Genomic DNA, 576,716 nt, shown 5'->3' on the forward strand with positions numbered 1-576,716 from the left:
AGAAAAAACTCTTGTCTGTTCAAAGCAGGTGTGAATGTTGCAAGTGGCCATCTTAATTAGCATTGAATGGCCTTGCAGCTTCAAAGCCTGGCTGTTTCCTGCCTGGGAGAATCCTTTGTTGGGAGGTATTAGCAGGCCCTGATTGATTCTTGTCTGGAATTCTCCTGCTTTTTGAGTGTTGTTCTTTATTTACTGTCCTGATTTTAGATTTTTTTTTAATACTAGTAGCCAGATTTCGTTCATTTTCATGGTTTCCTCCTTTCTGTTGAAATTGTCCACATGCTTGCAACATTCACACCTGCCCCAAGCAGACAATAGTTCTTTTTCTCACCCTGGACATTTCACGGATATATAAAGCCTAGTTTCCAACACACCTCACAACCTCTGAGGATGCCTGCCATAGATGTGGGTGAAACGTCAGGAGAGAATGCTTCTAGAACATGGCCATACAGCCTGGAAAACTCACAGCAATTTGGTGATTCTGGCCATGAAAGCCTTCGACAACACAGAGTATACAATGTTTGGGATGTTTTAGCTGCTGGTAACTGAGAACAGAATAGTGGTGGTTTATGAAACTGCACTTGATTTTAGCCAAAAGGCTGGGAAGCCATGACTCCATGAAAATACGGCAGTGCAGTGAGAATTTCCCTCCAATAGAACTTGTGAGGACACCAGTGGAATGGATGGACAGTGGACTTCAGGAGAATGGAAACTGCTCCATGGCCACAAGGGAAGAAACAAAGAAGAGGAAGCTGATCTCACTGCAATGGAGTGGAGTGAGGGGAGATAGATGAAGAAATGAAAGAGTAGTCTTATCAGTGAGTGGATGAGGATAGGTGGGAAGAACCGCTAAATAACCAGTTTGTGGTAATGAGAGAAAAGAGCCAAAAAGTGACTGGAAGCCTAAATAAACTTTTAAAAGGAGGAAGCAGGGGGAGGGGGGGGGACTTTAAGTTTTATTTCCACATGAACTTTCATGGATATAAACCCACTTTTTTGGATGCTTACTTACTTACTTAGGCAATCCTTCATAGTCTGAAGATGATGTCCCTCCAAATGTAGTGTCTTGGTGGTGGATACATATGTCACTGTGGACACCTATTCTTGATCCGCATGTTCTCCCACAGTGAGGACATCGGTTTGCAGGTGAAGACGGTCCCGGTCAGGGTTGGCTTGACGCACTTTCCTCTTGGCACATTTCTTTATTTAGTCCTCCATTCATGCCTCTTTCAATTCTGCAGCACTGCTGGACACAGCTGACCTCCAGCTAGAGTGCTCAAGGGCCAGGGCTTTCCAGTTCTCAGTGTTTATGCCACAGTTTTTATGGTTGGCTTTAAGCCCATCTTTAAATCTCTTTTTCTGTCCACCAACATTACATATTTTGTTCTTGAATTGGGAGTATAGTAACTGCTTTGGGAGATGGTGATCAGTCATTCGGACAACCAGCAAAGTTGTGGGTAAGACAGCCAATTTCAGATGGTGTTTTTAAAGACTGCCTGATACAGTCTTCTTGATTTCCTTTGCTCAGAATTCAATATATGTCTCACTTTAACAGCCATGATGGTTTTGTGATTAGTGTTTCAGTGGGGAATCATGATTCATTTCCCCCAGCAATCCACAAACACATCAAATTCTAGTCACACTGTCTCTCAATGTGTCCTACTTCACAAGGTTGTTGTTAGAATAAATTGCAGAGGCCAACTATGTAAACACGGAAGAGATGCAGGATAATAATGAAGAAATGAATATATAATTCTATGGAAACATGTTTTCCTCCTTGAGTCTTCATCCAGATGTATATAGTACTTTTTAAATCGTATTTCTAACTATTCATATGACTGCAGGTCTGCTGGATATTATTCATACACTATTGACCAATTGGCCATACCGAGTGGTATTCAGGCCTCATGCGTAAAGCATGTTTATACAGTTGTGAGATATAATGTAATAGGAGCAAGAAAGATGCAAATCATGTTCTTTGATCCAAGTTTCCAAAGAGACAGGCAATGTGGTATGGGTCTTTAAGGTCTCTTTTACATCCATTTGAATATCTGTTTCATAGAATTATTACATGCTTAGGACTGAAAGTGGCTGAGAAGACAATGATTACCTTTCAAAATATAGCAGCATTTACTCTTTACCTTTGAGATGAGAAGGAGTGATTTTGATATGTTACAAGGCAATTGTGCATTGATTCCAAAGGGGCTTATTCCCACATAGCTGTGTTGGGAATTGCAGCCTTTAGTGTTCCAGAGTTACATTGCTTCGGAGCCCCCGGTAGCGCAATAGGTTAAACCCTTATGCCGGCGGGACTGAAGACTGACAGGTCAAAGCTTTGAATCTGGGGAGAGCGAGGATGAGCTCCCTTTGTCAGCTTCAGCTCCCCATGCGGGGACATGAGAGACATCAAAACATTTGAGCATCCCCTGGGCAACATCCTTGCAGACGGCTAATTCTCTTACACCAGAAGCGACTTGCAGTTTCTCAAGTCGCTCCTGACACGAAACAAAGAATTGATTATGTCAGTAGGACACTCATTTAAGCATTTTCCCCCAGTAACTTTGTATATTTGACACAGGAATGGCCAACTATTGAATATTAGAGTACCATCTTGCTTCCCTGGGAGTCTTGAGGGGCTAACCCCTTGCTGCAACCCTTAAAAATGATACTCTATGTTTCCTATTTCACCACTTTTTGCCTTCTCTGGGTCATTTAAGCTCAAAGAAAGTCCATAAAAAAGTTAGCAATTCAGATTCAATGAGTCTAGTGCTGCAAAGCTTTTCATGCAAGGCACTGCGAAGGCATTCCAACTACAAACCAGTATATCATAAAAAAGAGAGAAAATATGGCTGTTCCTTTTAATGTATGAAGGAACAATATCAAATAGATGTTTTGTGGCTTGCCAGAGAGAAAACAACTAAGGGGGTAAGTATCACTTCATTGCTGTAGGCATTAATGGATTTGGACAATAGTAGTGGGCAGAAAAGACTCTGTAGTTCCACGAATTGAATGAGGACAATTTTATGTTGGTGGAGTCGCTTGAGAGTCAGCCCATTACCTAATTTGCTGGCAGCAATTTCAGATGTTCTAGCAATCAATTGATGACTGCCATTGTCACATAAAAATCTCATTTCACATTACCTTCTGGGTGATTATTCAAGCTAGATTAGATGATTGGGAATGTGTAAAAAATCAAGACAAAAATGCTGAATGAGGGACTGATGGAAGTGCATTTTATCCAGTTGTGCTTTGTTTCAGACTTCATGCCTCTTGCTCAAGAGCAGTTTTGGAGCTTGATAAAGTTACATTTTTAAACTATAGCTCCCAGAATTCACAAGTCAGATGTAAACAAACCACCTGCTCTCAAGATTCTCCTTAGTTTGTGTCTGACTCTGCACCCACCCCAGAAATAAGGAAAAGGCAGAAGTCTAGAAATTATTGGACTGCAACTCCTGTTACTCCTTGTCAGCACAGTGAATGGAAAAATATGCTGGGAGCGATCACATTTGCTGTATTCAAGATCTAGTCAATCATTATCAAGAGAACTTTGGAGGATTTTGCTTTGATTTCTATCTCATTTTCTCATTCAACACATGTTAGCATGGTTTGGGCTCACCGTTCTGAACAGCACTTGAGCAGTTCAAATAGAGTCAGATATTTGCATTGTGTAGAGAGCTTTTTAAAAGCACATCCAGATTTTCAAATGCATATTGTCAAGGAAGATGTAAAACCCAGCCAAGAATACCAATCGGTTTTCAATGGGAATACATGTTTGAGGGATGTTCATTGGGGCTAATCATATTGTTATATATGTTGTTTCTATTGTATTATGTGGGGGCTGCAGCCACAATAAAGTTCCCATTGGATCAAGTATGATGCCTCTCTTCTAATAACTTTAAACTGTTTAGCAGAAACAAGCCCATTGAGAGGTTTATTTCCTGGAGGCACTTTTAAGACAGATGGAAAACAAGCTTTTAACAACATGAAATGGCTAATATAAGCTGTATTTGTATTTTAAGCTGGACAATTCAGCCATTCATTGCCAACGTGGAGCACATCAGATGGGATATCATAGGACTATGGGTAGAATTATTTGCATCTTTAACTAGGGTTATTTAATATGACAAAAAATGGCCTCCCTCCACAATGTGACCTTCAAGGAAACAGGTGTGACTCCAGATCAAGGCCCTTCCTAGAGAGGTGTGGGCTGATGGGTGCTGAAAATGCCATCTTTTCCCATTGATCTCAATCTCCCCCCTCCCCCGCTTCTATTATTATGTAGCATAGTAAGGGGAGAGAGACATGATTGCTGTCTTGCTTTGAAGCACGCATACACACATAATGCCACAGAGTAATGGTAGGCAAGTGTGCTGGTACAGTTGTACCAGGAGCTCCATTTCTGTTTGCTTTTGCATTTAATGTTTGCTGCAGTCCTAAGTTTCAGGGACTCTACAGATAGGTGGCTTCTTTTGGCTGCAATCATAGGGCAAGCCACCTGTCAATAATAGTTAGGTTCCCTGGTCCCGCCCCTTTTTGAGTTTTGGTGGGAACAGGAGCCATTTTGAGTTAGTTCTCACAGAGAAGCCTTTCGCACAGGACATAAAACGAAGTGGCTCCTCTAGAAAAGCTTCGTCTTCTATAGCTTGGCCGGGGTTATACAGCCCTACAGCTTGGCCAGGAGACATACAGCCACAGCTTGGCTGAAGGACTTCAGCCGGCCATCACAGCAACCTGGACTCCTTCTTTTTCCCTGGAGGTCTACAAAGCTCTGTTGAGGCAAGGGTCACTCGCGGAAGCCAGACGCAGTTGGTACCGGGTGCAGGGACTCCACGTCAACAGAGGCAAGTACAGACTGCCCAGATTAGAAGTTAGGCTTTCCCCATTAGTTAGTTACAGTTAAGAAGATAGTGCCTGTTCCCAGTGAACAAGATTGAAAGAGCCTATAGACAATTAAGAAAGCTTGAAAATACCTGTTTGTTTTCATCAATAAAGAACTTTGTTGGACTTACTTTAAGCCTCTACAGAACTTTGTTTGGGGGAATCTAAGGGCCTTTAATCTGAGGCAGCCCTGGCGTCCCGTTGGGCACACGGAATTTATGTCCTGTCTACAGTCATATGCACAGGCCCAGCGTGCGACAGCACAGCAAGCGTGATCCTCCAGATGTTGGATAGCAATACCTAGCATACCACATTGTTGGATAGCTTATACCCAGCACACCACATTGTTAGATGGCCTACCAAGGTGTGCTCAAAATTCTAGTACAGTGGTTCTCAACCTGTGGGTCTCCAGGTGTTTTGGCCTACAACTTCCAGAAATCCCAGCCAGTTTACTAGCAGCTAGGATTTCTGGGTGTTGAAAGCAAAACATCTGGGGACCCACCAGTTGAGAACCATTGTTCTAGTACAATCTGAAGAGCTGTGTAATTCTTATCCCTGCCATGAAATGTTGAACCCCCAGAACTTTCAAATTTTGGATATGGAATATGGTGACTGTAACAAAAAGGGGGAAAGCCCAAGTGTGTGTCACAGCATTCATCATCCTCAGGGACAGTTGGTAGCTTTCATGTTGGGGTGGGTGCAGGCATGTAGCCGAGGGGGGGGGGGGCTTGAGGGTCTTCAGCCCCCTCCCCCCAAATTCTCAGAGTGGTCCGCGAGAAGGCCTTACTGATATATTATTTAAACTGTTATGTTTATTCATATCATGATCTGATCACCATGTTCAATATATCCCATATGCATGGGGCTATTGGGATAATGATACAAAAGGTTTGCTAGGATAGATCCTCACCCCCCCCCCCTTGAATCAAACTCAACCCCCCCCCCCTTGAATCAAGCTCAGCACCCCCCAAATCAAAATCCTGGCTATGGGCCTAGGTGGGTGGAATCATAGAACCATAGAATCTTACAGTTTGAAGAGACCCCAAGGATCATCCATTCCAACCCTCTGTCATGCAGGAATATACAATCAATGCAATCCTAACAGATGGTCATCCACCCTCTGATTAAAATCCTCCAGAGAAGGAGATTCTTTCACATTCCCAGGCAGCATATCTCACTACCAAGAAGCATTTTCATCAAGACATTCTCCCTAATGTTTTGGTAGATATTTTTTGGGGGAGGGCAATTTGAATCTATTGCTCCATGTCCTCCAGAGCAGCAAAAAACAGGTTTAGATAATGAATCTTTTCCTGGTTGAAGTTCAAACTTTAAAGAAGCTCTGTTGGACTCACCACTTGACTCCCTTGAAGGTAAAACCCCATTGTGGCCCGATTTTATCAAGTGCAAATTGGGTGTGTGTGGAAAGCACTACCAGCTTGCAGATATGAATCTTTATGAAGAATCAGCCTGACTCACATCAGCAAAAATATAATATATGCATGGACCCTCAGGCTGTGATTCTTCTATGACCCCATTAAATCTCACTTCCTCACATATTTTTTCCAGTTAATAGAAATGTTATGAAACCTGTATCATTCTTAAGACAATAGTCCATTAAGAACTTTTTTTATTAATCATGGCTTTAGATAGATTTGCATATGGATTAACATCATACCTGAAGATAAAATCATGCTTCCTTATATTTAGATGACATATCTCCCCACATCAGAAGGAGAAAGCAATGCACCATTCACAGTGCTGGAAGAGACTGTAAGGTCCAGCAAATCCAACCTATTTTGATGCAGGAACTCACCACTAACACCTAGAAAAATATAGCCATCCATGTTTTCATAGAATCATAGAATATAATAGAACTGGAAGAGACCACATGGGCCATCTAGTCCAACCCCCTGCTATGCAAGTTTTTTTCTTTGAAGACCTCCAATGATGGGGAGTCAATCGCACTCTGAGGCAATGTATTCCATTGGGACCACCAAACGCAGCGCCCAGACACGCATCAAGGAACATGAAAGGCACTGCAAACTACTCCAACCAGAGAAATCAGCCATAGCAGAGCACCTGATGAACCAACTTGGACACAGCATATTATTTGAGAACACAGAAGTGCTGGACCACTCTCACAACCACCATGTCAGACTACACAGAGAAGCCATTGAAATCCACAAGCATGTGGACAATTTCAACAGAAAGGAAGAAACCATGAAAATGAACAAAATCTGGCTACCAGTATTAAAAAACTCAAAAATTACAGCAGCAAAACAACAGAGGGGAAACAAACAGGCACATAAAATCACTCTCAACAAAAGATTCCCCCCAGGCACTTCCAAGCCATTGGATGCTAATCAAGGTGATCAGCTGAAACATTCACACCTAGCCCCAGCAGACAAAAGTCCTTTGTCTCACCCTGGTCATTCCACAGATATATAAACCCATTTTTCCTACTTCCAACAGACCTCACTACCTCTGAGGATGCTTGCCATAGATCAGTAGTTCTCAACCTGTGGGTCCCCAGGTGTTTTGGCCTACAACTCCCAGAAATCCCAGCCAGTTTACCAGCTGTTGGGATTTCTGGGAGTTGAAGGCCAAAACATCTGGGGACCCACAGGTTGAGAACCACTGCCATAGATGCAGGCGAAACCTCAGGAGAAAAATTGCCTCCAGAACATGGCCATATAGCCCGGAAAAACCTACAACAACCCAATGTATTCCAATGTTGAACAGCTCTTAATATAAATATCTTAATGTTTTAGTGGAATTTCTTGTTTCTTGATTCTATTGATTCACGTTCTGGTTTCTGCAACAGCAAAAAGTAGACTCACTCCATCTTCTATATGTCATTGCTTCAGGCATTTAAAGCTATCACGTTACCTCTCAGTCCTTTCTCAGCTCAGCCTTTCTTCTCAGGGCTCAGTTTCTAGTTCTTTGTCGTCTTTGTTATCTGCCTTTAAACAGGTTCCAGCTTCACAATGTCTTTTTTGACATTGTGAAGCTGCAACTCGTTTAAATCATTGCAGGTGAAGTCTGATCAAAGAAAAATACATTACATTACTATTTTCTATGAACTTCACACTATAATCCTGTTGATACAGCCTTGACATGTATTGGCTTTTTAGCAGCTACTTCGTACTCTTATTTAGTTTGTGGCCTAGTAAGATTCCCCCCCCCCCCCAGTCCTTTTCATATATTCTTTTATCAAAACAGATTTAAACCATTTTTAAAATTTCAATTTTTTTTATTGCCTAAATGCTATATATTTGCCCCTCTTCAATTTCCTTATGTTAGTTTTAGCCTAGCTCTTTAATCTTTCAGTGTCATTTAAAATCCTGATCCTATTTTAAGGGTATAAGCTATTCCTGCCTGCAAAATAATAATAATAATAATAATAATAATAATAATAATAACATATCACCTGTAAACTTTATTCTATCACCCAAGCTACTGATAAAGAAGAAGAGTAACAACAGACCTAGGACACCACCCCACAGCACTCCACTAGACACTGGTGCTGGGATCTCTCATTTTCTGAGAATTCTCAAAGATGATTTAAAGTAGCCCTGAGATACTGCAAATATTTTTAGTACCCTTGAAGGTGGTTCATCAAGACCTGGAGTCTTGACATTATTTAGAATAGCTAAGTATGTACTACTACTTTGACTATTTTGGACTGCATAGAGTCATAGAGCTGGAAGAGACCTCATGGGCCATCCAGTCCAACCCCCTGCCAAGAAGCAGGAAAATCGCAAAGAAGCTGGAAATGTACCCCCGACAGATGGCTGTCCAGACTCTGTTTAAAAGCCTCCAAAGAAGGAGCCTCCAGCACACTCTGGGGCAGAGAGTTCCACTGCTGAACAGCTCTCACAGTCAGGAAGTTCTTCCTAATGTTCAGGTGGACTCTCCTTTCCTGTAATTCAAACCCATTGTCCCATGTCCTAGTCACCAGGGCAGCAGAAAACAAGCTTGCTCCCTCCTCCCTGTGATTTTCTCCCCACATATTTTTGCAATCCTCTTATTTGCATGATTTCTTCTATTTCCACCAGGTAGAGCATTGTTTTGCTTTTAAGAAAATATTTAGAAAAAGAAGGTGTCGAGCAGTTCTTTCTGTTAACATTTAACCATCTTCTCCACCCCGTGACCCTACAATTTCTGTTTTCTTCCTCTTGATGGCTTGATGGTCTTTGAATACCATGGCTGTTGTCTGTCATAGTTGCTGAGTAAGAATAGCTTAGAATTCATTATATAGTTGCACAGTCATAGAATCATAGAGTTGGAAGAGACCTCGTGGGCCATCCGGTCCAACCCCCTGCCAAGAAGCAGGAAAATTGCATTCAAAGCACCCCCGACAGATTGCATCCAGCCACTGTTTAAAAGCCTCCTAAGAAGAAGCTCCCATCACACTCCGAGGCAGAGAGTTCCACTGCTGAACAGCTCTCACAAGTTCTTCCTAATGTTCAGGTGGAATTTCCTTTCCTATAGTTTGAAGTCATTGTTCCATGTCCTGGTCGCCAGTGCAGCAGAAAACAAGCTTGCTCTCTCCTCCCTCTGAGTTCTCCTCACATATTTATAGTCACAGCATGGTTCTTGAGAGGTCTGTTTCTGTATGTCACATTCTTCCTGGTGTCTGCCTTTTGTGTCTGAGAATTATTCCCCACCTCACCCCATTGAATCTTGCCCTATGTTCCTTCAAGTAGAATCCTCCCAAAAACGCTCCAGGTACATAGTGTAGATTCTCAAGGCTGAACCAGCTCCACCTTCTCTTTCAGCAGGGCAACTAGCATGCATTAAAAATGTTAATATTACAAATGCATTTGCCATTCAGTTAATCTGTGGGAATTCTCACATTAAAGATGAATCTTACACTACTTGTCTGGAGGTCAGTGCAACTGAACTCAATAAGACATATTCTGACTCTGTGTAAAGATATGCAGAGTATTGAAGTGTAAAATATTTTAAGCCAATTAATTGGTTAAACATTGCAGCCCTCCCTTGTCATGCTTCAATTTCCTTTGATAGAGATTTAAGCTGTGCATTAATTTAATCTCTTTTTAAACCCACTTTGGAAAAAAACACACACTGTAGCTTTGTAATAAGGTTTCTGAAGTGCTGACGTGACACTTCGTGCTTAATCTTCTGAGGAGCAGTCTTCAGAACCAGAAAGAGAAAGAAGATTGGGTGGAAGGGCCCCGTGAGGTGTTCATTCCTCATGTCGTTCTTATAAATCTATTAGATCAGCCTTTGAGGTCCAGAATTGGTTATGTAGTTATAAAACTCCTTCTTCTTGATGATGAAGCATTTCAGCTGGAATGGAAATAGGGCAGCCCATTGAAAATTGTTGAACTGAAATTGCCAGCATTTCTCACCATTGGGATATGCTGGGTAGGGTTGCTACATGCCCCATAGTGTAAGGAATTTCCCACATTTAAGGGATAGAATGTTTATCCCATACAAACACTAAATGGGATATCAATTTTTTTGAAAAACAGGCAAATACATGGTCCTCAAGTATACACCAAATGGTCAGAGTCTGCTGAGAGAGAGTAAGAAGTCGCTGTGTGACACGTATGGCAGTGGAAAGATTCCTCCCCTGCTGGCCTGCTATCTAGAGCTGACCTGCTATCAAGAATTGTCCCACACCTTGATACTGTCAGCCAAACCCAAGATCTTGGGATGACCTCTGGTGATGCCATCAGGTATGTATTAAATACCAGCCCCAAATTGTTCCCAAGTCAAGATACAAAGAAAGGATTATTCCTTCTCACGTTTTAGGGACTATTTAATCTAGCCCTCTTACCTCTGTTTAAGGAGCTCCACTGGCTGCCGTTCATTTTCCGGTCCTATTATAGTACCAACAGTGGTAATTCATGGAACAGTAGTTGGCAAGATGCTTGTGTCATCATGATTGAATGTTCATTGTTTGGTCTAACCCAGATCAGTGTTTTTGATCTGAAGATCAACACGACCAACATTTGGCATGCTTAACCATGACTACAAGGCCCCCAAAGCACAGCCAATGTAGAAAAAAGACATCTAACAATATCACTATTTGTTCTAGTTTCTTCACAACATGTTTTTACATGGCAGACTTTTGCCACACATTTTGCCTTTCCTTTCACATATCCCAAAATACACATTTGAAGGGCTCTGCCCATTTGTTGTCTTTTTATCTGTTCTTTCGTATACACACCACTTGAGCCATATTCTTAAAAGTATCATGTTCGGTTCAAATTAAAATTTCATGTGTGCTTTGATCATTGTGTATTGCCAAGAAAATGTGGTATGATCTAGTGCACAGCTTGTCAGGTTGTCTCATCATATCACATTTCTAGAATACAAGAATCCAATTCAAGCTGTTATAATTGAAAGAGCATAAGGTTGCCAGGAATAGCAGCTGCAGGACTTATCCGTTGACAGGCATCTTGCTTAGGAATTATTGCATCGTTGCTATACTTGCTGTGGCACATTTTAGCCAAACAGGCTGTTATTCTTAATGACTGTGTTCTTACAGCTTAATTCTGGGAAAGCTTTTTGGGGTGGTAAGGATGGATCATTCTTACTCTTCTTTCACTTTTGGAACGATTTGGTCTGTAAAAAAGAAAGATGTAGAGATGCAGTTGCCCATAATGGTTTTATTTACTTATATGTTATGAGGATAATTTCATCGATTCATTCAGTCTTAAAACTACAAGGGAGTACAAGAGTTCATTCAGTTCACTGGTTCCCAACCTTTTTTTTTGACATGGAACCACTTTGACCAGAGACCACTTTCCAACATTAGTACCAAAAGGGTTATGAATCAGTTATTGGTCAACTTTACATTCGGTTTGGTTATTTGGGGTGCTGATCTAGAAAATTGCATTGGATGGACCACATTAACTCTAGTCTCTGCTACAGAACATATGCCATCCAGTAGTCACCATCTGCTTACCCACAGAAAACCATATTTAATAATCAAGAGCTGATGTGGTAGTAGTAATCTTTCATGGGTAGTCAACCTCTCCCCTCCCAGCATCCCTGTTGGGATGGTGAGGCCACAGACCATATTTTCATTCTTGTGGACCACTGGTGGTCTACGGACCACAGGTTTAGTTCAACCATCTGCCCTTCAAGAGTACACAACTACTGCATTTGTAAAATGTGCCCACACAGAGTAAGAACCAGTGCACAAGTACTAAGCAAAATTTAAGATTAAAACTCGTAGTAGAATGCATTGTATTGTCGAAGGCTTTCATGGCCGGAATCACTGGGTTGTTGTAGGTTTTTCCGGGCTATATGGCCATGTTCTAGAGGCATTTTTCTCCTGACGTTTCACCTGCATCTATGGCAAGCATCCTCAGAGGTAGTGAGGTCAGTTGGAACTAGGAAAAAAGGGTTTATATAACTGAGGAATGACCAGGGTGGGACAAAGGACTCTTGACTGCTGGAGCTAGGTGTGAATGTTTCAACTGACCACCTTAATTAGCATTTGATGGCTTAGCAGTGCCTGGGGGAATCTTTTGTTGAGAGGTGTTTAGATGTGTCTGATTGTTTACTCTCTGTTGTTCTGCTGTTGTAATTTTTGAGTTTTTTAAATATTGGTAGCCAGATTTTGTTGATTTTCCTCCTTTCTGTTGAAATTGTCCACATGGTTGTGGATTTCAGTGGCTTCTCTGTGTAGTCTGATATGGTGGTTGTGAGAGTGGTCCAGCATTTCTGTGTTCTCAAATAATATGCTGTGTCCAGGTTGGTTCATCAGGTGCTCTGCTATGGCTGACTTCTCTGGTTGAAGTAGTCTGCAGTGCCTTTCATGTTCCTTGATTCGTGTTTGGGCAATGCTGCGTTTGGTGGTCCCTATGTAGACTTGTCCACAGCTGCATGGTATGCAGTAGACTCCTGCAGAAGTGAGAGGATCCCTCTTGTCCTTTGCTGAACGTAGCAGCTACGTTCAGCAAAGGACAAGAGGAATCCTCTCACTTCTGCAGCACAGTTTTAAACCCTGGCGGCACAGTCTTAAAACCTGTAGCGCTCCCATTCAAAAACATTGTTCTGCGAAGAAAGGAGATGGGGACTGCTTTTGGTATCCTTCAGAGTCTACTCTTAGAAGATCCACTTCTACATCACTCCTTATCATTTCTAACAAACCTAACTGTATGTTCAGTTGAAGAAGGGAACAAATGGCCTCTCAAAAGAGGGAGTTCCATAGCTCAGGTTCACCACTTACAACCCTAATGCTGGGGCATGCTATTGTTTTGTATTGTCTTTTTTAGGGTCAATGGTCTCATTTTATCTTAAAATCAACCAACAGACACATTATTTGATTTAAGTATGGGTTGAAGGTATTATTTCCAGTGAGACTGTATTCTTAATTTACTGGATAGTCCAAAAAATGTCCTCGTCCCCCCTGATGATTTCCAGCATCTGCCCTTACCTTACGTTGAAGGAGTCCCATGATTGTTCAGAAGGCATTAGGGGTTACTCATGCAATGTGGTTACTACTTGAGAGGAAAGAGAGTTGCCCTCCATATGTGCTGCAACGTCCCCTGGCACTACTCAACTGTGAATGCTTCAAGTGAGTTTGCAAAGCAGAAGCCTGCAGGAAAAATGTTTGACATCTTATAGAAACCCTTAGAGCAGTGGTTCTCAACCTGTGTGTCCCCAGATGTTTTGGTCTTAAACTCCCAGAAATCCTAACAGCTGGTAAACTGCCTGCAATTTCTGGGAGTTGAAGGGCAAAATACCTGGGGACCACAGGTTGAGTACCACTGCCTTAGAGCCATCCTGACTGGTGGGTTTCTGGAAGGCATTCCCTTCCAAAGTACCTTTTCTGAGCTCCGTGCTTGGCCTATAATTGGAAACCCATCACATTACTGATTGTGTGGAGCTTTCACTCAGTTGAATCATAATTTTATTCCAAGAGAGAGGAGCTAGAGGCATGCTAAGTATGTGTGAAGTTGCATAACCTTAATATACCTGTAGCCTTTTTTCAACATCAACTCTCCTTAGCCATATGGTGGCATTTCCAGCAATGCCAGCTACTGGATACAATGCAAAATAAAGCCATTTGTCTCAGTGCAGTGCCCTTCATAAATGGCTTGCCATTTACAAGATACCATCCAGAAAGACATTAATTTGTGCAAGAATTTCATTCCCTTGGCATTCTCTGACCTAATTAAACTTTTCTTGCCATCTCCACTGATGTACAGATGTAAGAGTTGTGTTATCTCAATCTTCCCTCCTATTAAGCCACAGTGCCTCAGGTAGCAGCAGCAGCAGTTACAGTCCAATGGTGGCGTCATTGCGTTAGACTGCAACTTCCAGCTTTCTTTACCATTGACTGGCTAGGACTGATGAAAGTTGCAGTACAACTGTATCCAGAGGGGCACATGATTTTCACTCTTGTAATTAGGATTCTATCCTAATATTTCCTTGCATTGGTGCCCAACCATAAACAATGTCTTGTGGCAGATGCACAGGAGATTTAATTATATTTGGGTATTTACACAGATGTAGGAAAAGATGCTATAAGTTGTTTAGCAAGACAACTTTTTCTTTGCCTTCACTTTTTGTGTTATGATGCTGGCTTTTTAATGTTGAAATCTGGTTCATACTGTTGCTATCAATTACTTTAGTTACATTCCTGCACAGCAGGGAATTATATTAGATGGCCCTCACGGTCCCTTCCAGTTCTTGAGATTCTAAGCTTTAATTGATTTTACATTTTTATTACACATGGAGAACTGATATTATGAAACAACTAATGACTTAGGACTGGTTTACTAGAAGGAGGATTTTTTTCCCTATGTCGCTGTCCAATTGTTAAGCTTACCCTCAGAAAGTCTTTTGTAGTTAGTACCATGCTATAGATCAGGCATGGGTAAACTTCAGTCCTCCAGATGTTTTGGACTTCAACTCCCACAATTCCTAACAGCCAGTAGGCTTTTAGGAATTGTGAGAGTTGAAGTCCAAAACACCTGGAGGGCCAAAGTTTGCCCACACCTGCTATAGATGATATAGCATGTACTAGCAAACCTTTCATAGTGTTTTGACACCAAGTTCAGGGTTTACTGGTTTGGGAAAAAGATTTCTCCAGGCACTAACTCTCTGCAGAATCTTAAAGGCTAAAGGTTTTAAAAATTGACAAATAACTGGAGTAGTTCAAAAAATGAATAGCAAGTCAAGTCAAGGAGCAAATACATTTTTCTTTATTAGATAGCACTAGAAATCCAACAGAAATATCTCTATTCAATATAAGTAAAAAAGAAAGATGCTAAAAACCTGACCAATCTAAGATTGCTATTAGGAGTGCCGCTTATCTTAATGGGCTGCAGATGGAAGCTGGATCTACACTGCCCTATATTCCAGGAACTGATCCCAGATTATTTTCTTTGAACTGAATTATTTTTGTCTGCACTGCCAGATAATCTGGGATAAGAAGATAATCTGGGATCAGATTTTTGGATAAATGCCAGTGTAGATCCAGCCTAAGACACATAGATTTTCTCACTCTCCAATGCCCAAATGAGTTAGATGGCTGAAGATGCACCAATTGCACAATCAATTGAGAAGGCAGAGAAGCCAGTTTTGGATAGGGGGAGGGGGGATGAAGCTCCTCCAGAGACCTTTGCTTCTGGGGATTCTGTTTTTCTCTCTGTGGAGATCCTTCTGATTCTGCTGCTGGAGAATCTGTTTTCTTTCACGTTGCTGTTTCAGATTCGGTCTTTTTTATTATTATAAAAGATATTATATTATTATTATATTATATTATATTATTATATTATTATATTATTATTATATGCCTTATATACCACCTGTCACATCAGCACTTTTAATCCTGTACTCCATTACTCTGGCCGGCCCAGTTTTATTGTGTCTTTGTGTACTGTTTATTGCCTGTTGTTTATATTGCTTTATTTGTTTTAATTTGCTTTAGGTTTTGTATTGTATATTGTGTGTTGAGGTTTTGGCCTTTGTAAGCCACATCGAGTCCCTCAGGAGATGCTAGCGGGGTACAAATAAAGTTTAATAATAATAAAATAATAATAAATTGTAATGTATTTGGATGCAACACATCTTTTGAAAACTTTTCATATTTTTAAAAATATAATTTCTAATTTTGATTTGTTAGATAATAACATACAACTCTAAGATTTTTGTCATTTATAAGTAACAATTTATAAACAAAATGGATAATGCTAATAAAATAACTAAACGTTTTAATGAGATGTATGATGTTGATGAGATGGACACATTTGGAATATTTGGTGGAACATTAGATAAAGACACTGGTATTTTCTCATCAAGCGTGTTTCAGCTTCCATGCTTCAGTGATATTTCTTATTTCACACAGATCCAAAGGTTTTTCATTACGTTTGTGCAACACACCTACACAGTGCACCTGACACATTAACATGTCACAACACACAGTTTAGAGAGCTCTGCTCTAGAGGAAGAACTCTACTCTAGAGATTTTAAAACAGAGGTTGGATGGCCATCCGCCAAGGGTGCTTCACAACTGTATTCTCATACACAGCAGAGGTAGGGACTGTGTCCTCTTTCAACTCTGTGATTCTATACATTGTTCAGCTTTGGTTTTTCCTTTCGCCTCAAACCCTATCACAAGATGAATGTCCTTTTAGTTTTAGTTGAATTATATACTTGGACACAGTGTCATTCCTAACTGTCCTCTGCTGTCCAGATAGCTGGATGAGAGTCCTTCAACTCTGAAGTCTCATCTTCTGGCACTACCTCTTAGTCCAGCGGTTCTCAGCCTGGGGTCCCCAGGTGTTTTTGGCCTTCAACTCCCAGAAATCCTAACAGCTGGTGAACTGGCTAGGATTTCTGGGAGTTGTAGGCCAACAACATCTGGGGACCCCAGCTTGAGAACCACTGTCTTAGTCCATCCCAGTTATCTCATTATAAGGTTTTCATAGCAAAATACATTCAGAGTGGTTTATCAATGGTCTCCATATGCACCAAACTAACAATAGTTAACTAAAGAGCCACTACCATTGTCTTTGAGAGATCTTCCATTGTTGTCACCCTTCTCATAAACACTATTGTTGTTACCCAGAAGCAGTTTCACAAAATTAGATTGATTCCTCAGCTTAAACCTGTCTGACCTGGGAGACTCTAACGTGATTAATTCCATCCACATAGAAAATTAAGGTTTTTCAAGTAAAACACCAAATATGCCCATGAAGCTGGTGAAACAAAGATGAATAGGCATAATTATGCAGCCCAACATGGTGGAGTGGTTTGAATGCTGGATTACAGCTCTGGAGAATAAGGTCCAAATCCCTGCTCAGCCATGGAAACCCACTGAGGGAAGCTGGGCAAGTCACAAACTCCTGGTCTTAGAAAACCTTATGGTATGCTTGTCTTAGGGTTGTTTATAAGTCTGAAACAACTTGAAGGCACTCAAAAACAAGGCATAATTAAGAGTGTAGAATAGCAGAGATATCAAGTATTGTTGGATTGCAGGACAGGCAATGATGAGGAGTGCTGGGAGTTATTATTCAACAACATTGCATCTCTGGTGTAGACTGATACCAGTTTCATAATAAAATATCTGTATTCTAGAAGCAAACCAAATCCGACCATTTGTACTTTTCTCCAAAATGGAAAACTACATCTTCTGAACTTCAGTAACAGATATGTGTATATGTGTGTGTGTGTGTATTTTATTTATATATCATAACGTATTTGAAAACTTTTAGAGTGTTTTTTTTAAAAAAGGGAGAATGATGGAAAATGCAGCCAAGCAAATCTGACATTTTGTGTCAAGGCGAAATAAATTTAGTAATAGCCTGTCAAATGATCTTCACACTCCACAGCAGGTGTTCTGACTCTATTATGATACCTAATGTACACAACACTTGAGATTTTGACTGGCACCCAGTGTAAGCAATTTGTGAGTTAAAAATATGAGCAGATGCATTTAAATTAAGAAAAAACACAGTTATAATTTCTGGATTTTCAAAAGAAAGCAGATACCTTGGCTCCCTTTCCTACCTCAGTGGTTATATTATGCTGGATCTGAAATTGCATCTACTATAGAGAATTAATATGATTGACTATACTTCTAATGGGGTATCGGGCCTGAGGGGACTCGCTTCCAGGAAGTCCTAGGACTACCCAGGGGGTGAGTCCATGTTTACTGTCCCAAACCTTTTGGTCTCCTGGAGCCCAAAGATCTGGGATGGCACCCACCCCTTTCCCTCAGCCCCCATTCACCCCTAAAAATAAAATAAAACTTTCCTGGCCACCATAACATTTCTCCTTATGCCTTCCTGGCACGAGGAAATGATGAGTCAAAAGATCCGGGGGATGAGGTAAGTTTTATTTTATTTTTATGGTTAAATTTAGGGGGCTCCTGGGTGGCCGCATGCCATACTGATTGTAATGTAGCCAAACACACACACACCTGGGAAGGCCAGGAGTTTTGGGGGGAGTGGGGATGGGAATCCACGCCAAAGTGAATTTTTAAAACTTGCTTTTGCATGGATTTTTGGTGCCTGGAAGTGCCCTTAGGGATAGGATGCAGGGTGTACATTTGCCATAGTAAGCTTTCTATTTCTTCTAACTTCTAACTTCAATGGCTTTATTACCAAGAGATTTGCTAGATCAGACATGTCCTCCAGCATTAACTTCTTCTGCAGGAAAAATATCCAGCCCGAGTCAGAGACATAAGGGCAACAGAAATCAAACGTTTTGTGCCAGTGTTTAAAGAAAAAGGATGAAGAATTTTGTGCCTTAGGAAGTGGTTGGAAAACACAAGTTGCATTAACAGTAATTGGCTGGGAAGCTCTTTGGACTGATTACAAGAGGGCCATTTTAGAGAAAAGAGATTAGCCTTGTATCTATTTGGGAGAATCTTTGCCTAATAATATCTAGGTTTCTTCATCAATTTGAATTTGCTGCAAAATAGGCAGATGTTGTTAAAATAGCTGATAGAGTTGTGGCTAGACCAAGACTATAGCTAATATTATTGGTGGTAATATAAAACAGCCAGAAAGAGGGAAAATATTACACTATTTCAGTATGTTGGGATGTGACCACCACTGCCCCACTCCCCAACTTCTTGGCAAGTCATAGGAAATGTTTGTAGAAGGGCTTCCATAAATGATTTCTAAATTCAATGGTTTGAATGAACATTAGTTGAATTACTGGAGATGCAGAAAAGGTGAAAGATCATCTTTATGGTGGTGCAATGGGTTAAATCCTTGTGCCAGCAGGACTGAAGATCAACAGGTTGGAAGTTCAAATCCGAGCAGAGCGCAGATGAGCTCCCTCTGTCAGCCCCAGCTCCCCATACGGGGATCTAAGCCTCCCACAAGGATGATAAAACATCAAAACATTTGGGTGTCCCCTGGGCAATGTCCTTGCAGACAGCCAATTCTGTCACACCAGAAGTGACAGAGTTTCTCAACTTGTCCCTGACATGGAAAAATATCTGTATGGAAAAACTCGCCACCAGACAGATAGCTGTATGGTATAGTCTCTAGCCCAGTGGTTCTCAACCTGTGGGTCCCCAGGTGTTTTGGCCTACAACTCCCAGAAATCCCAGCCAGTTTACCAGCTGTTAGGATTTCTGGGAGTTGAAGGCCAAAAACATCTGGGGACCCCAGGTTGAGAACCACTGCTCTAGCCTTTTGGCCATTTGCTAGTTCTGGGGGCAGAAAGTATCCCCTTAGTTTCCATTTTTAATCTAGGGCCACTTGATAAGTGTTCAAAATGGAGTCAACCCATGTCATAGTAAATCACAACTAGAAATATTGGAAGAATAATAGAACAATCATTTTGCCATATTTGTGCTTTTATATTGTGTTTATGTATATCCCCACCTCACTTACTGTAGAATGATGCTAAGATGAATGTAAACACCCCTATAAACTGACCTCAGGCCTGCCAGGTTCTTATATATGGGTTCAGATAATTAAGCCATGCATTTCTAAATTTAGAATGATAGAAGAATTAAATATTATCCAAAAAGCTTGTGTGATCCTCTCATTGCCTACTCGGTGTTTCTGTCTTGATATTTAATACTTGATCTTTTCAAATTATATATGTTCACATACATATACATGAAATGAAAATATGTGCCAAAGCTGCATCAGAAGCAGAGTTGAGAATGTGGATGCAGGGAGAAAATTGTCAGTATTAAGCAAAATCTTTCAAATATCCTGCCCTCCTACTGTGAACTCTTTATTGGCAGCTGGGACACTTAGACCTTCTACACAAAGACAGAAAGAAGCAGAAATGTTATGCACCACTGATCTGTCTCGAAATGGAGGACATGGAATCAAGCCCACTCGTGTTTTTTTTTTTTAAACAAGCTCTTTGAAAATGCTGGGTCTGGCTGAGTCAGAAAAGAGGGTGAATGCGTGACAATAATGACATGAACTCCAAAGCAGTCATATTTTGGGGACGCTCCATATACTGAAATCTTTCTTCTCGTTTAATAATGGCAGTGAGATGTTTCTTGGCTGCTTAATAAATGGGCTTGCCAGTGCCTTTTGCACTGAAATGTTTTCTGTGTGCCAGTAATACAGATGTGATTAGTGGGTTGCCTTTAAGATCTCTCAACTAACAGCCAGAATTGAAGGGTGCAATTCATTAAATTGCTATGAGGGAGAGCATGGAGGAGTCAGTGCTTCTTTAGGTTCTCCCAGGATGGTCTTATGACTTCATCACATGGGCCTTTTGCCCCGTCTTACGATGCTTCCAGGATGGGGCCCACTGGAGTCAACCACATGATGCAGAACTATTTATGACAGGGCTCCATCCTAGAAGCATTATAGGATGGAGCTCTGAGAACATGGGTGGCTACCTGTGCTCTCATTATCCAAGCCAGGGACAATGTGGGGGAGCGACAGTTTCCCCCGTGTGATGGGAAGGTGGCGATGTGGGGTGCTTGAGGAAAGTTTCCCCCACTGCCTGATGGATTTGTCCCACTGTCAGACAGATTCCCTCACTGTCTCCTGATTCAAGGACCTCCAAGTGATTGGGTCCTTAGCCCCTGTCTTTGGCACTTTACTCAGAGAAGGGAATGGTTATTTTTTTAAGTTAAGGTATATAGTCACACTCCATCCTGCATATCAGATTTATCCATTATGATTCACAACAGAAGTAAAATTACAGTTATGTAGTAGCAATGAAAACAATTTTATAGTTGGGGATCATCACAACATGAAGAATTGTATTAAGGGGTCATGGCATTAGAAAGGTTGAGAAACACTGGCCTATATTGTTATTGTGTGGCTTTGAGTCATTTCCAACTTATGGTGACCTTCAGACAAGTCTATCACAGGGTTTTCTTGGCAGCATTTGTTCAGAAGGGGGCTGTCTTTGTCTCCTTCTGAGAAAGTGACTTGCTCAAACTCACCCAGTGGGTTTTCAGGGAAGAGAAGGAACCTTGGTCTCCAGAGTCATTATCCTATACTCAAACCATTATTCCACACTGACTCTCTCTGTTCCACATCCTTAACAAAAACCTCCTGATACCAATGTCCATTCTCCTCTCAGTAGAGATTATCAAGCCAGACTTTTGGACCCATTTCTGCTGAATAAATGATCTGGGTAAAAGTGGCTTTTAGCAATGAGTTCAGCCTTGAAACAGCCATCTGGGATGTAGACACTGATACCTAAAAATAATCCTGGCACCATCCCAGTCCACATGGTTCTTAATGGATTGAAATCTAGCTGCCTTAGGGACTATACTAGCTCTACAGACTGTTCTAAAATAATCATGCACTTTAGGATAATCCAGCTATAGTATAGATTTTTAGGTATTGGGGCTGTAGAATTTATTGCTCCAGATTCTCTACTTTGAGCTCCTTGCTAGCAAAGATGCCAATGTAAACAGTTTCCTTCCTCCAAGGAGTGACAGGAGACAAAATCACATCAACGTTCTAAATGGTGAAGACATCTTGCGTCTATCTGTGTGCACACATGTGAAAGAGACAGAGAATTTGACTTTTCTGGGGGGAAAAAAGAGTGTCTGAGCTGATTCCTCAATGCAATGTCTCTCAACACATTTCTGTATTTTAGCTATTCCCTGTAACTATGGGTGCATTGACCTTGTAGAAGTAATACAGTTTCATATCACCTTAACTGCTGTGACTGAATAATATAGAATACTGGGATTTATAATTTTGTGAAGAACCAATACTCTTTGGACACCAAGGCTAAATATCTTTTAAAACTACAACTCCCACAGTTTAATAGCATTGGGCCATGATCATTGCAATCATGTCAAACTGCATTAATTCTACAGTGTGAATGAAAGCTATGAGTGCTTTTGTCTGTACCTATTTCAAATTTAGTGAGCCACTTTGAATTCCACTGCTAAGAAAAAGGCAAGATGAGGAAGATGGTGATGAGGATTGTGATGATGAGGAGGAAGATATTCCTCCTCTAATTCTTGTAAGCTACTTTGAACCCAAGTTCTGGGTGGGAAGCAAGATTCCTATTATTATTAATAGCTAATTATAATTATAAATAGCAACAATGGTGATATTATAATAATATTATCCAAGGAAGAGAGTTCCATTGTTGAACAGCTCTTATGGTCAGGAAGTTCTATACAATTTTCAGATAATTTGAACCCACTGCTCCTACCACCTCATCACATCAGGGGTAGGGGTGGAGGTGGCCCCTTACTCTTCTTCTGCCCCTTAGAATAATAGAATCATAGAGTTGGAAGAAACCTCATGGGCCAGTCAGTCCAACCCCCTGCCAAGAAGCAGGAAAATCACATTCAAAGCACCCCCAACAGATGGCCATCCAACTTGTGTTTAAAATCCTCCCAAGAAGGAGCCTCTACCTTTACTTCTCTTTGGCCACAAAAACCATCATAAGATACAGGCCCCACCCCATCGGTGGTTGAAGCGGCAAGGAAGCATTGCAAGAAGCTTCCTCATTAACCACAGTTTGCGATCCATCTTTTGGGCAGCTCCAATGGAGCTACTTGTGGTTTTTGATGCCATACTTTCTCTTGTCTGATGGGAAAAGGGACAGGGCACCAATGAACCTTTCTCCAATGACCCCATGTGATTTATTTATTTCTTATCGGAAACATTGTATACATTAGTATAAAACTGATAAAAATAGAAGGAGTGTGGGATTCTTTTAGGTAGTGAAATTTTGCCAGGTTGTCTTTTGATCTGCCCACTCCACTTCTGAGTCTGTTCAGGGACTTCCAAGTTGCCCATTCTTGGTTTGCCCCTAGAGGAAGTCCCTTGTGGGGAGCCATCCAGTTGGGATTTCCTGGTTTAGCTGCCCAGAGGGATACCCTTGCTGTTGCTGGAGGGATGCCAAGAGGAGTGGTAGTTCTCATAAAGCTTTTCCTTGATTTGAGTCCACTGAGTGGAGGCTTGTAGCCATGTGGTAGATGGCTTTCACAGTGTTCAGCCTTATTTCTCTCACATTTAGCAGCAACTTCCCATCGCACATCCGGGGGTGGGGGGGTGGGATACCCATATGATAAGGGAAGGAGAGAGGATGCACAGCTCGCCAAGCATGCCTTCCTTTTTGCCCATGATTGCTGGCAAAACGGGACGGGGGGGGGGGGCATCAGTATCATGAGGTCCATTGTCTCCAGGGCAGCAGAAAAGACTCTCTCTTCCATAGGACATCCTTTCACATATTTATACATGGCTATCAGATCCTCTCAACCTTCTCTTCTGCAGGCTAAACAGACACAGCTCTTTAAGCTGCTCCTCACTACTGAATAGTTTGACTCTGCACCATGTGGAAAAAAAAACTTTATTTAACCTTAAAAAGAAGCTAAAAGAACCAAGTTACACCTTTGGGGCAAACTGGAAGAAACATTTTATATAGTCTTTTATGGTCTTGGTCTATTTCATTGGATTCAGATTTCTGAAATAAAATATGTGTACTAGTCTGTGCCTTTCTGTCTTGGACACAGTAAAGATGGCATTTACAAATAAACACAGATATAATTTACATGACACAGATTTCACAGAGATCAAGTGAGAGAAAGAGGAATGTTAGCACAAAAATATAATAATCCTAATCCTTAACTAGGGCAGGATTCATCATTAGCTTTTTGACTAAAACTACTGGATAATCAGTGGAAATAGGTAAGATCAAATTCTAAATTGTTGCATGAGACTGAATGTGATCAAGGGATGGAGAAGGAGGGGAGGGCAGGAAAGAAGAAGAAAATGTTTTTATTTTCAAAAAGACTGACTGGAAAACTAAAATATGCAGGCACAAACACAACTAGAGCCTCAATGCTTCCTGATGAGCATATTAAAAAAAAATGCTTCCACTACAAGCTTTTTGAAGATGTCATCATTTATTTCTCTCCATTGTGATAGCTATTAGGCATGGGTAATCCATGGTTCTAAATGGTTCTAAAGTACTTACAAAACTAGGGGGTGCTGGTGCTTTGCTTCTACAGTGTTGCTAAAGTTCTGGGGATGAAATTTACATGTTTGCAGACGACACCAAATTGGGAGGGATAGCCAATACTCCAGAGGACAGGAGCAGGATTCAAAACGATCTTGACAGATTAGAGAGATGGGCCAAAACTAACAAAATGAAATTCAACAGTAACAAATGCAAGTTACTCCACTTTGGCAGAAAAAATGAAATGCAAAGATACAGAATGGGGGACGATGCCTGGCTCGAGAGCAGTACGTGTGAAAAAGATCTTGGAGTCCTCGTGGACAACAAGTTAAACATGAGCCAACAATGTGATGTGGCGGCAAAAAAAGCCAATGGTATTTTGGCCTGCATCAATAGGAGCATAGTGTCTAGATCTAAGGAAGTAATGCTACCCCTCTATTCTGCTTTGGCTAGACCACATCTGGAATATTGTGTCCAATTCTGGGCACCACAATTCAAGAGAGATATTGACAAGCTGGAATGTGTCCAGAGGAGAGCGACTACAATGATCAAGGGTCTGGAGAACAAGCCCTACGAGGAGCGGCTTAGGGAACTGGGCATGTTTAGCCTGAAGAAGAGAAGGCTGAGAGGAGATATGATAGCCATGTATAAATATGTGAGAGGAAGCCACAGGGAGGAGGGAGCAAGCTTGTTTTCTGCTTCCTTGGAGACTAGGACGCGGAACAATGGCTTCAAACTACAAGAGAGGAGATTCCATCTGAACATGAGGAAGAACTTCCTGACTGTGAGAGCCGTTCAGCAGTGGGACTCTCTGCCCTGGAGTGTGGTGGAGGCTCCTTCTTTGGAAGCTTTTAAGCAGAGGCTGGATGGCCATCTGTCGGGGGTGATTTGAATGCAATATTCCTGCTTCTTGGCAAGGGGTTGGACTGGATGGCCCTTGAGGTCCCTTCCAACTCTTCGATTCTATGATTCTATGATTTCAGAACCCTAACAAAACTTTCAAATTTTCGTTCTAAATGTCAGTCCCTAAGTGGTTCTGTCATAAAAATTGCCAATAATGAAATAATAATGAAATTTTGAAAGTTTTGTTAGAGTTCTGAAATTTTCACCACCAGAACTTTAGCAATACTAAGCAAAGCACCAGCACCCCCTAGATTTGTAAGTATTTTAGAACCATTTAGAATCATGGCTTGCCCATGGCTAATAGCTATCTGTTTATTTCCATTCTCTGCTCTTTAAGAAGTTATCAGACTTCTCCATTTACTGCATGTCTATTCAGTTTGCTGCAGAATCTTTTGGTGATGGACTCTGGCAAAATTTGGCAGAGACCACTGGTCTCCGCCACCTAATGCAGTCGTAGTCTGGATCTAAATAAACCATTCCTAAATATTATTTCTCACACCTATTCAAGTGCATTGTTACAGGTGTGAGACTGATGATCATGAACTGAAAACTTCATGTGGATGAAAGCTGTTAACAATGAAGGGCTTTCTGAAGGATGAATCATTCTTCCTAATACTGAATTCAACCTATATATTGATTTCAAGGAGACAGAGATGACAGTCTTTCACAGGGAGGAGGAGGAATTTAGCAGCACCTTTAAGACTGATTTCATTTAGTATTGACTTTCAAAACCACAAGACTCATGAAATCTCATGCTAAAATAAGTCTTAAGTTGTTTGGCTCCCACTTTCTCTCTTCTTTTTACTTCTACATTACACTCACTTCCATCTTTGGCTCTGATCTTTTCTCGGTTTTTAGGTATAAAGACCTGTCAAATGGTTTCTTGCTTGCCCAAGGGTGGTAACTGTTGGAATTCAACCACACACAGCTCACATCTGCAGCTTTCTTCTGAATCAACTTGTTAAGGCATCTTGGACTGTCAGATGCACACCCGGTACCCACAAGTATGAAAGTAAATTATTGGAAGAACACTTTCCAAAGTGAACCATTACCAGACAACAACCTGTACAGAGAAACTATTGGAAAACTTTTGTACATAAGCTGAATTAGCAGATCAGACATTTCAGCAGTAGTTGGAATATTATGCACTAAGACTAATGAGCTAACCAGATATGATTTAATTACAATCCAAAGGAACAATGCACCTCAAACTTGGATTGAAAGCAACCAGTAGAAGATGCTGCAGCAGAATATATATCAGCATCTGAAGCATGCAAACACTTGAGATGGCTGTTTTGTTTGAACTTTAGAAGTAACTGAGTTAGAGATTAGCTTAGACCAAATCTTTACTACCAAGAAATGTAGTTTCTATATGTTTAAATAAACCTTTTGAAATTTAAAGGTGTGAACTCTGCCTCTTTGCTTCCTTACCTCAATAATTCTTCTACAGCCACAACACTACACTTTCTGCTTGCTGTGACCTAACTGCTCAATTCAGTATCCTGTTTTGTATTTTGAAATACTTGGAGATTTTATAACAATAACCTTATTTGTCACCCCCAAATTGCTGAGAAAAAGTGGTTTCATGGCTCTATCCATTGACCTCCATCCTACTGGTTAGTCCCAGATAAAACAGATTCATTGAGACAGTTGTTGAGTACATGTAGGCAAATCTCATTGACAATCAGCTTTCATCTTCAGTCAATACAACAGTCATGTTTCCCCCCAGATGGTGGTATTCCCATGTCTTGTTGCAGAATCCACATAGAATTTGACTTACAATGTTAGCATTCTATGATATTGTTATCTCCTCCACCATCAACTGCCCCCGGTGGTGCAGTGGGTTAAACCCCTGTGCTGGCAGGACTGAAGACTGACAGGTCACAGGTTCAAATCCGGGGAGAGGCGGATGAGCTCCCTCTATCAGCTCCAGCTCCTCATGCGGGGACATGAGAGAAGCCTCCCACAAAGTTGATAAAAAACATCAAATCATCCAGGCGTCCCCTGGGCAACGTCCTTACAGATGGCCAATTCTCTCACACCAGAAGCGACTTGCAGTTTCTCAGGTCGCTCCTGACACGACAAAAAACAAAACAAAACAACAACAACAAAAAAACTCCGCTGGACTGGCCATGTTGTCTGAATGCCCGATCACCATCTCCCAAAGCAGCTATTCAACTCTGAACTCAAGAATGGGAAAGGTAATGTTGGTGGACAGGAAAAGAGATTTAAAGATGAACTTAAAGCCAACCTCAAAAGCAAGAACTGGGAAGCTGGTGGTCAGCTGTGACCAGCAGTGCTGCAGAATTCAAAGAGGTACGAATGGAGGGTGAAAGGGAGAAACATGCCAAAAGGAAGGCGCGTCAAGCCAACCCTGACCGGGACCACCTTCCATATGGAAACCGATGACCTTACTGCGGGAGAACATTGTTGTTGTTGTTCATTCGTTCAGTCGTCTCCGACTCTTCGTGACCTCATGGACCAGCCCACGCCAGAGCTCCCTGTCGGCCGTTACCACCCCCAGCTCCCTCAAGGTCAGTCCAGTCACTTCAAGGATGCCATCCATCCATCTTGCCCTTGGTCGGCCCCTCTTCCTTTTGCCTTCCACTTTCCCCAGCATAATTGTCTTCTCTAGGCTTTCCTGTCTCCTCATGATGTGGCCAAAGTACTTCAACTTTGTCTCTAGTATCTTTCCCTCCAGTGAGCAGCTGGGCTTTATTTCCTGGAGGATGGACTGGTTGGATCTTCTCGCAGTCCAAGGCACGCTCAGCACTTTCCTCCAACACCACAGCTCAAAAGCATCGATCTTCCTTCGCTCAGCCTTCCCTAAGGTCCAGCTCTTACATCTGTAGGTGACTACAGGGAATACCATGGCTTTGACTAGGCGGATCTTTGTTGTCAGTCTGATGTCTCTACTCTTCACTATTTTATCGAGACTGGACATTGCACGGGAGAACATGCAGATCATGAATAGGGTACCACAGTCACCTAGGGATTCACCGCCATGACACCACATCTGGAAGACCATCATCCTTGAGCTACGAGGGATCGCCTAAGTAAGTAAGTAAGTAAGTAAGTAAGTAAGTAAGTAAGTTGTATTACCCATTGTTTCAAATGAAATTTGTTTTAACTCATATTGTGAGATGCTTTGGGGCTCATATTGGGGATAGCAAACAAACCAGCAAGCCAACTGGATACGTGTCTTTTAATGATGTGCCCAAAACTTGAAAGTCACTTCGTTAAGAATTAGAAGTATGTCTTGCCATTATTTATTTAAGCATTTATAATATCAATATGTATCTGCTGTCCTTATCAGAAAATCTCTAGTGGTTTACAACAAAACAAGTTTGACAATTTAAAATCTAAATCAATAAAAATTATGTAAACAGCTGGGATTGATCCCAAAAAATTCGATTTTGGGTTTTTATTCTGAATGTTTACATTATTGAACTGTTTTTAAACTATTCTTGTTGATTGTATCCCACCCCCTGATAGATTGATAGAAGGGTTAGAGAAATCAATGATGGTGGTATCCCCATGTCTTGTTGCAGAATCTACAAAGAATTAGACTCACAATGTTAGCATTCTATGATATTGTCATCTCCTCTGCCATCAACTGGAAGTAAGTCTGGTTCAGTTAACTAAGATAACTTCACTTTAAAGATGTATATGATTGTGTTGTCTAAATCCTGAATTATGTTGTTATTTCTAGGGTATACACCCATTGAATCAGTTCCTAAATGACAAAGTAAAGAACAAGTAAAGATAAAGGTTTCCCCCTAACATTAAGTCTAGTCATGTCTGACTCTGGGAGGGGTGGTGATGGTACTCATCTCCATTTCTAAGCGGAAGAGCCGACGTTGTCCATATACACCTCCAAGGTCATATGGCCAGCATGACTGCATGATGCACCATTACCTTCCCGCTGAGCTGCTCTACTTGCTGACCAAAGGGTCATTGGTTTGAATCCAGGGAGCGGAGTGTGCTTCCGCTGTTAGGCCCAGCTTCTGACAACCTAGCAGTTTGAAAACATGTAAATGTGAGTAAATCAATAGGTACCACTCCAGCGGGAAGATAATGGTGTTCCATGCAGTTATGCTGGCCAAATGACCTTGAAGGTGTCTACGGACAACGCCAGCTCTTCACACTAGCTGCCCCCCCCCAAACACCTAAACATTTGTCAGATTATAAAGCCCCCAGTAATGCAGTGAGTTTATATTCTGACAAATGTTTAGGTGTCTGGGGGAATTGTGGGTTAGTATGAATGGGATGGTTCACTGCCAAAATAATCATCCACCCTTTTCCATTCTCTTCTGAGAGAACCCACCCCACAACTTTGAAAGACATTTCCCATTAGGACTGAATCCCTTTCCCCCCTGGAAGAAAAAGAAATATATTAGTCATTCTGTTTATTGAATGTGCCTTCACATCTCCCACATCAGAGAAAAATTAACATGTTACTCCATTGCTTATGTTTCTGTTTTCCCTGTTCATAGGAAGAGCACGATTTTGTATTTATAATCTGAATCATATGTTCTCCTCACCATTTGGGAGGCTGAGAAGAAGCAAGAGACAGAAGTGAAATCCAGACAGCTATATAAAGGCCTGGGGAGTTATGGAAGGAGAAGCAAAGGTGTTGAATAAGGTGGGAGGAAATCACAGGTTCTCTCTTTCAGTTTGCATATCTTGGATACTGTAAAAAAGATAAGGTGCAAAGAAGTACTGAAGGAACTTTACTTTCTACTCAACATGCATCCTAGTCTGAGGAATCACTCCTTGGAAGCACCCATTCTCAGAGCTTGAGAAAGTTCCCTTTTTGGATCACAGCTCTCAGAGGTATCCAACCAGCCAGCAATGGTCAAACTTTAAAACAGTGTGGGCTTTTCTATTTAATGACTTTTTTCTTCTCTGTTATTTGCCCGAAAGACATCATACAAAAATTCACATGGTAGCAATTCTCCTTGACTAGTTGTCTTGAGGCAAGTTTGGGAATGAGCTCCTAAGGCAGGGATGAGCAACTGTCACCAGCTTGTTATGAAACCTTGGAGGGCCACAGTTCTATTGAAACACACAGCAGTCATGGGGTGATATTTTTTATCATTGGGGGGCTAGTTTGCAACATTTCAGACTCTCTCTGGGCCATTTTAATCCCATTACAGGCATTCAAACCATGACGTCAACTTTGATTTCCATTGGGAAGAAAGGACTTTTTCAACCCTAACACATGGAGGGTAGAGGGTTATATAGCCTATGCCCTTATATATAGCTTCTCTGTGTGTACAGCAGAGGTCACACAGCTCCTGAAAACACTGTGATAGGTCCACATTAGAGTTGATATAAGTTAGAAAAATATGTCCTTAGGGGCTTGGAGGATTTTAAAAAACAGTTTTGTGGTTTGCTTGGCAGTTCTTAATATTTTTCTTAATATAAATACCAGCCTCTCCTCAAGGTTTGAGATGTGGTATGCTCCAAGGAAATACATACCTAAGGAATTGGAAAGAAGAAACTGGGTGGATCTGTAATTGGTTAAGTGAATGAACCCAGAGGGTGCTCACCAGTGCTTCCTCTTCATCCTGAAAAGAAGATGAATGGAATGCCTTAAGCAGGGTTCTGTCCTGGGCCTAGTCCTGTTCAGCATCTTTATAAATGACATAGATGAAGGGTTAGAAGGCATGATCATCAAGTTTACAGACGGCACCAAATTGGGAGGGATAGCTAATGCCTCAGAAGACAGGAGCAGAACTCAAAACGATCTTAATAGATTAGAGAGATGGGCCAAAACTAACAAAATGAAGTTCAACGGGGACAAATGCAAAATACTCCACTTAGGCAGAAAAAAATGAAATGCAAGGATACATAATGGGGGGTGCGTGGCTTGAGAGCAATAGATGTGAAAAAGATCTTGGAGTCCTCATGGTCAACAAGTTAAACATGAGCCAACAATGTGATGTGGCAGCAAAAAAAGCCAACGGGATTTTGGCCTACATCAATAGGGAAGTCATGCTACCCCTCTATTCTGCCTTGGTTAGACCACACCTGGAATCACACTGTGTGCAAGTCTGGGCACCACAACTGAAGAGAAATTTGACAAGCTGGAATGTGTCCAGAGGAGGACAACTAAAATGATCAAGGGTCTGGAGAACAAGCCCTATGAGGAGTGGCTTAAAGAGCTGGGCATGTGTAAATGTGTGAAGGGAAGTTTAGAGAGGAGGGAGCCCTAGTTTCTGCTGCCCTGGAAACTAGGGCTTCAAACTACAGGAAAGGAGACTCCACCTGAACATTAGGAATAACTTCCTAACTGTGAGAGCTGTTCAGCAGTGGAACTTTCTGACCCAGAGTGTGGTGGAGGTTCCTTCTTTGGAGGCTTTTAAACAGAGGCTGGATGGCCATCTGTTGGGTGTGCTTTGAATGCAATTCTCCATCCATGAGGTCTCTTCCAACTTTATGATTCTATGATTCTTTCCAGAGGAAAACAGTAAGTTGAGAATGAGGTTGGTTCAGAGCATCCTTTGCAACTAGTGCTAGCAAGAAGAAGCCCATTATAAAAGTTGTAAAGCAGTAGATCTGGTAACAGGTCTAGAGTGCAGAGTAAAAGCAGATTTTATGCCGTTAGTAAATATATATATTCATGCCTAGATGTTTAAAACTCAGAACGTGTGAAGAAATGAAAGGAGAGATAGACTCTTCAGCACCTTGGACAGATCCCAGAGGGCAAGACTTTTCTCATGGTTTCTTCCTGCCTTTAGGCTTAGATCAAACAGCTTTGGGAACTATAGCTCCCAGAATACGCTAGGTAGTATAGCCATTTATGAGAACTCTGGAACATATGGTAAAAAATAAATAAATCCAAAACTGATCTTCAAAGAAATAGCTATTAGACTGTCATAGTATAACAATGGGGGGATGGTGGGGGAGAGAGAAGTACCTAGGATCACCTCTAAGATTAAATAATCTATTTTAGCATGAGCTAAAATCTTGGCAGAGTGATATTAAAGCCAAAGTCTTTAAAACATAGTTATACAAGTGGGCTCCAAATAAAGTGTCATGGGGTTCAGAAAGATCCAAATTGTGATCTTGACCATAAATCTTAAAATAGTTGTGTGCTATAATGCAGGTCTTTCAGGTAGTTGGTTATAGTCTTTTAAAAGAAAGGTCTGTCAGTACTGATATCTGAAAGCAACATATTTGCTTATGAAAAATCCCTATTTGACAGAAATTTCTTTTATAAAAAAATTATTTAAAAATGCACAATTGTGTGGGCTTCTGTGCTAATGTGTAAACCATTTTCTCTGTTTATACCTCTGCTCCAGTCTGGCATCTGAGAATATATCCTAATTTGGAATTTTACTTCATTTTTGTTTTGTTTTTGTGTAAAGTAAACCTTTCACTTATAAGTCCAATATTGCATGTTCAAAAGACGGAAACACTTTTTGGGGGGTACTGTCATTTCTCCAGAATTAGTTGTAGCTTATTGATGTTGGATTTGAGTTGCCTCAACTGCTGGCTATAATTGCCTACCATGTCTGTTGGGGTACTTAAGAATGTGTAAAACACCAACAAGTTTCTGGCAATTAATAAGTAAATTAATTAATAATAAAAAAAGAAAGAATGTGCACAGTTTCCTCCAAAACAGTTCTTTAGATTCCCAGGCCATTAGTTCACTGAAATCTCTATGACATCCCGACTCCATTTATTGAGTGACAAGATCTATTCTTCAAAGCATCTGAAGTTTTCAATACTTATTCAATTTGGACAATAGGCCAAATATAACAAGCACCTTGACTTTAGTCCAAGATATTTCTCAAGAATAAAAGGATTTTTATTTAGGGAAAGGTCAAACTACAAACCTTTTAACTGAAGAGTTTTTCCAGAATTGCTGTCCACCTTGGCATAGTGAGATAAAAGGATATTTTCAAGCTATTTTAAATCCCTGTTGACGTTTCTCCATTCTTGGGCTGTAACAACAGAAAGGTTGCACCTGGAACTCAATTTCTTTTGGGAGCTCATTGACCATAACATTTCTCCTTTTCCCCCCAGGAATCTGGCATCTAACTTTTGCACATTCCCAGTTTTTGCTGTTTGCACATAAAGACATAAACAAAAATGCAACCTAAGTTTTAAAAGCACATGCAAAGTATACATTTACATGTGTGAGTGTTGTGCCAGGTCTACAATTTGTTATGTGACTAGCTGGCAAATTAACATATTGCTGACTTCTGGAGGGATTGAGAGACAGTTGGCATTTCTTTTCTTGTTATTATTGTTGCAGTTATTTATTATACAAAGCTGCTATAAATAGACAGTGGAGGGAATGTATGAACGAGCCATTTAATAAGGAGAAAATGGGGTTACCTTCTAATAGGCTGATCCAAAACTAGGTAAGTCCAATATTTAGGACTGAATATTTTGTATTTATTTCAGAGTATCCTCTGTGTGACTAATGCTTCTAAGTATTCTAAGCAAGAGACATCATGCATTAAACATATAACAGATTAAGACTGGCAAAAGAGAACATGTTGCCAAGGACTAACCTTCGTGCATTTATTTATTTTCTCAAGAAGGCACAGCTGACGAATAAACACTTTGAAATTCACTTGCTGTAGTCTCCAGGATGTGTTGATATTTGACATCATGGCTTCGTTATGCTACTGTTTATCATCTGTGGCTAGTGTCCTTTTATATATATATATGTGTGTGTGTGTGTATATATATATATATATATATATATATATGCGTGAAAAAGTTGTACTATGTATGTAGGTTGGGTTATTCCCAAAGAATGTATTCTGCTGATAGCTGTGGAAGCACAATTGTACATGGATGGATGTTGTGCATTAAGCATTTTGATTGTACCTCAAGCATTACTGTTGTACATTGTGTTGTGCAACATTGCCATTCTGTGTAATGGAACAAGGTGGATATTTTCAATACCTTGCAGGGGAGGGATCTTGGATTGTAATCGTGATTTCCATGAGCACTCCTCCTTACCAACATCATGGAGCAGCTGCTTGTAGCCAATATGTTGCTGCTAGAAACAGCAGCAAAGCTTTTCTGAACAATTAAAAAAAGAGTATTTGGAACCATCTAATTCCTTATTACATGCAAATGTGAGTAGATCAATAGGTACCACTCCAACGGGAAGGTAACGGTGCTCCATGCAGTCATGCCGGCCACAAGACCTTGGAGGTCTCTATGGACAACGCCGGCTCTTTGGCTTAGAAATGGAGATGAGCACCACATCCCAGAGTCGGACACGACTGGATTTCATGTCAGGGGAAAACCTTTACCTTTTTATTACCTTATATCTTTGTAGTGATTGGCTTCCAGTTTACTTTCAGGTTCCAGGAAAGAAAGTTGTAGTTAATGAGCACAAATATGGTGCTGGTTCTGGTACACTGGCTCCCTGGTGGAGCAGCAACTTAAATCATAGAACTGCTGAACTTGCTGACCAAAAGATTGGTAATTTGATTCCAGGGAGTGGGGCAAGCACCTGCTGTTAGTTCCAGCTTCTGCCAATTTAGCAGTTCAAAAACATGCAAATGTGAGTAGATCAATAGGTTCCAATTTGGCAGGAAGGTAACAATTCCCTATGCAGTCTTGCTGGCCACATGAATTTGGAGGTGTCTATGGACAATGCTGGCTCTTCGGCTTAGAAATGGATATGAGCACCACATCCCCAGACTAGACTTAATGTCATGGGAAACCTTTACCTCTACCTTACCTGGTACACTGGGAGAAAAATACCCAGTCTCTCTTATCAGATACTTTAATAGAGTCCACTGGCAATGCAGTAAATCCCAGCAAAGCTACAGCATACTAGACAGATATACAGACATGTTCTGCTTAAGAATGATATTGCATGTGCACGTGGCACCATCAGCATGCATGCAACAGCATTAAGAGCAAAGTAAAAACCAAGAAAACAGACTTATTTTCACAAAATACATATTTTAAACACTCATAATTATTCAACTAATTTCAGATTAAGCCTAGCCTTTGCTAATTTCCAGATTGGATTTAGCAGTGGTCTTCAGGAGACCCTGTCTTTTCCATAGGAGCAGTAGTAGAATCCTTGGTGTGCTTTGAAAAAATAATCATTTACAGAACTGAGGAGCATATTATGAGTACTTCAGTTAGCAGCACAGTAGAAGCACATTTCCTCTTTGTCTCTTTGAAACTGGCATGCTGAAAAGTAGCATAAGCAAAGGATGAGGGGCTTATCTATATAAATGAAATAAGAGAGAGATCAAGAAAGGTTGCTATGCAACTAGGTTAGAAAGTATGTTTGGAGAGTATGATGTTGATGACAGATTTGACCTAAAAACTGAATAGAATAGATATTATTGAGGAATTTGTTTAACACTTTCTAGTTGACTGATAGGCGAGTGTCTTTGTTTAGCACTTGGGCTAAAGAATAGTGTTATTTTTTTCAGCACTACCGCTTGGATGTTTAAAGACAGAAATAAGGAAGGAAACTGATGCATTTAGCACATTAATTTGGGGAAGCACCCACAGCAATTCTCGTTCAATCACTATTTCTGTGGTAAATTTTGCCAGAAAACCCTAAGGATATAGACATGATGCCCAAGGGTTCATTGGGGTCTCTGACAATATTGTCTTCCAAACACATTTTGCAATATCTGGAAGAAGGTTTCTGCAAATCATAGGAGAAATGTGCTACTTTGCATTACTACAATAGTCTTGGACATGTTTTCATTCAAGAACTGAGCAAAATAATTCAATATACTGGAGCAATAAGTGTTCTATGGTTATCATGTCTCTCCCCCCCCCCCCCCCCCCCCCGCTTCACAGTTCCAGTGAGAACTTAGGAAAGGGAGCCTGAGTTCTCACTGGAAACCATGATGACTGAGCTGAGGCTGTCATACTTTGAACATATTCCAAGGGCCCTTCCACACAGTCTTTTATCCCAGGAGCATCCATGTGTAAAAAAGCGGATATTCCTGGGCCCCTATCCATCCCCACCCCAGAAAGTGTGTGCTTTCTGGGGTGGGTGTCCAGATGTTCTCCCAGGGCACCCGGACACTTTAACCCCCTCCCCAAAAGTTCCCAAAGCAGTGTAAAGAATGAAAGAACTTACCTGGCTTCCATTATCTCTCTCCTGTATGTGCAAATGATGTGCCAGGAGAAGGAGGGGTGGGTGGGTGACAGAAGTGAATTTCCTCCTCCCTCTCTTTCTCCTGGCATGTAATTTGTTCTTTTACACTGCTTTGGGGGGCTTTTGGGGAGGAGGTTGGCATCCTCACCATTTTTTGAGCTAATTTCGCCCGGAATCTGTGGAACTGTGGGCAGTCCAGATACGGGAAGTAGTGTGTTTATCCCAGACCTTCCAAGAAAATGCAGAATAAACCCACTATCAAATTAATTCACCACAAACCATGGTTTTCCTGGTTTGTGTTGAATTAATTTGGGTTTGTCCAGGACATCATCTGGACAGATCCCTTTTTATTCCAGTAACTCCCACATTAAAGGGGCTGTCTAGATGCACCCTAAGATGGCATGACTTACTGGAAGATATAATGTTTGGTAAAGTTGAAGACAGTAGGAAAAGAGGAAGATGACATACAGGTGGGTTGACTCAACCAGGGAAACCCCAGCCCTGAATTTACAAGTCTTCAGCAGGGATGCAATAGGGTTTTCTGGGAATCTCTCAACTCTAGTATCACTGTAAGTCTAAAGTGAATTCACACATGAAGTATCAAAGGAAAGGGACAGGAAAAGAAAACAGCAATGTTTAGAATTCTAAAATCATCCAGGGCTTGTCGGATGAATTTCCCCCCCTGGAAATTTCAGCAGCATCTGAACTGGTTTCATTGGTCTGGAGGCTGCATGTTGCAAATGTTTCACTTGTACCAAGACATTAGTTTCACAAAGAGGATTTCTGAACCTCTCTAGGTTAAGTTGGATAAACTGCCAAGACTCTACTGCAGGCATGGGCAGACTTTGGCCCTCCAGGTGTTTTGGGCTTCAACTCCCACAATAGGTAACAGCAAACCAGCTGTTAGGAATTGTGGGAGTTGAAGTCCAAAACACCCAGAGGGCCGAAGTTTACCCATGCCTGCTCTACTGTATCTGAGTCTAGAGGCTACTTACTGAATGTAATTCACACAGGAGTTTGCTTTTGATGGTCTGGAAAAGCTGTGCCTTATGGACACATTGGGACATTGGTTAATAACTCAAGTCATCTTCAATCTGTGGAGACTCTACAGAAGACAACCCTGTCAATTTCTTGAAGGTGAGCAATTACCTTTCAAAGGTGACATGGAACCTTAAAGATAAATAAGGGTTTTTTTTGTTACCATTTTTTGTGAACAGAAGCTCACAATGTGTCTGGGGTGAAATAAAACCCATTCATCTACATCAGATGAAGTCAGCTGCAGTTCAGGAAAGTTTATGCCAAAAAAAAAAAAAACCCAAACAAACAAGTTTATCCTTAAGATACTTGCAGAGTCTGTGTTGTTTTTGTTGCAGCTAACACACCTTTCCCCTCAAAATCCTTGAAGGAGGGTTTTCAGTACAGCCATTATTTCAGATATGCATGGAGAGAATACACGAGAGGTTCTTCTCACCAGCTGCTCCCAAGACTACATTCTCTGCACTTCTTCTACTGATAAGGACGTTTATTACTGTGTTTCCCCAAAAATATGACTGTCTTATATTTATTTTTCCCCAAGAAGACAAACTAAGGCTTATTTTCAAGGGATGTCTTATTTTTATTATGTATGGTACAACAATCTGCATTTATGGGATGATCTCTCTAGGCCCAGTCGCAGATTGCTTGGTGAAGCTTTCCCCCTATCCCCTGGTGTTTGTATGGGGTGAGAGAGACCCACAGATTGTTGTTGGTCAGGGCTGGGTAGCAGCAGTTTTACTGGTGTTTGTGGGGGGTGAGAGAGACCCACAGACTGTTGTGGGTTGGTGCTGGGGGGGAGACCCACAGCTTTGAGTAAAATGGCAGCTGCAGCTTTACTTCTTCCCCCTGAGGACACACAATACCTAAAGCAGAGGGTCCTACTCCTTGTTTTCACTTTCTATGTCTCCCTCTATGCCTCAGCTTGTAGTATGCACAGAACGACCAGGACCTGATGAGGGAGCCAACCTTGTATGCTGCATAGTCACGCCTATCACTATGCCTTATTTTCAGGGTATGACTCATATTCTGCAAATGCTTTGAAATCCTGCTATGTCTTATTTTAAAATTATGTGTTATTTTAGGGGAAACAGGGTATAAATATCATTTAGACAGACCTTTGGCTATTAACCTTTTTCTGCAGAGAATTTTTTCAAGAATGAAGAGAAGGTTTGCTGTACCTTTAAACCAATTTCAGTCAGCCCTCCATATTTAGGGATTCTGTATCCATGGACTAAAAACCATCCATAGCTTGAAAATGTCCCTTCTCAAAAAACAAAGCAAGACAAAACAAAAACCAAAACCAAAAAATAAAACCAAAAGACTAACCTTGATTTAGCAATTTCATAAAAGGGTTGTCTATAATGGGACTAGTATATAATATATAAATTTATTATAAATTGTATATAATGGAGGCTGTTCAGGTCTTGAACTGGTGCTTGGCAACTGTGATAGTCTGGATGAGGGCAAACAAATTGAAATTGAATCCAGACAAGACAGAGGTCTTCCTGGTCAGTTGCAAGGCTAAACAAGGCATAGGGTTACAGCCTCTGCTGGTCAGGCTCACACACAGCTTGGGAGTGATCCTAGACTCATTGTTGAGCCTGGAACCCCAGGTTTCAGTGGTGATTAGGGGAGTGTTTGCACAATTAAAACTTGTGCGCCAGTTGCACCTGTACCTTGGGAAGTCAGACTTGGCCACAATGGTCCATGCTCTCGTTACATCCCGAATAGATTACTACAACTCTATGTGGGGTTGCCTTTGAAGACTGTTTGAAAGCTCCAACTAGTCCAATGGACAGCAGCCAGGTTGCTCACTGGAGTGGCATACAGACAGCATACAACCCCTCTGCTATGCCAGCTCCACTGGTTGCCAATTTGCTACCGAGCACAATTCAAAGTGCTGGCTTTAGCCTATAAAGCCTTGAATGGCTCTGGCCCAGCTTTCCTATCTGAACGTATCTCCTGCTATGAACCATTGTGAAGTCTGAGATCGATGGGAGAGGCCCTGCTCTCAATCCCACCATCCTTGCAAGCATGTCTGGTGAGATGAGAGGCAGGTCCTTCTAAGTGGTGGCCCCTTACCTGTGGAACTCTCTACTCAATGACATTAGATTGCCCCCCCCCCCACTTGTCCTTGAGAATGAAACTCAAAACCTGGTTATGGGACCAAGTGTTCGAACAGTAGAGGCATCAATTTATACCCAATTTGTGTGAATGACAATGGACTGACCTGGACTATGATTTCAAACCTTTGTGATTTAAACAATGTTTTAGTAATTTTAAAGCATTAAGTGATTGTTTTAATGGCTTTTATCATTTATTACTGTTGTTGGCATTGAATGTTGTGAAGCCTCCCCGAGTCCCCCTCCGGGGGTGAGAAGAACGAGATGCAAATATGCGAAATAAATAAATAAATAAATAAATAATCCATAGATATTAGTATCTACTAGGAGGAAGGTCCCAGTGAACCCCACTGAATACTGAGAGCCCATGTACTATATTTTAAATGTCTTTCATCTGTTTTAAATTGGGGGAGGGGGGGGGGTTAGAAGGATAGTTTTATGTTTAATTATTTTGCAGCTAATTATTATGCCGCTATTCTGTATTTTGTTTTGAACTATGTTTTGAACTATCCTGAGTTCCACAGCGCAAGAAAGGCAAGAAAGAACGAAAGAATGAAAGAAAGAAGGAAAGAAAATGTTATAAGATTCTTTGTCTGTAGAAATGGTACATTTTCCCTCCAGCAGTAGAAATTTCAGGGCCCGTCTTCCTAGACTACAATGGCACTACATCATAAGAGCACAATGCTGTCTTCCTTTGTTAATGCTAAATGCTCCCCTGCCCAGCTGTAACACATCCTACCAGAACTGAGAACCCTCTTGTCATTTGTCACTGTCAACCTGATACAAGGAACGGCAGGGAGGAAATTCTGAAAGGACACCTCAAAAGAATGGCAAGCGTCCTGATTTTGCCTTTCTCTCAGAGCCCAGGGAAGCTCCTTCAAGAACAGCTCCCAAGGACAAGCTTATAATTTGCATTTGAAAAATCAAGCTTGGGGAAATGGCAGAGGGCAACCAGGGCACCAAAATTACCTTTTAGACTTCTGTTATTACTGCCACTCAAGAGTGGAATGGTTCACAGCTCTGTGGGAAATGACATGCTTTGTCTGGAAAAGGTGCCAGGTCATTTGTTTGTTCATTCATACATACCTTCCTTGGTTCATGTTAGAGTGACAAGAACTAGTTTTTAGATAGGTGACTGGCATTTCCACAGAGAAACACCCTCTTTACACCTATATGTGGCTTGTCTCTCCCACCATGGGAACTGCTATGCTGTCACCGTCAAACAAAGGGACCCTGAAGTACCTTTGAGACCAACTGAGAAAAAGAAGTTGGTAGCATAAGCCTTCATAGATTTAAGTCTATTCCATCAGACTCAGAATCTATGAAAGTATATGGAATCATAGAATCATAGAGTTGGAAGAGACCTCATGGGCGATCCAGTCCAACCCCCTGCCAAGAAGCAGGAATATTGCATTCAAATCACCCCTGACAGATGGCCATCCAGCCTCTGTTTAAAAGCCTCCAAAGAAGGAGCCTCCACCACCTTCCGGGGCAGAGAGTTCCACTGCTGAACGGCTCTCACAGTCAGGAAGTTCTTCCTCATATTCAGATGGAATCTTCTTTCTTGTAGTTTGAAGCCATTGTTCCATGTCGTAGTCTCCAGGGCAGCAGAAAACAAGCTTGCTCCCTCCTCCTTATGACTTCCTCTCTCATATTTATACATGGCTATCATGTCTCCTCTCATCCTTCTCTTCTTCAGGCTAAACATGCCCAGCTCCTTTAGCTGCTCCTCATAGGGCTTGTTCTCCAGACCCTTGATCATTTTAGTCGCCCTCCTCTGGACACATTCCAGCTTGTCAATATCTCTCTTGAATTGTGGTGTCCTGAATTGGACACAGTATTCCAGGTGTGGTCTAACCAAGGCGGAATAGAGTATGGGTAGCTCTTCCCTAGATCCAGACACTATGCTCCTATTGATGCAGGACAAAATCCCATTGGCTTTTTTTGCCGCCACATCACATTGTTGGCTCATGTTTAACTTGTTGTCCACGAGGACTCCAAGATCTTTTTCACACGTACTGCTCTCGAGCCAGGCGTCCCCCATTCTTGTCTTCCCTTTCAGTTAATTTCAAAGGTGCTACAAGATTTCTTTGCATACTGATATTCCAGACTAACATGGCAATGGGGTGTAATAGCAACACTGTAGAAGTCATGTACTGCAAAAGCAGCCTTGGAGAACTGAGCTTTGTCTTTCTCCTCCTCTTTTTCTTCTTCCCTTCAAGTTGACTTATGTTAACCCTATGGATAGGAGCCCCCAGTGGCACAGAAGACCGACAGGTTGCAGGTTAGAATCCGAGGAGAGTGCGGATGAGCTCTCTCTGTCAGCTCCGGCTCCCATTGCGGGGACATGAGAGAAGCCTCCTACAAAGGATGGTAAAACATCAAAACATCCTGGCATCCCCTGGGCAACGTTCTTGCAGACAGCCAATTCTCTCACACCAGAAGCAACTTGCAGTTTCTCAAGTCGTTCCTCTCTCGCTCTCTCACACACACAAACCCCTATGGATGAAAGATGACCCTTTTCTTAACTGCTCTCCTCAGGTCTTGAAAATTCAGGCCACCCATGTCTTCCCTGATAGAATTAATCAGACTGTAGTGCAGCTTTCCTCTTTTCCTGACTTCACTTTAACAAATATAATCCCCCTTTCCAGTGATTAATGTTATATCATGATATGCTCCCGGTAGCACAATGGGTTAAACCCTTGTGCCAGCAGGACTGCTGACTGAAAGGTCAGCAGTTAGAATCCGGGGAGTGAGGTGAGCTCCCATCTGTCAGCTCCAGCTTTTCACTCCTAAAGTAAAGGTAAAGGTAAAGGTAAAGGTTTTTCCTTTGGCATTAAGTCCAGTCATGTCCGACTCTGGTGTGTGTGTGTGTGTGTGTGTGTGTGTGTGTGTGCTCATCTCCATTTCTAAGCTGAAGAGCCGGTGTTATTCATTGACACCACCAAAGTCATGTGGCCGGCATGACTGCATGGAGCGTTGTTACCTTCTCGCTGGGGCGGTAGCTTTTGATCTACTCATATTTGCATGTTTTCAAACTGCTAGGTTGGCAGAAGCTGGGGCTAATAGCAGGAGCTCATGCCGCTTCCCGGATTTGAACCTGCAACCTTTTGATCAGCAAGTTCAGCAGCTCAGCAGTTTTACACACTGCACCATTGAGGGCTTCTACAGGATGGTAAAACATCCTGGCATCCCCTGGGCAATGTCCTTGCAAACAGCCAATTCTCTCACACCAGAAGCGACTTGTGGTTTTTCAAGTTGCTTTTGGCACACAAAAAAAAATGATATGTCCAAAGTACAACAGTCTCAGTTTTCTCATCACAGATTCCAGTGTGAATTCAGGTTTGGTTTGCCCTAGGAACCCATTTGTTTGTCTTTTGGGAAGGCAGTCCATGGTATCTGAAGAACAGTCCTTCAGCTCCACATTTCAAGTGAGTTTATTTTCTTCCTGACGGCCTTCTTCACTGTCCAGCTTTCTCAATCTTACATAGAAATACTGTAGCATGGATGATTTGACTTTGAAAACTTCGTTTATGGCTGATTTATTCCTTAACAGCAATGGGTTAAGTCCAACATTGTTCATGTAAACACAACAGAGCTTCCTTTGAGTTTTCTCCACCCTGTAGCCATGCACTTTGCTCAAAAGGTTTGCACCAGAAGAGTTTCAAGCCCTATAGAATCAATCAGGAAGGTATAACAGAGAAGATCCTTCTTCCATTCCTCTGGTAAAGTGACATTTTACTGCTGCATCCTAAGCAAGTTTTAGAGAGCTGTGATATTAGGATTCCAGTCAATTAATTTATGAAGGACTGCACTTTGTCCATCCTTGATTATCATCTCAAATTTCAAATATGAAAAATTGAGGTCAAGATGGTTTGTGCAGGCGTTTGGGTAATTCAGTGCATTTGTGGTAATTTGAACATAGGAACGGAACAATGGACAACGAATTTGGATCACGTTTGGATGATGAGGTGATCGGGGGATGGGATTTGTGATAACTGTGTATTGATGATTGTTTATTAGCTATTAATGGAACTGTGTAATTTAACTGTTTTGTATATTGATTATGGCTGTTTTTATTGTCTTTGCTGTTTGGAAACCGCTGTGAGTCGCCCTCGGGCTTGAGATACAGCAGTATACAAGAATAGTAAATAAATAAATAAATAAATAAATAAATAAATAAATAAATGACTTTGGTGTGGGCAGCTTCTTGTTAAATGCTGGCTGAACATGACGTGAACTCCATTTTCCAGTAATTTGACCACTGATCCAGAGCAGCAACTCAATAACTAAGTAGTGAAATTAAAAACAGCCTGCAAATATAGATTGTGAAGCAGAATATATGAACCTAATAGCCTTTTTTGTGTCCCATCCTTCTCGGATCAATTTCACCTTTAATAAAACAAGATGTTTGATTATTCTGTGGGATGTTATTAGATGTTTCTATGTGGAAGGCGGGGGAATCCAAATAAAGAAATGACATTAATCAGTTAATAATGCAGATTGTTAAATGAAGATGTATATAACTAGAAAGGTATAATTGTAAAAGATGGGGATTTTATTGACTGCATGTGTCTGAGGTTAAAAAGAGGCAGCTGCTCTCAGCTATGTAACTTTTGTTGAGAGAATCAGACAGACTTCTGTCGGGGTTAAAAACTCAGATAAATCAGTGGGTTTACTGCATTTGTGATGTCTGGAAATCAATTACATAGAATTACAGGGCAAAGGGGGATAAATAATACTTGCAGCACTGCCCAGGAAAATTATAACTAGAATTTCCCTGACATTTTGCTGGGAAAAAAACCTGTTTTAGAGAGGTCTCTTTTCATAAACAATAAGTGCTAGAACCAAGTGACAATAAAGAGGTGGGAACTGTTCACTCATGGCTTGGAAAACAAGGCTATCCAGTGGTCTTTGTATTATTTCCATCACCTCCATATTTGCAGACCTTCTTTGTTGCTAATAGAATTTTAAAAGTTCAAGAGAAGGAGCATTGTGTTCCCATAAGCACTGGAAGTGGTAACAACAGCAGCAGCAACAACATGGACCCCTCTATTCTGCCTTGGTTAGATCATACCTGGAATACTGTTTTCAATTCTGGGCACCACAACTGAAGAGAGATATTGACAAGCTAGAATGTGTCCAGAGGAGGGCGACTAAAATGATCAAGGGTCTGGAGAACAAGTCCTATGAGGAGCGGCTTAAAGAGCTAGGCATGTTTAGCCTGAAGAAGAGAAGGCTGAGAAGAGACATGATAGCCATGTACAAATATGTGAGGGGAAGTCATAGGGAGGAGAGAGAAAGCTTGTTTTCTGTTGCCCTGGAGAGTAGGACGTGGAACAATGGCTTCAAACTACAAGAAAGGAGATTCCATCTGAACATTAGGAAGAACTTCCTGACTGTGAGAGCTGTTCAACAGTGCAACTCTCTGCCCCAGAGTGTGGTGGAGGCCCCTTCTTTGGAGGCTTTTAAACAGAGGCTGGATGGCCATCTCCATAAATTGACTTGATCGCAAATAACAGTATCCCCCAATTTTAGCATCAGCAATTTTAGCATCAGCATTCCCTTGATATATTTACCTTCCTTGGATGCCAAAACTCTATTTCTAAATGTTCAAATGAAGTTTGCCATCATTGCAATGCTAGACATTGGGGGACTCAAGGAAAATCTAATAAGTGGGTAATGCTCCCTTTTTAGCCACTCTTTTGAGTCCCACCCTTTTGCCTTTGCCCTAACTCGTCAAAGTATGCTTCATGGGAATTTCTTTGAAACTGGATTCAACGCAAGTGGAATGAGCTTCTCCACCCTTTCATTTGGAAATACTAAAAGGCTGCAGGAAGGGCTTGAAGGCCACACAGTTTTAAAGACTTCTCATCTACCTAATGCAAATGAGTTTTGGATTTTTGATTTTTTTCTTATACTTTTAAAGAATTCCCTTTCTTCTTCAAACCATCGATTGATGGCTCTTTTTTTTAAATGGGATTAGTAATGTGGTCCCTGCAAGGCCATGGCATTCTGGGACTTTCCCCACATTTGAAAATCATCCTTGCCCCAAAGCAGCATCTGCAGAAGAGGAAGACTGATGCTTCTGAAATCAGCACTTTAATGTTTGCATTTATCACCTTTGAAGTAGAGGAAAATTAAGAAGATTTATTCTATTTTATAAAAAATGCACAGCTGAAGAGATGTGTAAAATTGGGTTAATTTTACACATATCTTTACTAGAGTTGTGATACTTTCTAAATCATTTTTAAAAAAGGAGAAGGCTAGTACCGTTCCAGGCAATTCATTTCTGACAGAATAATGTGTTTAACTGTACAAGGTCATTGATTCATGCTTCCTGCTTTTGATAAGGGATATTATAATAATCAGGCTGATGGAAGGCAGGCATTTAAAGAAATAATGTAGAGCCCCATAGTTATTGAATCTGGTTTTCTCTTGTTTCTGTGCCAGTTTTGTGTCATGTCTCTTTGTCTGGGTGTGTGATGAGGTGTTGGAAAGTTGGAATAGCACTAAAATGGCCAGTGATCAGATTTTGGGGAAAGTTACAACTTTGAGATACAACTCTAAGAATCCACTAACCAGAATGGCCACTGGCTAATCAAAAACAGTACTTTTCCAAGCCCCGCCATTGAATAGCAGAACTTGGAAAAGTCTATTGGTGATATTCAAAGTCTGTTAAGGACATCCTTATAACAATTTCACATCCAAAGTTATGGGGTATATGAAAACCTGAATTTTAAAGTAGATGGATGTACAATGTATTGTCGAAGGCTTTCATGGCTGGAATCACTAGGTTCTTGTAGGTTTTTTCGGGCTATAGGGCCATGTTCTAGAGGCATTTCTCCTGACGTTTCGCCTGCATCTATGGCAAGCATCCTCAGAGGTAGTGAGGTCTGTTGGAAATAGGAAAATGGGTTTATATATTTGTGGAATGACTGGGGTGGGGCAAAGAGCTCTTCCCTGCTGAAGCTAGGTGTGAATGTTTCAGCTGACCACCTTCATTAGCATTTGAAGGCTTGGCTGAGCCTGGGAAAATATTCTGTTGAGAGGTGCTAATGCTAATGAAGGTGGTCAGCTGAAACATTCACACCTAGCTTCAGCAGAGAGCTCTTTGCCCCACCCCAGTCATTCCACAGATATATAAACCCATTTTTCTATTTCCAACAGACCTCACTACCTCTGAGGATGCTTGCCATAGATGCAGGCGAAACATTAGGAGAAATGCCTCTAGAACATGGCCCTATAGCCCGAAAAAACCTACAAGAACCTAGATGGATGTACTCTATATCCACTGCTGGAGATCAACGTTCCAAGTATAGATATTTTTTCCCTGCATTTTTGGAGCTGTTGCGCAGTGAAGATCATATCCACTGTTCCTCTGAAAGGGCAGAAGCCATTCTGGGAGGAGGTTTTCTAAAACTGGTAGAGGGTAGTTTGCGAGGATTCTTGCAAGGATTTTCCCATGGAGGTTAAAAGGGTAACACCTTGATAATTTCCACAGTCTGTTCTTTCTCCTTTTTTTTGAAAGGGGCACCAATAATGGCATCCCTGGGGTCTGCTGGGATCTTCTTCCTTACTCACTTTTTCAATGAGCTTGTTGAGTTGTGCCAGCCACTGTAAATTGTCTGGAAAGACTATTAACGACTCCCTTTAAAAGTCTAGCAGTGCTTCCATGTTGACTCTGAAATTTACCAGCTCTTTTTATCCACAGCTGCTTTCTGCTCAAGTATTACATATTTAGTTAAAAAAAGTTCCTTTTATTTTTATATTGTTGATTTGGTCTACAAAGCAGGTGTTCATTGATGGCAAGCTGGGAAAATTGCAAACTGTTTGCTTTCATACATTTCTGTCTTGGCTTGACTTCTGATTGCCTGGCAAAGTCAAGTTTTTTGAAAATACAATAGGTTTAAAAAAAACAAACCACAACCTTACAGTGTTTTCATACTTAAGTTCAGAAAGCAGGATAAAGCGCATATGATATTGGAATACAGGGAAACATATGTTCCATTCTTTAATGTTTTATTCAAAAACACCAATGGGGTGTTTATTATTTGTACACAGTTTTTGGGAGGATGCAGCCAGAATTGAGAATCTGCAATGATACTTGATAATAGTACCAATTGGTTTCTTCAGTGATACAGTGAATCCAGTCCAGGTTTTAGTCCTGATTTTACATCAGTTCTCCAAGACTCCATCTACACTACCATATAATGCAGTTTGAAAATGCTGTTCAATGCAGTTAAACCATTGCTCCCTTGTGCCCTGGTCTCAAGAGCAACAGAAAATCACCCCCCCCCACCCCCGGTACTCAATGGGACACCCTTTAAAATCTTGAAACATTGTTTTCATGTCCCCTCTCTACCTTCTCTTCTTCCAGCTAAACATCCCTCTGGAGGGAAGGAGGGAGGGAGGGAGGGAGGGAGGGAGGAAGGAAGGAAGGAAGGAAGGAAGGAAGGAAGGAAGGAAGGAAGGAAGAGAGGGGAAGGGGAAGGGAAGGGTGGAAGGAAGGAGGGGTGGAAAGGGAGGGAGGAAGGGAAGAAAGAGAAGGAAAGAAAGACAAAAGGGAAGGAAAAAGAGGGAGAGAGGGAAGGATGGAGGAAAGAGGGAAGGAAAGAGGACAAAAGGGTGGAATGGAGGGAAGGATGGAAGGAGAAAGAGGGAGGTAAGGAAGGGAAGGATGAAGGAAAGAGAGAAGGAAGGAAGGATAGGATGGTGTGAGAGAGGGCATGCCTGAGAAAAGAGCCCAAGGGACCGTATCCGGCCCCAGGCCTGGGTTTGCCCATATCTGCTCGAGGATTAATCCCATTAGGATGTTTCAAAAATGGAGAATGGATTGTGGAGAAATGTTTTCTTCACAGCAGGAAAAGAAAATAAACCAAGAGCTATATTGGGGAGGGATTTTACACTCATAGATTTTAACTTGTGTCTGAAGTTGCAATGCAAATCCTGCTCTGAATATGTATATGTGCCAGATTTCTGATACCTCAAAGTTGATCACTCATGTAAAAATTAACAGAGAAAAAATGGCATGCTGAACCATCAAGTTTGACAAAAGTATATAGAAAAGTGATTCACATCTACTTTATATAAAGAAATAAACAGTTTCCATTTGCATGGTCAATTTTCCATTGGAGCTACTTCATTTTCTCTTGAAAGCAAATGGGTTTTCCTTACAACCCTCAAATGGTTGTTGTGCAAGTATTCCAACTGTATCCGCTGTGCCCCTGCTTCTATTATATACTTGAACTCATGGGGATGAGAATGTAGGAACTATGGGTCAACAACACTTTAGAAAACAAAGGCCAACAACGAGGTGGCAAATTAAAGAAAAAATGCACAAATTATTGTAAATGCAGGCTCTTTCCTTTCCAATAAGTGGCACAGAGAAGAGAGAAATGAGAGAAACCCTTTTATGATCCTCAGAGTGGCAAGGACAATGTTCACAATATTGTATAAGACAAAGTAGTTGAAAACATTATGAAACAATAGTGAATTGTTTACAACTTCAACTTTCTCTTAATTATGCTAATGGAAGTCTACTAACATGACTTCCTCTCCTTTGTCCCTTGTAGCTCTCTGTCACACTTGGACACCTGCTTGGAAGGTTTTGCAACCCTTGGCTGGTTTTGTGGATGCATGAAGAGGTACAAGAGGTTAAAAGGAAAGCACCCCTCTTGTGGTTTCTTGCAACTGCTCTATGAGAAGAATGACTAAGGGTGCTTCTACAATGTAAAATGAAAGCAGTCTGACACCACTTAAACTGTCATGGGCCAGTTTTTGCACACTTGTATCTATTGCTTCTCTGATTGAATCTATCCTTTTGAAATGCTATCTTTTCCTTTAAAATGTGTCATGAATGCCAAGGATGACATCCTGCCCCTAAGCCAGTGCCTATCATCAGTGATGGACTGGATGAGGGCTAATAAGTTGAAGGTAAATCCAGACAAATTAGAAGTACTCCAGGTCAGTCAGAAGGTGGATTAGGGTGTGAGTTTACAGCCTGTGTTGGATGAGGTCACACTCCATCTGAAGACACAGGTTTGCAGTCTGGAAGTGATCCTGGACTCATTGCTGACCCTGAAACTCCAGGTGTCAGGGATGGCCAGGACCACCTTTGCACAATTAAAACTTGTGCATTTGCTGCGCCCATACCTCAAGACGCCAGATATGGCCATGGTAGTCCACACCTTAGTTACATCCCGTTTGGACTACTACAATGCTCTCTATGTGGGGTTGTCTTTAAACCTACAACTGGTTCAGAGATTGGCAATCAGATTACTAACTGGAGCATCTTACAGGGAACAAACAACTCCTATGATATGGCGGCTCCACAAGCTGCCAGTCTATTTCTGCAAGCTTGTTTTCTGCTGCCCTGGAGACTAGGACATGGAACAATGGCTTCATACTACAGGAAAGGAGATTCCACCTGAACATTAGGAAGAACTTCTTGTGAGAGCTGTTCAGCAGTGGAACTCTCTGCCCCAGAGTGTGGTGGAGGTTCCTTCATTGGAGGCTTTTAAGCAGAGGCTGGATGGCCATCTGTCGGGGGTGCTTTGAATGCAATTTTCCTGCTTCTTGGCAGGGGGTTGGACTGGATGCCCATGAGGTCTCTTCCAACTCAATGATCCTGTGATTCTGGACTAAATACAAAGTACTGGTTATTACTTATAAAGCCCTAAATAGTTTGGGCTCATATTATTTGAAAAACCACATCTCTGTATACAAATCTGCTTGAGCACTGCAGTCTGTGGAGGAGGCCCTGCTTTTGGTTCCACCTCCATCTCAAGCGTGGCTGGTGGGAATGAGAGAGAGGACCTTTTCTGTGATTGCTCCCTGACTCTGGAACTCCCTCCTAAAGAACTAAACATGGCTCCCTCTCTCCTCTCCTTCAAAAAACTTCTAAAAGACATCTATGCACTTTAGCCCATGGTAAGGAAGAGGACTAATTACACCTTATATATACCCCTGCCTAGTTGCTGAACTCCCACCTTTGTTAGTTAACTGTATTCCATCTCAATCCCAATATTTTTAGTCATTTTTAAAAGAGTTTTAAAGAATTTAATATGTTGTAAATGTGTGGAATGTATTATGTCATGTTTATTTAAGTTGTTATTTTTATAATTTTATGGAATTTGTTTTTGACTTGTTATATTTTATTTTTAGGAGTCCCCAGTGGCACAGCAGGTTAAACCACTGAGCTGCTGAACTTGCTGACTGAAGGTCGGCGATTCCAATTCCAGGAAGTGGGGTGAGCTCCTGCTGTTAACCCCAGCTTCTGCCAACCTAGCAATTTGAAAACATGCAAATGTGAGTAGATCAATAGGTACCAACTTGGTGGGAAGTTAATGGTGCTCCATGCACTCATGCTGGCCTCATGATCTTGGAGACATCTACAGACAACAGCAGCTCTTCAGCTTAGAAATGGAGATGAACACAGCTCCCCAAAGTTGGACATGACTAGACTTGATGTCAAGGGGAAACCTATACCTTTTTAAATGTTATTTTTTGGCATCGAATGTTTTCTGTTGTTTTTTATTTTGCTGAAAGCCGCCCTAAGTCCCTTTGGGGAGAAAGAGTGGATTATAAATAAAGCATCATCGCTGTTGTTGTTGTTGTTGTTGTTGTTGTTGTTGTTGTTGTTGTCTTTTCTAGTGAGTCTTCCCCTATCATAGTATGACCAAATCATAACAGCCTTGGTTTAATCATATTGGCTTCTAATAAATAATAAATAATTCTAGGAAGAATGCAGACCTAAATTGTTTTAGGATCCATTTATTTGTCTTTTAGCAGTTCACAGTGTCCACAGACCTTTCCTCCAACAGAATATCTGAAATGTGTTGACTTCTTTTCTAAAAGCATTTTTCACTGTCCAGCTTTCACAATCACACATAGGAATAGGGGCTATGATGGCATGATATCTCTTTACACTTCAGCAGCTTGTCTAGTTCCTTCATAGTTGCCTTTCCATGTCTGAGCCTTCTTCTGATTTCTAGACTGGAATCTCTACTCTGATTAATGACTGAGCCAAAGTATGAACAACCCTGAACTATTTCAATGTCTTCATCATCTGTTATAAAAAATCATGAAACATCTGTGATTATTTTTGTTTCCACCATAAATCTGCCTTTGAACTTTTTCCCTATACTTTCTTCAATCCTTCCAAGTCTTGGCTGTTTTTTGTTAGTAGTATGGTGTCACCTGCATATCTTAGATTATTGGTGTACCTTCCACTAATTTCATACCTCTTCCCTTCAGATCTGATTCCACTTTAGATATGATATTTTCAGCATACACATTAAGTAGGGTAATAAAATTCAGACTTGCCTGACCCGCCTTTCAATTGGAAACGATTCCATTTCTCCATAGTTTTGTGAAAAGATTACTTCTAAAAGTATGGTAAATGTTATTGTCTAGTATGCATGTCAGAATATGACTCTGCTCTTTGTTTATAAGATATAGGCTCTAGTGTGAATGCTTCTGGCATTGTAGCTTTTGTGTGTTCATTTGCTCTTTCATTTGTTTTAAATTCCAAATAAGATTCTTCTACTTGCAAGAAAAAAAAAAAACCAGGAGAACTCTCCTAAGGCTAAATTCTCATTTAATCCATCTTTGGTAATGGCAGTAAGTTTACCTTCCAAGACCCTGTAACTGAAATGCATGGTTTAAATTGGAAAAAAAATATATAATGAGATCCAATCCCATAGGGATTGCACTTTTTATTAGCAATTCGTCTCTTATTTTCTTCACCGCTGTTCCCTTTTCAGCACCTAATTATTTCTAATCCAAAACCATTCCAAGTTTAATGAAAATATTTCAACATGTTATTGAGCCATTTCTATGTATCAGTGACTACTCTTTCTCTTCCAAAAAACACGCAAATAGAAAAAGAAGTAGAAATGTGTAAGAGGGAGAAGAGAGGGGTGTAACTGCAGAAAATAAATTGACAGCATCAAGAAAATGACATTTAAAATTAAAATAAAGAGAAGGAAAGTGAGAAATGCCTCTAGAACATGGCCCTATAACCCGAAAAAACCTACAAGAACCTAGAAGGAAAGTGGCACACATATGGTTGTATAGCAGAGTACTTTCAAGGTCGAAACCACAAGACATTTTACTATCAGGGACTAGGACATTTTCAACCATCATATTCAGCCCCATTGTTCCCCCCCCCCCCCCCCATGTTTAGCTGCAATTCACAATGGAGAAAGAATTAATTTTCCCAGCAATACTGGATTATTTGTTTGGTTGCATGCTGCAAGTCGCTTTTGGTGTGAGAGAATCAGCCATCTACAAACACGTCCAGGGGATGTCCGGATGTGTTACAATCCTGCAAGGAGGCTTCTCTCATGTCACAGGATGTCTACGCCCTATACCACACCCTGGATAAATTATACTGTTTAGCTGGTATTGCACCACCTGACATGCGTTGGGAAGTAGCAGCCAATAATGAAAGGACCAAGGCAGTGACATCTCCGGCCCATCCTCTGTTTGGATATCAGCCAGCATGCCAATGCCTTAAGTCAAGAAACAGTTTTCTAAGATCTACAAAGATACTTACAGGAACACCTTAGCAAGTGAGAGTCCAAAAGTGGCAGGCTAAAACCCAACACCTTATTCCATGGCTGTTATTGGATGAGAGACACCCCCCCCCCACCACCACCACCCAGGCATACAGAAGACTGGGTGATTTGAAAGGTGCTGAACAAACTGCCATCTGGCACCATGAGGTGCAGAGCCAATCTTCAGAAATGGGGCTACAAAGTGGTGTCCACAACATGCAAGTGTGGAGAAGAGGAAACCACAGACCACCTACTACAATGCAGTCTGAGCCGTGCCACATGCACAATGGAGGATCTTCTTACAGCAACACCAGAGGCACTCCAAATGGCCAGCTTCTGGTCAAAGGACATTTAGTACAATGCCAAGTTTTTAACTTTGTTTGTGTTTTTAAATACCTGATAACTGTACCCTCAAATCGCTTCTGACACAATAAATAAATATAAATAAAACAATAAGTGGATTATTATGTGCTATCTCTGTTATAATGACCCAGTGTAATTGAGTGTTGGACCCAAAGTTCAGTAAGCTTGGAGTTCTAATGACACATGATCTGAAACCTGAGACTCGACAGACATCTCAGTAAAGATATCATTGCCCAAAACAAAGGAATATTCTTATTGTTCCATTCCTCTTTTGGTATGTTCATGCAAACAGTGATAGGAATGGCTTAAAATCAATCAAGCTTGATTACATTTATTTTAAAGTAATGCAGTTGACTTCAGTTAACATTTCTGCAGGCACTGAATTCCAGAATGAACTTGTTAATTAAGTTATTAGTCAATCAAGTCACAAAGTAGATATATAAAATCAACAGACTGGACTCCTTTCACAGAATGGCTGAAGGAAAATAAAGTAAAATTATTAATCTAAATAGAAGAAAGCTGACAGAAGATGCCATCGCTGAGGATACAATAAAAAGCAGCAAAAAGGACTATAAGAAAAATTAAAACCAATATAGGGAAGAATGGGAGCACAAATACTCCAATACCTACCCCTCTCTGTACCTCCCCTTATTTTCCACCCCTTTTGATACCCCTTCCCTTTTTTCTCTCTCTTTCCCTTTTTCTCTTCTCTTTTTCCCTCAACTACCCCTTTCCCTTCTCCCCTATGTTTTTACCCCTTTTCCCACTTTTTAAAAATGTAATTTGAAAACTTTTAATAAAAAAATATTTTTAAAAGGTTGTTAGTTAATCAAACAAACAAACAAGAGATTGTGTTAAACAGCTAATGAACTGTACACTGCTCTAATGGCTTTTACCCAGAGCTATATTTCCCCCCCCCCCCACCCCCGGCTATCGAATTTGCTGACCGAAAGATTGGTGGTTCGAATCTGGGGAGTGGAGTCAGCTCCTGCTGTTAGCCCCAGCTTCTGCCAACCTAGCAGTTCTAAAATATGCAAGTGTGAATAGATCAATAGGTACCATTTCTGCAGGAAGGTAACAGCGCTCAATGCAGTCTTGCTGGCCACATGACTTTGAAGGTGTCTACAGAAAATGCTGGCTGTTCAACTTAGAAATGGAGATGCGCACCACCCCCCAGAGTCAGACATTACTAGACTTAATGTAGGGAAAATTGTTTCCTTTATATTCTTTTTGATTTTGGAAATGTTATTTCTTGCTTTTTGTTAGCTCTCCAGCTTTGGGGTATTACAGTGTTTAGGTCATAGAAATGAAGCACTTGTTGTTGTTCGTTTGTTCAGTCATTTCCAACTCTTTGTGACCTCATGGACCAGCCCATGCCAGAGCTCCCTGTTGCCCGTCACCTCCCCCAGCTCATTCAGAGTCAAGCCAGTCACTTCAAGGATGCCATCCATCCATCTTGCCCTTGGTCGGCCCTTTTTCCTCCCATTTCCCCCAGCATAACTGTCTTTTCTAAGCTTTCCTGTCTCCTCATGATGTGGCCAAAATACTTCATCTTTGCTTCTAATATCCTTCCCTCCAGTGAGCAGTCAGGCTTTATTTCCTGAAGTATGGACTGGTTGGATCTTCTCGCAGTCCAAGGCACTCTCAGAACTTCCCTCCAACACCACAGCTCAAAAGCACCTATCTTCCTTTGCTCAGCCTTCCCTAAGGTCCAGCTCTCACATCCGTATGTGACTATGGGGAATACCATGGCTTTAACTATGCGGATCTTCATTGCCAGTGTGATGTCTCTACTCTTCACTATTTTATTGAGATTGGACATTGCTCTCCTCCCAAGAAGTAAGTGTCTCCTGATTTCCTGGCTGCAGTCTGCGTCTGCAGTAATCTTTGCACCTAGAAATACAAAGTCTGTCACTGCCTACATGTTTTCTCCCTCTATTTCCCAGTTGTCAAACATTCTTGTTGCCATATCTTGGGTTTTTTTATGTTTAACTGCAACCCAGCTTTTGTGCTTTCTTCTTGAAAATGAAGTAATTTCAATGTCATGAATTGTGTTAAGATAGGACTAGGACTCAAGTGGCCTTCCCAGCACTACTGGACTGAATCTCCCAGCACTGGCCCATTGCCTATTCTGGCTGGGGCTGTTGGACTTGCCATCAAGAAATTTCTGAATAGCCATCAAGATAACCAACCGTGTGTTAATGGATTTGCATGAGAATCAACTCTCAACTATGGAAAGGTGGAGGTGATTATAAAGGAGGGACAAAGGGAACACAGGGGAAAGATTTTTGTTTGATGCATATAAAACAGACCCTCAAAAATTAATGTAGCTCCTCTCTTCTCTACTTATCTCACAAAGAGATGTGCGGGGAGGAGAATATAATCATGGAAATAATTTTTCATCTTTTTTTTGGATAAAGCATTTACTGCAGGTATTTAACTTAAATAGGCATTTAACACCAATGGAATTATTAAAAATCCATTTCTAACATAGATATTATTGAATTATATGATTTTTAAAGCTTATGAAGGATTAACTCAACTCATTAGCTGCTTTTCTCTAAGTGACCTGTCTATGCATGAAACCATTCTCTAGTGCAGCTAATAGAGAAGAGGGATTGCACGAAAGGACAAGAAATCAATAATCATGTTACAGGTGGCTGTACTTCTTTAATAACAGATGATAGAAACTATTTTTCTAGATTTTGTAATACCTGTAGGCTGGACCTCCAAGTAGCTTCGAATCAATTGTCTCCTTACCCTGTTACTGTGGAAGAGTTTATCCATAAATCCTAGATAGATGGGAGGTGGTTGTAGCTAATCAGGAATAGAAAGACGCCTTGTGCATTCTCAGATGTAATCTGTTTCTCAATTTATGACATACTAGAAACCCCTCATTCTGGAAACAGATTCTGAAGCTGGGCCATGATTCAAATTATCCCATGGCTAACTCGCTTGTTGCTGTGCATCTGCACATTCATGGATCCATGTTGTGTGAATGCTGCATTCAGCTCTATGAGACATATTCCAAAGTGAACATACAATGGGTGTAGTCAATGAGCAATAACAGTCGGGAAGCCATCATCTATATAAATAAAAATGTAATGTTCATTTGTGGGATTAACAGAACTCAAAAATCACTGGGCGAATTGACACCAAATTTGGACACAATACACCTGTCAGGCCAGTGAGTGACCATCACTCATAAAAACACTGAAAAACACAGCGGAAGAGATTTTAAAAACCTCAAAATAAAAAATACATTACAATGCATGTGTAAAACTACATATATACACATATACACAAATGTGTATATATATACACATATACACAAATATATACACATAAAAACACACACACGCTTCCTCTTCATCCTGAAAAGAAGTGACGAGTGGAGTGCTGCAGGGTTCCATCCTGGGCCCGGTCCTGTTCAACATCTTTATTAATAACTTAGATGAAGGGTTAGAAGGCAGGATCATCAAGTTTGCAGACAACACCAAATTGGGAGGGATAGCCAATACTCCAGAGGATAGGAACAGGATTCAAAACGATCTTGACAGATTAGAGAGATGGGCCAAAACTAACAAAATGAAGTTCAACAGTGACAAATGCAAGATACTCCACTTTGGCAGGAAAAACGAAATGCAAAGATACAGAATGGGGGACAATACCTGGCTCAAGAGCAGTACATGTGAAAAAGATCTTGGAGTGCTCGTGGACAACAAGTTAAACATGAGCCAACAATGTGATGTGGCATCAAAACAAGCCAATGGGATTTTGGCCTGCATCAATAGGAGCATAGTGTCTAGATCTAGGGAAGTAATACTACCCCTCTATTCCGCTTTGGTTAGACCACACCTGGGATATTGTGTCCAATTCTGGGCACCACAATTCAAGAGAGATATTGACAAGCTGGAATGTGTCCAGAGGAGGGTGACTAAAATGATCAAGGGTCTGGAGAACAAGCCCTATGAGGAGCGGCTTAAGGAGCTGGGCATGTTTAGCCTGAAGGAAAGAAGGAAGGAAAGAAGGAAGGAAAGAAAGAGAGAAGGAAGGAAGGAAGGAACAAGAGAAGGAAGGATGGAACCAAAGAGCAATGGAAGGAAGGAAAAGAGAGGTAGAAAAGGAAGAAAGGAGTGAAAGAAAGAAGGAGAGAAAGAGGGAAAGAAGGTTGGTCACGTGGCGGGTACAGCTAGTTTATCATAAAGAGAGTAGAAGAGAGTGAATCTCAGAGGTTAGTTAGCTGCACTGAAAAGCATGGCCATGTGGATCCAATTTGGTTCGGCTTCTCTAATTTTCATAAATATAAACTCTGTCCTGGAAAAGGTATCAAAACCCCCTCCTCCTATGCCAGGTGCCTGCAAGCCTTGCTCTGGACCGAAACCAGCATCCGAATTTAAGTGGTTTTAATGAAATCTCATTACATTCATTGACAATGGGTCTCTCACATCTCTGGGGAGTGCTTCATTACCATTTAAATAGAGATAGGTCCTTTGGGCACCCAAGATTAGGAATAGATGGAAGCCCATCAGCTAAGAAACAATGCTGTAGAAAGCTGTGAAGAAACTGGAGCTAGAGGGAATGCATTATTCCAACATTATTTGAAAATGATTTGAAGGCACACAATAACAGCAGTATCAGACTTGAGCAACAGAAATATAAAGTTGGATGAATTTACATGTGGTTGGTGACTGGCAGAGACACTGAGAGTTGCTGGGAGGACGGGGTGGAGAAGAGGGGCAGTAGGATGAGGGTTTCGATGAAGGCAGAGTGGAGAGCTGTAGAATAAGATTGTGGAAACACAAGAAGTATCTTGCTTTAAAACCTCTTGATTTAGTTTTAAAAGTAAAATAAAAAATCACCAGTATATTAGATTATATTTTATAAACTCATACTGTGTGTTCAACATGACCAGCACAATATCAATGGCATAAAGGTATTAGAACCTAAGAATAAATGAACAATTATGGGTAAAAGTATAGGTCTAGACAAGGCATGGGCAAACTTCTGCCCTTCGGGTGTTTTGGACTTCAACTCCCACAATTCCTAATGGCCAGTAGGCTGTTAGGAATTGTGGGAGTTGAAGTTCAAAACACCTGGAGGATTGAAGTTTGCCCATGCCTGATCTAGAATGTGGTGTAGTGGTTTGAGCACTCTGAGTCCAGGGTTCTCATTCCCTCTTGATCATGAATACACACTGAGTGATCTTCTGCAACTTACACTTTCTCAGTCCAAGAATGACTCAGGATATGTTCACCTGAGGGGCACTATGAGCTAGAAATTACTTGAAATGACAAAGTACAGTTCATAGATGAAGTGTTGGATGATCCTGGTAGATCCATACACTTAGGAAAAACATGAGGATTTTTAGAGGTGGCATTGTCTCAGTTGATGTATAGATGTGTGAAAGCTCCCTCCCCTCAAATTCCCTTCAAAAGCATTGGACATCATTACCCATGTGTTCCTCCACCCAAGGACCAACAAGAAGCAATACTATTCCACCCCCCACCCCCCATTCATTAAGAAGTCTTTATGCCTCTTATTTCATTGAGTAACTTTTGGGATGCACATGTGAGTCCTATATCAACAGTCTTTAATTAAACTTCATCTGAATCAGTCTCATGATTACAATAAGAAAACAAGAATCTCTCTAGTGGCTGAGGGTTGCTCTTCCAATGACCCAACAACAAATTAATTAGAAGTGCACAAGTATCACAACCTAAATTGTGCTCAGTCATAATTAAGATGAATTACAAAGCATGGGAATAAGCATCTTGTAGTAAAACGTACCATACATCAAGCGCAACTTCCAAAAGTATGGATAATTGATAATTTTATATCTTAATGTATTTATTTTTATCAGAGAAGGGAGGGAGAGGGAAAGGAGAGTTTCTCTGGTAATAATAAAAGACCTTAGTTACTTATTCAAGACTTGAATTGTTACTTTTTGAATTATCAGTTCCATAATTGTTCCATCTAGCAATTGCAGTAAACACTCCCCCACATAAATAAATCCTCAGAAATTCAGTCATATTAACAATAACAGCCAGGACGTCAACGACTTAAATCAAGACATAGTTTTCTTAGATCTACAGAGACACTCACTGGAACACCCCAGCAAGCAAGAGTCCAAAAGTGGCAGGCCCAAACCCAGCACCTCAATTCATGGGTGATACCAGATGAGAGACTCCCCCCTGGGCACACAGAAGACTGAGCGACTTGGAAGGCGCTGAACAGACTGCGCTCTGGCACCACGAGATGCAGAGCCAATCTAAAGAAATGGGGCTACAGGGTGGAATCCTCGGCATGCGAGTGTGGAGAAGAGCAAACCACTGACCACCTGCTGCAATGCACCCTGAGCCTTGCCACATGCACAATGGAGGACCTTCTTGCGGCGACCCCAGAGGCACTCCAAGTGGCCAGATACTGGTCAAAGGACATTTAACCAACTACCAAATTTGCAAAATCTGTGTGGTTTTTTTTCCTTTTTCTTTTTAATCTGTGTGTTTGTTTTGCTCTGTTAGAATTGTAATACAATGGTTGTTGATGACACGATAAATAATTAACAATAACAATTTCCGGTACATTATTTAAAATGGCAGATAATGCATTTATGTTTAAGGGGATACAGTGGAAGAGAGGCATATGGTATTTCATCACCTCTAAGTCATATATTCACAACAGATATATTCACAACATTTCAATGTACAGGGCTTTGGATATATGCCTATTTCTTGAAGTTTCAGATCCATTCCACTCATTCTATTGTTGACGTTCAAGTGTGAGATGGATTAGGACTTAAAATGCCCAGTAGCAATTTGATTCTGATTGACAGATGGGAAAACTCAGAATATTGGATGGAAGGGTAAATGGAAGGGAATATTGTAGAGAAGATATATCTCCCTGGCTAGAACATGGATCATTTCACATTGTAATATACTGTAGCACTTCCCACTTATATCAACCAATGCAAAAGAATGACAGAATGAAGTCTGGGGCCAATATTTTATTATAATGTTGGTGTGTATTCAGTGTAGAATAATTATCTTCTATACCTTTGGACAGAGCCTGGGAAAATTATTTTGGACTATAGCATCAGGAGTCCACACAGACATTGGGCATTCTACTTGGGGAGGTCTGGAAGCTAGAATATACAATTCGCCTTCCCAAAGTCTGATTGTAGCTTCTTTAAAACTGTTCTGATTGAAATAGAACTGGAACAATCCAGTATTGATGAAAATGTTGGTGGCTGACATTCCAGCAGAACAGGACCACTTTACTCTTTTGTTAATATGGTTGAGTCTCGCTTATTCTACCTTCACTCATCCAATGTTCTGTATTATCTAACGCAGTCTGCCTCCCGCCCGAATCCTCAGCTGTTTCAATACATTGTGATGTTTTGGGCTAAATTCATAAATACAGCAATTACTGCATAATATTACCATGTATTGAACTGTTTCTTCTTTGATTTGTTGTAAAGCATGATGTCTTGGTGCTTAATTTGTAAAATCATAATATAATTTGACATTTAATAGGCTTTTCCTTAGTCCCTTCTTATTATGCAACATTTTCACTTATCCAACATTCTGCTGGCCCATTTATGTTGGATAAGTGAGAGTCTCTACTGCATTACATTCCTGTTGACAAAGGGAGTTGTGTTTGGATCTCTGCTCTTACCATTCCCTCTGCTGGCCAGGTCAGCTGGGATCTGCAGTCCAGTAATATCTGGAGTGCCATACTCCTCTCACCATTCTTCTGATCCAATATTGGCTGTTTAATGAGGGTCGAAATTAATAGAAAAGTTTTCTTGATTGCAACTTCTTTTCCTCCTAGTCCTATTCCTGTTAAAAGAGTGTTGATATTGATGATGCTGAGTCCAAATAACTTCCAGTCTAATCAATTTTACTCTAAATGAGTCTTGAAAAGCCCTTGCAAGAATGGGAATTACTGGAAGAAATATATCGCCTTGCACTTTCTTTATAAGACACCTGACAAGTGCTTATTCAGAAAGAAAAGTTGCAAAATGTTGTGTAAGCACAACAGAAGTTGAGATTTGTTCTGGATGTGGGCCAATAGGATCTAATTGTACACATTCCAGCTATAATAATGCTAACAGTGCTAGTAGCTACGCTGATCAGGTTTGTTGTTGTGTGTCTTCAAGTCGCGTCTGACTTATGCCAAATGTAAGATGATCTACCTTGGTATTTTCTGGCGTTAAGAGTGTATGATTTACCCAAGGTCACCCAGTCAATTCTATGGCCAAGTAGGAATTATATGCAATTCATGGTCCTATGTTCAAACCACAACACCTCACTCGCTGCCAACCTGGTTTCAGGTTTAGAAACCAGAAAACTTGTTTGAGGTTATGTATGCATATGGTTTCTTTGGATTACTTAATTAAACAATATTCACTCTCCCCCAGTCACTTTCTAAAACAGAAATGCACTGCTTTAACCAAATGGGTGAGGGATGGGGGCCAAAGAATCAGGCATCAAGACAGTGCCTGATACTGGCTTCAGTTCTCGGAAATACTGGGAGCAGAAAGCTGAACTCTTCATTCTTGATCTCCAGTAAGTGGCTGAAAATCCAAGAAAGTGACTGCACCAATTTTCTCCCATTTGAAAACTGCAGCCAAGGGCTACCTGATTGTCTCTTTATGTCCAGGCCACAGTAATGCACTCTGCAACTTGAATTATGCAGCTGCCCCAATGCAGCCATTTCCTGGTTGATGGAGAGTAGGGAAGGTGTAAAACACCCTGTACCTTCTTCATAGTTGAGTGTCTCCTTGGAAACCTTGTTGGAGATCCTCTTGCGATCCCTGAAGATGATGTCATTGCAATGCATCTAACTATAGTCAGCCCTCTGTATCCATAGATCCTGTATCTACAGATTCAATCAACCACAGCTTTAAAAAGTTGTAAAAAAGCATTCCAAAAAGCAAACCTTTGAATTTTATATAAGGGATACAGTTGTCAAACCGCAACATCCCCTTCCCCAAACATTTATGAACTTTCAATAAGACTTTAACAAAGATATATGATTTTCCTTTATTTTAAAAACCATTTCCAATATTTTGAAGTTCTGCAATGTCAAAGCCACGTGAGGCTCTGGGAAGGACCCAGAGGCAACTGTACCCAGAACTATATTATAGCTAAACTCTTTAATAAATGTGTTAAAATGATATTTATTGTGTAACTTGTATTTCTTGTGTACTGTATCAATTTCAAAATGAATAATACTGTATCAAATGTATTCTGAAGGCATCTGCTTTCCCAGTGCTCCCTATTTACATAAGCTCCTGGGAACAGAGATTGCTGAACAATTAGGAACGTTCCCTCCAGCAGTCTCCCAAGTCAGATAATATCTTTGTGTAAGGCAGATGATCCCTTTATCAACAAGATGGGCCTAGGATGTTTCCTTGTTCAACTATGATTGGAGGTATACATTAGCCTTCTCAATAGGCAGCCAAGCCTCTGATTATCCAAGATTGTTTCTGTTTTCTGAGTCTTGCACCTTTGTCTCCACAGAACTGGATATTTAAGCAAATCAAGGAATCATTGCATGCTCATGTCATCATCCCCTTCAGTTTTGCACACATCCCCCCCCCCCCCCCAAAGACATCTCTGTAATCTACTGGATGTTTAAACCTACTAATGATCAGCCGTTTTTCCTGCCATAGAGATCCCCTCCTCACATCAGTGACATCAGGGAAACCTCCAGCCAATCTTTGCCCTAGCTGGCCCATTTTCTCAGCCAATCAGGAGTAGGTGTGGGAAGTCTGAATAGCTGTCAGAAATGTATTAAATGTCTTGTAATTTTTGTGGAGTTATACTTGTACATTTTGAGCATTGGCTTGTACTTGCATCCCTTTTGGCCAAACTGTAATAAACCTCTTTAGTTTGCCTTAAACCCAGAGTGCTTGTTCTCTGTCCTGGATGCTCTGGTTTAGCTGAAGCTTACCAGACATGGAACTTCTTTTCTGTGGTCCTAGCAGAAATCATTTCAATACCATTTTGCTGTACAATTTTATATAATGAAACATATGCATCAGTGGGTTTTGGTATTCACAGGGGGCTTGAAACCATACTTCAATTGATAGGGAAGACCCAATGTACAGGAAAAAAGCTGAACATTTTGCTGCTGTTCTCCTGTCTTTCCAGCAGCCAGGAAATGGGTATGTTGGGACAACTGATGATTAGTCTCATTTATAAATGCCCAGTCCCTAATTAACCAGATAGCACTTTGCTCTCTTTACCCTGCCCAATTCCATGACACTATAGTTTGCTGTTTGCACTTTCCCATGCCCAGCCCTTCTGATAGCCAGGCCATGCCCATTTTAGTAGCCCTGGTTCCTGGATCTGGATTTGAGTATTGATTGCATGGAGTTTTAATGCTAATGTTTTATACTTTTATGTCTATTTACTTTGTTTTTAACTGGACAAATGCTCCATTTGAGTATGTTCTTATTTTAATTGGGTTTTTGTTTGATGGATTGTTTGTTTATTATCTTATGGACTCTTGGTCCCATACAGGGCCGTAGCCAGAAAAAAATTTCAGGGAGGGTTGACAATTTCGGCGGGGGGGGGGGGGGGGGTTGAAACCTGCCTCCTAGCTCATGCTGAAGCAAAGAGCACAGCAGGGGGCAAAGCAACCTTCAATAGCCTGCAGCTCCACCCCTGTCAACCACCTCCACCAAGTCTGGCCTCCTTAATGAGAGCATTCAACACACACACACCCAACTTGGTTGCTTCACTACATCGGCTATTGCTGCAAGTAATGACAGTGTGAATAAACTGTCAATATTTGCTTGAGATAGTGCTTACAGTTCTGGAGGGACTCTTAATTTTTTGCATCTCATAGACTTAGCATGGGGATTTGGTTAACCAGTTAAAATTCATGAGTAAACCAGGTTTTTAAAAAAAAATATGAAACATTTCGGGGGGGGGGGGGTTGAACCCCTAAAACCACTCCCTCGCTACAGGCCTGGTCCCATATAACCTGCCTCGAGTCCTTTCGGTGAGATGGTGGTGGGGTATAAGAATAAAGTTGTTGTTGTTGTCATTAGCTGCTTATTTCCTGGTGGGGTTCGGGGAAGATTGGGGTATTGCATGGTTGGTGTAGAATTTAATTTCTCCACAACAACCAAAAAGTTAGTTACTCCATCATAACTCACTAATAGGATGCCACCCTCTATTTTTATTTTTGTTAAAGCAAAGAATAAAAAGGCAGAGAACAGGGGAGAACATGGAGTGTGGGGTTGCATATAGAAGATGCTACCTTCTTCATCTCTCTTCTGTAATTTTTTTGACACAAGGTAATTGCAGTATAAATGTTTTATCTGGAAACACCATCTGCATAATTGGGCCCTCCAACTATGATGCTAGGCATGCTTGCATAAGGTTGAATTAATCAGGAATGTGTTTAGATTATATTCTAGGCAAGTAAACAGCTTTGGAACTGACATTTATTAATTACTTCAGTTGCTACTCCTTTCTTTTCTTTGTGATTTTTCCCCCTGCTCTTTCACTTAACAAACACATGCTTTAAAAAATTGGACTGAGCACAATGTTGTTTTGAAATTTGAAGTACCAGAATCAAATTAAAGTTCAATGTGAAATAGACTGCAGATGCAGAAGGGGCTCTTGAAGTTTCCATCTCACAGATCCTCTTGGTGACTTTGTAAATATGACACCTTTGTGTTCAACAGGACACTTCAGAGCTTAAAAATACCTTCAGGCTTCCTTTGAGTTTTGCTAAGCTAAATTACTAAAGGCAGGTGGGTGAGAGAGAATTCAGCCTATTGAGTAGAAATATCCAACAAAGAATTGAATGTACTGAACACATTTATCGAGATTTATAAAAGTGGTTGTTTTTTCAAACCCATATTCAATTGCATTCTACATCGACTTAGGCCTATAGTAGTGAGGTGAAATATGTGCCTCTCCAACTGATGAGAAAAGTCTCCGTAATTCTTCATCCTTGGTTACAAAGCCTAAGGCTGTTGTGAGATGTGGTCCAACAACATCTGGAGGACTTTGGTTTCATATCCCTTCAACTTTATATTATTTTGGTGGTGTAATGACAGTGATGGAATCATAGCATTTGAAGGGACCCAGAATGGCATAAGAATTATCACTAAAGTAGCATTGAGAAGGCATCATTTTTTGTTAAAACATTTCCAATGAAGGTGAGACCACTAGGCCTGTTTGATCAAGAAAAAATTTGTTTCTAAAATCGATTTGTAATTGGGGTGTTTTTTTGTTTCGATATTTAAAATATTTACAAAACTTTCCAAAAAAATGTTTTGTTATTTACGAAATTTCGTAAATATTTACAAAACATTTTAGAAACAAATTTTTTCTTGATCAAACAGGCCTAATAACCACAGCTCCATACCATTGAAACAGGAGTTAAAGCAGTATCAAATTGCATCAACTCTACAGTGTAGATGCTCCTCCAGACTCTGCAGGGTGCTAATCCCCCTCCTCCCCATTTTTCCAACCCCATTTCCACGTGTTTTGGCCCCTCACCGCTATCCTTTGCAGCATCCTGCCCCGGAAGCTCCTGCAGGCCGCCTTCACACGTGCTTTGCCAGAGTCCCGCGAGTCACATGATAGCAGGACGGCAACCAATAGCCATGCAGAGAGGCCGCAGGGCGCGGTGGGAAATGTAGTCCAGAGACCTACACGCTTTTGTTTTGTATGTAACTGCTTAATCTAGTCTCAGACATACTTTTTCTCTCTCTTGAATTCCGCCCAAGGTCTTCAGCCTCCTCTGCCAAAGAGTGCTCGTACATCACCTAAATAAACTGAAACTCCATTTGCCTAGTTTCCAACAGACCTCTGAGGATGCCTGCCATAGATGTGGGCAAAATGTCAGGAGAGAATGCTTCTGGAACATGGTCATACATACAGCCCTGAAAACTCACAGCAAAAGAGCCTGAAAACTCACAGCAAGAGCGCCATCCGATCGGCTCCGGCTCCTGCGCCCTCCTCCTCCTCCTCCTGGCACTTCCTAGGAGGGCGCAGCAGCCGGAGCCGATTGGATGGTGCGCGCGCTCCTGCGCCCTCGTCCTCCTCCCCCTCCTCCCTGCTGTGTTGCAGGAAGTGCCAGGAGGAGGAGGAGGAGGAGGAGGGCGCAGGAGCGCGCGCGCCATCCAATCGGCTCCGGCTGCTGCGCCCTCCTCCTCCTCCTCCTCCTCCTGGCACTTCCTGCAACACAGCTGGGAGGAGGAGGAGGAGGAGGAGGGCGCAGCAGCCGGAGCCGATTGGATGGCGCGCGCGCGCTCCTGCGCCCTCCTCCTCCTCCCCCTCCTCCCTGCTGTGTTGCAGGAAGTGCCAGGAGGAGGAGGAGGAGGAGGAGGGCGCAGGAGCGCGCGCGCCATCCAATCGGCTCCGGCTGCTGCGCCCTCCTCCTCCTCCTCCTCCTCCCAGCTGTGTTGCTCGCGCCGCCCCTTCGCCCCGCCCGCCCCATTTACTGCTGGGGTGCTTGGGAGCGCCGGATTGGCTCCCAGGCACCAGCAGCACAGCAGCCTCCATCCCATTAACGAGACGAGCTGAAGCTCGTAAAAAAAATGGGGCTGCTGTTTCGATATTTTTAAACCCTTCCGGGTTTGAAAATATGTTTTGATATCACGTCGGATATGGTAAAAATAACGATTAAATTACGAAATAACGAATTAACGAACTAAAACGGACAGGCCTAGAGACCACACTTTCCAAGGGCATATGTCCCATTGCAAAACAATTCATACTGTTGAATAGTTCTTCTAAAAGTTTACCCAGATATGGAGGGGATTGTTATGTATTACTGTGAGCACAAACTCACACAAAGACCAACAAATTACACATCCCAGACTCTGAGCATGATTTAAACTTCTCCATCACTGTTGTTTTGCTTAATTGTTTGATTTGCTTTGTTATTGTTATGTTATGTTTTCTATTGTATTGTGTTTTGTGGCTTCGGCCTGTGTAAGCCGCATCGAGTCCTTCGGGAGATGCTCGCGGGGTACAAATAAAGTTAATAAATAAATAAATATAAATAAATCACTGATAAGAAATGGCAGAAAGAAGATCTGAAGGTATCAGCTAACTGATTGAAAAACACATTTTTGAATTGACACAAAACCATGGTAAGAAGAATCCTAGATTAGTAATAATCTTAACATTTTGGAACTTATTCATTGTAATATTTGCACATTAATATTTTGCACAGAAAACAGCATTTTCTGCACACACACAAAAAACCATTGTGTGGACAGAAGATGCTGTTTTTATGCAAATCAACCACACCCCAATTTTGCACAAAGTATCATTCCAGCTATTTATTTTTTATTTCTAGTATTTATATTCTGCCCTTCTCATTCAGGGTGGATTACAGAGCATACATATGCGGAAAACATTCAGTGCTGTTTATACATGGACAAGACAGACAATTGTACATAGATATAGATATATATTAGCTTTTCCCATCTTCGGCATCTTGGAGGCTTGTGCTTGGTTCTGGCCACAGAGGGTGCTGTTGCTTCATCTCCCTGCCAAAGAGCTTTGTTCATTAACTTCCTCCTTTGATCGAATCGGCGGCATTTTTCTGGCACTTCCTTATGGGTGCCTTAAAATGCCCCCCTGCTTTATCTACTAACATTTTGCTTCTGAATCACTAGCTAGGCAGAAGCTGGGCTAAAGGCCAGGAGCTCACTCTGACCTGTCCTTTGAACCGTCAACCCTTTGATTGACAAGATTTACTACAGCTGGTGGTTTAAGGAAGCAATAAGTAAATGCTAGTTGCCGTATCGAATATGCTGACTACAGCATATTTGATATGGCAACTAGCATTTACTTATTGCTTCCTTGAGAAGAAAATTAATGAAGAATTAATGATAATCCCTATTGAGAAATCTTCAGCAGCAGAGCTTTTGTTGTTAGCATTTGAAAAGTGCAGTCACATGGGCTGGTTAGATTGGACTCACTGAAACCTTCTTGGTGATTCACATTCGTGAAAGGGAAAGCATGATTAGTTTGTGTCATGGGGATAAGGAGATATTTAATAACTCCTTACACAACAATTTCCTCAGTTTGCATAGCAGCTACCAGATGTTATCTAGGCACAGTCTTATACCTCTGTCTAACTGACTGCCTTTACCTTATGTCTTTCTGATTGCCTTAAGAGCTCTGGATAGAGTTGCCAGGTTGAATATGGAAAAGAGGTTCCTTTAATATTTATCCAAACTGGATGAATTACAGCAAAGTACCACTCTACCCTTATTCCTCCAACATATTTTGCTGATGTACAGTATTCCCTTCCCACAATAAGGCTACTTACCAGCTAGTGAAAGATGTCTCTCTTCTCAGGAGATCCTGGACAATGATGTATTGATGTACATTGTGATCCAGGTTTGGAATGAGAAGCTTCTCTTTTGCTACCCCAACTCCCCACTTAAATTCTTCCTGGTGGTTATGGTAAGGCTTTCTGATCAAGGACTGGCTAAATATTAAAGTAACAGAGGTCATTTCCTCTTCAGCCTGACAAACCTGTTCCAGGACCTCTACGTAAACAAAGGCAGAACTTTATCCTCTGCTAGCTTCTAACTGAATCTTGGTATGGTGGCTTGGAAAGCAATCCATATATTTTCCAGATAAAATGGGATTCTTGATCATGTCAGGAGTCCTGTGTGGGAGCACAACTGCCACTTGAGTTCAGGTCCTGCTTTATATAGGTTAAACAGGAAGCAGCAACGACTAACTCTGATAACAGTGAGTCCCTAATTGCTGCCCTGCAACTGTCAATCACTGCTGGCTAAAAGAATTTAGCCTCACTCTGCCTCTCAAACAAAGCAAACACTCACAGCACCTAATCTTAAACACTCACTCAGATTCCTAGTGCACTCTAAGACAAGGCTTAAGCAGGAGGGAACAAAATGGCTTCTTGCTTCCTCAACTTCTGTGGGAGCACAACCATGAGGTCTCTTCCAACTCTATGATTCTATGATTCTATGATATTGCATATGTTCCAAACTCTTGGGAATGAAGAAGAAAGAGTCTGAAGAGGAGGATTGTGAAGGGGCTGCTAGAAATAATGACCTCAAGGCAGCCAATTGCAGCTCAGGAATATGAAGTAGAGTAGGGACAGAATACATCAGAAGAGAGAGTCTTGTTTCAGGAAAAAGGCAATCAGGATGTTGATTTTATATATCCAAGGTATGGATTTAAAATAGTTAGAAGTTGGAACTGAGAGTGCTGAGAAAGTGTTGAGTTGGCATAGAGACAGAATTTTGGCTTTGGGGAAGAAAGAAGAACTTCCTATGGTTTGGAAGGAGCTTAAAGAATACAAAATGACAGAGCAACATCCTCTCTGCCTCACGCTGTTCTGTAAGTTATTATTCTGCTGCTTGATCCTCTCTCTGGCTATCTGTCAAGTCTGAATTAGAATTGGGACATGCATTTAAAAAAACCAAAGAACCCAAAGTGCAACACAGACACAAGTCCACATTTAAAGGATCCAGCAACCCAATACTGAGGTCCAGCAACCCAATCCAGTTAGAAAAAAATGGGAGAAAAAGAGCAGGAAAATTGGCAGTATTCCTAGGGATTTGACTTTGGGAATGGTTTGCATAGAGGGGTACTGGCAGCCACTTCCATCAAAACCTCCAGAAGTAAATGTATGCAGCATTTCAGAAAGACAATGACTTGAATGGCGATTTGACGGACGAGACTGTTTTGTTGTTTTAATGATTGTTTTATTGCTCATGGATGTATTTTTAATTTGATTTATGTGTAATTGTAGTGTATAATTGTAATTGTTTGTACTGGCATTGAATTTTTGCCATGACTTGCGTGTAAACCACTTTGAGTCCCCCTCGGGGTGAGAAAAGGGGTATACAAATACTCTAAATAAATAAATATACAACTAGGATGATCTACTGTTGGAGAGGATTTTTTTAAAAGTTTCAGTTGACTTTTTCAGATATGTGGCTGAGAACAATAGAGTACAAGGTTGTCTGCCTCCCCCTCAAGGCCACAGCTGATGGCTTCCTCTTGATAGCTTCCTCATTTCTTGGGTTAGTATGCCCTTCTTTGCTGCCATCCAGTGGCAATCACTACTTTCAAATTACCATAAGTAGGCATGACTACACCTTGAGTCATATTCCAATTGGGTGTCTTTTTCAGATCCTAGTAGCACATATTTTTAAAAAACAAAACAAAAAAGATATTCTAACAAATGAAACCATCTGAGATGTTAAGTCAAATGGTTCACAGTATAATAATGTCGGAATTAGGAGCAAACAAAATGTCACACACTTGGTGAGCTGGCATTTGAGGATTCTAGAGCTCTTCATCAAGTGAAATGTTAAGCAGACAAAACAGAGTGGAGATAAAATCATCCAGCCCAATAAAAAATTGGAAAAAATTGAAAGCTTCATCACAATTTTATTATATCTTGGGTTGTTGTAATAAAGGCGTTATGCATACAGTTGTATTTTGGATTATTTTAAACTTTATCTTTCATTAAAAGGTAAAATATCAAAATTGAACTCATTATAATTTCACAATCAATACAGCATAAGACAGGAGCCCCCCACCCTCCACCAGTCTCTGGGGTCGCTGTAAATCAGCCTGAGACTGATGGGTTCACTAATGTTTTAGCGAGGATTGTGGGATTGCCTGTGGGATTTCCGGGGGCATGAAGTGATGAAGATTTAAGTCAAGGGAATGACTCTTCCTTCAATGAGAAATCTGACTGGGAAAGTGCACGCCTTCAAGGTCAGTCAAAGCAGCCAGACATTAGATAAGGAGGAATCGGGTGGAGAATTAAGTGATACAGAAGACTCCCAGGAAAAAGCACCTGGAGATACAGAAATCAACACCAGCCTTTGTTTACAGATCAGAGCAGACAATAGGCATCGCCGGGTAGAGCATTTGTGTAGGAAAGTTGGGGAGAGATTTCATGGGAGACTAAATGCTTCCATGGGAGGTTTTTTAATTGGCAAGTTGTTTATTTTATAGTTAGTTCAGGCGATGTAACATTTTGAGTAAGAAGCTAGGCCTGAATTCCTGGTTCATGTTTCAAGTTAAGACTTTGGTTTTGGGATTCAGGTATATTGGAAATGTCTATGTTCCTCTATTTGTATTCATGTTCAAGTTTTACTAAATATACCTTTTGCTTGTAAAATTAAGCTGTTCTTGTGATTTTTGGCTATTCCTGGACTGTTATTACCTTTAAATCTATATGAAACATTTTTCCTGTTGGATTATTGCTTATTGCTAAACCTTTTTGGATAAAACCCTTCTTCTCTATTCCTGAATTTTTACTACACTTTTGATATATTTTACAATACATTGTTTGCTTATATTATGGATTCTTGCGTGGTGCTGTGGTCATAGGGGTTTCCAGGCCTGGAGTGCAACAGGGGTTAAGAGGGCAAGACCCCCTTGGAAGTAGAAAAATGCAAATAAAAAAAATGCTATTTTTAAAAACTAAGAACATCTTTTCAGAAATCTCTCTAGGAACCTCCACATGAAGCTGAAATAGGATCATACTGGTGAACCTTCAAATACCAAGAGAAGTGCTCTTCTTATTGATCTCTTGGTACTCCAGTATAACTCTGTGATCAGTGCTCAGGGGAAGTTGACTATAATGTCACACTGAAGGATCTAGAGGTTCCTAGAGATCTGTTCTCTCAGGTTAAAGTAAGTGTTTCCTTTTGAAAGGAAACACTTTTGGAGGTAAGTGTGAATGTTGCAATTGCCTACCTTGATTAGTATTTAATGGCCTTGCAGTTTCAAGGTCTGGCTTCTTATGCCTAAGGCAATCCTTCGTTGGGAGGTATTAGCTGGCCCCGATTCATTCTTGTCTCGAATTCTTGTCTGGAATTCCCCTGTTTTTGAGTATAGTTCTTTATTTACTGATTTTAGAGGGGTTTTTTTTAATACTGGTAGCCAAATTATGATCATTTTCATGGTTTCCTCCTTTCTGTTGAAATTGTCTACATGCTTGTGGGTTTCAATGGCTTCTGACATGGTGGTTGTTAGAGTGTTCCAGCATTTCTGTGTTCTCAAATAATATGCTGTGTCCAGGTTGGTTCATCAGGTGCTCTGCTATGGCTGACTTCTCTGGTTGAAGTAGTCTGCAGTGCCTTTCATGTGCCTTGATTCATGCTTGGGTGCTGTGTTTGGTGGTCCCTTTGTAGATATATCCACAGTTGCATGGTATACGGTGGACTCCTGCAGAGGTGAGAGGATCCCTCTTGTCCTTCAGTGAATGTAGCATTTGTTGCATTTACTTAGTGGGCCTGTAGATAGTTTGTAGGTTGTGTTTCTTCATCAAGCAACACTGTGAAAGGATTGTTTTTCTGTTGCTCTAGAGCAGGCATCCTCAACCTGTGGCCCTCCAGATGTTTGAGCCTCCAACTCCCAGAAGCCCTAAAGACCTTGTTCAATTGTCAGGAATTCTGGGAGTTGAAGGCCCAAAAAGCTGGAGGGCTGCAGTTTAAGAATGCCTGCTCTAGAGACTAGAGACTAGGACATGGGGCAATGGATTCGAGCTGCAGGAAAAGAAACCTATCAGTCCTCAGTCCTGCTGGCACAAGGGTTTACCCTAGTGGTTCTTAACCTGCCAAATGCTGTGACCCCTTAATACAGTTCCTCATGTTGTAGTGGCCCCCAACCATAAAATTACTTTTGTTGCTACTTCATAAGTGTAATTTTATTATTATTATGAATCATAATGTAAATATCTGATATGCAGGGTGTATTCTCATTCACTGGATCAAACTGGGCACAAATACCCAATATGCCCAAATCTGAATACTGGTGGGGTTGGGGTGTGTGTGTGAATGATTTTGTCATTTGGGAGTTGTAGTTGCTGGAATTTATAGTTCACCTACAATCAAAGAACACCCTGAACTCCACCAATGATGGCATTGAACCAAACTTCCCAAACAGAACCCCCATGACCAACAGAAAAGATTGGAAGGGTTTGGTGGGCATTGACCTTGAGTTTTGGAGTTGTAGTTCACCTAGATCCAGAGATCACTGTGGATTCAAACAATGATAGATCTGGACCAAACTTGGCACGAATACTCAATATGCACAAATGTGGTGGAGACTGGGGAAAATAGACCTTGACTTTTGGGAGTTGTAGTTACTTGGATTTATAGTTAATCCACAAAGAGCATTCTGAACTCAACCAATGATGGCATTGATCCAAACTTCCCAAACAGAACCCCCATGACCAACAGAAAAGACTGGAAGGGTTTGATGGACATTGACCTTGAGTCTTGGAGTTGTACAGGGGAGGCTCAACCCATTACGCAAAGTAAGCATTTGCAGTATAGTTGATTTTGCCCAGGGGTGCTCTTGAGGCGCTCTTGGGGGAAAATATATCTTGACAGATGCGAGTTGTAGTTACTGGGATGTATAGTTCACCTACAATCAAAGAGCATTCTGAACTCCACCAATGATGGAATTGAAGCAAATATGGCACACAGAACTCCCACAATGAACAGAAAATATATATCAGTGATTGGTTGGGGGGGGGGGGGGGCAAAATACTGTTTGCTTACCATTGAAAATTACCTAGGGCTGCCTCTGGAGTTGTAGTTCACCTACCTCCAGAGATCACTGTGGATTCAAACAATGATGGATCTGGACCAAATTGGCACAAATACTCAATATGCCCAAATGTGAACACTGGTGGAGTTTGGGGAGAATAGACTTTGACCTCTGGGAGTTGTAGTTACTGAGATTTATAGTTCACCTAGAATCAAAGAGTATTCTGAATTCCACCAACGACAGAATTGGGCCAAACTTGGCACACAGAACCCCCATGGCCAACAGAAAATACTGTTTTTTTCTGATGCTCTTTGGCGGCCCCTCAGACGGCCCCTCACGACCTCTCCAGGGGTCCTGACCCCCAGAAACGCTGGTTTAACCCATTGCACCACGGGGAGGGGGGAGGGGGGCATCCATGGTGTGAATGTGAAATACAAAAATGTGCTTCTGAGAACATGATGTGTGTGTTCAGCGTCACGTGCCACAAGAAAGAGAAGGAAAGAAAGGGAGAAAGAGGGGAGTGCTATTGCTTTGCAAAGCAGGGGAAGGGCTGGGAAGGAAAGCCCCTAGGGCGCAGTTGGAGGGCCCATCATCCCCACCAGCCCGTGCCTGCGCCATCAGCTGCGGTGGGTGTGGCGCAGCGTGGCTGGGCTTCAAGGAGGCAGCCAAGGAAAAGGAGGAGGAGGAGGAGGAGGAGGAGAAGAAGGAGGGAAGGAGGGAAGGAGGAGGAGGAGACGCGCGAGGCGAGTGAGTGAGCGGCCGGCCAAGCGCCTCTTTCCCTCCGCGCTCGCCCAGAAGCAAGCATGGCTTCGTCGCAAGGCAAGCTCGAGCTCAAGCTGGCCGACTGGATGGCCACTCTGCCCCTCAGCATCCACAGCGTGCCCCTCTCCAACCTCGCCATCCCAGGTAAGGCGCCCGAGGAGGGAGGGAGCCTCCAGAGCCAAAAGGGTCGGAAAGGGGTCTGTCGGGGGGCTTGGGGTTCCCTTCCTTTGATCCTTTCCCTTTTCCAAATTGTGACCAAATTTGAGGGTGAGCTCCAAGAGCAAGAGAGTCCTTCTCCTGCCCTTTTCTCCTCTTGCATTCCTAGAAAGGTGACATTGGATGCCAAGGTTCTCCAGGAGCGAAGGTGGGGATGGATTTCCTTAGGGATCATTTTTTATGTTTTGGTATGGAGTAGAAGGATTGGAAGATAGACAGGTCTCCTCTCCTGCACCCCACTGCCCTCATTATGTAGCTTTAACCCTATTGGTGAGCCCTCACTGAAATACATCCCTTGAATCAAGTGCTGAAAAGTCAAGGTGTAGATAAATCTGTGATCCACTGAGTCTACTGGTCAAAGTGAAGAGAGAGGGGGGCAGAAGACAGTTCTATCTTGTCTCCTGTGCTTTACTAATAATATAATATGATATATTGTATATACATATAATATTTATAATATTATAATGTAATACAATACAATACTACTACTACTACTACTACTAATACAATATTATAATTATAATTATATATTTTATATACCATGTGATATTACTAGTAATATTACAATATAATGGTATAGTACAATATAGTAATATATAATACTTATATTGTACTATGCTAATAATATAATATATTGTTTGTATGTATGTGTATGTGTGTGTGTGTGTGTGTGTGTGTGTGTGTGTGTATTGTAAGCCATTCTGAGTCCCCTTTGGGGTGAGAAGGACAGCATATAAATGTTGTAAATAAATAAATAAATAAATAAATTTGGCTCTAGACCAGGAATGGGCCAACTTGGGCCCTCCAGGTGTTCTGGACTTCAACTCCCACCATCCCTAACAGCCTCAGGCCCTTTCCTCTACATCCTCAACCACTTAAACTAAGTAGAAAGCCTATTGATAAACTGTAGACCTGACAGTTTTTCCCATAACAATAAAATACATATCTGCAGGACTGATAGCAGCAGTTCCATTTATCTGTGTCTGACCAATATGTTGTCTCTAGCCATTTCTGGGGTTGTCCTATGTGACTCTATAGTAGACAACCACTAGAATTTGTTCATTCTATAGCAGGCATGGGCAAACTTTGGCCCTCCAGGTATTTTGGACTTCAACTCCCACCATTCCTAACAGCCTCAGGCCCCTTCCTTTCCCCCCTCAACTGCTTAAGCAGCTGAAGGGGAAAAGGAAAGGGCCTGAGGCTGTTGGAAATGGTGGGAATTGAAGTCCAAAACACTTGGAGGGTGGGAGTTGAAGTCCAAACACCAGGAGGGTGGAAGTTGCAGTCCAAAACACCTGGAGGGCCCAAGTTGACCCATGCCTGGTCTACTCCATTGGGCTCTAGACCCTTGTCTGTATCTTCCATCTGTCATTCTGGCCAGGAGATTAGGTTCTGACCTTCAATAGTTCAGGATGATCCCTCTCCAACTCCCAACCATCCATTGGTTCTTAATATTCTCCCCCAGTCTTTGCCGTTGAGCTCTCCAGCAGAGCACAACAGTGAGGAAAGTTCAGTCCCTGATGGAACCACCTCCCTGCTTCTTCCTATCCTCTTCCCAAACTTCCCCCTTTCTACTGCATCTGCTTAGACTTCCACCAGAGAGTAGCTCAATGGCACCACAAAATGTGCACACAATGGTCTCTCCAATCAATGTTGCTCACACGCAGCTTACTCTAGGCTCAACGTTGGTCCTTGTAGCTTGAGGGCTAACAGCCTAAGACTTCATTTACCTTCACCCGGTTCTGCCTTTCTCAAAATCTAAAATTGACTTCATTACCTTCACCTGGTTCTGCCTTTCTCAAAATCTAAAATTGACTATATGCATTCCCTCCTCTTTCTACACAAAATGAAGCTGTGTTCAGATCCTGAGTTTGGCCCTGAGTATGGAAGCTGCCTCAGTGACAAAGCTCAGAAGGCATTTCTATGTGAAATAAGCTAAAGGCAAATCCTTCATTAGTTGGAATATCCGCACACTTTTTGTCTTTTTGCTTGATGTAGCAATTGTGGCAGTGATTGATGTGCCTACGTGTGAGCCAGATCTTGAAGTTCATGTTCCATGAACAAAAGGCAGACAAAGAATGCAGACCAAAGAGCCTGATTCCATGGAGTAAAATACCTCTATGGATTAGATAGGGAGCATCCCTTGGGACTGACGCTCTTGCTAATGCACAGTTGACAGCCTTGTTTCAATCTTGCATAACCTAGTGCTTGCCAGAAGGGCAGCACTACATTTCTCACCATGCTGGTAAAGAATGATAGGAGTTGTTTCCCAATGTGTGACCTGGTAGGGGAGTTTGCCATTCATTACAAATAGTAACTCAAAGTCTGTGGCAATGGGGAGCTTTTAATAAATGACTCCCTATACCAATGTGATGTGATGGAATAGAGAGGAGCTGGAGCATGGAACTAAAGTGGGGAAGATTTGGGAGCTCAACATATTTTTCAGATCTATGCAATTTAGCAGCCAGTCTTAAACAACTCATCATTTAAGCCTTTATTTACTTCTCAGGGACACAAAGGGGATAAGGATTACAGACCTCTCGTGCCCTTGGATGATAGGGTAGGAACAGTGGCACAGACTTTCTTGTAGTACTTGTAATATAGAGTACTATGGCTTAGTAAGTATCGTAGCTTTTTGCCCTTTAGTGAACTGATTAAAAATAATTAATCCCATTTTATTTATTCATTTTGTGTCAAAAGCATTGCATACATAACTGATAAAAATAGAAAGAGCACAAGCAACCAAAATGGGTAACAGCAACTGCATTGTCTGTAGCTTTAAACAATTCTTCCCCTGTACATGAGGCAAGGCATTGTGGACAAGCACACAGGTGTGGAGTTGTTTGTTCAGCTCCACACTTGCACAAGGTGAAGGATTCTTTTAAGTAGTTCCATTTTGCCAGGTTGTCTTTTGAACTTCCCACTCCACTTCTGAGTCTGTTCAGGAACTGCCAAGTTGACCATTCTTGGCTTACCCCTGGAGGCAGACCCTTGTGAGGGACCATCCAATTGGGGTTTCCTGGTTTAGCTGCCCAAAGGGATGCTCTAGTTGTTGCCGGGGGAATATTAAGAGGAGTGGTGGTTCTCATGAAGATTTTCCTTGATTTGAGTCTACTGAGAGGAGGCTTATCCCAATAAGAATGACTTCCACTATTCTTGACAATGTTCAATATTATTTTTTCAACAAAAGGTTTACATCAGTCATGTTATTTATGTGAATACCTGGGTTACCTCCTTCTGTTCAAATTGGCACCCTCCAGATATACTGGACTACCTTCAGAAAGCCACCCTTAGACAGCAAGGGACAAGAGTTATGTCAGTTATGCCTGGAGGGAACCAGATTGGAGATGGTTGTCACAGGAGAGAAAGCAAATGAACGATGCAGATTTTGATTGGAAGCAAGACACATTCGAACTCTTATTTATGGGGCTGTATGCCTTGTATGCTTGTATGTGTAGTATGTGTACTTCCACTTATTTTGAATTATGGAGACCTTAAGGTTGACATAGCTTGGGGTTTTCTTGGCAAGGTTTGTCCAAAAGAGGTTTACCATTTCCATACTGTGTGGCCGAGAGGGCATGACTTGCCCAAGGTCACTCTGTGGGTTTCCATGGCCAAGCAAAGATTTGAAACTTAGTCTCCCACAATCCTGGCTTCACTCAGAATACTACACTACACTGGCTCTCATGTTGCTAGAACAACATGTCAAATACATAATATGTTTTTGTTAAGAACTGAGAAAATTAGGGGGTGTGAAAAAGAGCTGGTGCATGTGTGTGCGTGGAATAAAGGGCATGAGATGACCTGGAACAAAGAACATGACCTTTAAATATGCAGTGTTTTCTGGAATGAAAGGTGTGTACCATTGAACGAAAACACGTAACAATATCCAGATGCATGGTCAAGGTTATTCAAAATGTACAGGTGCTAGGAAGATGCAACCTGAAATTATTGTAGAAACTAAATATGATTTTAATATTTTTCCTGTCTCTGAAGTCCTAGTGTTTCATGTAGGGTTTCAGCAGTAGGCAGAACAAAGGTAAAATCAGATGGCGTCTTTGAAGAAAAAAGATTGCACATGTTCTCTCCCGTAATTACCCTGATTTTGCTAGGGAGGGAGTATTTGCTTGGAATAAGGTTATACAAGGAAGGAGAAGGAAGAAAACAGGAGGAAAAAATATTTTGTATTTTAGAGCACAAAGGAATAGATTCTCTGCTAATTGAAACCTAATATATGCTAATTGACATCTAATTCATGCAAATAGGTTAATTGCACCAGCACAGCAAATGAAGAACTTGCTGATTGAAGATATGTTTATCTGCCTAGTTAAATATAAAAACAAAAACACAAAATTATTTCTCCCTCTTTTTCTCTCCCTTCATCCTATCAACTCTTGTTTTTCAATTATCTTAAGCACTGAGTAGCTTAAGGCGGTTGTCATGCCTGTGGTTGGAGACTGAGTAATTTAAAGACCAAAGTCAATAGTATCGTGTCGAAGGCCAAGTTTACGGAACAATGTGCACTGCACATAGAATAACAGCCAGTGGTTATTTGCAAGGGGATGGCATTTAATCCTGCTGCTGAAGAGACCTGAGACTTTTTATAGCTTGGTAGTGGAACACCTTTTGCATGGAAAAGGTCCCATGTATTTTCTACCACCGTTATAATAATAACAATACAGTAGAGTCTTTAACAGGCCAGCAGGATGTCGGATAAATGAAAATGTTGGATAATATGGAGGCTTCTGGGAGTTTGTAGTCTATATCTCTTCCCTGGCAGAGATCAATGGTGAGTGAGTTTTCCTTCTGTTTGGTTTTCCAGACACAAGGAGAAAACTCACTCACTACTGATGGAAAAAGGAGCAACAAACAAGGAATTGTAATGAAAAGGTATATAGTACACTTACACAAATCCTCAAAACAACTGCCCACCTTCATTCTTTTCTCTTATTTTCTCTTCCCATATTTTCGACAAAGTCCTACATAGCTACAACTCCTCCTTCCAACTTGGACTGAACCATTGCTGCATGTGGGGAGGGGGGGGGAGGCGGCGGAGGAGGAGGAGAACCATTATGTTCTGACAGTTCCTTCAGAGTCCACACAATGATACCAGCCAAAATGGGGAAGAAAGAAGGAAACTAAAAACATGGCCTCTAAAGGGGAAATGCTGGAGGAAAAGGGGGACAGGGGTGTTGGATAAGAGCATCAGATTACAGAAGGTCAGATAAGTGAAGGACGGATAAGCGAGACTCTGCTGTAACAACTTTATTTTTGTACCCCACCTCCATCTTCTTGAAGGGACTCGGGGTGGCTTACATATAGTGCAAGGTGCCGAGACAAAGTATAAAATAAACACACAGTACACTACAAAGTAAAAAACTATAGCATATAAAAACAGCAATTTAAAACTCAGAACAACGCCTAGTGACCACATTTTCTTTGCCTTGCTTCTTGGCAGGGGATTGGACTGGATGGCCCATGAGGTCTCTTCCAACTCTATGATTCTATGATACTAAGCTATGAGTTCCATGAGAGATCTTTGGAAGAAGAGATCTTTACTGCAAGACATGGCCAATCTGAAACCAAGACAAGGGTATAGGATAGTGCAAATTGTAGCTAAGGGACAGGGCATGGGATGGAAGTGCAATGCTGTGTCATTGATTGTGGACCATTGGGGCTAGACGTTCTCAAGTAGGATTGGGAAATCTTGCAATCTGAAGCCTCAGAGTGTCTTAGCCTCATATAACTGGATGAGATGGATCAGTGCTTGGACTCGCCCAAGCTAGCTGGTTATGCTCACAAGGAAAGATGCCCTGCTGAGTTAATGCGTACTCTGTCCTCAAGAGTAAGTGCTTTTCAGTTCACTGGGTTCCTGATGTAGAAATGACTTGGGAGTGTTTGAAAAATGTGTGAAAATAAATAAATGAATACACTCAGTAGATTGCTCCTTGAACTCTTTTGTGTTTTAGGGAGAGTGAGATGGCTTGCTTTTAGCACACTCTGTTATGCTCACCTAGTCCTTCTCTGGGGTTCAGCCTAAAGAATTGGCTGTGGGGGGAAGCAATGTGTGGGAATGGCAGGGAATATATTCTTTTCATATAGATGTGTCTTGTAGTTAGAGTCAGTTCTCCCCCCACCCCCCCCCCACCTTGATTTTTGTCCAAGGAGGAGAGGACTCTACGGGATGTACCATATAACCTACAATCCTGAGACACCCATTCTTGCTGAAGAGAATATATTAACAGTGTGATTAGAGTATGAGGCAGTGAATTTGGGTTCTGTACCAGTATTCAATATCCCAGTTCTTCCACTTTAGACTTGGAATAGTAAGGTCCAAAAGGGTTTTTTTTTTCAGGATCAATCCTATCCTTAGACAGAATGAAGTAGACATCTCAAGTAGCAGAGATTGGAAAGTTGACAGAGATACCTGTGTGTGGGGGGAATCCCATGGTCTACTTTCCTCTAGGCCTGGGCAACTGTAGTAGTTCCAGATACCAGGAATCAACAATTTGTGTCCCCTCTTGGGTGAATTTGAACTATTTATGTTGACTATTGGTGATGGTGGCTGGTAGGAATTGAGGTTTCACAACATTGGGAGGGTCATACATTTTCCTTGCCCTGCTTCTTGGCAGGGGATTGGACTGGCTGGTCCATGAGGTCTTTTCCAACTTGATGATTCTATGATACTAAGCTATGAGTTCCATGAGAGATCTTTGCAGAAAGAGATGAGAAGACATTTTCAAGGTTAATGCAGAGCAATGGAGATTCAAAGGTAGAGCTTAGGCAGAGAGTTGCTATTTTGGATGACAAGTCCCAGAATCTTCTAGTCAGCACAGGTTGTGGAATCCAGCAAATGCTGGTGATGACATCTTCTGAAGAGGTCCCCTTCTATGTATTTTTTCATTTCCAGAGTGGTTCATTGGACATGGGGCAGGAGCCACACCTTCTGAATGGATCATACCATCACACCAACAATCAAAAGTGACACCTTGTAACTTTTTCTGGGATTTGGGGGTGGAGAGTTAGAGAAGAGCGAGAGGATCAAAGCAATTGTTTTTGTGGCAGTTTTGATTGCCTCTGTTATGTCTGGAGATGAGAAGCAACCCGTTATATGTTAGACTCTTGGGCCTTGCAATTATGTCCAGGGGGAGGAGGCAACCAAGGGCCATAAAAAGTTGGGTACATGTGGCCCATGTGTCCCTTCCCATTTATTCTGAAGCTTGCCATTAGAGCTCCATTCACAAGCTTTTATCTGAACTGACCTTGCATTCTCAATGATACCCTCCAACTCACTTTGTGTGAAGAGAAGATAGAACATGATATGTCTCTGTTGTTTTACTTTCCACATGTGAGGATCCTTAAGTAATTAGAATCTTTAAAAGTACATCAGAAAGGGGGATTATCATTCATAAAAGTTAGTTAAGCAATGGCAGCCGCTGCTGTATATGTCTACTTTCTCCAATTTGGTGACCATTTCTGCCTGGGAATTATAGGTGTTAAAGTCTGACTCACCAGGATAATAAAAGTTCAGAATAAACTCCATTACATAGAATTGCACAACACATAGATACAGCTTAGTGTTAGACCAAAGAACACCATACACAGAGAACATATAGGATAATTGACTAAACTTATTGGTGTTGCCTCAGTTAATGATTTCAGTTTCATTGCTTGACTGTTTGTCAACCCTCTGCTCACTTATTTAAGGGAAAGCTTTATTAAACTCCCTGGGACCAATTTCTGAGAAAACATATAAAAGATTATGCTGTGTAATTGGAGCATTAGTTTAGGAAGTCTTCCCATTTTTAAATGGCTTTCCTGATATGTTTGTTACTGTGGGTCCAAAGCTAGCTGCTGCTCTGCGAGAAAAAAAAAGGTTCTTCCACTAAATTCCATGTGAAATATAGTAAGACTCCAGTATCCATGAGAGGGTGGGTACTTTGCTAGGAAAAGTCAAATTATCTGGAATTAGAGGTATGACTGAATGCCATTAAATTAGCTAACAACTACTCCCAGCATGCCATAGGGTTTGTCTGGAGTTGGTCCTCCAGTAAGATTGTTTGGAGTTGGTCTTCCAGTAAGACTGTATAGTAACTTCCAGGAAAAATAAATTGTAGAATTGCTTAGAGGACCTAGCTAATTCATAGAGACTATATTCCCTGAAACCATGGATATGGGCTCTGTGGTTATGGGGTCTTATTGTATATGATCCCAGACCACAGGAGATACCACATTCTTGTCTGAGATACTACAATCCTGTTTCCTCAAGCTTAAGGCTAAATTGTTTGTTTGTTTTACTAGAACCTAATGATTCCTCAACCAGAGTCTCCTGCAAAAATGTCACAGAATGAATGAATCCAGAGAACTGGAATATGTTTTGAGCACTAAAAATGTATGCCATTGACAGTTCCTTTATATAAAATCACATTTTGTGCTTCCTTGTTTCTGCATTTTATTTTAGGGTGTGAAAAGAGATTGTTTATTATTATTATCATCATCATCATCATCATCATCACCATTATCATTATCATTATCATTATCATTATCATTATCACAATCAGAAATGTTGTCAGTCTACTGTTAACATCTCAGAGATCAACCATTGATACCAATTTCTTGGGGGTTCCAACAGATCTGGAGAGCATTTTTTGAAATTCCCATCAAGTCAACTTGAGTTATCAAGAACCTACAGATGAGATCTCTGGTTACCAACTGCCCTGCTGAGGTGTTACATACTCAGCAATGTGGTTTCCTTGACTAAATTAATCCCCCTGTGGTTTGTTCTCCTTCTTTTCTTACTGCTATGTACTTTACTAAGCATAATTGTCTTTTCTAGTGAGTCATATCTCCTCATGATATGTCCAAAGTATGACAATCTCAATTTTGTTACTTTTTTTTTTAGTGAGAGTTCAGGTTTGATTTGCTCAAAGACTCGTTGCTTGGTCATTTTAGCAGCCCATGGTAACTTGCCTCCAGCATCACATTTCACATGACTTGATTTTCTTCCTGTCAGCTTTCTTCACTGTCCAGTTTTTGCAACCATACATGCAAATTGGAAATATGATGGCCTGGGGTAGTGTTTTATGCTCATCCAAAGAAGTTCAAAAGAGCCAAGGACAACCCTAGATGTTTTGTTTCCTGAGATGAAAGTCAGAATGTCCCTCCATCTATCTACCAACATTGACATAACTGGCTGTTGCTTCTTATTTATTCACTGAGTAATGTGACATTATTTTCTAAGCTGGAGAGTGGTGTCAGTTGGTATCACTGCTGGATTGGCACTGGAGTTTTATCCAAATCAAAGGTAATATCTAAGATACTGAACCCTGTCCCTCAAACAAGTTCTTCAATAATGCCATCAACATGAGAGCCACCAGCTGCCACTGCTTTGAGATGCAGTATGGCCTGGAAAACCAACATTTTGTCTTCCATCACAGAAGGATTGTCAGAATTCTCTTGCACTTTGCACACACTCCAGCAATTGCCTCACTCTGCTAAATGGAAGGGTTGACCTTCAATGGCTTCCATTTTGGAAGAGTAGTTAAATCCAATTCTGTCTTTAGGTCATGCTTGAATGCAGCAACTGATGGTGCTGAACCTTTCTCACAAAATAGATTCTGCACCTTGGATATGAAAAGGTGGATTGTTTTTGCCATAAGTAAGCTCATTATAAAAGCAGTTATTGATGGTGCTAAACGCAAAATGGATTCAGCACCTTGGATAGTAAAACGGGTTGTGTTTGCTGCTCCATGGACCATCTTGCAATTTACTTTCTGCCCACTCGGATTTGGGCTCTTCAACATAAATTCTCTGAATTCAACTGAGAAAACTTGTCACTCTTACTATCCAAAGTTGTTATCATTTGGAATATGACCCATCCCATGAAATTCACAAACACTTTATTGTAAATTTCCAAGAGTGGGAATACTGCCTTCAATTGTTACTTGCGAGCCTTTTTCAGGAAATAAATAGCTCCACCACGGCTGAATTGTTTTATAACTTGTTCATATCATCTCCATGGAAGAATTGTTCTCTCTACGCCAGCAGCAGAATTTAAATGTGGTTTTCTTTCCAGCAAGAAGAATGTCAGCCTCAGTGCTGAAATAGGAAGGACTGAGTATCAGAACTCAGAATATTATCTGCATCTGTTGTTACAAGGAGAATAATATTCATGCGATGGGTTATTTCCAATTTTGTGATGGACTTAGCCTGACTGATCCACTATTGAAGATGTTCTAGGGCTTATAAAATACAGCTGGTCCCCAGTTATTCACTCTGGCTGTGTATTTTCCTTGTTCTGTATGCTTGGACTCAGAAAGATATAGCTTAGTATCAGGTTTAAGGTGGCTGAAATTATTGAAGCTACTGAAACTCATAGTTAGCCAAACCAGGACACTGTAGAATTAATGCAGTTTGATGCCACTTTAGTTTAATACTACGGAACCCTGGAAGCTATAGTTTTACATGGTCTTTGGCTTTGTCTGCCCACCAAACTACAACTTCCAAGATTCCACAGTTTAGAGCAATGGCAGTTAAATGATGTCAAGGTGCATTAATGCTACAGTGTAGATCCATTCCTTGTTACAAATCCAATCTACCCATAATTTCCATATGAAAAATGAAGTCTGATTTCTGACGTACCAGAATTCTAAGGAAAAAAGGAAAGAGAGATTTGTTTATTTATTTATTTATGACATTTCTATCCTGCCCATTTCAGCCCGAAGGCGACTCAGGGCGGCGTACAGACCAGCAATAATTAGATGCCATATATAAATACATATCTCAATAAAAACAATTAAAACATATCATAAATACATATAAAATCCATAAAAAACCATTAAAATATAAAAATTAATAAAAAACCAATGTTTTCCAATCCAAATTCCTCATCCGTTTACATAGTCTTAGCCGTTCCATGTTCATGTTATGATTTTGTGGTAACTGGTAATGCTGCAGCTCCAAATGCTTGCTCAAAGAGACAGGTTTTCACTCATTTTTGAAAGGTCAGGAGGGAGGGGGCTGATCTAATATCCCTAGGAAGGGAGTTCCTAGGGAGATGTGTTCGGTCTTTACAAAATCCATAGAGAAAGATATTTTCATTTGTTTGGTTGCTTGCTGGTTATGCAGTGAGAATGTGCTTGACCCGAGGTGAACCTCATGGTTAAGAGGGGACATCAATAAACATTTGTTTATTATAAGATTTATATCCTGTAAAGGACAGCGTGCATCTAAAGTCAACTGAAATGGTTTAAAACACTGTCAAATTGAAAAAGTAGAGGAATTAAAAGTGTTCATATTGTACGCTTTTAATGAGTTTAAACAAGTGAAAAGGTTAAAACGATGTACATCGAAATTTGGGAAGAATTCAGTTAGGGTCACAAAGCTATGCTTTTACTTGATGAGGAACCGAAGAGGACATAGCATTACAATTTATCAGATCTCCAAGGGAGGGCATGCAAACACCAAGGAACCAAAACAGGGAGGGTTTTCTCCCATGTCCTCTCACTGGTAGGAGAAAGAGAGAAAGAAGCACTTTTGCAGTTTTCTGCTGCTTCAGAGTCTAAGACATTTATTTATTTATCATGTCAGGAGCAGACCAAACAGTTGTGTTGCATTTTTAACAAACAAACAAACAAACAAACAAACAAACAAACAAACCACAAAGTTTGCAAGCTTGGTAGTTGATTAAATGTCCTTTGACCAGTATGTGGCCACTTGGAGTGCCTCTGGTGTTGCTGCAAGAAGGTCCTCCATTGTGCATGTGGCAGGGCTCAGGTTGCATTGCAGCAGGTGGTCTGTAGTTTGCTCTTCTCCACACTCACATGTTGTGGATTCCACTTTGTAGCCCCATTTCTTAAGGTTGGCTCTGCATCTCATGGTGCCAGAGCACAATCTGTTCAGCACCTTCCAAGTTGCCCAGTTTTCTGTGTGCCCAGGAGGGAGTCTCTCATTTGGTATCAGCCATTGATTGAGGTTCTGGGTTTGAGCCTGCCACTTTTGGACTCTCACTTGCTGAGGTGTTCCAACGAGTGTCTCTGTTGATCTTAGAAAGCTATTTCTTGATTTAAGTTGTTGACGTGCTGGCTGATATCCAAACAGGGGATGAGTTGGAGATTTCATTGCCTTGGTCCTTTCACTATTGGTTGCTAATCCTGATGGATGTCAGGTGCTGCAATTCCAGCTAAACAGTGTAATTTCTCCAGCGGTGTAGGGCACAGACACCCCGTGATAATGCGGCATGTTTCATTAAGAGCCACATCTACCGTTTTAGCGTGGTGAGATGTGTTCCACACTAGGCATGCATACTCAGCAGTGGAGTAGCATAGCGCAAGGGCAGATGTCTTCACTGTGTCTGGTTGTGATCCCCGGGTTGTGCCAGTCAGCTTTCGTATGATATTATTTCTCGCTCCCACTTTCTGCTTGATATTCAGGCAGTGCTTCTAGTCTAAGACATGAAACAAGGCATTCAAACTACAGGAAAGGATTTCACCTAGACATTAGGAAGAACTTTAAGAGCTGTTTGATGGTGGAAAATTCTCCTTGGAGTGTGGTTGAGTCTCTTTTTGATGTTTTTTAAACAGTAGTTGGTTAGTCATCTACCAGGAGTGCTCTGATTCCTATATGGCAAGAGAATTGGTCTGGATGATTTTATTATCAGTGATTTATCACCCACTTGTCCCACTAATTTCTCCACCTCTACTAATCTCATTAGGTGAGAAAGGTGTAGGGGGGTCATATTTATATGCATTGGGTGGATTGATTCAAATGTCTTGGCCCCTTGAATCAGTCCATGTAGTCAAGTCACTACAACTGAAATGGATAACAACAGGAGTACCTTATGCAAGTTATAAAGCCAATGCCAGGGAAATGGGCTTTTTCCCAAGAAAGATGAGATTCTTATGAATGGAGACAGTTTCTCCTCCCCAGCTCTTGAGTCTAAGTTGGTGCTGTACTGAGTACCTGTGTAGGCAAGGCTGGAACAAATTCATCCCACCTTGCTCATCCAAGAGTAGTGTGAACAGTCTTCAAAAAGTTTCTACACTTTTATATTTCCGTTGGAAACAGTAATGGCAGGAGGAGTAATAATAATTGATTGTGTCTGAGGGTGTCATTTGACTACTCTCTCTGGCAAGCCAACTGATCTTGATATTTAGTATGAGAGATGTCATGCTATGTAACAACACCAAAGAGGAATAGTATTCTGTCATACCCTTTTTATAGGAATGAGGTGTGCTAGAAGCACAAATTCATCTCCACATGTGTGCTCGATATGGTGATAAAGTTCTCTCTTGTAGAATTGTCTATACGTGGATTGAAATGTTAAAAAAATTCCATACTAGTGTGACAGATACAGAGCGCTCTGGACATCCACCTGTAGTCATGATCACAAGGAATGAAGTAAGAACTCTAGAACTAGAACTGATTTGCTTCAGCACATTAGTGGTATGCGATCAACTTTTTTTTTCTGATGGCATTAAAAGTTGGCACAGTGCTTGGAAAATACATTGCAAAGGAGGGCAACTGTGTAGAAAAGTGATGTAATTTGTTTTTGAAATCTATATAAATAAAAATGTAATGTTCGTTTGTGGGATTAACAGAACTAAAAAAACCACTGGACGAATTGACACCAAATTTGGACACAAGACATCTAAAACCCAATGTATGTCCTTCACTAAAAAAATGGATTTTGTCATTTGGGAGTTGTAGTTGCTGCGATTTATAGTTCACCTACAATCAAAGAGCGTTCTGAACTCAACCAATGATGGAATTGAATCAAACTTGGCACACAGTTCTCCCGTGACCAACAGAAAATATTGGAAGGTTTTGGTGGGCATTGATGTTGAGTTTGGGAGTTGTAGTTCACTTACATCCAGAGTACACTGTGGACACAATGATGGATCCGGACCAAACTCTACATGAATACTCAATATGCCCAAATGTGAACACTGGTGGAGTTTGGGGAAAATCTAATCTTGACATTTGCAGTTCCTGGGATTTATAGTTCACCTACAATCACAGAGCATTCTGAACCTCACCAACGATAGAATTGGGCCAAACTTCCCACACATGACCACCAAAGTGGGCCACAGCAATGCGTGGCAGGGGACGGCTAGTCCTTAATAAATAATGTTTTAAAAACCCTAATACAGTGGTTCTCAACCTGGGGTCCCCAGATGTTTTTGGCCTACAACTACCAGAAATCCCAGCCAGTTACCAGCTGTTGGGATTTCTGGGAGTTGAAGGCCAAAAACATCTGAGGACCCAAGGTTGAGAACCACTGCCCTAGTACAATCCAGGTTGTTCTCTTTATCATAACTAAGTGATGGATGGTTGGTGTTTTATCATCAATTTAATTGGCATTCAGCAGAAGCACCAAGAGACTGGATGGTGGGGAGGCAGAGCAAGCTGAATCTTGGATCATGGGAGAAGGACTAAAACATGGAACTGGTGTCCGATGCCTGTTCTGCTCAGCCCATTTCTAGCACTTCCTCAGGGATTTGAAGTTGACTAAAAACAGAAACAATGGACTTGTCCTCAATTCTCGTGTCATTCCAGCCATTCCGCCACACTGTTTAAAAATTCAGACTTTACCCCCAAACCATGTTATTTGCGTGTCAGAATAATTATCCCAAGATGAAGCAAACTTGAATCCATTTCTCACCAAATTCACCTCAAATGCCTCCACACCCACTTCTCCTCCTCAATGCATTATCCATTAATGTTCCATTTCAGAAATGTCCAGTACCTTCATTATCTACTCAATTTATGCCGATTTTAAGTGCCGAGCAAAAGCAGAATAGTTTTGCTGCAACAAAGGGTTTTTGCAATAAAAATAATTTGATAATGCCCTTCCAGAGAGTTCACTATTAAAAGTTAATGAGTCAAAAGTCAGCCTGACACCCGTCATTTAAACAATAACCCTGTCTCCTGGATCTGTGAAGAGTGGATATTATGACACTCATACAAAAGGCTAACCCAATAGAAGGATCAGATACCTGCCAAGGACACAGCTAAGTGGTCCATTCTAGGGTCTGGAAACAGGATGTTTTAGCATTAGTCAGACATGTACATACTTCCCTGTCCGAATGCATCTCTTCCTATGAACCATCTAGGTGCTTAAGGCTGGCCCCCTCCCTAGCCACATTCCGTAAGAATTTAAAGACGTGGATGTTTCATCATGCTTTCAATTGACGACTCCTATGACAAATGGCCTGTATATGACTTGAATTGTCATTCAACCTGATGTCCTATATTATATTAACTGATCCTGTTAATTTGCTCTGTTTCCATGATTTTTCCTATGCCGTTATACATTGTCATCTACCTTACTAAACCACTTTATCCTTTAACTAGTTCACGTAGTGGTTTTCCTCCCGCCTTCCAAATTTAGTCTGCTGTTATTGTTGTTGCTAGCTATTTTTGTTATGTTGTTTTATGCTGTTTTATGATGTTTTAATTGTTATTGCTTTATTTTAATTGTATTCTGCCTAGGCTTGGGCCCCATGCAGGCCCGTAGCCAGGATTTTGATTTGGGAGGGGATGAGTTTGATTTGGGTGGGGGGGGGGGGCGCTGAGTCTGAGTGAAAGAGGGTGTACCCTAGCAAACCTTTTGTATCGTTACCCCAATACCCCCATGCATATGGGATAGATTGAGCATGGTGATCAGATCATGATATGAATAAACATAACACTTTAAATAATGTACCAGTAAGGCCTTCTTGTGGACCACCATGAGAATTTCGAGGGGGGGGTGAAGCCCCTCAAGCCCCCCTCCCCCCCGGCTACATGCCTGGCCCCATGTAAGCCACCCCGAGTCCCTTCGGGGAGACTGAGGCGGGGTAGAAAAATAAAGTTCTTCTTCTAAGATCATCTGGAGGGGCCCTGCTCTCAGTCCCACCTTCTTTGCAGATCCAATTGGCAGGAACTAGAGACAGGGCCTTCTCAGCAGTGGCCCCCAGCTATGGAATGCCCTCTCTAGGGATATTAGATTGCCCCCTCCCTCCTAACATTTCGAAAGAGAGTTAAAACCTGGCTATTTGAGCAGGCATTTGCAGATGTAGTATAACTGATTAATTGAGACTCATGGAACGACAGGACGATGCGACAGAATCATAGAATCATAGAATCATAGAATCAAAGAGTTGGAAGAGACCTCAAGGGCCATCCAGTCCAACCCCCTGCCAAGAAGCAGGAATATTGCATTCAAATCACCCCTGACAAATGGCCATCCAGCCTCTGCTTAAAAGCTTCCAAAGAAGGAGCCTCCACCACACTCCGGGGCAGAGAGTTCCACTGCTGAACGGCTCTCACAGTCAGGAAGTTCTTCCTAATGTTCAGATGGAATCTCCTCTCTTGTAGTTTGAAGCCATTGTTCCGCGTCCTAGTCTCCAAGGAAGCAGAAAACAAGCTTGCTCCCTCCTCCCTGTGGCTTCCTCTCACATATTTATACATGGCTATCATATCTCCTCTCAGCCTTCTCTTCTTCAGGCTAAACATGCCCAGTTCCCTAAGCCGCTCCTCATAGGGCTTGTTCTCCAGACCCTTGATCATTTTAGTCGCCCTCCTCTGGACACATTCCAGCTTGTCAATATCTCTCTTGAATTGTGGTGCCCAGAATTGGACACAATATTCCAGATGTGGTCTAACCAAAGCAGAATAGAGGGGTAGCATTACTTCCTTAGATCTAGACACTATGCTCCTATTGATGCAGGCCAAAATCCCATTGGCTTTTTTTGCCGCCACATCACATTGTTGGCTCATGTTTAACTTGTTGTCCACGAGGACTCCAAGATCTTTTTCACACGTACTGCTCTCGAGCCAGGCATCCCCCATTCTGTATCTTTGCATTTCATTTTTTCTGCCAAAGTGGAGTATCTTGCATTTGTCACTGTTGAACTTCATTTTGTTAGTTTTGGCCCATCTCTCTAATCTGTCAAGATCGTTTTGAATTCTGCTCCTGTCCTCTGGACTATTGGCTATCCCTCCCAATTTGGTGTCGTCTGCAAACTTGATGATCATGCCTTCTAGCCCTTCATCTAAGTCATTAATAAAGATGTTGAACAGGACTGGGCCCAGGACGGAACCCTGCGGCACTCCGCTCGTCACTTCTTTCCAAGATGAAGAGGAAGCATTAGTGAGCACTCTCTGTGTTCGTCCACTTAACCAATTACAGATCCACCTCACCGTAGTTTTGCCTAGCCCACATTGGACTAGTTTCCTTGCCAGAAGGTCATGGGGGACCTTGTCGAAGGCCTTACTGAAATCCAGGTACGCTACATCCACGGCATTCCCCGCATCTACCCAGCTTGTAGCTCTATCGAAGAAAGAGATCAGATTAGTCTGGCATGACTTGTTTTTGATAAATCCATGTTGACTATTAGCGATGACTGCATTTGTTTCTAAGTGTTTGCAGACTGCTTCCTTAACAATCTTTTCCAGAATCTTGCCCGGTATCGACGTGAGGCTGACCGGACGGTAGTTGTTTGGGTCGTCCTTTTTTCCCTTCTTGAAGATTGGGACCACATTGGCCCTCCTCCAATCTGCTGGAACTTCTCCCGTTCTCCAAGAACTCTCAAAGATGGTTGCCAATGGTTCCGAAATGACTTCCGCTAGTTCCTTCAATACTCTTGGGTGTAGTTGATCTGGCCCTGGGGACTTGAACTCATTAAGAGCGGCCAGGTATTCCTGGACGACTTCTTTCCCAATTTGGGGTTGGATGTCCTCCAATCCCTCATCCACTCCATCTTGCTGAGGTTGAAGACTCTCTTTTTGTGAGAAGACCGAGGCAAAGAAGGCATTAAGTAGTTCTGCCTTTTCCCTATCCCCTGTCAGCATTGCCCCATCTTCTCCTCGAAGAGGTCCTATCGCCTCCTTGTTTTTCCTTTTTCTACTGACATAAGAATAGAAGCCCTTTTTATTGTTTTTAATGTCCCTGGCAAGTCTGAGCTCGTTTTTTGCTTTAGCCTTGCGGACCTTTTCCCTACAGGTGTTGGCTATTTGTTTGAATTCTTCTTTGGTGATTTCTCCCTTTTTCCACTTCCTGTGCATGTCTCTTTTGTGTCTTAGCACAGTTAGAAGTTCTTTGGACATCCATTCTGGCTTCTTTGCACTTGTCCTATTTTTTCTCTTTGTTGGCACGGTTTGCAATTGCGCCTTGAGTATTTCACTCTTGAGAAATTCCCATCCATCCGTAGCTCCCTTGTCTTTTAATATCTGTGTCCACGGAATGCTGCTCAGTGTTTCCTTCATTTTTTGGAAATCAGCTCTCCTAAAGTCCAAAATGCGGGTTTGACTTGTCTTAGTTTCGGCCTTCCTTTGTACCTCAAATTGCAGGAGCACATGGTCACTTGCCCCTAAGGATCCTACCACTTCGACCGCATCGATCAGGTCCTCCGCATTTGTTAGGATGAGATCAAGAGTAGCCAATCCCCTTGTTGCCTCTTCTACCTTCTGGACCATGAAATTGTCTGCAAGGCAAGCGAGGAATTTGTTGGACCTTGTACTCTTGGCCGAGTTTGTTTTCCAGCAAATATCGGGATAGTTGAAATCGCCCATGACTACTACATCTCTTTTCTGTGCCTGTTTGGTCAACTGTTGGCAGAAGACTTCATCAAGATCTTCCTCCTGGCTTGGGGGTCTGTAGTAGACGCCTACAATGACATCTTTTTGAGTCCCAGTTCCCTTGATTCTTATCCAGATGATTTCAAGCTGGTTTCCCAGATTGCTGTCTTGAATTTCTTCTGCAGTATAAGAGTTTTTGACATATAAGGCTACTCCGCCTCCTCTCCCCTTTGTTCGGTTTCTGTGAAAGAGGTTATACCCCTCGATATCTACATTCCAGCGATAGGAGTCATCCCACCAGGTTTCAGTGATTAAGAAAATGATCTTAATGATGAGACGCTGAGGACTTGTACTTTATAGTTTTAATTGTTTATTGTTTTTGTATGGTTTATATTATATGTAATGCTTTTGACTGTATTTTATTTTGTGGGGCATTGATTGCCAAATGTAAACCACCTCAAATCACCTCCGGGCTGAGAGGGGCGGTATATAAATAAATAAATAAATAAAAGTAGTCTTATGTATAAGATGAGGACAAGTTTGGGGGCCAAAATAATGGATTTTGATGTGATTTATGGATAAGTTGAGGGTCACAAAAAATCAAAAGCAGGGATGCAAACCAGTCCAAATTTAATACGTTGGATTTTAAAACAGTACAGAGACTTTTCAAATCCTGTACAGTTTCTCTATCTTCTGCCCACTTTTCTCTGTCCTCTATGGCTTACTTCAATTGCTGCAAACTGTGTTCAAAGGGCAAAAGTAGTTTGCACTCAATTTATTAAATAGGAGGAGAGCCGAACAGGAGAAAAGCTGGAAGACATGCATTGGTTCTGAGATATCAAATGTATTGTTTATAAAAGTTATTGGATGGCTGTCATTTCTCAATGCACATATCTACTAGGTTTGAAGTTATGAAGACATGCGTACTTCTTTTTTCCAACTCTTTCCAGTGTAGTTGAGTTTACTCTGTGTTTTACTATTATAGATAATGTAGCAATTTATATTACTGTACATCTTTGATTCTAAGATGCACCCCCCCCAATAAACATCCTAATGGGTATGTGTGCATGTGTGCACGCGCGTGAGTGTATATCCATCCCTGTGATGTTGAAACATCCTAATCAAAGATGTGCTGTAATATAAATAGCTACATTATCTATAATAGCAACACACACACATATAGACAGTCCCTGAGTTACAAACAGCTGACTTACAAATGAATCATAGTTAAAAACAAGTGTGAGACAACAGGAACTATCTATCCCTCAGAAGAGAAATTCACTCTTGAAAGAGTTATCATGGGGGAAATGTGTCTCCACTGAAGCTTTTTCACCAATCCTTGTTTCCACAAGGAGCCATTTTTTCAAAATCCAGTTATCACAGGGACAGAAAGTTAGGTGAAATATCTATCTCTATCTATCTATCTATGTATCTATCTATCTATCTATCTATCTATCTATCTATCTATCTATCTATCTATCTGTATATGACTGGAGTTACACTTAAAATGTACCTTTCCCAACTTACATACAAATTTAAGAACAAACCTTCAGAACTTATCTTGTTTATAACTTGGGGACTGCCTCTGTCTCTTTCTTTCTTTCTTTCTTTCTTTCTTTCTTTCTTTCTTTCTTTCTTTCTTTCTGTTGGTGGAACTGAAATTCGTGTACATCTTACAATTGATGGTGTCTTAAAAGAAATGCAGTATCTTTTAGTGTCTTCTTTTCTATGGTCAGTTTAATGAGGTACAGGACTTTGAAATCTCTAGATGGAGGTGGTTTATACATAATAAGCAAAAATTGAAAAATAAATAGGAGTGCTAAATGGTCATCAGTGATCACGCTATCAATTGTATCATTAAACAATAGCAAATTATTTAGCATTTGTTTTTCTATATACACATATGTTTTCTATTTGGCATAAAATTATCAGATATCCTTTTATCCAAATGCTTACTGGCAAGAAATTCATTTCAAATCCATGCATTGAACAGATTTTTAAAAATTATTTCCCATTTTCCCAAACTGCTATTTATGTGTTCCATTCTGTGTTTGCTAAAGTGAAGCTGAGCATAATGTTACTAACATTTTCTCTGCATCACTGGATTGCAAGCAGAGCTCATCATGTAGTTATTGCTCATAAAATAAAATAAAATAAAATGGAACAGATTTGACAACTCTACTTTCATTGTTGGGGAAAAATTGTTTGAATTCATCTTCCCATGTCAATAAATGTAAATTCAGTGACTGGTTGAAATTAAAGATGTGTCTCACAATTTGGAAGAAGAGCCATCCCTCCACATTTGCAGGTTTGTTATTTTGTTTGATTATGAATGGGTTTGATTAAAATATTATGTCTAGGAGTCTTTCCCTTTGTGTGGCCTCCCCTGGAGGGCTCACCATAATATAGTACACATTACAAATTACTTCGAGGAAGTAGCTTTTTTGGGGGGAAAATGATAGAATAACATTATAATTGTAAAATCAGTGAATTGAAGTGTAGAATCAGCCACTCTTGTTAGCATAGAAGTCAAAACTGTCATGCAACATCTAATAATTTCATTATAATGTAACTATTTTGAGTGGGGAGCTCACACCATCATTACAAGAAAACAACATTTGATAGGGTTTGAGGCATAGCTGGCAATTTGTTGTACTTGAAATGATCTAAAACAGTATTTCAAAAGTAATCCATTAGTTTGGTGGTTCCTAACATTTTTGACCAGGGGCCACTTCACCAGGGATCACTTTGACCAAGGACCACTTTGACCAGGGACCACTTTCACCAGGGACTGCTCTCTAATATTAGTACTAAAAGGGTTACGAATCAGTTTTTGGTCAACTTTAGATTTGGTTTGGTTATTTGGGGTGCTGATTCAGAAAATTGCATTGGATAGACCACATCAGCTCTAGTTTCTCATACAGAACATATGCCATCTGGTAGTCGCTCTCTGCTCACCCACAGAAAACCATTTTTAATAATCTAGAACTGTTGTGGTCTATGGAATGCAATTTTCTGAATCAGCACCCCAAATAACCCCAGGAACAGGCCTAGAAATGAAGACAACAAGGTGCCCCTGCTTCCAGGAACCACATGGAATGGCTCCGCTCAGAGGGCGGGAGGAGGAGGAGAAGCAGCAACCAGGAGGATTGTTGTTGCACTTTGCATGAGCAGTCAGCTTCTTCCCTCCTGACATCCCTGTTGCCTTGGCACTATAAGCGGGTTTCATGAGACCAGTCACTCTTATTCCAATGGTGTAGTAATGGTGAGGCCGCGGACCATATTTTAGTTCTTGGGGACTACTGGTGGTCCACGAACCACAGATTGGGAACCGCTGCATTAGTTGCTATGAAGTAGCAAAACTTAGTACACATAAGAAATGAATAAGGAGTAACAGACTACTTTTAAAAACAACCTTTTGCACCATACTTTCTAACTTCTGGATAATCTCAGTCTTGTATTTCCTAGTATCCCTCCGATGTTCTGATTTCATCTCAGTATGGTATCTAAAAATTCCTAGTTTCTCATAAAAATGCATCTTTTCTGCATTTCCTCCCAAGATGTACACATTTTTATATGCATTTTGGAATGTAGGCACCCATTTCTACTATGGCTAAGGTGTTTTGTTAGCATTTTTCAAATGTAAACCTTTATTTCTCCATGGTTTTATGTGCTCTTTCTTGCTCTGAAACAAACCTTTCTTGCTCTAAAACAAACCTCAAAAACATTGTATACAGATTTTTCAGGAGTTTCTGTCCTCAGTTTGTGGGGATATAAAATAAAATATTTCTCAGGAGAGATGCAAACCTAGCAGACATCTTAATCTTTCTTAATTGAAATATCAATGTAATGTTCCATTACCCTCCTCTGACCCTAAATTAGCAGTCCAGGTTTTACGTGATACAGATTTCAACGAAGGGAAGCAAGTGTTCCTTTCTGGTTGTGCCTACATAATTACATTTCGAAAGGACCTGTGTGTTCTGATTAACCCCTCTTACATCTCCAGGAAATAATGGGATGGCATCCAAAGCCTGAGGTCAATCTGAACATTACTCTTACAAATGCGTTATGAGGACCAAGAAAATACATGCAATTTTTGGGCAAGCTGAGAGATCTGTAGATCTCTTCTGGTGCATCAATACTAGAATTGGTGTGTTTTCATACCACTTTAAGTGCCATGGCTTAATGCTATGGAATCATGGGAACTGTAGTTTGGTGAGGCACTAATCACTGTCTGAGTGATGAGCATTAGGCTCTGTTTAAAAGTCTCAATTGAAGGAGAGGCTACCACCCTTTTACAATGCCTATAGCCATCTCTATCAGAGTCTGCTGGTGCCTCACCAAACTACAAAGTCAGTTAGTTTCTGACTTATGGCATCCTTGGGAAAACATTGTACAGAGTTGCTTTGTAAGGATTTGTGCACAAGGGCTTTGTCACAGACTTCTTTTGAACTTTGAAGACTGACTTGCCCACAGTCATCCAAGGATACTATTGGCTGAGCAAGGTTTCATAATTTTGATGTCCCAGAGACCTAGGCCCCTTCTACACTGTCCTTATATCACTGTATCTGATCCCAGATAATCTGCTTATCCCACATTATATGGCGTTGTAGACTTATATAATCCACTTCAAAGCAGATAACCTGGGATATAGGGCAGTGTAGAAGGGGACCTAGGCCATCATCATGCTTACCCTCCATGCTTTGTGCCAGAACTTAGAAGAAATAAGTTGGAAACTAATTTCTTTTTTCAGTACTAAGCTTGAAGTGTTATATGTTTGCTTGCAATGGCAAGTGCCATATAATATGATCCGTGTATCTGTGCGAGATCATTCCTGGATGTAGTAGAGAACCCTGTTGAAATGAAGGTCTTCCAACCCAAGAATATCATTGTCATGTTGAACAACCTCAAAATGCCTAGAATAATATTATATTTGGGCTCTACCTGTTACTTATTCGTGGCTAAAATGCCTTTACTCATGTCTAAAATATTTGGTTTCTCCACAGGGAGTTTCCCCTGCTCTCAACAAAAGCTAACACCACTGCAAATGTGGGAAAACCACACCTTAAAATATTTTCCCATAATCATAGCATGCCAGCTGTCACTCATTGCAGAATTTCAAAAATCCCAGAAATAGTCAATTGTGATGTGTATGTGTGTGAATACACACACACACACCAACTAGAGATTTCTTCTGTTTCAGTTTGTGACTCCCTAAGCATTACTTCCAGTACTCGAGGCCCTCAGAATAGGACCTGAGTAATGCACTAGGACAAACAAACATGAAGGCTATGAATCTGCACCAAGTATACAGTGTGCAAATTTGTGCTCAAAGTGCTAGACAGAAGTGGCACAAAATGCCACTTCAGTAATGAATTACACAACCCAATGCACAGTGTGCATCAGTGTAAAATGTAGATTAATATAACATGTGTAACTCTGCTTTTGCAACCCTATACGAAGTACAAAAGTTCCACATTGGACAAGCATTTTCCCTATGGACCGACGGCTTCCACAGAAGAATGTATGCCCATTTAAGACGACTGCAGAGTTCCCGCTGATATCAAGTTACTCAAAATCATCTCCAAAGGAACAGAATGTTCTTTTGCAAGAACAGACTAGTGAGGAATAAAGTAAAAAAGAAATCACAATTGTTTTCCATTTGCAGAGCTGGAAATTAATTTTACATGTTTTCTATTTTTTAATTTTTAAGGGCAATGGAAATCAAACGTATGGTTGAAGTAATGGAAAAACACGGAAAAGAGTCCATTGTCATGTTACAGACAATCACCTTCCTCTGGTTGTTGGATTTTTCGCATTAATGGCTAAACAAGATGTTTTATGAAGCCACCTTCTGCATTACACTGAAAATGTTGACTCCCTTGACATTAATCTGATGCTTTGCCCCCTTTCTCCCTTATAACCAGTAAGGGTCAATCAGCACTCTGTTTCTTCCAACTTCTAAATCCACATCTTCCAATGATCCTTTTGAATAACATTTAATTGGGTATCAGCTCTTGTTATACTTTCATCCCATTCTTGACACTCTTTTTCCTTGCAGAACCACTGTAGTGTAGTGATTTGAGAACGGCACTATGTTCTGGGGCAAGTCACACTCCTTCAGCCTCAGATGAAGGCAAACACAAACCCATTTTAAGAAATCTTTCTAAGAAACTCCTTAATAGGTTCACCTTAAGGTTACCATAAGTCAACAATGACACCATAATACAGTATATAAACTTAGGTTATAAATTCTTTTCGAACAGGAGCATGTATTTGGGTGTGATGGCATGCCCGAGCCTTTGGGAAAACTATAGTGTCTGGCTTTATTCGAGGGCTATCTGTATACCTTCTGTTAAGATTGAGACCCTTAAAACACAGAGGCACTTTAGGCAAGGTGAAAAGATAACCAAAATGAGTTTACTGAAAACAAAATAAATACTGAAAATAAAGGGTTAACTCCACCCGGGACTACTATAAGATAACTTATAACAGTACATTAAAAAAGTAGATTTTGCTGGCTGCAGTCCTCTCTGGAGTCTTCTGCCTCTGGTGCAAAGCGATAGTTTACAATCTGTTGCTTATAAGCTGTCTCAATCTTCTTTCTTGTGAAGCTTAAACTGGTCAAAAGCTTCTGTTGTCTCTGGGACTAGTGGTATTAGACTTCTGCTGAATGCTGGTGCTAAGGATGTCTGTTTTGAATTGCTTGGACCTAGGATTACCAGACCAATGCCCAAGACTTTGTTTACTGTAGCTCTGCTGCAGAAAAAAGGAGGAGTCCAGCAAAAAAGTATACAGGGAAATGGAATAGACCAACTAAGGCTGGCCTCTATGGAGTTTCAAAAACTAATACAAAGGAAGGTATCTACATTATTGGGAAAACTTATAAACAGGGAGAACTCAAGCAGAGGAGAGGAAAAGGCAGAGCCAAGACTTCACAATTTGGTTATGTTAACCACTAAATTATCACGTATACTTGTGACACAATATTCATAAAGACTCTCCAGATTGAATATGAATAGTGTTCAGGGTCATTGCCTTTATTCTCAGTTGGCTTTGCGACATTTCCAAATCTGTGTCTAACCCTAAGCATAATAATAATAATAATGATAGGACCCAGGTCATGCAGAAAGCTTTGTGACACATTAGGATTTCCCAGGTTTTCCTAGTGGGATAAAGTCTCACTAAATTCTCTAGGGCTCACCGCTGTCTAGACAGGCATAGAGCGGCACTGTTAATGCAGGACGTGTTCTGTTTTCCAAATTCTGTTGTTTGTTGGTGGTTTCTACTGAATATTAATATACAACAGAATCTTATAAATCTGAGTATCATAATGGGAATGTGACTTTCTCAGTGACATTTTAATTTTAGCTTTCCTTTCGGCGTTTTCAAATTGCTGGTGTATATCTTAGGCTGACATTTTATACAGTTATGTTGTGCCAAGATAAAAAAAATTCTTGGAAAGTTTTAGCAATATCTGTTTAGTCATTGGGGGCTATTCAAACAAGTAGAAATTATGGTGTTTAACTGTTTAAATACTGCAGAAGTGCTTCTTACTTTAATGTAGGCATGAATAAAACTTAATAAGTGATAACTCAGAATTTGAAAATTGGTTTGCATGTGGATTTTGCTCAGGGCCTTCTCCTGCTACATCAAGTCTGTCTGTGTGTCTTTATGGGTCTGATCAAAATGTTTTATTACTATTACTTTATCTACTATTCTACCCCTTTTCCTGTTGTTAAAATGAAGTGTGTTCAGCTTGAAATGGGAAGACCTATAGGAAGGTGAAAGGAACAGACTTTTCTTTGCTGGAATTCGTCATTTGCATTTGTTAGATCCAGTCCTCCTGACTCTTCTTTTATACAGCAGTTCACATTAGTCTTGATGATACACATATGTACTGAGTGAGAGATGGAGTAAATTCACCCCAGTCCAAAAGAGGGGGGTGCATGTAGGTGGCACTTTGTTTCCCTTGTTCTATGGCTATATTTTATTTGACTCTATGGTACAAAAGTAGGTAAGAGATGCTTACTTTTCTTACAAAGATGTAACACAGGTCTACCCTACTAGTAGGCTCTCTGAAGTGGCTAATTCAGGTGGTAATGAATTGATGTGACAAGCACACTCCTCTTTTCCACTTTAGAATAGCCCATAGTGGAAATGTAAGTTGCTTCTGGCGGGAGAGAATTGGCCGTCTGCAAGAACGTTGCCTAGGGGGTTGCCTGGATGTTTACCATCCTGTGGGAGGCTTCTCTCGTGTTGCTGCAGGAGAAGCTGGAGCTGACAGACAAGAGCTCACCATGCTCCTCGGTTTGAACTGTGAACCTTCAGTCAGCAGTCCTGCCAGCACAACGGTTTTACCCATTGTGCCACTGAGGGCTCTATGGCACTATGGCAATGGTAAGATGGAAAATTGTGTATGCCATAATACAGGCTGTTTTCTTGGCCACATCATTCACAGTGCCCTGGCTCTAGGGCCCCCTTGCACTTAGGCATTCTTGAATATATATGTTTGAAATTGTTGACCACATGAGCTCTAATTTCTGATACAGGACATACGCCATGGTCAGGGAAGGAGTAGCAGGAAGTACAAAAGGAGTAGAAATAAATAAAATAGAATAAAATAAATAAATAAAGAGGAAGGAGGCTTGCGGACCAGATTTTCATTCTCACGGCTCATTGGTGGTCCATGACCCACAGGTTAAGAATCTCTGTGCTAGGCCCCGCGTAGGACAAATAAAGTGTGAAGTTCAAAAAACTGCAGAATCTCCCTGGCCTGATATAACAGCAAGCAAAATAAAATATTCAGTGTAGTATCTCTATCTTGCGTTATGTTAGAGTTCTCTTAAAACATACTGTATTGTCTGTCTCCAATTTTGATCACAATAGCTGCCTGTTTTAAAGGATGTACTTCTCTAACTGTCTGATTTTGTCATTTTAACCTTGATAGTTTAACCTTGGATGATTAATTACTTTTCTCACATTTAGAACTCAGTCTGCCAACACCTCTGCTGCTTGGTTGCAGAGTCTTTATTTTTAATCTCTCCTAAAAGTGGATGTCTGGCATCCTCATCTGAACTCCTTCCTCGTGCTGTATATCCTGAAGGTTTCCTTAGAACTACAATGGGGAAAATGTGGAATCCTGGAATTTGTTATTTGGTGATGGGCCATCACTCTTTGTTCCTGATTGGTTGGTTCCTAAGAAGAAGGTGACAGTTGAGTATAAGGTGAAAACTTTGCTTTTGTGCCAGAAATGTCATAAACCATGTGGAAGGCACAGTTTCTCTGGCCAGGACAATGGAAGCTTGCAGTGATTCGCTGCAGTGATTCTCTGCATATTCACATCTTGAGAGTTTTTTTAAAATTGCCAAAGCTTATGGTGGAAGTCCTTCAGCAACCATCTTGGGAGCCTCTAAATCTCACAATTAAGCACCAAATCTGGACAACAGAGGCAGAACTCCCAGGGTCAACAGGTCTGCATGGGGACCTCTTTTGAAGTCCCAGGTTTATTTGTCCCTGTTTAAAACTATGATTTAGTGCTGTCTGGAAGCCCTCTTTAACAATTGATTTTAAAGTTAGTTTTTGAGTGGTGGGGTTGGAATCCAGAAAAGTAGAGAATTCTGAGAGGATGGAGCCACGAGTGAGCATGAGACAAGTGACATGAACCAGAAACTGAATTGTTTGCTTTCTGTGCATTTCCATTGTTTGTTGTCGAGGTTGATTTATGTGAAATGAGAGGTGGACAAGCTCCTTCTTCCATCATGTCAGATTGGCTTGACACAAGAGCTGTGTTATTTCCCCAGACTCAGATAGAATCTGACTTATTTGTTTGAGTCCCTTCAACATTCAGAAAAGAAGACCTCTGTGGTGTCACAGTACAGAGAAGGTGACTTTCTTTCTTTCCTCTTTTTCCTTTTGCCCCTGGCTTGTTTTCTGCCCACTCTTGCTCTCTTGATACTGGTAGTGGGACAAAAACAAATACTTTTCTTGGGGAAAGAAAGACTAATAGTTCTCTTTGAAACATCAAAGATAGTAAAATTGTCTTCAAAATAGTTTTCAGTCTCTTCTCCGTAACAACAAATTCATTTTTTAAAAACTAGAAATTGACTTTTCCTTATGTAAATAAACCCATTATCTCTGCATTGTCTGGCTGTTCAGTAATTGTTCAGTTATTAATAAATGGTATTTGTGTGGTAAGTAGAAAGCCTATTGATAAACTGTAGACCTAACAATATGGAAAACCAGTTTTCCCCATAGCAATAAAATACATATCTGTAGGACTGAGTTCTATATTTATCTGTGTCTGACCAATATGTTGTCTCTAGCCAATTCTGGGGTTGTCCTGAGTGGCTTTATGGTACTTACTTACTTAGGCGATCCCTTGTTGGCCGAGTAGGATAGTCTTCCAGGATCAGTGTTCTGGTGGGTCCGTAAGTGACTGTGGAGCCCTATTCTTGATCTGCATCTTCTCCTGCAGTGAGGGCATTGGTTTCCAGGTGGGAGGCGGTCTTGGTCGGGGTTGGCTTGACACGCCTTCCTCTTGGCATGTTTCTTTCTTTATGACTTTATGGTATGTGTGCACTGGAATTTGTTCATTCTGTAGCAGGCATGGGCAAACTTGGGCCCTCCAGGTGTTTAGACTTCAACTCCCACCACTCCTAACAGGATCAGGCTCATTACTTTTCCTCCTCAGTCACTGAGGGGGGAAAAGGAAGGGGCCTAAGGCTGTTAGGAATGATGGGAGTTGAAGTCCAAAACACCTGGAAGGTTGAAGTTTGCCCATGCTTGTTCTATAGGGATGATGATGATGATGATGATGATGATGATTATACAATGACCTGTCTCTGAAGGGATTAAAGAAAGGAGTGGCGAATGCTGGGGTGCATACAGCAAGAGGGCTACAGAAGAGAAGTAAAAACTTGGTTATGGGAGCAAGCCTTTGGACAGTATAAGTATAAACAGTATAAGTCATGATCAGGGATTATGTGCAATAGATACAATATTTGGAATGGTATGGCCTACAATTGTGTGGTTTTATTGTTTATATTGGTCTGTTTTTAATTCCATGTTTTAACGTTAAATGATGTCGTGTTTTATGATTTAATTGATAGTTGTATGTTATTATTGTTATGTTAGGTTTCTGTATGTGAGGTGTTAAATTTTGCCATAATTATGTTGGAAACCATTTTGAGTCCCGCGCTGGGATGAGAAAAGCGGTATACACTGTTCCCTCACTTATTGCAGGGGCTACGTTCCAGGACCACCTACTTCCAGAAAAACTGTGAAGTAGGGATGCCCCCTCCGCTTCTCACTCTCTATACCTTCATCTTCCTCCTCCTCATCGCCACATGGGCCTCTTGCTGCCACTCATTCCCTGCGATTGAGGAGGCAGCAGAGGTGTTGTGGGGCCCAAGCAGTGGCAAGAGAAATAAAATTTGAAGAAAACGGCACTCTCTAACTTGACACTTTCCAAAAGTCTTGGGCAAATGCCCCCTTGATCCCCAAGTCACATGGCCAGTGACCAATGGTCATGTAACTGGGGATGATGAGAGTTGTCGCCCAACTGTTCTAGAAGGTGCCGAGTTGAGGATAGGCTGCATTACTCCACCGGTGACCATGAAGAGGAAGAGGAAGGTAAAGAGGGCGAGGAGGGAGGAAGAGCCACCCCTCACCCTCTTTACCTTCCTCCTCCTGGTCGCTACTGAGGCCTCTTGCTACTGCAGTTGAGGAGGTGGTGGGGGCAGTGTGGGGCCCAAGCGGGGGCAAGAGGCTGAGGCCGTCGCAGCATGCAGTGTTCCCTCACTACACACACATGTATATAAACCGCGAAACAGCGAGTCTGCGGTAAGTGAACTGTGAAGTAGCAAGGGAACACTGTACAAGTGAAGTAAATACTACTACTACTACTACTAATAATAAATAATTAGAATCCACATTTTTCCTAATTGCATTAAGTTTGGGAATGTATCCCTCGGAGATACAGAGTTTGTACTGTATTCTATTTGCTCCAACCTAAAACGGATCAGGCATATGGACTCAGAACATTAGAATGCCCCATTTTAACCCCTCCAAGTAGACAAATGTTTACAAGAAATGTAGAGTCTCTTACTGTGCTCTGTTTCTATCCGGGGGGGGGGGGGGGGACAAAACAAATATAAATTTCATCTCTTCTCCTCAGTAAAATTTCACTCTTATTGACAGGTTTTGTGGAGGAAAAGGCATTTTTGCCATCTGGAATGCTTCTTATAACTCCCCCTACCTCATTTACTTTCTATTTATTGTTAAATCTTAGCTGGGAAAACAACTCCTGCTTTCTTTGCAACAGAAAGATTTTCTAAGTGTACACAGCAGTCATTCTGAAACAAGTACATGAGAGAGGTTTCTGAAATATAGTTCTGTATTATCCCGAAAAAACTTCAATTACTGGAGTGTTCCTTAAGGTCCAGCCCCAACGTATAAGCCAGTTTATATGGATTTCCTGACCTTTCAAGATGAGAACAAACAAGCAGGGTATTTACAATATGCCTTTGCTCAAACTTTTACCAAAAATCTCCAGTTATCCATCTCTTGATATACTATGCCAGAGGCTGGACTTTTTTTCCTGGGGTGCACAGTGGTGATGAAGGAAGGCAGACAAAATCTGCTGGTTTTGAGGAGCCATTTCTTCAAAGCCTGATTTCTCCCATATCCCCTGCTGCCACCACCGGCAAAGCTGTATTTAATCTTCATCAACAGGAATCCTGCTATAATTTGCTCCCAATTGTTGCACAGGCACCAACATCACTTCTGTAAGTCCCCTTGATGGTCAAATCAAAGGCACAAAAACTTCCATCAAGTGGATAGTATTGGCTGATATTAAAGGCTACAGTAGTCTGTGAAACAGGAGATGCAAGTCCATGGCAGGCTTAACTAGAGCCTGTACTTGTAATATAAGATTTACATTCATTATACTTTCCATATTTCTACATTTTTATTCTCCCTTTTTCTGGTCATATAATATTTTAAGAATAACACAAAGAAATGATGATGGGGTTGTAAACTTGGAATGTAGAACTTTAGTGAATTCTGACCCATGAGTTGATTTTAAGATGGAATACTAACCTTAGTTACTTTGCCTGCAATTCAGGTTGAAATGATGAGAATTACAATCCTGTGTATTGTTGTTGTTATGTATCTTTAATCTGAGTCCAACACATGGTGATCCTATCATGGAGTTTTCTTGTACAGATTTGTGCAGATTTGGTATTGCCCACGTCAAAAGCTAAGTGAATGTGACTTATTTATTTTAATTTTTATTTACATTATTTTTATTCCACCCTTCTCACTTGGAAGGGGACTCAGGGCGGATCACAATGCACACATACACAGCAAACACTGGTGTTTTTTAGACATAGAGACAGTTAGAGGTATTTCATCATTTTCCAACTTTAGCATCTCGAGGTTATGCTCGATTCCGGCCACGGGAGGTGCTGTTGCTTCCTCCACTATGATGCTGAGCCCTTTCGATCGTAGTATTTCCTCCTTGTTCTTTGATTGCTGGCATTTTTATGGTGTCGTAAAATATCTTCCCACTTTAAGTGGTGCCTAATTTCTCTACTCACAGCTCAGCTGTTTTTGAACTTCTTAGGTGGACAGTAAGCTAGGCTTAACAGTCAGGTGCTCAATCCAATTCGGGTTTCAAACTTGCCACCTTCTGGTTGGCAGTGATCTAATGCTGCTGGCGATTAACCAGCTGTTCTACAGCCCGGCCCCTTTCCCAAGAGCTATATTTGTCTCACTCCTGAATTTTTCTATAGTGAAAACACCAAACACTCATGTCCACAGTTTCGCTTATCTGTGCCTACGCAAAAAAGGTATTTTCAGGAATTTGCTAGATTTTCCAAATGATTCTGTGGTAGACCTCCCCTAGAAGTTGCCTAAAAAATTCCCAGAGGGGATTCTACTATAGAAATCTCTAAGTCCTCAAACACAGAAACAAGGTAAATAAATGATGTTCTGTCGTATCTCTGGTTTTACACAACAATGATCTGGCCACTAACATATCTTCCCACACCTTGTAGTTATTATGCCCTTGTTGCAGTTCCACCGTTCTAATATTTAACTGCTCAGGTTGGCCCACCATTGTTTTATATTCACAAAATTCTTCTGCAGTAGATTAACCTGAAAACCAACACTTGATGCAAGTTAACAAGAGAATGTCATGGATGAGTACTGAATTTAATCCAAATATCCCCAGTCTTAGGCTAATTATCTAAATTCTGTGCCATATTTGCTTCCATTTTATGCTGAATTACTGATTATTGTGTGACTTTAACATGATGTAGGTTGTATTTCAGAGAACAGAGCTGGTAAAACCATCTCTGATTATTCTTTGCCTAAGAAAATCCTATGAAATTTATAGGGTTGTCATAAGGTAGCTTGAAGAAACATGCTAACACACACAGAAGTGTAGTTGAAGGTTTTTTTTGGGCTATATGGCCATGTCCTAGAAGCATTCTCTCCTGACATTTCACCTGCATCTATGGCAGGCATCCTCAGACCTCACAACCTCTGAGGATGCCTGCCATAGATGCAGGTGAAATGTCAGGAGAGAATGCTTCTAGAACATAGCCATACAGCCCAAAAAACCTTCAACAACCCAGTGATTTTAGCCATGAAGGCCTTCGACAATACACACAGAAGAGCTATCTAGGGCAATAAAGCTGAATTTGGGAGACAGGATTCAGCACCTTGGATAGCTTGCTTAAACGGCACGGGAGTCTTCAGCTCCTCCTGATTCCCATTTTGTTTATAAAACAGTTGAATCTTTCTTCCACCTAACCTTCAATGTGAGCATTCTGGCAAGATTGAAAATACTTTGTCAATTTCAGACTAAGCTGCACTCAATATGTGACACTTTTGAACAGAGCCCTGCAGATTAGCTGAGATGTATAACAGCAACTGCTGTTGCTAGGCAGGCAAAAGCCCATTGAAGGGGTTTATTGCATTACCAAATTTGCTCTTGAAAGCGAGACAGGGAGGAAGTGGAGCTATTCTAATCATTGAAATAATTCCCCTTTAATGTGATTTCCTGAAACGACATGTAGGTAGAATAAGAAATGGACTCTGCATTTCCATATCACCTGGGTGTTGTTAACTGAGCTCAGAATCTTGCTGGAAAGCAAGGCCTTATTTTGTGCCTATGACAGTATGAAAAATAGAGGTCTCAGATTGCAAGATGATTTTTGTGTGAATTGAGTTGTATCAGTAATATAGCAGTATCGCTCTTCAAATTTCCTTTAACCATTATGGTTCCATCCATTGGAATTCTGCAAAACATAGAATTCTTTGCTAGAGAGCTCCAATGCTGCATTTCAAGTGAGTGCATTAGAAAATTGTCAGCAGCGTCTTCAACTTCAGTTCCCAAGACTCAATTTACCATGGCAGTTATAGTGGTACCTATCTGCTATCATTGTGCAGTGTGTCTGCAGCTCAAGAGATGTGAAATGTTTGGCAGTTAACATACCGTTAAGAACGTTGCTCCGAAAAATCCTGCAAATCTCTTAGGAAGACAGGCAGATAAATGATAGCACGCTGGAAGAAGCAAAGGCCACCAACATTGAAGCGATGGTCCTCCACCATCAACTCCGCTGGACCAACCATGTTGTCTGAATGCCCAGTCACCATTTCCCAAAGCAGATGCTCAACTCCCAACTCAAGAATGTAAAACAGAATGTTGGAGGACAGGAAAAGAGATTTAAAGATGGGCTCACAACCAGCCTTAAACATTATGGTATAGACACTGAGAACTAGAAAGCCCTGGCCCTTGAGTGCTCTAGCTGGAGGTCAGCTGTGACCAGCAGTGCTGTAGAATTTGAAGAGGTACGAATGGAGGGCGAAAGAGAAAAATGTGCCAAGAAGAAGGCGCATCAAGCCAACGCCGACCGGGACCACCTTCCACCTGGAAACCAATGCCCTCACTACAGGAGAACATGCAGGTCAAGAATAGGGCTCCACAGTCACCTACATACCCACCACCAGGACACCGAACTTGGAGGACAATCTTAATCGAACAATGAGGGATCTCCTAAGAAGAAGAACAAGAACCAAAAGGACAGTAAATCAAGGTGCTTAAGTACCCCTGAGAGGTGACCATTTGGCCTCAATTTAAAAGTCTCAGTTGAAGAACAACCTATATCTTCCTGATATAATTTATCTTTCTGTCAAATGGTTGATGCTGACATTATTGTTGTTGTTTTATCAATGTACCATACGATCCCTGTATCCACAATTTCATTTGTCCATATCTAACACAATATGTCCTTTTTAGGCCCTCTGATGGCACTTTGGGTAAACCGTTGAGCTGCTGAACTTGCTGACTGAATGGTTGGCTGTTCAAATCTGGGGAGCAGGGTGAGCTCCTGCTTCTGCAGTTCAAAAACATGCCATTGTGAGTAGATCAATAGGTACTGCCTCGATGGGAAGATAACAGTGCTCATGCAGTCATGCTGGTCACATAACCTTGGAGGCATCTACAGACAACATTGGCTCTTCAGCTTAGAAATGGAGATGAGCACCACCTCCCAGACTTAATGCTAAGGGGAAACCTTTACCTTTACTTTTAGGCATTTTCTGTATTCTCCAATATGGTTCTGTGGTATTCTTGGGCAGGAAATACTTCATTTCAATAATTTATGTGGTTTTGTGTATTCACACAAAAACCAAGAATGTATTTCTAACATATATGAAGGTCATTGTATACCCCATCCTTCTCTTCAATACTTGTTGTTATTTATTCCTTCATTCGCTTCCGACTCTTCATGACCTCATGGACCAGCCCACGTCAGAGCTCCCTGGTTGCCTCCAGCTCCTTCAAAATCAAGCCAGTCACTTCAAGGATGCCATCCGTCCATCTTGCCCTTGGTCAGCCCCTCTTCCTTTTCCCTTCCATTTTCCCCAGCATCATTGTCTTCTCCAAGCTTTCCTGTCTTCTCATTATATGGCCAAAGTACTTCATCTTTGCCTCTAATATCCTTCCCTCCAGTGTGCAGTCAGGCTTTATTTCCTGGAATATGGACTGGTTTCATCATCTTGCAATTCAAGGAACTCTCAGAATTTTCCTCCAACACCACAGTTCAAAGGCATCTATCTTCCTTTGCTCAGCCTTCCTTACGGTCCAGCTCTCACATCCATAGGTTGCTACGGGGAATACCATTGCTTTAACTATCTTCGTTGCCAGTGTGATGTCTCTACTCTTCACTATTTTATCAAGATTGGTCATTGCTCTCCTCCCAAGAAGCAAATGTCTTCTGATTTCCTGGCTGCAGTCTGCATCTGCAGTAATCTTTGCACCTAGAAATACAAAGTCTGTCACTGCCTACACGTTTTCTCCCTCTACTTGCCAGTTATTAATCAATCTGGGTGCCATATTATTGGATTCAGGAAAGCTTATAAATTATTAAAATGTTCTGGCAGGAACAGATTAAGGAGGTAGGATAGTGGGATAGAAAGAAGGGCATTTCCCGAAGACCCCAGAGCTTGAAAAAGTTCATATAGGGAGATAAAATTTCTTCAAGTGTCCTCGACCTTTATAGGACATAAGCTGCACTTTGAATTGTGCAGAAACTGACTGGCAGTCAATGAAGTGTATCTAACAAAAGAGTAAACAACTGTTATGTATCCAGAAATATCTTTCTAATGCTGAGTAAGAATAAACTTCCTTGCAGTTTGATTCTATTGGTTTGGATCATATTCTCTGGAGCAGCAGAGAGAAAAACATGTCACCATGTATAGGACACTTCACTTCTTCATGTTGTACATATCCAGCTCTTTCAACTTTTCCACACTGGGTTTAGTTTCCTCACCTTTTGTCATTTTGTCTCTTTCCTCTGAAAACATTCAGAACTCTTACTGACTTGCTTGTGTTAGAATTTCAACATTTCTAAATCAATATTATTGGGGAAAAGATGACTGAGAAGTCAAGCAGAGAGAGAGAGAGAGAGAGAGAGACAAGAACTGGAAGGAGAATAGATACTTTACAATGTTATATTGAGCTAGTCTTTCTTTTGTCAAATCTTTCAGACTTCTTTTCAAAAGCCACCAGGATACACTCTTGTCATAACTGATACTATTTTTTCCTGGGGAACACATATGTTTTGGAAAAGAAATTCATTTATTTCTAAAACATATACCCTAAACTTGAGGCGGCAGGTGCCAGGAGGCAGCAATGGCAACCTCCCAGCTATTTTTTCCTAAATGGCCCAGCTGTTTTCTCTCTGCTGGAGGACAATTATGTATGCTAAGCAACTTGTCTTAATGTGTCAGATACAGTGGAGAATGTTGTTTCATCTTCAGTGTTGAAATATGATTCATTTGCCAGTCTTGTTAGCGTCTATGTGTAAAATGGGGAGGGATGGGTTCTCTCTGTCCATTGCATCACACAGAAGCATATTTCAGGCCAGTGATACCAAAGTTCAAATTAAAACACACTTTCTAATTACAGTGGTCCCTTTCTATCTCTGTAGATCTTAGGAAACAGTTCCTTGATATAAGTCATTGGCATGCTGGCTGATATCCGAACAGAGGATGGGCCAGAGATGTCAATGCCTTGATCCCTTCATTGCTGGCTGCTACTTTCTGGCAGATATCAGGTGGCGCAATACTGGCTAAACACAGTATTATTTCTCCAATGGTGTTGGGTGTAGATATCCTGTGATAATGCAGCATGTCTCATTGATACGCCCGTATTTTAATATACAGCTATTGCTGTGTTTTATTGAGTTTTTATTTAAACTAGAAGGGGCTTATATGTTGTTATATATATATAATTATGTAAATTGACACTGTATTGGCGAAGGCTTTCATGGCTGGGATCACTGGATTGTTATAGGTTTTCGGACTATATGGCCATGTTCTAAAAGCATTTTCTCCTGGCGTTTCACCTGCATCTATGGCAAGCATCCTCAGAGTTTGTGACACCGTTATACATATTTTACTGTACCTTGTGGAGCCCCTGGTAGTGCAGTGGGTTAAAGCACTGAGCTGCTGAACTTGCTGACCGAAAGGTTGCAGGTTTGAAACCGGGGAGCAGCATGAGCTCCCCCTGTTAGCCCCAGCTTCTGCCAACCTAGCAGTTTGAAAAAATGCAAATGTGAGTAGATCAATAGGTAGTGTTCTGGCAAGAAGGTAACAGCGCTCCATGAAGTCATGCTGGCCACATGACCTTGGAGGTGTCTATGGACAACGCCAACTCCGGTTTAGAAATGGAGATGAGCACCAACCCTCAGAGTCGGACACAACTGGACTTAATGTCAGGGGGAAACCTTTACCTTTACCTTTTACTGTACCTTGTGTATTCTGTAGCACTACTATGTGCTTTTGTAACACCCCCCCCCCCCGAGTCCCTTTTGGGAGATGGTGGCTGGATATAAATAAAGTTTTTTCTTGTTGTTGTTGTTGTTGTTGCTGCTGCTGCTGCTGCTGCTGTATCTTTTAGAGTTAGTTTTCAGGCCTGCAATGGACTCCAATATTTAGAAATAATAATAATAATAATAATAATAATAATAATAATCTTTATTTATACCCCACCACCATCTCCCCAATGGGGACTTGGAGCGGCTTACATGGGGCCAGGCCTGAACAACAATTACAATAAAGAAAACCAAAACACAACCGCAAACAATAAACAACATCATAATTACATAAAACATATGAATACATAACAATACTCCAGTCCCATTACATACAATAGCGTAATAATATGGTGTCTCTTGTATAAAATGGTAAGACCAAGGTTTGCTTTCTAGAATTTTGTTTAAATATTTTCAAAGCATGGATAGTTAAATCCATAGACACAGAATCTCTGGATACATAGGTTTGATTGTACATTTCAGGCAGTCTGAAGCAATCTGGTAGTGACTTATACAGATGTATATCAACCTTACACTTATTTTTTTTTGAGGTCATTGCAGGTCACAGATTTAGCATTCCTTGAACCCCTTTGGGGAAAGGAGGAGAATGTCATCTGCATGCCAAAGTGAAATAATTAATACAGAAAAAATATTTATTTATTATATTTCTATTATTTCTTTATTTCTTTATTCACTATATTACTTAGCAGCTGTGACGATCTGGATGAGGGTGAACAAATTGGAATTGAATCCATACAAGACAGAGGTAATCCTGATCAGTTGAAAAGCCAAACAGAGTATAGGGTTACAGCCTGTGCTAGATGGGGTTACACTTCCCTGAAGACACAGGTCCATAGCTTGAGAGTTCTCCCAAGCTGTGAAACCTGAGCCTGGAACCTCAGGTTTCAGCAGTGGCCAGGGATGCTTTCGCAGAATTAAAACTTGTGCACCAGTTGTGCCTGTGCCTTGGGAAGTTAGATTTGGCCATGGTAGTCCATGTTCTTGTTACATCTCGAATAGACTACTGCAATGCACTCTACATGGGGTTGCCCTTGAAGACTGCATGGAAGCTTCAAGCAGTCCAACAGGTTGCAGCCAGTTTACTAACTGGAGTGACACATAGGGAGCATACAATCCCCTGTTATGTCAGCTCCACTGGCTGCCAGTCTGCTCCCTAACACAATTCAAAGTGCTGGTTTTAGTCCACAAAGCCCTAAACGGTTCCGGCCTAGTTTACCAGTCCAAACGGATCTCTCCCTATGAACCTGTTAGAGTGTTAGAGTGTTAAGATCATCCCTATGAACCTGTTAGAGTGTTAAGATCATCTGGGGAGGCCCTGCTCTCAGTCTAACCCCCCTTCACAGGCATGATTGGTGAGGACAGGGTCTTCTCAGTGGTGGCCCTTTGGCTATGGAACTCCCTCCCTCCTGGTTTTTAGAAAAGAAGGTGAAAACTTGGCTATGCAATCTGGCATTTGGGTAGTACAATGAGGATTCAGCATAATGTATCAACAAAAATGACAACTGCAGGATTAGGTATCATGTTTTAATAATCTGCTTTATTGTTTATATATTGCACTGTTTGTATATTGTTGAATTTGCGGCATCAAATTATGCCAGAGTGTAAGCTGTTTTGAGTCCCCTTCAGGGTGAGAAGAATGGAATAGAAATATAGTAAATAAATAAATAAATAAAAATTCTCAGTGTCTCTCAACAAACGTCTTCATCAGAGACAGCTGCAGATATCAAGAAACAAGAAAAAAAGGAAAAATCAGTGGAAGAACAATTTCACAGTTTTGTTTTCATTTTAAAATCTCAACTAACACAATCATAAGCAAACTGTCAAGAGCACCAAATGGATATGACCTGAAAATAATAGTAAGCAACACATAATTACTTTAAGACGAATGTCAGGATGACATGTGGAATCTTTTTTAAAAGGAGGCTATTAGCAACAGAATGAGTAATTATCAAACCGTCTTCTCCAATTTGGGGATAATCTCTCTCCCTCTAATATCATGTGTCTGAGAGAGTGTGAATTACTTTTAAATGCACCAGATGTTTTTTTTAAAAACAGTTTAGCCTCCACTTTGAAACCATATTCAGTTCTTTTTCTCCCTTATGTATACAAAACCAAGGGAGGGGAATGGACCTTGATGCTTCCAGGTCTACCATGCAGTGCAGAAAAGGAAAAACTAACAATATCTGACCCTCCACTTTCATGATGGTTAGAGGTGCAGAGCCCCCATGAAAGTGGAAAAAAAAAAGACAATTTTTAACCTGACGGAGTACTTTTCTAGGCATCTCTTGGTCCTCCATGGTGAATATACTTACCTTATGAGAGAGCCTAGGAGTCCTCGGTGGCACAGGGGGTTAAACCCTTGTGTCGGCAGGACTGAAGACTGACAGTCGGAGATTCAAATCCGGAGAGAGCATGGATGAGCTCCGTCTGTCTGCTCCAGCTCCCCATGCAGGGACATGAGAGAAGGCTGCCACAAGGATGGTAAAACATCAAAACATCCAGGCATCTCCTGGGCAACATCCTTGCAGATGGCCAATTCTCTCACACCAGAAGCGACTTGCAGTTTCTCAAGTTGCTCCCGAAACAACAACAACAAAAAGAGAGAGATCAAACCTGACCATTGATCTGCCCTGGAAGACCTAGAGATTCCTCAAGAAATCATACTATTCAAATCCATGAATAATCAAAACTGCAAAGGATAAACCCACAAACACTGAGGGCTGACTGTACAAATTCTTTCTTAATATCCCTGTGCAGATTTCCCTTTTTGATCCAGAGAGGTTGAAGGTGGAGCTTGCATTTGAGGGCTTAAAGATGCAATTACTTGAATTATAGTGCTCAACCCATGGCTGCTAAAATGATATCACACGGCTATACCTGTGTAATGTACTGTTGGGTTTCATCCCTGACTGCACAAGTCTCCAACCCTTAGTGAGTAGTTAGCCTAGATAGAGTGAGGGGTTCCTTCCCCAAGTTCCCTATGCATGTCTATCTCAAGAAGGGGCTTAGAAGGGGCATTGTCTTACTCCTCCTGCATACCACTATCTTACCCCCTTTTGAGTACTTGGCAATGTGATATCTTTGGGGGATGAGGTAACTTCATCTTTTAAAAGTATTTTTATTGACCTGGGCTGGCCATGTGGCCTGTCTCCATTTTGGCTGTCTCTTCCTTTTGTCTTTCTTGAGTGAGGATGCATCTTGCCATTCTCCAGGCAAGATGTAGATGCATGGCTATTTTGTTATTTTATCCTCTTTCTTTTCTTAGAAGGTAGCTTAGTAAGCTAGTTAGCTCCAAGAACCTTTTCTATCCAGAATTGAATTCTTTTGACTTTAATAAGCATATTATTTTTAGAACCTATGAAGTTGTGGTTCCCTTCAATCCTGTCCCAGTCTGTTGAATGGAAACTAATCCTTACTCTCTAACCGTAAGCTTCTGCAGGTTATGAATTGTACTTCTGACACTCTGCTATATTTTTATTATTTATTTATTTATTTATTTACAGTATTTATATTCCACCCTTCGCACCCCGCAGGGGACTCAGGGCAGATTACAATGCACATATACATGGCAAATATTCAGTGTCATTTAGACATACAGCATATATAGGCAGACATAGAGGCAATTTAACATTCCAGCTTTTCCAGCTTCATGTGGGTATGCTTGGTCTGGCCACAGGGGGAGCTGCTGCTTCACCGTTCACTTGTGACACCGGGTCCTTTGATGGAGTACTTCGTCATTCTTCTGCATGGTGCTGGAAGGTTTTATGGCATCGTAAATTATTTAAATAAGCCTCCCCACATAAAGCAGTGCCTAAATTTCCTGCTAGACAGATGCAACCATCTTTCATGTTGCATAGGTCAGCAGCAAGCTAGACTATTAATGGTTGGGAGCTTACTCCAACCCGGGCTGGCTTTGAACTCATGACCTCTCAGTCACTGGTGATTTAATACAGCTGGCTATTAAGTAGCTGCGCCACAGCCCAGTCCTTTTTCTGGAATCACCCCAAGTGAGGGTTATTTTTGAGCCTAACATCTCCTGATTCCTACATGTATTTTGTGGGACCTCCATTAACTGGTAAATGGGCTGTGAAATTAGAGAGAGTTGTGAAAATAATCCAACAAAATTGGTTAGGGTACAAGAAGTCAGATACAGACACTGCTATGCCTGCAATCCAGTCTTTTCTTTATGTTGTTGATGGTCTTCATGACTGGAATCACTGGGGTGCTGTGAGTTTTTCGGGCTGTATGGTCATGTTCCAGAAGCATTCTCTCCTGATGTTTCACCCACATCTATGACAGGCATTCTCAGAGGTTGTGAGGTTGCCTGCCATAGATGTGAGTGAAACGCCAGGAGAGAATGCTTCTGGAAAATAGCCATACATCTTGAAAAACTCACAGCAACCCAATCTTTTCTTTGTTTGGCAGTTAGCCAGATCATGGCTTAGGTTGCAATGGAATGGAGAGAGTCAGTGTGCTGGCATAAGACTTTTAGACAACAAGGTTCAATTTCCCAGCTCAGCCACAAAAACCCACTGGGTGACTTTAGGCAAGTCACACTCTCTATATGGCAAACTTCCTCTGAATAAATCCTGGCCAGAAAATCCCATAATAGGGTTGTCATTTAGCCAGTCAACCTAAAAGCACCCTTTTGCTAATGTAGACTGCTTGCTGTGAATAAAAGCTTTCCTTTAAAGACTTCCTTTTTTCACCTCTCTTCATGTGCCTTTGTTTGGTGTGTATGGACACATACATGGAGAATTCTACTTTCTCATGAGGAAAGGTTTCTGTAGAGTGAGAGGTGGAAGAGAACAACCTAAGTCCTGCAGTAACTTCCCATTTAAGACTACCACACAGATGTGGAAATTGGCACAAAAGTGTTGGGAACACAAAAGCATTTTATGATACCCATAAACTATCGGTTACTTCTCTATTATGAAACCACCCCCAGTTATTTCCATCAACAGCCCATAATTGTACCATAGTCCCAGGACTTGCCTCATGTGATAAGGTTTGGTTGCTTCTGTGCTGTCATCTCACCTCACTTAAAAAATAAAATAAAATCTACAGCACTTTGTAATTGTGAAGTGCCTTCAAAAAGGGGGGAAGCGGCACAGCAGGAGGGCAGAGTTATGCACCCACCCATCCAGAAGTGTGAGTTCACACTGCTCAGATCTTATAATGTCACTAAGTAGCCACAATCTCATGTTGTGGGATAGTAGCTTCCACGCGTAATGCCTTGAGTCAGATAGTTAAATGAGTGAGTGGTGGCAGCTAAATGATCTCAAGGGGCTCCCCTTCTGCTCTAGAGGAGGAGTCAGGGTCCTTACAAAACCCCAACCAAATTATGCTATTGCATGAATTTCTTGTGGAGGTTTTTTTAAAATTCTTCTTGGGCATCTTTTATCTCATGTGGAAAGATATATTCTAATTGGCGTACTGAACCTGGAGGTTTGCCATCAATACTGTGAACTTTTACTTGATGAGGTGATGGACTTGTTAAACATTTATGCAGTGGATAATTGTGCAATTATGTAGTTTAGGAAAGTGCTGGATCGTGCCCCCAGTTATTTTCCTGCTGGCCCTTTGTAGAAAAGGCTGTGGGAGGCGAACAATGCTATGAATTGTTCAACATGGAGTAACAATTCCTTCCCTAGCAGCATTTTCAAGCACATCTTCTTCCAGCCCCACCCCCAGGCAAGCTTTGTGCCAAATGGTTTCTGGATCTGTGCCATGTTCTTTGTGACCTTGATGGCTGTCTCTACACAACAGAAAGATGAGAAACGTATGTTCAGGAGAAGCTTGACTAATAAGATTTGTGTCATCGGCAGCAGAGTGTAGTAAAATATACTTAGGGTAGGAATGGAGAATATCTGCACAGAGTTTGTAAAAAAATGCAAAGTATTTAACTACAACTCCGTGAATCACCAAGCCATGGGTCATGGCCACTGAGAGATTCTGAGCATCATAGTTTAAAGAGAACTTTGCCATGGTCTTCAATTCAGCTTCAGATGTTGTTTGCCTGCAACTCCCATCAGTATAACCAACAGCAAGGAAAGATGGAGGTTACAGTGTAACCAGAGAAGCTTCGTGTGTTTAATGCTGAGAACCAGCATGATATAGTGGTTTGGGTGTTAGACTAGGACACTGGAGGAGCAGCAATCAATCTCTGCTCAACCATGGAATCCTGCTAGGTGACCTTGGGCTAGTCACATTCTCTCAGCCTCAGGCAAACTCTCTCTGCCAAGACACTCCCATGAAAGATTCCGTCTAGGGTTGCTGTAAGTCAGGAATGTGTTGAAGGCACACAATAAGAATATCTAATACAGGCAGATCAAAGAAAGTGAGTGTGTGATGAAGTCCTGCAATGCAGTGCCACAGGACATAGTGCAACTCAGAGAAGTAACTGAGACTGAGTTCGATTTCCAGTTAAGAATACCATTCGCCCACAAAGCAGAGCTCAGTTTACAGCAGAGGGCTATTCTAGGCCAGATTTGTAGCTGAGTGAAAGATGCTACAGTTTATGGGATGATGTAAAGATCAAAAATACCCCCACCCCATTGTAGTTGCCTTTTTGCTTTGCTATAGTGTGCCTTCGCGTTGTTTTGTATTTATGATGACCCTAAGGCAGACCAATCTAGTGGTTGTCTTTGCAAGATTTATCCAGAGGGAGATTGCTCTTGCTTTCCAGTGAGGTTGAGAAGTGTAAAATGCACTTGGATTTACATGGCTGGGCAGGAATTTGAACCTTGGTCTCTGGAGTCCAGCACTCAAACCACTGCACCTCACTGGCTCTCCATTGTTGCTGATATAATTTAGAGGAAAAATCAGCAACAAAATAACTATGTATTATATTTATTTATTTATAGCATTTGTATCCCATCCTTCTCAACCCCCGAGGGGGGACTCGGGGCAGCTTACAACTGGCAGTCATTAGATGTCAACAAGGAAACAATCACAGTACAACAATTAACATCAAACAAGTCAACAACATTATAAAAACATTGAAATTGATTAAAATATTAGCCCTTAAAATATTGACACGGCCAAGCCTAAGCCTGCAAATCCAAATCATAGTCCAAATTATAGAAATGTATATTTGTGGCAGTTCTTACAAGCTGTCTTGAATCCCAGATAGAGGAAAAGTGTGAATATGATGGTGATAACCCTGACAATTGCTATCACAATGATGAGATATAGTTACTTCGGATGGATCTGATCTGTGCTGTGGTCACACCAATGGATGCTCAGTCAATGCAACTAGAAATTCATCTAAGTCATAATGAGGGAGAGTGTATTAGGAATCCAGCTCCAGGATGCCTTTGTCTTGGGGCCACAACTAGGATCATAAATATAAATCTTTCTAAAATTCAATTTTTTTTCATGCAGTAACAATTACTTTGGTAATTTCCTCCCAAACTGTAGTTTTCACATGTTGTTCAGAACCTTGGATAGTTCCTTTGTAATTCAGATTAAAATTTGGGGTGAATTTAGTGCTTCTTTGACACAAGAGCTACCAGTCTAATTATGAATACTAGCTGGTGGAGGCCAAGAAAGTCTCATCCTATAGTTTGCTTGTGGGCTTCCTTGAAGTATCCTGGCGACTGTTGAATGGAGGATGGAAGATGATTGACTAGACAGAATCAGAAATCCAACCAGTGACCCTGTTGGCCGAAGCAGTTTGGGAATTGTAATCCTAATTTTCCAGAGCTCCAGCCAGACCGTGAATCTGGTCCAGCAGAGTTTATATTCCCTGTTGATGGAGTCTATTTAGGGATATCAGATTGAATTAAGGGTCTTCTGTATGCAAAGCACGTGGTTGGTCACTGGGCTGTGGATCCTTCATTCATCGGATGCAGTACAAGGAGCTCATATAAATCCTGTCCCCAAGCAGCTGCCAATCACTGGGTGAAGACTTAGTGTTTGGTTGCTGGGGAAAATTCTCAAAGGCAAAGAGGAAAAACAAGATAGTAATATTTAAAGGAGCAATTCCTTTGGGCAGATGGTGGGTTTCTCTCTTTCTCTCTCTCTCTCTTTTTTAATTTCCACATTTAGCTAAGAGGCAATTGTTTAACTTGGAGGGATGGTACTTATGCTTTGTATAGCAAAACAAAGGTTGGTTTGGGAATGCTGCCATTGCTGGAACACCTATTAGTGCAGTTAATTTTTGACCATAGGAAGAGTCCTTTTCATTCTAGGGAAAAATTACACTGATTCTCTATAGTTAATAAGCTGCTACTTAGCAGGGAGTCATTTCTTTATGGGATCACATTACCTCCACCCCCTTCTTTCAGTGGTTTTGTAAGGTAATTTTTTCAGCTTTTGTGGGAAATGAAGAGGGGGGGGGGGGAACTCACTCAGTCCATTACTGCGGTACTTGCTTTTCTGTTCTTGCTATTCATACTCTGCCTACACAGACATCCTGTCCCTAATATATTTCCCATAGCTTGCACATCTTAAAATCTATTTTAGTGGAAAATTAGAGGCACACACTTTGTGTGAGATAGACATTCTTCCTGAAAACCATCTGATTTCTGTTATTTCTATTATTGGTGGCTAAAAAAAGCCAATGGGATTTTAGCCTGCATAAATAGGAGTATAGTGCCTAGATCCAGGGAAGTCATGCTACCCTTCTATTCTGCCTTGGTCTGACCACATCTGATATCCTGTGTCCAATTCCGGGCACCACAATTAAAGAGAGATCTTAACAAGCTGGAGTGTGTCCAGAGGAGGGTGACTAAAAAGGTCAAGGGTCTGGAGAACAAGCCCTATGAGGAGTGGCTTAAAGAACTGGGCATGTTTAGTCTGAAGAAGAGAAGGCTGAGAGGAGACATGATGGCCATGTACAAATATGTGAGGGGAAGTCATAGGGAGGAGGGAGCAAGTTTGTTTTCTGCTGCCCTGGAGACCAGGACATGGAACTATGGCTTCAAACTACAGGAAAGGAGATTTCACCCGAACATTAGGAAGAACTTCCTAATTGTGAGAGCTGTTCAGCAGTGGAACTGTGTGGTGGAGGATAATTCTTTGGAGGCTTTTAAGCAGAGGCTGGATGGCCATCTGTTGGGGGTGCTTTGAATGCAATTGTACTGTTTCTTGGCAGAATGGGGTTGGACTGGATGGCCCATGAGGTCTCTTCCAACTCTATGATTCTATGAGATCTACAGATATCATGGATGTTTTTTGAAAAATGAAATAAATAGGTCCTTGAGAAAAGCAAGCCTGACTTCTCATTATAAGCCCAAATTATTAAGCTTAGGCTATTGTACTGTGGTCATGCCATGAGGGTACATGGATGATAATCCTGGGTCAAGTGGAAATTGGTAGGAAAAGAGGAAGACCACGCTTCACGTGCTTGCATTCAATCAAGAAAACCATTGCGCTGAATTTGCAATGCCGGAGTGGAGGACTAAGGATTTTGGAGATCTCTTATTCATTCGGTCACTGTAAATCAAAATTGACTTGACAATGAACAACAACTAATAACTATAATATTAATTTTAGCTCGACTATATCAAGCAATGAAACCTTGGTTCATTGTCCCCTTTGGTGGCTACAGTCTAGGTCTGATTTGGTCCTCAGTCTACACCAGGGTTGGGCAGAATGTGGCTTTCCAGATTTTTCATGGCGCTGATCAGAATTTCAGTGTTACAAAACCTGGAAAGTTGTGCTTTGACCATCTTTAATTTGCAGAGATTGACAATTGATTGACAAACTGATACTGAGTTTCAGGTAGGCTCCTTCTAGGCCAGTGGTTCTCAACCTGTGGGTTCCCCAGGTATTTTGGCCTTCAACTCCCAGAAATCCTAACAGCTAGCAAACTGGCTGGGATTTCTGGGAGTTGTAGGCCAAATCATCAGGGGACCCACAGGTTGAGACCCACTGTAATAGTTCAACAGGAAATACTATTAATTGAGCCCAGGGCTTTTTACAAGCAAACATATATGTGACCATAAAGCTATGGCCTCTCCCATTAGGAGAGAGACAACAGTTTTATGGTCAAACATATGTTTGCATGCAGAAGGCCCCAGACCCATTAGGAGAGAGAGCAGTGGAACAGAATATGATGTAGGCTAGTGTTACTCAAGGTGGTGTCAGTACCCAAGTCATTGGCTGCCACCGCCTATTAAATGTTTAAATAAGAAAGAAAATGTATCCAGTGTGCATAAATATGGTGCTGGTATCTGATACACTGCCAAGATAATGAATAATAAATGAATGAATAAATGTCCAGTCCTTGGATTAATTTGAGAAACATTGTTCTAAAATGGTGACTTATTTCAGTTATACCCATAGCTTATTCTTTCCCTGATATGGAACTCCAAGTGACTTATCTATATAAATAAAAATGTAATGTTTGGTTGTGGGATTAATATAACTCAAAAACCACTGGACAAATTGAAACCAAATGTGGACACAAGTGACCGTCACTCATAAAAACACTGAAAAACATAGCAGAAGAGACTTAAAAAACCAAAAAACAAAAACAAAATTACATTACACCTCATGTGCAAAATCACTCACTCACTCACTGCAAACACACATATACACAAATATACACAGACACATATACACACACAAAACACATACACAGACTGGGCCACAGCAACGCATGGCAGGGGACAGCTAGTAAAATATATATGCTTTTGAAAATAGCTAAAATGGATATGTAATAACAGTCAACCCAATTAAAATACTATTTTAAAACAATTAAAAGCACACGAGTTTTAGTCCTCTAGATGCTTTGAACTCCTAGAGTCTTTGACCACTGGCAAAGCTTAGTGGGGCTACTGGGAACTGAAATCCTAAAATCTGGAAGACAAAATTTTGAAAACCATTGAGAAGATAATATGAAAGGAAATCCTACTTCATTACATAAGTAAAGATGAAGACAACAATGGTGGGTTATGTTTGGAAATTTCCGTTTCTTGAAAGGTCAGTTGACTTTTACATTGAGAGAGACCTTTGCCATGACAGCTAGGAATGCACCTATGGCGTTTCCTCATCACTTGTTTTAACCATGCCCAGCTAAGGAGGGAGCAGTATATCTTGTGCCTTCCAACAATTTATATCTCTGGGTTGCTGCGAGTTTTCCAGGGCATATTGCCATGTTCCATTCTTGAACATGGCCATGCAGCCCAGAAAACTCACAGCAACCCAGTGATTCTAACCATGAAAGTCTCTGACCGCACAATGTATATTTTCCCCAGAAGCGAAGTTTTCTTTAGCTCTCTCTGTGCATGCATTTCTAAAACGTGCTAATGAAGAAAACGAACAATTCATATTCCCTGTTTTAATCAAGGAATGTGTGTGCAAACACGTTTAATAATCCCATTTGCTCTTCATACTCATAACGAAATATTCTTGGAAGGAAAATGAACAACCCTGAGACACTCAGCACATATTTTTCAGTCTTGTCAGGTAATGAATTCTAGGCAGTGAACCTTGTCTAAGTTTGGCTGGTTTCTTCTTTCCATATGGGTTCTGTATATATGAAAAGACACCCTTGCCAAAGGGCACAGATTCAGGCATGCTGACAGAGTCAGACTTCAGATGGTACAAATTGATTTGGCAAGTTTATTTGGGTGACTCATAGCAAAGATAAAATAAAGATGAATGGATTTTGGGGAGGTTGTATTATCTACTACCCTTGTCAAGCTTGGCATTTATTTTATTTTATTTCATTTGTTCATTTAATTTATATTCCATTTTTCTCTGAATATGAGAACCAAGTGGTTTACAGCATAGGCTGAAATAAAATACAGATAAAACAATAGATAGTAACTTTTTTTAAAAAAACAACACGAATCCTATCAAAACCATTTTTTTCAAAGTCCATAAAACATAGTAATGAAGACAAAAAGTATTAGAACAACTTATTCCTAGAACACTGGTTCCCAAACATTTTTTGACCGGGGACCACTTGACCAGAGACCACTTGACCAAGGACCACTTTGACCAGGGACCACTCTCCAACATTAGTACCAAAAGGATTACAAATCAGTTTTTGACCAACTTTAGATTCAGTTTGGTTATTTGGGGTGCTGATTCAAAAAATTGCATTGGATAGACCACATATGTCATCCAGTAGTCGCCATCTGCTCACCCACAGAAAACGATATTTAATAAGCCTCGGCATTATAAAAGGGTTTCATGAGACCAGTCGCTCTCTTTTCAATGGTGTAATGGTGAGGCGATGGATCATAGTTTTGCTCTTGTGGACCACTGGTGGTCCATGGACCACAGGTTGGGAACCACTGTCTTAGAATGTGGTTTCAGTTATATATGCAGAACTTCTCGTGGAAATTGAGCACAAAGTAATGCTAGGAACCTAAAGAGTTTTAAGGTGCATCAACATTGTAGAATTACGACCCATAGAGAAATAGAGAAAATCTTGAAAAAGAAATTTCCTCTAAGACCCGAGTGTTACCTTTTAGGATTAACAGATGATGATTTGGAAACGAACAGTAATGAAAGTAAGATTTTCTTCCACCTTTCTACAGCGGCCAGAATCCAACTGGCCAGACTCTGGAAAACTAGAGAGGTCCCTACAACAGAACAATGGTTAATAAAATCTTATGAAGTGATGAATATGGACCTTTTAACTCAAAGACTGAGAACCCACGGATGCAAAAAGAAGAACACAGATTGGAGTAACTTTAAAGACTACATTGATGAAAAGATATAAAATTATTTAAGGAAACTGAAAATAACATAGGATAAGAGCTGATGTTCTATAAGACATTATGTTTGTTGTATAAGAAAGGATTACCTGTCTGTTCAATCTGGAAGTCGTTGTATTTTATACCCCCTCCCCAATTACCCTCCCCCCCTTTCCCCTCACACTCAACCCCATCACATCCATCGCCTACACTCCCCTACCCGACCAGCCCTCCCTCATCTCTCCCTCCCCCGATAGACCCACCACTTGCTGATGTTTTTTTTATACATGTGATGAAAATTTTTTGCAATAAAGATATTTTTTTTTAAAAAAAAACATTGTAGAATTAATGGAGTTTGATGCTATTTAACTGCCTCCTCTCAATACTATGGAGTTGTCCTTTGGAGTGACTTCAGCACTCTTCTGAAGAAAAGGGTGAAGACCTTGTAAAACTACAAAGATTCCACAGTATTTGAGCCATGGCAGTTAAAGTGGTATCAATCTGTATTACTTCTCCAGTGTACATACATTCCTAGAGAGGTATTCTCTTATGTTTAAAATGAGGGTCCTGAACCCCATCATATGGGAAGGGCTAATTGTATTCATTAATTGCTAGTGTGTGTTGTTCTCTCTATTAAATTAGACATATAGTCACGATAACTCCCTCTTTGCTAGATCCTTCCCTTTCTCTCTTCCTGCAACACTCTGTCCTAAAGCTGTGAGTTCCCTTTCATCTTCCTCCTCCATACTGTGCATGTTTTACAAAAATAATAATATTGCAGTGGATCTATAAGTCTAAAATACCATGCAACAACCATATGACTTTTGGGGTGTTGGGAGAGGGCAGGAGGGTCAGCCAAAAGTTCTCAGCAAGTTCTGATTCTGGCCGTGCTTACTTTGTTAATCCTGACTGACTAACCACCACCAACACCACCTATGGGCCTTTCAAGCTAAACAAAAAGATCACCAGATCACCAAGAAAAACTCTCTGCCAAACTTAGCTCTCCTTATTTCACTTCTTGTAATAGTAACTTATATCAAGAACTAGTAAGAACATATTTTACCTACAAAAAAATACATACATAAACAAAATGTTCTGTCTGAAATTGTTCTTTGTGCTTTATAGAAACCAAAGGAGAAGATGATGGAACAAGACACTAAGCAGCTGTTAAGTCAGGTCAGCCTACTTTCCCACTGCGGACTCTTAGAAGTCTGGAAGATGAAAGGGACTTGACTGCAAGTCCCAGAAAATTGCAGGCTGAACAGAGAGAAAGATGTCCCCACTGGGTTAGAGCCTTCTTAATTTAAACTGCTTTAACTGTTTCACACTTATTTTTAGCAGCTGTTTGAAAAAAATATACTCAGATATAATTCATTTTCTTTTCCTTTAAAAAAAACTTTGGGATATTAAAAAGAATACATTATACAGTGTAAAAGAGTGTCTTGAGAGAATAGCAATAGCTTTGAAATGCTCAGTGCAAAGATATTCTGACATTATGCTAATTCTAAAATTCAGTCTGGACAATCACTTTTACATAGAAATATTCATACTGACAGAGAACCTGGGAAATATATACTTTTGAGCTGCAGCTCTGTTTCTTAACTCCAACTCCAAACAAGAAACTTTTCCAGGTTCTATATTATAGAGCAGGCTGTCCCTGAGTTACAGACATCTGACTTACAAATGACTCATAGTTAAGAACGGAAGTAAGACAACAGGAAATGAGAGCAATCTACTTGACTCTGAAGGAGCTGGGGGTGGCAACGGCTGACAGGGAGCTCTGCTGTGGGCTGGTCCAAGAGGTCATGAAGAGTCAGAAGTGACTGAATGAATAAACAAGAAACAACAACAACAACAACAACAACATTATCCTGATTGCCTGATAATGAAAACTGTGAACTTCTGATTAAAAGGGATTTGTCATTTCAGGGTTGATACCTTCATCCATTTATTCACCTTTTGAGTAGCTGGATAAGTTGGTTGTTCATTTCAAAACTTGGATAGTAGTCTCAGAAAGTCACCAGTCAATAAACATAAAGGAACATGGAAAGGGAAGAAACAGTAATTTGTATGCGTGTATATATTAGAGATATTGCTTGCATCTTCCTTGTCAGTTCAGATTTGACTTCAGTGGGACTCGAACGCATTGTTTGTGATTATATAAAGAAAGATCACAACATTGGGCTTTGCTTCACTTCATTTGGTTTGTGCTGGTTATTGTTGTCAATGAACATGAAAGGACGAAGGGTTCTTCAGCTGTCCGAAGTTGACTAGATAGACCTTGACTGGCATATGCTGAGCCTTTGAGCTTGATGCCATGAGAGCTGCTTTGGAAAAGAGTTAGAGCTCCACAGTGGCATGTAGACTTCGTGTTGAACAAGTAGTCACAGATTCATTTCCTAGCATCTCCAAATAGAACTGGTAAAGATTCCTCACTTAAAATTCGAAGTCATAGTCAGCCAGAATAAATCAGTTTGGAACTATCAGAAAAATGAAGAGTGATCTCCATGTGCTTGGAGATGGAATGAATTATTTTAAAAAACCCATTGTGTTTCAGGCATAAATAGATTGGCCTATTTCAAGGGCTATATCAAGATAAACAGGAAGAAATGTATTTACTTAAAATCTTTTACAAAGGGACTATACATCAATAAAATTATTTAATTATGGGCAGTAAGCTAATGAAGCTGGATTTATACCATTATTTTGATCGCAGGCAGAAATTTCAAAATTTCCTATACACTTTCCTCATTAACTAGACTGATAAGTAATGAAGGATGACAACTGTAAGACGATTTATCATTTATACATTTGCACAGATGGTCAGAAGGGAGGGAGGAATTAGAAAATGTTGTGTGACAGGTTCCAAGGGCATCTGATACAATCCAGCTGGAGAGTTAGCATGTTACTTTTGTGGATGGAATGGAGTGATTTCATAGTGATGGCAGAAGATCTGTCTGTTGGTGTCAGTGTTTTTAGCGTTAGGATCCATTCCGCCTCCTTTCTCATCCGAATTCTTTCCTGAAAACAAAAAGATCTCATGGAGAGTGTTATAACTTCTCAAACTGACTGATCAACAAGGCTCAATGAAAGTTTGGGTCCTCTTAACCTGCAGCAGATCTGGGCAGTGTGTGGGAACCACTGGAAGGTGAGTTGGTGGCTTTGGAATGAGCAGAGAAGGGAAAGATGTGTATAGACGTCTGAGGAAGGGGCTCCTCTGCCCTTTCCCCTCCCTGACTTCTTATAGGCAAGGAAAAGAGTCCAGAGAACTTAATGGGTTGACAAAGTGGGCTGGGGATCCCAGTGGCCATGCCTGCAGACTTCCAGGTAACAAGGAAGGCAGGCAGACAAGAAGGGGAAAAGAACAAGAGTCTTTTTGTGTGGCTTTTGGGCAGTGGTGTCTGACTCTTGGACCAGCTTGCGGTCTGTAGGCATAAGAACTTTTCTTTTTTGATCCCATGGTATCATGGCACTTTGCTTTTTGGAATAACTCCCAATGGCCCACCTTCTTTGCCTAGCCTGCCAAGCTCCAGCTGGGAGAACTAGCTAAAAATATTTACATAGGATTTCAATGTTTGTATATAATTATTTTCTACTTTGAATTTCTCTGGTCTCAGAACAGATGTTGAAAACAGTAGACAAATAACAAAACCAGCAAGAAAGGTATAAATCTATGCAACAAAAGTGGCCCTGGTGCCTTATTCAGAATTACCGAGTACCGTAATTAGGACTGGTTTCCTAACACCAGTTTTTCCTGAAAATAAGTTTGGGATGGTAAATGACCATTCCAGTTTGTGCATGCAAGTTGATGTTTCTTTCCTGAAGACCATCAAAAGCAAACCAAATGAATAAAAGCAATAAAACCATGTGAGGAAGTTCTGCTTCCCTCCTGTTCAGCAGGCAAAAGTATTGGATGTCCATGAGGACACTGGAACATCTCCTTTTTGGCTTCCTATTTCATCTGCCTAAAATCAACAAGACTGAAAGAAGAACTAGCATCTCAGTTGGTAGAGATTCAAGCCAAGAATGGTACTTGGTTGAGCGCTGATATCAAAGGGACGTGGGAGTATGGGGCAGGGAGAGATGCCAGATGCTACCTTCTTATCTATCATTAAACACTGGTGCAGGTGAATCTGCCAGCATCCACACCTGTTACTAATGATAAAACAGGATTATACATAGCACTCATACAACACTGAATTGGGGGTCATGTTCTTTCTTATAGACTTTCTTGAACATCCCAAAGACTTCAGAATACTCTGACCTCACATATAGGTAAATGGAATTGCACAGCAGATGGCGAGAATCTTGTTGAAGAGTCACAGTGGCAAAATGTTATAAATGTAACCTTATCATATGTTCTTGGAGGTTGCACAAGTAGCTATGTTGAATAGGAGGTTTTCTAAATGCAGTTTTTAGTGACTGGTGGGGAGTTGGATCAGATGCTGTAAAGTATTCATGGCTGTATTGGCTATTACATACCAGTAGTTGGTAGGATCCAATAATTTGAGAATAACTAATTTGAGAATAACTATTTGAGAATAAATAATTTTATGCTGTACAACCTGTAAAGAGTACTACGTCAGCCTTTGTTTCTACAATGAGCATTCATTTGCACATTGTGGAAACAGAGGCTGACATCCTGACAGTAATTTTTTGTATTGGACACATGATGTATAAGGACTGATTTGCTCAGCTTATTGATCTTGTTTTGTCTGTAGCATTAAGTGATAGCACAGGGTTAAGTAATGATGAACATGGTCAGGTAATATGTATGTCAACATGATACTTTTCAGCAGAGGCAGTTCATACGATTGATAAGGACCCATGGAACATGAAATGGCTAGTGGTGCTTTTGTTTTAGGTTGTGACTTTATGTTGTGTTTTATAGAGTTTTATAGAGTCACTGAGGGGTTTATAAGAGCGATCTGAGATGCTGAACCTTGGTCCTGTTTTTGGTCCACAGCCAAAAAATGCAGCTAGATCAGGCCCATTGGCAGCTCCTTGGGCACCCCTTCCCATCATTTTTAGGGCTATTGGGAAGAAAATGATCACACTTGGAGGACACATCTACCACTGTTAGCCCTCCGAGTTTCATAATGTTTGGGTCATCTCCTGATTTTTAGGAATTTATTTTCTTTTTAGAAATGAAACCTCCTTTTTAAAAAATCCCCAAAAGGTATACTCTTATTGGCCCCACCCTGTAATTTCTCCAGGAGCAGCAGAAGGGCATTATTCCTTCTTGCCAATTGTCAAAGGTGCACTTTCACATCTCACAGCTCAGTGCCCACTATTACACTTTCTTCTTTACTAATAAAAAATAACAGAAAGCAACTTCTTCCAAAGCTTTTGCATTTCTTGTTCGCTCCCAGTCCCACTAAATATAAAGCTCCCAGTCCCATTAAATAAAAAGAATCACAAAAATAAAGGAAAATCAAAAAGATTCAAAGCCAAGCCAAGCCAAGAAATAAAGCTGAGACCAAGTGGCAAGGTAATCAGACAGAAACACTTCTCTAGAGCCAGAAAGCAAATGAGAGCAATGGATACACTCACCCGATTAAACAGATACGTCATGGTGTTCTTCTATTCTGATTGGCCCCACAGGCAGGGCTCACGGGGAAACCCCATGTGAGCACGCGGCAGCCTCTTCACGTGCCACTTGATGCTGAATAAGAGAGGAGGTGCAGTGAGGGCTGCCGCTTGGCCCATTTTAGCTGAAAAGACATGGCAGCCTAACCCTTACCATTACAGCCACCTGAACAAGCCAGATTGCCCAAAGGGAACCAACCAAACCAAATCTGTACACAAGCCTAATAGCTCACTAGAGCTAGAACTTGATCTCTCAGCTCTTGTTTGATCTAAATGAATCTCTTCTTATCATGTGACTTTGTTGCCAAGGATGGAGTGAGTTACCTTAAGCTTATCTTCTTTGCAATACCAAATACTCTTTTACCTACCTTTGGTATTATGCAGTAACTGAGGAGGTATATGTTTTGAAAAGCTTGCCTGTAGAGAAAAGAGACTCAAAATCTAGGTGCAAATAATATTGCTAAAATAATGTTTAGACCAAACTCTGCAAGCAGCAAAAGTTTGTTTCTGTTTGCTCTCATGCCAGCCGCAAGAACCTGTGATTTGTGTCTTCATTTTTTTCACAGGGCAGCATGCCAGGAACTTAATGGCTCCAAACTAATGTGTTTTCTTTCCCTGCTTAAATTACATAACAGCTCCCCCCCCCTCCACACACACACAAATACACACCATCTTGATAAGATCCTGGTCCGTTTTACTTTGTTGCTCAAGGGAGGCCAGAATTAAAGCAGAGAATGACTCTGGCTTTTTTCAATCAGTCATCTTCTTCTCTTATACATGAAATTAAGGGGAAGAAATATATATATTAGACACTTACCATCACTCATTCTATGCAATTCATTCTTAGAAAAGAGTAATCCTATAGAAAACAGAGGATCTGGATTCAAATGCAGCACTGGGGCCACAATACATTTTTTGGCTGTTTTTGGAGTTCTCGTTTCTGTTGACAAAATAAAATGAATAGAAACTTCTAAGAGTGGCAATTCATCTTTCAAATCAGTTGCGGTCTTCTGCTCTTGTTCACCAGAATATATATATATATATATATATATATATATATATATATATGAAGTCCATGAAGCCATTAGTGAGACCCAGAGGCGGAAAACTGGCCCAAGGAACCATCACACTTGCCCATGACAGGTTAACATTATCTAAACATAACTTTTCCTTGGATTCTACAGTTACAGTGTTTTCTCCCCTGATTTATTACAACGAACTTGGTCTTTAATGCCTACACTTTCATAGTAGCTTGTAACATAAAGACTTCAACATTAATTTCAATCTGATTTGGGTTGTTGCCAGCCCATAGCATCTTTCACCCAAGGCAGTTGCCTTGCATCGCCTAATGGTTGGGTTGGGTCTGCGCAATGACGATTCTGCCCAAAGTCCTCTGAGACACATGATTTATTCTCATTTCTGGCTTTGAACCAGAAGGCATAAATGTATGTTCAGTTGCTGGGCCATTTTAATGAGGCAAACTCTGGGAATAGATATAAATACATTTGTATATTTGAAAATAGAGTCTGTCACAGAAATTATCGTCCTTAATGCAACCTAACCCCTACTTCAAAAGGGGAAAAAACATAAGTTATAAGTGACCTTCTTCAAATAGTTTTGCAACTTTTAGTCTTCATAAAAATGATCCCTTTCCTCATTTTTTTGGAAAGAAAATGTGAAGAGAACAATGTACATAGTCCTACAAATGTCTCCTAAATGCTTAACAGAAAGTTGTGCTTGAACATGCAGTTTAAGGTTGATTTCATTTTTTACATTAAATCTATTGGGTTTATGTAGATGCTTAGCGCATGGAAGTGCTCGGTTGTTTGACCAGAGGCAAACTAAATTGTTGGACAAAGTTATACCTTTCTCTAAAAGCACCACATTAGCAGAGTTAAACACAACAGGATGAGCAGAGGTATGAGATAGGACAGCATGTGTTTCAAAAGGAAAGGATACAGGCAGAGTTAAAGCTTTCTTATTGATTGATCACAGCATCCCCATTAGCATGCAAAGGAATACACATTCAGAAACACCAGAAAAACAAAGAAACTCCTCATCAACTGATTGGAGTTATAAAGGTAGTTTTACTCATGAAATCTTGAGTGATGAAGAATCACAAGGTCAAGATAACTTGGTTGCCGTATATAAAAAATACAATAAAAAATAGAGAGTAAAAAAAAGGTAACATTCTCTAGCTACAGCATGGGCCTAAAAATGACCATGCGGCATGTAAAACTACATATCTGGTAAGTGAATGATGGTCACTCTGTTCAGGAGTAAAGTAAAGACCAAATCAACAACAGACAAAGAAGCACCTCTCTTTTATAGTCTCCTGAGTTCAAAGAGTTGTGTCTATGTGACTTGTCCCACATCCTCAATGAAGACACTCCCTGAACCTCATGCAAATTACTTGAATGAAGGTGCCATAAAACCTAGCAAGGCAAAAGAATTAGGTTACACAGAAACACAGAGAATGCAGAACCATTCCAATGTGTATGCAAGATTGTTAGTTTTCCCAACAGAATCAAGCATTTGTGGTCCTGATCTGGATTAGATTTTTTTGTGTGCAAGAAGGGAAGGGTTAATGATTGTTGTTGTTGTTGTTGTTAAATGTATATCCCACTTTCCTATCCAAAAGGAGATTCAAAGTAATATAAACCTTTGTCTCTATCAGATTTTGTATCATGTATGAGTCATAAATACTTATGTATAAGTTGACCTCATATATAACTCATGAGCAAGTTTTCAGACCAAAATTACAAATTTTGCTATGACCCATGGATAAGGTGAGGTCAAACTTAGGATCATGTAAGAAATCTTTTCCTCTCTTTTAAAAAGATACATAGAGGGCACATGCTTGGGAATAACTAAAAAGGAGAGGATCTAGTCATTTGAGGAATGATAATGTGATGTGTGTGTAAATTGCATTGTTGATCTTAAAAAGATCTACATCGATACAAATACATTTCGGGAAAGGAATATAAATGAGGAAGAAGAGTGAGAATGCAGCTCGTAAAAAGGGGGGTGGAGGAAGTAGAGCAAGGAAAGCAACCTGCCTCTATCTAGGACTCAGCATGAAGGCATTGATAAGAAGCAGAGGTGAAAAAGTTTCCACTCCATTAGCCCTCTCTTTCCCAAATTGGAGAAATAAAAGAAATGCTCAGAACATGCACATCCAAGATTTGGGCTGCCACTTTAGTATTGTCTCATGTCCTGAAATTTCCAGGTCAAAAACTGAGACTTAGTGATAGCCCTTTGTTATCTGTTAGGTACCAGCCTCAATTTCTTGCAGCTTGTCATTCAAACACTTGAAGAGAGCACCTATCTTACTGTGTGGAAATTCAGACTCAACTAAGATGTGTCAAACTCCAGGCCTGTAGGACAAATTTGGACCACCATGTCATTTTATATGGTCCTCCAGATGTTGGACTATAATTCCTGTATCCCTCGTCATTAGACATAATGACTACAGCTGATGGGAGTTGTGATACAGCAACATTTGAAAGGCTGCAGCTTGTTATGTTTAGTCAGGATAGTGGGGTTTGAATTTACATGCAAGGTTTGTGGATATGATGTCTGACATTAAAATGTCCTCTAACCTTTTTCTAACTTCAGAGCCACAAGTGCTGTTGGGTTGCCACTCCCATTGTCCCCTGTCAGCATGGTGGATAATCAGAAGTGATGGGAGTCATTGCTCCATAATATCTGGGAACCCAAACTGGGTAAAAACTAAAGATTATTGGCCACTGTGTAAAAAAAAGTAGTACAGTGTTCCCTCGCTACTTTGCGGTTCACTTTTTGCAGACTCGCTGTTTTGTGGTTTTTCTCCTCCCTCCTTCTCTCTCTCCTCTTTCCCTCCCTTTTGCCTTCCTCTCTTTTGCCTACTGGAGCTTGGGATCTGATGGCAGCCTCTTTCTGTCTGTTTGTCTTCCGTCTGTCCTTCCTCTCTTTCTCCTTTCTCCCTTGCACACTCCTTCCTTTCTGGCTCTCTGGTCACAAGCTCCGCCTGAGATGAAGAGGAGGAGGAGGGTAAGGAAAGGGAAGGATCAGCCCTCCTTTTCTCTCTTGGATGATCACTCCACCTCTGATGTGCAACAATACTGGTTGGTCACAAGACCAATCTGGTGTAGGGAGATTGTAAATATATTTATTTATTACTGTGCTTGTATACCGCCGTTTCTCAGCCTAAATTGGCAACTCAACGCGGTTTACAACAGTACAACAACAACATTCAGTTTAAAACCATAAAAACAACATACACAATAGACAATATTGGCCCGTCGATAATATATATCTCATCCCTACTTTGTGGATTTTCACTTTTTGCAGGTGATCCTGGAACACCCGTGATAAGTGAGGGTACACCGTATACTTTGCCCTCTGTATTCATGGATTATTCATCCATGGATTCAATGATCCTTTGAAGGCAACCATAAATGTGATGTGGCCCTTGCTGAAAATGGGTTTGACAACCCTGATTTCATTAAAGGGGCTTTTTTCAGATTGTGAAGTGATAACGTTTAATAATAATAATAATAATAATAATAATAATAATAATAATAATAACATTATTTATACCCCGCCACCATCTCACCCAACAGGGACTCGGTACGGCTATGCTTTCTCACTTAGCAATATAGCAGAAGAGACATATAATCTGGCTTCTAGGCAGAAGGTAGATGTAGAGTGGAAAGTGATCCTTAGAATCCAAACAACTGGGAGGAAAGGAGAAAACTAAATATATAAATATTCCATAGAGAGTCTTTGCAAGTTGCAACATCAACCTTTAGAAATTGTAGCATGTTGCTACTCTACTAGGTGAGATTTGCACATATCTCCTACCTTTTGCTTAGATGAGCCCATCAAAACTGAAGAATTTGAACCTTCATCTTGACCCATGAAAATTGGAGATTTAGCTAGACCCTAAGGGATAGCAACCCTATCCCAAAAATATAGGGATACAGAGATGTCAGAGGTGGCAATCCTTATTCAGTGGTGCAATCTGGCAAAAGTATTAGCATTTGATTTTATATAAAGTGGTCCTTAATTTATATAATTTGTTTGTGTCCTTTGGAACACTTATTATGATATCTCCAGAAGTTGAACACTGTTTCTATCTGCTTATACACTATGCAGAGAACAATTCTTATTCAGCTTTAGGTATTGCACTTTGGATAGAATTTGGCCTTTGGGAGTACTGAAGAGAGAAGAATTGAAACAAATCTTTTCTTTGTTAAAACGGAAAGCCCATTTTCCTTCTTTAAACCTGCAATCTTTCGATTCTAAGGGATATCAACAGAGAACAAAGTGGTTCTTTCTCCTTTTCTCTTTGCCTTTCTTTTCCATATAAAAATGTGGTTTGAGGGGAATGGGAAGAAAGAGGAAATCTCAACATAGTCATAAAGAATTAAAAATGTGCACAAAGCTTCTCTAATTTTCCTTCTTTGTTGGCAAAGAACCATTGGCACGTTGTTTCACTAGCATGCTTTAATTAGCATTAATTCCTACTTTGCAATAACTATCTAGGAAAAATATCTGATGCACTTGCTCTGAAGGAGATCTCTCTGTATATATATAGATTTTAGCATACAAACCACATAAACAAAACATATACATAACACCAAGGAGCCCCCGGTGGCACAGTGGGTTAAACCCTTGTGTTGGCAGGATGAAGACCAACAGGTCACAGGTTCGAATGCGGGGAGAGGGTGGATGAGCTCCCTCTGTCAGCTCCAGCTCCCCATGTGGGGACATGAGAGAAGCCTCTCACAAGGATGGTAAAACATCAAAATATCTAGGCATCCCCTGGACAACATCCTTGCAGACGGCCAATTCTCTCACATCAGAAGCAACTTGCAATTTCTCAAGTTGCTCCCGACATGAAAAAAAGCATACAAAAACTACTAACCCACCAGAACAAATTCTTAGTATTTTGTGGGGATATGCAATTGACAGCCCACAATGACAAAGAGGAGGAAATCATTATTTGCTGGGTTTTGGTTCAAACATCCCCTGTGGGTACCACAGCTTGTCTCATTATACATTATATGTAGGAAAATATAATCTCTTATATATAATGGCAAGGAACCCAAACAAATCCCAGGAAGAGAGTCTGAGGATATGTGACATGGCAGAAGACTACACTTACACATTAACATTGTGCTCAGCACCTTGCAAAAACCAAGATTTGCCTTTTGGATTTCTAAAAAAACATTTTTGATCAATTGTTTGCCCCATTTATGGATGCAGAGTCTGTGGATACTAAAGGCCAATTTGATCAAGCTCGGTCCACTCATCATGCTTCAAGTGACCCTATAAAATGACTTGGCAACATTTAACAATAAACAACAAGCATAAGAAATGCTTGATTCCATGCTTAGAGATTAAGGCTATGCAACCCTGACTTTGTATTTATAGGCAAAACACAGTTAATGATGCCTCCACTACAAAAGCTGAAGATTTTTGGGCACCTGTGGCTAGAAGTGGGCTCCTTCCCACTCTTCCTGCTCATTGAAGGAGAAAAGCCAGCCATGTCAGCTCACCCACCAGGCTTGAAGCTGTAGTCATAAATCAGCTCCCTGCGTGGAGCAACAGATCAGCCAGGAGACTATATTTTCAAGCTGCTTACAAAGGTTTATTGGACCTCAAAATTATTTACAACATTTCCTTGTAGTTTTGGGCTTTCATGTTTCTTTCATGTGTGGTGATTCTAAGATCACAGCATTTTCTTAGCAATATTTGTTCAGAGGAGGTTGCTATTGCGTTCCTCTGAGAAAGTGGGACTTGCTGAAGATCACCCAGTGGGTTTCTGTAACTGAGTGTGGATTTGGATCCTGGTTTCCCAGAATGCTCATCCAATATTCAAACCATGATACTACACTGCCTCTTACCTACAGCATAGAGAAGGCTAGTGTTGCCCATGGGGAATGGGGTGGTAATAGGAAATTGCTAAAGCTTCCTCCCAACTTGGTAAGGTTAACCCTTTGTGTCCAGGTAAGCAACTCAAGTGAAGGTTCATCTACACTCTAGAATTAATGCAGTTCGACACCACTTTATTTGCCGTGGCTCTATATTATGGAATCATGGGAGTTGTATTTTGATGAAGCACCTTGCCTAAAGATACAATAAAACTACAACTACCATGATTTCATAGTATTGAGCCATGACATTTATTTCTACATTTCTGTAGACATTATTTCTACATTATAGATAGACAGTGAGTCCTTCGACATAAATCCCAATTTATTTATTTATTTACTTACTTCATTTATACACCGTGTTTCTCACCCCTGAGGGGACTCAAAGTGATATACAACAAGTAACGGCTTTGAGGGTTGGTAAATGTGAATAAGCAGAATAAGCAGAAGCTTTACCACACAATTTAAAGCAAGATATACCCTGCAGTATAACAAAATGTCACTCAGGCTTGTGAAACAAGTAACAGTAAGTTCAAACAGGGTAACAATATATACATCAGTCCTTTTGAATTCAGGCAGAGAATAGAGGAATAAAATAGTCTTTTAAAATAGACTTTGAAATATGCCTCATGCCATAAAATGATCAGTCTTCAAGATAGTTGGCAGCCAGCAATATCTCTTCACTGTCCAAAGGGAGAAAATGGCAAAATGACAGTTAGAACAGTTGGTCTCAGCATCTAGCCAGAGGCAGCAGCCAATTGGAACCCTGGCTCCTGGCATGCCCAGCCAATGAGCTGCTGACACATCTCTCTCCAGTTAACCCACCATATCATGGCGTCCTTTTTCAAATCCTCACAATGGCAAGATTTAAAACCAACATATAAACAAAGCCAAAGCATAATCACTAAAACAATTTATTTATTTATTTCCAACATTTCTACCCAGTCCTTCTCAGCCCCCGAGGGGGGACTCAGAGCGGCTTACGCTGACAATAATTTGATGTCACAACATGCAAAACAATTATAACAGATATAACAACAATTTAAAACAGTAAATAATTCAGTACGTTAAAAACAATTTAAAGCATTATCAGACATATAATAATATAAATATAAAATATAAAGCAATAACATATAACTATAAATTAAACTTTAAAATAATTTTAAACATAGAACATAAACAGACATTTAAAAATAAATATAGAATTAAAAACATCTTAATATAACATTAAAATCACAAAATCCAGAATTTTAATCCGAAGCCATTCCTAGTGTCAATAGCACCTATGTCCTACTCATATCTTGTACTTCCCATAGCCATGTCTTTGCATTTTTTCTGAAGGCCAAGAGTGAGAGCGCTGATCTAATTTCACTGGGGAGGGAGTTCCAGAGCTGAGGAGCTATCACTGAGAAGGTCCTGTCTCTCATCCCCAGCAATCCCGCCTGTGAAGGAGGTGGGACCAAGAGCAGGGCCTCCCCAGAAGATCTTAATCTCTGAAATGGTTCATAGCATCATATGATGCTTTTGTTAGGCTGCTCTGAGTCCCCTTTCAGTGGGAGAAGGGCGGGGTATAAATATAGGAAATAAATAAATAAATAAATAAATAAATAAATAAATAAATAAATAGGGGGAGATGCATAGGTAAGCTGGGCCAGAACCATTTAGGGCTTTATTGGCTAAAGCCAGCACTTTGAATTGTGTTCAGTAGGAGAACTGGTGCAACAGGGGGGTTATATGCTCCCTGTACACTGCTCCAGTGAGCAATCTGGCTACCGTCCATTGGACCATTTGGAGCTTCCGGACAGTCTTCAAAGGAATCCCATGTAGAGTGAGTTGCAGTAGTCTATTCGAGAATTGTGTTCAAAATTTTAATGAGATGCCATGCATTAAACATTAAACTAAAACAATTACAACACAGAATACCCATTTTTTGTATTGTGGAAGAAACCTACATATGCCCTCAAAATGCTCAAAATGTTCTTATGAAAGGCTTACTTGAACATGCAGATTGCTAGTTTTGAATAAAATGTTTCCAGGAATATGATAAATTACTCTTCTTTTTATGACCTATACCTGTTCTTATCACATTATTTCTGACTCAGATCTCGAATTTTCTGTTATAGAAGTAATGCCCAGGAACACATGTAGTGAGGCATTGCTATATTTATTTGTTGGTTACTTATTTATTGGTTCAGCTTCCAAGAACTTCTTTATCTATCCAGTTCTCGGCTGCTATTCCATTTTTCTTTCTGCTTCCACTTCACATATGTCTTGGTGTTTCATACTCCAAGTGATCTTTCCCTCAAGCCCAAATGCAAAATATGATTCATGGCCCATGAAGCAGGTGTGCTTATTTTCAGCTGTGACATGGTGAATGCCATGGTCATCAACATCACACTGGGGTTGCTGGCAGTTCTTTCCACATGATGATTTCTAGGTCTCCATGAGTGAATAACATGCTGTGCTAATCTTCACATTATTTTGGTGCTTGGAAGCACAAGTTCCCATGCCAGTGTGATTGCGTCAAAGAGGCAAGTACATCTGACATGAGAAATATCTGGCCCATTGGTATCACAACACCACATATGACTGGTGCTAGGCACTCATGGTCAGAGATACTCAAGATACAATTACAGTTTATCCGTCTGATGTGATAAGGTTCAGCATCAACAAACTGTGGTCCTTAACAAGCTTTGAAATACAAGGCAATTTGTTTGTTTTGCATTTTGGAACTCGATAGAAGTTTTGGGGATGGGGAGGAGGGGGAGGGGCAAAAATTACCTCCTAATCCATTGGGAATGGCCCACCCCAGTATAAATGCTGGAACAGATTACAATTTTAGAAAAATCTATTATACAAATAGAATTGAAAGTAACATTAAAATGCTGTGATCTATCTCTATCTATCTATCTATCTATCTATCTATCTATATCCTAATCTAGGTTGTTGTAGGTTTTCCGGGCTGTATCGCCATGTTCTAGAAGCATTCTCTCCTGACATTTCGCCTCCATCTATGGCAGGCATCCTCAGAGGTTGTGAGATCTGTTGGAAACTAGGAAAATTGGATTTATATATCTGTGAAATGTCCAGGGTGAGAGAAAGAACTCTTGTCTGCTGGAGGTAGGAGTGAATGTTTCAATTGGCCACCTTGATTAGCATTTGATGGCCTGACAATTTTTAGGTGTGCCTTGTTACTGTCTGGGGGAATCCTTTTTTATGAGAGATGATTAACTGTCCCTGATTGTTTCTTGTCTGGAGTTCCCCTGTGTTTGAGTGTTGTTCTTTATTTATAGTTACAATTTTAGAGATTTTTAAAATACTGGTAGCCAGATTTTATTCATTTACATTGTTTCTTCCTTTCTGTTGAAATTGTCCACATGCTTGTAGATTTCAATGGTTTCTCTGTGTAGCCTCATATGGTAGTTGTAAGATTGTTCCAGCATTTCTGTGTTCTCAAATTATATGCTGTGTCCAGGTTGGTTCATCAGGTGCTCTGCTATGGCTGACTTCTCTGGCTGAATTAGTCTGCAGTGCCTTTCATGTTCCTTGATTCGTGTCTGGGCAATGCTGCGTTTGGTGGTCCCTATGTAGACTTGTCCACAGCTGCATGGTATACGGTAGACTCCTGCAGAAGTGAGAGGATCCCTCTTGTCCTTTGCTGAACATAGCATTTGTTGGATTTTCTTGGTGGGTCTGTAGATAGTTTGTAGGTTGTGTTTCCTCATCAGCTTCCCTATACGATCAGTGGTTCGCTTGATGTATGGCAAGAACACTTTTCCTCTGGGTGAGTCTTTGTCTTTACTCTCATGGCTTGTTCTCTCTCAACAATATATACTCTAAACTACCTTGCATTGAGAAAGGTCTGCACTTATTGCACTGAAGAAAAATTAAAGCAGGAGAGGAGAGAAAAAAAGATAAGCCAGAGATCCTGAAGGTCTTTTTCAATGATGAGCTCTATTAATTCGCATGATTTTTGTTGAGCCTTTGTGTAATCACAAACCATGAATTTCTCAGATTTTTTTCCTTCCCTCATTACAAAAGTGTGGTTATTTTTATAGGTCACAACAAAATCAAATGAGAGCTTAAGGGTGAGAAGAGATTGCTTGATTTCATCATTTCTCTTTTTCAATGAGGAAGTCATAGCATTTGTTCTTTTAACTGTGTTCTGCTGAAACCTTGGCAGAATCATCTGCAGAATCCTTATTTTAAAAAATGAAATGGAAGAGAACTTAGAGAAGTAGCATTCTGTCGATAGAAGCATCAGGGTTGTTAGAGGAAGGAATTGTGATACGGAAATTTAAGCAACAGCCTACACTAGCCTACTTAGATATGCAAATGATACCACTTTGATGGCCAAAAGCGAGAAGGATCTGAGGAGCCTTCTAACCAAGGTGAAAGAAGAAAATGCAAAAGCTTGGTTGTAGTTAAACATAAAAAACCAAGATTATGGCAACAAGACTGATTGATAACTGGGAAATAGAGGGAGAAAATGTGGAGGCAGTGACAGACTTTGTATTTCTAGGTGCAAAGATTACTGCAGATGCAGACTGCAGTTAGAAAATTAGAAGATGTTTGCTTCTTGGGAGGAGAGCAATGATCAATCTCGATAAAATAGTGAAGAGTTGAGGCATCACACTGGCAATGAAGATCCACATAGTCAAAGCAATGGTATTCCCCATAGTAACCTATGGATGTAAGAGCTGGATCATAAGGAAGGCTGAACGAGAAAAGATAGATACTTTTGAACTGTGTTGTTGGAGGAAAATTCTGAGAGTACCTTGACCGCGAAAAGATCCAACCAGTCCATACTTCAGGAAATAAATCCCAACTGGGACTTGAAGCTCAAACCTCTGGAAGGACCAAGGATTAGGAACCATGGGTCTAAAATCAGATTAGGTTTTGCTATACTTCTTGAAGGCAACATTAATGATAGTGCAGGACTGCCAAAGAGAAGGATGCCTGTTACAACAGTGTAAGGTGATGTTGTCTATATTTTGGAGGAAGAAGCTGGTAAAAACACCCCTGAAAATCTTATGGCATTTATGGGGTTCTCATAAGTCAACCATTGTTGAGTTTAAACTGTCATTATAATTTGTTCATTGCACAAATTCTTGATGGAATATGTGATGAGCAAAGTCACCTGAAACACACAATTTCAATCTTTTAGTCATCCCCACTGCCATTTCCATCACAGGGAAGATTGGGAGATTGATGGTGAAGTATGCAATGCAACTGCTTCACTCTAATTGGAAAGACATCATCTGCAATGAACATTGATGAACTCACAAGTACTCGTAGCAGATGTCCATTGAAGCCTCTCCAGCTAGAGGAAAGTAGATGCACATACATGTAGTGAAACCTGTACCCACTACAGTTATGTGCATCTACTTTCATCTCCCATGCTCTCCCAACAAAGAAATGTCTGCTCTAGGTGGGTTGAGGCATTACTAGACAGAAATGTGGGGTTATGGTATACAAATCAAGGAGAACTCATGTATAAGTCAAGGATAGGTCTTGGGGCCAAAACTATGGATTTTGGTATGTCCGGTGGATAAGTTGTATATCATTCAGTGGTGAGGGGAAACCACCAGTGCTGTCAAAAAGTCCGTGGTGGTGAGAAAAGAGGAGTTTTGCGCTTCCTTTATTGAGGGTCTAAACTTCAAAATTTACTCCCATACTAATGGCCTAACGGTAGAACCATCCTAGAAAGGGAACAGAGAGTGGCTGATATTTATTTATGCTTGTGCTTTCCAGAACACCTACAGTTATGTAAGAACTTGCCCTTTTCCTGTTATTGTGCTTAAAACTAGTTTGTAGCCTTGCATTCTTATCTGTAATCTGTACATTGAAGTTAGAGATTATCCTGACAGGATAAAGGATATTTCTAAAAAAAATCTCATAAAGCCTCTTTCCTTTATTTGAAGAATGAGGTTTTGAAACCTGTGCTGGACAACATTGGAAACTCTGAGCCGATTAAACACTTGGCAATAGACCTTTGTGCCTTCTTATACGTGAAAGAGGGAGAAAGAATTAGCTTTTAGCCATTGATTTATGTTTGTTTTGATAAGGCAAGGCAAACATTTTATGGAGGATAAATAGATTTATTCAAACAAATGCATTCATTTGATTGATAGCTTACTCAATAAAAATGCCATTTGCATTACAAAGAGCGACCAACTGGAATATAGCCTTACTAATCACATAAAAGAGCGGGGAGGTGCTGGAACAGAAAACACTGAGATGTGTTTAAACAGTATCACTCACTATCAAAAGTAATATTCAAAGGTAGCCATGTTGGTCGTACAGGAAAAATAAAACTTAAAATCCGCAAGCCGCAATGCCCGTTTTGGGGTGAACTTCAAGGCATAGCATACAACATGTAAGCTTTCAAAATTGCTCAGGCTTCTTCATCAGGCAAAGGTGTTAAAAATCATATAGGAGGGGAAATGGTGATGACACTGTTTCAAAGATGAGATGATGGCAAAACCATTTTTATTCTACAGGTTGGCATGACACCCACACACACTTTCTGTGCTGTCAGGGGAAAGATCCACAATGTAAGATTTCATAGTCCTACTTTTCCCACCAGAGGTCACGGCACTTGGTTTTCCATGACAGTGTCTTTATTTCCCTGCTATTTTCTCCTTCCTGTTGGGAATGTGGAAGGTAGCAGTGTTTGCCACAAACAGAGTAATTATCATTTACAAGAAGATGGACAACAACCCATGCCAGCACTCCATGGGCACCACACTTGAGGATACCAGACACATTCCTCTTCCTTTCCACAATAATCTGCAATTGCTAAGTAAAGGTTAGAGATAAAATTGCAAAAGCTGCAACTCAGTTCTGTAGAATGGAAAAGGTGAGTTTTTACATAACAGTTAGTAGGCTGAAATGCACCAGAAAGGGGCACAGCACTCAGCCATATTTGCAGAGCCAAGCTGGCTGAGAGTTCACTGCTTAAGTCTAAGGGTGAGATGGCGATGACCCATTCTATAAACAGAAGCTGACAGGATGGGCATTTGAATATTACGGGTTAAACACAAATAATCCACTTATAAGGATAAGATAATGAATAAGTCCAACAAATAGGTAAATTGTGAAACTTAGACTGTTCAATTCCCAGTAATCACAAAATTAAGCAGTATGAAATAAGTTCTGTATAGTCTTTTAGTGATATCGTTGTATGTTCATGAATCAGCCTCCCACGACCGGTTTCGGCCTTTGTTTCAAGCCTTCTTCGGGTGGTAAAGTTCAATCTTTTACAAATGTTCTCATAAGAGATACTTAAGTTTTTTGCAATGGGATAAGATACTCTGCTTCTGAGTTTGATTCTAATTACTCGCAATTAGAATCAAACTCAGAAGCAGAGTATCTTATCCCATTGCAAAAAACTTAAGTATCTCTTATGAGAACATTTGTAAAAGATTGAACTTTACCACCCGAAGAAGGCTTGAAACAAAGGCCGAAACCGGTCGTGGGAGGCTGATTCATGAACATACAACGATATCACTAAAAGACTATACAGAACTTATTTCATACTGCTTAATTTTGTGATTACTGTGAATTGAACAGTCTAAGTTTCACAATTTACCTATTTGTTGGACTTATTCATTATCTTATCCTTATAAGTGGATTATTTGTGTTTAACCTGTCTACCAAGGAACCCATTCATATTGCATTTGAATATTACTCCAGCACTGTGAGTGGGACCCTGCTTGAGGACATCAGACACACAGTACCTCCTTCCAAGAAGGAAGAGAAGGTCTGGGTTAAAGTGTTGAACTATTGAACTTGTTGACCAAAAGGTCACAGGTCAAATCCAGGGAGTGGGGTGAGCTCCCGCTGTTAGCCCCAGCTTCTGCCAAACTAGCAGTTCGAAAACATGCAAATGTGAGTAGATCAATAGGTACTGCTGCAGCGGGAAGGTAACAGTGCTCCATGCAGACATGCCAGCCACATGACCTTGGAGGTGTCTATGAACAACACCGGCTCTTCGGCTGAGAAATGGAGATGAGCACCAACCCCCAGAATCAGACATGACTGGACTTAAAGTCAGGGGAAAACCTAACACTGAACCTTAAAAAAAACCCTAAAAACTAACCCTAAACTTTTACCTAACACTGCTGAGGGGTGCTGGTGTTTTTCTTGGAGAGCTTGCATGGTGTAGTGGTTTGAGGTCAAACTGGAACTCTACAGACTAGGGTTTGAATCTCCATTAGGTGACCTTGGATAGGTCACAAAATGAAGAAAAAGGCAGACCCCCCTCTACACAAATCTTGATAGGAAAAATCAATGATATTAAAAAATCAACTGTTGTTCAAAACCAGAATTAGACTTCCAGTAACTTCTGTTGTTGTTTCTCCTGCCTTATCATTTAATGTTTTGGGAAGTCTATGCGTTTCCAAGAGGGAGTGGGGCACAGAAAATTTAAACTTGTACCCACTACAGTTGCCCATGCCCAAGTCACAGTATTCAAAATGACAACTGTGTTAGCCTGCGTTGGAAACCAGTAGCACTTTTGAGACTCACTAAGAAGAAAACATTTTAGCGTGCTAATCCAATATTTTAATGTTACTTTAGGATTGCCATAAGCCAGAAACAATTTGAAGGCACACAAAAATGAGTGCTGCCTCCAGAACATCTTCCATCTCAGACAGTTGTTTCACTGGCCAATGGTAGTACCATCCCTTTTTATTCAAGGATCCAGGGAAGTCATGCTACCTCTCTATTCTGCCTTGGTTAGACCACATCTGGAATACTAGGTCCAATTCTGGGCACTACAATTGAAGGAAGATGTTGACAAGCTGGAATGTGTCCAGAGGAGGGTGACCAAAATGATCAAGAGTCTGGAGAACAAGCCCTATGAGGAGCAGCTTAAAGAGCTGGGCATGCTTAGCCTGCAAAAGAGAAGGCTGAGAGGAGACATGATGGCTATGTATAAATATGAGAGGGGAAGTAACAGAGAGAAGGGAGCAAGCTTGTTTTCTGCTGCCCTGGAGACTAGGATGTGGAACTACAGGAAAGATTACACCTGAACATGAGGAAGAACTTCCTGACTGTGGAGAGCTATTCAGCAGTGGAACTCTCTGTGCCCAGGAATGTGGCGGAGGCTTCTTCTTTTAAGCAGATCCTGGATGGCCTTCTGTCAGGGGTGCTTTGAATGTGATTTTCCTTCTTGGCAGAGGGTTGGATTGGATGGCCCACGAGATCTCTTCCAACTCTATGATTCTATGATTCTATTCCCCAGTTCTCCTTAATCCATTTCCTTACACAAGATTTTTTCTGTTCTGAGTCGCCACTGGTCACCTACTAATTACTAGTCTCCTCCCCGTTTTGTATTGACCATTTAGTTTCTTCTTGGGGGCTTTTCTTCTGTCTGTGCTATGTTCAAGGTGTGAAACCCAATGAATGCTTCTTTTTCCGCCCATGGGAAAATGTAACCCTGGATAAGATCCTGTATCATTAGGTGTAAGGACACTGATGGAGCTCCATTTGTGCAGAGAGAACAGACAGCCGGAGAGAACCCCTGGGGTTCTGCTGCACTTCTTTTCGTAGGTAGCCAGGATTAGACTGCAGATAGCATTTCATAGAATCATAGAATCAAAGAGTTGGAAGAGACCATCCAGTCCAACCCCCTGCCAATAAGCAGGAATATTGCATTCAAATCACCCCTGACAAATGGCCATCCAGCCTCTGCTTAAAAGCTTCCAAAGAAGGAGCCTCCACCACACTCCGGGGCAGAGAGTTCCACTGCTGAACGGCTCTCACAGTCAGGAAGTTCTTCCTAATGTTCAGATGGAATCTCCTCTCTTGTAGTTTGAAGCCATTGTTCCGCGTCCTAGTCTCCAAGGAAGCAAAAAACAAGCTTGCTCCCTCCTCCCTGTGGCTTCCTCTCACGTATTTATACATGGCTATCATATCTCCTCTCAGCCTTCTCTTCTTCAGGCTAAACATGCCCAGTTCCCTAAGCCGCTCCTCATAGGGCTTGTTCTCCAGACCCTTGATCATTTTAGTCGCCCTCCTCTGGACACATTCCAGCTTGTCAATATCTCTCTTGAATTGTGGTGCCCAGAATTGGACACAATATTCCAGATGTGGTCTAACCAAAGCAGAATAGAGGGGTAGCATTACTTCCTTAGATCTAGACACTATGCTCCTATTGATGCAGGCCAAAATCCCATTGGCTTTTTTTGCCGCCACATCACATTGTTGGCTCATGTTTAACTTGTTGTCCACGAGGACTCCAAGATCCCTTTCACATGTACTGCTCTCGAGCCAGGCGTCACCCATTCTGTATCTTTGCATTTCATTTTTTTCTGCCAAAGTGGAGTATCTTGCATTTGTCACTGTTGAACTTCATTTTGTTAGTTTTGGCCCATCTCTCTAATCTGTCAAGATCGTTTTGAATTCTGCTCCTGTCCTCTGGACTATTGGCTATCCCTCCCAATGTGGTGTCGTCTGCAAACTTGATGATCATGCCTTCTAGCCCTTCATCTAGGTCATTAATAAAGATGTTGAACAGGACCGGGCCCAGGACGGAACCCTGCGGCACTCCGCTCGTTACTTCTTTCCAAGATGAAGAGGAAGCATTAGTGAGCACTCTCACTAATTTCCCAACACCTTGATCTCCAGCGACTGAGAAAGCCTTTGATCTGGGTTGGGCTAAAAGGTAGAATGGGGAGTTGTTGTATTTGGTCCTTAATGACCATAAATGTTAATCCCCAGCAGTTATGAGACTGTAACTCCAGTTTCCATTCTTTCAACTATTTAATAAAATGCCATCTACAATCTTTTGCTCGCTTAGAGCAGAGCTGAAAATAAATAAGGCACTCAGACTGAACAAACAGTATTAATATAAACCAATAAGGGGAGAATTATAACTTAGAAGGGAATATTTGCTCCATTTAGATATAGATTATTAATTATTTACATTATAATATTGGATTGGGGGTTGAGAAGAGTGGATTCATTCTTTAACATTATAATATTGGATCGGGGGTTGAGAAGGGCGGGGTAGAAATGTTGGAAATAATAAATAAATAAATACTATTAATATGAATTCTTAAAGTCAGAATCCTTATTACAAAAAACACATTGATTCACAAGTTTCTCACCTTCCAGGGGTTGCATGCTAGCAATGATTGTGGCCAGAACCAAAAGAAGACAGGGAATATAATTAGACACAATTACTGAATTGTCGTTTTGTTCACCTTGGGTCTCAATTGCAATTGAATCCAGATTGTCTTCTACCTTTGTTTCTGCCATTTCCCCAACGTCTGTTCTCATATTCTATCCCCTCCAATTCTTCCTCTTATTGTGTCTCCCTGTATCTCTCTTCTTTCTTGCACTTTCTTCCCTGATATCTCTAGCTTCTCTTTTTCTTCATCTACTTCTTTCTCTTCCTCTATTTTACTTATTCTCTGGCTTTTTTTCCTTTTCTATTTTTCTCCTCCTCTTCCTTTTTCTTTCCCTATTATCTCTATGTCTCTCTTCCCTTCCTGCACTTCTGTTGCCCTCTGTTCCCACCTCATGCTTCTCCTCCCTCCTTGTCCCTCTCCTCCTCCTCTCTTCCCCTTTCCTCATCTCTTATCCTATCTCCTTCCCATTTCCTTTCCTGCTCCCCCCTTTCTATCTCCCTGTCTTCTCATCTGTTGATTCTTTTTCTCCTCCCTCCATCTCCATTTCCTCTCTTATTTGCTTGTCTGAAGCTTATTTAGCGACCTGGCACCTTCAAGATATATGTCCTTGGCTTGACACTTGTGGACTATTTTTCACCATGAAGATGGGAAGGAGTCACAAAAACTAGCACAAGCCATATAACAAATTATACCCCTGTGCTTGCAGTGGCTTGTATTCTATTAGGAGAGACTGGCGGGATGCAGCAGTCTGACATTAAACAAAGCCATCCTTCACATGTCTATGTAAAACTACTTTTGATGCAGTATCTTGATACAGGATGCCTGTCTCTTAGTTGCAGAAACCAACCCCTCAATGTCTGTGTACATATGCCTCAGTTTACCTGTTGAATTATGGAAACCCCATGAATTTTATAGGGTTTCATTAGGCATTGGGGTGTGGATATGTCTGTCTACAGAGGCTTCACTCCATGCATCTGATGAAATCGATACCATTCATAGAATCATAGAGTTAGAAGATCCTCTGTGGGCCATCCAGTCCAACCCTCTGCCCAAAAGTAGGAAAACCACATGAAATCACAAGAAATGGTGGTCTTAGTACAAAGAGAGGGAGTGGAAAGTTACAGGAAAATAAATAAAGCAATAACTGAGTGCACACAAGCGGCAATAATATTGGGATGGCAAGACAAATCAAAGTAGACAGTAAATAAATGCTATCAGTATATGGTGAACCAAATAGAATTCAAAATTATGGATGTAAAATTAAATGATTCAAAATGTAATGAAAATAGAATGCAAGAAGTTGAAGAAAGATGGAACCGGGTCAAGAATTATATTATGAATAAGTCTAGAGATCAGACCATAAGAAATAGAATACAAATGTTATACAGTATGTAAATCTAGAAGGATTGTCTCAAAAAGAATTGATATGTAAAAGAAAATAATCCTCATGGTGGTGGTGGGAATTGTAAATGTTGTGTTTATGCATGTGTGTGTCCTAAAATAAAAATATATTAAAAAGGGAGGGAAAGGGCTGGAATTCTCCTGGAAAGTCAAGATAATTACATTGAGGCTGTTGTACTTTGGCCATATCATGAGAAGAAAAAAGGCAGCAGTGTCTGGTAAGGGGAATAGAAATAGGGAAGGAAGAGGACCACATTGTAGGTAGGTAGGCTCTCTGAAGGGATTTGCAGCCTTATTTATTTATTACTTATTTACAGTATTTATATTTCACTGTTCTCATCCTGCAGGGGTCTCAGGGTGAATTACAATGTACATATACATGGCAAACATTCAATGCCACAGACACACAACATATATAGACAGACACACAGAGACTATTTAATATTCCAGCTTTTTTCTTGAGGGTATTCTGGCCACCAGGGGAGCTGTCACTTCACCATCCATTTGTGACACTGATGAAGTACTTCCTCATTCTTTGCATGCTTGCTGGAGATTTTTTGTGGTGTTGTAAATTAGCCTCCCTTCATAAGCAGTACCTAAATTTCCTACTTGACAGATGCAACTGTCTTTCAGGCTGCAAAGGTCGGCAGCAAGCTACACAAATTGGTCAGAAGCTCACTCCGACCTAGGCAGGCTTCGAACTCATAATCTTTTGGTCAGTAGTGATCTTAATGCAGCTGACTCCCAGCCAGCTGTGCCACAGCTTATCTCTAGAATAAATCTAGAGATCAGGCCACAAGAAATTGAATACAAATGTTAAACAGTATGTAAATCTAGAAGGAGTGTCTCAAAAAGGATTAATATGTAAAAGAAAATAATCCTTGTGGTGGTGGTGGTGGGAATTGTAAGTGTTGTGTTTATTTATGTGTATGTCCTAAAATTAGATAGATGATAGATAGATATTAAAAGGGGGAGGAAAGGCTGGGATTCTCCTGGAAAGTCAAGATAACTAAACTGAGGCTGTTGTACTTTGACCATATCATGAGAAGAAAAAAAGGCAGCAGTGTCTGGTAAGGGGAAAGACAATAGGGAAGGAAGAGGACCATATTGCAGGTAGATAGAATCAATGAAGGAAGTTGCAGTCTTGAGTTGGCAACAGTGCTGTTGAGGAAAGGGTGACTTGGAGGTTTCTCATTTGTAGGATTGCTATAAGTCAAAGTCGTCTTCAGGACAGTTAACAACAACAACAACAACAAATTTAGAATTCAGACCAAGAAAGTTCTTGCTCACCAAAACTATAAAACCTAGGATTGCATAAGATATAACCAGGGGAATTAAAGTGAAATGTTAATGCTATAAACTACTGACAGAATGCAAATAAGGACACCACTAGAGCCATGCCTTCTTCTTAAACTGGAAGGAAAGAGAGTTCTGAGCTCTAGGAATGAAGTCCCTGTAGGTTTAGAATGATGCTCCGGGGAAACAGAGAAGGCAAGAGGAGACACTAGGTAGCTTGGCTCTTTCTTTTCATATCTACAGTATCATCCCCTCTGAAGTTGATTTCCTTCACATGACATCAAAGATATAGATTCATATCTCCATATCCTTTAATCCCATAGAAATGAAAGCAGCTTTGGTAGGGGGAATTTTGAGCAGAAAGAGGACTGGGAGGAAAAACGTTTGACACAGTCAAAGCTAGTCTCTACTCAACCTAAAAGAACATACAGTTATTTTATCTGTTAACAGAAAGTCTTGTTTGAGGAGGAATAATGGAACTGCACATCATATTTAGTTCTACCCTGTGTCTCCTCATTGCTGGAAATTCAATTTCTTTCTCTTGCTCCTGGCTTGCAAGGCACTCTTGCTACTTAGCTTCATATTAAGGCTGGAAGCTTCCCTGCAGAGAGTTAAAGGACTTGCATAGTAGTGTGAATGCAGGAATGAGAGATGTGGCACTTGAAAGAGAATTGGGCATATTGATCGTCCTCCAAATCCCTACAGGGGAAAAAAAAACTACCAGTGCTTTCCATGGCTTTCCCTTAAGGCAGAGTCCTTGGGTGTTTGCTCTCAGGATTAATCCTGGGCTCTCGCTATCAAAATTGACTACAATTGAGGTCACTTCACAGGCAATTTAGGCTAGTTCACAGGCAGTTCGTTCAGCACCATGGTCAGCTCACTGTGGAGTTGGCTCAGTGTAAGACACTCAAGAACAGCAAACTTGGAATGTCACTGCAACACTACTCAGCTCCAACTCAAAGGTTAAGTACAGGGTTTGATTATCCACCAATTACAGTATTTGCTACAATCTCCACTTCTACCCTATACCATTTTATAGGGTGCTTCAATACTATAGAAATAATGTAGTTTGACACTAATTTGTTCACCAAGATTCAGTGCTACAGGTTCCTGGGAGTTGTAGTTCTACAAGGCCTTTAGCTTTATCTACTAAATAGTACTAACGTTTCACCAAATTACAATTCCAAAGACTCCATAGAATAGTAGTTAGATGGTGTCAAACAGCATTACTTTCACCAGGGTTTCTCAACCTGGGGGTCACGACCCCTGGAGGGGTTGCAAAAAGGGTGTCAGAGGGGTCATCAAAGACCATCAGAAGACATGGTATTTTTTGTTGGTCATGGGGGTTCTGTGTGGGAATTTTGGCCCAATTCCATTCAATTCCATTGTTGTTGGGGTTTGGAATGCTCTTTGATTGTAGGTGAACTATAAATCACAACAACTCCCAAATGTCAAAGTCTATTTTTCCCCAAATCCACCAGTGTTCACATTTGGGCATCTTGAGTATTTGTGCCAAGTTTGGTCCAGATGCATTATTGTTTGAATCAACAGTTCTCTCGGGATGTAGGTGAACTACAACTTCAAAACTCAAGGTCAATGCCCACCAAACCCTTCCAGTCTTTTCTGCTGGTCATGGGAGTTCTGTGTGCCATGTTTGGTTCAATTCCATCATTGGTGGGGTTCAGAATGCTCTTTAATTGTAGATTAACTATAAATCCCAGCAACTACAACTCCCAAATGACAAAACCCCCTCCAACCCCACCAGTATTCAGATTTGAGTGTACTGAGTATTTGTTCCAAATTTGATCCAATGAATGAAAATACATCCTGCATATCAGATATTTACATTATGATTCACAACAGTAGCAAAATTATGAAGTAGCAACAAAAATAATTTTATGGTTGGGGGTCACCATAACATGCGGAACTGTATTAAGGTGTTGCAGCATTGAGAACCACCGACTTTGACAGTGTTGATCCACCTAGGGATTCGGATAACTCCAGTATTGCTGGAAGGAAATCAAATTGATGGGGTGGCTCACTTGCATGGGTGGGAGAAGGGATAGGGATAAGGTGGATATCCACTCTTCTCCTTCTCCCATTCCCCCGTCCTATCCCTGTTGCATGAGTGATCAACCACACAGCCAGCCCCAGCTTCCATGCTATTATAGGTACATTCTGTGCATGTGTCAGAGAAAGCATTGGTGTGTGTGTGTGGCAGGGGTGGGGGAGTAGAGATATTCATGGTTTTTCCACTTTTATGGGGGCCTTGTGCCTTTAACCTTCATGGAAGGCTAACCATAATTTTCTGTTTAGTATGTCAGGATCCAGTCCTTGCAAAAAATAAAAATAAAAAAACCTTAGGGTGTAAATTGTAGATAAATCCAGCTACTTGGTCATGAAAATCCACTGGATGACTTTGGGCAAGCCACCTCTCTCAATCTCAGAGGGATATTTTAGGTCAGGAGTCAAACCCCCACCGAACTTGTTGCCCAAAAAAATAAATCCTATGATAGGCTAACCACAAGTTGCAAACAACCTGAAGGCACATAACAAGAAAACAAAGATTCATTATCTAACAATTCAGATAACTCTTTGAACTCTTTCCACTTTCAGCTCTTCTCCATTCCTCTCCTCCTAATTAGCCCTTACACTCCATTTCTGACTTTCTAACATCTGGCTCTCATCTCATCCTTCAACACCAAGGGTTATAGTCTCCCAAGATTGTTCAGCTTATCACCATCTCGAATATCATCTGATGAGCTCTTCCTTCCTGTGGTCATTCTGTTTTGTAACCTTCTGAAGTTTTGTTTATAAATGCAAACAAATATTCCCATACTTTTAAACTGTTTTAGTCTTTTTTAATTGTTGTAATGATGATAACTCCTTCATTGTGTAACTTGTTTTCAAAGACAAGCTATCTTGAACAGTGTTTTAGAGGAAAGGCTGGGATCAAAATCCACAAGCATGTGGACAATTTCAACATAAAGGAGGAAACCATGAAAATGAACAAAACCTGGCAACAAGTATTTTAAAAACCCCAAAAATCATAACAGTAAATAAAGAATAACACTAAAAAACAGGGGAATTTCAAACAAGAAACAGTCAGGTCCAACTAATCACCTCCCAACAAAGGATTCCCCCAGACAGTAAGAAGCCAGACCTTCAAAACTGCTAGGCCATTAAATGCTAATCAAGGTGACCAATTGCTGCATTCACACCTACCTCAAAAAGACAAGAGTTCTTTGTCCCACCCTGGACATTCCACAGATATTTAAACCCCATTATCCTAGTTTCCAACAGACCTCACAACCTCTGAGGTTGTCTGCCATAGATGCACTGTTCTCCTTCTCCTTCTCCTATTCCCCCTGTCCTGTCCCTGTGTGCATGAGCAATCAACCAAGGGAAGATAGGGAATGCTTCTGGAACATGGACATACAGCCTGGAAAACACACAACAACCCAGTGGAATCAAAACTTCCAATAGTTTGGGAATCTTTATTCTCCAAAAATTTAAAAACCTCTAAAAATAGTTTTGGAATGCACTTCTCCAGCACTTGAAGGTAGAAAACCCTGTGCTCCTCAGAGAATGTTTATGGTAAAAAAATAGATTAATCCTTTCCTAAAAGAGATGTGTAGAGGCATACATGACAGCACATTCTCATCATATCTGTTGCCATAGATGCTAGGGCTAATTCCTCTCCCACATAATTCAGACTGGATGGAATTGGATCTAGGTTGAGGTTGTTCTTCAGTGACAATGAGGAAGGTGAGCCGTATATTTCCCCATGCAACATTAGTGGCACAAGGTACTTAAGAAACCTCAATAACTTAGGGAACACAGTTTAGAAACAGCTGGTTGTAGCTCATAAGCATTTCTGATGTTGTTCCCTTCCTTCTGAACACCCCCTGCTAACAATGGCTTAATTCCAACAATATGCTATCTACTTATCCAACATGACTCCCCCCCCCCCCCCGCCTTCTCTCCCGCTGGATCAGTGGTTCTCAACCTGTGGGTCCCAGATGTTTTGGCCTTCAACTCCCAGAAATCTTAACAGCTGGTAAACTGGCTGGGATTTCTGAGAGTTGTAAGCCAAAACACCTGGGGATCCCCAGGTTGAGAACCACTGGGACATCTAGGCCTCCAAATATGTTTTGGTTGTATAGAGTACTGGATAGTGGAACTGTTTTTTTCCTGGTTCTGTTGATGGAGGCAATTTCTTTTATGGAGCAGCCCTATTAGACCCTGGCAAATATGGGCTGACTTCCAAACAGTCAGCATTCAAAACTATCTCTTCTAGTACCAAAGTGATTATGTCCCTCAGGCATGTTGAATGATGGATGTTGAACTCAATGTGAACAAGGAAAAGAAACCACCACACTAGCTAATCCCATTTGATTTTGGAGGCTACAGAGGGTTAACCCCAGATAGTAACTGTATAACCGAATAGAAGATTTCCAGCTGTATCCAAGTGACGCTAGGAAATAATATACCTGAAACCATGGAGAATGTCTGCCAATCAGACTTGACACTATTAGGTCAGATGAACAGAAGGTCTGACTCAGTTTTAGGCAGTTAATGTTATTAGGCATGTGCCTATTGAAAGTGCCTTCTTAAAATAAATTAGAACCACAGCTGGCCTATTTAAACTCATCCACCTGACCAGAGCAACTGCTGGTTTGAAAAAAGGATGCCAGAGGTCTCTCATTCATAGGGTTGTCATATGCTGAATTCAACTTGACATCAAATAACAACATGTGTTAGTAGTAACATGTATGTATGTTAAATAGGTGATACTAAAATAATATGGGAGAAGGAAAAATAATTGTATTTGTATTGTGGTATATTTTCATGAGAGATGTGGGCACTTTTGGAGGGCACTTGTGTTTATCCTTTCCTTACTCATCTTTCCTTAATTCTTTTTTCAAAAAGCAAATGTTCTTTTGTATTATCCTCAGGGTCTCATGATTCATTTAGCTTCTACATTGATGAGGCCTCTCCAGTTGGACCCGAGCAACCAGAAACTGTCCAGAACTTTGTCTCTGTGTTTGGAACTGTGGCTAAAAAGCTGATGAGGAAATGGCTGGCAACACAGACAATGAATTTTACTAGTCAGCTGGGAGCTGGAGTACGGTATTTTGATCTTAGGATCTCTACAAAGCCCAGAGACCCTGACAATGAACTCTACTTTGCTCATGGTTTATTCAGTGCCAAAGTCAACGAGGGCCTTGAGGAGATCAGTGCCTTCCTTGCTGATCATCATAAAGAAGTGGTCTTGTTGGACTTCAACCACTTCTATGGGATGCAGAAATGTCACCATGAAAAACTGGTCCAAATGCTCAAAGACACTTTTGGGAGTAAAATGTGCCCTGCCATTTTTGCCCATGAAGTTTGTCTCCAGTATCTCTGGGAGAAGGATTATCAAGTTTTGGTATTTTATCACAGCCCAGTGGCTTTGGAAGTCCCATTTCTATGGCCAGGACAGATGATGCCAGCACCATGGGCAAACACAACTGATCCAGAAAAACTGATCCAGTTTCTTCAGACATCAATCATTGAGAGAAGAAAGAAGGGCTCCTTTTTTATATCTCAGGTGGTGCTGACCCCAAAGGCTAGCACTGTGGTCAAGGGAGTTGCCAGTGGCCTCAGAGAAACAATCACTGAAAGGTGAGTGGCTACATACTGAGTTGTTTTCAGGATCTTGGTGACAATAGTGGCATCCTTGACATCAGCTCTGTGGTCATAATCCAGAACTAGTATTGGGGGATTGTAAAGAATTCAATCTAACAATTGCCCAGGTCCTGGGGTCACCTGGAGAGGCCTGTTCCTTAGTCCCTCAACTATTGTAAACATGGTTGGTGGGGATGGGAGATAGGGCCTTCTCAATAGCTCCCCATAGACTGTGGAAATATCTTCCAAGGGAGATCAGAATGGCCTTCTCCTTGCTGCCTTCCTGCTGGCAGGCTTGACCTTTTTATTCAGGGAGGCTATTAAAATAAAAACATTTTAAAGGAATAGAAGAGTGAGTGAAGTATTATTTTAACTGAAACTGTTTTATAGCTTTTTATCTTTTAAAAATGTATTTTATTCTTCTCACTTGATGTTTGAAATGTTTTAATACTGTGAATAACTTAATTCTATTTTAATGTTTACTTTAGGCCATTTAAAAAAAAATAAGCTGCCTTGAGTTGCAATTTTGTGAGAAAGGTGGATGTTGCTACCGGTTTTGCACCCATCATCCAAAATTCCAAAATCTGAAATACTTTAAGTCTGAATCAATTTGAATCCAACCCAGAAGGATTGTCATGTTTTAAAATCAGAGTGATGAAGAGTAGCCAGAATGTCCCACAATAAATGTAGCAATGTGGGCAAAGGGGAGGGATACATCAATTTCTGAACTAAGATCAGGAAGGATTATATTCTCTCAAATGAGCATATTTCAGAGATGTTCTGGGTACATCCTATGCAAAGAAGTAATTAGACAAGATGTCCTTTAAAATATCTTCAAGCTTAAAGCTCCTCGCCTCCTAGAAAACAAGAAAAAAAATCATTTTTGGACTGCAATGAGTTTCAGTAAGTCCTTTGACAAGGTTCCCCCATTATCTTCTTTAAAAAAACTTGTAAAATGTGCGTTAGACAATACTACTGTTAGGCGGATTTATAACTTGGTTAATTTTTTTTGTTGTGTGAGGAGCAACTTGAGAAACTGCAAGTTGCTTCTGGTGTGAGAGAATTAGCCATCTGCAAGGACGTGGCCGAGGGGACACCCAGATGTTTGATATTTTACCATCCTTGTGGGAGGTTTCTCTCATGTCCCCGCATGGGGAGATGGAGCTGACAGAGGGAGCTCATCCACATTAGCCCAGGATTCAAACTTCCAAGTTGTCAGTCTTCAGTCCTGCCGGCACAAGGGCTTAGCCCACTGTGCCACTGAGGGCTTGTTAAGTGACTGAACCCAAAGGGTGCTCATGAATGGTTCCTCTTCATCCTGGAAGGAAGTGACTAGTGGAGTCTGCAGGGTTTGGTCCTGGGCCCAGTACTGTTCAACATCTTTATTAATGACTTAAAGAGCTGGGTATGTTTACCCTGCAGAAGAGAAGGTTGAGAGGAGACATGATAGCCATGTTTAAATATGTGAAAGAATGTCATAAGGAAGAGGGAGCAATGTTATTTTCTGTTCAAATTACAGGAAGGGACATTCCATCCGAACATTAAGAAGATCTTTCTGACTGTAAGGGCTGTTCAGGAGTGTAGTGGAAGCTCCTATCTTTGGGGGCTTTTAAACAGAGACTAGATTGCCATCTGTCAGGGGTACTTGGATTGTCCTTTTCCTGCATGGCAGGGGGGTGGCCTAGATGGCACATGTGGTCTTTTCCAACCAACTCTATGAGTTTATTAATCCTCCAGCCAGCATGATCAGACTTTCAAAACCCCTTTTCTAAGTTGGAACTTACAGAAGATCAAGAGTTGATTCTGTTCAGTCATGCCCAGTGTTTCTTTACTTCTATCTGATATTCTTATCAAGGCTTCGGGTACAGACTAAAATCTTAATTCTTATTAGGCAATCCCTCATAGCTCAAGGATGATTGTCTTCCAGATGTGGTGTCTTGGCGGTGGGTCCCTATGTGGATGTGGAGCCCTATTCTTGATATGCATCTTCTCCCGTAGTGAGGACATCGGTTTCCAGGTGGTTCCTTACCTTGAGTCTGCAGATGTTTCTGATCTATAGTGAGCCACAATCTCTGAAACCTGTCCAAGCTGGCTGGGACTTCTGGCACTTGAAGTCCAACAACATCAGGAGGCAGAAGATTGGGAACTACTGACCTGACAGCTTTTGCCTCTGACTCAAATATTTTATAGCTGTTAAACGCACATATTTAGAGAATAATCCTCCAAGTGTGAATTAGGCAGATGTTTCATTGGAGGAGAGAGATATATGCATCCAGTCATAAGGACCCTGCAGATAGGTATGTCCATTGATAGAGTATGACAGGGCACTGCATGCTCATAACAAAAGAGCTTGCTCTGACACTGTGTGCTGACGCACAGAGCCCTACTTGCCGCAAAGCTGTTTCTCTGATGCAGATGGGAATTATAAGGGCACAGTTCATTTGTCCTGCTCTGAATGAAAAATGGTTTTGCTCTGCCTCCCCTCCTCCCCTTGAGCACCAAAGCAAATGTATGATACAGGAGCATCATTGTAATCAAGGCAGGAAAGAAAAGGAAAAGACGTCTCCAGGCATTTGCTAAGACACGGTTCAATAACCAATAAGCCATATCTGTTTTAGGCTGATAATGCTAGTCCCTGAGGTCTAATAATTCTAAGGGAGGACAAATAATAAATGTCAGCTACCATGGATAGGCAAGAAGAGATGATTCTTCAGAGCTTTTTTCTGATTTAATAAACAGACGTTCCACACTGCAGCAGTGAGCAAGGATTCAATGAATAGGAACTCTCTGCTGAGCATCTGCTTCTTGTTTTGTCATATTCCTGCAACTGGTGACCAGCATTCAGTTGGTTGCGCCCAGCTAGAGTAAACCTATTGAAGCCATTATTAGCGTGATTTGACATCTAGGAAAAACCAATTGATTTGATGGCTCTATTCTACATGGGGTCTAACAATGAAATTGTGAATAAAAGCTTTAGATGGAGCTTATTGCACAACATACTAATCTATATATATATATAAATGCTCTGTGCATAATGAGTACCTTAAAAACAAAAGAACCAATGAACGAAATTTGGCAACAAAACGTCTTACAACACAAGGAGTGACCATCACTCAAAGATTATGATTTTGTCATTTGGGAGTTGTAGTTGTTGGGATTTATATTTCACCTACAATCAAAGAGCATTCTGAACTCCATCAATGATGGAATTGAAACAAACTTAGGTAGATAGGTACATATAGGTAGATAGGTAGATAGATAGATAGATATGATTCACACACACAGAGTTATAGTATCATAGATTTGAAAGGGACCCTTAAAGAAGGACAATGATATGTTGCCTGTTCCAGGGTGGGCAAACCAGACACCCTCCACATCAACACTGAAAAAGAAACAGCAAAAATTACTGTTTACTCACAAGTATAAAGAAATGACATATATTAGAAACCAACACTTTCTCATTACTTTATTTTCCAGATCAACAGACTGGGCCACAGCAATGCGTGGCAGGGGACAGCTAGTAAATAATAAAACTTTATTTATATACCGCTCTATCTCCCTAGGGGACTCAGGGCGGTTTCCACAAACAAACATAAAACATACAGAGTAGCCATTAAAATATAAACATAAGTTGTTAACATAATCCTATGCATTAAAACAAACCGATTCCATAATCCATTGTGCAAGATGAGTTACCAAACATCCCACTTATATGTGGGTCAGGACAGGTTGAAAGGGCTGATCGGTGTTCCTATGGAAGTAATAAAGGCCAGGGAGCGAGTAAAGTGCCAGGAGTGGACCTAATTTCTGGCCAGGGTAGGACCTAGGGCTACTTTTTTCCAGGGCCATCTGGCAATTTTGAAGAGGAAGGCCTAGGCCAAAAACCAGTATCTATCTTGTACTTGCATTGTGTCTGAATCATGAATGGATTGATTCTTTTCATTGATAAGGAAAACCCATCAATGAACTCAATATCAGTACCACTATTTCTAGTGTGATAGTTGATTTGCACTATATTCCTGATATTGTTGAAGTAAAGGAAAAATATTGTGAGAATGGGAAACCTGTCCAAGATACAGAGGGGAAAGAAGAACAATGGGTGGAAACGTTCACAGAGCTGAATCTCTGGGACGTGGTTTATTTTCAATCCGTTTTTCTGCTAAAATACTTAATACTGGTTCTATTTTGCTGTGAAATGATAAGTTTCTTCCCTTCAGATTGTATGCTGTACCATCACAAACAACTATATTTATGGAAGGCAGATTTCAGGGTAAAGGCAGAATCACCTGTAAATCATACCAAAACATCCTCATGCTGCTATGGATGAGAAATAGCTCAGATATGGACACTAGGAAAAAATATGTTAACTTTGATGGATCACAAGCCCCTCTGCACTTTTAGATAATCATTGCACCCTCCCTCTAATGATTGGGGCATGTGCACTTCCCATTTCAAAAACATCTACCTTCTCTCACAATTACTGAACTTTTCTAAGTAGTTCTTTTTTTAAAAAATAATCTTGATTTTGACTACTAGACACAGTAAGTACAAGTAAGATCATACAAGTAAGATCATATGTTTGATCCTTCCTAACTTATGAGAACAAGCAGAGTTGATCTCTCTAAAAGCGTTTGCTCTGGCCCAGATTCTCTAACTTTTATATGCACTGGCTATATTTTCAAAGATTCTTACATCTTCTTTTGCTCTACTTGCTCTAAGGTACAGTAGATTATTTTTAGACTCTGAGATGATGATTAAGTAATGTTGCCTCTAACAGAGGAATGATTGCTACAGTGACTAGAAGCATTAGATTTGGAAACAGGCATTTAAAACTTTCATTTATTTCCAGTGCCCCATGAATATTGGAAGAACGTCACTGTATCCGACACAAAATTTGCTCAAAAATCAGTGTATTCCCAGAGTGACCATTCAGATGTCTCTAAGAAGCCCATAAGCACCATAAAGATGGCATTGTGTTAGTGACTTAAGCAGAGAGTGATTTTTTTAAATTTAGCTGTATTTAGCTAATTGCAGTATAAGCACATTTGTGTAATTGGGACTATCACAGAGCAACATATGAATGCACATTGTCCATAAATGTTGCATCTGCACATTGCAAATATCAGAATTTGTTGACAGCAATGTTCATTGGCCACTGAAATACCAACCATATATAGTCGTGTATAAGCCATGTTTCTCAGCCTTTTTTAAGGCTGAAAAAGCCCCTCTTGGCTTATATTTGAGTCAAAGTTATTTATTATTTTATTCATTTTTATTACATTTTATTACATGTATTTTATTACATTTATTATTTTACTCTATTATTATTATTACATTGACATTATTTTGCTCTATTATTATATTTATTATATTTTCTATTATTATTATTACATTTATTATTTTACTCTATTATTACTGTTATTATTACATTTCCATTATTTTACTCTATTGTTATTTTATTAGATTTATCATTTTACTCTCTTTATTATTATTGGAAGAATACATAAGCACACTTACACTGAAGAAGGTTAGAATAATGGTTTAATCAGAGTTGGACAGTCTTATCTTAAATTACAGTTTTATGTACATTTTCAAAATCACTTAACTTACTGATACCTCAATTAATGTAATTTTATTGGTATCTATTTTTATTTTTAAATTAACCAGTAGCTGCTGCAGTTCCCACCCTTGGCTTATACTCGAGTCAATACATTTTCCCAGTTTTTTGTGGTAAAATTAGGTGCCTCAGCTTATATTCAGGTCAGCTTATACTTGAGTATATACGGTATATTGCAATACATTGGTATTCAGGATATGGTTATGTAAAGAAATGGAGATACCACAACATTTTACTATTGTAATGCATAGCATGTGATCAGGACAAGAATCCACTGTTAGGATAGAATATGGAAAAACAGACTGGTTTCTAATTGGCAAAGAAGGCAGGTAAGGCTGCATTTTATCACCTTGTCTATTGAAATTGTATGTTGAACATATCATATGCAAAATGGAATTAAACTTTAGTGAAGACAGTGTGAAAATCAGAGGAAGAAACATCAATAATTACATGGGTCTCACACCATAACACTAGAAGGAAAAAACAAGGACAGGGAACAATTGTTGAGGAAAATCACTCCCCTATCCTCATACCAGGAGGACACAAGGAAGACCTTAATGGTGACCAGGGAAGTTTTCTCTACTTTTAAGGGTTGTTTTGGGGGCTGGGGAGGGGGGGAGGAAGCATTGGGCACCATCATGGACCTTTGGATTGCAGGAGCCCAAAAGGTTCAGGATGGCAAATGGGGACTAACCCTCAGGTAGCTCCAGGAGTGAGTCCCCATATACCCAAGGCCCCATTAGAACCAGGCCTTTCAGGAAGGCCCAGATTTATTTGGGGTATTTAATTAATTCAGAATAACCAAGTTTATTCCAAATTAATTTGTTTTTACTGGGATCGTCATTTGGGCACCCCCGGTAAAAACCTAGACAGTCCCGGGATATGGGCCTGTCTGCATGGGCCCTTAGTTTTTCTTCTTTTGTCCCACATAAACTCTCATTAATTGCTTGGAGAGCAACACATAGACAAAGACTCTTAAATGGTCTCTGATTACTGTTGATAAGATTGTTTCTGTGATTATGCTTTGAAGCAATGCCTGGTCTGAAGCTGGGTTTTTAGAAAAGTTAATGTCCCATTGGAAGTGATATCTCTGAGAAAGAACTGAAAGTTGGAAAACCTTGTTAAAAGAGGAGTCTCTGTTCTTTTGAATCCTGCAAAAAAAATGTTGGATTAGATAGTTGGTATGCAGTTTATTGATAATACAAAAACATTGTAATAGACCAGTGCTGGGAGGTAAGAACTGAGTACAATTGGTTGGAAAATGAATCATGCTTTGATTAAAATTGTTTCGTTGACATTTTGGAGAAGAAACAGAGGGGTGAAGATGTAGAGATCTGTTTAGATAAGGACCCCTAAGCAAGAAGCAATGAACTGAATTAAATTTAGATATGATTAATGAATGATTGGAAGGATTATCATGCCCTTGACATATGCAGATTCAAGGATGAAACACTGGCTGCACGAATACAAGGGCTATTAGAGAACAAGGCAGTTTGCCATTTTAGGTTGCCTCAGGATGGAAGAAATGACAGGGTTGATGCTTTGCTTGTTCAAAATGAAAGGGAACCTCAAGGAGGTTATAATGAAAGGATAGATACATTTCATTATTCATAATTATAATTTTTTGATACCCCTTCATTCCTATGGCTGCATTCTATTGCACTCTATGCAATCCTGTAATGTGTTGTTTGATGAATTATCTGGCAAGGAATTAAATACTTCACAAAACTACAGATCTCAGAATTCTTTTGAATCACAGAGTTGGAAGAGACTTTGTGGACCATCCAGTCCCACCCTCTGCCAAGAAGCAGGAAAATTGCGTTCAGCGCACCCCTGACAGATGGTCATCCAGCCTCTGTTTAAAAGCCTCCAACGTAGGAGCCTGCACCACACTCCGGGGCAGAGAGTTCCACTGGTGAACAGCTCTCATAGTCAGGAAGTTCTGTCACACATTCAGGTGGAATTTCCTTTCCTTTAGTTTGAAGCCATTGCTCCGTGTCCTAGTCTCCAGGACAGCAGAAAATAACATTGCTCCCTCCTCCCTATGACTTCCCCTTACATATTTTTACCTGGCCATCATGTCTCCTCTCAGCCTTCTCTTCTAAAGGCTAAACATGCACAGGTGTTTAAGCTTCTCCTCATAGGGCTTGTTCTCCAGACTCTTGATTATTTTAGTCTCCCTCCTTTGGGAACATTCCATCTTCCTTCAATTGTGGTGCCTGGAATTGGACACAGTATTCACTGTGGTTGACGAAGGCAGAATAGAGGGATAGCATGACTTACCTGGATCTGGACACTATACTCCTATTTATGCAGGCTAAAATCCCATTGGAGTTTTTAGCTGCTGCATGACATTGTTGGCTCCACAATTTTTTCACATGAACTACCATTGTGTGATGGAGCCTTGGTGGTTAAAACCGTATCAATGTGTTATAATTATGCAGAGTGACAGAAACCAAGCCACATTCATAACAGTCAATTAAAATGAGGTGTACAAAAAATGCACATGTGGTGATTTAATCTGCTAATTCCTTTTAGGACAAGAGCATTACAAAACTAGATTGTGTTTTACAGCAAGGCTGCAGATTGATTCATTGCAATTTGGATTCCCGAGTTGCTTGGTTAAGATGATGGCTTGGTAGGCCAGTGAGTGGTTGGATGAATGAATGGATGGAAAGTTAGATTTGTTGTTGCTAAGTGCCTTCAAATTGCCTCCAAATTATGGTGACTCTCTCATAGAGTTTTCTTAGCAATATTCATTCAGAAGAGACTTGTAACATTCTTTTCAGAATGAGATTTTGTAATGTGCTCAAGGTTACTCTATGGGTTTCCATGTCTGAACAGTGATTTAAGCTCTAGTCTCCAAAATTCCTTGCTGAACCTTTTAACCACTGCACCATGCTGATTTTTAGAAAGATAAATGTACATGTTACTGTGCAGTCCAAAGGTGCAGTAAAAATGAAATTTGCATTTATTTAGATGTCCCACTGCAAAATAATTAGGTCAGCTGATTTCATTTACAATGTCATAAGGGCTGTTTGACAGTGGAAGAGACTCCTTGGTGAACTCACTGAAGATTGTTAAGCAGAGGTTGGAGCCCGCTCCTCAGCTTTAGCTGTAGATGCTGCCAACTGGATGCAGGTTGGAATGGATAGTCATCCATTTCCGCCTGTTTCCAGAACTGTTTTGAACCCTATGATTTTTTGAGCCATAGCATACTACCATCCAGGTTTTCTTGCCTCTAGCCGAAGCAAGGGTGTCCAATTTGTCCATGTTAACAGGCCAAGTTTTACTTCTGCCTTTAAAAGCTTATTTCAAAGATTATTTCAAGATTTGTAGAAATCCCACATGTTGCCTGGAATAAAATTTCAACAACCAAAGAAAATTCTTACAAGGTTCACAGAATTACTTTTGTAAACAAAAATAAATAAACAATAGCATTCTCCTCTGGAAGATATGTTATGCTTGGGGTGATTGGGCATATCACTGCTCTGAAGCTTTTCCCAGTCTTGAATTATGCTCGGAGAAGAATGCATGGTAGGTGGGTTTAAAGTGATGGAAGAATTGTTCAGTGGGCTCTGACCTTTGGCAAGATGTTTCAGTTGTAGAGCCTCCTGAAATGAGAGTTCTGGTAGCTAAGCAACTGTCATGTGGAATATATTACGGCTTGATAAAGTGACTTTAAAGAGTGAAGGAAAATTGATGGCAACGAGCAGTTTGAAACCTTGGAGATCTGCCAGGTCCATTCTCTTGTTTACCAAGCTTCATTGGAGAAAAGTGTTTTGTTTTTGCTTCTCAAAGCTTAAGACAATTACAGTAATGCAGATTGTGAAACTTTAAATAAGTCAAGGCAATACAACCCATGGGTTTACAATGATGCTTTGAAGGACTATTGTTGTGATATGATCTTCATATTTTAAGTTGACTTCTTTCTTTCTTTCTTTTTGGAAAAGCACAGGCTCAGGAAAATTTTGTAAACATGTTTGGTGTTTGCACTGGCGGAATACTGTAGGATACTGCTATGATCTATGGCTACTGATCAGAAGGAAAATACATGTAGTATAGAAGAAAGAGGGAAGTGGGAAATAAATGCTGTTTGTTTCAGGAAATCTTTCAAATACAGTGGAACCTAGATTTAAGAGCATCCCAACTTAAGAGCATTTTGAGTTAAGTCATCGCTCAACCTGGTTTCACTTTGACATGTGAACAATGCTTTGAGTTGAGAGCAAATGGCCAAGGGAGCACAAGCGCGAGAGTACAGGGTTTTAGGGCTTCACAGGAGCAGCCTCTGTGCCTCATGTCTCAATGCCTCATACTCTTGTCCACTTTGGGAGATTGCTATCCACTTTGAGGAGCTTTGATTTTTTGTGGGTTGTATTTTTGGTTTTGTGGGTTTTTTTTTTCCTGCAGGACTGTGGTAAAAGAGAAAGGGAACCACCATATGGGACCACGGCATAGAAATCAGTGTTGCATACAAATCAGTGGGGGGAAGCCAGGCGGCAGACACTTTCCTCATTGTATGAGGTAAGGGGGAAGCCGAGGTAATGCAGCATGTGGGGTGACAGGATCCCCCTGGCAGGGGATGTGTGGCAATTCCAGTGGCAAACGGGACGAGGTCCTTAGACTCTAAGAGAGCAGAGGTACAGAGGATTATTTAGATTCCAAGAGAGCAGAGGATTACTAACTGGAGCAAGTTACAGGGAGCATTCAACCCCCCTGTTCAAACAACTCCACTGGCTGCCAATGAATTTCCAGTCCCAATTCAAGGTGCAGGTGATTACCTACAAAGCCTAAACGGTTCAGGACCTGCCTATCTTCGCGATTGCATCTTCCCCTATGAACCAGCACAAGCCCTAAGATCATCCAGGGAGGCCCTTCTCTCGCTTCCACCTCCGTCTCAAGCACGGTTGGTGGCAATGAGGGGGAGGACCTTCTTGTTGGTGGCCTCCCAGATCTGAAACTCTCTTCCCAGAGAGATCAGATCAGCACTTACGCTTTCCACCTTCCGCAAGAACCTAAAAACATGGATGTTCTGCTGTGCCTTTGACTAGGCAGTTCCAAAGAATTGGCCCAATGTTACCTAAGTTCTGACACTTTAACATGGCCCTGCGCTCTATGATCTTGACATTTTAATGCCCAAGGACATTATCCTCCCATTCCAGCCTTACTGAATTTTGCACTTTCTTTTAGCTCTATCTAGGAATTTTCACAAATTTAGAGCCCTCTGAACTCAGCACTTTTATTGCTTTGCATGGTACTGTTTTTATGATGTTATGTTTTATTGTGATATGTTTTATTTGGTTTTGTTTTGATTTTATCTTATTGCATTATGTTTTTAAATCTGTGCTCTGGGCTTGTACCTTTGTGAGCTGTCCCGAGTCCCTTCGGGGAGATGGAGACGGGGTATAAAAATAAAGTTGTTGTTGTTGTTCTTGTTGTTAATGATGCAAGGAAGGAAATACATTTTTTCAGGAAGGGCATGGGCAAGTTGACCACAAAATTATAGTTTTAGTTTTCTGTAGTTTTGGTAAGAATATATGCACACCACTATATTCTCAGTGAAACTAAAGATCATTCAGTTACATTTTTTAAACTCTGGATTTCACCATTTAACTAACCCAGTACTTGGAGGTCTGGAGTTCGTGGGAGTAAGAACATAGGTTTTTCAGATGCTTTAAAGATGCAACCTTTATTATATAGTCCCTTCCCTGTCGAGAACTGAGGCCCAACTGTTCTAACATCTCCAGACATACAATAAACACCTGGACTGGACGTTTTATATGCAACCCACCACATTCTAGCAATCCTGACCTGGATCGAAGATGGATCTGCTTCATAAATTCCAGTCCCATCTGTTGTAACTAGCTGAGACTCTGCAGGTGACTGACACAATCATTTGTTCCGTTATTTATTTTAGCTGGAGAAGCCAGAGATGAAAATGTGGAGCTTTTGCATGTAAACCACATCCTCTGCTGGACCCCCTCCCTCCTTTTTTAAGGTCAATATGTGCTCTCTGGCTACAAGAATCAGTCCTTGTAATTGTGTGTTAACAAAGGAACCCCTGCTGAGAGATTTAGTATCTGGCAGCACAGTGTGGATTTTAGCAGCAAGCATCAATTGTGCCATGTTGCAACTCAGATTTGTTAGGCAGAAATTGTGGGGGTCCACCATTCCTGTCACTGTGATCTTGCATAGATACCAAGAAGGGAAACAATCAGAACTCCCTCACCGTGTACATGTTGGAAAGACTTCCTAAGCAGTATTTCTTCCCAGAAAACCTCAGCTGTTTATTATCAAGGCCCTTGCCTAGAGAAGTGGTTGGGTTTCCTTTTCTGGACATCTTGAAAAAACAGAATCTATATAAATAAAAATGTAATGTTCATTTGTGGGATTAACAGAACTCAAAAACCACTGGACGAATTGACACCAAATTTGGCAGCAAAACACATTCTAATCTGATCTATGTCTTTCAAACAAAAAATCCATAAAAAATGAAGGGAAAATAACTTAAAACTCCCCCAAAAGAAAAATGCCTTACAGAGCATACGCAAAAGCCCCTCTCCCCTTTGTGCAAGAAGAATGAAGCACCAACCATTGTGAGGGAAGAGAAGCCTCACCATTGAGTCCCTTTCCATGCAGGAAGGCAAAGTCCATTTTCTTTTGGGGAGGGGAGGGATTGAGGAAAGGAAAGAGGGAAGGAAGAAGAAGGTCTGGCCCAACGGAGGGGTGGGGGCTTGGTGAGGCAAGCCCCAGCAGCAGCTAGAGAGCTACTACAACGGCTCCATGAGGCCCATGTGGCTACCAGGCAACTCTTCCCCCAAGAAAAGAGGATTGCAAGGCAAGCCTGACTGCAGGAGTGGGTGCACAGGGAGGATGTGAACTATGGGAAGGCCAACAACTCTCCCACTTGGGCTCCACATCCCCCCTTTCACCCCTAAAAAAAAACCCTAAAAAAACTCAAAAACCACTGGACGAATTGACACCAAATTTGGACACCATACACCTATCAGGCAAACAAGTGACCATCACTCATAAAAACACTGAAAAACACAGTGGAAGGGACTTAGAAAGCCAAAAACCAAAAAATATATTACAATGCATGTGCAAAACCACATATGTATATGCAAACACACATATATACACATGTACACAAATATATACACAGACATATACACACACAAAACACATATACACAGACTGGACCACAGCAATGCATCACAGGGGACAACTAGTCTAAAATAAGCAAACGCAAAATAGCATGGTAGAGAAATACAAGTACAGTGGGCAGGCCAAAGGCTCAGGATAAAATTGATAAAACCCTGGGTGATATAAGTAAATGGAGTAGTGTGTGTCTGAGGGGAGAGCTCAGAAGGGGCGAACAATGGGGTTGAACCTTCATTAAGGATGGGCGAAAGTGCATCATGAAAACAGAACTGTAGTTGGGAGGACATGCTATGGGGGTATGTGTTCATTCATCAAAGACACACTGGAAGAGCCAGGTGTTTAGGCATTTCTTAAAGGCTGCCAGGATGGAGGCTTGCCTAATCTCACTAGGTAGCGAGTTCCAAAGCTGAGGGGCCGTAATGGTGAAGGCTCTCTCCTTCGTCCCCATAAGCCATGCTTGTGATGGAGTTGGGAGTGAAAGGAGGGCCTCCCTAGAGGATCGAAGAGATTGTGCAGGTTCGTAGAAGGAAATGCGATCACGGAGGTAGGTGGGTCCCAAACTGTTCAGGGCTTTGTAGGTGATAACCTGCACCTTGATTTGGGAATGGAAAATGAACTGCAACCAATGGAGCTCCTTAAATACATAACGTACTATTATTTTACAATGTTTAGATATTACTATATAGATCCAATCTTTTTTTTAAAAAGCTTATGATAGCTGGAGGCAAATGAAACAAAATGATCAAGGTGAGATTGTTTCACGATTAAAGGATGACTGTACTTCCATTTTCACATTTCAGCTTCTCAAGTTTCAGTTATAAAAATGTAATGTTCTTTTTTCATAGAAATCTTGAGGATTTAGCAGTATTAATCTTATATCCTGGCTGTCATTGATGCAATCCCCTCCAGAATAAAGATTTGCATACAAATTGCATATACTAATCTATATTTATTATTGCCATTTTTAAAAAATAAATTGACTATAATTTAAATAGGAATGAAAGTAAAAGAGTAGATTATGAGGTGACCTGCATGACCTTAACTATGTTAAGTATTGGTGGGCCATTTTAAGTTCCCAGTTTCCATTCTTATGTTTCTTTATCTTTAAATCATGCCATAGACTCTTTCAGATCACAGTTAAACAGTGTTTTTAAACAGTTTTCTAATCTTTTTTTAATGACTGCCTCTCTTGGGAACTGCACTTCCCCTTCCAAGGGCATTTGTGCTGGTCATGGACCATAATAAAGCTTTGTTGTTGTTGTAACTCAACAACAATAATTGTAGCTACTAAATGATATTTAAATGTTTATTTATGTTTTATTATAAAGTTAGTTTTATAGACTGTTGTTACATGTATGGTTGATTTCTATTATTTTTTAAATGTTTGCTGCTTTGGGTCCCGATTAGGGAGAAAAGCGGGACACAAATAAAGAATTGTTGTTGTTGTTGTTGTTTTAAGTCTCACACCGTGAGGCTGGTGCGTGTGGTGCCATCATCTACATGCATCTGGCAGAATATGTCATTCCTAGGAATAGTCTAGGTTCTCCAGGTGGTTCTATGGTAGACTTCTACCAGAGATTACCATAAAGTAGCCCTGGAATAATTAGCAAATTCTTAGAATGGGATAACTCCATGGTAACTTATGACAGAAATCATTCATTCCAACAGAGTTAGCTATTATCTACAGTTTCCTGTTTCCACAGTAAGTTCAGACGCATATCCCCCCCCCCCCCCTTAGATACTGGAGTCATATGGTACAAAGTAAGAGTTATTTGATTCCATCCTCCACTGCCTTATCAGCGTCCTGTAAAATACTGGGATTTGCAGTTTAGGGAGCCATATGTAATTTCTCACAAAACTGCAAACCCCATGGTTCCATAGGATGCAGTTAGATCATGTAAATTGGAGTCATAGGACCTTAACAGATGTAGACTTCTTTGCGTTTTCTCATTTCTCTACATTGCCAGAAGGGAGTCCCACGAAGCCCATCAAATGATGCAGGGCAGCTAGGGATTCTGTAAGATCTGTTTCGGCAATGTGGAGAAATGGAGCCCGGAGTGGCTTCGGGAAACATCTGACTCCTCATTGAAGAAGATGAAGAGGAAGCAGGGAAAGGATGGGAAACCATGTGGGATAGGAGGCTATCTCAGAAGATAGGGAAAGACAGTAGGGAATGAAAGAGGATGGTTCCCTCCACTTTCTCTCTCTTTTCCCCGTTTTCCACCTGCCCATCTGATGAAGTCCTACAGTGTTATAGTTGAGTTGTTTGAAATGGCCACAGCTCTTCAAATATAGGTCAAGTTTCAACAGAAGGCTGACTTCTCCTAGCCAGGTCGACTTTCAACAGAAGGCTGACTTCTCCTAGCCAGAAGGTGAAATGTATTCATTATCTCAGATAATGTTGAAACGAGTTATAGGGCTTGCTCTCCAATAGCAGTATTTAATTACATTTATAATGACCTTTTTTTCAAAACAGTCCATAGTCCCATTCCCCACCCCCTCAATGTTGTCCTCCCAATAACCTTTTGAAATAAATTAGGCTGGAAAATAGTGATTGATTCTAGGTGACACAGTACGTTTCATGGCCTCAGAGAAAATTTGAACCCGTCTCCACAGTTCAAACTCTCAAACACCTGAAGGACACATCTTTGTTTTTTCTTATGTTGACCTGCTAAGGAGGGATCTACTGTTAACGGCAATATTTGAAACACTGACCATGATTAAGATGGATAAATAAAAAAGATAGCACTCGCAACATCTCATTTCAACCAGACATTGGAAAATCTCATTGGAAAAGTTGCTGCAGTCCTACTGGCTATGAGATTCTCTGAGGCTAGTCTAGAAACTAGGCTGTGGTTTGCATGATATTTCAGTAATGTTTGTCTTGATGTGCACATTCTTGTAATATATAACAGAAGTATAGGGTGGACTTATACTGTAGAATTAACATCATTTGAAAATACTTTAACTGCCTGCACTCAGTACTCTAGAATCATGGGGGATGCAGTTTTAAAGATCTTTAGCCTTCTCTGCCAAAGAGTGCTGATGCCTCATCAAACTACAGTTCTCGTGATTCCATAGCATTGAGCCATGGCAGTTAAAGTAGCCTCAAACTCCATTAATTCCACAGTGCAGTTGAATCTCTTCAGTTAGATGATATCGCAAAGGCCATTCAGTCTAACACCCAACCAGGCACAATCAAAGCACTCCTGAGAGATTGTCATCCATTCTTGGTTTAAAACCTTTAGTGATTGAGACCCCCCATGTTTCAATATATGCACATATCATATTTCTTCAGTTCTAAGTTCCTCTGGTGGCACAGTGGGTTAAATCCTTGTGCCGGCAGGACTGAAGGTAGACAGGTCAGAGGTTCAAATCCAGAGAGGGCACAGATGATCTTCCTCTGTCAGCTCCAGCCCCCCATGCAGAGACATGAGAGAAGTCTCCCACAAGGATGGTAAAACATTTACAGTATTTACAGTATTTATATTCTGTCCTTCTCACCCCAAATGGGACTCAGGGTAGATCACAATGCACACATACACAGCAAACATTCAATGCCGGTTTTCGACATACAAGACAGACCGACTGGTAGAGGTATTTTGGCATTTTCCAACTTTGGCAACAGGAGGTTATGCTTGATTCTGGCGACAGGGGGTGCTGTCACTTCATCCACTATGATGCCAAGTCCTTTTGATCATAGTATTTCCTTCTTGTTCTTTGATCTCCAGCATTTTTATGGTGTTATAAAATACCTCCCTGCTTTAAGAGGTGCCTAATTTCTCTACTCCCAGCTCAGCTGTTTTTGAATTGCTTAGACAGACAATAAGCTAGGTTTAACAGTCAGGTGCTCAATCTGACTCAGGGTTCGAACTTGCCACTTTCCAGTCAGCAGGTGATTAACCAGCTGGCCATCTTTTACTATCACAATCACCCTGAGAGGGAAGACAGCAAATTTGAGAACATGTGTTGTCAAAGGCTTTCATGGCCGAAATCACTGGGTGGCTGTGAGTTTTTTGGGCTGTATAGCCATGTTCCAGAAGCATTCTCCCCTGATGTTTTGCCTGCATCTGTGACCGGTATCAAAACATCCTGACATCCCTGGGCAACATCCTTGCAGATGGCCAATTCTCTCAAACTAGAAGCAATTTGCAATTTGTCAAACCACTCCTGACACACACAAAACGTTCTAAGATTCACTTTTCTTCATATAATCATCACTAAAATAGGGCACATCTTAGAATCACTGGTGTGTGGACTAGTTTCCAAATGGCATAAAAAATCTATTTGAACAAATTTTACAAGAATAGAAAAAAGCGTACTCAGGATATGCATTTTTGTAGCCAACAATGTGCTGGATTTGTTATCTTTTGTAAAACAAACTCCACACATATTTTCTTTTTTGTTGATAGTTTTACAATCAATGGTGCCTTAAAATTGATGAAAGTGTAGAACAACATTAAAAGAAACCCACAAATATCAAAGCATAACTATGTTTCGGTACATGTACTGAAACAGGAAACATGAACTTGAGCTAAATAAGTTGGCATTTAAAAACTGAACCGAACAAATATCTGCCGGCCCTTCCTTGGAAAGGTGCTGTTTTTACCAGAGAGCCCCATAACAAAATTGTAAGAACTGGCTTCATAACAGTGAAGACTTGCCATAGGTTGCCTTCAGGATTTTTTGCTGAGCTATTCTCATTGGCTAAAATGTAATCTATCTTTGTTCCCCGTCTCTCCATTTGTGTCATTTATCTCATTATTGGTCTCCCCAGTGTTTATTGATGCATGTCATGATTGTTCAGTGACATGTAGCCAACGGTCCCTGAGCAAGCTAGTTTCGGTTTCCTAAATTCTCACATCAGTGCTCCATTTCATAGTTGCATGGTTAACCATGTCACTTCAGCTCCTAGTCTTGAATGTTCACTGAATATTCCATCAAGGGAATGTGTCCAGCAGTGCGGGGATGTATCAATTCAGGATTGGCTCCCACTGAAGGAGAAGAGCTCTGTGTCAGATGTGGGATTTAGTAAAGGAGACAACATATGCCTGGTACAGGAGGGCAAATCAGTCTATTGTCATTGCTGCAAGTTGAATTACCTCCTGCTGTGTTTTTGTCAGATATCATAAGTGAAGACAGGTTGACCCTGGTCAGGATTTTGTTGTGGAATCTCTGATGGTTGTGCAGGTGACTTAGGAATGGGATAACAAAAGGCTGCCTTTGTGACAGATCATAGAATCATAGAATCAAAGAGTTGGAAGAGACCTCATGGGCCATCTAGTCCAACCCCCTGCCAAGAAGCAGGAATATTGCATTCAAATCACCCCTGACAAATGGCCATCCAGCCTCTGTTTAAAAGCTTCCAAAGAAGGAGCATCCACCACACTCCGGGGCAGAGAGTTCCACTGCTGAATGGCTCTCACAGTCAGGAAGTTCTTCCTCATGTTCAGATGGAATCTCCTCTCTTGTAGTTTGAAGCCATTGATCCGCATCCTAGTCTCCAAGGAAGCAAAAAACAAGCTTGCTCTCTCCTCCCTGTGGCTTCCTCTCACATATTTATACATGGCTATCATATCTCCTCTCAGCCTTCTCTTCTTCAGGCTAAACATGCCCAGCTCCTTAAGCTGCTCCTCATAGGGATTGTTCTCCAGACCCTTGATCATTTTAGTCGCTCTCCTCTGGACACATTCCAGCTTGTCAATATCTCTCTTGAATTGTGGTGCCCAGAATTGGACACAATATTCCAGGTGTGGTCTAACCAACGCAGAATAGAGGGGTAGCATTACTTCCCTGGACCTATACACTATGCTCCTATTGATGCAGGCCAAAATCCCATTGGCTTTTTTTGCCACCACATCACATTGTTGGCTCATGTTTAACTTGTTGTCCATGAGGACTCCAAGATCTTTTTCACACATACTGCTCTCAAGCCAGGCATCCCCCATTCTGTATCTTTGCATTTTGTTTTTTCTGCCTAAGTGGAGTATCTTGCATTTGTCCCTGTTGAACTTCATTTTGTTAGTTTTGGCCATATCTCTAATCTGTCAAGATCGTTTTGAATCTTGATCCTGTCCTCTGGAGTATTGGCTATCCCTCCCAGATTTTGAACAGTAAGAGGTGTCATGATGGTGAGTAGAGGGAGGAGAAAGAGATCTGTCAATGAGAGACAGAACAATAATATACAATCAATCCCCCATAGCTACAGATTCTGCATCCACAGTTCAAGAATCTCTTCACACAACCCTTTTGGGACGTGCCATTGTGCCAGCTATTGTTGACAAAAGGGAAGGTGCACAGGGCGGCTCGTGGCACCCCACATGCCCTCCCTCCTCCCCTCATTGCATGGAGGGGGGGAAGTGCGTTGGCACCCTTTCTCTGCCCTTAGCAGATGGCAGAAAGGGCAGCAACGCACATTGCTCCACCACCCTTTCTGCCTTCACACAGCAAAAAGGGGAGGAAAGTGCGAGTAGCTCCATTGGAGCTACCCAAGCAACACTTTCCTCCCTATAGTGGAGGAGAAAGCACCTTTCAGCCCTTCCCCTCTACTTTGGGAGGAATGTGGATGGGGCCTGCCATTCATCATGTGATGGTGCATGGCAGGTCCCATCCTTGCTGCAATTAAAAGTGGTCACAAGTCATCCCATGGTTTCAAAATACCCCCCCCCCCCAAATCCTTGATTGTGCCATTGTATATAAGAGACATTTTACTGTATAGTATGGGACTTTAGTATTGATGAATTTTGGTAAAAGGAACCAAGCAAGAGTAGACCCCAAGTTTTCACCGCACCTTGTTATTGGACTGATATAAGACTGACAATTTCAACAGAGGAGGTGAATCATAGAATCATAAAATTGGAAGAGACTTCAAGGTCCCTTGCTATGCAGAAATATACTATCAAAACACTTCTGATACATGGCCTTCCAGCCTCTGTTTGAAAAACTTCAGAGAAGCCCACCATACTTTGAGGAAGAAGGGGCTGTACTGGATTCTGAGAAACCACTGAGACTCAAAAAGGGTTGATGTTACTGTTGCCCTGAAGATTTAGCAGTAGCATCGCTCTGTGGTACCTAAAGTGTCAGAGTGCTTTCTTGCACTTTAAAGTCTTCCCTTTCCATCTGGAGAGGAAGAAGAAAGGTGACATCTGATTCCTACAGTGATTCCAGTATTTTTGTGCAGCACAAATTATTGGTGAATGCAACAAATGGGAAAAGCACTGGAGGGTCAGCATTTAGCAGGCAGGTTGTGTATTTGTGACTCTGCTTATTAATGCATTGGTTTAGACATTTACATTATGAATTCAGGAAGCTATTATAATAGACCAAGGATAGGTTGCATGTGGCTCCAGATCTCTTCTTGTGCATCCCGAAACCACTGGACACACCTGCCCCAATGAAAAAGGGAAATTAGTGCCCAAAGTATCTGACCTGCTACAAAAATGTCCTAAAGCACAGCAAATTGGGTTGTTTCCACAAACATCTGCTGTATTTCAAAAGTGAAAGAAAAGGTGATGTTGTATACTTTTTGGGTCACCTGGGTTATCCCAGGGCTATTTGCCTGAGGCAAGATGGTGAAAACTCACCCTTTCTTGCAAAGTTGCCCACTTTTGTACTGAATGCTGGTCGATTTGTGGTGTGTTCAGTACAGAATCATGGTATCACTTGGTATCACTTGAATGTATAAAACCAGCACAGATGAATGACCACAGATCAGCAGTTTAGCGCTGTTCATGTGAATCAAATGTCATTCTGTTCAGTGGAGTTAATTAATACATCTGGCAAATGAAAGGAAACCTGATATTATAAATGTTACATTCCATGCCATGATAATCTCTTCTTTCCTTTTTGCTAGCCAGAGAAAAATTAAACATAATTTGAAAATGACTTGAAAGCACACAACATGCCACCAACAGAATTCCAGCTATTATCATCATCCAAATGTTCTTTGACTGTTTCCTGAATCTGAACTGTGTTATGCATATTATAATCTAAACTAATCATTAAATAGCAAGGCAGTTAAATTCAGTTTGTTAAGTCCAGTTTGCAGCATCAGAAGTAGCGTTTCTGCTGAAGTCCCCAGTGGTTATTCATTCCTCAACCTGGATACCAAACTACTTAAGATCAATATACTCAAAAGAAATTACCCTACGTACACTCTGTAGAGTCCTAGCACCTGCTGGTATTAGTTTCAGCCAGCTGTTTGCTGTGATATTCCTTCTCCACAAGAGACTAATTCAAGTGATCCAATTAAAAGGAGAGGTGGAAAAGCCACGTCTTAGCTCCAGTTTATCGCAGGTGACCAAAGGCCATTGCAAAATGTACTTAATGAAAAGCCACACAGTAGCAAAAAGATTAATTCCTCAGCTGGAATATTCCATTACTGGAGAATGCCTAATAGGCAGAAATTTAGCATGGCAAAGATATGTTTTGTTCACAATGGCACATAGTCAGAATGTACCTTCAAAAGGTCACCCGTGATTCTCCTCTGTGCTTTTGGAAGGTTGAATATGAAAAAATCAGTGGGTAAGTTTATGTAGCTCAGAAAAGGGAACAGCCCCAGAGTCAAGTCCTTCTTGGGACTTTTTTGGTGCATATGATTTTGCTCTCCCACCAGTGAAATCATGAGACAATATGACATTTTCGGTTAATTATGGACAACTTTTATTATGTTACCAGTCAATCTCTGTGTAATCTACCAACCCAATTTAAGGGCACAGACATAAACTTGAACTTGCACATGAACTTCAACTTGAATTTGAACTCACACTTGAATTTGTTATGTAATAAAATGAGGCAGTGGCCTTTCAAGACCAACTAACCCCAAATGATGGTGAGGCACCCTGGTCTCTGAAGGCAACTCACATGTTGTTCCCAAGGGGACCCAACAGGTAAATGGATGGAGACGTCAACATAAATCTCTCTCCTCCTGTGGCACACACTGAATTGTACCTATCACACTTATACACATATGAAACCTATTTAGCCCCCTCCCCCCCTATATAATTTGCCATGAATTAAACAGTGTCGGTGCGAGGAGGTATTCAGAGTGGACGAAAAAGCATACGCTGCTGTCATGTGACAGGAGAGTAGAGGGAGATTTATTGTTTATTTCTCTGAATTCTGCCACCAACTGGTATAGTGGAGGCCAATTGTTATATGTAATCTATGGTAACTGCCACCAACGTGAGATATGAGGTATTACTGTGAGATATGGCAATACAGACACAGAATGGATGGAGATGAGACTGTCTCCAACAAAAGATAACTGGTTTATTGAGAACAAAGCATGTGGTTACAAGTTATAACTTAATTTATAGAACTTTTAATAATATTTGGTTAGTTAAACATTTCACTCTTCCGGGTTACACAGTATCTCACTGAGGTGAAGCTCTTATTACTAAACAATGTTTCAGTACAGGACTATCTTCCCTATTTGATCTTTCCTTGATCAAATAAATTAACAAGCTTATCCTTTAGCCTTTCCCTTGACTAAAGAAAACTGGCTATGTTTCTCCTTTCAACCTCCTAAGACTGAGAAACCTCCAGTAGCTATTCAGGCTTCCCAAAGCCACAATTCTTTGCTTCACACTTCACTCTCCCACTCTACTCTTCACTTCCACTCTTTCACTCCTCTCAGATACAAAATCAACTCCTAACTGACTCTCCAACTGTCTGTTTTCAAAACTCTCTTCACTTGGCTCCTCCCACTCCTCCTTCTGCCAGCTTGCCTTGGTCTCCATGGTAATGCTGACTGAGGTTCTCTGAAATAGGCTGCTCCAGTGTTACTGTAGCTAACCCAAACACATATATATACAGTTTAAAACATGCAAAGTATTAATAACTTCTGCACAGTCGGGTAGGTCCCCGTCCCCCCCCCCCCGGTAGCATGGGGAGGAAGAATTCCTACCTGGCCCGAATAGGTGATCCTTGTAAAGTACACTGTAGAGGAGGCATATGGGTGGGTCAGCTTCTGTGAAGGAATGACCTGTGCACGGAGTGCTCTTTCACTTTCACACACAAGAAGTCCCAGCCAGGACTCTTTAGCCTCTCCCTTCATTGGAAGGGAGCAAAGCGCTTCCCCACCCTTATGGTGAGGGCAGGAAAGCAATTGCTCTCCCATGAGTGGAACCACAAGACAACACAACATCATGGGTTAACTATGGGCAACTTTTATTATATGTTACCAATCAATCTCTGTGTGATCTACCAACCAAAGTTAAGGGCATGAATATAAACTTGAACTTGCACATGAACTTGAACATGAATTTGAACTTACACTTGAATTTGTTATGTAATAAACTGAGGCAGTGGACCTTCAAGACCAACTCACCTCCCAAATGATGGTGAGACACCACAGTCCCTGAATGCAACTCACATGTTGCTCCCAAGGGGGCACATCAGGTAAATATGTGGGGAATTTAGCTTCAATATATGAGGGTTCGTTTTACTGCCACAGATTAGGGACAAACATCTGCTTAGTCGCGATCTCCCACTAAGCTCCTCAATACCTCCTGAATTCCTGCCTGTAGATCATATAGAAACTGGTTGTTACTGGCATCCAACAGGTGAGTGCCATCTGCTTGGTAGAAATCGTGTCAGGTGCAAGTGATTTTGGGGTGCCTGATCTGGGTGGGGAGCACTCTTTCACTGGCCTCATCCACAACAAGGCCTAGCTGGGACTCTTTAGCCTCTCCCTTCACTGGAAGGGAGCAAAGCGCTTCCCTGCCCTCATGCTGAGAGTGGGAAAGGAAATAGTTCCATATTCCACTTTAACTACCACGGCAACATCCTATGGAATCCTGGGATTTAGAGTTTACCATTTTCATCCAGGAAGCTTTGATATCTTATCAGACTACAAATCTCTGGATTCTGTCACTTGGTGCTGTGGCAATTGAAGCAGATCAACATGCTATCACTGTGTAATGTGAAATAGCATATCCACATTCATATTGCCACTATTTACTAATATGAGGTGTGACAATCTGCAATCATTAAAAACACAAATCCTGATCCCACAAACCCCAGGACCTTTTGAAGTTCTGAGGTTAAGATTACTACGTCTGGAGGATTCCATGCCTTGAGATTGTAGTGCATGGATCAGGGTTTGTTTGTTTTTTCATGTCAGGAGCAACTTGAGAAACTGCAAGTCACTTCTGGTGTGAGAAAATTAGCCGTCTGCAAGGACGTTATCCAGGAGATGCTTGGATGTTTTGATGTTTTACCATTCTTGTGTGAGGTTTCTCTCACGTGTCCGCATGGGGAGCTGGAGCTGACAGAGGATTAGCTGACAGAGCTCATCCACACTCCCCCTGGATTCGAACCTCCAACCTGTTGGTCTTCGGTCCTGCTGGCACAAGAGTTTAATCCATTGCACCATGGATGACCCCTGTGACATCACAGAAAGCAGGCTGTCCTGGCATTACTACACATATCTGAAACATCAATCCCATTTGCATAGTCTATGCCATTAAAGTAAATAATATCATGTCTAGCAAGAGAGGATAATATGTTGTTCACACTTTTCGGGGCATTTTCTGGCCCAGAGAGTATTCCCCATCCTCAGGCCTGGAGAAGACAGGGGAGGTCCTGAGATCTAGAAACATTTAGGATCATTGTGGCATACGCTTGGATGATGAGAAGATTGGGTACGGTTGTTTTTTGTAATAATTGTGCATTGTAATTGCTTATTGGTAATTTATGGATAATGTGTTAAGTCAATTGTTATATGTTGTATGGAACCACTGCTGTTTCTACTGTTTTTACTGTTTGTGAACCGTTGTGAGTCGCCTTTGGGCTTGAGATACAGCGGTATATAAGCAAAGTAAATAATAAATAAGATGTTGGGGAAAATAATACTGCATTCTAGTCCAATTTCAGGGTGTTAACTGGAGTGTTTTTCAGTTCAAATAGGTTGGAAGGAAACTAGCACAATTAATTCTTGAGAATAAAGTTACGGCAAAACTAATCACATTAACATTTAGGAGGGAAGGGGGAAAAAGAAGAAAAGCACAGCCATTTCTGGGCTGCTAAAGCAGCAGCAGAAGAAGTTGAACATCTGAGTCATAATGTTCTGACAATGTAACAGCATGTTAATGATGTTAATGATGGTACCATTCTAATGCAAGTGCCTCCTGTGGTTATTCATAACCCAAGTTTCAATTTGAGGATGGGTAGAGGGGAGGAAAAGCCAGAAAAACAACATTGCAAATGCAAAAAGAAACATTGACTCCTTTGGTGGTGGACATAATTTGTGATGCAATTTTCGGATCATAAAACACACACAAAATACATAGTTTAGAAAACATAAATTTAAGCCTAAATTCAATTTTTATCTCTGAGTAGATTAGTTTGAGTCAGTGGGATTGACCTACATGTTGACTCACCATTCAGCAATTGGTTTGACGGGGCTGTTCTAGTAGGGACTAATCAACAGAATGCCAGTCTTCTTGGTTTACACTTTTTGAGAAAATGTTGGGTGAGGGGGTGGGGAGAGGGTATTAAAGAGTTTAGTCATCCCACCACATTTGCAGATTTAACCTTTGCAGATTTGTTTATTCATGAATTTCATCAATATGTACGCTCTAGGAATATCTAAGTTATTGAGCTGGACACTATGATGGAAGTTGAACATGGAGTTATACTGGATGACCTAGAGCCCTTCTATACAGCCATATAACCCAGAATATCAAGACAGATAATCCACAATATCTTCTTTGAACCAGATTATCTGAGTCCACACTGCCATATAATCCATTTCAGTGTAGATCTTTATCCTCAAGAGCAATTCTGTGGTCAATTTCTGATGGAAGTTGTCCACAGAGTCACTCTGAAGGATCTATAGATTCCTAAAGAGGTGTTCTTTCAAAGAGGAAAATATTTGTTTTAATGTGTGGTTTTCCCACATTTGCAATGGTGTAGCTTTTGTTGAGAGCAGGGGAAGAAGCTCCCTCTGGAGAAGCCAAACATTTTAGACATGACTAAAGCCATTTTAGCCAGTAACAAGTAATTGATAGAGCTCAAATATAATACTTTTCTAGTCATTTTCTAGTTAACTCATCATGACTATGGTATTCTTGGGCTGGAAGACCTTCATTTCAACAGGGTTCATTATTGCACTGAGGAACTATCTCCCACAGATACACAGATTATATTATATGGCTTCTGCCATTGCGAGCAAACATATAACACCATTCAAGTTTGTTACTGGAAAAAAAATTAGTTACCAATTTACTTCTTCCAAGTTCTGGCACAAGGCAACTTGCATACTATGATTATGAAAAAGGAATGGATTTCAGTTTTGAAGGATGGATAATGAACTGAAAGGATGGTCTGACAATGAACAAAGTTTTTGTATCTTTTGCTCTTTTCATTTTTAGCAGCCGCTTGCATTTTGAAAAGAAGCAGGTAGATTTTTTAAGGTTCCTGCATGATGATAAAATGATAGAGAAAGCCTTGTCTTCTGCAGGATTATGAAGCAGGCTGTTAAAGGCAGAAGAGCAGGGCTAGGAACACAAACAAAGCCACATACAGAGAGACAATGTGGTTATGGTGGCATTAAAACAGGTGTGATCTAAAGATTTCTGTATGTTGCTGCAGGGAAGAAGACAGTTCAAGGATGCACTCTTTGTGAAAGAAGGCATGTAGAGCATCCCACTTTTAATGGCATATAACCTGGGTTCCTGGATATTGTGTGCCTCAACCGCACTTCTCCAATGCTCAGGGTGAACACACAGCTTTGAAAAAATGTGTGCATATAGCAATCCCTTGTAGAACCCAAAATCTGTGAATACTAGGCATGGGCAATCCATGGTTCTAAATGGTTGTAAAGTACTTACAAACCTAGGGGGCGCTGGTGCTATGCTTCTAAAGTGTTTCTAAAATTGGTGCTTTGCTTCTAAAGCAGTGGTTCTCAACCTGTGGGTCCCCAGGTGTTTTGGCCTACAACTCCCAGAAATCCCCGCCAGTTGGCCAGCTGTTAGGTTTCTGGGAGTTGAAGGCCAAAACATCTGGGGACCCACAGGTTGAGAACCACTGTTCTAAACTGTGGCTAAAGCTGGTGCTTTGCTTCTAAAGTGTTTCTAAATTTCTAGAGGTGACAATTTCAGAATTCTAACAAAACTTTCAAAATTTCATTATTATTTCATTATTGATGATTTTTATGACAGAACCAATTAAAAACTGACATTTATAACAAAATTTGAAAGTTGTGTTAGAGTTCTGAAATTTTCACCACCAGAACGTCAAGAACACTTTAGAAGCAAAGCACCAGTGCCCCCTAGTTTTGTAAGTACTTTAGAATCATTTAGAACCATGGATTGCCCATGCCTAGTGAATACTCGAGTCCCATTACATACAATGGCATAGGAAAATGATATCCCTTATATAAAATGTTGAACAAATAAACATCAGAGAGAGCCTGTGACATGGCTACTGTAAGGAATGCCTATGCATTAGTATAGTGTAGGGAGTGCATCATAACTGAAGTTTACTTTTGAAAAAAATTTATGTGTGTGACCCATGGTTGGTTGAGCCTGTGGAATCAGAACCCATTGCTACAGAGGAGGGCTGAACATATATATTTTACTCATTTATTAGACTTGTGGTTGATGGTTGTGATATCATGCCTCATAGGCATTCAGGGGCTACACTTGTAACCTCATCATGGTAATATCACCAAGACACATGTCCTATTTGGCATTCCCAGAAAGTATCCCTAAGTGTCCTTTTGGTTATTTTGAGTAAGAGAGCTCACATGTAAAAATTGAACAACATTGAGGACCTCATCCACAAGCAGGGGGAAAGCTGGGGGAAGCGGAGGGAACTATCTTACTTCATTCCCTACCATTGAGGTCCATCTTCTGGGATGGCCAGACATCCTATGTCCTTTCCCCATCTTTTCCTGTGTTTTGTCATTTGGAGCCAGGTAGTACCCAATACCTAAAAACACATTCTGGGCTCCATTTTCATGTGCTACAAAAATGAAGCCCTACTGAAAGTACCCTTACATCATCTGATGGCCTCCATGGGACTCCATTTTCTGAAGCACATGGAAACTGAGCCCTGACTGTGTGGGAGTATACTAAAGCTTTATTCTTTGTGTGGATGATTTTATGAATCTTGCAGCAACAGCTGTGAGTAAATTGTTTATTACCATGATTAAAACTGTGGAAATTCAGAATATATATTTCTGAAGTTCAGAATGTATATTTCTTCTTGAATTTTTCCACATGGTTTGCAGTTATTGTTAAAAGACCATGGAACAGTACATTAGAAGCTGCACATAATGCCCTTTTGTCACACTCTTTTTTTCCCCTCCCATCCCATTTTGAAGAGTATATAGTATAGCTTTTCAGGCTTTTTCAGACTTTCTGAGAGTAGCTGCTACACAGCATGGTTTCCATTTCCCCTGGAATGAAAACACATAATAAGCCTGACTAGAAGAACTGAGGCATGTCAAAAATGTAAATTATAAGGAAGGGCATATATATGTATTATTGCTACCAGAAAGACAACTATTCTCAGGCAAATAGCAAATGCCATTTACACCTATCACAGATATCAGTATATGGGATACTTCCAATTATAAGTCCAAAAAAAAAAAAGTTTCCTTGTTCTTATAGCCTAGGTTTTGAGTCGTCATTTGTGCAAGCAAAAGTACAGTCCTTTGTATGATTGTCTCATTTTGTGCAGAGTTAAATAAAGATGATGTTAGACAATAGCCACAAAGTTAGATTTTCCATGATGAGTTCTCCAGTGGTATTTGCTGCCTCCATTTTGGAGGCCACCTTACTTCATTTACTTGTTTTACCTACTTTATTTTTATCCTACATTTTCCCCATACAGGGACTTGAGGCTGCTAAAAGCAAGCATTATAGAATACCATTAAAAACAGAGCAAATGCATTAAAATATGGATATAAAAATTAAAAATGCCAAGCACTAAATATTCCCTAAACATAAACCCTATAGAGTATATATTAGGAAATGTACTAATAGACGTCTCAACTAACTAGGAAAATGTTGTATAGCTGTTTTGTCTTGACTTAGAACCAACATGCTTGAGGCGAATGTTGACAACTGACGAAGAAGTCCTAAGTTTGGAAATGTTAGTTTATATTTCAATTGCTTGCCATACCATCCAAAATCAGATAAATTGTGGACATTAAATAGGATCAGTAAGAAATAAGCCAACATCAAACTATGATATATGAAACATAACTTGTATACAGTAAATATTGTTGAGATGAACCACACTTTAGAATTTTAATGACATCCTAAACTGCAGCTAATCTAAACTGTATATCCAACTGTAGCTATTTCTTCTGCAGCTAATTCCATGTTTCTAAAGAGGTTGATGCACTGCTATTGTCTCCTCTACTGACTGATGCAAATGCTAACTTGACAGGTAGAATATGAACTGACGATCAAGTGAAATGTTAAACAGTGTTGGACAGGAGGATATCAGGCCTGTTTATTACTGGGTTTCCTTGGCTAAAAGTGGCTGGAAGTCACTCATTAAAAGGGCAGGCAGTTCTGCAAGTTCAATTGCAGAAAAGCATCATTTGCAAGAGAAACCTGCAGAAGTGTAAAAGTTACTTTTGAGCATATGCAGACTTGTTATAAATCCAAGTCTCAAAAATTATGCCAATTAATGTGATATATATATATATATATATATATATATATATATATATATATATATATATTTACAAAACACTAAATTTCTTGTCTCAATGCCCACAATGCTGTAGAAAGCAGAGCAGGAGTCAGCACTTGAACCATATGATCTTCCTTCTCTATCATGTAGAGAAGCCACATACCATGTGAATGATATGAATAATTGAAAGCTGGTGTTACACTGTAAAAGGAGTGAAATTTTCCTTCAGTATGATGCATTATCTTGCACTATAGAAGAAATCAATTACAAGACACATATTGCTTGTAATAAACTCTTTCCAAGCTCTGCTCCAGAGGCCTGTCCTTTCACTGATGTGCGAATCTTCTCCCTTTCTTTTCCCAGAGCTCTCCCTGCCATGATGCAATGGGTTCGGACCCAGACGCCGGGTGAAAGCGGTATCAACATTGTCACTGCAGACTTTGTAGAACTGGGCGACTTTGTCAGCACAGTGATAAAACTGAACTACAACTTGTATGAAGATGAAGCTGGCGCAACTTGATAGTCCCATCGTGTCTCCAGTATGCTCCAAAGTGGAACTTTCCCCTCCAGTTGTGTTAGGTTAGGTTGTAATCTTGTGACACAGGTTTTGCAAGCACATGCTGAATATATGTATATATATATCTCTTTTCTTTTGAATGTACTGAGGACTTAGAAATGGTAGGCAAAATGGGAAAGTGTTGTTTCACTTGTTATCACCTTTTTAACATTGGTTTGCTCATGTCTTATGAAATGCAACCAAGTTCCATTCATATAACTATCTTCATCAAGAAAGCCATTAAGTAAATAATATGTAAGTAACCAAATATTTTTTTGGTAATTTTGATGACCATTCATTATTATTAAGGCATAACTGGTGTGAAATAAGTTCTCATCATTGTAAGCAAAACCATGAGCAAAGGTGGTATTAATACTGCCAGGGCACTTAGAATAATAGAACCATAGAGCTGGAGGAGCTCACAGGAACCAACCAGTCCAACTCCATTCTGTATGCAGAAGCACACTAACAAAGCACACCAGTGTCATACACATATTAGTGTTGCGCTAATTGGTAGCATTAGGGTCGTCGTCGTCTCCCAGGAAGGTATATGCCATCTACATTAAAGGTTGGCTAAGATTAGAAAAGAATTGCAGGTCCAATTATTAGTGTATGTATGCATTTATTTATTTATTTACAGTACTTATATTCTGCCCTTCTCACCCCAAATCATACAACACATATACAGTAAACATTCAATGCTGATTATACAATGACGAGACAGACAACAGATAGAGGTATATTCAGGCTTTTTCTCATCATTCGGCATCTTTTGGAGGCTGTGCTCGGTTCCAGCCACAGAAGGTGCTGTCTCTCCACCTCCTCACTGAAGAGCTTTCTTTGTTTCTAAACTTTCCTCTGAAACGTTATCCTAAAATACCTCCCCTCTTAATGCAATTCCTGTTCATCTATTCACATTGCTGTTTTTGATCTGCTAGATGGGTGGGGGAGGTGGACTGAAGCTCACCCTGACCCGGTTTCAAACTGTCAACCTTTCGGTTGGCAAAATTTACTGCAGCTGCAGCAGTTGATTAACCTGCTGTGCTAAAGCGAGCCCTGGCCGATGTACAGATGTTTATGAATATTTTCTGGAATTTCTCAACAATATCCAGTTATGTTGGCTAGCATAAAACCCATAATGCACACATTTTCAATACAAGAACAGTAACTAATATAAATTGTAGTGCATAAGAGTTGCGCAAAGCAGTTGCATAACAAATAAGAGATTGTGAAGCTGCTTGTGTTTCTGTTTTGCCTAACCTTTGCACTACTAATTTCACAACTGATGAGCACAATCGTAACTACTGCACTAGCAGCAATCATCATTCCACTAAGCTTAAATTAGATCTAAGCTTTAGAATATGCATTAGATTTTTATTTTTTTAAAAGAAACCCTCATTGTTAGTCTCTTGTTCTCCTGAAAGTGATTGAATGCCAGAGTCTCATTATACTTGCTTAATTTAACATCTATGACTTTGACTTGGTCAGAAGTCCATAGAAACCATAATTTGTGTTAGTTTGATGCTTTCAGTGGGTCAAACCATTATTTATAAAGTTCTCAATTTTATATATATAGTGCACTCTAACTACCATGGCTCAATGCTATGGAATCATGGAAGTTGTAGTTTTACAGGGTATTTAACCATCTCCATCAAGGAATGCTGGTCTTAGATTTCTTCATTGAAAAGGTCTGATTCTGAAGAGTGGTAGAGGCTCCTTCTTTGGAGGCTTTTAAACAGAGGCTGGATGGCCATCTGTCAAGGATTGCTTTTAATGTGGTTTTCCTGCTTCTTGACAGGGGGTTGGACTAGAAGGCCCTCAAAGTCTCTTCTGACTCTATGATTCTATGCCTCACTAAACTCGAACTCATATGATTCCATAGCATTGAGCCATGGCAGTTAAAGTGGAGTAAACTGTACTAATTCTATATGCACCTCAAGTTGGGCTCCAATCCACTGATTTGTTTCCTTTTCTTGGAAAAGGATGTTTACATCCCAAAAGAATGACTTGTTGTGTAACATAGGCTAACATCAAGTGCAGATGCTAACATTGCCCTAGCTTACCCAAAATGAAGAATAAAAATTATACTCATTCAAGAATGAGAGAGAATGGTTTGATGTAAAGAGTAGAATAGGTCAATGTGTTGTTAATAACCTTACATTGTAATAACCTTTCATTGTCTGTGCGGAATAACGTATGATTAAAAATACCACCTACGGCATATTTGATGGAAGATTTCCCCACTCATTTTGTTCTTAAAGGAATATATGAAATGGTATGAGGTGACAAAGTTCTTGAAGTAAGGAAATGTTAGCCTCTTGCTTCCACTTCAAATGCAGAGCCGGCAATCTGATGTCCTTTAGAAACTCTCAACTGTAGGTAGCTGTAGCACAAAACATCTGGAGGGCACAAGATTCCCACCTTCGCCTTGCAATTTAAAGGTGCAGTTGGAGGATTTGGATTGCAATAAGAATAAAATGAAGCAATTTTATGAGTCTATAACTAATGGTAAAGAAGGAGACTTGATAAATGAATCACGTGTTTCTCAGAGAAACAGCATAACTTGATTTAGAACGTGCATTAATTGAAGTTGCAGGTTGCCCTGAATTCGCTTTGAAAATCCAAAACAAATTGTGACTTTGGGTCTATGTCAGCAATTGGATTGGTTCCAAGAAAGAATTGGTCACAACTGTTACCACAGTAATTCCATATCATCCCCCTCCAGTTCTTGTCATTGCAATGGCTGGTGGGTTCAACATGGCTATTGTCCACTATTAATCACTTTGAGTGATGAGTGATTAATCAATGAGGTGATCAAAGAAGTGGGGTGGGGGGGGGGTGGGAGGGTGCAATTCCTCTCTTTCCCCATCCTACATAATTCTGGTATCCTGACCAATGTCACTCCAAGCAAAGAGTGATGGAAACTAGCCATGCCACACCAGCTGGTTGTTCCGATGATGAGAAGAGGAGGGGAATGATAAGCGTGACCACAGTGGTGAGGCAGCTTTGGCACCTTCTGATGGTCAGGACTCCTTCTCACCTTTACAGACTAGTGGTAAAAACCATACTGGTGCTGATCTGGCATGCAACACTCTGAATCAACCCTGGCATAAAAGGTTCATGTAGAGCAGTGGTTCCCGACCTGTGATTTGTGGACCACCAGTGGTCTGCAAGAACAAAAATATGGTCCGCAGCCCCACAATTACTACATTGTTACCTTGTAACCATGTGGCTATGAGAGCGACTGGTCTCGCAAAACCCTCTTCTAGTACTGAGGCAACAGGGATGATGAGAGGGGAGAGGCTGACTACTCACAAAAGCTTACTACAACCACATCAGCTATAGATTATTAAATATGGTTTTCAGAGGGTGAGTAGATGACAACTACTGAATGACATATGTTCAGTATCAGAAACTAGAGCTGATGTCTATCCAATGCAATTTTCTGAATCAGCATCCCAAATAACCAAACCAAATCTAAATTTGACCAAAAATTGATTCGTAACCCTTTTGGTACTAATGTTGGAGAGTGGTCCCTCGTCAAAGTGGTCCCCGGCCAAAAAAGGTTGGCAACCACTGATGTAGCACCACATTCTTTCTCCATCACTTTATTGAATGAATTTCACTCTACTTGGAACTGGTCCTATGGTTGGCTAGAGTGAGCAACTCAGGTCTTAGGCCCCTTCCACACAGCTGAATAAAATCCCACATTTTCTGCTTTGAACTGGAATATATGGCAGTGTGGACTCAGATAACGCAGTTCAAAGCAGATATTGTGGGATTTTCTTCCTTGATATTCTGTTTTATATGGCTATGTGGAAGGGCCCTAAGATACTGGGGAAGGCCAAGACTTGTAGCCCTCTAGTTGTTACTTCTGAATCCACTTGACCTTTCTGCGTCTTGGATCCAACATATGTATGTTCCCCATGGCCTGTTCTGTACCTCCAACTGCCCCAATTTGATAGGAACAATCCTGATTAATCTTCTGTGGTCTCACCTTTTCAGCTATTTTTGAAATACCTGAATTTACCCATCCTTAGCTTCCTTTAGTCCTTTAATTGCTTCAAATTGAATTTGAAGTGCAAAAGTAGTTTGCACTCAGGTGACTTACTGGCGGAGAAGAGAAGACTATGGGCCTATATCCCAGAATATCAAGGCAGACAATTGCACAATATCTGCTTTGAACTGCAGATATTGCAGTTATCTGAGTCCACAATGCCATATATTCCAGTTCAATCAGATAATGTGGGATTTTTCAGCTGTATGGAAGGGATTTTTCAGCTGCCTTTGTTGAATATTGCCCTTTTTAGTAAATTCAAACAAAAGCAAAGTGCTGCAGCATCTCCTAGCTTTAGCTTCTTTCTCATTAATGACTTCTGTCTCATGTTGCTTGGCCACACATGTTCCAGTTTTCATTGGTGAAATGTCAAGGGCTATTCTTATGTGGTAGAAAACATTTTCCCTTATCAGCACTGAAGTTGAACTGTCTGTCAAGTAAAATCTGTGCACAGATGGAAAAGGTGAGATATCCTGTCATTTAACTCAGGAAGCAACATCTCTTGGCCTGTCTCTGATTACATATTTCAAGTTAATCTCAAGAGCTTGCACTCAAACGAAAGCAGTCACGATAACATTGCATTATTCAAGTTCAGTTGAAATGGATGGGATTTTAGCCCACTTCATATCTGTACTACGGCAAGGCTGAAACTTGAATATCACTTCATGTAGGCAATCTCCACAGGCTAATCTGTTTATTGGAAGCATTTCTCAGCAAGCCACGTGGGAAAGATCTCCTTACATAAGTAAGTCCTTATTATGGAATTGGCACCAATTTCCTGGTGTGAAGCCAAATTCTTGTGAAACAGTTCATGGAGCAGAGTTTATTTAAACTCTATTCTGAAACTGTTATCAAAGAAATGGCTCTCCTTCTGTTTGACCACATCTAATGCACAGGTATGGAATCTGTTTTCCTTGAGATATTGTTGGACTGCATCCGAAGTCCAGGAATGTTTCTTTTCAGGGACAGTGCTCCATGAACTGTTTCACAAATTCCCATGACAGTTAGGTCATGGGAGATATTGGGAGCCGCCATCCCAAAAGGAAACTTTTTCAAAATCTGTCTACAGTTTCAATGATCACTTCATTTTTGATAACTATTTACGAAAGTTTGCTAATTCTTCATATTTGGTAAAGGAAAAAATTGGGGTTAAAACATTCAATCATAGGACTAGCATTCTTGTTGTGTGCCTTGAAGTCATTTCCAAAATAAGGTGGCACTAAGCAAACCTATTATGGTGTGTTCTTGGCAAGATTTTCTCAGGGGGACAGAGAGTGCAACTTTCTCAAGATCTCCCAGTGGGATTCCCTGGCCAGGTGGGGACTGAAACCCTGATTTTTTGATGTTTGGGCGGTGGTTCTCAACCTGTGGGTCCCCAGATGTTTTGGCCTACAACTCTTAGAAATCCCAGCCTGTTTACCATCTGTTAGGATTTCTGGGAGTTGAAGGCCAAAACATCTGTGGACCCACAGGTTGAGAACCACGGTAATTGGGGAATCTGCTTAATAGTTGCTTATTGTTCCATGTAACTACACACTCTTATACCTTCCAAATGTTCTGATTTAGTGGAGACAGTCATAATGAATTCTCTTTAGTCCCACTTTTGAGCTGCTATTAAAATGTCCCAATTAACCCTCCTCCCACTTCCCCACTTGGCCCTCAGCTTACTTCAGTTGTTGCAAATGGAATTAAAAATGTAAAAGTAGGTTGTACTCATTTAACTCAACAAGGGACAGGGGAGCAGAAGTTTGCTCTTACCAGAAGTCCCAGGTGAAAACAAACTACTGCAGCATCTCTTTGCTTAGGTGTTCATCTTCCTTAATGACCACATTTTGATATTGCTTGGTCATGTATATCTCAGTTTTCATCTGTGAAATGTTGGGGAATATGTTTCTGTGACCACAGCTGACATAGGATGCTTTATGGATGGGTTTCTCTTTGTGTTTGTATTTGTTTGACCTACTCCCACCTTTCCATTTTTCACACCCATCTAAATCCAGTGTAGTATTTCACTGGTTCAGAGGAATATCCAGAGATGTCCCTTCTTGTGTGCAATGGTTGGCTATCCTTGAAGCAGAGTGAAAAGTTTGCCTCACCAAGCAAACTCCCAGCCAGCTTCACCAAATGGCTTTAGTATTTCAAGCAGGGCACCCAGAGACACAAACAGTGGTGCCGAAGGGTTCCCTCACATGGACCATCAGAGTTCAGCCAGAAATGACCTTAAAAGTGCATTTTCTTTTATCAGTGAAGCAACAGCTAATAGCGTATTTATAAAATCTATGTGGCATAACTCTGCGATAGCTTCTGTGTTTACATTGTTCTGAGCTGTACCTGTTTAACCTGATAACAAAAGACTAAAATATGCTATATGCGATGTGAAATGTATTGATTACCAATTTGTTCAGAGTTTGGTGATTTCCCCTCTCCCCTCATAATTTTTTGAAATTGTGCCAGTGTTCTCGTAAGTTTCCATGTGTGTATTTGTGTGTACATGTGCAGAGATGTGGGATGTGTACATCGTACAGTATTTGAGAATTAAGCAACTTGATCCCAAATGGAAAGGGTGGTTGTGTTATCTTTTCTTAATGCTGCATCAGCTTAATTTGTGGAATTTTGAAGTAACATGTATGGTTGAGGGCTAAACCCACTGAGTGTTTAGAACTTTTTATATGCCACCCTGAACCATGGTTTTAGTCTTTGATCATTTTCCTTCACAATACACAAGTTTTTTATTGTAAAGAGGAAAATGAATACTAGGAAAGATTTTTTAAAAAAATCTAATCTACAACCACAGATCTGATAATGGAAAAAATGATTGATAGGTTTTATGGTGACATCATTTAGAAAGTCCTCACAAAATATGAGCCTCATCATCAACATATGTCATTCTACTGCTGGGCTGATTTCAAGGAGAGGAGAAGACAGGAGAGGAGGCAGGCAAATTATGGAGTATTTGAAACTTATATCTAATTTAGAAATTTAGTAATTTTGTCCCTCAATCCTGGGTTTTGAATACAATTTTTTAAAAGTCAACCAATCAAGTATATCTGCTTTATTATTTATTTATTTATTTATTTATTTATTTGCCATATTTGTGTCCTGCCTTTCTCACCTTGGATGAGACTCAAGGTGGCCTTATAACAGGAAGCAATTTGATACCATATATACATGTATCAAATAAACAATTACAATCAAAACCAAACAATTAAAAGATGAATTATTAAAATATCAATTGAAATCACACCATCCAAAACCTAATACAGGACTGTTCCATTTGTCCGCCACATTGATTTGTGGTAACTTATTGCACTGCTCCGATAACTTGTCAAAAGCTTGGTCCCAAAGTCATGTCTTAAGTTTTTCCCCCCTGAAGGTCAGGAGAGAAGGGGCTGATCTGATTTCATTGGAGAGGGAGTTCCACAGATGAGGGGACACCATGGAGAAGACCCTGTCTCTCGTCCCCACCAGTTGCACCTGTGAAGGGGGTGGGACTGAGAGGAGCGCCTCCCCAAATGATCTTAATCTCCAACATGGTTCATAGAGGGAGATATATTCAGACAGTTAAGCTGGGCTGTAACCCTTTAGGACTTTATAGGCTAAAGCCAGCACTTTGAATTGTGCTCGGTAGCAGATGGTAGCAGACTGACAGTGGATCTGATGTAACCGGGGGGGGGGGCGAGGGGGGAATGCTCCCTGTACCCCACTCTAGTGAGCAATCTGGCTGTCACCCATTGGACCACTTAAACCTTCTGAAGAGTCTTCTAAGGCAACCCCATGTAGAGAATGTTGCAGTAATCTATTCAGGATTTAACAAGAGTGTGGACTACCATGGCCAAGTCTGACTTCCCAAGGTATGGGTGCAACTGCCGCACAAGTTTTAATTGTGCAAAAGCCTCCCTAGCCACTGCCGAAACTGAGATTCCAGGCTCAGTGATGAATCCAGGAGAACTCCCAAGCTGTTTTGCTAGATGTTCTTGAATGTTTAGAAGACAAAACAATCATTACAAATACGGTAGAATGCATAAAATTAGAAATACCAATTCAAATTAATTCAGCAGCAAATAGAGCCCAAATTACATCTCTCTCTGAAACCTGCAATCCTTTACCTACAGGATTGAACTCAGTGAGCCTTACCGCGTAGTAAAAATCAGATAGGATTATACAATGTGTCAGAGTATTGATTTATTACAAGCAATGATGAAAATAGAACTAGCCCTTATTCCGGTCTACATATTTTCTAGATAGACAGTCAGACATACACAACTTGAGTTCCCCATTAACTGAATATATATGCAGAATAAAGTGTGCTTTCATGCACTGTCTTTACTCTGACCAGTAAGTTTCCATTGTTCTGCATAGACCATGTTCTCAGGCTTTTCAAGCTATGTTCCTTTTATGCACTTTCAATACTCCTGTAATATTTCTGTTTACAAGTGCACAATGTTGCAAGTGTTACTGTACTTGTGAACTGGAGGTTGATGGGACACACTTCTTTTGAAATTCTGCCAATAATAGAATTGAAATGGACAGGAGTTAAAATAGAGTCAGAGTCATTACATTAGGTTAGTAGTAAATTCCAACCAGCACAAAAGGACATACCATATCCAAGTGTAAGTTATAAACAAGATACCAACCAGCTTGTGTTTAGGGTTGTTGGCAGAGTACAAGTACATTGGAAGTTAAATCCCAATGAGCTTACTTTGAGGAAATAAGTATAGAAAGTGGACTGCAATCTATTGGAAGCAATGGAAGAAGTCTACTGTGTTGTATGTAACTTGTTTATTGCTTCTAGTGAGGCTTAATGAAAGTTACCTGTAGCTGAATTAGGGCCATAATAATTGGAAATAAAGAACATGGAAATCTAGATGGATCTTTTTTTTTTACAGAGCCAAGCAGTAATCTCAGCATCATCACCATTTTGATGTCATTCTCTTTTCTGATTGCTCCAGAAAAATATATATACAGAAACCTCTTTCTAAAACATCTCTGCTTTTGCCAAACACATTGGAGTGAGTGGATTACAGTATATTTGGATGTAATGTGTCAATGTGTTAAACTGGCTGAAATTGCAATGTGGACCAAAAGTTCACAGGAATATCCTTGTTTTTTTTTTTAAGGTTCTGGGTACTTCAATAAATGTTGCATTACAAAGAAAATATTTGAAAACATTTCCTGTTCTCTATAGCAAATGTGAATTTTTATTACAAGAATGTGCATTTAATGTAAAGAAGAGTTTCTTTGTATTCAGTGAAACGTCTAATAAAGCCCTGGTACCCATCAACCCATTTTGATTGTCTGTTCTTGGTCTCCAGATTAAATGGTTGCATATACTGTGTCCCTCACGTTCTTCTAACCCTGGAACCCAACAAGGCCTTCACTGTCCCACCGACACCACTGAAGCTTCAGCCTTAAAACATGGGTGCATGTACACCAGGCATGGGCAAACTTCAGCCCTCCAGGTGTTTTGGACTTCAACTCCCACAATTCCTAACAGCCGGTAGGCTGTTAGGAATTGTGAGAGTTGAAGTCCAAAACACCTGGAGGCTGAAGTTTTCTCATGCCTGAGCTACTCTGTAGAATGAATGCAGTTTGATTCCATTTTAATTGCTATAACTCAATGGAATCATGGGAGTTGTAGCTTGGTGAGGCCATCCTTTGGCAGAGAAGGCTGAAAATCTTCTAAATCCATAATTTCCAGGATTTTATAGTATTGAGCTAAGATTAAATAACATTGAGCCATACAGTGTAGATGCACCCATAGAAGTGCATTGCCCCAGAATTGCCCATTGAACAGTTTGGTGGAGATAGGACTATTCTAGAATACAAAGCATAAACTCACTACACATATTATGTTTCTCAAAATGATTGTGGAAAGTTTGGAAGTGTACACAAATGTCTGTGAATCACATCATGCAGGCATTATCAACCTTGATTTGCTTAAAATACTGTCCTGGCTTCTTGAATAGACCAGAACTAGAAGAATGAACATTGAAACAGAACTTTCAGACCACTACTGGAAGAATGAGCACAAGAAACCAGCGTCCAAACATGGAAAGCTTCATGACTACATTCCTGGATAAAACAGGAAATATTGTTTCATGGGACTAATGCAATCCCCTGGGCTTCCACAATTGCTCACCCTGTTCAAGATTTTGTGGCTTTTACTATTACAAACTCTGTGTTTGGTTCATGTTAGAGTCACTATAGGTTGAGTATGAGTATTGTACTACCACTCTGGGAGACCACTGGATTACCTGAGCAAGTCAGAGGAAAGCAATGAAAAACTGAATAAACCTTGCCATAAAAACCCTATGATAGATAGGACTCCACAGTGAAAACTGGTCATGAGAAATGTTAGCAAATGTTGTTGGTTGCATGACAAGCAACTATTAAAAGAATAGAAGCTGTCTCCAGTTTTCACGTTATCACCCCTGCATAGTGGGGGCTGGACTGGATGGTCCTTGAGGACTTTTCCAACTATATTACTCTATGAAATAGGATCACCATAAGTCAGAATCAACTCTAAGGCACTTAACAACAAGTAGTAGTAACAATCCTCAATTTGTTGTATCCCATAATACTAGATAACTCTTTAATTAAATTAAGTGAAAATATTAGAAGCATCAAAAAGACCAAAAAAACAAAACAAAACCTTGCACTCTGGCTATCCAGAAGTAGGAAGAGAAACAGTTCAGAAGAGTTGAAAACACTATCTCACGCTATCCTTTACCACTTACTGCTCTGACCACCATATTGCAAACAGAGAGAGATAGAGAGTGCTTTATAGGTCACTGCAGAAAATGTAATTGAATTGTTCCCATCCTTCACTTTTGTCAAATTGATAGGTTTCCGTCCCTCTTTGTCCTCTTGTGTTCATGGATTCAGATTGGGCTTTGAAAATGGCTCTGTTATGAATTATGATACATAGTGATTTATTCATGGCATTGAGCCAAGCAATCTCCATGCAAATTAGCCTCTGTGGCAAAAGGTGAAGGCCAACTAATCAAAAGGCCTGGCTGTTGTTCGCCCTCCCTTTCTTATCACCCAGAAAGGCTGATGGTCCCACATATCAATGAGGCCTCCGAATGATGATAACAGTGTCTGTGGTGAGTAAATTAATTAAAACCCAGCTTTATAGCTCTCTCTCAGGGTTAGGTGGGAAAATTCATCCATTCCCAAGCCATGAGCTCAATGAGGGCTGGATTTATATTTAAACATTTAATATCACCCAGCAGTGGTGCCTCATAATTAGGCCATGCACACCTAGACAACAAAAAACTGAACAGTAGTTGAAGCTGCCATATACCAAGAGAAGACACATTGGTCCATTTGTCAAGTATTAATCCACCTTTCTTTAAGGTACAGTTCTGCACATTTTGACTGAGGATCAAAGTACAGGTTGAGCATCCCTTATCCAGAATTCCAAAATGTGAGATATTGTAAACTATAGGTGGACTTCCTAGGATACCTGTCAACCTCACAAGGACATCTACTGGCTAGGGCTGCTAGGACTTTCAGTTTAACCATATCTTGGAGGCTGCATGATACTGACTCTAGGTCTTTTGTCTCCCGTCAAAGGCAAAACATTTTTGTGAAGGCCCTCCTCTGGTGTGGCACCCTGGTTATTTCCTTCCTATAGAATCACAAAGTTGAAAGGGACACCTAGGCCTTCAAGTCCTATCCTGTGGTTAATAGAGAAAATTCAGCTGGAGCATTCCCAGGAAGTAGATGTGTAGTATGTTTTGGAAGCCATCCAGAGAAAGAAACCCCATCAGCTCTCTAGTTAATGGATTCCATTGTCTAGTATAGTGGTTCTCAAGCTGTGAGTTCCCAGGTGTTTTGGCCTACAACTCCCAGAAATCCCCGCCAGTTTACCAGCTGTTAGGATTTCTGGGAGTTGAAGGCCAAAACATCTGTGGACCCACTGGTTGAGAACCACTGATCTAGTAGCTCTTACTATTGAGATGTTCCTTCTAATGCTACCTTCTTATAACTTAAAACCATAAGGCCTGGTTCAGCTCTATGGTATAGCAGAGAACAAACTTGTTCTCTTCTGTTCCTCTCTGTGATGCAACTTTAGCTATTCTAGGTATTTTAGATACTTGTTTATTACTGATATAATAGCAATAAACTATTGAAGCCAGTCATGATACCACTCAGTAGTCTCCTCACCAGGCTAAACATAACCAACTCCCTCAAGCTCTCCTCATATGTTTTGTTCTCCAAATCTCTTACCTACCTTGTTACACTTCTCTAACATGTCTCTATTCTTGGCTCCATTTTGATATCAAATTAAAACATGCCTTTTAATATAAAAGCCTTCGGCATCTAACAGATTTTATTCAACATGAACATGTACATGGTTTTAGCCATTTAAATTGGCTTTAATTTGTCAAACACTTCAATATGTTGCAAATTATGCACTTCACATTTGAGATGGCTGAAATTGATTATCTACCATGACAGCTGTGTATATAGGGCAAGCTGGATATAAATATTTATACAAACAAACATTTACTGCCAAAATATATATTATATTTCTTTGGCATGTGTGCCTGGACATGCACACATGCCACGTTCAAAGTAATGAGCAAATGTGAGACTTTTATTTTTCAGAATCAGAATTGAGAGAACTGTTACAGAAGATGTCAAGGCAGGCAACATTGACAATTCCCTCTTCTCACGGCGGGACTCAAGGATGTGAAAGGCTAATAGTCAAGCCGGCTTAGAAAGAACTGTCAGCCACAACTGCCTAAGTGCCGGCGATGTGGGGATTCTAACAAGGAACTCATGCTTCCAACAGTGAACCGTGTGACAAGTATGCAAAAAAAAAATGAAGGAGAGGGTTGAGGTGTTCTTTTTTTAATTAAAGCACACAAACTAGAGGAAGGAAGCAGCGTGTGAGCTCAAAAATAGCACAGTGGACTAAAGTCGCTCAACACATTTTATGTCAGCATTGCCTCCATCTGCTTATGCTGGATCCATTGGAGGCTGGGGCCTTGGATTCCATGTGAGGTAGCAAAAGTGTTCTGGTTTTAAACCCAAACAGTAAAGAAACTATCTGAGATACTCTTGTTGCTAATGGACATTAAGTCAACTGCAGTTTATGAATGAGCGTATTCCACATTCCTCTGTCTTCAGCAATCCTATTAAGGTCTTGCAGACTAAAGGCTGCAACTTCCTTAATTGTATTTATTTATCATGTCAGGAGCAAACCAAACAGTTGTATTGCATTAAAAAACAAACAAACAAACAAACAAAAATCAAAGTTTGCAAACTTGGTAGTTGATTAAACATCCTTTCACCAGTATCTGGCCACTTGGAGTGCCTCTGGTGTTGCTATAAGAAGGTCCTCCATTGTGCATGTAGCAGGGCTCAGGTTGCATTGCAGTAGGTGGTCTGTGGTTCGCTGTCCTTCACACTCGCATATCATGAATTCCACTTTGTAGCCCCATTTCTTATGGTTGGCTCTGCATCTCGTGGTTCCAGAGCACAGTCTGTTCAGCGCCTTCCAAGTCACCCAGTTTTCTGTGTGCCCAGGAGGGAATCTCTCATTTGGGACCAGCCATTGATTGAGGTTCTGGGTTTTAGCCTGCCACTTTTGGACTCTCGCTTGCTGAGGTGTTCCAGCGAGGGTCTGTAGATCTTAGAAAACTATTTCTTGATATAAGTCATTGGCATGCTGGCTGATACCCAAACAGGGGGTGGGCCGGAGATGTCACTGCCTTGGTACTTTCACTATTGCTACTTCCCAGCAGATGTCAGGTGGTGAAATACCGGCTAAACAGTGGTGTGTAATTTCTCCAGTGGTGTAGGGTGCAGACACCCCATGATAATGCGGCATGTCTCATTAAGAGCCACATCCACTGTTTTAGTGTGGTGAGATGTGTTCCACACTGGGCATGCATACTCAGCAGCAGAGTAGCATAGCACAAGGGCAGATATCTTCATTGTATCTGGTTGTGACCCCCAGGTTGTGCCAGTCAGCTGTTGTATGATATTGTTTCTGGTGCCCACTTTTTGCTTGATATTCAGGCAGTGCTTCTTGTAAGTCAGAGCACGGTCCAGGGTAACTCCCAGGTATTTGGGTGTGCTGCAATGCTCCAGTGGGATTCCTTCCCAGCTAATCCTCAGAGCTCGGGATGCTTATCTGTTCTTAAGGTGAAAAGCACATGTCTGTGTTTTAGATGGATTAGGAATCAGCTGGTTTTCCCTGTAATAGGCAGTAAGAGCACCTAGAGCTTTGGAGAGCTTCTGTTCAACCACCTGAAAGCTCACTGCTTGAGTGGTAATGGCACAATTGTAATCCTTAATTGAGTCTATAATGCAGTCTTCCTTTTTTTCTACTGCATTCTACCTTACAAAGTATTGTTGTCTTTTCTACCGAGTCATGGCTTCTCGTGATATGGCCAAAGTATGACAGTGTCATCTTAGTCATCTTGCCTTTTAAGGAGAGTTTAGGCTTGGTTTGCTTTAGGACTCACTCCTTTGCCTTTGAACGGTCCATGATAGCTGCAGAACTCTTCTCTAGCATCACTTTTCAGGTGAGTTGATTTTTTTCCTGTCAGCTTACTTCATTGTTCAGTTTTCACAATCATAAATAAAAAAATTGAAACATAATGGCCTGGATAGGATACCCTAGCACTCAATACCCTACCCCCCCCCCCCCCCGGCAAACAGTCTGAGGGATCGTGAATGTCCCACAGCTTAAAAAGTTTGAAGATCCCTGAGTTATTCCTGAGTTCAGCACCTTGGAGAGTTCTTTTCAGATTTACATTAAACACGGAAACAATTATGATTCGGTGCATTGGAGCTGTTTTGGGCTGAAAAATCACCCCAAGAAGCAAAATATGGGGGGAATTGCTTGCAAGACTGTGTGTGCCCACTGGCTGCTCTTTCCCCACTCCTGGCCTAAACTAATGGCAAACAAAGTGTGGCATAAAGGATATGCCTGGATTGTTCTTTCCAGGATTCCTTACTTTTGGCTACACTGACTGGAACTGATGAGGCCTATGGTAAAATCTGGAGATCCATAAATTTCTGGCAGGAATCCTCCTTTAGTGATAGCCAACCAGAACTTGGTAGAATTACTTTTTGGACAACTCTAGAATCTTCCAGCCAGCATTATCAGGGATTACAGAGACATAGTTTTCTCACTTTTGGCTGAGGTCCAGGTTATTTGGCAGACCACATCTCCTAATACAAACCTACCTTTGCCCTGACTCTCAGGAAAGGCCCTTCTCTCAGTCCCACCACCATCGTAAGCACAGTTAGTGGGTATGGGATAGAGAGCCGCCTCAGTGGCTGTCCCTTGACTCTGGAACTACCCATCTAAGGAAGCCGGATTGGTTCCTTCTGTGCTGTCCCTTCAGTGGTGAGCTTAAACCTTTCTATTCAGGTAAGCTTGTGAATAATAATAATAATAATAATAATAATAATAATAATATAACCCATTTGATTCAGGATCCAATAGGGCGTAATCACAACACTGTTAAAATGCATTCAACTACACGTGTCTTGATCTGGTCTCCATCTCATGACAATAAAGCATCAAGGTCTTACATAGCATTCACTGGGGCCACTTAAGTAAGCAGCTCATGCTGTGATGTGGTTTATGTGTTTGCTGAAGTTTTCTAAATTAACTTGCTAGTGTTTGATCGTGCACATCTCCAAAGCAGCATGTGTGGGGCTTTGGGTATAATTAAATGCAATTAACATAATTACATAGGGATGAATGACTTGTGATGCTCCAGATGCTATCTGAGCTTGATGCTTCCTGGTAGTGTTAATGGCATACTGCTTTCTTTATATGATTCTGCAGGTCCGTTGAGAGGATCAAAGATAGGGTACTTTGGGATGGAGGCCCTTTTCAGTAATTTCTCACCCAAATAACAAAAGGGGAAGACTGTGAAACTGGCCACACAGGCACACAAATACATATACCATATACATGTTGGGGGCAAGTGGAATTGCCTAAATGTGTAGTGTCATTCTATCTCAGCCATGCACTATCAGAGGCAAAGGGTTAGGATCAAGCAAAAGCCAGTTTCTGTTGGCTGATTTTCGCGATCTTCTGGAAGGATGATCTGTCAACAGAACTGGTCTATTGGATCAGAACTACTTGGAGAAGAGCTTAAAAGGGAAATGTTAAAAAGGTAAGGGGAGAGGGAAAAGTTAGTTGTATCCAATTTAAACCTATTACAGACCAGGTTTTGAAAGTAAATAAACAAGCCAATAAACCAATAAAATAAACAAACCAATAAGTAAACCAACTCCAATTTGTTGTTCTCCCTCTTGTATGCCTGGAAAATGCTTAAATAGGTGGTATATTTTGTATATTGTAATAATAAAGAAGCATATAAAATGATGCTGCAGCATGACTAAGGTTATTGCAGTTAAAAAAACTCAAAGAAAGCACCTCTGTGTTTAGTTTTCACAGTTGCCTGCACAACATTTGTCCATCCACCATAAATCTGGCAAGCACTGGCTAATGAGTTGTTAAATAAATGGTAAGTGTATACCTTTGCTGATGGTAAAGCCTGATGCAAGGGCTTGAATTGGCTGTGATGTTGCAGAGTTGTTTTTCTCCTCTCCCCCCAGCTGCTACCAAATCATTTGCAGTTCAGGAAAGGCTAATGGAGTCATAAACAAAGCACAGATGCCACTGTGGCTTTTTTTATTGTGTCGCATTATAGGAAATGGTTTTCTAGATACTGCTGCCACAGAAGCAATGGACGCCTGTCAGAAGTTGTAGAGATAAATGAATATATTCTTGCCCAGATCCTTTGAAGTTATCAGGCCTCTTATACTCCAACTTGTTTGGCAGTTGTTGCAGATCTGACAGAATACTACCAGCATTCTCATCACGATCTGTGACATGATTTGGCATTTCCATGCCCTTAGAGAAACAAGTCAGTTCTAATCCAGGAACCTGTTCAATTCTTCTATAGTGTCAAATTAGAGCAGGGTAGCTATGCAGTGGAGTGTATTGGTTTGAACATGGGACTACCATTCTGAAGGCCAGGGTTCAATTACTTGCTTGGCCATGGAAACCCATTGGGTGACCTCTCAGCACCAGAAAACCCCATGAAAAGATTCTCCTAAATCAGAAATGACTTGAAGGTACATAACAACAATGCAGGTTTTCACCGTTATGTAACCAATCACACAATGGACAAGATAACCATGAACAATAGCCATTGATCAGTAGTTTACAGCCCCCACTGACAGAACTCTCTATGCAGTGTAGCTGCCTTACCAAAAACTTGAATCTGCATTAGAGAGCTTGTGCAAAAGGGTGCTCAGCCTTTGAGAAAGTTATTTGATACCAGCATGAAGTCACTATAGGATTTCATACCTAATCCATATCTTTTCAAGTGAGCTCTAAAACTGGGGACAACATCAAAGCGAGATTCCTATTTATAAAGCTCTGGCTGTATTGGGTCTGGAATACTGATTTCTCACTCATGAGCCTCTCTGGGATATTTAGGGGATACACCCATTTTGGTTTCACCAGCTAAACAGGCATATTTGGTGGGGATGTGAAACAGGCCCTTCTTGGTTTCTGCTCCCAGGCTCTGGGGCTTCCTTCATAAATAAGATAATTTTGTGTTGTCCTTTCCTCATCAAGTGAAAAAACTCCAAGGTTATTCTAGTGAGCTGTTGAAAATTGACTGTTTGACAAGAAAATTACTTTTAGAAAGTCTGCTACACTTCTGTATCTTTTGCTTTTTAGTCAGTACACCTTGAATGATTTTAATTCTATATTTATTTATTTAAAGCATTTACATTCCGCCCTTCTTGCCCTGAAGGGAACTCAGGGTGGAGCACAACGTATATATTGCAATGTCAGAACATAACATAGACTATACATAAATATAAACATTAAACCAGTCATCTCCACTTTCAAGTCAATTGCTTAAAACAAACTCAAATCAGCCATACCGAATCCGGTCAGAAGAGCAAAGATTCCTATTGTTGCCTTATTGCACTGTCCCAAAGGCTTGATCCCACAGCCAAGTTTTTACCATCTTTCTGAAGGACAGGAGAGAGGGGGCTAATCTAATCTCACCAGGGAGCAAGTTCCATGGCCGGGGGACACTAATTGAGAAGGTCCTCTCTCTCATCCCTGCCAATTGTGCCTGTGACAATGGCAGGTCTGAGAGCAGGGCCTCCCCGGAAGATCTTAATCTCCATGGTGATACATAGAGGGAGATGCGTTTGGACAGGTAAATTGGGCCGGGGACATTTAGAGCTTTATAGGCCAAAGCCAGCTCTTTGAATTGTGCTCGGTAGTGAACTGGCAACTGATGCAACATGGGAGTTGTATGCTCCCTGTATGCCGCCCCAATTATTAACCTGGCTGCATCACAATGGACTATTTGTAGCTTCTGAACAGTCTTCAAAGGCAACACCACGTAGACTGCATTGCAGTAGTCTATCCTAGATGTAACAGCTTAATAGAATTTTAAACAAAACTTTACATATGAATTTGTGTCTAGGTGTTTTTACTGTCTTTATTGAGTGCTTGCTTTGGGGAAAAAGTGTGATATCACTAAATGAATACAATAAAACACAGCTATTTAAAAATGGTAAGAACATTGAGTAAGTAAGTAACATCAATCTTGGGACCCATCCACTATGCAGTTGTAGGAATTTGATCCCACTTGAACTTTATTAATTGCAATCTTTTGGTATCCTGAAGTTTGGTGAGACTAGAGCTGCCTGGATTAGAATCCTAAACACTCTTCCATAAACGGTAAATCCCACAAGTCTACAGGATGAAACAATAGCTGTTTAAGTAGAATTGTAGTGCTATGACTGTGTAGTGTGAATAGGCCTGGGAATGGAGGACTAGGAGACCTAAAACAAGGGGGATATTTCCGCTGCTTGCCTTCACTTCAGACTACAGCCTTTAAGCCTCTAGGCTGAGCATTTTAAACTAAACCAGAGTGATGACTCAGAATTTAAGAATATGTGTCACGTTGATTATTGCAGCAGTTCAATTAAAATTGCTGGGACAAAGAGATGCCTCTCTGATGCAATCTCAAAATTACATATGGCATATTGACCTTAACTTAGCATTCCTCTGTATGCAACAGGTGTTCTGAAACCGAAGGAAGGAGGTCTCCTACATAGCTGGGAAGCTGGTGCTCTCTAGTGGTGAAATTTGCTTTAAATGATGGTATGTTAGTTTTGCTGAACATTATGCAATGCAGTATTTATTAAAAGGCAATTATTATTTGCTTCTTCAGTGTGTGTAAGTATGACTATATTTTGCATTTTTAAAATGTTGCCTTGCTACCCAACAGCCAAAACCAGAAAGTGCTACACTCAAAAAGGATGCTGGCACTGCCTCTTTAATAAAGAGACAGGTAAAGGCAAACCTTTCCTGAAAAAAAAATCTGCAAAGAAAAATCCACGATAGGATCACCATGGAAATGACTTGAAGGCTCACAACAACAAAACTATTTTACAGTCCCTGCACATGTGTCCTTAATGGCAGAAATAAGAAATCAGTCTCTCCTGGTATGAAAATAAATGGATGCTGTAAACACAGGCCAAGTAAAACAAAATCAGAAAGCATTCTCTTTTTGTTGATAGAGCTTGAAATTTTACTGAAATGAATGTTTGTAATGAGTAATGAATTATTCATGAGTAACACTAAAGTATGAATATTTTTGATGTCTGATACATATTTCTTCTATGGAGTCAATTTCAGTCCAGCTCAGGTTCCTAATTAATGGTCACAGAAGATGTACTCTTGTGTGGATATTCATTTTCTGTAAGTATATATACATTTGCTTCTTCTGAAATTGGTGGCAGTACTTCTTCAATTCTGCATTTAATTGTACATTGGTTTGCATTGTTGGTTATACAATTATTGTTAAATATAGACTTTTCGTAGCATATTTCCAAATGTGGATATAACTTAGGGCCCTTCTATCCAGGCCCTAACATGTGGAAGAAACCAGGATAAAAGGGGAGGAGGCTACATGACGTTTGCCAAAAATGCATGCTGATTGCATTAATGGTTGAATAACATGTGTTAAAAAGATGTGCTTAAAGTCCATTTTTGGCCAAAAATGCACTTATTTGCATGACTGTATATCCCTGCACTCAAGAAAAACATGTGACTTCATTGCTATATGCCAGTGTAAACTGCTCTAGCATATGTGCAGTTTTTAAAATCCTGAAGCAGCTGGTGAAGGCTGTAAACAAATGGAACCACAGACACATGGGTGGCAAAATAGAAGCACAGTTGGAAAGCAATTCCCATGACAACTCTCTACAAGCATTCCTTTGTTCTGGAGTTTATGAAATTAAACAGAGCTTGAATTTACACAGTGGGCACCAGCATAGCAGGCAATTGACCCCAAAGGCAACCGAGGTTCAAGAGGGGAAAAGTAAAGGCTATAGGAGAGATAATGACAAGAAACTGGATTGTGTGCACTTTCATACATCCACATCAGCGCTTATGAAATACAGAACTTGTCAGAGTCATTTTTAATTACTTTTTTTAAAAAAAAGTAAAATTCCTGCAGATGTACCATGTGTCCATCTTGCGGATTTCTAAAACCTGCTACAGTTGAACCTGTTAGGATGCTGGGGGACCATTTATGGGAACTGATAGCTCCATGACTGAATGCTCCTTAAGGTCCCGCGATTTTTAAACCCACTTCTTTCTCCCAGTTTATGAGGCTGTCTGGAAGGGCCCCTAGATCTAATAATGATTGAGATTCTGCATCACAAAGACATAACATCCCTCCCTCTTAACATTTCGGAGGCAAGTTAAAACATGGCTGTTCGAGCAAGCATTTACAAAATGCAGAGTAGCTAATATAGGAAATCGAACGATTTGACAATGGAACTGGACAATGCTTGATAATAATGAGAAGCTAATGATGTTGTTTTTATTGCTTTTGTGGTGTTTTATATTGTTTAATGTTTTAATCTGTATTATGTTTTTATATGTACTGATTTGTTGGAAACCGCCTTGAGTCACCGATTGGCTGAGAAAGGCAGTATACAAATACAGCAAAGAAATAAATAACACAAAGATTCTGTAGGGAGAAGTACGCCATGTTTCCTGTGTCCCTTAACCATAAAAACCATCTTTTTATCATGTGACACTACATGAGTATGTTAGGTGGAGATTGAGAAATTTCTGGGAAGTATCTGGCCAAATGCATGACTAAGAAGGCATCCTTTGTGACTTTAAAGAGTCCTCCAAATGTCCTAGAACAATGGTTGTCAAATATATTCCTCCATAGGTTTTGGACCTCAATTCCTAAAAGTCAAGGTGAAGGAATCTGTGAACTGAAGGCTGGATCTATACAGCGCTATATCCCAGAATCTGATCCCAGATTATTTGATTTGAACTGGATTATATAAGTCTACACTGCTATATAAACTGGGATAAGAAGATAATCTGAGATCAGATCCTGGGATATAGGGTAGTAGTGTAGATCCAGCTGAAGGCTAATAACAAGGTCACAAGTTTGAGATCCACTGCCCTACAGAACAGTGTTATCATCATATGTTTGATAATAGGAACATAGCCAGATGCTCCTCAGATGTCCTTTGCTCCCTATCAACCACTACATGACTATTTTGCACTGAGCAGTGTGAAAAAGATGAGTTTGGAGAGGGTTTTACTGGTTAGGTAGGAGAAATAGAGATTTACATCCTCTGCAAGGACCAAAAATGAATTATGCAGATATAGATGCACTTGTGTCATATCACTTTCTTTGTAGTGAGATGACAGGATTAGTGCTTTTCCTTATCTGCACCCGTAGATCATATCAAAATTAATAGTTTTGGCTTCCAAACCTGTCCTTGACTTATCCATGAGGTCATCTATACTTTTGCAAACCATTTTATGCAGCAGAAAGAACTAGTATTATATATCAGCTACTGTCCCAACCCCCAAAACAATGAAAATATCATTCACCTGATTTCTCTAATTCCTGGCAAAATAGACCTGCTTCTCTTCAAGTAACGGATAGAAGAGATGCTACAATCATGGTAATATTGTCACAGTTGTGACCAAGAATATGGAATGGTTATAGATTAGTAAATCTAAGTCAGACAGTGCTGTTTCATGGCTTGGCCTGACTTACCGGGCTGAGCGGGTTGCAGTGCAGGGTGTCCTCACTGCCATCTTGGGCTAGGGGGCTTCTTCCTCTTAGAAGTCCCCTGGGTGGCTTGGGTGGCGAGAAAGTTTCCCGCCAGCTGGCCAATGGTTGGGCTGGCCCCACCCCATTTTGGGCCTGGCTGCAGCCAGCCCTTTCTTCTACCTGGGCAGCCTACTTAAGGCTGCCCAAGGCCTTCCAGCAGGAACTGGGCTTGCTTCAGCTTTTCCATCCCTCCCACCCTGCATGCTTATTGTCTTAGGTGTTCTGTTAGCCTATCTTGTTGTCAGCTTGTTGTCACTTGTCACAACTCCGTGTTTGGTGTGTGGCATGAGCCCTGGATCTGGCTGGTTTATCGCCCCTTGGTGGAAAGGGAGATAATGCCTATGGTCCCTGGGGTGCCATGTTTCTGTTCACCGGTATTGTGCTGGCGGCACCCAGGCATGTAAGCAACATCAGACAGCAGCGGGCTGCCCGACCCCTGATCTAGAACCCATGCATGGCTGCCAACCCTTGTTCCTGTAATCAATAAATGGGTTGTGGCTAATTTTTTTTACTCCAAACCAGTTGTGTATGTGTCTTCTTGGTTAACTAGAGGGAGGCTATCACCCATGCCACGCAACTGTACAAGAACGGCTGCTTTCTCTGTAAAACAACCACACACAAATTTTGCAAAGAACACGTCTCTAAATGTGAATCACTTCCAGACACTGTAAAATTTTCAAACACTACCTTACGTGAGGGAGCCAATTGCTACAATTACTTATTACTTCCTTCAAGAACTAAATTGACTGAAGAATTATATCCCTAGTGTGTATGCATCTGCTTCACAAATTAAGTTCATTACAATAACAAAGCTTTGCACTTAGAAATTCCTAGCATTAACATTCTTTAGAAATGAGATTTGATAAAAAAAAAACTTCCCAGCATATGGCTATTGCAAGTATACTCTCAAAGGATAAATAACCAAAAGAAAGGAGAACATAGAGAAAGAGAAAATTATTACCTTGTTTCAAAGTTTGACACCACTTGAACTGTCTTGGTTTAATGCTACGGAATCATGGGAATTGTAGTTTTACACAATGACTCTGGTACTTTCATTCTGAAGTAGGGCCAGGCAGTTTATCATAGAATTATAAAGTTGAAAGATATTACAATGGCTATCCAGTCCAACCCCTTGCAATGTGGGAATTTGTTGTTTATTTGTTCAGTTGCTTCCTATTCTTCCTGACCTCATAGTCCAGCCCACGCCAGAGCTCCCTGTCAGCCGTGGCCACCCCCTGTTCCTTCAAGGTCAAGCCAGTCACTTCAAGGATACCATCCATCCATTTTGCTCTTCATCAGCCCCTCTTCCTTTTTCCTTCCATTTTCCCCAGCATAATTGTCTTCTCCAAGTTTTCCTGTCTTCTCATGATGTGGCCAAAGTACTTCATCTTTGCCTCTAATATCCTTCCCTCCAATGAGCAGTCGGGCATTATTTCCTGGAGTATGGACTGGTTTGATCTTCATGTCATCCAAGACACTCTCAGAACTTCCCTCCAACACCACAGTTCAAAAGCATCTATCTTCCTTTGCTCAGCCTTCCTTATGGTCAAGCTCTCACATCCATGGGTTACTGCGGGGAATATCATTGCTTTTGCTATGCGGATCTTTGTTGCCAATGTGATGTCTTTACTCTTCACTATTTTATCGAGATTGGTCATTGTTCTCCTCCCAAGAAGTAAGTGTCTCCTGATTTCCTGGCTGCAGTCTGCAGTGATCTTTGCACTTAGAAATACAAAGTCTGTCACCGCCTCCACGTTTTCTCCATTTGCCAGTTATCAGTCAATCTGGTTGCCATAATCTTTGTGTTTTTCTGTGTGTGTGTTTAACTGCAGCCCAGCTTTTGCACTTTCTTCTTTCACCTTGATTAGAAGGCTCCTCAGATCCTCCTCGTTTTTGGCCATCAAAGTGGTATCATCTGCATATCTAAGGTTGTTAATGTTTCTTCCAGCAATTTCAGCTCCAGACTTGGATTTGTCAAGCCCTGCACATTGCATGATGTGTTCTGCATACAAGTTGAATAAGTCAGGTGAGAGTATACATAATCAAAGTACTCCAGGCATATGGCAATCCAGTCTCGTTGAAAAACCTCCTGGACCCCATCCACACTGACATATAATTCAGTTTTGGAATGCAAATTAACTGCATTGAACTGGATTTAATAATAATAATAATAATAATAATAATAATAATAATAATAATTATTATTTATACCCTACCACCATCTCCCCAAAGAGACTCAGGGTGGCTAACATGAGGCCAAGCCCAAGAATTACAATACAGCAAAGTAAAATACAACAAACAAATAATAACATCAAAGTAAAATGAAAACAATAATAAAATATACAATAAACAAATGCAAAATAAAATGTTGGAGGAATAAAAACACAGTAGACTGTAATAATCCAGTTCTATGCAGTTCAATCTGCATTATATGAGCCTTCACTGCCATATAATCCAATGTATTCAATCTGTATTATATGAGTCTACTCTGACCCTCATAATGCAGTTCAAACTGAATTATGTGGCAGTGTAGATGGGGCCCTGAGAAGGAGGCATTCCTTTGCTGAACTGCATTTAACATCAGGAATCTCTTTTCCTGTAGGTTGAATCCACTGCTCTATGTCCTGGCTGCTGAAGAAGCCAAAAACAAGCTTGCTCTATCTTCAACATGACATCCCTTCAAATATTTATACATGGGTATCATGCCATCCCTCTTTTTAGCCTCCGAAGATCCCCATCATTTTTTCAAAGTCACCCAACTTCCTTTAAAAAAAGCAATTTTTACATAGAGTGCTTCAAAAAGTGCCATCACATGGAAATAATCGTATTCTACACTAGCATGGGCAAACTTTGTTGGAGCATATAAAATCAGTTGGTGAGTGTGTTAACAGAAATATGCAAAGCACAAATGTGATTGGTTGGGCTACGCCCGAGAAGCTAGCTGAGCCTGGGAGTTTTGGCCACAGTTACATGTTTAGGTTTTCTGTGCAGGAGCTTGCAAGACAGTCTGTATCATCTGCTTCTGTTTCTGGTGTATGGACTTGCTATGGGGGGTGGGGTGCAGCCTGGAGGGAGGGAGTTCTGGAGGGGAAATTGGCCCCAGGCAGTTGTTCATCCCTGTTTCAAACCATAATTTCTGTAATCCATAAAGTAGCAGCTCATTGAGTTCTTTTCCAGACATTTACTAGGAATTTCAGATCGAAAATTGGAGAAGGCTTCTGGAATTTCAGCAGCTGTTCCTCATCACACAAGACGGTAACAAACAACACCTGCTGAAATTTCCTTTTTTTTACACAACCATTAACGCTACCGGAGTACTCTCCAATTTCCACTCAAACAATCCTGCTTCCTGGCTCTTTTGACTAGTATCTATGGAGGAAGCTGGGAACTTCTGAGTATGTTTGTTAAGAAGTACTTCTCCCTGAATTCAGTAGGGCTGGTTACTTTTCCTTCATCATCTCACTTTGGCTCTCCTCCTCAGAACTGAAGATGTTGTTCTTCCCTCTGCATCTTCGTCATCATTTATTGCTGCATTCAATCCAGATACATATAAATGAACTGAGCCATACTAGCACAGAACAGAAGACATGGTTTCCCTTGATCTTCTGTCTAATTTAATCACCTCAATGATTAATGCAATGTCATGAACGGGGGAAACAAACAAATGTGAATCCTTGTATTGCTGTGAGCTCATTCAATCTGATATTTATTAATTTTTAAAAGGCCCTATGTAAAATTTTCTGATGATAATATCCTAAGCATTTGATACAAATTTACAAACAATTTCAAATCTATTCATAATCAAGGTGCAAAGCTTTTAAAAACAAAAATGGAATTAGTGAGAAACAGAAATACATATCTCTCCTTATGAACCATCTAGGACTCTAATATCGTCTGGGGAGGCCCTGCTCCCGGTCCCACCTTCTTTGCAGATGTGTTTGGTAGGAACGAGAGACAGGGCCTTCTCAGTGGTGGCCCCTCGGCTGTGGAACACCCTCCCTAGGGATATTAGATCTGCCCCCTCCCTCCTAACATTTTGTAAAAAAGTTAAAACCTGGCTTTGCAAGCAAGCATTTGCAAATGCCATGTAACAGGCAAATATAGATCTACAGAATGACTGGACGATGTGTCTGGAAAATGATTTTAGTAAGGAGATGCTGAGGATTTATGTTTTTATTGGTTTTGTATGGTTTTTTTTATATTATATGCTAAATGTTTTTAATTGTATTTTATGTTATTGAGGGCATTGAATTGTGCCCACTGTAAACTGCCATGAGTTGCCTGCAGGCTGAGAAAGATGGTATATAAATATGATAGATAAATAAATAAATAAATAAATAGATGTGCTCATCTACCTACCCAGACTTTTAGTACTAATGCTGAGACAAAGTTGCTACTTTTCTTTTCCCTCCTATCTATATGGCAGGCAGATTAGGCAGGGACTGTTCTGTTCATTCGTTCAGTCGTCTCCGACTCTTCATGACCTCATGGACCAGCCCACGCCAGAGCTCCCTGTCGGCCGTCACCACCCCCAGCTCCTTCAAGGTCAGTCCAGTCACTTCAAGGATGCCATCCATCCCTCTTGCCCTTGGTCAGCCCCTCTTCCTTTTGCCTTCCACTTTCCCCAGCATAATTGTCTTCTCTAGGCTTTGCTGTCTCCTCATGATGTGGCCAAAGTACTTCAACTTTGTCTCTAGTATCCTTCCCTCCAATGAGCAGTCGGCTTTATTTCCTGGAGGATGGATTGGTTGGATCTTCTCGCAGTCCAAGGCACTCTCTGAACTTTCCTCCAACACCACAGTTCAAAAGCATCGATCTTCCTTCGCTCGGCCTTCCCTAAGGTCCAGCTCTCACACCCGTAGGTTACTACAGGGAATACCATGGCTTTGACTAGGCGGATCTTTGTTGCCAGTCTGATGTCTCTACTCTTTACTATTTTATCGAGACTGGACATTGCTCTCCTCCCAAGAAGTAAGCGTCTCCTGATTTCCTGGCCACAGTCTGCATCTGCAGTAATCTTTGCGCCTTGAAATACAAAGTCTGCCACGGCCTCCACATTTTCTCCCTCTATTTTCCAGTTGTCAATCATTCTTGTTGACATAATCTTGGTTTTTTTGATGTTTAGCTGCAGCCCAGCTTTTGTGCTTTCTTCTTTCACCTTGATTAGAAGGCTCCTCAGCTCCTCCTCGCTTTCGGCCATCAGAGTGGTGTCATCTGCATATCTGAGGTTGTTAATGTTTCTTCCAGCAATTTTCACCCCAGCTTTGCATTCATCAAGCCCCACACATCGCATGATGTGTTCCGCATATAAGTTAAAGAGGTTGGGTGAGAGGATGCAGCCTTGCCGGACGCCTTTCCCAATCTTGAACCAGTCTGTTGTTCCGTGGTCAGTTCTGACTGTTGCTACTTGGTCCTTGTACAGATTCCTCAGGAGAGAGACAAGGTGGCTTGGTATGTCCATCCCACCAGGAACTTGCCACAATTTATTATGATCCCCATTGATCTGTCATTCTACACTTTCTGCTGGCTTTAAAATGTATAGCTTTGGATAGCATAGGGAAGGGCTAACTGTATTATTGGTTTTACTGTTTGTGTCCCTATGATAAGATTTTGCCTCACTTTCTGTCCCTGTGAGAATTGGATTTAGAAACATTTCATTTGCTATAGAAACAAGGACTGGTGGTAAAACTTCAGCTGGGACATCTTTTCCTCATGATAACGCTTTCTGGAGTGAATTTCCCTTCCGAGGGGTAGATTTCTCTCGCTTCCCGCTGTCTCACCTCCATTATTAACTATTATTCATTCGTAAGTCTGATGTTTGTAACTTGGAGACTGCCTAAGTATTCTATATATGTCTATGGTAGGTCCGGTTTCTATGCATGGTTTTGAGAGCTGGAAAATCAAGAAAGCTGAATGAAATAAAAAAGTTTGAAATGTGTTGGGAAAGAGTCCTGCAGATACCACTTAAAAGGCAAATGGCTCCTAGAGCAAACCAGGCTTGAACTCTCACTAAAAGCTAAGATGATGAAACTAAAGCCATTGCACTTTGGACAGACCATGGAACAACGTGATTCACTGGAAAAGACAATAATGTACAAGACTGCTGGAGAAAAGGGAGACCACATGACTGATGGCATGATTCAATCAAGGAAATCCCTCGTCCCCCACCTCCTGACATGTCATTTTTGTGTGTCAGGAGTACTCTGCAGCTGCCCTTGGGTAAGGTTTTTGGAGGAAATGGGATGGATGCCACTTCAGGTCAACCCAGGATGCCATCTAGCCACCCCTCAAAAAAAGCCCAGCATTTGGGTTGGGAGTGGGGACAGAAACCCCAATGGGTAAAAATAATCCAGTACCTCCCAGATTTCTGAGTGACCTTGAACATGTCACACACTCTCAGCCTTAGAAAATCCTGCATTACAGTCACCCTAGGGTCTTCATAAGACAAGAATGACTTGAAGTCACACAACAAAAACAGCAGACAATATTGGAGAGTCTAGTGGTACTTGCAGGGGCTTTACTTATAAGGAGCCGCTGTTGCAACCCAGAGCAGGAAACGAGGCCCTAAGATAACCATCCACCACACTTGACTGGGGAAAAACAATCCTTTTTTATTGATGAAAAATGGTTACAAAATAAAGGAAAAATGCAAAGTCAAAAGCCACAGCAAAATCAGCAAACATGAATGTCCATGAACAAGATCAAAAACCCAAAGCCACACTGTAAAATACTGGAACCTGTTAGCAATCCACTAACCGTACTTGGTGTCCTAGAAATCTCTCAAGACGATGGCCAGAGGAACCGGGAGAACTGCCAAGATCTTCATCAATCTAAAACGATGCCTGAACTGAGAAAGTCAGCCCAGCGGAAGGCACTTAAAGCCGAGGAATTGGTTTCGTGATACGTCTCCCTGCTTTGAAGCCCTTGTTTGTTTTTCTTTTAATCTGGAAGACCTTCACAAGCTGAGTGATTCACTCCTGTCTTGCCAGATCAGGCCCCTTCTATTCTCATTAAGGTTCCCAGGTGCAGAAGGGAGTGAAAGGTCATTGCTTCCCTCTGAAACATTCTCAGGAACACTGATACTTTCATTTTCTAAATCTACAGAAGTTTCTTCCTCACTAATTTCAGGAGCACTGTCACTAATTTCAGGATCATTGACATCAAGAAGTACATTTTCATTAGCATCAGTAAATATATTTTCATTAGCATCAGGAGGTACAAACAGAGAATCAGGTTCAAACTCAGGCTGAACCCCAACAGCCCCCTGTGGTGCAGTGGGTTAAAATGCTGAGCTGCTGAACTTGCTTACCAAAAGTTCGCAGATTTGAATTTGGGGAGCAGCACGAGCTCCCAATGTTAGCCCCAGCTTCTGACAACCTACCATTTCAAAAACATGCAAAGGTGAGTAATAATAATAATAATAATAATAATAATAATAATAATAATAAACTTTATTTGTATTTTGACCTATCTCCCCGAGGTGACTCAGGACAGATTCCAGCATAATAATGGCAAATATTCAATGCCTACAGAAAACCCTCACATATGAAAGTGACATTAAAGCCTAACATCAAATTAAGACCTAACATCAGTAAATTAAACCTGACATCAATAAATTAAACTTCATGTAATCAGAAAAAAATCTATAATATAAATCTAAACAAAACATCACATTGGTGCTGAGTAGATCAATAGGTACCACTCTGGTGGGAAGGTAATGGCACTTCATGCAGTCATGCCGGCCACATGACCCTGGAGGTGTCTACGGGCAGTTCTGGCTCTTCAGCTTAGAAATGGAGATGAGCACCAACCCCCAGAGTTGGACATGACTGGATTTAATATCAGGGAAAACCTTTACCTTCTACTTATGAAACAAATATCTTCACCGACTGGAGTCTAGATCCTCAAAATTTAGATCACAAATCATAGAATCATAGAATCAAAGAGTTGGAAGAGACCTCATGGGCCATCCAGTCCAACCCCCTGCCAAGAAGCAGGACTGTTGCATTCAAATCACCCCTGACAGATGGCCATCCAGCCTCTGTTTAAAAGCTTCCAAAGAAGGAGCCTCCACCACACTCCGGGGCAGAGAGTTCCACTGCTGAACGGCTCTCGCAGTCAGGAAGTTCTTCCTCGTGTTCAGGTGGAATCTCCTCTCTTGTAGTTTGAAGCCATTGTTCCGCGTCCTAGTCTCCAAGGAAGCAGAAAACAAGCTTGCTCCCTCCTCCCTGTGGCTTCCTCTCACATATTTATACATGGCTATCATATCTCCTCTCAGCCTTCTCTTCTTCAGGCTAAACATGCCCAGCTCGTTAAGCCGCTCCTCATAGGGCTTGTTCTCCAGACCCTTGATCATTTTAGTCGCCCTCCTAAATGTTGTCAGTAGGAATGGGGAAATGGATTGGTTTAGCTTTTTGTCATCTTTGAATGTTTAAACTTCAAGTTCTTTCCTTCCTGAATGTACTATATAAAGATTTTGGCAAATTCTTATAAAATGAACGGAAGCTAAGTTCTTCCCTGTTTGTACCAGCAAAAGGTTTAACGGGCACAGCTATTCTCAGCGTGAAAAAGAACACCATCTGAAGAGCTGTTATGTCGAAGACTGGATAAGTTTGTTTTCTGCTGCTCCAAGGATTGGACCACATCCACAGGGGAGAAATACCTGTCACGTCTACATTGCATTTTTGTTCTTCCAAAAATCCTCCCTAAATCTAAGCACTGACAGGTGATGAGATTCTTTCCTGAAACATCCAAGCTACCGACTTTGACAAATCTTTTTTTAAATGTTCTGTCTAAGCTGAAAGTTCACACACTTGAAATTCCTGTTGATTTTAAGCAAGCATATTATTTCACTGATTCCTGTGATTATATTTCTTAAAGCCAAGCCACTGTGGCTAGTAAAATTTCCATCCCCAAACATGCAAACTATGTGTTTTTATGCAAAGCCTTCTATTATTCTAGCTTTGGGTTAGCTCAGAGTCGTATTAAGTTGATGTCAAGAAATGGATCCAAGTGCAACAAAAACTAATGCATTCCTTTAATCCTTCAACACATTATCTTTAAGCAAAGATTGGTTTCTCTCTTTTTTATTGCAAAACCTTGATTTTTGCTTAGTTGCTATAGCAAGTTGCCATGGTAGCAGCCGCTATTAAAATACTTTCAACTATTTATTTTAAAAGGGGGGAAGAGACATTGAAAGCATACTAAAACAATGGATATTATACAATTTCTTTGCTCTCTTTACGAGAAAAGTGCATTTCAGATAATATTTCCCATTTATTCCATTTTTTTGTGTCAGAAGCAACTTGAGAAACTACAAGTTGCTTCTGGTGTGAGAGAATTGGCCATCTGCAAGGATGTTGCCCTGAGAACACCTGGATGATTGATGTTTTACCATCTTGTGAGAGGCTTCTCTCATGTCCCCACATGAGAAGCTAGAGCTCAACAGTTGGGAGCTCACCCCACACTCCAGATTCGAATTGCCAACCTCTTGGTTGACTAGTCCTGCTGGCATAGGGATTTAACCCATTGCGCCACTGCAGTCTGCTTAAGTTATTCCATAGGCTCAAGTCATACATTACCTAAGCAATATGAGCCATTTCACTGTGGTCAGCTTTAAGTTTTCCAGTAGACTCTGCATGTTTGCCATTCTTGAAGTTGAGGGACTGTGTTGTATTATGGTTAGAGCATTGCATTGGAAGATCAAGATTCAAGTCCCCATTGAGTTTTGATGATCTACCTCACTAGGCACTTGTGAAGCTAAAGTCTGAATTTGGATCTACATTGCCATATAATGCAGTTTCATAATGCAATTTAACGGCAGTGTAGACTCATATAATGCAATTCAATGCATTATATGAGTCTACCGCAAGATAAGGAAAAACCTCCTTTGAAAAAAAATTCTGCCAAGGAAAGCTTAAGAGAAGTTCACCTTGGGCCATCATAAGTCAGAAATTGTTGGAAATAACAACCTTCTTCAAGACTTTTTTAGTAAAATGTTTATCTAGGATCCTACTGCTTATTGTTTCCTGTATGTGTGTTCAGGTATGCATCTTCATTTACTCTATGGTTCCTGGGAAGTTATAAGAGGGGCTGCGGACCACATCCTCCTTCTCTCTCCTTTTCGTTATGTGACCTGTTGATAGCTTTTTTGTTATAAGAGATGGCACAGATAATTATCTCAAACATATCTGAAACTGGACTGATAAGTTTTGTACCTGTGTATGCTGAACACATGAAGGTTTTGAGCAAAAAAAATATGATATTTTTATCAAAGTCAATTTTATTTTTTGTTTCTTGAGTGCATGATGTAAAACAAGTTTTTTTATGGGAAAGTATATATTTTTGGGCATCTGAAAAACACTTCTGAAGCACTTCTGCTTTAATGCACTGGCAAAATCTCTGTTTTCCTAACAGATCAGAGATAACCGGTTATTCAGTGTAACAACTGAAAACATTGCATTGCATAATTATATCTGGTTGTATACCACAATAGAAGAGTCTACTCTAAAGGGTTTTTGGTTCTTCTCTGAAAGATCATGTTTTTCTAAAAAGTTACAATCTCCAAAAGGTTTTTTCCAAAAGGTTATAAATGCAATTTTCCAAAAGAAATTACTAAGGACCTTATCAGAGGGGCAGGGGTAAAGTGGGGGAAATTGTGGGGAAGCGGAGGGAACTGTCAGGCTCTGTTCCCTCCTGTTGGGGTCTGAGGTCTTTCTTCCCATGCCATTTCCCTATCTGTCCCGGTTTCCTCTTTGGTTCCTCTTCCTTACATCAAAGAGGAGTTGGATGTACACCCGACTACTCTGGGTTCCGCTGCTGTAACACTGCTGCAAAGCTTTCACAACAGACCACCACAGAGTCCCACCTGAAGTAGGCTTGCTTCTGATAAGATCCTTAAGGTTCACCATTTTGTTTACTATTGTGTCTTAGTGCTGGACGGTACTAGAATTACCAGTTCTCCTATGTAGGTCACAGTTCAAAAAGAAAGGGTTGTTGAACAAATAATGAATTAATAGAATAGACATAACTGTGGTTCCCCACAACATATACATAGTGTGGTATCAGTTTGAATATGATTCTGTGTATACCAATCGATAAGAACAAGTGACGCTGTGCCCGTTATGCCAAGAGTCTTAATTGGTGTAGTTTAGCACTTTTGTATGCTCATGTTGTTTTTCCTAAGTACAAAAGCCTTCCCTTAGTTATTCACTGTGATACAGTAATGTCTTGTGCCACCTCAGTTAGAGAAGCCAGATGAAAGTGTCAAGTCCTTTAAGAAAAATTCTCAATACATTCTGATTAAACCAATGGGGTTTCTTTCTCAAATTTGAGCATTCAGATTGCCAAGAGATTGCAATCATAGCAGCCCAATGGAAGTAAATGTGATTTAAAAATTCATTAAATGCCTGTCTCAAATGTTTCTGACTTCCTAGTGTTGAAATGCAATTAAATTTATATTGAGAAAATATATGAAATGTTTGTATTCAGAGCAGCATGTTTAGAAGTACTGTACTGCTAATGTTAGAACTTTTCATCTTCTACTGTACAGCTAAAACAATTAAACCTTGGGTAAGGTGTTTTCTAGTTTTTTAGGAAACTGTATCTGGGACTAGGCTAACTGGACTAATCCAGTCACCCCCAACCTGCTGCCATTCAGATGTGCCAGAATACAGTAATTGCTGGCAGGGGATGATGGATAATCCAATGGATTTAGAGACAATAGCCTTCAGGAAGGAAGAGCTATACTGTGTTCTAATAAATACACCAGCCTTAGGAAGGAAAGGGTAAAACCTGTGATTGTGTCTAGGAAAACAAAAAAAGAACATGGAGTTCTCAAATGTTGTTTTTGAAGCTCAAATGGGAAGTCACCACCCAGTGATAGAAATGCAAAAGGGAAATACTGGGAGAAATCTATGGGGAATTTCCCTGGAGTATTTGTCAAGACCCTAACTGGAATGATATGGCCTTGAGCAACACCATATTCTTCTGAGACCACATCATTCCAGTTAGTTAACAAATAAAAAATATGATGAAATCTGAGGAGCAGAAGAGAGAAGCATGGATATTTGTCCTGCTTTACAGGCAGCAGTCTCATAGTTGAAGAGACATTTAATCCAAATCCAAACCTTTCTCTGCCCTAAATGGTTGAACGTGGCTATTTTCCAAAAGCAAATACAAAATCCATGAAAATAAAAACAAACAATTAGCCATAGGAAGACTCAGGCTCGGACAGTAGTTACACAAAATGCAGAGCGCTGATGTGCATTTCTTTCAAACAGTTTTATGGGAGTTTGTTGTCTGGCCATCATAGTTTGAGGCTATTTAGGTTCAAACTTCATTAAATAGTCAGTGTAGATGGGGCCTGAAATTGTACTGGGAGCTATTAAAATTCCACAAAGTGAGCAAGCTTTTGGAGAGACCTCTCAACCTCTGAGGATGCCTGCCATAGATGCAGACGAAACGTCAGGGGGGAATGCTTCTATAACATGGCCATATAGCCCAGAAAACCTACAACAACACAGCTTTTATGTTCTTCAGAACTTCTCATCATGTGACTGAACATACAACAACAAAAAAAGGGTGGCTGGGGGTCCAAAATGTCCAGATGTTGTAGCTACAAGGTTTGACATTGAATTCCTTATATTCCTTATTTTCTTGTCTTCTTCTTGCTAATGATTATATCTGAAATTCTGTCTATAAGTACAGTGATGTTGAAAGGTGTAAACTAGGAAGAATTGTGTGAGTCCAAAGACCACAAAAAAGGCAAGACCTTGTAAAAATATGCTTTTGGGAGTTACCATATTTTTTAATGTCTTTCCTTGCACCTGGTGCAAGGGAAGGCATGATCAAAGGCATGCCCCTATCAAAATTACAACTGCTAGTGTGGTGTAATAATATGCTCCTGGACACTGCATCTATTATTCTCTCCTGAATGTAGCTTCACTTAATTTTATAGCTCTTTCATAAATATACTTGTCAAGTTGAAAATGCCAGCAATTTCAGTTGATTTACTTCCATAATAAGAAGCATGATGCTGATACTTTGTTAGTCTTTAATGAAATGTAAACACAACCCTTGCACCATCCTTGTGTGCTTTTTGTTCTGACGCACTGATGTCAATATTGCATGGAGGTCAACAGACAGAAACAAAGCCATTCATTTTATGTACAGCAGCCTTGTCTGAATGGGATTTTCTCAGTGCAGACAAGTTGTCAGGACAAGGAGAGGGGAGCACTCCTGTATCTATATAACCATTGCTGCTTGTGTGCAAACATCTACTTGGAATTATGTTGAGTGAACAAATTTTTCAAACAGTTTAGGGTGACTCACCTGAAAGATCAGATGTATTTGCTTCACCTGAAATTTAAGGAATGTAGAAAAGAATTCTAAGCTTGTGTGGCAAGCCATGAGAGAGAACACTAAGGAATAAGGAAGTTGAGAAAGAACTAAAAGGAGTAAGAATAGCTGTGAATTCCAGTTCAACCGCTACTCTGATTATTCTTCCTTCAAGTAAGTATCCAGACCCAGACTTTGTCAGAATGGAATGTGCCATGGATTATTTTCAGTTTCATAAATTGTGATTAATCCTGATATATAAATTGATTTAACCATTTGTGTTATGGTAGTGGGGTATATAAAGGGCTTAGCAGGCCCATAGCCAGGATTTTGATTTTTTGGGGGGGGGGGCTGAGTTTAATTCGGGGGGGGGCAGAGTCTGAGTGAAAGAGGGTCTACCCTAGCAAACCTTTTGTATCGTTACCCCAATACCCCCATACATATGGGATATATTGAGTATGGTGATCAGATCATGATATGAATAAACATAATATTTTAAATAATGCACCAGTAAGGCCACCATGAGAATTTTGGGGGGAGGGCTGAAGCCCCTTGAGCCCCCCCCCCCCCGCTACATGCCTGTGGCTTAGTTAAAAATGTGAACAATGACAGAAATAAGAATCCACATTTGCACTGTGGAAGGTTCTATTTCATGTGTCTAGATCCAAGGAAGACATGCTACCCCTCTATTCTGCCTTGGTCAGACCACACCTGGAATACTGTGCCCAATTTTGGGCACTGCAATTGAAGGGAGATGTTGATGAATTGGATTGTGTCCAGAGGTGGGTGGCTAAAATGATCGAGGGTCTGGAGAACAAGCCCTATGAGGAGCAGCTTAAAGAGCTGCCCTGGAGTGTTGTGGAAGCTCCTTCTTTGGAGGCTTTTAAACAGAGGCTGGATGGCCATCTGATGGGGTGCTTTGAATGCGATTTTCCTGCTTCTTGGCAGGGAGTTGGACTGGAAAGCCCACAAAGTCTCTTCCAACTGTATGATTCTTTGATTCTATAGTCACCTTGCTGTTTCAATTAGGCACCATTTGCTGGTCATGGTCTTTCACCATAAAACAATCTTTATTACCAGATAAATAAATAAATGAAATGAGCTGTTAAAACTTTCTCTAGCATGAGACAAGGAATGATAGAGCAGGGATTTTTGGCTTAGCTTCTGTAGTCCAGTGTTTAGGCCACTATGCCATGCGGTTATCTGAAACTTAATGAGGTATAACTTCTCTCTGTTAACGGTATAATATTACATTACATTTACTTTTTAAAAACATTGGGGGTGACCTCAGTTCTTTGTTAATGGACTTTATCACACCAACCTGCTATTCTACTACCATCATACTGTTGTTAATAGTGGATACATATCATGTCAAACACCTTAGGTATTGTATCTCTTCTCAGTAGCATGGTTGAGCCAATTCACCATTCTGTGGTTTTGCAATCATACTTCTGCACACCCTTGTAATCTTGCCTTCCTGTACTACTGCTCTTTCATTATTATTGTTACAATTATTATTTATTGCCATTATTGCACAATTTCAGTATTAAAAACAAAAAAGGCAAACAGGCATATAAAATAAAAACAGAACGGCCAGATCAGGAAAAGTGAGAGGGAAGAGAAGAATCCCTTCCATGAGATCACATTACTACTGGCATGCCAGCTCAGAAGTGGGAGGGACTCAAAGAATGAATGGGATTTGGAGCTATGGACAGGTTTGCCCATATATAGCTTGGTCCAGAAAATGATGACAAGGGGAGGAGGGAGGTGGCATCAGGTTGGACACAGCATCGTATGATGAGGCCATCACCAAAGATGACAGTCCAACACAATGCCAGCTTGCGTGATTATGTGATAAAGTCTAAAATCTTAGTTCTGTATTTCTATTGAAAGAGACAGAGAAAGTAATTGAAGAGGACTTATTAAAGACTAAATTATTTCATTTTTGGCTTTGGACAGCAATCTTTGGGTATTTGCTTTTTCTGCACCTTGATGTGGATTGGACTAAAATACATTAGTCTACTTCAGGTGACAAGATGTTTTTGGTCGGTCTTTGGGGTGCACTGCAGAGGTCTAGTGCTTTGTGAATTTCTTTCAGACTAATAGACACAGCACACTTTAATGAATGCTATTTAGACTTTCACTGAATTCCCTTTGTACCTGTTGAGAAGCACATCAGTAGCCTTGTAAACCCCATCAAGATTTCACTTTATATTTTAAACTATTAGCACGGCTTGATCTTCAGTTGCTTATTATCATACTTTACACTACAGACCACTATTCTTTAATGTATTTTTAAATGACATCTGAATTGTTCTAACTGTAGATATTTTGCTCTTGTCTGCAGTTCATTTCTCTTTGGTCGCTTCACGTCTAAAGCTATGGACAAAGCAATTAAAAACTGGCTATTCCTTATCCTGCTGCATGCCGCTATTGAAATCAGTGAGGGATGCTACTGTGAACATTACCCATGGGCTCCCTGGTCCAGTTGTTCACAAACCTGTAACTATGGGACTCAAAGCAGATATAGGTAGGTGACTAATCATCTTCCTATATCATTGTTGTTGTTTACTGCTGAATTAACTTTGACTTTATTGTTGTTAACTGCCATTACGTTATGGTGACCCTATGAATGAGAGACCTCCAAGTCACCACGTCATCAACAGCAAGGTCATGTGGACAAGGATGATGCTTTCTTTTATTGATTGATTTTACACCCCACTTTTCTTCCAAAATGACAATGTCTTCCTATCGACAAAAAGTGCATTTGGGGGAGGGTGGCAACCCTCCAGTAAAGAGTTCCATAGTCTAGGAGCAACCACTGAGAAGACCGTCTTCCGTATCCTTACCAGATGAGTGTAACTATGGTGCCGTTTGTTTTGCTGCCTGGTCTGGGTCTTGACAGAAGGACTGGGAGAAGACCTTTCTACATACACTGTAAGGCTTAGGCAGGCTCATATGGAGACGTACATGCTTTCAGACAGTGCAGAACTAAGTCATATAGGGCTTTATAGATCACAACCAGCCTTTTTATGGTGCCTAGAAATGGTATTTATAGACATTTAACAAATAGCGGAGGCTGGGAAGTGGTTAGAAAATATCTCCTCTGTGACCCCTAAAATGGCTTATGACTTTCAGTGGTGGAGGGTCTTTCCAACCTTCACCACTGAAGCAAACTTTAAGTGACAATCCCATCAGCTGTTGCACATGGGAATAGGTGTCATCTTGGGTTGTTGTAGGTTTTTCGGGTTGTATGGCCATGTTCTGGAAGCATTATCTCCTGACATTTCGCCTGCATCTGTGGCAGGCATCTTCAGAGGTTGTGAGGTCTGCTGAAAACTAGGAAAATTGGGTTTATATATCTGTGGAAGGTCCAGTGTGGGAGAAAGAATACCTCTCAACAAAAGATTCCCCCAGGCACTAACAAGCCACACCAAACAACTGACAGGCCATCAAATGCTAATCAAGGTGGCCAGTTGAAACATTCACACATAGCTCTAACAGACAAGAGTTCTTTGTCCCACCCTGGAGATTCCACAGATATATAAACCCAATTTTCCAAATTGGAAATTATTTTATTCTGTTTGCTGTGAATTCTTGGGCATAAACAGGGATTTTTGTATATTCTAGGCAAATACGAGTAGATGAGTACTACAGGAAAAACTTCTGTGAACGACTTTGCACCACTCAAGAAACCAGGGCCTGCAACCAACATAAGTGTCCAATCAACTGCCAAATTGGAGACTTTGGTCCCTGGTCAGAATGTGACCCTTGCATTAAGAAACAAGTAAGTGCAAAGGAGTGGATTAGGATAAAACAGCAGGATGAAATAGAAAGGAACCTTTGTATATTCTATGAACTGGCGAGCAGTTCCTGAAAACTTCCTTTAAGGAGTGTAATTGCCAGGATTCCAATCTGGATGTACTAGTAGCCATATATACATCCCCTAATGTGCTGAGGAAATGAGGTTGCAAATGCTGTGCCACTAACCATTTATGTGTACAGATACTCATAAACCTTTTGCATGGATGCACACAGTGTATTCAACCTGCAGACTGTGTTCTGTAACAAAACAGTGTTGTTCAACTACTAAATAATTCTGAAAGCATAAAGTAATGCTCTCTCTCCTCAGTGCAGGATCTTTTGATGATGCTGTGGCAAAGAAGGCCAATGTTTGCCTTTAAAACCCCCTTTTAAAACATACACCATACAATCTCTATATCCACAAGCCTTTACAGACTTCAGGTGGACTTCACAAAACCATGGATAATAGTGAACTGAAGAACTTCTGGCCCGATGATACTAGTAGCCATATATACATCCCCTAGAGAGGACATAAATCAGGCATCAGAATTTAAGAGACAATTAAAGATCTATCACTCAATTTTTAATTATGAATTTTAAAGTCACATATTGTGTCAACTGTATTTTAATCCTTGCTCTGTGTATTGTAATATGTGCATCTTTTAGAAATTTGTTTTAAAATATGTATTCTACTGAATGTTTTTATGATGATATGGTTTTAACTATGATGTGCCTTGCCTCGAGCCATGAGGAGAGGCAGGTAAAGAAATATATTATTATTTTACTGACACAAAAACTCAGTATGACACAGCAAATGAGATATATATGCTGGATTTTGTATCACAAAATCACAAGTCGAACATCTCCAAGCTTTAAGGACTATGTGGTGTATTTTCAAATGATGCGCACAGATCCAAGTAAGGTGGCCTTTTGCAGTTGACAGATCGTGATTTTGACAATGTTTATTGTTTTCAAATGCCGGCTGAGATCTTTTGGCACGGCACCCAGTGTGCTGATTACCACTGGGATCACCTCTACTGGTTTATGCCAGAGCCTTTGCAGTTCGATTTTGAGGTCCTAATAACAGCTGAGTTTTTCCTGATGTTTTTCGTCAATTCGGCTGTCACCTGGTATGGCAACATCAATAAACCAAACTTTTTTTCCCCCACAATCGTGATGTCTGGTGCATTGTGTTCCAAAATTTTGTCAGTCTGGATTCAAAAGTCCCACAGTATTTTTGCGTTTTCCATTACCTTTGCAGGTTTATGATTCCACCATTGTTGTTGTTGTTGTTGTTGTTGTTGTTGTTGTTGTTGTTATATTTTGTCATACGTGGATAAATGAAACTATTGAGATCAGTCCCACAGAGACGTGCATTGTACAGCATTAAGTTGTAATTTAAATTTATGCTACATCACTATACTAAGCACCTTGCTGTAATAAGGATGAAAAGTCTTATTCAGAATTTAACATATCTACCCATTCCTGCTTTGTTCTTGGAAGAGAAGGAAACGGCTGCAAGTTTTTTTTGAAAATCTCACATGACATCAATTCATACACTGAAGGGGAATGAGTGAAGGAACAATCTCATATGATTTATTCTTTTTCTACCTATCAGTTTCGCACCAGATCCTTGCTCCAACCCTCTCAGTTTGGAGGGCGACCTTGCAGTGAGCAGCTGGTAGAGTCCCGAAGGTGTTTTCCCACCAAACTTTGCAACATAGAGGAAGTCAACTGCGGGAATAAGTTCCAGTGTGATAATGGTAACTTTTTACTCATTTTGGTTTAGAGGCATGTGAAAAGCTACATGGTGTCCATTTAAGGGAAAGATGGGACATAAAGTAGAGAAAGACAGAGACAGAGATAGCCAGACAGACAGAAAGACAAACTGATAGACACTCAGCAATGGTGCCATGAATCCATATCCATATCATGAGCACAGTAACCAAGGTCAAGCCAGTGAAAATATCAAGAGGCCCTGCATTGGAGGTAGCCCTGACCACGAACCCTCTCGGACTGGAACGCCTAGAGGCCAGACGGAGGAATTTTCTGTATTTGAGGGGGTGGGGTTTTGGTATTGAAACTGAGAAGTTTTCCCCATTTTCTTTTATTTGTAACTTTGCTATTAAATAAATTTCCAATATAGCCTTCTAAATTGAATTTATTTGCTACCAAGGTACTGCAATCATCAAAAAAGGTCTGAGATAGCATTTTGGTTGGCAATTACACTAAATGGTCAATTGAAGGAACAAATGATTGAACATAATACTTCATATTCAATACTGCCTACTATATAGCTTGAACTGCATACTTTCCATTGGGAATGTTATTTATTCAAGCGGAGACTGATGTTCTGTCTGATCACAGTTTATTCAAATAGAACAAAGTTATTTTCAGTCTCATTTGTCCTTCTCTTACTCCTAAGAACTGCCCATATAGAATTTGACCAAGCTTGGAATTACAGTTTGATGATTTCTATAGATACCTCCTCTGCCATTTCCTGAAGTCCCTTAAGACCTCAGGGCCTTGTGTGACCAGGGCACACAACCCCATCATTCTCTTGTAATAGATTTTGATACTCCCTCCCTCCTGGCCCAGCCCTCCCAGCCAGATCCACAATGCGTCCCCAAGGCAAAAACGTTTGGCCATGCCTGATATAGAGATTCCTAGATAATATCCTCCAGTGCAATTCTGTGGTCCACTTTCAGTAAAAGTATGAAACATTAACTTCACCTTTACATTAGCAAATTTACCTTTCTGCAGTTCCAGTTCTTCTTACTCAGCTGTCTCTTGGTTTTTCTTATCCATTGACCTCTACCAGTGTTGACCAGAGAGTCATACTTAAGGGTCTAGAGCAGGCATGGGCAAACTAAGCACCCTAGGCACTTACCTCAGGCCCTCCACATTTTCCCTGTCTTCTCAGCATTAGGACACAGTAGCCCATCACATCCTTATGCAGAAAAAAATGGGGGAGAAGACACGCTGCAGCTGAAAGCCCTCTGGAGGACTCTCAGTGTGTCTCTCCTTTCTCCTGGCATAAGAACTTATGCCAGGAGGACAGCTTGAGGAAGGCATGCAGTGCGAGTCTTCCAGAGTGCTCTCAGACGTTGCCTGTTTTGCCCTCCTCCTGGCATAATGCTAGGAGGACAGCCTGAAGATCGAGGCAGATTGGGGAGAAGGACTGGGGCAATTGCCACGTGTCTTGTTTTGCTCCCGGCATAAGGATGGGGTGAGCCGTTTGTCCTTATGCCAGTAGGACAACCTAAAGATGACCCAGACCCTGCCTCGCCTCCCTCTTGGCCCTGTCCTCTCCCAGGCCCTTTCCCTCCCGGGCCCATTCAACCCAGTGTGTGCCCGGTCACCCTCCCTCCTGGCCCAGCCCTCCCAGCCAGACCCACAATGCGTCCTCAAGGCAAAAACGTTTGGCCATGCCTGATCTAGAGATTCCTAGATAATATCCTCCAGTGCAATTCTGTGGTCCACTTCCAGTAAAAGTTGGTGGATAAGAAAAAAGACAGTGACAGTTGAGGAAGAATAATAATGTTGGAGGACCTAGAGATTCCTAGGTTTTAAAAACCATTCATATTTATTCATGGTTTTTCCACTTTCAGGGAGGTCCTGTGTGTCTAATCCCAGTAAATGTGGAAGGCTGACCATATTCACTTCTAATGGTGTAGGGAGATATAAAACATAAACATTCTTCTATTTCCATGAAATTAAATACAATGCTTTTTGAAAGACTGCACACCTGCTGGGTTAGGTGGGTGGCTTGGTTGTTTCTTCTAACATGACTTTCAACTCTGAAAGTTATGGTTTAAAAAATATTCCCATGAAGGTGATGCTTTTTCCTTTCCCACAGGCCGCTGCATCAGACAAAATTTGGAGTGCAATGGAGAAAATGACTGTGAGGATAATTCAGATGAAAGAAACTGTCGTCGTGTACGGCCAGTGTGCAACAGAAGACATGAAAGCCTTCCTAGTGTTGCATTAATGGGCCATGGGTAAGACATTCTTGGATGCCTTGGATGTCTACAATCATTGGTTCCTCTAAAGGGAGTTTCCCTACCCTTCCCAAAAGCTACACCACTGCAAGGGTGGAAAAGCCACAAATTAAAAAAAAAACACTCTTTTTTAACCTGAAAGGATCTCTAGGTCCTCCAGAATGGCTCTATGGTTAACATCCACCAGGAGTTGACCATAGAATTTCTCTGGAGGAAGTGTTTTCAAGGAATCTTTCCATCATTCATGGGGTTTGTATAGAGTCATGCTGGAGGACTAAAGATTGCAAGAGATAACATATTAATCCAATTTGTAAATAATTAAATCCACAAATATGAAATCCATAAATGAGGTGGATTAAGTATAGTGCCTTACATCTTTAACCTGTGACCATATTGGTAGACTTTGTGAGCTCCACCAAAATCTGGAGATCCAATTTTGGACACCACTGTTAAAGAGGAGTATCAGCCTTCTCCCCTTGGTTTTCCATAGAGATTGGAGATAGGCAAGAAATGAAAAAAACCTTTAAATTTTTGCTATAATCCTTTTAACCTAATCAGAAGTCTTAACTCAGAACTGTAATCTCATTTTAAAAATCTTATTGGATTGAGCATCTTGGCCATTCTTAACCATGCTTAACTGCTGAACCAATCATCTGCTTAACTGAAAGTGGAAAGAGCTATGGAAATGTAGACACCATCCTTGAGATTGAAGCCTATGGCTAAGAGGAAACATGTCAGGGCTATAGAGCCATGACATGTTTCCCACCCTTAATGTGAGAGGGTGGGAAATGACAGAGAGAGAAGCAGAAAGGATCTATAGAGCAGACATCAACAGTGGAAAAACTGAAAACATGTATTAAAAGGAACAGGGTTTTTTTAAAAAATGTTGACTTGCTAGTTAACATTTCAACCTGAAAAACACGTCTCGTTGACATCCAGTGGGTGCTTATGCCAAGTAAATATCCTCATATGTGTTTTATTTATTTATTCCTGAGTGAACTCATTTGGCAGTTTCAGAAGGTGAGGGTAAAAAGCTTGTCAGACTAAAGAACTGGATTTTGGTATTGTTTTGTGGCAGGCTGGACTGAAATGTGTGGTTTTTTTCTTTTAGTTTTCATCTTCTGGCAGGAGAGAGCCGAGGAGAAATTCTCAGTAGCTCATTCTATGGAGGTAAATGCACCCTTGTCAAGAGTAACGATACACGAAAAGTATTCCGGGTTCCTGCAAACGTGGAGGCTGTCAGCTTTCAGGTAGGGATCCAAGATATTAAGTACCATATCTTGGAGTCAAATGTTTCAGTTTCTTGGTAGTCTTTGAATTATTGAACACTTTGAAATGTAGATGAAGATTACATGATATCATGCTGGATGCTGCCTTGTCCGGTAAGAATAAATATTGCTGAGAAAACTCTATGATAGGTTTGTTTTAGGGCTTGCCTACACTAGTGGAGGAAAAACTGCACTCATTCTGAATCCAGTGCTGGTGGTCTTCATGACATGCAGCAGAATGGTCAGAATGGGGTATCAATTTTTTTTGCCCTTAACCCAACTTTGCTCTGTTATACGCAAAGTCAAGGGATTCTCTGGAGTTTGAAGGAAACCTCCGAATCTCCATCAGTTTTGAGGCCACCTGGGCAGCTGGATTTGGTCTGTTTGTTCTGACACTCCGCCACCATCACCTTTTAACTGCACTGAACAGCGCAGGGAAGGGGATGTGTCACACCTGTGTCACCACCACAGTTTCTCATTGATCATGAAGCTCCCTACAAGTGGCTGACTATTGCCTGTCATATCTGCTAAGGTCAGAATGGGGTATTCATCAGCAAGAAGGAAGGGATTGGTCTACACTCTCCTTGTGGATAATATGGGTTCTTTGTTATGACATCAAAAGATGAAACAGTTGATAGCCACACACACTCACATGGCTGGAAAGGAATGATAATGGTGATCAGCAAGGGGACTGGTTGGGACATCTGGGCCTACGGCCATGGTTTTAGCTGGTCCCTATTAGATCCAAGGTAGCTGCTGAGCATAAATGGCCTGAATTAACATACCTTAGGTAGATGCGGCCTCGGGTTCAACAGGAAATAACTGAAAGGTACAGAACAACAGTAATCTCCAGATGTTATTTCTTCACAGGTGGAGAATGAAGAGGATGAGGTGGCATCTGATTTTTACAGTGATTTAATCCCCCTAGATTCTGCTTCCTCTAGACAAAGTTCTTATTCTGGCTCAGGCAAACGTTCTTCTGGAATCCCACTGCTCTTCTCCAAAAAGACAAAAGTCAGGGTCACTTCTTCAACTTCCTTCAAAGAGGCTGTGAAGGCTTCATATAAAAAGGTATTCACATTTACGCACTGTCTCTTAGATTCTATTCATTGAATCCAACTTCAGGTTCGAAGAATGACAGATCTGAAAAGGCTATATTTCATTATCCAGACCACACACACACAAAAAGCCTTTGTGCTGCATCACTTGCATTTTGAGAAAGCTGGAAATGCTGTCATAGGCATGAGACATCTGTCAGACCATATTGCTTGAAAATTTAATATAAGGCTATTCTGTTCTTTTCAGGCCAGGTGGGAGGCAGATGAATTGTTTATCTTGTAAGGATCTTGATATTTGTTTTGGAAGACTCCTGGTAGCAAGCTAAGATTTTTCAAAAGCAATGAAGCCACTGGACTGCCAACCAAGTAAATCCAACTCCTTTACTAATTGTTGATAAAGTCGCTAGCAAATCAGTGGACAATTGTCATAATCAAAATGAATAATTTTACAAAATTCTACAATTGTATAATTCTCGAGTTTATATATTCTGAAAATTCTTCTTGATGGAGACTGTTCTTATCAGCAATAAATCAATGGCTGTGTTATCATGACAATGTTGCTGTTATGAATACTGTCGAGAGCTGCTTTTGAAAACAGCCTAGATTCTTCAAATGATCCAGCATGGAGCAACCAGATATTTATTGAACATTTTGTAGATCACATATATTTAGTGCCTGGGACTAGCTGTTTGTTTTTAGAGTTGGTTCAAAATGCTATTTCTAGTATTTAAAGACCGAGATACTTTGGATCTGGCCCAACCAGCTTGGCCAACAACCAGAATTTCTGGGAACAGAAATGCAATATATAGAGGACCATATATGGGGCACTCTGAACCTCCTGATTGTCAACAGCATAACAGGACATAATCACATTGAGGTCCCAAATGCCGCTGATGATGGGGGTATTTGCGGGCAGTGTGGCAAATCCCTGAGGCAGTGGGGGAAACCATTGCCCCACGCCTCACATCACTACTACATGTAATATAATTATATATTTATATTACATGTAATATTACTTTGTTGTTGTTCATTCATTCAGTCATTTCCGACTCTTCATGACCTCATGGACCAGCCTATGCCAGAGCTCCCTGTCAGCCGTCACCTCACCCAGGCTCCTTCAGAGTCAAGCCAGTCACTTCAAGGATGCCATCCATCCATCTTGCCCTTGGTCAGCCCCTCTTCCTTTTTCTTTCCATTTTCCCCAACATCATTGTCTCTATAAACTTTCCTGTCTCCTCATGATGTGGCCAAAATACTTCAATTTGTCTCTAATATCCTTCCCTCCAATGAGCAGTCGGGCTTTATTTCCTGAAGTATGGACTGGTTGGATCTTCTCGTGGTCCAAGGCACTCTCAGAACTTTCTTCCAGCACCACAGTTCAAACGCATCTATCTTCCTTCGCTCAGCCTTCCCTATTGTCCAGCTCTCACATCCGTAGGTGACTATGGGGAATACCATTGCTTTAACTATGCGGTTCTTCGTTGCCAGTGTGATGTCTCTACTCTTCACTATTTTATCGAGATTGGGCATTGCTCTCCTCCCAAGAAGTAAGCATCTCCTGATTTCCTGGCTGCAGTCTGAGTCTGCAGTAATCTTCGCACCTAGAAATACAAAGTCTGTCACTGCCTCCACATTTTCTCCCTCTATTACAAATTACAATATAACGGTATAGTACAATATAGTAATATTTAATACTGATATTGTAGTATGCTAATAATATAATATATTGTATGTATATATAACTTGTAAGCCACTCTGAGTACCCTTTGGGGTGAGAAGGACGGCATACATACATACATACATACATACATACATACATACATACATACTGTCTTGGACTAACTCTGCCATGGCTGGAAGATTCTTTCTCCATGCTAATCTTTGAAGGTAATGAGGATCAAATGAGTGGAAGGAAACAATGTGCTCTGCTCTACATGGCTTTGGAAAACATGGAATTAAAATGCAAGTATATCCACATGTGTGAATAAAATGCTTTTTCATCCTACACAGTCATAGCCTATGGTTCGGTTCTAGCTGACATGGTTCCATCTTATGCAATCTTGAGATTTGCAGTTTAAGAAGGAATATTCACAATTCTCAGCCAAAGAATTCCAGTGCCTTCACTAAATCATAAGTCCCATCATTTCATTGGAAGTTTGCACCAAAATTAAAGTATAATCATAGTATTACCACTGTGTAGCATGGAATAATCCCAGATGTAAGTGTTCTACTATGAGAAAGTTTTCATCATATTGTATTTTACTTTTTTTCCCTTTAGAACTCCAACTTTATTAGGATCCATAAGGTGGTTGCGGTATCAAACTTCACAATGAAGCAGACAGATTTGCAGCTGTCTGGTGTCTTCCTGAAGGCCCTCAACAGCCTTCCTCTGGAGTACAACTATGCCCTCTACAGCCAGATATTTGATGACTTTGGGACTCATTACTATGCATCTGGTTCCATGGGTGGCACATACGACCTTCTCTATCAATACAGTGCTGAAGAACTGAAAAACTCAGGTATATCGTCAATAGTGAGAGAACATAGCTGATTTTGTTTTCATTTTAAACAGATAGCATACTAATGATCCTGTTGAGAAAAGGAAATAGTGCCTGAAACTTTGGTCTCTCTTTTTCCCTAAAACCTTTATTAAGTTAGCTAATAAGATATAATGTGTCTAAGTGTTAGAAAAACAGAGAAATGGAAGCTTAGATTTCTTGTGGGAAACCCAATTATTTGTTTCTTCCTTGGAAACTCACCAGGGACTGGCAGTTGAAGGCTTCTGGATCAACAGGGCTAGAAGAGTAGCAATGTTACAGACTATTATGAAAATGACTCGCTCTTCTTTTTTTCTTAGGTTTGACAGAGGAAGAAATGAATGAGTGCGTCCGAACAGAAACAACTAGACGTGTTTTTTTTCGAAAGAGAAAGAAAGTGAATACAAAATGCACCAACAATAAAATGACTGTTCGACATGAAGGTGATTACAATGGCTTTCAGCATTGTGGGGATTTGAATGGCTTTACTGTATTGTTTGATTTAATTTGTTTAGATAATGCTTGTTAGCTATTTTATGCAGTACTTTATTTTAGCTGAAAGGGGGAATAAAAATGAAATAAGTATAATAATGCTGTCATTTTCAATCTTCAAGGGGTTTGCCAGTAATTATCTCATGATTCCTAGAGAGGTGTTCACCCAGGTTTTTTTAAAGTGGCTTTTATTCACAGTTTTTCTACTTTCAAAGGGAAATTCCAATGCATGCAAGGATCAACTGTATATCCAACACAATATTGGGCCAGGCTTTAGAACAGCTGGTAAATCACCAACAATGATAAGATCTACCAATCAAAAGGTTTCCAGTTTGAAGCCCCAGGTTGGCGTGAGCACCTGACTGTCACCACAGCTCACTGTTTACCTAAGCAGTTCAGAAACAACTTGAGCTGTAAGTAGAGAAATTAGGGACCATTAAAGTGGGAGAGGTATTTTACAACACCATAAAGAAAAAGATCAGAAAATCCCAATGGCCAAAAGGAGGAAGGAAGTTTTGATGGCTTTTTGTCATAATGGATGGAGCAACAGCACCCCCCTGTGGCTGGATTTAAGCACAACTTCCAAGGTGCCAAAAAACTGGATGTCGACACAAAATACTTCCTTTCTGTTTTGTCTGTCTCTGTCCTGTCTGTCCAAAATTGCATTGAATGTTTGCTGTGTATGTGTACTGTGACCTGCCCTGAGTCTCCTTGGGGAGACACTGTGGAATATAAATAAAGTGTTATTATTATATTATATTATAACATTGGTAGGTGCCAAAATTAAAATTAATCCTTTTTCTCCCACAACAGTCCTGAGAAAAATTCCTCCCCTAAAGCTGCAATTTGCATTCTGCTTTAGTACATCTGACAAAGTGGATTAAAATCCATAAAATCACATGCTGGAATAAATCAGTTTTAGAGATTATGCTACATTTCTCTTTCCTCTACTTTTTTCTTTTTACCATTCATGGCTAAGTTAAGTCCTGCTGATGTTGGTGGCTTTCTCTAATTGCAAATAAGTCCAGATTGTAACTCACTCACATAGATCTCCCTCATATGTCTAAGTGATCCTTTTCTACCAAATCACAGAGAATAGAAAAGAAATTTCAAATGTGTTGGAATCTCACTATATTATTGATGACTAAATCGCAGAATATATTTTAAAATCAATGCTCATTCTTTCATGATTAATGAAAATGAAAAAAAAAAAACCAAGATTCTTGAAATGGTAAAGTGCACCTAATATCAAATTCTGCATATGAACAGTGCTCTTCTCAAATGGTAGAATACTATACACTCAACCCAGAGAACAACTCATTCTCAGAGGTCAAACTTCTGATTTCTCAAAGTAATATTTTAAAAAGAAACATAGGACTCCACTCAAAAGTAGAAGTAGTGCATTGAGTTTTAACTATTCCAGAATACTGGAGATAAAGCCCACTCAATTTAGTAAAATGATAAGAATGACAACAAAGCACATACATTTGCTATTTTTCAGGCTTCCCTCTGTCCATCATATTCTGTCTTGGTTATGAATGGATGCTGTGAATACATTTATGTATGTAGTGGTCAAATTATTAAAATATAACTTCTAAATTTCTCCTAGGTTCATTTTTGCAGTCATCTGAAAAATCTATATCATTGGTAAAAGGTGGGAGGTCACAATATGCTGCAGCTCTTGCCTGGGAGAAGAATGGAGCTTTGCCCGAACACATTGCATATACGAATTGGCTGGAATCAACCAAAGAGAATCCAGTCATTGTTGACTTTGAGGTAGGAAAGCAGAAGCAAGAAAGAATCAAAAATTGTGTTGGTTCTTTCCATGAAGATATTGCTTCCCTGTTTGTCTAGACATAGGCCCTAATCCTGTTTTCAATTAGAAGGGTATCTGCTAGCCTTCTTATGAATGAACTTCAAATTGTTCCTTCCTGTCTGGAAACCTAGAGTGCAGCTTCACTGTGGAATTTATGCAGTTTTTCACCTCTTCATAACTTTATAAGATCCTTTGCCTTCTCAGCCAAAGAGTGCTGTTGCCTCAACAAACTACAAGTCCGAAGTCTGTGCCTTGTGCTGTGTTGAGTTGTTGGGGGAAGTGGGTATGTATAGCCCACAAAAATGAAGACCAACGGCCCAGGGGTGTTTAAATATCTGATAGTTTGCATACAAGGAAAATTGAGCCAACCTTTGGAATCAAAATCAATGGATTCAAATTAAAAGAAAAAGTGATATTAGATAGAGTGTTCTCAAAGAGTAAGAGCTATTTTTCTGTGGAGCAGCCCACTTCATAAAATGGTGGACTCTCCTTCATTGAAAGGCTTTAAACAGATGTCGAAAAATCATATATCAGGATGTTTAAGTATTCTGGGAGGAACCCCCAGTGGTGCAATCGGTTAAACCCTTGTGCTGGCAGGACTGAAGATCAACAGGTTGGAGGTTCGAATCCAGTGAAAGTGGTGATGAGCTCCCTTTGTCAGCTCCAACTCCCCATGTGGGGACATGAGAGAAGCCTCCCACAAGGATGGTAAAACATCAAAACATCAGGGCATCCCCTGGACAATGTCCTTGCAGATGGCCAATTCTCTCAAACCAGTTTCTCAAGTCACTCCTGACACACACACACAAACAAACATTCCTGGATTTCAGCATGGCAGAGGGTTAGTCTAGTGTTTTGGAGTTCAATTCCAGAAGCCCCGCTCATCTTGACTAACAGAAATTCTGGATGCTGAAGTTCAAAACATCTGAAAGATCAAAGTTTGAGAATCACTGCTTTAGGAGGCTGAGGATGTAGCTCTATTCCTTGATCTTCAGATATAGCAGCTTCTGTCATATCTTGAAATGTTTAATGTAGAATAATGTTGAAAATGCACTCTTTGGTTGTTTAGTTTACACATGGAAAATTGTGTTTGGTATTACTGTATGAAATCCATATATACATAAAGTGACCACCAAATGAATTTTATTAAAATGAGAAAGGAGAGAGAGAGAGAGAGAGAATGAAAGCAAGCAACAGGAGGAAAATGTATTCTGCTATCAGTCAAGTATATTGCCTTCCTTCGCTTCCATCTATTTGTACTGTGAAGAAAATGCAAAGTTGCTTTCATAAATGTAAATTTTGTTTAGTTTTTCTATGTTTTCTTTTTTAAAAATAATACAAGCTGCTACATTTTAAAATAGGTATATAAAGAAATAGCATATTTTATCAAAAAAATCATTCCTGTTCATGATTTAAGTGAAGTTGCTGATGTAACTGAAATAGCTCCATCAGTCCTTGAGATGGATGTGTCAGCTTTATAGAAAGGAGCTTTAAAATGAAGAGAAAAACAGATGCTATACAATTGTGTTGTCTGCATGGAATAATTATGGTTGCAGTCCTAATTGCCTCCTATCCTCTGGCGTTCTAGCTGGGTTTCATTTTAGATTTAGTGAAGAACTTTCCATGTGCAGTAACCAAGCGGCGTAATCTCAGAAGAGCTCTTATTGAATACATGGAACGATTTGATCCTTGTCGATGCAAGCCCTGCCCCAACAATGGCAGGCCAGTGCTGTCTGGAACCGAATGCCTCTGTGTGTGCCAGGCTGGGACTTATGGAGATAACTGTGAGCTAAGAGCACCGGACTACAACTCTGGTATACTTTATGTTCTTTTGTTTCTACTTATTTAATTTATATCTCATCTATTATTGGTATCATCATTGTGCTGGTCAATGACCAAAATAAATGATTTGATTTGGTATCATCATCACCATCATTAATTAATTTACATTCTGCCTTTTCTCCAATATTGGAACCCACAGAGCCTTTAAAAAGTTAAACAAGTGTGATTAGGAACAGTTACGAAAAGAGGTACAATGCAACTATTAAAATAAAATATATAGAGAGAATTACCGTCCATTCACATTAAAAGACAATAAGTAAAACTCAACAGAACAATACACCTAAAACTACACATCTATGGTCAATTCCTTCAAAATAATTTTTTTTCACTTATTAATGGAATGGAAACAAGAAGGAAGCTAGAGTTTATTTATACTGGCAAAAATACTAACTGTGAATGGATTGTTGACTTTTGACTTCATCACACTAGAGAAAATATCCACTTAAAATTCGGTTTCTGCCTCCTGCACAATTCTAGTCTCAACAGCACAGTGGTTGCTGGTGGGTATCACAATCTTTTTTTGTTTTTTAGGGTTTTTTTGTGGTTTGAGAGTTTGTGTTGTTGTTGTTGTTGCTTTAAACCAGCTTTGCTTCGTTTTGGCCAAAGTTGGCAAATACTCTAAAGCAGGGGTGTCAAACTCATTTTCACCAAGGGCTCATCAGCCTTATGGTTGCTCAAAGAGCCATTTGCAATTGTAAGGCTTGTGGGGATTTGTAAAAAGGCACTATGATGTAATGGGTTGACTGGAAAGGCATGTGGTGGCAGCTGATTGGCTGAGAATGTCAGGAGCCAGAATTCTGATTGGCTACTGTCTCTAGTTTGCTGCTGAGAAAAAGGGTTTTAACTGCCATTTTCATCTCAGAGAGTGAAGAGAGCGCTGACTGAAAACAGCCAGGAAGGAAATGGCTGCCAACTCTCTGAAGCCATTAATGTAACTATGAACCTCATTACACTAGAGTACCTACTCACTTTAAATCCCATGGCAGCTTCCTGCAGAATTTTGCAGTTTGTACTTTAGTTTGTACTTTAGTGAGGCCCAGGATCTTTTTGCCTGAACAGTTTCCCTAAACTACAGCCACATGATTAAAAGTTGATAGATGTTCTGGTGAGATGAGGTCCTATGTTACCTTGGCAAAGAAAGCCATACAAAATGACATGATGGGTCAAGGATTTGGACTGTGGGTCTTTCGTTTGACATGTGTGCTCTAAAGTATTCCATAACTTCAGGGCGGTCTGGACAGGAGGATTCTGGTCTAATTCAGCCCAATTCCCTGACAAGAATGAACACTGGTACCATCACCATTTCCCTGCATTTATGAGTGCAAGAAAAAGGGAGAGATCGTTATTACTGCCACTGCTGTTCCTAGCTAGCCACAGAGCACCATCCAAGTTCCTGGACCTCATGATCACCCTGCTTCTTGTTGGTCATGCGAGCACTCAATTTTAACATCAGCATAGGCACCAATGACACCCAGGAGCTTGGAAAAAAGTCTATAGCTGGCTAGGATTGGCAGTGACAAGGAAGAAGTGGATGACCTCCCAGGCCATTTAGACAATGGCTTCAGATTTTGCTCTACTCTCCTTAGAGAAGGGGATGCAAGTTCAAAAGGAGCCACACAAACACACACAAATCTCTTGTGTCCTCATAAAAAGTGCTGATGATGGGTGGCAAGACCAAGACAAAGCTCTCACACAAAGATTTTGAAACTTTGGAAATCTCATATAAGCCTTTCAAATAATCTGAATCCAAACTGAATAGAGTTTATAGTTCTGATCCCTTAGAGGTCACTTTCTCACCCTAAATAAATGTTTGTGATTTATCCACCTATTGAGAACTACCACTTAGTCCATAAGTTTACAGAAGCAGATCTCACATCTGTATCAGGGACCAAGAAGAACTGTTAAGCCGGTTGGAAGGCTGCAGTTTGTTGGCAATTGTGGAGAGTAATTTTTATCACCTTCAGGGTTTCCTTTCTTCGTTTTTCAGTTGCTGTTGATGGTTACTGGAGCTGTTGGTCTGCATGGAGCTCCTGTGATGCTTCCCATAAGAAACGTAGGACCCGCGTTTGTAACAATCCTGCACCCCTAAATGGTGGCAAGCCATGTGAAGGTGAACAGGAGCAAGAGGAAGAGTGCTATTTTTCCATATTTGCTGACACGTAAGAGTCAAATAAAAGGACTGATTGAGATAAGCGCTATATCTTTGCTGTAAGATGCATACAGAAAGGGTCTGTCTACACTACACAATGACGGCAGTAGGATCCTGTTGTAACCACCATAGCTACATTCTAGGAAATCCTGGGACTTTTAGTTTGGTAAGGTACTAGAATTTGGCTAAGAATTTTAAGTATCCCTTCCTAGGACCTATCTACACAGCATCTAAAACATAATTCCCTGTTGATTCAATGCAGTAGACAAAACTCACAGGGTAAAACGGTTTCCTTTCATCCTGATTCTGTCTGGAAAATGGACATATTTGCATCAGTGTATATTCATGCACTCGTGAAAAACACATGATTTCCTCCCCCCCCCCCCCCCCGTGAAGACTGATCCAGCACATGTCCATTTTTAAAAAGTCTGAAACAGCTGATCAGCTGATTGGGCTGTGAAACTGAAATAGAGCTGATTTAAAGGAAGCATGAATGGAGAGCAATTAGAACTCCCTGAAACTCTTTATTTTAAACTTTATAATATTAAACAAAGCTTGAATAAGCATACCTCACCTCTGAGGAAGCTTGCCATAGATGCAGGCAAAACGTCAGGAGAAATGCCTCTAGAACATGGCCATATAGCCCGAAAAACCCCACAAGAACTTGAATAAACAATTGAGGGAAGAGAGAAATCTGGTGGAAGTTTTTTTTTATTTCCCTCTGTTTTGTGATAAACCTCATATGCGCAATTGTGAATCTGTTTGTATTTATATTAAGATCTTTGAATGTGTGCATATATGGTCCAGAGCATAACAGAGTTATTATTTAAATAAAAAAACTTCCACTGGATGCTCTAAACTGTGAAGTTTGAAAAGGCCCAAGGAGCAGACTGTACCATATCAGCACAGTTGGAGAGTACAGAATCATGGGGTGGCAACTATCGGATGTTAGGGAGTTACAGGATCCAAACCCCTGACAGTTTTCCCCAACCCATGACATTTACCACCCTTGTTTTAGATGGCACTATGTCAGTGGTGGTGAACCTTTTAGACACCAACTATCCAAACTGGGGGGAGGGGGCACATGGGGGTTGAGTGGGGATGACAGCAAGCAGAGTGAGTGAGCAGGAGGGAGGACAAGTAGGAGAGCGGGGGGTGGACAAGCAAGGCATGATTAAAGGGCAGCCAAGTGAGCAGAATCAGTGGGGGTGGGTGGGAAAGCGAGGGGTAGGATGGTAGGTGAGGGTGCGTGTACCAGCGAGAGAGTACTGCAAGTTCCTTTTTGTACATGTGCCATAGGTTCACCACCACTGCACTATGCTCTCCAACTGTCCTGATTGGGAAGAGATAGTCTCCAATTATTCCATTGACATTCTACCTTTTCATCTACTTATCAAGTGCCCCAGTTTCTCTCATTTGCCCTTTTTCATTCTTTTCTTTTAGGGGGGCCTTGTGTATAAATGATGATGAAGTGAGGAAAGAGAGTGACATTTTAGTCATTCAGCCTGAATCAGGATGTGATAAACCAGATCCTCCAGAATTTGGATTCATCAGGGTGAGTGTTTTTATTTGTCGTGTCAGGGCAACCAGTCAATTGTATTACATTTCTAACAGAACAAAACAAACAGACAGACAAAATACAAAATTTGCAAGTTTGGTAGTTGATTAAATGTCCTTTGACCAGTAGCTGGCCACTTAGAGTGCTTCTGGTGTTGGAGGTTGTTGTCACTGGATGTTGGGAAGACTATTCCCTCTTCGAGTCTGGGATCATAGAATCATAGAGCTGGAAGGGACATCATTGACTATTGGTTCAACAATGGTCTATAAAAAAATGGATGATCCCCAGCTGGTTATGACTAATGTGAGTTGGAGTCAAACTACATCTGAAGGGCTCCATCATAGTTACCTCTGCTTTAGATCCTGACAAATACTTGGGTCTTACACAAACCTAAGTCATATCTCTGAATGCAATCTTTGACAATTTGTGCATGTTTTGTCCAGGAGTGAATCCTTTCCCGTTATTAATTTCAGAATGAAAAGAATCATTATGCTGCTGGTGAAGATGCTGAGGTTGTGTGCTTGAGTGGATACAATCTAGTGGGCTATCCATTCTTCCGCTGTCTGCCAGATCAAACATGGGTACAGAGGCCTGTTGAATGCCAATGTAAGACCAAGAAAAGTATTTTCAATTAAACTGATAACTTTGGGAAATTAAAAATTAATAAGGGGAGATATATATGATGCACAATATATCAGGAGGCTGCAGTATCACACACTAGATACCTTCTCATCAGGCTGTCCACAGGCGCTATGTTCAACCATAGTAGAAATGGGGTATACTGGCAGTCATTGAACTCTTCAGAAGGCTTGTTTTTCTATGGAAACCTAACTCTATCAATAATGTTTACTAAGTATCGTAAACCCACAAAGTAGTCCTTCTTTCATCTGCTTGTGTTGCCTCAGTGTTTTGTATAATGTAGTAGGTTTGGAAATAAAGGGAACACATTTTAAATGTAATCACAAACCTTTATTTTAGTACAAGAAAATATTAAATTCACCCCTAATGTGATGAATCCAATTCATTTTTGTACCTAAAATAGTTTTCAAATTGGGCTTTATGTCTGACAGCTGGCTATGTAAATCCATGGTGGCATCCAACCTGCTCTTAAATTGGTTTTTAGGGTAAGAATAAGATGAAAAGCCTGATTTACATCAATAGGGGACACAAAAGGGAGCAAAGCTCGAATAGTTTTTCCAGCTATTGACAGGTATATATCTAGCACTCCTACCCTAAATTAATCCGGTGGGACAAATTCACATTTTGTTTTTAATGCCTGCCTGTGGAGGCTTCCCATGTTGCCATTGGAATCCATGGGAGGAAGCCGCATAGACGGCGCTTCCCCCATGGGATCACCCTCAGCTGGAGTCAGGTGATGTGGGGCATGGAGCACCATGTTCCCCACACACCCCGACAAAGTAGAGAAACTCCAGTAGCCATGTGAAAAGGTCATTAGCTAATAATCTCCCTCACGGGGAATAAGTCTTTGGGGTTAGATTTACATATGCACAAGTCCCATTTTAACTGAACTTGAAGGTGGAGCCTTTGGGAGAGACCCACTCAAGAGCAAATTTGGGACTAGTTACATAAATTATGAGTGAACCACTGCCATCTTGTGGTCCAAGCAGAAGAGAGGGGAGTTCTTCCTAGCACTGAGATGAGCCTTCTCTAGTCCAGAGCCCCCAGTGGTGCATTGGGTTAAACCCTTGTGCCAGCAGAACCGAAGACTGACAGGTCAGAGGTTTGAATCTGGGGAGAGCGCAAGTGAGCTCCCTCTGCCAGTTCCAGCTCTCCATACAGGGATAAGAGAGAAGCCTCCCACAAGGATGGTAAAGCATCAAAACATCTTGACGTCCCCTGGGCAACGTCTTTCTCTCACACCAGAAGCAACTTGTAGTTTCTCAAGTTTCTCAAGTTGCTTCTGACACACACACAAAAAAAATCCTCTGGCTAAAGCCTACCACTAAGTAAACACATATGCAAATGTGCTCTATGCTTGTATGATAAGATTTATGTATTAATTGGACTGGTATCTGAATTTTCATTTATCCACATCTAACAAAATATGTCCTCTCTGGGCATTTTTAGATCCTTCCTAGATGCCAGGTGCTTAAGAACAAGTGGCTTTCTCCTCCCATTTCTGTTTCTGCTATCCTTTTCCTGATTTCCTTGCCACCACTGCTTTATTTTTGTTCCCTTGGCTGCTGTTTTTACCTTGTTGTTGTTGTTTGTTCATTCAGTTGTTTCTGACTCTTACTGACTTCATGGATCAGCCCACGCCAGAGCTCCCTGTCAGTTGTCACCACTTCCAGCTCCTTCAAAGTCAATCCAGTCACTTCAAGGATACCATCCATTCATCTTGCCCTTGGTCGGCCCCCCTTCCTTTTTCCTTCCATTTTGCCCAGCATAATTATCTTCTCTAAGCTTTTCTTTCTTCTCATGATGTGGCCAAAGTACTTCATCATGGCCTCTACTATTCTTCCCTCCAATGAGCAGTCAGGCTTTATTTCTTGAAGTATGGACTGGTTGGATCTTCTCGCTGTCCAAGGCACTCTCAACAATTTCCTCCAACACCACAGTTTTACCTTCCCTTACCAGTGGATTTATAATGCAAGGGGAGCTGACTGGATTTCAGCCATGGTATCATTTATCATTGATAGTATGATAATACTATCATTTATCATTTTTATAGTTTTATATACATCATAGTGGATCTGCTTTTAGCAATGAAGAGTTGTCAAAGCAATTAGAACTGAAAATAATTTGAACTGAAAACAAGCCAATTGACTAAATAATGCCATGTTACTTAGAGAGCTTGCTTTCACTGGGTTGGGCTGTCCATTAAAAAAAATAACGAATATTTGCAATTCAGCAAATATGATTTTTTTCATCTTTTGTTTAACTGACATGTTTGTTTGTTTTTTGCCATAACATTAATTTCAGCTCTTTTTTCCCCCTACAGTGTCTGTTTGTCCCAGACCAGCAGCATCCCAGGATGTCTCAATTTCCCCATTTAAAAATGAATACAACATTGGAGAAACTATCCAGCTTAGGTGCCCCGTGACTTTTGTGTTAAATGGCCAGAGCCAATACACTTGCGGCCAGGGGCCATCATGGAAACCTTCCATTTTGAGACTACTTACTTGTGAAAGAGGTAAAGACAACCTAATGCTTATATTGTTGGATCTGGGACACTCAGAGTTAAATCATCACTCAGCCATAAATCTCTGGTTGGCATACAGTCAGTCATGCTCCTTTGTAGGATTGTTGTGAGGTGAAAATGAGAAGCACATATGTATATGCTGCTTTTAGCAAGGGGAAGACTTTTAATTCACTCTGGCTTTTCAAATAACTTCTCTAGTGGTCAGTGGGTTAAACCACTGAGCTGCTGAACTTGCTGACTGAAGGCTGTCAGTTCAAATCCAGGGGGTGGGGTGAGCTCCTGCTGTTAGCCCCAGCTTCTGCCAGCTTAGCAGTTTGAAAACATGCAAATGTGAGTAGATCAATAGGTATCGCATCTGTGGGAAGGTAACGGTGTTCCATGTGCTCATAATGGCCACATGACATTGGAGGTGTCTATGGACAATGTCGGCTCTTCAGCTTAGAAATGGAGGTGAGCACCACCCACCAGAGTCGGACACGACTAGACTTAATGTCAAGGGAAACCTTTACATTTTATTTTATTTCATGTGTTATTTTCCATTTTTTCTTTGGGGAATTTTGTTTTAATAACAACAAAATCAACCCTGCAATGTAAGTGGAAGGCTGGTGGACTTAGAAGAGTGAGGGCAGTACATTTAAAGATACTAGAGGTGAAACCAGGACATATATACACCAATTTCTCCCGTGCATGGGCCTCCACGTTGTATGTTTACTTAAGGTGGCTCTTTAAATTTCATCAGGTTTTTTTAGTCAAGGGATATTTAAAGGTGGTTTGTCCAGGTCCTTCCTCTAAAATAGGAAGGACCTGGCTATAGCCTATAACACTAGTATTTATTGGTGGTCTCCCATCCAAGTATGAACTGGAGCTGACCCTGCTTAGCTTCCAAGATCAGATAGTATGTGGTGCCATCAATTCGCTATATTCATTACAGACATAATACTTGTACCACACTGTTATCCTTGTTTCCATATATCCTCAAAATTTGGGTTTCCTTTTCTATTGCAGCTGATTACATTCAAAACCAAGGAAGCTGCAGTCCAGGGCACAAGCTGGTTGGATCTCAGTGTGTGTGCATGTCCCCAACAGAGGATTGTCGGTAAGTTATAGATAGATATGCATCACTTTTTGACATTTGTGGAAACGTTTACAGTCCTTAATCGCAAAAGATTCATGTTTGGATACAACGGAAGCTTTCTTTGTGTATTCTCTCAAATGTGCTACTGACAAATGTGGAGAGGGATTATGCACACTTGGCAACCTCCCATCCCCATCCCATAGCCCCATCCTCTTAGGTCTCTGACCTTGCTGTCTGGGGTGTCAGCATCCACCAGGTATCTGTCCCCCTTGTGTCCAGTCTAAGCTAAATATTACCCATTTCAAATGTATTTATTAAAATATTTACACCCTGCCTGACCTTAGGGTGATGTAGAATAAAAACCAATTTATCACAATGTATGAACAATTCAAAGTGTGAAACAGTAACCAATAATTTACAGTCTAAAGCAGGCATGGGCAAACAATTGACAACACCAGCATGTGGTAGTTTGCATTTTACAATTATTTATCTACTAGTTGATTTTCTGCACATGCATAACAGAATATAGTTCAATTTTAAACTGTGTGGCAAATTCTGTGCTACTCTTGAAATTCTCTTAATCATTAGGATGGTTGTTGTTAAGTATGGGATCCGGGTGTATTTTTGGATGACAGTTCCCATTAGCCCCAGCTAACATAACCATGGAAAGAGATCTGAAGGCAGTTGTGAGCCAAAAACATCTAGAAAACTACAGCTGTCTATCCCTACATTAAGATTTACGATGCCATAAGGTTTGTTGCTTGCAACATTCTTGATGTATTGTGGGCCATCAGTATCTGCTAGAGTTTGATTCCAGGACTCCTTGTGGATATCAAATATATGGATTCTCAAGTCCCACTTAACTCAAATGATTGGCAGGGAGAGTCTGAGGATCTATAGAATGCCTACACCTCAGTGTAGAGCTCAGCAGATGGGTAAAGCAAGGTTTACTTTTTGGAACTTTTTTCAAATATTTTTGAGCTGTGTTTGCAGAATCCATGAATACAGAGTGGCCAACAGTATAACTGATTGTGGTTAAGCAATTCGGAGTGCTTTGACCTGGCTTTTCCAATTAAGAAGACTCTGCTGAGCATCCTCCCAGACAAATTCAAGGGTTCTCTTTAGAATAAACAAAGCTAAAGAAAACTTCATTGTGTCTTGTTCCTTTGGATCCTTTTATTACTCAATAAGATTTGACATGTTGTCTTTTGGCAGCCACAACTCTGAAGATATTTGTGTACTGGAAACAGCTTCTGAACAAACACTTACAAAGCCCAGCTGCCAATTCTTGGCAGAGAAATGTTTGGGAGAGCATTCCTTCAATTTCCTGCATTCTGGCCCCTGCCGCAGTGATGTTGACTTGAGTTGGGCCATAGAAAGGGTCAAAATATCTACAGATAGCATAAAGAGGAAGCCCTGTGGCTATGATTTGTGCTATGACTGGGAAGAATGCTCAGGTATGTATGACTATTTGATCCTCTGATTGCAGTGATTTGAGACATATACTTCTAAAGTGGCAGAGAAGCATATAACATATCATGCTTCAGATCTAACTGAACTTCATCTCTCATAAGCCTTGGGAATTACAGCAGTAACAGATGGTTGCTCATGTTGGAGGACAGTTTAGATTTAATCTGAAGTTCAAAAGAGAATGCTGAAGTTTATAAATTTAGAGATACAGTTCCACACTTTTGGTTGCACCAGATTAATAACTGGAATAGATCCACTAGTTCAATGACAGGAAGGCCAGCAGCCATGACCTGGGACTTCATGAGATGCAGGGTTCCCCCATTTCTATACACTTTATAAACATTTTAAAGACAGAATCCCATGGAGCCCATTAAAGGATTCAAGAGTACTTCTGCCCATTGCCCATGAGATTCTGTTTTAAAACTGTTTTAAAGTGTGTAGAACAGATCAGAATTTGGTAATGATGTTGCTCTGATGGATGGGGGTGCAGTCATATGTGTACAAAGTGTAAAGCGGAGGACTCAGCACACAGCCCTGTGGTGTTCCAGTGTTGAGAGTGGGAGCTGATGAGGCAAGCACATTTGAAACAATTTGAGGAGGACTGTTTGTCTGGAACTGTGCAGAGAGAATCCATGACCCATTAAACTTTATGAACAATTCACGTCTTTGTAGAAGAATGACTTGCACAATATGAATTTAATTCCTGTTATTTAGTTTACACAGCTATTTTGCATGTGGAAAATATTGTATTTTAAACATATCTGCTTTTGTTTTTGTTTTGTTTTTTGAAAATTTACAACCAACTTCCTAAACAAAGTGCTTGAAGTGGTGGCTATTTTGCTCATTACCAATGATTAAAAAAACTTATAGAAACATCTTTTGTAATGATAGACACCCCAACCCTTTTGCCTCTGCTTCTCCCTTTTCAGGTTGCATTGCAACAAGGGAACTACCCACTTCCGCTCTAATATTACCCTGGTTCTCTTTCATTCTTCTGTTGTCATGCAGTGTTTTCTGCTTGTTGAATAGAGTGTGCCTATGTGTACTGAAAGAAACAAACTCCCCTATAACAGTTATTGAGCAACATGGGGAAACAGTCACAGATTTTCCCGTAAATTTGTGAATTGTTTGTTGGCTGGAACATGATACCGAGTAGTCTTGCCAGAAAAAAAGGAAGGGCAACGAATCTGTGTAAACATAAGTTGGTGTGGGAAAGAAATTTCATTGGAATGAGAAATGTCTCCTCTCCCTCTAGTAGAAGCAAGTTTTAGTGCACTTTAAAAAACAGCCATGCTGATTCATGAGAAAAACAACAACAGTATCAATGGCTAAGCAATATTTTCATTATAATCAAACAAAGTGCCCCTCAAAGGAACTGAGGATTCTATTGAGATGGAGTTTTATTTTAATTTATCTAGTGATACAGATGGCTGTAGACTTTTCAATCCTATTTCTCTCTTCAATTAAAAAAGTAATAATAAAAAGTCGTATTCAAGCAGTAAAAACCTCCAATAAAATAAAGGAAAGCAATAAATATAGTAAAACAAACTAAGCCTGCAGATTGGCAAACAAGAATTTTTAATATATCCCTGAAAAATATGTTGGAATAATTGAGATAAATCACCTTCCTTATCTCAGTTTCTTCGACGGTTCAAATTTCCTCTTAAAGGCACAAAGTGGTAAAAAACACTTAATCCAGCTTTCACTGAAAGTTGCACTTTTATTTACAAAATATACTTTTATTTACAAAATATACAAGACAACTTTCAATCATGTCCACTCACATCTTGGCACACTGCAAGAAGCACATTTCTTTCTAATCAGAGCTTCTTCATGGTCAGCACAGGAACCTCCAAATGTGACACTCTACCAATACTACAAATCTCTATGTTTTAACCATACATTTCTGAAATCACCCAGTTTAAACTATAAGCCATTTTCATACTATATAATCTTACATACTGACAAAATATATGTACAAGTAAAACTAAAAACAATTTTTATACATTTTTCTTGTAGAGTCACGTTTGGAATGCTTCTGCCTGCTACCAAACCAATGCCCACGAAACAATGAAGAACAACTTTTCTGCATCCAAACTAAGTCAAGAAGTACTACTGTCAACCTCTGCATGCTGGCAACAATGAAGTGCTCTAAAAGAAACTTTGAAGTACTACATGAAGGAAGCTGTTAAGACTGAAAGCCTTTAAGATCAGCAACAGACTGTCTGCTCTTCTACTTACTGTTTTGATGTGTATTGTATCTTGCCAATAACACACTACTAGATCAAAGAGGCGATATAACACAGCAACCTAAATATTTTAGCTGTCTGACCCCTTACATTCCACAGAATGGTATACTAAAAATTGACTACAACTCAGTAACAGGCCATGTATGCAGAGTTCACAATGTTACTTTTAAGGCTACAATTTCTAGAATACCCTAATCAATATGACAATTTGCCATGCTGTTTTAGGTGTTGTATTCCAGAAAATTAATTTTTTCCAATTCTTGCAAGACACATAAAACCACCACTAGAAAGGTCTCAGAAAGCAAGGTTAGAAAGACTGTGGTCTGAGACCTTGGTGAGAACCACTATCATCTGATACAGATAATGGTGAGCCTTACTGATCACTAGCATTGCTTTCTGTAAAGCAGCATTATTCTAAATTCATAAAATAAATGGAGGGTTATTCTGCAGAAATGGAAAATGCCAGCATTGCCTTGGGGGCTGCGCTCTGGCTGTTGCTGCTGCCATTTTTTGTGCAGGCATTACAAAGGCTTTTTGCCACTTCACTCAGAAAAAAGAGGAGTTCCTTTTTTATATATGAGTTAATTTGCAATACATATCGACCCATGGATAAATCGACTCTTTTTTTGTGGCTGATTTTTGACTAAAATCTCTAGAGCAGGCATGGGCAAACTTTGGCCGTCCAGGTGTTTTGGACTTCAACTCCCACAATTACTAACAGCTGATAGGCTGTTAAGAATTGTGGGAGTTGAAGTCCAAAACATCTGGAGGGCTGAAGTTTGTCCATGCCAACTCTAGATATACATGAGTTTGTGTGTGTGTGTGTGTGTGTGTGTGTGTGTGTGTATGTTGCATTGTCAGAAAGAAACAGTGTGGACCTGTGTACCACACTGGACTTCTATACGATTTCTGGAATATCACCAGTTTACAGTATACATCTGGAATATCACCAGTATACCAGTATATATCAACATTAATGCCCTAGAATCCATTTGGCAAAAATTTCAGGAGCTAGGTTTCTGTTCTGTTAAAACTTAACTAATGCAAATAAATGTGTGTTCAAAAAGTCCACTTTCATTTATTTGCTGGAGTGAGCCCTTCAAAAGAATTAGCTTCTCAATACTTCCTCAAAGTGGACCATATGGCTGAATGTGTAAGCAGATTGTGCACACAGTAGCATTTCCTTCACTGCGTGATCAATTGGACTTGGCATTTTATGGTTTCCTACAGGGTTTTTAGTCCACTAAGGTAAGTCTGACTATTGTTGGTTGACATTTATTAATTTGTATGTTAAACAATGTATCAAAAATATAAAGATTTTCCATACTTTGTCTCAGTCATAAATCTGACTGTAGTAAAGAAATCAGAAGACTAGGAGTTGGATGGCAGTTGTGAAGGAACTAGACATGTATCACAGATACAAAGAAATATAATTGAACATGAGAAGTCATGATCATTCCTGTTATAGTATTTATGATTTCTAGTGAGGAAAGCTGACAGCAGGAGAATTAATAGTCGCTATGGCGTAATGGATTAAATCCTTGTGCTGGCTGGACTGCTGACCTGAAGGTTGGGTTGCTAACCTGAAGGCTGCCAGTTCAAATCTGTAAGATGGGGTGAGCTCCTGTCTGTCAGTTCTAGCTTGTGGGGACACGAGAGAAGCCTCCCAGCAGGATGGTAACACGTACAGGCATCCCCTGGGCAATGTATCTGTAGACAGCCAATTCTCTCACACCAGAAGCAACTTTCAGTATGTTCTCAAGTCGCTTCTGACACGATAAAAAAAGCAGGAGAATCAACTAATTTCAAATGTCGTACTGAAGTTCTGCAGATATCATGGACCTCTAAAAAGATAAATAAATGAATCCTAGAGTAAATCCAGCCTGAACTCTACCTAGAAGTAAAAATGAGGCTATAATACTTTGGGCATCTCATAAGGCAGGAGTCCTCAAACTAAGGCCTGAGGGCCGGATACAGCCCTCCAAGGTCATTTAGCTGGCCCTCACTGAGGGTCAACCTAAGTCTGAAATGACTTGAAAGCACACAACAACAACAACAACAACAATCCTATCTCATCAGCTAAAAGAAGGCCCACAATTCCCATTGAAATACTAATAAGTTTATATTTGTTAAAATTGTTCTTCATTTTAATTATTGTATTGTTTTTAAGTGTTTTTTGCACTACAAATAAGATATGCGCAGTATGCATAGGTATTCATTCTTCTTTTTTTTCAAATTATAATCCGGCCCTCCAACAGTTTGAGGGACAGTGACCTGGCCCCCTGTTTAAAATGTTTGAGGACCCTTATCATAAGGTAATGTAACAAATGAGAAAATTTGAAAGCACTAAGTAAAGTTAAACCCAAGAGGGAAAGAGGAAGACAGTTTTGGAGACTGATAGATTCTATCAAGGAAGTTTTACTGCTGAGCTTGCAAGACTGAGTATGGCAATCTTGTTCCTCATTCATAGGGTCATCAAAATTCAAAGATAACCTAATAGCAATAAACAACAAATATATACATTAATTTAGAAAAATACAAACACTAGCTGGGGATGAATGGTGTAAGAAGGTGAAATGATTTCAATATGCCATAGGTGCAATCGTCCATTTAATAGGCAATCGTCCATTTAATAGGTTAAACCCTTGTGCTAGCAGGACTGGTCAGCCGATAGGTTGACTGTTCAAATCCATGGAGCTGGGTAAGCTCCTGTCTGTTGAACCCTAGCTTCTCATGTGAGGACATGAGAGAAGCCCACACAGGATGGTAAAATATCAATCATCCAGACATCCCCTGGGCAACGTCCTTGCAGACAGCCAATTCTCTCACACCAGAAGTGACTTGCAGATTCTCAAGTCGCTTCTGACATGGAAAAATAATAATAGGAAAGAATACCTACTGACTGAATCTGTGCCAAGTTTTAGTTTGCAGTTTTAGAATCCAGTCAAGTTGCTGAATGTATTGTGCAAAGACAGAATGCCCGGACATTGTAGTTTCTTCATATGTTCAGGCTAAACCCTGGAATGGATTAATTACCCCCTTTATTTGGAAGCCTTCGGTGAAATTTAATGGTGAGATTAGGCCATGTTTTTTTCCATGTCTGCTACCATGTGGTATTATCTTCATCCAATTTGGACTCATAAAAGCAGTTCAGCAGTGGAATGAGCTTCTTGAGGAGATTATAGGTTCTCCTTCCTTAGTTGTTTGGTTCGAAAGATTTGAAAAGGTCCACTTCAGCAATATCAAGAAAAAAATAAGAAATGGTCTAAACTACACTTCTTTTTTATTAGGAAGTCTAACCCTTATCAGAGCTTACATTTTATCTAATTTTTATGTATTAGGATTTATTAGGTTAAATATTGGGCCAAAAGTCCACTTCAGAAGGGCAGTGTTACTAATTTCTATATTTGAAAGCAAAAGCGAACACTTACCAAATAAGGACTGAATAGCATTTACATTAAATGCTGCAAGACTAGAAATAATCAAGGGATTTTTAATAATAATAATAATACACTTTATTTATATTCCTCTTTATCTCCCTGGAGGGACTCAGAGTAGATTACAATTTACAATATACACATATGAGGCAAACATTCAATGCCTTTTACAAACAGTGAAGAAAAATGTCCTCAGTGCAAATATGGTTGATACTTATCATGCTAATGACACATCCTACTCCTTATAAAATTCCCCTTGTAGCCTTACTAAGACCCATGTCCAGAGACATCACAAGGGATGATTCTTGGGTCCCATGTTTTTTGGTGCTGAAATCTCAAGCCCGGGTTAGTCCTGACCTGGCAACCCTAAATCAGGTGGGTGAGGACAAGACCAGTGTGGTCTCATTCACAACTATAATCTATTGCCTATGGTATACCATATAGACACTACTTTCCAGTGGTATGGGACATACACTGAACTTTCTGTTTGTTCCAAAAATACATCGTAAAATGTAGCCAGAAGAAATCCATTGTGCATATAAAATGGACATCAAATAGAAAATGATAATTCAAAAGCAACAAAAACATATTTTAATAACAAATAATACCATACAATTAGAAGATCAAAGAAATGTCCAGCCTATTCATCCCACCCTTGACATTTAAAAAAAAAAGATTATAGCATTTCAAATAGTCTGTTTATCAAATAAATCCATAATACAGTGGGTTTACAAAGATGATAAATGAAAGACAATAATAAAATCAATAAAAGGGGCCTCATGTACCATAAGGTCTAGCCCTGCTGCTAAATGAAGGATCTCCAGTTAAAGCATTCCTAGCAGAGAACTGTTTAGCCTCTTTTTGAAGATGTCCAGAAAGGGAGACCCCTCGCCACACCTCACCCCACCTCAACTTGCTATTGGTTTCATACTTTGTTCCAAGTATTATTAGGACTGGCATCAAAACATGGAGCCACATTTAAATCTTAGAACTTTGTGGAGATGGGTGTGTGTAGAAACCAAATATAGAGATGGCTAATAGTTATAAATTTTGCATCGGAATTCAAACTTGGAAAGTTGAATGGGGGCAGTTGAATACCACAGGGAAAGGGGGGAAAGGCCTTGAACAAAGATCAAGGACAAAGATGGCAAAGCCAAAACAGAGTAGATGAGTCCAGATGTCATTCTTTTCAGTTTGAGTATTTTACCAAGTATACACAAAAAAGAGATGTTTACTCAGAAAGAGTCTTCACTTTCACTTCTGTAAAGTACTGCTTAGATTCATGTAACAACTTTTCTGTTTCTAAAGTACAGCTCATGTCCATAAAGTGTATGGAAAATATTTGAAAAGTATGTTAATACTTGAAACAGCATTTTCTGTGTTAGCAATAATATATTATTTTCTGTGCAAAACAAAGGAGTCCAAATTGAAAACAAACTCTGAAAGCTGTATCATTTTGGAAGACTTTTTGCACAACACAAATAACATTGATAAAATTACTTGTTGCTTCATTAAGAAGAAACTTAGTTAAGAATTACTCCTAAAAATGTGTGAATAGGATTGGTGCCTGAGCATGAAGAAAACATCAGAGCTTTATAGACAGTAGCAGCCAGGCATGTAGCCGGGGGGGGGGGGGGGGCTCGGGGGGCTTCAGCCCCCCCCCCCCGAAATTCTCATGGTGGTTCGCGAAAAGGCCTTACTGGTGCATTATTTAAACTGTTATGTTTATTAATATCATGATTTGATCACCATTCTCAATATATCCCATATGTATGGGGGTATTGGGGTAATGATACAAATGGTTTGCTAGGCTAGACCCTCTTTCACTCAGACTCAGCCCCCCCCCGAAACTCAGCCCCCCCCCCAAAAAACCCCTGAAAAACTCCCCCCCCCCCCGAAACGAAATCCTGGCTACGGGCCTGGTAGCAGCTGAGAACATCCATGCTAATGAGTGGCAAATCTGCTGACAAGTTTAGTCTAAACTTGAATGGAGTTATCAAAAGGGATGCAAATGCAGTGTGTGGATAGGGTTCAGCACCCTTAAAGATCAAACAAAAATCCTGAAGCAGATCCTGTATTCCCATAAGGTAAAGGTTTCCCCTTGACATTAAATCTAGCAGAGTCCAACTCTGGGATGGAGAGGGGGGAGGGTGCTCATCTCCATTTCTAAGCCAAAGAGGCAGTGTTGTTCACAGATGTCTCCAAGGTCATGTGGCTGGCATGACTGCATGGGGTGCCGTTACCTTCCCGCCAAAGCACTACCTATTGATCTACTCACATTTGCATGTTCTGAACTGCTAAGTTGGCAGAAGCTGGGGCTAACAGAAAAAGCTCACCCCCTTTCCATTAGCAAGTTCAGAGGTTTAACCTGCTGCACCACCAGGGCTCCTTACAGTATATATAAACTTTAAAAGCACTAGCCTGATTTTTTTTTTTTTTTTTGCAATGGGACCTTGCAAATCATTGCTACAGATAACATTGAATAAATATACTCAAGCATACATGCATGCCTCCATCTTTTTGTCGCTTAACAGCTCTGAAAAATGGGAGAAATCCGCTTACTCTTGCTTATTTTGTTGACTGTTGTAATTAAGAAAACGTTTGGATGCTACTGTGACCATTATTCCTGGAATTCTTGGTCCAGCTGTTCAAGAACTTGCAACTATGGGATACAAAGCAGATCAAGGTTAGTATAAGCAAGAATATAGATTTTCAAAGAAGGAAAATGATTGCATTCATCAATTTTTTTCCATATAAATACTGGTGATATAATGTAGAAAGATCATTCTTATTCCCTTTTGACAGCCAGAGAAAAGAGTTAGGAAGAGATGGAAGAATCCCATCCACTATAGTCTATCTTCATCTTGAGAGATAGAAAATGGGCTCCTTTCACAAAGCCTTCCCATACTTTAGGTGATCACTTGTGGCCAAATATAATTGCCTTTCAAGGGCAGAGTCTTGGTAGTGGGTCCGTAAGTGACTGTGGAGACCTATTTTGGATCCACATGGTATTTCACAGTGAGGACATACTTTCCAGATGGAAGACAGTGCTGGCAAGGGTTTGCTTGACACCTCTAGGCACGTTTCTCTCTTTCGTCCTCTATTTGTGCCTGTTCAAAATCCATAGCACTGTTGGTAACAGCTGACCTCCAGTTAGAAGCTCGAGGGTCAGGGCTTACCAGTTCTCACTGTTTATTCCATGTTTTTGAGGTTAGCTTTAAGCCCATCTTTAAATCTCTTTTGTTGTCCAGTGACATTCCGTTTTTGTTCTTGAGCTGAGAATAAAGTAACTGCTTTGCGAGACAATGATCAGGCATTTGGACAACATCTGCATGCTAGAGACAGTTTGTAAGAAGGTGGTGGTGGGAATGTTTGGCAGGTGTTTCCTAATCAAGAGGGGAACGCATGCCCATTAATCCCACTGGCTATTTATTGGTGTGGGCTTTGGGGGGCTTTCATGATCTTATGTAATGACTAAGCTAGAATATATTTAGGGATCATGAATATGTAGCACTGACAAATGCATCAGTATAGATTACATATTCATAATTTCAGATGTGATGGATTTTTGGTACTCACAAAACACACAGGATATGGCTTGTTGTAGGTTTTTCAGACTATATGGCCATGTTCTAGAAGCATTCTTTCCTGACGTTTCGCTTGCATCAATGGCAGGCATTCTCAGAGGTTGTGAGGTCAGACTTCACAACCTCTGAGGATGCCTGCCATAGATGCAAGTGAAATGTCAGGAGTGAATACTTCTAGGACATGGCCATACAGCCTGAAAAACCTACAACAACCCGGTGATTCTGGCCATGAAAGCCTTTGACAATACACGCAGAATGTGTGATTAATTTTGATGCTGTGGCTCAAATATTTTTTTGAGCTATGAAATTGTCAGCTGCTTACTGCGGATGTGAAAACCTGCAGATACTTCATTAGCAAAACAAAGTGATGGGATGGGCAATTCAATGGGGGAAAAATATTTTCAGGGTGTTTTTATTGCTTAAGTAATAAAAGTAACCATGCCTCTGCCATTCATTTGAATTTCAAGCTGTTGGTCAAAACAATTTGAATTGCTCCACTGGACTGCAGGAGGGGAATTCCAGTGTAAAGATAAACACAGGTTATTCTTTCTTATTAGATACTGTGAACGGGGTGTTATGGTTCACAGGAAGTATTAGAGAGGGAATAATAATGACTTTGTCTTCTTCTTCATTCACATTAAACTTTTGCATTATGAATTTGACGAAATATATCAAACAAGCCGAGGCAAAATTCTCCCCTATTTGTACTGGTTAAGGAGACCATTTGGTGTAGTGGTTTGATCATTGGACTGCAGTTCTGGATAACAGGGTTTGGACCCTCACTTGGCCATAGCAATCCACAGGCCCATAGCCAGAATTTTGATGGGGGGGGGGCTGAGTTTGATTTGAGGGGGAGGAACTGAGGATCTACCCTAGCAAACCTTTTGTATAGTTATTCCAATACCCTCATGCATATGGGATATATTGAGCATGGTGATCAGATCATGATATGAATGAATATAACAGTTTAAATAATGTACCAGTAAGGCCTTCTCATGGACCACCCTGAGAATTTTGAGGGGGAGGGGAGGCTGAAGCCCCTCAAGCCCCCCCCCCCCCGGCTGCATACCTGAGCAGGAGGGCTAAGGGGATTGAAGGGGGAGGGTCCTCCACTTCTCAAATCCCTTTCCTCTTGCAATTTCTCCTATGTTTATCCCCCTCCCCTCCACTAAGTTCTTTCCAAACGAAATGTGATGAAAGTTACACAAATCTAGCAGAAATTTTGATAAGTGCTTATCAAAAATGAACTGAGATTAAATTCCTAACCTTCACAGCAGGTTGGTGGAAGCAACTTTAGCTCAGTAGCCCCATCCTCTATTTATGTTCCCCAAAGGGATATGTTATGTGGCTCTTCTGTATTCCTCACTCCACCCATGCCAGGGCCGGCCACGTTGTCTGGATGCCTGACCACCGTCTCCCAAAGCAGTTGCTCTACTCTGAACTTAAGAATGGAAAACGGAATGTTGGTGGACAGGAAAAGAGATTTAAAGATGGCCTCAAAGCCAACCTTAAAAACTCTGGCATAGACACTGAGAACTGGGAAGCCCTGGCCCTTGAGCACTGACCAGCAGTGCTGCAGAATTCGAGGGGGCACGAGTGGAGGGTGAAAGAGAGAAACGTGCCAGGAGGAAGGCGCGCCAAGCCAACCCTGACCGGGACCACCTTCCACCTGGAAACCAATGCCCTCACTGCGGAAGAAGATGCAGAGCAAGAATAGGGCTCCACAGCCACATGCGGACCCACAGGGAAACCCATAGTGGAAGACCATCTTACTCATCCAACGAGGGATCGCCTAAGTGAGTAAGTTCCATTAAATAAAAACCATCACTAACCGAAAGCTATATTTAATCTTACAGACAGAGAAACCAGGATGCTTATTATTATAAAAATTCATGCGATAGACTGTGCACATGGAGCGAATCTCGAGCATGTAACCAGGAAGCATGCCACATCAATTGCCAAATGAGTGACTGGAGCACATGGTCAGAATGCGACCCATGTGTTAAAAAACAAGTAAGCCATTTAATCACAGGATGCATTGGCAAATAGGTAAAAATGTTCTTCTCTACCTTGTGCAAATGATGCAGTACAAGTGCAGATATTGTTCTTGATGGAATTGCTAATGCATATTGCTAAGGTAACCACTAAACAGGAATTTGGAAGAGTTTCTTTTTTGGATTACAAATCCCTGAGTCTTCATGTCAATATTCTATACGGTTGCAAGTGACTAAAATTGGGTTTTTTTAGTGGTTGCCCCACTATAAGGAATACCTTGCTTCACAAAGTTGACATGGCCCTGTCTCTATCTACTATTTTCCCTTGGCAAGCAACGCCTAATTTGTTAGGTTCTTGTGGGTTTTTTCGGGCTATAGGACCATGTTCTAGAGGCATGCCTCTAGAACATGACCCTATAGCCTGAAAAAACCCACAAGAACCTAGTGATTCCAGCCATGAAAGCCTTCGACAATACCTAATTTGTTGGTTGGTTTGTTTTGACCTCTAGCCAATTTCTTTTTTGTCGAATGTCTTGCTTAATAATGAATTTATTCCATTATTTCTATTTAACCCTATATTATAGAATCCCAAGGCAGCATGCAAGTATGATCAATTTAAATGGTTTGAAACAATTGTTCTATATGATGTCATAATTATAGTTTATGGTAAGCCTCACTACAGAAGAATATGAGGGCCCTTCCAGGCAGGATCTGATCCCTGGTTTTCTGTTTATGCCAGATTATCTGGCAGTGCGGACTCATATAATACTGTTTAAAGCAGAAAACCTGGGACCAGATCCTGGGATTTAGGGCCTGCTTGGAAGGACCCTGAGAAGAATCTTGTTGAGACAGGCCAAAAGTCCACCGCACCTAGCCCAGTATCCTTTTCACCCAATGGCCAATCTATTGCTCACAGGAAGCACATTAATAGGACAGCTATGCACTTCACTCTCCATTTTGTACTTTCCAGAAACTGATTGACAAACACATGCTACCTTGGTTGTCAGAGGTCATATAGTGCTATTCTACTGGTAGGCACTGATGGCCATCTCCTCCATGAATTTATTCACTCCCCCTTTTGAAGCTATTAGTACAACTTGTGACAATGAGTCCTACAACTTTATGTTCTGTGAAGAGAAGTATATATTCTGAATCTTCATTCAGTTTCTGCAGATGATGCTAAGATAATTTCATTTCTGGCTATAGGTTAGTTTATATCATAGACTATCTGGTGTTAGAAAAATGGATGTAAGCCAAAGTATGCACTGTCTGAAAGCTTTCCATCAAATCAGCTTTTTCAGCCAAGTTCACTGTGATGCTGAAATCTGGCAATTAGCATGTATGTGTGACATGGGAAGCAGTAAAATGGGGCCATATGTGGCCTAACCACAACCTGTTCCACTAAAATTCTCTTAAGCTTTTAAGTGGCTTCTAAAGTTGCATTGGATAATCAGACTTTTTGAGTTGAATCTTTACCACAATATAAAATAACTAATGTGTCTGTGTCCCTGTGCCAAAGTCCATATCTGAATGTTATAATTACAGATATGAGTTTAAATGAGTTTATAGGTTTTAGTACCTATGGCAGGTACTAACTTGTTTCTATCTTTCAGTTTCGGATTAGGTCTTTGCGCCAGCCATCTCAGTTTGGAGGCCAAGCCTGTACTGAGCAATTGTCAGATCGACGGCCATGTTTCCCAACAAAACTGTGCAATATGGAAGATGTGAACTGTGAAAATAAGATGCAGTGTGACAATGGTAATTTCTGCTTTATAACTAGGTATTTTAGAGATGTTGAACTTTTAGAGTTGTGGTTCCCAAATGTGGGTCCTTAGATAGGTTTGGACTTCACCTTCCAGAAGTTCAAGCCATAATCACCAGTGGTCATGGAGTATGGGAATTGCAGCCCATCAACTTAGGGTACGTGATGGAGAGCAATGAAACAATTCTCAATCATGGAAAGGAAAGGAAAATGAAAATATCCAGTGGACAGGGGGGACAAGAGGAGAAACAAGCCCATTAATGCCACATGACTGCTGGCATATCAGAACAGACTTATGGCACAGAAGACAGTAAGAGAATAAGTAAGGCAAGACAGTAAGTAGCAATATCAAGAGCCATTGGCAGGGTTTACTCATCGATGAAAGATGCATTCCAGCAATGAGTGTAATGCAAAACAGCAGCAGGTTAGACATTATGTGATAATACCAGCCAAACACACTGTTGTCCTGCTGCAATTCTGTTTTACCAGGCTAAAGTTCCAAGATTGTCACTGACTTGTATGATAACTCTTGCCTTCTACAACAATTGAGAGAAAAACTCAAGTCCAAAAATCACAACATATATCAAAGAAGGGTGGTGTTTTTCAGACAAATGCCAAGAATCAGTGGCAGCCAACAAAAGAACTGGTGCCCCTCAAAGTTTCCTTTTTAAATTTACTGTGTATTATAGGAGAGTTTCCAATTTAACAATGTAGCTGTGGAGGCTGCGTGAAGCAATGTGAAGTTGGAGCTGCATTTTAAATTGAACATTAATGTGAGGAGTGCAACGTTTCTGCTTTTCAAGTATTTTAGTGTGAAAGTGTCATGCTGGCGCCTAAGGGCAGAAAGAGAGACGTTTAATGGTGGGTTTCCCTCAATACTCATTATTTCAAAAACATATTAGGGGGTTTGGGTTTTTTTTTGTTTTTGTTTTTTACAGAATGACAATACAATGACATGCAGAAATATAGCAAAGTCCATTTGAGGAGAAAAAAGAAAAAAAAACAATATGTCAACAAAATGAATGAAGGGGGGGGGGTCTGTGCTTTGGCTTTTTAAAGGACTAGTTTTCCAAGAATAGTTTAAAACAATAAAGGCAGATGAAAGAGGTAGAACTGGATCTGTAAATATAGAGGGATAAAACAATATATGAAGTCATGCCAGCCACTTAACCTAGGAGGAGTCTACAGACAATGACAGCTCGTCGGCTTAGAAATGGAGATGAGCACCATCCCTCAGAGTCAGACATGACTAGAATTAATGTCAAGGGGAAATCTTTAGCTTTAATTTAAGGCAATATATTTTTTATTTTTTCTCCCTCCCTTTTTTTGCAACCAGGAAGTAGAACTCAGCTTCCTCTCCATTTGTTTTTTCCATGTTTATTGGGTTTTTTTAATTGTAGGCTAGACTTTTGTGTAACCATTACATAGTAGATTCTGGCTAGTCCTCCCCCTCAAACCCCACTGTCTGATGTTCTCACTCCTTGAGTAAGTTTTGGTACAACAAGCATTTAAAATACCCATGTTGATGTTGGAGATCACATATTCAAGCAGTTTGTCAGTTGATCCTAGTCACTACATAAGTGGAGTTTCATGGTCCGTATGTAGCTACTAAACTAGGGGTTACATATGGAAAAATGAATACATAGTTGTCATGAATTATATACCGTACTTATACTGCCCAGTAGAATCCCAGCCAGCATGTTCTTGATTTATGGAGAACTTTTGGCACAATACTTTTATTCCCTGATCATTATTCTTCATGTATTCTTCATAGTACCACTAAAGTACCACTGATCCATAGCAGAAGCTGTTGATGACAAATGCATTAGATACTTTTGTTTTGTCAAAAAAACAGGTCGCTGCATTGCCAAGAAACTAAGATGTAATGGAGATGATGACTGTGGAGACAATTCTGATGAAAGGAACTGCAGGACCATAAAGCCTGTCTGTGGAAAGAACAGAAGGGAATTCATCAACATACCCAGTGCACAACTTATGGGCCTTGGGTATGTTCTTTTTGCTTGGACAATGGGTTTCACAGGAACTATCCAAAGTGCTGAACCATTTTCCTAAAACTGGTGGATTGTACTAAAATACAAAACAAAATTGAAGCCTTATAAAGGCAACATCTTGCTTCCTCCCTGTAAACAGTTCTATACTGGACTCTCTGTTTGGTTTGAAGGGCTGAAGCTGCTTCTCTTTGGGGGCTAAATTTCCTCAGATATCTGCATGTTTGTGGTCATTGCACTTGGGAAAATAAGGGAAAATAATAAATATCTCAAGAGCTTCTGAGGGCCCTTTCCGACAGGTCTTATATCCCAGGATTTGATCCCAGATTTTCTGCTTTAAACTGGATTATATGAGTCCACACTGCCAGATAATCTGGGATAAACAGAAAACCAGGGATCAGATCCTGGGATAAAGGGCTGCTTGGAATGGCCATGAGAGTTACTGTTTTGGACTTCAGCTCCCTGGATTCCCTAGCCAACATGGCCAGTAACTATGCTACCTGCAAGATTCTGAGAATGGTAGCCCCAAAATGTAATGTTCCTAAGCTCTGAAATAGCTATGATAAAATGATCTTTAGGGTTAGATGTGATTAGGCCTAGTCCTACATTTCTTCTAATATGGGACACAAGACAGCTTACAATAAGGTTAAAATAAGATACAGATAAATGCTTGATGACATATAAGGTTAATATATTATTACATTTTAAAAGTAAAAAAAATCAGTTCACTATGTAACAATAAAGAGAAATACAACACAATCTCCATTGCCATTAGAAAGATCCTTCATTAATCACTTATTTACCAAATGCCAGTTTAAATACAAATCTTTACCTGCCAATAGTAATAATAATAATAATAAGAAGAAGAAGAAGAAGAAGAAGCTTTATTTATATCCTGCCCCCTTTCCTCAGAGGAACTTGGGGTGGCTTACAACAAAACAAACAAATACAATAAATAATATAGCACAGACAATAATCACATTATTTATTTATTTATTTGAAAGATTTATATTCTGCCCTTCTTACCCTGAAGGGGACTCAGGGCAAAGCACAACATATATAAGGCAAGCATTCCATTCTGAGACACAAAATAACTGTAAATATACACATAAAATAACTATAAATATACACAAACATTAAAATCAGTTATATCTGCTTTAAAATCAGCTGTTTAAAACCATCTCAAAGACTATGCTGGATCTGGTCAGCAGAGTAGGTTCCCAATATTGTATCATCATATTGCCTCAAAGGCTTGGTCCCATAGCCAGGTCTTTATCATCTTTCCGGGGGGCAATCACTGAGAAGGCCCTCTCTCTCTCTTGTCTCCACCAAATGTGCCTGTGACAGTTCAAAGGCAATCCCACGTAGAGCGCATTGCAATAGTTTATCCTGGATAGACTATCAATGAATAAAAAGAAAAGCTAAAAATAAAAAAAATAAAAAATAGCACAATAATGTAAACATAAATAAATAATTTAAAAGACTATAAGGCCAATGAAAAGAGAGCAAATATAGGACCCATCTATATTCTGTTAGAAGGGAATTCCATAGCTTGGAATCAGTCATTGAGGAAGCCTTCTCCCACATCCTTGCCAAACATGCCTGTGATGAAGATGGGGCCAAGAGAAAGTCCTCACCAAAGCATCTCAATGAATATTTGAGGGTAGACTAATTAACTAATTAATTAAGAGAGGATCTGTATTCAGAGTTAAACCTAAACCACATAAGGCTTTGTAGGTCAGACCACCAGGTTATACAGAGATCTCCCATTAATGCTAGGAAATGAACCTGTCTGAAATGCCACTGAGTTTGAGTTGATAGCTCTGCTTACAAAGCAACATCTATATATTCATTTTTTTAAAAAAAATTGCAATTTTCATTTTAGCTACCATATTTTGGCAGATGAGAGCCGAGGAGAAGTCCTTGATTATTCTTTCAATGGTGGGAACTGTGTCCTTGTGAAGTCTGAAGATAATAGGACAACATATCGTGTGCCTGCCAACGTTGAGTCAGTCAACTTTCAGGTGATTGTAAACCTCCCAAAGGATCGCTACTGAAATTGGCCAGTAAGCCAATTCAAAGTCTATTTGGAGGGTCACTTGAATGTAGCAACTAGGAATGGATACAATGCCTTGCTATGCTTTTCTTATATGTTTAAAAGCTTTCTTGATAGTCAAAAAACTGTCAGGAAAAATATAGGCAGTCATGAGACTGCTGAGAAATTCTATGTACTTCAGGAAGTTTTTTGTGCAGAATTTTTCTTCTTCACAGAAATCTGCTTTCTGTAGAAAAAAAGCATGTGCATTTATGAGTAGGAAAATATGTGCATTTCTGCTCTGAAATATTTTTTGCACAGAAAATCATAAATATTTCTCTGCAGAAATAGTTTTTCTGCACAGAAAATATTTTCTGTGTAAAGATATACAGTATTTTCTGTATAGAACAATCAAAGATATTTCTTTTCAGAAAGGTTTTTTTCTACACAGATACTTGCCAAAGTATATATAGCAGTTGAGAATTGTGCAGAAATGTTCATGTTCTTATCTGGTGGAGAGAATATTGCTAGAAGTAATACTTAGTGTGTCTTGGGAAGAGTGTACTCTGACCAAGATTACTTAAAAAAAATCATCAAGATTATTTATTGATTGATTGACTTAATACCACACTTTCTTTCCAATCCAAAGTGGCTTCCAGTAATTTAAAAGAAAATTAAATTAACATCTAATTTTACAAATGTTTATTGATGCAGTCAGTATGATCTTTTCACATAAGCATGTGCCCCTATAGTAGGATATGAATGTATTATTTAAATAACTGCACAACAGATCAGAGAACAGGGATTCTGCCAGTGTAGGATAACGTTTGAAATCTTGGGTTCTGTGCTTCTGGACTCAGACCTGGGCCTGGATGGCAAAGTTTCAGCTGTGGCCAGGACTGTATTTGCTCAGACAAAAAAAACTTTGCCAGCAGTACCCATTCCTTGAGACCGCAGATCTGTCTATGGCCTTGATTACATCCTATGTGGACTCCTGTAACATGGAGCTATATTTGGAAATTGTTCAGAAACTTTAAAGGGTCCAAAATGTTGCAATCATTTGACCAGAGCTGGATGCAGTAACCATATGACTCTCAGTGTTGAAAGAACTGCAATGGCTACTGGTCCTTTTCTGGGCAGGAATCAAACTGCTGGTTTTGATCTTTAAAGAGTTTGGTCCAGACTATCTAAAATACTGTATCTCTTTATACATGCCAGGGCAAGCATTAAGATCTGAAGCAGAGGTGGGAGTGGGGGTATCACAGTCCTCCCATCTAGACAGGCACTTTTGGTGAGGACTAAGGAGAGACTTTTCCCATGGCCAGTCCCAAACTGTGGACCTCTTTTCCACAGGAAGTTTGGTCGGCCTCCTCCCTGTTCTCTTTCAACCAACAGCTGAATTTTTTAAAAAATATTTAGGAAGGCTTTTGAATCTTGAGTCTTTAATTACAGAGCTATGATGTGTGAATGTAAATGATATAGGTTTTTAAATATTTATTTTTTGTGTCAAGAGTATTTTTGTGTTAACTATTTTAGCATGATTTTAATAATTGAGGTATTTGATGCATTTTTGACTTCTATAAAATAATTGTATTAACTACATTTTTTTTCATTAGTGTAAGCCACCTTGAATCCAGTTCTGGGAGGAAGGTAGACAGACAATTAGTCATATAGACAAAGTCCACTGGAAAATATTGATAAGACTATATAGGCAGAATCTGAGTAGCACTGATTTATTTATTTTTCTTTAAAAGACATATTCTTTTTATTTTCCTTAGTACTTCAGGTGAGGACTGAAAACTGGTCATTTCTCCCAATCCATCAGCCCTGTTCGAACTTCTGCCTGAAACTATGCTGAAGGCTCTAAATCAGTGGTTCCCAACTTTTTTTGACCAGGGACCACTCTCCAACTTTAGTACCAAAAGGGACAGGGCTGGTCAGCTCTGTGGAAAGGAGCGGAAATAAAATAAATAAAATAAAATAAAATAAAAAAGAGGAAGAAGGTTCACAGACCAGATTTTTGTTCTTGAGACCCACTGCTGGGCCATGGCCCACAGGTTGAGAACCACTGCTCTAAATGGATGAAGTCAGAGGTGGATTTTGGATCATGCATACTCTGTGGACTTTCACTCAGTCTCTAAGTGGCATGCATCTGAAAGGGCACACATAGCATGCAAGTAATAAGAAATCAGGATCCCCTACCATGAGCAAAGTTTAGGTAACAGACTATAACTCCCAGAACCCTCCAATCAGAACGGCCATTGGGAATGATGAAAACAGTAGTCCAAAAATGCTTCCAGACATTTCTTGGATGTTTTTGTATTTATAGTAAATTGAAAATGAATAAAACATCCCTCCCTTTTTGCAAGCAATCTTGGAACCTTAAGGACTTTGGACAGAGGGGAGCAAAGGGAAATGTCTGAATAGAGATAGGGTTTATATTTTAAATTATTTGATGAAAGTTTTGGTTGCCAGTTGCCTTTATTTTCATTGTTTTTTCTGTCTCAAATCTTTTTTTTTTACAGGTGAGCAATCAAGAAGATGAAGTGAAAACCCATTATTATACAGATTTAACATCCATAATGCAAACTCAAAATCAACAAAGTTCATCTTCTAAAACTTCAAAAGGCTATGCTGGAATACCAATTTTCTTTGGTGCAGGACATAATTTAATGGTGTCATCATCTAATTCCTTTAAGGAAGCCGTTAAATCATCTCACAAAATGGTAAGAATATATTGCTATATATACTGATAGCTTCAACTTTGAAATCTTAATTTTAGGCTGGATCTACACTGTCAAATTCAGATTACCTGCTTTGAACTGGATTATATGAGTCCACACTACCATATAATCCAGTTCATAGCAGATAATCTGGATTTTATATGGCAGTATAGATGGGACCTTTGTCTTTTACTAAATGGGCCAGGACTATGATGCTGAAATGGATTTATTGTTAAAAAAACAAGAAAGAGAGAGCAAGGAATGGCAATTCATAGTAATGAGCATTATAAATTTTATTTTGTCTTCTCTGAAAGAGTTCCAACTTCATTAGGGTCCATAAGGTGATTGCCGTTTCAAACTTCACAGTCAAACAGTCAGACTTGCAGGTCTCCAGAGTCTTCTTGAATGCCCTCAACAGCCTGCCTCTGGAATATAACTATGCCCTTTACAGCCGGATATTTGATGACTTTGGCACTCATTACTACACATCTGGCTCATTGGGAGGGAGATATGATCTTCTTTACCAGTTCAATGAAGAAGAGACAAAAAACTCAGGTGTGTGTCTATCTGATATATTTGTTGCTGTGGTATCCAAATGACAATTCTGCTGCCCTGGACTATTTTTGGGAAATTACTGTTGGAAGTCAACCCCACACTGCCCAAGTCTCAAGTACTCAACGAGGAACAGTTTAGTTAGTTTAGTATAGACTAAGGGTTTCCCTTCCCCCATGTCTCCTGAATGACAATTGGGAATATATCTTTTTCTTGTCTCTTCTTTCTTTCTGCTCTCATTCTGATTAGTTGTTTATAATTGATATTTTTCTTCTGCAAGCCTTTTTGAATGTGACTTCTGCCTTCTTACGCTTTAGTATGGAGAGTATGTGCTGTGTGCTTTGAGATCTCTCTCTGCTTGTGTGTCAGGAGAGATGTAGTGATTGAGTTTTTCCCTCTCTCGAAACCTTAGAAGAGATGGGAGTTAGAGTAGCTCAGCCCCAGTTCTTGATTATTAAGAAATGCAGTTATTTCTTATTATTATAAATAAACCTTTTGTGATTTTTTTAAAGATTGGACTCTGCATGTTTGCCTCCTAAGCTCTGAATGTTTTACAGCCACATCACACTGCACTTCACACTCTGCTCACTAATGAGCTGATCTCAACTTCTGAATCCTGTTTTTGGATGCTCTGCTTTATTTTAGGGTAGTTTCCCCTAACAATTACCAGTACCAGTTACAATGCTTATTCCAACTTCAAGACATATGAAACCAATGTGTCCGCTTTTCTTTTTCTCTTTCTTTTTACTTTTTAAAAGAGTTATAGTTCTATAATGCATCTATGAAATAGCACTTTTGCAATAAAGGCTGTATACCTGTAAAGAAAAAATTTCAAAAGGAGAAAAAATATTAAAATGTTATGACTATCTCAGCAAACTATAGCTGATGACAAGAATATAAGTTCAGTTGCAGGAAATATTCAACAGTCTACAAAAAGAATAAAGGATGAGAATGGTGATGTAAAACCCAGCAAAAGCTTGGTATAGTTCCCTGGGGTTTCCTTTAATTTTTAGGTCAATTGGGGAAAAGTCTGGATAAGATTTAGGACTAGAATTCAAGAGGTAAAAGATTTAGGCCAAGTTACCAGTGGCTGGTAAATCTGAGGCAGTCCAGAGCAGAAATGCTTCAGGTTGGTCCAAACCTACAGCACTGTCCCAAACTCATGGTGGCAGGTCAGGCCAGAATCCACATGGTCCAGCTGGGCCAAGATTGCATTGGCTCCACAGGGCTGTGATGTTACTGCCTGTGTCATCACTGCCACTCCCAGCAAAGGCATCTACATCACTAGGAAGAAGGAGAGGGCTGGTCTCTCCACCTTCTTCCTGGTCTTGTGGGTGCCTCTGCAAATGTCAGAATGGGGTCCCATGATGGCCATGGACCTCTGCTGTAATCTTGGAATGGTGACAGCATTGACACAGGTGTGATCCTTCCCTCATGAGCACAGGGGAAAGGAGATGGCAGCAGTGCCTGATGTGGACAGTGCATTGGTTTAAATCATACCTGATCTTGCTGTCCTTATGACCCTGAAGCCATGAAGTTGCCCCAGAGTTTCAGGCAAATTCCAGAGCACAACTCACAACTTCTTTCTAGTCAGTCTTAAAACAGATTAACCCATTTCACCATAAATGCAAGGACATTGTGGGGTATTGGTTATAATGGCCATCTAGATGAGCCTCTAGACCAGGTATGGACAGGTTTTGGCTCTCTATATGATTTGTAATTTAACTCCCAGAAACCCAACCATCTTACTGACTGTAAGGAATTATGGGAGTTGAAGTCCAAAGCAATTGGAGGGCCAAAGTTTTCCCTAGACCAGTGGTTCTCAACCTGGGGTCCCCAGATGTCTTTGGCCTTCAACTCCCAAAAATCCTAACAGCTGGGATTTCTGGGAGTTGTAGGCCAAAAAATCTGGGGACCCCAGGTTGAAAACCACTGCTTTAGACCATAGATAAAGAAAACCCTTGGCCCTCCAGATTTTTTTTTTTAAACCCAGTATTGTCAGTGGAAAGGAACTGTGAGGTCAAAGTTACTTCACTGTTTAAATAATAATAATAATAATAATAATAATAATAATAATAATAATAATACAGGTCACAGCACAGTAAAATATACACAAATACTATCACAATTCTACAAACACACATATTAAAATGCAATTTCATAAAATATACATATCAAAGCATTTCTATAAAATGCACATTAATCATACATTAGAATTAAAATAATTCATGTGATTGGTGTACCATTTTCAAGCATGTTGTAGCACACAATGGCGTCCAGGCAGAGTTTGTCCTTTGAAGTTGTCTATTCATGTTCTGGGGCTAAATCCAATGTTAGTTCTAGCAGAAGTAGGCTCATTGAAAACAATGGTATTGTGTGGATAAGATTACCTATTTATTTTAAATGGGTCTACTCTAGTTGAGACTAACAATGGATTTAGCTCTCAAATCTTCCCTTTTTAAAAATACATTCAACTAGAAGATTATTTCAAAAGGATTTTGTAGTTTGAGAGTTGCCTACACACTATCCTGGCCCTCATGATTTTAAGGATCAATTATCACATTGCTTGGAATTTTGAGTGAATTTGTCTTATTTGGGAAATTCATGTCTTTTTTTCTGGTTGAATGTTCTCCAGGTTTAACACAAGAAGAAATGGCAAGCTGTGTGAAATTTGAAACAACGGTTTATATTTTTTTCATCCCAATAAGAAACCGTTATGAGAGATGTACCCGCAGTAAAATGACAGAGCGCTATGAAGGTACATATCTGTTTCCAGGACTTCCCACACTTTTCTACCAAAGTCCTAATCAAATTTTCCTCCGTACAATCCAGTTCTATTTGGATCATAAGGACTTCCAAATTCATATGAAAGGTCATTATGGCTGCAGATCCATACCCATTTACATTGTTTCTAACAGGACTTACTTCAGCACACACAATAGTGGAGAAAGGTAGATGGGGGATCTACTGGTAGTTTAGAAACTTCTGATAGATTCCTAGGTAAATTTGAGTGGTTCTCCTCCATAGGTATCAATTGTTCAAATATGTAACACATGAAAAAGATTCCTAGTCACTGTATCAAGGTTGTTGTTGTTTTGGTCATGTCAGGAGCAACTTGAGAAACTGCAAGTTACTTCTGGTGTGAGAGAATTGGCTGTCTGCAAGGACATTGCCCAGGGGACACCCGGATGTTTTGGTGTGTTATCATCCTTGTGGGAGGCTTCTCTCATGTCCCCGCATGAGGAGCTGGAGCTGATAGAGGGAGCTCATCTGCGCTCTCCGCGGATTCGAACCTGCAACCTGTCGGTCTTCAGTCCTGCCCACACAGGAGTTTAACCCACTGCACCACCGGGGGCTCCACCAAATCAAGGTGTTGAAATGGAAAAGCCTTGAACATCAGAGAAAAAAAACAGTGCTATGTAATGATTGGAGCATTGGACTATGACTCTGGACATCTGCTGTCCATAGAAATCCACTGGGTGACCTTGAGCAAAGTTACATACTTTCAAAGTGCATATACACAGTAGAATACAATTTGACAGCACTTTAACTGGCATGGCTCAATGCTGTGGAATCATGGGATTTGTAGTTTGTCGAGGCACCAACACTCTTGGTAGTGAAAACTAAAGACCTTAATAAAACTACATGTCCCATGATTCTATAGCATTAAGCCATGTCAGTTAAGGTGATGTCAAACTGCATTAATTCTGCAGTGGAGATGCACTTGTACTCTGAGAGGTAGATATTCTTGAGAAATCTTGTCAAGAAAGCCCAGTGATTGGTTCACTTAGGCTCATCATAAACTGGAAATAGTTGAAGGTACACCACCACTACATCAATCAAGAGTAAGCAGAGCTTTCAAAAGATACTTCATAAACTACAGTTCTTAGACTCCCACATATTGACTTGGAGGTTCTTTAAGCTGTTGCCCTAAATAACTCTATGTTCTGGCCTGAAATCTTAGGTTCCATACTGAAGTCCTCTGAACGGTCTATTTCCCTGGTAAAGGGAGGACGGGCACAGTATGCTGCAGCCTTAGCCTTTGAGAAAAAGGGATCTTTGCCAGGAGAAAACATCTTTAATGACTGGCTGGAGTCAACCAAGGAAAATCCTGTTGTGGTTGAGTTTGAGGTAAGAGCTGGAGCAAATTAGGAGTAGAAACAAGGGAAAGCAGAACTTTTTAATATCATCCAAACAACTCCTCAGACTATGCATATTTCCAGGTTATTGGAAAGTCAGGGTTACTCCACCTTAAAAAAAATACTTGGTGCATCTTTCTTGGTATGGGGTCTGAGGGAACTGACCTTCGGGATTGCCATATACAATCCTGGGAATCCGTCCCCACAGGCATCCTTCCTCTTCTGGCTCCAGTAGCTCATGGGGGAAGAGGAGGGTAGAATGACACGGTACCCCCCCCCCCATTTCATCCTAAAATGTGCCTCACAGGCCTCCAAATGGAAGCATGAAACATGTAGAGAGTTCCTGGCATGTCAAAAGGATGTGCCAGGAGCTTTGGAAAGAGGAGAGGGATCCCCCCTCCCCCAAAGCTTCTGGCATCCTTTTAATGTGCCAGAAGCTCTCTGCAAGTCTTATGTCTCCATTAGGAAGCCTTTATGTTATGTTTTGGGGCAAAACAGGGGGTGGGAGCCAGTGGCAATATCCTCAGGCCAATTGTCCATCAACCTGGGAGGGAATCTGGCCACCCACCATCCACCAAAGAGGCAGGGCTTTAGCCAGCCAATTGGCCTCCATATGCAAATGACATCAGAGTTTAAAACGCCAATGTCATTCGCATATAGGTCTGTGTGGAAGTGGCCTTGCCGTGAACATATTTGAGATCCTAGACTGATTCTTTCTTAGGTGGCTCCCATTCTGGATTTGGTGAAGAACTTCCCTTGTGCTGTGACAAAGCGCTATAATCTGAGGAAGGCTTTTTTGGAATATATGACTAGATATGACCCATGTCATTGTGCCCCATGTCCCAACAATGGTCGGCCTGTTTTATCTGGAACAGAATGCCTCTGTGTGTGCAAAGCTGGAACCTATGGCAGTAACTGTGAGAGAAGAGCCCCAGATTACACATCAGGTAATCTTAATATTTTAATATTGTAAGTATGGGTTTTTGGAGCCCCCAGTGGCACAGTGGGTTAAAGCACTGGCTGCTGAGCTTGTTGACTGAAAGGTCGCAGGTTCGATTCCGGGGAGCAGTGTGAGCTTCCGCTGTCAGCCCTAGCTTCTGCCAACATATCAGTAGAAAACATGCAAATGTGAGTAGATCAATAGGTACTGCCCCAGTGGGAAAGTAACAGCGCTCCATGCAGTCATGCCAGCCACATGACCTTGGAGATGTGTACGGACAATGCCGGCTCTTTGGCTTAGAAATGGATATGAGCACCACACCCCAGAGTCAGACATGACTGGACTTAATGTCAGGGGACAACCTTTACCTTTACCTTTAAGTATGGGTTTTAGTATAGTCTGGGTTAGGATAATCTGGCTTCACTTCAGATCATTACTAATGCATTTTTCTGTTGGCTAAAAAAAACTGATATACAAATATAATCACACCTATAAACTAAAATAGCATACTCAGGAGCTCAGTGGTTCCTTCCTGTTCCTCTCTCCTCCTCCTCTTCCCCATCCAAGCTTTCCCTCCTCTTTCCTGCTCTTCCTCCTACCACCTCCCTTGCTGCCAAAAGCTTTTTTTCCTTGCCTCCTATTCCCCAAAAGTCTCTCCCCCCCAAAAAAAAACTTTCTTGCCACCCAGATTCTATCCCCCTCACCTTCCTTGCTACCAAAACCCCATTTCTCTCCCAGCACTCAAGGGGTGCTTTAATTGTGCATTTCCGGCATGGCAGACGGGAGTTGAACTGGATGGCCCTTGAGGTTTATGCCATTATTATTGTTATTGTTACTACTACTACTACTACTACTACTACTACTATAAAGGCTGGGTGGTCATCGGTTGGGGGTGGTTTAATTGTGCTTTTCCTGCATGGCAGAAGATGGTTGGATTGGACGACCCCTGGGGTTGCTCCTGTTGTTGTTGTTGTTGTTGCTATTATTATTATTACAAGGGCTGGATGACCAACTGTTGGGGGTGCTTTGTGGCTGAGATAGATAGATAGATAGATAGATAGAGAGAGAGAGAGAGAGAGAGAGAGAGAGAGAGACATACTCTGCTCTATCTCCCAGTGTTTTTAATGTTTTCTATAATATTTTAATATTTTCACTGGCCCTGCCTAGTGAAATTTCCTGTGTTTTTAATGCTTGATTTTATATTGTTGTGTTGTATATTATTTTGATTTTGCATTTTATGTATTTTGCTTTTTTTATTGTGTTTATGTTATAACTTGTATTGTATTGATGGGCATGGCCTCATGTAAGCCGCACCGAGTCGCCCTGGGGGAGATGGAGCGGGGTATAAATAAAGTATTATTATTATTATTATTATTATTATTATTATTATTATTATTATATGGTAAAGGTAAAGGTTTTCTCCAGTCGTGTCCAACTCTGGGGGTTGGTGCTCATCTCCATTTTTAAGCCGAAGAGCCAGCATTGTCCATAGAAACCTCCAAAGTCATGTGGTCAGCATGACTCCATGGAGCAGTTCTTGTGGAGTCCCAGTAAATGTTTATATATTATATTATATATTCTATATAATGTGTGTGTGTACATTATATAGAATATAAAATATAATATATAAACATTTCTTGGGACTCCATGAGAACCCCTGATCTATACTATTGAATTAATGCCTCTTGCTGCTACTTTATCTCCCATGGCTCAATACTGTGCAATCATATTGCAATTGCAAGTTATAGTTTTGCAAGACCTTTAGCCTTCTCTGCCAAAGAGTGCTGGTGTCTCACAAAACTATAAACCCTAAGATTCCATAGTATTGAGCCATGAAAGTTAGTGATGACAAAGCACAGTAATTCTACAGAGTAGAGCCACTTTAACACTTTGAATTCAATGTAGACTTAATCCTAAAACCACATAAATAAATTTGTAACCTCAACCTCTTTTATTTTGTACATCAGCCAAATGTCATTAGTTGATTGATAAATGATAGGAATGAGTGAATGATTTACTGACTAAGCTGCATGAAATGTGATGGTAGTCATTAGCGTCAATAGTTTTGAAAAGGCATTAGACAAGTTTATTACATATAAAGTACAACAACAACATCAAGAACGAGAAAGTGCATATTATTCAGGAACTCATTTGATGGGATAAGACTATTCCTGTTGATATTTCTTCAAATAATACTGATGAAATGCTTTTTTGTTTTGGAACCTAGATGCAGTAGATGGCTATTGGAGTTGCTGGTCTGCGTGGAGCCCATGTGATGCATCTTTTAAGAGGAAAAGGACCCGATTGTGTAACAATCCCGAACCCATGAATGAAGGAAAACCCTGTGAAGGAACAGGAGAAGAGGAAGAAGACTGTTTTATTCAGTTGTTTGGAGACCAGTAAGATTTTTGGTGGAAGAAGTGGAAAATGTTTGCTTCATTAATCATTTTTACTACAACCTCTACAGTCCATTATTGGATGGGGCTGATGGAATCTGCAAGCCAAAACATCCAAAGGGCAGAAAGTTGGTCATGCCAGTTTTATATGGTTTCCCTATCCCAGATTTATATTGTCTCACCAATGTTCAATAGTCAACTCCAATAGTCAACATATAAGTAAATTCAATTGATTCAATGCCTCTATCCTGGTCAAAAGTTAAAATAGTATAGCCTAAAGCAGGGGTCCTCAAACTTTTTAAATGGAGGGCCAGGTCACAATCCCTCAAACTGTTAGAGGGCCAGATTATAATTTGAAAAAAAGAAAAGAATGAATTCCTATGTACACTCACTGCACATATCTTATTTGTAGTGCAAAACACTTTAAAACAATACAATAATTAAAATGAAGAACAATCTTAACAAATGTAAGTTTATTAGTATTTCAGTGAGATGTGTGGGCGTGCTTTTGGCTGATGAGATAGGATTGTTGTTGTTGTTGTGTGCTTTCAAGTCATTTCAGACTTAGGTTGGCCCTGCGCGAGAGCCAGGTAAATGACGTTGGAGGGCCGTAGTTTGAAGACCCCTGGCCTAAAGGATATGCCCTGGCCCTGCAATTCTCACGAACCTCAAAGTGTTGATGGTTGAGAACAATCAGAAATATGTACATTGTAGGATTGGGCGTGTACTGTAAGCATTTATCAGCATTAGAGTATCCTTAAAATCTATCATATCGATATAGCCAAGTAGGGATTGTATTAGGGTTTGAAATGTCTCAATGGAAGATATAAGCAGTGCAATCCAAAGAACTTTCCCATTTTTTTTCTGGAAACCAAATGCATCATCATAGTAGATTCTAGTCTAGGGCAAGAGTGGGGAGCCTTCTGAAGAGAAATCCAGCCCTCCTGCATGACTAGATAGCTGTATTTATTCACTTCTCTGTGATGCCACTAGTTGACAATTTCTCACCTTTTGTATGTCTGTTTTCTCCATTCTGATGCCTCTCTTAAAGCTTAGTTACTAGCAGTAAGAAGAGCTTTTAGCTACAGCATGCTGAAATATTTCACTTTACTTTTTGCCTTGGCAAACCAAAACATACATATATAATACAGCAGTGGTTCCCAACCTGTGGTGCATGGAACACTGGTGGTCCCCAAGAACTAAAATATGGTCCGCAGCCTCATTGTTACTACATCACCCACTCTACAGTCTCCCAGTTTTGGAACTGGGTCCTTACCTGCTTACTTTGAAGTGACAAATATAATGATGTTCAGCTACATAGTGCCCTATAGGCCTTGTGCTGAGTATTTTTTGCCCATACCTTGGGAAGTCAGACTTGGCCATGGTAGACCACACTCTGGTTACATCCCAAATACACTACTGCAACACACTCAATGTGGGGTTGCCTTTGAAGACTGTTCAGAAGATTCAAATGGTCCAACGGATGGCAGCCAGATTGTTCACCAGAGCAGCATACAGGGAGCATACAATCCCCCTGCTATGTCAGCTCCACTGGCTGCTAGTCTGCTATTGAGCAAATTCAAAGCCTATAAATACCTAAATGGTTCCAGTCCAGCTTACCTGTCCAAACGGATCTCTCCCTATGAACCATCTCAGAGCTTAAGATCATCAGGGGAGGCCCTGCTCTCGGTCTCGTCTCCTTCACAAGTGCAACCAATAGGGACAAGAGCCAGGGCCTTCTCAGTGGTGGCCCCTCAGCTGTGGAATTCCCTCCCTAGGGATATTAAATCAGCCCCTCCCTCCTGACCTTCCATAAAAAAGTAAAAACATTACTCTTTGATCAAGCCTTTGGAGATCTTGTGCAATAGATAAATATGGAATTATGTGCCATGACTATAGGAATGGCACAGACTATGACTTTGGATAGCGGTGTTAACAGTGAAGGCATTGTTTTATATGTTTAAATATTTTAGTGTATTTTATAATTCTATTTAAATGTTTATTTTAATTGTAGATTGTTTTTGAAGGCCTCAAATAGTTGCCTAAGTGTAAGCTGCCGTGAGTCCCCTCCGGGGTGGATAAAGGCCAGGTAGAAATATTGTAAATAAATATGTATATTAATAAATCCCTAACAAGAAAATCTTAATTTTCAGTGGAGCTGTTTGTGTAAATGACAACGAAGGTGTAAGAGAGGTAGAGCTGCCTGTAGTTGAGCCTGACGCTGGATGTTTGGCTCCAGTACCTCCAGAAAATGGATTTATCAGGGTAAGAGCATTTCACAAGTTGCAGAAGATTTGGACCAGGTCTGAGGTGGAAATGAAACCTTTCTTTTGTGTGCTTCATGCTCTCAGGATAATGATTTTTTAAAATTGTCTACTTGCTTACCCTACAATGAGCCAGACCAAGATAGCAAGAAATGTAGCTACTAAAGCTCAGATTCAATTCTTTTTCCTATGGGCTTCAGGGTGCCACTGGGCAATATCCATCTACCATTGTGCTGCCAAAAAAGAGTAGTTTTCTCCCTTAAGACAAGGACAGACATTGCTCTTTTTCCTTTGCCAGTGTAAGTTAATAACAGTATTCAAGTTGCTGAATCCTAAACACTGAAAGGACATGTTTCTTTACAGTTGTGAAAAATTACTTCAGATTAGCATGTTCAAATGTTTATACTCACTGAATTGTTTGTTTTCCCTAGAATGCACTCGAAGGAAAATAGAAGATCTTGATATCCAAATATAGGCATTCCCCAAGTTACAAACATCTGACTTACAAATGACTCATAGTTAAGAATGGGAGTGAGATAAAATGAGAGCAATCTACCCCTTGGAAGGGAAATTCATTCCTGGAAGAGTTATCATGGGAAAAATATGTTTCCGCTGAAACTTTCTTACTAATCCCCGTTTCCACAACAAGCCAAATTTTACAAAATCCAATTCTTACAAGGACAGAAAGGGAGATGAAATCTTCTGAACAGGGGCACAGACAGCAAAATAAACATTACAGGGATGTTACACTTCCCTATGCAACAAAGCTCTATCTATCATCTCTCTATCTATCTCTCTATCTCTCTATCTGTCTGTCTCTCTATCTCTCTATCTATCTCTCTATCGACTGTAGAGTCTCGTTTATCCAACATAAATTGACTAGCAGAATGTTGGATAAGCAAAAATGTTGGCTAATAAGGAGGGATTAAGGAAAAGCCTATTTAAAGTCAAATTACATTATAATTTTACAAATTAAGCACCAAAACATCATGTTTTACAACGAATTGGCAGAAAAAGCAGTTCAATGCACGGCAAAATTATGTGGTAATTACCATATTTACAAATTTAGCACCAAAACATCACAATGTATTGAAACAGCTGTGGATCCAGGCAGGAGGCAAACCGCATTGGATAATACAGAACATTGGAAGAGCGAAGGTTGGATAAGTGAGACTCCACTCTGCTCTGCTCTACTCTATCTATCATCATCTATTTGGCTGGAGTTGCACTTTAAGATGTTCGTGTTCCAACTTACATACAAATTCTACTTAAGAACAAACCTATAGAACCAATCTTGTTTGTAATTTGGGGACTTCTTGAATGTCTCTGTGGATGCCATTATCTTCATCTCTGCAGTAAATTATTTTATTTTTGCAAAGCACTAGGGAATGTTTTACCACAACCACTGGCCTTGAATCAGACCTGGGTTTTTTTGTTGCTGAATATTATTTGCAGCCAAGCCCTATTTGCTAAAACCTCCATCTATTGATAAGTCAGAAGTCATCTTGAATTGCTGGCCTTTTCTGATTTTGTGATAACAACCTAAATTATTATCTCTTTCAAATACTGGGGCTTAAGTTCACCATGCTGTATTTTTTTTTATCAATGAATATCCCACTGACTAGACTTTTTTTTTTTGTCCTAATTTCAGAATGAGAAAAATTACTATTCCGTTGGAGAAGAAGTGGAAGTTGTCTGTCTGAGTGGTTATAATCTTGTAGGATATAAATTCTTTAGATGCCTGCCAGACAAAACATGGGTTCAACATCCAGTGGAGTGCCAACGTAAGAAGAAAACTGATGTCAAAAATAGGATTGACTATTTATTTATTTATTTGTGTACAGTATTTCTATTCTGCCCTTCACAATCTGAAGGGGACTCTGAGCAGATCATAGAACACATATACAGCAAACATTCAGTGCTGTTATATGCACACTGACAAACAGACAACTGTATATAGATAGAGATATATAGGTTTTCCCATCAGCATCTCGGTTCCGTCCGAAGAGCTTTGTTAGTAAACTTCATCCTAAATTGAATTGCTAACATTTTTATGGCATTTCCTTATGGATGCCTTAAATACTTCCCCGCTATTTATCTACTCGCATTTGTTTTCGAACTGCTAGGTAGGCAGAAGCTGGGCTAAAGGCCAGGAGCGCACCCTGACCCAGGCTTCGAACTGTCAATTTTTTAGTTGGCAAGAATTTACTGCAGCTGGCGGTTAACTTGCTGTGCTAAAGTATTACATCTTGCATCATTGGCCAAAATGGTTAGGGATAATGAGAGTTGTAGTCTAAAATATTTGCTGGACAACAGATTATGGGAGACTGATCTATAAAAAATCAATCCTAGTAGGAGAGAATGACACAATATTGACTTGACTATTTATTCAAAATGGATCAAATGTCAGCGCTTGGAAGTTCATATTTGGACTACAACTCCCAAAATCTCAGGGATTCTAGGACTGTCAGCCCAAGTTCTGCTTTTTCCAAACTCTGTATTCAAGTGCTATAGGCATTCTAATTCAGGAGACGCTTTGTATCCACTGGGGCTTTATTCCAGGTCCCATTGTGGATACTCTAATCTGTAAATACTCAAATCCTATTATATACAATGGGGAAGTGAAATACGGCCCATTACATAAAATGGCAAAATAACGGTTTGCTGTTTGGATTTAAAAAAATAGTTGAATCTATGGATAGATAATTTGTAAATACAGAGAGACCACTGTGTTGGTTTCTCATATTTGTTGGAAAGGAATGAATTATGAGTAATTCGTGAAACATAGTTATTTCACAGCTCTATGTTTTACCTTGATGCTGTTATGATACTTAAACTATGTTTCTATATTGTCTTTTGAACTTTCTCCCAATAGCATTTTTCTTAATGAATGGTACAAAAATGTTACAGATGAATTCAAAATCACATGGATTTGTTCCATATTCAGACATCCAAATTTCTCTTTTAAACTCCAGCATCAGCTTGCTCTAGACCCTCCCTTACCAATGACATCAAGATATCTCCATTTAAATTGGAATACGAGACAGGAGAAAGGATCCACCTGAGTTGTCCAAATGGCTACATTCTTACTGGCCCAAGGAGCTACACCTGTGGGAATGATGTCTCCTGGACCCCACCTATTTCAGGATCACTTACTTGCAAACAGTGTATGTACCTATCGAATACTGTGTCAATACTCGTAGCATTCTTATTGTCTGTTTCCTACCTGTTTTATTTCCCATTTGTGTCATTGTATGTTAATAGTTCAAAAACTATTCATAACCATTTGGGAAAACCAGAAATCTTCACAGGCTTTTGAAAGCATGATCCTGTTGAAGATTAATTGGCATTCACACTACATTGAATAATCATAACCTATTGGAAAGGCATGGCCTTGTTAGAGATCCTAACCTTTTGTAAAGTATGGTCTTTCTGAGAAGAGTTAAAAACTCACTTGAGTCAACCTTCTCTTCAGTGGTAGATATCCACTAGTATTCATGCAAGGCAATTAGGTTTCTCAGCTGTTAGACTGATATACCTAGATATCACTTTGAACTGTTAGGAACAATGATATGCCAATGAACAAAAAACACATATAGCAGTTTCATAAGTGTTACCCAAAAAACATCTACTCTCCCTTAAAACATCTTGGTTTAAAAATAATGCTCTCAAGAGACCGAAAATAGTCATTAAAAAAACATAGTTGGTTTACTCACAAACTTTATGTATTCAACATACAGGTACATTTCTTATCAAGCCAGTTACATATAGGATTGGACGTAGTTTCTCTGTACAGATAACACAGGGCATCATTCTTAGAAACTACAGTTCAAAGTCTAAAGCATCTCTCTGGTCTGAGAGTCTAATAGAGTCTCTAATGCAGTGTTTCTCAACCTTCCTAATGCCGCAACCCCTTAATACAGTTCCTGATGTTATGGTGACCCCCAACCATAACATTATTTTCATTGCTACTTCATAACTGCAATTTTGCTACTGTTATGAATTGTAATGTAAATATCTGATATGTAGGATATATTTTCATTTGCTGGACCAAATTTGGCACAAATACACGATACACCCCAATTTGAATACTGATGGGGTTGGGTGGGGAATTGATTTTGTCATTTGGGAGTTGTAGTTGCTGGGATTTATAGTTAACCTACAATCAAAGAGCATTCTGAACCCCACCAACAATGGAATTGAACCAAACTTGGCACACAGAACTCCCATGACCAACAGAAAATACTGGAAGGGTTTTGTGAGTATTGACCTTGAGTTTTTGAGTTGTAGTTCACTTACATCCAGAGAGCACTGTGGATTTAAACAGTGATGGATCTGGGCCAAACTTGGCACAAATACTCAATATGCTGAAATGTGAACACCTATTGTAGTTCACCTACAATCAAATAACATTCTGAATCCCACCAACAATAGAATTGGTCCAAATTTCCCACACAGAACCCCCATGAGCAAGAGAAAATACCGTGTTTTCCAATGGTCTTTGGCGACCCCTCTGACACCCCCTCATGGCCCCCTCAGGGGTCCTGACCCCCAGGTTGAGAAATGCTGCTCTAATGCATTCTGTTTCTACTGACTTCTTAAAAGCATACTGTTTCCAAAATGGAGTCTGAGATCTGAATAGTCCCAGATCTGATCACATGGTCTGCAGTCCCTCCCACAACATAGAGTTAAGGAAAACTGCATACCAATACATACATATACAATACAGTAAGCAATCTGAATTATATACATAACAAATAACTAGTGGAGGCTTGAAGAAAAATGCTATTTACAAAATATTAGTGGTGGGCCAAAAACAGATTGTGATCTATTGGTCACTATTTGGATGATTAGTAAATTTAAAGGTTTCTGTCTCATAATTCCTTTCAACTGTGTTAGACAATTTTGGATGGTAAAGAACATTTTGCCTTCATCTTGGCAAAAAAGATACTTTTGGGATTATAACTCCTAGAATTCAATTTATTGTACTTTTATCATTAATCTTGAACTGACAACTTGGACCCTATCAGAAACCTGGAATAATTCCTTTCTCAGCTAAACAAGCTTCCAGAATCCCTCAACCAATATAACTGTTGTCTATACTGGGGGGGGGGGGGGGGGAATGCTGGATATTCTTCAAAAAGGAGTAGGATACAAATTTTGCAGGTATGTTCAAATTAGAAGGAAAAATGTGCAAAAAAACCATTTAAAATATTTTTTTCCTTCTATGCACACACTTACATTTTTCTCCTTTGCAGGACAAACAAAGACAATACATCTTCATATATCTGGTTAGCAGCTCATCTTGTAACTGTGAACTGTCACTGTGTATTCCTGCTTAACAGTAATAATAATAGTAATAATAATATTGTTTTAGCCCAGGAAATTTTCCCTAGAGGCAACTGCAGCTTTGGACAAAAGGAGGTGGGGTCTCAGTGTGTCTGTATGTCTCCTGAGGAAGACTGTCCGTAAGTAAGAATGATGAGACAAATGGTCAACAGCCAAATCTTCTTCTTCCTTCTATTCTTCTAGTGCCATTCCTGCCACTTCTTCTACATTTAATTATTTATACAGCACCATCATGGTATTTGATGCTTTACAACAAAACCCTTCCCTGCCATGAGATTTACAGTCTTACATATGGGCCACTCCTACTCTCCACTGCCATTAAAACTGCCGGATTTAACTGAATGTTGCCCCCAGTGGTTTGCCCTGCCAGCAAATCCTTGTGCTGGGAGGGCTGCTGACCGACAGGTCAGCTGTTTGAATCCAGGGAGAGCAGGTTGAGCACCCTCTGTCAGCTCCATCTCCCCATGTGGGGACATGAGAGAAGCCTCCTACAAGGATGGTAAAGCATCAAAACATCCAGGCGTCCCCTGGGCAATGTCCTTGCAGACAGCCAATTCTCTCACATCAGAAGTGACTTGCAGTTTCTCAAGTCACTCCTGATATGGAAAAAACCCTGAATTTTAAAGCATTTATTTAAAAATTATAAGTAAAACATAACTAAATCATTATTATTTTTTTGTTTTTAATCAGGCAAATGGAATTGAACTGCAGCAAAACAGCAAATCATTTAACCATAGAGATTTAACAAAGCAAAACAGCCAAGAGGGAAGCATTTCAAATTCAAATAGCAACACACACAAAACATTTCAAGATCTATCTATCTGTCTGCAGGGAAACAGTCTTCATGGAATCAAAGAAGCTTAAAAGTCAGCTAAAACATAGATTTTTATAGATTTTTTTAAAAAACAAACACGCAATTCTATTTAAAAAGCACATGTTTAAAACAGTATACAACACATTTAAGACACAACTGGAAAAAAATAAAAATCTAGCTCACTACTTTCAAACACCTTTTACTACCTTAAGAATTTTATTTATTTACCTTATTTATACCCCGCCTTTTTCTACCCTGGGGGGAGGGGGGGCTCAAGGCCGCGTACTTGGAATCAGTCCCTGTTCCAAGTAATTCAATATATAATTATTGAGTTTAATGGGATCTTTTCCTTGGGAACAGAAGGTTTAAGGGTGCAGAATTTCAGCCTTACTAATGGCCAAAATGCTGGTTGCTCTTTATAGAATCCATAAGTGATACTGGAGGTAACATCGAATTGTAAGAGTCATTGCAATTGCAAGAGCTATCTAAATTCTAACTTTATCTCTTGATAGTCTTGGTATGGAAGATATTTGTGTCCTGGATACAGCACTCAAAATGCCTCTTACAAAATCGAGCTGCCAATACCTAGCCAATAGGTGCCGAGGTGATGAACAATTCAGTTTCCTCTCTTCTGGACCATGTCAAAATAATGTTAACATAAACTGGCCCATTGCACGGGCAAGTCTTTCAGCAAACAGCACAAGAAAAGAGCTCTGTGGATATGATGTATGTTATGATTGGGAAAAATGTTCAGGTACGTTTTTTATACACTGAATCTGAATCCAAGATTGCTGTGTGTCCGCTTTGGCATAAACTAATTGTTTCCTTGATTTGTGTCTTTAAATAGCTTGAGGAAATTTCTATTTTTTCAGAATCCCATTTTTTTCCCCAAACTGTTACATCCCAAAAAGAGCATTGTATCCTTACTGAGACTTAGAATGCATCTACACTGTAGAATTAATGCAGTTTGATACCACTTTAACTAACATGGAGAAATGCTATAGTATAATTAAAGCTGCAGTTTTGCAAGGTCTTCAACCTTCTCAGCTAGAAAGTGCTGGTGCCTCACCAAAATTGCAGAGATTGTAGCACTGAGCCATTGTAGTTAAAAAGATGTCAAACTGTATTAATTCTACAGTGTTGATGCACCCCCAGTACCAGTGAGTAGAAAATGTATAGAATGGGTTGTTGTAGGTTTTTTCGACCTAGATGGCCATGTTCTAGAGGCATTCTCTCCTGACGTTTTGCCTGCATCTATGGCAGTGGTTCTCAACCTATGGGTCCCCAGGTGTTTTGGCCTACAACTCCCAGAAATCCCAGCCAGTTTACCAGCTGTTAGGATTGCTGGGAGTTGAAGGCCAAAACATCTGGGGACCCACAGGTTGAGAACCACTGATCTATGGCAAGAATCCTCAGAGGTAGTGAGGTCTGTTGGAACTAGGAAAATTGGGTTTATATATCTGTGGAATGACCAGGGTGGGACAAAGAACTCTTGACTGTTGGAGCTAGGTGTGAATGTTTCAACTGACTACCTTGATTAGCATTTGATGGCCTGCCAGTTTTTTGGTGTGGCTTGTTAGTGCCCGGAGGAATCTTTTGTTGAGAGGTGATTAGCTGTCCCTGATTGTTTCCTCTCTTGGTTTTCTGTTGTAATTTTAGAGTTTTTTAAATACTGGTTTCTTCCTTTCTGTTGAAATTGTCCACATGCTTATGGATTTCAATGGCTTCTCTGTGCAGTCTGACATGGTGGTTGTTAGAGTTGTCCGGCATTTCTGTGTTTTCAAATAATATGCTGTATCCAGGTTGTATAAAATTGTGCTATCAATTATCTGAGAAATTCCAAATTTGTAATATGAAGTGAAAACCCAGAGCATGAAATCCATATTTATTTAGCTATATTGAGAAAAAGGAGAGTGGAGAAGCATGTTGTTGAGCTGTTCCATCTATCTAAAAATGAAGCTCCGTGTCAATGTTTGTTATGCAACTTGATGTTCACAGTGCAACAGGGTGATAGCAATTGTGGGTTTTCTCGTAAATTGCCTTGGCTGAGAGCATAGGAATACATTTTTTGCCAAGAAAAGGATGGCTCATCTGGTTCATTTTTTCATCCTCCTTTGGACAATCTTTTCTATTTTAGGCTGAAGTAGAAACAGAGCCAGTTTGACTATTTTTCCCATCATAACCAAAAAGTCAGTCACTTTATCACTAACAACACAAAACACTCCTATTTTCAATGTGAGTGAGAACTTTCATTTTAGAAACTGCGATGGCACGCCCGAGCCTTTGGGAAAAACAATAGCATCTGGCTTTTCTCTGAGACTAACTGATACCTTCTGTTAAGATTAAGACCCTTTAACACAAAGAGGCACTTTAGGCAAGGTGAGAACCAAAATGAGTTTACTGCAAACAAGATGAATAAAGGGTTAACTCCACCCGGGACTATCATAAGGTAACTTAAACAATATATTACAAAAGGAGATTTTGCTGGCTTCAGTCATCTCTCTGGAGTTTTCTGCCTCTGGTGCAAAGCAATGGTTTATAAGCTGTTGCTTATAAGCTGTCTCAATCGTCTTTATTGTGAAGCTTAAGCTGGTCAAAAGCTTCAGTTGTCTCTGGGACTGCTGGTATAAGGATACTGCTGAATGCAGGTGCTAAGGATGCCTGTTTTAGGATTGCTTGGGCCTAGGATTACCAGACAATGCCCCAAAACTCTAATGACTGTAGAAAAAGGGAGGAGTCTGGCAAGAGAGCTCTATACAGACAACTGGAATAGACCAATTAAGGCTGGCCTTCGGGGGGGGGGGGTCGGGGTGTTATGCTCCACCCAAAAACTAATACAAAGGAAGGTATCTACACTACTGGGAAAATCTATGGGGAGCTGAAGCAGAGGAGAGGAAAAGGCAGAGCCAAGACTTTACAGACACCCTCCTGGGGATTGGGGGCAGGGAAGCAAGGCTGGCTCAAGATATTTTGGAGTCAAAGGACAAAATGAATGCCCCTTTTCATTTCTATTTATGGAAGCAAGCCCGATACCTTCCACTATTTGGGGGATGAAAAGCAGGACACGTTTGTCCAAACAACATCAGAGTATGGTTGAAATTGCAAAGATTATTAATGAGGAAGAACAGACAAGAAAGGAGAGACTGCAGTGGTTTGCTTTTGCCTAAGCTTGCTGGGAAGGGCACAGTTCTGTATGGTATCTCTTCAGGCAGTTAATATCTTATCTCCACTAAATCCTTTTTCCATATTAGTTCTTTTGGCAATTCCTCATACAGATTGGCTTATAGAACCCTCATCTTCAGTCTTGTTGATAGAAACCAAAATAAATCAATGTAGGCTCACCACAAATGTTTTTTTCCCCCTGTTCACAGAAAGAGAATTACGATGTACTTGCTTACTTCCTTACCAGTGCCCAAAGGATGAGGGCCAACTCTACTGTATCCTGAGTGGAGTTAGAAAACGTATGAAGACAGTCACTTTCTGTTCTTTAGGAGCAATGAAATGCTCCAATATGAAGACTGAATTGTTGCATGCTGGGGAGTGTATGCCTTAAGATGAGTGACAAAGTCATGCATACTTATAGAAGGAGATGTATACAAGACATATTTCTGTAGCCATTCAAAATAATGATCAATACATTGTAATATTTTAGTATTCATTTATAATTACTAAAATATATAATCTGTAATATGTGCCTCAACATTAGATACCATCTCTTTTTTGTCCAAAGGTCTACCACTTCTATTTCTGTGATATCTTGTTCTCCCCACTCCCTATAATTTCTTCAGCCTGTTGACCACCCATATGATACTCTGTGATATATTTTTATCAGCATAATTCTCAGCTACCACTGCCCCCCGCATTGCAATAGTACTAGTAAAGAAGCAAGGTTTCAAAGCACATTGATGTCTCCATGATTCTTGGCTTCAGTAGTTTTAGAATGGGCATGGGCAAACAATGTAGATCTACTTCGGACAGGGCTCCATGCCTGGAGTGAGGTGAAACTGTCATAAGAGGCAGCAGTGGAAACACAGGAGGCTTCCCATGTTCCATAGAAAAGAACAGGGGGAAGCCAGGCAGCAACGCTCACCCCCATGGGATGAGGTTAGGGGTGACGCGAACAACACAGGGTGCTGGGCAACTGGTTCCCTACATCCCATGCTAGATTCACCATGATCCATGATTAATCTCCCTGGTATCACTGTGCTGTCACACCTGGGGGCTAAAACTCTTAGTGAAAGAGACATAGACGTGACATCTTTCCCCCAGGGGATTGCTTCTTGCCTTCCTTTAAAGAACTGGAACTCCCAAGGACCAAAACACTGTAGATAACTCAAAATAGGTTTTATTGTTCACAAAGAGTTATCCCTTTAAGGAAATAAGCTGGAAGTTTCAAAGGGGGTAAAGGAAATATACACTATAGTCTCTGGTTGTCTTGGGTCCAAGGAGATTTCGCAACTGAGAAGCTTTTCCTATTCCCTTTTTTCTCAATGGCTGTGAAGGTCAGAACAAACACAACCCCCAGTCCAATGGCCTATGTTGAAGGCACAGAGTCTTCCTTTTGATGCCAAAGGACCGGTTTGAAGGCGCTTGGGTCTCCTCAACATTGTCCAGGGTGATCTGGACATGAAGCATGAGTCCCAAGGGTAAAAACCTTAGAATTCGTTTTTTGATGAGAAGTAACTTAATTAAGAGCTTTAGAGCCAAGTCTCTTTCTCACGTCTATCTGATAGAAAGTTTGATGGTAGAATGGAAAAGGAAAAGCTCTGCCCTTCTCCAGGAAGAGGTGGAGCCAAGCAATTGAGCTGAGGAAGCAATATAACTGGTGCAAACAACATTGATTGACTGCTATAAATAACCAATCAGTCCAAATATACATTTACAAAGTAAGCAAGTATGGACATGTTATACAGTTTAAACCTTTGCACTTTAAAGTTCTACACACAGGTGGCACCACTCGCGCCTTCATAATCACCCATAACTTTGGCCGCAATATGAGTTTATTAGTGATGTTTCCACCTCTTCTCACTCGATTACACACTTGCTTCTAAAGTGAAATTGGTATTGGCTTTGCACTCATAGAGAGCTTTCCTCTCTTTAATGGCATTCTTATAATAAAGAATCATTACACTTGAGTATTTTTCCACTTCAATCCACTTTAAATGCTGTGACTTCCTCCCGCAGAACTCTGGAGTTTGTCGTTTAGGGAGGCGCAGGGCTTCTCTGGGTGGGCAGTTTAAAGGCCCCTCCCTGAACTACAAACTCCAGAATTCTGCAGGAGGCAATCACTGCAGAATTCTGGGATTTGTAGATTAGGGAGGAGTAGAATTGAGGAAAACCATGTGTGCACCATTACACAGCAAAATGGGGAAACACATTAAAAGAAAGTAAAAGAAGGTACATCTTTTATATAATTTATTTTGATTCATGTGGTCTGGCACACCAATAATAGCAAAGTGGAGATGAGATTTTGACAAATTTGCAAATCAATAACAACCTAAAATGGTGGAAATAAATACTTCGACTTTGAGTGAACGTAGGCAGCAGTGAACATTTTATGGGAGATTTTCAGAGTGGGCTGAAATTGATCTGTACTTCCTACTGGGAACACCTCTGTGAAGTGTTTCATTTTCATGCAAATTGTTAAGGACAAACATGGGGGAGGAAAGGAAATCTATGACTTGTAGACAAATGGCTGTATTTACCTTTTTGAATTGCTACAGCTTTCTTACTTTGCAGGACCACCTATTTGCCATCTGTCATTTTCAGAACAATAGTCCTTAAGAGAGATTGTGAGGCAGTTGTGTCCTTTGGCACTGAAAATGTCAAAATACAAAGGCTGCTTTTGTCTCTCAACACCTGCACCTATTTCTCTGTAGTTAACAGCCCTGCCGAGGAGAAACAAGTATACTTGCAAACATTTTCCAGTTCTGCCAAGAAACAAACGTTACTAGGTGGGATCCTGTTTGTGAACAATAAATGTACACAATCACAACTTGCTTTTTTGGTTGCTGCGAAGGTCAGAATAATGTTCCAACCATGCAATGACAAAAATTCCTTCCAAACCCTGATGCCATCTTTGTGAATCTCCAGAGGTCTCTGCAGATGCCTCTTGCAACATAGGCAGCTACAGGAAAAGAGCTTGATGTATCCTCGCTCATCCTTCTCTCCTACAATATAGAAATTGAAATTTCTATATAGAAATATAGAAATTGCTGTGTTGGGGGCAAGGGAGCTCTGGGGCTTACAAGGACAAGAATTTGAAGAGTCTAGGCTAGAATATGTAGCTATGTAACATATTTGGGTCTCCCAACATCAATAATTTCAATCAAATGTCACAGTGGGAGTAATGGGGCTTTTTATTTTAAAAGGGATTTACACAAATCATCAGAATACAAAATTATTCCATAATCAATTTCAAATCATTAAAAATCAAAATACAGAACTCTTCTCTGTTACAATAATAGAAAATAAGCAATATGAGGAAACAGTTATTGCTGAAATGTATCATTCAGGAGAGAAGAGAAGAATCACACTCATTCATCATAAAATGCACGGGTGTTTTTCTTTTACTACTTCATTTGAAATTATTTGTCATGTTTTTGGCACCTGCTCCAGGTGCCAAATAGGTGAGATAATCAGAGGTCGGTATCTGAAGGAGACAGCAGGTGAATAGCAGAAATCTAGCCTACTATTGCCAGGAATTAGTTAGCTTAGACCTAGGCAAATAAAAAAATATATCAGCAAGAAGGCAGCTGATCACATCTGAAGCATGCTGTTACTGCAAAATTGTCATATGTAGGACTAGATACAAGGACTTCTACTGACAAAATGCCTTTCTACTGATAGAGCTCTCTTTTGCTGTCTCATTTCGGAGCAATCTGCCAACAGAACTGTCTATGTTGGCTAAGAACTCCAGAAGAGCCAGAGAAGGACATGATCAAGTAAATATGTCTATCTAAGCCTCTTCTATCCATGAACACAGTCCCAATGCCAGCACAAAGTTAGGCCACAGCAAAGGGAAGCTGGGAGAGATTTGGATTTAGTATAGCTTCAGCTGGTCCTTGATTTTCTTGGCTGCTTAGAATTGTGCTCTTGGATGGGAAAGCTGCACTGGAAAATGACTTTGCCAGGCCTACAGCAAGGAGGTCAAAGTTCAATGACCAAGCACTCAGATCAGGCATGGGTCAGGTGTTTTGGACTCCAACTCCCACAATTCCTAACAGCTAACTGGCTGTTAGGAACTGTGGGAGTTGAAGTCCAAAACACCTGGAGGGCCAAAGTTTGCCCATGCCTACACTAGATGATAGAGCTTAGAGAAGTCACTGTTTTGGACCAAAGTTCCCTGACTCCTTTAGGTTAACGTACTTCCCAACCTCTGTCAGTCAAGAACAGCATACCAGAAGCAGTGCTATTCAGAGTAGTACTCTGTGGACCACTATTGGTCCTTGAACCATCTGATGCCAGTTCCTGGAGAACTCACAGGAGAGAAGGAAAAGATATAGCCCATAAGTACAAATCTAATTATAATTACTTGCTCTGCCTGTGTGCCATTATTCTAGTACAGGCAAAGGAAAGATGTTTTGGTCAGTAATCCCCATCAGTCCCAGCTGGTGTGCTTAATGGTAAGTCATTGTGTCAACTGTGGTTGAAATCATTGGGAGGGCCAAAGAAGTCCCAATTATACTGTAGGATGAAGAAGAAAAATCACTAAATATGAGGCTATGAAGACAGAGAAGAACTGGCATCTTAATGATGTAATCATCATGTGAAAGAGGCAAGTAAGTAGTACACCAGTGGTTTCCCCAGATAATCCCCTTAAAATTTTCCCATGTGAATTACCAATTGTCATGTGTATTGATGGCATGAGTTAAAGCTCCACACAAGCAATATGAAAAATACCTTCTTTCTTTTTATATGGCTTGGTTCTCTCTCACAGATATCTGAGGAGACAAGAACCCCTCACCCCAGTCCCTGAAATATAAAAGCCTTAAGTCACCATATTACTTATACAGGGATAATAATTTTATTTGGAAAACAGAGACAAGAATGATCAAACTGAGATAAAATGACTATCCTGATATACTGCACAACCAATCCTATTGTAGATGCATCTCGGTTATGAAGAGGTTTGCCCATTACAGGGCCTTATGCTAACAATGCGGACATTCTGTCCCTGGCACTTGAGGATGCCAGCCTCACATTCAGTCATTGTCTGCTGGGCAACCCTTCCTTCCACATCCACGCAGATGCTTATTCCTTCTTCGCTGCATTGTCCTGCTGTTCTGCAAGTGCACTGGTTGGTTGGATCTAAAAAACAGAGTTAAACATTATGCAATTTAACCTAAAGGAAAGCCACATTAGATTATCAATTAACAAAATCTAAACGAACAAGCAATTGCAGAAAGAACTCCCCCACCCCTCAAAAAAAGTCAACACAGAAAAAAAGGCAGGAGAGAAAATGCTGCAAATTTTCATTGATGGTACATCTGAACTACTCAACATAGTATAATCAAATTAGCAAATAAGTGTTAATCAGCACCTGAGAATATAGACCGTCATGTTTCCTCTACCTTCCCCACTGATTAGACAGAACGGAAAGAAAAAGAAACCCAGATTCCACAAGCTTTAAAACCCCATTCCCAAACTTTGCAGACAAACAATTGTAATCAAAAATAAGTCAAATATACATTTGTTTTAAGTGGCAATGTGAGTGCTTTAAAAATCAGATGTGAGCTTCCAATTACTTCCATTGCCACATTTCAGCAGATCATTGGGGGCAAGGAGAGAGAATGATATCTTTTGTGGAAGTTGTACTGGACCTTTGGTCTATTGAAATTGTCCTCCACTACTGTAAATGATACAGGGAAGAAAATAGGAAGTTTCCTATTATTACATGGTTCATCAATGGAATGGTTCCAGAAAAAGAGATTGGGTTTACACCAATTCAAGTCCAGATTTTAACTACTCAAAGCTCTGGACAGGAGGAGGGGGGATCCATCTATTTCGGTTTTTTCTACTTTCATTTTTAATCTCATATACTTTTCTTGCAAATGTGAATATATTTTGGAAAATTCTTATTTAAAAATGAACTGAAACAAAAAGTTCACCTGTTTATAGCTGCAGCACCATGAACAGTGAACAGTCTTCCATTATGAAGAACACCACATGTTGCTCATTCCCTCTGGCAAATGTTCAGAGACATATCAAGCCACCACCCACCTTTTACAAACAATTTTGAGTGCCCTCTGCCCTGAGCTTTAGCTCTGAAAAAACTTTTAAACTATCATTCCTGACCCAAATTGAGTCCTCTTAGCTCAATGTTGTGGTTATGAAAAAATGGCAACAGTAAAAGCTTTCTAAATGCCATCAATTTACACAAATCTGTTAGCAACAATATGCAGTATTTACAGTGGGCTCTGAAATAAATGCTTCAGCTGTACTTCATAAAAAGGAAAATCAGACTGTTCAGCAACTTTTGCAAATACTGATTTGTTATCAGTAAGTGTTTGATTATTATAACTATTTTATATGCCTGCATACCTGGGATCATGTAAAAATTTATCTGCTGGAAAAAAAGTCATGAAAACGATTTCTTGGGCAGAAAGGGGTCATCAATCTCCAGGAAGTATGCAAAGAATGAGGAAGTACTTCATCAGTGTCACAAATGGACAGTGAAGCAACAGTTCCCCTGATGGCCAGAAGCTGGAATGTTAAATAGCCTCTGAGTGTCTGTCTATATATGTTGTGTGTCTATGTCATTGACTGTTTGCCATGTATATGTACATTGTAATCTGCCCTGAGTCCCCTGCGAGGTGAGAAGGGTAGAATATAAATACTGTAAATAAATAAATAAACTTTAAGTAGTCCTGCTCTTTCTGAACTCCTTTAGGTATTTTGAACTTCATCACCCAGAAGTTTTGTTGGCTTTGGCTGATGATTAGATTCTGGGAGCGAAGTCTAAAACACTTGGAAGAACAGAGTTTTCTATACACTATTCAAGAACTGAAGACACTGAAGCAGCAATTATAAAATTGGTTATAATAGCATTTCTCCAAGCAATAGGGATACTGTTATAGTGAGACTGGAAAGAAACAAACTTGTTAGTCCTGAGGCAACTGCTTCACCCAACCAAGTGAAGAGCTAGTCCTGTGCAGCACCCAGAATCATAATCTCTGGACATACACTTTATTGTTGCTTGAAGTAAAGAAAGTCTCTCACCATTACATGTCTCCCACAAATGACATGAATTGCATGATCTTTCAGTTGCAACAGGAGATTTGCAGTTTTCTTTACTGACCAATGCATACCGTCTGCCCATACACTCAAGAGCATGCAGTTTACAGACTGTTAGCAAGGTGGTTCTCTGAGTTCTTTGGTCTGTAGCACAGACATCCAGGGATGAGCTGAAAAGAAAGGCAGGAGGTCACTTTCTTCACATGAGCCTTAACCCTTTTTGCACTGTTGCATTTATAGGACATGTCTGCAACCATCCAGCAAAGTTGGGGAGATTTCTCTATGACCCCTCAAATTGAATGTGTGAACTGGGCACATATATTCATTAGCTTTGAGTAGTGCAAAAAGGATGAGTAAAATGAGGAAAAAGCAAACAAAATATATGTATATGAATATTTTTCATACACCACTGTCATTCTAAGATTCCTCCCCTTGAAAATTAGAGAAGAGGGTCTAGACCAGTGATTCTCAACCTGTGGGTCCCCAGATGTTTTGGCCTTCAACTACCAGAAATCCTAACAGCTGGTAAACAGGCTGGGATTTCTGGGAATTGTAGGCCAAAACATCTGGGGACCCACAGGTTGAGAACCTCTGGTCTAGACTCTGAGGATTTGGATCCTTAGAACTTGATTGCACCTTTCTCTAACCCACTTCAGTCACCTAAATCCTCCCCCCCCCTTTCTCTATATATACATCCCCTTTTCAATTTCTGTTCCATTAGTTAACTTCTATTTCTGCTAACACCAAATTACAACTCAGTCAAACCAGGCAAAATAATGAAACAATGTAGAGTTATGGTTTGGCCATGGAGACTGATCAATTGATATGCTGCTGTGGTCAAAGTGCACAGAATGTCCCTCCAAATACCTGCAATCTGTTGTAGTCTAGTGTCTCTTGAAACAGAATATTTCAACCATCATGACTCACCCACATTCGTATGGCATCTTACACACACATCTTGTCTCCTGAACCTTCTCCCATGGCTGGCATTCCGTCACGACTGGTTGAACAGTTACACTGGAAACTGAGGTGAAAGAATAAGCATAGGAATACAGAAAGAACAAAATCCAGATTCACTCAAAAATATTCTCATTGGCCAAAGTGGGTGGATACAAAGTGCCATTCTGATAGAATTTGAAAAAAATAATTTTCCAGATCACACCTCCTATAATCTTGGAGCCAGGATGGACGAGGGATTATCAAGGTTCAGTTAGGGTTTAAGATACAAAGCTAGTGTTAGAATCCTATCTACACATGATGTGAAATGCCTCAATTTCAATCACTTCTGTTAGTTTTATTTTAAATTTAATTACAGATGCTCCATTACAATAGTTTACAGCGAATATTAGTGTAGTGGTTCAGCTTGCACTTGTTCCTTTGCCTGAGGTTTCAGTCAGGCCTGTAGCCGGAGGTGGGGGGGGGGGGGTTAGGGGTTCAACCGCTCTCCTGAAATTTTTCAGGTTAAAAAAAAACCTGGTTTACTCATGAATTTTAACTGGTTAACTAAATCCCCATGCTAAGTCTATGAGACGCAAAAAATTAAGAGTCCCTCCATAACTGCAAGCACTATCTCAAGCAAATATTGACAATTTATTCACATTGTCTTTACTTGCAGCAATAGCTGATGTAGCAAAGCAACCAAGTTTGGGGGGGGGGGTGTTGAATGCTCTCATTAAGGAGGCCAGACTTGGTGGAGGTGGTTGACAGGGGCAGAGTTGCTGGCTATTAAAGGCTGCTCTGTCCCCTGCTGTGCTCTTTGCTTCAGCGTGACCCTAACCGCCCCCCCTGAAATTTCAACCCTCCCCGAAATTTTCAACCCTCCCCGAAATTTTCAACCCTCCTCGAAATTTTCAACCCTCCCCGAAATTTTTTTCAGGCTACTGCCTTGGTTTCAGTGCCTTATGCCCAAGATCCTGCAACCCACAGGGGTCTGGAAATGGGGATTCTGGACAGGAGAGTGTTGTTAGCCATGATGAAGCTGAGGATTCTGGGATGGTCAAGCCTGCATTAGATGTGCCAGTACAGACAGAGAAAGAGCCTGACAGTCTTGTTTTAGGGAGTCAGGGTTGGAATGTGAAAAGAATGTTTTAATTGGGGATCCAGAGGATGCCTCTTTCGATAGAAGGAGTCAGATTTGTCAGCAAAGACATCTGGCTGGGGAGAGGCAGGGAAAATTCATGGGTTTTTGACTATATATGAGGGCAACTGAGATTGTGTCTTCAGAGGAACCAACGTTTGGTTTAGACAGCAATTCCTGTCTCCTGTTCAAGTTTCTTGTGCCTTGGATTTACATTCATGTTGATATTCCTGTAACTTTTCATGCCTTGGACTTAATGGTCAAGTTTTGTTCCTGTATTTTCATGTATCTTTGGTTTTGCTGTCCTGGATTATTTTGTAATCACAGACTCTTGTTATCTTTGGAACTTGTCATGGTTTTGGACATTCCTGTTTCCTGAACTTGATGGTGGGATTCTTGTTTTCCATATTTCAGTGACTCTTTTTGTGGATAACTCTATACTACTTTTCATCATTTTTTATCCTTTTGCTGAATCCATTTTTATTCTTCAATAAACTGCTTAGCTTATACAGAACTTTGGTGTGTGACATTAGTTCAGAGGTGTTTTCCCAGCCCTGGTGTGTGTCAGTTAGCATATTCCAAGTTTGCTATGATAACAAGTGAGGTCAGTATGTTACATTAAAGAAAACTTGAAAAGGCATAGAACACTATGATCCATCAGGTTGCAAGTATTGACCATCAAGTGTTAAACAATTTTTTCTTTAAGAAAACATACAAAATCCAAGAAGGTATGAAAAATGTGTTTCCCACAAAACTCTCATAGTAATAATATTAAACTATTATAAATCCTAACCAACTTTCATCTGGCCTTTTGAAGTTCTTTTTATCCAACACTCAGTCTAAACTATTCCACTTGAACTATAAAGGGCATTGCTCCCAATTAATGTTAAATCCCTTTTTTGCAGCTTCTTTGGACACTTACCTATCTTTTTACTCTCGTTTGCAATAAAGCACAGGAGAATTTATTGGTTTATCTCACGTTACTATACATCCAAAAGGGCGGTTATGTTTACCATCTCTCACAGACAATCCAATGAATCCATTTTTAATAATGTGAGCTTTAAGCTGCTTAGTTCCTTTGTAGATCCTATTTTATGTACTTCAGGGTGGGTGGGTGTTTTAAGCATTCTCTCTTTATTGCTTTGGTCCACTGATGTTTTTCTTTCTGACAGTCAGCTCTCCATATCCTCAGATTCTGCACCCACACATTCAACCAATCATGGCTAGAAAATATTTTCTCACACACATACACACACAATCAAATCTTAGGACACAATTTTACTATGGCATTGCATATAAGGGATGCAAGTATAACATTTTTTTCCCTTTTGCACCTGCATCTTCATTTTCATGGGCCTACCTCTTCTCCTGCAGTGGATCTCATTGATGTTGGGAGACCATTTCAGACTAGGTTCACATAAGAGAAGAGATGCTCCTTCCAGCTGCATGTCCTCTGAGCATGAGAGTTGTACTTTCTCTCCTATCTGATATGAGGGTTTCACTGGGATTCCACTCAGTCCTTCTTCCAACTGAGGCAAGATACAGGCTGTTTCTAAGAAATAAAGATGGAGAACAAACACATATATTTTGTGTTTCTATAGAAATTTGGAAAACATTCTTTTTTTTCTTTTTTTAAAGGACACCTCCCATGCCGGCTGGAGCATTCCAGTAGTTGCAATCCAAAAAAAGTAATCTTCCAAAGTTATCGTTTTAATTTTCTAAGACAGTGTATTGTCAAAGGTTTTCATGGTTGGAATCACTGAGTCATTGTAAGTCTGTCGAGCTGTATGGCCCTGTTTTATAAGCATTCTCTCCTGACATTTTGCCTGCATCTATGGCAGGCATCCTCAGAGGTTGTGAGGTCTATTGGAAACTTGGAAAATTGGGTTTATATACCCATGGAAAGTCCAGGGTGGGAGAAAGAACTCTTGTCTGTTGGAGCTAGGTGTGAATATTTCAGTTGGCCACCTTGATTGGCTTTTGATGGCCTGACAGCTTTTAGGTGTGGCTTGTTCTTGCCTGGGGGAATCCAGGCAGGAACAAGCCACAGTTTTCCCCACATTTTTCAAACCTTTACTTCAACCACAAATAATGGGACTCATGTTTATTTCTTCATACAGCACATCATGACCAGGCCTAGCACCTGAAGAAATGCCCACTCTCCATCCCAACTGCCTCTGCTTTGGCTTTGGAAGGAGAACAGCTGCTAGCATCAACTGGACTGAACACCCTCCCTCACTAGACTCCCTTTCTCTTTGTGTGTATCTCATCTTTTTAGATTGTAATTCTGAGAACACGAAACTATCAAAAATTAACAATGTGAAACTTCTCATGTCAATACCTATGTACACTGATGGTGCTATATAAATAATAAGATGATGATTACATTCCATAAAACAGAATGAACAGAAAGAGAGGGGGGGGGGGGCTCAATCCATCCATCTTCTAGAATCAAATGTGTCTCTATAGCTTGTAGAAGTTACTTTTTAGACTATAACTCCCAGAATCCAAAAGCCAAAATAGAGAAGCCCTTCCTAGCAATATTAAGAGGTCCACTCAGCAGTGGTTTAGAGTGGGACATTTAGCACCATTTGGTCACAAGCTTATACACCTCAGCATAGCTTAATGGGTCTGCATGCAGGCCCAGGGTAGATTGAGTCATGTATCACTATCCTGACTTAGTATGGAGCCCCCCACATTCAATGAGATAGTATTTCCACTGACATTTTACATGCTTCACCAATTTCTCATACAGGATAAAACTATAGTCATTTCTGCAAGTCTTTCCTGATAGTCCAACCCAACAACTATTTCTTGGCCTGCCTATATAGACAGTATGTTAATCTTTGTACTGTGTATGCAGCATATTTTATTGAAGTACAATGCTTTAAAAAGTTTGGATATAAGTGCTATATAAATATCTGAAAACTAATAACTTAAAATAAGTAAATAAGTAATTTTTTCATGTTTTTCATGTATACCAGTGGCTGGAACATACAAGTGGAAGCATACTTTTAGCCTCATTCTGTGCTTCTGGACTTCTCATAGGCATTAGCCTAGGCCATTACATTAGACGGGATTTTGGTCTGACCCAATGGAACTTTCTTTGCATTCACATACGTACTCTGGCAGCTCATTGGTTCACTGCGCCATCTCAAGCCTTCAACACATGTAGCAATAGGATCTCCCACAAGCGCATACCCATTATTGCAAGAATAGCTGATGCTTTTCCCAACAGGATATGATGAATCAGCATCCTAAAAAGAAGCATATTTGGAAATCACTGCTGAAAGTTGTGTTTAATAACAACTGGAAGGCCGTATCGTTCTCATCTTAATGTAGGGGAAGACTTTTACAAAGAGTGAACTGCTCCCAGCATGATGATGATGATGATGATGATGATGATGATTATTATTATTAGTATTATTATTATCATGTTTTTTTGTCTGCCAAATCAGACTAAAACACTTTCCCAGAGGATGTTCCAGTCAGAAGTATCCTACTTAGTAATTATTAGTAGCATACTCATTGAACCATATGCAGTTTTACATAGAATTATATATGACTCACTTACTTACTCAGAAGTAAGTTTTCTTGTATTTAGTGGATCTGGCTCTTGATTAAATACAAAGACTGCTGTTTAAGGTATGCAACTATACCCGTACAAAGAAAGTGAATCAAATGTTCTTACACTTCACTTACCTGAACATATCCATTTTCCAAGCGTGGAGGCAATGGGCAGGATTCTATGCCAAGTGTAGAGATATCAAAACAGTGTGGTTCTATTGTTCTGTAACAAAAAGAAGTTACAGATATTGTGAGGGTTATTTTAGTATTCAAAATCATTGGCATCTTTCATTACAAAATACTTTGTTTCTTAGGGAGGCCTGTTCTGCAGGACCATTAATTTTTGTTCAGTAGTTTCCATGTCAATAGAATGGTGAATCAGATCTGGGTTTCAATCCAAATTTTACAGTAGCTACAAAGTGTTGAAGCCTTTCCTCAACTGGATTTAGAACCTTGGATATCTCCTTCAAAACTGGAACTAAAATCTTGAGTGGATTTACCACTCTCTCTGACATGGGAGTCGATGACATCAACCTTGTAATCAGCTAGGAGGAGGGAAGGAGATCCCAGATCAGAAACTGTGTCATGCTCACTAGTTGTCCCATGCTTAAAGGAGTTCAGAAGCCAAAGCATGAAAAAAAATTCAACAATGGACAGTTTGAGGTCAAGACAAAACAAAATCAAAGTAGGGATGTCATTGAGCCATTTGAGAGCCCTAAATCAAAGACAAACAAGACTTATTTTCAGTAGCCAGTCAGAGAGAAGCTCTTCTGTTCAGCCCACTCAGTTCAGCCCACTCCCACATGCCTAATAATGTTTCGAAAGCTGTGGTAGCATCAATGCTTAATTAATCTTCTCTCACAAGGTCTTCGATGTCTCTCCTCTAATTCACCTTCTAGCTTAACTGGAGGAAGGAGGGTAGATGACACTAGCTTCATTTCCCATCCTTTTGCTCCAATCTAGATAAAATATTCCAATAGTTTGAACTTCAACAAAAATGTTATTTGGGACTTCTGGGTTAGCTATGGTGTCCTATTAGTGAGCACTGTGCTCACTAAGGTGAAACTAGGACGCTCCTCATAACAATCACCAAATTGTATTTGGACCATGAAATGACCTCCCTGAATTAAACGGGTTGGTGATAATCCATGAAGATCTGCAGACCATCCCTTGGCAATCAGATGGCCATTTTTGTGAGGCATGTATGAAAACACAGATAGAATGCCAAGATGATAAAGAAAATATTGCTGAAATACTTAAAGAAGTAAAATCAACAAGAGAGGATTTAAATGCAATGACAAGTGTTTGGAGAGGATTTGGTGTGCAAACAACTGAAGAACATAATAAGGAAGATGAAGAATGCAACTCTCTTCCCTCTATTGAAGGAAATGGGAAAGCTCAAGGTGGAAAGAAGTTGATAAAAGACAAAGGGTGCTTTAGTCTCAGACAAGAAAGAAGTATTGTTTGATTGAGAGGAGCCTACTATGAGGAAGAGAACAGGTGGCAGCTGTGGAGGACTACATTGATAGTAAAGGTTTTCAGGGCAGAGCTGTAAAAACAAGAAATGAAAAGATAGTTACTCAGCTAGCAAAAGGTAAAGGTAGTCCCCTGACATTAAGTCCAGTCATGTCTGACTCTGGGGTGTGGTGCTCATCTCCATTTCTAAGCCGAAGAGCCAGCGTTGTCTGTAGACACCTCCAAGGTCACGTGGCCAGCATGACTGCATGGAGCGCCGTTACCTTCCCGCCGGAGCGGTACCTATTGATCTACTCACATTTGCATGTTTTCGAACTGCTAGGTTGGCAGAAGCTAGGGCTAACAGCGGAAGCTCACACCCCTCCCCGGAATCGAACCTGCGACCTTTCGATCAACAAGCTCAGCAGCTCAGTGCTTTAACCCACTGTGCCACCGGGGGCTCCCAGTTACTCAGCTAAAGGGGTATTAAACAGCTAAAGGGGTATTAAACAGAGTGATTAAAATTAAGATGAAGTATGTGTTTGAGATGAAGTACTCATCGCAGGTTTATTTATTTTGAGCAAATTATATCCACTTTTTACAATGGTGGGAATTTAGCAAAAAATACATATCAAATATAAATGTTTTAGGTAAAAAGACTGGATTTAGGTAACACTAAATTTAAAGAGAAAATTAAAAAATTATAACAAGACATGAACTAAATATAAGATAGGTAGATATACGGTAAGTGGTTGAAGATTATTGTTTTCTATTCAGAAAATTTGTGGATATCTAGTTTGGGGAAGAAATATGTAGACAAGGTATTATTCCTATGGTGACAAGTTGGATTTATTTATTTATCGTGTCAAAAGCTAATTGAGAATACAGTTATAATGTACTGAAAAACCACAAGCAAAGTTAAAAACTTGGCATTATACTAAATTTCCTTTGACCAGAAGCTGGGCACTTCAAGTGCCTCTGACGTCACTGTAAGAAGGTCCTCCATTGCACATGTGGCAGGGCTCAGACCACATTGTGGTAAGTGGTTTGTGGTTTGCTCTTCTCCACACTTGCATGTTGTGGGCTCCACTTTGTAGCCCCGTTTCTTAAGGTTAGCTCTGCATCTTGTGGTGCCAGACTGCAGTCTGTTCAGCAACTTCTAAGTTTTCTGTGTGCCCAGGGGGGAGTATCTCATCTGGTATCAGCCACTAATTGAGGTTTTGGGTTTTAGCCTGCCACTTTTGGGTTCTCGCTTGCTGAGATGTTCCTGCAAGTATCTCTCTGGATCTTAGGAAGCTATTTCTTGATTTAAAGCATTGGCTTACTGGCTGATATCTGAACAGAGGATGGGCCAGAGATGTCAATGCCTTGGTTCTTTCATTACAGGTTGCTACTTCCCAACAGATGTCAGGTGGTGAAAGGTAAGGTAATAAGTTAGAAGAACATATTATTTGAGATACTCTTTCTTTTTGTTTAGAAAGGGAGCATCTGTTCATATTGTCTTTTTGAAGTGAAAAAGATAATATCTTGTTTTGAAAATTCATAGGTTTAAGATAAAAAATGAACTGTAGTAACGCTTGAGTTATTATATATAGTAAAATATAAGCGGTTATTAAATCAAGTGTAAAAATATGTTTCTTTGTCATTTACTCTCTTTTGATTACCCTTTTTGTTAGTATATTTTGTACTGTATTTTTTATATTGAAAAATAATAATAAAATTAATAAAATAATAATAAAAATAATAAAATTTTAATAAAATTTAAAAATAATAAAATCTTCCCATACTTTCATCCCAACATCACAAAGACTATTCGCCTAATGGACAATTTCAAACTGTTTGTGTGCAACATATATGTGTGACTTTACATTTTTTTTAAATGGTCTCCCTATTGTCCCACTTTTCAGCTGCTTCAAAACATGCCAGTTTTTCTCTCCTTCTCCCACTTTCCCTCTCTATCATAAGCTTATTTCAATTGCTGTAAACTTAATTAAAAGTGGAAAAGTGGTAAAGTGGTGTGCACTCAACCGACGCAGCAAGGAAGAAATGAGAAGAGGGGACAATCATCTTGCTCTTCTCAGTAGAATTAGGCAAAAGCAATGAGCATCTCCTATCTTATGACCTCTTCCTTATTTTGCCATCTTTTGCCATCTTGACCATTCTCTGAAGTTAGCTGGCCACATGCATCCCAGTTTTACTCTGAAATGTTGGAGGGTATGTAATGGTCTGAAGCAGCCAATATGCTAGTGCTCAGTAAAGTCTTCAATTGGTTGGCCCAGACAAAAATTGGTTGATGTTGGTATGGCACTCCATGTTCTGGAAAGGTGCCCAACTATCCTTCTAATCCCTACATGTTTTCTACCCAGATCTACTGGTGCTATAGCAGCGCTCCTACCGAAAGTGCCGCAACTCATCATCTTCACACTGCCGGTTTTCAACTGTTTCTCCAATGCAGGAGCTTCCACCACCACTAGGATATGGATTATTGCAGCTGCGGCTTCTTGATTTCCTTCCTGAGCTACAAGGACTCCAAGATGACCAGCAGTTCCAGCCACCATTGACGACTCCTGGATAATGTAAGAAACAACCATTACACATATACACATATACATAATACCTTAGTTATTTCATTCATTAGTTTGAATTAATGTCACAAATGTGAAAAAGAGATTGCTTGCCTGGTTGGTCCTGTACAAGAATTCCAAACTCACAAGCTGGTCCAAAGGTATATGGTTTGCAGAAACATAGGCACTGAGTTCCAACAATGGTTGGTTGACCACCATTTTGACATGGTTGGCATTTGCAGGGATCATTTTCACTCAGATACTCTTCAATTGCTTGTCTGAGGTAAATCCTTTTGACGGAGGCACAAGGTATGTCCTTCACCAACTCATACAGTGGTATGATCTATAAACAATGAACATATAGGTATTCAGGTTTTTTTTAAAAAATCCTCTTTCAGACTGATTGCATCCCACTCTTATTCCAAAGAGTAAGTTCTAGGGCATACGGTTCAGCAAGAGTTACATGGGGATATAAAAAATTGCTTACTTTGTTATTGTATACATAAGAGAATGGGAAACAGGAATGTTGGTGGACAGGAAAAGAGATTTAAATATGGGCTTAAAGCTAACCTTAAAATCTGTGGCATAGACACCGAGAATTGGGAAGCTCTGGCCCTTGAACACTCTAACTGGAGGTCAGCTGTGACCAGCAGTGCTGTGGAATTCAAAGAGGCATGAATGGAGAAATGTGCCAAGAGGAAGGCGTGTCATGCCAACACTGACCAGGACTGCCTTCCACCTGAAAACCGATGCCCTCACTGTGGAAGAACATGCGGGTCAAGAATTGGGCTCCACAGTCACCTACAGACAAACAGCCAAGACACTACACTTGGAAGGTGATCCTACTTGGACAAGGAGGGATCGCCTAAGTAAAGTAAGTAAGTAAACTAAGAGAATGGGAGAAAAAAGCAAATCCTATTTTTATTGCAAAACTTTAAAAAGAGTTTTTGCACATTTTAACTTTTTTTGTATTTGGGATTTTGGGGCAAAAATATTTTAAAGGCATTTTCGTGCACAAAAGCCTCCTGGTTTTGTGTTGCTTTTGTGTCACTGCACAAAAAAGGGCACATTTCTGAGGACAGAACCCTACGGCACTCTGCTCATCACTTTTTTCCAGGATGAAGAGGAAGCATTGGTGAGCACCCTCTGGGTTTGTCCACTTAACCAATTACAGATCCACCTAATCGTAGTTTTGCCTAGCCCACCTTGGACTAGTTTGTTTGCCAGAAGGTCATGGGGGACCTTGTCAAAGGCCTTACTGAAATCCAGGTACACTACATCCACAGTATTCCCTGCATCTACCCAACTTGTAACTCTAAATAAAGTGTATTATTGAGGTGGACTCTTTGTAAACAGAGTATGTCCACATTCAGCACATGCTGCGTGCATGTAGATCCTTGTAATGTGACTGGGGAATCAGTGTTTTGCAGAGCTCTCAACCACACATGCAGACTGCACTTTAGAATGCATGAAAGCTCTGTTTAGAAGACAAGGGTCAACGAAAGGATGCCAGTAGCCAAGACAGCAATCTGCATCCTGCTTCCATTCACTTAAAAACCCTGCCTTTTGACTGTGTGAAGGAAGTTCATCAGATAAAGGAACAAATCATCATCTTACCTTCTGCTTAATTACAGTAGGAGAATTAGACACTGATCTAGCCCAGCGGGAATATCTTTCAGTATTTCCAGCAGGATTCTGTAAATCCAAGTAGCTAAGGCCAGCTACATCTCCAGGGCTCCCACCCTGTACAAATGGGATTGCTTTTATCCGACCAGAGGAGCTACCTGAAGAAATGTGTGAAGTATACCACATTAAAAAAAAGAAATGTGTGATATAACAGAGATACAAGAGAAGATGAAATGGGATGACTAGTATAATCCTAGTGATGTTCATGAAGAAAAATTGGAAGAACTACATATAAGAAAGCAGGTAAACATGCGTAGAGTACAGAAAAATCTACCACACATCATTGTATTTTTAAAATGCATAAAACTAATAATTGTTGGAGCATGCTGAATTCTTGAAGGTTGTGTGTCCCAGAAAGGCCAAAGGCTCTAGTCTGTATGACTAAAGAGATGGTTTGTAAATGAAAAGTCAGTGTTTCTGGGAACCAGGATAGCACCGACAAGGCCAAGACAGAGATTGATATAGCTAGCATAGTCAACTCTACAATACGTGCACATTCAACTCTATGACTGAATATATAATAACTGCCCCTAGCAATTTCATTAAGTATTATTCATTTAGAGCAGTGTTCCCAACCTTGGGCTTCCAGGTGTTTTGGACTTCAGTTTCCACAGTTCCTAATAGCTGCTAAGCTGGCCGGGATTTCTGTGATTCCAAAACACCTGGAAACCCAAAGGTTGCGAACCACTGATTTAGAGTGCTAGTGTGGTGTAGTAGTGTGAGGCTTGAACTACAACTCTAGAGACATGAGTTCCATTCCCTACTTGGCCCTGGAAACCCACTGGATGATCTTGGGTGGGTCACAAATTCTCAATCTCAGGAAACCTGTGACAGGGTCACCTTGGATTGCCATAAGTCAGAAAAAAACTTGAAGGCATGCATCAGCAGCAACACCATCCCAGTTTTTATTTGTGAAACATTGGAGGGTATGGGTGGTCAAGGTTGCAGTTTACAAACATAGCCCTCTCCAATTATCATAGTGGCCATCCTATCAAGGCCCATAGTGGTGGAGGCAAAGATGGCAGGTGGACATAACCACTGCAGGGCTGGCACAACCACTTTAGAATGTATGCTAATGCTGAATAAGCATGTGGAGTTTGCTCCCATTCAGTTCAATGCAGCTGTATTGCCCCTATTATTATGGTCAAGCCCTCTTGCATAAAGGGTTTTTGATTAACAGGAAATCTATATAAATAAAAATGTAATGTTTGTTTGTGGGATTAACATAACTCAAAAACTACTGGGCGAATTGACACCAAATTTGGACACAATACACCTATCAGGCCAATGAGTGACCAGCACTCATAAAAACACTGAAAAACACAGTGGAAGAGACTTAAAAAGCCAAAAAAAAATTACAAGGCATGTGCAAAACCACATATATACATATCCACAAATATATACACATATACACACACAAAACACGCATACACAGACTGGGCCACAGCAGAAAGTGATGAGTGGATATGCTTTAACACTGATGAGATATAGTTAATGCAGCTGGTCAGAGTCAGCAATATAGGTAGTTTATTTTGCATGAACTGAAATGTCTAATTCATTTCCTAAGGCAGATCAATATAAAACAATCTGAATATTATCAAATGGGATGAACACAGGGAATATAATTCCTAATACTGAAAGTACATCAGTACTGTAAAATTAATTCTACAGTGTTAATGCACCCTGAGTCAAAACCATAAAGCCTAGCATTGCTAATTCTGACTGAGAGCAGGTCTCTAGGATTTCAGGCATGATTCTTTCCAAAGCCAGATTAGAGGAATTTTGTATCTCTTGATGATCCCAATTCACATACTAATCAGATCCAACCCTGCTTAACTCTAAAATGAGCTGTTGGATGTGTTCATAATGGTATGGTGATTAAAAATAGTTATACATCAACTCTGGTCAAGCTAGGACCTCCTTGCTTTGGTAGACCCAACTAGAGGAAGCCAAATGAATCCATAAGTTTTGACTTGTCTTTTAATAATTTATTTAACAAGTCTACACTATTTAAAATGGTCAATATGTTTCAGACCTGCATGTTTTCAGGAGAGAGTCTTTGCTTTTGCATGAAGTTGCAGATTCCTTTTAACACAGAAGCCCAGTTCTGAGGAACGTCTTATCATTTGGCTTTCACCTCACAACCTCTGAGGATGCCTGCCATATATGCAGGTGAAATGTCAGGAGAGAATGCTTCTGGAACATGGCCATACAGCCTGGAAAACTCACAACAAACCATTTAATGAAATATTTGACCCGTTAACCTGGAAGGATATTATTAATGAAAACCTTCCCAAGAATATACAAACATGGAATTACCTGAAGATTGACGTAACAGCTCATCCAGTTTTTCACATTCTGTTTTTGTCTTCTTTACAAATATAAGGTTAACCCCTGAAGAAGTACACTTGTACATGTCTCTTGTGGACAAATCTAATGCAAGAGAGAGCCGTTACTTTTGACAATGCAATGGAAAATATCATCATTTTTATATGTTTCAGGATTCTGTTTCTCAAAGCAATTGGGCTCTATTCTTTTACACAGAGGATACACTTGTTAAATGATCTGTTTTTTTCTCATTTCCAAGGACTGGGAAATCCTCATCACTGTAAAAATTAAACAGAAAAAAATCTATTTTTTTTTAAATTAGAAGACTATATGACTGGAAATTGATCAACTTAGCAGTTCTTGCCACACTCCTTGGAAAATAAGGTATTTAATACATGCATGAATATTAATGGTGTGGATACCAGCTGAATGAAGTGGGAGGGGGCAGGGGAGAGATTTAACGGAGACATAAAGTAGTATCTTCTCAAAACTGAAAAATATAGATTTCTCAGATGCACTTAAGCCATGGCAATTTTTTTTCTTTTTAAAATGGATATCATTACATGTAGATTCTTAAGCTTCTGGTGATTTATTGTGCAGCCCAACATGGCCAATGGGAGTCTTCAAATTGTGAGAGATTTTACAAACTGTAGCCCATGAGATTTGGAAGCCGAAGATTCTTCATTCCAGCTGATTGATAACTCAACTTCCTTCTCCCTTTATAAATTCTTCTAGCTTTGCAAGACATTTTCTTTCTGTTGGTTCTCCCACCCCGCCCTATAAATGAGTTTTATTTATCCTATTTAACCATCAAAAATAATAAGAATGTTACAAATCTATTATGTAAATCAAGTTAAGCTATTTGTATTTGGATTAGCTATGCTGCCATCACAAACATCTTTTAACAACAACATATTGCATTAGGAAGTTTTTGCTCATTTTAATATCAACAGGCTTTACAGACTGAACCCCTGCAAACTAGAATATATTTTTTTGCATGTTCTAAAAATGAAGATATTTTAGGATTGTCTCTTAGCATATTACTTTTTTCTTTGACACTATCTGTTGCCATATGAAATATCACTTTGTAATATCCTCCCAAAGATCCAGACTTCAGGAAATGCGTTCCATAATCTTCAATTAATTTTCGGTATGCATTGTATTCATAAAAGGAAGGAAGTTTAGCAAGCCTTTCCCGGAAAGGTGCCGCAAGGTTGAGAAATTCTGGCTGATTGTTGATGAACTGGGCAACTTCCACGCTGTTTTCAATAACCATCAGGAAGTTACTCTGGAAAAGCAAAGCATACATTTATCAAGAAACTATTTTTTTTCTAATCACAGAAAGGCATTGATAAATAAGATCTATAACTTGTGCTTATTGGTTAAACAACAAATTACATACTATTTATTTCTAGGAACATAGGAAACTGCCCTACATTAAGTCAGGTCAATGGACCAACTTGCACAGGCCTGCTATCCTATTGTACCTGGTGCCATCCCACATGATGACAGATAACTCATTACTCTGAACAAACCCCAAACATTGTGTTCATTTTTAAAAAAAGATTTGGAATAGTTATTTTTGGGTTTCTACAATTCACTCACCATCCATGCTTTTCTGTAATACAAAGTGAAGAGCCTTCAAAGCTGTTTGGCCACGGAATTATTCCCCAACCCTTTAAGATGCTACAAGCATGGAAATATGTGGTATTCATTTTTCCAAAAAAACATAAGGAAAAGAAAAAGAATCTTCTACTAGATGGATGAGAGGTGGAGAGAACCATCTCTCAACCAAGTGCTCTCAAGCATCATCACCAGGGACTGTTATTTTGCCTGCAGTGCTTGGGTCTCTGAACAAGACTTAATGTATCCTTCTATAAAGGTGATAAATGAATTAGTGCACTGGTTGACACCAACCCTAGTGATGACACTGCCTTTCTCCAAGAAAAGTGGACCTTCTGAGCTGGTCTAATCTTTGCTCACCCAAGAGAGAAGAAACAGATTTAATTTTTTTTTACCTTTGAACTATCTTCTTGAAAATCATTTCTTCTGTAATCGTGGTTCCTATTTTCATTTATCCGTGTCTCTGTAGTTTTCATATAAGACCAACTACTATTATAAAACTCAGTGTTGAAGTCATTTTCAATTTTAACCTATAAAAGAAATCTAAAAGTATTATTTAATAGACTCCTCCTACAAAACCACTGTATTTCCCCTCTTGATACCAAACTGGCTTGCTTCTGCAGCAAGTTCAAGGTACAAGCACAAGAACACCAGAGACTCCCAACAATTAAATATAAATTTAAAAAAAACCTAAATAATAATAATAATAAATTCCCCTCCTTCCCAAGTGTTTAGGGGGGAAAATAATAATAATAATAATAATAATAATAATAATAATAATAATTATTATTATGTTTTGTGTTCGACTTACGATTTTGTGATATGAAATCCAGCATATATATCTCATTTGCTGTGTCATGCTGTGTTTTTGTGTCAGAATTATTATTATTATTATTATTATTATTATTATTTATTTATTTATTTATAGACCGCCCTATCTCCCTGAAGGGACTCAAGGACGTTTCCAACACATATGGCAAACATTCAATGCCTACAAAGAACAGTATAAACAAATTACATCAAAACAGAATACATCAAACAATATACAAGCAACGTAAAATAAACTTAATACCAAATAAAAATTAACCAAAAATACAATTTAAATAACCCATAACCAACATAATCATATAATTATAGATTAACAGGATAGCACTTTTAAAAAGCTAAGACCTAGAGGTGAGATTATTCCAACAGCTAACAGGCTGAAATCAATTCCAGTATCTGGTTAGGATTTAACACATCTGGTGATAGCAAATATCGAAATGTACTAGTCTTCATCCTCTCCATATGCCAAAGTGCATAAGTGTGTTTTTAAAGGCGAGGAGAGAAGAGGCAGTTTTTAGTTCTTTTGGGAAGGAGTTCCAGAGGCGGGATGTGATCACAGAGAAGGCCCCCTCTCTCGTTCCCACCAGCCATGCTTGAGATGGGGATGGGACTGAGAGCAGGGCCTCCTCCACAGATCGCAGTGTTTGAGCCGGTTTGTAAGAGGAGATGCAGTTTTGCAAATAGTCTGGGCCTGAGCCATATAGGGCTATATAGGTAATGAACAGCACTTTATATTTAGCCCAGAAGCAGATCACCAGCCAGTGGAGCTGCTGCAGCATGAGAGTCTTCCTTTCAAAGTAAAACGCTCCAGTTAGTAACCTGGCTGCCAATCTCTGATCTATAACTAACATTATAGTACAGAAATTATACTACTTTTAATGTTTGAAAAAGCTTTCTAAATTTCTCTATTAAGTCTGCTAACAAAATGCTGCTATTATTCTTTTGAAGCTACTAACAAGGCAAGTTAATGTTGGATTGGAGCAAGTACTCAACTAGGGAGATTAAAGAAGAACTAACAGGGAGAGGAGACTAATGACTTTTATGGTGAGTGGACGAAGAGATGTGAAGGGAGTAGGTGAGATTAGCATTACAGAGTGCTGAATGACAATTCCTGCCTTATGGAGATTTCCTTTGTATAAGGATATGGGGCCTGTGGTCATTGCTAGGAACTGATGAATCAACTGATGATCCATATCACTTTTGCATGCTGTTCAAGGTTCTTCCTGAATACATGGTTGTTTAAAATAAGGACAGGGTATGGAGGCACACATACTATTTCTATTTCCCCAAATCCCTTCTGATCCACCACAATGTTGACATGGTTTATGAAGTCTGAATGGGGTTTGATCTATGTGTGTACATGCCTTCAAATTGCCTATTTACTTATGGAAACCACATTAATTTAATAGGGTTTTCTTAGGCAAGAAATACTCAGAAATGGCTTTGCCAGGTCCTTCCTCTATAACATAGACTATGGACCCTGATATTTGCAGACAGTCTCTCATCAAAGTAATTTCCAGGGCTGACCCTGCTTAGATTTCCAGATCAGACAGAATGTGGTGCCTTTGGGGTATTTAGGTAGGAAGCCCTTTGCAAATGTGCTTTGAATCCTTTCTCACCTATTTAAATGCATTTATCTGTATTTGTGTTTAAACAGATTTACAGACTCATAGCAACAGCCTTCCCAAAATATATAATTTAATAGGAATATACAGATATCTCCCTGTGTGGGTAAATATATCTGTATCTATAAATCTTTAACTGTATTTTTTCTGCTAGCGTACATTTACATTCCCTTTTCAATTAAAGTGCACACTTAAATGTAATACTGTAACTATCCATCAGAAGCAAAAAATAAAATTATTTAGGAAAAGATTAACCACCTTTTAAATGCTGATTATCTAGAGAAGCCAACAATGATCACAAAAGTTCATAAAAGTTTATGCAAAGAAAACTAAACAGTCTCACAAATGCAGATTTCTACATATCCTCCTAAAATTTTTTTTCAGAGAATTCTGAAGCTTCTCCTGGCATTGAATATTATACGGTATGACACTTGAAATAAAACAAACATACCTGGAATGTGTAAGCAAGGATATTGTCACTCAGCCGATAAAAATTTCTCTGGTCACCACTGAACACCTTTCTGCACTGACCACCGAAACTTTTAGTGTAAATGACCATAGCTTTTAATTCATCATTAAGGACATCATACCTGTAATCAACAAGAGCTATGTCAGTGACTGTAAAATTAACTATATGATTTAGGAATGCAATGGTGGAACTAAATACTGCTACTTTTACACTGTACATTCAAAATTAAATTTTGCAGAACTGAGGAAGCAATGATTGGTAGTTTCCATATCAGTAGGGCATGAATTTTTGCCAGGCTTTAGCCCACAACTTTGAATATGCAGATTTATGGACATCTGCATACTAACACTAAACTTTTAAACATATCATTATTGTCAGATGTGGATGCCTAGGTAAACATGCACCAATTCTTCCCTTTGTGTGTGTGTGAGTGATATAGGAAACTACCATATTCTTTCAACATCTCCGGTGCCAATTTTTTCTACAAACACACCTACACAGTTATGGAAATACAGAGCTGTTCTTCCTAAGCATTCATTTCATTATTTTGGAAAACAGAGCAGTGTGCTTGCCACATTCACAAGACAGATTTAGGAACTTTGGATAGCTCCTTTGGAATAAATGCCAGCTCAAATTCACTATCCCACCCACTGACATATCTTTGAGGACATGACTGGCAGCCTTGGAAAATCAATTGCCAGTCCTGTCACCTTCTGCAGCTGGAATAAAAGGAGATGCCAGGGAGCAAAATATCTCACTCTTGATGTCATTGCCCAAGTGCTGGAGAGCCAGAAAGTCAATTGGATAGAGAAGCAATATGTAGGTATTTGGAACTAGGGAGAATTCAGTCCCAATCATTAGTCTCCTTCAATTGCAAAATTACAATTCTTGGAGTTGTCTTTTAGCAGCAATTCCTCTTCAGTATTTATTTATTTACAGTATTTATATCCTGCCCTTCTCACCCTGAAGGGAACTCAGAGTGACTTTACAGAACACACATATGGCAAAAATTCAATGCCAATTATACAATAACAGGACAGACAACACAACAGAGGTAAAGGCTTTTTTCCCCATCTTATTTCTGGCACTTTGGAGGCTGTGCTCGACTCTGGCCATGGGTATCACTCAATTTTCCAGGCCAAGGAGCTTTCCTCTGATCAATGTCCTTAAGGGTGCCTTTATTACCTCCCTGCTAAAAGCGGTACCTATTTATCTACTCAAATTTCTGCTTTCGACCTGCTAGGTGGGAGATCAACCCCAAACCAGGCTTGAACTGTTGACCTTCTGATTGACAGGATTTTTCTGCAGCACAGCGGTTTAGCCTGCTGTGCTAAGTCCAGCCAGTAATAGTTGATATTGAGATAAAAGTGAAAGAGCATAGACCATTCCCCTACTTTACTGCTCTTTCTACCTCACCACAAAGGCATCTTTTTGGCAGCATATGCTGTCTCCACTCTATATCACCCACGGAGCGCACCAGTTCCCATCAAACAATGTTGGTGGGGATTCATGGGTGAAGTAGGGCGGACCTGGCACATACCACCACCGCTCCAACAAGGGAGGCTTCCTGTGTTGCCATAGAAAGCTGTGGGGGGAAACTGCACAGTCAATGCTTCCTCCCATGTGATCAATGAAATCAGGAGCCAGGCAATATGGGACATGGGGTGCCGGGTTTCCCATGCCCCCCAATGTCACAAGACAATATACAGCTATTCTGGTGGCCATGTGACAAAATAGTTGGACTCTATCTTTCTCAGAAACCACGAACATTTTCTGTAGCTTCATAGGACCAGTGTCTGAATGAGCTTGATTCCAATTCCCCTTGTCATCCCTTTCATATCATAAAGATGTTAGTGCACATGGTAGCCTCAAGTTTGGACTTCTGCAATGTGCTTTAAATTGGACTACCTCTGCACAAAGTTCAGAAACTTCAATTAGTTCTATACACGACAGTCAGACTAGTTAAACAAACATCCAGGAGTGAGCATACATCTATACTACAGTCACTCCACTGGTTGCCAATTAATTTCTGACAAAGTACAAAGTATTGGTTTTGACCTTTAAAGCCCTACATGGTTTGAGTCCAGGTTACTTACAGAATTGCCTTCTCCCATACGATAGGGAAATTCACTCAGTTTTTATAAACTCAAATTTAGGACTTAGCTTAAGTAGAGAAAAGAAACTTACCCTCTTCCTGTAAACTCAACATTAGGAGGGGGCATAAGTGAGGGCTTCATAGTTTCACAGATAGTCTTGACTTCATCACATCGGTCCTCATCAGCACCATCTTCTTCACAGTCATGATCTCCATTGCAGACTAATGATCTGCTAATGCACTGTCCTATTATATCCATAAGGACAAATAATCATGAGACTTTTGAGATGCAGCTAGAGAACTACCGTAATCCCCTTTATGACCACTTCCCCAACATCTGAATATTATAAGAAAATTGTTGCCCCTTTACATTTCAAAATGGTGTAGCTACTGACATCTGCTCAGGCTTGAATGTAATGAGTTACCTTCAATGGCTTTCATGTCAACAGGACAATGAATGTGCTTTGAGTTTCAGCCTAAACTTGAAAGGAGCTATCCAAAGTACTGAACCATATTCACAAAATATATTGAGAACATTGATGAATTCCTTGCCTGTCTTATTTCAAACAGATTCAATTGGTTGCTGAACCTTCAATGAAGGATCATGAGGGCCTTTGGAAGAACATACCTGAGGAACACCTAAAACGATCGCCACATCCTTCTTCTGATGGGCATCCTCTTGTAGGAACACATGGGCGAGTTTCAAATGAACTACCTGAACATGGATGTCCTCCATATTGTCCATAAACTGCTATGGTTCGTCTACGAATCTAAATTCAAAAGCAATTATTTAAGCGTAGGAATAGAATATTAGTTTTCTGTTAAGGGACACACTCCTCTTTCAGTGTTTTTCTTTCTATCTATCTTCCTCATTGCTGAGGAGACTACAGTAGACCCTTGGTATCCACTGTGGTTTGGTTCCAAGACCTGCCATGGATACCAAAATCCATGGATGCTCAATCTCCATTATGGACAATGACATAGTAAAATGGTATCCCGTGTATAAAGTGGCAAGAACAAATTTGTCTTTGGGATTTCTTAACTGAAGATTTCAAGCTGTGGATGGTTGACTCCGTGGATATAGAATTTGTGGATACAGAGGGCCAACTGTACTGACAGACACTATTGATATGAACGTCTCCATATGTGAAATCTGAGACAATTTCCTCTATTATATATCTCCTGAAAGAGACCAAATATGACTTTCCAAATATAGAAATTGTAGAATAGTTTGATTGTTTTATGGTCCACTTAGTTATGGAATCCTACTGGATTAACCTGGGCAAATTACACTGTGTCTTAAGAGGAAGGCAATTAAATTCTCCCTGAATAAATCTTGTCAAATAAATTTTTTGTTGGATTGCCAAAAACTGAAGCTGACCTAGAGGTACATAACAATAAAGTCCCCCCTTCTCCTCCTCCCCAAACAAACTTTTCCATGTTTTGTTGAAAATATATGCCACCAAATCCGCTTGCTAGTGGTGAGCATGTCACTGCTAAAAACACAGCAAAATCAGCTAGACAGAGTTTGGCAGCTGTGATAACATGTACTTTATGGTGAGGTGTAGTGCCTGAAATTTTGAATCTGGATGTGGATTGAAGCTGCAATCTCATGCCCATTTTGAGAGGAGACTTTGTTGCCAGTTCCCCACTGCATCACAAAACTTGTTGGGTTTTCTTGAATCAATTACAATTACACTATGTAACACAGTTTTTGTTTCTGGATTATAAATGTCATTTTGTAATTGGTTCTATGATAAAACATGGGGGAAATGTATTATCTTGCAAAACCTTTGTTTTTGTAAGACATCCTGCAGCACATTTTGCTATAGTTTTTCAATGAATATTTCATAGCGTCTCAACTAATCCAACATAGTTTGTGGCAGCCACAAAAACGAGTTGCTGGAGTACAACAACTGCTTTTCAAAGTAAGTAGTGCACAATTAAACAGGAAATAACACTTTTAAACTAGGAACAGAACATTTAAAATTTTAGTTACACAGTGTTATTGAGGGCAAAAGGCTATGGGCTGCACAACTAGAAATATACATGTGGAAGGCTGCTTTAAAAAATAAGAATCTATAAATCTTTATGAAAGAGCCTGACTTATTTTTTTATCCCTAAATTGTTTTTCCTCTTGAAGTAATGAATTCTAAAAAAAATAAGCAAGAAGAAAAATAATTTGCATTTTAATTTGAGAGCTATTGCTATGTGAAAAGTTGGCCATTTTACCAGCAAATGAAAAACAATTTTGTCTGCCCATTCCTAGATGATGCATTCTTTTGTGGAAAACCTAGCAGTAGGCAATCAATCAACACTGGAAAGCTGGAGTAATTCAAATTATTTAATTGAAGCTGCAATCCCATGCCCATTTTGATAGGAACTCAAGCTTACAAGCTTGCAGTTTGAGGCAATGAGATCATACATATATATTTCAGAACAGGTCCTGTTGAACTGGACTTACTTAAGAAATTATGGTAGACACTCTGAAAAAATACAGTTATTTGTAAAGTTTATAAAGTTAATTTTAATTAATAGAGATCTAGGATTCAGTCCTCCTGGGTGTCCTTTTATACAAGCCCCTCTAAATGTCCAAAAATGTAGTGATGACCTTCTACACTTTTCAGATTAATGGAAATGAATCCAAAGAGGGGGGAAATGTTATCAACGATTGCAGATCTTGCCCTAAACCAGTGCTTCTCAATGGTTGGCTTTCCAAATATTCTAGGTTTCAGTTCCTCCTAATATTTTACCAACAATTATGTTGAGTAGGGCTTCTGGATGCATTTGGACTTCAGACCAACATTTGAGCATCACTGAACTAGATTTCCATTTGCAATCAGTACTGAAAACTAACTGAACAAACTACTCTACATTTCAGTCACCTGAAGTAAAATAAATGGTAGGTTCCCTTCCATGTTTTTGTTCTCGCTTTTGTTTTTGATGACATAGGAGGAATTATCATTATTATGTAGTAGTTATGGCCAAGATATCCCAGTGGGGCAGCACCAAGCTTCGTCCCCTTCCATGGTTGGTTGTAAGCTGCCATCCCACAAGGTTTCCTGTATGATTATTATGTTTATTTATACCCCACTTTATCTCTCCCAAAGGAGACTTAAGCAGCTTAACCTAAAAGAATCAACATACAATTTAAAATATACAAATATGCAAACATTAAAACAGGATTAAATATAAACAGTATTTTAAAATTCCAAGACATCTATATCCTCAGGGCTCTCTCTTAGCACGTTGCCCACAAGCTGCTGGGACGGAGCCCTGCTGGAAGTAGCCCTTTGTCATATAATGGGAGTCTGGCCTGGCAGCAAGCTAGCAGTGCTCTAGAATGGGGAAAAACCCATCTGATGAGGTTGTAAGCTGGCTAGACTTTATGAGAATCGTAGCTCAGCACCATCTCGAAAAACAGACTTCACATACTTGTAATAGTTTATGCATGTTGGAGACATAGATACATCAAGTGATTACAATCACACCCTCAAGGTTGTGCTCAGCATCTATAATGTGAAGTCATCTTTATGAATCTAAATTTGAATCTGGAGAATTTGAGTGATTCTTGGAAGTGTTGTTCATTCATTCAGCTGTTTCAGACTCTTTGTGACCTCGTAGACCAGCCCACGCCAGAGCTCCCTGTGGGCTGTGACCACCCCCAGCTCCTTCAAGGTCAATCCAGTCACTTCAAGGATGCCATCCATCCATCTTGCCCTTGGTCAGCCCCTCTTATTTTTGGAAGTATAGCTCATTAATGTTTCTAAGTTCATGTGTCAATGTGCTTATTTCATGACTTTTAAGAAAGAGAGGCCACATAATTTACAAATGAGAAAAGCTTAAAACATGTTACCTGAGTTTTAGTACAGCCATCACACTCAGACCAAGGACCAAATGAATTCCATCTGCAGTTTACTGAAGAATGAGGCCTGTTGGATTTTGTATAAAGAAGAGGAAAATGTCAAAGATTGCAGAATGGATGTCTCTAGCTCAATTGAAAAAGTACAGGGTTAGTCAAAATGAATAGGCCAATGTGTGTTGCTCAAAAAAAACTTTGATAGTTTATCTGTCGCTACGTAGCTGTGGTTTGGTTACAGTAAACATACATTCGGGTACAATTAATTTTCTTATTGGCCTATTCATTTTGACTAACCCTGTATAATCTCTCCATCCAAAAGTACCAGATTCTGTCTCCAGCATCTCCAAGCAGGAATAGAAGCAAGATTTACCTGAACCCTAAAGATCTTTTCTTACTTAGAATAATAGACAAGTACTCTGTCAATCTAATGTCCTCACTATTGCCCTCAAGTGAGCTAGACTACAATGCCCATTCTTTTTAGCTCGTGAGAGATTTGGGGGTTGTAGTCTGCCAAACTAGAAGGACCTTATGTTAGGGAAAGCTAGTATAGACAGTACTGAACTACATGAACAAATAATCTGACTTGGTAGGAAGCAGCTTCCTATGCAATATTTGTACATTTAAAGAAAGCCACTGACTTGCTAGACTTGTAGCAAACAAAGCAGTGCTTTCTGATTTCTATTCTGTTTTGAAAACATTGTCACCACATTAATCTATTGCATTGGTTCTCAACTTGTGGGTCCCCACAGGTTGGGATTTCTGTTGGGATTTCTGGGAGCCTTCAACTCCCAGAAATCCCAACAGCTGGTAAACTGGCTAGGATTTCTGGGAGTTGTAGGCCAAAACATCTGGGGACCCACAGGCTGAGAACCACTGATCTATTGCTTTCTATAAGATGGGAGTCTTGAGACATCCCACATTTATTATCTTGCATTTGATTACTCCAAATGGTCTAAATACCCCAAGGTACCAAAGCAGGGTCAGCCCTGATTTCTACATGGATGTGAGATCATCAACAAATAGCAGGTACTGTAAGTTAGATTTCAAAGTATTCCTTGTCTAAGAAAGCCTAATGAAATTCAGTGGGATATAATTTTGAGGGAGCATGGTTACAACAGGGCTAGAAGTCTACTGAGGAAGTGCTTCTTCCATTGTGGAGATGCTGTGATGCTCAAGTTAAACTCTTCAATACATATTTGGACAAGGGCCTATCATGTTCATGGATGTTCAGAAGTTGGTGGATTCCAACTCCCATCAGCTCAAAATCAATAACCAAGTTTGAAAGGGAGCTGTAGCCCAGTGAGATCTGGAAGGACACTCCATCTTCAAAATTGAGCAGCTATGACTCAGGATATTTATGACCTTGCTTACAGGTATTTCACATAGAGTAATGGCCTTATTTGATTGGCAGCCAGACATTACACATGTAAAGCACTGTGTACCCATTTCACAGTTGAGTCTTGCCATTAGCACATTTGCTCAAAATGAATGAGTCCTTCCCAAGAGGAAAAGACAGACACCCTTCCCTTCTTTCTGTGTGTGTGTTGACCAGAGTTTCCTATCCAGAATTTCCCAGAAACTCAGGGTTCTGCAAGTCATTGGAGGTTCCATAAGAGATCATGACTTTTTTTTAAAAAAAAAACAACCTTTGGATTAAATGTATTGATGAAGGCTTTCATGGCCGGAATCACTGAGTTGTTGTGAGTTTTCCGGGCTATAAAGCCATGTTCCATGAGCTTTCTTTCCTGACATTTCACCTGCATCTATGGCAGGCATCCTCAGAGGTTGTGACCTCACAACCGCTGAGGATGCCTGCCATAGATGCAGGTGAAACGTCAGGAGAGAATGCTTCTAGAACATGGCCATACAGCCTGGAAAACTCACAACACCTATGAATTTGTGAGCTTTGAGATCTGATAATTTGTATACAGGAGATCTCTGAGACCTGAAAATTATTTCAAGAGTAGAAATGTTGAGAAAGTCTGGTGCAGACAAAGCCTAGTTGTGACTGCTAGGAGAAAATTAATTGCATCTATCAATTCTAATTAACTGAAAAAGAGGAATGCTGCTGCAGCCACACTTTCTAGACTAGAGCATTTTGGAAGCTATAGTTCCAAAAGTAATGCAGGAGTCATCTGTGCTGGATGAAATGCAGTTTCAGAGAAAAGATTTTACAAGGATCAAGGAAGTACTTACCTTGAAAAAACAGGGAAGTTGCCCAATGTTTGCAAGAGAATAAAGATCTCAAGTGCCTAAAAAGTGAAGAAAGAAAAAGGAGAGAGAGAATCAACTGTCGATAATTGAAGTCTGTGCTGGTTAACATTTGGTCTGATTTTCCACGTATGAGCTTTCCTGCAAGCAGGTGATGTTATCAATACTGGTGCTTGCAAATACAAATATATATATCCCACATGTTTCCATTCCTGAGTTCATTCCCATTCCTCCCCAGCAGCAAATTATTGCAATTCTCTGCTACTGCACTGTGCCTTTTTGTCAAACAACAACAAAAGTTGCCCAGGTTATACATTACTACTAGCATTGCCTTAATTATCTTACCTTCATGTTCACAGAAATACTCAGTTACACAGCAACTGGTGGTGAAAAACAGATTCCTCTCTTGCAATTGGAATCTGGTTCAGAACCAGAAGGAGCTATTGGCGCTCTCTCTGTCTCTGAACCTCTGGAGACTGACTCTTTCGGTCTGTTTTGCTCTTTCTTTCACAAGACAGGCCTTAAGCAACACAAAGGAATGTTACGCCTAGCCCATCTCATATCTGTAGGGATGCCAGCAGCCAGATCCCGTAATTTCTATGGTATTAACAAATAAATTATAAACCAAAGGTCAGCATCATAAATTGCTAAGCACTGGAATACAGCCAGAGCTTGAGTAATTGCTTTTTTGTATATAAAAAGTAGTTAGTTACAAATGTAATTTCAAGGCCTCCAGGTAACTGGCTGCAATTATGGATTAAAATGATTTATTTTAAAAGTTTTTTTCTTGTTCCTCTGAAGTAATTATAAGGAATGCTCCAAGCTGGTGGACAAAATTATTCCTTTCCATCCCTCAATTCCCAAATAAGTTACAAGGAAGAGAAAAGCATAAACAACACTTGAATCATAGTCACTTTTCCAAATAAAAGTAATTATAAGAGCACTAAACTTTACATTTACACCACAAAATGTGTTAGCCTGTTACTTATTGCCTTTATAATAATAATAATGTGAGTTAACTACAGTCTTTGTTAATGGGAAAATGAACCAAGTCATAAAATGTTGCTTATTAGCCTGCAGTTCCTCTTGGTATTGGCTTTGAGATTCTGGGGGTTGTAGTCTCAGAACATAATGTTTCCAATCTCCAAAAATACTTTTTTTAAAGAAGTTTCACGAGATTTCCACACGTGGCCTGCATATTTCTGCTCTTGAAGATAAGATTGTACTTTGGGGTACTCAAACTTGAAATAAACCATACATAACTGAGACATAGTATTTTGCAAGGATGAAAGTAGTTCCAAAGAAATGAGCTGTGGCCTTGCAAGCCTGAATGCTGCCACCTAGAGATTAACAAGCATGAACACAATTGCAAGAAAGGGCACCACTGTAAAGGATTGTGTTGCACATGTTTGAGGGCTGTTGTGCTGAAATTTACTTATGAGTAGACAAACATAGAATGTTTGTCTTCTTACGGGCAATTCCCAAGTTATGAACAAGATCGATTCTGTAGGTTTGTTCTTAAGATGAATGTGTTTGTAAGTCAGAACAGGAACATTTTAAAAATGTAACTTCAGTCAAAAATATATATTCTTTAGTTTTGGATAGCACAGGGAAGGATTAACACCCACGTAGTGTTTGTTTTGCTGTTTGTGCTGTCTGTTCAGAAGATTTCACCTCACTTTCTGGGATTTTGACAAGTGTGGCTAGTTGTGGAAACAAAGATTGGTGATAAAGCTTCAGTGGAGACACCTTGTCCTCATGATAATTCTTTCCGGAGTGAATTTCCCTTCCATGGGTAGATTTCTCTCATTTTCTGTTGTCTCGCCCCCTTTCATAACCATGAGTCATTTGTAAGTCGGATGTTTGTAACTCAGGAATTGCCTGTATTTGAATTAGAGGTCTAATTGCAATTGCAATTTCTGATTGCCCTCTCATTTTAAAAAAAATCTCAAAGCTTCCATAATTGATGATTTAACAGAGAATTTGGAAACTCAAATCCTCGGTTTGGAAAGGAACTTAAGGACCTGAAATTAGGTTTGTTTCACCTTAAAAAATATCTTGGAGGCATTGCCTCTGACCATGGCTCTGCACATTTTTTTTCAGTTCCATTCTGTGCCCATTGATTCTCACTGTTTTCAGTTCAAGTCCTCTTCTCAGGTCTGTTGGCTGATTTCAGCTTGTGAAAGAACTATGGGTTCAGAAGCCCAGCATGTCTAGCTAATCCAGTAGGCCAAATCAGACCCAGATGGGATAGAAGGCTAAAACCAAAGGTTTATTCTCAATAGACAAAGAGGATATCGGTGGAGAAAGTACTTCAAAGAACCGACATACCACAATTATGAATATAGAGCATGTTTATTTCATTTGGCAGCTATTTAAGGAACTTGTGCCAGCTCTTGATTGGTTGAAAAACAGTCTGACTAGGATTCACATCCTGAGTGGCTCAGGAGCCCATTGAACACAGCTGATTGATGCTTCGTATGGCAGGAAATCAAATAAACTGTCACTGGATCATTTGAAGTGTCAGTCCATTTAATGGGTCGCCTCCCAAAGGGATGTGATCCCAAAGGATTGTGGTGTGGCAATATGTAATGCGTCCTTGATGGGGTTTAATGGTTAGTTCTGGTTAGCACTATAGGAATAATCCAGTGTACAGAATGAATACCTGGGGTCATGTCCATCTCAATAGGTGAAGTTGGCTTGAGACATAGATGCCGGATCTTCACCATAGATAGCCTCAATCTTATCAATGAGAGGTCTGGCATACATCTATTGCATAATTTTCCCCATCTCCAAGTCCATTTTGCATGCAGATTTCCCCCATGGAACTGACAACATGGGAGGTTTCCTGTGTTGCCAGATCCATGCCAGCTCCATGGAGGAGAGCCACACGCTCTCCTCACTTCCCTCCATGTGATTGTCCTCCCAGCCTGTGAGGTGAAACAAGACAAGGTGGTGTCAGGCAAGATGAGGGCTCCATGCCTTGCCTTTAAGAGAAGCACCACCACCAGCTGCCACCGGTCGCGTGCTGAGGTCCTAAGTCATTTGGCTTCTAATGAGAGTTCAGGGTTGATTTGCTTTTGAAGCATTTTTATAGTTTCCAGTATCTCCAGAACTTTTGCCTGTTAGGAACACACTAGAGAAAGTCACATCTTATGTGATGGGATGGAAGATACTTTTCATTCAAGAAGACTCTGCTCAAGTATGCCTTAAAGCTGTGGGAGCTAATTAGGCCTCTGTTCTTGAATGTCTTCAGGCTGTTCTCATTTGGCATATAGCAGCAGGCTAAAACAGAAGTCACGAACAAAGCCATGATAACACTTTTGCCTAAAGTACCCATCCATGAGGAGTCCATTAAATTTCCTTATTAGCCTCTGGCCCTTTTAATACAATTGCTATGAGAGTTAATCCTTCACTTTCAAATGCCTCCCAGATTGTTACCATATCACACCCATTAAAATTGATCTTAAATAATTTCTCTTAAAAAGTCTTCAGGTCTTGATCTGAAGACTGTAGCTAGTGGATAATTAATTCAACCTTTGATGCAACGCCACTACTAATGTGCACTAATTTCTCTCTCTGTTCTTTATCTGTGTCCCCATATGCCAACTCTTTTCTCCCTATTACTTCTGCAGATGGCAAGGATCAAAACATGGCTGAAAAAAAGAGAAATTGCATCCAGTTGTTACTACATTCTTAGCTTGTGAAATTGGCTTTCAGCATGAGCTTCTGGACTTGTTTCTGGTAGCAAATGTCATCTGCCTTTCTTTCTAATTAGCAGTAATTAGCTCCAAAGCTCTTAAGGTATTTATCACATGCCAAGGACTAATACAGTGTGCCTGGGGACATGGCTCCAGGAAATGTGTCAAATCACATTGTTGGGCTATTTTCTGCAGATCAGATGGTTCTTTCCCCAAGGCTGTCATATAAGTTGACTTTTTTTTTATGAAGGCAATCGACTTTCTGTGGAGGAAGATAGGTAGTTACGTAGGCAGGTGGTCTATGTCTTTCATCATGCATGCAACAAAACAACAACAGCAACAACAAAGCAGGCTTATATCAACAGAATGGGAAAGCTGATGATAGATTGGGTGTAACTACTGCAAATTATTCAGGCAACATAATATTCACTTCTATAGTAGAAGTATAGTAACATCATTTTGAACATATTACTGAAATAATATTAAACATTTTCATTAAGAGTGAAGTATAACTTTTATTATTAAAATTAAACAAATCTATGATAATAATTCAACAGCCTAGATCCAGTTAACTTAGGGTCCAAGGACTAGACATTCTAGTGAATCAGTATAGCAGTTTGGAGGGTATTAGATCCAGCTTGACCTATATTAAGGCAAAATATAAGATGTTATTCTGTATAATTTCACTTAAAGAAGTCAAGCAGATAGTTGAATATTACTACTATTGGGACAACATATTCCACCAGACTTCAGCCAAGAAGACATTGGATATTTATTTATTTATTTATTTATTTATTTATTTATTTATCATATTTGTATACTGTCCCCCTCAACCCGGAGATGAGTCAAGGCAGTTTAGGCATTAATGCACTTTGACAGCTCTTTAAGTGCCATGGCTCATTGCTATGGAATCCTAGTAGTTGTACTTTAGTGAGGGACCTGGACTATTGGGCAGAGAAAGCTAAAGACTTTGTAAAACTACAACCGTAATGATTCCATACCGTTGAACTATGGCAGTTAATGTGGTGTCAAATTGCATTAATTGTACATTGTAGATTCAGCCTCAGTTGCATGCCAAAGTTGCATGCCGTGGGAATGATGTGGTATGTAAGTATATTCTGCTATACCCTCCCACCATGTCACAGATCCTCATTCTCTCTCCAGAACCTGTTTGAGCATTGTGTACATCACATTTTTGTCAATTATATACAAATATTGCATCATTTTAAATAAGAGACTTGAACATCTGTGGATTTTGGTACCCAATCCCCTTTGGATACTGAGGGAGAACTATAACAATTTACAACTGTGAAATCATTTCCCTGACTTTTGTTTATTGTGTTCATTGTGTGCCTTTCATAATCAAACAACATTCCATTCACAAGTTTACTTAAACCTCTTAAGGTTTTACAGAAGATTACTACACTTTTGAATTCACACACACAATTGCAATTTAAAAGCTCTCATTTTTTAAAAAAACACACATTAAAAGCTCCCTAAAACTTCAGAGAGAATTAATTATAGTTCTCCTGGAATAAAGTGATACATTTTTGATAGATTTCAGAGAGTACCAAATGTACTGTAATGTAAAAGGAAACAGAAGATATAAATTGGGATCATGTAAAGGTTCTTCCAAATACTATTTTTTCTAGCACTGTGAAACAGATGCAATATTTCTTTACAAATACAACTTCTTTTATATCAGCATGCAATGTGAAATGGAAACTATAATCCCTAATATTCACGGAGGAAAGTCAAGATAGTCACCAGTTTAAATACAATTCAGAATCTTTGTTAAACAAAACTCAGGGAAAGAGAATATATATACAATGTTTCCTTTGTAGCTTTCACTCCTTTACTGACCTTTTAACAAATCAAAGTAATCACACAGATAATGCCACCAGATCCTGTCTGATCTTGGAAGCTAAACAGGGTCATTTTATGCCCCTATGATGCCATATAATCCAGATTATCAAAGCAGCAAATCCACATTATCTGCTTTGAACTGGATTATATGAGTCTACAGAGGGGTCACAGTGGCATAGCGGAACTTGCTGACCGAAAGGTTGGCGGTTCGAATCCATGGAGCGGAGTGAGCTCCCATTGTTAGCCCTAGACTCTACCAACCTAGCAGTTCGAAAACATGCATATGCGAGTAAATCAATAGGTATCGCTTTGGTGGGAAGGTAACTGCCCTCCATGCAGTCATGCTGACCACATTACCTAGGAGGCATCTATGGACAATGCCGTCTCTTTGGCTTAGCAATGGAGATGAGCATCACCCTCCAGAGTCAGATTCAACTAGACCTAATGTCGATGGGAAACCTTTACCTTTATTATATGAGTCTACACTGTTATATAATCCATATCAAAGCAGATCATCTGGATTTTATATGGCAGTTTAGAGGGGGCCTTAGTTAGTACTTGGATGGAAGACAACTAGTGAATATCAGGTGCTGTAATCTGCATTCCAAAGGATGAAACTGGAAAACTACTTGAGCATATCTTGGCTGGATCAACACTGCCCAATATCCCAGGATCTGATCCCGGATTTTCTCCTTTGAATTAGTTTATATGAGTTTACACTGCCAGATAATCCAGGATCAGATCCTGGGATATAAGACAGTGAATATCCAGCCCTTGTGAAAGAAAACCTGTTGAAGTTCATTGTGTTGCCATTGGTCCACTGGTGACTTCAGTGTACTTACTGACAGAATTAAAACTAAAAAATTGTTAAAATATACTGACCTCTAGTGGCAATATATGCTGAAGTTCTTTACTTCAGGATTGTAAAATGCAACCCATCAAAGAAAGTACAGCTACGTACTCACAGTACATAATAAAGCACTATGTCCCCATACACATTGCCATATTATTTATTTATTTATTTTCTTTATTTGTATCCCGTCTTTCTCAGCTCGAAGGAGACTCAAGGCAGTTTACAGTCGGCAGCAATTTGATGCCCCATCAGACATAAAATGCAGTTTAAAAGAATATTTAGCATATAATATAAAAACCATACAAAAATCAATGAAAAGATAAATCACCAGTGTCTCCTTACTAAACTCATTTTCCAGTTGCATCATCAAGTCGTTCTGTAGTTCCACATGTACCTATTACACTACATTTGTGAAAGCATGCTCAAAGAGCCAGGTTTTGACTTTTTATTAAATGTCAGGAGGGAGGGGGCTGATCTAATATCCCTAGGGAGGATGTTCCACAGCTGAGGGGCCACCACTGAGAAGGCCCTGTCTCTCGTCCCCACCAGACGCACCTGCGAAGGAGGAGGGACCGAGAGCAGGGCCTCCCCAGATGGTCTTAGAGTCCTAGATGGTTCATAAGGAGAGACGTTCAGATAGGTAAGTTGGGCCAGAACCGTTTAGGGCTTTATAGGCTAAAGCCAGCACTTCGAACTGTTCTTGGTAGCAAACTGGCAAATAATCCACAGTATCTGCTTTGAACTGGATTATATGAGTCTATACTGCCATATAATCCAGTTCTGGATTTTATATGGCACTGTAGAAGAGGTCTCAGCCTCAGATTAAATGAGCAAACATCCTTAGCTTTTTGATGACAAAGAGAATAAGCTATATAAGCACACAATGATTCTGATAATTATCTGGCTTGGGAAATAGCTGGAGGTGTCTTGGCCAAGATCCCCTTTCCCAAAAGATTGTGCAAATGGGGGGCATGAAGAGGTGGCTGCCTTCGAGTTACATTTTGATGCATATATTAGAAACAGTTTATACACTTTATATAAATATTTAGCACAATATACTGTATTTAAAAGACACAAACTATACAGAAACCATCAAACTAATACATGACATCAAAGGGACAGTTTCGGTGGAGTTTGTAGCTGCTAGCATATCACAACTCCACATCTCTAGAAATGGTTATAATAAGAAGGGAAAAATCATAATATTTGCTTGAAGTGTCTTGGTGAACTATAAATCTTTTTGGAGAGGGTATAGTGGCTCAATAACATAGACTCAAGGCTACACAATCATGGGAGCTGTGGTTTTACAAGGTTCTTAGCAAAACATCACCAAACTACAACTCCCAGGATTCCATAGCATTTGAGCCATGGTACTTAAAGTGCTGTCAAACTGCATTCATTTAAAAGTGTAGATCCAGCCTAAGAAAGGGTTGCCGATTGTGCGTTGTAGCATAGTAATATGAAATGGTTTCCTCCCAGTCCACATGTAAAAAGCCCAGTTCAAATGTGTGAACTTTGTTAGTCTCTGACCCTTTCCACACAGCTGAATAAAATCCCACTTTTCTGCTTTGAACTAGAAAATATGGAGGTGTGGACTCAAATAATCCAGTTCAAAGCAGTTATTGTTGGATTTTCTGCCTTGATATTCTGAATTATATGACTGTGTGGAAGGACCCTCTGCAAGGACCGGGAAGTGGCTCAACTAGCTGATAGCTAGCTGCATTAAATCACTACTGACCAAGAGGTCATGAGTTCAAAGCCAGCCCTGGTTGGAGTGAGCTTCTGGCCATTAGTCTAGCTTGCTATCAACCTTTGCAACCCGAAAGACAGTAGCATCTGTCAAGTAGGAAATTTAGGTACCGCTTTATGTGGGGAGGCTCATTTAACTAATTTATGACACCATAAAACCTTCCAGTAGTGTGCAGAAGAATGAGGAAGTAGTCCATCAAAGGACTCAGTGTCACAAATGGACGAAGAAGCAGCAGCTCCCCCTGTGGCTGGAATCAAGCTTACCTCATGAAGCCAGAGTAGCTGGAATGTTAAATTGCCTCTGTGTCTGTCTATATATGTTGTATGTCTAAAAGGCATTGAATGTTTGCCATGTATATGTGCATTGTGATCTGCCCCGAGTCCCTTATGGGGTGAGAAGGGCGGAATATAAATGCTGTAAATAAATAATAAATAAGGAGCACGGGCCCTTTAAATGCACTCCTAGCCTAAATCACTGCACCATGGCAGTTAAAGTGGAGCTAAACCGCATCAATTCTAGAGTATAGATGCTCCCCTAGTTACACCTTATTCCTTTTTTCTGTAACATGGATATTTAGATCGTCTGTCTTTTGTTTTCTAGACTGTAGCATATATCAGAATAGCTTATTGTGTATTAAGTTTCAGATGTGTTTCTCCCCAAACTACAAATCCCACACCATTTTTGTTGTTCATTCATTCAGTCGCTTTCAACTCTTCGTGACCTCATGGACCAGCCCACGCCAGAGCTCCCTGTCAGCCATCACCACCCCCAGCTCCTTCAAGGCCAATCCAGTCACTTCAAGGATACCATCCATCTTGCCCTTGGTTGGCCCCTCTTCCTTTTTCCTTCCATTTTCCCCGGCATCATTGTCTTCCCTAAGCTTTCCTGTCTTCTTATGATGTGGCCAAATTACTTCATCTTTGCCTCTAATATCCTTCCCTCCAATGAGCAGTCGGGCTTTATTTCCTGAAGTATGGACTGGTTGGATCTTCTTGCGGTCCAAGGCACTCTCAGAATTTTCCTCCAAAACCACAGTTCAAATGCATCTATCTTCCTTTGCTTAGCCTTCCCTATTGTCCAGCTTTCACATCCGTAGATGACTATGGGGAATACCACTGCTTTAACTATGCAGATCTTTGTTGCCAGTCTGATGTCTCTATTCTTTACTATTTTATCGAGACTGGACATTGCTCTCCTCCCAAGAAGTAAGCGTCTTCTGATTTCCTGGACACAGTCTGCATCTGCAGTAATCTTTGCACCTAGAAATACAAAGTCTGTCACTGCCTCCATGCTCTCTCCCTCTATTTGCCAGCTATCAATCAGTCTTGTTGGAGCCCCCAGTGGCGCAGTGGGTTAAAGCCCTGTGCCGGCAGGACTGAAGACCGACAGGTCACAGGTTCGAATCCGGGGAGAGGCGGATGAGCTCCCTCTATCATCTCCAGCTCCTCATGCAGGGACATGAGAGAAGCCTCCCACGAGGATGATAAAAACATCAAATCATCCAGGCGTCCCCTGGGCAACGTCCTTGCAGACAGCCAATTCTCTCACACCAGAAGCGACTTGCAGTTTCTCAAGCCACTCTTGACACGACAAAAAAAAAAATCAGTCTTGTTGCCATAATCTTGGGTTATTTTATGTTTAGCTGCAACCCAGCTTTTGCACTTTCTTCTTTCAGCTTGGTTGAAGGCTCCTCAGTTCCTCCTCGCTTTCGACAATCAAAGTGGTATCATCTGCATATCTAAGGTTGTTAATGTTTCTTCCAGCAATTTTCACCCCAGCCTTGCATTCGTCAAGCCCCACACATCGCATGATGTGTTCTGCATACACGTTTTATAGTTTGGGTGAGAGGATACAACCCTGCCGTATGCCTTTCCCAATCTTGAGCCAGTCTGTTGTTCCGTGGTCAGTTCTTACTGTTGCCACTTGGTCCTTATACAGATTCCTCAGGAGAGAGAGACAAGGTGACTTGGTATGTCCATACCACCAATGATTCAATAGCATCCAGCTATTGAGGTTAAAGTGGTGTCAAACTGCATTCCTCCTACAGCCTAGGCGCACACTGAGCACAATGTTTTGGAATGTTCTGGAATGTGTCTAGAGGAGGGTGACTAAAATGATCAAGGGTCTGGAAAACAAGCCCTATGAGGAGCGGCTTAAGGAGCTGGGCATGTTTAGCCTGAAGAAGAGAAGGCTGAGAGGAGATATGATAGCCATGTATAAATATGTGAGAGGAAGCCACAGGGAGGAGGGAGCAAGCTTGTTTTCTGCTTCCTTGGAGACTAGGACGCGGAACAATGGCTTCAAACTACAAGAGAGGAGATTCCATCTGAACACGAGGAAGAACTTCCTGACTGTGAGAGCCGTTCAGCAGTGGAACTCTCTGCCCCGGAGTGTGGTGGAGGCGCCTTCTTTGGAAGCTTTTAAACAGAGGCTGGATGGCCATCTGTGAGGGGTGATTTGAATGCAATATTCCTGCTTCTTGGCAGGGGGTTGGACTGGATGGCCCATGAGGTCTCTTCCAACTCTTTGATTCTATGATTTTATGATCCTTTAGAGTTTGGGGACTTCAACTCCCAATATCTCTAATCCTTGCTCACAGCAGCTGAGGCTTCTGGGAGTTGAAGTCCAAAATTCCTAGAGTAACTGCGTTGAGGGCAATGACCCGCGCTGATCTCTTCCGAAAGGCATGACGTCACTCCCCGAACCCCGCCTCTTACTCTCTGTTATAGGCCTCTTCCTCAGCAACGGAATCATTTGGGTGTTGCACCCTCTTCGCCGGAAGTGCGGCGAGGCTCTTGCGGAAGTACGGGGCGGAGCTCGCTCTCTTTCGTTGAGGCGGCTGAAGGAAGATGGTGAGTGTGGAAGTTGGGAGAGGAGGGATCCGTTGCCATCCTCCGCGCTCCGAGGCCTTCAAGCCGGGGCCCTTTGAGCAGGGCCTTGCCCACAGCTTCTAGCAAAGGCGGAGCACTATATTTCTTCCCCACGCTGCGTGTCGTGGCGGCTGTGAGCTGCCTTTGGAGCCCTCGACTCCAGGCCCATTTCAGAGGCCCCTTCCCCAAGCCTAGTTCTTTTCTATAGGGCTCTTAGACTTGGGGAAGGAGCCTAGCTTGTTGGGAGCGAGGCCTAGGCGGCCTAAATGAGGTGTCATTTGGATGGATTCCTCTGTATAATAGAAATATGATTATATGGGTGTGTGTTTATAGATAGACTAGCCATCCCCTGCCACGCGTTGCTGTGGCCCAGTCTGGTGATCTGGAAAATAAAGTAATGAGAAAGTGTTGGTTTCTAATATATGTAATACCTTTATGCTTGTGGGTAAACAGTATTTCTTGTTTCTTTGTCAGTGTTGATGTGGAGAGTGTCTGATTTGCCTACTCTGGAATATGCAACATATCATAGTCCTTTAGGGGTTCCTTTCAAATCTATGATACTATATTTGTGTGTGTGTGTGAATCTAGCTATATTTATGAGTGGATGGCTCTTTGTCAGTAAAACTCTGATTACGTTTTCTTGCCCTGGTGAAGAGAGTTGGACTGGATGGCCTTAAGCATTTTGGTCATGTGGGTTCTGTGTGGGGAATTTGGCCGAAATCTGTCGTTTGTGGGATTCAGAATTCTCTTTGAACTATAAATCCCAGTAACTACAAATCCCAAATGTCAAGGTCTATTTCCCCCAAGCTCCATCTGTGTGCCTATTTGGGCATATGGAATATTCGTGCCAAGTTTGGTCCAGATCCATCATTGTTTGAGTCCACCCTGCCCTCTGGATATAGGTGAACCACAATTACCAACTCAGGGTCAATGCCCACCAAACCCTTCTAGTGTTTTCTATTGGTCATGGGAGTCCTGTGTGTCACCTTTGGTTCAATTCCATCATTGCTGGAGTTCAGAATGCTCTTTGATTGTAGGTAAACTATAAATCCCAGCAACAATAATTCCCAAATGACAAAATCAATTTTTTTGAGTGGAGGACATAAATTGGACTGTTAGGTGTCTTGTGTCCAAATTTGGTGTCAGGTCCCCCAATGGTTTTTGAGTTCTGATGGCAGCATGAACTAACATTACATTTTTATTTATATAGATAGGTAGGTTCCCGTGAATTGCTTGTAATATCTGTGGTGTTTGTTTTTGTTGAGTAATCAGTGTTATGGTAATTCCAAATTCTATTTTTGAATTAACAGTATTAACTCCTGTATTCAAACAGTAGTTGCTGCTCCTCACATTGTGGAAGCGTAGAGTTGCAAGCTGCATTTCGACCCCATCTACACTGCCGTATAGTCCAGTTATTGAATGCAGATTAAGTGTATTGATACATGGCAGTGTTGACTCAAATGATGACATTCAAAGCAGTTCATCTAGTTAGAGTTCATTTCTTAAGCAATGAGTAGTAAGTCGTGCAAGGATCAAGGCAGCATGGAGTGAGGGCCAAACCACCTGGTTAACATTGTGTGGTTGCAGCCACGGTGGGGCAACTGCTAGGGGAATAAAGGAGCAAAAGTACTACTCCTTGCTGTGGGTTGTTGGAGAAGTGTGGAGAAAGGCGGTGCGTTTGGAGGAAGGAGTTTGGAGTTCTACAAGACTTGTGGCTCAAAGAGAACAATTAAAATCTGTATGTATATATGTTCTATTCTATATAAACTATGCAAATGCTCGTTGGTCAAAGGCAAAAGGCTTCTGCATCTTCATCACGAGAATCTGCATTCTGAAACTGGATTATATGGCTTACTTTCTTGCCACACTTTTCTATCACAACAGGTCTTGCATTTCCAAGGATTAAACAATCCACATATTAATTATAATCAAAAATTTCTATAATATCTGGTGTAGTAGTAATAGTAATACATTATTATTATTATTATTATTATTATTATTATACTTTTTGTGGAGCAGTGCTAGTCTTGTCAAAGTACAAGTGCAACTGCCACTTAAAAGTTTTCTGTTGTAATTTTGCCACAATTTTCTGCTACAGTCAGCTTTCCATTTCCACAGATTCTGTATCCATGGATTTTTTTTTAAAAAAATCTAAATAACACTTGATTTGTCATTTTATAAAAAGAGCACATTTAACTATGACATTGTGTATAATGTGACTTCAACATCCACAAGGATCCTGGAGCAAATCCCTAGGATCCACTGTATTGGATTCCTTAACCCTGTTAAAGATTTTTCTGCTTTTTGGCAAACAAAATGCAACGAATCATAGCATCATAATATGTTTTAAGTGTATATACATTTGGAGAGGGGTACCTCTCAATAGGATCAGAGACTTTTTGTTGAATTGTTGCCTTTTCTCCTTTAGAATGATCCTTAAGCATTGAATCAGGATTTCAGAATGTATTCAATGCAAGCATGTTTCTGAACCCTAAATTAGTGGGAACAGATGGACTTACCACTGTTCCTATCGGGCAGTAGGATTCTGGACTAGATAGACTTTTCCTTTGCAGGGTAGTTTTTATGTTTCTATAAGAGGAAGCCTCACCATTTGCTTATCCAAATGTGTGCATGTACATGCAATTTCTAGCACTCCTTTACTGCCTGGTAGCTTCCCAATATTTTGGGCCTTTATAGCCTATTCTGGGGGGGGGGGGGGGTGCATGTACACTGTAGAATTGGTGCAGTTTGCCTCTACTTCCACTACCATGGTTCGATGTTTAAAATCGTGGGAGTTGTAGTTTTACAAGATCATTAGCCTTTTCTGAGAAAAAGTAGGTACTTCACCAAACTACAACTCCCAGGATTCCATAGCATTTTGTGCACTATATTTCGAATAAATGCAGCATGCAAACTACAGAGTGTTATCTCCATCCTACAGTTAGGAGGGAGATCTGAATTAGCCGTGCCACTTGCTAAATCCACAGTAGCAGTGGGAAGTAAGATTTCACTGCTCTCATCTTTAATGACTGCTGCATCAACTTGAGATCTTTTCCTCTCACGTAATGTTTTGTTCTTTTCAAAATTAATGTAGTCATTTATGTAAACTAATTTGCCAATTTATTTTCAGACGAAAGGAACATCATCCTTTGGTAAGCGTCGCAATAAGACGCACACTTTGTGCCGTCGATGTGGGTCTAAGGCCTACCACCTCCAGAAGTCCACCTGTGGGAAATGTGGATATCCTGCTAAACGCAAGAGAAAGTGTAAGTGCAAAACTTTCTGAAATAGAGAAATAGCTTAACACTTAACGTACCTAGTGCTATGATACCTTTCTGCTTTGAAAGTCACAATACTATTGATAGATAGGTAGTCCCAAGCTACAAACATCCACCTTGCATACAACATGTAGTTAAGAACGGGTGAGACAACAGGAAGTGAGAGAAATCTAGGAAAGGAAATTCACTCCTTAAAGAGTTATCGTCGTAGAACTTAAAAACAAACCTACAGGACATATCTTGTTCGTAACTTGGGGATAATTGAACATACTAACTCCAGATGTTTTCTTGAATGTAATAAAATTATATTTACATGGTCTTCTGTATAACAAGTTTGTTTATTTCGTGTCAAAAGCATTGCATAAATAAAACTGATAAAATAGAAGGAACACAAGCGGCTAAATAATTTAAGAACAGAAATGGGCAACAAAGATCTCATTGTCTGTAGCTTTAAACATTTCCTCTGTGCATGAGACAGGGCATTGTGGGCAAGCATACAGATGTTGAGTTGTTTGTTCTGCTCCACAGTCGCACAACGTGGAGGATACATGCAACCCAGCAAGCAAAATAGGGACATGTCTTTTATGGATTTTTTAGTTACTTGTGTTGTTTAAGGTGGTTATTGTTTTAGTTTATTTCGATTGTTGTGCTATTTACACAGTTGTAAGCAGATTGGGCAGGGTATAAATAAAGATTTTGTATTATGTCTTTTAATAATACTCTGTTTATTTTCGTGGCATAAAACAAACCACCTTCAGATGCAATATCATGGTGTTCAGATTGCTTCCATATCCTATGATAATAAGACTTGTGTGCCTTTATTGACACATGTGGTTTAGAATAAATATGGTATAGTATTTATCCCAGATTCTTCCATGTTATTAATGTTTCCTGTATTGAAGAGAAGCAGCATTATGTGGTGAGGGTTAGATATTGTTTTAGCCTCCCTCATCTCTGAAACAAAACCAGAATTGACTGGAAATCTTCAAGTTTTAATAATCCTCTTTTTGGAAGATGGATTGTAGCACAAGAGGGTTTATATAATTTGGATTATCTGTACCTGAAGTTTTCCAGGAGCATAATTTCTTTTGTAGCCAAATGGTGGCAGGAATACAATTCTGGGCTTCACCTGATAAAGCCATGAAGGACTGCATCTATTGATGTGGATTGATATTCAGAAAAGTACTTGTAATGAATCAGTCTTAATTGAGCTGTATGTTTTTTCATCTCTCTATTTTTTTAAAAAAAAAAATCCTCCCCTAGTTTGGTTAGAAGTTAAGCAGGGTCAGTCCTGCTTACTACTTGGATTGAAAACTACAAACAGATAGCAGGTACTGTAGACTATATTGCAGGGGAATCAATTGACAAAAGCATCTCTGAATACTCACTGCCTAAGACAACCCTATGAAATTTATAGGATTGTCAGAAATTAACAAGTAACTTGGAAGGCATGCACAGAGACACTTCCACACTTGATTAAGTAGCTCCTGGCATTATATTTAGCTTGTTACAGTTTTTTTAATTGCCTGCTTTATAGTTCAAGGATTTAAATAGGCAGAGAGAACCACATTAGGTGTACCAATCACCTTTGAGGAAGGGCAAAACATAAACCTAGTATATAAATTCAGATTGCATATCACTACCTTTGAAGTAATGCATGGCTTAACAGTAATTCATTCTTTTATCTACCAGATAACTGGAGTGCTAAGGCCAAGAGGCGCAATACTACTGGCACTGGCCGCATGAGGCATTTGAAAAAAGTGTACCGCAGATTCAGGTACAGTATAAAGTTTTATTGTTAAGACAAAATGTGTACTGGGACGTTATGAAAATATTTAATATAGCACCTGTGTGCATAGTTTTACTGTTGATGACTTTAAAAGAATGTGCTTATTATACACCGCCACGAGTCGCCTCCGGGCTGAGAGTGGCGGTTAACAAATGCAAATAATAAATAAATAAATAAATAATAAATAAATAAATAAATATACATATAGCTTATTTCTTTCTTTAGCAGTTATTGAATTCATATTTAAATGATTGAGAAGTTGGTGTCATTTTTTAAAAAGCTACCTTGCAGTTGTTTTAAACATGGTGAGCTATTGTACCTGATCTAGGGCCAGTTTTATATCAAAAACTGCAGCTATCACATCAAAAACTGATTTGTGCATGGTGATGGAGGGTTTTAGTCATGACAAATGAGGATATATTGGTCTTTGGCTTCCTTATGTCATTAAAAGGATGCCAAAATTCCACTGGATTCCTCAGAAAGCATTTGAACTTTGTAATGGTTGGCAAGTGCTTCGATTGACCCATTCATTTGCAATTCCATTTATTCCTGCTGCTCTTGGTATTGTTTTTAGGAGCAATAAATTAAAAGAACAAACAACTCTATGGGTTTGAATTCTACTTTTTGCTATTTTAGTAACAAGCCAGTGTTGTAGTTCATTTTTATTTTTGGTATTCTTTTTCACTTTTGGAAAATAGCTGGAAAATCTCATGGGACAATGTCTTTGCTGCATTTTAAAGTAGCAAAGATACCTGTGCATTGAAACTTGTTGTTTTTTAATCACACCTTAAAATGCCAAGTGTGTATGACAAAAATATAGCTAATGGCTAGTGAAAGCTTATGAGGATTTTGTTGGCTTATCCATGATGTTTTCATTACAAAAAAATGTCTGAACATATGAGTTCTAGTGATTTTACATTGTAACTGAGATAAGCTGACTACCTCCCCCCCCCCCCCCCAAACAGACACACATACACACACCCAGTACTTAAAGACAGAGAAGCAGTTACGTTCAGAAAGTTCTCATTCCTTTTTGTTTTGTATATACAGGAATGGATTCCGTGAAGGAACAGCACCAAAGCCCAAGAGAGCTGCTGTTGCTGCTTCTAGCTCATCTTAAGGACTCACGTGTCTGTTTGAAATAAATGGTGTCAACCGTGAGAAATATTGTCGTCTTCATATATTTGTCAGTGTCCAATCTTTTTGAAAGTTTATTCCAAGTTCAATTGTTCAGATTGTCCTGATGAGGAGCATAACATGAAACCACTATGACAGTTCTTTTTCACATGTCGAAAACGTATTTATTAAATTTTGTAGTTTATTGATGACACTGTACTTGGATATACTTTGTCTTAGATTAAAATGGAAGATGCGTGGTGATCATTTGATCAAGAAACATAATTTTTAGTTTTAATTTTTAATGTAGTGTTCATAGCTCATTTTATATATTATATTCAGTAAACTCGTTTAGGTTGTAGCTCTCAACCTGCTTCCATGGAAATTAATGCCAGAATGTCTTAAAAATAAGTTCAGTGCTGCCTAATAAAAGTACATTCCATCTTTAATTTATTAATGCAGCTGATCAGTGATAAAACGAATTCAAACTTCATAGGAAAAAATGTGTTTTTACAAACACTGTATACAATCCAATATCTCTTCATTGAAATGCAAATATCTGCATGTGGAGATATACTACTCTAGCATCAAACAAACCCTCTGGAGAACAATGACAATGCACAATGTGTCATACTGCAACCTTGTAGAATGAACAACTAAAATTCAGATTTTTTTATTGCAAGAGTATAGTACTGTTCAAGTTGCTATCACTGACTTGCTCTATACTCTTACGTATTTGTTTTTAAACACTGCTGAAAATTTTTAAAGGGATGCAATATCTTGCTGTATCTATACAAGCATAAATTATATGTAAGGTAAATACTGGGTTTTGTATCACTCTTGCATCATTTGAAAATCCCAAGTCCCTCTCGAAGTGAAGTACAGTATGTCAGAAAATAATTCAGGCCTCTGAAAAATACAGATGGTTGTTTCAAAGATGAAAAATAGTGAAGCCACATCTTGAGAACTTCTTGGCCATTAAATGATAATCAAGGTGGCAAATTGAAACATTCACAACTACCTTCAACAGACAAGAGTTCTTTCTCCCACCCTGGACCTTCCACAAGGTCCAGGGTGGGAGAACCCAATTTCTTAGCTTTCAACAAACCTCAGAACCTCTGAGGATGCCTGCCATAGATGCAGACAAAACATCAGGAGAGAATGCTTCTGGAATGTGGCCATACAGCCCGAAAAATTTACGGCAACCCAGAGGTATACTTTTTAAATTACTTCAAATAGTATTGTACAATATGAATGTGCTAAACAGTTTAAAGAAAAGTGCTGTATATATTGATTCACTAATATAGATGTTTAAGCCATATTGGGTATAGGAATACTGAAACAAGCATAGTATGTGCTTTTATTTGTATGTCTTATTATGCAGCATCATATTGTTGCCTACTTGTAAGTCACTCTGAGTCCCCTTCGGGGTGAGAAGGATAGGGTATAAATATAGTAAATAAATAAATATTTTCAACAGGGATCACTTTAAAAGGTAGTTTTCAAAGAGTATGTACAGAGTATCTTCAAGAGTATGTACAAAGAGTATCTACAATATGTAAGAGCAAAGGGGGGGGGGGAGAAAGTTACTCCTTTATTCTAGCCTGGATTTTCATAGATTTGAAAAATACTCTAAAATTGCATGGGCCCCTTTATGTCACAAACAAAATACTGGTTGCCTCAGTGAAAAGAGCTGGATAGGCAAATATAAGGGAGAGGAAATATATTTTATGACCAATTTACACTATGGATGGAAAATCCAATATGCATCTAAAGAGAACAGTCCCTTTACAAATGCTGCTTTGCAATCTGATCAGACTCTTTATAGATCCGTAGCATCAACCTAGAAAGTGGTCAGTTCATTTCATGCTCAGATGGAACTGCTGGAGCAGAAAATCAGTGGTGCCTGAAATTAACACCAAAGAATGTTGCACTGGCTTTTTTTAACATGCAGAATTAAACTTAGTAGTTTGTGGTATATGGTTTTCCACATTTTGAGGAAACATCCATTCTAGTTGGAATTGCATCTGGCGTCAGTGTGAAAAGCTACATATTGCTTCCTGTTTAAAGGTATGCTCCAGTTACTATTGAAGAAGTACTAATGCTATAGAACAGTGGTTCCCAACCATTTTTTGACCAGGGACTGCTCTCCAACATTAGTACCAAAAGGGTTACGAATCAGTTTTTGGTCAACCTTGGATTCGATTTGGTTATTTGGAGTGCTGATTCAGAAAATTGCATTGGATAGACAACATTAGTTCTAGTTTCTGATACAGAACATATGCCATCCAGTAGTTGCCATCTGCTCACCCACGGAAAACCATATTTAATAAATGTTGGCACTTTAAGAGGGTTTCGTGAGACCAGTTGCTCTTGTTGCAGTGGCGTAGTAACAGTGAGGGTGTGGACCATATTTTAGTTCTTGTGGACCACTGGTTGAGAACCACTGCTATAGAACTTACTAAATTGTGTCCCGTCCTCCCCCCCCATCCCCCCAACTCGCTTTTATCAATTCAAAATGTATATTTCTGTAAAGTACTTACTCCCAAGTATTGTCTGACTTGGCCATGCTTAAACAAGATTAGTATATATAATTTGAACAAACATGCAATCAACAGCGTTAGCAGTACAATTACTATTTAATAATACCTTCACCACTCAAAAGTGGCTTCTTGTGTGCCTTCAAGCTGTTTCTGGTTTATGGCAACCCTAAGGGAATCCCGTTATGAGGTTTTTGAATACAAATTAAGCTAAAACCAGTCATGTATATAATTGAGAAAGTGTTCCTAGATAGTCTTGATTGTCATGATTCACTCAGCTCCAAAGGAACTGTCAGAATAGATGTCAATTCAGTAACAACCCTAGTAGTGTGGCAAGATTCTAAATACCTTACTGATGTCATAGATTAAACAAAGTGTCTCCGTCTAGATCTTTTATCAAAAATTAAGGTCACTCTTTATTGCTTGTTTTACTTTAGTGCTATCTCTGAAATAGTGGGTGGAGAAGAGCAGTATATACTGGTTTTGAGGTTATTGCTGTAGAGGAGGGTTAACGGTCATAAATGGTAAAAGCTTGCATGATGTTTTGTGAGGTTCCAGTCATCATATGAAATGTCTTTTGTGATATTGGGCCAGTCACCTCTCTCAACCTTGAGCTCACTGGAGGAAAAGGGGAAGATATCATCAAAATTAAAACCACATTTCTAAAACAAGTTCTTGGGAGCTTCTACCATTAACCTTATAAACATCAAATGGGGTATTTCCAAGACTAAAGCAAACCAGTCTTTTTTATTTTTAATGCTCTTGTGGTTAATGTTCACTGCAAGTGTAAACTGAGCGCTTGTGGTTCCAGCATAACTGGGACTTTGCACATTCAGTTCTCTGGGTTAAAGAGCCCAAAAACAACACTAATAAAGGTAGCGACTGAGATGTGGGTTCACTCCTTTTGCAAGAGATGAATATACAAAACTTCCTTTTTAGTCTCTTTTTTAATGCAAAGTCTATAAGATCGTATGTAGTCTTTGGATTTGCATTTTATGGAGGGACATTTCCAAGTTTCAGCTGAAGAGCTGACTGCACTACAAACCCCAGAATCCACAGGATGTTGTCATAGCAGCTAAAGTGGAATATAGTGCTATAATGGCATAGCTTGATAGGGACCCTAGTGTTGTCTTGTTACTGAAGGACCGTGAATACAGTCAGTCCTCTATACTTGTTGGGAATAGGGGCATAGGACCCCCATGAGAGTGAAAAACCATGAAAGAAATTACTGTTTTATGATCTGAAAAAAACACCTCTCTAGAAATATATAGGTCTTGGTGGTGGCCGGAGAGCTTTCGCACAATTAAAACTTGTGCACCAGCTACCCCGTTATCTTGGGAGGTTTGACTTGAATAGATTACTTCAACACATTCTACATGGGGTTGCCTCTGAAGACTGCTTGGAAGCTTCAGCTAGCCCAACACTCGGTGGCCAAGTTGCTCAAAGGAGTGGGGTACATGCAACTCCTGTTACGCCAGCTTCACTGGCTGCCTATTAGCTTCTGGGCACAATTCAAAGTGCTGGTCTTAACCTATAAACCCATAAAAATGATCCAGGCTCACTTTACCTGTCTGAGCGTATCTCCCTCTACGAACCACCAAGAACCTTAAGATCATCTGTCTAGGCCCTGATCTTGGTCCCACCACCATCGCAGTCGCATTTGGTGAGGATGAGAGACAGGGCCTTCTCTGTGTTGCCCCCCCAGCTGTGGATCTCCCTCCCTTATGAGATAAGATCTTCCCCATCCCTCCTGGTCTTCAGGAAGAAACTCATCCTGGCTGTGGGATCAAGTGTTTGCAGAATAGACGGATTTATTGGTGAAGATAAGGTTTTAGTGGACCACAATGGACTGATTTGGATGACAATTTGAACTGGCAAACTGTTTCAATGTATATTTATAACTATTTTAATGTATGCCCATTGTCTTTTATGTTATGTTGTTATATTGTGTCGGTATCGAATAGTTGCCTGTTGGAAGGCATCCTGAGTCCTTCTTTGGAGGTTGAGAAGTATGGGGTATAAATGTTCTAAATAACTAAATAAATAAACTTTTGCTGAAAGCTGATCATGGAATTGAACTGGAGGATCTAGAGTAGAGCTTTGTGTTCGTGACACGTTAAGTATGTCAGCTGCAGTGCGTAGGTTTCTCACACAAATGTAACAATAAACCTCCGAGTCTATCTGAAATAATACATCATATATTTTAAATATATAAATGGAAGGTTTTCATGAGGTATGTTGTGTCCTCATACATTTCATTATTACAATTTATGTATTGTATCTCTTATAAGGGGTTGGTTTAACCTCCCGTTTTCTAATAAAGGTGAATTATTGTGTCGCAAAATGGATATCTAAGAAGTGTGTCAACAACAGGAAATGTTTGGAGAGCTCTTATCGAGAGATTTCTAGAAAGATATTCATCAAAGTCAAACTGCAAATGTGGAGGCATGGCTGTATTGTATTTCTGACAGTTTTCTGGTGAAATGTGCAATTTGGTTTCTCTCTTCCCCTTCCTTCCTTTTCTGGTCTCTGGTGTAAAGTCGCTGGCCAGACATGCAAAAACTGGTCTTTGCCTCAATACTTGGGAATGGGAGCCATGAGTCAGCAGTAAATATATGCCTTGAAACTAGGATGATTAAAAATAAAAGTTTTACAAGTATTCATAAATTGCTTTTCTGTCCATCAGATCCACAGCAAGAACAAAAATGCTTTGAAACAAGATTAAAGCAATTAAAAGCTGAAGGCCTGGAAGGATAATAACATTAAGTGTCTGTCGGATGCTGAGTAACAAGGAAGCCTGCCTGACTTCCCTTGGGAGGGGGAGCCACAATTAAAGTGCCAGGATGTTTTCTGTGTACTTCACAGGATGGTGGAACAATGCGACAATACCGTCACTGGAGAGTTCAGTTCCTGAACAAGCTCATATGGGAGGAGGGTTGCATGTTGCAAGTCCCAAACTGAATCTGTGATGTATTGTGATTTATTTACTTATTGAAAATGTGAGGCACTGGATGGTGAGAATCTGGGACAATGACAAGCAATTGCTGATTAGATTATGGATGTCAAATGCCAAGATATTTCTACTAGTATTTCTGGTTACAGTTCCAGGGAGAAATGTATGGTACTATACTTAGGCAACAAAAATTAAATACACAGGTATAGGATGGGTGGCACCTGGTTTGAAAACTGCACGTGAAAGGGATCTAGGAGTCTTAGTAGCTGAACATGAGCCAACAGTTCATGCAGCAGCTAAAAAACTAATGTGATTCTGGGCTGTATCCATAGTGTTGAGACTGAGGAATTCACAGTCCCACTCTATTCTGCTGTTTACCAGTTATTTGGAGATAGGAGTCAAGTCTCAACACAAAATTCATTTATGCTTCATATACACCTTATGCTCATAAACCCATACAACATTTTAAATAACTTTTTTGTATTAAATGACATTAGCACACATTGGATTGGACTCTCGGAAAGCAAAGGTGTCACTCTCAGCCAACTATGTGGACATTATTGGAGTATTCTGGAATAAGGGATGCCCAACGTGTATTATTCCACTTCAGCGACCATGGCAACATTCTATGGAATCCTGGGATTTGTAGTTTTGGGTGGAGAAATAATAATAATAATAATAATAATAATAATAATAATAATAATAATCTCTCGGGAAGAGTCCAATATTCAGAGATTAATCCCAGACACCTGGACCTAATCATCAACATCATCTTGATTTATCTTTTTCTTAGGCAATCCCATGTCTGAATATGATAGCCTTCCAAGGGTTTTATTTTTCTTGGAAGATGCCTGTGCTTGAGTTTTTTTTAATGTGTGGCGGTTGGTGCACAGCCAATCAACACACAGTCTTCATGGAGTGAAGGTCCCAACCAGTGGCATGGTTAACATGATGGTGGTTTCTCAATCTGCTGCAGCCTTCTTCCGCATTCACAGCTGTTGTAACATATGCCATGTTATCTTCTGCCTGATCCACCATTGAGGTCTTCAGGTCTTTAGATTGTGCTTGGTCCCCTGCAGCCCCTCTTGGGAGTACATGACTCCGATGGTTATTCCTGCAGGTTCATTGGAACATGCAAACCCCCTCAAGGGGGATCTATACTTTATTTATATTCTGCCCTACCTCCCCGAGGGAACTCATGTGTTCTGTGCTGTGTTGTTATGCACAACTAAATCTAAATAATAATTTATTTATTCCGTATCAAAATCATTGCATAAATTAGTATAAAACTGATAAAATAAAAGGTGTGCAGGCAGCTAAATATCTTTTGACCAAAAACGGGCAACAGCGATGGCATTGTCTGCCGCCTCCAACAATTCCTCCCCTGTACATGAGGCAGGGCACAATGGACAAGTATACAGATGCAGAATTGCCTGTTCTGCTCCACAGTCACACAAGGGGACATGGAAAGAGCCTCCTCGAAGTAAATACAGTTGGGCGTCCCTCGGGCAACGTTTCTCATAAACGGCTAACCTTTCCAAATCCAAAAGCATTGCTTTTAAACATTTTGAAATAATAATATCACAGTCCTAAACCCTTGGGAAGTGTTCGACTTGTGATTTTGTGATACAAAATCCAGCATATATATTTCGTTTGCTGTGTCATACTGTGTTTTTGTATCAGTATAATAATAATAATAATAATAATAATAATAATCTGCAAAGGCTCTGGCATAAACCAGTACAGTAATTTATAATAAAAAAAACCAAGATTATGGCAACAAGAATGATTGACAACTGGAAAATAGAGGGAGAAAATGTGGAGGCCGTGACAGACTTTGTATTTCTAGGTGCAAAGATTACTGCAGATGCAGACTGTGGCCAGGAAATCAGAAGATGCTTACTTCTTGGATGCAGGCGAAACGTCAGGAGAAATGCTTCTAGAACATGGCCCTATAGCCCGAAAAAACCCACAAGAACCTAGCTCAATATTAGTATTATATTTAATTATATTGTACTATATCATTATTCTGCAACACCACCAGAAATATATATCACATGTAATATGTATACAATTATAATAGCTCTATAACAGTTCGGTGCAGTGGTCTTCTAAAATTTTTGGATTTCAGTTCCAGGTTTTGGGACTTCAATTCCCATAATTCCTCACAATTGGCCGAGGTAGCTGGGGCTTCTGGGAGTTGGAGTCCCCATCGGCTGAGTGTACCAGGGCCATATGATAGCTGTATTGCAGCATCCCTGTTTTCGAGGCGGGCGGGCCCTTTTGTGGTTGTATGCCGCCAACGCTGCTCCTCCTCCTGTTCAGTCTCGCCTGGCCCCGCCCCTTTCCTTTTGGGAGGGGAGGGGAAACCCAGCCTCGTCAGTCTCGCTCCCTGCCTCTCTAGTGCGCAGGCGCGGGCTCTTGGCGCAAGATGGCGGCGGCGGATAAACAGAAACATGAGCACGGGCGGGTGAAGATCGGGCACTACATCTTGGGGGACACGCTGGGCGTGGGCACCTTCGGCAAAGTCAAGGGTGAGCCCTCGGAGGGGTTGCTGTGGGGGGCGCGGGGCGGGGAGAAAGGCGTCCTCCTTCCAAGCAGCACGCCCTTCCCTGGGCAATGGAGATCTGTGGGGTGGTGAAGGTGAGGAAGGTGCCTGCCTGTGCCCTTTCCTTCCTGAGGCCTTCCAGTGGGTTTCTTTCTCCTGAAGAGAGGTTACTAAGCATAGCAATGGATTCAAACGGGCAGGGAAAGAAATTAAAACATTGACAATCATTTCTTGATAGTGAGAAGTGTTCAACTGTGGAATATAATGCCTTGGAGTGTGATGGAGGGTCTTAAATCGAGGCAGAATGGCCATCTGTGGGGTTTGCTTTGATTGTGCCTTCTTGTATTTCAATTGGGTTTTATTCCTTTTACCAATAAAAGCAGAGTCCATAATGCTTTAGTGCAGGCCTGGGCAAACTTGGGCCCTCCAGGTGTTTTGGACTTCAACTCCCACAATTCCTAACAGCCGATAGGCTGTTAGGAATTGTGGGAGTTGAAGTCCAAAACACCTGGAGGGCCCAAGTTTGCCCAGGCCTGCTTTAGTGGTACTGTATGTTTTAATTGTGGTAATGTTTTATACTTGTACAGGGCATGTTATGGGCTGTAATTATATTGGGATTATTTTCTCTGTGTATTGCGATTTGTCCTTTTGACTAACGGGCTGGATGGCCATCTGTCAGTGGTGATTTGAATGCAATATTCCTGCTTCTTGACAGGGGCTGGACTGGATGGCCTATGAGGTCTCTTCCAACTCTTTGATTCTATGATCTGTTTGCTTTGATTTTGCCTTTTGGATTGTCAGTGTGATTGATACTATGTATACAGTGTTCCCTCGCTATTATTTTATTATTATTTCGGTTACTTCTACCCCGCCCTTCTCAGCCCGGAGGGGACTCAGGGCGGCTTACAAAGGCATCAACATAACAATAGAATAAAAACAACATAGCAGCAGCTAAACAATTAGCAATCAGTTTCTGCATTACAACTATAAAACCAATAAAACCCGATTTCACACATTTAACGCACCGCGTTCGCCATCTCATAGTCCAATTTCCAATTCCACTTTGTCAGTCCTGTCAGTCCTAGTCGTCTGATTGTCCTTATCTAGCTGTCAGATTGCCTGAAGGCCTGGTCCCACAACCACGTTTTTACTTTCCTCCTGAAGGAGAGGAGGGATGTTGATGACCTAATTTCCCCCGGGAGTAAGTTCCACAGGTGAGGGGCCACCACTGAGAAGGCCCTGCTTCTCGTCCCCACCAGCCTCACTTGTGATAGTGGTGGGGTCGAGCGCACTCTGGGGTGGGACGTAGAGGGAGATGCATTACGTAGAGGGAGATGTGCTACTTTGCGGTTCACGTTTAACGGAATAACTGTTACATGATTTTCAAAAAATATTAATTTAAAATTAAATCATGGTATTTTCACTGTTTTGTGGGGTTTTGCCATTGCCACTCTCGGAGGTGCTTTCCCTCCCTCCCTCCCTCCACCCTTGAAGGGCCTTTCCTTCACTTCATTTTAAGTGTATAAAGACTTAAAATAATGTATACCTACTAAAATAATGTATAAATATTAATATAAATACAGCATCTCTACATTGCAGTTTTTCACTAATTGCTGGAGGTCCTGGAACGTAACCCCCACAATAAGTGAGGGAACACTGTATTGTTTTTTTCTTGTTGTAAGGGGAGAGAGGCGGGATATAAATAAAGCTTTATTATTCTTATTATTTGGGGAGCCGTGGTGGCGCAGTGGGTTAAATCTTTGTGCCGGCTGAACTGCTGATCAAAAAAGAGTGGGTAAGCGCCCATATGCGAGCTCTAGCTTCCCATGCAGGTAAATTGGAGAAGCCTCCCACAGGATGGTAAAACATTAGGGCGTCCCCTGGGCAACATCCTTGCAGGCAGCCAATTGTCTCATACTAGAAGGGACTTGCACCTTCTCAAGTTGCAGCTGACTCTCTCTCTCTCTCTCTCTCTCTATATATATATATATATATATAACTTTATGGCAGAAAGGGGTTGGACTGGATGGTCCTTGGGGTCTCTTCCAACTCGTGATTCTACTACACTGAAGAGGAAGGAAGGGTCTACATTGAGAAGTGTCTTTGCTTGGTTTAGTTTCTGTCAGAGGGTGCTGTCAGATTAAAGCAGTTTGACACCACTTGAATTGTTCAGTGTTATGAAATCCTGGAGGTTATCCTTTTACCAGGTCCTTAGACGTCTTTGCCAAAGAGACTACCTGTAATGAAGGGTGTACCTATCAGGCATGGGCAAAATTGGGCCCTCCAGGTGTTTTGAACTTCAACTCTCACAATTCCTAACAGCTGAAAGTGGTGTCAAACTGAATTCATTCTATAATGTAATTCTGCAATTATAGAATGAATTCAGTTAGACACCTCTTGCACTGCCATGGCTCATTGCTTCACAATCCTGGAATTTGCACTTTTGTGAGGCACAAGCACTCTTTGGAAAAGATGGCGGAAGCCTTTGTAAAATGACAACTCCCAGAATTTCATATCATTGAGCCATGGCAGTTCAGGTGATGGCAAACAGCATTAATTTGATGATATAGATCAGGCCTGGGCAAACTTTGGCCCTCAAGGTGTTTTGGACTTCAACTCTTACAATTCCTAACAGCCATTGTGTGAGTTGAAGTCCAAAAACACAGAGGGCTGAAGTTTGCCCAGGCCTGATACAGGTGCACTTTGAGGGGCTTTGAGGGGGAAAAACAAAGTAAACCTTAACAGTTCTCTTTCAATCTAGATCTTGCCCTTTTCTAGTCAGGACCAAGTCCTGTTGAATTAAACTCCCAGGTATTATGTGGCAATAGTGTACTACTATGCAGCCCAACCCTTTCGATGTACGTTTACATTGGATTAAGTCTTGTTCTATTCCTGTCAACCTTTGTATGTCTGGTACTTGTTTTATGGCCAGATCCAAAACAGGTTTACTTCAGCTGCAGCCATGCTGAAGAATTAATGCAGTTTTGCACTTCTTTAACTTCCATTGCTCAGTGCTGTGGAATCCTGGGGTTTGTAGTTTGGTAAGGAACCAGCACTCTTTGGCAGAGGAGGTTGAAGACTTTGTAAAACTATAACTTCTGGGATTTCGTAGCTTTGAGATATGGCAGTTTAAGTAGTGTCAAACTGCATTAATTCTATAGTGTGGATCACTAACGGAATTAAGTGGAATTTTTGTTTACTCAAAAGTTTTGTTTCAGCACTGCAATTATGCAGGGCAAAACAGTGTTTGTTTTGCTTGGATGTAATCCCTGCTTGCTCTTCAAGACTTAATCAGTGCACATAAAGCTAGTGATGATAATTGTGGCTTCATGGGATGATGCTGGCATGATTCCAGATTAGCAAAGTGGGACTAAAGAACAATACCTACCAATATTTACACCCAGAGCAATATGTTGTATTGTAGTTTTGCTTCCAGGCCCAAAACAGGTTTCCCTAAACACAAGCCCCACCAAATGCAGTGGAATTTTACTTTCTAGAAAGTTTTTTTTCCTATGGTGGCAGCTGTGCTTGTTTTTCTTTAATGTGACCCTAGCTTGCTTTCAGTGTCCAGTTTCAAGTCTGTGTACTGGAGATGAGGATTGTGGTCTTGTCTTGTAAACTCACCTTCAGACTCTGCCTGTTGCTGCCAACTTTCAGCCTTCTTTGCTGCATCCAACCACAGCTAAAAATCTTAGTTCTTGTCCCAGCCAGTTTCAGCCAGCCCAAAGCTACCAGTCCTTTCTTTCCTTCTCTCATCTTCCTTGGCTGTTGGAGGAGACTTATATCCTATAAATAACTATTTGTAAATACAGGCAATCCCTGAGTTACTTATATCTGCCTTATAGTTATAAATGGGGGTCAGACAACAGGAAGTGAAAGGAAATCTACCCCTTGGAAGGGAAATTCATTCCTGGAAGACTTATCATGGGGAAAAGGTGTCTCCTCTGAAGCTTTATTGCCAGTCCTTGTTTCCACTGCAAGTAAACATTTTCAAAATCCAGTTGATACAGGGACAAAATTGAGGTGAAATCTTTGGAACAGGCACACCCAGTGAAAGAAACATTACAGGGCTGTTAACTCTTCCCTATGCTATCTAAAACTAAAGAATGTATTTGTTCTAACTTACATACACATTCAACTTAAGAACAGACCTACAGAACCCATGTTGTCCATTACCTGGGGAATGCCTATAGAGAGGAGAGGACAAAGTGACAACAAATACACCTAGACGGAGATGAAGGACACTGTCTGTAAATCTTTTCAGCAGTTATCAATTGTTTAAATTATCTTGTAAGAGAACAGGGTGGTTGTGAATATTACACCAGGGTGATTGATGGCTGTGATATGTGGAATCAAATGTTCATGGTGTACTTAAAACTTTTTCTTTAATGCTGGTGTTGAATGGCACACAGGAGGATTTGCTTTTCTATTAGTTTTTGAAAAACTATCTAAAATTACCACTAGAGATACAATAATGGAAACCTGGATTGAGCATTTCAATCTTATGTTAACCAAGTCATATGTATTAGAGACTTCTGTTTATTAAAAAAAGATAGCTAAGGTTTGGAGACCTTATGAAATCCTGAAGTGTTGTTGACCAGCAAGAGATCTGCATATTTTGCTTCAGAACACTTCTCCATCCCACAAATTTGGTTTGGCAATCACTTGCATATAATGCAAATAGTGCAATAAATAATCCAACCCTATAAAAATACTATCACAATAAGAAAGTTTAGGTAGGGTATTTGCTCTTTAAAATGGTTGAATTAATGGGGTTTTACTTGCCATTGGTGTTTCAGTAGCATCATACTTTGGCTAGCTTTTGTTGGAAATATTTTTTTTTAGTCCTTTTGCTAGAACAGAGAGACCCGTGTCCTATCCACATGCAGCTATCAAACTATGGTTTGGTCACATGTTGTATTTCAGGTTCCCGCATCTCCCTCTTTTGCTTCCATGCACCAGTTCCCTCCCTCACTACTTGGTTCAAGAAAAATGCTGTTGTCTTTAAATCAAGGAAATTATTAACCAAGAAGAAAGATGAACTAGAGGCAATTTAGATGGGACTAGCTTTACCCGCCACGCGTTGCTGTGGCCAGCCTTCTCTCCCTCTTTCTCTGCTTCTTTCACTCCTTCCTTCATTCCGTTTTCTTCTTTCCTTTCTTCCTTCTCTACCTGTTTACTTCATTCTTTAGCTGTTTGCTTTCATCCTTCCTTCTCCTTATTTCTTTCCTTCCCTGCATCTTTCTCTCCTTCTTTCTCTTTTTCCTTTGCTGCATCTTTCCTCCCATCCCTTTTTTCTTTCCTTCTCTCCTCCTTCCTTCTGTACCTCTTTTCTTCCTCCTCCCTTTTTCTTTTCCTTTCTCTTTGTCTCCTTTCTTTCCTCTCTTTCTCTTTCCTTCCTTCCTTCGCTCTGTAGTTCCATACTTCCTTTTCTTTCCTTCCTTCCTTCCTTCCTTCCTTCCTTCCCTCCCTCCCTCCCTCCCTCCCTCCCTCCCTTTCTCTTCTTCATTTGCTTTCTTTCCTCCCTTGCCTTTTCTTCTGTCCTTTCTTCCTTCCTTTCCTTCCTACACCTTCCCTTCCACTCCTTTCTTCTTCCTTCCTTCCTTCCTTCCTTCCTTCCTTCCTTCCTTCCTTCCTTCCTTCCTTCCTTCCTTCCTTCCTTTCTCCCTTGTTTCCCATGCTCCTACTCTCTTGTTCTTCTTTCTTTCCTACCTTTCTTCCCTCATAGCGCACAGGCGGGTGAGCTCCCACTCCCAGACCAGGGCTTCAGCGTCGACGCCAAGGCCGCGCTCGGTTTGGCATGGGGGAAGGGGCGGGGCGGCAATGGGAGGAGGTGTGGCTTGCATGGAGGGGGCGTGGTGCAGCCATGTGCGCGCGCCGGGCGACTCGCGCCAGGACTCCTCTGCGCAATCTCCGTTTGGTTGTGTAATTGTGAGTTTGTTGTTATGTTTTTTTGAGTTGTGATGAGTGTTCTGCATACCTTGTGGTTTGAGGTATGCGTACGCCAAGTTTGGTAATTTTTTGTCCCGGGGGTTTTCGCGTTTTGCGGCCCCTTACGACGCCCTTTTGGATTTTATATATATTACATGTGCCAAAGTGATTCCTACAGTGAGATTGTTATTTTGACTGCTAAAGTGACTTTACTCTGATTTGAATGATATTCTTGCTTTGGTTAAAAAAACAATAACTCAGGTGATCCATCTCCTTCAACATTTCCTATACTAGAGTTGACCTGAATGCACATCAGATAACAAACGTCTGAAATAATAGTTCCTTCTGAGGTATTTGTTGATTGCATTTTCCCCATTTTCTATGGAACTTGTTTTGAATGGGGTACATGAGTATTACGTTGTCTCATTAGAAGGCACTTCCCTATTTCTCCATTGATAGGTTCTTTCAAAAGTTGATGCCCCTTGATTTACAATATTGATTTACAAGGTAGCTGTTTATATTATGCCTTTACTTGGGCTGATCCTAAACCTGCGGAGAATAATATAGAAGATGAAGACTATTTCATCAAATATGATGGCCCTAGACATTCTTTGCTTTAAAAGCAATAACTAAAACCTTGAAATCTTCAGACATGCGCAGATGAATCAGAAAAAGAATATTTTGTATCTGAATCTTCTGTATAAGGAGTGGCTTAAGGAAGTGGGTATGTTCACCTTGGAGAAGAAGGCACATGATAGCCTTGTTTAAGTATTTGAAAGTATTTAAAAGGATGTCATATTGAGGAGTGGGCAAGCTTGTTTTCTGCTATTCTGGAGACCAGGACACTGACAGTGGATTCAAATTCTGTGATTTCATTTGTCTGCAACACATAGTCAAGCAGTCCTGTACCAGTTGGAGCTTCCAAACTGTCTTTCATGTAGAATCTCTTTGAGGTGTTAAGACCATAAGTCAGCTCAGCAAATCTGTCTTCAAAGTCAGCTTTTGTTGAAACAACTTATCTTTTAAATGCACCATGTTAAAGCTAGTCCCCTTCTGTAACACACTTAACTCACCATAAAAACATTGAGGCTTTATTTGCATACCTAAGTTGACATTTAAGACTGGGCAAGAAGAGCTTTCATTTTATTTACAATAGATGACTACAAGAAACTAAAAATTAAATTAGGACATAAATACTCTGCTTGTGTGCAGAGGTGCTAGTGAAAGATCTTAGTACTGTTGGATCAGATGTTCTGTCTTAAAAAAGAGAAGGGGCAGATAACTTGGAGGCAGAGGCAATTAGCTATTTGCTAGATTGTGTCATAATTTTAGTTTGGTCTTCTCTTTATGTCTAATGTACTCTTTATAAATATTAAAACCATTTCTATCTGAGCAATAGTTAATTTTCAATTCTTTTCCACCACCAGAGCACATTAGCCAGATAAATACCATTGCCTTAGTTTGGGCCCATATGTTCAGGTTTCTAGCATAAATATAGTCTGTCTAGTGTGCATCAGCCAAAAGGAAGAACTAATGAATTGTGATATTCCAGAGGGCTTGTAAGGCAATTAACTGAGCTTAGTAAATGGGATGGATGAGGTCAGTAACAAAGATTAATGGAAAATCAAAGCCTTGCCCCAGCTGCCTCCTTTTTCCTTTCCTTTTTTTTTTTGTTCATCATCTGAATACTTTGTATGCATGTTGGTTTGCTGATTCTGAAGTTGTAACATTTTTGGAGATTGGGGAGTCAGCGTGAGTGTAATATAGTCCTGGTACACTAGCCGCTTGATTCTCTCCACTTTTTCTTAAGTCCCAAACAGTTCAGTGTGGCTTAATCCCAAGAAAGTGTGCATATGATTGCAGGCATTAATTATCATTTGCCATGCTATTTCCAACTTGTAGTGAAATTGCAAAAATGAGGTATCCACTCAAATTCCTCATGTGGTCATATGAAATTTGTTGGATAGGATTGATTTGTTGTATCATTAATAAGATAGATAAGATATTTAGGTATTTGGCAGGCTTGTTTAAAAATGAATAAGAGGGAAAGATCAGCGGTTGCAACAAGACTGTATACTTTTTAAAAAAATAGAGTAAGATGTTAAACACCTCTATGAAGATGTTGTCTCCTCCTCTGCAGTTGCTGTTAGCAATTTAAAGAAATATATCAAGCATTTGCTGTCATGCTTGCTGCTGTCTCAGATAGGTTTTTGAACTGGATGAATCACTAGCTGTAGAAATCAAAGTGTTGATTTCTAATGCTTTTCCAGTTTCTGACTAATGCCAGCAAAGGCATAAGAGAAGTGCTGTTGTGAAAATGACTGAAGGACAGATTGTTAGTACCTTTGTGTATAAGGAGTACTGTAAGGACATCTGCAAAATGTGAGCAAGTGTTAAACTATTGCCCTGTATCAAGGTATATATAGAAAACATTTTTTTTTTTGCTCAGGCTCTTCCAACAGGAGCACTGAAGCATTTTGATTTTTTGGTTTCAGCACTTGGTAGAGTCAGAATTATGGTGTGAATACTTGAACAACATGCAGCAGATGCTTTGTTCTTTTCCTGTGTTGTCTTCACAGGAAATTACAGCTGAATTACCATTGGATGAAGTCTGTTTTTGTGTTGGAGGTTGGTGGGGTGGGTGAAACAGTCTTTGGCAGGGACATAATTCTCTTTCATGTTACAGAGCCCTTTTAACTCCTTCTTTGGTCAAAGTGAAAATTCAGTTGTCTGCCCAGAACCTATTAAAGAATCTTGGCAAATACATAACGTGCTTGGTGTCAGTGCTGAATGTTTAGGAGCACTGAGCAATCAGATCCATGGAGGTTTTGAATCACTAAAGGCTATTCATGACCACTGTATTGTACTGCATAGAATTTATTTGCTGGAAGCTGTATTAGCAAATAGACTCACTCCAATAAAAGCTTCAGGGTTGGAATCCTTGGAACACAACTGCTAAGATGTTCTTTCTGCTTTAAAGAGAAATGCCTTTCTTTCAGAGTCCGTTATTTTCAGGTGAACTACCAGTATGTATTAGAAATTCCTAAATTAGAATCCTCCTAACACCATCTTTGGTCTTTGGGTGAAAAACAAATTGGCATCCCCTCTACTGTCCCCAGTACATCTATGGAGTGGAGTTGTAATTCAATCTTATTTCACCCTTGGATTTGAATGTCTGCCTCCACACCCTGAGGTCCCTCCTACATTGCCCCTATATCCCAGTATCTGATCCCAGATTATCTACTTATCCCAGATTATTTGTCAGTGGAGACTCGCATAATCCAGTTTAAAGAAGATAATCTGGGATCAGTTCCTGGGATAAAGGGCAGTGTAGAAGGGATCTGAGACAGCAAGCTAGGACAGATTGTATAGCATACACAGTTCTACCCTCAAATAAATGGGAATAGCTAGTAACTCAAGAAGACTAGAATTCCCAGTGTCCCCACTCCAGTATATGCTGGTTGAGAAAACTACCTCACTCTCCCTATTTGTATACAATATCTGAAATAATTTATTTGCTTCTTGATTCCCCCCCCCACTACATTTTAATCAAAATATGCATAATTTTACTAGTTCACAAATTCTCTTTTAAGAAAAGTTGATTTGTGTTGATCACTGATTTGCTAATCCGACTGTTAAGTGGGGTTTTGTGGAGGTGGGGAAACTGTTGCTCTGCACTTCCATTGATGATCTCAGTGAGTGTGTATATGCAAAGTACCTGTGGAGCAATTGGTGATAATTTTAATTTTGTTCAGCACCCTTAGCATCTCTGATTGGGTTGCTTTCAAAGATATAGCTCTGCTAGTCTCTTGCAGCATGAAAAGGAGAAGGGAGGGAGAGAAAAAAAGTGGCAGCACCTTTAAGATTAACTATTTTTTATTTTAACATGAGATTTCATGGATATAAATGTACTTCTTCAGATGCAGAAAGTGCTCAGGTAAAATTTTTTTACAGCTTTGGGAGTTGACAGACTGTAATAGGGTTGGATTGAATTATCCAATCCTCAGTCTGGAGCTTGAAGAATAGGGTGGCTCTTGGGAATGTGGTGGCTGGTCATGTCAGCTATATATCTCAGTCCTCATGGCTAGTCAATGAAATCTGATGAGATGTTGACATTCAGTCTGACCCTATATATACAGTCAGCTCTTCACAATTTTAGTGGTTGGAGGCACATAATCCCTCCAAAAATGGGAAAAAACAGAACTCTCTCTAGGACCTCAAACTTAATTCTTAATACTGTTTACCGTAGTTAACACACAGAAAAATACAATTCATATATATTATGTATTTTTGACTTACTAAATTTTATTACTTTTTAAATATTTTAAATTACATTATAGTTTACATGTATTGTATACAACTTTGCTCAGTAGGTCACAACATTCCAAACAAATTCCCATTTAATTATTGGTGACAAAGTCTTCATTTAACAAATCCATGAAAATTAAACCCACAAAAATCAAGGTTTGTCTATTTTTGTAGTTTCCAATGTGTTCATGTAAGCAGTTCTGTGATTTTAGAAACATGTTCTTGTCTTTTCCCAGAGAAAGAAAGCAGAAAGTTTTCTATTGAGGCAGAAAACATTATTCTTGCTATTTAATGGCCCTGCTAATCTGTCAGCATGCTGGTTACCTTAGTTAATGAATTACAGTTATTGCAGAACTAAATCTTTATATATGGCTAAAGGTGGTGTTCTGTGTTCCAGTTGGGGGAAAAGTTTATACAAGGAGGGTTTATGATGCTGCCATCTCTGTCATGCTACATTGGATTTGTTACTTTCTAGACCAGTGCTTCTCAACCTGTGGCCCAATTCTATTGTTGGTGGGGTTCAGAATGCTCTTTGATTGTAGGTGAACTATAAATCTCAGCAGTTACAACTCCCAAATGTCAAGGTCTATTTTCCCCAAACTCCACAAGTGTTCACATTTGGACATACTGAATATTTGTGCCAGGTTTGCTCCAGATCCATCATTGTTTGATTCCACAGTGCTCTCTAGATGAAGGTGAACTACAACTTCAAAACTCAAGGTCAGTGCCCACCAAACCCTTCCAGTATTTTCTGTTGGTCATGGGAGTTCTGTGTACCAAGTTTGGTTTAATTCCGTCATTGATGGAGTTCAGAATGCTCTTTGGTTGTAGGTGAACTATAAATTCCAGCACGTACAACTCCCAAATGACAAAATCAATCCGCGTCCAACCCCACCAGGATTCAAATTTGGACATATTTGGTATTTGTGCCAAATTTGGTCCAGTGAATGAAAATATATCCTGCATATCAGATAATTACATTACAATTCATAACAATAGCAAAATTACAGTTGTGAAGTAGCAACAAAAATAATTATATAGTTAGGGGTCACCACAACATGAGGAACTGTATAAGGGGTCACAGCATTAGGAAGGTTGAGAACCACTGTTCTAGACTATCTAGCTTTCCACTATTTTTCCAAAGTTTTTTTTGGGGGGGGGGATGAAAACCAAAATCTTCTACTAAGCTTTTGAAAACATTGATCTGTTTCTGCACAAGCTAGTTTTGCAAGGCGTTCTTATCCTGACAATATTCTGACTAGTTTTTACTGTGTATGTTTGAAGTATGTACACTGCCCTGGGCAATCATGTAAATGGGAGGATGACCAGTAAATGTCGAAAATAATATAAGGCTGTTGTAGTTGTCAAAGAGCAACAGCCTGGCATTTAAAATTCACTTGTCTAATCCATTTCTTTCACACTTCCAAAGGCCTCTGCTATTATCGTTTATAGCATGCTGGGTTATATTCTTTATATTTCGTAACAGGACAAGACCTGGTCATTTCAGGGCTACTACTTTGACTTGAGTCAACAATACCATCACATTTTGTGTATTTTGAATCAGATTCTTCCCATTCTTTGTTGTGAGAAACAATACTTACACTCCAGTATTACTGTTTTCTCTTCAAGTTGTCCTGCATAGCTTTTAAACTTTTGTTGAAACAGGTCTTTGCTATGCAGGACAAGTGCCAGGCCAAATATATTCCTAACAGCATCAAAACCAGGCCTTATTCATGTGGAGGATCCCCCCATCCCTTCCACCGTCACCATTTAAACTTGAAGGTGCTGTAGTTCTAAAGACTAGAAGTCATAATTCGGTCTCCTGAATTCATCTTGAGCCCATTGAAAAGCATTTAATTCAAGTTTGTAAATAGTGAACTGTGGTGAATAAAGAAAAACTCCCAGCTAGCAGTCAGTGTGCTTGAAACAATAAGCTTTCAAACAACATTAACATATGCTTTAAAATCCAACTAGTTGTTGCAGAGTGCCTTCAAGGTTTTTCCAACTTTTGTAATGCTATTTGTCTAAGATAATCGTATACTGCTTTCAAGCTATACCTCACAATGCAGTTTACATAAAATTGTTAAGACTACGAACTTCAACAATCATCATATATCAAAGTAGCAAAAGATATTTTGTAGTAGCTGGTTGGGGGAGGAGGGGCATCATGAGGAAGTCAATATGGGAAGGTCATAAAGGTATTTTGGTGACTTCTTCCTGCTTCTTAGGGGCAAGTTAGTTCCTCTAATAGCTGACAGAATTTGCCTCTCCCTGGAAATTAATGTTTTGTATTTAAATATATTCCAAATATATTTAGAAAAACATGTTTACTGTCCTTGTATTTTTGAAATTACTATGGAAGTTCTTTCTCCCACAGAAGCAAAGTGGTTGGTTTGAAAGTCATCATTCAGTTGCTATAGTGAAATCAGTCAAACATTTTACTAGTGAATTTTTTATTGGGTTGTGAATTTTCATCTTATCAGAGTATCTTGCATAATTTCTTTTTCTACAAACCATTTCTAAACCTTTAGCTGTGCCGTGGCTTTTGCAGCTTCTTTCAATATTGATACATTACTTCATCCATGTGGTATACATTTCTGTAGCTTCACGAATTTGCTCAGGCATTTTTTCCATTGGTGTAAGGAGGCCTACTGACAAATTTTGTGGTTGAAGAATTTGTATGTGAAATGAGTAGCTTGTTGTAGATCCAATACTGATCTTGTCTGTAAATCTGGCTGTGCGACACAGATGCTACTATAAACCAGGGGGTCAGTTGAGATCCTGAAGGCTAGTTTCAACATGTATTGCTCTTTGACTGGAAAATGAAATGAATATATGCATGGGGGAGGAATCATTCAGCTGTTCCATTAATTGTCACGGAGAAACTTTTGATGTCACTTCTTAGTGGGAATTATTTGCTCAGTTGTCCCCTGAAGTCATCAAATGGATGTATGAATCTTCCTGTATGAGATGGAGCAACTGTTTCTATTCCCCCTTCACTTAGCTATATCATTCACAAATCCTGCCACAGTTGCAATAAATGGAATAATTTTATTCAGATAACCTCCTTTCTCAAGTCTAGCAGTAGACACTTTTGTAGTTAATAATATTGGTGGAAATTGGGGCAGAAGGTGGAGAAGTATTATGGAAAGATTATGCAAGTGAGATCTATGTGTGCATGGTTAATCCTTGTCTACATCTGGCAGGGACACAGTCTCAAAGTTCAAATAGGTAGTTGTGCAATTCACATGTCAGCATTTATGGTCTATATTATTTTCTTATGGCCAATAAGGGATTGTAGTGTTTTCACCCAGAACAACACCTACAGTGAGTTGCTAACTCTTGATTTATGGGCTCCTTCAGTTGTTTAACTGTAGTGGCATCTTTCTGCATGTTACTTGTGCCATATTGGCATCCATTTGAATGGAATATCAGTTTTCAGACCATGTGGACTTTGATCCAAAGAACTATACTAAGCACATGCCCCAATGGGCTTGACATGTCACTTCTCAGTCTTCTTTTCCAAGCTAAATATACTGAGCTCCCTAAGTCATTCTCCACAGGACAAGTTTCCAGACCTTTGATCATTTTGGTTGGCCTTCTCTAGATATGTTCCAGTCTGTCTTGAATGGTGACGTCTAGAATTAGGCGTAGTATTCCAGGTGAGATTTGGCCAAAGCAAAATAGAATGGTGTTTCTACTTCTTGATCTAAACAGTACTCAGTCTTAAGAATTGCATTAAATTTTTGGCTTTCACATCATTCTTTTGACTTGAGTTCAGTTTGTGGTCTGCTAAGACTCTAGAACCTTGCTGTGGACGAGCATCTAATAGCTTGTGTAGTTTCCGGGCTGTATGGCCGCTTTCTAGCATCATTTTCTCTTGACGTTTCACCTGCATCTGTGGCTGGCATCTTCAGAGGATCCGATGGTGGTAAGGCAAGCAGAGTATGTTTATGGATCATCCTTTGAGTACTATTTTTTAGGCCTGGGTAACAACAGAAAAATTTGTTTCTAAAATCAATTCGTTTTTTGGGGGTTTTTGCGTTTCGTTATTTAAAATAATTACAAAATTTTCCTTTAAAAAAGTTCGATATTTACGAAATTTCATAGATGTGAAAAAAATTACAAAACAATAACGAATCGATTTCCGAAACAATAATGAATCGATTTGTTAATGGCGGACGCGACCGCGCAATACGCTAAAAAACCTCTAAATGGGACAGGGGGAACTTCTGAAGCTTAATTAAACCAAAAACAACTATAAAAACCCTTAGAAAACCAAAAACAACTATAAAACTTGCCCCAGACATGCAGAAATAATAACGAAACGACCTCAAAACGATAACGAAACGAATACAATAACGAAATAAAAAACATTTACGAAACGATTTAAAAATTCGGTTTTTTTTAAATTGCTCCAGACTGGTTCGTTATCGTTTTGTAATTGAAAAATTAACGATTATTTTAACGAATTACGAATTAACGAAACGAAACCGCCCAGCCCTACTATTTTTGGTGTCATGTACTATTTTTTTGGAACTCCAGATTCCAAACAGTTATTTCTATAGCTTGACATTTTGATGACAGAAACAAAAATGTGAACCCTAGTATTGGGTACATTTCATGTGAATTGCAAGGCTTCAGGGATATTTTTGGAATAGATTCAATTCTAATTCATCTTTACATTTTGTTTCAGGTTTTCTGGATAGTTTTCCAAAGCATTTGAATCAGTCTTAATTTTTGTGCCCATTACTGGGTACAGTTTTTTATTGAACTCTGAGTTCACTTGCTCTTTTTAGTGGTGAAATAAACACATTCTCTGACTAAGAACTAAATCTAACTGAAGTTCCAATTGGCTCAGTGAAACTTCGCAAGTCAACAGTTGTGTAAGCTCCACTTATTTAGTGGATGTGCTGTATACTAGTAAGACCTAAAAAGTTAATCTACAGAAGTTATTTTTATTAGAAGTGTAACAATTCCATCCCAAGGGTTGAGGCAGGTCACTCTAGTTATTTCACCTCTTCCATGGTGCTGAGCTGCCAGTTTGAAATTCAGTTGTAGTTGTCACAAGGCGCATATATTGAGTTTGGAAATCCTCCAGGGAAGAAAATTCCAAAGTGAAGTAGAAAGAAGATATCTTATGTACCCTTGTGGTCCTGAAATAGTTTCAAACTTGTTTCTTGAGGCATTTTCATACTGAAATTTCCTCTTGTTGTTATATTTTGCAATATCCCTCAAGTCTTTTTGGTTTTGATACTCATATATGTATTTGACTGGCTTGAGTTCATTCATGCCTACAAATCATTTCTGATTTATGATGACCTCAAAGTGTGGAATTTTCTTGGCAGGATTTGTTCTGTTGAGGTTTGCCTTTGCCTCTGTCTCTTTGGCTGAGAGAGAGTGACTTTCCATTGCTGACTAGAGATTATTCATAATTCTTCATTTCCTTTAAGACTGTTTGCTAACTGTATTTTCAACAGTAACCTCCCCCTTATAAAATAGACTGTTCCTTTGAAATGTGAGCTTTTCTGTTCAGTATAAAATGCTGGCAGGTTTTTGGGTGAACTTCATTATCTTTGCGGTGCAGTGTAAGCTAGCAGTGGCAAACCATTTATAATTTATGTAGCTTTCCATTTTCCTGTTCCAAAAAGACACTCAAGTAAAGCATATCTAAAGAATGACAAGTCTTTTCAACAACAATGCAATGAAAACAGCAATATAAAAAACTTGCAAGACCTGTAGAAAGTTGTTGGACAAGACTGACATTTGCTTTAGAATTTGTTGAATAATTGAAGGTTTCTGTATTTTGCAAACTGCAAAGTGGTTTATGGCCAAACAAGAAATAATATTGGGGATTAGGACTGTCCAGTTTAATTGCATTCCTTGCAGATGGTTTGAAGACTAGGGAAACTGCACCGAGCAGAGTTAAATCCTTATCTTTCCCGTATTCCACATTTTTGAACATAATAGCTCCACAGGGAAAATGTATAAATAGCTATACATTTTACACAAACACTAAATTTTAGACCAATGTTCTAGACAGGGAAATGACATGAGGGCAAATATTTAATCCTATCCTGCCCTTGATCTTCAGAGCAGACACATGGGACCAAGTCAGCTACAATATTTCCTGGACAGGGATAACTTAGTTACTGTAATCCAAAAACTGTTAACTTCCTGAATAGACTACTATAGTGAGTTCTATATGGAGTTGTCCTTGATGATGACTTGGAGATTACAGAAGGGCAAATTGCAGCAACAAGATTGTTGACACGAATATCACTTTTAAAGGAGCTGTTCTGACTACCAACTTGCTTCCAGTCTGTATTTAAGGTGCTGGTGATTTAGAGCCCTAAATGGCTTAAGACTTGATTCTTGAAGGAGTGCTTCTCCCTAAGAACATCTGGCCCTCCATAACCATGAATTCATTGATTCAACCAACCACACCTCAAAAATATTCAGCAGAAAATTCCAAACAGCAAGCTTCTTTGCCATTTTAAATAAGGAATGCCATTTTATTTTACCATTGTATTTAATGGAACTTGAGCATCCTTGGATTTTGGTATTTATTTATTTAAGAAATTTATATCCCACCTTTCCCCACTCAAGGGCCCAATGCAGCTTGCAGCCAATAAAACACACAATATAAACGTTAAAATAAAACCAGAAATATTAGACATGCTGTAAACTCTAATTAAATTTCAATAAAATATATGAACCCAATTGTATATAACAAACCCATAGGCCTTTCTAACCATTTAATATCATTGAATTATGATCCCCCAAAGGTTTCCTTGAACAGGAAGGTTTTAAGGCACTTTCTAAACTAGTGGTTCCTAACCTTTGGACCCTCAGGTATTTTGGACTTGTTCTCCCACAGTTCCTAACAGCTGGTAAGCTGGCTGGGATTTCTGGGAGTTGAAGTCCAAAACACTTGGAGGCCCAAAGGTTGGGAAACACTGTTTTAAATGGTAGGTCTTAGAACTGTAAATAGCCTGATAACTAAGGTTTGTCCACATTTTTCACCAATAGGAGCCAATTGAGATAGGTGAAAATAAGAGAGGGCCTTCTTGGTTGTGGCACTGCAACTGTAGAATGCTCTTTCTTGGAGGTCTGATTAGCAACAATGATGGTGTATTTCTGATGGCAGACTTAGTAAGCTTGTTACAATATATATGGTTTTAGGTTGTTGTAATTTCTAATGTTGTTCGTACTGTTATCCTGTTCAATGTGCTTTTATCTAGAAGTATTTAAAATTTTAAATATATTGTGTGATACACAGTAAGGTGATACAATATATTTATAAATGCTCAGGATAGGAAAGATTCCGAAAAATATGGGAGATCAGGATTATGGGTTTGAGCTGTCATTCTAGTTTGGTCCTTTTATAAGCAGCTGTCAAGCATTGTTTTATAGGACCTAGCCATTCTTCTGATGGTTCTAAAGGTTATACAGTTAGCTAATGCTTTTTGAAGTTCAATGAAAGTGTGTGATAATACTAAGCAAATCACCCACTAGCCTTTGTTCAAGAAAAGCTAGTGCTTTTAGTATAACTTGAGGTTCTATCTGTCTTTGGTAGAGGCTGTCAACCAAAGTAATGGTTTCCCTCCATTTAACAGTGTGAATAATGTAAGTATCTATTGCCAGTAAATTGATTTAGTAATTTTTCTCACTCTGCCATTTGAGATAAGTGTAATGCATTAGCAGATTAGAGACCTTGCCTAAAACCAGGTTTCATACAATAGTAGAATTTTGCTTCTTCGGATTCATTCCTATAAAGCATCATTGCACAAGTAGGAACAGAATTTTTTTTAAAAAAGTGTGTGTGTGTGGGGCGGGGGGGGGGGATAGAATGTTGACCTTATGTATACACACATATGTCCACTGACCACTTTTGCCATTCTTAAGTCCTAATAGAAGAAGTGAATTGACTCCTATTTTCTTTTAGACTTCCCTGCCTAGGGTCTCTCTAATATTACATATTTTCAGTACTTGGATACTGCTTAAACAGCCATGGTTTCATTTATGGAACTTGTAGTTTGGGGTGGTATTCATAATATTTTGCCAGAGAGCTCTAGTCCTAATCATTCTATGATATCGGTTCCTGGATAACAGGATGTAGCCATGGCAATAATTGTGTAGTATGAAAGAGATCTGAGGTACTTTGCAGCCAATCTCACCTTTCACAGACAATCTACTGTACTTTCTTTCATGCAGAGTTTTAAGAAGATGGATAAAATATGAACTAACTCACCTGGGTGTCACTTCAGTTTGAAAACACTTCATGTTCTTTAATTAGGTATTACTCTCACTGAGAAAAGAATTAAAGTCAGGAGCCTGCATCAGGTTGAATTCTTCTGAAACTCGTGTATTCAAATACTTTTTACAAGAATATGGCTGCTCATAGTAACTCTCCTGTTCTAATGGACCCCAGTGTGTACTATTGATAGTCTCTTAACCTGAAGATTGTAAATAACTTTCAGAATTACTGGTGCCCACAAGTTCTATCCATTGGATCTGTTTTTTATATATCTGTCTTTAAGATTTTTTCAGTAAACTACAGTAATGCCCTGTATCTGTGAAATGCATATATGCTGTTTCATTTACCCGTGCCTTGAGAAAAGGGGTCTTTAGGAATTTGCTGGGCCCTCCAGGTGATTCTGTGCTATACTTCTCCTGGAAGTAACCATAGAGTTGTTGTAACATATACCTAAAGGATATATCTCCAGCAGAAAGCTATGGTATTTTAGAGCCAGAAGTCAGATGATTTAATGGCATTTGGTTGTATGCATGGTTTCGGATAATCATGATCTGGTTGACTACGTGGCTCTTAATGAACTTGTTTTCTTGAAAGTAGGATGGACCTCTTCCTCTTACAATTTCATGGAGTGTGATCTTTTTTCTGGTGTAAAAATGAATGGAAACTGTTGTTGTATAGCAACTGTCTCTGTACGATTATCTCTGCAGATTTGATGGGGCAACCTGATGTTTACCTACTTGGTTGTGGTAAGGGAAGGCAGAGAAGAAGTCTAGCTGAAGAGCTCACTCTGTTATTTGCTGTTGAGAGACCAGCAAGGTCAGAGACAAATTAGCTGTCTTGGCTTTTGTCTCTTATGAATCTTAGGTGTATTATTATTCACTATTTGAATACCTTAGCATACAGGTAATGTGTTTGTGTGCAGTAAACAAAACTGTGTATGCCAATAAGGTATGTCCCAATGAATAGTTCTTGCAGTATTGCTTACTTTTGTTCTTGTGAAGTCAGCCTGAGAGAGAAACATTTTTAGTCTTTCTGTCCCCCCCCCCCCCTTTTTAGGGAGAACAGACCTGATAGCCTTAATTAAAGTGTCTTTTTTGTGAGCACCTCCTTTGTCACACTTTGGCTGAACTTCTCATTCTTTCTTGTAGTTGGCAAGCATGAGCTGACTGGGCACAAAGTAGCGGTAAAGATCTTGAACAGACAGAAGATTCGCAGTCTTGACGTTGTGGGAAAAATCCGCAGAGAAATTCAAAATCTGAAGCTTTTTCGGCATCCACACATAATTAAACTGTAAGCTCTTGAGTGTTTTTGTTCCAAAGTAATCTCTAATATTGGGTGGGGTTTTCTTGGGGTATGTGTATTGAGAAATGGAGTGTTCCTGTCGTGTGGATAAAATAAATGTGGGAAGGTTTTCTAGTATGGGTTCTGTTGTGCAATGAACAAATCATGGCAAGCAATGTTTTATACATGGCACAGAACAGGGATCCAAAAATGTCAAATGGAAGTTTTTTGTATGACATTAACCTGAGAAATAAATCCTATTAAATTGGGATGCCTGACATATGCTATTTTGCTGGCAAATAAAAGATCTACATAATGTTACATTATGTATCTAAGCATATGTAATCTATTTGTTGATGTGTTGTCTTTCACAGGTACCAGGTTATCAGCACACCCTCTGACATTTTCATGGTGATGGAATATGTTTCAGGGGGTGAATTGTTTGATTACATCTGTAAAAATGGAAGGGTAAGTTTCTCTTTATCTGTTCAAAGTACTGTTCATTTTGCAGTGTTAGACGAGCCTTTAATATGTTCTGTGAGCTGCTCCAGATGTGACATGAAAAGCTGAATTATGCAATGCTTGTTTGAGCTTTCCCACCCATCTTTCCAGAACCTAGGAAAACAAAGTTACCCAGTTCACATAAGGGAGTAGAAGGGCTTGAGTGACTTCACTGTCTGCATTATTCTACTCATATGGTCAGACTGTTCACCTGAACAGTCAGTTGGGTAAAGGGGCCTTTTCCCTCCTATAATAAGATTCATCATTGATTCGTGCCTCAGCGGTCAGACTTGCAAATCAAGCCTGAGTTTACAGCAGCCAGAGCATGCTAAATGCAAAATTTGGAGGTGATGAAGAGCACTTGTTATGACAACCATCTTTCATTATTTAAAGGAGCACCTCTTCTAAATAAGTTCTATATGGTGTTGCATATCTGAAATATTTCTGTGGCTTCAAGAGTGGGGAGGGAGAGAGGAAGAGAGAATGTTCATTCTAGGAGTGCAGTCAGACTTTCCCGTTCACAGAAATTAAGGGTGCAAAACCCTGGCAAAAGTGGAAAAACATGCGCCTATCTTCAGTCCCCCCTAATAGTTAACATGCTTGCTGGCTCTAGAAGCTGAGAATTTCTAGAACATGAAAGGCACTGCAGACTGATTCAACCAGAGAAGGCAGCCATAGAAGAGTACTTGATGAACCAACCTGGACACTGAATATTATTTGAGAACACAGAAATTCTGGACCACTCTCACAACCACCATGTCAGACTACACAGAGAAGCTACTGAAATCCACAAGCATGTGGACAATTTCAACAGAAAGGAGAAAACCATGAGAAGGAACAAAATCTGGCTACCAGTATTAAAAAACTCTAAAATCAGGACAGTAAATAAATAAGAACACTCAAACAACAGGGGAATTCCTGACATGAAACAATTAGGGCTTGCTAACACCTCCCAACAAAGGATTTCCCCAGGCAGGTAGCAGCCAAGCTTTGAAGCTGCAATGCCATTCAGTGCTAATCAAGCAGACAAGTTCTTTCTCTCACCCTTGACATTCCACAGATATATAAACCTCCCTTGCCTGCTGGCTTCTCCTTGAGAGGGACCCAAGATGGTTCACAAAAATTAGCTTAAAACCTAATAATGTTTAAAACACAAATTTAAAAACATCACATGAAACCCATAGCTAAAAACAGCATAAGATTAATAAAAAAACTCAGATATTATGCAAGTAAATAAAACATCCTTTCATCCAAGAAGAGGACTCCTTGTAAGCAATTACTCATTGCAATGAGTAACATGTTTTGCTGGAACAAAACATTCTTTGCCTTAAAAACATCATCCAAGTCAATCCAAACATTGTGGTCCAGTAGCTCTTAGTCTTTACCAGTTCAGTCCATCAATCTGCGAATGCCTGATTCCAAAGCCAGGATTTCAGTTGCTTCCTGAAAGTTGGGAGGGAGAGAGCGTTCCATAGCCGGGGGGGGGGGGCACTACAGAGAAGGCCCTGTCTCTCATTCCCACCAACCACGACTGTGAAGGTGGTGGGACCAAGAGCAGGGCCTCTCTGGAAGATCTTAAAGTCCTACCAAAACGAATTCATGAGGCAAAACCAGCCATATAAGATGGACATTAGTGGTGATTAATAGCTATAGCAGGTATTTCATAGAGAAAATTGTTTACAGTTCTTTACCAAAAAAGGAGCCCAAATCTCTTTGCAGCAAATGGTGCATTAAAGTCTGCAAGTAGTAGGTCCCACACAAACTGTCTCAGGGTGAAAATATTTTTGTAGGTTGTGGATCAGGGCTAGACCAGACCCATCCCACCAAAATATATTCACAGGGCAAATCCAGCCATACATCTTCTCTGGATATGTGCATCTTCCTGTAGTCTGAAACTGGTATACAAGCATCCGACTTGCAAATGACTCATAATTACAAACAGGAGTGAGACAACAGGAAGTGAGAGAAAGGGAAGGGAAATTCACGCCTGAAAGAGTTATCATGGGGAAAAGGTGTCTCAACTGAAAAGGTTTGTTTCTACAACAAACCTTTTTTTCAAAATCCAATTCTCACAGGGACAGAAAGTGAGATGACATCTTCTGAATAGGGGCACAGACAGCAAAGGAAACACCACAGGGTGTGTTAACCCTTCTCTATATGCTCTCTCTCTCTCTCTCTCTCTCTCTCTCTCTCTGTATATATATATATTTACACACAAACATGTGCACATGTGTGTGCACACACACACACGGCTGGAGTTACACTTTAAAAATGTACCTGTTCTGACTTACATACAAATTTAACTTAAGAACAAACGTACAGAACTTAACTTGTTTGTAACTTGGGGACTGCTTGTATAGGCATTGGCTAAATTTTAAATGCCAGAGGGCTTTACAATGTCTTAACTATGCCAGTTAGTCTTATTCCTCCCCTCTCGCTGCTCTAAATTGTAAGAAAAGGGAAAGCTAAAGAGCTGAAATAATCAGTTTAGCAGTTTTCAAAGAATGGCATTTAGTTATTTTTGTTTAAAGTACTGACCTTTTAAACCAGGTTAAATACCTTCTTAGCTAAAGTGAATGTACCAAGTAATCTAAGAAGCTGTTTTGTTAATTATGAAACATCAGTTTTGAAGCTTGGACACTATTCGGATTTAGTGGTGATGTTTAGAAAGCAAAAAAGTTTTCCGTCTTATTAGTAAGTACCACTAAGAACAAAAGATGATATGGACTTTCCTATTTCTTTTATATTGTCATTTCAGTTCATTTTCCTCTTTGCCCCTAATGATCATACTTTGTTTTTTCATGCACCTTTTCCTGATCAAAGGTTTTCCGATTTAATTAATATAGCTTCTACCCTTCCTAGGAAGGCAGTGGATTGGAGGAGGTTGTCCCAAAGCCACAAAACTGGCATGTATTACTATTAAAATGTAGGGAAATGCTTGAATGGTTTGTGTTGTTTGCTTGTGTTTTAAAAACGTACTCCCTTTTCTACTCTCCCTTGTTGTTAGCTTGATGAAAAGGAGAGTAGACGCCTCTTCCAGCAAATCCTTTCAGGTGTGGATTATTGCCACAGGCACATGGTAGTTCACAGAGACTTGAAACCTGAAAATGTACTGCTCGATGCACACATGAATGCCAAGATTGCTGATTTTGGTAGGTTTCCTTTGAAGTGCTACTTATTTTTGTATACTTCAATTATTTAACGAGTGTTACATTTCAGGTACTGAAATCCATTACAGAAGTGATATATGTAATGCCAACCATTTCTTTGTGTATAAAGGAAAAGTGTAGCTCAGTGTTACTGCTCTTTTAGTATTTTTTAAAAAATGTGTGCCTTTTGTGGCTTTTTTCTAAATTGCCATCGGGATAAATATTTTTGTGAAGGTAATGCTTAAGCTTTATATTTGCTATGAGATGTTCTGATATGAGTTGCTCAACTGAAATGTAACACCGCAGTGCATTCTGTAAACCTGTGTATCGTAATGTGAAAACTTACACTACCAGATCCATGATTCTCTGGCAGTAACTGACCTTGCACTTGAAAGCAGGAGGAGGTGCTTTATACTCAAGATGCATTTCTATTATGTCTAACCTTTGACCAGGCTGGCTTAAGCTGATGGGAATTTCAGTATAGTGGCACCTGGAGGGTCACAGAAACCCCAACTTTAGATGGAGGAATGGGGGTGGGGAGGGGGTTGAAATGTATCACCAATAGATATGAGGTCATATTCTGCCATTGACCATATTTGTCCATTTCAGGAATCCATGGTATATAAATATGGAAATATCTAGATAATATGGTATTTCTTTTGTAGATATGGTGAATCCCTGATTTTTTTAAATGGTTTCTGATTTAACGAACTAAGTACATCTAAGTGTCCAGTCATTTCAAAAGGATGATGCTTAATTACAGTGGGGGTTAAATTAAGCCTTACCAGGGAATTGCAGTACCCTAAATGTCAAAATGCATTTGGATAGCTTACAATTTACTTACCATTTTAAAAACTCGCAAATGTTCATTTTAGTTTTTCAATACATAGTATAGTACAGTATAGAAATATATAATATAATGCAATGCAATATAATACTAAGAATAATACAATAGAATAATATATAATAATAATAATATTGTACTATAGTAATACTAATATATTAAATATAATTACTACTGATAATATATATTACTATACTGTTTTATTGTATATTTGTATATTTGAAGTTATAATGTTTTTGATTGTGAACAACTTTGAGTCTCCATATGGAGAGATAAAGCAGGATATAAACAAACAAACAAACAAATAACATACTAAATGGAGTTTAGAGTAAAATAAATATGCGAGATTGTCTTCTACTGAGTTGGCCCACCTAGCTCATGGATCTTGGAGTGGATTTCAAAAGTTTCAGTCCCATTTAAGTGAAGATTCAGTCCCTTTTAAGTGAGTAGACAAGAGTCTGGTCTGTTGCTGAGCTGCTTTTCCTCCCAGTTTCTCTTGGGGAAATATGTTGAGGGCTTTTACAAATAGTGTAGGACATTTGTCTCTGATTGGACAGTGTGAGGGAATCTAAGATTGGATTTATTTATAGCAATAAAATTATGTGCCTAATGTGCTCCAGCTTAGCTGAAAACCTTCTCAGTCCTTTTGTCTTCCTGGAACATTTACTTTGCCTTGCCAACAAGATCCTTTGATCTGTTTTTTGGCTATGCTTATTGGACTTAGGTTGGCTTTTATAGAGGCTGCCTTTGTGGGAATAAGCACTCTAACAAAACAGCAGCAACAGTAGCAAAACAGTGGTGGAGACCTTGGCTTTAAGAACACCAAGTGAAAGAGGCTAGATTAATGAATGATACTAATTGTCTTTGTTCTACCCCACAACTTTTCTTATTTATTTTGGAAATAATAGATGAGATCAGATCTTATAAGGAGGAAATACAGAGTTAAGGGTGTGGCTTTTCTAAAGTTGGCCGATCTTTAGCTTGATTCGATAATTCAATATAAAACCTCCTAGAAACATTCCTTCAGAATCTTTTTTTTTCTGCATTATATTGATCGTGGGGAGGAAGTTCAATAAAATACTTTTTTAGGGAATTGATATTCTTGGATCATTCTGCATTCAGCTTTATTAAAAGCTCTCTTCCAAAAGATTGTGGCCATGCCCCATTTAATGTAGCAGATTCAAAATCTCAGTTTTAACTATTCTACAATTTATGATAAAGACATCTTTTTCACAATGTTTTGCGTATATTTTTACTATGTCAAAGGTAGTGCCATCAGAACAATTTTATTTAATTATTATGTATGTGGTATTCCTACTGGTAGTATTGTTTTGTTTTTGTGCCTCATTTGTTTATGTAACAATTTGGATGCATGAATAACTTATTTGCACTGTGGGAGGCTTTAATGTGTTTTAGTTATCTGCAACTGGTCATCTTCATTTGAACTTTTGTACATTTTCAGGCCTTTCAAATATGATGTCAGATGGAGAATTTTTGAGAACAAGCTGTGGCTCTCCTAATTATGCTGCTCCAGAAGTAATTTCCGGAAGGTAGTTTCTCTTCTTGGATAAATGTATATATGTATTCTCAAAAACAAAGCCCTGCTCTTCAGTGTTAAAGCTACAAGGTAGATTGCTAACCTTTCAGGTTTGGAAATTTGAAAGTCATTCTCATATCTTGTAGTGAGGTACTATTAATTGCTATAGCTTCCTAGGATAAAATGTGTTGTATTGTACTGAATATAGGTCTATTGCTACAACTGATACTGTCACAGTTTATTGATTTATTGCAATTATACCACACTTTTCTTGCAGAGAACATGGACATAATTTGTTTTTAATTCTCTAGTGATTTGTGTTAAACTGAGTGATAGATTCTGTTCAGAGGTAACATGGTCTGTTTTTAAACTGTAGTTAAGCAGTTTATATGCTTTTCTGCACATGGAACCATAAACTGCATCCCACATCTCCTTTTTCTCAGCATATACATCTTCTAACTTTACCTTGATTATTATAAAGTTGTTAACATCTATCATATTCTTGAAACCAAGATCAGGGCTGTAACACTTAATAGCTAAAATACATTGGAGAAAAAGAATTGAGCAGAACTGCGGGATATGCAATATTATTATGCTTTCAGCGCATTATAACTCAGGATTAGGGAACCTCTGAACTTCTGGATGTTGTTGAGCTCTTGATCTCACCTGAGAAATGGTGAGGTCTGATGGAAATAATAGCTCAACATAAGAAGGATCCAAGGTTCTCCATTCCTGCCTCATTTTTATAGTGTTGCAGGTATGCCAGTTTGTACTTGGTTGATTAAAGTGCCCCAGTGTATACTTGAGCATTATTTAGATCCAGGTGTTTCTCATTACAGTACTGTTGTAGTTCAGCCTATGAATGTGCTTGCACCTGACCTCTCTTGGGATTCTGGACCTGTTGGTCATTCTGATGACACTGGGGATTCTGGGTCTGCAAGTCAGCAGAGACCCAGCAAGAGATTTTAAGCCCTGAAACTGAGCAGTCGATGTCTGAAGGCCACATTCCTGAAAGGCAGTTCACTAAGGAAGCAAGATCAGGAGCAGATCTGAGCTCAGAGGATGATAATAAAATTCCAGGTGGACAGTCTAATGAGCAGTTAGGAGATTTACGTTCTGTCAACATAGTATTTCTCAAGAGAGAGTACAAAGGTCAAGAAATTTTTATCATGTTCTCAGGGGAGAAGGCATGATTTTCGTTCTATATTAGCTAGCCCAGCAGATGGGCCCATTAGTCCAGGCAATGCTGGTGTTGAGTAAAGACCTATGGTCAAGTCAAGGGATTTTTAGTTCCATGTTTCCTTTTGTTCATATTTCTTGATTCCAGGTTTTGAGGACTGTTTCTGAATTTCATGTTTTGGATTTATTCTGCTTTTGTATTCCTGGGTTTTGATGCTACTCCTGTACTTTGATTTCTGTGGATTGTTCCTTATATTTGGACTTGGGTTTTTCATATTATTTTGCTGAATTGCTTCTCATATATGTTCTTCAATAACTGCTTTGCTATTTTACCTTGGACTGGAGTGTGTGTTAAGTACAAAGGTGGTTCTCAGCCTTGGAATGCAACAAGTACTATGTCACTGCATAGCATTTGTGTCCATTTTATATTAACAAATGTCAAAACACATGCAATTCAATACTTTGCGTATTTTCTTCTGTTAACCATAGAAAGCATAACAGACTAAGAAGTTTCATGTAGACATTGTTACGTGATTAAAATTCACTGCAAGTTCCATTTTCCAGATTATATGCAGGCCCAGAAGTGGATATCTGGAGCAGTGGAGTTATACTTTATGCTCTGTTATGTGGAACCCTCCCGTTTGACGATGATCATGTGCCAACACTTTTTAAGAAGATATGTGATGGTATCTTTTATACTCCTCAGTACCTGAATCCAGCAGTAATTAGCCTTTTGAAACACATGCTACAGGTGGATCCTATGAAGAGAGCTACAATAAGAGATATAAGGTATGTCTCACCACCATATGTATATATTGACCTAATTATAAACATTTATGTCAGATTTACTGCCCCATCTGCTGACATTGTCCTCATTTGGGCATAATATTAATCATGGTGAACTGGCTATGATTGTGAAATTAGCTAAATATATTACCGAACTATTTTTAGAGTTTTCTTCCCTTTTTCTAGAACTGCCATGAGCAAATATCTACTTCCTGAACAAGCTGCAGGTTTTCATTGCTTCCTAACCAGACCAAACTGCTGTTCGTTTATCAGTGGTTGCTTGAAATAAGCCAACATAGGTCAACCTTGGCTTGTTTCAGTAAATCGTCGTTTATTGTTAAACAGTTTTGTCTGATTCATATGTAACAGTAGACGGAGATTAATTTAAACCTGGAAATTTTATGTAATGTTTTAAAATGGATTTTTAACTTAATTGTTTTATTTAATGTGTAATGTTGTGATATATTGTGTATGTATGCTATATGTGTTGGCATCGAATTGCTGGCGATGTAAGCCTCCCTGAGTCCCCCTTTGGGGATTGAGAAGGACGGGGTACATATGCTGGAAATAAATAAATAAATAGTTTCTCTTTCTTTTGATTGTACTGGAAGAATGAGTGGGAGGATAAAACATAAGCATCTAAGTTTTGGCACTCGCATTCCTGAATTCCTGAACTAGCATTATGTCTGAACTGCAAATTCTGATTCTGTGATCATGCTATAATTGGTATAATCTAGTTTCTTTTGTATTGTAACACACCATACTGTACATTAATGAACGTTTCAATGCAATTATTTGCATATGAAGAGTACATAAAACTAATGCTTATTTTTTTAAGCAGCTTTGTATCAAATATAACATTAATTATGTATTTTGGGCCAATTTTGATACTTTTCTCCTTGAATTTGTGTTTTTAAAGATGTTTTCAGGATGCCATTTTTGTTGTTATTTTAAGCATCTGAAATATTTCTGATTTTGTTGTTGTTTCAGTACTTTGAACACATAAAATACTGTTTTTAGAGTCATACTATGTTGATTTTACATTAGATTTAAAAAATAACATTGTGGGCTTTTTTGGAACTAACATGTATACAGCAATAAATCTAAAACAATGTTGCAACTGAATCGCTACATTTTAAAGAAAAGTTTGAAATTGGGTTGTAAAACATGTTTTGTGTTTTAGCAAGCTGCACTTTTAACTGCTGGAAAAAGGTCAATCAGAAATAATACTTAGGAGGATATGATAAATTGTTGCCATTTAATAAATAGGAAGATATTTTAGAAAGAAATTTATTCTTTTGATGAATGTTTTATTAGCACAATTTCAGCAGTTAGCACTATTTTATGTCATGAGCTGAATCAAATGTCACTTTCAGATTGAGAGTAAAAGCAAATCATAAAATATTCATCTGTGTTTGCAATATTTTGTTAGTAAAATGTTTGCCGTATATACTCATATACAAGCTGACCTCATGTATAGGCTGAGGAAAGGTTTTGGGGGAAAAAAGGATGGCGATGTGTCCCATGGATAAGTCGAGGGTCATTCCATGGAGGGGGGAAGTACCAGTGCCACATCAAGGCCAGCCCTTCTTGTTCCTTCTCCGCCATTTGTCCACCCACACTTTGGAAAATGCATTTCAGTGGAGGAAGTAGATGGAGACAGAGCTTCTTTTAGGCTCTGCAAAAGAGAACTTCCAGAACCTGCAGAAGAGAAGGCTGAGAGGAGACAGGGTGGCCATGTATAAATATGTGAGGGGAAGTCATAGGGAGGAGAGAGCAAGCTTGTTTTCTGCTGCCCTGGAGACTAGGATGTGGAACAATGGCTTCAAACTGCAGCAAAGGAGATTCCACCTGAACATTAGGAAGAACTTCCTAATTATGGGAACCGTTCAGCAGTGGAACTCTCTGCCCTGGAGCGTGGTGGAGGCTCCTTCTTTGAAGGCTTTTAAACAGAGGCTGGATGGCCATCTGTTGGGATGGCGATTTGAATGTGATTTGAATGCAATTTTCTTGCTTCTTGACAGAGGGTTGGACTGGATGGCCCTTGAAGTCTCTTCCAACTCAATGATTCAATATTTTTATGATTTTACCAAGGCAGACTTAGTTCTCGCCTATCACACTGTGCTCCAAAAAGAGGATGGTTCCTTTTTTCATGAATGTTATAGTACAGTACTTACATCAACCTGTGGATAAATCAGAACATGTTTTTACTAAAATTTCTGGACTTGTACTTGAGTATGTACAATATTAAGGAGTGGAACAGCTGGATTGTAAAATGACTGTTGTTTTGCATCTAGGGAACATGACTGGTTCAAGCTCGACCTCCCTAAGTACCTCTTTCCTGAAGACCCATCGTACAGTTCAACCATGATTGATGATGAAGCCTTAAAAGAGGTCTGTGAGAAATTTGAATGCACAGAGGAGGAAGTTCTCGGCTGTTTGTATAATCGAAATCATCAGGATCCTTTAGCTGTTGCCTACCACTTGATTATAGATAACCGGAGAATAATGAATGAGGCTAAAGACTTTTACTTGGCAACAAGCCCACCAGATTCCTTTCTTGATGATCACTTCTCGCGCCCCCACCCCGAAAGAGTGCCATTTTTAGTTGCTGAACTACCAAGGCAGCGGCATACGCTTGATGAGCTAAACCCACAGAAGTCCAAACACCAAGGAGTCAGAAGAGCTAAGTGGCATTTGGGAATTCGGAGTCAGAGTCGACCAAATGACATAATGGCAGAAGTTTGTCGAGCAATCAAACAGTTGGATTATGAATGGAAGGTGAGCTTGCTTTAGTCTCAGTTCCACAAACAGTGACAGTATGGGCTGACTTCACAACAGTTGTTTTTTGCTTGAAATTTTATGGTACAAATTAATATTCAATTCTGCTTCTTAGGTTGTAAATCCATACTATTTGCGTGTTCGAAGGAAGAATCCAGTGACTGGCACTTATTCCAAAATGAGTCTACAGTTATACCAGGTGGACAGTAGGACTTACCTATTGGATTTCCGTAGCATTGATGGTATGTGAACCTGATTATATGCATTTAATTGTTTGCTTGTGAAAAGAAATTTAATATTCTTACTGTGTTTTTTCCTGTGTGGAAATCAGTGATGTGTTTTTAGTACAGTAAGATCCCTGTAACCACTAAACCAGTACCTGCAGTTTCATTTATCTATACTTGTGGGGAACAGATGGGAAGTAATTTGTTAAGTCCTACGGGTGATTCTATGGTATACTTCCACCAGAAATTACAATGGAATTGTTTGGAGGACCTATCAAATTCCTAGAAAGGATATCTCTAGGTTCTACAACAAAACTATAGTATGCTATGACTGGAAGTAAGAAAATTAACTGGCACTTCATTAACCACAGTCTGGCTGAGAATTTATCCCTTACAGATACTGGGTGCCACTGTTTGTTATTTGCACTCTTGTATTCAGAGGCTGTTGGGCCTCCTGGTGGTGCAACAGGTGAAACCAATGAGCTATTAAACTTGCTGACCAAAAGGTTGGCAATTCAAATTCAGGGAGCGAGGTGAGTTTCTGCTGTTAGGCCCAGCTTCTACCTACCTAGCAGTTCGAAAACATGCAAATGTGAGTAGATCAATAGGTACCGCTTCTGTGAGAAGATAATGGCACTCCATGCAGTTATGCTGGCTACATGAAAATTTCTGAACAGGGGCACAGGTAGCATTCCCTATGCTATCCTATCCTATCCTATACTGTCCAAAGTGCTCGTGCTCTCTCCCCCCCCCCCCCCTATATATACAGGGCTGGAGCTACACTTAAAAGTGTACCTGTTCCGATTTAAATACAAATTCTACTTAAGAACAAACCTTACAGAACCTATCTGTACTTATATAAGATGAGATTACCATTGTAATGTGCTTGTGATCTTACTGGCTGCCTAGTTTATGGGAGCACTGGGGTAGATAAACTGCAGTTTAATCCAGCCAAGCAAATTTTTATGGTTAACACTACCCAGTCAGTTAAAAGAGCTTATATTCATTCCAGACTGCCCACACTTGATTTATTGAACTAGATTGGGTCACCCTGGAGATATATCACCATAGTGATCTACATTTTCCAGTCTGTCTTATTTTTCCAATCATTGTTACTGTCTCGTCTGGCTGCCATACATTTTAAATTGTTCTCTTTTCTCTAGATGAAATTAATGAAGTCAAATCTGGGACTGCTACTCCCCAGAGGTCAGGCTCTGTGACAAACTACAAATCTTGTCAGAAAGATTTGGACACTGATGCTCAAGGAAAATCCTCTGATATGTCTCTTACCTCCTCGGTGACCTCTTCCCTCGACTCATCTGCAGCTGAGTTGACCCCAAGATCAGGGAGCCACACAATAGAATTTTTTGAAATGTGTGCGAATCTTATTAAAATACTTGCGCAATGATTTGTAGGGTTGGCTTATTATTATTTTTTACAGCAATAAGCATGCCTAAAAAGAAAAAAAAGAAATCATAGTCCTATGCTTCCAATTATAATCAAGTTACAGTTAACTTTGGCACTGAGAAGACTAGCCACACTGCAGTTTGCACAGGAATTGACTATAAATTTAAAAGCAGTCTAGATATCTTCATGTAACGAAGTAAATTATGATTAGACATGGTATGATTTGTGTGAAAGAAAAGGCAGCCTTGTTGAGCAGAGTTTGTTTTTTACTGTGTACACATTGGGGCTTCATGGACTCTGTAAACCATATTCTTTTGTAGTTTGTCTTTATATTGCTGACTATATATTCCTGTTACAGTAAAAGTGGTTATTTGTTAGATCAGGATAAAACGAAGATGATTTTTTGCATAGCAGGCTTCAGTTGCCCCCTGATCTATCATTACAACGGTTCCCTTTGACAAACAGCACTTGTCTCAAGGCTGCCAGTGGTAAAAAAAGGCTCCTATCATGTTTTTTTAATTACTTGATGTGTTGACAGATCTACAGTCAAACTATGTGCTTGGATTTTCCATAAAATAAAGGAGAGAGTATTGTTAAAGCCAGTAGTGTGGGGGTTCACTATTTAGGAACAGGAGGGATAAGCCAGCATCAAAAGAGCTTTGGAGCTTGTACAACCCTTTACATAGAAAGTTTCAGAAGCACTGTGTGATATTGCAAGGGAAGGATGCTGCTATTCAATGGCAGGGAGCAGACAGAAATCCTAATATGAATTCTACCTGTGGATTTTAGTTGGAGGTTAATTAGAGTAAGGGGCTCTCTGGCCACAGCATAACGTTGTCCTTAGAAAGATACAAAATGTATACTTGGCAGGTCTGCAGCTGTGCAAATTAATTTACTCGTGTCAGATTAGTAGCTTCTTGCATGCTACTAAACAATAGGATCCTGTGCCTAAATCCCATGAGAATGTGGCTGATAGGATAACCCAAATGGATTAGTGCATGCAGTTCTTGGAAGCTTACACTGAGAAGTTGGTGGCTTCTGTTTTCATATGGCTTTCGTATCCAGGTTTCTTGGCAGATAACTCTTCAAGCAATGGGCGATTTGGATTTTGTCTCAGTTGCATAGTACTTTTTTACATCACTTTTTATACTGAAGATTTGTAAAAGTAATGGAACATTAGGTAGCTCTGTTTGGCTTTGAAATGTACATAAACTCATTGATTAGCAATGGGTGGGCAGGTTTAGCTGCTAGAAACAGCTCATTTTTGATGATTACTAAAGTGCTGACATAATACTCGTGCCCAGAATACATGTTTATTTAATTCAACAAATTAGGTGAATTAGAAGAGGATATGCACAAAAATTACTACGTTTTCCAGTATTTCAAGCCCAGCTCAGATACATCACTTAACCATAGTTGTCTTTTGCCTTAATTCTCTCTGGTCTCAAACACACAAGCTGTGTTTGAACAGAATGATAAGCAAGAATTCAATATCATTCTAATTTACCATGAGTAAGCTATATGATTGGGCATGCAGTTCATTTTCTCATTTTGTTTTTCTCAACCACCATGGCAACTAAACAAACCAGCAATGGCATGTTGACCTTACTGAGGATCTTGGCTTGTTACTTCAAAAGGATCCAGGATTTGCAGATGACGGTTTGTTTTGGATTTACAATTCCTAATTTGTTTTGGAACAACAAGGCAAGAATTTAGTTCAAACAGAACCATTTACAAAAGCATTCCATTTACAAAAGCATTGGCACGTAGTTTATTCACAGTTATGCAGAACTCTGGTTCATCTTTCTGTTTTACAAGACAACAGGGAAGTTGTGGGTCTACCTTGCCAAGGCAAGCCCTTCCCCTTGACAGCCTATAGGAAGGAATCAGATAACTTCCTCTTCAACATACAAGCAGAGAAAGAAAACTGATTTGTTTACTATGATTTGCTTAGTGCAGGTGTTATACTTCAACTGTGGATAACACAATTTTTTTGGAAATCAAAGTTTTCATACACTAGCTTATGACTTAAGGAAACAACTTATAGCTTAAGGAAACAAAACCATGGTAAACATTACATGAATAGGATCTATAGCAGTGATGCCCAAACTTTGGCCTTCTAGGTATTTTGGACTTCTAGAAGCCCTGATTATTATAGACCAAGGCAGGCAGGGCTTCTGGGAGTTGAAGTCAAAACATCCGGAAGACTTAAATGTGGGAATCATTGATCTATATATATGTGCAGTTTCTAGAAAACACACAGGTCTCTTATTCCTTCTATGCAGTGAAAATTTCTGGTAGGAAGTGTTCTCAGTAGATTCTGGCAGCAGTGAATTAGGTGAAGCAATGCACCTCTTCAGATAGTAATGCAAGCTGGATCTGGTGAGCAAACAGATCTGTATCTAGAAATGATTTGAATCAAACCACACATGCAGTTCCTTATGCCTGCAACTGCTGCGTGGATTCAAGTTATTCCTATTTGTTGCTGTGTTATCATATAAAAGCTTAAATCTGGCATTTTGTGCTGTCCTCAATTTTCAATGTACTTCATAGTAGCTCTTCAGATCTTTGTCACCTGCTGATCTTTCAGAGATACACACACACATACAGTAGTCTTCTCACATTAATGTTTTCACATCTCTTCAAACATGAAACTTCAGAATGCAACAGGGTCTGTAGAGTAAAACTTGACTAGTGGTCCTTAATGTGTATGTTTGCAAGGAGGTGAGGTGGGCAGGATTAAATGTTACTTTTTTGATATGTAGTACAGCTGTGACACCATACAAAAGAAGGCTCTTTTACAGACCAAGTAGTAGTTTTGTTTTTTTTTAAATTCACGGAAAAGTATTTTTTGTCTAGTTCTGCTGCACCTATTCAGTAACTGTGATTGTTATTAGTTATGCTGTATTACTTTTGAAATTGTTAATATTGCACTTGTCAAATGGCATAAACGCACACTTTTTCTTTGTTTTATTGCTGGATAGCCTCTATGATATGTCCAGGACATTATGTTCTGTGGCTTTGGCAAACATGAAACAACAGTGGGTCCAAGCCATATGTACCACCTCTGTACTTTGTCTGTTTTAGTGGGACACACAGCCCAACTGTATGCATGTTTATACAGGATTACATTCCACTGAGTTCAATGAGGTTTCTTCTTTGGTATGCCTGCATTACGACTGCAGATTTTGGTGTAATTCCTATTTAGATCCCACTGAAATGGATTGAAGATTCTGCCAGCAGCATCTGCTGAACTATGTCCAGTGTCTTTGCATTGAAGAATGCAAAAAAAAATCCTTCCATTTTATATATTTTGGTTGTTTTTGTTCTCAAGCTATCTTCTAGGTTTTAATTTTATCTTAGTATGCGGAAGCTAAATTATATAGCAGAAGGGGACAATTGCCGATACTTAAATGGTCAGTTTTAAAAATTTTAAAATAGCATTAGTTCAGTAAATATTTCATTTTCTATACCATTTTTAATTTTTTTCATAATTGGGGCTGTCTGATGTATAATATTCAAGCAAAAATTGCTTTTTCATATTTTTTTTACACTTGCAGTAAAATGTTGATCCTGAAATTGTGTGTATTTAAACTAGGCCTTGTGTGGTCTTGCTGTGGAGGCTGAGAATTGGCTTTTCTTAGTGTTACATCTGGACAGAATGGTAGCTGGTCATGTTGCAAGAGGAACTGCTTTGCAAAAGAGACAGCTGTGGAACTGTGAAGAAAAAGGGCTTCCTTAATAGCTTCATCAGAAGGAACAAAAGCTCTCATAAGGGTTCATTGTGCAACAGGCCAAGTATCCTTTCTAAAAAAATGTTTCTCCAAGTTTGATCCAGTGGGAAAGCCCTTCAACTGTCCATGTGCAATGTAATTTAACACTGGCGAGAGGATAGAAGTCCATTTTTGTGGTGCAATATTTTCAAAGACCAACTTTCATCTATGTTTTGACATTTTAAGTGTTTCAATATAAGTTTTGAAATTGTTACTTTGTCACCTGATTCCCCCTCCCCATTTCATTATACAGCTTAATGAATGGATGATCACCTCTTACAAACAAGATGTGCCTACTTCTATTGCAGATTTTCTCTATCTCTTTTTGTTGGCAATACTGAATGAAAAACTGCTTGTGATAGCTGTATATGACTTGTTACTTTTAACAAACATTAAATTGTATGCAAGTAAATTTATGTTCTGTTTCTCTGTACGCACTGTGTTTTAGTTTTTGCATTTTTAAATGTACAACATGTAGTGAAATGTATGAGAACTTGTTTTGGTTTAGAAAAATGGTAATCAACATCCTGCTGTGGAAAGTATTAGCCTTTCTTGAGATGCTGTGCAGAGGGAAAGGCTTTAAGGAGAAAAACTGCTAGCACACAAAAAAGGGAATTTGTAAAACCACTACTGCTAGCTATAGAAACAGAAATAAGAAATAGACCATGGATTCCTGGGTTTTTTTTAAGGGTAATTATCTTTTATTTATATAGCACACATCAATATACCTGGCACTTTATAAATAAAACAACCACAAGTTGGTCCTGTCAAAGATGTGCAATCTAAAATACAGTGAGGGAAAAAAAGTAGTCAGATACCAATTATTCAAGTTCTCCCACTTATAAAGATGAGAGGCCTGTAACTGACATCATAGGTAGAACTCAACTATGAGAGACAACATGAGAAAACACATCCAGAAAATCACGTCTGATTTTTAACAAATTTATTTGCAAATCATGGTGGAAAATAAGTATTTGGCCCATAACAAAAGTTCATCTCAATAATTTGTTATATATCCTTCATCGGCAATGACAGAGGTCAGACATTTTCTCTAAGTCCTCACAAGATTGGCACACACTGTTGTTGATATGCTGGCCCACTCCTCCATGCAGATCTCAAGAGCAGTGATATTTTGGGCAACATGGACTTTCAACTCCCTCCAAAGTTTGTCTATAGGGTTGAGATCTGGAGACTGGCTAGGCCAATCCAGGACCTTGAAATGCTTCTTACCAAGCCACTCCTTCATTGCCCTGGTGGTGTGCTTGAGATCATTGTCATGCTGAAAGTCCCAGCCACGTTTCATCTTCAGTGCCCTTGCTGATGGAAGGAGGTTTGCACTCAAAATCTCACAATACATGACCCCATTCATTCTTTTATGTACACGGATCAGTCGCCCTGGTCCCTTTGCAGAGAAACAGCACCAAAGCATGATGTTGCCATCCCCATGCTTCACAGTACCACAGTAGGTATGGTGTTCTTTGGATGCAACTCGGCATTTTTTCTCCTCCAAACACGCTAAGTTGTTTCTGCCAAACGGTTCTACTTTGGTTCCATCTGACCATATGACATTCTCCCAATACTCTTCTGGATTATCCAAATGCTCTCTAGCAAACTTCAGCCCCGGACATGTTCTGGCTTAAACAGGGGGGCATGTCTAGCACTGCAGGATCTGAGTCTCTGGCGGCGTAGTGTGTTACTGATGGTAGCCTTTGTTACATTGGTCCCAGCTTTCTGCAGTTTCCCCTGTGTGGTTCTGAGATTTTTACTCACAGTTGTTGTGATCATTTTGACCCCATGGGGTGTTGGACTGGATGGCCCATGAGATCTCTTCCAACTATGATTCTATTATAGATCTTGGAGTCTTCATGGACAACATGAACCAACAGTGATTGTATATGGCATTGAATATTTGTGTTTGTATTTGGAAGCTGTCCTTAGTCACTTCAAGGAGAGAAGAAAATTTAGAAATAATAATAATAATAACAACAGTGTGATGCAGCAACTTAAAAAGCCAATGGGATTTTGGGCTGTATCAAAAGGAGTATAGTGTCCTGATCAAGGGAAGTCACAGTGCCTTTGTATTCTGCTTTCTGTGTCCAATTCTGGGCCTCACAGTTCAAAAGAGATATTGACAAGCTGGAAGGTATCCAGAGGGTGACGGAAATGATCAAAGGTCTGGAGAACAAGCCCTATGAGGAGCATCTTAAAGAACTGGGTATGTTTAGCCTGCAGAACAGAAGGTTGAGAGGAGACATGATAGCCATGTACAGCAGTCTCGCTTATCCAATATAAACAGGCCAGCAGAACGTTGGATAAGTGAAAATGTTGGATAATAAGGAGTTAAGGACAACCCTATTAAAGGTCGTTACGTTATGATTTTACAAATTAAGCACCAAAACATCATATTTTACAACAAATCGGCAGAAAAAGCAGTTCAATACATGGTAACGTCATGTACTAATTACTGTATTTATGAATCTAGCACCAAAACATTGCAATGTATTGAAACAACTGTGGATCCGGGTGGGGGGCAGACTGTGTTGGATAATAAAGAACGTTGGATGAGCAAAAGTCGAATAACTGAGACACTATATGTGAAAGGGTATCATAAGAGGAGTAGGCTTATTTTCTGCTGCTCTGGAAACTAGAATTCAGAGCAATGGGTTGAAATAACAGGAAAGGAGATTCCCCCTGAACATTAGGAAGAACTTCCTGAACATATGAGCTTTCAACAGTGGAACTCTGCCTTAGAGTGTGGTAGAAGGATAGAAGGTTTTAAACAGGCAGGATGGACATCTGTCAGGGGTACTTTGATTGTGAATAGCAGGGGGTTGGACTAGATGGCCCATGTGGTTCTTTCCAATTCTATTCTATGATTCTATATCAGGCATGGGCAAACTTGGGCCCTCCAGGTGTTTTGGACTCCAACTCCCACAATTCCTAACAGCCTCTGGCTCCTTCCTTTAAGGGACTGAGGGAGAAAGGAAATGGCCTGAGGTTATTAGGAATTGTGGGAGTTGGAAGTCCAAAACACTTGGAGGGCCCAAGTTTGCCCATGCCTGTTCTAAATACACACACACACACACACACAGTAAAAAACAAAGGAGCCAAAATGACAGTATATCAAATTGGAGTTTGGTGAGGTACCGGCATTCTTTGTCCAGAGAAGGCTAAAAAGCGCAACCACAGCTCCCAGGATTCAGTCGTATTGAGCCACTGCAGTTGAAGTGGTATCAAACTGCATTAATTCTCCAGTGTGGATGCACCTTTGGGCTCATTTCCCAACACCGAAACATGCATTAGGTTAAAAGTGATATTAATAAAAACAGCTTCTACGCTGCCATAGAACATCCAGATTATCTGCTTTGAACTGGATTATCTGGCAGTGTAATAATAATAATAATCATCATCATCATCATCTTGGAGCTCCCGGTGGCACAATGGATTAAACCCCTGTGCCGGCAGGACTGAAGACCAACAGGTTGCAGGTTCGAATCCGGGGAGAGACGGATGAGCTCCCTCTATCAACTCCAGCTCCTCATGCGGGGACATGAGAGAAGCCTCCCACAAGGATGATAAAAATATCTGGGCGTCCCCTGGGCAACGTCCTTGCAGACGGCCAATTCTCTCACACCAGAAGCGACTTGCAGTTTCTCAAGTTACTCCTGACGCGACAAAAAAAAGTCATCATCTTTATTTATAGACTCATAGATTTCTAGGGTTAGAAGAGGCCTCGTGAGCCATTATCCAGTCTAATCCCATTCTGCCAAGAAGCAGGACAATCACGTTCAAAGCACCCCCAACAGACGGCCATCCAGCCTCTGTTTAAAAGCCTCCATAGAAGGAGCCTCCACCACATTCTGGGGCAGAGAGTTCTGCTGCTGAACAGCTTTCACAGTCAGGAAGTTCTTCCTAATGCCAACCCCATTCTGCCAAGAAGCAGGACAATCACGTTTAAAGCACCCCCAACAGATGGCCATCCAGCCTCTGTTTAAAAACCTCCATAGAAGGAGCCTTCACCACATTCCGGGGCAGAGAGTTCCACTGCTGAACAGCTCTCACAGTCAGGAAGTTCTTCCTAATGCCAACCCCATTCTGCCAAGAAGCAGGACAATCACGTTTAAAGCACCCCCAACAGATGGCCATCCAGCCTCTGTTTAAAAGCCTCCATAGAAGGAGCCTCCGTCACACTCCAGGGCAGAGAGTTCCACTGCTGAACAGCTCTCACAGTCAGGAAGTTCTTCCTAATGTTCAGATGGAATCTCCTTTCCTGTCGTTTGAAGACATGGCTCCATTGCGTCCTAGTCTCCAAACCCCCTCGATGGACTTTCACCTTGTCGTGGTGAGGGGGCTTGCGTGTTCCGATGAACCTGTAGGCACAACAACTGGAGTCGTGCACTCCCAGAAGTGGCCGCGGGGGAGGTTCCAGACCAAGCACAGTCCGAAGACCCAAAGACCTCAACAGCGGAGCAGGCGGAGGATAACATGGCACATGTTACAACGGCTGCGAAGGTGGAAGAAGGCTGCAACAGACTGAGAAGCCACGGTCATTGTGTTAAACTACATCACCAGTGGAACCTCACTCTGTGAAGACTGTGTGTTGATCAGTTGTGCACTGACCTCCACACATTAAAAAAACCCACGCACAGGCGTCTTCCAAAGAAAATAAAAACAGTCACATGCAGCTCCTGGAACGTTTCCATCAGCGCTGCCTCCGGAAAATCCTGCAAATCTCCTGGGAAGACAAGCGGACAAACGTCAGTGTGCTGGAAGAAGCAAAGACCACCAGCATTGAAGCGATGGTCCTCCAACATCAACTCCGCTGGGCCGGCCACGTTGTCCGGATGCCTGACCACCGTCTCCCAAAGCAGTTGCTCTACTCCGAACTTAAGAACGGAAAACGGAACGTTGGTGGACAGGAAAAGAGATTTAAAGATGGGCTCAAAGCCAACCTTAAAAACTCTGGCATAGACACTGAGAACTGGGAAGCCCTGGCCCTTGAGCGCTCCAGCTGGAGGACAGCTGTGACCAGCAGTGCTGCAGAATTTGAGGAGGCACGAGTGGAGGGTGAAAGAGAGAAACGTGCCAGGAGGAAGGCGCATCAAGCCAACCCCGACCGGGACCGCCTTCCACCTGGAAACCAATGCCCTCACTGCGGAAGAAGATGCAGAGCAAGAATAGGGCTCCACAGCCACATACGGACCCACAAGGAAATCCATAATGGAAGACCATCTTACTCGTCCAACGAGGGATCGCCTAAGTAAGTAAGTAAGTCTCCAAAGCAGCCTGCTCCCTCCTCCCTATGACTTCCCCTCACACATTTCTTCATGGCCCTCATCCTGTCTTCTCTCAGCCTTCTCTTCTGCAGGCTAAACATGCCCAGCTCTTTCAGCTGTTCCTCATAGGGCTTGTTCTCTTGGCCCTTGAACAGTATAATATGAAATCAAAATATACTATATATATATATATTGTATATTTTGAAATATATATATGAAATCAAAATATACAATATATATATATATATATATATATATATAAATTGTATATTTTGATTTCATATATATATTTCATTATATATTTATATAATATATTTAATATATATTTCAATATATATATATTAATATATTAATATATTAAATATATATATTTAATATATATATTAAAATAAATCCTCAAGAAATGGGTGGGACGGTTCTGTAGTTTCTTCAGACCACAAAATGATCTCCAGGCTGCTCCATATACACCTTCCCATCCAGCAAAAGAACTATAGCTTATTTCCTAGGCAGTCCCCTAGAAGCCTCAATGAGCATGCGCTTGAGTATCTTCCTACTGCGCATGCGCCAACAGGGCGGCTCTCACTTAACGCTGTTTCCCTTCTAGAGTTCTACGACAAACTATTCCATAGAGTTATAAAACAAGGTGGGAAAAACCGGCTTCCGCTCTAAGACCGGAAGTCGTGGGATGGGGCTGTCAGAGAGGCAGGTCTTTCCCTCATTGGCGGAATGTTTCTGTTTCCGGTTCGGAGAGGCAGGGCTTAGTCCAGAGGGGAAGAAGAGAAGCCCAGGTAGCAGGTTTTGGGGAGGGGGAAAGGGCCTTCTTTATATATTCCTTGCCTGAGCCAATGCAGGCCCACCTTCCCCTATTTAGATAGATAGAGTCTGTATATACCAGGCATGGGCCAACTTGGGCCCTCCTGGTGTTTTGGACTCCAACTCCCACAATTCCTAACAGCCGGTAGGCTGTTAGGAATTGTGGGAGTTGGAGTCCAAAACACCAGGAGGGCCCAAGTTGGCCAATGCCTGGTAAAAATTATGATTTTGTCATTTGGGAGTTGTAGTGGCTGGGATTTATAGTTTACTTACAATCAAAGAGCATTCTGAACTCCACCAATGATAGAATTGAACCAAACTTGGCACACAGTTCTCCCATGACCAACAGAAAATACTGGAAGGGTTTGGTTGGCTGTGTCCTTTGGTTTTGGAGTTGTAGTTCACCTACATCCAAATATGACTGTGGACTCGAACAATGATGCATCTGGACCAAACTCTGCAAGAATACTCAAAATGCCCAAAATGTGAACACTGGTGGAGTTTGGAGGAAATAGAATCTTGACATTTGGGAGCTGTAGTTGCTGGGATTTATAGTTCACCTACAGTCAAAGAGCATTCTGAACCCCACCAACAATAGAATTGGGCCAAACCTCCCACACAGAACTAACTAATATTATTGTTGTCTGCCGTAGCATTGCACTTAATTCCCGGGCCCCCTAGAATTTTTGACCTCGCACAAATTTTGGCCCGGCCTTTTAAATTTTTTAATTGCCTTGAACAGGCAGGATTACCTTTAATATATGTATGTTATGGTGACAATTTTATGCTTATATTTTGTTTTGTTAATCTTATGGTTATCTTGTTTTTTTTTTTACTTTGTATGTTTTGTGATGTTACCTGGTAACTGCCCTGAGTCCCCTCATTATTATTATTATTATTATTATTATTATTATTATTATTATTATTATTATTATCTCCTAGACCAGGGAGGGTGCTTCAAATGCACTACTTCCAAATTGCAAGCTTGCTTCTCCTTGGATTTCTTTGAGAGCATCCCAATCCGTACATATTTTCTATTCCTGGACTGCAACTCCCAGCAATCCTCCAGATAGATAAGATATATAGATAGATAGATATATTGGATAGAGATAGATAGTAGGTAGACAGATCAATCAGTAGGACTGCTGGGAGTTGCAGTCCAAGAATAACTAGAGAAAGAAGAATGGAGAGAAAGCAAAAAGGAGGGGAAGGAAGGAAAGAGGTAGGGAAGGAAGGAGAGAAAGAGGGAGGGAAGATTGGTCACAGCATTGCGTGGAGGGTACAGCTAGTATATAATAAAGTGACAAAAGTAAATAAAAGGAGGGTAAGATGGAAACAGGAAGTAAACAAAGGGAGAAAGAAAGAAAAGCAAAGCACAGTCAGAGGGAAAGGACAGAAAAATTGCAGTGACTTCCAACTTGCCATCGTTATAAGTCTTCGTACAGGTTGAGTGTCTCTTACCCAAAATGCTTTGGACCAAAAATGTTTGGGATGACTTCTTTCCAAAACACTAATACTTTAAATGGCAACAAGAATGATTGACAACTGGGAAATAGAGGGAGAAAACGTGGAGGCAGTGACAGACTTTGTATTTCTAGGTGCAAAGATTAGTGCAGACGCAGACTGCAGCCACGAAATCAGGAGATGCTTACTTCTTGGGAGGAGAGCAATGACAAATCTTGATAAAATAGTGAAGAGTAGAGACATCACACTGGCAACAAAGATCTGCATAGTCAAATCAATGGTATTCCCTGTAGTCACCTACGGATGTGAGAGCTGGACCTTAGGGAAGGCTGAGCGAAGGAAGATTGATGCTTTTGAACTGTGGTGCTAGAGGAAAGTTCTGAGAGTGCCTTGGACAGCAAGAAGATCCAACCAGTCCATACTTCAAGAAATAAAGCCTGACTGCTCATTGGAGGGAAGAATAGTAGAGACCAAGATGAAGTACTTTGGCCACATCATGAGAAGAAAGGAAAGCTTAGAGAAGACAACGATGCTGGGGAAAATGGAAGAAAAAAGGAAGAGGGGCCGACCAAGGGCAAGATGGATGGATGGTATCCTTGAAGTGACTGGATTGACCTTGAAGGAGCTGGGGATGGTGATAACCAACAGGGAGCTCTGGCATGGACTGGTCAGAAACGACTGAACGAATGAACAACAACACTTTAAATGTATCTAGATAATGAGATATTTTGGAGATGGGACCTAAGATTATACATAAAGTACATTTTGTTCATTAAATAATAATAATAATAATAATAATAATAATAATAATGCTTTATTTGTAGACACCCTCCCCCCCCCATCTCCTCAAAGGGCCAGAGGGCAACACAAGGCAAACGTTCAATGCCTACAAAGAACATAGCAACAAATTACATCAAAACAAAATACATCAAACAATATACAAACAACCTAACTATAAACTTAATACCAAATAAATTAACCAAATATACAACTTAAATAACCCATAACTGACACAATCATATAGTATAAATTAACAGGATAAAACATTTGTTTACTTTTTAATACCATCAATATTTAATTCTGTGTTGTTGAAGGCTTTCATGGCAGGAATCACTGGGTTGCTGTGAGTTTTCTGGGCTGTATGGCCATGTTCCAGAAGCATTGCCTCCTGACGTTTCACCCACATCTATGGCAGGCATCTTCAAAGGTGAGGTCTGTTGCAACTTCACAACCTCTGAGGATGTCTGCCATAGATGTGGGTGAAATGTCAGGAGAGAACGCTTCTGGAATATGACCACACAGCCCAGAAAACACAGCCCAGTTGTTTGCCACTGAAATTAAACAAATTCATCAGTAAACGCAAGCATTATTTCCAAACCATCTCTGTCATACTTGTTATGTGTTTCTTTTCCTGGTGTGTTGGGTGTTATCACATTAGAAGAACATGTCAGGGTGTTTTGGAAAGTGACTCAGAATGTTGTATACAGGTTTCACTTGAAATCTACAACATCTTTTTTTCAATATAATTTTCTACCATTCATGCTTATTCATGTTCAGAGGAGGGGACTAAAATGATCAAAGGTCTGGAGACCATGCCCTATGAGGAGCGTCTTAAAGAACTGAGTATGTTTAGCCTACAGAAGAGAAGGTTGAGAGGAGACATTATAGCCATGTATAAATATGTGAAAGGATGTCATAAGGAAGAGGGAGAAGAGTTGTTTTCTGTTGCCCTTGAAACTAGGACCAAGAGCAATGGATTCAAATTATAGGACATTAGGAAGAACTTCCTGACCACATGAACTGTTCAACAGTGGAACTCTCTGCCTCAGAGTGTGGTAGAAATGCGTTCCTTGAAAAATCTTAAACAGAAGCTGGATGGCCACCTGTCAGGGATACTTTGTGCTTTTCCTGCATGGCGGAGGGTTGGAATAGATGGCCCATATGATCTCTTCCAACTCTGTTCTATGATTCTATGTGCTGCAAGACTCAGAATGGTCAGAAGAATAAAAAACCTAAAGATTTTATTAAAAAAATAGTTAAATAGGTTATGGGCTATAACACTATTTGAGAAATTAACCCATCAATTACTATCAGCAAAGGGAGAAGTAAAAGAAGACCTATTTGAAAATATATGGAAGCCATTTATTAGAGTAAACAAAATGTTAGTGGTGATCAGTTAACACAGAACATTAAAATGGCATCAGATATTAAGAAATACTCTCTTTTCAGTTTTCAGAAATGGCTTCCTTTGGATGGAAGAGGAAGATTGGTGAAAAGGTGTCAAGAGTATCATCTCAGCAGTTTGAAGCTCAGGCTGCAGATGAACAGGGTCTTGTTGACAATGGTGATGTTGATTGGATTAGTGAAGCTAAAAGGAAAAAGGGTCTTCTGCTAGAAGAGTGTTTGGCCAAAAGCAAACGTCTGAAGGAGGAAGGTACAGTTTTGGCTGAAAGTGAAAGGTATGAATGCTGGGGCTCTTTTAAAATAATAAAAACCCTCTGATGACTAGTCAATGTTTCTGAAGCGGTACCTATTGATCTACTCACATTTGCATGTTTTCAAACTTTTAAGTTGGTAGAATCTGGGGCTAACAGCGGGAGCTCACTCGGCTCCCTGGATTCAAACCACCAACCTTTCGGTCAGCAAGTTCAGCACTTTAATCCTGGTTTTTACTTAAATTTAGAAAATATCATGTTAATCAAGACTTGATACTGATGCAAGTTTTCCACTTGTTTCTCTGTAGCATTTGGGGACCTTATGAGCATATTTAATAAATCAGCACTTGTCAGGGATCTTCAAGAAGCCTGGTTTACCATGTACAAGAAGAAGTGGTTTGTCCATTTCAGCGTATTTTCATGTTTTTCCTCAGAGCATGCTAGAATGGGAACTTTTTATTGACAACTCAATCTTTATACTGAAATGCTTTCATTTTATTATTGTGGGCTGATTTCACATGTAACTATGTGAGACCATCATTGGCTCTAAAATCATGTTTAGAGCTTCACAAAATATATTCTTTTATTTCCAAGATGGAAATACTATGGGACATGGACTCCAGGAAGTCTTTTGAAGGATCTACGAGAGCCCTCAGGACCCCCATTACATCCCATTTTTAATTATTTATGTATTTATCTGATTAATCTCCCTTCCTTTCTTCCAGGATGGCATTGAAATCTTGTCTGTAAAAAAAGCTGCGTAAAAACATTTTTAGTATAATATTCCTTGATGGAATATTGCAAGATCTTAGGTGGGAAGAAAAAGGTGAAATAAAAATAAAGCCAGTAAACAAATAAATCTAAAACATCAACCTTCCCCTTCAAAACAATGCCTTTCCCCACTTTCAGCCATGCAAAATGATGCCTATGACAGTGCAGCTGCTGCCTTGAAAGTGCTGGTGTTAAAATCTTGCAACATGTTCTTACTTAATACAGTTTTATACTTTGACAGAAGCACATAAATTGAAATGATCACTTTTGTTTGACTAGCTTGTATCACTGTTCAAAAGTAGAGGTTACCATCAAACATCGAAGTAAACCTAGAGCTTGTTTGTCTATATACCTTGGTGTTGTTTTGTGCCTTCAAATCGTTTCAGACTTATGATGATCAAACCTAACATTTTCTTGTCAAGATTTGTCAAAGTGGGTTTGCCATTGCCTTCCTCTGAAGCTGAGAGAATGTGACTTGTCCAACTTCACCCAGTGGGTGTCCATGGTCAAAAGGGGATTCATACCCTGGTCCCCAGTCATAATCCAGAATCCAAATCACTAAACCAATGGTTCTCAACCTGTGGGTCCCCAGGTGTTGTGGTCTACAATTCCCAATATCCCAACCAGTTTACCAGCTGTTAGGATTTCTGGGAGTTGAAGGCCAAAACATCTGGGGACCCAAAGGTTGAGAACCACTGTGTTAAATGAATTCAAACTTTACACGTTCACATGTTATTCTTGAATCTGCTGAGCTGTCAAGGTAGTCTTCTGTCAAAAGAGTGCTATAGTTCAAAGAAATCTAGTTAACTCAGGGCCCTTCCATACAGCTATATAACTCAGAATATCAAAGCAGGTAATAAACAGTATCTGTTTTGAATGGGGTTATCTGAGTCCACATTGCCATGTAATACAGTTCAATATGAATTTTATACATCTGTGTGGAAGGTGCCTTAGTCAAAGTCTATATATTGAGTTGCCCCTAGATGGTGGTAGAGATCACTCTATTGCACTGAGATTCAAATTAAGAATTGTTTCCTCTTGTAGGAGGGCTTAAGCTTTCTTTAAAAGCTGCTTTTAGGAAGAATAAAAAGATACCTAGTTATCAATTAGACTAGAGGTGAGCAGTTTTGACTACTTGAGATGTTTTGGATGTCAGCACCACAGGCAATGTTGACTATGAGCACTTTGGGGAGTTGCAGTCCATCATACTAACCATGCCAAATTATGTATTTGGGAGAAACATATTAAGTATGAAATAGCTTGACTTTCTTCTGCAACTGGGAAATTATTGCTGTGATTATATTTTTATGCACTATGCGATTGATGTATCTTTTTACGTTGAATAAACTCTGATTATTCCACACAAACCCACACTATTATTAAAAGTAATAAAGAATTAGTTGAATACTAGTGTATTTTTTTATTTAACCCCCCCCCCCCCAAACCCCCAACCTGTAGCATCATTTAGTACCTTGATTCATTTATTGCCAAATCTGCATTCTGTTATTATATATTCAGTAGTGATTGATTGGTTCACTGTTTAAGTCCTTCTGGGAATTAGCATGGCTAATTGTTGGCTTTTGGAAGGATGTTCTTGAACCAAAAAGATAATTAGAGACCATTTCCTCTAGAGAGGGCTAATTCCATGATACTTTAAGATCACTTATTACCTTTGACCAATTGAGAAATGCATGTTTTCCACTGCCAAAGCATATTAAGCAGTCATAATTTCAATGAAAAGAACTGTGATATTTGAATGATCCTATTGTGAGACAGAGCACCTATTCTCCTTAATTTTTCACAGACAATTTATCAGATAATCACTGAAGGTAAGCTTAATGACTGACATTACTTCGAGAGATAATAACTGCAGTTTCACATATATCCGTCTAATGAATGTGGGGGTGAAGTCTTTGCTAGTTGTCTATCTTACAGGCACAGTGGCTGCCTTTCTTATGACCTATTACTATTGTTGTTGTTGGTATTATTTTATCATTTACATCTTTTCACCCTAAACTGGGACTTTAAATTGTGCCTAGAAATGTACTATTGGTGCTATTGTGCCAAAACAGCTATATGCTGCCTGGAGCTGGTAAGTCTTACTCTGTTTGCATATTAAGAATAGAAGAAAATCGGTGTCGCATCACACAAAGAGCTATTTAGTCCAGTTGCCAATGGAAATCCCAGAAATATAAAAGGAAGGTTAGACAATTGGTCTGTTTAACTTAGAACAAAGGCAAACAATGGAAGACTTGGTAGAAATACATAACATTATGCACCATATAGAGATAGGGGACAAACATTTCTCTCTCTTTTGAATGAAATGGTAAAAGCTCTGAAAGCAAAGTCCTATGAAGTACAGCTTGGGGAAGAGAAGCTTGAGGAAACATCATAACCGTGTTTAAAAATTTGAAGGTGTCACATTGAAGAGAGGGAAAAGCTTGTTTTTTGCTGTTGCAGAGATTAAGAGAAGGAGCAATGAATTCAAATTGCAGGAAAAGGGATCCCATCGAAACATTAGGGAGAACTTCCTGATGGTAAGAGCTGTTCAACAGTGGAGTATGCTGCCTAGGAGTGTGGCAGAATCTCCTCTAGAGGTTTTTAAGCAGAGGCTGAATGACCATCTGTCAGGAGTGCCTTGATTGTGTGTTTCTACATGGCAGGGGATTGGACTGGATGACCCTGGGGGTCGAATCCAGCTCTAGGATTCTATAAACAGTGCTAGAACCCACTGAAGCTGATTCATTTCTTCTTAAGCCTCCTGAACTATGGAATGTGCCTCAACAGTGAAATGAAGTTTTTAAAAGGATCTGCACACTTTTTTGTAAGAAGAGCTGTATGTGAGTATTTTTCATGATGGATATATATAGTTTCCATAACCAGAGGTGGTATGTCTCTATAAAGGTAACAGGTATTCATATCTTTTTGGGCTTTCCTTTGGTAGCTCTGCAAATAAAACACTGGACTGAACAGACATTTGGTCTGATGCAACATATTGTTCATATATGAATGGGATAAGACTTATTGCATATTATCAACACATAATTTTTATAAACAGCTGTTGAAGGATGTTGCACAATTTTTAAACATAAAGGATCTATGTTCAAGCATGAATGCATTTTCCAAGTTTTTCAGATATTTCTGTGCATTCTTCATATTTTGTAATTATTGTCTCTCAATTTCTCCTTTTGTCCCTCATGTGTTCATATTTTAATCTAGGTTTAAGAGTGAGCTGACTGATAGACACAGACACCATTAGTCATTATGCATCCTGTCTGCTTATAGCTCCACGTGTTTACTGTGTGTCTGTGTTGGATAACAGAGCTCTTAAGATTACTTTGTTAGTTGCTCTTTGGCAAAGTGACAGTGTAAAAAAAACTTGCTTCCTTGAGACCTAGTCTCATTATATGTAATTTACAAACATATGCTTCCTTCTGTTCTTCCCTAGAATTTTATAATACTAGCAGCCCACAATAATGTTATCGCTTGAGTTAAAGGTACATTAGATACTGATTTACTGGGAGATACAGGAGTAGCTAAATAATGTTCTTTCTCAGATGCCACTTACTTATAAACTTGGCAAATGTTGACAGAGGACAACATTGTTAGAATTGCTTAATCAGTTAAGGAAGCTGGCACTTCTTACATCAAGGTAATATGAACAAGTGACATTTGTAATGAGCTAAATAATCACAGGGGAAATGTAGCAGCTGTTTAATAGCATGTAATACTGTTATGCAAGAGGATAGGAAATGAAGAACTGGGCATGCAGTGCTAAGAACAAACACAGTTGTCCCTCTGTACCCACAGATTCTGCATCCATGGCTTCCACCATCAACAGCTTGAAAACACACACCAAAGAAAGCCTTGGATTTTCCATTTTAAATAAGGGATGCCATTTAACTATGCCATTGTGTGTTCTGTCCTTTCCGATTTGTCATCGATCCACTCCTTTGGGTTTCACACAAATCTACCGTTTGCCAGAATATACGATCCTGTGCTTTTCTTTTCCATTTCTGACTGAATTGCTTAACCATTGCTTCATCCCATCGAGTATGTTGTCTGCTCAAGGGCTGCTTGAAATTTCTTGGTATCCAGTTATCTTTTGTTCGTGCTATATGCTCTGCTCATCTTTTTGCCTCATAAATTACATTGTTCTTTAGTACTGACTTTATAGTCACACCATATATCCTTCTTTCCATTGCTCTCTGAGTCACCACCAGTTTTTCCTCCTCTAACGTTGTTGTTTCCCATGTTTCAGATGTGTATAGCATTGCTGGTAAGACTGTAGTGTTGAAGATATCTGCTCTGACCTTCATTTGCAGCTGATCCATCTGTTAGCACTGTCTGGTTTCAATTAAAAGCTGTCCAAGCAGCCTTGCGTCTTCTTGCCCGTTCGCCATTTGCCAAATTATTTGTTTGTGCTTCTTGAACAAAATATACATGTATTGTCAGTTCCTCAATTACATCTCCATTTATAATGATGCGGCCCTGGACACACTGCTCAGTTTTCATCCATTTCATTTTCTTCAAGTTTGTTTCCAGTCCTACTGATTTTGATGTTTCAGATGATTTACTATTGGTTTCAAAAGGCTACAAACAAAAACCTGAAAAAAGTGGGAAAAGCCATTCGAAAAAATAAATTATGACTCATTTTGCAGAGACAGAGAAATGATGACTGAAAAACAGAAAACTTGTGTGGGAGGGAGAATGGAATGAAGATGCTAGAACCCTGAACTGAAACACTGAACACAACAACGTTTTGTTGCAGGTTGAGTTCATTTCCTTTATTGTTAGTGCTTTTTAACTTTAGCAAGAATTTCTGTAGCCTCCCCCCCCCCCCCCATTAATTAAATAATTCCAGTATTCATGATACATCAACAAAAACAAAATGGGTGGGTACATGGATGGTTTAGATAATATGGGTCATATGAAGTGACTTTCTGGAACGCTGCTGAACAGCATTCCATATTGCAGCTCTGTGATGCAGGTCCCATTTCTAATCTACAGAACATGTAAAGGTGTTTATTATAACAATTTTAGTAATTCTTGCTAATTTTATTAGTTCTTCAATCCTAAATATCAGTACTTGGGTATAAGATGTGACTTTACAACATGATGCAACTCCCTGGAGTTGTAGGTCCTGAAAATTAGCTGTAGTGCCAACCTATCTTTTCTTGTTAATGTGATGAGTGACTAAAACACATGACTGTTAACTCTGGTAAGCAAGTATTTGTGTAAGAACATTTTGCACATAAAAATCTAATCATTTGGTAAAACCCAGAAATGAGAAATGTCAGTTGTTAGACTGCAGCTGGAATGTTGAAGGATAGCTGGATTTCAAATGGAGCATTGATCAGTGTGCACTCTCAATATATGAAGCTTTGCATTATTATTATTTTTTTGCATAGAAAGTTAGGGTCAGTCTATCTCTGGTGTATTTATAATATCTGCACAGGGAAGTAGTCTCTTCTTGAAGTAGGAATGAGTTGCCATGGTGTAGTATATTAAATCTGGTCAACTTTTGCTTCTCCTGGCCAATAGCTTTTTATATACCTGATAGCAAGAAATATCCAAGTTTTGAGAAAGAGTATGATGTAATGCAAAGGTAGGGGAGTATTAGAATTATAAAAAAGTGAAAAAGCAGTCAGGAAGGCCTTGACTGAAGTTCTTGTCTAAACAACAGGGAGACAGCCTGAACTCTGTGGCTGTGATCATTGGAGCCATTGCACCATTTCTGAAGACAAAGTTGGAGAGCGACTATTGTATACTGATAATTTATGTGTCCAGAGGATGCCTTCAAGTCTGTGGAATGATTTCAAAAACTGGGTTAAAAGAAGTCCTGGATAAATTAATGAGGATTCTCTTTCAGGAGACTTGGTTGTTATGGAAATCAGCTGGAACTGAGCAGGTCATGGCTGTTTCTGGTTACAGTGAGTCTGAGGAGAAAGAGCGATGAGCTCATAAGGAAGGTCTCCAAAGTAGTTTCCCCTGCAGTGTAATAAAAGAACTCAAATATTGCAATTGCTTGAAAAAGGAAGTGAAATATATTTGTCTTGCCAGTTACTATAGTAGATGCATGGAGTGTGGTGGGGTAAACTTTCTGGGAACTGATTTAATCCAAGCATACAAATGAAATGGAAAGAGTGTGACATCTTGCTGGTGATTTCCATGCAGAGCTCTGAAATCCTGTGGCTGCCGTACTCTTAATCTTCTCTTTGAGTTCTAGTGTGCTAGGGCACCCTGTGAAAGTGGAAAAACCATGAATGAAAAACTTTTTTAACCTGAGAGCAAATTTCTCAGAATTTATATGTCCTCCAGGGTGATTGTATGATTAACGTGTTCTGGTGGTTGACGATAGAATTGTGCTGGAGGACGTACACATTCCCAGAAAAGTTTTCCTCTAGGTCCTCTAGGATGACTATTGTTAGCTTTTGAAAGAAGTTAACCATAGGGGCTTCCTGGCCGACAAGCTATTCCTAGAGATAATGTATTAATTAAATTTGTTGATAATCAGATCCACAGAAGTTCAAACTACAAGTGTGGATGGTTACTTGTACTTTTAAAGAAATGTTTTCTTTGGGCGTTAAACCTTGTATTGCTGTACATTGCAGAATGACTCTGAAAAGAGTCACTCTTATAGAACAGACATTCAATTTTCCTAATGGCCATCCCTTTTTCATTGGCCCTTGACCACAATCACTGGTTGCCTGTGGCTTTCAGGCTGATGAGTAAATACAAAGTTAAATTAAAGGGGGGGGGCACTTCATTGCTTCTGTGGGCTATATTCACACTTTGGTAAACCTTGGAAACCCACACATTTTTCCATTTTTTTAAAAAAAATGTTTTATCAAACATTTCCAGCCTCTTAGACTCGTGGCCGTCTTTAGCAGTTTTTAAGGTAGGAAGCCTTTCATTGTAACAGGAAAAGTCACTTCTGATTTTGGAAAATTTCTCTAAACTCAAGTTTCCTCTGGTGAAATGGCTTCTCATGTCCCCAAGGGAGCTTTTTAAATTAAAGCAACTCTACAAATTGAGATTTTTGTTGGGAAATGCACTTTGCCAACTAGGGACTCACTACCAAATTGACAGTCTTCTATGGGGACACGGGCCAGGAAATCAGAGCCCATCACCACACAGTTCTGTGCCCTGTGTGGGTTATGCTGCAGTGATCCCTGAACCCAGGACAATGTTCTTGTCATTACTTTTCCCTAAGTAAAGAACCCTTTCTTATGGGAAAAGTGTAAAGCTCATGAGGAATGCTGTGCTTCTTTGCATGTATTTCCAAGTGGAAGCTTACTCAAGAATATAGTTTATTCAGGTTGTTGTTGTTTATTCATTCAGTCACTTCTGACTCTTCGTGACCTCATGGACCAACCCATGCCAGAGATCCCTGTCAGCCGTGGCCACCCTCAACTCCTTCGTGGTCAAGCCAGTCACTTCAAGGATAATATCCATCCATCTTGCCCTTGGTCAGCCCCTCTTTCTTTTTCTTTCCATTTCCCCCAGAATCATTATCTTCTCCAAACCTTCCTGTCTTCTCATTAAGTACATCATCTTTGTCTCTAATATCCTTCCCTCCAGTGAGCAGTCTGGCTTTATTTCCTGGAGTATGGACTGGTTTGATCTTTTTGCGGTCCAAGGCACTCTCAAAATTTTCCTCCAGCATCACAGTTCAAAAGCATCTATCTTCCTTTGCTCTGCCTTTCTTACGGTCCAGCACTCGCATCCATAGCTTACTACGGGGAATACCATTGCTTTAACTATATGGATCTTCATTGCCAGTGTGATGTCTCTACCCTTCACTATTTTATCGATATTGGCCATTGCTCTTCTCCCAAGAAGGAAATGTCTTCTGATTTCCTGGCTTCAGTCTGTGTCTGCAGTAATCTGCACTCCTAGAAATATGGATACTCATTGTTTTAATTGTGATCACTTTTAAATGTTTAATGTTTGCAACAAACAGAGCTCTAAACCTCTCATATCTGAGAAATCTAACTTTTCTTTTGCTTGTGTGAAAAAGACAAGGCTGATATAGAAGAAAACATGAAAATTACATTAAAACAAAGAGCATTGTAGTCTGTTCTGAATGCAATCTATTAAAGTGTCAAGCAGAGTACACTCATTTCCAGAAACAGTTGAGACAAATAAGAGGAAAACCCCAACACTTACTGAATACTAATTTTCCTACATGAAACGGTCTCAGTTATTGAGTGATCACTATCAGACATTTCTGCTTCTGATCCATCATTTTTACCACATGTGTGGACTTTTTGCATCACCCAGATTGTGAGAAGCACCCCTTTCCATTCACTTGTTGGTTTTATTTGATTTAATGTGAGCATTTGCAGACACAGATCCAGTTTCTTTCACATGCTGTGGCAGAGAAATGCAGTCCACTCATTGAGTTTGCAAACCCCTCAAAGATCCCGATTTGTCAGTGATCCTATCTCTTGGACCTGGGGGATCGAGAAAACCGCAAGTCCAATTTGGATAGATATGGCTGGGAAAATGAGCTGCTTTATTTAAATGTGTTTTGATTGCTGTATGGAAAGAAAATACAAATATTGATAATGTAAACCACATTTAAACAAAACAGTAAAGTTCTAAATGGGCCTTATGTACTAATGAGTACTATTGAGTATTAAGATAATATTTTAACATCATTATTGTGTCTTCACAAAGTTAGGGAAAAGGAAGAGTAGCAACAGACAGCAATCTTTATGGTTAATCACATTTCATCAGCAGTACATTTTATCCCTTTCCCTGACAGTCAGGTGACTGTTTACAGCAAAATGCTTTTTACCAAAGAGAGGCAATCTCAAGCAATATTTCCCAAAAACGAAATGCCGAGTTGCAAGAAAGCTCTCAGTTTCTGTTTTTCAAATGTCAGATGTTCTTTGACTTACTGTAATGCTGTTTTCCAGTTTGTTTAAGGACAGGTTTGTGCACCAGATTTGACCTTCTAATCAATACCTACTAGTTCTTGTGAAGCAAGAAAACTTAGTACTTGTGAATCAAAGCGTAATAGACCACAATATAGGTTTAGAGCAGTGGTTCTCAGCCTGTGGGTTTCCAGATGTTTTGACCATCAACTCCCAGAAATCCTAACAGCTGGTTAACTGGCTGGGATTTCTGGGAGTTGTAGGCCGAAACACCTGGGGACCTGCAGGTTGAGAATGACTAGTTTAGAGGAAAGTAATCTGTAATATCCTTCTCAAGCCCATCAATGCATTGAAGAATCTAGATTGCTTATCATATGTCTACTTTCTATACGATAAGAACACTGTTATATCACCAAATTCTAGCCAATTATTTTTGAATTGTCTATTTAGGCTTCCTATAATTATTTATCTGTTTCCATTTGGCTGTGGTCTGTTTTAGTAATTGGCATGGTATCTCCAGAATTGCTTCTGCCTTGTCTACCTATTTTGTAATGTTTTGTAGTATTCTTTTTTTCTGTATAACTTAATCTGTGGGTGCTTGTATTCTGTCCATTGTAGTATTGTATTAATTAGGAGACTTAGATTTTCTTTCTCTGCAACACATCTAGACAGCTACATAACATGTGGTCTATATTCTTGCTTTTGGTGACCTATGCCTATGATGTGAAAATTACCCCCTGGCATGAATTGATTGGGACCATGAAGATAATGGACCCCATTGTGTTAGAAATTGTGGTCCAAAAAGGACCCCCAAAACCGAGTAAATGTAGCCATGGATGAATTTAAGTTCTGCAACTTACCTCTTATTAAAACAAAACAAACAAACAACCGCCCTCCCAAAAAACCAAACCAAACCAAAACAAAAAACACCCCTGTGGTGAAAGGTGAGAGTAGTCCATCTAGGAGAATCTAAAAGAAGCTTTTCTCTCTCTCTCTCTCTCTCTTTTAATTTTATATTTTTTATTGAGTGAAGTTAATGAGATATAAAATATAAAAAGGAGAAACATCTAGAGATGGTTATATACATCTAATACAGGTATGTTGTTCCCGCAAAATAATACATTGCAATATTCTATCCATTCTTTTCTCTCCTACCCCCACCTGTGAACCCACCACAGAGAACAACTCTCTGTACCGTGATATTACATCTACATTTTTTGAATGCCTAAGCAAGAAAAATTGTGGCAGCCAGTGGCTGGGATTTTCCACTCACTGTGGATTGACCCTCAGATTCCACAGGTCATATCAAAATCCACAATTTTGACCTAGAGTCATAGTATTGAAAGAGACCACAAGGGACATCCAATCCAACCTTTACCATGCAGGAATACACAATCAAAGCACTTTTGACAAATGACTATTCAGTCTCTGTTTAAAAATCTCCAAATAAGGGGGCAGAGTATTCCACTGCCAATCTGTTGAATTAATGGATGTTTGCTAAGCCAGTACTTGTGTAGGTAACATTGATTAATTGGAGCTGCTTTGTCACGCCTGTCAATGGGATAAATGCAACCTTTTTCACTGGAACTTAATTTCTTAATGACTGTGCATCTCTTATGTTTAGTCCTTGAATGTGGTGAATGTGGCGCAGTGGGTTAAAGTGCTGTGCTGCTGAGCTTGTTGACTGAAAGATTGCAGGTTCGAATCTGGGGAGCGGCGTGAGCTTCCGCTGTCAGCCCCAGCTTCTGCCAATCTAGCAGTTCGAAAACATGCAAATGTCAGGAGATCAATAGGTACCGCTCTGGTGGGAAGATAATGTCACTCCATGCAGTCATGCTGGCCACATGACCTTGGAGGTGTCTACGGACAACGCAGGCTCTTCGGCTTAGAAATGGAGATGAGCACCACACCCCAGAGTTGGACACGACTAGACTTCATGTCAGGGAGAAACCTTTACCTAAAACGATGGCATTCTCCAGCCAGACTGGATGAAACCTCAGTGTTTCTTAGCTGAACAGTTCTATGGATGAGAACAATTTCTTTTGCCTTTTGCGTCTTATATACCTGTTTGTTCCCACTTGTCTTTTAAAATGAACGCCTGTCAGTTCTGTAACTGCTACTAGTGTCAGCTCAAAAACAGAAGATATAGGGAGTGTACCATTTAACTAGCGAGCACAACAGGAAATTGTTAGCAAAGCCTCCCAAGTCAATCCACATTTTTGAAATTTTTTGCTTGATTAAAGTAATAAAACTGTCTTTCCTTAGGCAGGTTAGAATGTCTATTTCTACTGATAAATGTGCATTGAAAAATTAATCTCCACCTTTCATCCTCTTTTTAAAGGTCTTGATTTTGAAGTCAAAGAATATGCTCAAACTGAATACCTTTGGGTTTTTTAAAGAGAAGCCTGTAACTGCAAACAAATGAATACGCCCAAAGTACCAAGATAAAGCTGTTATCTCAGTTGAAATTCCTCTAATGTGCTTAGTTTCTCAGGCTCCCAGTTCGTCATCACTGTAATAAATAATTGTGATTCAGGGAAAGGTATTGGCAACTAAATCACTTCCTGCCACCCTCTTTGTGATGGTGCTAATAGTTAATTAGTCTTTCTTATGTGGCCACAGACCGTTCATTCACTTATGGATGTAATTACAGCAAATTTGTTTTGAAAAGATTTCCAATAAGAAAAGTTTGCCTCCAGCTCTACCTAAAACTCTGCTTAGGCCTTCCATAGTTCTTGGGGATCCATCAAAGCATACACTCTGATTAAGAGTATAACAACATAATAATAACAATAATAACAAGAGTTATTCATTCATATTTTCTCCCTCTTTGATTTTAAATGAGGTTGGTTTTACTAGTGAAACCAAGAGTATATCTTAGTTTTTAATGTGTTAGACTGCAGTGGTTCTCAACTTGTGGGTCCCCAGGTGTTTTGGTCTACAACTCCCAGAATCCCAGCCAATTTACCAGCTGTTAGCATTTCTGGGAGTTGAAGGCCAAAATATCTGGGGACCCACAGGTTGAGAGCCACTGTGTTAGAGGATGATAAAGAGCACTTCAATTTGTTGTGTATATCTGTCTATCTATCTATCTATCATCTATCTATCTATCTATCTATCTATCTATCTATCTATCTATCTATCTATCTATCTATCTATCTATCAAAGGACCCTAGATGCATGCACAGGTATTAGACAAAACAGCCATGGCAATATCAATACTATGATCAGGACACTTCTAAAGGTTCTGTGAGTAAGCAGAAATGTAATGATGAATTGCTTAAAAGGAGTTTGGATATGATGGATATTGCTAATTGTCGTGCTGCTGCTGCTGTGTGATTTAATGATACTTGTTTTAGTCTGATTTTAATTTTGTTATTGTTTAATCTCATTTTAACTTTTGTAGCTTGTAAATGTATTATGGTATGAAGACTCAAAGCCACTTTGAGTCTTCCTCTGAAGCAAAGAGAGAGTAACTTACCCAGAGCGACCCATTGGATTTCCCTGACTAAGTGGGATTTGAACTCTCAGAGTTCACTCAAATGCATATGCTGGCATTCTTTTTAAGGTTCTACCATTACTCAATACATATAATACCCCCCCCCCCCCGTTTGTACTGTCCAAGATGTGAACTCTGTTCTTTAGTTTTTACCAAAGCTTGAACTTCTGTTATTTTAGTGTTAAGAATGTCAGAAAAGCCTAGTAGATCTGATAGAAAACCTTATGTAGATAAGTGTCCTGTGTAAAAATTGATCTAATCTCTTTGAAAAGTCCACAGGATATGAGAGCAGTAATCTTATCTCACTTATTTCCATCAAGTGATAATTCAGATGCATATTATCTCCAAATCTAGGGGCATCATATGGTCATAATGATTAGATAAGCATCTAATAGCGCAACTTTTTATGCAAACTGCAGGAGGCAGGGGGTGATAGGCAAAGAACACCATCTCTTTCTACCATGGGATTTTCCTGCTGGATCAGAATTCCCTCCACAGAGCAAATGCATTTTCCCATCTTGAGAGGTTCTCTTCTGACTCCAGGCCAATGTGTGTGGCCTGTTTCTCCAATAGCCTGAGTTAATAGATCACCCACAAACTTATAGCCCTGTGGACTTCAGACATTCCAGATGTAGTCTCCAGATTTATCTTTCTGTTTATTTGCTACCTTCCTTTAAAGAAGGGAGATTAACATTGTGTATATATTACACTTCAGGAAAAATACTGTCTGACTTCTGTTCTTTTTCCTCATCGTTTCATTTTGCATAGGGTCGCATTGTGAGTGTCGGCTTATTCTTGTTTTTGAAAACTTTTGTCAAACATATATCATATATTCTACAAAGAGCAGTACACCAAGCAATATTGCTTCACCAAGCAATATTGCTTCATTTCTAGGGAAAGAAATGGACTACATCAAGAACCACAAGGAGGTACCGAAGTTGTATGGTTTTTCTGAATCACTGGTTTGTTAAATTATGAAGACCATTCATTGAAGCAAGAGAAGGTCATGATAAAAAAAAACCCATTCTGCCATTTTTCTTGCATATGCTAAAATGTTTACATTTTTTCCAGTTGATCAATAATCTGCCTCATTTTCTAAGAAAAAAAGAGATTCCTTGGATCTTGACCGTCACATAGTTTGTAACATATTAGGAGCATGTAATAATGTTCCCACAAATGCTTTTCCTCAAATGTGAAATTCCTCCTCACTGGGGAGTCATTGAAATTTTATTCTGATTTTTATATTTTTAATTTGCATTGTTTTTAATATTTTGTAAACCTCCTTCAGTCACAATATTGGGAAAAAGGCAGGATATAAATGAATCAATAATTAAAACAAACATTACAAAAAATCTCAGAGGGACCTATGGTTTTGAAATTATGAAAGCAGTAAGAACAGTTTTTGCAGGAAGAATAAACCCAACCAGTTTGTGTATCTAGGACCCCTTCCACACTTCCCCTATATCCCAGATCTGATCCCAGGTAATCTTCTTATCCCAGATTATCTGGCAGTGAAGACTCATATAATCCAATTTAAATCAGATAATCTGGAATCAGATCCTGGGATATAGGGCATTGTAGAAGGGGACTAGTTGTTACAGCCAGAATGCACATTTTTCTTTAGCCATCATTAAATATCTATTTTATTTATAAGTAGCAATCTACATTCTGATATTATACTTGCAAATTACATCCCCCCCCCCCCCCCCCAAATCTTTCCCTTTCTGCCTGGACTCTGGCAGGACCAAACTTAAAATAAGTTACCTTTATTTGAGCTTTATGTAGCACAGATTTTTAGCTGAATAATGTGATAGGCTATCAGAAGTTTGGATGGCCAGCAATATTTTTAAATGGTTAAAAATATTCCTGTATCCTGTACAGGCAGTCCCCAAGTTACAAACAAGATAGGTTCTATAGGTTTGGTCTTAAGCTGAATTTGTAAGTCCGAACAGGTACAATTTTAAGTGTGACTCCAGCCATATGTATGTATGTATATGTGTATGTATGTATGTGTGTGTGCGTGTTTATATATCAACAACAACAATATTTATCATTATCCATAGACCCATCAGTGAATAAACAGGCATTAATGAATTCTCCCATTTCAGGAGAAGTTCATTTTCCAAGATTAATATGCATGGTTTCAAGTAGTACCCCTATCCTAGGTTAGTTTCTTTCTTAGCCTTGTTGCCACTGCAAGGAATTTAGCCACCTTGAGGGTCACCCTGTGGCACTTGTCCTATAAAAATATCTAACGGTCACTTGTGGGGATGGCTGGTCATGTGGGACAAAATTGGATATAAGAGTTCGTTACATTGCACTATGTAATGTAATACATAGACACATGCTTTGGATAGCATGGGAAGGGTTGCGGACTGTGCCCCCCTTTCAGAAGATTTCACTGCACTTTTTGTCGCTGTGAGAATTGGATTTTGAAAGTTTGCTTGTTGTGGAAACAAGGATTGGTGATAAAGCTTCAGTTGAGGCACCTTTTCCCCATGATAACTCTTTCAGGAGTGAAATTCCCTTCCCTCTTTTCTCATTTCCTGTTGTCTCACCCCCGTTCTTAACTATGAATAATTTGTAAGTCAGATGTTTGTAACTTGAAGACTTCCAGTATCTGAATCTTTTCACATCGGATCTACTCCGGATGCTAAATACTGCATTTCTTCAATTCTAAGATGCACTTTTCCTCCTATATAAGCACCTTTAAAAATGGGGTATGTCTTAGAATCACTGATGGTTTTCTACATGTATATATAAATACCCCCCACCCCCCGGAGATGATACTATCTTACAATCATTAGCATCTTAGAATTGAAGAAGAACAGTAGTAAAAATAACGGCCAAATGGTAAGCAGCAGTTACAGATTGCAGAGTTTTGGTGAACATTTTAGATTTTCCTTTCTAAGCACTTGGAAAATATAATGAGATAAACCATTGCTGTAATGGGTACTTTACATTGACATGAGAACAGCAGTTCAGTTCTTTCACAAGTCTTTATTTTTGGACTTCTTACCTGTGGAGGAGACTTCCTGGGACACTTAGTCATACCTCTGTTCTATGTAGCCACAAATTTTAATGGGTACTTTAGTTATCTTTTTAAAGATATTGTGATCCTGGCTATTAGATACCATTTTAGACATCTAATTTTCTAATCTTGCCTGCTGGAGGAGGTGCTAATTGGTTCTTATTCACAAGGAAATGTTATTTTCATGTCGGTTTATGTAATAGCAAAGCCAATTAATGTCGATTCCATACTTTCCTCTTACTGTTTTCCCACAAATGAGCCTAGAGTTTTAAGGTCCCTTTTATATGTCCAGCCATAAAAGTTAAATCAGTATGTCCTCTTCCCAGGAAAACATGAAATGTTTTCCGCCAAATATTGTGGGGTTTCTTGCCTTGTCCCAGCTTTTTATTGAACTGTTGTTTCTATTTATATTATATTAAGATCAGGGCAGCATGCGTAATTTTCTTTCTCTCTTCTCTTTATTTTCGCAACAACCTTGTGAAGTAGAGCAGCCGAGAAAGTAACTGGATCATAGTGGGATGTAAATTTGGTAATGGTCCCAGGAGCTAGTTTTATGACTCTGGGATGTGCTGCAAGTAATTGTAGTCCCTTAAATGAATCAGAAATTGACCAAAAGTCTAGTTCAACTTTTTGTAAAAGATAAAACCACAATGTTTAGGTTCAAAACCAATTGTAAGAGGCCTTGTGCCTTGTCCTTAATGAAAACCACCTCTTCTTCCCCTTACACAAGCACATGTCACACTTCTACAGGGATTTGCACAGAAAATTCTCAAACAAATTCCCTTCCATCTCAAAAAGGTTTGAAGGAAACCATGTTAGAAACTAATATGGTCCTGTTATTTTTGAAGAAGAAAAAGTGCCCCAAAGGTCCCTCTAATGTTGTCTAGATCTTTCTGTAAAAGCCACCTTGTTATGTTGGAATAAGTCCTGGCTTACTCAAATTTATCTGCTTCAGGCTAATACATAAATTTCCATGGTCTAAGTATTGAGACCAGGGAAACCAGGGTTCAAATCCCCTCTTGGCCATGAAATACCCTGGGTAGCGTTGAGCAAATCACATCTTCTCAGCCTGAGAGGAAGGCAATGGCAAAGCTTGGAATAAATCATAGTGAGAAAATCTAGTGATAGCTTTGCATTAAAGTGACTGTAAGTCTGAAATGACTTTAAGGCACACAACAACATTTGGAAATAGATACTCACTTGGAGGTCCTTCAAAATGTAGAGAAGCAGAATCTATTCAACTTTTATTTGGAAATGCTCACAATACAGATCCTAAGTAAACACATAACTGGACCACAATGAGTAATGCATGATGTTTCATTTACATTGCATATGATAATACAAGCAGTGTTTGCAGACATGCTGGTCTAAATACTCAAGAGTTTGAGTGTGGTCCATAAATTGGAACACGATGAGTTATCTGAAATTATACCATTGGCATACTCTATAGCAGTGATTCCCAACCTGTGGCCAGTGGACCACCAGTGGTCCCCATGAACGAAAATATGGCCCACGGCCTCAACATTACTACACCATTGCCTTGAAACCCTCTTATAGTGGTGAGGCAACAGGGTTGTCAGAAGGGGAGAGGCTGACTATCCACGAAAGATTACTACTACCACGTCATCTCTAGATTATTAAATATGGTTCTCTGTGGGCGAGCTGATGGCGACTACTGGATTGTATATGTCCTGTATCAGAAACGAGAGCTGATGTGGTCTATCCAATGCAATTTTCTAAATCAGCACTACAAATAACCAAACCAAATCTGAAGTTGACCAAAAACTGATTTGTAACCCTTTTGGTACTAATATTGGAAAGGGATCCCTGGTCAAAGTGGTCCCTCGTCAAAAAAAGGTTGGGAACCACTGCTCTATAGTTTAAGATCTATAATTTAAGAACGTTATGAACAAGTATTGCCCAGTTGTTTGGAATGATCTAGGAGAGCTTGTACTGCATTTATTAATTAGTGACGTTAGCCAGGTTGAAATGGAAATGTTTTTGGTTACTACATTCTTTGCACTTGAGGCTGCTATGGCTATTTTTGTAGCAAAAGATCGAAGTTCTTGTGTAGGGGAGATAACAGTTAAACAAATATGCTGAATTGGTTGCTTTTAGAATGCAGAGAAATGCATTTTTATAGGCAGTATTTTTTTAAAAGTTGGTAAACATTTCCATTCATATTTTACATATGGCAAAATATATTGTGTTCCATTTTGATATGGAGAATAGCCTGCACTTTTGTGTTTGTTTTGCTGACTCTGTAAACTTCTGAGGCTTAACTTTTATTATGGCAAAACGTTAGGGTTTTATCAGCCATTGAACATGACAATTTAATCGTTGTGCTTTTTTGTCCTCTAGATATTTTCAGTAGCACGTCCAACACTACATATTCTGCATGTGTTGTCTCTGTTTCCTATGGAGTGTTTTTGTGTTTTTTTTTAAATTGCTCAATGGCATGTTTCATCCTTAAACATAGTTTATGTTGTAAGATAATGATTCGTTTGAAAAAATACCAGAGCTGTTGTTTTATGGAAATGAAGCATGTGAAAATCGTCCTTAAAATCTGATGCTTGTTATAATGGAAACATATTATTCTTCATTTGAGTGGTTTGTTTAATATTTCACAAACATGGTTTATATCAATGTGGTGTTATTAATTAGTATTTATTTGACAAGTAGTACAGCAAAAAGTTATGGGAAATGTCTTCAGACATTTATTAGTGGTAATGTACTTCAGTTGGAGCATGTTTCTGTGACCAAATTTTGAAGAGCACAGCATACTTAACAGTTTTTAACATTACCTATTGAAGCTATGAGAGCTTCAGAAGCTGAAGAACATTTAAACAACATTATTTCCTCCGATAAATAAGTCACCAGGTCCTGGCACTGCTTTTAGAGTTAAAGCAAGGGTGGCCAAATCTTAGCCCATTATAAAAATACATAAATAAATTCAGTAGCTCATTAGTTTTTTTTTTAGTTTTTTGTATATTTTTTGCAGAGGAAATTACCTGTAGTCCAAAAAATTATGCTAGAAAAATCTTTTTTTAAAAATCCAAGATTCCTTCATGACTTCTTATGCTATAAGCCACTAACATATTCTGCATGTGTTGTCTCTGTTTCCTATGGAGTGTTTTTGTGTTTTCTGCAAGGAAATTGTGCCTTGCAGACAATTTCATGGTCCAGAAGGTAGAAGAGGCAACAAGGGGATTGGCTACTCTTGATCTCATCCTAACAAATACGGAGGACCTGATCGATGCGGTCGAAGTGGTAGGATCCTTAGGGGCAAGTGACCATGTGCTCCTGCAATTTGAGGTACAAAGGAAGGCCAAAACTAAGACAAGTCAAACCCGCATTTTGGACTTTAGGAGAGCTGATTTCCAAAAAATGAAGGAAACGCTGAGCAGCATTCCGTGGACACAGATACTAAAAGACAAGGGAGCTACGGATGGATGGGAATTTCTCAAGAGTGAAATACTCAAGGCGCAATTGCAAACCGTGCCAACAAAGAGAAAAAATAGGACAAGTGCAAAGAAGCCAGAATGGATGTCCAAAGAACTTCTAACTGTGCTAAGACACAAAAGGGACATGCACAAGAAGTGGAAAAAGGGAGAAATCACCAAAGAAGAATTCAAACAAATAGCCAACACCTGTAGGGAAAAGGTCCGCAAGGCTAAAGCAAAAAACGAGCTCAGACTTGCCAGGGACATTAAAAACAATAAAAAGGGCTTCTATTCTTATGTCAGTAGAAAAAGGAAAAACAAGGAGGCGATAGGACCTCTTCGAGGAGAAGATGGGGCAATGCTGACAGGGGATAGGGAAAAGGCAGAACTACTTAATGCCTTCTTTGCCTTGGTCTTCTCACAAAAAGAGAGTCTTCAACCTCAGCAAGATGGAGTGGATGAGGGATTGGAGGACATCCAACCCCAAATTGGGAAAGAAGTCGTCCAGGAATACCTGGCCGCTCTTAATGAGTTCAAGTCCCCAGGGCCAGATCAACTACACCCCAGAGTATTGAAGGAACTAGCGGAAGTCATTTCGGAACCATTGGCAACCATCTTTGAGAGTTCTTGGAGAACGGGAGAAGTTCCAGCAGATTGGAGGAGGGCCAATGTGGTCCCAATCTTCAAGAAGGGAAAAAAGGACGACCCAAACAACTACCGTCCGGTCAGCCTCACGTCGATACCGGGCAAAATTCTGGAAAAGATTGTTAAGGAAGCGGTCTGCAAACACTTAGAAACAAATGCAGTCATCGCTAATAGTCAACATGGATTTATCAAAAACAAGTCATGCCAGACTAATCTGATCTCTTTCTTCGATAGAGCTACAAGCTGGGTAGATGCGGGGAATGCCGTGGATGTAGCGTACCTGGATTTCAGTAAAGCCTTCGACAAGGTCCCCCATGACCTTCTGGCAAGGAAACTAGTCCAATGTGGGCTAGGCAAAACTACAGTGAGGTGGATCTGTAATTGGTTAAGTGGACGAACACAGAGTGCTCACTAATGCTTCCTCTTCATCTTGGAAAGAAGTGACGAGCGGAGTGCCGCAGGGTTCCGTCCTGGGCCCGGTCCTGTTCAACATCTTTATTAATGACTTAGATGAAGGGCTAGAAGGCATGATCATCAAGTTTGCAGACGACACCAAATTGGGAGGGATAGCCAATAGTCCAGAGGACAGGAGCAGAATTCAAAACGATCTTGACAGATTAGAGAGATGGGCCAAAACTAACAAAATGAAGTTCAACAGTGACAAATGCAAGATACTCCACTTTGGCAGAAAAAATGAAATGCAAAGATACAGAATGGGGGACGATGCCTGGCTCGAGAGCAGTACGTGTGAAAATGATCTTGGAGTCCTCGTGGACAACAAGTTAAACATGAGCCAACAATGTGATGTGGCGGCAAAAAAAGCCAATGGGATTTTGGCCTGCATCAATAGGAGCATAGTGTCTAGATCTAAGGAAGTAATGCTACCCCTCTATTCTGCTTTGGTTAGACCACATCTGGAATATTGTGTCCAATTCTGGGCACCACAATTCAAGAGAGATATTGACAAGCTGGAATGTGTCCAGAGGAGGGCGACTAAAATGATCAAGGGTCTGGAGAACAAGCCCTATGAGGAGCGGCTTAGGGAACTGGGCATGTTTAGCCTGAAGAAGAGAAGGTTGAGAGGAGATATGATAGCCATGTATAAATATGTGAGAGGAAGCCACAGGGAGGAGGGAGCAAGCTTGTTTTCTGCTTCCTTGGAGACTAGGACGCGGAACAATGGCTTCAAACTACAAGAGAGGAGATTCCATCTGAACATTAGGAAGAACTTCCTGACTGTGAGAGCCGTTCAGCAGTGGAACTCTCTGCCCCGGAGTGTGGTGGAGGCTCCTTCTTTGGAAGCTTTTAAGCAGAGGCTGGATGGCCATTTGTCAGGGGTGATTTGAATGCAATATTCCTGCTTCTTGGCAGGGGGTTGGACTGGGTGGCCCATGAGGTCTCTTCCAACTCTTTGATTCTATGATTCTAACACATCAATCCGTTTTAATTCAACTATAATGAATTAGGGTATTTTGTTTCAAAATAATCTTTTTTAATAAGCTATAATCTTTTTCATTTCATTTCTGGAAGTAATAGAAGTTGTCAAAATATCTGAGTTTTGCCAGTTTGGGGACAAGAAGGGAAATTGCCCCATCAACTATAAATGAAATATAATTAGGATCTGCAGATTATGCCATGTCTGGGCACAGAGAGGGCAGACCCCGAATCTAGTTTTTTGCTATTGGACAGCTGGAGGATGATATGATTTTAGAGGGAATTTCCTCTCGCTTCCACCACCATCACAAGCACGGCTGGTGGGGACGAGGGAGAGGGCCTTCTTGGTGGTGGCCCCCGACTTTGGAACACCCTCCCCAGAGAGATGAGGCAAGCCCCCACACAGCCCTCCTTTCGTAGGGATTTGAAAACCTGGATGTTCCAGCAAGCGTTTGAGATTGATTAGTCCCTAGTTATACATGCCCAGTCTCAAAATCCTGTTGTCATAGCCAAATCATTTCTTTGTGATGTTTAGTTTGGTGGTTGCAGGTATTCCCTGCAGAGACGTGGGGACCTTTTAGAATGGTGCACTCCAGGGACTCCGGAAGAGTCCTGAACTCTCTGGGGGATTTAATGGCTGACATAACTGGCAAAGGCCTTAGTATCACTATATAATGAAGAGATAGAAAAGGATATTAACACAATTGCTCATAAGTGGCCAGTCCAGTGCCATAGAGCCCACAATTCTCCTTGATTTAAAGCAAAGGGGGATTTATGAGGCTTCTGGGGGAAATGAAACAGATTGGATGATGGTTGGAGTGCAGGTGGCATAGTCTTGGGGATACAACATTTGTTTTAAAGCCTCCAGTGCGATGTCTAGTCAGTGTTCATGAGATCATTTTCAGTTCCTGAGGCCTGATGATGTGGACTAGACACTTGAATAGGTTGAACTCACCTCATGTAAGCTTGAGCCTTGCCCATCTTGGCTGATAAAATCTAGCAGGGTTGGATTGACTGAGTGGGTCCAGGGAATGGTGAATGTCTCAAGATGTCAGAATGAATTGCTTGCTGCCTTGGAGGATGTTTCGTGTGTCCTCTCCTGAAGAGGACTTTATTGAACCCAGTTGCAAATGTTCCTTCTTCGGCAAAGTGCTTGAGCATGTAGTGTCTGGGCAACTTCGGGCATTCTTGGAGGAAATTAATTATCTTGACTCCTTTCAATCTGTTTTTAGGCCAGGATACAGAAATGAAATGGTTTTAGTTGCTTTAATTGGTGGGAATAAGAAACCTTGGTAGTAGTCACCAGGTTGGTTTCTGATTTTAGGTTTCAGTATCTTCTGGGTTCCGTGCAATGAGAAACTCAAAATACACTCCTCAGGGTCACATCTTCTTTGGTGGAGTGGATGTCACTTAATATTTATGAGTTATGTACATAGATATTATTCTGCTCAAGCCCACCTTGGTTTCTTGGCAAAACAGTAAAAAAAAAAATCAACTTTTAAACATTCTCATATCCTATGATGTAGATATTCCAGAAAAATTAGAAAATATTTGATTTAGAAACTTTTACTAATATATTCAAACACATTCGAAGATGAATGCGTAAATTATTTTGTTGGACTATTTGTAATAAGGGAATAACATATGCATACTTTATATTTAACAAAAAAATACGACATCTGAAAGAATGCTACTTTTTAAGGACACATCTCCAAGGGGAGCTTACTTTCATTTTTGATTTTCTTGAGGTATAACTATAGTGCCTTCAGATTTATTCATTTAGTCTCAGTACTCTTATGTACATATCAGTTTCATTTCAAATTTAGAAAACTGTAATTCAGAAGAACCAGTTGAACATATTTTTCCACTAATGGAAAAAGTCTGTGGGCATAGGCAACTTACCACATTTTGTCTTCTTTCCTTGTTCTTGAGTGATTGAGAAGCAAGAGATTTTACTTAATAGAAGGAAGCTTAGCAGTGCATTTGTTTATTGGTTTATTCCTCTCAAGACAAGGTTTGAATAACTAGGCATTCATATTCCATCTGAATTGATTAGTTGCAGTACAATAACCCAGGCAATTATGGTTATCTGTGTGTATGTGTGCATCAACAAGGTAGAAATTTTCCCATATAAATTTATTATTGGGGAATTTTCCGCCCACGTCTCTGCATTTGTGTGTGTTCAAGTGTGTGTGTACATATATGGTAAAATTGCATTATTCTTTTAACATCCTATAGATTCCGAGAGGCAGTTCACAAATGGGATGAAGCACTCCAGTTAACACCAGAGGATGCTACCCTCTATGAGATGAAATCACAGGTAATACTGAGAGTGAAAAAAATATGTGAATATACATTTATTTGTTCTGGCTATGGGCTGTGATACTTTATCTTAAAATCCTTTCCTTTAGCATAAATCAAAATGAAGCAAAAGTAGAAAATGCAGCATTCATTGGGGTAGAGGCAAAAGATGCCAACAAAAGTAAAAAATAAATAAATCAATTGCTAATTTTTACTAGAGAGAACACATTTCTAGGATTCTTTAGGTTCTCCAGCATGACCCTATTTATTTATTTACTTATTTATTTATTTACTATATTACTATCGTACTCTCTCTTACCCTGAAGGAGACTCTGAGCGGCTTACAATATGACTATTCAGTGTCACGTTCAGACAAATATACAATATGCTGTATCACATACATAATAAAACAAATAAAAACATATAAATATCATAAAACTGTTAAAAACATGATAACCTTGTCCAAAAGTCATCGTTTGTGTTGCTACATTATTCCAGTTCCGTATTGCACTACCCAAACCCTAATTCCATAACCAGGTCTTCACTTTTAGATTAGAAAACCAGGAGGGAGTTCCATAGCCGAGGGTCCACCACAGATGTTGATCATAGAATTGCTCCAGAAGATCTAGAGACTCCTAGAAAGGTGTTGTGTCTAGGAATCGTTAGGTCCTCCAGCATGATCTTATAATCAACTTTTGGCAGAAGTTGAGCATACAGTTACACCAGAGGACCTAGAGGTTCCTTTAAAGGACATTTTAATAACATTTGTGAATAATCAAATCCACATAAGTCAAAACTGCAAATGGAGGTCCAACTGTATAATATTATCTACCTAATACTGCCAATGAAACAGCAAAACACAAAAGCTTTAATAAAATTATTGGCAACAGTGTTTCCCTGCCTGATGTTTTAATTTTGAAATCAACAGGAACCAAAAAAATATATTTGTTTAGTTAAGGAAATTCCTCCCAAGGATGTTCATCTAAAACAGGTGATGTAAAGGGGCACATAAACAGTCCACATGGCAATATACTGTGTTTTGGGGTCAGTTAGACATGTAGCATTGTGGTCTACAGATAGGACCACAATGTTGTCATTGCTTGTTTTAAACCAAGCGTGGGAATTATGCAGCTTTCCAGATGCTGTTGGACTTCAACATAGCCAGCGATGAGGAATGTTGGAAGCAGAAGACCCAACAACATCTGGAGGGCATATGTTTCCCACCCATAATTCCCAACTCTAGGTCATCCTTGACTGACTGGTGGATGAAAGATTGAACAATGACTAAATATGTGGCATGGGAGACATAATCTGAAAGCAAAGGTGGAAGATCAGTTAAGGTTTCCTTGGTACAGGAAGTTCTGCTAGTTTCCAGTTTTGACTATAATGTACAGGAGAATGTATATTAGCTGTATATTGTATATGTATATTGTTCTGATACTGCTACTATACACACAAGACCTAGGAAAAGGTCCCACATTATATTTTGTAACACTGGCAGTATCCTGTAATTATTCCCATTTATTTCTATTCCCCTTGTCACATGAGCAAACATTATGGATGTAGAAATGACTTGGATAGTCCATTTTGATCAAGCTTATTGTTAAAGGTAGTATAATTTATTTATTGTTAATTTCTCAGTTCACTGTATAAAACATTTTTATAAATCATGGGATATATTCAGTTTCCTACATTCTAATTCTGTCTCTGTAAGTTCTCAGCCATATCTTTGATGCTGTGAAGCAGGCAAGGAATTATGTTATCTGCCTTTCCCCTTTGGATAGGCACTTCACTTTGATAATTTTTTGGCAGAGACCAAGTATAGAGATATCTGTGAGGGGTTAGTAGGGGGATCACTGGACTTTTAACTGGTATAAGAGTGCAAAGGAGTCTGATTTAGAAGCTGGTCATTAAATTAGACCTTCAAGTTGGCTAAACATGTCAGAAACATTTGGAACAAGACAAAGCTCAGGAGTCTCTGAGTGTATGTGTATCCGCACACATATTAAATCAGCGCAGTTGTGAATTTTCTTGGCAGTTTCTTTCTAACTCATAGCTAGTTGCATACATTCTTTGCCTTTGAACTTGGATTTTTGGAGCGGCACTGGTTGATGGAAGTCGTGCTCTTTGCTTTCCTTTTCTCCCCATTAGGTTCTTATGTCTCTGCACGAAATGTTCCCAGCAGTGCATGCAGCAGAAATGGCTGTCCAGAGAGATCCCCACTCTTGGGAGGCTTGGCAGACATTAGGGCGGGCCCAGCTTGGATTAGGAGAAATTGCACTGGTAAGTGAAAAGGCAGGAAGGCCAGTTTTCCATTTGCAGTCTTACAGCCATGTGTCAGTAGTATATTTTTCAAGCAGTTTTCTTTGGGAGTAAAAAAGGTAATACATACAAATACTTTTTCTGTTGGTGATGTCTGTCATTCATTATTCAGCTAGCCACTCAATGAGTCTGATCTCTAGCTGTGACTTAACGAAGCAGAAAATTATGTTTAAACTTACGTAAATCAGTATATCACGGAACATCATGCATTCTGCCCTTCAAGAGAACCATCTGTCATGTATCAGAATAAATTAATGCTTTTTGTTCTATCTTGTATCCGTTTCAGCTATTAGGTGGGCAGAACAAAGAAAGTTTCCTTTGTTTTGACATCATCAACATTATTTGGAATTGAAGCGCTTGGTTAGAATAAGTCAGGCCTTTTCTAGTTCTTCTTGGAATAGATAGAGATCAGCTACCTTGAAATTTTCTTGTCATTGTTTGTAGCCCTATTTGGGGCAAACTTTGGGATGTTTTTACTTATGAGAACATGACCCAAGACAGAAAGAATCAAGATGGAGGTCAGTCCTCTCATTTGCATTGGCTTTTCTGTAAAGAGCTGAAGAATGTGGGGATAAGGTACAGGACAAAACAGGAAGTCACCATAAAGCAGGAAACTGAATACCATCTGCAGGCCAATACAGTTGGAGTCCTGACCTTCAAACATTTCACAGATGGACATTGGGATGTATGTAGCGAAGCAATATCAGAGTGTGGTCAGAATGGCAATGAGAAAAATACACACAAACTAGGAGAGAGTGCAACACTTTCCTTCTGCCTGAGTCTACAGAGAAGGGCAATATTTATTTTCTCAATCTTCTCTAGTCCCATTGAGTTAGCTGAATACAAATTCCTTTTGAATTTTAAATGCAGCTTGTACCAGAGGAAGTGTGCCAGTGACAAAAGGGAGAAGTGGAAAGAGGAGAAAGTCAGACATTTTAAAAGCAGCAGAAAAATAGGATTAGATAGGATCTGGTGGCTTTGTCCCTGCCAAATTGGGATGGTTGGTAGTTATGGGGGTTCCCAGTAGATAATTCAACATGAGGCTCCTTACTTGTTCTTTTGCATGGTTGTAATTTTCCCTGTCATCCAATATCCCACATATTTTTTTCCATGTCAGGAGCAACTTGAGAAACTTCAAGTCGCTTCTGGTGTGAGAGAATTGGTCGTCTGCAGCGATGTTGCCCAGGGAATGCCCGGATGTTTTGATATTTTACCATCCTTGTGGGAGGCTTCTCTCATGTCCCCACATGGGGAGCTGGAGCTGACAGAGGGAGCTAATTCGCACTCTCCCTTGATTTGAACCTTTGACTTGTTGGTTTTCAGTCCTGCCAGCACAAGGGTTTAACCCATTGTGCCACCGGGGGCTCCTATCCCACAGATGAAAATACTTTATATACTCATATATAAGTTGAGGGCAGGATTTAGGGCCAAAATTATGGATTTTTATATGCCCCATGGATAAGTCGAAGGTTATTCCACCCACCTTAGAGGGCCAGTTTCTCCTGGACATCATTTCCCCATTCAGACATTCAAAAAGGCAGAGTGAGTAGAGGAGACTGGTGCTTTTAAAATGTTCTCTCAAGACAGATTAAGGTTTTGCCTTTCACCACTGTTCTCAGGGAATGGGATGGTTCCTTTTTTGATAAAAGTTAACATACAGTACTTACTTTAAATAATGGATTTTTTTGACTCAGGTTTTTTGGGTTGAGCTTTTGACTGAAATTTCTTAACTGATACAGGAGTATATAGGCTGTGTTTCCCAAAGGGGTGGCTGTATTTTTCTGTTTTGTAGAGGATGGGCAAAGATGCCTTGCTGTTGTTGTGTGGAAGAAAAGGCTGGAGGAAGCTTCTCAGCCCCTTAGGTCATGTTCCTTCTGCCTGAACTAAGCCACAATGACTAGCATGAACACCTTTTCAAGAGATACCTGACAGGCAGAATGACTTCTTTCCTGAGCATTACACAAAGAGGAATTGTGGATGGCTGCAATTCTTTACATCTGTTTTACTATCTTTGTACGATGTTATTCTTTCTAGTGTTACTCTTAAATGGAGGGAGAACAAGATGGAGAAAAAAACCCCAAAAGTCCCTGTTTCATGCAGAATATGAAGTTATTTCCTGCTGTATTACATTTTGCTTTTCCCCCATCTGGCAAGCTACCAAAAATAGTCCCTCATTTGTTTCTTTATCCTTTTTAATCTTCCTGTAGTCATGTTTATCTTAGTCTCGCTCATTAGTCAACTTTGGAATTTTAAGTATCTTATTTGTTGTGTTATTTAGTCAAATGATTGAGGAATTCATAAGATTTTCCAGACGAGTTCAATCTAGTGGAAATCTGTGCTGATGCCACTGATATCCTCTTATTTAGTACTGCAAAAACAGCAGAAATACAAAATTGTGGGATATACCACAGAACAAATTGTGGAACATTCTAATATTCTATAATGCTGAAAGATCATCAAAGAATTGCCTCTTTGAAGTTGTGTATAATGGACTTGTGATGAAAGGATAGCTCGCCTTTCCATTGGGAAACACATTGTCATACCCTCTATACCTGCTAGCCTGAATGTTTCAACAATTGTGATTTTTTTATTTGACACATGACATTACCCAGAGATAATATTTTTCTGTTTTCGTTAGCAATGACCAAGGACATTGCTTTCAAAAGCACAGGTCACTCTAAGCACAGTTCTCAGCTACTGGCATCTTCAGGGCATTTAACCTTCAATTATGGAAAAGTCTGGGGCAGTAGCTTAAAACAGAAAAGATGACTCAATTGAAAGTCATTCTTTGTAAAAGAAAAATGACTTTTGATGTAGAAATTATATCTCAGCAGAGTATCTACAGGTGTGTGTGCGATACTACTTTTAAAAAGTTATTCTTGCAGTAATTGTTTTGTAGCTAGTTTGACTATATTTAGTTGGTGGATTTCAGTGGTTCTGAAAACATGTTGCACTTTGGGAGCTTGTCATATGTCTTTATATACAACTCCTTAAAAGCTGCTGTAGTAGTTTGCCCATAATTAACATAGAGCCGCATGCAACTAGCTTCTGCACCCACATATAAGTTGTATTGGGACCATATGCTCCATTGCTGTTAATTATTCTCAAATTGGCAACAAGGTGGTTGATGGTGGATATAATATTTTTAAAAACTTTTGAAATCTATTAAACTGTATGGGCTATTTTAGATTCAAACAAAGCCTTCTTTCAACCAGGTAACCACCTTTTTCTTGTCTTACTTTCTGATTGGCAGAAGCCCCCATCTGGACTTAAAACTGCTGGGGGTAAAAATGATAAAATTGCCCCCATACCTCCTAGAATTTGTGTACAAAACCAAGGCAATACTTTCCACACCCTTGAATTAAAAGTTAGCTCTTTTCCAGTAGCTGGCCAAAAATACAATGACATATAAATCCATAACATTTAACTCCTTGTTAAGAATTCTTCTCATAGCAAAATAATTGTAAGTACTATTTCTAAATCTGGTGCTATATTTCTGCTGATATGTTTTAACTTTACAAGAATAGCCCTGAAATGTACAGTAAGCAAAGTTTTTCCTTCAGGAAGTTGAGATAGTGCCTGTCTATGACAAAGGCCAATTTAATGATCAGTGAGGCCTCAGTTGGTATTCAAACACCATATCAGTATCTTTGAAAGACTTATGTCTGCCTCTGGAATTCTTTTTTATCCAACTGTATGCATTAATTTAGAGATGCTGCCAAGACAAATGTGCTTAGTAACATGGTTTTATATCTTGTAAGCCCATACAGCAAATTGTATTTTACTGACAAAGTTATATAGTGGCAAATGTATGCCATGAGGAAATCTTTTTTAAAGAAAGGAACCCAAGTGTTGTGAGTCGTTTTGCCACACTTTGGGTATTTTCATATTTACTCACAGCCTAAACATTCCTGGATGCTAACAGCTGTATGTGGATGCTGTGTTTGAAGAGCTAAGATGCATTGTTTCAAACATCTGCTGTGTCCAGCTTGTTTAGAAATCTAAGTGTTTCCCCTCCACCCATATACCCTACCCTTCCTTGGAAACCAAAGGCAGTTGATCAAACCAAAACACAAACAAACAGATCATAATGATAAATTACACCCAGAGTTTCTTCAGAAAATTTCTTCACTGTTTCTGCTAGGACCAGCACATCTTTGTATGGAATGCATATCTTCTTTTCACATCTGGAAGAGAGAGTTGCTTACAGCAAAAAAACAGTGAAATCCATTATTTAGCATTAGTTTTATTGGCACAACTAAAAGGTGCAAAATACATCACACTAGTTTTCAAAGCTTCACTGGCTTCTTCGTCAGGCACAAAATATACCTTCCAACACCAGACATTTAATATAATATTACAATAGCTGGTAAGGCAACATGATTTGGCTTCATTTTATGTTCTATCATTGCCAATACCCATTTTTTTCTCTATACCAGAAAATCTTGAAAATATCCTATGGGCCCAGTTGTATCCATCCATAATTTGGGCTTCCTAAGCTCCCGCTGTTAACCCCAGCTTCTGCCAACCTAGCTGTTCGAAAACATGTAAATGTGAGTAGATCAATAGGTACTGCTTTGGCACCCATGCAGTCATGCCAGCCACATGACCTAGGAGGTGTCTACTGAAAACACCAGCTCTTTGGCTTAGAAATGGAGATGAGCACCACCAGACTTTAGTTGAGTCTGACACAACTAAACTTAATGTCAAGGGGAAAACTTTACTTTTACCTTGTAAGCCCTCATACTGGATAAATGCAACATTATGTGCATATGCATGCAAAATTTGTCAAAGTGGGTTTGCCATTGCCTTCCTCTGAAGCTGAGAGGATGTGACTTGTCCAAGTTCACCCAGTGTGTGTCCATGGCCAAAAAGGGATTCATAGCCTGGTCCCCAGTCATAATCCAGAAACCAAATCACTAAACCAGTGGCTCTCAACCTGTAGGTCCCCAGGTGTTTTGGACTACAACTCCCAGAAACCCCAGCCAGTTTACCAGCTGTTAGGATTTCTGGAAGTTGAAGGCCAAAACATCTGGGGACCCACAGGTTGAGAACCACTGGACTAGACCATATTGTCTTTCATCTTTATACTGCGATCTCAGAAAGTAAACAGTACCATAAGCACTTGTCTCTATTTTGAAAGAGCATACTTAACACTACAAGAGGTGAACATGTGAGAGTAATGTGCTTTAGAGTCTGCATTATCTTTAACCATCACTACATTACACAGTTTGAGTTGCTTTTGAAATTGCTGTTGACATTTAGGGAACTGCTTCTTATGTTAAGTCTTACCAACATAATTACTCAGAGAAGCATCTTGACCACAAACTCATGTAAGATTTTTAACTTGTTCTCTCTGATCTGGGAAGATAATGGTGAACTATTCAGTGCAAGACTGAGCCATTTCCTGATGGTGGGCATCACTTCAAAGTCATCATTGCTTCTTTGTGAAGCACTCAAAACACTATTGAATACATTTTATAAATGTCTGTAGTAGTTGCTCTATTTGGGATTGTTACAACAAAGTAAACATTATTATTTTTCTAAAGTCAGTGTTAATACTACTACTACTACTACTACTACTACTACTACTACTAATAATAATAATAATAATAATAATAATTTATTACCAGCCTCTCCTTATGGCTCAAGGCGAGGCACAACATATTAAAATGCATGAAGCAAAAGTTAAAATACAATAAGCATAGTATGTTGTTTTAAAATCCATAGTTAAAACTGACAGAGCAGGTCTGCCAGAATATATGAATATATGAATTTGAACTTAGATTTCCCCATGTTTAATATTAATTCATCTGGACCTTGCTCTTTATGTAGATCTGATTTAATTCTGGTGGTAGCATTGAATTACAATGTCAGTACTTTTTCTAGTCATGTTGAAGTGAAGGAGGCATGTGTTTTATACTCTAAATGGATTGCTGCCACTCTTGTTTTTGTAGGCAATCCGAAGTTTCCAGATTGCCCTCCATATCTGCCCATTAAGCTCCGAACTGTGGCACGAGGATCTGTCTTGGGCAAGAAAATTACAACAGCAGAAGAAAGTAACCAAATCGAAGACAGGAGGACAAGGAACAGCAGCTGAGGGAGAGACTTCGAAGGAACCAATCCCAGATTATGATTTTGAAAGCGACGAGATATTGGCTGTGTGTGCAGCCATTGCTGAGAAGGAGAAAGCCTCACTGGACTCTAAAACAGTTGTAATTGTGTCAGCCTCTGGGGAAGTGGAGACTGTGACTGAAAAAGAAGAGTCTGCAACAACACCTGATAGTACAGTTTTTATCAAAGCACGATAAACAGCACCAGTTCTTCTGTTAACACTTCATGTTCTTGGAGAGTTCTTTTTTCACCTTCCCCTCTGTTTGCAACCTTATCTTGGATTGTGAAACGCTGTGTGGTTCCTTGCCATCATGAACATAAGTCTCAGAGGTTATAGTAATGTCTGCTTCTGTCCTGATCTGGTTGCTAAGAATATGTCCATAGAAAGAGGGTGCTTCAAAGAGTGTTGTATGAGGAACAGAGCTCCAGCCCTGTAGGCTGTCCACAAATTGAGTGCTGATGTATAGGAGGTTGTGTGCAATACCATACAGAAGTAGGGAGCTATTGCCCAAATAATTGTATTCTTAATTTAAAAGGCGATAGATTTCTGATAGAAACTGGGTATTTTGTGGACTGCGTGCATCATGGTCCAATACATAGTCCTTATTACGGCTTATTCTTTCCCTAATGTGTACAGTCTGATATGTACTACACAGAAGTTCGGAGCAGCTTTAAGTTTGCTGCTTGTCCCCTGCATGCAACAAAAGAAGGAAACACAAAAGGGACAAACAAAAAGTGAAGATAGGAAAAGATGAAGCTTCAAGCAGATACGTTCTCAAGAGCAACATTTATTGTGCTGCGTTGTATGGCAAATCTCTTTGAAACCTATAGTTTTTGAGGACAAGATAATTGCATACGTACTAATTCTGCTGTCTTTTTGTGGTGGTGTATGGCGTCAAATATTGTCTATGATGCAGAGATGCTCAAAATAGTTTAAAATCCTACCATAAAAGTTTTTTAGCAGTTAAATTGGATAATATGAAGAAGGGATGAACCTTCTCAGAATTGTCTATGAAAAAATTAGCATATCTTAAAATAATTGCAAAAAGCCACTGGCACCCATGAATTTTTATGGCACAAAACAAAATAACCAGGCTTTGTACTGCGGAGCAATTATCAATAGCAGCTTGATGTATAAATATAATCCAGATGACATGGACCCAAATATTTGTATACATATTTGTGGTGTTCCATCTCAATTACAGACTAATCCTCTATCTGGCACATCAAGTGTTGCTGTCACGGTTTGGAAACTCTTATTTCCTTGATGATTGTAAATTTAAAAATAACAATAAAAAGCTACATCTTATTTCTTTAAGCATTCTGGATCTGTGGGTTCCAGAGTCACAAAGTCAGCATGAATGTGGAAATTCTGAAGTGTGTGTATATGTATTGTTGCTGTTGAATAGTATGGAGCATGTCTGTCCATATTTTTTGTATCTATATAGGATCCTGGAACCAGCCCCCTCCCCAAATGGGTAAAGCAAGTCCAGAAAACTCTAAACATTATTTGCTCTCTTGGTAATGCAACATGTCCAGATCATCAGGACCAATGAGATTTTAGTATATTCAGTGTGCATGTGGATCTAATATGATCTTTTGTGATGATCTGGTAATCTAAATTCCACTTGCTTTTTATACAAATATATTCTTCAAGTAGTATATCCCAGGCAACTAAATTCTACTTGGCACACTGAATTCTTTAAGCCAAATGCATTCTTATATATATATATATTTCTCACTAGCAAGAGTGGAATAAACTATTCATGACACAATGCTGGGTGAAAGACTTTTTTTGAATGAAGCCATCATGGATCCTGTTCAGTGAGAAAAGTTGCAGTATACGTTAATTTAATTTGGATGAATGAATGAATAAATAAATAAGCAAGCAAGTTTATAATCAATTGAAAAAGAACTTAACTGAGGTCTTAAGTTTACAAAAGTTGCTTTCTTTGAATGGTCTCTTGTACTAGAAAGTTTATCCAAACAGTTCTCAACAATAATAGAACAACTAAGTCTTTTTCCATGGCAAGTACGAGATTTCCGAGGCTCTTGCTCACACAATATGCATTACTAATGTTCTCTCAATTGTTAAATGGTAATTTCCAGGCAAATATAAATAGGTTGCAGCTACAGTCCCATTTTGCTCCTTAGAATTTGCAGCTAATATAAGGTAGTTGGCATTCAAGGTGCTGCCATTTTTAATGCGGGTAGTGGTGTTGTGGATTCATTTACACATAATAGGGCTTTTCTGTTTCACTCTTTGTGTGTACACCACTGTGTGATAACACAGTAAGATGAAAGCCATCATCAGTATGTATCTACATTGTATTCTCTCAGAACCCAGTCGTTAATGTTTGGTTACTGATTCTACAGGTTTTGTTGCTTTGCTATGCTGACATCTGTTTCTGAGTGTTGTCATTAACTATTTCCATATTATGATTAAAGTTTGTTTCCTACAATAACAAAATATTTGTTTAAAATGCATTTGCTCTATATTAAATAACACTGATGCTTACTTGGTTTGAGTATTGAAGTTCAGAGCGATAGATACTTAATGCTGAATTGGGCATTCAGACACCCCAAGCTCAGTTGTGCAGTGGTTCTTAATTTTACAAAGTGCTTCTCTGGGGAGAAGGGGAGAAGGAGCAGTATGTGACACTGAGGACTTTATTGCAAGAGGCATTTATTGTAAACCAGCATAGAAACAAGCCCATCACAATTCCTAGGTGGAACATCTCATGGCCTCAGATTTGGCTAAGAGACCTCTACTGGCTGATCCACATAATCCACATAATGCTCTATTACTATATACCTGTCTCCTCCTCTGTGACTGCAGTGAAAAGTCCTGCCAGAGCTTCATTTTTCCGAATGAAGCAGAGAGTGTTTCAGGATCGGGACATCTGTAGGGATACCAAGGTGTTTGTTTATAAAGCTCCCAAATCTGTTATACACTTGCAAAACGTGGACTGTCTACAGATGTCACACTCAACTGGAACGATTCCATCAGCGTTGCCTCCGAAAAATCCTGCAAATCTCTTGGGAAGCTAGGTGGACAAATGCCAGAAGAAGCCACCAGCATTGAAGCGATGCCCCTGCACCATCAGCTCTGCTGGACTGACTTCGTTGTCCAAATGCCTGATCACCGTATCTCAACTCAAGAATGGAAAATGGAATGTCAGTGGACAGGAAATGAGATTTAAAGGTGGCCTTAACTGTGACATAGACACCGAGAACTGGAAAGCCCTGGCCACTGAGTGCTCTAGCTGGGTCAGCTGTGACTAGCAGTGCTGCGGAATTTGAAGAGGCACAAATGGAGAGCCAAAGAGAGAAACATGCCAAGAGGAAGGCGTATCAAGCCAACTCTGACTGGAACTGCCTTCCACCTGGAAACCGATGCCCTCACTGTGGGAGAACATGAGAGTCAAGAATAGGGCTCCACAGTCACCTATGTCTCTACTGCCAAAACCCTACACTTTGAAGGCCATCATACTCTGACAATGAGGGATTGCCTAAGTAAGTAATATGTGGACACCTTTCCTTCATATGAATCGAGATAACTTGAAGAAATATTTTATTATTCATATTGGATGCTCCTCGTGCATAGTATTTTGTAGATCAACATGGAAATTTGTATGAGTTGCTTGGTCTCCCCCCCCCCCCCCCAATTTTCCTGGGAGTGATTAAAGCTGAAGTTGCCCTGGACTACCTAAGGGCATATGTTTGTATAGGGTGATCCCCTTTGCTTTCCTGTAATCACACTCCTATTTCTCTCTATCTGCACCCAGCCTTGCATTCGGACTGCATAATTGGAGAAGAGACTACTGTTGGAACTTGCCACTACATGTTATATTTGATTTTATTGGTGTTAACCAAGATATATAAGCACTAAGAGATGCAACTCACATTTTGCTCCTGCAGATGGAACACTTGTAACAAAAATACAATTTTCAGTTTTTGTAATTGTGGTATCTGGTAGGCAATATCACACTGAAATTCAGTCTTCTAGCTTGTCTAGCAATCATTGTTTTGGGGGAAAAAAATGATATACCAGCACCTTACATTTCGGACTTTGCAGCAATTATCTATAGTTTTCAAATGCCAGATCCCTAGTACGTTTCTGCTTCCAAGTTAGTCATGTTAGTTTGTTGAAGCAAGAGTAAGTCTTTTGGCATCATAAAACATTAACAAATGTTATATGTTTTCATAAGCTAAGATGCACAAGAGTTGGCAGTTGCATACATGTTGGTGAAGGGAGAAAAATAATACCTCACTGCTACGTTTTCTTTTCTTGATTCATCTAGCTACATATTTTATGATTTGAAGATAGCATTGATTTCAAAGCCCCACCTTCTATTTGTTCATAATGTTTTATACTGTTTATGATTTGTATGCTCCTTCAAAAGATCGAGGGGGGAGGAGGAAACTAATAGTTTTAATGAGCAAATAATTGCTCTATGACACTGACAAAGTTATCAGTCACATGACGTATTTTGACGTCTTCCTCATAATTCCCATTCTGACTCTGATAATTCTTGTCCTTCTCTATGAGTATTGTGTTGGATGTGAAACATACACTGGTTCATTTTTAATCTTACTTTGCATTATATGGACAACTATACAATGCAAGAAACACCACTTAGGCAGAAAATATGAAATGAATGGGGGATGTCTGGCTCGAGAGCAGTACATGTGAAAAAGATCTTGGAGTCCTTGTGGACAACAAGTTAAACATGAGCTAAAAATGTCATGCAGCAGCTTAAAAAGCCAATGGGATTTTGGCCTGCATAAATAGGAGTCTGGTGTCTAGATCCAGGGAAGTCATGATATCCCTCTATTCTGCTTTGGTCAGACCACACCTGGAATACTGTGTCCAACTCTGGGCACTGCAACTGAAGGGAGATGGCAACAAGCTGGAAAGTGTCCAGAAAAGGATGACTAAAATAATCAAGGGTCTGGAGAACAAGCCCTATAAGGAGCAAAGGAGCAATTTAAAGAGCTGGGCACATTTAGCATGCAGAATAGAAGGCTGAGAGGAGACATGATGGCCATGTATGAATATGGGAGGGGAAGTCATGGGGAGGAGGGAGCAAGCTTGTTTTCTGCTGCCCTGGAGAGTAGGATGTGGAACAATGGTTTCAAACTACAGGAAAGGAGATTCCACCTGAACATTAAGAACAACTTCCTAACTGTGCGGGCTGTTCAGCAGTAGAATTCCTCTCTGCCCTGGAGCGTGGTGGATGCTCCTTTGGAGGCTTTTAAATAGAGGCTGGATGGCTATTTGTTGGGGGTGCTTTGAATGCGATTTTCCTGCTTCTTGACAGGGGGTTGGACTGGAAAGTCCACAAAGTCTCTTCCAACTCCATGATTCTATGATTGAAGAGTTACATAGGACACAGTGCCCCAATGTGCCATGAATAATGTAGGCTGACAAGGAACCTAATATAACCCGAAGATATGTGTAGATATTATCTATAATCAAACATAAAAGCTGTGTGTCTATTTCCCTTCATGTGCTGAGAGGTTCCATGAGTCTCCTTTCATTAAAAGGTGATGAAAAATATCAAGGATGGTACAACAAAATTCTTCCCAAAACTGAGGTTTCCATTCTGTAGTGTGTGATTTTCATGTTTCAGTGTCATGATGAGATAACCAAAAGATTCGATCTGAGAATGAGACAGGCAAAGACTTACATAGACTTCTATACTTCAATGGTATATCTGCATTTAATTTCCAAAAGAGATTTGTGTCAGTACAAACAGTTTTGTAAAATGTATCACTGATATTTAGGCCCAGAAATGGAATTCCAACAGAAAGCGATTCACAGGGAAACCACATTAAACTATGTAACATGCACAACATGTTCCTGGTGTGGTGGGGATGGGAGACAGACACTAGACCTTTATATATATGCACAAGGTAACAACATTCAGGCACAAAAATCCAGCCTGCTGAATATGGCACAAAAATAAAAGATTTATTCTGGTCTTTAGTAGCTACCTGCTATTTTAGTGAAGTGAAATCTTATGGCTATTGGTCCCTCTAATGTCCATCTAATCTATTAGTGGTTTAAGTATTTCCAAAGCAGTAGTGCAAATTCTTGGTATCTGTGTAAAAAAAATGGAAAGATTTTCCATAAGACCAGTTTGGGCAATCACATTTCAAAATGGCTGAAATGACACACAAGCAGTGGTGTGGGCAGAGTTTCCCCCCTACCAGAGGTTAAGATCCATACGTTATTAGACAACAAGTCCCATCAGGTCTTGCCAATATAGTCAGGGTGTCAGGTTGGGAGTTGTGATTCAGTAACTTATTGGAGTAGGGCTGCATCTCTGGAACACTCCCAACGAAAACATGTCACATTCACAAATAGGCAAGATCATACTGCAACAAACACGTAAACACTATAAATCTCTAGGCTCACTCACAAAAAAAATTGAACATTGACACCATATTGCTTCTAGTCCTGAATTTCATGTTTTACAATCGTGTGTATGATACTTCTTTCTGGATGGCATAAAGCATTTTCCAGATGTTGCTAGAGTACTGATCCCAGCAGCCCCAAACACATATCTAATGTTTGGAGCTGCAGCCCAATAATATCTGGAAAGTTACACTTTCCTACTTCTTCTTTAATTCTTTGTGTTTTATAGGAAGTGTATAAGTGCTGTTTGGTGTAAGCCTATAGTATGTCCGTTTGGGTAGAATATCCTATGTAGAAACATTTCATTAGCATTTAAGAAGAGGCACTGAGTGCAACTTGGTTTGTGGCCCACTTATATGAAGTGGTAGATCTACAGTGAGGGCCAGGCACATTCTGTTGTGTATCCTCAAATTATTTCTGCCCTATATTAACCCTAAAGTGAACCTATAATTGGTTTTTCCTAGCAAGATTTATTTGCCATTGTTACCTTGAGCCTGGGAAAATATAACTAGCCTAAGGTCACCCAACTGGTTTCTGTTCCCAAGGGGGGATTTGAATCCTGATCTGTTAAATTCCTAATCCAACCATCACAACACACATCCTCAATTTTTATGCAGTTCAATAGTTCTAATTTGACCTCTCCTAAACTTGTACGTTTCAGAGACAGCATGGAAATTCCTCATGTGCCGCCAGTAATACAATCCTGATTGAATATCTCTGAATGTTCTTGCATGGAGATACTGCATGCATGACCTGCCCTGGGATTAGAGTCCTAAATAAATGGCTTAACTCAATTTAGGAGGTCTTCTTTCCAAGTATACTAGTTTAGTATTAAAGTGATCTCAAGCAGAAATATGTTATACCTGGATCCTGAAAACCTTTTAGAAGAGTGGTTAGATATTGCAGTCACCCCTATTAAGGTTCTTAAGGCTGCAATTCAATATATATTTATTTTGGAGGAAGTACCATTGTCTGATCATAAGATTTTTAAGATGGAAGTTTTCAAGAGTGGTTTACCACTGCTGGTACCTCTGCCAGTGTCACCATTCACGACTACTAGTGCCTAGGAGACAAATAAATAGGTCCTAGAGCAAACCAAATCTGGACTCTGCTTCAAAGCCAAGATGACTAAACTGAGATTGTCAAGTCTTGGGACATGTCATGAGGAGACAGGACACACTGGAAAAGACAATGATGCTTGGCAAGGTAGGAGGCAATAGGAAAGGCACAAAGAAGCATTACAGGTGGAAGCCACAGGCCTGAGTTTGCAAGACCTGAGCAGGGCTGTTAAGAGTGACAGAGAGGTCTCTCATTCATTGGGTTGCCATAAGCTGAAGTTGATGTGCTTAACAACAAAGTGCAATTAAGACAATGGAGCTTTTCTGTAAGTAAGCCTGCAAAGAACTGGGCATCACATGTTTAGAGAACTGTATTATTAGCCTAAGTAGGAGCCATTTCATTTTTACAAGCATGCATTCACAGCACATAAATTCCACTTTCTTGTTTGGGTGTGCACACACAATATGAGCAAAATGTTGAAAAACAGAAAGCCTTTATTTTCCCTGATGCAATTATAATGTATTTCAGTTGAATTCCCACCTCTTCCAGCCTTGTCCAATTATTTAGTTCTGCTTTGGACCACTGAATCTGCATCTTTCAAAAATTAATCTAATGTAAAATTATCTAACAGCAGGCATTTAGAGGCAAAGGGGGCTGGCAACATTCTTTTTCAGTATACGTTGTATTAATAATTAACCTTCTCACAGAGAAGAATATAAAGTTTTTAAATACATTTAGACAAGATACGTATATATATATATTTACAACCAGAGAAAGAAATTCACATTTTTTTCATACCAATTGAGAGATTTTCACTTTCATATATCATCTGGAGCAGTTACGCACAGCTACCAGCAGCTAACTTGTAGTGATTTCTCTCTCAACCTTATTCCATAATGAGGGCAAAGGAATGAGGGATAAGTATGCTTCAGTTCTAAGTGAACTGGGGGAAAATTACAACTCTTTGTAACCCTGGAAAACACTCCTATGTCACAGGGCAAGACAAGGCACAAGCTGCAGCCTACTCTTCTGGCACCAATACATTCATCTGTTACATTAGCAGGGTCTGAGAGCAGAAGAAGGTCTGCAGAGTGGAGATAGTCCTTACGTCTCCTGCAAAAAAAATGTGCTTATCACATAATAATGAAAGTACAAAGATACAGCAGCTACCCTCTTTTCCCACCACAAAAGGCATACCCAGTGCCTGAAGGTGTAGCAACCAAGAAGTCAGGGTGCTTAGCTTCCACCTCCAATGGCTGCCTATGTGTAGGTGCCCATTTCCACCTTGCTCCAAATGGCTACTTGATCCCATTGAACTGGGAAAGTGAAAAGCCAGATAGGTCTTGGTTGTGCCTTAAGTCATGGCAGGTCACAACAGACCAGATGGCAAGAGCTGGGCATTTGATCCATCTTGTTATGCCAGTTCCTCTCTGACAGTCTTTTGAAGGACCACCTTTTGCACAAGTCCTCCCAGGTTTATATACACTTCTCCGATAAGTTCAGTGTCTCACTAGGGAAGGTGACCTGAAGAGAGCTGCTCTTTGGATTGGGGTTCACCCTACTAGGCCTGAGTTCATTTACCAAAAATACATTCTCATCCTGTCCCTGTGAAGACTCTGAAGTATCTGAACTTCTCAATGTCCTTACAGATGTGGTATCCGATTGAGCCAAGTTGCTGCTGGCCCCTGGTAACAGCATACGGTCCCCAACAGTCCCTTCACTTGGCTCCAGAGGGTAGAGGAGTGTTTGTGAGGTGCTGCTGATCTCCCGCAACTCTCGAGAGATGAAGGATGGAGAGTGGGTGGCTGTGGCAGAGGATGCCCTGCGCCCATCGGTACAGTTGAAATTGCTTCCCGAGTGCTGCCGATGGGCCCCTCCGATGCGGCAGAAGAGACACTTGACCTTCTCGATGGCTTTGCTCAGCACAGTCTTGCGCAGCAGAATATAGACCCAGGGATCGAGGATAGGGTTCACTGAGGCAATGCGGATGGCCTGGAGATCGGGGTTTTGTTGAATGTCCTCCACTAAAGGTGGCTGGTACAGCTGGTTCACAAACACACGCACCTGAAAGGGGTGAAGAAAGGATGTGAATGTAATTCAATGACAGAAGAGCCGGCTGACATTTCAAAGCTCATGTCCGGCTTAGCAATTGCCTGTTAACAACAGGAAGGGAGGTAGGCAGGCAGGCAGAGAACAGCTTTCTGTAATGTTAGAAAGGAGCTATTTTCAGAATGGGAAAACATTTCCACAAAGTTGATTTTTGTGGAGATAAATGGCCTTTCCCCTCCTCTATGTTACTGAATCACTGAAATATCCGTGGGGCAGTAAACCACGAAATGCATCTGATATGACTGTTCTCTCCACCATCACCCACTTAAGTCTTTGCTCTGTTATCCTGAGCATTTAGCTGAGCATCACCCATTTTCCCACTCCCAATTTTTCTCCCTGAGTGTAAAATAGCTCACTCTTCGCTTTCTTGTATGACAGAATATGCTATAAACTGTTCTGGGTGTGTCAGGAGCTACAGCATATCCCCTGGAGCCCTTTTGGGAGATCCAGCCAATCCCTGAATATTCGAATCCTGCCAGCCACATATAAAAATATAGCTTTAAAAAACAAAATTGGATCTGGATTTTTCACCTCACAGGCAAATTCTCTCTCAGGGACAGGCCTGGAGTTGTATGCTCTTTGAGGTTAGAAGTAACTTCTGCTGGCAGCTTCCAGCAGGGAAAAAGTTGTTGTTTTTAATATCCTCTAAATGTTGCCTGTAGTAGCTTGTCAGAGGCTGTTTTCTTCAAAGACAGCTTGCCTAGAGTGAACCTTTTCGCTCTCCAAATTTTTTTTAAAAAGGAAAGAAAAATAGTTTTCACTTAGGATGGTGAACCATATTCATTTATACTGTAAACATCTTTCCACGCAAATTCATCTTGTCCTATTTATAATATATCACAGTAATCTTGGCTATGATGCTAAGTGTCATTAAAAGATACAAAACATGTGCAAGAATTTTAAAGGTGTTTGAAGGTACAAACATCAGGCCAAAGGTCTATCTAGCACTTTCCCAACAATCACCAACCAATTTGTGTATATGACATCAATCCAATAGCACTGTCCTCTGAAGCTCCCATCTAAAGGGATGTATCTGCATATTCAAGCCATGGAACAAAGCATGATTTTGCCTTTTTATACTGGTAAAGGTAAAGGTTTCCCCCTGACATTAAGTCCAGTTGAGTCTGATTCTGGGGAGTGGTGCTCATCTCCATTTCTAAGCCGAAGAGCTGGCGTTGTCCGTAGACACTCCAAGGTCATGTGGCCATTATGACTGCATGGAGCGCCGTTACCTTCCTGCCAGAGCGGTACCTATTAATCTACTCACATTTGCATGTTTTTGAACTGCTAGGTTGGCAGAAGCTGGAGCTAACAGTGGGAGCTCACCCCACTCACGGATTCGAACCACTGACCTTTCAGTCAGCAAGTTCAGCAGTTCAGTGGTTTAACCCACTGCACCACCGGGGACACCATTTTAATATGCCACTGCATATAATGGGACCTGAGCATCCACAGATTTTGACATCCACAGGCAGTTCTAGAACCAAACCTCAGACAGATACTGTCTGCATACATCGTGTCTGCTGCTTCTTAATAACCTTTTGCTCACAAATAGGTATTAGAACAAGTGAAAGGCAGGGGAAGTACTTGGTGACCCAATCATTTCAAATCAGTGGGGCTTGAAAGAGACTTTTTGGGACAACTCCCACAATCTTCCAACTATGCAACTACCAGCTGAGCTGGATGAGGGATCTTGGAAATACAGCCTCAAAAATAACACTGGCCAACACACATTTTGGTGCCTCATATGTTATACCTGTTTCTGGGTATATCTCATTTGCTGATTCCAAAAATGGCACCAGTTTTTGCCTCTCAGCTCTAGTTTTTGAGATACAGACCATATGCCACATACTTGTTGCCATCTGCCCATAAAGGATCATGATAACCATATCTAAGAAACTACAGCGGATATGGTTTATCCCAGGCATGGGCAAACTTTGGTCCTCCAGGTGTTTTGGACTTCAACTCCCGCAATTCCTAACAGCCTCAGACCCCTTCCTTTTCCCCCTCAGCTGCTTAAGCCTGTTCTATCCAATATAATTTTTCTGAATCAGTGCCCCAAATAACCATAGGAACAGACCTAAAAACAAGACACCAAGTTGCTGTGTTTTGTTTGGATGGGCTATGTAATCTTTCTAAACTTAGCACAAAAGCATACTGGGGATTTATGGTTGCACTGTAATCACACTTTTTCAGAGAACAAACAAATAGATTGTAGCAAGAGATGCAAATTAACGGGAAGAAGCTTCATTATGAAGAAGTATTGGTCTTGGTATCTGTGATAAGGCATGAACAAGAGCAGGTTCCATTTCCATCTAATACTGAGTGACAATTTTAGGGCATTGTGCAGTTCTTGCCATATTTATTTGCAATGTTTTGAATTTTGCTTTCAATACGGAAAAACAACAGGTGCAGAAAAAAGTGCTTCCTCTTTCTCTTTAACATCTGCCCGATGAAAAAGAGTTCTGAAGATATCACAATTTTCCATCTTATGGTTTATATGTGACTTGGGACCTCATCACACTAGGAAAGAGCCTTTAACAGCCTCGCTAAACAAAAAAACCCAGAATTCTGCAGGAGGCAGAAACCGGATTTAAAGTAGATTCATTCTCTAGTGTGATGAAGTACTCTGTCATAATAAAGATAGAATTTCATTTATTCTACTTCTTGTTTTGTGAGGCCAACTCAACCGGAAAGTAGCAGCATGATCATCAGTTATTAGTTCCTTTGACCTGGAAGTCCAATGTTTCAAATCAAGCAAATATGTTCTCTAACCACTAGATGGCACAGTGACTTCATGTCCGAGATTTCCTCCCTTTCACACTTTATAAAAGCATAAAAGAGAAGAGAGAGATCAAAACCGGCTATGAATCACTGCAGCTCAAACTAACAGTTGCTTACAACTAGTTAATGCATTCTTTCCAATCTGGATTGGGAATCCAACATTGGAAAGGGAGGCGAGGTTCTGTGTGGTTTAAGAACCCATGCCTGACATTTCCATTGTAAACACGGTCCCGTTGTGTTTTGGCAAGGAACACTGCAAACATACGAAAAGTGATCCTCCTGAGACCTTGGAGGAAAGGGTAACTCATCTAGCCCTCCTATCCCAGCATCCTGAACCAGACTGAAGGTTCTGTTGTGGTCATTTGTCAAAATATTCCTGGCCATGTTATGGATCAATGTGAAGACCAAGGGGGTCTGGTTAGTGTTCTCCATGAAAATATGTGCTCAAAAATATCATTCAAAATCCTTCACTCTATGCAGAGATTGTGCTAACTGTCCTCCAGAATGCTTTTCAGGGATTGAAGTCCAAATGCTCTAGTGTTCCTTGACAGAATAAGTTGCATTTCCTTCTGATATAGAGTGACAACTTGATGGCATTGTGCAGTTCTTGCCATATTTATTTGCAATGTGGAATTTTGCTTTTAAAACACGGAAAATATTCCCCATAGGTAAAAGGTTTGAAAGCTAAATGGCTCCAAGTCACAGTATTTCCGAATCTAATTTCCAATTACCATTTGGGAAAATAGACATAAGTAGTTAGGAACATGCCCTAAGCTACATTTAAATATTTGCACAATGGACCTCGGAAATTACAGCCAGATTCAAAGTTTCAAGCCACTGGAAGCAAGTTGGTGGCAGAGTTTTGTGCTTCTATTTAGCATAACAAGAAAATTATCTTGGGAAACAGTAGTTAACTAAGCCTCTGAAGGACACAGGAAGGAGAAATTAGTGTATATTTATTGTTTTAAATGCCCCTTTTACATAATCTCTAAAAAGTTACAATTTTGGATCCTGGCTAAAAAATTACCGTAATAGATTGTAAATGTTCAGAAAGCCTCTCCAATCATACATTTGTTAATGTCCATGGAAAAAATGTATAATTTCTTTCCCTTGTTTGGGGCCAAATCTGCTAGTTACTTACAAGCCCAATATGTAAATTATCTGTTTAAAGTGGCTAACTATCCCTTGAGGGGGACAAGGATTCAGTGATATAATATAGGATCTTTAAGCAAATGCCTTAAGGTTTGATCCCAAACACTTCTAATAAGTGTGCGTATGTGTGTTGAGAAGGAGAAAATGAGAAAAAAAGCCTGCCTGATATTCTGTGAAGAGCCACTATCAAACAGAATGAGTCAATAACAGTCATGTATAGTAACTTCTACATTATTTAGATTAAGCTTCTTCAAGTCACTTCTGGTGTGAGAGAATTGGCGATCCGCAAGGACATTGGCCAGGGGATGTCACGATGTTTTACCATCCTTGTGGGAGGCTTCTCTCATGTCCCCACATGGGGATCTGGAGCTGACAGAGGGAGCTCAACCCGCTCTCCCTGGATTTGAACTACTGACCTGTTGGTCAGCGGTCCTGCAGGCACAAGGGTTTAATCCATTGCACCACCTTGCAGTTTCTCAAGTCACTCCTGACATGAAAAAAAATTAGATGACAACTCTGTTCGTGTTTTGGAGTAAAGCCCAGAGTGGATATATTATCTCCAATAGCATGGTAACCCACAAGGGATCAATAGGCAACTCTTGATTAGATTTTCGCTGATCTGACCCAGGAAAAAACAGTTTACAATATGTATATCAAAATAATCACAATCTCAAGTTTTTGAAGAATAAACAAAACTTTCAGAAGATGCAAACAAAAGGCTTTCCCTGAGGAATTTTGGGAAACTAAAATCCAATAACATCTGGGGAACCAAATTTGAGAACATTGCCTGGAGGCGTATGGGCAAACCAGCTATTTCTTGAGTCCATTTGCAGCAGATACATGGTTGAGAATCTTTATTTTAACCACAGAAAACCACAGCTATATTTTACAATCATGAGTTGTAAAAATGTGTGCTGCAAAACCTTTTCCTCAGCAAGACAGCTATGAAGTTAAGCCTGCCATTGAAACTGACTTAAACCCAACCCAGAGATTACAAGCACTACTGTCCTCAAGCAATGTAGACCCAGGTAATGGGAACTGTAATCCAACTGATTTAGAGACAGTGGATTGGAGAAGGGTGTCTTAGGATGCTTTGGATATGTCTTTGATATGATGGCTATTGACCTGGTGACTTCTGAACAAAGCCAGCAAAGAAAAAAAAAATCTTGACTATACAAAGGTCTTCCTCTACTTTGTGATAATTTCATAAATGAACTTCCTTTTCGATTTAATAGGGCCACTCCAGGGAGATGCAGTCACGGACGGAATCCCACTCTCAAACAAACAGCTTGTACATTATGTATGAACACTTCCTGAGACGGAGGCCAGATTGGGAAACATTAGTGTGTGTCCAGCTGTTGCTAAAACTCCTTCAAATCTAGCATGGTGGGATGTCCGATTACAACAGAAATCCCCAAACAAAAACAACACAGCCACTAAACTGGCCTCTAGGATGACTGGCAGTGGAACTCTCTGCCCCAGAGTGTGGTGGAGGTTCCTTCTTTGGAGGCTTCTTCTTTGGAGGCTTTTAAACAGAGGCTGGTTGGTCATCTGTCTACCACAAGAAGTAGGAGAAAAGAATAGCTTTTGAAATGAAGGCATGCAAACTCTACTTCCCACAGAATTCCCCCCAGGGTTTGCAAATATATTTGAGATTAAGCTTTGAATATGATATTCCTGCTTCTTGGCAGGGGGTTGGACTGGATGGCCCAGTAGGTCTCCCCCAACACTATGATTCTATGGTCCTATAGTTTTTCCTTTTTATCACAAAGCCAATTTAATGTTTAGTTACCCTATGTTTTTCATGACTTTTAACCTGTGATGCCTTCTAGCAATATTAATTCATTTTAAGATGAGAAAGTTGTTCATATACCGTGAAGGCATTCAATGCAAGTTGCAGCCCTAGCTAAGGAGTTACCAGTGGCTTGAGCATTGGACTTGGACTATCAGAGACCAGGGTCCAAATCCTTGCTCAGCCATGGAAATCCACCAGTGGATTTTCAGAGAAAGGCAATGACAAGCCACTTCAAAATAAACTGTTGTTCCTGTATGTCTTCCAGTCTTTTCCAACTTACGGTCACCCTAAGGCTACCCTATTGCAGGGTTTTCTGGGCCTGAGCTGAGGTTTGAATCCTGGTCTCCAGTCGTAGTCCAAAGTTCATATCACCCTGACTGCATTCTGAATAAATACATGTAACAACTGAACGGTATGAGTAGTGCAGTTAAATAAGACAATAAACCTAAGGGTTTCACAGGGACTCTTGTCTTTGCGAGGGAATGTGAATGGCTTGTCCTTGGCATCCTTCCTTCCTATTCTGCTGTGACCTAGTTACAGGTTTGCCATAAGTCAGAAATGGGTTGAAATCACACAACTAGAACAGGAGACTTGGGACTTTCATGCCAAAGTTTTATGGCACCCCTGAGTTTAATGCTGGTAATGGTTAGTGGGTGGATCTGGGTTTATAATTCCCACAAGCTGTAAGTCAATAGGTTTTTGAGAAGTTTATCAGCTTGGCTCTGAAGTATGTAGTTGATCCTCGGTTCTAGCTGGTATTCTACAAATGCAGTTCAGCCTTTTTCTGAGCCAAGGACTTATAGCTAGTAAATAATGCACACAATGTAAAGAAAACAATGCATTAAAATAATAACAAATAAATAATGCATTCGCTATTACAAACTTGGCTATCACACCTGGTTATAATACCAGCTGCTGCTCTTTACATAAAAACCTTTGGGGCTGTTTTGCTAATGGATGGATTTCTCTGAGAAAAGCTCCTTACCTCCTGTGCCTTAATATTAAATGGAGAGAAATCCCTATACACTTGGCCTTTCATATCCACGGATACAATCTTTATCGATTCCACTATCTACAGCTTGAAAATGTTTTTTAAAAATCTAAAAGGTAAACATTGATTTTTTATGTATATAAATGACACTATTTTGCTATGCCATTGTATATACTGGGACTTGAGCATCCATCGATTTTAGTATCCATAGGGGTGGGTGGGTGCCCTAGAACCAACCCCAGCAAATAACTGCATTTATTCTCCTGTGAATGTTGTGTATGTGTTTTCAATACCCTTTGTTTTCTTATATACATTTGTAATGTATATATGCTTTTATAGAATACTGCAAATACTACAGTTAAAACCAAATGGACTTTTTGGTTGTTATGAAAGATGGGGTGGGATGCAGTACTTTCTCCACACATCTGTTGCATGTTATGTTTGCTTTCTCTGCTGCTTTTAATTCCGTACTGGCTTTAATGTGATAATTCATTTAATTGCTTGTGTATGTTTGTATATTTACTTTTATGATTTAGTTTGGCAGCATTCTGATACAGTTCATGTTGTGAGCCAGCTTTGTTCCCATACTGGGGAAAAGGTGAATGTATAATGCAGTAGAGTCGCTTATCCAACATAAATGGGCCGGCAGAATGTTGGATTTATTTATTTGTCGTGTCAGAGCAACCAGTCCATTATATTACATTCCTAACAGAACAAAGCAAACAAACAGACAAATACAAAACTTGTGAGTTTGGTAGTTGGTTAAATGTCTTTTGACCAGTATCTGGTCACTTGAAGTGGAAGCACTCCAAGTGGCCAAGTGGCCAAAATGTTGGATAATAAGGAGGGATTAAGGAAAAGTCTATTAAACATCAAATTACATTATTATTTTACAAATAAAGCACCAAAACATCATGTTTTACAACAAGTTGGCAGAAAAAGCAGTTCAATACATGGTAATGTTATGTAGTAATTACTGTATTTACAAATTTAGTACCTAAACATCGCAATGTATTGAAACAGCTGTGGATCCGGATGGGAGGCAGACTGTGTTGATAAAACAGAACGTTGGATGAGTGAAGGTTGGATAAGCGAGACTCTACTGTATAAATAACCTTACCCCAGTTGTAATCCTTTTTAAAGCTCTACTTTAAAACTGTTAGCCTCTTTAACCTAGTACCTCCCACATGTGCCATGTTACAATCCTGCCCTCAGGCAGCAGGATGAATGTATTTTAGCTCTTGGGGTTTTCCCATTTAAAGTTTTTATATGGCTTTTATACCAGCCTACATGTGATCAACTCAGGGCCCTTCCACACAGCACTATATCCCAGAATATCAAGGCAGAAAATCCCACATTATCTGAGTGTAGGCTCAGATAACCCAGTTCAAAGCAGATATTGTGGGATTTTCTGCCTTGATATTCTGGGATATAGGGCTGTGTGGAAGGGCCTTCAGAAAACCATGAAGGGAAAAATCCATTTGGTGGCTTTACCTCTTACAACTTATCAGTGTTATGATTCACCTCTCAACCACAAGAAGTAGAAGAAAACAATAGCTTTTGAAATGAAAGCATGCAAACTCTACTTCCCATAGAATTCCCCCCAGGGTTTGCAAATATATCTGATATTAAGTTTTGAATGCGATTTTCTTGCTTCTTGGCAGGGGGTTGGACTGGATGACCCACGAGGTCTCTTCCAACTTTATGACAAGAAAGCAACTTCTAGACAAATCTGATTCCTATGTGTCTCTGTAAGCGGAAATTAATGTCTGTGGGCATCAGAAATGTGATAGGTCTACAAATGGCCTTTAAAAAATATCAAATGTAGTCTGATAGAAGGAAGAAGTTCTTAACTCTTATTTTATGGATTCAAAAGTGGGGGTTTCCCACTCCTTATGATAACTATATAGGTGTGTAGTAATAGTGTGTGTGTGTAAAATGAGGGCACTGCCCCACAAATAAAAAATCTGTCTCCAGATAAAAATCTCCTTCTGTCTCTAATAGTCATTCCTCCAAATGCAATGGGCACAAGACCCCCCTGAAAGTTTGCCACAGAATCATATTGGAGGACCTAGATAATATTCCTAGAGAGCTCTTCTCTCTCTGGAAATCTTTAGGCCCTCCAGCATGACTTGAGAAAGTGACCTAAAGATTCCTATAGAAAACATTTTAATCAGATCCATGAACAGTCAAATTAGCAAATGTGAAGGGAAGTCTATACAGTTCATGCACCTAAAGAAAAGGGGCAGGGAATGTTTCCAAGAGAATACGGACACAGCAAATGCAAGCTACATCTGACTCTCTGGGTTGCTGTCAGTTTTCCAGGCTGTAAGACCATGTTTCAGAAGCATTCTCTTCTGATGTTTTATCCACATCTATGGCAGCATCCTCAGAGGTTGTGAAGTCTGTTGGAAACTAGGCAAGTGTACAGGGTGGGAGAAAGACCTCTTGTCTGTTGGAGGAAAGTATGAATGTTGCAATTAGCCAGCTTGATTAACATTGAATAGCCTTGCAGATTTAAAGCTGGCTGATTCCTGCCTGGGGGGATCCTTTGTTCCAGAGATATATAAACCTCACTTGCCTAGTTTCTAACAGACCTCACAGTCTTTGAGGAAGCCTGCCAAAAATGTGGGCAAAATGTCAGGTGAGAATGCTTCTGGAACATGGCCATACAGCCTGGAAAACTCACAGTAATCCAATGATTCCGGCCATGAAAACCTTTGACAACAAATTTGGGGACTGACAGAAAATCCCATAGGGACAGAGACAATGCTCTCTTTTCACTCTCTTCGGCACCCACACTTCTGATATTCCTAAAATGGGATGACAAGAATTTATTAAAACAAATAATCTTTTTGTATGGCTATGGTCCTTAGTGTGATTGTATCCCTTCAGAATGTGCAGTAAAGATAACTTGTCATAAGCACAAGATATGGCCAAATCTCCCTGCCTGTGGAAAGCTTCCAATATATGGAGGGAGATTTACATTCAAAGGTGTTATGGTCTTTCGTCTAAACAGATATTTTTGCAAATGAAGCTCATGATCCTGAGCCAAGGGTGGACTCTCAGCTTTTATCCCAAATGTTAAGGGAAGAAAAGATTTTTTCCTCCTGACGAACTGTAAACATAAAGTATACCTTACCATCAAGTGTCCGTACTTTCACAGCAGTTACCGCCTTCAGCAAACAAAGGAGTAGCCTTCCCTTAAGTCTTCACCTACCATCATAAACATTTCTCTACCACATTCTGATACAGAGCTATATATAGACCACTAGTTAATATTAAGTGGGAAACTGAATTTGCCCAGTAATTGTTCCCTGAAAGAGCTTTCAGCTAAATCCAATGTTAGTCTTACCTAGTGGAGACCTAGAACGAAAAACAACCTGTTGGTAGCACTAACCTTTGCTCCATTGATTTAAATGGGTCAAGTCATGGTCCCTTCAGGTACTTTGTATAGGCTGAGACTAGACCTTGGTTTGTTTTAATTGGAACAGAAGCTTGGCCTGAAGCAGTGGGATGGCTACTGTTTTTCAAGCATGGTAATGATAAAGTAACACATCACTGAACAGGATTCGAAGGAGGAGAAATATCACCCAATAATGCCTCATCCATTTAATCACAGAAAAAGTTGGGATAGTCCTCCATAGCAATGCCCATGACTTTAAACCAGTGATTCCCAATTTGTGGTCCACAAGAACAAAAATATGGTTGTGGCTTCACCATTACTACACCATTGCCTCGAAACCACGTGGTAACAAGAGTGACTGTCCTCACAAAACCCTCTTAATAGTGCAGAGGCAACAGGGATGTCGGGAGGGAAGAGGCTGACTTTCCAAGAAAGATGACTACTACCACATCAGCTCTAGATTATTAAGTATGGTTTTTTTGTGGGTGAGTAGATGGCAACCACTGGATGGCATATGATGGTATCAGAAACTAGAGCTGATGTGGTCTATCCAATGCAAGTTTCTGAATAGGTACCCTAAATAATCAAACTGGATCTAAAGGTGACCAAAAACTGATTCGCAACCCCTTTGGTACTAATGTTGGAGAGTAGTCACTGGTCAAAATGGTCCCTGGTCAAAGAAAGGTTGGGAACCACTGCTTTAATCAATGGTGGAGAACCTGTGATCTTCTAGAGAGTTACCAACCACCTCATTTCCAACCACTGACCATGCTGGCAATGATGGGCTCTGCAGTCCCACCACTGGAGCCCACCACTTTCCCACCTTTGAACTAGTGAGATAGACCCAACAATTAAGCAACCCCTTTTAAAACTACAGCTCTCTCAATCTCCCAGCCAAAAGGGTCAATAGGGGGATTCTGGAAGTTAATAACCCAAAGAAGTAACTTTCCAGGTCTTGCAACTACACCTAACATGAGTATTATAATTCTTTCTCTGACTATATCCATGCTGCAGAGCTATAGTAGTTTGATATCATTATACATGTAGTGGCTTAATTCTATGGAATCACAGGAGTTTTGCAAGGTCTCTAGCCTTCTCTGCCAAAGGGTGCTGGTGTTTCACCAGACTACAGATGGACCAATGGTAGTTAAAGTGCTATCAAACTAAAATAATTATACAGTGTGTGTTCACTGTTACAGTTTTAGTAACTGGTAGTGGGGAGTGTGTTGAAATAGAAAAGAGAAGAAGAAACAAAAAGCAAGATGTCCAGTAAAATAATTCTAATTCATTGCATCTTCCAGGCTCTGAAAGAGCAAAAGTTTGCTGTAGGTTCAAGCTACAACCGATATCTATTTCTTCTGCAATCAAGACATCTGTTCCCTCCTTTAAAAAAAAACTTGAAACTACTCCAAAACATAGTTACAAGAAGTAAAACCCACTAAACCCAACAGGGTTTAATCTTAGTACACATGATCTGAATGGGACAGTTTGGTGACTTTCCCATCTTTGGGGCCAACTTCTGTTTCCAAATGACAACCAGGACAAGGTTCCAGAGGAATTCCTTAAGAAAACAAGAGACTCTAAGCCCTAGATTCTTTTCCCACAACCAGGGATGTTTTAATGGTTCCCGAAATGCCTTAGGGCAAATCTACAGAATTAATGAAGTTTGATACCTCTTAAAGTGCCATGGAGTCAGAGTTAAGAGTTGTACATGGTCTTTAGCCTTCTCTGCCAAAGAGTGTAGGCATCACCAAACTACCAGCCCCAGGATTTCATAGCATTGAGCCGTGACAGTTCAAGTGGTGTCAAACAGCATTAATTCTACAGTGCAGATGCCGCCCTTCCCCCCCACACATTTCTTTCTTTCAATTTTAGTATTGAAACCCCCGGTGGCACAGTGGGTTAAATCACTTAGCTGCTGAAGTTGCTGACTGAAAGGTTTGGTGGTTCAAATCCAGGGAGCAGGGTGAGCTCCCACTGTTAGCCCCAGCTTCTGCCAACCTAGCAGTTCGAAAACATGCAAATGTGAGTAGATCAATAGGTACTGCTCCGACGGGAAGGTAACAGCATTCCATGCAGTCATGCCGGCCACATGGCCTTGGAAGTGTCTATGGATAACGCTGGCTCTTCAGCTTAGAAATGAGATGAGCACCACCTCCCAGAGTCGGACACCAATAGACTTCATGTCAGGGAAAACCTTTACTGTTACCTTTACCTTAGTATTATCACAAAGTTTTTTCTAAGCAATGGGTCCAGGAATGATATGTTGCCATACTATCTAGTCATTTTTTTTCCTGGTTGTCCTAAATTTCCTCCACTCCACTTTGTGAAATGCACAGAGGAAGCTCTTGTTTGCATGAGATATAGAAACCTCATCTACACTGCTGGTAATGCAGTTTGAACTGCATTATACAGTCAGTGTAGCTGGACTGCATTACATGTGTCTACACTAACCATCTAACACAGTTTCAGACTGCATTAGATGGTACTGTAGATGGGGTCAGAGAAGGTATGAAATTGGGGTGAGAGAGAAGAGACTGCTCACAGAGGATCACACTTTTTCTTACATGTTGGAAAGAAAACTATGCTCTCTTAACGTGTCAAATATCCTGCTAGAGGAAAGATGACATTTGCGCCTGTAAGCTGAGATTAGATTTAGCAATTCCTGTCATGTGCAGCCTATCCTAAGACTTAACCTTATGAAGAATGTTGTAGTACAGGTAAGGACTATGCTACTTTGAGACTGCAGGTGGAGCGATCCTATTTTTAAACACTCCCTCCCACACATTTTAAAGCAGCAACAAGAGTCATTCCATGAAATAAACCAGTGCATGAAGTAGGATTGATTGGCAAAGCCTTCTCCTTGGCATGCCCGTTTTATAATATGCAGGAACCTTTTGTGTATTGTATACTGTGGGGATGAGTGGGTGGGTGTTTACCCCACATATAACAGTTTTCAACCAGTGAAACTGAATGGTACAATTGAGAAGCCTATTGTCTCCATTTGTGAAAGGTCCCAACATTGTCTGCCAGTATAATTTGAGCTCCTAGATTCACAAAGTGGCATTAGAATATGTTTAGATAGGGAAAGCAGGCATTCTATTTAACACCAACACATGTTACAACAGTGCTGAAATGTTTGGGGGATTACACAGCCTACAGAAGGAACAAAATAGGTTTGTGGTTGAGCAGTAGGCAAGATCTATTACAGTTTTGTTTTTTAAAACCTAGAAATGCACAATGCAATAAGTATCTCTCTCTTTGCTACTATATTGCACGCTTAATATCCCATCATAATACACATTACCTTTGCTTCCATGTCTCCTATGTTGCAAGCAGTGACTTTCCCCAAAGGTCTGAATGGCTCAATGCTAGGGAATTGTGGGAGTTGTAGTGGTTACAAGTTCTTGCATCTTCTATACTAAAGAGTGCTGGTATCTCACCAAACTACAACTCCCTGGATCCAAAGCATTGAGTTGTGGACGTAAAGTGGTGTCAAACTGCATTCATCTGGCATTGTTTACATGAAGACCATCATCTCCACCCACCAAGCAAGTCAAAGATGCACTAGGGCAGGTGTTTTGGACTTCAACTCCCACAATTTCTAACAGCCTCAGGCCCCTTCCTTTCCCCGCTAGGCCCCAAGCAAGTCAAAGATGCACTAGAGCAGGTGTTTTGGACTTCAACTCCCACAATTTCTAACAGCCTCAGGCCCCTTCCTTTCCCCGCTAGGCCCCAAGCAAGTCAAAGATGCACTAGAGCAGGTGTTTTGGACTTCAACTCCCACAATTTCTAACAGCCTCAGGCCCCTTCCTTTTCCCGCTAGGCCTGAGGCTGTTAGGAATTGTGGGAGTTGAAGTCCAAAACACCAGGAGGACCAAAGTTTGCCCATGCCTGGTTTATCCAATACAATTTTTCTGAATCACCACCCTAAACAACCATAGGAACAGGCTTAAAAACAACATGCAAAGTTGAAGTCCAAAACATCTGGTGGGACGGAGTTTGCCCAAGCCTGCCCTAAGGGCTTATTTTGCTACAAGATTTTTGTAGAGAAGGAACTGCGTAACCTTTGCATGTCTTGAGGCATACCACTGAAACGGAAATACTTGCACTGTAGAAGAGATATACACACATACACATATATCAGCTGAAAAGCAGCCTCCAGCCAAGTCCCTGTAAATGATGTGACATGGAAAGACAGACAGTTATATATGGTGAAATATAAGCTTGGCTATTTTAAGGTGTGCTTAGTATCCTTGATGAGGCATCTATGGCTGGGCTATGTGTGTTATGTAGCAAAACTGGCCTAACTTGTAAAAATTATACCATTGATCCAAATAGTTCAGGATTGTGCCCTGCCCAGTCCTCTCTCTCTCTCCCCCCCCCCATTCCCTCCCCTTCATTTTGCTAGACTTGATAACTGATGGAATTCAACCCCACACTGCCCAAGTTTCAAATCCCCAATGAGGAACAATTAGTTTAATACAGACTAAGAGTTTCCCTTCCTCCATGTCTCCTGTATGACAGTTGGGAATGTAGATTTTTCTTCTCTCTTTTTGCTCTAATTCTGATTAGTTGTTTAAAATGGATACTTTTCTACGGCAAGCTTTTTGAATCTGAGTATGTGCTGTGTGCTTTGAGATCTCTCTCTGCTTGTGTGTCAGGAGAGATGTAGTGATTGAGTTTTTTCCCTTCTCTTGAAACTTAAGGAGAGATGGGTGTTACAGTAGCTCAGATCCAGTTCTTTACTCAGAAGAAATATAGTTATTTCTTATAATTGTAAATAAACATTTTGTGATTTTTTTTAAAGATTGGACTTTGCATGTTTGCCTTCTAAGTTCTTGATTCTTTACAGCCACCTCACACGGTACCTTCATGCTCTACCCGCTAATGAGCTGATGCTCAGCTTTTGTATCCTGTTTGTTTTGGGATGCTCTGCTGCTATATTTTTAGGGTAGTTTTCCCTAACAATAGGGAGCTATTTCAGAAAAATGCTCTACTACAGGCTGAGCTAAACCCATTAACTCTCTAACTAGGGCAATAGCAAATATGCACTCTCAGTTGTTAAATATATCTCCAAAAAGAGCAGCTTTTCATCTTTTATTGGTAAGCTTAGGAGGTGCAGATCTGTTATGCAAACAAAAGTTCTCTCTCCCCGTCCCCAAATAAAACGGGAAAGGGAGAAGACAAACCTAAGCCACTAATTAATGGATTTGTTTGTCTTTTTGATGGGCACCACTTCACCTTCTGCTACCACCCACAACAGTCTGCATAGAGGTCCAGGCAAGAAATGGGTTCAGTCCTCTCCTTCTTAGAGGGGATTTTGTTTGTTGGGAAGCCCAAGCTGTTCTGCTAATAGTGGCAGCCGCTGCATATCCTGGAGCAGCTCTGGAAAGAAGAGCTCCAGACTGTAAATCTTTCAGACCCAGATCTGTATCCAGAAATATTTATGTAACACACATGTTGCCAAAAGGGAGCAATTTTAAACATTTAAACAATGGTTTGATTTGCTGATGTATCAGTGTCTCTGCCCTGATCCTATAAAACACATTTAAATGTAGTCAGCTATCTCTCTTTCTGTGCTGCGTGTCAATACCATTAAGGCAATTGGAAAAGCTGCAAGAGACTAGACAAGACACGGGCAAACTTTGGCCCTCAAGGTGTTTTGGACTTCAACTCCCACCATTCCTCACAGCCTCAAGCCCCTTCCTTTTCCCCCTCAGCCAGGAATGGTGGAAGTTGAAGTCCAAAACACCTGGAGGGCCAAAGTTTGCTCATGCCTGGACTAGATGAAGCCTCCAGCTTCACACAGCTACTTTCATACAGAGCTTCAGAAAGTTCCCTTTGGGGATAACAGTTGCCAGAATACTATAAAGCAGCCACACAAGGTGGAGGAGTGTTCAGGGAATTGTAGTTTATTCAAAAGTTCTGGTTAGTTGACATCTTGATCCTATCTCGGTTTGTCCTTCTATGAAATATGTGGGAAGGAACTTATGTTATTTTTCTTCTCAGCATTTTATCTTTCCCCCAACTCAACAAAATCAGCGGTATTTGGATTAAGACTTCAAGTCTAGCATCATGTTTTCCTAGAAGGAAATCCCGCTGAACAGAAGGAGACTTACTTTTCAAGACAGAATAACAATGGTTGCATTGCATCTATTTGTGTCCTTCTGTATATCGTTTCAAATCCCAATAATTTAAAATAATAAGGGTTAGCTCAACAGTGGGTGGGGTTGTTTGTGTATCAGATCTATAGACAGTTAATGGGGCATGTAGTGTGTGTTTTTTGCCCACTCGGCTCAAATAAGGCTCCCCGAACAGCAACATTGACTTTAAGGGAGATAAGACTGACAGGCATGCACATGTCTTGTCTAGTCTCCGGCAGCTTTTACAATTGCATTAATGATATTGACATGCAGCGCAGAAAGAGAGGAGTTCAAACGTGCTTCTTTCTAGTTCTCAGAAAAGTTACTGTTTGGTACTACAGCACCCAAAATCCCCAGCTAGTAAAGTCAGACAATGTTGTAGCCTGTAGTTCTAAAAACTCTGCTCTTTTTACAATTTACTTGTCTGAGAAGTGCCACAGTTAGAAATACAGCTAAGCTAGCGATGGTGATTGTAGGCTGTGCTAGACATTATGGGACTGCAATTCCCATCAGCCCCAGCTGCAAACTGCTGTCCAACACCTAGAACAGGCATGGGCAAACTTGGGCCCTCCAGGTGTTTTGGACATCAACTCCCACAATTCCTAACAGCTGTTAGGCTGTTAGGAATTGTGGGAGTTGAAGTCCAAAACAACTGGAGGATCAAAGTTTGCCCATGCCTGACCCAGAAGGTCACTGGGAGTTATTTCTACAGGAGAGACACTGAAATGCTTTGTTGCGTGCTTTCAAGTAGTTTCCAACTTATGACAACTCTATCACAGGCTTTCTGGGGCTGAGTGTGTGTTTCCATGCAGCAGAACCACTGAAATGAACCACACCTGCTATTTGCTAACTCAATTCCTATCGATTTCAGTGGGTTTACTCTAGATAGCCCTGCGACTGGATTCTGCCTGGTGTCCATGAGGAAGTCTGAGAGAGAGAGCTTATTTTAGTTTCTGAAGGGCAAAAAAAAAAAAAATTAAATACAGATGACATGTCTGAAAATCACAAGGGGCCCTCCCTTTCCAACCCACGGAGTCAGTCTGGACTTTTCCCCATTCGAAGGAGGAAACTCCAACACAGCAATAGTAAGGGAAGAGACTGCTTCTTGGCAGGGGGTTGGACTGCATGGCCCATGAGGTCTCTTCTAACTCTATGATTCTATGAGAATGGGAAGGGAAAGGCATGGCTTGGGTTAAGTCCAGGCCTGGTGCTTACTTACCACAAGAGGGATGGAGCAGATGAGCACCACCAAGGAGGTGGCAATGAGCAAGATGACCATCTGGATCTCTGCCCCAGCCATGCGCCGAAAGCTGCGTCGGCGTCGAAAGTCCGAGAGGCGGTTGGAGGCCTGGTCAGTGCCCAGCGAGGTACGGCGCATGAACTGGCGGTGCATACGGATCAAGGCAGCGCAGACCAAAACGTTGGAGACCACGGTGACCAGGATGAGGAAGGAGCTGAAGCCGGCGTACATGTAGGAGTAGGCGGCATGGGAGGAGATGTTGGTCCTCCAGTCGATGAAGCACCAGGTCTGTGGGTACTGGAGCTTGGTGCTGCCCAGGCCCATGCTGGGCAGGGCGCAGAAGAGGACGTTGGAGACGTAGATGGCGAAGAGGGTGAGGGCAGCCAGCTTCTTGTCCACGTAGTGGCTGTAGAAGTAGGCGTGGTTGATGGCCAGGTAGCGCTCGATGGACATGGCGCAGATGATGCTGAGCCCAGAGAGGCCAAAGAAGAGGAGGATGAAGGTGCTGTACTCACAGAGCGGTTGTCCTCCGGGCCACTCGTTCTTCAAGTAGGTGGCGATGGTGACGGGGCTCACCAGGCAGGTGCCTAACAAGTCGGTGACGGCCAGGCCACAGACCAGCGTGTAGAAAGTGGTCTCCTTCTGCTCCTTGCGGGACTTACACAGCACAACGATGGCCACCAGGTTGCCCACCACACCAAAGATGAACATCACCGTAGGGATGGTCAAGGCCTTGCTGTTGTCCGCAGGGTGGGTCACAGGGAGGGTCCCGTTGCCCAAGGGGAGGAACGAGCCATTGAAAGACATGGTGAGACTGTCCACAGCAGAGCTGCTCTCCTTTTGAAAAAAGTAAACAGAGCTTGGTTTTGTACCTCCTTTTTCCACCAAATCCTGGGCGTGAAAAGTCAATTTGAAGACCAGGACAGGCAAGGAAGGAAATCAAAGCTGGGAGGAGAAATCCAAGAGAGCATTGCAAAACAAATTTAGGGGAGAGCTAGGAGAGTGCAACACAAAGCAACCCAACACAAACTGAACTCACACCAGCCCAACCTGCCTGTGCTTTGCTTAAAGGGTTTCTCCCAAGGTTTACAACTTTCTCAAAGTCCTTTGGAGTCCCCGGTTGGACTTCCCATTCCTTGTCTTCTTCTCGGTCCAGAAAAACCAGTTCTTGTTCTATTCTCCTGGTCCCAGGCGAGAAAAATGAAGGCGAACCAATGCTTGTCTCCTTTCAAAGGTTTTGCCAGGTGGCCACTCCTTTTCCTTGGCTTTCCTTGGCAAGGGAGGTCCTCCAGGAGAGCATCTCCCTTTGCAACCACCCCTTTTTCTTCCCTTTCCGAGGGGCAGCCTGGATCAAAGAGGGCAAACTGGAGCAAGGAAGGCGAGGGACGGCGTTGGCAGAGGGCTCTTGCTCTTGCTCCACGCGCTCCTCTCCCTTCGCAGGCGCCTCGCTCACTCCTTCGCGCGCTCCTTGGACACTTCGCTCCTTCAACTTTTCCCGGGCTTGGCCCCGCCCACCCTCGCCCCTGATTGGTCCAGACCGGACAAGGGGCGGAGTCGGGCTCTCACCCTCTGGCTTGACACCCACCGCTTCCCTTCCAGTCAGTGCTGCTCCCTGGCTCAGGGAAAGGAGCAGCAGCAGCTCTCCGGGTTGCAACGTGCGAAGGGTGGACACGCGTCAGGGACCAACGGGGAAAAGAAAGGGGGGAGGTTAAGGGAAAGGTATTGCGGGGATGGCTCTGGAGCTTCCAATCTTATTCTTTCCAGGAGAAACGGAACGTGTGTTGTTCACGCGTTATTGTGCAAGGAGGGAAATAAGGAAGGAGAAATGGAAGGAAAGGAAGGAGGGAAGGAAGGAGAAAGGAGGGAAGGAAAGAAGGAAGGAAGGAAGGGGAAAGGAGGGAAGGAAGGAAGGAAGAAGAAATGGAAGGAAAGAAAAGAGGAAGGAAAGGAAGGAGGGAAGGAAAGAAATAAGAAGGGAGGGAAGGAAGGAGAAAGCAGGGAAGGAAAGGAAGGAAGGAAGAAGGAGAAAGGGAAGGAAGCAAAGAAGGAGGGAGGCAAGAAAGGAAGGAGGGAGGCAAGGAAGGAAGGGGGAAGGAGAGAAGGAAGAAAAGAAGGGGAGGGAAGAAAGGAAAGGAAGGAGGGAAGAAAGGAAAGACAGGAAAGAGAAAGGGAAAGAAGCAAAGAAGGAGGGAAGGAAAAAAAGGAAGGAAGGAGAGAAGGAAGGAAAGATGGGGAAGCAAAGAAGGAGGAGGGAATAAGGAAGCTAGGAGGGAGGGAAGAAAGGAAGGAAGGGGGAAGGAAAGGAAGGAGAAAGAGAAGGAAGCAAAGAAGGTGTGAGGGAAGGAAGGAAGCAAAGATGGAGTGAAGGAAGGAAGGAAGGAAGGAAAGAAAGAAAGAAAGAAAGGAGGGAAGAAAGGAAAAAGAAATAAAGAAAGTCTGTCTTATGGGTATAGATCATGGAACATGTGGATTTTGGAGCTCTAGGGAAGATTGAACAGAAAGCCCAGAAGCACGATGTAGTTAACTAATGTGCAGTGAATTCATCAGAGAATCCATTCTTCTCCCACTAAATGCTGGATTTTTTTCCCCATCAAAGGCAGGAGGACTTTTCAAATGGCTTCCTTTTAGGCCTGCAAATACTCCAATAATAATAATAATAATAATAATAATAATAATAATAATAATAATAATAGGGTTGCTGTGAGTTTTCCAAGCTGGCCATGTTCCAGAAGCATTCTCTCCTGATGTGTCACCCACATCTATGGCAGGCATCCTCAGAGGTTGTGAGATTTGTTGGAAACCAGGCAGGTGGGGTTGATATATCTGCGGAATGTCCAGGGTGGGAGAAAGAACTCTTGTCTGCTCGAGGCAAGTCTGAATGCTGCAATTGATTCCCCTGTTCTTTATTTACGGTACTGATTTTAGAGTTTAACGCCCAAACACGAATCAAGGAACATGGAAGCCACTGCAGATTAATTCAGACAGAGAAGTCAGCCATAGCAGAGGACCTGATGAACCAACCTGGACACAGCATATTATTGGAGAACACAAAAATGCAGGACCACTGTAGCAACCACCATGTCACAATACACAGAGAAGCCATTGAAATCCACAAGCATGTGGACAATTTCAACAGAAAGGAGGAAACCATGAAAATGAACAAAATCTGGCTACCAGTGTCAAAGCACTCTAATATCAGGATAGTCAATAAATAAAGAACAACACTCAGAAACAGGGGAGTTCCAGACAAGAAACAATCAGGGCTAGCTAACACCTTCCAACAAAGGATTCCCCCAGACAGGAAACAGCCAAAGCCTTGAATCTGCAAGGCCATTCAAGGCTAATAAAGGTGATCAATTGCGGCATTCAGTGATTCCAGACATGAAAACCTTCAAGAACACATAATAATAATAGTTTTATTTGTTATCCACATCTCCTCATGGGGTACAATATACCGGTAGTTAAAATACATGGATAAAAGAGAATACTATTAAAATGCATAAGTCAAGAAACACAAAGTAAAGGTCAAAACACAAATACTAATACAATATAAATTTGAAATTTCTGGTTTAAATTGACCTTACAGTTGGCTGTCTGTATCCATAATTTATTACAAAAGGCAGACCTTGATTTTGTAATTTTGCACGAGGGGTCATTGTACTATGCCATTGTTGTGTAGAAGGCTTTCATGGCTGGAATCACTGGGGTGTTGTGTGGTTTCTGGGTTGTATGAACGTGTTCTAGCAGCATTTTCTCCTGACCTTTCACCTGCATCTGTGGCTGGTAGCTTCAGAGGAAATGTTTTTGGAATTGTAATCTGACACATCCAGACAATAGACTAAAGAAGCCTGATGGAGTAGCATTGGACAAAGCTTAGGCAAAGCAACTTTCCATGCAGTGATAGAATAGAAATTCTCTTTCACAATGAATAATGGCTGTTCTGATACCACTTCAGTGGCCATAGTTCCGTCATACTGAATCCTAGGATTTTTAGTTTTAAGATGTCTATAGAATTCTCTGCCAGATAACTTTCAAGTTACACCAAACGTGTAAGATTCTGCAGGATTCAGCCATAATAGTTCAATACAGTAGTATCAAATGGCAATAAATGTGTATTGTGAAAGGAATCTAAGGGACCATCTAGGTCAGTGATTCCCAACCTTTTTTTAACCAGGGAGCACTTGAATAGGAACCACTTTGACCAGGGACCACTCTCTGACATTAGTACCAAAAGGGTTACAAATCGGGTTTTTTTGGTCAACTTTACATTTGGTTTATGGAGCCCCCGGTGGCACAGTGGGTTAAAGCACTGAACTGCTGAGCTTGTTGATCGAAAGGTCGCCGGTTTGATTCCGGGGAGCAGCGTGAGCTTCCGCTGTCAGCCCTAGCTTCTGCCAACCTAGCAGTTCGAAAACATGCAAATGTGAGTAGATCAATAGGTACCACTCCGGCGGGAAGGTAACGGCGCTCCATGCAGTCATGTCAGCCACATGACCTTGGAGGTGTCTACAGACAACGCTGGCTCTTCGGCTTAGAAATGGAGATGAGCACCACACCCCAGAGTTGGACATGACTGGACTTAATGTCAGGGGACTACCTTTTACTTTACATTCGGTTTGGTTATTCGGGGTGCTGATTCAGAAAATTGCATTGGCTATGGATAGACCCCATCAGCTCTAGTTTCCAATACAGAACATATGCCATCCAATAGTAACTATCTGCTTGCCCACAGAAAACCATATTTAATAATCTAGAGTTGTTGCGTGGGTAATCAGCCTCTCTCCTCCTGACATCCACTTTGCCTCGGCTCTATAAGAGGGTTTCGTGAGACCAGGCACTCTCGTTGCTGTGTGGTTTTGAGGCAATGGTGTAGTAATGGTGAGGTTGTGGACCATATTGTTGTTCTTGTGGACCTATGGTAGTCCACGGACCACAGGTTGGGAACCACTGATAATAGGTATTAAAAGCACAAGAGCCCTGCTAAAGCAAAGTGTGACATTCATTGCAATTAGAATCACAGACAACTCACCCACGTCCAATTTACATCTCTAATGAAGGGAGTGTCTCTCTATCGATACTTAGGAGCACAGCTCTTGGTTATTATTTATTGTAAATATTCCAGAACATTCAAAACATTTTCTGTGTGTGAACCGAAATGTAACCGTAGTCCATGTCTCATTTCTTGGATCAGATGAGTCTGCCCGCAGGGTTAATATCTTTTGTAAATAGGACTGAAATTTAGGAAAAGTGAGGCAGAAGGAGGCAGACAATATTTGCTCTATGTTTTAGACCAGGTGTAGGCATTCTTTGAACTTTAGGAGAGGCACTGATTTTTGGATCCTATATTGTTCTGGAGGGTTACAGCACACTGGTGTCATTATGTTAACTCCCAGGGCACATCTATACAGTAGTATTAATGCAGTTTGACTCCACTTGCCTATGGAAACTCTATGAAACTCATGGGTTTGCCATGAGACAAGAAGGCAATTTGAAGGCACACACAAATACAGGTAAAAAATATTGTAAAGTTAAAACAACTTTTGAAACACACACAGAATTAAAACTGTCAGTGCTAGTTTTTGGATCAGTGATCCTATTCAATGATTACATCCTCCTCAGCTGCCAAGAGCTGTAGTCACTGGTCACACCATATCTGTCTATCTCATTTGTTTGCTTAGTAAACTCTCTCACCCTTCCACCAAATAGCATTTAGGGTGGCTAGAAACAATGAGATACAAATAGGAAAGATAAAATAATAAAATGTCAAACTATTTGGAATGATAACACATGAATAAGATCAGTTGGTTAAACTACACATTTGCAGTATCAGTTTGAAGGCCTCTATGTGCACAAACAAAACAAAGCTAAGCAAACATAATAGCAAAATGGTTCAAACTCATAGCAGAAAGTTGTCAAACAGTAGCTACAGAGCCATGGAGAAGGCCTTCTAAAATTCCCATCTGAAATGTTCTTGAGATATTTGACACCTACATTTGGTGATGAATTGGAAGAGTCTCTGGATTCAAATATTCAGTACTTTATATAATTATCTGTTTGTGCATCTCATCTTAAATGTTAAAGATCTCCAGAACAGCCTAGATGAAGAAAAAGAAGAGGAAAAAACCAATTGTTCCATAGTATGCAAACATATTGTCATTAGAACAACAACTGAAAACCTGGTATCCCAATGAAATCTAAACAATGCCTTAAGGTAAAGATAAAGGTAAAGGTAAAGGTAAAGGTTTCTCCTTGACATTAAGTCTAGTCGAGTCTGACTCTGGGGGGTGGTGCTCATCTCCATTTCTGAGCTGAAGAGCCAGCGTGGTCTCTAGATGTCTCAAAGGTAGTGTGGCCAGCATACTGCATGGAGCCCATGTTAAACATCATTTGAAAAGCATACTTAATTGGAATAGCTTTCCATTTGTATTTGACTATTCTAAATGATACAGTCAGCCAGACATCCCACTTAGGAGGTGCAGGACAATATTACAAATCTCTAGACTTCTTGCCTCTCCCTGTTTCTTTTTGTTATTTCCTCCACTGTTAATCTTTAACACCATCCCCCTCTTCATCATCATTTTTATTTCCCTCTCTTTCCTCCAGAACTGAGGCTCCAGGTGACGACTATTATTGCTGATACTACAAGTTTACAACATATGAGGGTGGTGTCACTCTCTGTAACGTTGTCATTTGATGCACAGGGAAGTATTAAATTCTTCTTGTACCTCTCTTTTTGTCTTAGTCATGTAAAAGTAGCTAGACAGCTCCCAGCCATCTCTCCTCATTCCAACTAGATTCCCTTGACCACTCTAGATAGAAATAATAACCTCCTCCTCTGGGCCATTGGTGTAGCTGTTCTGGTGAAGATTAGGCACTACCAGCAGTCCAGTGGATCATGACCAATATTTTCAGTATGTTTGTTTATGAAGAATTTAGGTGGGACAAGGTCTCCTAAACTCTAGCTTCTTTTCTTCGATGATGACACTAATAACAAGAACAGAATTATAATGTATTTGTAGGCAAAAAGTTCAGTATTGCTGTCCCACAGATAAGCATATGTAGCATCATATGCTTTGTTGTTGTGTGCCTTCAAGTTGTTTCTGATCTATGGTGATCTTATCACACAGTTTTTTAAAACAATATTTATTCAGGAGAGGACTTTCATTGTCATTCTTTCAGGCTGAGAGGGTCTGCCTTGCCAAGGTCACCAGTGGATTTCCATAGCCAAGTGGGAATAAGAACCTACACTCAAACTGCAGTCCAGCATTCAAAGCACTAGACCAACTTGTTTCATACATATACAGAATTCACGCAGTGTTTAAAGTACTTTAGCTATTTGTGTATGGCCCTTTGGGTATCCTGTTGGAGCATGCAAGGAATCAGTTAGTGTGTGTGTGTGCCAATTGTAAAATAACACGCATGAAGCTGATTGGTCAGGCTATGCTCAGGGTGATGGCTGAGCCTGGGATTTTTGGATACTGTTGTTTTTTTTACAGGCTTGAGCTATGAAGGTAAACAGAAAGAAAAAAAGAGAAGCAGAGACAGTTTGGAGTGTGCTCTTGCTTCACGAGCTGTTGGAGGAAGATTTATCCACGTGGACAAAGAAAAACTATTTTAAATCCCTCATGAAAGCATAGTATGTGAGTTAGTGCAACTGATCATATTGTACATATGTTGTTCTGAACTAAGAAGAATAAATGACTTGTTCTTTGCTGTTCAACAGTGTGGCATATTTTCTTTCTCTGAGAAGGCAGTGTGTGGGCTGATCCAAAGTGAACTACCCGTGGTTTATTTTACATTATGCCACAAATGCTTGGTGACCCTCATGATTTTCATTGGGTTTTCTTAAGCAAGGAATAGTCAGAGGGATTGTCCATTTCCCTTCTCTGAAATTCAGCCTACAGTAACTTGCATGCATTGGTGGTCTCCCATCCAAGTATTAACCAGAACTGACTTTGGTCCCCAGTTAAGCAACCACGTTCTCCCCACTTACTTTGCGTTCAGTGGTTCTGATTTATAAATGAGCATGTGTTGCCTTTTAATGCCCCTGAAAAGAATGTCTCTACTTAATCATGACCTGGCTCCCACCAGATTTAATGGGAGCATATTTCCAGTATCTTCACTATCCTCTAATGGTGTCAATTGCAAATCTACTTCATGTAAGGCAGGTTAAACTCAATGGGATTTACTGCATAGGAGTAGGCTGCTTAACCTCTATACTATTCTAGTTCCCCTTTAACTGGAGTAGGGCAAAGCTTGAGAAATTTACATTTTTGGACTACATGGATATCCGGGTTCTGGAAGATGTACCAACAATTTTTTCATACTATGCTAAAATAAATGGAAGTGCTTCAGCAGTATTAAAATAAATATCAAAGGGGAATTTGGATGAGTTCCCATCTTCCTTGAGGGTTGTATGTGCAACTGAAGGTGTGTACAGGTAGCGATGACATTCTTTCCAATTAGCTAATGAGGAGGTAGAAGATGCCACATAGTGTGAATACCATATAAGGGAAAGGTGGGCATGTGGAAACGAAGGTTCTGATTGTTTCTTGGGAGCCAAAAAGTGATCTCAGTCTTCTAAGAAAGGAGAAGCTCTTGCAGATGAGATAAATGGTTGTCTCTTGGCAAAAATAGTAAAAGCCCTGTGCCTTAAAACTTTGTGCTGCTTTACTCCTTTTGTGGTGAGGTAAACCTCCTTACCACACAACAAGCAAGAGCATCCAAAAATCCCTTTCACTTGGGAGAGGCTTATGGATGTTTTATTATTGAAAAGTGTTGCTAAACAAAAGAAGGGTGAATTTGCAGAAGGAAAATAAATGAAGACATTTCCTTATAAGGAACATCAGGAGAACTTCATGATACCAAGCTCTTTTGGCAGAAGGACCACATCTGGCAGAAAATAAAACTGTGGTTCAATTAATTTTTTTACATTTGGTTGGTTTGCATCTTATGGTAGTTTGTTTGGTTGGAAATAAACCCCATTGGGTTGAGATTATTTATTTATTTATTTACTTACTTTACTTGTATACTGCCGTTCTCAGCCCTTGGGCAACTCACAGCGGTTAACAACAGATTAGGGTGTATTCACACAGTAATGTTTCCATCCTATACACATCTCTCTGAATTTCAGCTATATTGACCTCGGTGGAGTGAACACACACAGGATCAAGCTGCAATGATCCTATGCACTTTTCACTATTTATTTATCGTGTCAGGAGAGAACCAAACAGTTGTATTTTAAAAAAACCACACACACACAAAGTTTGCAAAATTGGCATTTTATTAAATGTCCATTGAACAGTAGCTGGCCACTTGGAGTGCCTCTGGTGTTGCTATAAGAAGGTCCTCCATTGTGCATGTGGCAGGGCTTAGGTTGCATTGTAGTAGGTGGTCTGTGGTTTGTTCTTCACACTCACATGTCATGGATTCCACTTTGTAGCCCCATTTCTTAAGGTTGCCTCTGTATCTCGTGGTGCCAGAGCGTAGTCTGTTCAGCGCCAGAAATGACCAGCTGCACTTTTCACTTAAGAACACAGAAAAAATGTCTTGCATAAATAGTCCATCTGGATAGTCCACCCATTTGGAGCATCATGTTCCATACTAAATATGGTCTTTCCATGCTGAGATTTTTGTGTCATCATATAGTACTGCTGACGGAAATTGAAGACATTTCTTACTCATAGTAATTTCTTGATTTCTTTTGACCAGCGGTAGGCCTCTTGATTGAAAACAATTATGCTGGGGAAAATGGAAGGAAAAAGGAAGAGGGGTCGACCAAGGGCCAGATGGATGGATGGCATCCTTGAAGTGACTCGATTGACCTTGAAGGAGCTGGGGGTGGTGACGGCCTACAGGGAGCTCTGGCGTGGGCTGAAAGAGTCAGAAAGGTCACAAAGAGTCAGAAACGAATGAACAACAACAACAGGCCTCTTGATGCCTTCAAAGGTATCATCAATTGAACCTAGCATCTTTTTGCAAGCCAGGCATTCATGCCACCATTTTCATCCATGGGACCCTTTCACAGTACAGATCTTATGGTATTAAGATTCCACTTTAATTGCATGGCAATATCCTATGGAATCTTGAGATTGTACTTTGATGGACCACTTTTGTTCTGTTATATATCATGACATAGTTAGATGATGTCTCTTATAAAAAATAAGAAACAACTCACAGGTTTGTTTTTTGGAAGCTTTTTAAAAAATATTTTAAAGCTGTGGCTGGTTGAATACATAGATACCGAACCCATGGATATGGAGGGTCAGTTGTAATGCTTACAGTGCTTGATCCAGAACAGGAAGGACCAAGTCATGGAAATTACTATGTGGCCTTGGGCCATCACTACCTCTCAGCACACTAATTTACAACCTGCTCCCCAGCTTTTTGCACTTTGACACTTGCAATGCAGTCTTCCTTCCTTCCTGCCTCCCTACTCACCTCTTTGTAACTCTCATGTAGGATCTTGGTCATAAACTTCAGCCCATCCCATGATATGTAAGCCATAGTTCCTGAAAGTTTATGCCACAGTAAAATTGCACCTCTGTAGATTTTCTGAAATAGGTTGACTTGGAAAAAACCACACAATGTTATTTAAATTAGCTGCCTCAAGTCCCTCTAGGGAGATGAGGCAGCATACAAATAAAGCTTATTTTTATTCTTATTATTAGATACATAAAAAGATTAGTACACAATAGATCACTATACTGGCTGTTGTATTGGATCACACATCGGACACTTCTTAAGTATCTAGGACTATGTGAACTACCAGTGAATAATCCATGCAGATCTGAGTAGGGTGGCCCTCTGCAGATAACAGATGGAATTTTCTCAGTGCTGATTGTTTTTAAGTGCAAGCCAAGGTCACCATTGGGACCACCTTTACTGGGCTGTGCCAGAGTCTTTGCAATTCGATCTTTAGATCCTCATATCATGTAAGCTTTTCCAATTGCTTCTTCTCAATCCTGCTGTCACCTGGGATTTCAACATCAACAATCCATACTTGTTTTGTTTCCATGATTGTGAGGCCAAGAGTATTATCAGGAGCATTATTATTATTATTATTATTATTATTATTATTATTATTATATTTATATTCTTGCTCCCCCCCCCCCAAAAAAAAGAACCAACATGGGTTGAAACAAAATATAAGTACAGTAACCCCATTCCATTGCAATCAGACAATTTTACTAATAAAAGAGAATTAGGTGTGAGACGAGGAAGTAATACTAAACAGGTGTGCTGTTTGCACACTGTTATGAATGTATATTGAGGGGAAAATGTATGTTATCTTTTTGATGCCAAGTGTGAAATATGGCTCCTGTGTTAAAACAGGGAGGGAAAGCATTCTCTGGGTGTCAAACATTTGGAATTGCTGTAAACCACAAGTTTAAAAAATGAAGGAAGAAACTTCGATCCCGCCCTTCTAGTGTTTACTCACTAATCAGAACATCTAACACCATTTAATGGCAAAACATACACCATTTCAAAATATATACACAAAATAGATAAGATTACTCCCCCATCCCAAAGAAGAACCCAAAGAACAAACTGAAGAACCAACAGACTGCCTGAACAGGAAAATTATGTGCTGAAACGCCAGTCAAAGAAAGTTAGGAAATATCCAGCTGCTTTGAATCGTTGCTGACAGACACTTCATGGGTTACTGAGTCCAAGGGCTCCCCCAAGGCAAGCTCCTTAAACAACATTTCATAACCTAATAACTGTCCAGCCTTTGTTCAAAGCCTGCCAAATAAGGGAGGAAAGCGTTCTGACTGCAAACCAGATCATTTCTGGCATTTGTACTGTCAATATCCTAAAGCTTCTTCTTTGTCCTGAGTTCTGTAGCTCCTTAAAGACTGAACTTTATATTATGGCCTATACTTTAATAGACTGTAGCTTGTAGCACCTGGCAGGTAGACATGGGTGCAGAGCAAGAAACAAATTGTAAACATTGGGGTCAAATACTTTGACATGCAACAAGGACAGGGCATGACAATTCAAGCCCTGGGGTTTAGGGACACATGATCCCTGCAAAAATGGAAAAACACACCAAAAATGCCTGAAAGAAGTCCTCTATAGGGATCTTTAAGTCTCCCAGTGTGACCATTGAAATTGACCATAGAATTGCATTGGAAGACATACAAATGCTTAGAGAAGTTTTTTTCTCCCTCTTGGAATCTCTAGGTCTTCCACTGTAGAAGTTGACATGAAAGTCACACTGGAGGACCTAAGAATTCTTAGAGAGAACTTATGAATCATAACTGTGAATAATCAAATCCACAAAAAATGAAGCTCATAAATGTGGAGAGCTGACTGTATCTTCAATGAGAAGATACAGTCATAGTAACCTATATCCCCATAGTAACCTATGGATGTGAGAGCTGGACCATAAGGAAGGCTGAGCGAAGGAAGATAGACACTTTTGAACTGTGGTGTTGGAGAAAAATTTTGAGAGTGCCTTGGACTGCAAGAAGATCCAACCAGTCCATACTCCAGGAAATAATGTCTGGCTGCTCACTGGAGGGAAAGATATTTGAGGCAAGATGAGGTGCTTTGGCCACCTAATGAGAAGACAGGAAAGCTTGGAGAAGATAATAATGCTGGGGAAGGAAATGGAAGGAAAAAGGAAAAGGGGCTGACCAAGGGCAACATGGGTGTTATCCTTGAAGTGACTAGCTTGATCTTGAAAACGCTGGGGTTGGCAACAGTCAACAGATGTGGGCTGGTCCATGAGGTCATGAAGAGTCAGAAGTGACTGACTGAATGAATAAACAACAAAAAAGCACACTTATAAAAAGTGATCCCATTTGGAATGTGCTGCATCATCTGATGATACCTCACCAATTCCTAAATTCTTGAACAGTTTCCTACTCACAGATAGATTGAAACATCATTTAGTACTACCTGGTAGACTGTGAAACAAACCAAAATGGTAACAATATTGCTAAGGTATATATGTTATGGAGCCAGTATGGTAAAAAATGTTGGACTAGACTTTGGAGACTCAGAATTGCATCCCTAGGGTCTGCCATCTGAAACTTCAGAGTAAGACATGTTTTGTCTTGAAATCAAAGCAGCAGAGTTGGAACTTCTCACTGAATATGCTTCACAAGTTCCAATGTGTACTTGTGACACAATATTTGAGAAGGAGAAAGAGGCAGTTTTCTTGCACAATTTCTCCTAATTTTACAAGGAAGCATTTGCAGAACTTGGAGAACGTTCGGCTGACACATGACTGTCACCGAAAAACCTCAACTGAATAATTCATATTGAATTGAAATCTCCCCTTGTTAAGCTAGGTAGGGCCCATCTCTGTGATCTTTGGACAGTAAGGCAAAGATTTTAAAATTATGTTTCAACTGATTTTTAAATGGATATGAATTAATGTTTTTTGTAATTGTTTATTTAATCACCTGAACTTTGCATTATGCTTACTTTTAATTGTATTTTTTTTCAGTTAATGTTGCATACCTCCTTAGGAGAAAACTGGGAGAAAAAACATATATAAATGAATTAATGGATAAACAAATCATTCTAAGAATTAAAACTTTAAATGAAGATTCACGTGTTTAAATCAAATGAGAAATTGTTTACCATCTTGAGTTTGGGAAGGACCAAATAGGAAGAAACAACTTATATGTCACAAGGGTGGCAGAGCTAGCTAATAAGCCCCAGTGACAGCACAGTTATTTTGTTCCTTGTAGGAGGTGTATTTACAGGTACAGGGTTGAGAGAGAGGTTCACCATGTAGATATGAGGTAGTAGAGAGATCCAAATCTTACAATAATTAAGTATAGCTTTGTTAATGTTTCAAGTGGTAGTATACAGTTGGCATTCCCATACCCACAGATTCTGCATCCATGGATTTCACAATTCATGGTTTCAACATATAAAAAAAAGAATCTAGAAAGCAAATCTTGATTTTGCTAATGTATATAAGGGACACCCCTTTACTATGCATTGTATGTAATAGGACTTGAGCATCCATGGATTTGGGTATCCACAGGAGTCCTTGAATTTGTACATGCAATCAAAATGGCCCAATGTGAATTATGGACTGCATTCTAACATCTTCTCATTTAATGGAAAGATCTGTATTTGGAGATATGCAGCAGCCGCACTACACAACCTCCATGCAAAATAGAAACATTGAAACATGTGTCTATGATATAATGCATACTTGCAATGCACAATACTCAATGTCAAACCACAATGTGCAACACAAACATGCCAAATTTGCAACTATAATGCACAAAATTGCTGCATATGGAACTGCATCTCTGTTGTTAGAAAATAGCATCTTATTTTCCAATGGCAAATAATTTGTCCTGTGTGCAAAGAGAACCTATGAGTTAATTGTCATTAACAGAATGCTACCCATAGTACTGTTTATTTATGTCATATTGTAATAATAGTTGGTAAGATGAAAATAAAAATGTAACTGCTCCCACAACCAGTGCCGTCTCCCAGGTTCTACTCACTGATCCATCAAAATTTAACAATACTTAACTGATCTTTCAAAAAAAGAAGCAAAAAACAAGAAATCAAAGGAAAAATGAGAGAGAATTGGCTGATGATATGATACACCCAATTTCTTGGCTCACAAAAAGGGTGGAGAATTTCGAGAAGCCCATTAGCACACAGCTCTCATTGAAATACCATCTTGGGTTTGGGAAGTGTCTTTTCACTTTTCAAAGGAAAAGTGGACATCTGTTCAAAATCATCTTCAGATTCATGAACTCTGCCACCTCACATGGGTCTAAATCAGAATCTTTGTGGTTTTCTACTCAAGAAGGATGATTCATGTGTTTTGGTCTCGAGTTAGGAAGTTAATACCATGTGGAGTTCCTCAGAAGTTTAACAATTAGCTTTTTGTAAAAAGCAGTGCCAGCCTTACCGTGAGGGAAAGTGAGGCTATTGCTGGAAGGTAGCAGCTTTGGTGCTCCTCGTACTTTTTTGAAAGACAGAAGCTGATGTGCCACACATCTGCCCTATACACCCACATGAGCCACTGCTTGAGATTCACCATGTGATGGAGGACTTTATCCCATTGTCAGGCAGACAACTGAATAATTAGACCTGGTGTCATCTCAGTGTGGTAACTATCATCACTTTGCAGCTCTGAGGAGCAGAAGCCACCAATGAAAGTAGGGATCCAATTTTGACAGTGGTGGGAGAGAGCTCTGCTGAAGGGGAAAGTGGGGGACACAGAAGAGGGGGAGTAGGTTAATGAAAGCAAACACATGACTTTTTACTGGGCTGTTATGCATTTGCTCAAGTAAATTAACGTGAGGTTGTAGCCAGGCATTGAATTCTTCACCCCACAGCTAGATATGCAACCTGGCGAACATTACAGGATCAGTGGTAGTGGCAGAAGCCCCCAGTAGCACAGTGAGTTACATGCCTGTGCCGGCAGGACTGAAGACAGACAGGTAGCAGGTTCGAATCCGGGGAGAGTGCGGATGAGCTCCCTCTATTAGCTCCAGCTCCTCATGCGGGGACATGAGAGAAGGCTCCCACAAGGATGGTAACACATCAAAACATTTGGGCAGCCCCTGGGCAACATCCTTGTATACGGTCAATTCTCTCACACCAGAAGCGACTTGCAGTTTCTCAAGTCGCTCCTGACACAACAAAAAATAAAGTGGTAGTGGCGGGAGAGATGCTCACTACCCATTCTCCCTCAATTACTTTCCTCACCATCCCCCTCATCCCAGTCTAGCTGCCTGGTATGCTACAGCCCTCCCTTCCCTTCCCTCCTGCTTCCCTCCTCTTCATTCTAGGGAAGTGGGGAGTCTATAAATTTAGGTACCGCTTTATGCAGGGAGGCTAATTTAACTAATTTACGACACCACAAAAAACTTCCAGCAGCATGCGCAAGAAAGAGGAAGTGCTCCATCAAAGGACTTGGTGTCACAAGTGGACAGTGAAGAGGCAGCCCCCCCCCCCTGTGACCAGAATTGAGCATGCCCTTATGAAGCCAGAAAGCTGGAATGTTAAATTGCCTCTTTGTCCGTCTATATATGTTGTATATCTATGGCACTAAATGTTTGCCATGTATATGTGCATTGCAATCCACCCTGAGTCCCCTGTGGGGTGAGAAGGGCAGAATATAAATACTGCAAATAAATAAATAAATAAATAAATAAATAAATAAATAAATAGCCACCACGGCCAGTGCCACCATCTGATTCACCAGGAGTGTTGTCATAGCAATGCCTCATGTATGCTGATCCTAGGAACAACTTTTTCTTATAGACCTTGGAGACATCTCCAATGGCATCTACACTGCCATTATCATTCAGATTGAATTGCATTAGATGGCCATATAATCCAGTTCTATGCAGTTAAACGGCATTATATGAGTCTACACTGAGCATATAAAGTAGTAAGTGCATTATAAGTGTAGATAGGGTCTTTGGTGGTGTAATGAGATTCTTGCTAAGGAGCAGCACCTCTCCCCCTTCCCCAAATCAGCCGCAAAAGACAGTGCCCTGGACAACTTGAAACAATTTAAATTGTTTAAAATTGTTGTTCAATTTTAGCCTGTTTTTGTAAGCCACTCCGAGCCCCAGGGGAGTGGCAGCATATAAGTTCGAATAATAAATAAATAAATAAATAAACTGGGAGGTCTTGAGGTGGACAGTAAGGGACCACCCCAACAGGTGTCTCCTCTCTCTGATTGTATCACCTAGATTGGTTTGCAGCCCCTGTACCTCCCTAGTGATGTCAACCTGGCCAGTCTGCGGCTATTCACAGAGATATTTGAGGCCAGCACAGAACATATAGGACTCTATTAGAATGTTTAAGAAGAGCAGCTGAATCAGACCATAGTGCAAAAGAATTACACTGCTCAATGATTAGCCTAGCTTGTAATGGGATGTGTAGTTCAAAAGTAACTTCCCCAGGCCTTGCATCAGACCAAAGTCAATTAGTCTAGAGTTTGTTTTTGACACTGACCAGCCAAATGCCTCCAGTGTATGTACAAACAGCCTCAACAACCTGTCTCTGCTTGCTGTCATTATCTGATGCCTGCAGATCTATTACCTTTGAACTCAGGGATTCCATGTGGCTCCCATGGCTGTTATTCATGGGTGGACCTTTGCTCTGAGTTTAACCAATCCTTTTAAAAGCCATCTAAGGCCCCTTCTACACTGCCATATAAAATCCAGCTTATCTGATTTGAACTGAATTATATGTCAGTGTAGACTCATACATTCCAGTTCAAAGCATATAATATGGATCATCTACTTTGATAATCTGGACTATATGGCAATGTAGAAGGGGCCTGAGTCTTCTCCTCCAAGTCTGCAATATGGGCTGAAGAATACAAACATATCTAACATGTTTGCTGGAAGAAAAGCTGAACTAGTGAGAAAGACTGCTTTAAATCCTTTAGGAACAATACTGTGTAGGAGCCCTTGGTGGCATAGTGGGTGAAACCCTTATGCCGGCAGGACTGAAGACCAACAGGTCACGGGTTTCAATCTGGGGAGAGCATGGATGAGCTCCCTCTGTCAGCTCCAGCTCCCCATGCAGGGACGTGAAAGAAGCCTCCCACAAGGATGGTAAAAGATCAAAACATCCAGGCATCACCTGGGCAATGTCCTTGCAGACGGCCAATTCTCTCACACCAGAAGTTACTTGCAGTTTCTCAAGTTGCTTCTGACACACACACACACACACACACACACACACACACACAAAATGCTGTGTACACTTGGCCCTCCAGATCCAGGAGTTTTTCATCCACAGATTCAACCTACAGTCATAAGTTTTGCTTTCACAGAAGTAAAGAAAACGAGGCTCACCATAACCCACCAAAAGAACGTAGTAGATATTTCAATATTTGTAGATAATCTTTGCTTATTGCCTAAGTTAAAATGACAAATTTAAAACAGAAATTATAAAGAGGTGGTTTCTTAGCAGTGATAATTTGGGGGAGAGGGCTGAGGTACTACTGCTACGATTCTTGAGTCAAGCAAATAGAGAAAGCTAAGACACTGCTACCAAAATTCCTTAGGTTTGAAAAGATGAGAAAAATAGGAGAGGGCACCTTAAGGAACTTTGCTATGATTTCCTAAGTAAAAAAGAGGGTGAAGATAAAGAGGCCCCCATGGGCCCCTCTGGCAGTATTAGGTATACCTCTGGGAAGTGCCAGGTACACTTCAGCTAGCAAATAAACACATGATTAAATGTGTTAATAAATCATTCCAAAAGCCAATAGGTAAGTGCTTAGAAATGTGCATTGGATACAGATAAAGGGAACTCACCAGGCTATAGATTGCATATTATTCTGCCAGGGCATTTGGTGAAATGTTCTTTGCCGTAAGGCAGTGTTTTTCAAACTTTTTGTCTTTGGAGGGCCCTTTTTGCAACAGATCAGCCAAGAAACCCATGTTTGTCTGCCAATACAACTCTTGCATGTTGCAAATTGTCACGAGACAACAGTAAACAATATTCCATGAAATATGTGATGATATTAAACACATTTTTCATTGTGTGTATGTGCATATGCCTTCAAGTTGCCTGTTGATTTATGGGGATCCTATGAAGTCCATAAGATTTTCTTTGGCAATAAATAATCAGGTATGGTTTTGCCAGTTCCCTTTGTTATAATGCCTCCAACTTGTGGCATTTGTTGATGGTCTCCTATTCAAGTGCTAACTGGGGCCCCTTCTACACTGTCCTTATACCCCAGGATTCAATCCCAGATCATGTGCATTGAACTGGGTTATTTGAGTCTCCACTGTCAGATAATCCAGGATAAACAGATAATCTGGGATCAGATCCTGGGATATAGGGGAGGGTGGAAAGGGCCTGGGGCTGACATTGCTTAGTCACTAGATCAGGCATTATCTGTTGCCTTCCGCATATTCTTGTCTTCTATGCTGTTCATTAAGCACCAAGAAAGAGCATGGAACATGGGGGTGGGAGACATTTATTTCAGGATTAATTCAGGACTCCATGTCCTTCATGAAGACCATTAATCTTTTTCCAAGTATTATCTGGAGCCACTCATATAACGAAACACTGTCTTTTCTCTGCTGGGAAGGATGGTGGTGATCTATGTGTGGAGGAGCTTTCTATACTTCTGTTGTTATGGTCTGATCATTACCTTTCCTTTTTTTCAGGCTCACCATGAATCGCTGTAATGGAGAATGATTTTGTTTTTTTGTTTGCAATTGGCTGTTTTTCCTTTGAGATTAATTTGGAGGCAATGGAATATGGGAAACTGTATTGTACATAGATGCCCACTATTAACATTGGTTGATCAAAATGCACTTTTACATAATTATTTTCGGTTGCTTACCTGTCATTTTGGTTCGTTGAGTGATCATCTGTGTTTCACATAAGCAACCTAAAGTCGCCCCTGGGCTGAGAACAGCGGTATATAAGCAAAGTAAATAAATAAATAAATAATAAACATAACTCACCTCTCCTTGGCTTCAGGTCTTTGTTCTTATTTCAGAAGAGGAAGGGAAAGTAGCTTTGGTGCAACAGAGCATACTCCCTGCGTGCAGAACAGTTTCCTACTGAAAGCTACTCAGCTCTGAAACAGTTCAGTTGTGGTTCTGTGCAGACACCAGATCCAGTTATGTGAGGACACAATTGACAATTCAAGAACCCAAGTTACAGTTCATCTCTTTCTAGGAACTCTTATTGACTCTGTAATTAGGAGATGCTAAGTAAAGAAGACCCCTATTTGATGCCCCTTCATATTACAGTGCACATTTCATGGGACCCTGTCTCCTTCCTAAATGTCCTGTTTAACAATAAGAACACAGGTACACAATGTATCTCCTGTTTCAAAGAGCAATGGTTCATAAGTTATCCAGTGTGGCAGTCTAGCCATTCTTCTTTTCTGATCAAAACAGTTACATTGTTAGTGTATTTACAGAGATTTCTGGAAACATGCTTCACCAATGACTCACAGACCACTACCTACTCTGTGGACTGCCATTATCAGCAGCATGTATTTTTCAGCTGTCCTGTATTTGGCTGGGGCAGTCCTAATTAATCCCCTGTCATTCCATTTTTCAGTTGCTTAAAAAAACCCCAATTTCTCCCTCCTTTCCTTTGGCCCCATCTTCCTTAATTGCTGAAAACTGATTGCAAAAGCATGCCAGAATCCTATATGACCTGTTAAGTTATCTAACTTTAGACACCAAGAACTGGGAATCCCTGGCCCTTGAGTTCTCTAGCTAGAGGTCAATTGTGACTAGCAGCGCTGTAGAATTGGAAGAAGTACGAATGGAGGGCGAAAGAGAGAAATGTGCCAAGAGGAAGGCGCATCAAGCCAACCCTGACCGGCACCACCTTCCACCTGGAAACCGATGCCCTCACTGCAGGAGAACATTCTGGTGAAGAATAGGGCTCCGCAGTCACCTATGTACCCACCGCCAGGACACTGCACTTGGAGGACAGTATTAATCAGACAATGAGGGATCGCCTAAGTAAGTAAGTAAAGTAAGTATGTAACTTTTTAAGCAATCCCATTACTGGCTTGCAAACATGGATAATTGGACACAGCTAATGTGAACTGGTGTGTTATGAGCAGCAGTTCATGATGTATAAAAGTGACAATAAACATTACTGTGTGGTGTGCATGCAGTTTGCCTATTGTCCTATGTAGTAATGTAATGGCAGGGCCCTACTGGTTACATACTGCACAATTCTAATTTCTGTATATATGGGCCCACTTATGAAGACATAACCCCCTTGATGGACTGAGGATCGAGACATTCGTGGGGATACCAGGATGCTTGTTTATAAAGCTATTGTCTTCCCAACTCTGTTATAGGCCTGTGAAATGTGGACTGTCTGCAGGTATCACTGTCAGTTATTCCATCAGTGTTGCCTCCAAAAAAATCATGACAGGACACATATTTCCTGGTATTTATTTGTGAGATTTTGGTAGATATGCTAGCATTGTGATCAGGCCCGTAGCCAGGATTTCGATTCAGGGAGGGGGGGGGGCTGAGTTTTTTTCAGGGGTGAGTTTCGGGGGGGGGGGGGAGAGCTGAGTCTGAGTGAAAGAGGGTCTCCCTAGCAAGCCTTTTGTATCATTACCTCAATACCCCCATGCATATGGGATATATTGAGCATGGTGATCAGATCATGATATGAATAAACATAATAGTTTAAATACTACACCAGTAAGGCCTTTTCGTGAACCATCATGAGAATTTCGGGGGGGGGGGGGCGGCTGAAGCCCCTCAAGCTCCCCCCCCCCCCCCGGCTACATGCCTGATTGTGATGGAAGACTGACGTCTTTGAAAACATATATTTTATTTAAAGGGTGTTAATCCAAGCTCAGTTTAAAGACAAATCACTATAAGGAGAGAGCAGAAGTCACAGCCTTGGTCAGTGCTCACCTGTAAGGAAAGGTGAAATGGCACTGAGGTTAGCTGGCCGTAGTTTACCCAGTTGTGAAGAAATGTAACAGGTTTTTGTATAAATCCCAGCAACTCTTTCTAAATACATGCAGGTAAACAAATACAAATCTTACTCAATTCTCTTTTTCTTATTTGTTTTGTCTTTTGAGCCTGCATGGTGTGGTATTGGAGTAGTGGATTATGATTTTAGAGACCAGGGTTTGAATTCCCACCCAGCTATCAAACCCATTGGGTGACCTTGGGCAAATCACGTTCTCTCAGCCTTATAGGAAACACTCTCTGAACAAATCTTGTCAAGAAAATCCTGTGACAGGTTCACATTAGAATAACCATAAGTGAAAACACTTGATGGAACACAACAGGAACAACAAAGTAAGCCAAGCAAATATTGGCAGAGCTCTTTTCAGGATGCAAATGGTTCTATGTTCCACACCGCTGAAAGTAAATTGGCATGTTTGCTTTTCAGTTTCACGAGCAAAGCCGAGCACTGCTCAGGTCTGGGGAAAATTCCTGTTTGAACTACAACTGTTAGAACCCCCCTGAATGACCATTGGGAATTGTAGTTCAAAAAAACTTTCCAAGCTGACACAGCATTTCTCCTTGTGTTAAAGAACCCTAGTTAAAATGAGCATTAATACTGTTTCCATTCCCACCTGTAAAAGATCTTGCCGAGGGGGGAAAATGAGTTGTTTGATATAAGGGAGGGAATGTTTGTGTAATTATAATCAGAATGGCAGACACAGCTTAAACACACCTTTAGCTTGCGAAATCAGGAACTTCTGCATCTCTGAAAGAATTCCCCTCTTCCACCTGATAAAGAACACCTACAGAGTATACTTTGGCAGGCTCTCATTCTTTCTATTTACTATCAATAGTTATATGTAATGCTAAAGTTTACCAAGATTATTCAGGTTTCTGTCACCTCCAAAATACCTCTCCCTGAGCCAGAATTGAGAGAATACAGCAACTGTGCTGCTCATATAATGTGATCAGTGTTGAAGGCTTGAATTTCATTCAATGAAAACAATGGGTTATGTCTCCATTGCATAAAAATACTAATCAAAGGACCAGTTCATTTTCAGGTCTAGTTTGGCAGAGAACTACCCACAAGTTGGCAATTAAGCCTCTTCATTTGTTTAAATCAATGGCAATCCAGTTCAACCAGTTTGCCGATCAAGATGCAAATAATATTTCAGGAAACCTTCCCTACAATCTTTTAGTGACTTGTTCTGGTGTGCATGGAACTTTAATGCAGTCTATGGGTTTTTGAGTACTAGAACCATTTTGTGTCAATATTAAGATGATCCAGAAAGTGATGCAGACAAGAATAAGATTTCCAGCTTTTCTTTCTATGCAGATCCGTAGACAAATCATCCAAATCATCCAGGAGTGAGTGGTGTGTGTATACATATTTGATCATAGAATCGTAGAGTTGGAAGAGCCCTCATGAACCGTTCAGTCAAACCCTCCTACCAAGAAGCAGGAAAATTGCATTCAAAGCAACCCCAACAGCCTCTGTTTAAAAGTCTCCAAAGAAGGAGCCTCCATCACACTCCAGGGCAGAGAGTTCCATTGTTGAACAGCTCTCACAGTTAGGAATGTCTTCCTAATGTTCAGGTGGAATCTCCTTTTCTGTAGTTTTGTTCCACCTCCTAGTCTCCAGGGCAGCAGAAAACAAGCTTGCTCCCTCCTCCCTATGACTTCTCCTCACATATTTATACATGGCCATTATGCTTCCTCTCAGCCTTCTCTTCTGCAGGCTAAACATGCCCAGCTCTTTAAGACGCTTCTCATAGGGTTTGTTCTCCAGACCCTTGATCATTTTAGTCACTCTAATCTGGATACATTCCAGCTTGTCAATATCTCCCTTCAGTTGTGGCACCCAGAATTAAAGCCAGTATTCCAAGTATGGTCTGACCAAGGCAGAATAGAGGGGTAGCATGTGTGTGTGTATGTGTGTGTGTGTGTGTGTGTGTATGATTACCAGATTTTTGCTTTCTTGAGAAATTGGAGGTTCTCAGCACTGCTGAGTTTCAGTCTCTTGAAGTATTTTTGTAATAAAGCTAGAGCTTCCCTGATTTGGTATTCCAAAATCTGAAATACTCAAAATTATCCACATGGGTGGTTGAGATAGTAACATCTCTGCTTTGAAGTACACAGACTTCGTTTCATGTACATAGATATTAAAACTCACATTTTCACTTCTCTCATCAGTAATAAAAGTGCTGATGGATTCATTATTTAATCCTCTTTCTGAAAAAATAGAAGTCTCTTCCGCAGTTGACTCTTCACACATTTCAGACTTTGAAGCCTGTTTCCTGTTGAGCAACAATTAGGCTCACACCCAGTTCCCTTCTTTCTGCAGTAGCTTTTTCTATGCACTTTGTTTGGAAGGAATAGTTTAAGAATCAGTTTGCCCCAATGATGTTGGTGATGATGGTTTGAACATCCCCAACTGTACCATAATGCCTATTACATTTTCTTTTTATTCTGATTTTATATTTTTATATCTTACAGCCAAATTTGTATGTTCTCACCATTTCTCACTGAAAGCTTATCACATTAGGGAAGCAAATCACAAATACGACAGGACAAGGGGCCCTTCCACACAGCCCTATATCCCAGAATATTAAGGCAGAAAATCCCACATTATCGGAGTGTGGACGCAGATAACCCAGTTCAAAGGAGATATTGTGGGATTTTCTGCCTTGATATTCTAGGATATAGGGCCCAACAATATCTTTGGCTGGGATTTATCATATGACATCACTCTTCTTTCTAAGAACCCTTCCACACAGCCATGTAACCCAGAATATCAAGGCAGATAATCCACAATATCTGTTTTGAACTGGAATATCTGAGTCCACACTGCAGGCCCTTCCACACAGCCCTATATCCCAGAATATAAAGGCAGGAAATCCCACATTATCTGAGTGTGGATTCAGATAACCCAGTTCAAAGCAGATATTGTAGGATTTTCTGCCTTGATATTCTGGGATATAGGTCTGTGTGGAAGGACCCTCAGTCCACACTGCCATATATTCCAGTTCAAAGCAGATATTTTCTGCCTTCATATTCTGTGTGGAAGGGCAATACATCATTGTTTTTATCCTTACCCTCAATCTGGTGTTGTCTTTTATCACCACAACTCACAGTTTGAAATATATATATAACTTTTTGAATGACAGCTTCCAGAATTCCCAGCTGGCTGGGAATTCTGGAGGCTTCACCCCAAAAACTTAACTTTTCCAAGCAAAAATGGAGCCTGTTTGGAACATGAGGATTTCATTCCCTGATCAGCCAGCCACGATAATGCCCTGGGTGATCACAGGCAAGTTATCACCTCTCAGTCTTAAAGGAAGGCAGTGGTAAACCTCCCATGGATAAAAAATATCAAGAAATCCCAATGATAGGGCTGCCATATGTTGGTCTTGGTTTGAAGCACAGAACAGCAAAGGTGTTTTTGTAAAAAGGGTGGAGTCATCGGTCCGTAAGAAAATCCACGTTCGCAACCAAGAAAAGAGGCCAGTTCTCCCTGTGGTTTGAAGCACAGAACAGCAAGAAGATAGAATTTATCACCTGGCATACAGCCATTTAGACCAGTGCTTCTTTGTCTATCTGATACAAGGGATTTTCCAAATGAAGCAGAGAGTGAACCATAGGGTGCTTGTTTATAAAACCATTGTGCTCTCAACCCTGCTATATGCCTGCAAAATGTTGACTCCCTACCGATGTCATACGCAACTCCTGGAACGATTCCAACAGCACTGTTTCCAAAAATCCTGCAAAGCTCTTGGGAAGACAGGAGGACAAATGTCAGTGTGCTGGAAGAAGCAAAGACCACCAGCATTGAAGCAATGCTCCTCCGCCATCAACTTCACTGGACTGGCCACGTCATCCGAATGCCCGATCACTGCATCCCAAAGCAGCTACTCTACTCTGAACTCAAGAATTGGAAATGTAATGTTGGTGGTTAGGGAAAGAGATTTAAAGATGGGCTTAAAGCCAACCTTAAAAACTGTGGCATAGACACTGAGAACTGGGAAACCCTGACCCTTGAGCACTCTAACTGGAGGTCAGCTGTGACCAGTAATGCTGGGGAATTCGAAGAGGCACGAACAGAGGGTGAAAGAGAGAAACATGCCAAGAGGAAGGTGCATCAAGCCAACCCTGACTGGGACCACCTTCCACCTGGAAACCGATGTCCTCACTGTGGGAGAAGATGCGGATCAAGAATAGGGCTCCACAGCCACTTATGGACCTACCGCCAAGACACCACATCTGGAAGACAATAATCCTCGAGCTATGAGGGATTGTCTAAGGAAGGATAAGGGATCAACAATTATTTTTTCTTCATCTGTGAAAGATGGACACCACTTGCCAGTGATCAGAAGCCATTGGCTCATAGACTGACACTAGTCCAAGTAACACCATTGTGAGATGCACTGTTTTGGATCATGGGTGAGCAAAATGTCCCTCTGAACCTCTTTCAGTGGCCTTAGCCTCTCCTGACTCCCAAAACTAGAAATGAACTTCAGGCTAATAATTATTTTTCAAAGCATTTCCGGCGGGACACGTGGCCTCAAAAGATCCCACGATCAGAAAACTGGTGCTATTAAGTTCTCTTCATTCTTCTGTTGCCTATCTCTGCTTTAAATGCTACTATCTTATTTTAACTATCTGGCAGTGTTTTAAGTGGCCTGATCATCTGTAATGTTCAGGGTCACTAAAAACTATTTTAATGAGCTATTTTTTTTTTAAAAAAAGTAGCTTTGTTATTAAAAACTGTTCTGTGATGGAAGAGCAGCACACAAATTTACAGAGTAATAAAAATAAAAATCTGCTGAGGTTAGAGACCTAATTTATTTACATCCTGGGAAATGGACAATAATAGTGCCTCTAGCTATCACATTCAGCTTTCCTAAAATGCTGCTGTCCATCTTCGTCCTTAATGTTTTATGAATATTTATTTATGACAACAGAGATTATGTAGTCATGGCTTCAAGTCATCGGTGGAAATGTTGCACAACCTTATGAAACAAGCCATCCGAGCTGCTATAACTGTACTTGCAGATTTGCAAGTATTTAATAATAAAGACTGTTTTGAACCACAACAATGACAACATCACCAAAGGCAAGCTGACAAGTAATTTCACTTCTAAGGCATCTTTATAAGAGCCTTTGAAAACAACCAAATTGCCAGCCATCCTAAGCAATATGGTTTTATTAGTTCTTCATGCACAGTGTGATTTCCATTACACAAGCCAACAACATCAAACTTTTTGTAATAATCAAATATGAGAGTAGCACAGTTTAAATCAATTTTTATTCTGATTTTAAATATGTGTTTATTGTTTTTCCCATCACATCAACTTTAAAAAATATGACGAATGGTACATTACAGCGGACTACTTTAAAGTCTGCACATTTCACATCATATTCGTGTAACACAAGCCAACCAGTATTTTTCATCAGATACAATTTTAGGTCATTCTTATAGAGTTTTTTGAGGATGAATTCAGACCTGTGTTTAGTTTTTTCTCTTTCACGTGTAGTTTTTGTGATGAGACTTATCGAATAACTAATGCATTTACGCACTGATATCAATAGAATCTAAGTAACCACAAACCAACAAGTATTTTTCATTGCATGTAATTTTAGGTAATTCTTATAGAATTTTTCACGCTGAATTCAGATCTGTGTTTATTAGGCCTGGGTAACAACGGAAAAATTTGTTTCTAAAATCGATTTGTATTTGGGGTTTTTTTTTGTTTCGATATTTAAAATAATTACAAAATTTTCCTTTTAAAAAGTTCGATATTTATGAAATTTCGTAAATGGTAAAAAATTAACGAATCGATTTCCGAAACAATAACGAATCGATTCGTTAATGGCGGACGCGACCGCGAAATACGCTAAAAAACCTCCAAAACCTTCTGAAGCTTCCCTCTCCCTCTGTTGTTGACTGTTGGTGTGATATTATAATTTTTTTTCACTAATTAAACCATAAAACTGGCCCAGACATGCGGAAATAATAACGAAACAACCTCAAAACAATAACGAAACGAATACAATATCAAAATACGAAGCATTTACAAAACGTTTTTGAAAATTCGTTTTTTTAAATAATTGCTCCAGAATGGTTCGTTATCATTTTGTAATTGAAAAAATTAATGCATTATTAACGAATTACGAATTAACGAAACGAAACCGCCCAGCCCTAGTGTTTATTTTTTCTCTATCACATGTAGCTTTTATGATGAGCCTAATTGAATGATTAATGCATTTATGCACTGATATCAATTAGATTCTATTGATATCAGTGCATAAATTCATTAATTATTCGATTAGCTTTATCACAAAAACTACACATAATACAGAAAAAACAACAACACAGATCTGAATACAGCGCGAAAAACTCTACAAGAATGACCTTAAATTATATCTGATGAAAAATACTTGTTGGGTTGTGTTATCAATACAACCTGCATATGTTAAGGTTAAAATATATGTGTGGCAAAAGAGCATTTTTGTTACAACAGTGTGAAGGTTAATGAGGGCTCATTTGCTTAGAAAAAAAAGCTTTCACCATTTCACAATTTCTACCTAAAAGAATGCCACACCTTGTGTGACTGTGGAGCAGAAGAGACAACTCTGCATCTGTATGCTTGTCCACTATGCCCTGCCTCATGTACAGAGGAAGAACTGTTGGAGGCTACAGACAATGCCGTTGCTGTTGCCCGTTTTTGGTCAAAAGATATTTGGCCACTTGCGCTCCTTCTATTTTTATCAGTTTTATACTAATTTGTGCAATGCTTTTGATATGAAATAAATAACCATTTCACTTAGAATGGATGCTAGAATTTTAGAAAATTCACAGAAATAACACATCGCAGGAGTCTTATTTCTTACACTCTATGAATAAACTGTCTTCTTAGGGTGTTCCAGCGCTGTAGAACTCAGGCCCGTAGCCAGGATTTCGTTTTGGAGGGGGCTGAATTTTTTTCAGGGGGGGGGTTGGGGGGGGGCTGAGTTTCGGGGGGGGGGGGCTGAGTCTGAGTGAAAGAGGGTCTAGCCTAGCAAACCTTTTGTATCATTACCCCAATACCCCCATGCATATGGGATATATTGAGTATGGTGATCAGATCATGATATGAATAAACAGAACAGTTTAAATAATGCACCAGTAAGGCCTTTTCGCGAACCACCATGAGAATTTCGGGGGGGGGGGGGGGCGGAAGCCCCTCGAGCCCCCCCCCCCCCCCGGCTACATGCCTGGTAGAACTGAAGCAGTTTGACACCATTTTAACTTCCAAGGCTGAGTATGATGAAATACTGGGAGTTGTAGTTTGGTGAGGAACTAGCGTTCTTTGGCAGAAAAGGTTAAGACCTTGATTGAAATGGTTTTAAACAGTGGATTTTAATGTCGAGATAAATTATTTTAATGCTTATGTATGTGTATAATTTATTTGGGGCCCTGGCATTGAATGTTTGCCATTTGGACGTTGTGCTCTTTCCTGAGTCCCCTTCAGGGTGAGAAGGGTGGAATATAAATGTTTTAAATAAATAAATAAATAAATACTTGTAAAACTACAATTCCCAAGATTCTATAACATTGAGCCATGGCAGTTAAAGTGGTTTCAAACAGTATTAATTCTGCAATGTTGATGCACTCCTATCACACTAGAGAATGAATCCACTTTAAATCCAGTTGCTGCTTCCTGCAGAATTCTGGGCTTTGTAGTTTAGCTTTTAACACCCTCATTAAACTACAAACCCCAGAATTCTGCAGGAGGCAGAAACTGGATTTTAAGTGGTTTCATTCTCTAGTGTGATGAAGTAGCCAGAGAGAATTGTTGAGCTTGGCATGTCCCAAAGAGAGTTCAAAGCCTGATCCTTGTATATCGCAGGATCAGGTGGAAGAAGCCTTTTAAGAAAAGTTTGCCGCTTGTGTGTACTGGATTCAAACTTGAATCTAGTAGCTTAGATTTCAGCATTGTCCAGGAGCACACCTGCACCTTTAAGGCTTGTATATATCAGCTGTGCCAGTTTCTAGAGACATCTGATTAGGAATGGATGACATATGCCTCCCTTATATCTTACAACCAACAACACTAATGCTGGCCATTGTTCACACTTTGCTCCTATAGGTTCTACCCATTCTCTCTTCTCAAATGGATGCAAACTCAAATTACTCCATGTTGCTTCAGTATGTAAATCTTCACTTCTCAAGTGCAAGGATAAAGGATTTCAAATGTTTTCTTCCCACTGGGTAAGATTATGAGAATTTATTTGGCGGCAAGTATTCAATGCCTAGATAGTTCCTTTACAGTTCATACTAAAACCCAGAACTGACAAACTATATCAGTCATATTGGAACCATTAATTACTTAGGCGATCCCTGGTTGTCTGAGTAGGATTGTCTTCCACGATTGGTGTACTGGCGGTGGGTCCGTAGTTGACTGTGGAGCCCTATTCTTGATCTGCATGTTCTCCTGCAGTGAGGGCATTGGTTTCTAGGTGGAAGGTGGTCCCGGTCGGGGTTGGCTTGGCACGCCTTCCTCTTGGCACGTTTCTCTCTTTCGTCCTCCATTCATGACTCTTCAAATTCTACAGCACTGCTGGTCACAGCTGACCTCCAGCTGGAGTGCTCAAGAGCCAGGGCTTCCAGTTCTGGAACCATAAGCCACGCTCTCAAGTGAAATTCTCAGATAATAAAGATTTTAAAAAAACTTTAAAAAATCACAGTAAGACAGGTTCATATAATGAGACAGTTCGTTAGGCAGACAAATGTAGAGCTAAAAATATTAAAACCAATATCTTGATCTTGGCTCAGAAAGCACCCGGCAACCTGTGCAGGTCCCTTAATGTCAGAATAACCTTGCTACTGTGTACCAGTGAGCAGCTGCAGCTTTCACTATCTCATTATCTTAATGTTTCCTCATTAGTACTCATAGAGCCCAGTATTATTTGATTATACATTATTCTTACTAAGAAATAAGAACGCTTCGCCTTTATCTTATTCCCTAAGCAGTCTACAGAAGCGGTTGGTGTACTATGCCACTGTAACTTCCCTGGCATTGATGGTGCATGAAAAAGGGATTGGGTGCAGCAGATATGAAGGAATCAGAAGCTCTGGAGAGATTCATTGCTCTGAGACAGCAGGTTTGTTTTGCCTTTCCTCAGGACAGCTATACAAATATGAGAAAAGTGCAACCACTGGCTTAAGGTGGCAACAGGATTCTTCTCCAATACTTCTGAAGAACACAACAAAAACAGAGAAATATATAACATCAGAGAGAAATTGAGCATATTTCAGCAGTTTCTTCACCAGAATGAAAGCAGCCTACTTTTAACATGTGAGTAATGCCAGAGTAGTTTGACTCTGAAGCAGATGAGATGGAGTGAGCTTGTTATTCCACAACTACAACAGCTGTGAAGAGGAAAACAAAGTAAATTGGCGATATCAAGGTCCTTTTTCTGTTAGACTTCCCCTCATTGCACAAATCTTGTTCTCCCCTCACTCTTCACAGTTTTTTTCATTGTATGTACACATTGTGGATTGTGAGCACACTTCACCCCGTGACCCCAATTACACTCCTCTTGCCAGTTTGCTAATCCAAAGCAAATTAATCTTACAGATCCAAAGTTGGGGTGTGGGAGAACCCATTAAGATAACAAACCACAAGCCATTTATCTCAACCAGGCTTCTGTTGGTGTTTTCTCTGCAAATTTTTCCTCACCCTCCAAACGGAAAAAGAGGTTAGAGTTCGTTAGTTGCTTAAGCAAGACATTTCTAGCAAGGGAAGTTAATTTCCATCTTCTTTGAAGCCCACTTCGTGTTAGCTGCTGACTGTGCAATCACAGTTGAATCATATAGTTTTGTACTGGAATGGCTGTTTCTCTCCTCAAACCCATTCTTGAACTCTACTGCACACAAATAGTTTTTAGATGCTCTACTCATGAATAATAATAATAATAATAATAATGCTTTATTTATACCCCGCCACCATCTCCCCAAGGGACTCGGAGCGGCTTACATGAGGCCAAGCCCAACAACACATCGATAAAAACAACAGGGAATAAGCAAAATAAACAATACAGTTAATATAACTCATAGACAATAACACACAAGAATTTTAAAACCTATGGCCAGGCCAGTATAATAGTTAATAAATGCTGGACATGAACAGAGGATGTATCTAGTAGGAGGGTTTTAAATGAAAAGTAGAGAGCAGCCCAAAGGGTAATTAAAGTGCTTCTTGGGATATTTTGCAGGGAATTGTTTCCTTTATTCAGGGAAGGCACACAGGAACAGCCATGTTTTCAGGCTCCTCCTAAAGACTGACAATGTGGGGGCTTGTCTGATATCCTTGGGAAGTGAGTTCCAGAGTCGGGGGGCCACCATAGAGAAGGCCCTCTTCCTCGTCCCCACCAATCATGCCTGTAAAGGAGGCGAGAGCAGGGCCTCTCCAGATGATCGAAGAGATCGCGTGGGTTCATATACAGAAATGCGGTCACGCAGGTAGGCGGGTCCCAAACCATTCAGGGATTTGTAGGTAAGAACCTGCACCTTGAATTGGGATTGGAAAATGAACGGCAGCCAATGGAGCTCCTTAAACAGGGGGGGTTGACCGCTCCCTGTAAGTTGCCCTAGTTAGTAACCTGGCTGCCGCCCGTTAGACCAATTGAAATTTCTGAGTTGTCTTCAAGGGCAGCCCCACGTAGAGTGCATTACAGTAATCCATTCTGGAGGTGACTAAGGTGTGGACCACCTTGGCTAGATCCAACTTCACGAGGTATGGTCACAGCTGGCGCACACGTCTTAATTGTGCGAAGGCCCTCACAGCCACTGCCGATGCCTGAGCTTCAAGCATTAGCGATGAGTATAGGAGGACACACAAGCTGCAGACCTGTGCCTTGATGGGGTGCAACCCTATACCCCGATCCGGCTTATGATCAACCAGGAGAGCATAAAAGCAAAGGCAGATAATTTAGTTGAGTCAACAGCTGCTGATCTTCTATGTTAGGGGTTTTTTACTGACAGGAAAAATTCCTACTTTATCAGAGAGCTCCGGAGAGCATTCTTTTATGGTTTGAAATTGTCCATAATTTGCTTTGATCCTCATTAGAATGGGCCGTACTTATGTCAGGCCCATTCTTGCCAGTTTAGGGCTTGAATTCAAGCATTAGAATTGGAGTTGTTGTTGTGGCAGTGTGTCTTCAAGTCATTTATGACTTATGGTAACCATTTGACAAACCTATGGAGTTTCATTGAGGAGATGTGTTCAGATGGGATTTGCTAAGTCTTCCTCTGAGGCTGGGGGATTGTGATTCACAGAAAGTCACTCAATGGGTTTCCATGGCTGAGCTAGGATTTGAACTCGGTTTCCAGAGTCATGGTCCAATCCTTAAACCCATCACCATGATGGCTCTCAGAGCTGGAGCAGACCCAATGGCTCAATTGTTGTATGGAATGCCAATGCTTATTCAAATCCCATTAACTCAATGGGGCTGCTTTAGTTAGGACTAGCAATTGCACTGAGGTATAGGGACGTTGTGAAAATAGATTTTGCTATAAGAACAAGAAAAAAGTGGTCTGTTGAAAAGTATCAAGGCATTTTCATATGGAAAGAGTTCTATAAGATTCCACAATTGGGTTGGACCTGCAGGAAATGGTCATTTTTGCCTGAGTGTTGAATTGTGATAGTGAATTGTGATCTGTTTGTGTCAATGTAATGTGGACTTCTGTCTCTCTCTGTCAATTTGATATATGGTTTCAGAGATCTGAAGTGAAGTATCACACTCTCAGTTCTGTATATGTTGCAGAGCACAAATGGTTTGTATATGTTAAGATACATCCTGTCATGTAGATAGAATCAGTGAATCTCATGGGAATTTCTAATAATGAGCAATTCTCTAATCTGTTTGCCTGGGTGGTTGGAATATAAAGTCTTTTAAATAAGAAATCTGGCATTTGTAGAATAAACATCTATCAATATAATTGGGGATTATGCTTCGTATTATTAGATGCTGTTCCATGGCTATAGCCAAAATGAATTTGTACATTCTTTAAAGCAATGAAAATCACATGCTTGCCATTTAGCTGAACGAAGCAGAAAGTGTTTGAGGATCAGGACATTTGTAGGGAGACCAAGATACTTGTTTATAAAGCTATTGTCCTCCAAACCCTGTTATACGCCTACAAAAAAGGGGCATCATTCTCAACTCCTGGAACGATTCCATCAGTGTTGCCTCTGAAAAATCCTGCAAATCTCTTGGGAAGACAGGCGGACAAATGTCAGCATGCTGGAAGAAGCAAAGACCACCAGCACTGAAGCGATGGTCCTCTGTCATCACCTTCGCTAGACTGGCCACATTGTCCAGATGCCCAGTCATTGTCTCCCAAAACAGTTAATCTACTCTGAACTCAAGAACAGAAAACAAAATGTTGGTGGACAGGAAAAGAGATTTAAAGATGGGCTTAAAGCTAACCTTAAAAACTGTGGCATAGACACTGAGAACTGGGAAGCCCTGGCCATAGAGTGTTCTAACTGGACACCAGCTGTTACCAACAGTGCTGTGGAATTCAAAGAGGCATGAATGGAGGGTGAAAGGGAGAAACATGTCAAGAAGAAAACGTGCCAAGCCAACCCTTGTTTGGATCACTTTCCACCTGGAAATTGATGCCCTCACTGTGAAAGATCTCTACAGTCACCTACAGACTCACTGCCAATACCCTATACTTGGAAGGCAATCATACTTGGCTGCAAGTGATAGCCTATGATAACCTGAAAGCCACATACACTATGACCCCCATACTCCTGGAACAAGGGGTTGTACTGTGCATGTGTTAACAGGAGTTTGTGGCTATGCATGAATTCTAATCACATTCCCAGCATAGTCCCTGAGTGGTAATGGTGGTGAACTATATTTACATAAGTGCAGAGAGGAATAGGAAAATTCAACATGGATGCTTTGAATTTGGCTATGTCTAGTTCATACCCCCTTCACCTACTGATTTTGGAGAACAAAAATAATCTGTGCCTGGACTGAGTTCCAAGCAGAAACAAAAATTCCACAAGAACGTTTTTAAATAAAATGCTAGAGTAGAAAATGAGTCAGTAATAGGATTCGATTTGGCTCCAACATTTCTATTTAATAATAATTTCTGTAAAAAATATTGTCTAAGTGCCACTTGACCTCTTTCTCGCCTACAATGTTTGTGTTTTGAATCATCCCTGACTCATTCTATTTTATCATGTTCACATTGCAAATGACTGCTTTCAGTTTACTTTCTTTTTGGAAGTGGAGGAAAATGCCATATGAGAATTCCTGCAGTTGGCTTTCAACTTGTTTTCTTTTTGAAAGCTTACATTTTCCCATGCATCACTCAATATCTACTTCTTATATGAATATAACCTTACAGCTCAAAACACCATAAAAGTTTATTCTTTTTTAAAGAAAAAAAGAAAACATTTTTTCAATGAAACTTTGGGGAGTGATGGCTATCATTTATCAGAGATGTCTCATTAGGTATTCGATGGCCATCTTTCATAAATGGTTCCACATCTGCTATGGTTTAGACCAGACAACCACTGATATCTATCCCCTAATGCTACAATTTCATACTATAAGCTTGTAAGAAGTCAATCTTTTCAAAGCATTGAATCACACGTCAGACACTTCCCAATTATCTAGGACTGTGTGATGTATCAGCAAATAATGCATTCAGATCCTAGTAGGGTGGCCTTTTGCAGCTGACAGATGGTAGTTTTGGCAGCGCTGATGGTGTTTTAAGTGCAGGCCAAGGTTTTTAGGCACTGCACCCAGTGTGCCGAATGACCACTGGAACCACCGTTACTGGCTCGTCCCAGAGTCTTTGCAGTTAGATCTTTAAATCCTCGTATCGTGTCAGCTTTTCCAGTTGTTTCTCCTCAATTCTGCTGTCACCTGGGATCGCAATATCAATGTTTCATACTTGGTTTTTTTAAAAGATGATCATGAAGTTAGGAGTATTGTGCTCCAAAACTCTGTCAGTCTGAAGTTGACAGTCCCAGAGTAGTTTGACATGTTCATTTTCCATAACCTTTTCAGGTTTGTGATCCCATCAATTCTTCATCACAGGCAGATGGTATTTGTGGCACAAGTTCCAATGAATCATTTGAGCACGGTATTATGCCTCTGCTTGTAGTCTGTCTATGCCATCTTCTTGCAGTACCTGAGGATGTGATCTATTGTTTTGTCTGGTTCCTTGCAGAATCTACACTTGGGAACTATCGTCGACTTTTTAATTCTGGCTTTGATGGCATTTGTTCTAATTTCCTGTTCTTGTGCTGCAAGAATCAGGACCTCAATCTACTTTTTCAAAGTTCCATTTGTGAGCCACATCCATGTTCCTCCTCCTCCTCCTCCTCCTTATTTATACCCTGCCTTACGTCCCCAAAGGGGATTACCAACAGTTGATTCCTGAGAAGATGCAACCATTGACTGGAGAACGGTAGTATAGCCCAGGCTACAAAATTACAGCTTCAATGAATTCATTAGCCCCTGGTGACTGAGAAGTAGCAGGATGTAATGGTCTGTCTGCTGAAGCAAAAAATTGAGGTTCATATCCAGTTAATCTATGGAAACTCATCTGGTGAATGTGGCAAGTCATACTCCTTATGAAAGGGTTGTTGTGAAAAAGAACTGATTTGAGGATGCATAGCAGTAACAGCAATAAAAGTCCTTGGTGCTTGTAGTGGTTGTGGTTGAGGAGACCCTAATGCTACTTGGTATTTGCGAGGGTTTAGTTTCAGGACCCAAAGGAATACCTAAATCTGTGAATACTCAAGTCCCATTAAATATTGTCCTCTATATAAAATATTTAATTTCCTTCTAAATATTTTTTTGACTATTTTCAAGCAGTGGGTGGTAGAATCAATGGCTGCATAACCCGTGGATACATAGGGCCAACTTTATTCTGAAAGAGATTACAAGAGTATATTGAGAACTTAGACCATTTCCTTTTTTTTATTATTTCAGCTTTTAGAATCCTCCAGCTAGTATAGGTTTAATACACATATACTCACATTGCAATCAATCTCATCCATGTCACATCATGAAACCCTTCACTTTTACAACATAGACGCACACTTTGCCATGCAGCTGTGTTCAAGTTTAGCAGGTGAATTGGACATAAATCAATTATACAACCCGCATCAGCCCTGCAGCGGGTTTTTTCTCTCCCTAAGGCTGATTATTGTGTCATAGATCAGTTTACATGACATCTGACATATTTCAGCATGGAAAGTTTGGCTCACAGATTCACATTTTTGAAGCACTATTTTTGGAAATGCTGGAAAATTTCAACAGTCATCTATTCAAGCTGGCTTGCCAAAAGAAAAAAAGGAGGGAAAAAAGAGGCAGTGAAAGTGATGATTCAGCACATACGCTGAGTGAATGCAGCCCAGTGAAAGTGGTCTACTTCTCTAGCTCTCTTAGCCTGGCGTTGTTGCAATTGCAATGAGGAAAGGCTATAGCTCAGTGGAAGGGTTTTTGCTTAGCTTGCCAAAAGTCACAGTTTCAATCTTCGGTATCTCCAGGTGAAAAAAGATCAGAGGGTGGGATAGAGGTTAGCTTGAGATTGCAAAGAATGATCCTTGCACACCTGGACATGAAAAAGCTCCAAGATTATTATACTTAAAGCATAGAGCCCTCTATATATTTCTGCTCACCTTATATGTCCAGCTTAAGAGGACAGCCATGGCCATATTGAATTCCACAATTGAGATTCCTATTGATGATGATAGACATGCAATTGTCAGTTTTTCATTTGTGTAAATTATTTTATGGTGATGAGACAACACATACTATAACAATCCCCAAACTTGAGAAACCGTGTAGAGTTAGTGAAACAGAAATCAGACAAAATTAGTCCAAGGTCATAAAGATGTCCTAAGAATGACACTGCGGGTGGGTTGAACTTGTGTAGACCTCAATATAAACAGTTTACTTGATAGAAATCTATTATTTGTTCAATATCTTAAAGGAAACCATACCTGTAAGTCTTCGCTTAAGTGGTTTCACACAATTATCATATATGCAAACATGTAATGCTATATTTATGAATACCTCACTCTTGAGCACAAACGTGTTTCTACTTGATTCTTCTGTTTGATTTAGATGAAAGCCTTCATCCTTCAAGCTTATTTGTTGTTCTACTAATGGAACATTTCCTTATAAATTGTCGAAGGCTTTCATGACCAGAGTCACTGGGTTTCTGTGAGTTTTCTGGGCTATGTGGCCATGTTCCAGAGGCATTCTCTTCTGACGTTATACCCACATCTATAGCAGGCATCCTCAGAGGTTGTAAGGTCTGTTGGAAACTAGGCATGTGAGATTTATATATCTGTGGAATGTCCAGGGCCAGCTAACATCTCCCAACAAAGGATCCCTCAGGCAGCAACCAGCCAAGCTTTGAAGCTGCAAGGCCATTAAATACTAATCAAGGCGGCCAATTGCAATGTTCACACTTGCTTCAAGCAGACAAGAGTTCTCTCTCCCACCGGGGCATTCTACAAATATATAAACCCCACTTGCCTAGTTTCTAACAGACCTCACAACCTCTGAGGAGGATGCCTGCTTTTGAATTCTGCTCCTGTCTTCTGGAGTATTAGCCATCCCTCCCAATTTGGTGTCACCTGCAAACTTGATGATCATGCCTTTTAACCCTTCATCTATGTCATTTATAAAGATGTTGAACAGGACCAGCCCCAGGATGGAACCCTGCGGCACTCCACTTGCCACTTCTTTCCAGGATGAAGAGGAAGCATTGGTGAGCACCCCCTGGGTTCGTCCATTTAACCAATTACAGATCCACCTCACCGTAGTTTTGCCTAGCCCACATTGGATTAGTGTATTTGCCAGAAGGTCGTGGGGGACCTTGTCAAAGGCCTTACTGATATCCAGGTACGCTACATCCACGGCATTCCCCGCATCTACCCAGCTTGTAACTCTATCAAAAAAAGAGATCAGATTAGTCTGGCATGACTTGTTTTTGATAAATCTGTGTTGACTATTAGAAATGAGGTGATAATGCTTCTGGAACATGGCCCTACAGCTGGAAAACTCACAGCAACACGTTTCCTTATAGAATTTGCAGTGCATTGACATAGGAAATATATGACCATATCAAATAAGCTGTTCTGTAGCTAATTCCCAACCAGTATCCTAGCTATGGGAACCTGGCACATTCATATATAGACCAAGATCTTCTGGACATTATTTCACTAGTTGCTAGTCAAAATAGACATAAATGTAGACAGAGAAACAGACACAGAGAAGATCCTGTCCTCTCTCCTCATGTCCTGCCTGCTGACTTGTGTGCAAACTGCAGAGCCTTAATTGGGACTGTCATTGCTAAATTGGGAAAGTTGAAAGGTATGTTACTTGCCCCTTTCATTAACTATCGATGTTGTTTAAACATTTGCTGGAGCATGACACATGAATGCAGTATAAAATTATTGCTAGGATACAGAAAAGAGCAGGAATACAACAAAAACCTTTGCAATGAAAGAGCTAGCAATAAAATGTATTCAGACTCAAAGCATAGCTGTCCAGTGTCTGCTTCTCCCCCCCCCCCTCAAATTAGATGCTTTTAAAAATGTGTACTATAGATGTTTAAAATAATAATATTTCACACTTGTGCCAGCAACTTGGGTCAAGTACATCTGACATGTAATCTAATGCAAAGCTGAGCAATTTCCACCGGGTCTCTGCAATGAGCAAATTTTAATACCTTGTGTTCTTGGAGCTCTGAGCATTACATTAATTAAAATGAGAACAGATTCTACTCCCAGATGAGAGAAATGAGCAACGTTGCTCCCTTATTGAGGATGAAAGGTCTGGAGAATGGATCCTTCACTGTATACATTTCCTCTTGAAACAATGAAATAAATTCAATCTTGAAGAATGTACCTTCCAAAAGATAAGGGAAAGAGCGGGTAGGGGCAGGCCTGGTGGAGGAAGGCAGGAGGCTTTATCTCAAATATGCATTTCCTGCTAAAATAATATATTAAATCCGAAATCGCAGCATGTAACTCAGGGAAGGAAGGAAGAAAGAGGGGGTGGAAGATGAGACTGTTGAGCACCAGGAAGTCATAATTTTCTCAAGACACTTTATTGTCCAAATAAGTACTATGAAAGTACGTGCTGTTTGTCTCACCCAATCACATTACACCCCCTCATTTATTTGAAAACGGGTGGAAACAGAGAAGTCATGGTTATTAAACCTACAGCTACATTTGCTTATTTGGCAAACTTCATCGCTGGTTTAACTGGCGGGTCTGAAATTGGCCCTGGCAAAGACCTCGGAGCTGCCAGCTACAGTTTTACAGAGAACATCTCTTTTTACTCTCCATGCACATTCCACAGTGACAAAAAGCCTTTAATGGTGAAAGCAGGTTCGGGGGAAAGGGATGGGGAACAGATTTGTTCCTCTTTGTCCATATTTAGTGTTCACTCGCTTCATTGCACATTTCCTGAGGCATCTGGAAATAACCAACTGTACCGCTATACATTGTCTGGAATGTCAAAATACAAGCACGTGATGAATATTTATTCCCAAGAGTGAAGGTATGGCTGGACAGATGGATCTCAGTTAGGAAAGACAGGTGTGTCATAATGAAAGATAGGAACAATAAATAAATAAACTTTATTTGTATACCACTCTATCTCCCCAAGGGGACTCAGGGCGGTTTCCAATATAGGTAAAACATGGTATTTACATACAGACATGCTGAATATTCATTAAAAATCATAGGAGCCCCCGGTGGCGCAGTGGGTTAAACCCTTGTGCTAGCAGGACTGAAGACCGACAGGTTGGAGGTTTGAGTCCGGGGAGAGTGTGGATGAGCTCCCTCTGTCAGCTCCAGCTCCCCATGTGGGGACATGAGAAAAGCTACCCATAAGGATAATAAAATCATCAAAATATCTGGGTGTCGCCTGGGCAACGTCCTTGCAGACAGACAATTCTCTCACACCAGTTTCTCAAGTTGCTCCTGACACACAAAAAAATAAAAATTATGTTAAACACCATACTATAAAATAAACATAAATATGTAAATTAAAAGCTTGTTCAGGAATAATTTCCATTGGGCAAGTTCATTTATCAATGGCCAGAGTTCCAGAGTGGGCCTTGACAACTATGAGAGCTTCGGACTTTTAGAACGAAGGGCCCAAGGAATGGTTAAGGTGCAAGCATGGTCCTGTGTGATGGTCAGAGTGGGACCTGCCATGATTTCCAAGGCCTGCTGCGCAGCTGTAAGGGGGCTGGGCCAATTGGAAAACATAGGGCAGGGAAGTGTGTAAAGGTAAACTTCCCCTGCCCTATGTTTTCCCATTGGCAGGACCCTAACTAATGGCCCTAAATATTCATTACCAGGTACTCCTGAATATCTATAAGAGGGCTGGACCAGGGCTAGTACAATGAGGTGGTACAATGATCTAGTACTGAAGGAGGAGCCTATAATATGGTGCTGATCAGATTCTTGATGTATTACATGTGAATGTGGAGAGGTTAAAGTTTGGACTCTTGGGCATAATCCAAATGTCTCACTTACACGACGGGAAAGTAACGGTGCTTCATGCAGTCATGTCAGCCACAAGACCTTGGAGGCATCTCTACAGACAATGCTAGCTCTTCAGCTTAGAAATTGAGATGAGCACCATCCCCCAGAGTCGGACATGACTAGACTTAATGTCAGGAGAAACCTTTTCCTTTACCTAAAGATATTACAATGGTGCTGGGATAGGCAATCTTATTCTCAAACGTCTTCACTAAAAGATAAGTAAGTCACCATGTAATCCAATTTTAGTTGGCTAAAATATGGGGCTGTTTTCCAATTCAGATTTTTTTTTTTAGAATCTTCCATACCCTTTGGTTTGTTCTTTTTGCCATGCTATTGGACTGAGGAAGTTTTGGACATGAGGTAGGGAAAACAAAACCCCTTTCTTTTGCAAATATTCAGAAGTCTTTGGAGCAAAACAGAAGTTTGTTGTGATTTATATTCTCTCTTGGGATACCATTCATTGTAAACACAAGTATTAGGTTTCACTGTCTGATTACTGATTTACTGGTGCTTTTCCACAAGGGAAATAATTCAGATAAAACCGCTTCCAAATGCTGTTTGTCCAATTTCAACCACGTATATATAGTTCCACTTTAATGTGACTGCCACAGTGAAATTTAATTAGGGCTGAATTCTATCTGTTCTAACTCCTTTGAACTATAGATGCTTGAATTGGAAATGTTGCTTAAACTTTTACCTCTTGATTCCCAAAGGGAGGAATGCCAGATAAGAGTATCTGTTTATATGCTACCCTCTCCATGGAAACAACGGTAACATAGTATAAAATCTAACAGTAGCCCTATCTGGAGGAGACTCACTGAAACTGATGGGGTGAAAGTTAGCTGTGGCTTAAAAGATCCCATTCATTTACTTGGGCCTGTGCTACATAAAAATGATGGACTTTTAGGAATCACTCATTTTGTCTGGGTGTGTGCATCCTGGGAGAGCTTTGAAGCCTCAGAAAAGATGCAGGGTCTAATGTTCCCCCCAGGGCTATTATTTCCCCATTGCTGCTCAATAATGTATTCTAATGTTATTTTGTGAGTGATAGAAAGTAGAGATTGAAGATATGCAAGTATCTCATAATTCAGCACAAGGAAACAAATGAGATATGTGTCTCTGCACAAATACTGATTGGAACTGCTGTGTTTACATGCAATGGAATCTTGGGATGTGTAGTCTGGTGAGGCACTCAAGCTCCCTGGTTGAGAATTCTTCATATCATATGAAACGCCTGTTCCCAGGATGGCACCAATTGCTATAACTGCATGGTGTGAAGAAGGCAGTCGATTGTTTCCTCTCACATTGACATTGGCTTAGATTGTGGTTGCCATATCTTGTAGTAATGGGGGAAAGTGTCCCCTTGTTTGACTCAGAAGTTGCCTTGGCCCATGACAATGAAACAGCATGTCAAAGACATGCCCCTTCTTTTTCTTATTTAATGTAAAGTTAACATCAGAAGTATCCAAGGAAGCTTAACAGGACATACCATAAACATTAGGAAAAAATGTCTTGATAGTAAAAACAGTTAGTGCAACATGCTGCCTGGATTATGTGGAATCTCCTTCGTTGGGTTTAAAAAAGGACTGGATGGTCAATTGCCAGGATTGTGCATGGCAGAATAGAATTGGACTGGATTCCCTTTTGATCTCTTCCAATTCTATACTTCTCTTAATCTATGATTTTATAGTTGCATTGCTTGAATTTAACATGTTTTTGAAGAAGCACAATTAAAGAAAGCCATAGTAAGAAGGTTAACAAACACAGCTAGAACAGTGGTTCTCAACTTGTGGGTCCCCAGATGTTTTGGCTTTCAACTCCTAGAAATCCTAACAGCTGGTAAACTGGCTGGGATTTCTGAAAGTTGTAGGCCAAAACATCTGGGGAGCCACAGGTTGAAAAACACTGATCTAGAATTCCCTTTCTCAGAAAGAGAAATGGCTCACCCACCCCCTTTGTGTGTTTGCACACATGTGCAGCCCATCCCAAAGGAGAAGCATGAAACTGGCATGTAGATCTACTCTACTGTGCCAAAGGGAAGAAGTATGAGCTCCATGTACACTGTTGCACAGGCCCACCTGCTCTCCCAATTGTAACGGTAGCCCTGGTGTCTGGCAACTATCGGCTGATGTAATGTTGAAAAGAGACCAAAGCAATTCATTGCCAGGCGTGACAAATCCTTTGAACAATTGAAGGTGCCTAGACGCACACATGAAGACTAGCATTGTGAAATCTTGAGGTTTTGGTTGAGGCAAACTGTTTTGGCATGGCGAAACAACTTCTTGAAGATTTTTCAGACCTTTTGAGAGATGATAGTTGCAGCATAAAATTGAGACACAAAGTGTGTGTGTGGACTTTTTTTTTTAAAGATGGAGGTGGTGGTTCCCCTTGTTTGCCACTTTTTGCAAAAATGTTTTTGTTCAACATGCATGCACACAGATTGATCAATCTTATAGAAATCCAATATGAATCCAGTGTTCCTGCAGTCTTCCTAAGCACCACCACAATAGGTTTCATCATCTCTTGATAAGATTTGAGGGTTTTTTTGGGGTGTTGTTTCAGGTACTATGCAAAGATGACTCAAATCAGGATTGACATCCCTAATGGAAATCAAAAAGCGTGGACTTCTTCCTTTTGCTGCAGAGCAGTTGCAGCTGAAGATTGCCATGCCAGAGAGATGGCAAGTCTGTTCCAGATTTCAGTCTGAATGTTAAGAGATCTCAAACAACAGGCTTTTGAGGTCTCATTGTTTAGGTGGGATGAACCTTGTACAATGTGCTGGGTCTTCTATTTGCTATGGTGCCTTATCTGGAATTCTGAAATACCTGAAAATAAAAATAGTTCTTATGAGTGGCTAATATGTACACAAATTTCCTTCAGGCACAAAATGATTAAAAATAATATACAAAATTACACCCAGGGTATGTGTACAGGGTGCATATGAAACATAAATGGTTTTTATGTTTAGAATTGGGTCTCATCTCCAAGAGAACTCAGTAAGTAGTACTTATTTTCAAATACAGGTATTTTAAAATTAAAATACTTCTGTTCCAAAATATTATTGATAAATACTCAACTTGTAGTTTTATTGTTCAATCACTTTTTATCTTTTGCATGTTGTGAATCTTGAACTATATTTTCTTGTCTGTTGAAAGTCACTTTGAATCCTGAATTGGGAAAGAAGTGGGAGGAGGAGGCAGAGGTCAGGGTGTAGAAATGGCAGCTGTTCTGAATAGATATGGACTAGAACCCAGAGATTCATCCTTCTACTGATGCAGATTGAGTTTTGTTTCATTTGCCCCTGAGTGGAGACACATCTGGCCTCCCAGGTGAACATGGGCCACAATCTTTCTCATGATTGAAGTAGATTTTCTGCTTCAAGTACCTTCATCTTTATTTGCTCAATCGTTTGTTCAGTATTTACTGACATTTTTTACTTAGCATTTCATTCTCTTCTTCTGTTCTAGGAAGAGAAAAAGTGGCTTCATGGGTGGTGTGAGGGTTAGCTAACCAACCCCACACAAATCTGATTTCTTTTGCAGCCAAGAAAATCAATATTTCCTTTATTTTGGCATGAGAAAGATAATTGTATGCATGTCTAAACAGAGACACATACAGATTGAGCAGCCCTTATCAGAAATGCTTGGGACCAGAAGTGTTTTGAATTTCAGATATTTTGAATTGGCATATAACCTGCCAGCAACCACTGATGTTTAGATATATCCCCCTTTTTACTGTCTAGCCTAGAAATATCATATATTATCTTTTCTGCAAGTATTCAAAGGTTTCTGTTTGCTACTGAATATCAGATAAACCATCTGCTATAGTTTGTTGTCTATATATGCCTATTATACAAAAAGCTCTTTGCTAGAAATATCAGATATGCCAGCTGCATTGGCTTTACTTACTTATTTGTGTTTCTCTATATAGAAAAGAAAGCTTTGTTCATTGGTGCTAAGGAAGCAAACATGTCTCAATCTGTTAGGTCTCTCTTTTTGCCTCCTTTGGCATTCCCAGCCTTTTAGGAACTTTTTTGGGGTGGGTTGAGGTGGTAGATTGAATTAATGAATGTTTTGGGGCATATCGGAAATTTCAGAGCCTGTAGATCTGGCTGGAAGCAAGAGGACATGAAAAGCAGAATCTCTAATTTCTTAGGTGCCCACGGGCATTTGTGTTAACGTCCCTTCTCATCACCCCACACTATGACATTTCTTTGGCAGGGCTCCTGTTCCTTACCCACTCCCTAATTCCTGGGAACTTTGCTGCTGAAAAATAAAAAAAATATGCCCGCTGGCAGGAGGTAGAATGGGAGAGGCTCAGCAAGCCTGAATGTGTTTACCTGTATTTGGCATCCTTATCTATTTTTTAAATAAGCCACCCAGCCACAGTTTTCAGCATATACATGTTTCTGCAAAAGTACTGTTGAAATCTGCAAAGTCTGTTACAATAGGAGCATTTTTCAGACCTAGATTCCAAATGGGGTTTGAGCCTTCCCCTTGCCACTTACAGTAGGTGCACACATTATAGGATGATTCATCCCAGGACCTGTCATATAACATGATTTTTCTGTATAACCTGGAATCTCATTTTTCTTACTTGATATGAACACTGTCTTTGGCTTCTAGATGAAGCACACAGTGGAACTGATCTGGAGGACTTAGCATACTTAGAGATGTTTTGGTGGAGCATCTGGAGAAGTTGACCATAGAAATTTATTTATTTATTTATTTATTATTTATTTGGTACACTTGTATACCGCTAATATCTCAGCCTGTGCGGCGACTCATTGCGGTTTACAACATATTTAAAAATACAATATTCACTTTAAAATATAAAATAAAATATAAAAATACATACATATACATACATAGTATTGGGCCACCAATACAGACCGGAACATCTCATAGTTAAAGTCGTAATCCAATTCGTTATCCTTGATTGCTAGTCCATGATCGAAACATCATCACATCGGAATTAGTTGAAAACTTGCTCGAATATCCAAGTTTTCAGTTTTTTCCGAAATGCCATTAGCGAGGTGGCTGATCTTATTTCAGTAGGGAGGGCATTCCAAAGCCGGGGGGCCACCACAGAAAAGGCCCTATCTCTCGTTCCCGCAAGCCGCACTTGTGAAGCAGGCGGGATGGAGAGAAGGGCTTCTCCTGAAGATCTTAGGGTCCTGGTGGGCTGATAGGCCGAGATACGTTCGGATAGGTATGTAGGGCCAGAACCGTTTAGGCTTTAAAGGTCAAAACCAGCACTTTGAATTGGGCTAGGTAGCTAATCGGTAGCCAGTGGAGCTGGTACAGCAGAGGAGTTGTATGCTCCCTGCGCCCTGCTCCTGTTAATACCATGGCTGCCGCCCGTTGGACTAATTGGAGCTTCCGGGCCGTCTTCAAAGGCAACCCCACGTAGAGAGCGTTGCAGTAGTCAAGGCGGGATGTAACCAGAGCGGGATGTAACCAGAAATGGATTGGAGATTATGGAAAAACACTTCTCTAAGTATCATTAGGTCCTCCAGTGTGATTCTATGGTGTTCAGAGCTCTTTGTGTATAGATGAAACCATGCTCAAGGAGCTTGAGTAATAAGCAAGTCTAGTGTCTACTAAGCTAGCAAAGAAAATGCAAAGGAGGCATTTGTGATAGCAATAAAATGGCCCAATAAAATGTTGAAGGCACTACAAACTTTCTGAAATAAAACCACTTTAAAGTTTCTCAGTCTAGGCCAAAATGTCATGCTGGTCTCTTAAATGCAAATTTGCCCTAAACAAAACTAAAAGAGGATTAACCGATTGAAGAATGAAACGTGAATCTTCTAGGTCTCCTGAAGCCATGACTTTTCCTCTTGACAGTCTGTGTTGATAAAACTTTCTCTTTTTTTCAGGGTGTACAGGGGTTCTAATAATACCAAAAATGAGATGTGGGAGAAAAAGTAATTGTGGATTAGAGGAACATCAGAATTTTATTATATTTCATATGTCATCTGATACTCTCAACTAATACCAGAAGCCCTGCTGGAATTAATAGACATTCAGGCCATATTGTATGAACTCATGGGAAGAGGGTTTCATATAAATGTTTGAAACATTATACATTTTTGATAAAACAAATCTCCAGAAATATCAACCATTTTGGGTTTTTAAAATTTAAATCTATAATTTGATGCCATCTTCCACTTCCTCTGATTCATAGCTCTTGGGTTTGATACTAGTCACATTTTTGGGAAGTGGCCATAGATTCATTATCTGTTTCAAAGATAAAACATCCTTATTTTCATAAGCATTTCTCCCATCTCCATGGTTCAGACATCTGGCTGTTTCTTGTATTGAATCTTGCCCTGAAGACAACTTCTTGGCTGTCTGGAACCTGATTATACAACATCCTTTGGCAATGTACTAGACTGGTGATAAAAGAGAAGGGGCAGATTCCCCATTGAGTGAACAGTGTAACACCCACCTCTCTGGTGAAAGAGAAAAGGGGAGCTTCTTCCACCCAATGATCATAGCTTAACAGAAGCTGGCAGGGCTATAGAAGTGCTGGGTAAGCTATCACTTTCTGGAGAGCTGTATTATCCCGTTATTTCATGCCTCATTTGTGATATCTTTAGGAGCAGCTCTTCTTCTGTACTCTCATATCTGGAGATATATTTGATGAGTTTACCAAAAGGAAGTTTCTTGGTAACCATTCAGAGGTTGGGAAATGACTTAAGCTGGCTTTCTCCTGTTGAACTTCTCTACATGCCTTCAAGTAACCTGTTGACTTATGGGAACCCCATGAATTTAATAAAATTTTACTTAGAGGTGGTTTTGCCAGTTCACCATCTGAAATATAGCCTACATTACCTAGTACTCCTTGATCATCTTCCATCCAAGTAGTAACCAGGGCTGGATTTGGTGCCTTTAGACTATTTAGACCAGTTGTGTTGCTACTAATGGGCAAAGATCCTCTTATGTGAGTAAATGGAGTATGATTTAGTCAGTTGAGTGGTAGTGGAGGGAAAGACTTTTAATGGATGAGTGCTGTACTAATGTGCATTCAATTATTTTCAGTTAGTATATTAGAAATTTTAAAATAATGAAAATCCCTTAAAACAATAATATGAAACCATACAGCACTCTATTAGAAGTCCCTATTATTATAATTCATTACTATTAATAAGTTGATTCAGTTGCAACTGCCAGCAAAACAACACACACTCCCCCTGATGTATGAAGAGGTCCCTAGTTAACCAGCAAAATTTGAGATATATGGTAAATAACTTCAATCAATAAATTTGCTGCCTTTCACCACTTAAAAACAATAATGATACACCACTTCTCAGATGTGGCTGGAAAATTTAGCTTTTTGGATTACAATTCTCAGAATCTCAGCAAGCATGGAGATTAGCCATTTTGGTTGGTGGATTCTGGGAGTTGCAGTTGCTCAAGTTACTTTTCCAATCTCTGGCACAATCTTGAATTGTGCCAAGGTAGGTTCCTTTTCCTGCAGGGATGAGGCTCTATTTCATACTTTTGTATTTTTTCCAATCATCCCAATCCACTCCCATTAAAATTACATTATTTTGCTGTATAACTGTCATGGGAACAACCATTTTCCAAATTTGCTCACAGCAACGGCCAATTCCTGTTAACAAAACAAAACAAAACAAAAAAACCCAAGCTAAACACTACTTTTCTGAGCTGGCAGTAGGTACCCTTTTATGTACATCTTTGTGTGTGTGTATCTATATATGTATATCAAGCATTTACTTAGCAAACAATCAATATGTTAAATTATTCTAAGGAAGCCATAATGACTAAAGTGAAAGATAAATTCCTGCAACATCAGTGCTTTCCCACTTTTTAAAACCTGGCATGCTTGATGTGCAATGTCTGCATATATTTAAGAGCTGGAACTTGCAATGAGTTTATTTTTGAAAAGCTTGGTTCTAGAAGAAAGAAACATAGAATTTTGTTTTTATAGATTTGTTGTGGTGGGAGTCACATTGGTGAAGAATCCAAACCTGAATTAAATCCAGTCTGGGCATTCATCCACTTCGTAGCCCTGTCTGTTTCCTTCAGAATGAACTGTAAACTGTGGAATTGGATTTTGAAACAACAAAAACAACATCATCAACAATAAATGAGTAAATTCTCATTTCTTCCTGCAATTGCCTTGACATGTTATGCCAACACACACACACACACACACAGAGGCAGGCAAAAGCCAACAACTTTTTGGAGGGAGAAATACTGTTTTTTAGAATATGATGGAAAAAAAATGAAAATATATGAGTAATATTCCAATACATCAATACATTTTCTACAGTTTTGTTTTGGGGCATTTTAGGACATTAGATTTTGGAGATAGCACATACATATTTGTGGTGTTCTACAAGAAACATTAAACACCCCCATGGAATGCATTATTATTATTAAATTTCTTTAAGCTTTTATTTATTTTAAAACCAACAAAATAAGCACTAAGCAAGTCCAAAATCCACAAAATAGTGATATGTTTATTGGGCCAACTGGAAAGCACAAAACACAACATGCAAGTTTTCAAAGCTCTGCTAGCTTCTCTATTAGGCAGAGATGCTAAAAATCATATAGGGGAAGAAAGGTGATGTTGGGTGCATTTATACTGTAAAATTAATGCAGTTTATTCCACTTTAACTACCATGGAATTTGTAGTCTCGTGAGGCATCAGCATTTTTGGCAGATAACATTAAAGTGGTGATCAGCACACATGGTGCAGTGCCTAAAGACCTTGGCCTGCACTTAAACACAGTCGGCGCTGACAAAATTACTATCTGTCAGCTGCAAAAGTCTGCCCTACTAGGATCTGCACACATTATTCACCAATACATCACACAGTCCTAGACACTTGGGACGTGTCTGATGTGTGATCCAATACAACAGCCAACAGAATGATCTTGTTTGCTGTCTACTTATCTTGTTGTGTTTCAAATAACAACAACAACAACAACAACAACTACAACAACTTTATTCTTGTATCCTGCCACCCTTTCCCCGAAGGGACTCGGGGTTGCTTACACATGGCACAAAGTGCCTAAAAGGTAAAAGATAAAGGTTTTCCCCTGACATTAAGTCCAGTCGTGGCCAACTCTGGGGATTGGTGTTCATCTCCATTTCTAAGCTGAAGAGCCAGTGTTGTCCATAGACACCTCCAAGGTCAAGTGGAGACTTAAAACTCATTCAAAACAGTGCTAATCAAGCAATGGTGTTAAGCTACTGTAAACATGGCCAGGCTGTAAACAATAGAACAAGAGAATGAGATAAGTCCAAAGCAGTAACCATGGATGGAGGGCATGGGATGAAGTGTAAGATTAAAGACCATGCAAAATTACATCTCCTGGAATTGGCACTTTATGGAGGGACACTTAGGATTTCTATCTAGAAACCTCTATTGCTTGACCAAATTCCAAGATTGTATAGGTTGTTGCCATGGTGGTCAAAGTGGTATATAAACTTTGTAATTATGTAGTATGAAAGGGCCCTTCCTCTTGAAGATCATGAATTGAATCAATCCATTAAAAATCTCTGTTAAAAGTATATTTTTATTCCATCCCTAGCACAGTGTATCAGATTAAATTTGAACTAAGACACTGCTTCTTGGTCATAGATAAGCAAACTGCCAGCATATCATGACAATTCACTTGTTATGTGTCACTGTGACTTTTCTATCAATCTCCTGATTTCTCTGGATGTTCTTAGCATGGTGCCCTGGGATTTATGTGCATGTCTTTCATCATCTCTAATGACAGTTACGTGCGTAAATCCCTTCAAGTCAAAGCCAAGCTATCAATACGGCCTGCAATTTCAGCTAGTGGATGTTCTTGTTGATAGCGACAGCATCTGATATTGATCTGTAATTTAGTCTTTAAAAACGTAATATGATTTTTTTTTAAAAATGGAGAAGTTATAAAAACTTCTGCCCAAGAGTAAACGCCATTTCAGTTCCTCTATTTTTGTTTTGTAGCAATAGCCACAGATAATATCTTTCAGGGTTTCAGGGTAAGGTAAATCTGGCTTTTCAAAAGAGCAATTCATTACTTTGGACAGTGCCCTGGAAATGTGGCAGATAATGTTATTGGTCGCAGCATTAATAAACGGATCATTTATCATATCCATGCACGAGAAACTCTTGCTGTGAAATCACCTAATGGCCCACTGGAAGCGAGAAAATCCAGAGTAGTTTACCATTAACAACATACAGTGCTTGCAGGCTTCAGAGTGATGTGATTTTTTTTTAAAAAGAATATGACCTGTCAATTTAATGCCCATTATACATACAAAAATGAATAGCAAACAAATAAAAAACTGTGCCAGATAGGAGCTGCCTCGGAGATTGTATAATGGATAGAATTAGACTCTTTATTTAGCATAAAGGCTGTGATCTTATGGCAAGCACTCAGGATTTTACAGGACTTTTTTCTTTATGGATAGAGGGATAGAGGTCTTCATCCTGACGGTGGTCACAGAAAGAAAGAGAAATGTTGTGAATGGCCCAAAGAAGGACTACAGGATCAAAAATCTCCTTGTTTCCCCAGCAGGTCATCAATAGGAAATAAACTGCTGCAACCTTGGAGGCCAATAATGTAGTGAGAAGAGGGCCAAGAGATGACTTCCACCTTTCATCATAGTAATTGCAAAAGCAGCAGGGCATGGCTCCTGTAGCTTTTATAGCTTTGTAGAAGAGGAGATTTCAGCAGTTGGTATGATATTTTCCCATGGAGGGATTAGCTTTGTGACTGTCGTTTCTACAGGGCTTTGTTTTGGGTATCCTCAGGTTGGCAGCACACATGTCTTTGTTGATGGTGCCCATTCATCTTTTCTTTGGCTATCAAAGTGTTTGCTGTCCTGCAATCTTCAAATGTAGTGCTGTTTGTGCTACTGATGTTGATTCTCTTCTCATGATATGGTCTTACAAATGTAGTCTTGCTAATTGCTTTTATTCCTAGTCATTTGGCACATGGCCAAGAAGTGTCAAGCCAAGTGTCCATCTCAGCATTTTCATTTCCATTGTTTTAAGGGCTTGTTTATGTTTCTTTGTTGCAGCAATCTGCTCCATAGAGGGTTACTAGGCAAACAACTGTAGTGTAGATCTTAGCCTTGAGTTGTTCAGGCATTTTTGAGTCACACAGAATGCCAGTAGTTTGTCGACATTTCAACCAGGCTGCATTTATTCATGACCATGTGTCTGGCATTGTGTTACCATCTATGGAGACCAGTGACCCTAGGTATTTAAATTGGATGGCCTTCTTTAGTGCTTGCCCATTAATTTGAATTGTTTTTCCAGTTTGGAGGACACATTCCAGATACTTTTTTGGGTATATTCAGTTGAAGTCCATTTTCACTGAGTCTATCACTCCATGTTTGCAGCTGTTGTTGGAGGGCTGCACGTTTTTGGTGGCTGAGTGCTAGGTCATACAAGTTCTATCTCTTCTGTGTAACTATTAAGCTTATAAGAGTCCTGTCCTGTTTTCACCAAGAACCTCTAAATCTGGCATCCTCAAACTGTGCCTATCCCACTGTTTGGGCCTCCAGTTCTCAGAAGCCCTAGCCAGCTTGTTCAGTGGTCAAGAATTATGGGTGTTAGAGGCCCAAAAAGATGGAGAGTCACTGTTTGAGATTACCTACCCTAAATGGTTCAGTTACTGTAGACCATCTTCCAGCAGACCAATGTGATATGTTCTAGTTCCAGGATTCTGGGAGTTGTAATGCCCCAAATGAATAATGCTCTGGAGCTGACCAGTTAAGGGTTGTTTCAGTCCTGTAGTGCTTACTGTATATACCCAAGTCAACCTCATATATAAGTTGAGATCAGGTTGGGGGATTATGGATTTTGGCATGACCCATAGATAAGTCAAGAGTCATTCTTCGAAGTTGGGAAAGTGCCAGTGTCACTTCAGGGGTCAGCTGTTCCTGTCCATCCCCACCATTATTTTCTTGTGGAGGCATTCAAAACAGCCAGAAATGGTGCCACAACAGAGAGACTAGATGGGTTCAGTGCTTCTTTTAGGTTCTCCCAGGATAGTCTAAGCTGGTCTAAGCTCTAAGCTTTTCACTACTCCGAGAAGTGAATTGTTCTTTTTAAAATAAGAGTTAAGGTATAGTTCTTCCATTAACCTATAGATGTTGACACTGGATTTTTGAGCTGATTTTTAAAAATTAAAATGTGGAGACTTATACATAAGTATATACAATACACTGAGTTTCACAAAGTTCTTCCACTGTTGTTAGACAATGCTTATAGCCAATACATAAGGAAGTTGAATATTCACTCCATGTTACAGATGAGCAGCTAAGGCAAATGTATCTTGCCTAAACCTCCTGACATGTTCAAAGCAAATGTGAGCAGAAAATACTGTTCAAACAGTTCAGTCTCTCAGCTGTTATACAACAAAGACATAAGAAAGAAAGGGGAGAGTGTATTTTCTCCTGTATTTTCTTCTCTCCTTTGAAATGCAAAGGACATAAATCAGCCCTTTATTTTTCTTGTCCCAATTCTTTGCATAGTGTCTACTCCCCCCCCCCCCAATTTCATATTAATTCATTTGCATAGACAATCAGTGACTTCTATGCAATTTGACCATTAGAAAAACTCCTCAAGGAAGCAAGTGGGTTTGAGTTGGCAAGAGAAGTGAGGAAGCAACAAGTGTGAGGATGGCAGGGTTACTGGTACCATAAGCCCTAGCCAAAAGTTGTCCTGTACATAATTCTTCTGAAATGCACTGTAAAACATGAAGAACTGGTTTTTCAGACCTCATCTTGGGAGAAAGAAGGGTATGTTACTTATGTATTTATGTATGCATTCAGTTATTTAAAGTATTTTTGCCTTTGCTTCAGCCAAAAGAAATGCTCTGAAGGGGCTAACAGTAATTAAACCACAACCCAGTAATTAAACTGTTTGTTGCTTTTGTGGGCCTTCAAGCCATTGGAGCATTTCTATTTCTATTATTAATATCTGACCAAGGATCAAACCTCATATGATGTTAGCTTTATGTTTAAGCATATGCATATATGTGTGTGTGTGTGTGGAAGGAGAGGAGAGATAAAAGTGTAGCTTGCTGTTGTATGCCTTCAAGTCATTTCCAACTTATGGAAGGCAAACATATTTATGGGTTTTTTGGGTTTGAGAGTGTATGATGGGTCCAAGGTCATTCAGTGAATTTCCATGGCTGAATGTGAAATCAAACTCTGGTCTTCTCAAACTACTATACCACACTGGCTCTCTTTGGACCTTGTCAGACATGCCACTGGGATTGCTGAGGATTGTGGCAATCCTAGCAGTGCCCACCCAAGGGAAGTGGGGACCTGTTGCCCCATGCCCCACACCATCCTTGTTTCTCCCTATCTCATAATATGGTGTGTGTGTGTGAAGAAGCCAGCTGTCCCCATTGTTTGCCGTAGAAAGACAAGAAGCCTTCCTTGGACTGGCAATTTTTTTTTGCAGCGGCAGGGTTTTGGCAACAGTTATGCCATGGAGATACCCCAGAAGTACTTTTCTCGGGTGTATGGGAGCTGTGGCAAAACTGAGAAATACCCGTCGCCAAATTTTGGGCCATGTGAAGAGATCCTTTGCTGTTTCATGCTATTTTTAATTTGAAATTGTTATTGTTCTGTTTTTAATTGTATTCTGCCTGGGCTTGACCCCATGTAAGCCGCCCCGAGTCCCTTCGGGGAGATGGAGGCGAGGCAGAAAAATAAACAACAACCTCCTCCTCCTCTTCTTCTAAAAGAACCCAACAAAGGTCCCATTTACACTGTCACTATAATGCACTTTAAAACTGTATTCTATGGTCAGGGTAGGCTCATATAATGCAGTTTAGCTGCATTGAAGTGGATCATATATGTTTACACTGACCTTATAGTGCAGTGGTTCTCAACCTGTGGGTCCCCAGGTGTTTTGGCCTACAACTCCCAGAATCCCAGCCAGTTTACCAGCTGTTAGGATTTCTAGGAGTTAAAGGCCAAAACATCTGGGGACCCACAGGTTGAGAACCACTGTTGTAGTGCAATTTCAAACTGTATTATTTGGCAGAGTAAGATAAGAAGTAAGGCGGGATGGGGGAGAGGGAGGAGAGGAAAACATTTGCCTTCTGCTTAGTTACAAGTTGGGATTGTGGGTTTCAAAGAGAAAGGGCTCAAACACTGCCTTTCACAAAGCCCTTGAGTTGTTTACTGTCCCTATTTCTGCTTCCTGATGGAATTGCTGCTTTCAGGTTATAGGAATAGAGGACTGAGCTTTCTCTATGTATCATGATGAGGGTTCATTCCAACTTTGTCTGCTACATTATTAATGTCTTTCTGCATGCTGAGATGAACAGAGGCAAATTAGAAGCTGAGGAATCACTTGAACTGGGTTGGGATACTTAATTTTTAGAACATAATTAATTATAGTTCTCAATGACCTTAAGAAGTTACTGTTCTAATACATCTTTATCCTCCACTGTCTCAAAGTACATAAAATGTTTAAGTTGTTCTTAAAAAGTTATCTGAATGTTATAAGCTGGTAGTAGGAAATGAGGAAGAGTACATTCCAGATGGGTAAACTCAATCACGACAGCCATGGCCTTGAGTCTACAAGACCTGAGTAGGGCTCTTGAGGATAGGGTGGTTTAGAGGTCTGTCATATGGGGTTGCCATCAGTCAAAGTCAACTTGAAGGCGGCTAACAACAGCAACACATGCAGTAATACAGAATACACCCAGCAGACACCCACAATCTCAGATCTTAGTAAAACAAATGTGACATGAGCCAACACTTGAACTTTGGGACATTCGGCCATTGCTGTTTGATAAGACCTCACTTCTGTTATTATAAAAGTATTATAAAACTAAAAATTATAATGACACCACAGAAGACGTGATTATTTATTAATTTTCAATTGTAATGTTATGTGGTTATCCCTTTATTTTTGAGCACAGGAATTAATTTTAAATATTGAACCAGAGAATAAGAAGGAAAAAGAACTATCTTCTCCTTTTCTTCATGTGAATCTTGCATTACTCGGGCAGTGTAGGACTCTCTACTTTAAGCCTTTTTTCTTTTTTCTTAAAGGGGTGTTGTGGATTATTTGATTATTGCATTTTGTTGCTTTTGATTGTATAATTTTATCCTGTATTTGTTTTTATTGTAAGCTGCCCATAATAACACTTGATGTTAGCATGACAATATACAGCTGAAAAGAGTAAGCAAATAAATAATCTTGTGTTACAAATACCAGAAAGTTGGAATTTTCAAAGCAATAAAACCAACCACTTTCAGCCTTACTTGCAAAATTCCAGCTGCAGCAAAAGCATAACTTACAAGAAATCTTATCTTCGGCAATGAAGACTGGTTTGTTTTCAACGGCAAAATAGGAGCTTTCTTGTTTCCTAACTCTGCCTTCTCCAATCTTATTCTCACTCTGGCTGGTGGACCACGGTTCTTATCATGTCAATGGACATGCTGTGATGGGCTTTGTCTTCCAACAGGCCTGGAGAATACAAAGCTAGCGAAGACTTTCTTATACCAAGGTGGAAATAATTATATGATGAAGCATTGCAGACCTGTCAGCCCTCCAAGTTTCTTTCATAACTTTGTTCATTATTTCTAATTTTTAGTAGTTTGTTTTTTGCAAGCTTTTTAAAACAACTTACATAATCAGGATAAAGACACAGTTCCAAGAAACTACAATCATATTAAAATAGCCCTTAAACAGTTCCAAAATCCAACCCTGCGCTCATATCAAATTCATATAAACAACTAACAAGAATTATATAAAATCAATAAATTGAAATAAATGCCCTTTTAAAAAGATTCAGCACTGCATTCTGGACTAAAAGTCACTGGAAATCAATGGGCTTTGAAAGCCCTCTTAAAAGCTTAAAAGGACAGTCAGGGCCAAATTGCAGATGATGCAAACACTTCATCTTCGTTGCAAGCTTTCATGGGGGTACGGAAATGTTGTGAAGATAAGAATAGACTATTTTGAGGCAGGAAGCATATGTTGGCAGTGGATCAGAATGAAGCCAGTAGTGGATGCGGCCAGAGAGAAAAGCATCCGTTTTTTCCCATTTTGCATTGTTTATTTCCTTCTGTGGAAGAGAAAGTGAAATGTGGTTTGAACAGTGGTATCCAGAGTCATAGTCCCAATGATCAAACCACTATGCCATACTGGCTCTTGGTATAAAGTAACCAGATGGAAAACTGAAGTTGCATTGGTTGCATTGACCTGGCTGTTCAAACAAGCTTTTGAGAGTGCCTAGTCCCTAGTCCCAAGGCTGTGATAGTTATGCAGCCTTGTGCTTCATCCCATGCCCTTCTTCCATGGTTACAGCTCTGCACTTATCCCATTCCCTTGTCCTATTGTTTACAGCTTGGCCACGTTTACAGTAGCTTACTGCTTGTTGAGCGCTGTTTTAATTGGGTCTTCAGTTGTTGTTTAATATGCCTATATGTTTTATTCACTTGTATTTTATACTGTGCTTTATTTTATGTTCTGTTTTAGGCACTTTGTGCCTTGTGTAAGCCACCCTGAGTCTCTTTGGGAAGATGGTGGTGGGATATAAGAATAAAGTTGCTGTTGCTGCTGTTATTATTATTGGTGTTTCTTGTTACCTGGTTGTATGACAAGTAACACCTGCTGAAACTCCCTTTTGAATGTTGGACTATGGCTCTGGAAACCCAGGTTCAAATCCCTGCTCAGCCATAGAAACCCACTGGATGATCATACTTTCTTAGCCTTAAAGGATGGCAGAGTTTAAAATGCTCCTTGAGCAAATCTTGCCAAGAAAAACCCATGATAGGTTTGTCTTAGGGTTGCCATAAGTTGGAAATGACATATCACCCAGTGGACTGCGGGGGAAGTTTAAGATCTTCTGGGGAGGCCCTGCTCTCGACCCCACCTCTGTTGCAAATGCGCTTGGTGGGGACGAGGGACAGGGCCTTCTTGGGGTGGCCCCCCGCCTGTGGAACTTGCTCCCCAGCAAAATTAGGTCACCTACATCCCTCCTTTCCTTCAGAAAGAAGTTGAAAATGTGTTTGTGGTACCAGGCTTTTGGGTAGCATGCTGACACTGACAATGACGACAACGCTATGGAAAATGGACTATGCACAAGTTTCTGATTGAGTCACTGGTCACAGAATTCGGTTTAGATAAGGTCAACCAGCCAGTAATATTTTAAAAGACATCTTAATTTGAATTGATTTAATGTTTTTACCTGTATGTAATTATTGTATTTTATTATGTTGCATGTGGGGTCATTGAATTGTTGCCGGCTGTAAACCGTCCTGAGTCCCTCTCCGGGGGTTGAGAAAGGCAGGGTACAAATAGTTGAAATAAATAAACAAGAGACACATTACTCTCAGAAAACTGAATCGCGCCATTTGCAGGTTGGCTTTTGAAATGAAGAAAAGTTTCAGAAAAGATCCAGCCAAAGTTGGCTTGAAACTCTAAGCTCACAGTTCCCAAGCACTCAACTTTTATCTCCTATCTAACATCTTGACCTACAACAAACACCTTGTGTGACTTACGCAGTACAGAATGGAAGATGTAACTCCAGGCTGTAGAGTCAGAGTCAATACTCAGGAAAGTTAATTCTTTGGATGGCAGCTCTTAAAATCCCCTGAGATTCTGTAAATTGTTATCCAAATAATTAACTTTTCAAAGTTCTAGTCAGAGTATAAAGGCTGTAATTGAGTTAGTCAAAACCTGAGTCATGTAAAAAGGCACTTATGTACTCTTGAATTGTCACTGTTGAAACAACATTATTTAACACTTGAACTGGAGTCTGACTGCAGTTTGTACAAAGGTTCTTTAAATCTCTTGGTGTTCAATATGACTTAAGCAGCTTAATGGCAGCTTCTGTAAATAAACACGTAGAAGCCAGTCCTTTGCCATGGACTTCTGATTTAGTGTTGTGCAGAACTGGTTTTGTGTAATGGTTTGAGCATTGGACTGTAGGTTCATCTACATTGATCACCATTTCCCAAAGGAGTTACTTGATTCTCAACTTAAGAATGGAAAACAGAATGTCAGTGGACAACAAATGAAATATAAAGATGGACTAAAAACCAAGCTTAAAAATGTGATATAAACACCAAGAATGGTAAGCCCTGGCACTTGGACGTTGTAACTGGAGGCCAGCCGTTACCAACAATGAATGGACTTTGAAGAGGCACAAATACAGGGCATATGGAAGAAGCAAGCCAAAAGGAAGGCATGTCAAGCAAATCTTTGCCATGACCACTTTGCATCTGGAAATTTATGTCCACAATGTGAAACATCATGTGGCTCCAGAATTGGTCTACAGAGTCATTTACAGATCCACTCCTAAGACACTACCTTCTCAAACAATTATATTCAGCCATGAGTGATCACCCATGATGAGAATGACTGCAATTTGATCTTACTTTCATTGCCATAGCTCAATACTGTGGGATAATGAGCATTAAAGTTTCAAGATTTTTAGCCCTCTCTGCAAAAGAGTGATAGCACCTCACCAAACTGCATATCCCATGATTCCACATCATTGAGCCATGGCAATTTAAGTAGTGTCAAACTGCACTGATTTTACAGTGCAGATGCACCCTCAAAGAATTTTATAACAGGTTTCCAAACAGTTCCCATTAGAGTGACTATCTTTACATCGCCACAGAAGAGAAAAGATAGCATAGATTTGTATAACATATGTGTCTCCTGGGGTATAAAGTAAAGGTAAAGGTGTACCCTTAACATTAAGTCTAGTCAAGTCCAGCTCTGGGAGGTGGTGCTCATCTTCATTTCTAAGCCGAAGAGCCAGCATTGTTTGTAGACATCTCCTAGGTCATGTGGCCAGCATGTCTGCATGGAGCACTGCTACCCTCCCACTGGAGCGGTACCTATTGATTTACTCACATTTGCATATTTCGAAGTGCTAGGTTGGCATAAGCTAGGGCTAACAACAGGAGCTCATCCTGCTCTACAGATTTGAACCGCCAACATTTCGGTCAGTAAGTTCAGTAGCTCAGCGGTTTAAACCACTGTGCCACCACAGCCCCTGGTCCTGCGGTATTTATATCTGGGGTATAAATTAACACAACACACACAATAATAATACTTTGTATAGGTTTTAAAACTAGAATTCGAATAGAACTGCAATATATCACATCATAGGGGAAAGACTGTGGCCTGACAATCTGAATGCTTGCTGAGTTTGCAACTCTGGTCTTAAATGTTGATGGACAATTTCATGGCTTCTGATGCTTGTTTTTTTATTATTCTTTATCTTCAAGCCATGCCTGGATTGCACAGCCCTTGATAATCTAGAAACAAGCCATCCAGTCACGGCCTCGAGGCACTGATGGAAACAATCGGGTACAGAGTCCGGTCGGCCTTCCATCTTCAGCACCAGCTGAGTGTCATCGGCATACTGATAACACTCAAGCCCAAAACCTCGAACCAGCTGAGCAAGTGGTCGCATATAGATGTTAAACAACAGAGGGGAGAGAATGGCCCCCTGAGGAACCCCACAAGATAGAGGGGACCTCTCAGAGACCAGGCCTCCCTTCTCCACTCGCTGTCCACGGTTGTGAAGAAAGGAGGACAGCCAGTTTAAAGCTGTCCCCCTGATTCCAGCAACAGCAAGGCGGTGGGTCAAGAGATTGTGGTCGACTGTGTCAAATGCTGCTGTGAGATCCAATAGCACAAGCAGCGCTGACCCGCCCTGGTCAAGCTGGCATCGAAGGTGATCCATGATGGAGACCAGCACAGTCTCTGTCCCGTGCCCCGCACGGAAGCCGGACTGGAAGGGATCTAGTCCGGCTGTGTCGTCTAGGAATTGCTGCAACTGCTCCGCTGCTGCCCTCTCAATCACCTTGCCCAGGAACGAGAGATTTGAAACTGGGCGGTAACTGGAGGGAACCGAGGGATCTAAATCTGGTTTCTTCAGCAAAGGAGAGACCACCGCCTCTTTTAAACCCTCTGGAAAGACTCCTTGCTCAAGGGAGCTGTTTATGATCTTCAACAGAGGGTCACGTAATCCCTCCAAGCAGGATTTCACCAACCAAGAGGGACACGGATCGAGGGAGCAAGTGGTCGGTCTAGCTGCAGCTATGAGTCTATCGACAGCCCCTGCATCCAGCGGGATGAACCGGTCGAGGATGGGCCCAGCAAGTGGCCACGGGGTCTCAAGTTCTCTCACTGTATCAATTGTGGCGGGGAGGTCCCGGCGAAGTAGCGAGATCTTGTCTGCAAAATAGCTCTGAAAAACCTCGGCTGGAGGGGCCTGATCACCACTTTTTGGGACGGTAGGAACCGTCGTTAGAGATCGAATTATTTTGAACAATTTTGCCGGGCGTGAGCTAGCAGACGCTATCAAAGAAGCATAATATACTCGCTTTGCCTCAGTGATAGCATGCTCATAGGATTCCCTGAATGCCTCATAAGCTGATCTCGATGCTCCGTCACGGAGTTCTCGCCACACGCCCTCCAGCTGTCTCTTTTCCCGCTTCATCAGTCGAAGTTCCTCGGTGAACCAAGGAGACCGATTTCGGCGGGGTCTGAGAGGGCGTCTAGGGGCGATCTCGTCGAGTGCATTGGATAGCCTGGTGTTCCATGTGTCCACCTGCACATCGATCGAGTCGCTGGCAGGCTCCAGATCCCTCAGAGCATTCCGGAACCTACTGGGTTCCATAAGACTCCTTGGGCGAGCCCAAATTGGCTCGGCGCCCTTGCAGCGTGGGTAGGCATGCTCCAACCGGACTCTCAGGGTGCAGTGATCCGACCATGGAACCTCTATTGTGGAGGCTTGGGTCACTTGAATTCCTGCGCTGAAAATCAAATCTAACGTGTGCCCCGCCCGATGAGTGGGCCCAGTAGTACAGAGGGAGAGTCCTAGTGTCTCCATGGTAGACACTAGGTCCATAGCCGCTGATGAACAAGAGTCTGCATCAGCGTGGACGTTGAAATCCCCCAAGACGATAAGACGATAAGTCTTATCATGATGATGATGAATTTATTACCCGCCTCTTCCTGTGGCTCAAAGTGGGATACAGCATAATTAAAACAAGAGACAAAACACTATTAAAAGACATACACACTATCAAAAGATACACAAAGTTAAAATACAAGTTAAAATCCACTGATAACATACACATTAAAATTCACAATTCACAATTTATGGGGTCTGTGCAATCCTACTTAAGAGAAAACACCTGTACAGACTTTCTAACATAACATAACATAACATAACAAAACAAAACATAAGGACATTAGAAAAACCATATTAGACTAATGGCTTGTCTAGTCCAGCTATCAGGAGGAAGAGCAGCAGCCTGCACATTGTTCATCAATAGCTGGCACATATGGAGAATAACAGTGAGCAGGCACACTTTATAGGCTCCCCAACTATGTTGAGATATATAGCATTGGGTTGCTGTGAGTTTTCTGGGCTGCGTGGCCTTGTTCCAGAAGCATTCTCTTCTGAAATTTTGCCCACATCTATGGCAGGTATCCTCAGAGATTGTGAGGTATGTTGGAACCTAGGCAAGTGGAGTTTATATATCTGTGGAATGTAAGCCTTGGAAGAAAGAACTCTTGTCTGTTTGAGGTAAGTGTGAATGTTGCAAATGGCCACCTTGATTAGCATTTAATGGCCTTGCAGCTTCAAAGCCTGGCTGGTTGCTGCCTGGGGGAATCCTTTGTTGGGAGGTGTTAGCTGGCCCAGATTGATTCTTGTCTGGAATTTCCTTGCTTTTTGAGTGTTAGATTTTTAGCTATAGAAATCCACAAGCATGTGGATAATTTCAATGGAAAGGAGGAAACCATGAAAATGAACAAGATCTGTCTACCAGTATTTTTAAAAACCCCTCTAAAATCAGGACAGTAAATAAAGAGCAACACTCAATCAGACAATAATTCTTTCTTCCACCCAGGACATTCCAACAGACCCCTGAACCTCTGAGGATGCCTGCCATAGATGTGGGTGAAACGTCAGGAGAGAACATGGCCATGCAGCCTGGAAAACTCACAGCAACCCAGTGATTCCGGCCATGAAAGCCTTCGACAACACATATATTGCATTTGTTCTTAAATTATGTTAATTCTTTTGTTCCTCCAGTGAACAATCTATTGGAAAGTTTACAAGTAACGTGTGAATGCAATGTCACCCTTGTGCTGGTGTTCCTTATGAAGTTCTCTGGTCCCAGAGGCAGCTGGTTGCCTCCAAATCAATGAAACTCCTAGAGGCTCCTTCTTATGGAGGCTTTTAAGCAGAGGCTGGATGGCCATCTTTCAGGGGTGGTTTGAACATGATTGTCCTGCTTCTTGGCAGGGGGTTGGACTGGATGGCCCATGAGGTCTCTTCCAACTATATGATTCTATGAAATAGTTTTGCTCATTCTCATTTCCAACAGGAGCAGGCCTTCTATAATGCAATGGGCCTTGGTGGTCTCCTCAAGAGAAGCAACCCCCAGTGCTTTGAATTACAATAGAAATCAACCACAATGTAGTGCTACTTAGAAAATCAGTCTGTTCCAGCTATTGTGAGAATATAACTAAGGGAAATCTTTTATTTGATGCTACTCTACACTAGTTCAGGGTGACTTCTCTGGATTAGGGAATAAATAGTGAGGAAATTCATTTCCTTGAGCAGCAAGCCTGGTATCCTTACACAGTTTATATAATTAGAACAAAAAAGTTTTTGCCTTTCAAATGATGAAAACAATTTCACTTTATTTCCACCATATTAAAATAAGCGGGTTGTTGATTATGGTTACCAGTGACGAAGGCAGCAACATCATTAAGACTTCAGGAGAGCTCCTGGCAGCTTCACTGTAGTACGTTAGCCATGTTTAGTTTTCCAATCTGCATAAAAGCCATTCCTCTGACATTTATTTAACGTTGGATTGGAAAGTGTGTTTATCACAAGACGCTATGTTTGCGTTCCCTTTCCATCATCTTGACATTCATCAAGTGACAGTTCACTAAGTAGTGTTCTTAACCTTGTGGGAATCATGGTGCCAGAAAGATTGAAGAAAAGAGTTTTATTGAATCCTGGAAAGTGCTGAGTTTTGGTTAGGCATGAAAGGAATCATATTAGATTTACATCTGCTAACCATTTCTAGACATTTGTTATCAGATGTCATTTTTTGCACATAGTGTAACACAAATATAGAAGACCACAACAGGCCCATAGTTATATTCTACTTGGCTGGCAAAATCCACTGAGTAATGTGCACAGGATGAGGCATGTGTTACTAACAGTTACCTAAGTTGTTGATCACACTTGGACTCCTTGGTGCCTACTTGCTAGGGACTTGATGTTTCCAGTATGAACAAAGCTTTATTTATAAAGAGTATTATGGCGAGCTTAGGCCTGCCTAGAAATGTTGTCTTTGAGCTCAGAGAAATGGGGTCTCTGTTTAAATTCATTCTTGGCCTTTTGACAAATACAGGGTGGAAAAGGCCATTGATAAATACTAGCCATGGCAGCTATGGGCAGTAGGAAGTCTGAATTGTGGTCCTCATCTTCTGCTTGTAGTTTCTCATGGGCAACTGGCTAGCTATGAGGTCTCGGGCTTGACAGGCATTTTCTGTGACTTGTTGGGTCTCTGATGCTGTTGTGTTTAGCATGGAAAAACATGCTAGAGTGGCAGCTACAAGACACAAAGCACATCTGTATAGAGGTACTTGCTACAAAATCTGTATACAGGTACTTGCTACAAAACTTGTGAACATCTCCCTTCAATTGTGGTGCCCAGAATTGGACACAGTATTCCAGGCGTGGTCTGACCAAGGCAGAATAGAGGGGTAGCATGACTTCCCTGGCTCTAGACACTATACTCAAATTTATGTAGGCCAACATCTCATTGGCTCTTGAGATGGCTTTTGCCTGGTACTTATGAACTTGTTTTGGTGCTCTAGGAGAAATTTATATCCTAATTTTCATGCGTAAATACTCCTAAAGCACAATGTACTTTAAACATTAATGAGATCAAACCACAGCAAACTGCAAGAGGACAGGATAAATATTGTAAATAAACCAAATCAAGACACATTTTACAAACAACTATAAAAGAAATCTAAAAAGCTTGCTTAAAGATAATTATAGGCTTTCTTTTCTTTCCCCTTAAAATGATCAATAATCACTGCATAGTAATGAGAATCCAGGCTTAAAGGCTTAAAGATCATCTGTGCTACAGCTGTGTTATTTTAGGTACATCTTCACTATAGTACTATCAATGAAGCTTGATGTTACTAACTGCCGTGGTGCAATGCTATAGAATAGTGGTAGTTGTGGTTTTACAATATCTGTACACTTTTCTGCCAGAGGGTATTTTTTACTTCACCAACTACAATTTCATAGCATTGAGGCATGGAAATTAAAGTAATGTCAAACCACATACATTGTTTCTATAGTGTAGATGTATCCTTAATTCCAGAATGCATGGTGTGCAGGTACAACTGTACCAGGAGCTCCAATTTTGTTTGCTTTGCATTGAATGTTTGTTGTAGTCCTAAGTGTCAGGGACTCTGCAGATAGGTGGCTTCTTTTGGCTGCAATCATAGGGCAAGCCACCTGTCAATTATAGTTAGGTTCCCTGGTCCCGCCCCCTTTTTGGGTTTTTGGAGGGAATAGGAGCCAATTTGGGTTCAGTCCGCACAGAGAAGCCTTCCATGCAGGACATAATACCAAGAGCTCCTGTAGAAAGCTTCTTCTTCTATGGCTTGGCCGGGGAGATATACAGCCCACAGCTTGGCCGGGGTTATACAGCCCTGCAGCTCCATTGCTGAAGGACTTCAGTCAGCCATCACAGAAACTTGAATTCTTTTTCCCCTGGAAGTCTACAAAGCTCTGCTTGGTAAGGGTCACTCGCGGAAGCCAGAAGCAGTTGGTACCGGGTGCAGGGGCTCCATGCCAACAGAGGCAAAGACAGACTGCCCAGATTAGAAGTTAAGGATTTCCCCATTAGTTACAGTTATGAAGATAGTGCCTGTTCCCTGTGGACAAGATTGAGAGAGAGCCAATAGACTGTTAAGAAAGCCTTAAAATACCTGTTTGTTTTCATTAATAAAGAACTTTGTTGAACCTTCAAGCAATCTAGAGACTCTGTTTTAAGGAAATCCAAATGCCTTTAATCTGAGGCAGGCCCGGCATCCTGTTGGGCACACAGAATTTATGTCCTGTCTACAGTCTTATGCACAGGCCCAGCGTGTGACAGCACACATGGTTTTATGGGCCTTCTATTCTTTAGGTGGTAATGGATATAACATAACTTCCCTTAAATTATGCTAATCCTATCCTGTTATTCAGAGGCTTTACTGATGCCATATAAGCAATACTGTCCTCTTGTTTTTTTCTGTGGGTTTGGCTCTAGACATCCAAACAAAAAATCATGTTGGCAGGGACCACCTCTAGAAGACTTTCTCCATAAATGGCAATTAACCTAATAGACATTGAAGACTTCCCAAATTTGTTTCATCTAAAGTGAAAGCCTAGTTTTGAATCTATTTTTCCTATTTAATTAATTGGTTCTATTCTTTTAAAATATATTCAGGCATTTCTCTTTTTCTCATTAGATCATGGATTGTACCATCCGTAGCCAATAGCATACACAGTCAATATTTTGAGTCACAGGAAAGCAATGTGCCGCTGTATCCCATTTGGTCATCCTTGCCTGATCCCAAAGTCTTATAATTCATTGCTTTGCTTGCTGGTAGGTTTGCCTTAAGCATAGACAGAATGGTTTATTGAAAAGTATGTGAAAGGCCTTTATATCATCATTACCGTCAAGTACAAACTGGTGGGCGAGAAGTGCTTGCAGAAAGAATCATACAGCCAAGCCACAAATACTTGTGCAATACTGAAATTCCTTTGAATTCAGAAATTAATAGAGAGAGGTCATTTCCAGAGAGAAATGCAAGATGGGAAAAGAGAAATGACATCAGACATGTGAACCACAGAACATACAAAATCCAACATGCTACACCATGAGTTAGAAGTGTTATGTGTGTAGGTGCTTTCTATCTACCTGTTGATTTGATGAATTTCATAGGATTTTCTTGGGCAAGGGATATTCAGAAGTGTTTCCTATATAATATAGCCTGCACAATTTAGTATTTGTTGGTAGTCTCCCATCCAAGTATTAACCAGGGCTAACTCTGTTAAGTTTCCAAGATCAGATAATTTATGGTGCCTTCAGGGTATTTGGACTGGGATATGATGAGATGGGCTCTAGCCTGAACAGTCACCAGGTTCTTTATTTATTTTATTATTTATTTATTTACGACATTTATATGCCACCTTTCTCACCCCGAAGGGGACTCAGAGCGGCTTACAAGGTATATATACATGCAATATATTATTAACATAGTACAATATCAGTTTTAAATATTGCTATATTGCACTATATCAATTTTACTGTAATATTATTAGTAATATTACATGTAATATAAATATATAATTATAATATCATATTATTATTACTAGTATTATAATGCATTACATTACAATATTATAAATATTATATGTATATACAATATATTATATATTATGGCTTCCAATTCAGGAGAGGGTCAATGGAGTCAATATTTGGGTTTTTCATGGGAGAAGCTGATGTGATCCATGGAGGATTCTGAAGACTGAAAATTGGTCCAGATCTCCTTAAACTGCCCACAAATACTATTTATTTATTTATTTATTTATTTATTTATTTATTTATTTATTTATTTATTTATTTATTTATTTATTTATTTTATTATTTATGGTCTTGGAAGAGATGCAGGGCCAGTTCTGGAAAACTTGGATTGGAGCCTGCCAATGAATATGAGGTGCTGTACATCAAGGAAGGAGCTGGCAAAAACTACATTTGGGTATTCCTTGCTTAAGAAAAGCAGTGACTTTACTTTTGTAGTGCAAATATTTCTTGAAAAATTCATGATTTTAATTTCTTTTGTTGACAGCGGGAGAGACGTAGCATGTGCATAGGCCTGTGATTTTAAGTCCTCAGGCAAAGAGCCAGATGCAAGTACTGATCTGCAAACATACCAATCTTTCATTTTTCAGTGTCCAGATATTTTCAACTAACTAGATTTCTCAACCAATTTCTTTAGGCCAAGCAGAGAGTTCATGAACTCCAACAGTCCCTTAGGTATTCTTCCGATTTATTCTCTTTTTTTCCATCATCTTCTTTTTTGTCACACTAGGGAACACAGTGTTGGAAACCCTGCCAAATAAAATAGGTTTACTGGGAAAATAGGAAAAGAAACGAAAAAGAAATGTTGGCCTCAGACCTCCATTCTGGTGCATGAAACTTCAGTTTGCCACCAACCTGTTATTATAAACAGCAGAAGATCACAAAGATTGTAATTTTTTTTTAAAAAAAATATAAATCCAGGAAGAACAGAATTATTGCCCAAATAATAGTTGCCCAAGACATTTTGCTGTCTGAGATGAACCATATTTTTTATCCTTTTTGAAATGTGTTGCCCAGAAGTGGACATAGTATTCCAGATGAGGTCCATCCTAAACCAAATACTATTGCTTGCCTCAATCTAAATTAAAGCCTATAAAGCCCTAAATGACCCCAGCCCAGTTTACCTGTCTGAACGCATCTCCCTTTACGAACGACCACAAAGACTAAGAACTTTCAGGGAGGTCCTGCTCTCAGTTCCGCCACCGTCACAGGCACTTTTGGTGGGGACGAGAGAGAGAGCCTTCTCAGTGATTGCCCCTCGGCTATGGAACTCCCATCCTGGCAATATTAGATTAGCCCTCACCCTCCTGTCCTTCAGAAGGATGGTGAAGATCTGGCTGTGGGACCAAGCCTTTTGGGGAAATGCAATGAGGCAATAATAGAATTATGTCCTGAGATGGTTTTTAAGCAACTGATTTTAAAGTGGATATAAGTGATTGTAATGTTTGTGTATATTTATGGATTTATGTCCTGGCATTGAATGTTTGCCATATATATGCTGTGCTCTACCCTGATTCCCTTGCAGGGTGAGAAGGGTAGAATATAAATGTTTCAAATAAATAAATTGTATACTCCTATTGATGCAGCCTTGAATTGCATTAGCTGCCACATCACAGTGTTGACTCATGTTCAGCTTATGGTCTACTAAAACGCCTAAATTCTTTTCACAAGTACTATTGTCAAGACATATTGTTATGTTATCTATCCAATATCTGTGTATTTCATTTTTCTGTAGTATTGTACATTTCTCACTCTTCAAATTCATTTTATTAGTTTTGGCCCGGCTGTCTAATCTGCTACAGCCAATTTCAATTCCGATCCTGTCCTCTGGGTATTGGCTGTCCTTCCCAATTTGGTGTCAACTGTAGATTTGATAAGCATGTCCTATATTCTATCATACAAGTTATCAAAGAAAGATGTCAAATAGCACTAGTTGAATTTCCTAGCTTGTTTGCAGAACTACCACAGAGGAATTTGTCAAAGGCAAATCAATATATACGACATCAATGGCATTCCCTTAATCTATGAAGCTTTTAACTCTATGAGAAAAGTACAAAATTGTGGAATTTAGCAATTGTTGGCATCCTGTTGACGAATTACAACTTCATACATTGAACTTACAGGTAATAACCAGCACTTTGAAATGTCTAGGGCTTTGAAGGTAATAACCAGCACATTGAAATGTGCCTGGAAACAGACTGGTAGCCAGTGGAGCTGCTGCAACAGGAGAGTTGTCAACTTCCTGTAGCCAGTCCCAGTTAGCAACCTGGCTGCAGCTCTTTGGACCAACTAAAGTTTCTGAGCACTTTTCAGAGGCAGCCCCACATAGAGCACATTACAGTAATCCAGACAGGATGCAACTAAAGAATGTACCTTCACAAAGAATGAACACAGTTGACATTAAAAGAAATGTTTCAACCTCAACCCACGTTATTCCTTATACTAATATTGGCTGCACAAACAGGACATATTTTGGAGGAGGGGGGTGAACTCTGGTGATGGGACAGCATTCTTCACTGTACTGCAGTGCTTCCCAACATGTGGGTCGTGGCCTAAAATAAGGTCCACAAAGCTGTTGTTATTATTAGCTCCCATTGCCAATACAACAATTGAAATGGGAATGAAATCCTTTGTAAGATCCCGTTTAGTCCTCGAAAGTTGTTGTTGTTGTTGTTATTATTATTATTATTATTGTCATTAGGGACAGTTGTCTCACACTCTGGTTTTTGTATTTTTTTCAAACTCTAAAGTTGACCAAAAACTGATTCATAACCCTTTTGGTACTAATGTTGTGGAGTGGTCCCTGGTCAAAGTGGTCCCTGGTCAAAAAAAGGTTGGGAACCACTGCTGTACAGGAAGGCTACAGGAAGTCAGCAAACTAGCTTAGAGATTTAATATGAGAATGAATGGAACAGAGCTCTTTCCTACAACAGCTTGTTGCATCTCACAGCATTTGCCACCCTAGGCTACTATCTTGTTCCACCAAATGGTAGGGCTAGCACTGACTGTTAGTGTGAGCCAAGATGAATTATGATTTGAAATTATGAATTATGAGTTGAAAATGAGGAGGAAATCAGTGAAGAAAACTGATGGTATGTTGATGGTGAATGCAGGTTTGAACATAAAGACACTCAAAGACCGCATGGGATGACGAAGACCTTTCATTGATTCATATTATCTATGTTGCAACAAATGGAACAAATAGCCCTTTGATTCCGAGAATTGTTTTCATGAAGAAGGAAATGGTTTTTAAGAATCTGATCCAAATACTTCAAATATAATCCAAAGGAAAGGCTTCTATTGTCTCTGAACATATTGGATCCATCCCTTTAATAACAGAAAAAGTTTCTTTTGGGTAACTATTGAGGAAACACTTTCATTAGATGACATTTTTGTCAACCACAGAGATAATAATTGGACATGATTCATGATCTCCTTGGCATATTATACACTGTGAATATGATAGTGAATCCAGACCTCTTATTCATCTCTGTAATCAGCTCACTGGATGCTGCAACCATTTTGATGACTTGATATTGGCATGTTCTTAACAGTTATGTGACACCACAATAATTTTACTAGCAATTCAACATGTCAGCACTTGACGGTGATACTTAAAATGTGGTCTTTGGTGGAGATTGTCCCCCAATAAGGATCAGATTTAATACTTGTATAAAACATTCTGCTGTGTTATCAACATTAGTTGATTTGTTGAGTTAAACATTAGATGCAAGTAGAAAAGTTATAGCTGGGTTTTATACAAATTATTGTTAACATGAAAGTTCATTAAATGGCCACACCTGAACCCCATTAATTTAAGTATCTGCAAAACAAAAAATGAACTAGCGTTTGCACACAAAAGAAGTGCTCTGAGCATATGCAGATACACATTCTAAACTCACTTAAATCATAGCTCTGTCATAACTACAGTTTGTAGCCCCTGCTGGTGCAGTGGGTTAAACCCCTGTGCCGACAGGACTGAAGACCGACAGGTTGCAGGTTCGAATCCGGGGAGAGCACGGATGAGCTCCCTCTATCAGCTCCAGCTCTTCATGTGGGGACATGAGAGAAGCCTCCCACATGGATGATAAAACATCAAAACATCTGGGTGTCCCCTGGGCAACATCCTTGCAGACTGCAAATTCTCTCATGCCAGAAGTGACTTGCAGTTTCTCAAGTTGCTTCTGACACAACAACAACAAAATGACAACAACAAAAAACAACAAAAAGCAAACAAACTAAAACAAAAACAAAAACCCAAGCAAAACTACGATTTGTATGTCTTGCCCAGATGATGCATAAATACATTTACTTGGGAATGAACCTAATTTTATTGTATACTACAAACCATGTATCCATGAGAGATGTTCTCCAATAGTCACTGTGGATACCTGAAACTGCAGGTAATAGTGAGGGAAGAAGCTGGGAGATGAGTCCATTCCTGTTGTAGAGCACTTATCCTTTTTTCCTCCCTCCGTCCCTGCTTTTGGAAAAAAAGAGTGTCTCCTGGAGATGCTAACAATACATATGTGGGGTAAAGCTCTTTTTGGTTCTTTCCCTGATCTGTTAGCTATACTGCTGGATAGGACCTGAATTTTATAGTACAGAACAATTCCACAATACTTACCACTTTACTCAAACATACATCTGCACACAGAGAGCTTATTTATAATGTGATGTCAGGCTGACCTGAATTTATACTGTTCTAAATGTTTCAGTTGAATATATTGCAACATGATTCGAAAACTGCAACTGATCAGAAAACTACCGCTTGTTCAGAATTTATTCTGTTCCCAAAGCACTGAAGTCATTAATCAGATCATGCACTCAGGGAAAGAGTGTTGCCTCGAGTTTTTGAACACATCACGATATTGCTTGTAGCATGTTGCATTTATGTTCAGAATACTTTCAATACTTCACTATGAATTGCTAGTAATTGCTGGAGCTGCTTTTGAGGGGACTCCCCCTTGCCCCCCCTTTTGCTCAGTAACATTTTTGTTTATTCCACTTAGCCAAGGATGCTGTGTATTTGCTTTTAGTCAGTGAGAAGTAGCATGAGGAGGTCTGCAATCTCAAGCCAATTGTGGCCTTTTTGGTTTTCCCCAACACTATGCACACTATATTGGTTAGTCACTTTGAGTAAACAGTGATCTAATCAGCATATGTCTGGTACAACACACAAAGCTTGATAGCAAAAACAAACACATTTAGAAATGCATGTATAATGTTCATATGCTTTCTGCAAGATTCCGGCTTTTGTGGTTTGTCATAGTTTTAGCATGCAAGACTCTGGAATCCCCAAGGTAACATGAGCAAAAGTAAATTTCTCAACTTCTGGATCTAAGAAACAACAGAAGGGTCTAGTAGGTTTCTGTCTACATTTTTAGTTTGTATTGAACAAGATTGACCTCTTTTCTCTGAGAACCTCTCTCTCAACAGATCCCTGGTTCTATGAGTTGTAGGACAACATGTATTTTCATATCCACAGTACTGCAGCCTGGATATCTAGGTTGGTTTCCTCAAATCTATCCATTGATCTCTCATACTTCCCATTCTTCCCAGAATGAAGTTCTGTTGTATTTGGTGCCATCTTCCCTCATATGAAAATAAATCAGAATAAATTGATTTGTATTTAAGGGGTGGGGAGTGGGGTGGAGAAACTATAGCAAAGTGCCAGAGCTTTACATGACATCACACACCAGCCATTTCAGCTTTGAAGGTTGGAAGGAGAAAGAATTGAAGTGCGCTAGAATAGAATCGGAGAAGGCCAACAGAATTCAAAAAACTCATTGTTCCCCCAGGAAATCTTCAAAATAAGAAGGAAAATGTTACAACCTGGGAGGACAGAAACATATGATTTTGCTTATTGTAGGTAGGCTTATTGTAGGTAGGCACACTCAGTTAGAGGATCAGATAGAGTAGAGACTTTGTCCCCATCTACACTGACCATTTATGCAGGTTCAAACTGGTATTGAAGGGAGTGTTTTTGTTGAGCAGATGATTGCACAGGTAATCCTGGATCCAATTTGAAGGCCGGATGGCAGGCCCGTAGCCAGGATTTCGTTTCGGGGGGGGGGGGGCTGATTTTTTTTCAGGGGGGGCTGAGTTTCGGGAGGGCTGAGTCTGAGTGAAAGAGGGTCTAGCCTAGCAAACCTTTTGTATCATTACCCCAATGGATATGGGATATATTGAGTATGGTGATCAGATCATGATATGAATAAACATAACAGTTTAAATAATGCACCAGTAAGGCCTTTTTGCGAACCACCATGAGAATTTCAGGGGAGGGGCTTAAGCCCCTCAAGCCCCCCCCCCCCCCCCGCCTACATGCCTGCTGGATGGTGATTATAGAAACTGCAGATCACTGATGCACATTAAGGGCTTTCTTTCATGTGCTTTTGCTGGAGTTAGTTGTCTGGCCACTGCAGTTTAAAACTAACTTTGAACTGCATTTGATGATCAGTGTAGATAGGGTCTCAATTGCATTGTTTACTACAGATGTGCTCCTGCAGTCTGATATCAAAAACTATGTGTTTCCCATTACTTCTTCATTATCCTCCCAACGGCAATGGTGCATGGAGCTTGCTGGCTGGCATGGTCAATATTGGGGAAGTATGACCTAAAAGTGTGTTGGGGGGCGGCGGGGGGGGGGGGGGTTGTGGAGCCTTTTAGATATTGCCAGATTACAACTCTTAACATTGCAACTAAAAAAAAGACTAACCTGTTTAGGGCTGCTAGAAGATGCAGCTAGAACAGGCATGGGCAACTGTGGTGGACCTGGAGGACAATGTTATGTCCTGTGGAACCTTTGGGTTGACCAAACTAGGGCCCTATACATCAAAAGGGAATTTCTTCTCTTGAGTTTTTTTTAAAAACCGTTTTAAATGTTACACACCACATGGGGTCACGGGGCAGCCTACAATGTATTTGAAATTTTAATTCCTACTGTCTTTTAAATGGTCCAGTGAGTTTGGAGGTGCTGCTAGTCATAGGAAAATGCCTTGGACTACAAGATTAAAACATGTTGTTTTTATTTGCAGCTATCAATCTGCTTTGCGTGATGGAGACCTTGGACCTCTTCACATTAGAAAAATTACCCGTCCTAGCATACTTCACTCATGCAGCCAGCACGGAGCTCGTCAAATCCCATCGCATAGCACACATTTACTTCTGGCAAGGTGCTGTGCTGACTGCATTGGCGAAGTATGGTAGAAGGGGGAAATCTGAACATAGTAGACTACCTGTGTTTAGACAGGAAATCATGGGGATAATGTGGGACCATACCAGAAAGGTACACTTTCTTGCATGTGATGGGCAAGCGGGTTGTGTGGGCGACACAGCGCACAGGGCAATGGATTTGCTCCGCTGCCCCCATGATTTTCCCCACTGCCCTACAGGTCCTCTTGCTGTCTCCTGCAGTAAGGAGCTCCATGTGACGAGGTCCCTAGTATAGCTGGGGAGTGGAAAGTGTGGCTTGAAGTGTGGCATTAGAAGTCCCAGTCTCCAGCCTTTCACACAATTAATTTCTTCAAGCCAAGATTTTGAAAATTTTCCAATTGTTAACTAGTTCAAAGGGAGCTCCCAGTGGTGCAGTGGGTTAAACTGCTGAGCTGCTGAGCTTCTTGACTGAAAGGTTGCAGGTTTGAATCCTGGGAGTGGTTGACAGAAGTCCCAGCTTCTGTCAAGCTAGCAGTTTGAAAACATGCAAATGTGAGTAGATCAATAGGTACCACTCCGGTGGGAGAGTAACAGCGCTCCATGCAGTCATGCCAACCACATGACATTGGAGGTGTCTATGGACAATGCCAGCTCTTCAGCTTAGAAATGGAGATGAGCACCAACCCCCAGAGTTGGTCGTGACTGGACTTAATATCTGGGGACAACCTTTACCTTTACCTAACTAGTTCAAACCACCTGCACCTGTAGCATTTATTTCCTTTATCTCCCCAGTCTTCCCTAATCCCTCAAATCCTGGAGAATAATTGGAATTGACAGAAAACTAGCTAAAACGGTTGCTTGCTGGGCAGCTACCTGGCAAGGAGGATGCCCCTCTATAGTTGTCTGCCTCATTATATATTTTGAAAATTTGCACATCTAAGACATGTCTCTGCATCTGTTCCATTGTAATGTTCCCTCAGAAAGAAAGGAAAATCCTGCATGTGGACCCCTGAACCAGCTATTCAGCATCACAACCTTAGCAAACTGAAGCTGTGGTCATTCTAAATTGGAATTCCCAGCTGTCGAAGAGTTTACTCAGATAAGCTGGGTAAACGGCAGCTTGTTTTGGAGACTCCTGCTGTTGTTTCAGCTTGCGCAGGAATGATTCAATAGAGGGAATCACCTTACCAACATTATCACTTTCATTCTCTGGCTTTAATCCAGGAGCAGCACAAAGTAAATTTTCCACAAAAGCATGGCTGGTGTGCTGGGGTGGAGATGGAGCACACTTAGCAGTTTATTGCTCTGAATCACCAGAGCAAGCGATTAGACACCACTGTGCCACATAATATCAGGGCTTTAAAATTTTTATTTCCCTAATTTCCTCCAAGAAATGGAAGCTGAATTACTGTCCACCTTCCGCACCCACAGTTTCTGTATTCTTGGAATTTGGATTAACATCATATATATATCTCTAAAAAGAAAAGCATTGATTTTACCATTTGATGTAAGAAGCAACATTTTGTCCTACAATGTATGGAATGGAATAATTTATATAATTTTTCTATCCATGGGGAATCTTTGAACTTAACTTCACCAATGGCCAACTTTAGCAATTTTTTATTCGGCAAATGCATACGAAGCCAAAAATTGCCCTGAGTCAGTGCACAATATAAAGAAATCAGCCCACCAATTATCACACACAATGGAGGACTGAGGGAAGGCAGAATTTGCCTTAGGCACAACCACACACACAAGATGGAAGACAAAAGGCAAACAACAAGGCTTGGCCCAAGGTGAGGCCGTGAGGGGAACCAGATCACACACACACCCTCACCCACACAAAGCCAGTAAATGGGAAGCCACCACTGTATATTATATTTTGCCTTTGCGCCTTCCTATTCTTTAATAAAGATTTCTTGCACTTCCACCAATTTATTATTTTCTTGGGCCACCTCCTTTAATTGGATTTTCATAGAACCACACAAAGACTTCAGTTGGAATAAAACAGGAAATTGTTTATTTTGAACAGTCTATAAACATAATCTATAATCTATATACATAATCTATAATCTATCTATGAGATAGAAGCTTTTGAACTGTGGTGTTGGAGGAAAGTTCTGAGAGTGCCTTGGACTGCGAGAAGATCCAACCAGTTCATCCTCCAGGAAATAAAGCCCGACTGCTCATTGGAGGGAAGGATACTAGAGACAAAGTTGAAGTACTTTGGCCACATCATGAGGAGACAGGAAAGCCTAGAGAAGACAATTATGCTGGGGAAAGTGGAAGGTAAAAGGAAGAGGGGCTGACCAAGGGCAAGATGGATGGATGGCATCCTTGAAGTGACTGGACTGACCTTGAAGGAGCTGGGGGTGGTGACGGCCGACAGGGAGCTCTGGCGTGGGCTGGTCCATGAGGTCACAAAGAGTCGGAGATGACTGAACGAATGAACAACAACAACAACATAAGCATAATGGTTGCAGATAACTTGTCAGGCTTTTCTTGTCATAGAGGATGATACTATTATTCTTGAGTTTTTTAAAACAAAGTTCCACACATGGGAATTCGAACAGGAATCTTTTAAAAACTTTTGAAACCCCCCTTCCTTGTTCACAGCACTCTAAACCACTATAGAGGCCTAATAACTATTATTCCTCAAAGAGGTATCTTTCATATAACAAAAACAGTTCAGTTATTTTCCTTCCACCCGTTCCTTTCCCCCTTCACAACTCCTGGTCCTTCTTCTTCCACACCAATCGCCTAACTGCACTTAAAATGGCTTCTTTCTTCTTCCATTTGCCTCTGGCTCCACCCATCTCCAGCTACGGATCTTTTCCCTTATCAGCTAATCAGACTGCACTTCTGCCTTAGAGACTGCCCGATTGCTCCACTCCTCAGCTCTGCTTAGCTTCAGCAAGCTGACCCTGGCTTCTGCCATTTACACAACTCTTATACACCAACTCTTTACACACCAACCCTTCAGGGTAGGTCAATCTGTTACACACAACATTTGAGTCACTGATTTTAAATTACTCTCAGGGCTTAAATTTAGGATGTGCTTGAAGATCTAATTTAAGCTTAGTTCAGATGAGTGGAACATGTCTTGGGTCACCAGGTACTCCCTCGGCGAAATGTTGTCCGCACAACAATCCTATGAATTAGATTAGACCAAGAGAAAACAATTAGTCCCATGAATTAATAGGGATTTCATTTCCTTCCTAATCTGAACATTCCATTTCACTACACCAGGAATTGGCAGAAGGAGATTTATAAGCTGCCAGTAGATTTTAGGATAATTTTCAGAAATGAGCAAGGATTTATGACTCCCAGTGGCCTAATAAAAGTAAACAAACTGGAGGTTTTAAACCCAAATACTGCTTTTATGACTTTTGCAATCGCAATAAACTAACAACCTTTGTTCTACATCTAAATTATTCTCCTGAAATAAGAATGCTTCTTGGGGAACAGGACTGTTTTTGATATGTGGACGGACTGCTTTTGGTGTGCAGAAAGACACAATGTTGGTACTTGATCCTAACCATGATCACAAATTCCCATACTTTGCTCATTTTTTTTGTTCATGTCAGGTGCAGCAGGTCACTTCTGGTTTGAGAGAATTGGCCATCTCCAAGGACATTGCCCAGGAGATGGCTGGATGTTTTTGATGTTTTTGATGTTTTACCATCATTATGGGAGGTTTCTCTCATGTCCCCTCATGAGGAGTTGTAACTGATAGAGGGAGCTCATCCGTGCTCTCCCCGGATTTGAACCTGTCGGTCTTCAGTCCTGCTGGAACAGGGATTTAACCCACTGTGTCACCGGGGGCTCCACTTTGCTCATTGACACCTTTTCTTAAGGTATTCAAGGTAACTCAGAATACACAGAAGTAAGGAGTAGGAGAAAAAGAAAGCGGAATGGACAGGAATGGAAGGGAAACTAAAGGAGGGAAGCCAGTAACTGACCAATTCTGTCTGCCAAGATCTTACATTTCAATTTCATGGTAAAGATACAATCTAATAATCCAAATTTACTATTGTTTTAACTTTCTTTGCTTCCCCTTACAATTGTGATCCTATAAGCAAGGAATGAAAAATTTACCAAATGCTATATATTATAATTTTCTGATTTTCATTCACCATATGTGTGTGCATATATGGGTAGAAGTGAGATAGTAGTAACAATTCAATCTTGGGGAAGAGTTGCATATAACAAGAAGAAGATAAAGCATTGTGAAATAATATCCTTGTTTCTTTAGTATTTGTGAGGTTAGCAAAGAAGAAACCTTACAAAGAGAATTATTCATTTGTTCATAAAATGCACACAACATTCTGAGAAATATTGATACTGGCTTGTATACAATGGGTGCTTGGCATGTCATACTTATTGATTCTTGAGTTATTCTCTGGCAGAAAGAGCAATTCTCAGAAAGCATTGCCAGCTTTTCTTTTCTCCACATGGCCTGGAGATTCTTTATCCATCAACGCCTTCTTTAAGGAAAAGAACATTAAAAATTTGTTTTCAGGGCATATGCAGAGTGTGCTGCCTCCTTGATAGGGTCTTACTTTATTTTTTAGAATGGAGATAAAATGGAATCCAAATCAGAATGCCCAATGGAATGTTATTATTTATTTATTCATTCATTACCAATATTTCAATATTGGTTCTCATTTGCACAAGTTCCAAAGAAATTAATGGCAACCCCATTAAATAACAGAACAATACAGCAGAATGCATTGTCAAAGAAATTCTTATAAAATCATAGTTTTGTCCATGAACAACACCAGCACACTTTCTGAAGTAGTTCTGGAATTGGGTCAATAATTCCCCTGGGAGCTCAATAAAATTCTGCAATTGAATACCCAAATAGATCCTACCAGCAGATTTATATGAGGCATTTTCTATTTGACTTCAGAAATTAACTGATGCAAAGGGCTAATAAATGTCTATCCTCCTGGCTTAAGGCAAGGAAGCTATATCATAGGCTTGTGCGATCCATGTAAACTGCGATCCGTTTTGGTGTCCTGGATTTCGGTGCGGATCCCGATCCGTTTTTCGGGAGCCTCCCAAATTCAGGAAGCCCAAATTTGGGAAGCCCAAATATTTGTTTTCTATCCAGCCCATAATTTGGGGGGGAGGGGTCTTCCCAGGTTCCCCTTTTTGTCATTTTAGGCATTGTTTGTCCTTTTATCCTACATTAAGACCTGGATTAAAACCATCAGAGTTAAGATACCAGTCTTCCTGCGATCCTTTCCCTTCTGTCTATAGAAGAGACTGGGTTTAATTCTTTGTTAAAGCTGTTTCTACTCTAGAGAAGACAGGCACACATGGCACTTTCTCCCTTCAGCATGCACTTTTCAAGACATTTGAAGGAGATGTCCCCACTTCATGGGGAAGGAAGAGCAATCGACCTGGAGCTATCTTACCCCAGGCTTCCTTTAAAAAACCCCCTCTTTTCTCTTGATCTGCTGACCCTAGAGAAGTGCCTCCCCCCCCCCCCCCACACACACACTTTCCCTTCTAGTGGCTGCCTTTCTCCCACACTCCACTTGTAACTGATTTTTAACAGCCACTGTTCTGTTGTGGCCAGAAAAAAATATGGAGGCTGAGCCCTTGCTGTTACGTCCATCCAAACAAGCCGAATCAGCCGGATTAGCTGAATGAAACCAGCCAAATCAAATCTGTGCACAAGCCTACTATATCAGATTGCCTTTTATGGTAATTCTATTTGTACTCAGGACCATCCTGGTTCATTTTAATGCCTCGAGCATAAACTGATTCAAGATCCAAATCTCCTAATCCTTTGTAGTGCTATCAGCTTCATAGATGCTATGCAGGAATTATTGAGACTTTTCCTTGCTCTATATATTAAGAAACCAGACTTAAAGCACATTGCCCAGAAATAGCATTCTTATTGTTCAATGGTGTGAAGAGATGCAATGTTTCAAACTACAGTCTGTACCTACTACCTGAGGGAAACATTCATAATTACCCCAAATATAGGGATAAATGAGTCTCATTTTTTAAAACCTATCAAGGTTTACATATCTAACTCCTAGAAGCACTCAATGATAAGATCCTATAAATGTGCTTTCAGGAGTTCTCTTTGGTGACCTTTGAACTACTGACACTATTCTTATAGCCATTTCAAATTGGGGAATTTTTCCACTGAAAGATTCTAGCAGGAAAAATTCCTGAACAGTTTGCCTTAAAAAAGTCATCACAGTTGTGCTTAGCGATGTTACATATTTCTCTAGTTCACTTATCATGTAATTTATTTATTTATTTATTTACTGTATTTGTATACCGCAGTTTCTCAGCCTAGCTGGTGACTCAACGCGGTTTACAACAAAATACAACATACAAAATACAACCGTCAACAGTATACAATTTAAAACAATAAAAACATAATACACAATATTGGCACATCAATGTAACTCTGTTTTTCTTCCCAGACGAGGTGATCAGCAGACCTGCTCAATGAATGTTAAGTGAAATGGTGAAATCATGGGATAAAATGCAAAATCCTGTAAAGGATGGGGAAGAATTAAAATTCAGCTTTTAAACAAACAAATAAATAAATATGAGAATTTACCAAATCTCAAAAAAATCATATTCACGGTAGGAACAATATGGTTTTTTTGTTCATTGGGACTGTCAGTTAAATAAAACTATTTTGAGTTTCTTAACTTTTAAGGGTCTGGGGATGGGAGCATTTTCATTTAGTGATGCTTGTGCTGCTCAAATTATTCCTTGGCATAAGATCCCTCCTGTGAAGCTCAGCTTCTAAAAATCCTTTTAAAAAATCCAGGGCAGAAGATGAGCCAAACAGGCCTTAAGGAGCATGCCAAGAATCTAGATAAAACCCAGGGAAACCAGTTGCAAACTGTCTCTATGTACTGTCAATCTTTTAAACACGAGTCTTAAAAGGATATACTTATTTCTGAGTAGTTCCTTGTTTTCATCATGTGTATGGTACATGATCTTCACCGAACTAGGAGCTGCTTTGGCTATTGAATTCAACCAATACAAGTAAGGGGCGGCGGGGGGGGGGGGGGTAATTTCAGTTCAGGTTTGATAAGTATTTAAATACACCAAGTTTTTCATATTCAAAATAAAAACAATTTGAGGTTTTCAAAGGTTACATGTGGGCAAAAGAAAAATATCTCAGTTACTTGTTTTCTATTGAGTACTATCCAAGCAGTATAACTAAATAATAAATTGACCAAAGGCCATTTCTTTATACCATTACAGAATTTGGTTTGGTGGAAGAAACCATGGTGGATATTAGCCAGTCCTTCTCTCCTGTTAAGTACTTTATTAAACTTCACTTGTTGGCCAATGATGATTTAGTAGTAGGAGTCTACACTTGACTTTAGTTTTTGAAGCTGTTCAAGAGATGTCAACCAGTGCACTCAACTGGATGTGATTGTCCCATCTGTTTTGCATTGATTTGGCTTGTTTTGCTGTTTTCCAGAAAGAGCATGAGGTCTATTTCCAATCCAGTAAAAGCCTTAGATTAAAAAAACACACAGAGAGAAATTCAACTCTCAGAGTCAAAACTCATAAAAACTTGAAAACTCCATGCAGCCTTCATGATTATATACTGATACCCCTTTCTTTCAATCTGTATCATTATCTTTATAAAAACAGAATATGATAACTTCAAATCATTTTGAATTCTTTGCATAAAGGGAAACTGCAGTGTGTTGTGCATTTGTGTTGTGCAGTGTGTGCATTTGTTCTCAAGTGCAACATTCGGCTCCTATGAGATCAGAAACTCTCCTGTTGTGAAGAAGAATTTTGTATCCCAATTAGTCCAGCTAACAGAGTCAAAACCTCTGTTGTGTCATCAATCTTATATTATCAATCATATTTGTGTTTGGATGATCATCTTTCTTTATTAATAAGCCAAGATATGCATAAATCTTTGGCTTGTGTATGTAACCTATTATTTCCTTCCTTTTTGTCATACAATGATTAAACTCAGAAGATTTAGTCATAGTATATTATTCTGTCCAAACTAGGGAAATATGGTTTACTAGGACCAAAATCTTGTGTCACATTCAGACTATAGATTAAGATCCTGACTTGTTTCGAAGTTCATAACTAGGGATGGCTAAGGAGTTATCAATTTTATTTGCAAACAATGGTGGGTTTAGGACTCACTTCCATCATTGCTAGCAGTATACATTCCATTGTGCATAGAATTAAATCAGGAACGTGTAACCTGGTGGCCTCTAGTTGCTTGGAAAATGCCTTCTGTCAGCTTTAACTAGCACAGTCAATTGTGTGAAGCATCTGGAGAACACCAAGTTTTCCTACCTCTAGTTTAAGATCCAGTTCCTGGAGTAAGATTGGGTCAGAGGGGTCAGAGGACAGAGCCTCAAATAAGTAAAAACAATATGATCCTGGCTTGGATAATCCAGTGTCTGAACCCCATCTCATTTTGAAGTACCCAAAAACTCAGGCACAACCACGCACACATGAAATGATGATTTTCAGATCTGTTTACTTGCCTCCACCATGTGACTTTGGTGGTGTAGTCAAAGTCTTTATGTTTCATGCTTACTATATATTTGCCTTCCTTTTTGATGTGGAAAGATCACTGACATTCTTCTTTTGTTAAGCATCTGCTATGTTGCTGAGGTCTGGTCTCTCCAAGAAAAAATCCTTTGGGAGACTACTTCCCAGAAGGATTCTGACCTACACTTCCCTAGTCATCTTGGCCAATGAGAAAAAAATAGGCAGAACAGTTACATAATTTGCATAAAAATAATTATCTAAAAGAAAAGCAAACAAACAACTACCAAGAAAGCTGAGTAATTGCTGTTCAGTAACACTCTGAGAATCCACTCATAATGATTTTGGCCACAATAATCCTTAAGAGCTCACATTTTCATTTCTGAGAACATTATCTTCTAATCCTTTTTGGAGATCCTTGGTAATATCTGGTGATATTTTATTCTAGTACTAGGCCTGATCCTTCTTAGTTACTGAAATCAAATAAAATTAGGTGTATTCAAAGTGGACCTCTCTCTGAACTTCAGAATTTCATAGAATGTTTCAAGGGCAGCTAACCTGAAATCATAAACGCTATATTCCTTGAGGGAGGGGGTACTTTGAAGACACCCATGGATAACTGAAACAAATTCGAGTACTGAATGCTATATTTTGACTATACTTGGTCTGGAAATATATCACAGATAAGCACTGGAGAACCTAGAAAGCCCACAAACACTTCGGGATAATATATATATTTGGGGCATGGTTAAAACTCAATATCCACAAGTAAAATTGTAGATTTGAGTATGTGGATAAGGGGGTCATACTGTAGCACAAAAAGACCTGAAACTGAAAGTTTTCTAAAATATTCATGATAAAGGCAAGAAGAAAGCCATTTTTCTTATTTTAGGGTCCACTATGCATGGAGACCTATGTTGCATAATAGAAACATTAGCCATGTAGGTCTCCCAAGTGGAATGGTTGTTAGCCACATAGTGAATGACGCAAATTCTCAATGTTGATGCTCCAAAACATCTATTATTGTGAATATTTTGGTCTGGAAGTACTAGCTTTCTTTTTACTGGATTCATGAGATCATTTCATTTGAATCAGCAATGCAAAACATATTTATTTTATTGTGCAAGTTTGGACATTTTATTATTTTTCTCAAAACAGTATCCATATTATTATGCTGTTATAGTCAGTTCTGTTTCTCTTTTGTTAGTTCGAATCTGCTCCAGTGTACTTTTCCACTGTATGGGTGGCTTCAAAATCCTATTGCTATCTCAATTACAGTGGATTCATGGAATTATTTTGTGACTCATGAATCAATAATTATATTCATTCCATTGATTTATCTGGTCTACTCTTGAAGATATTGTCAATAGGATTCAGGTCTCTTATGTCCTATCTTATAGAGAACAATCTACTATTTGAATGCATTCAATGTTTTAAAAGCTGCCCTGTCAAAGGACAAATCCAATTCACACTCGACCTGGAGGACATTGTAGACAGAAGTATTATATTGTTCTACATTATGGGCTGAAGGATTATATTCCTTTCAAGGATGGGTGACAAAAGATTCACCATTTTCTCCATAAATCTCAAGTAACATGAGATTAAAAGCATCTGGATGTGGAAGATTTCACATTGCTGAAATTTTTCAAATTTCACCACTTCATATTCCCACAGTTTCTTCCTGGAACAATCACCGTCATTTGAGTCCATAGAAGAGTACAACTTCTGTTCAGAAAAAAAATAGCTGTAATTTTCTTTTCAACTTTTTCAATCGTTTTACCTCAGTCTTTGAGCAAAACTGCTATACAGTTTGATTTTAGTTAAAATGTTTTAACTTGGTACATTTACATTATTCTTGACTGATAGAAGTTCCCATTTTCTACAAAAACATGTAGCTAGCTATCCATCTCCAACAGCCTAGCCACCGATATACAACTTTTATTCATAGTTGTTTGCTTCTTTCAGATAATTATATTTGGGTACATTTCATCTATGTGTACAGTGGGCTTTCCAATATCAATGGATTCTGTATCTACAGATTTAACCATCCATGGCTTGAAAATATTTAAAACAAGTTTGAAAAGCAAACCTTGATTTTGCCATTTTATGTAAAGGACATATTTTTCCTGGCAAATCTTTGGCAAATCTTTTTCTGAATAAATCTTGCTCAAAAGCCTTCAAAGGATTATATAAGTTTAAATGATTTCAGATCATATAACAACAAAACTTGCGAAATAGCTAGAAACATGCCTTAATGGAGTTAGCTAGTGGGCTTCATGGATAAGTAGTCCCTTAAGATTCGTATTTTAGCAGCTTAATAAAATGTGTAAAATGTATTGTCGAAGGCTTTCACAGCCGGAATCACTGGATTGTTGTAGGTTTTTCAGGCTGTATGGCCTGACGTCAGGAGAGAATGCTTCTAGAACATGGCCATACAACCTGAAAAACCTACAACAACCCAAAATATGTAAAATTCTTCAAACAAAGTGGAAAAATGTGAAAATGCAAAATGTAGAGATTTGTCCATCCAGACTTGCCCTTAAAGGCTTGGATCTCTTATGTGTTCAACTATGTTTATAGTGAATGCTGTTTTTAACAATGCTCTTCATCTCTCACAGCTTTTCTAACAAGCTTTTCGTGTTTCATAGCTGCATGGTAGGCCATAAACTTCTGTTCAGAAAGTGAATAGTTGTATCTGCTGAAGTTCAGCAGTGTAGATAGCTGAGGTTCTGTTTGGTTTACTTTTGATAAGAACCTGCTGAATTTTGCAAATTTCCCTGGGAATTGGCTGCGGAAAAAAATAATAATGTTGAAACAGTTTAAATATGAGAAGAAGTAAAACGGACAAAATTGAGATTTCAATGCTGAACTTTCTGCTTCTGATCCAATATTGCCACTATTGCACCATACTAATAATTTATTTAATGGCATTAACAATGAATGAGATGCTTTGCAGAATTACAAAAGGTTGATTCCTTCTGAAAGATTTACAGTCTAAACATAGAGAAGGGAATGGGAAAGAATCAGTCAAAGTAAAGAAGACTAGTACAAGGATTTGGGGATTAGATTCTTTCTACAAACATGTATTTTAGTTTTAGATGGAAAAAATAATTAAGGGATGAAGTCAAGTGGTTCATAGCAAAGCTGAGTTTGGTAATACATGCTGGACATAAAGGAAGCTCTGATGTAATACTTATTATGTAGATTCAGAATGAATTGTTTTTTGTTTTTGTTTTTGGCATTTCCCAAGGCTCTTAGCTAGAAATTGTCTAGAGATGAGCCAGATTTAAAGTTGGGCACTTCCAAACACTTGTAATGGCCACTTTAGGAGCGAACAAAAGCAAATCTCCCATGGCTTATAATTATAAAAACTTCTTTCAGAATTCAGTGGTTTTCTACTCCAACTCTGCCAAATTCTGGTTCGTCATAAATATATAGGAGATCTGTATGTGGATCTTGGGTATCAGATGTGTCATTTAGTTTACATTATTTCTTTTATGGTTTTGTTTTTGAAAACTTCTCAACTTCAATCACCTGATTTTTCAAACATTTGCCATTGCAAATAGGCTTAGAGGGATGGCTATAAAGAAACTACAATGATTCCTCTGCACTGCTCTATGCCATTTGGTTCATTTCTTTTCAGTATCAGAATTAAAGGACCAAGATGAATGCTTCCAAGCCATAAAAACAAGAAATTGCCTTTTTATATGCCACAAATTGAGCAAATGGCTAGAGATTTTTCCATGGTGGACACAGATGGCCAGTGGCATGATTGGGAATCCATTCTGGGAATTGGTTTGAATGTTAAAAGAGCTTTCCAAGGTACTGAACATAAGTTGGTAAATAAGGTTCTGCCTCCTGGGTAGCTTCTTTAAAAATCGGACTAAAATCTGGATATGTGATTATGCTCACTGGTAGTAACAACATACTGGGATGCACACACCCACTATCATACCTCTATGCATCTGTACAATTGTGCCAATTCAATGATCCATGGTCCTGCAGCTGTACTGCTACCTAAGCTCATATTTGTGCCTTTTTGCAGTTCTGCTGCTCCATCATTGTAACTTTTTCCCCAAAAGGATGGTTCTAAATTCATCTAAGGATATTTTTTAAAATTAAAATCAAGGAATGACCTGTCTTGGGAAAGTAATGAGGAGTTGAGAATAGGAGAAAAGGACACAACATCAGTATGGTGTGCTGGCCTGCAGGTACAGAAGTGGAACATCATTGTACCAGGTAAGTGTGGCATGTTCTCTGCCTATTGTCAATAGCAATGGATGGGTTTATCATGGAAAGGAGGCAGACTAGGAAAGTCATGTGCATGGCATCATTCATTAGGAACATTTGGTGATGGGCGTTATTCAGTACCGGTTTGCCTCCTTCATGTGGAACAGCTATCACATGTTGCAAATGGTTTGTATGCAGAACTAGCCTAAGATAATTTTCTTCCTGAGATGTTGGACAACATGGTGCTTTGCTTTCATCTCTGTGAATGGAAACACTACAGTGTTACATTAGAGCCCTGAAACATTTTTTCACCATAACCACACTCTGTCCAGATGTTGATAAGCCAATAATTAAGAGTTTATTTAGAGAAGAGTATATAAAAATAAGCAAATCTAAAAAGAGAAAAGTCCCTGAAGTTATTTCCAAGGTAGCCAAGAGTCCAAAATCATTTCAGACACAGTCTCAAGTCAATCCACAGATATATCCATAAGCACAATAGCATGAATTCAAGGCAGGCACTCTATACCACACATGATCTAGAAACAAGAACAAACTTAGTAACTTGAATACACGAATTCCCAAAAACAAAGGATCAAGAACCAGGAGCTGTTCACGAGAATACAACATTACTTTCACAAAGGACTATATTAGCAGAAACCACTTTAAAAGGCCTCAGTCCCTCCCATGACATCATTCCTCTTACACCTGCTTTTCCTCTCCTTATCTCCTGCCCTCTAGGAAAAGCGAGTCTGTCTTTGTTGTACACTGTGCCTCTGAAGTTCTAAGTGCCTGGATCTCAATTCATCTCCCACATTTTTCCGAGGCTGCACTTCTGGCAGGTTCTCATGAGAACTGATATTGCTTTCTCCAGTGTCATGAGAACTTCTATGAGATTCCAAAACAACTCTCTCCAGGCCATTTCTATCCTCCTCAGGACCCTCTGAATATATCCCAGCATTCCCTTCCTCATCTTTTGTGTACTCAGAATCTGACCAGATTACAACATCCATATTAGATCCAGATTCCAGCTTTAATCCTAAAGAGAATAGAGCACTTTATCAATTGGAGTTACTTAGATAGTCATTCAACAATTGGTTCAGTGGGTGTAAGTGTATATGGTGTAGTGGTTTGGACATTGGGTTATTACTCTGGGGACCAGGGTTTGAATCCCCACTTGGCCAAGGAAACTTACTGAGTGATCCTGGGCAGATCATATGCTCACTGATAGGTTCACCCAGTGAAAGGATTATGGGAATTAAACTCTAGAAAAGAAATTAAATGTTAACATTCTCAAGTGAAACTACTTACAAGACTGGGGTACATTTGCATCATTGTCAGGTTGCTATTGCTCACATATATCTTTCACATTCGAGTACTGATGTCTGTCAGACATATGGTGACGAGGGACCAGAAATACCTAAAAGCTACGCCAAAAAGCAAGCACAGAACATGCTGTTCTGAGCTTGGCATATGCTTTGGGGTGAAAAGCAATGTTCCTTGTTGTAGCCCTCCATCCCCTGTTTTAACTTACTTCATCCTTACTTTGTTGTTCATTTTATCAACATCACATTCAAACTATTATGATTTCTATTAATGTCCCTGGGAATTTATTTCTCTGTGAAGGGAATGCAGATAATTAGAAACATCAAGTATGAACAATCTTTACCAGTAAGTGTGAATAATCATAATATATTACACAAAAGCAAAACAGCAATGTTTTCATATCAGAGGGACAAAAAGAGCTTGGGATAGGGAAGGAGGGAAAAGAAGCAAAGAAAGAATGTCCTAAATGTTGATTCCTTAAAATCCCAAGAAAAATACTGAGGAGTTTCAAAGTCTTCAGGGCTGCTGGGCAATAGTTCAGAGTTTCTATTATATGTTTTTCATTATGATTGATCCCCTGATATTTAAGTGTAATGTCTGAAGCTTAAAGAAAATAGAAGCAGGAAATATTAAAACCAGTACGTCATGGGAATCATGATCTGAAATGAGGAGGGGTTCACAGGGGAGTAGCTTGCTTTTTTTTTTTTTTGTAGCTCATTGGTATTCTTAGCCATTAGGTTCATTGTGTGTGTGTGAATTCTTGTAAAACATATATGAAGAATTGTTTTCCACATTCTCTGATACATCAGTCACCCTGTAAAAAAATTGTTAAAGAGGAAGGAAAGGAGGTGGGGTGGCGCGGTGTTGCTGAACTGCTGCCCTGAAGGCCAGCAGTTTGATCCATGAGACAGGGTGAACTCTCATTTGTCAGCTCCAGTTCTTATCAATCTAGCTGTTCAAAAACATGTAATATGAGTAGATAAATAGGTACCACTTTGATGGGGGAAGACAAAGAGATGTTCCAAGCAACCTTGCTGGACACACAATCAAGAGATACGCCAGGCTTCTTAGCTTGAAAAATGGAGGAGAGCACCTTCCCAGAGCCAGAGATGAAGCACTGCTTCCAGAAGCCAGAAATGAAAAGGAGAAGCCTCTGCCTTTGTTTGTGTTCGTGTCTCTCATTTGTTTATGATTGTAAAGGCATTGAATGTTTGCCTATGTATGTAAATGTTTAATCCTCCCTGAGTCTCCTAGAGGAGAAGGACAGAATATAAATAAGTGTATTATTGTATTCTTATGACCTACAATCTACAATCAGAATTAAAGTAGTTTGACACACTTGAACTGCCATGGCTTAATGCTATGGAATCCTGGGAGTTGTAGGTTTGAAAGGTCTTTAGCTTTCTCTGTCAATGAGTGGTGGTGCCTCACTAAACTACAAATCCCAGAACAAGTGACTTTTTCACACTATAATTCCACCAGCGAACATACTATGATTGGTGGGGGGTTTGGGAGAGGTACTCCAAAAAAAAAAAAAAAAAAAAAAAAAAAAAAAGCAAAATATAGAAGTGAGCCTGTACTACCAAACTTGCCTCAAATAACAGTGGGACACAAAGCTGACATCTTCCCCACCAAAGTATCACAAAAGTTTGGCAGTACCCTAAATCAATAGATTATTTATGTTGGTGTATAGATTACCAAATAAAGAACATCAAAAATTATTATTATTGTTGTTGAGTCTCTTCAATTAATTTCTGACTTACAGTGACCCTATGGCAATCCTATATCATGGAGGTTTCTTTTCAAGATTTGTTGCCTTTACCATCCTCTGAAATTGAGTGTTTGACTTCCTTGAGGTTATCCAGTGGGCTTCCATAACTGAGCAGGGATTTGAAACCCATTCTCTAGAGTCATAGTCTAATGTTCAAGCTACTACATAATATTTTCCAACAATTTTATTTATTTATTTATTTAGAACATTTATATCTCGTCCTTCTCAATCTCCAAAAAGGGACTCAGGACAGCTTCCAACAGGCAACCATTCAGTGCTGACACAATCTAAAACATATCATAAAATACAACCATATACATTAAAACAGTTATACATATATATTAAAACCAGTTTGCCAGGTTAAAACCATCATCCAAATCAGTCAATTGTGGTCAAATAAAGTTTTATCTTCACCAGTAAAGCAGTCTACTCTGCAAATTCTTGATTCCATAGCCAGGATTTAAGTTTCTTCTGGAAAGTCAGGAGGGAGGGGGCAGATTTAACCTCATTAGGGAGGGAGTTCCACAGCCGAGGGGCCACCATGGAGAAGGCCCTTCTCTCAACCCCACCAAACATGACTGCTATGGCAGTGGGACCAAGAGCAGGGCTTCACCAGATGATCTTAAGGTCCTTCGTGGTTCATAGAGGAAGATATATTCGGACAGATAAATTGTCCAAACACCTCTATTTGTATTATTGTAATAGACTCTATATAGTTTTTGTTATGGTCTTCCTAATGAAATAGTAAGCACTTTATTTGTTTCTTTATAAGATTGGTTTAAACAATTTATAGCCAGAATGGACATTATACAGCTTGTAGGCCAAGCATATAGCCATGACCATTTATGCGACCCTAGGAGTTCTCCATTTACAGCATAAATTTGGGGGAACCAAGAATTGTGCCTCTAGAACTCTCTGCATAGGGTGCAATTCTTCTGAAAAAGCCTTGCTCATTTTCACCTGTTTCAACTATGAATAACATTTTTAGAAATTATATGAACAGAAGTTAAAACTTAGTTGGCCCAGGAGAGTAGAATTTGGCTCCCAGACCCATAGCTTGGTTTGATCATCTCATATAGTTCATAGGGGACAGAAAATGGAATCAATAAATGGCCAAATATTAATATCCCTATCAGTCAACTTAATATCCTGGCTGGCTTCACATTTAACAACATGAATTTTTCATTTGCAGTTGTTATATGTGCAGCAGAAGAATATGGACATATTAAGAGCTGGTATGATAAAAAGCTAAGCTGACAATTCAATTAAACATTTTCACATGTCCTCTTGATGTTGGAGGAAAAATCTGATATAAATGATTATTTTTATTAAATGTTATGTCCTTTACTTATGTAGCAACCACAGCATGGGCTGTTGTCTTGTAATTTGTTTTCCATTAGTACATTTATTTTCCCTATCGATAGAAAATGTCACAAAGCCAGTTAAAATAGCAAACAGTAATGTAATTAAAATATCCAGCTCAGGATGTTTATGACCTGGGAAATTGAGGATGGCATGGGGGCAAAGTTGTGAAAATGAATGCTTCTAAAATTGGAAATCTTTCTACATTCTCGGGCTCATATGGAATAAAGACTGGCATAATTTATGTTGTTATTTGTTTATCATGTCAGCAGCAACTTGAGAAACTGCAAGTCACTTCTGGTGTGAGAGAATTGGTCGTCTGCAAGGATGTTGCTCAGGGGACAACCAGATGTTTTACCATCCTGTGGGAGGCTTCTCACATGTCCCTGCAAGGGAAGCTGGAGCTGACAGCCAGGAGCTCACTCCGTCTCACAAATTCAAACCACTGACTTTCAGAACAGCAGTACAGCTGGCACAAGGGTTTAACTATTGTGCCACCATGGCTCCTTATGTTGTTATTGATCAAACATTTCATAAAAGTTAGTAGGTTTTGACAATGATTCTAAATCTGCTCCTTAATGAAGAGTGTATTGTAGAATTAATGCAGTTTGACACCACTTTAACTACCATGTCTCAATGCTTTGGAATCATGAGAGTTATCATTTTATGTGGTCTTGAGACTTCTCTGCCAAGGAGTGCTGGTGCTTATCCAAACGGCAACTCTCGTAATTCCATAACATAGTATCAAGGCAGTTAAAGTGGTATCAAACTGCATTCATTCAATCATGGGGATGCATTCTTATTTGCTGTGTCTCAACTGACATGAAAATAGCCCCCTAATATTCACAGCTGCAACCCCCATTACATCCAGACTTAGGGACTTTCATAAGCTCTCTGTATTCCCTGTACTGTTGAATACAAACCAGTCATGAATGTGTGACTCTATTTTAGGAATTTTCAATTGGGATTGTGAATTACAGATTTAGTCTCTAATCTGTAACAGACATTGGCTGGGATCTTCTATTAATACTCAACCCACAAAGTTCTTTGTTGAATCTCACGTCTTTTTTTGGAACGGGCAAAAGGGGCTTTCTTCTAGCCCTTTGTATCACATTCAAAACCTCCTCCCACAGCTTGGCTTAGAGAGGAGAGGGAAGGAAAGGAAAGGAAAGAGACAGGGTTCACCTTCCTACTCCTTTCATTCAGAGCAACCTCGGCTGCATTGTCTATCCCAGGGGTTCTCAAACTTCTTCAGTTGCAGAGCCATTTTCAAAGCAAGAGTTTCTCATGGGGCCCCAAGAAATGTTTACACATTACATTATATATTGTATATAATGCATATATCAGGCATGGCCCGGGCCAGTGGCAGATGGATGGAGAGTCTTTGTAAACTAATTCACACAGTGCAAAAAAGAAAAAGAAAAAAGAGAGGAAAAAATACAATATTTAAAATGAAGATCAAATTCAACCACATAAACTTAACAGTATTTCAATGGAAGATCCCAGAGGCCATCCAATTCAATCTCCTTGTGCCACGCAGGAAAAGCACAATCAAAACACCTCCAGCAGATGGCCATACAGCCTTTGTAACAACAACAACAACAACAACAACAACAACAACACAACAACAACAGCAGAAACCTTGGGGCATCCAGTTCAACTCTCTTCTGGCATACAAGAAAAGCACAATCAAAGCATCCCCAACATATGGCCACCCTGCTTTTGTTGTAATAGTGATGATGATGATGATGATGATGATGATGATGATGATAAATTGTACAAACAGGAAAACATAATCAAAGTACTCCTGAGTGGTGGGAGGAAAATAGGGTTTTGGAAGCAAAGAAAGTAGGAGTGGGTGGATGGTCTGGGCAGCAAGAAAAGGAGTCTGGGCAGTGAGGGAAGTGGGAGACAAAGGGTTTGTGCCTCAGGAGGACGCTGCTGATATTTTCAGCAGCTCGAAACTATAATTTCCCCACATTTCTCAGGAGGAGGAAAGAGGAGGAGGTAGGAAGCAGTATGGCACCGTGTAGTCCCTCCAGGGGCTCCATGGAGTACAATTTGAGAACCTCTGGTTTATCTGATCTCTCCCCTCTTTACGTTGCAAGCAGTCTCAGGGTCAGCCCACCCAGTGGTTTGAGAGTATGGGGAAGAATTTTGGACATTACACCAAAGGCTACAGAATGGCAATTTGCACACCATCCAAAATGAGACATAACTAAATATAAGTCACCTTCATGTGTGTGTTGTCTTCCAGTTGCCTATAGCCTTATGATGGCTCCATGTTTTTCATAGATTTTTTCTTAAGCAAAAAGATACTCATAGGCCATTTCTCCCCTCCTCTGAAATATAGCCTAAAGCCCCTGGTATTCCTTGATGGTCTCTCTTTCCAGTACTAATCAGAGTTGATCCTGCATAGCTTCCAAGATTAAATGGGATCTGGTGCCCCACATTTACATGTTTTTATTGATTTAAATATTTCCAAGCCCAAATAGTTCAAGACAAGAAAATAATTTAGATAAAATAAAACACATTGTTAGAGAAAGGAAATATGTATAAATACATTTCACTTTCAGGGAAATGATGTCAAAGGGGAATATTTCTCTGACAGTAAGTAACAAGTATTTGTATTTCATTTCTGAATGAAAGGGTTCCACCCTTCTATGTATCTTATGAATCAGTCAGTCCCTTGAGGGGTTGATTTCTTGCATCTCCTCACTTTCATTCTCTCCAGACAGACACACAAGAAGTCATTTCTGGAGAGACTGACAATGATCCTCTGTTTAACGCATAATCAAGGATTTAAATGTATGATTTTATTTCCAGAATGTACTTTTGCTTGATTTTAAAGGTGATTAACACTGCAAAACTGCAACCCTAAGTTGCATAATTCAGACACAAATATGAATAGTTTTACTCAGAGTGATATAATAGTTATTATTTCCCAGCAATCATAGTAATAGACATAATTTCACCCTACAAAGCTTCTAATTTGAAAGCCTATTCAAAATGCTTAGGACCAGAAGTGTTTGGGAGTTTTAAATAAAGATTAACAGATGATATTAGATACAATTAAAATGCTATTTTAAGAAATAAATTTATGTTATCGAAGGACCCCATCTCATGAGGGGGAAGGGAAATGGGGGAAATAAGTTTCTGACCATAGTGTTAGATTCTGTTCCATTTTAAAGGAAAATTGATATATTTTCAGCCTCATCACACTCAAAGTATTTTGACCATTTCTACTGTAATCCTTTGCATTCGTAGCTATCACACACATGAGTGTGGTCTCTGACATTCCCCCCTCCTTTAAAGGGAAACTTCATAATTGTGGAAGCCCAAAATCTAGTTCTAAACATCACTAAGATGAACTAACATGGGTGGATCTGACAGTTTCCATCCCACATGTAAATAAGCACCTTTAGCTATCTCTGTGCTTCAAGAGCTCTGAAGATGATTGCTCCTGGATGCCAGAATCCTCTGCCTCCAAACACTTCTGAAACAATTTACAGACAGAGTCCCACGAGTTGACTGGTGGAAGTAGTTTTGCATCGAATGATGGGCTCCATGGGACTCCATCTGTAAAAGTATAGTCAGCTTTGAATCTGACTCAGAAGCTTCAAATAGTGGAGAACACTATATTTCTGCCAATGCCCTATGCATACTGGGAAACTAGCCACTTACAGAGAAAGCTAGAAACAGCTTTTCAGTGGTCTTTCTTTTTCATTGGACTCATCTTGAACCTACTGCTGGTTGTCTCCACATTTGCTGACCTCCGGTGTGAAATGTGGGTTTTACTGCCTTATTGCTACTTTGCCTCCCTTTAAGAGCTACTATGTATTTGTTTTATTTATAGTGTCAGAAGCTAATTGAAGGTAAAATTTTCATGTATTTAACACAAACAAAGTTAAAAACTTGGCATTATACTCAATGTCATTTGACTGGAAGTTGGCCACTTGGAGTACATCTGGCTACTTGGAGTGCTACTGAAAACTCTGACTATCCCAGGACAGCCTGGCATTCTGGACAGATGGATTGGGTCCAGTTACCATAGGGGATGGGGGTAGTTTGTCCTGTATTGTCTCCTCCTTCTTGAAGGTCCTATTTATTTATCGTGTCATCAGCAACCATTGTATTACAATTCTAACAGAGCAAAACAAACACAGAGGTTAAAAAGAAAAAGAAATAAAAAAGGAAAAAAAACCCGCACAGATTTTGCAAATTTGGTATTTGGTTAAATGTCCTTTGACCAGTATCTGGCCATTTGGAGTGCCTCTGGGGTTGCTGCAAGAAGGTCCTCCATCGTGCATGTGGCGGGGCTCAGGGTGCATTGCAGCAGGTGGTCAGTGTTTTGTTCTTCTCCGCACTCGCATGCCGAGGATTCCACCCTGTAGCCCCATTTCTTAAGATTGGCTCTGCATCTTGTGGTGCCAGAGCACAGTCTGTTCAGCACCTTCCAAGTCGCCCAGTCTTCTGAGTGCCCAGGGGGGAGTCTCTCATCTGGTATCACCCATGAATTGAGGTGCTGGGTTTGGGCCTGCCACTTTTGGACTCTCGCTTGCTGGGGTGTTTCAGCGAGTGTCTCTGTAGATCTAAGAAAACTATTTCTTGTTTTAAGTCGTTGACGTGCTGGCTGATACCCAAACAGGGGATGAGCTGGAGATGTCTCTGCCTTGGTCCTTTCACTATTGGCTGCTACTTCCCGGCGGATGTCAGGTGGTGCAATACCGGCTAAGCAGTGTAATTTCTCCAGTGGTGTGGGGCGCAGACACCCTGTGATAATGCGGCATGTCTCATTAAGAGCCACATCTACTGTTTTAGTGTGGTGAGATGTGTTCCACACTGGGCATGCATACTCAGCAGCAGAGTAGCATAGCACAAGGGCAGATGTCTTCACTGTGTCACTTGAAGGTCCTGCAGGCACCCCATTTAGGCATTAGTAAAGGCTCCTATGACAGGAGCTTGGATAGAGCTCCATAGGCAGCTGGGAGTGGTGGTCACAACATGGAGGGTCAGGTGACAGTCTAACACAGACAATGTGGTTTTGGCCCACCTGGACTCTCTAGATGGCAATATGTTGTGTCTGCTCCAGACTTTAGTGGCCAATGTAGATTGCAGCTCATATTAGAGTCATCTTGTAATCGAGTCAATTAAAGAAAGTTTCAATTAGAAGCATAGTTAAACGGAACTAGTTCAGAGGTCTAACTAAAGTCTCCCAATTACTCTGGAAAGCTAATTGAGCGAACTGAGTTGCTTCCACGGTAAATCTTGTTAGCCTTTCAGTGCTGTTCTGGTTATTTGTTTTGATTTTCTTTCCACCATATCCTAATAGCTCTGAGACATAGGTTTACAATTTATGTTTATTATGACATATTCTCTAGAGATAAACTGGTGAAGTTAGCCAGATTTAGAGACAGTGGGTTATTATAAAGCCCTTAAACAATTTTTAGGATTGATGTGAACTTTCACATAGCTTTCCAGTATGATTGTTTTCATTCTACAGTGTATCCCATTCTTATATGATAATTTTAACAACTTCCTCCTAGTATATGCTTCTGTCTTTGGATGGCAAGATGCTACAAGGTCCATTGAACAACATTCCTTTATCATTACATTATTTCTTTAGACAAGAGTGGAGGTGGGAGATTTTTCCTGTTCAACGTAGGTTTAACAGCTGAGTGAAACCAGAGGCTTAATTATTGAACTGTGCCTTCTTGTGCATTATATCAGTGTGAATAAGATACTGGAGTCACAGAAATAGCACAACATGTACCTAAATAATTTCCTTTGTGGGAGGATAGTGCAGCTGTACCTGATAGGTAAACAGTGTCTTCCATACAGGAACAAAATAAAGGGACAAATGAGTCATTAATCCAGAAAGTTTCATCTAGTGAGACAGATTACATAGTTTGGTCAAGATCATACACTGAAAGATGTAGCTACAGAGATATATCTCCTGATTCTGTCCCACAGAGTCTACCTTTTATGCAATAGGTCTGGCTCCACCAACATGGCCAGACATCAGAGAGATAAATGGAGATAGGTCCAATTCCTTTCCAGTAGCTTCACTACTAAAAGGATTTCAAAAAAAATTCTATATCTATATCTATCTGATTGTAAAAATCTTGCAAAATGAGCAACGACTTTTAAAATGAATTCTGATGTTGTCAGTCAGGTACCACTGTAATTAATTAATAGGATGTATCTTCAAAAGAGACCTTAAAGACCATCTAGTACTCCTGTAATGCAGAAATATGCAATCAAAGCACTCCTGATAGATGGTAATCCAGCCTCTATTTAAAAATCTCCTGAGAAGGAGACTTCACCATCTTCTGAAGCAGTTTGATTCACTACCAAACAGCTTTTACAATCCAGAACTTATTCCTAATGTTTAGCTGAAATCTCTTTTCCTGCTTTGTGTTCTAGTCTCCAGAGCAGTACAAACAAGCTTTCGCCCTCTTCAATATGACATTCTGTCACATATTTAAACATGACTACCATGTCCCCTCTTAAACTTCTCTTCTCCAGTCTAAACATACCCAGTTCCCTAGATGTTGAGAAAGGGGAGAATTTTTCACCTCTGCTCTCAAAACTCAAAACCCAGGATCATGTAATGACACTGATATGTTGAAGAAGTCTATTAGATCAGAGTTGAGAAGAACTATTAATTCTGTAAATTATTAATTTCTTAGAGTTCCTTTAATAAAGCTGAACTCAATAGACTGTGTGATTACTACTAGACTTATTCCTAAACTTTAATACCATTAATTCTTAAAGGCAAAAAAAAATATTTAAGGGCTGGTCTCTCTGCCAGAAGCAAGGAGGTAGGGCATCTCTGCAGGCAAGAGTTTAAAACTGGAGTGAATTCTTCTCTTGCCTCTATGTCAGATAATTGTTTTAAGGTCCCTTCTACACAGCTGTATAAAATCCAGATTAGCCACTTTAAACTGGATTATAAAGCAGTGTAGACTTAAATAATAGGCCTGGGTAACAACGGAAAAATTTGTTTCTAAAATCGATTCGTTTTTGGGGTTTTTTGCGTTTCGATATTTAAAAGAATTCCGAAATTTTTCTTTTAAAAAGTTCGATATTTACAAAATTTCGTAAATGTTAAAAAATTTACGAAACATTAACGAAACAAATACGAAACAATAACGAATCGATTCGTTAATGGCGGACGCGACCGCGCAATACGCTAAAAAACCTCCAAATGGGACAGGGGGAACTTCTGAAGCTTCCCTCTCCCTCTGTTGTTGACTGTTGGTGTGATATTATATTTTTTTTCACTAATTAAACAAAAAACAACTATAAAACTTGCCCCAGACATGCGGAAATAATAACGAAACGACCTCAAACCGATAACGAAACGAATACATAACGAATTCGAAGCATTTACGAAACGAATTTCAAAATTTGTTTCGTTTTTAAGTTGCTCCAGAATGGTTCGTTATCGCTTCGTTATAAAAAAAATAACGAATTTTTAACGAATTACGAATTAACGAAACGAAACCGCCCAGCCCTATCAAATAATTCAGTTCAAAGCAGATAATGTGGATTATCTGATTTGATAATCTGGATTATATGGCAGTGTAGAAGGGGCCTTCACTTCTACCTTCAGGTTTAAGATTGCTTATCTGGAATTTCAAAATCAACATTGTCTACACATGTGGCTGATATAGTGATATCTTTGCTTTCTGATGGTTCAGTCTACACAAACTTGGTTTCATGTGCAAAATGATTAAAATGCATTGCATATAAGGGCATATTTATAAGATGCCCTTATAAAATGTATATTAAATAAATGAATTTATTTATTTATTTTGTACATTTGTACCCTGGCCTTCTCACTCCCAAGGGGGGGAGGGACTCAAGGCGGTTGCACAGCAAGCACCATTCGGTGCCATCACAATTATAAAAATATTCAACAGATTCATTAAAACAAGACAATTCTTAAAAACACGTCAGTTAAAATCATAGTCCGAGTCAGTTCATTATTGCTTCGGGTTGCTTACGTCTTCTCACTTGGTGCTATTCAATGTTCAAATGCATGGTCTCACAACCAAGTCTTGAGTTCCCTTCTAAAGGACAGGAGGGAGGTGGCTAGTCTGATGTCCCTGGGGAGAGAATTCCACAGACGGAGGGGGGGGGGGAACACTGCTGAGAAGACCCTGTCCCTCATCCCCGCCAACCTCATTTGTAATGGTGGTGGGATTGAGAGCAGGGCCTCTCCAGATGATCTTAAACTTGTTATGGTTTGTAACAGGAGATACGTTCAGACAGGTAGTCTGGACCTGAACCGATTAGGGCTTTAAAGGTTAAAACCAGCACTTTGAATTGTGCTCGGAAGCAGGATTTCATGTTTCTACTTGGATTCATCACTTGGAAGAACCTATGAGAAAAAAAACCCAGACTATTACAGAACTGAGAATTGGATATACCAGACCTACAAGGACTTGCTTAATTTTTGAAACATTGATTGAAATAGATATTTTAAGTTGTTGTGTGCCTTTCATGCAGTTTCTGACATATGAGGCGAAGATTTTTTCATAGGATGCTTTCCATAATTTTCTCTAAACCCTGAGAAGCCAGTGTCGGTGGTTGTTAACAGAACTAAGCTAGATGGACCAGAGAAAGAGCTTCTGGAAGCTGCAGATCAGAAACTTAAATGTGCCAGGTTCTGAGTATGAAGGAACTGAAAGGGTTAAGTACTCCTACCTGTTGATTATCCCTTCCACTACGCACATTCAGGCATGCATGCATGCATTCCCCATTATCTTGTGAATATTAGATTGGGGCCATGTGTTTGCAGAGATCATATCAGGCTTGGCCTTCAAGGTCAGGGTGTCTTCTCTCAGGGATTTCAAGCTGCCCATCCTCCCCTCCCATCTCGCTTGTTGTTTTTCTGTTCAGAGTCCCAGCCTTGCAGAAGGCAAAGGGCAAGCTTATGTTTTCAGATCTGCCATCAGTAGAGGCTTCGGGGCTAATTCTTTTTAGAAGACGTCTGGCTCTTGGCACAGCAGATAGGTCTTGATAATCATGAACCAGAAGCAAAAGAGACCAGGTTAGGTGTTCATTCCAGCAATTATGATTATTTTCTTGCTACTGTATCCCAGTATGGTTCAGAGCAAATGTAAAGACATTCAGAGCAAACTTAACTGGAACTTGACACATCAAAAAGAGACTGAGGAATAGTTATAGATATTTCCTCTATTGCATGGATTTCTGTTGTGGAGGATGCTGAGTGCCCAAGCTCTTGTGTGCATCTTCTTCCTCTTTCTCCTACCTTTTACAATGGGTCATGAGGCTTCCAACAACATATTGGAACCATATTTGCTTTAGTCAGATTGTAAAAACCTAATGGAATATTTTGACATGCTGAGGAGCAGTGTCACTATGAGGGTGCAGGTTTGTTTGTGCAAAATGGATTGTGTGACACCCTCAGAGGTGCAATGAACTTTTGCACAGGGAATTCCTCCCCCTGCTCTTCTCTCCAAAGGTCAATTGCATAATTTAGCAACATCATAGAGCTCAGCCGTGCCTTGAGCTTCAGAAAAGAGGCCTTTTCTGGTATTTTTTGGGGAAAAACAAGAGCCAGGGAGGGGGAGGCTGGCACTCCCACTCCACGTTCTAGGGCTGCCTGGAATGGATGTGGGAGCTCCTCCTGGAATAATACATGGCACTCCCAGAAGGTAGTCCCTATGGTCCCATACCTGCAAAAATTCTAATCTTCCTGGAAGATCTGAATCTTTGCAGGTACGTTTTGACAGGCGTATTCCAGATTAAAACACATTAGCATGGAGTGTCATTTGGACAACCCAGGCTAATGCAACTGCTATGCCACATTATGTGGTAATGTAGAAGGAAAGTACATTCAGCCCTCCACATTCACTGGGTAAGGGATGCAGAATCCCTGCAAAGTGGGAATGCTGTGAATAAATAAGTATTTTTCTCATTTTCTGACAGACGTTGACCATAACGTTGTGCTGGAGGACCTCGAGTTTCCTAGAGTGAACATTTAATCAAATCTGCAAATCAGTTTCACTACAGTCAACCCTACAGATGTGGTGGGCCAACTTTACAACTTTATAGCATCGTTTGCAGTCTGAGACATTATTTTTTTTACTTTTTTATTTACAGTATTTCTATACCGCTTTTCTCACCCCTAGTGGGACTCAAAGTGGGTTGTCTATCATAACTGAAAAGGGTTCCTGAAATTTAATAATTGTATGGAAGGAATTTCAGCAAATGTTACTTGTCATGCAACCAGGTAACAAGCAATGCCTGCTGAAATTTCCTCTTTATTAAAACCCTACTTTAGTGCAATTAGACTTATTCTCAGGTAAATGAATCAGTAGGTATATTAGTCCACCTTGAAATCAAATTTTGGAAAAATAAGAAAACAAATACAGTCATTAAAATATTCTAAGCAAAATGAAGGACCAATATCAATTTCTGTTTTAGAGAACACTAGTTCTGGTTTGCCTTTGTGTTAATTCTGTATAAATTTATGGTCAGCTAATTTTGATCTATTCCATCAAAAGGAAGTTGTTCATCCTTTCTAGTCTTGGGAAGCTCTGCTTTGTTGCATCTTTTAAATGCTTGAAGCCAGAATACAAAAGCAGGAAATACAGTAACTAAATAATAGTAACTCAGTTAAGAAGCAAACCTGTGTCCAAGTCTCTTTGACAGATGTTGTTCCAACCAAATGTAGTAATTAATTTCAGCTCTTTCTTTTTTGATGGGATTAATGAACCAGCCTTTTGACAGAGATTTGTGAACTTGTACTTCCAAGGTTCTTGTATGTTTTTCACTCACAAAATATGAGTGTGGGACAGTCCAGAAAGCACTTGCCCTCATGAAAACACCTACCAGGAAGGGAAGTGATAATTATCTTTGCAATTTAAAAGGAGCCTATGAGCCCACATAATAAACAAGTCACCAAATTGCACGTACTCTGCTGAATCAGGGAATCAAGTTCTCCTTTTGAACTTTCAAGGACAGCATTTTTATTTATTTATGTGCTAAAAATAACTTGTGGACTGAAAAATGCTGGGATTGTTCAGCTCCACTTCATTTCAAAAATTGTTTTGAACAGCTGCAATAATTGCATCTTTTTGCTCAATGAATGATAGAGAAATGATACTTAAGTGTTTGCAGTACTGACTGTGTATCTCACATTAATATTAAACTGTTAAGGTAATATCAATCAATTAAGAAATATTAATTAAGGATTAAATATTTTAGAAGTGTTTTGAGTCAACATTGCTCCTTCCTAACTTCCATCTGATAACAACAATTCTCTCCTACCCTTTTTTCCAATTAATTTTTACATGGTGGAAATGGAGAAGAGAAGGCTTATCTCCATGTGACACAGCCTGGTATCTGAGCAGGACAGCCAGGTGTACAGAAACTGAATTATGTAGCCCACCATGGCCCTTCCACACAGTCCTATATCCCAGAACATCAAGGTAGAAAATCCCACAATATCGGCTTTGAACTGGGATATCTGAGTCCACACTGCCATATATTCTAGTTCAAAGCAGATAATCTGGGATTTTGTTCAGCTGTGTGGAAGGGGCCCCAGTTGGAAGCCCTGGTTGTTCTTGGTGGGAAGATTTTCCTTGAGTGGACTTTGGAGATTAAGCTTCCTGTTGGTCCAAGATGAATATTTAAATAATGCAGCTGCATATACTTGCTGGCCAGTTATGGCTTTAGTAATGAACTTCAGATGCCTCCCATTCCATATTTACATTTGTAGATTTGATTTCATGGATTTATTAATATGGTCTCTCTAGAAAGCTTTGGGTCCTTCTGTGAAACTCTATGATCCATTTTAGAGATTCTTAGAGATAACATCAAAGTACTGGGGTACCAAGAGATTCTTAGGGCCCTTTCACACAGCCATATAACCTGGAATATCAAGGCAGATATCCCACAATATCTGTTTTGAACTGGGTTATCTGAGTCCACACTGCCATATATTCCAGTTCAGCTGTGTGGAAGGATCCTTAGAGAAAACATTTCCACAGGAAGCTCTAGGGCCCCATCTACACTGCCATATAACGCACTTTGAAACTGCATTATATAGACAGTTAAACTGCATTACGTGAGTCCACACTAACCATAAAATGCAGTTTCATTATATTGCAGTAGAAACCTAGAGATTGCTAGAAAGATGCTCTTTTAGGTAAAAAAAAGAGAGGTTTTTCTTCATGATTTTCTCACTTTTGTGCGGGTCTTGTAGCCTCATTCCCTGTGTATGAGGAAAGCTGGTTGTCTTCATGTATGATAGGATAAATAGGGTTTCCAGTGATTGGGATAGGACTTCAAGCTACATATGGCTCCTTATGTAGCTCTGGAATGAAAAAAAAAATTCAAAATGCCACACAATTTAATGCACTTATCCATCCTCCCTTCCTCTCTCTTGTCCTAGTAGTGCATAGCAATGGATGAATCTGTCAAGCTTCTGCAAATTTTCTTATTTTTTCAACTTTAATTTTTCAACTTTAATTGCAATGTATATTGATTTTGCAAGCAATATCCAGTAAATTTTATGTATGCTATTTTTCAGTAGTATTTATATTCAAATATGCCTTTTATGTGCTTTCTAAAGTACAGAACTGCACAAAATTCATATTTTTTAAACAAAATTCAAAAGAGTGAATGCTCTAATTGCATTTGTGCCTGCATCTTGATTCAAGAAGCATGAACTAGCTTTCATTAAAATGTAAACTGTATAAATAATTCTAGAGTGGTTACACATTTAAATTTTATAATGTCAGAGCCCTTTGCCCCATAGAAAGGACTCATTAAACACAAACATAGTTTTTTTTACATAATTAATATATATCAGTATTTTTCCCAACACGTGACTGCCTTGCCAATAGAGCAAGCCTTATAAAACTATATCAAGTAAATTCTACAGATTCCTCCATGACTGATTGCAGAACAATATGTACAGTATAGCTTTAATGCAAAGGCAACCTACAAAGTGGAACTCAGCAATTTAGAAAAAACACTCAGAGTGCAAACAATTCGCAGGAGCATTGTAAACACAAAGGTTCCCGTTGTAGCCATCTGGATTCCCTTGTGTTTGCCTTAAGATTATGATGCTTATCTCTTCCTTTTTTGATTTGGATTTGATTATAAAGGTGTGTACTTGCTGAAGAAGTGAGATGATATATTACCAAAGAGGGACCTGTAGGAGCTGTTTGATTTATCTGCCTTCTGTTGTTGATGTCATTCAATTTGACTCCGTGCACAAGTGCCAACATGGAAGATGAAATGATATTGATAATAATAATGATGTAGTCTATCCTATGGGGTTTCTTTTTGGAAAACATGCTAGGGCACACCATACCAGCTTAGGACTTGTTCTGCAGAAAATTCATGCATGGTTTTTCAGTGCAGAAAATAGTATTTTTGTTTTTGTTCAAGTAACACCATCTTCTTGCAGAAAATGCTATTTTTGCACAGAGATATTTTCTGTATAGCAAATGTTGTTTTTTGGTGAAAAATAAGTCTTCCTAACTATGTTTTTGAATTTTGAATACATGGAGATTATATATTTTGTCTCAGCACTGCTGTAGGAGTGCCAATTGCAAATCAAGAAGCAATATGAAAGATTAACTTCAAGTGTATTCGGTAAAGGAATGCTTTCCTACTACCACTGTGTTTGCCTAGAGTAATATTTTGGTCTTTTTCTTCCTTGGGTTCCTCTCACAAATGTATCTGAAAAAAATTGAGAGCCTCAATAATTCATAAGTCAGAACCATGAAGCCCACATCATGGAGAGAAATGTTATTATGGCATTTTGTGATCCAGTGATTTCAGTTCAAAGTGGGTCACCTTCCAAAATTCCATGATGGCATAATGTTCCTGTGCCACTATATAAGCTCCTATAAAATTAGCTAACTGTAATAATATATAATTATCACCCTGTGAAAGAGTCCTTAAATTCCAATACAATTGCACCTCTAAAGTTTCCTTGGAATAGCTGCAGCTGTAAATATATTATGTCATAAGCTGTTAACATATTATGTCATAGATTGCATGATGACACAGACACATAGAGTTGCCAAGTGAAGTATTCTGTGTCTGTACCTTCAATTTATGGTATTCTATTAATTTCAGAGTATTTTGTTAGACAATACTCAGAGGTGGTTTTGCCAGTTCCTTCCTCTGAAATATTGACAGCATCTGTTATTCATTGGTGGTTTCCTATCCAAGTACTAACCAGAGTTTGCAAGGCAAGATCTGGTACTTTTGGGGTATTTAGGCTCTTACCCCATCTTCAGTTCTTCTTATGCTGGATACACACTGTTTTATAATCCAGTTTCAGAATATGGATTAACTGCATTCACTTGGATTATAGAGCAGTATAGACTGATTTAATCCAGTTCAATGACATTCTGAAACTTGGGGTGCATCCAGACAGCCCCTTAAAAGTGCGTCGTTTTGAATCCTGCTTTGTGCCAAATGAATCTGATACTGGAAAGACCCAGGGCTTTCTGAAAGACTTGGGTCAAATCCAGTATAGTTTTTGTCTGGACTGCCCCCACGGAAGTTCTGAGACTTCTGAGGAGGGCAGTCCGCACAACTTTCTTGCATTTTCTGGGCTGAATTAGCCCAGAATACCTGAGAGGCGGGGCGGCTCAATCCATTATGCAAAGTAAGCATTTGCAGTATAGTTGATTTTGCCCAGGGGTGCTCTTGGGGGAAAATAGACCTTGACATATGCGAGTTGTAGTTACTGGGATGTATAGTTCACCTACAATCAGAGAGCATTCTGAACTCCACCAATGATGGAATTGAACCAAATATGGCACACAGAACTCCCATGACAAACAGAAAATATATATCAGTGATTGGTTGGGGGGGGGGGCAGCGCCAAAATACTGTTTGCTTACCGTTGAAAATTACCTAGGGCTGCCTCTGCTGAGAGGGCTCTAACTCCACCCCCCCAACCACCCCAAAAAGGCTTAAAATAAAATATCTTACCCTGCTGCCACTCCCCTTTCTCTGAAGCTCTCCTGCCACATAGAAATGACATGGCAGGAGAAGTGGGGGAGGAGGAAAATTTCTCCTGCTCCTGCCCCCCTTCTCCTGGCACATCATTTCTATGTGCCAGAAGAGCTCCGGAGAAGGGGGACTGGTGGCCAGGTAAGTTATTTTTGAGTTTTCTGGGGGAGGGGGGTGTTTTGTATCCAGGTGTCTTGCTGGAAAGTCCAGCAGGGCACCCAGACACACCCCACCCCAGGAAAGTGGGGTGTGTGTGTGGACTTTAACCTGGGTGCAATCACATTTAAGAAACCTAATTGCTCCCAGGTTAAAGTGCTGTATGGAACCACCCTTGGTTATGGGGAAGTAGAGATCCAGTCTTGGGAGATAGATATTGTCAAGTTCAGTGTGACATTTTGAAATACAAGTTTTTTTGTAGCATTGACAGGTCAGAATGACCTTTCAATGCCTGTATTTTGGCTGGACCTACACGACCATATAATCCAGTTTCTGAATGCAGATTATCTGATTCAAACTGGATTATATGAGTCTACACAGCCACATAAACTATTTTAAAGCAGATAATCTGCCTTCAGATACTGGATTATATGGCAGTGTAGAAGGGGCCTTAGGGTGGCTTTGTGAGAGGTGGATCCTGAGGTTTCCTTCTGGTCTTGTCATGTGTTCTTCTCTTGCTACATGGTACATTAAACATATATTGCATTTGCACAAAGTACCTCACTCAAAAATGGGAACACATGCAAATATATTCTCACACTTTTCAAGGATATGTTTTTGCTCCCTCCATCCTAAAAATGGACCCTCCATCAATTTCACTGTTATAAACGCACACATCATGTACAGTTCCCCTCCTTGTTTGTTATAATGAGCATGAGAAGAACACATGGCAAGACCAAGAAGCTCTGACAGCTTCATCTTTTTGATGTCTAAGTGAATTCAAAGGCCTATGTTGTGTGTCTATATAAAACTAGGCACCAAACATGAAAATTGTCAAAAAGCAGATTCTTTCAGTAAGTTGGGTCCCATATCATCCACACATAGGAGGGTTTGCTGGAGACACATAGGTTTTCTTCGTGGTTTAAAACACAGATGGAATGTGGCACCCATCCAAAGACTGCAGCCAGATTGTCAAATACAGGTAGCATACAACTCCCTTGTTGAAACAACTCCACTGTCTGCAAGATTTTTACTGGGCACAATTCAAAGTACTGGTTATAACCTATAAAGCTTTATATGGCTTAAGTTTGGGCTATTAGAAGCACTGAATTGCCCTCTATGGGTTGGACCAGGCTCTGAGATCTTCAGGTAAGGCCCTTCCCTCATTCCCATCACTACTGCAAGTGGTGGGAACATGAGAGAGGGCCTTCTTGGCAACTGAATTCTGGAATCTACTTCCCAGGGAGGTCAGAATGATGTCCCTCTGTCAGCAGCCCAAAACATTTGAATTCAGACAGGCTTTTCATTCTGAAAGGGACTAAGGTGCTGAATTTTGTAACAGCATTTTGTGTTGGAATTGAATTGTTTTGATAATGGATTTAGTTTAATTATATTTATTATATTTTATTTGTTTTTAACTGTATGCATTTTAAGTTGCTAGCCACTTTGTACCCCAAAATGGAAAATGTGGGATGATGGTGGTGGTGATGATGATGATGATGATGATGATGATAAGAATAATATTTCAAAACTAGAAGTGGTCTCCAATTTAGGGGAATGGAAGGGGAAATGCTAGTTTGGAGTCCTCCCTTAAAAAAAAGGTGAGGGGAGAATAACCTTAAATAAGAGAATCATGACTTTGGAGATTTCAGAAAGTTGGAGTCCCCATTTGGGGACACAAACATATATAGTATATACAGGCAATGCAGGGAATTTCAGGAAGTAAAGAGTAATTGGTTTTAATCCCAGTTTCAAACCTGGCAAAACTTGGATTTTAAATTGCACATCCAGAAAAATCCCTCCTCTCCATACCCCTACTTTTTGAAAATCACTATTCTCAAGCCCAGTCCATTATTTCCAAGCTATGTTTCATATACACTCACAACAGTGATGGGGAATAACCTGCGGGAAGGCAGTGGGACCACTGGGAATCACCTCCTCTTCCTGAACTGTGTGTGATATGACACCCGAGTTGGGCTCTTTTGGACAGACTACATTTGTGGAAATAACTCTAAAGGAATTTTCAATCTTTTCTGGAATAATGCAAGAATAGGAATAGCAAGAATACAAAAATTATTCTCTGGAATTGGGAAGAAAAAAACACATATTAAGTGTTTAGGAACAATGTCAAAGATAGGTGTGCCTTCCATAGTAATGTTTACATACCTAATCCTGTTTACCTTTTATCATGTGAAATCAGTTAAGTCAGAGGTTAATGACTCCTAGACAGCCAGATGGCTATTATAGCATAAATATATGAACGTGATGTCCTAACTTTTCCCTGCCCTCTGTTTCTGTTTTTGTTTTGCTACTTTCTGTTTCTCCTAGCAATAGTATATGACTTCCTATTATTTGTTGTGGCATATCTCCAAATTATTCCTGACCTACGGTGGCGCTAAAGCAATCCTATCATGATCTGAGAGTGTTACGTACCAAAGATCACCCTGTGGATTCCAAGGCTGAGCAAGGATCCACACACTGGACTCCAGGATCATAGTTCAACATTCACACTACTATGTTGTACCTTACATACTGATAGGATAATGGATAAAACTGAAATATGAAACCCGGTCCATTTCACACTACACAGTTATAGCTTTGAAACCACTTTAACTGCTGTGGCGCCCCATGGAATCTTGGGATTTGTAGTTTGGTCAGCATTAGAGATTTCTGGCAAAAAATAATTCCGGAATTCCACAAGATGAGCCATGAGAGGTATAGTTCTATTAAAGTGTTATACTTGTACCGCATAAGAGCAATTACACTGAATAAAGTTACCTTATCTCAGCTTGATCTAACCCACTGAGATATTATGAGGATCAGCTATGTTGGGCAAATTGAGAAGGGAGCTCTACATGTTATCTTGGGTCCAATAGAGGAAAACCGGTCTGCAACTGTAACTAATAAATAAATGATAACATACAAGTGTTACTTTGTGTATCAAACTTTTATTAAAATTGCATGAGAAACATCACCTGTCACATGTGATGCCAGATGTCTCCAATTTTATGGGATGTCATTTTGTTGAGTCTGGGAAGTTTGTACCTTATTAGAGTGGTATGGGATTATAAGGGATAATGTTTGAGAGTTCAGTTGCTTTTCCTTTTATAAAGAATAGATGAGATACCAGTGTCAGCCCACAAACCCTGGATTTTGCAGTGTAGGCCCTTCAAAAACATAGAAGTATGTGGATCATGTAATTTAAGAATGTAGACAAGCTCCTGGTGGTGTGGTGGGTTAAACCACTGAGCTGCTGAACTTGCTGACCACAAGGTTGCCAGTTTGAATCCAGGGAGCAGGGTGAGCTTCCACTCTTAGCCCCAGCTTCTGCCAACCTAGCAGTACAAAAACATACCAATGTGAGTAGATCAATAGGTACCACTTTGATGAAAAGGTAATGACGCTCTATGCAATCATGCTGGCCACATGACCTAAGAGGAGTCTACAGACAACGCTGGCTCTTTGGTTTAGAAATTAAGATGAGCACCACCCCCCAGAGTTGGACACAACTAGACTTAATGTCAAGGGGAATCCTTTGCCTTTACCTTAGACAATATGTTGATTTTACATAGGAATCCAGGGCAGAGACGGAATCTACACTACCATATCATGCAGGCTGGATCTACATTGCCATATAATCCATAACTGCATTGAACTGGATTATATGGCAGTGTAAACTCATTCTGAAATGAATACTGTACTTTGATTTGGTATTTAGGTGGAGCACAAATATATCAAGACCTGCTTCCTTTTTTAAAAAATAATCTTTATTGCTTTTCTTAAAATATAGGTATACAGATAGATAGTGCAGGAAACTTTTAAACTTTTAAAAGTTTCTCGCTGTATGGGGGAAAAAAAGAGGGAAGAAAGAGGGGGAAAAAGAGGGGGGGGTATAGAGAAAGATATGATAGGGAGTATCCAGTTTATCTTTGAACCAATTCATTTTCCTGTTTTCTTGGGTCCCGTTGTATTAAGGGACGCTGGTTTCCTGTAGTGCGGAAAGTGGGAGAAAGGAAATTTTGAAATGAGTAGTGGGGGGTAGGGGGTGTGTGGTTTGTGAGCGTTGTGTTGACTTCCTGGTATTTTTTGGAGGTTTCTTATCCTTTTCCTTCTTCTTCCTTTTTTATTCTTTCTTTTCCTTTTGTATCTTGCTCTCCCCTATTTCTATTTCCTCGATCGTGTGAGTTTAGATAAGTATTTTCATATTCTTCTCTTTTATTAAGTATGTTGTTACATGTTTCCAGTCTATTTCCGCCATCGGGATGCCCTTCTTTTTTGCTTCCTGATGGTCAATCCTCATGTCATGAATTTCGTCTGTTTTGAAAACCTGCTAACACTACCCATCACCATCAGACAAAAATCTATTCCAAATTGCTCTTCAGCTACTGATTAATCTGTTTTGAAGCTGTTGGATTCACATTATTTCTCCATGTCTCTCCAAACTGTATTCACACTGCAGAGTTATAACAGTTGGTACCACATTAACTCCCTAATGCTATGGAATCCTGGGATTTGTAGTTTGTGAGATATTTACCTCTATCAGAGCTTTGGTGTCACCACAAAATACAAATCCCAGGATTCCATAGAATGGAGCCATGGCAGTTAAAGTGGTATCAAGCTTCTATACTTCTGCAGTGTGGATAGGAGACCGGACTATTAAATATCTGTTGCAGAATTTTCCTTTAATGTGGAGTATGGTACTTATACCTTTCTTGCTGTTTTTTTTTTTTACAGTTTTACAATTTATTATATTGCAGTGTTTATTTTTAGTACTTTTTTTTTTTAAAAAAATGACTATCTCTTAAAAATTTATGTTGTAAGCTGCATTAGGCCTTACATTGGGAGAAATGCAGGAAATTAAATACATACCATGCACACTTCACTAATCTTTAATGGCCACAAAGACCAAAGACCAAGAGTAAATGAATAAATAAAGGCAATCCCAAAGGAAAAGTAAAACCCTGAGGGCTGGGAATAACTGTAGCCCTCTAAACCACAGGACGGAAAAGGAGGCGGCTTTGTGGAGCTTTGCAGGAAAGATCAAGGCTCCCTGGGGTGTTCTGCCTATTCTTATTTACTTGTAGTGTAATTATACAGCAGAACTTGTGGGAGGATTTCCACACTGTTGTCACACCAAGACCTCGAAACCTGAGCATTAAACCGAAGATGCAGAGGCGTAATGGACACTCAGCCCTTGCAATCTTTCTTTGGCAGCCACACCTCACTAGAAGCACTTACATAATGCAGCATCAATGAGAAAATGACTCACCTCATTTGCAAGAACTATGTACAAAAGCAATTGTGGCATGACATAATCTCTTTGTTGTACCGGTCTTACTTTTCTCATTAATACTTCATGATAACATAAACAAAGCACTGCAACATAATTGTGCAAATGCATGTTGTGGAAAAGCATATTAAAAAGGCATTGATTTATGCAGCCAGCCCTCTACATTAGCAAGGGTTAGGGGTGAAGGGCTGACTGTATATTCATGAAAAAAGAAAGAACGAAAGAAAGAAGTTCATGTTTATTGATGTATTAACTCAAATGCATTTTCTGTGAGAATGTGATCATATTTGGCACTCTTATATCTATGCAAACAAGTATGACTCCATTGACAACGTAAATGTGCATGGGCAATTTTTATTTAATCAAATATGTCCTTAATGGAAGGAATAGGCATTGTTTCTTACACCACAGAAAAGAAGAGCAGCATTTTTAAAAATTCAAGATTAACAATATGGCCATGTGAAATGAAATAGCCAGGTAAGATAAACCTTGCACACCACCAATATTTTGAACCTTCTAGAGACCACCTGACTGCCTCTTCCAAAATGCATCTTGGGGCTCGTCCAGACATTACCTTTATCCCAGGAGCTCCCACAGCAAACAGGAAGGTGGCCAGACACCATTCCCTGTAAACTCGGAAGCAATAGCTAAAAAAGGCAAAAAACGTGACATTTCCAGGTGCAGGATTATTGTGGTTTTGAGCCGAATATCCATATCTTTGAATGTCTGTATATCCCTGCAATTGGAAATCACAGGATTTTTAAATCTAGGTTTGTTCCTGAGTTTTAGATGTTTGTTCCTGATCGGTCAATTTTTAGAAAGAAGGTGATAGTTGAATAGAATGCGGAAACTTTGTTTCTGTGCCAGAAACTTTGGGAAATGTGTAGAGGGCACAGTTTCTCTGGCCAGGACAAAGAACAGAACTGATTATCTGTAGTTTCCAGTGGAAGTCCTGTGGTGGCCATCTTGGGAACATCTAAATCTGGCAACAAAGCATCAAGTCTGGACAACAGATGCAGAAATCCCAGGACCAACAAGTCTATATGTGGACCTTTTCTGAAGTCCCGGGATTTTTTTGCCCCTGTTTAAAATCCATGATATAGTGCCCTAGGATTGCTTTTCTTTCCGTAGCTTCCACTTTTGTTATGATTTCCATTTCTGGAGTCATACTTATAGATTTTATATTTTTGGGGACAGTTGCTGTATACTGTGTCTGTTGAAAGCAGAGACACAACGCTGCATCAGGATCAGCTAGAGCAGAATCCTACTTTTTCCAGTGTTGGGTTTTGTTTATTGCATTATTTATTGGATGGTGAAAATCTATGTTTCTCCATTCCTCTTTCCAGTCTTTCTGATTCCAGCATGTTGCTAAAAGCTTTCTGGTGGAAAAGGATGTAAAACAAGAGGGAATGGGTGGGAGTAAAGAACCTTTGTGAAAAGGACATTTGTTAAGTGAGGTACACCTATGGACAAAAAGACATCAACTTATAAGGAAGGAAGGAGTGATTATTTTTCTAAGTGCATTTTGTTTCTTGATTGAACACAAATAACTCAACTACATATGTAATTGTGTTTGAGCAGGATCAAGACGAGCTTGGATCTGTGTCAGAAGGATTTGGACAAATGTGCTGGCTCCTCGAATGTACTATGAATTTATCATCTTCCCCTTGTTATTAACTGGGTAATTGTGTGCAGAAAGGAACAATGGGCCTTGTCATAATTTCCCCCCTTTTCCCAAAAAGCACTTACCAATGTACTTGTTATGTGGTGAAATATCAAAATTAATCTCTCTTTGCAAGACCTTGTTAAGGTCACGCATATGTTCTCATGTACATTTGGAAAGCAGTACGGTGGAACTGCTATTCCTGGGTTGCTAGAATGAAACCGAAGTGTAGAAAACACTTTTAATTGCACCAAAAGGTTGTATTCATTATGTATGTATATGACTTATCTTTTCTTAAGAAAAATTTAAAATGTGAGGTCGTGTCTCTTGTTGGAGGGTTGGAAAGGATACATAGAACACAACAGCTCAAAACGTTCCTCCTGTAGCTTAGGACTTTACACATTAATCTGCTATTCTAATAGGTAAAGGTGAAGGTTTCCCCTTGCCATTAAGTCTAGTCGTGTCCGATTCTGGGGATGGTGCTAATCTCCATTTCTAAGCCGAAGAGCCGGCAATTGTCCATAGACACCTCCTAGGTCATGTGGCCAGTATGATTGCATGGAGCACCATTACCTTCCCCACAAAGCAGTACCTATCGATCTACTCACATTAGCATGTTTTCGGACTGCTAGGTTGGCAGAAGCAGGGGCTAACAACTGGAACTCACCCCGTCTGTGGATTCGAACTGACGATCTTCCAATCAGCAAGTTCTACAGCTTAGCATTTTAATCCGCTGCACCAGCACGGCCCCATTCTAATGGGGCTGTTCTAATATTAATAGCGGATACATACTGGTTTGAGCACCAATATTGTACTCCTATTCAATCACACAATTGTTCCAATGAATGGTACCATGATTGTACTTCTGCATGTGCTCATAACCTCCCGTTTTCACCCTACCGTTCCTTTATTTTTATTTTTAGAGCATTTGTTTGCAGAATTCCAGCTTTTGAAAATAAAAAAGCAAATATGAGTATAAAATATAAAATAATGAGGAGAGAGAGGAGAAAGAGAGAATTCTATTCTCTGATGTCACTTTACTGCCAGCATGCTGGCAAAGATGGGGAAGGGACTCTTTGCACCAAGGGAGATGACGGGAACTTTGCAGGATTGAGGGCTATTAATGGGTTTTGTTCATCAATAGTGAGGGACGGGATAATCACAGGGAGGAGGCAGGCCGGCAGCAGAAGGTGCATGGCAATGCTGGTTTGCATACCTCATGTCCAGGCACGAGGTCTCTTCCAACTCTGATTCTATGTAAGAAAACCCTTTAAAGTGAATTTGGTTTTTTGGGACTCTGTTTTTTTTATGTGAAAGCCTTTCTGATATTTAAACCATGCTGTCACATACACTTTCAGTCTTTTCCACAGACTTTCTTTTCCAGACTGAACTTCTGCAGTTCCTTTAACCTTTCCTCGTAGGACTTCATTTCCTATGACAATCTTTTCTGATAGCTTTGGTCATCTGCCTCTGAACTTGTTCGAACCTGTCTGTGTTTTAAAACATTTACCCCAAACAGAGTGTATTGAAAACATTCATTTGCTTTTTAAAAATAGCCAAATAGCTTTTGTTCAAGTCAGTATTTATAATAAACAGGTCTTTTTCCTGAATGCCATGAAATCTATGAGCCTCAAGAAACCAGATGATACCAGATTCTATTATGAATGCGCACATCTATGAAGTTTACCTCTTCCCTTTCTCATTTCCAGGTCTGGTCCATGTCCCCCTTGACCAGGATTTTAAAAAAATGTGTTGAAATCTGTAAGATTTGTGCATGTATTATGATTTGTGGACATTTCTGAAGCATGTTTACTTGATACGTTACAAACATCCAAACTAGGCATATTTTTCAATGCAGCCACGATCTGTACCTTTTCCTCCAAGTTGAGCCTGCAGCTATCTATCAGTGTGAGGATTCAGCAATAAAAATTAGGGTTGCCATAAGTCTGAAACAACTTGAAAGCACACAACAACAATTCTAATTAATTTGACTATCTCATCAGCCAAAAGTAGACCCACAAAGGCCTACGCTTAAAATACTAGTAAGTTTATGTTGGTTCAAATTGTTCTACATTTAAAAGATTGTTTTGTTCTTTCATTTTTTTGGCACTACAAATGAGATACGTGCACTGTGCTTAGGAATTCGCTCCTGTTTTTACTCTGCTTAAAACATATGAGGACCCCTGCTCTAGATTATATACATGAGAGAAAGAATGTTACTCATGAGCTGCATGAGCCCTCCAGCGAGCTTTCTACTAGGCTTGTGCATTTTGGCTGGACTTCAATCTGTTTCTGCTGGCTGGATTCCGGTAGACCCCCGTATCCTTTTTTGTTTGTCTCCTGAAAATGGGTGGGTAGCCACAGATGCAAAATACAGCTACATCTGGCCCATTGGCAGCCTCCCGAAAATGGGTGGGTAGCCAGATAGCCGTTTTTGTTCCACAGACGCAAAATACAGCTACATCTGGCCCATTGGCAGCAATGGGTGGGCTTCCCAGGCTCACCTTTCCATTCCTGGGATCCTTTCCTTTTTTGCCTTCAAGGGAGCCTGGGTTTCAGCAAACCATCTTGGGATCCTTTCCTTTTCTATTTTCCCCTTTCAAGATTGTCTGAGTTTCAGCAACAAGGTTAAGAAAGCACCTTTCCTGGAATCCTTTGCTTTTTTTTTTTATCAAGAGTGCCTGGGTTTCAGTAACAGGGTTAAGAAAGCACCCTTCTTGCGATCCTTTCCTTTTTTCCTGCTAAGGGAGTCTGGGTTTCAGCAACAGGGTTAGTGACCAGGCTGCCACATGAATAGGAGAGGAGGAGCCATGATCAGCTGCCACATGGTCCTGTAACAGATGAAAAAATGAAATGGCTGGGTCCTTGCTGTTATGGCAGTGGTTCTCAACCTGTGGGCCACAACCCAGCAGTGGGCCACAAGAATGAAAATATCATCCATGAACCTCCTTCCTCTTTATTTTATTTTATTTTACTTTCACTCCTTTTGGCAGAGCTGATTAGCCCTGCCACTTTTGATAATAATGTTGGAAAGTGGTCCCTAGTCAAAGTAGTCCCTGATCAAAGTGGTTCCTGGTCAAAGTGGTCCCTGGTCAAAGTAGGCCCTGGTCAAGTGGATCCTGGTCAGAATGGACCTTGGTCAAAAAAAGGCTGGGAGCCACTGTGTTACGGCCATCCAACCAAACCGAAGAAGCCAGATTGGCCAAAGGAAAACTGCTAAAATTGATCTGTGTACAAGCCTACTTTCTACATTCCCCACAACAGTTGACAAAAATTGTTCCCAAACCTCTAATCAAATGTGGTGACTGGTCTAAATCCCGCTGCCTCCGGTCCACATTGTCTAAAATAAAATGGTTGGCATCAGCGTGGCCCACTGGGGTTTGGAGTGGAGGGCAAAGGCAAAAATAGCACCTCCATAACTTCCAACATGTGGAAAGGCATCATCAGAGTGTGGTAGACATGGCAAAAGGTATTACTGAGGAAGGACACAAAAGGTAGGACAGGTTTGTTTTTGCCTGAGCCTACTGGGGAAGGGTAGGCTTCTGCACCCCTCCTCTACTGCCATTGATGAAGTTCAAACTACCTTTCGACTCCATTTGTAGCCAAGAAAGTACATTGAGGATAAAGAAGGAATGTGGAAAGAGGAGATAGAAAGTGGGACATTTAAAAACTAAAAAAGTGGAATGGCAGAGGATTAATTCGAACTGTCCCAACTGAAAGCCATGTTCCCAGCCCAATACAGTTAGCAGCTCTTACTATATAAAAATAATCATACATTTGCAAGCTATACACAGTCCTTTCTAAACAGCAACTCTCTCTGGACAATTCAATTCCACATAATATCTCAGTCATTGTTGTGTTCTTTTTGTCTGCCATCTGCTACTATTGGTTTTTCTAGCTCTTCCCACCCCACTGTTACTCCACCCTGAGGAAGCAAATTGTTCTTTTACCTTCACCTTGGCTATATTTAGGGACACATTGCAACCACTGAACTTATTTTAATGACAGCCATTTAAAGCCAACATTGTTTACATGCTTTACAATTTCACACTTTATGCCCAGCAATATATTTTTATAGGTTAATAAATACAGTAGGAGGACAAACCTTTGTGCAAGAAACCACAGGAGCTATTTCCATAATGATGTTCAATAGGCATCTGAGCACAGCCTACTCTTCATTGGAAAAAGGAAGGATGCTGCCAACATGAATAAATGGCTGTTTGTGAAACAAATATGATACATAAACCACAAAGGAAATGAATACATATGTAGACTAACAAGTGCTTTTGTGGCTTATTATGGCAAAAGCAAAAGTTTTGCAGAAATGTAAAGTGTAATACAGTTCTAATTTGAGCTTTCATAAGTCCATTTTGTTAGATGTTTTCAGCCAATAGTGCAAACAACTGAGGGCCCTTCTACACTGACAAAAATCTTGTGAGGAACTGCGTTGTTTTAACCTATTCCTCCTTAGATTTTGTTCCTCCATGCTCCCTCAACCCCAGGCTTTCCCTTGGGCATGGCATCCAGCCCCCCATTTCCCCCCCAAAAGACCTTACCCAAGAGGCCTGCCGGCAGCTCTGTCCCCTTTGCAGAGTACTCCTGATGTACGAAAATGATGTCTCAGGAGATGGAGACAGGTTGTGTGTGTGTGTGGAGAGAAGGGATTTAGACCCCTCTTAAAAATGATGCCTTGTTTTTAAACTCTATTTTATGTTTACTGGGGCATCGGATTTCTGCCAACTGTAAGCCGCCTTGAATCACCTTTTATGTTTTCTTTATGAATATGTGTGTGGGTCTCGCTTTTGAGCTTATTCCTGGAGGGTTTTTCCCTTTTCCTTCTTTTCCTCTCTGTCCTTTGTTTCTTCTCTTTTCCTTTTCTTCCCTTCTTCTATACCAGGGGTCCTCAAACTTTTTATACATAGGGCCAGGTCACAATCTCTCAAACTGTTGGAGGGCTGGATTATAATTTGAAAAAAAATTGTAAGCTGCAAATACTTAATAAAGATTATATAAAAAGTAATTGGTATACAGTCTATAGCAGTGGTTCCCAACCTTGTTGTGACTAGGGACCACTTGGCCAAGGACCACTCTCCAACATTAGTACCAAAAGGGTTACAAATAAGTTTTTGGTCAACTTTAGATTCAGTTTGGGGTGCTGATTCAGAAAATGGCATATGCCATGGTCGGCAATAGGGAAGGAGTGGCAGGTGACACAAAAGGAGCAAATAAAATAAAATAAAATAAAATAAAATAAATAAAATAAAATAAAATAAAATAAAATAAAATAAAATAAAATAATAAAATAAAATAAAATAAAATAAAATAAAATAAAATAAAATAAAATAAAATAAAATAAAATAATAATAAAAAAGGGGAAGGAGGCTCACAGACCAGATTTTTGTCCTTGTGGCCCACTGGTGGTCTGCAGCCCACAGGTCAAGAACCGCTGATCTATAGGGTTAGGTCAGTCATAAACAGATTTCATGAGAACGGACTGCTATACCTTATCAAGGGTATGGGAAAACCCTTCTGTGTAAATATTAAATCAATCTCATCTACTGTAAGCCTTTCAATTGCTATATGGATTGCAGATGCTGCCTCTGCTGCATGAATTAGGACAATTCTTACACATGTGGAGAAAATGCACTTCAGGGAAACTGAAAAGTTGGGACTAGCATTTCAGGTTCAGGGAATTTAAATAGTAACTTGGCATGCTGATTCATCCTGTTCTGTTTCAAGAAACCAAATGCAAAAGTTATTCATTCAGAATCCTATCTGAGGGTGGTAAAGGTTTAAAAAATGAATGGTCTATTCCAGCTTGCAGTACTTATTTAAAATGAGACACACTTTATCAGAAAGGTTCCATAGCTGAGCATGTTTTTGGCCTTAGTCAAAAAGATTCATTAGAACAAGGTTAATTGCACACATTGGACATAAAATAGCATTAGTCACACTTTTTGCGTGGGCTTAGCAGCCCTGGGTTCAGATGTCTGCGGGTGCAATCAGATATTTCCATCAAGCTCATTACAGGCTTGGAAAAACTCCACTTTATTCATAGCTCTTCAGTGCCAAATTCAAAAGATGGAATGGATGTTTTTCTTGCATGAAGTAAATCTCTTTACACAATCTATAAATGGTCAAAACTGGAGTCAGCATCATTGGGAAATTAATTAAAAAACACATGTCAGAGAAGGCCTGCTGCACTTTTGATCTCATAGATTTTAGCACTGTGACTGTTCTATTTTGCTTACCATTGCTTTTAGAAGGTGAACATTAGCACAGGTAAGAAGAGCCTCTATTTTCCTCATTTTCACACATTGGGTAGTAACATTCAACAATGCTTATTTTCAGACTTAATCCAGCCTTCCCAGAACCATGCACCATCTCCAAACCCTATGGTTGTTATTGTTATTTGTAACCTGTTTTTCTTTCTAGATCAGGTCCCCAAAAACAATACAATTAAAAAACTACTCTCTCTCACTCTCACTCTCTTCGTTCAGTCATTTCCGACTCTTCGTGACCTCAGGAACCAGCCCATGCCAGAGCTCCCTGTTGGCTATCAGCACCCCCAGCTCCTTCAAGGTCAATCCAATCACTTCAAGGATGCCATTCATCCATCTTGCCCTTGGTTGGCCCCTCTTCCCTTTTCCTTCCATTTTCCCCAGAATAATTGTCTTCTCTAAGCTTTCCTTTCTTCTCATGATGTGGCCAAAGTACTTCATCTTTGCCTCTACTATCCTTCCCTCCAATGAGCACTCTGGCTTTATTTCCTGAAGTATGGACAGGTTGGGTCTTCTGGCGGTCCAAGGTATTCTCAGAACTTTTCTCCAGCACTACTTCAGCTCTCTCTCTCTCTCTCTCTCTCTCTCTCTCTCTATATATATATATATATATATATATAATTAAGTATAAAATTATTAGAACAAGTCAGTTAAAATCACATTAAAACAAATAAGTGAAACTGTTAAAAACAATGAAAACACCACATAGCAATCATTCTTAAAAACGTTTTGCTTTGAAAACTTGCTTGAATCAAATGGTTTCGGCTTGCCATTAGGACTCCAAGGATAGGGCCATTCTGTCCTCCCCAGTAGGGGAATTCCAGAGCCAAGGAACAGTCATAGAGAAGGTCTTCTCCTGCATTCCCACTAACCATCCCTGTGATGGTGCTAGGAGTAAGAAAATGGCCTTTCTGAGGATCGCGGAGCCCGTGCCAGCTCATACAGGGAGGTGCAATGTGCCTTACAGACTTGAATAGAGCCCGATAGGGCTTTATAGGTCATAACCAGCAAAAATTTCTTCTGCATCATTGTCTTTGTCTTCATCTGTTGTTATGTGACTTCAAATTATTTTCCATCTACTGCAACTCTAAATTGAATGTATCACTGGGTTTTCTCGGCAGGATTTGTTCTGAGGAGGTTTCCTTTCATCTTACTCTAAACCTGAAGGAGCAAGATACACCAGAGGTCACTCAGTAGTTTTCCATGACGAAGCGAGGATTCCAATCCCTGCTTCCCAGAGTTGTAGTCCAATTATCAAACCACTTCATATGGAAATAGAGTTCTGCTGCTTGAAAGACTAGGGATATCATCATATATGTCTTCACAAGTATTGTAGTACATTTGCACCTCAGTTAATCCACAGAGCTCCACGCCATTCATCACACAATGCACACTTTCTTCCAGTGGGGTTCCATCAATCAACTGGCATGGTTTTTTTTTTCATGTCAGGAGCAACTTGAGAAACTGCAAGATGCTTCTGGTACGAAAGAATTGGCCGTCTGCAAGGACATTGTCATGGTGATGCCTGGATGTTTTACTATCCTATGGAGGCTTCTCTTATGTCCCCACATAAGAAGTTGGAGCTGGCAGATGGAAGCTCACCCTGCTTTCCACATTTGAACTGTCGACCTTTTGGTCAACAGTCCTGCCGGTACATGGGTTTAACCCATTGCACCACCGGGGGCTCCTATCAACTAGGGTATAAGTGTCCAATGGACCCAGAACATGGGAGACTTCCTGTGTTTAATTAAGAACAAGGGGGCCAGTGCGGGAGGAAGCAGTGCTGTAACAATTCCCCACGTGTGATGGGGAAGTGTTGCTGAGGGTGAGGTGGGGTGTGGGGTGCTGGGATTGCCCTACTGCCCTGATTCACCACTGAGGCTATGTGAACTCATTAATGTGAAGTTGTAGGAAACAAAGAAACTGTTTGAAACTTCAGGAAAAGAAATCCTCTCAAATGTTAGGAAGAATATCCTGATTATAAGAGCTGTTTGACAGTGGCTGAGTCTCTTCCTTTGGATGTTTTTAAATAGAGATTGGATAGCCATTTTTTGTGAGTTTTTAGATGGTAAATTCCTTGGTGGGAAGTTAAACTAGATGCAGTCTCTTCCACCTCTATGATTCTGTGGCTTTCATTGCAACAGTCAGGATTGGGGGATTTTTCCCATACCATATCTCTTACCAGCTCAGATGGCTTATCATGAGGGACTGGAGTTGTGAGAGATCACACTTTTAACTTTTATCAGAAATAAATATGGAGATAATAATAATAATTATTATTATTATTATTATTTCAGTTAACATCAATTATCATAGCAGGCAATGCAAATAAATGAAAAAGTGACTTAACTTTGCCCTCAGTTCTTCAAAAAAAAAAAACATGCAATGGGCAGAGCTCAGAAAACTTTTTTTTCATACTAAAGCTGTGCTGTTTTAATTTATTCTTCCCCCTGGTCAGATAAGGGAGCTCATTTTGTCACATGAGAGTTGGTTAGGCAGAAGCTACAAGTCCTTCAAGTGCAAAGAATTCCAAATCAACAAGATCACTGTCCTTGCTTCCTTTTCTTTAACCAGGGAGTCATTTATTTGCAAACAAACCCTAAGCCGAGAAGAGCTGTTTATGTTGACATAAAGGTCCAGATACTTCAATTTTATGTGGTTTTATCATTTGTTGACACATGGGATGATGCTTTTTGTTTGTTTCTGGTGAGTTTGCTGATTTTTCAAGGAGAAAATTCCATCGGTTTAGAGAAGCATTAGCAATTAGACTAATATAATAAAACAAGGACTATAACTTTTTGGGAATATTCTGGAGTTCCCAACCCAGTCCTTTGGGATTCATCGATAGCCACATTATAATATAATCAGTTCTTGGCATTTCTCCAATCATTATATGCTTTTTACTCTTTTAGCAAAATTAATCCTTGCTCCTAAGGCTTGGTTATTGATGTTAAAAGCCATAAGCTAAAATATATTGCTATGTGTGTCAATCTTCTTGCATTTGGCTTCGCCAACCGCTGAACTGGGCCTCGAAGAAGTTTGTTGGAATTAATGGCAGCCCTTCAGCTTAAAAAGTCTCCTTATCATTGCTCAAATAGCTATATTATGTGCCTGGGTGCCTTCCTGTAATCCATTGCACTGACATGAAATTAACTAGTTTTAAAGAACCAATTTAATTTCATTTCCAACAAATTAGTAACAAAGAGAGAATCTATGTCTGGTACTCATTTCTAAATAAACAACAACCAAAGTCTTAATTGGATATCAGAAGATAAACTAGAGAGTTATCAAAATAAAAACAAGCAGAACTATTAGCTACATGGTTGTAATAATGTTTTTAAATGGATTTTAACTTAATGGTTTTGTTTAATGTGTAATGTTGTGATATATCGTGTATGTATTCTGTATGTGTTGGCATCAAATTGCTGCCCTGAGTCCCCCTTCAAGGGTTAAGAAGGATGGGGTACAAATGTTGGAAATAATAATAATAACAGTAGTAGTAGTAATAATAATAATAATAATAATAAT

General features: G+C 40.1%; 8 protein-coding genes and 1 non-coding gene across 10 annotated transcripts; 7 read left to right on the forward strand and 2 right to left on the reverse strand.

Moving 5' to 3' along the window:
• Window positions 1-74,410: 74,410 nt before the first annotated feature.
• PLCXD3 (phosphatidylinositol specific phospholipase C X domain containing 3) lies at window positions 74,411-188,902 on the forward strand. The gene is made up of 3 exons (XM_060761435.2): window positions 74,411-74,803; window positions 156,810-157,518; window positions 187,322-188,902. Exons 1-3 carry the CDS (start codon window positions 74,701-74,703, stop codon window positions 187,476-187,478), a joined length of 969 nt encoding a protein of 322 aa, XP_060617418.2. The 5' UTR covers window positions 74,411-74,700; the 3' UTR covers window positions 187,479-188,902.
• Window positions 188,903-222,903: 34,001 nt separating this feature from the next.
• C6 (complement C6) lies at window positions 222,904-252,636 on the forward strand. Its single transcript, XM_067464625.1, has 18 exons — window positions 222,904-223,262; window positions 225,436-225,618; window positions 226,719-226,875; window positions 228,511-228,655; window positions 230,752-230,893; window positions 232,005-232,143; window positions 233,032-233,232; window positions 235,498-235,738; window positions 236,077-236,199; window positions 237,858-238,024; window positions 239,653-239,878; window positions 241,894-242,065; window positions 243,499-243,610; window positions 244,087-244,219; window positions 246,576-246,767; window positions 247,782-247,872; window positions 249,067-249,308; window positions 251,341-252,636. Exons 2-18 carry the CDS (start codon window positions 225,470-225,472, stop codon window positions 251,511-251,513), a joined length of 2,805 nt encoding a protein of 934 aa, XP_067320726.1. The 5' UTR covers window positions 222,904-223,262; window positions 225,436-225,469; the 3' UTR covers window positions 251,514-252,636.
• A 19-nt stretch (window positions 252,637-252,655) lies between these two features.
• LOC132766951 (complement component C6-like) lies at window positions 252,656-289,471 on the forward strand. 2 transcript variants are annotated; one of them, XM_060761430.2, is made up of 18 exons: window positions 252,656-252,818; window positions 257,542-257,693; window positions 260,451-260,607; window positions 262,202-262,346; window positions 264,206-264,356; window positions 266,245-266,383; window positions 268,920-269,120; window positions 269,432-269,672; window positions 272,305-272,427; window positions 273,634-273,800; window positions 274,530-274,755; window positions 276,976-277,147; window positions 279,298-279,409; window positions 281,060-281,192; window positions 282,384-282,575; window positions 284,786-284,876; window positions 286,084-286,325; window positions 288,943-289,471. In XM_060761430.2, the coding sequence occupies exons 2-18, from the start codon at window positions 257,551-257,553 to the stop codon at window positions 289,122-289,124; spliced, it is 2,817 nt and encodes a 938-aa protein (XP_060617413.2). In that variant the 5' UTR covers window positions 252,656-252,818; window positions 257,542-257,550; the 3' UTR covers window positions 289,125-289,471. The 2 variants fall into 2 exon arrangements, with proteins under 2 accessions (XP_060617413.2, XP_060617414.2); XM_060761431.2 differs by lacking the exon at window positions 257,542-257,693 and having other exon boundaries at window positions 252,665-252,818.
• A 4,103-nt stretch (window positions 289,472-293,574) lies between these two features.
• On the reverse strand, window positions 293,575-322,697 carry C7 (complement C7). The gene is made up of 18 exons (XM_060761429.2): window positions 322,540-322,697; window positions 322,180-322,235; window positions 319,978-320,053; window positions 316,750-316,891; window positions 316,214-316,367; window positions 314,009-314,147; window positions 311,503-311,637; window positions 310,529-310,772; window positions 309,476-309,589; window positions 307,088-307,254; window positions 305,585-305,813; window positions 305,302-305,473; window positions 301,587-301,674; window positions 301,009-301,141; window positions 299,245-299,436; window positions 296,735-296,831; window positions 295,793-295,977; window positions 293,575-293,881 (listed from the first exon to the last, which is right to left on the reverse strand). Exons 1-18 carry the CDS (start codon window positions 322,543-322,545, stop codon window positions 293,691-293,693), a joined length of 2,520 nt encoding a protein of 839 aa, XP_060617412.2. The 5' UTR covers window positions 322,546-322,697; the 3' UTR covers window positions 293,575-293,690.
• A 10,412-nt stretch (window positions 322,698-333,109) lies between these two features.
• Window positions 333,110-339,466, forward strand: RPL37 (ribosomal protein L37). Its single transcript, XM_060761427.2, has 4 exons — window positions 333,110-333,216; window positions 336,365-336,500; window positions 338,205-338,289; window positions 339,352-339,466. The coding sequence occupies exons 1-4, from the start codon at window positions 333,214-333,216 to the stop codon at window positions 339,419-339,421; spliced, it is 294 nt and encodes a 97-aa protein (XP_060617410.1). The 5' UTR covers window positions 333,110-333,213; the 3' UTR covers window positions 339,422-339,466.
• On the forward strand, window positions 339,156-339,237 carry LOC132769572 (small nucleolar RNA SNORD72). The gene has a single exon (XR_009630897.2). It is a non-coding gene; the product is annotated as a small nucleolar RNA SNORD72 (small nucleolar RNA).
• Window positions 339,467-347,286: 7,820 nt separating the features above from the next.
• PRKAA1 (protein kinase AMP-activated catalytic subunit alpha 1) lies at window positions 347,287-383,835 on the forward strand. Its single transcript, XM_067464626.1, has 9 exons — window positions 347,287-347,444; window positions 367,106-367,247; window positions 367,613-367,706; window positions 370,747-370,891; window positions 373,195-373,282; window positions 375,013-375,237; window positions 377,532-378,015; window positions 378,131-378,257; window positions 379,403-383,835. The coding sequence occupies exons 1-9, from the start codon at window positions 347,342-347,344 to the stop codon at window positions 379,645-379,647; spliced, it is 1,653 nt and encodes a 550-aa protein (XP_067320727.1). The 5' UTR covers window positions 347,287-347,341; the 3' UTR covers window positions 379,648-383,835.
• Window positions 383,836-389,378: 5,543 nt separating this feature from the next.
• TTC33 (tetratricopeptide repeat domain 33) lies at window positions 389,379-427,161 on the forward strand. Its single transcript, XM_060761425.2, has 5 exons — window positions 389,379-389,483; window positions 393,202-393,431; window positions 417,354-417,435; window positions 419,568-419,699; window positions 425,696-427,161. Exons 2-5 carry the CDS (start codon window positions 393,211-393,213, stop codon window positions 426,047-426,049), a joined length of 789 nt encoding a protein of 262 aa, XP_060617408.2. The 5' UTR covers window positions 389,379-389,483; window positions 393,202-393,210; the 3' UTR covers window positions 426,050-427,161.
• A 4,371-nt stretch (window positions 427,162-431,532) lies between these two features.
• Window positions 431,533-454,333, reverse strand: PTGER4 (prostaglandin E receptor 4). The gene is made up of 2 exons (XM_060761424.2): window positions 452,938-454,333; window positions 431,533-435,399 (listed from the first exon to the last, which is right to left on the reverse strand). The coding sequence occupies exons 1-2, from the start codon at window positions 453,763-453,765 to the stop codon at window positions 434,812-434,814; spliced, it is 1,416 nt and encodes a 471-aa protein (XP_060617407.1). The 5' UTR covers window positions 453,766-454,333; the 3' UTR covers window positions 431,533-434,811.
• Window positions 454,334-576,716: the final 122,383 nt, after the last annotated feature.

The sequence above is a fragment of the Anolis sagrei genome, chromosome 2 (genome assembly GCF_037176765.1).
Source record: "Anolis sagrei isolate rAnoSag1 chromosome 2, rAnoSag1.mat, whole genome shotgun sequence".
Lineage (NCBI taxonomy): Eukaryota > Metazoa > Chordata > Lepidosauria > Squamata > Dactyloidae > Anolis > Anolis sagrei.

Coding starts and splice junctions, on each gene's coding strand:
- PLCXD3 (XM_060761435.2), top strand. CDS start 74,701: ATGGCTTCGTCGCAAGGCAAGCTCGAGCTCAAGCTGGCCGACTGGATG. Junction 74,804..156,809: donor CTCCAACCTCGCCATCCCAG/GTAAGGCGCCCG, acceptor TATTATCCTCAG/GGTCTCATGATTCATTTAGC. Junction 157,519..187,321: donor AGAGAAACAATCACTGAAAG/GTGAGTGGCTAC, acceptor TTCTTTTCCCAG/AGCTCTCCCTGCCATGATGC.
- C6 (XM_067464625.1), top strand. CDS start 225,470: ATGGACAAAGCAATTAAAAACTGGCTATTCCTTATCCTGCTGCATGCC. Junction 228,656..230,751: donor TAAGTTCCAGTGTGATAATG/GTAACTTTTTAC, acceptor CCTTTCCCACAG/GCCGCTGCATCAGACAAAAT. Junction 236,200..237,857: donor AATGACTGTTCGACATGAAG/GTGATTACAATG, acceptor AATTTCTCCTAG/GTTCATTTTTGCAGTCATCT.
- LOC132766951 (XM_060761430.2), top strand. CDS start 257,551: ATGGGAGAAATCCGCTTACTCTTGCTTATTTTGTTGACTGTTGTAATT. Junction 273,801..274,529: donor CTGTTGTGGTTGAGTTTGAG/GTAAGAGCTGGA, acceptor ATTCTTTCTTAG/GTGGCTCCCATTCTGGATTT. Junction 284,877..286,083: donor TCTCCTGAGGAAGACTGTCC/GTAAGTAAGAAT, acceptor ATCTCTTGATAG/TCTTGGTATGGAAGATATTT.
- C7 (XM_060761429.2), bottom strand. Junction 316,892..319,977: donor ATGGCTGTACTAAAACTCAG/GTAACATGTTTT, acceptor TTTTGAATTTAG/ATTCGTAGACGAACCATAGC. Junction 316,368..316,749: donor TCGTTTTAGGTGTTCCTCAG/GTATGTTCTTCC, acceptor TGGATATAATAG/GACAGTGCATTAGCAGATCA.
- RPL37 (XM_060761427.2), top strand. Junction 336,501..338,204: donor TGCTAAACGCAAGAGAAAGT/GTAAGTGCAAAA, acceptor TTTATCTACCAG/ATAACTGGAGTGCTAAGGCC. Junction 338,290..339,351: donor AAAGTGTACCGCAGATTCAG/GTACAGTATAAA, acceptor TTGTATATACAG/GAATGGATTCCGTGAAGGAA.
- PRKAA1 (XM_067464626.1), top strand. CDS start 347,342: ATGGCGGCGGCGGATAAACAGAAACATGAGCACGGGCGGGTGAAGATC. Junction 370,892..373,194: donor TGCCAAGATTGCTGATTTTG/GTAGGTTTCCTT, acceptor GTACATTTTCAG/GCCTTTCAAATATGATGTCA. Junction 378,016..378,130: donor AGTTGGATTATGAATGGAAG/GTGAGCTTGCTT, acceptor TCTGCTTCTTAG/GTTGTAAATCCATACTATTT.
- TTC33 (XM_060761425.2), top strand. CDS start 393,211: ATGGCTTCCTTTGGATGGAAGAGGAAGATTGGTGAAAAGGTGTCAAGA. Junction 393,432..417,353: donor GTTTTGGCTGAAAGTGAAAG/GTATGAATGCTG, acceptor AACATCCTATAG/ATTCCGAGAGGCAGTTCACA. Junction 417,436..419,567: donor TCTATGAGATGAAATCACAG/GTAATACTGAGA, acceptor TCTCCCCATTAG/GTTCTTATGTCTCTGCACGA.
- PTGER4 (XM_060761424.2), bottom strand. CDS start 453,765: ATGTCTTTCAATGGCTCGTTCCTCCCCTTGGGCAACGGGACCCTCCCT. Junction 435,400..452,937: donor TCTGCTCCATCCCTCTTGTG/GTAAGTAAGCAC, acceptor CACCCCTTTCAG/GTGCGTGTGTTTGTGAACCA.